Source organism: Podarcis bocagei, assembly GCF_964188305.1.
Source record: "Podarcis bocagei genome assembly, chromosome: 2".
Classification (NCBI taxonomy): Eukaryota; Metazoa; Chordata; class Lepidosauria; order Squamata; family Lacertidae; genus Podarcis; species Podarcis bocagei.
Window position 1 is genome coordinate 108,501,190 of NC_138126.1, and position 576,716 is coordinate 109,077,905.

General features: G+C 44.7%; 10 protein-coding genes and 7 long non-coding RNA genes across 41 annotated transcripts; 9 read left to right on the forward strand and 8 right to left on the reverse strand.

Moving 5' to 3' along the window:
• Positions 1–17,478: 17,478 nt before the first annotated feature.
• On the forward strand, positions 17,479–45,419 carry LOC308580174 (uncharacterized protein). Of its 5 annotated transcripts, none has more exons than XM_081181506.1 (6): positions 17,479–17,537; positions 19,917–20,143; positions 25,875–26,089; positions 40,201–40,328; positions 42,011–42,157; positions 44,644–45,419. In XM_081181506.1, the coding sequence occupies exons 2-6, from the start codon at positions 19,983–19,985 to the stop codon at positions 44,956–44,958; spliced, it is 966 nt and encodes a 321-aa protein (XP_081037632.1). In that variant the 5' UTR covers positions 17,479–17,537; positions 19,917–19,982; the 3' UTR covers positions 44,959–45,419. The 5 variants fall into 5 exon arrangements, with proteins under 5 accessions (XP_081037632.1, XP_081037631.1, XP_081037630.1 ...); XM_081181505.1 differs by having other exon boundaries at positions 17,497–17,665; XM_081181504.1 differs by having other exon boundaries at positions 17,497–17,660.
• Positions 45,420–69,737: 24,318 nt separating this feature from the next.
• On the forward strand, positions 69,738–82,062 carry LOC308580265. Its single transcript, XR_014004764.1, has 4 exons — positions 69,738–70,762; positions 72,363–72,402; positions 77,565–77,661; positions 81,355–82,062. It is a non-coding gene; the product is annotated as an uncharacterized lncRNA (long non-coding RNA).
• Positions 82,063–84,605: 2,543 nt separating this feature from the next.
• Positions 84,606–85,335, reverse strand: LOC308580214 (uncharacterized protein; the record flags this gene model as incomplete). The annotated part of the gene is made up of 2 exons (XM_081181592.1): positions 85,152–85,335; positions 84,606–84,924 (listed from the first exon to the last, which is right to left on the reverse strand). The coding sequence occupies exons 1-2, from the start codon at positions 85,331–85,333 to the stop codon at positions 84,606–84,608; spliced, it is 501 nt and encodes a 166-aa protein (XP_081037718.1). The 5' UTR covers positions 85,334–85,335.
• FAM20A (FAM20A golgi associated secretory pathway pseudokinase) lies at positions 85,332–133,106 on the forward strand (the record flags this gene model as incomplete). The annotated part of the gene is made up of 11 exons (XM_081181427.1): positions 85,332–85,681; positions 110,183–110,364; positions 111,342–111,392; positions 112,976–113,054; positions 115,022–115,114; positions 122,100–122,215; positions 122,991–123,171; positions 124,339–124,448; positions 126,324–126,405; positions 128,721–128,780; positions 132,523–133,106. The coding sequence occupies 11 exons, from the start codon at positions 85,332–85,334 to the stop codon at positions 132,782–132,784; spliced, it is 1,566 nt and encodes a 521-aa protein (XP_081037553.1). The 3' UTR covers positions 132,785–133,106.
• A 3,251-nt stretch (positions 133,107–136,357) lies between these two features.
• Positions 136,358–158,738, reverse strand: PRKAR1A (protein kinase cAMP-dependent type I regulatory subunit alpha). 2 transcript variants are annotated; one of them, XM_081181480.1, is made up of 12 exons: positions 158,585–158,738; positions 156,366–156,438; positions 155,746–155,928; positions 150,663–150,836; positions 149,602–149,693; positions 148,523–148,584; positions 146,614–146,660; positions 143,911–144,069; positions 141,758–141,818; positions 141,331–141,452; positions 140,668–140,749; positions 136,358–138,859 (listed from the first exon to the last, which is right to left on the reverse strand). In XM_081181480.1, the coding sequence occupies exons 3-12, from the start codon at positions 155,917–155,919 to the stop codon at positions 138,687–138,689; spliced, it is 1,146 nt and encodes a 381-aa protein (XP_081037606.1). In that variant the 5' UTR covers positions 155,920–155,928; positions 156,366–156,438; positions 158,585–158,738; the 3' UTR covers positions 136,358–138,686. The 2 variants fall into 2 exon arrangements, with proteins under 2 accessions (XP_081037606.1, XP_081037607.1); XM_081181481.1 differs by lacking the exon at positions 158,585–158,738 and adding an exon at positions 158,438–158,461.
• On the reverse strand, positions 144,452–146,604 carry LOC308580263. The gene is made up of 2 exons (XR_014004762.1): positions 145,174–146,604; positions 144,452–144,803 (listed from the first exon to the last, which is right to left on the reverse strand). It is a non-coding gene; the product is annotated as an uncharacterized lncRNA (long non-coding RNA).
• A 4,994-nt stretch (positions 158,739–163,732) lies between the features above and the next one.
• Positions 163,733–163,959, forward strand: LOC308580293. The gene is made up of 2 exons (XR_014004790.1): positions 163,733–163,866; positions 163,899–163,959. It is a non-coding gene; the product is annotated as an uncharacterized lncRNA (long non-coding RNA).
• A 4,364-nt stretch (positions 163,960–168,323) lies between these two features.
• On the forward strand, positions 168,324–227,573 carry WIPI1 (WD repeat domain, phosphoinositide interacting 1). Of its 3 annotated transcripts, XM_081181460.1 has the most exons (13): positions 168,325–168,605; positions 183,817–183,899; positions 188,133–188,302; positions 191,990–192,086; positions 206,117–206,214; positions 212,851–212,943; positions 214,131–214,201; positions 214,993–215,100; positions 216,773–216,937; positions 217,801–217,908; positions 221,093–221,214; positions 222,773–222,873; positions 227,032–227,573. In XM_081181460.1, exons 1-13 carry the CDS (start codon positions 168,538–168,540, stop codon positions 227,071–227,073), a joined length of 1,326 nt encoding a protein of 441 aa, XP_081037586.1. In that variant the 5' UTR covers positions 168,325–168,537; the 3' UTR covers positions 227,074–227,573. The 3 variants fall into 3 exon arrangements, 2 of the variants coding, with proteins under 2 accessions (XP_081037587.1, XP_081037586.1); XM_081181461.1 differs by lacking the exon at positions 183,817–183,899 and having other exon boundaries at positions 168,324–168,605; XR_014004711.1 differs by lacking the exon at positions 168,325–168,605 and having other exon boundaries at positions 222,773–224,151.
• Positions 221,689–222,805, reverse strand: LOC308580242. Its single transcript, XR_014004742.1, has 2 exons — positions 222,696–222,805; positions 221,689–222,224 (listed from the first exon to the last, which is right to left on the reverse strand). It is a non-coding gene; the product is annotated as an uncharacterized lncRNA (long non-coding RNA).
• ARSG (arylsulfatase G) lies at positions 223,099–342,934 on the reverse strand. 11 transcript variants are annotated; one of them, XR_014004702.1, is made up of 18 exons: positions 342,401–342,924; positions 311,871–312,026; positions 308,930–309,016; positions 306,113–306,512; positions 304,303–304,414; positions 302,473–302,837; positions 299,771–299,958; positions 298,193–298,240; positions 296,973–297,084; positions 295,273–295,410; positions 280,893–281,089; positions 275,439–275,519; positions 266,350–266,458; positions 250,608–250,728; positions 234,656–234,746; positions 229,683–230,015; positions 227,539–227,796; positions 223,099–223,707 (listed from the first exon to the last, which is right to left on the reverse strand). XR_014004702.1 is itself a non-coding variant. In XM_081181410.1 (15 exons), the coding sequence occupies exons 4-14, from the start codon at positions 302,700–302,702 to the stop codon at positions 229,717–229,719; spliced, it is 1,614 nt and encodes a 537-aa protein (XP_081037536.1). In that variant the 5' UTR covers positions 302,703–302,837; positions 304,303–304,414; positions 311,871–312,026; positions 342,401–342,928; the 3' UTR covers positions 223,099–223,707; positions 229,683–229,716. The 11 variants fall into 11 exon arrangements, 2 of the variants coding, with proteins under 2 accessions (XP_081037536.1, XP_081037535.1); XR_014004700.1 differs by lacking the exon at positions 306,113–306,512; XR_014004701.1 differs by lacking the exon at positions 304,303–304,414.
• On the forward strand, positions 237,769–255,017 carry LOC308580244. Its single transcript, XR_014004744.1, has 3 exons — positions 237,769–239,061; positions 239,375–240,206; positions 254,505–255,017. It is a non-coding gene; the product is annotated as an uncharacterized lncRNA (long non-coding RNA).
• SLC16A6 (solute carrier family 16 member 6) lies at positions 322,977–337,141 on the forward strand. The gene is made up of 6 exons (XM_081181426.1): positions 322,977–323,486; positions 326,773–327,014; positions 328,400–328,543; positions 329,323–329,451; positions 330,936–331,763; positions 333,513–337,141. The coding sequence occupies exons 2-6, from the start codon at positions 326,780–326,782 to the stop codon at positions 333,749–333,751; spliced, it is 1,575 nt and encodes a 524-aa protein (XP_081037552.1). The 5' UTR covers positions 322,977–323,486; positions 326,773–326,779; the 3' UTR covers positions 333,752–337,141.
• Positions 342,935–345,135: 2,201 nt separating the features above from the next.
• AMZ2 (archaelysin family metallopeptidase 2) lies at positions 345,136–360,945 on the reverse strand. 3 transcript variants are annotated; one of them, XM_081181491.1, is made up of 7 exons: positions 360,811–360,945; positions 356,430–356,712; positions 353,889–354,062; positions 350,899–351,027; positions 347,963–348,126; positions 346,459–346,635; positions 345,136–345,290 (listed from the first exon to the last, which is right to left on the reverse strand). In XM_081181491.1, exons 2-7 carry the CDS (start codon positions 356,710–356,712, stop codon positions 345,144–345,146), a joined length of 1,074 nt encoding a protein of 357 aa, XP_081037617.1. In that variant the 5' UTR covers positions 360,811–360,945; the 3' UTR covers positions 345,136–345,143. The 3 variants fall into 3 exon arrangements, with proteins under 3 accessions (XP_081037617.1, XP_081037618.1, XP_081037619.1); XM_081181492.1 differs by lacking the exon at positions 360,811–360,945 and adding an exon at positions 360,519–360,623; XM_081181493.1 differs by lacking the exon at positions 350,899–351,027.
• Positions 360,946–366,478: 5,533 nt separating this feature from the next.
• On the reverse strand, positions 366,479–395,975 carry GNA13 (G protein subunit alpha 13). Its single transcript, XM_081181482.1, has 4 exons — positions 395,627–395,975; positions 389,079–389,305; positions 372,679–372,729; positions 366,479–370,720 (listed from the first exon to the last, which is right to left on the reverse strand). Exons 1-4 carry the CDS (start codon positions 395,907–395,909, stop codon positions 370,145–370,147), a joined length of 1,137 nt encoding a protein of 378 aa, XP_081037608.1. The 5' UTR covers positions 395,910–395,975; the 3' UTR covers positions 366,479–370,144.
• A 5,993-nt stretch (positions 395,976–401,968) lies between these two features.
• On the forward strand, positions 401,969–472,490 carry RGS9 (regulator of G protein signaling 9). Of its 5 annotated transcripts, XM_081181346.1 has the most exons (19): positions 401,970–402,182; positions 409,738–409,834; positions 416,818–416,868; positions 417,671–417,777; positions 421,466–421,517; positions 424,382–424,440; positions 426,140–426,216; positions 428,763–428,844; positions 432,033–432,095; positions 440,073–440,102; positions 442,813–442,874; positions 444,609–444,722; positions 446,843–446,958; positions 447,565–447,652; positions 448,523–448,661; positions 451,649–451,737; positions 458,318–458,435; positions 466,763–467,262; positions 469,917–472,490. In XM_081181346.1, exons 1-19 carry the CDS (start codon positions 402,120–402,122, stop codon positions 470,071–470,073), a joined length of 2,064 nt encoding a protein of 687 aa, XP_081037472.1. In that variant the 5' UTR covers positions 401,970–402,119; the 3' UTR covers positions 470,074–472,490. The 5 variants fall into 5 exon arrangements, 4 of the variants coding, with proteins under 4 accessions (XP_081037472.1, XP_081037473.1, XP_081037475.1 ...); XR_014004694.1 differs by lacking the exons at positions 466,763–467,262; positions 469,917–472,490 and having other exon boundaries at positions 401,969–402,182; positions 451,646–451,737; positions 458,318–458,346; XM_081181347.1 differs by lacking the exons at positions 466,763–467,262; positions 469,917–472,490 and having other exon boundaries at positions 458,318–460,167.
• A 48,161-nt stretch (positions 472,491–520,651) lies between these two features.
• Positions 520,652–520,924, reverse strand: LOC308582318. The gene is made up of 2 exons (XR_014005623.1): positions 520,886–520,924; positions 520,652–520,853 (listed from the first exon to the last, which is right to left on the reverse strand). It is a non-coding gene; the product is annotated as an uncharacterized lncRNA (long non-coding RNA).
• A 16,748-nt stretch (positions 520,925–537,672) lies between these two features.
• LOC308579997 lies at positions 537,673–544,029 on the forward strand. 2 transcript variants are annotated; one of them, XR_014004669.1, is made up of 3 exons: positions 537,673–538,212; positions 542,723–542,802; positions 543,669–544,029. It is a non-coding gene; the product is annotated as an uncharacterized lncRNA (long non-coding RNA). The 2 variants fall into 2 exon arrangements; XR_014004670.1 differs by lacking the exon at positions 537,673–538,212 and adding an exon at positions 538,275–538,986.
• Positions 544,030–576,716: the final 32,687 nt, after the last annotated feature.

Consider the following 576,716-nt stretch of genomic DNA (forward strand, 5'->3'; position numbering starts at 1 on the left):
AAACCCTACAGATTGTGGACAGAGTGGAATGTTTTGGAAAGTGGCAGAAAGATATTTCTAAGTTTGTCTGGCAGGGCAAAAAGCCTAGAATAAAATTTAAGATTCTAACTGATGCAAAGGAAAGAGGGGGATTTGCCCTGCCGGACTTAAGGTTATATTATGAAGCTGCAGCCTTCTGCTGGATGAAGGATTGGTTATTGTTAGAGAACACTGATGTCCTAGATCTGGAAGGGTTTAATAATGCTTTTGGATGGCATGCATATTTGTGGTACGACAAGGTTAAGGTTCATAAAGGGTTCAAAAACCATATTGTCAGAAAAGCAATATTTATTGTCTGGACAAAATACAAAGACTTATTAGAAAACAAGACCCCGAGATGGTTATCACCAATGGAGGCTAAGGCCCGAAAAAGACTCAATATGGAGGCCGGCTGGCCGAAATATTGGGAAATAATAGAAAAAATTGGAGACAATTGGAGGTTGCAGAGCTTAGAAAAATTAAAGAATAAGGTGCGAGATTGGTTACATTACGCTCAAATTCAAGAGGTTTTTAAATTGGATAAAAAGATAGGATTCCAGGTGGAAAAATCAAAATTAGAGACGGAACTGCTAGAACCAAAGACTAAGGTACTTTCGAGAATGTATAACTTGCTGCTTAAATGGAACACTCAGGATGAGACAGTCAAATCAGCCATGATAAAATGGGCTCAGGATATTGGGTATAACATTATGTTTGAGGACTGGGAGAGGTTATGGACCACCGGAATGAAATTCACGGCATGTAATGCCTTGAAGAAAAATATTATGAAAATGATATATAGGTGGTACATGACCCCAGTCAAGCTTGCAAAAATATATCACCTGTCTGATAATAAATGCTGGAAATGTAAGGAGGCTGAAGGGACATTTTTTCACCTCTGGTGGACCTGTCCAAAAGTGAAGGCCTTCTGGGAAATGATCTATAATGAGTTAAAAAAGGTATTTAAATATACCTTCGTTAAGAAACCAGAAGCCTTCCTCTTGGGCATTGTCGGCCAGAAAGTGTTAAAAAAGGACAGAATTTTTTTAATGTACGCGACTACAGCAGCAAGAATACTTATTGCAAAATATTGGAAGACACAAGATTTGCCCACACTGGAAGAGTGGCAGACGCAATTGATGGACTATATGGAACTGGCTGAAATGACTGGCAGAATCCGAGATTTGGGAGAAGAAACAACGGTAGAGGATTGGAAAAAAATTCAAGGACTACTTACAAAAACAATATAAGTTGTATGAATGTTAAGAAGTTGCACGATTCAGAAAAATACGGCCCCAGTAATTTGATTTTGAGATACAGAAAATTAAGTTATAAGTAAGAAAAGGTCGAAATTTAAAGTAATATCATGTTTAATTTAAGGTACAAATAATTGACAAAAACTACTTTAATTTTAGAAATATAACATTTGAAAAGTACAAAATAAGGTATGAAACAAGGTAATAATTTGCTGGTATTTTTTATTACAAAGAACGCAGGGTAAGGGAGATGTAAGGAAGTCCAGTTAGTTAACGTATTTTTCGCTCTATAACACGCAGATTTTTGCTCCTAAAAAGGAAGGGGAAATGTCTGTGCGTGTTATGGAGCGAATGTGTGTCCCTGGAGCCGAAAAATGAGGCAAAAATCAAACCGCGCTTCAGGGAGAAGGGAGCTCCGTGAGACAGGAAGCTGCTTTCCTTCATTCTGCCTCAGGGTCTTACTGCCCACCCTGCTCTGTTTCGTTGCTGTGTTTGCTCAAACGGAACAAAGAGCAGGGAAAGCCCCTCCCCTCCAGGCAAGTAGAGAGGAGAGCAGAGCGTCCAAACAAAGAGCAGGGAAAGCCCCTCCCCTCCAGGCAAGTAGAGAGGAGAGCAGAGCGTCGCTCTATCCTGTCCCTGCTCCGGAGGGAACAATGTATGTGAAGGGAAGAGAGATTACAGGTTCGGCTTAAAATTCTGATTTGACTTCCTGCTTTTTGTTTTTGGAGACACACAGCATTCAAATATGCTTTCTTCCATTTAAAAGGATGAAATCCTTAAACAGTGTTTTGCCTGTAAATTCATGCGATCTGGAAGATTACAGTGTCTGTACCTCTTAAGGGATGGCAAAGCTTAGGTTTCGCTGCTAAATAGTTCTTAATGCAGTTAAAATGCTTTCTTCTGTCATGCTGGTGGGAGGGAGAGAGAGAGAGAGAGAGCGCACGCTGGCTGGCTTGGGTGGGTGGATGGGGGGAAACTTTTGCCTTCCTTTCCTCACGTTATAGCCCTCTCCTGCATTCTTAGCCTTCTGTGTTTTTCCTTCCCTCCCCACTTAAAATGTGGTTACAAAGCATGGATCCACATGGATCCTCAGGATCTTTGCATTGGGTCACCCCAAATTCACCATCAGAGCACACAGCATGTCCATGGCTACAGCCTGCCCCCCCAAAATCACACACCCATTGTTGCCTGGGGCTGCAATGGTGCAAAAACGTGGTTACAAAGCATGGATCCACATGGATCCTCAGGATCTTTGCATTGGGTCAGCCAAAATTCACCATCAGAGCACATAGCATGTCCATGGCTACAGCCTGTCCCCCCCCAAAAAAAAAAATCACGCACCCACTGTTGCCTGGGGCTGCAATGGTGCAAAAACGTGGTTACAAAGCATGGATCCACAGGGATTCTCAGGATTTTTGCATTGGGTCACCCCAAATTCACCATCAGATCACATGTCTGTGGCCACAGCATGAAGCACAAAAATGATACGTCCACTGTTTCATTCAGAATATTTTTTCCCTTGTTTTCCTCCTCTAAAAACGATGTGCGTGTTATGGTCAGGTGCGTGTTATAGAGCGAAAAATACGGTATATAAAAAATGTTTTGAACAGTTGGGTTTTTCTTTCTTTCTCTATATTGTTTGTTGGTGTATTTGTATTTGTTTTTCTGTTTGTTATCTTTTTGGTGAAGGGATCTTGTGTGTTTACTCTTTACTATGTGTTTGAAAACTTAATAAAATATTTAATAAAAAAAAAGAAAATTGAAAAACACACAGCGGAAGCCGTTTGACTTCCAAGGCGCGTTCGGAAACAGAAGCATTTACTTCTGGGTTATCGGGTTCTGAAACGTTTGTCAACGGAGACGTTCAAGAACTGAAGTTCCACTGTACAAGGGATATAAGAAGCGGACAGGTGTAAAGACACCTCACTTTAAACTTTTAAGTAGGGGAAAGACACACACACACACACACACACACACACACACACACACACACCGTTTAGCACATTCACTAACTTTGAAAACATTAAGGGAAGTGTAGTAAGAATGAGGCCTCAGGAAGGGCTTTGCAACTCATCTGAGGTTACACACGCCAAAACCAAACCAATTGCTTCCAGATCACTTCAACCAATTAATCCTGGATTTGGTCCTTACTAGCACACAATTGAATCCTCACTCCAATCCAGTTGGGGGTGGAATTCCAGTGACTAAAAGTTTGTACAATAGTTTCCTTTGAATAGAACTTTCTGAAACTGAGAACAGAAGTGAATATACAGGAAAGGAGGAGGAAAATATTTTTTGGAGATCATCAGGAAGGCAGCTTTGCTCTACTAACTAAAAAGCCATGGAAACGGAATGTTCCACAGTGGGACCGAATTTGTTCTCTTCCACACACAACCCCCCCCCCTAAATTTTTCTAGCTTTGTTTATTGTCCTCTGACAAGAAAACCATTATTGTGTAGCCACATTTGTACTTAAAAAAAAAATATGTTGCACAACGTAATGCAGATTCCTAGAAAAACCACAGAGGAATATTTCTCTTTCCTTAGTTCCTGGGAGGATAGAAGTGATCTTTAAGACGTAAGACTGGCTCTTTTACAACTGAGTTGTAGATTTTGCATAAAAGCCTCAGCAAAATCTGCATTTTTAATGTGTTCGCATAGTCTGACACCTTCTGGTGATATGTTAAAATTGCAAGGCTTGCATTTCCATATACTGTGTGTGTGTGTGTGTGTGTGTGTGTGTGTGTGTGTGTGTGTTTGTAGATGATAGATAGATAGATAGATAGATAGATAGATAGATAGATAGATGATAGATAGATGATAGATAGATTATACTGGTATATATATCGTATATTATACTGGTATATATTGATATAGATATAGATATATTATACTGGTATATATACTAGTATTATAATATATATATATATGGCTCTGTACACATTACAATTTACTCTTGCTCCAGTGCACTCCCACCACTGGTGTTTGAAGCCATGCACACATGCCGCTAGCCACAATCCATGTACATCCTGTAGTTTCTTGAGAAATTGTGCCCTTTCCCCTCAAACCAGCTTCCATCTGATTTGGAAATGTAAGCTGTATTCAAGTTGCAGTTAAGCTGAATTGTGTACATTTGAGACAGCCATTGCCTACGCATTGGTGACAGCTTCACAAAGATGAGTTTGAGGGATGTGAAAGGTAAACTAAGCAGGTAATGGGCAAAATAATATACAGTGGTACCTTGGGTTAAGTACTTAATTCGTTCCGGAGGTCTGTTCTTAACCTGAAACTGTTCTTAACCTGAAGCACCACTTTAGCTAATGGGGCCTCCTGCTGCCGCCGCGCTGCCGGAGCACGATTTCTGTTCTCATCCTGAAGCAAAGTTCTTAACCCGAGGTACTCTTTCTGGGTTAGCGGAGTCTGTAACCTGAAGCGTGTGTAACCTGAGGTACCACTGTACAATAGCTCAGAAGATGCTGCACTTGACTAGCTGGCTGAACGATGGGTGCGCAATCTCATACAATCAAGCAATCATCTCACTAATTTGCCTAAGACATCTGCTGCTTCAACACATTGCAGAATTAATGGCAACTATATATTGACCTACCATATCAAAATACATAATTCAAAAGTATAATGGCGAGTGCGAATGCAAAGCAATGAATTAGCATAATATATATATGTTTCTCACCGACATCACGTTTGATCAGTTGCAACCCTAGAAGTGGTGAAAGGGTCTGAGAAAATACAACCTCAGTACAATACAAACAAAACAGACTTGAAATTTCAAAAACAATACCTAAAAGATGAATACAGTGGTACTTCTGGTTAAGAACTTAATTCGTTCCGGAGGTCCGTACTTAACCTGAAACTGTTCTTAACCTGAAGCACCACTTTAGTTAATGGGGCCTCCAGCTGCTGCCGCACTGCCGGAGCACGATTTCTGTTCTCATCCTGAAGCAAAGTTCTTAACCTGAGGTACTATTTTTGGGTTAGTGGAGTCTGTAACCTGAAGCGTCTGTAACCTGAAGCGTATGTAACCCGAGGTACCACTGTAACTGCTAATCTAAAAGAACTCTGTAAAATCTGTCAGTGGCATCTTACACTTCATGACTTAAGCAAGATGTAGGTGATCAGGGGCAGATTATTTACATATTTTCTGGAGCAGAGTAAAAAAAAAATTAAAATGAAAGTGTGGTTCTCAGCACAGTGCAGGAAATTCTAGGATACAATATCTCTAAAACCTTCAGTGTAACCCCTTTGTATGTGCTGAAAACAGGAGTGGGAATGCCAATGTACAATTTGTTGTATGTTAACAGGCTCATTGCTCAGCTTTGGGAAGAAAAAATGAGCTTTGCCATTAAAAGAATGGTTACAGAGAGTACAGAAAGCTGCCCTAATGACTAAACTGACATATCAGAGAATAACATCACATAGTCAACAGCAAGACAGATTCGCAGAAAGATGGGCATTATTTATTAATTTCTGGGACAACATCCATGATAACACAGCTCCATCTATGTTTCCCTCGTGAGTTTGTATAAGCCCTCTCTTTTTTTGAAGCATATCTATATAGTACTAACTTCACCTGTTTAAACAAAAGCAAATCAACACCCAAAATCAATAACAAATCTTAAAAGGCTGCGATGATTTGAACCCACACATTTGGAAACCCAAAGCTGTCCCTGAGCCTAAACAAACAAAAGCTAGCAAGCAGACAATAAAAAGAGCTCAGCTGCAGACTTCTCTGCGGCTTTTAGATTTTGCTGCTTTTATCTAGTGTGGGTTGCTTTGGCAAGATTCTTCCATTTTGACCGTATTTTATGACCTTGAAAGCTGCCCAGGGAACTTGTTTGAAGGGCTGGGTGAAAAAAGATGCCAAAGTAAATCATTAAATAATAAAGACAACCATCACTAAAATAGCAATAAGGAAAAACATCAAAGCCACAGAAATGGAACGTGTTGCGAAAAGGCAAATGGACCTGCTTGTTTTTATGAAGAGCGCAGAAGAAGGCTCCCCAAACTTTCTAGACCTCAGTGGGAAATCTTGGGTTTTTCAAGAAGTGCTGTGAGCTCCAACCCTTTCGCCCCAAGAGACAGACAGAAAGTACGTTTAAAAGTCGGATCCGAAAGAATTAATCAGCGCCTTCCAAAGCACATTGAGCTGACACGGAAAGTGGGAAAGAACCAGGGCTTTTTTTCAGCTGGAACTTGCTGGAACTCAGTTCTGTCGCCTCTTAGGTGGGCACCATTGCCATTATAAGAGGTCTTCATTCTGAGTCCCAGCACCTCTTTTTCTGGAAAAATAGCACTGGAAAGAAGTCTTTCAACTTCCTCCTTCGGCTCTCTGTATTTTTTCAACAGAGAAACCAGTAACATGAATAAGCAGCAGCGAGTGGGCAAACTGAGAGGCTTTTGCAGGGCCAAAGAATTACCTCAGAAGTGTTCGTTGTACAAACAGGCGCCATCTTGGTAGCCTCAATCACAGAGGTTTTTCCAGTTGTTTCCATATAAAGTAGTGAGGGGGGTGGGAATGGCTTCTCAGTGTGTATATGTTGATCCCCGTTTACACTATTATGTTAAAGAAGTACACCAGAATTTAGTGGCGTTGGATATTTTGGCTCCCAAAATGTCCCCGCCAGCAGTGGCCGCATAAAATCCTTTAGTCAGAACTGAGCGATGGGCAAAACACTGTCGTGAGTCAGGAGCTGTGTGAGGTGCCAGTAGTCAAAACTGAAGTCAGGACAAAAGCATAGCCTCCAACATTTCTCCGATGAAAATAGGGGTGCCCTGTTCTGTAACAACAAGTTTACTACAGTGGTACCTCAGGTTAAGTACTTAATTCGTTCCGGAGGTCCGTTCTTAAACTGAAACTGTTCTTAACCTGAAACACCACTTTAGCTAATGGGGCCTCCTGCTGCCGCCGCGCCGCCGGATCACGATTTCTGTTCTCATCCTGAAGCAAAGTTCTTAACCTGAAGCACTATTTCTGGGTTAGCGGAGTGTGTAACCTGAAGCATATGTAACCCGAGGTACCACTGTATTTATACCACATCCATCTGCCTGGGTTGCTCTAGCCACTCTGGGCAGCTTCCAAAACATATAAAAAGGTAATAAAACAGTAAACATTAAAAAAAACTTCCCTATACAGGTTGCCTTCGGATGGCTTGGGGGTTGTATAACTCCATACCATCCAATTTCTCCGATGAACATAGGGACGTCCTAAGGAAAAGCAGGATAACATCAGAAACCAGGACAGCTTCAATAAATCTGGGACTGTCCCGGGAAAATTAGGGACAACTGGAAGGTTTGCAAAAGTGGGGAAGTTAAGATCAAGGAACAAGTGAGAAGTCATGAGTGAAGGACAAGCCAAAGGAGAGGGTGAGGGAGGAGGGTTATTGGTTTGTTTTTGTAATAAAGTAGCAGTAGTAAAGTGGAAGTAAAGTGGTAGTAAAGCAATAGTAAACCAGTAGTGAAGTAGCAATTAAGTAATGGTAAAACAATAGTAAAGTGGTGGAATAGTAGTAAAACAGCAGTAAAGTAGTAATAAAACAGTAGTATAGTAAGGTAGTAGTAAAGTAGTAGTAAAATGGTAGCAAGGTAGTAGTGAAACAGCAGTAAAATGGCAGTAAGATTGTAGTAAAATGGTAGTAAGATAGTAGTAAAGTGGTAGCAAAATGGTAGTAAAATAGTAGTAAATTCATAATACGGTGGTAGTAAAATGGTAGTAAGGTAGTAGTAAGATGGTAGTAAAATAGTAATAAAATGGTAGTAAGGTAGTAGTAAAGCAGTAGTAAAGTAGTAGTAGAGGTCTGTATTTTCACCAGAAAAATCCTGAAGGGTATGCTTGAGTGTGCTTTCCTGGGTGGGATATTTCCTCAATAATGGCTCTTGCTTGCTTGCTTGGATGAAGGATAGAGAGGGGTGTTTGTGTGTGTAGAAACTACCCTGCTGCACAAAGGTAAAATTTGCATTCATGAAATTTGCTTCTGGTCCTTCCCACCACTGTTATGTGGCCCTCACAAAGTCGCCCAGAAGCGAATGTGGCCCTTGGGATGAAAAATGTTCTCCAGCACTGCCCACAAGCAAGAAAATATTAGCCCTTACTCACTCATTTGAAAAGGGAGCCAAGGAGCTTGCAAGAAAATGTCTTTTCTGTCCGATTATTTCGACATTTAAAAGGTCAACATCTTGACCTTTTTCTATTCTATGCATTAAAAAAAAGAAAAAAAGCCTGACAAAGAAACAACAGAATTCAGTCTTCACTTCATATGGAAATAGAGGCATCTCGGGTCAGGTATATAGTTGTGCAATCTTCTTCTCTAAACAGCTTCCCCTAGCATCTGTTTCTAATCTGAAAAGTATTCTTGAAAAAAGAAATCTGTATTTTGGAAAGAAATTGAATACTATCTTGCAGATCCTGTGCGGTTCGGTCTGAAAGATTATCTGTCTGGTTTACGCACAAGAGGGCGCCTGGGTTCTGCATGCAGAACAGATTCATTTACTTTCAAAGCTCTAGTCTGGTTGATATCTTACAGGTTGCAACAGAGTCCAACCAGTCTTATGTGGCACAGGAGAGGGGAGAGGGGAGGAAGTTTGGGTCATGGGCAGCACATGCTGTATATATGGCAGATACCTACAAAATCCCAAGTAACAGCTGCCAGCAGAAATATCCACTTTTTAATATGTGTAAAACAAGCAAATGGGGGAACCCCCCCCCCACTAAAACTCTTTATTTGATGGGAGTTTTACCCTTGTCCCACTCCTTCTCCCAGGGAAAAAATCTAGGTTGATGTTTGCTCTGATTTATCACTAAAGAGCAAGTTTTCTGGGGGGAATGCAGAGGAGCAAAGGCAAAACTGCTCAGACCTATAGGACATGCGTTGGACCCACACTATACCTGAAGGAGTGTCTCCACCCCCATCGTTCTGCCCAGACGCTGAGGTCCAGTGCTGAGGGCCTTCTGGCAGTTCCCTCACTGCGAGAAGCAAAGCTACAGGGAACCAGGCAGAGGGCCTTTTCAGTAGTGGCACCCGCCCTGTGGAACGCCCTCACACCAGATGTCAAAGAGAAAAACAACTACCAGACTTTTAGAAGACATCTGAAGGCAGCCCTGTTTCGGGAAGTTTTTAATGTGTGACATTTTTATGTATGTTTAATCTTTGTTGGAAGCCGCCCAGAGTGGCTAGGGAAACCCAGCCAGATGAGCGGGTTACAAATATTAAATTATTATTATTATTATTATTATTATTATTATTATTATTATTATTATTATTATTATTATTATTATTATTATTATTTGGCAGGGGAATAGTGGAAGTGTAGCTGAGCCCCAAGTAGAAGAGAAGAAGAAGAAGAGTTTGGATTTGATATCCCGCCTTTCACTCCCTTTTAAGGAGTCTCAAAGCGGCTAACATTCTCCTTTCCCTTCCTCCCCCACAACAAACACTCTGTGAGGTGAGTGGGGCTAAGAGACTTCAGAGAAGTGTGACTGGCCCAAGGTCACCCAGCAGCTGCATGTGGAGGAGCGGAGACACGAACCCAGTTCCCCAGATTACGAGACTACCGCTCCTAACCACTACACCACACTGGCATTGTATGCATTGGGGTTTATTTATACATTTCTTCATTATATTTTATACCATTTCCCAGGCAAAAACCATTTCCCTCTCCCAAACCAGCTCAGAATAATTAAAACGCAACACACAATCCTAGTGGCAAGCACTGTACATAAATAAGACACACTCGCTAGTGCTCATTCTTCAGATTTGTGATAGGAGTGGTTGAAATCAAGTGATCTATTTAGATAAGAGTTGTTGCTAGCCTGCAGGCCTAAGTCCCACTGGTTTCAAGAAGGAATTACATGCAAAGGTACACAGAGGAATCATAGAATCATAGAGTTTAAAGAGACCACAAGGGCCATCGAGTCCAACCCCCTGCCAAGCAGGAAACACCATCAGAGCACTCCTTACATATGGTTGTCAAGCCTCTGCTTAAAGACCTCCAAAGTAGGAGACTCCACCACACTCCTTGGCAGCAAATTCCACTGTCGAACAGCTCTTACTGTCAGGAAGTTCTTCCTAATGTTTAGGTGGAATCTTCTTTCTTGTAGTTTGGATCCATTGCTCCGTGTCCGCTTCTCTGGAGCAGCAGAAAACAACCTTTCTCCCTCCTCTATGTGACATCCTTTTATATATTTGAACATGGCTATCATATCACCCCTTAACCTCCTCTTCTCCAGGCTAAACATGCCCAGCTCCCTTAGCCGTTCCTCATAAGGCATCGTTTCCAGGCCTTTGACCATTTTGGTTGCCCTCCTCTGAACACGTTCCAGTTTGTCAGTGTTCTTCTGCAGCCTGAGTGGGTAATGGAGGCATCCTTGTCCCTAATAAACATGTAGGCAAATACATATATTTATAATCTTTAAGGTACCACGCAGTCATTTTCCAAGAAGCCTGATACAAACAAGCAAAATAGTTTGCATTTATTTATCTCTTGTTGGCAGAAGTAAACAAATCCTAGGTGATCTGATTGCATCCCAGACTGTCTGGAAGGATACAGTGGTGCTCGCGTTGCCATTGAAATCTGAACCAGATCAACATCACAAGGGCAAAGCACTTCAAATCTGACATTTGGGTAGATTTGTTCTTGTGGCAAAAAGCAGGAAATGCAATGTTAGAAATATCCTTTTATTTTTGTTTCTGTTTTAAAATACCAAAACCCTTCCTGCCATTTTATCCAGATATCAAATCCAAAAGCCCTTTTAACATCTTCCTCATCTCCTTGTGAAGCTGAATTCATATTGTGGTTTGGGTTTTATGCCCTGTCGTGCTTGTTGGGCAGTTTAAGGTCTTATTTTTGCGGATCTGGGAGGACTGGGTGATCCGGAGCCAGGAAACACTGATGGGACTATGGGATGCCCAGTGAATTTCCCCATCGGTTAAGGAAAGTATGACTTAGCATTGAGGCTACTGAGCACCTTCACTGAAGCAGTTTTGGTTCTTTTCAGCCACCAAGGCCAAGCTGCCCTTGTCACTGAATGATGAGAATATATAACCCTCTGCCGTTAGTATCGTTTCACCATCCTTTTTGTTTTGTTTTGTTATGAAGCCCCTTCCACAGCTACCCTTTGACGCAAACCTCAATGTGTCACCCTTTTGCTTTGTCAAAGCAGCTGCTATTATTCCAGCACAGCTGATCAATCTTCCTTAATATAATACTCCCCACCAACGAATGCACCTCCCCTTCTCTTGCTGGAACATGCGCTGCCTTTGGCGGCTCAGTTTTCACACCCGTGGAAAGCACCTCGAGTGCCAAACAAAAGCTCATTTACCAGCCCCAACACATGCTTTCCATTAGTAAAGTCATTAAATCCCACATACGGTATATTGAATATACCAACTACAGGCTTTATAATAGGAGCAATCGGAAACACGTTTTAATTTCAAACTCCCCAATAGTCCATGCACCCCCAGGGCCCACCTTCTCAATTCTTGGGGGGGGGGTTGTTTGTTTTTTAATGGAGCCTACATGTAAACAGTAAGGTAAAGGTAAAGAGACCCCTGACCATTAGGTCCAGTCATGGCCAACTCTGGGGTTGCTTTATTGGCCAAGGGAGCCGGCGTACAGCTTCTGGGTCAAGTGGCCAGCATGACTAAGCCGCTTCTGACAAACCACAGCAGCGCATGGAAATGCCGTTTACCTTCCCGCTGGAGCGGTACCTATTTATCTACTTGCACTTTGACGTGTTTTCGAAGTGCTAGGTTGGCAGGAGCAGGAACCAAGCAACGGGAGCTCACCCCGTTGCAGGGATTCGAACCGCCGACCTTCTGATCGGCAAATCCTAGGCTCTGTGGTTTAACCCACAGCACCACCCGCGTCCCTCATGTAAACAGTATGTTTTACCAAATGCTGGAGGTTTTCAACCTTTTTGAGTTCATGGTTCCCTTGACCAACTATATGCTTTCTGCAGCACCCCTGTGGGGCTCAGGAGCCCAGTCATGTCACCCCTTGCCTGCAGAGCCGGCAGCCCCTCACCCTTTTTCGAACACCCTCCTTTGTGGAGGGTTCCCTCAGCCTCCTCTCCTTTCAAGTCCCCCAGACAACCTCCATCTTTGCCCCTGTTTTCTGAGCCACCCCCTCCCCACCCTAAAGTGCGGTGCCTCCTCACACTGCCCTACAGGAGCCTGGGAAGAGGATGCCCCCAGCCTTAGTGGCCCTAAGCAGACTGGCCAAAGGTGAATGTGAAGCCAGCACCTTGCTCACTGAAGGATCACACACCTCTTCCCAGACCTAGCAAGCCTCACCTGGCCACCTAGGGAGCTGGGCTGTGGGCACTCGCCTGCCTCATCCTCCTAGAGCAGGCATGGCCAAACCTAGGTCTCCAGCTGTTTTTTTGGACTACAACTCCCATCATCTCTAGCTAGCAGGACCAGTGGTCAGGGATGATGAGGACTGTAGTCCAAAAACAGCAGGAGACTCAAGTTCAGGAAACAATGTCCTAGAGCTCCCGCTGCTTCCTATGCGTCAGAGCCTGCTATGTTCATGGAGACACCCCTCTGGTGTTGGGTCATGCTGTTCTGGTGCCTGTACACTGACCCCCAGTCCTTCGCCATCCTCTGTCACCCTGAGAGTACTTCCTACACCAACTTCTCCATCCCCAGCTTGCCCCAATGTGTGCCCGTCCCACCTACAGCGCTCATTGAGATCCTCTTCTTCTTCTCCCTCCTTCCTGTTGTCCTGCCAGTTCATGGCATCCCCTGGTTTAAGGGTTAGTTGTTTTTGAAAGATGGGGTATATAAGATATGGAATGGAAAGGGGGAAAGGATGGTCAGGAAAGTGTTGCAAAGAGAGGAAAGAGCAAGAAGGAAACAGGAAATACAAAAAGCGCTTGGTACAAGAGTAGCTCTCCCTATAGGTGGGTGGCTATTTCAGTTTTAAAATTTTGGTTCTAATGATGTTGGTTGGTTGGTTGGTTGGTTATACTGCCCTTCATCCATAGATAATCAGGGTGGCTCACAATTGAATGTACTATAACTATGATCTATAACTTAGATCAGTGTTTCCCAACCACTGTTCCGCGGCACACTAGTGTGCCGCGAGATGTTGCCTGGAGGGAGGCGGGTGAGTCGGGCGGCGAGAGGCGGGGCGGCGGCGGCGAGGAGAGGCCACCCAGCGCGGGGCTCTCGCCGTCTGCCTGCCTGGCTGCCTGCGAGCTTGGCGGGCAGCGCCTCCGTCCGCAGCGCCCGCCTCGCGGCTCTCATTCCCTGCCCCTGCCAAAGCTCACCCAGCCAAGCCGCGCTCTCCTTCCTGCCTCGCTTTGCTGCCTCCTCCCCCCCACCCCCAAAGCTTGGAGGTTCCCCGGCAAGGGGGAGGGGGAAAAATTGAAACTTACACTTTCGTGCGTCCCTCCCAGTGTGACGCTGCGCGCTGACGTCACGGGGCTGTAATGGTGGTGTGCCTCGAGATTTTTTTCATCAAACAAGTGTGCCTTTGCCCAAAAAAGGTTGGGAAACACTGACTTAGATATTGCTTAGCCCAAAATTTCTCCAGCATTTCCCTCTCCCCACAAACCAGGGGTCAGCAAACTTTTTCAGCAGGGGGTCAGTCCACTGTCCCTCAGACCTTGTGGGGGGCCATACTATATTGGGGGGAGGATGAACGAATTCCTATGCTCCACAAATCACTCAGAGATGCATTTTAAATAAAAGCACACATTCTACTCATGTAAAACCACGCTGATTCCCGGACCGTCCGTGGGCCAGATTTAGAAGGCAATTGGGCCAGATCCAGCCTCCAGCCTTAGTTTGCCTACCCATGCCCCAAAACATTCTCCATCAATTAATATAAATTGCATTCAACAATTATCAATTTTTTGTATGCGCTTTCCTTAATTCTTCCTTCCTTTCTTTCCACTACTTTTAAGCTCCCCACTGCATTTGCATTGGAGTAAAGCACTCAGTCTAAGGCCATTCAGCAATTAAATATGTTCACAAGGATGATTCTCCAATAGCTGCCACCAGCCTGCGTTTGATTGTATCAGAGAGATAAGCAACCCTCAGACATACTGCTTTCAGCGGAGTCACTTTGTACATTTTCCAGTGATTCACCAAGTGTCAATAGATCCATTGATGTCATATTCATTGTGGACCAGCCCTGAGGGGACAAGCAGCAGTGTGAAGCGTATTTGACACTCGCTTTTATGTTGAACCTTTTCAGGCAGGTCTTCTTTTCAGTCCTGGCTATTTACCACTTGTCAGGTAGTGACAGAATGTGACAGTTCCGCTACTGTTGTGGGAAAAGGCACCAGAAACCTCATGATAAACAACACCATGGAAATGAAGAAATAGCAAGTGCCATCTTCAGCAGATACCAGCGAAGTCTTATTACAGCAGCAAGAAATAGAACCATAAAGGTGTATTGTACACTCAATAGTGTAAGAGCTGGTTTTTTGTTTTTACTTATGGGAACCCTAACACGTAGAATAGTGAGGTAGGCAGGCAGGCAGGCAGGCAGGCAGGCAGGCAGGAGATAGATAGAGATGATAGATAGATGATAGATAGATAGATAGATAGATAGATAGATAGATAGATAGATAGAGATAGATAGATAGATAGATAGATAGATAGATAGATAGATAGATAGATATAGATAGATAGATGATAGATGATAGATGATAGATAGATAGATAGATGATAGATAGATAGATAGATAGATAGATATAGATAGATAGATAGATAGATAGATAGATAGATAGATGATAGATAGATAGAGATAGATGATAGATAGATAGATAGATAGATAGATAGATAGATAGATAGATGATAGATAGATAGATAGATAGATAGATAGATGATAGATGATAGATAGATAGATAGATAGATAGATAGATAGAGAGAGAGAGAGAGAATTGGCCTTCACTGGCTCACTTATGTAGCTTTCAAAATTGCTAGACTACAACAGAGGGGCCTCAAAGGTTAGTCCCCTATGGGATGTTTTTTCCCCATATCACTCGGAATCAGAAAGCTGAACTTTAGGCACAAACAAAGCACCATGCTCAACAATCATCCTTTTATCCTGTCCTTGAGGAAATATATATTTTAGAAGTATTGCCCTTTTTACTAGCTCCAGAAAGAGCTGCTTTCAAACACTTTCAACAATTTCACACTGAAAGTCCTCTGTCAGGGGCAATATGCCTCTGAATACCAGATTCTGGGTTTCACAAGTGGCAAGATCCTCTACTGCGTTCAGGTCCCCTTTGCGGGATTCCTGTATGCATCTGCTTGGCCTCTATGGGAACAGAATGCTGGACATTATCTATCAGGGCTACTCTTAGTCTTTTGTCTGGAGTTATGGTTCCCTTGATAAAGTAAACATTTGAAATGGATTACAACAACAACATGAGAAGGAGAAGGAGAAGGAGTACATAGAAACTTTTAAAAAAGTTTTTATTTATACTTTTCAAGTTTATACATTTCATTAGTTTTGTGTGTTCAGACCCAGAGACCTCCCCCCCCCTAAATAAACACACAATTGACTCAAATTTTAGTTTTGGTTTTCGGCAGAATTTAGGCCACAACTTTATTGATTACAGAAAAGTGAGTGGTTGCATAGGCTCTGGTTCGACTAGCTCCCTGCACCCTTGCAGGTAGCGCTGACCCAGAGCTCTATCATAGGTCAGCCAAGGGTGAACACCTGAGGTAGGTGAAAAGCCCGGGAACAGACTCTGTTCACTCCCCCAGATGCTCCCCTGGACTCAGGCACAGGCACAACCCCCTCTCAGGGGTTGACCAAACCAATTTGAGTCCCTGGATTCCTTTAACGGAATACCCTTCACATAGGGATGGCAAGACTGTTCTCCCATCCCTATCACCTGAACCAGTGCCTATCCACCACACGAGCACCCGCGCTCGCCACCAACCACTCACTCCTGTAACCAATCCCTTAACCCCACTGACACTGCTGTCAGCCACAAATCATTCCCAATCACAGACAGATGAACCCCATCAAGCCTGTAAAGGGACGCATCATGGAAGGTAATGCCCTGGTGACAGATCACCATCCTACCCAAGGCCAGAACCTTCTTGGCCACTGCGCTCTGGACGCACCTCCTGGCCCTCTCGGTGGCAGCTGGGCGTTGGCTACCTCACCACACACGTCGCTGCAAAAGCTGCGACCAAAAAATTTTGAGTCCAGGAAGAGCTGCCTTCAACTCTTCCAAGTCCTCCTGCATGTGGGTCCACAGGCTCAAGCTGGGAGCTTCCGGCAAATGGTTCTCACCCAGCCGCACCACCATTGCCACAGGTGTGCCTTCCGTAGACATCTTCACCCGCACCATCATGAGAAGCTCCTCCCAACACATTCCTCGTCTGGACACCCAGGAGATGTGCCACGTGGTCAGGAAGTCCAAGCCTGCGTCCATTGCCCTTCTGCTGGCCCAGTGGACAATGCTGTGCCTGACTATCCAGACGTGCAGGGCAGACAGACCTAGGAATGAACAAAATAATATTAATAACCGTACTTCAGCGCTGCTTCCATACATAACCCCTGTATGTATCAGACTTCTAGCGGCTCACATCCTTGATCCTGTCAATAGGCCCCAGTGCGCCGCAGTAGTGACAGCACCAATGTGGAAGGAATGAGGTGCAAACTCACTGGCCAGCAGGTCACACGCTGCAATTGCCTTATGCATCACTGCAGCAAACCATCCCCGGTCTTTGTAGGGATGGTTTCGCTTTACATTTTCTTGCTATTAAAATCCTTGCTGCAGTTGAGGCATACATGAATAGTGGTCTGTGTTTCCTTTGGATTTCTGGTGTCATGAGTCCTAATAAGAATGCCTCCGGTTTTGGGGGGAATGAAGTCTTAAACATTTTCTTTAATTCATTATAAATAAGGACATCCTGTGCTTCATCTTATTTAATATGTTCAATCTGCTGGGATACTGTGGGGACTTCCCCTCACCCACCCACAATGCTTAAAAAGCAAGGTGCATTCCTATCCCGGCTTCACTGTGTGTGACACTGAGAAAGTTGGGAACGCACTCATGGGAACTTCACAATACCAGTGTGGGAATGAATGACTGCAACATTATTCAGCCACTGTAGTAGAATATATACAGAATATATACAGAGATACATATGAGCAGGTTGATAGCAGGCTGCATCACAGAAGCTTGAACGAAAGATTCTGGAAGGTTCTGGTAAGTGATCTGATTTGGCATTCTAGGAAGCGGCAGTTGGTTCAGAGTCGCAAATCCATACGAGTAAGAAGGAAGGATTTCCAGATATTTCCATAAGACACTGAGGGCTAACGATTAGCCGTCATGTCACCTTGCTTACTGCCACAGAGGTTTTGAACTGAATCTAGCCATCTCCCCCCAAAAAAGGTCTGGTAAGAAATAGGCTCAATGATACTTGGGCTAAATACCTGGTTTTCAAAATCAATAGATCCTGTTAGAAACAGAAGAAATACAGGATGCAAGGAAGGAAAGAGGAACAGTATTTATCCCTCCCTCCCTCTCTCCCTCAAAAATAAATATAGTTTTAAAATTAAACTTGGGAGACCAAAGGCCTAGTACAGGATTGGGCAACCATTTTCTGTCATGGGCTGAAGGTAGGTGCTGCAATCAGCTTACAGCTTTGAATCTTTTAGGATGAGATGTTTTCAAGGTGTTGTATCCAAAACTCAATCAGTAGTTGCATTTGGAAGATTTCACAGCCAACCACCATGACAAGCAGTACTTTTCCAAAGGTGCTCCATGTTTAGTTTTCTTTGCTCTTGCCCACTGTAAGATGCTAAGTCTGTATCTCTGCTCCATGGGTGACAAAGCTCCTCCATTTAACAACATATCCACATCCCAGGTTTTATTCCCAGCATCTCCAGGTAGGGCTGGACATGTTTGAAACTCTGAAGAGCCACTGCCAGTCAGTATAACCAAAACTAAACCAAATAGACCAATGACACCAGTATACCTGAAGGAGTGTCTCCACCCCCATCATTCAGCCCAGACACTGAGGTCCAGCACCCAGGGTCTTCTGGCGGTTCCCTCACTGTGAGAACTGAGGTTGCAGGGAACCAGGCAGAGGGCCTTCTCGGTAGTGGCGCCTACCCTGTGGAATGCCCTCCCAGCAGATGTCAAGGCAATAACCAACTATCTTGACTTTTAGAAGACATCTGAAAGCAGACCTGTTTAGGGAAGTTTTTAATGTTTTATGTTTTATTGTGTTTTAACATTCTGTTGAGAGCCGCCCAGAGAGGCTGGGGAAACCCAGCCAGAGGGGTGGGGTATAAATATTATTGTTGTTGTTGTTGTTGTTGTTGTTGTTGTTGTTGTTGTTGTTGTTGTTATTTCCAAGAAAGTCTTATAAGCTTCCTGTGTTCCTATTTATAGGACCCTGTTTGGACACAGGGTGTATAGTATGAACTGAATATGACTGGAATGCAAAGGCAACTTGAATTTCAACTGTCATTGACCAGCTGATGCTGCCATCGCCTTACATATGTCTAATATGTAAACACATAGATGCCTCATCCAGTACAGCTGGTAGCAACCTTTCCAGCACTGAAATTTTTCAGGACAGGTCAGACTTGTATTGCCTAGGGCCAAAGGCATATGGTGTTCCTAAGGGCCTCTCCATAAGATTTTAGGGTATGGGAAAGATTATATGGAAGGAGGCAATCATTTAGGCAGCCTGAACCCAAGTCATTTGGTTATCTAAATATATTTATTTGGGTTTTACTTGAAAGTATTGTTACATGATTGCCGTCATTTAAGATGGGGTAAGTTGAAGAATCTACAGGACCATATATACACAAATAACGGGATTTACTAGATATGATTTTTATTACAGAAAATTATGAACCACTTCTATTAATAAATAAGTAAATAAATAAAGCAACTCAAGTAAATCAATAGCATACTTAAAAGGTAAAGGTAAGGGACTCCCGACAGTTAAGTCCAGTTGCAGACAACTCTGGGGTTGCGACACTCATCTCGCTTTATGGGCCAAGGGAACCAGCGTTTCTCCGCAGACAGTTTTTCCAGGTCATGTGGCCAGCATGACTGAGCTGCTTCTGGCGCAATGGAACACCAACACCAGAGCAGCACACGGAAACACCATTTACCTTCCCATCGGAGTGGTAGCTATTTATCTACTTGCACTTGTGGCGTGCTTTCGAACTGATAGGTTGACAGGAGCTGGGACCGAGCAATGGGAGCTCACCCCATCGCAGGGATTCGAACCGCCAACCTTCTGATCGGCAAGCCCAAGAGGCTCCGCGGTTTAAACCACAGCGCCACCCACATCCCCCATAGCATGCTTAAAACAGCTAAAAACAACCACAACCATACTAAATGGCTGACCAATTAAGCTACAGTTAAAATATAGCATGGGGACAGTAACAATGTTCATAGTTAGAAGTTCTTATAAAAAGAAACGACTTCGCTTGTAAGTGAAACAAGAGCAAATCATCCTGGGCAGGCAAGCTCAGCAGGTGGGAGAAGCCTGATTCATATATCCCAATCAACCACCAGGAAAAGAGGACAGAATGCAAAGTCTCTATTCGTGATCAGAGGAGGGAGAAAGAGAGGGGTGAGAGGAGGTGTTCTACAAAATATCTGTCTCTGTCTCCTGTTGCTCAGATCCCTAGCAAATACTGGTGACGCCATTTTCACACTGGTTCCTGGAGAGTCCATCGCAAGAGTGTGATGAGCACTGAAGACCTCATGTTTGGTTCAGGATCCGTGATCCTCCACAGCTCCTCTGACAGAAATGCCAGGCTCTGGACCCCAGAAGGAAAATTGGTGCAGGGCCCTGCCCATCCAAAGAGATGGAGCCTGAAAAAACCATCAATATATGCCCATTCCAGGTAAGTTTTCCTTTGCTACAGTTTCAATCATCTTCTCTTGCGGCGTGTCCATATTAACTTCGCATTCCTTCCACTCTGTAGAGGTGTGTTGAGCACAAGGATCTAAACAGCAGTCTTCCCACCTGGGAATGTTATGGGGCAGGGCTGGTCTTCAATCATAGACTGGATATTCATGTGTTCAGTCAAATGCCTGAACATGTCTGTTGCAATGTCTGTGGTATCCTGGCAGAATCCTGTAGAGCAGCATTCTTCCATCTTAGCTTCCCAGATTTTGCACTCCAGTTCCCATCATCCATGACTATTGGCCAAATTGGTTAGGGGTGCTGGGAGTTGTAGTCCAACAACGTCTAAGGATTTAAGACTGAAGAACAGTGCTGTAGAGAAATACTGCAGGTATGGAATCAACGTATTCTGACCTCCACTGTGCCCCAAATGCCTACAAACACTAGGCAAATGTTATGCATTTATTAGCATGTATGCATTTATTAGCATGTATGCATTTATTAGCATGTATGCATTTATTAGCATGTATGCAAACCACATTTCAGCTGCAAACCCTTTCACTTTGTTCAAGTGTCTTGAAGAACTGCTCTGGAGCTGATAAAGAATACGTTGAATCAATACATATTTGCAGACCCTGTGATTATTATTTTTATAGAGCATTTATGTAAAGAATATATTCATTAAGGCCATAGAATATCCTTTTAAAGAGAACAAATAATGTACTAACCTACATAACTAGGGGCAAAATCAATATACAAAATTAATTTGACCCAGGCAGGCTATCAAAATGCTTTATAGAGCTGACATGATTCAGACTTCTTTATTGTGCCAAAGGTTTGACCCAGGTTTCATAAGGCGCCTGGTTTATCATTTTGAGAGGGTGTCCTCTCTATGAAAACAACCAAGACTGTGTGTGCACCCGCAGTGTCAACAAATGGAGCCCTATCGTTCTAAGTCCTTTGTGTTCTTTCTCGCAAACTCAGTTGCATCAAGGGGAAATCGGCTCCATATGTTTACAAAGGAAAAGGTCAGTTTAAGGAAACAGTGCCAACAAATGTGCTCTGAGGAGTTTGAATTGAGTCCATGAACAGACATACAAATATGATTTTCATTCAGAGACACAGAGGAATCCATGAAGTTTCCCCCTTTTTTTCTCCCCCTAGGAGGCCCCATTTCCCCAAAGGTTTGCTGCTGTTACTCCTCCACATGTTCTCCCTAGCATGGAGATAAGAGGGAGGTACATCCAGCAAGGGACAAAAAACAACAACCTTATAGGTCCATCTTTCCTGCAAGGAAGAGTTGAATACACACCACATATTTAAAGAACAGCCCTACTTCCCATCTCAAGAATCCTGGGATAGTTTAGCCCTCACAAAGCTACAGTTCCCAGCACCCTTGAGAAACTATAGTTCCAGGGATTCTTTGAGGGGAAAATGTGTTTTAAATGTATGCAGTGTACCATGGGTAGGCAAACTAAGGCCTGGGGGCCAGATCCAGCCCAATCGCCTTCTAAATCTGGTCCAGGAATCATCGTGTTTTTACATGAGTAGAACGTGTCCTTTTATTTAAAATGCATCTCTGGGTTATTTGTGGGGCATTTTTCCCCCTTAAAAATATAGTCCGGCCCACCACATGGTCTGAAGGATGGTGGACCGGCCCCCGGCTGAAAAAGTTTGCTGACCCCTGCTGTGTACGCAGGGGAATAGCGAAATCCTTTGCATTTCAGCCGAAACGACCTCCCACTGAACAGGCCACAAAACACTGCATTGCCTATAACGGTTGTACAGGATATATGAAAATAGACTGCGCTGTTACGAAAGCCATTGGCAAATTTTATAGCACAACCTTTGAAAATCATCAGGTTTTCAAGTTAATGTTGCCACCAAAAGAGGCTGTTTTAGGGTAGCATGACTGGTTCAGCCACACTGGGCACCACACTGCAGCCCAAAGTCCGCCACTGTTACCAACCAGGTTTTGTGTAAATGCTTTGTTCAGGAAAGCAGTTCAGGCATGTGTTGTACCGTGCATGCTGGGCCCACAAGAAACAAATGGAACTTTTTCAGTGGCTCAGTAGGCAGACAGCACAGCATTAAGTTTTTTCTTTATTTAAAGAAACGTTTAAAAGCCACATATAAAGTTGAATACTAATTGCACAGCTCATAGATATATTTTTTAAAAAAAGCAAACAAACACTGAGACAATGTTCTATATCTAACTGTGGGTTGTTTACGCACAAAGAGGCGTTCTGAGTTCTGCGGTGAGATTTTGATCCTGACATTTCAGTGATGAACCTTGAGGTCAAGAGGATTCAACAAATCCCAAACAGCAAAACCTGAAAAATTCTCAGCCTTTTGTAAACTTGCATTTCGGCTCTGAACTGTGCAGCAGCTGAGGAGATTTCTCTGACAGTGAGAGTGCTTCCAAGCTGGCAACCTTGCAGAAAGCAAATTTACAGCACTACCTCAAGAGCACAGCCTAGCCAGGGATCCCACAGACATCCTGCTCCCAAGGCAGTTGTTCTGGGGTTGCTTTTATGTGCAAAATGACCCTGCAGTGCTTCCCATCCCCAAGTTCTTGTTCGAAACTGGCATTTAAACGCGTTGCTCTCTCTGCCATTTTGCTCGAGAAAAGCACTTGAGGGCTTCCCAGGGATAAGAAAAGCAGACACATAGTGGTACGGTGATCTTACTACCCTGGCATTTCCCTCTTAACTGTATGTCCTGTAGCATAGTTTTATCTGCGGGTGAACTTTGCCAAGTCACGTAGGCTCTGCACTTCAAGAGAGGATTATTTATGCTCCTAACCAATGCATACATTTCTGAAGAGGATTTAAGTGACCTCAGACCAGTGGAGGCTACTCCATGAGGACAAACAGGGCATTGCTCCACCGGTCTGCCCCCAAGCGGCCCCCACCTGCCTGCAGTGTGAGAAACTCAAGATATATAAGCTAGGTATTTAACACCTGTCAAGCTAGCAAAAATGTACAGAATGATCAGTAAAGCATGTTGGAAATGTAGAATGAAGGATGGAGAATTTTTTCACATGTGGTGGACGTGTGTACAGCTTCCGGGTCATGCGGCCAGCATGACTAAGCCGCTTCTGGCGAACCAGAGCAGTGCATGGAAACGCCGTTTACCTTCCCACTGGAGTGGTACCTATTTATCTACTTGCACTTTGACGTGCTTTCAAACTGCTAGGTTGGCAGGAGAAGTGGCTGATAACCAGGTGCAAAATGCGCCTGCCAAATTTCGAACACTGCCTGACTGCCTTCTTTCTTACATCTAGTCCAGGGTGTTGGTGGCGGCGGCCCTGCCTGTTGGTTTAAATTTATCCCCTAGTGATGCAAATGGTGGGGCAGAAGCACTGAGACACCCTCTTGACAGTGGTGCTGCTGCTGCTTGCACAGAGAGAGCAAGGCAGGGCAGTGGTGAGGTTGGGGACTCTCGCCAGTGCACCTGACCTCACCCCTGCCCCAACCAGGTAAACAGCAGCAATGCCCATGTCCAGGAGGCAGTAGCTGTGCAGCCCTCTGCCCCATTGCTGCCCCTGTGTCATATGCCAATGAAAACCCTGCCCCCGATGCAGCTATTGCCTGCATTGGAAAATATAAAGGCATAGCCTATGTGCTGCTGTGTGTGGTTTGTTCTACAGCAAGGCAAATAGCTTGAAATGAATTTTTATTGGTAAAGTGATGTGAGGAGAAGAGTTAGCATCTCTCCCCCGCAGCCCCGGCCGCTTGTGTAGTGCTGTGGTCCCAATCTGGATCAGGCCTTCTTGCGACTGCTGTCTGTAGACACTGAAAGGGATGGAGATGTATTCACACACACCTCAGGTATGCATTTCTCATCCATCATTTCAAAGCCTCCTCCAAGCATTGGAGAACCTTGAAGCATCCCTGTAAAGCAGGAGGCGTCTTGGATTTGCATGCCATCTATCTAAAGTGTCACCTAACATGTCACCTACCTGACAACTGCACATGTAATCTAGCTAACATTTCATGTTGCAGAGAGCCCAGCGTTCCTCTAGTCTGAAGAGTGGTCTGTTTAAATTTATGATCATTATAAATCCCAATGTTCCATATGCCCCTGTATGACTTCTCTATAATACGCCCCATAAGGTTGCCCATTGTTATTCCCATTTAATGGGTTGATAATTGAGGCTGAAAAATCGTGACTTGTCCAAAGTTATCAAGTGACTCTGTAATTGAACTGGGGTTTGATCTCAAGTCTCCGAAGTCCAGTGCATTTATCAACTGGCCTACAAGCTTCTCCCTGCAGAATATTTTACACTGAAAACAACTGCAATTAGTTATAACGTGAAAGCTATTTCTTCTGCAGTCTTCCTCATTATCAAGTCTGGGCTGTGGGGGATAAATGAATTTGTTAAACACACACACACACACACACACAGTGTGGCACTTTTATACTATGGCAGTAGGTGTAGCTGGGTATGTTCCATATATACATAGGATCCTTATTTGCTATGCTCCAAAATCTGAATTTAACTTTTTTAGAAAGCAATTATTATGTAGTAGTTATTTATAGAAGTGTGTGCACAGCGCTGATGACAGCATTGAAATGAGAGGGCGGAACGTCAGAAATTACTCTTTAGTCGAAATGCAAACTCACCTTAGCCTCTTGGGATTTGCAAGTAAGGAAGAGTGCTCTTGGGCTAAGGTCCTTCTTGCAGGTTTTCCACAGGCATCGGGTTAGCCACTGTGAGAAGAGGCTGCTGTACCAGATAGGCCTTTGTTCTGATCCAGCAGGGCTTTGCTTATGCCCTCCAGATCAATGCTTCCATGCATGGACCTCCATCTCTCTGATACACTGTGAATGCACTCTATAGCATACCCACTTGGCCCTTGTGGCTCCGCAATGCAGGGGCAGGGGCATAAACACAGCCCAACTGTGAATAACTGGCCACCATGAAGCATCTCTTTGTTAAGGAACATCAGGTATAGTACTTGTACGAAATCCCTACAAGGGTACCTGACAACACTACTTGCAAGTGAGTCGTACACATTAACACATACTTTTTTTAAAATGTGCGGTTATTTCTAAATTGCTTATTTTATTTATATTTCGGTTAAACATTCTCTCAGCTCATGTTCCGTGTTGGCTTTCATTAATCTTTTGAATGACTGTATGAGATGTGTTCTTTGTAAATGGCAAAACAAGCATAAATACAAAATGTAGACGTTTAAGTAAACAATATTTTGTTTGTTTGTTTACATGAAATGGGATATAAGCATATAAGCATGTGTGTGTGTGTTTATTTCACACATATAGTGTGTGTAAAGGTAAAGGGACCCCTGACCATTAGGTCCCGTCGTGGACGACTCTGGGGTTATGGCGCTCTTCTCACTCTATAGGCCGGGGGAGCTGGCGTTTGTCCGCAGACAGCTTCCGGGTCATGTGGCATGACAGCATGACAAAGCCGCTTCTGGCGAACCAGAGCAGCACACGGAAACACCGTTTACCTTCCCGCCAGAGCAGTACCTATTTATATACTTACGCTTGACGTGCTTTCGAACTGCTAGGTGGGCAGGAGCTGGGACCGAGCAATGGGCGCTCACCCCGTCACAGGGATTCGAACCGCCAACCTTCTGATCGGCAAGCCCTAGGCTCTATGGTTTAGACCACAGCACCACCCACGTCCGTGTGTGTGTGTGTGTGTGTGTGTGTGTGTGTGTGTAAAACACATTAAATCCCTACCCCCTTTGGATTAGAACCCCATGGAGTCACATCCGAGGCGAGAGAAAAGAGAATAAAAAGAAAAGGGCTTTTGCCACGCTGCCGATCCTTGAGGAGGGACAACTCTTCAGTGTAAATGAACCTCTCAAAAGTACAGAGCAAGAGACCCTTGAGCCAGCACAGCATGGGAGCAGCAATGGGGATGCGGCGAAGGACAGCAAACTGGAGGCCAAGGGGCAGCAGGAGCCAGGTAAGCAAGAGCTTGTTGTGCCTAGAAACCTCCTCACAGAACTGGCATGTATAGCTACTGTAGGAGAATAGCAAAGGACCCCTGGGTGGTTAAGTCCAGTCAAAGGAGACTATGGGGTTGCAGCACTCATCTCGCTTTTCTGGCTGAGGGAGCCGGCGTTTGTCCACAGACAGCTTTCTGGGTCATGTGGCCAGCATGAGTAAAACGCTTCTGGCGCACAGAACACTGTGATAAATGCCAGAGCACACAGAAATGCCGTTTACCTTCCTGCCGCAGTGGTACCTATTTATCTACTTGCACTGGTGTGCTTTTCAACTGCTAGGTTGGCAGGAGCTGGGTCAGAGCAACAGGAGCTCTGCTTGCAGCTGTTATAGTAACGTGCAGAAAGGTGAGGTCCCTTCCAACTCTACAATTCTATGAGAGAAAGAGGGACCACTCATAACCGACCTCCACTCCTTTGTTATCAGGTATGAAAGATTCCTCCTCTGTTGCCCATTGCATGGAGAGATGTGCAGCCCGCCCACCCTGCCCCAACAGGGTTTCCTTTGGCAAAACCCACTCTTTAACGCTGAATCGGAACAAATGGCAATTCAGGTTTTTGCAAGATTGCCGTTTGCTCTGACCCAGCAGTAAAGAACAGGTTTTCACGGGAAAAGAAGAAGACGAAGAAGAGTTTGGATTAGATATCCCGCTTTATCACTACCCGAAGGAGTCTCAAAGTGGCTAACATTCTCCTTTCCCTTCCTCCCCCACAACAAACACTCTGTGAGGTGAGTGGGGCTGAGAGACTTCAGAGAAGTGTGACTAGCCCAAGGTCACCCAGCAGCTGCATGTGGAGGAGCGGACCCGGTTCCCCAGATTGCAAGACTGCTGCTCTTAACCACTACACCACACTGATGCCTGGGCAAAAGAAAATTAGTAGAGCATGAGACACTTAATCTCAGGGTTGTGGGTTCAAGTCCCACGTTGGGCAAAAGGATTCCTACATTGCAGGGGGTTGGACCAGATCAGGGTTTCCCAAACTTGAGTCTCCAGCTGATTTTGGACTACAACTCCCATCATCCCTAGCTAGCAGGATCAGTGGTCAGGGATGATGGGGATTGTAGTCCCAAAACAGCTGGAGACCCAAGTTTGGAGAACCCTGAATAAGATGACCCTCGTAGTCCCTTCCAACTCTTCAATTCTGTGGTTCTATGGACCTGCACTTAGAAATGTGGGGCAAATGTAAGTGTGGGTGAGCCCTCAGTTTCCATTTCCCATGTAGCTCTACAAAACATGCACCATGGCATCATCATGCCTTGAGTCTCCCTGTCCCGGGTAAGCAGTAGCCAATGGCCTGGGGCGTTACAAATGAAGGGGAGAGAAGATGGCGAAGGAGCTGCTGCTTTCAGCGGTAACTCTCCATAACACACAGTCTCCACCAGTGGCGTAGCGTGGGTTGCCAGCACCCGGGGCAAGGCAAGTAATTTGCACCCCCTAACCCGTGGATTTGTGCCCCCTAACCCGTGGATTTGCGCCCCCTAACCCTAACCCCCATATGTTGCGCCCGGTGTGGCCGGCCTCCCCTGCACCCCCCACGCTACGCCACTGGTCTCCACGACATGCAGACAAGCTAATCAAATTCCAGAAGGAAAATTGTCTTAGGCACAAATAATAATAATAGAAAAAAACAGCCAACTCCCAGTGGGTTGTTCAGTTTGTTCCACCAGAGAACAGTCTGCTGGCATAGTTTTTTAAAAGCAACAACAACAACCCAGGAAGTCACAGTTCCCAAAGCCTTTGAGAGAAAAGAATGCAGAGTCTCCGTCCAGATTGCAAGTCCTTGTTCATTCAGAACTCTCGTGGCAGCCAGCAGGCAAATATCTGAAATATTAGACATATGAAATGGTAGGATTTCACACCAGGATGGAGTTAGCAACAGATGGTTCTAACAGGCAGACAGCTTCGTGCAACTGCCAAGCTATTCAATAGATTGCAAAGGCCTGACATATTGCTAAGAAACAGACAGGGACCACACTGCAAGGAATGCACAGCTGTAGAAAAGGAGGTGTTTGGGTTCGTTTTGTACAATGCGGTCTCTGGAATATGAATTTCATGCAGTATGAAGAATCCTGCTAATAATCATCATAAATAATACACACACACACACACACACACACACAGACACGATTTTTCTCCTTTATGCATGCTGCCAAAGTCCTCTGGGCACATACGAGCAATATAATTAAACACATACCAAGGAATAAAGGAACACTGCCTGGTGAAATTCTTACCTGGGGAATGCAGAGGAAGGATATACCTACTTGCATTAAACTCAGCTCCTAGCCATTAGCCAGACAGGGAGCTCTGCAATTCTCAAATGCTTGCAAGCCCCCTCCTGAGAGATTGTGTAAATTAGTTACACGGATTCGCATAAACACATGTGAGTGTTTCTAGTTGTCCTAGTTAACTCACCACTCCCTGCATCCTATTCTTAATCATTTAACGGGCTAATGGAGAGGATGCTGTACAAAATCTTAAAAAATACTTATTATTTTTCTTAATTAAGAATTGTTACAAGCAGTAGGCTCTGGCCATAACATGCATCTCCTCTTTTCTAGTCCTAACTACAGCTGTACCTCGGGATGCGAACGGAATCCGTTCCAGAGCCCCGTTCGCATCACGAACGGAACGCAAGATGCGACGGTGCGTCAGCGCGTGTGCGGGTCGTGTTTCTCCGCTGCCGCGCATGCGTGTGACGTCATTTTGAGTGTCTGCACATGCGCGAGCGGCGAAACCCGGAAGTAACGCACTCCGTTACTTCCGGGTTGCCACGGAGCACAACTCAAACGCGCTCAACCCGAAGCGCATTCAACTCGATGTATGACTGTAGTATCTCATATGCCTCCTTATCACACAGCTTGCCTTTCTTGGTCTTTGTGCTCCCACAAATTATAACTAATAAGACCACGTTTGCACTGTACATTTAAAGCAGCATCATACCACTTTAAACAGTTCATGGTCCGCCCTCCACAAAGAGCCCTGATTTGTTCAGGTTGCAGAGAGCTACAATTCCCAGAGTTCCCTGGGAAGAGGGATTGACTGTTCAACCACTCTGGGAATTGTAGCTCTGCAGGGGGAATTGGGGTCTCTAAACAACTTTTCGCACCCTTAAGAAACTATAGTTCCTGTGATTCTTGGTGTGAAGCCACGGCTGTTTAAAAAGCAGTATGAAATGCTTTGAATGTATGGTGCATATGGGGCCATAATGAGGGCCGTGAACAGTGCTGAGCACATTCTGTAAATGCTCTCGCTAGGTCATAATGTTCTTGCTACTAGTATAGCCAGTGCTCAGCGTGAACAGGTGGAGTTCTTAGTGTGAGGGGAACTGAGTTCAGAGAGATCTTGGTGAGAATAGGGAAGAGTAAGGAAGGATGGTTGCCACGGATGATTGACATGGAGTTCAAATAGGGGTGCTCACTTGATAAACGTGGAAGTATGCTTCCCCCCCATTCCCAAGAGGCAATGCAGCAGCTTTAAACTTGTAAGCGCAACGACGGTAGTACATGGGGAGAAACTGCCATTGTAAATACAAATAAAGAGTTTGCGGGGGCCCGCTAGGCCAAAACATTCCTCCCTCGTGAGTCTCCTGCTATTGGCCAGTCTTAAAGTCACCACATATCTGCCATCCCAAGCATTTTAAAGCACCATCTCAGTGCTAGGCAACGGAGAGAAAAGCCTTTAAAAAAACCCAACTGATTTCCATGCCTTTACATAAAAGCAGAAGCCAAGTTCCTCTATCCACCTTCCGCCTAATGAAACGTTGGCACTTTGTTGTTGTTGTTTAGTCGTTTAGTCATGTCTGACTCTTCGTGACCCCATGGACCAGAGCACACCAGGCACTCCTGTCTTCCACTGCCTCCCGCAGTTTGGTCAAACTCATGCTGGTAGCTTCAAGAACACTATCCAACCATCTCGTCCTCTGTCGTCCCCTTCTCCTTGTGCCCTCCATCTTTCCCAACATTAGGGTCTTTTCCAGGGAGTCTTCTCTTCTCATGAGGTGGCCAAAGTATTGGAGCCTCAGCTTCAAGATCTGTCCTTCCAGTGAGCACTCAGGGCTGATTCCCTTAAGAATGGATAGGTTTGATCTTCTTGCAGCTCATGGGACTCTCAAGAGTCTCCTCCAGCACCATAATTCAAAAGCATCAATTCTTCGGCAATCAGCCTTCCTTATGGTCCAGCTCTCACTTCCATACATCACTACTGGCACAGATTGCCTTGAATACTGTTTTCTGGGGCTATGAGTCACCTGTCTTTCTATATTTAAACACCTTTGTGAACGTGTGTGTTAAAACACAGATTAGTGCTGCATCCACACGGCTATTTGGATGGATATATAGCAGGCCTTATCTCAACAGTGAAAGGCAAAGTCTGTGCCAGCTGTTTAACAGGGAGGAAAAGCTATGCTACGCCCCTCCTTTGCACTGTGCAGTTCAAGACACTGTTATCTGGAGATTCTTCTGCCTTCTCAGCCAAGAGAGGCTGTAATCCTGGGCAATTACACTTAATTCAAGTGCGAAGGCTATTGCTGGAAAATTGGGAAGAGAGGCTGCTGCTCCTCAACATTTGGGGTGGTGTTGTTTTTTGCAAAGGAAATGATTTAAAAGCATTCAGACAAAAATATTCTTTGTTGTTTTTGCAATGCTTAGTGTTCTTGAAAGTTAGAAGTCGGTCATTTCTTCCTACTTCCATGAAAACAAAAAAGCGGCTCCTGGGTTTGTGTGTTTTTTTGTTTGTTTTTCCGAAGAGAACCATCAGGGGGAGAAAGTGTTGCGAGAGGAGTTTCTTATATCTGTTGGATTATTTTACTTTTATACAATTATTGTTCTCATTAAAAATAAAGATCGGGGCCAAATAAAACATCATGCCCGTACTGCTATTACTAGCACCAAGGGGAGGAGATATTCTCTACTTTTTCTGCTCTGCAATTAAGATGCAGTTTCAGCAGGAAGGCTATTCGGATCTTTTAAGGGGCGAAAGAGGAAAGGCTTGCTCTCTCTGTGTGTCATCTTCAAGGCAGCCACGTGGGGCTGCTAATTAGTAGTAGTTGTACTAGCAGAAATTGGCCTGTGAAAGATCCTAGTCTCACATCTCTGGTGTCAGTTCTTGTTTGACCTTAAGCCTTGGATGTGCATAAGCAAATTGAACATTAAGGTATGTAAGATTTGATCAAATCCAAGGTTGCCCTGACCACCCCATTCAGTCTGTCAGCCCTAACTTTATTTTATGCAGCTATTTAGATCATTTTGCAGGCCGCCTGCTGTAAGCTCTCTGTCCTGGGGCTGGACCAGTTAGGGTGGGGAAGCTTAAGCATTTTACTTTGTGGCCATCAATGCAAAACCCGCTGTGGTGAAAGGATAACAATTAAGAGAAGGAACTCAGCTCAAAACAACTGGCCTCAGTGTGTACGGAAATCCAAACTCACTTAAGTATATAAACAGCTTCGCAGAGTCAAGAATCCCTTAGCATATACTTTAGAAACTGGAAAAGATATATAAGTGGCAGGCAGTGGGTAATTTATGAAATGTGTAACCTCAAGGTTTTTTTGTCATGATAAACCAGCTGAGATGTTTGTCGTTTACCAGGTTGTAGTGAACGGAGGGTTGCAGCACCTCTGCCCTGATATCTTATGAGGGCAGAATATGAGGGCAGAAACCTATTTTTCGCTCTATAAGACGCACCAGACCACAAGACGCACCTAGTTTTTGGAGGAGAAAAACAAGAAAAAAAATATTCTGAATCTCAGAAGCCAGAACAGCAAGAGGGATCGCTGCACAGTGAAAGCAGCAATCCCTCTTGCTGTTCTGGCTTCTGGGATGGCTGCGCAGCCTGCATTCACTCCATAAGATGCACACATATTTCCCCTTACTTTTTAGGAGGGAAAAAGTGAGTCTTATAGAGCAAAAAATACAGAAAATATAAAGAGATGCAAATAAGTAATTAAACATTACTGTTTCGTAACTCGAAACAATTGCAAAGGGCATGTGAGTCTCTCACATTTTAAACTGAAGGACTCCTCAAGCTCCAGGCTCCTCCAGGAAAGCTGAGGATGGAGAAATACAATTCAAGAAAACTGCCTGTTCTTATTTGTCAGGCTTGAAAGAGGAGCCTGTGATGACTCTCCAGCAGCTGTCTTGTCTCTCCATGAAATGTAGTCAGACAAGGCCACCCACTCACATGTAATGGGTTTATGTTCCCCCCTAGTCTTCACTTTGCAGTTAGAACCCAGGCTGCCTGTTGGCTCTTCTTCCACCTTCCCCCACTTGCCAAGGCAAACTCAATCGCTGCCTCCCACAACTGAGAGAAAGTACACCCTATAAGAGTGCTTCCCCTGCTCATTGGAGCCAATAGTGTGACAGGGATGTTGCCTGGCCACAATCTAGAAAGCTAGTTGATCTAATTTTGTCAGGGGACACCAACAACCTCTACTGCAACAGCTATGCAGTACTTCTTAATCAGGCCTGCAGGAGTAGCTGTGATGAGGAGAGTCAAAGTTTGTTTTTCCAGTTTTAAACAAGACACAGTTTCCTGTGTTGTCCAAGCTCAGAGAACAGTGGTTTGCTCAACTCAACAAAGTACAGTTTCCCCCACTGGCAACTGTATTTTGTTTAAAACGGGAAATGAAAGCCTACAATCTCCCCCACCCCCAGCTGTAAAAGATGATGGAGCACGCAAATCTGAGGCTTGTGCAGACCCATTTGTGGTAATGGGAAACCTTGGTTTCCTGTTACGTCTGAACCAAGCCTATGTCTCTGCTTATGGTAAATGAAGCCTGATTCCTGACCCCCATCCAAAAATATATGTAGTTTTGCAAGTGAATGTTACTTACTGCTTGTAAGTTCAATGGCTTAATGAAACAAACTGCCAAGCGTGACAGGAACTAGGACGTTATCTCAACTGAAACTTTAGCAAAAAGCAGGCATTCTCAGCTGCTATTCAGAGGAAACAGTGAAAAATATCATGGCAGATATTAAATGAAGAGTGTTGTGAACTGTTGGTTTATGAAGTCTAGACGGGTGGGAGGGTGTTACCTCTGCATAGCCCATTGTTTCAAACTCATTTCATATCAGAAGCATCTGAAATGAGAAATGAAAAGGGGGGATATCTAATTCCCTTGTTCAAACAGATACACTGCATAATTTTCTCTTTCAAAATCCCATCTTCAAACATCGCCTTGGAGATCAGCCGCTGCCTGTCTTTCACACAAATCATAACATGATTAATCTATTGACACTCAGTCTATCTTTCGCCGTCAATCACCTGCATCTGCTTTTCTCTGAGAAAGCAACCTGAATGTTGTAAAAATGCTCATTCCTCTTGGAACAGAATATATTTGCTGAGCATCCTTGAATAGTCATTGGCCCATTATGGCAGGGACAAGGAAGGCATTGTCAGACCACAGGCATCCTATTCTCACAGAGGCCAATCAGGTGCCCACAAGAAGCCTGGAGGTACTACATCAGGGGTCTGCAACCTGTGGCTCCGGAGCCGCATGTGGCTCTTTTACATCTTTGCTGTGGCTCCGGGGTGGATACTAGTGTTGGCTTTTTGCAGTATGGTAGCGCTGCAGAGAGCTTGCTGGGGAGACCATGCATTAAAAAGGGACTCAAAAATAACTTAAACAAGGTTTTAATAACAAAAACAAAAACTCCATTTACACTAAATACATCAGCAAACCAGACCCAACCACCAACCCATCCCCCAGGGTAATGGCAGAGCTATGTGCTGCTCCTTATATACTCTACCCAATTGCTGACACAGTTTAATCAGTACAACTCAGCCGCACCTGCTATGTTTCACAGCTGTAAAGCTGGGTCTCGTTAGTTTGCTCTGGCCCTTGCTCTGGCCCCTTAAAGACACACACATCGGGTGGAACAATGATGAACCTTTACATGTAAAGAAACCATTCAACAACTAGCAAGGGGAGGAGGCGCATTGTGCGCCCCGACACTCCTCAGTGTGGCGGGCGCTGTACTGGCTGTGACGTCGCATGGGGGCGGTGTGTGTGTTAGTCACGCACCGTCCCGACGTCACCTTCCCACCCGCTGTCAGATCGTGGCTCCAGAGATATATTTGTTTTAAATGTCGTAATGGTTTTGCGGCTCCCAGTTGTTGTTTTTTCTTCGGAAACGGGTCCAAGTGGCTCTTTTTGTCTTAAAGGTTGAAGACCCCTGTACTACATGAACACAACAGTATTCTTCCCCCCTCTTGATCTCCATCAGCTGCTACAGAGAGACATACCACTTCTGATAAGTACATAATCATCATGATTAGCATTACAGATAGCATAAATTTGTCTAATGCCATTTTAAAGCCATCCAAGCTGGTGGGTATCATTAATTACATCTTTTGGTAGAGAATCCCATAATTTTACTAGGAAGTTTAATATGAACAAGTACTTACTTTGTCTGTCCTGAATTTTTCAACATTCAACTTTGCTGGATGGCCCCAGATTCTATTGTTAGGAGTGAGTGTTTTTGTACATAGCATGCGTAATTATAAACTGTAGCATTTTCATTTTACTTGCTTTTTTCTGAAGTAAAAAAAAAAGCCTCATATATTGCAACCTTTCTTCACAGGAGAGCTGCTCCGATCCCTTGATTATTTCGGTTGCCCTTTCCTACAACTGTGATATTAATAATAATAATAATAATAATAATAATAATAATAATAATAATAATAATGCAGTGATCACAACTGCACACAGTATTCCAAGTGTGGTTGCATTGTGATATCTGCAGTTTTAATTTCAATCCCCTTTTCCTAATGTTCCCTAGCATGGAATTTGGCTTTTTCAAAGCAGCCACACACTGGATCGACAGTTTAATCAAGCTAGGCAGCATGCCTCCGATATTTGTTTCCCGATAAGCCATTGCAAACTGCACAGAGCAAACATGTCTCTTTGTCTCCAGTTTCCAGTCTGCTTCCAGCTCACTCACACACAACTCTGCCTATTGTTCTCCTGTGTGGCAGCAGGGTGAGGAACGGCCACCCATTTGCTCTATGGCACAGAGCAACTTCTTTGGATATGTAAACTGTGGTACTTAACTTGCCAGCCAAAGTCATCCCCTTCACAAATGAACTGGTTTGGCTGGTTCCCTCTGCTATGCACACAGGATGACAGGTTTAGAAAGGGCACGGGGTATAATCCAGATTACCTACACACACATACACACTGCTCCTAACAATGAGTTACAAACCCACAACAGTTCCCTAGCAGACCCTACATCTTATACACCTCCGCAGTGAAAACTGTCCCTTTACCCCTCCTTTCTGCTTCCTGTTCTTTCACTGGTTTCTGATCCATAAGAGGACTTGTCTTCTTATCCCATGTCTGCTAAGCTTACTCAGAATGAGCGGCTTTTATCAGAAGCTTTTTGAAAGTGTTGTTGTTGTTGTTGTTTAGTCGTTTAGTCGTGTCCGACTCTTCGTGACCCCATGGACCAGAGCACGCCAGGCACTTCTGTCCTCCACTGCCTCCCGCAGTTTGATCAAACTCATGCTGGTAGCTTCGAGAACACTGTCCAACCATCTCATCCTCCGTTGTCCCCTTCTCCTTGTGCCCTCAATCTTTCCCAACATCAGGGTCTTTTCCAGGGAGTCTTCTCTTCTCATGAGGTGGCCAAAGTATTGGAGCCTCAGCTTCACGATCTGTCCTTCCAGTGAGCACTCAGGGCTGATTCCCTTAAGAATGGATAGGTTTGATCTTCTTGCAGTCCATGGGACTCTCAAGAGTCTCCTCCAGCACCATAATTCAAAAGCATCAATTCTTCGGCGATCAGCCTTCTTTATGGTCCAGCTCTCATTTCCATACATCACTACTGGGAAAACCATGGCTTTTACTATACGGACCTTTGTTGGCAAGGTGATGTCTCTGCTTTTTAAGATGTTGTCTAGGTTTGCCATCGCCTTTCTCCCAAGGATCAGGCGTCTTTTAATTTCGTGACTGCTGTCACCATCTGCACTGATCATGGAGCCCAAGAAGGTAAAATCTCTCACTGCCTCCATTTCTTCCCCTTCTATTTGCCAGGAGGTGATGGGACCAGTGGCCATGATCTTCGTTTTTTTGATGTTGAGCTTCAGACCATATTTTGCACTCTCCTCTTTCACCCGGTGGTAAATAGCTGCATGAAAGCGGTGGTAAATAACTGCATGAAAATCTTGGTGACCATATCGAGATTCAGACCCGCTGCAAGCGGCAAACATGTGAAAGAAGCACATGTACAAGGGGTGCAAGGAGGCCTGGAAAACCCACCCTGTGCTGATCTGTGTTGAAGGGAATCAGCACTGGGTGAGTTTTACAAGCACCTCTGCTCCCATCTTTTGAAGCTCTGCTGGAATTCCAAGGGTACCCATGTCTTGCAAAGCCTGCCTGGTGCTGACCCTTTCCATCTTTGATCCAGAAGGTGAAAGGACCACCACAGGGTGTGCTTTGCAACACATGGGAAGCCTTGGAAATCCAGTGTAACTTCAAAGGAGGGGTGTGGGGATGCTCCCAGGGTGCAGAAGAATCCCCCCCTTCCCCATGCTGCTGTTACCTTACTAAGTGATGGGAGGGGGGGTCCTGGATTTTTAAACTTGCTGCAGCACCAGTGGGAGGGAGCCAAGGGGAGAAATAATTATTTCTCCTCTTCCTGCTGTTGTACAGAGTCACCGGCAGAGGGGTTTGTTGCTTGAGGGAGGAGGAGGGGATTTGTTCTCTAGCACCCACCCCAAGCACCTTTTGTTGTGTGTGTGTTTTAAAGAAAATAATAAATTGTTATTTATACCCTGCCCTTCCCGATTCAGAAAACTGGGCTCAGGGTGGCGAACAACAAATTTAAAACACTCAATTGATGCAACTAAAAATAGCATGAAATACAGTAAAAACGTGAATAACAATAAATTCAGAATTCAAAAATCAATTTAGGGGGGAAATGCATCCAATAAACATTAGATGATCAAAAGTGATGGGCAGGCCTTGAGTCTGCCCCTCTTCATGATTTGTAATGGAATTTATTGCATAACATGCGATAAAATTTGTCACTTGAAGCTCACAGTCAGGGAGACGCACCGGCCACAAGTGGCAAAGCTGGATCCAAGAGTGCATACCTAAGCTACATACCAGCTCCTTCGGGGGCAGTTTGAATCCTTCCAGAACAGGTTGTCTCCCCAGACTCCCCAGACTCACGAATAGCCCACCAACAGCACCACCATCTCATCAGGATTCAACTTCAGCTTATTGGCTTATAGACCTCATCCAGCCAATTACTGCCACCAGGCACTAAGGGAGGTAAACATGGATATACCTGCAGCATCTTCAGATCGCCTGCACTGAGATCTTTGTGACCTTGTCAATAACTCAGCCAGGCACGCTATCTTATCTCCCAACTAATTGGTATGCCTGGAACGAGTCGAGAAAATTAGGGGAATTATGCATGAGTTTAAAGCTATTGTTGGTAGACTATTTGCTTCCATTGTCTCACAGGCATTCTGCTTGTATCCTGTGAAAGCATGTGGGGTGTGTCAGCTCCTTTGCTGTCAAGCAGTAATGGGCGAGTTCCTCCCAGACTGATTTGGAATGGATTAACTAACTTAAACAATTTCCAAGATAAATTGTTTTCAGTAGATCGAATGATGTGCCAGGCTAAAGTTCAGGTCCACCATGTTCCTGATGGTGTTATCTGAAGCATCATGGGGTCTATAAACCTCCCCACACCAAATCCTCTGCCAACAGCACCCTCTCCCTTTTCCTGAACCGTCTTTATCTAGCTGCAGTGAGGGGCTCACAGCTGGAGCCTCTGCTAGACCCCATGTGCTGCCAAGAGCTACTGAGAATCATGGGGACTATATGACTCCTACTGAAGAGTCCTGATGCAGGTACCCACCACTGACTAGTAAGTGTAAGTCAGGGGAAAGGCAGCAATAGCAAAACCTCACCAGATCTTTAGATTAAAGCAATCCCCTCCCAGGCTCACCCAAAATTAAGAGCTGACTCAGTATCAGCTCACAGGAGTGTTGAGTTACTGAAATTAATATTTCAAATCACTCTCCAAAATAGGTTTTAGTGCCACCGCTTAGCAAACAATATTTATAGATCCAGGATGCAGAGCAAGAACACCTGACTTGGGACATTTCTCAGGCTCTAATTGGGAGGACAAATTAGGGGTAAAGGACAAGGTGAAGAAAAAATATCCCTGAACTCAACTGTAAGTTAATGCCAGTTCACAGAAGTGAAGGGCAATTTACAGATGATGGACAGTAGACACAAGAGAGTGCCCATCATTTGCAGTGAATACAGAAAAGGGGGGTCTTGAATTTGCCAAGCTGAACATCTCCAAATGCTGGACACAGATGATATTTCCTTTCCTTAATTAGGCTGGTAACAGCTTGAATCAATATTAACACATGCAGAGACTGGCGAATAATTTTCCACCTGCAGCAAATATAATGATGTCCCCAAAGTCAACATGACAACTGGCATGAGGAATGTTTCACAGCGGTCAGAAAGATTAATCAATATAATAAGAGGTGTGATTTTGTTTTGTTTTGTGTGTTTCTTCATAAGCCACAGAATGTGCTGCTGTGAGCTGCATTCCACTGTTTAGTGCCAGCCAGGTAATGTTGGGCAGAACTTCATCCTCCTTGAAGAACTAAAGTCTCTGGGCCTTTTTGATAACTGCTTTAGTGCTTTATGCATACCATTTCCACCAACTTCATGGCAACAATATAAAAAGATAGGAAGCTGCCCTCTACTGAATCTGACCATTGTCCCTCTAGCTCAGTCTTGTCGACATTGACAGGATTTCAGATGGTGTTCTCTCTCTTTTTATATATATACATACATTTTTATTAGTTTTTAACATATTAATTAACATTCATACAAGAGAACTTCACATCTTATAAAATATTTTTTGGATTTCCATCAACACCTCTGATGATTTTCCGTTCTTATCACTTCTTATGCATCTCTTAATTTCATATTACCTTTAATTATCTTTAACTAATAATTCTCCTCATTGTCTTTTTTGCAATATTCCAAATAATTCACCTTACAAAACTTATTGCAAACCTACTAGCGTAATCTGTTCATCAGAATTACTTTTCAAATTGTCCGTAAATTTACTCCAGTCTTCTGAGAATCTCTGGTCCCGCAGGTTTCGAATCCTTCCTGTTAGTTTATCTAATTCTGCATAGTCCATCAGTTGCATCCTCCTTTCTTCTTTCGTCGGTAATTCTTCTTGCTTCCAATTTTGTGCCAATAATATTCTTGCTCAGATGGTGTTCTCTCTCAGCCCTATCTGGAGTTGCTGGGAAATGATCCAGTGACCTTCTGCAGGCAAGGCTGATGCTCTCCCATTCAGCTATGGCCCTTCCCCAAGATATGTGGTCAATATCTTTGTGAGGACGCTGGGTAAATCTTTCTGCTGGACACTTCTGACTTATTTAGGTGGAGCAGGTGGGACGCAAGTAGGTGTACAGGTCCTACACCAACATGAGCATCCTTGCCTTTCCCCAGGTTTGCTTGTTCCTAACTAGCTCTGACATTCCTGATTTTCTCGCCAAATTGAAGATGTTCTTTTTCCATGCGCGCACGCACAAACACACACCAATATTACAAGGAGCCCAAGCACAGAGGCCGGGGGAAAGACACTTTATCCAAACCCAGGCAGTAAGAGCATCAGAGTGTGATGAGCAGGCACCATCATAACTAAACACATTGAGATCCCACTCCTGTCACTAACTCAGGAGGAGAGCAAGGGGCAGTTGTGGGTACAGGCTTAGAGACTTGAAGGGTAAAGAAGGCAGCCTTGAGTTGCTTGGTATAGGAGCTTCTCCCCCCTCCCCAGAGCTGCTTGCTTGCCTGATTGATTTCAATAAAAGTTATATAAGGTAAAGGTAAAGGGACCCCTGACCATTAGGTCCAGTCGTGACTGACTCTGGGGTTGTGGCGCTTATAATAAAAGACCTGTAAGCCGTTTACAATAAACCGATGTCCATAAACAGACTCGCTCATCAAAGCTTGATGGCACAGTAGTAGCAAAATATATTGTGCACCTCCTACTACATCCCAGGCTGCTTTCTTTCCTCAGAGCCTCAGCTACCCAGAATTGACCGTCCTCGACAAGTGTCTCCCAATCAGGCTCCTTCAGAGGACACGGCGCAAAGCCGGCTGAAAACACCCCCGCTAAGCAGCATCCTAGGACAAAGGAAACACGAGGTAACAGCACTGACGATAGCATTCGCTCTTCCTGCTGTCTCTGATCATGATCTGACTAACACCCACACCCTCCTCCTTCCACAGTGTAGGTTAGAATTCAGGTCAAGGTTAAGGGCTTCTAATGTAAGCACTGGTTAATCAAAGGGGCTCCGCGTGATAATGAAATTTTACTGAGGGTAAGCCAGCCTTGATCCAGAGAACTGCACATATCATTCCATGTGCCAAAGTGAGGTTTTGGGTGTGGGTTTCTTGAGTGCCACCCCCACTCCTGAATCCTCTTTTGAAAGTGAAAGAAACCTTAAAAGCCAATTGTGATATGGCATTGCTGTGCATAATATACCGGGGTGTGCACAAAAGATAATGCTTCGTTTAGAGTCTGCTTCAGCACTTCAAAAACTAGGCCACTTCATCTCATATTGCTTTGGGTATCTTCAGCTTGGGACAAAAGCAAAACCTCACTTTGGAAATGTGAGGTTTTGTATGTCCCTCTCCCCTATTAACCAACATAGGGAGATGAATAAATAGTATCTCATTTTTATTTTTTGATAACAGTGGATGAAACTTGCAGGCATATAGCCCCTTCTGAGGAGGTGAAGCCTGCCAAATTTCCGACAGATAGGTGTGGGGGGCTGTGAGCTGTACAAAGGGAGTCAATGGTTTTTCTGCAAGTAGTTTCACTCTCCCCATCCCACACATTGGGGGGGGCATTTGTATGGAAATGGACTAAAAGCCTAGACTTGTCCTTAGGTAAGTAACCTGCAGAATCTCGAAGAGATAGGTGCTGTGGTTATGGGACTGAGGAGTTAGGAGGAATGAAGACTTGTTCTGTTCTGCCCTTTGAAATCAATGTGATTGAAAGGAGGAGAGGAGAGCCCAGGCAATGTTATTCCCATGTTGTTGGAAGCTAGAACCTTCAGCTACAAAACTACACTATACCTCCCCTGCATCCTACCTCCTCCACCTGCCTCATACTTTAAGAGCTTGGAAAGAAAATGTAAGCATTTCTAACAAATACCACGAGACTCGCTCTCTAGGATGGATCCAATGAGTGTCCCAACTCACTTGCAGCCACTTTGGAGAAGTCCTGCTTTCCCATAGCCTGAATCCCTCCATCAGCACTTCCAAGCTCCTCGCCTGATCACAAAATGACACCACAACTCCTCTGTTCATATTACAGCTAGGGTTTCCAAATCTTGAAACCTCTTTGGAAGCAGTCTCACCAGATCAGAACCAGCAGCATTCACCTCTCCTACTGGCCCAGAAAAATGCAGATAATGTCAGTAGGGGTGATCTCAAGGTTCACTCTAAATCTCTTGTTGACCAGCTAGGGGTGTGTGTGTGCCCTGCCCCCCATGATTTGTGGTTTTTTAAAAACAACAATCAAACATCTCCCCTTAAGCAGAATATTAGCACAGAAAAGCTAGAACCATTCTTGCTGGTGTGCAGCTTGTTCTGTGGTGTGTTTTTTTAACGTGGGGTGAGCATTCAGAAATGGCGCCACCTGAAGCGATACAATCCTCCAGACTCTGCCAGCTCCTTCTGATATATTTGTGAAGCAGGCCTCACTCTGCCTCCGACTGACAGATATGACAGCTCATGCATTTCTTTCTTTCTTTCTTTCTTTCTTTCTTTCTTTCTTTCTTTCTTTCTTTCTTTCTTTCCTTGTCCAATTTTGACACTAGAGCTTTTTCAAACACAATCTGGAAGAAGAATTCCTGCAAAGAATAGCTAGGAGGACAGTCCGCCGACATCTGTTTGGAGAAATCAACCCCCACAAAGTCAACCGGTTCGGGGCAGGCTGTTCACCTTTCCATGCGCTGGCAACTACGGTATGTAACACATGCTTCTAGAGCTTGTAGAGCCCCTTGGCTTACCTGCTTTTCTGACTGGCTTGCCTCCAGTCCTTTGCTGGCCTTTTGCAGCTGTCTCTTGACTTGACATGTGAGTTTCATTACATACATAATCATTACAGTTTGTTATTTGATAACCTGAGCAGGTCAAAACCCCTAGCATCATGTTATCATATGATTATAGTCTCATGAATCTTTGGTGCTTAGCATGTTAGGCTATTACCAAAGCAAGTATGCCTAGCTGTGTGGTGGACATCACTTAGGATAGAAGCTTGGCCCAGAGCAAGAGTGCTGTGTCAGGCCCCTCATACAAATGTTCTTCTTCCTCTCTTCCTGCCCTCCTACCTTAATCCTGTTGCTTTGTGGCACCACAGCCCAGCCACATGAAATGCCAAGCCGCGTTGATTTCACTGGGACTTTGAGTTAGTGCTCTCAGAATGGCAGTTTGATAGATTTATGAAAGATTTAGAAAACTTACTGATTGGAATATTTGTGTGAGATTGTATGGGGAAAATACAGAATAACAGATCCAATCTTGCTTAAAATGTATATAGGAAGTGCAGAGTAAGTGATGGAAGTCAGTCAATGAAATTTTATTATTATTTTCATATTGAGATATTTGTAGAATAGATTTGGAAGAAATTCTTCCAACTTTTCTTCTTCTTTTTCTCTTTATTTTTTCTTCTTTTTTCTCTTTTGTTCTTTTTTATATTTGTGTGCTTATCTGAAATATATATGTATGTATGTATTTGCAACATTTTGCTTATATTTTGTGATAATTGTGTTAAATAAATTAAATAAAAAGAAAGAAAGAAAAAGAGAGTTGCTTCCCACCGTCGGCTGTGAGCAAGCTTCCACAATTCACAGCTCACATGAGCAGCCTAGCTGTGTGAACGGAGCAATAATACTGAATCTGCATACTCAAACAAAATGGCACCTCCGGTTCTGTGAAAGAGAAAATTCTGATCCCCTCTTCCCTGTGCACAGGAGTTGTGAGTTTGCAGCTCCATCATTATGTACCATGCTTACGCAAGTAGGCTGGTCTTCTGCAGGAGTGAGCCAACAGTTTTGCAGGGTAATGGATGGTGAAAATGCATTTGACTTCAAACGCACCCTTTCCCTTCTTCTCCTTCCATATATATATATATATAGAGAGAGAGAGAGAGAGAGAGAGAGAGAGAGAAGAAATTATATATATGTGTGTCTTCTAGATGTTCCCCAACCAAGGGCTAAACTAGACACCTGCACTATAAAATAAAGCAGGATCATGCCACTTAAAACAGTTGTGGCTGCCCCCAAAGAATCTTGGGAACCGCAGGCTGTTAGAAGACCCTTGCTCCCTCTCAGAGCTACAGTTCCCAGAGTGGTATAACAATTAACCCCCGCTTCCAAGGAAACTCTGAGAATTGTAGCTCTGTGGTGGGGAATAGGGATCTGCTAACAACTCTCAGCAGCCTTAACAAACTCAAATCGCCTGGATTCCTTGGGTGAAGCCATCGCTGCCTAAAACAGTATGATGATGCTTTTAATGGATAGTGCAGATAGGGCCATAGTAATCACCTGGGTGCAAATAATGTGTGCTTTCCTCCCTTTTTTGCTATGCAAATAACAGCCCCAGGGAAGTCTGAGCAGCCTTTAGAGTATAGACCAAGGGGCTAGTGAGAAGGGGAGGGGGAGAACCACTAGCATAAGAGCATAATAGTCCTGCTGGATCAGTCCCATGGCCCATCTAATTCAGCATCCTGTTCTCTCAGTGGCTAATCAGATACCCACAGGAACCTGAGCCCAAGACCACTCTCCCCTTCTGCGGTTTCCATCAACTGGTATTCAGAACCATGAAGGCAGAGCATAGACATCATGGCCAGTAGCCATTGATAGCTGTATCACCTATGACAATCCCAACAAAAGAAACACCACTCCAAAGCTGCTATTTCTATTTGAAGGAAAGATCAGGCTTTTAACTGCACATTAAATTGCATTCATGGAATTAGCATCATGGGTGGCGCTGTGGGTTAAACCACTGAGCCTAGGGCTTACCGATCAGAAGGTCAGCGGTTTGAATCCCTGCAATGGGGTGAGCTCCTGTTGCTCGGTCCCAGCTCCTGCCAACCTAGCAGTTCAAAAGCACGTCAAAGTGCAAGTAGATAAATAGGTACCGCTCCAGCGGGAAGGTAAACGGCGTTTCCGTGCGCTGCTCTGGTTCGCCAGAAGTGGCTTAGTCATGCTGGCCACATGACCTGGAAGCTGTACGCCTGCTCCCTCGGCCAATAAAGCGAGTTGAGCGCCGCAACCCCAGAGTCGGTCACGACTGGACCTAATGGTCAGGGGTCCCTTTACCTTTACTACTCCGGCCCTAACTGGCTGTAAGCAGCTCAGAATAGGGATTTGCACTCTATATGCATTGATCATGCTATGTCCTCCATCACGATCCTCCCTTCAAATATGGCCTCTGCAATCCTTTGTAGGAGATGGAGACTTTCACCTTGCCCAGCAACTTACCCATGACTGCACGGATGGTGAGCAAGGGAATTGTTTGCACCTCAGAGTCTGACTTAAAGTCCATGCAGCTGACATTCCCAGAGCTGGATGAAGTGTCTGCAGAAGAGCCCAAGGCAAGTGACAGGAAGAAACCACCGGATCAAACCAAAAAGGCTAAGCTGCCCCCCTTGGTTAAAGCTTCAAGATCTCGCCTCTCTGAAAACAAGAAGACTTCAGGTTGCCGTCTTCCCTCGGTTCCTGCTGTAATTGCATCTGCATCACTAAAGTGGGGAAAGTTTTAATAACTCCTTAAGGCTGCTGACATGGATTCCATCAAAGCATGCCCTCGTGTTCTGGTCTTGGTATCTGGTACAGACCACAAATGTTCAGACACTCTGAAGCCAAGCACTTCTTTGGTACATGAACATTGCAGGGAAAGAATATCTGTATACTGTATATCGAATCACTGGTGGAGGGGGGGGGATCTAAATGTCCCATTAAAGAAAGTACTATGGGCCTCTTTGGTGGGCAAAACTGAAACCATTTTAATCTGTTGCATGAGCTACCAGGGTAAAGCAAGGAAGTTTCTCTAAGGGCGCAAAGTACACCTTTTAGTCTGAATTTGGCACTTGTGGATGTTGTCCAGAAGGGATACAAAACTGAAGAGTGTAGGGTGGGGGTTCAGGATATAAATGCTAACTAATATGTTTTATTTTTGAATTACAGACTTGGGAAATATTAAAAGCAATTTAACTTTTGAAGATGCTTGATATTGTCTACATATCATTCTTTGGACAGCTCTAAACAGATTTGCCCTAAAGGGTTTCTAGTTAGGTGGGCAAGAGCTCTTTTGGTCCAAGATTTTCCGCAATCTAACAAGACCTTTTCATCAGGAAACATTTAATCATAGCTGGCTCATTCCCATGGACAATCCATGACAGCTAAAACTGGCTTAAGGTTTAGTCTAGAGGTATGCACAGATGGCATTTCAAGGACTGACTGGAAAAAGATGCACTTGCTACATTCTGCACATGCCCTTGCTAATTCTCCAACTGGTCCTGCAGCTCTTTCCCAAAGATGACAGCAAGCAGAGACCCTGAGCATGCCATATAATCTGCATTATTATTAATTAATTCACGAATCGCCTTTTCCACATGCTTTTGCAAATATATCATAGAAATAGGTAAAAAAAATAAATGAAAACTGTACCAAGAAATAATCAAAGTTGGTTTTTTAAACACAAAGCAAACAAAATGAACACCCAAGGCAGAGAGATCTGTTCCTCCAGCTGGAAAACCATGTGGAGACAAAAAGGTACTCAATTGTTTCTACAAAGTGCAGGTAGTTATGCCTGTTGTATCTCAACAGGAATGCTATTCCACAGAGCGGTGGCAGCCACACCCTTGAGTTGCTGTGGACATTTCAGGCTTCTGGTATTTTGGACACTTGAAGGAGAATCTCTCCTGTAGAACACAGTGACCTTCTGGGCACGTGAGGGATAAATTCAGGCCTTCTTTTTTTTCCAGCTAGAACTTACTGGAACTCAGTTCCATCATCTTTCAGGTGGGCACCATTGCCATTATAAGAGAAAAACAGAGGAGTTCATTGAGAGTTCTGGCACCTCTTTTTCTAGAAAAAGAGCACTGGATAAGGTGATATTTCAAGCAACCTGGTCCTGAGCTGTGTTAACAAATACCAAAATCTTCAACTTGGCCCAGTAGCAAATGGGCAGCCAACAAGTCAAGAGCTTCAGAAGGATTGCCAGCTCTGCCCACCGGGAAAATCAATCAGAGTGTTCAGGGATCCATCAGAATCCATAAACCTCCAGGGGCGAATCATCCTAATCAGTTCCTCCATCCCTGCAGGGGGAAATTGGTGCCATCAGCCCAAGCTTCCCCAGGAAGTGGCCTGACTATGACAATGCAGTCACAGACCCCCACCCCTTTTCCAGGCCATCAGCCTCACCACCAGGAGCGAAGAAACACAAATCAGTGATTGTGTGTCAGGCTAAAGATGGCCATTTGAGACAGCCTCATGGAGGCCATGAAGTCCCATACCGGACCAGTGAGAACAGCCTCAGTATGGACATTCAAGTCCCACAGGACAATAATCCTAGGTTCTCCACACCAGAGGTTGCTTCCACCAGCTCAATCAGGGAAGCAGATGGGTGGGCAGTACACCAGCAGCACCCCCAATCTGTCTTTTTGGCCCAACACCCTCAAGCCCTCGAGGCCAGTCCACAAATGGAGAGGCCTCACGATGAGCAAGATAGAAGTAGCTTCCTATTCTTCTGAGTTAGCTTAAGTGTGTCCTGGGTTTGTTATAGTGAGATCTGGGCCAATCTGACCTATTTCCTCTAGTCTAGAGATCCCCAAGAGCCTACTTATCCATTGGGCTTGCCTCCAGGCCTCTGTGGTCTGATTAGTTCTTAGGCAGGTTTGGTAGTGGAGAAGACTAGGCTGCTTTGGATGCAGGCGAGATCCGGAATTGCAGCTTCAAGAGACACTTTGTTAATTCTACTGTGGTTTGCTTAATTATACCTCTCAATAAAGCAAAATGTTGCCATCTCAGTTAAAAAAACACTAAAAACCTTCAGTTGAAGCGACATTAATAGTGAGTTATAAAGCAAAATCGCAGTCTTGTGAGCTATAATTGCCCTGTAATCTTCACCTCATTACTATGTCTGTAATAGTAGTAATCACCCCAGGTACGGTTTTGTATTCCTGCTTTTTCAGCAAAGGTGGAAATTATGGTGCAAATACTTGGGTCTTTCTTGAATTGGAATTATACTCTGGGAGTAGATCTAAATATTAGGAGATAGTACCTGATGTTGCTTAAATAGTTTGATTCCTAAGAGTCCTGTAGTTATACCAGACAGCACAGCATCATTGTTTCAGGACTAGCTTGCACATCATGGGATGAACTTTAGCAACTAATGTCTGACAACCGTCCTATTTTTTCAATGCCGGGCATATAGCAGTAAGTCTCGTGCCATGGGGATGGGGGTCACTGCCTTTTACGAGTGGTGGGTTTTGTTCAGGGTGGTTGGTACAGACCTGTTTTAGGATTACCAGTGGGGTTACCCCTTTCCAAACAGCCCTGGGTTCCTGTCTCCTTCAGAGTTTATTGCATGCAACTTCGAGATTATCCAGGTTCTCCACCACAGAACCATAGTTCCTTGGTTCCCAGTGGAAAAAGAAAGACTATTAAAGTAGTTCACGTCTGTATGGTGGGTACACACTAACAGCTGAACTGCAGGGGTAGGTCCCTCAGAGAGTCTCCTTCTTCTCCCTTGTTGCACTGCTTAGAGTGCCTGTCCGCTGCCACAACCATCTAATATCTCCTGTAGAATGCAGATCCAGATTCCTGGTGAAGAGGAACACACACTATGGTGGACATGCCAATGGAGGATGAAATGGAAAAGCTCTCTTTTTTTCCAGAAAGAGTCTTATAAGAGACAGGATTTAGCAGACTTTCAGCATGCTTTCTGCAGGAAAGCAGGATATAATCTCTTGCAGCCATGTTGCATGCCATTACAGAATTAGCTTTACAAGGTAAAATCAAGGTCTGCTTCGCTCCCAGGCTGCTCTTGCAATGTAATTAGTTATAGTCATCTTTAAAACACACACACACCGCTAATGGCTACCTGCCACCATGATGAGAACACCGCGCTGTCACATACTGAGACTTTTCCAGACAAGCACAACTCATTTATTTGTACACTGAGACAGCACTTGGCACTGGTGATAAAAGCTGTGCTCTGATTTAAGCCTTTATAAGGGCAGGAGTTAAATGGAAATGTCTTCTGAATCAAACTGACATTAGCAATGTCTAAACATTCCCCCCAGAGATGCTGCTCTTGATGACACTGCTGCAGTGCAAAGCTATGGAAGGAGCTCAAGTCCCTAAGCCAAGGAATGGCTGTAAAAAGAGCACATCAAGGAGAATTTGCTTCAAAGGGTAGCAATCTGGTTCACAAAGCAAGGAGTGTGGCAATGTGAGCTAAAAATGTGCCGTCCGTGGAAGAAAGGACAGTATTGGGTTTTCATATTTTATTTTAGGCATGTTTTTCATTCAAGCATTATAGATCACCATAACAGGAACACCACATTTCTTCTTTGAGATGTTTGTCCAATGTGTGATAATATAGTAGAGCTTACCCAACCAGTCCTCCTGAGATGAAAGTTATAAAGCAAAATGTGCAGGTACCCTTTTAAGCAATTTCTGCGAGATGAGCTGGTTGTTCCCATCTTTCAATATTTTAGTGCAGCCAAAGTTGTGATTGATGAGTTAGTTTGGACACAAAACTATAGGAATCCCTGAGGTCCTGAAGAGCTCGCATTTCCCCTTTCCTTTTGTGTACTTTTCTTTCTTGCTTCTGTCTCAGTTTCTAAACCTTGGAATCTCTGTAGCTTACCCTTCCCAACTATCTAACAACCAGAATTCATCTTTCATGTGGTGGGTTCATTTGAGATCAGGTACTCCGTATAAGTTGCTTTCTTCTAAAACTATGGAAAGGGGCTTGTCTCCTGCTGTGCAAGAGCTAGTCAAAGCAGTCATTAAGAATTCACTGTATAATTAACTTAAAGTACAATGGTAGACATGTACACTCAGAAGTAAGTCTATGTGTGTTTAATGTGGCTTACTCCCAGGTAAATGGGTACACAACTGCAAAATCAAGTAATTTCAACAAACTTACATCATTAATAAAATAAACATTATAACATTTTAAATCCTGTTACTTATCTCACTGGTTTTTCTATTGGGACAGAACTTTGGAAAGTGGGAGCAGATTTTGTTTTTTTAACTGAGCAATTAGGAAAAAATAGTTACTCTCTGCTTTTCCTTACAATTTTACCTATAAAAGTAAGATAGTAAAACTTTTTAAAATATAATTTAACAATCTCCCACCCATAGTGGCTACAGGCCTAAGGTAAGTCTTCTTAGAAATTAGTCCTCTGTGCACACTAACCAGAGGGTAAGCACGACTGAACACAGATGACACTTATACACCTAAAACATGTAATATTCTGGCCAGAAAAAGATTGGTTATACTAATTTGTGATGGGTGGGAGCAGAAGAATGTGGCCCTATAGTACAAAGATGGATCACCCTGGTTAAAGGAATCAAAATTTGATGCCTATGATACAAGCACTAAGTCCATTTTGAAGCCATTTTATATCTCCTATATCTTTGCAACAGCCAGGTGAAGAAGGCCAGCCCATTACTGAGGCAGACTAAGGCAGATGCCTCAGGCTACAGAATCCAAGGGGCACATCTGTGGGCACAGGCTCGCCACCGCCACCAGGAAAACGAGGAGAATCAGCAGCAGCGCTTTCTGGGTTCCAGCGAGATCCTGCAAGAACCCTACAAAATCATGAGGAGGCCTCCCTCCGTCGCTCTCATGAGATCTCATGGGTTTCTCTCTAGATCTTGCTGGAACCCAGAAGCTGCAGCCTGATAAGTAAGGCTTCAGAGGGGGCGGCAAGGTAGCATAAAACGGGATTCAAGCAGTGAAGTGGGGCAGGCTGAGACTCAGTAACTGGCCCAACGCAGGAAGTATTTTATGTTTTTATCTTATATTTTTTGTGTTGTGAACCTGCCTGAGATCTGCGGAGGGCGCTATATAAATTCAATAAACACATAAGTGAAAAAGCATGACGAGTCGGCGAATTTAAAATGTGAAACATTAAACTCTTCAGGGTATTTTCTTTTCGTTATCAAGGTTGGCAAAATGTTTTTAGTTTTTGTTTTGCAGATACTTATGTGTTCAATGTATTTTTAGTAGTCCACTAAACCTTATGCCATAATAAATTTATTAGTCTTCAAAATGCTGCAGGACTTACTCTGTGGTATTTTATTTCATGCATTCCTGGGGGGTGGCACCTTCTCCCCCACCCCCATCACATTAACCCAGTTTTAACAATAGGGTTTATCAAATGGGAATGTTCCTCTCAGCTAAGAGTCCTGTGGAATGACACCAAACTAGAATGCCAGAAGAACAGTCCTCTGTGCAATCATTGCAACCACCAGATGGAGAATTTGGCTGTGTGTGGCCTGCGTAAAAGAAAAGTGGGACATTTCAAATATTGTCCCATTGTGCCAATTCTTTTGAAACCGTACATTTGTGCTGCAGTGTGGTTCTTGTTACTTATTATTGTAAAATTGACATTCTTCGCTTTCTGAGGTATTTCCCCCATAGATGCATGCAAATGAAAATATTTCATTAGAATGGTCATCAATCATCTATCCTTGCTGTGTTTCTCCTAAAAATCACGTGAGCCAAGTTTGATTTCCTGATAGCTGTTATGTAGTGTAGTTTCACCCTGGGCCAACAGGGGGATACTGTATATAGTTTTCACTCAGGTCTGTAGATAGTTTTCACTCAGGTCCGCGGCAGTTAGTTTAGGCGGGAACTCTGAGCTGTTGTGGTTACAATGTTGACAGCCGGCTGCCTATAAATACAGGCCGGCTGAGCTGTTCGCAGTCAGTTCTATTCCAGCTTATCTTAATAAAGAGCTACTTGAAGAAATCGCTGTGCCGGCTGCTATGTCAACCCACTACTTAATACTGGCGACGAAGATGGGATCGATGGACATCAGAGCACAGCCAGATGCGGCCAGCCTCTGAACTGAGCTGAACCACAGAGCGAAATCACTGAGCGAAATCATTGAGCGAAATCACTGGGCAGAACCAGTTCAGAGCTGACTGTTCTGGCTAGAGCACTGTGTTCCATCCATCGCCCTTCACGCCGGCATCGGAATCATGGCTTCACTTGTGCCTCTACCGCCGTTTGCGCCAGCCTCTGAGTCATGGGACTCCTACCTCGCTCGGTTCGACTGCTACCTCCAAGCCAACGAGCTGACAGCAGTATCATTGGATCGGAAGCGGGGCCTATTCCTCAGCCTCTGTGGGCCTGAGGTGTTTGAGACGGCCCGAGCATTGGTTGCACCTGAAGCAGTCCAGGCAACACCATGGGACACGATCCAAGAGAAGCTCCGCAACCACTACGCACCAAAGCCGTCCAAGATTGCTGCCCGCCATGCGTTCTACCACCGGAACCAGGCAGAGGGGGAGTCAATCAACAACTACGCCACCGCCCTGCGACAGGCTGCAATGCACTGTGAGTTCCGAGACTTAGACGATGCCCTGATGGATCGAATCGTCTGCGGGGTCCGGGACATCCATCTGCAACGGCGTCTCCTAGCCAAGCCAGACCTCACGCTACAGAAAGCCATTGAGGAGGCTGTGGCCTCAGAAGCTGCTGAACGCTCCGCCCAGGAGATCCGCAAGTCCAGCAGCCCGCGTCTTGCTAGGGGGCCAGTTCCGGTGCATCATGAAGAGGCCAGCAGTGATGAGGCATCCTCCAGTGAAGACGATGACGTGCACCAGACAAAGCGGGAGCGCAGGAAGCTCCAACAGAAGTCCAAGGGCCAACCGGAATGTGCTGGCTGCGGAGGCGACCATTCCCGTGCCAAGTGTCGATTCAGAGACGCCATCTGTAGGAGGTGTTCCAGAAGGGGCCACATCGCTAAGGTCTGCCGATCGGCTCCGTCTGACACCCCCCCCTTCATCGACTCGCAAGTTCAAGTCTTCACTCCAGTCTGCCAAGGAAAGTTGTTTCGCTCTCACCAACTGCCGCTGCCCGTCTGGAACCACGATTGGCCAAACCGACTCGTCTACGCGACGCAAGCTGAACGTCACGGTGCTCATTGAAGGAGCTCCATGTGACATGGAGATCGACACCGGGTCTGCCCTGTCCGTCGTGTCACCATCAAAAGACTGGTACCCAGAGTATCCAAAAGGCAACTCGACTCTCACCGCGTACACCTGAGAGACTACCAGGGAAACGACATTCCTGTGGTAGGCGTTGGCTGGTTCCGGATCGCCTTCAAGGATTTTTCGGGCCTGCTCCGGTTGGTGGTGGTCGAAGGTCAGCGGCCAAGCCTCCTAGGGCTAGACTGGTTTGATGCCCTCGGCCTGGAAGTCATCGGCATCAACTGCATCTCTAACGCAGAGACTGAGGGTCTGGTCAAAGACTTTGCCGAGGTTTTTGACGGCACCTTGGGACAATATACTGGTACGCCCATCTCCTTTAGCCTTGATCCACAAGTCGCCCCCATCAAGCTTAAGCCACGCCGGGTTCCCTTTGCTCTCAAGGCTAAGGTGGACGAACAACTGGACAAACTGATCGCCCAAGGAGTTTTGGAGCCCGTTGACCACGCAAAGTGGGAAACCCCCATCGTCACGCCTGTCAAGCCAGATGGGTCGGTGAGAATCTGCGCTGACTACAAGTGCACAATCAACAAGGCACTTCAGCAGCACGCTTATCCGGTTCCTGTTGTCCAACACCTGCTGCATTCCCTGGGTGAGGGTAAGGTCTTCGCTAAGCTGGACCTTGCCCAAGCCTATCAACAACTGCCAGTCGATGATGCCACTGCTGAAGCCCAGACGATCGTCACCCACCGGGGGGCATTCCGTTGCCGCCGGTTGCAGTTCGGGGTGAGTGTGGCTCCTGGCATCTTCCAAAGCCTTATGGAGCGTCTCCTGCAAGGGCTTCCGGGCGTGGTACCATATTTTGATGACGTCTTGGTGTCTGCAGAATCACACCAGCAGCTGTTCGAGCGCCTCCGTGCCGTGCTGACCAGGTTCCAGGAGGCCGGGCTCAAGGTAAAGAGGGAGAAGTGCCTGATTGCCGTTCCACAGGTAGAGTTCCTGGGCTATCTTATCGATGCCTCCGGCCTTCATCCAACCACATCCAAGATCCGCGCTATCCAGCAGGCCCCCACCCCAAAGGACAAAACGGAGTTGCAGGCATTCCTGGGGCTGCTGAACTTTTATAACATGTTCCTGCCCCACAAAGCCACTGTGGCTGAGCCTCTTCACCGACTCCTTAGCACTAAGACGCCTTGGGCCTGGGGTCATCGAGAGACGGTGGCCTTCAACGCGGTCAAGGCTCTCCTTTCTTCAGACAGTGTGCTGGTACAGTACAGTGAATCCAGGCCGCTGGTCCTTGCCTGCGACGCCTCACCTTTTGGCATCGGTGCTGTCCTTAGTCACCGTTTTCCAGATGGAAGAGAAGCACCGCTCGCCTACTTTTCCAGGACACTATCTCCGACGGAACGGAATTACAGCCAGCTCGACAAGGAGGCATTGGCACTTGTGGCTGGAGTGAAGAGGTTCCATGAATACCTCTATGGCAGGACTTTTGACCTCATCACTGACCACAAGCCACTCCTGGGCCTCCTCGCCGGTGATCGTCCAACTCCACCGGTCCTCTCACCACGCATGCTGCGATGGACTGTTTTCCTGGCTGCCTACCACTACCGGCTCATCCATCGCCCGGGGAAATCGATGGGCCATGCCGACGCCCTCAGCCGTTGCCCTCTTCCAGCATTTGTGGAAGACCCGGCTCCAGCTTCATCGCTCCTCCTGATTGAGGATCTTCCGGCAGCGCCTGTATCGGCTGCCACTGTGGCCTCCGCGTCTGCCCAGGATCGCACCATCAGCCGGGTGCTCAACTGGGTGTGGAGGGGGTGGCCACAAGGGCCTTTTGCATCGGAGTTCCAGCCCTTCGCAACCAGACAACATGAACTCTCAGCTCATCGCGGCTGTCTGCTGTGGGGAGACCGCGTCGTGATTCCCCAGGGACTCCGTCAGCGCGTCCTGGAGGCTCTGCACGTTGGCCACCCGGGAATTGTCAAAATGAAGGCGTTGGCTCGGTGTTACGTCTGGTGGCCTAATATGGACGATGCCATCACTGCCTGGGTATCCGCCTGTCAAGCGTGCCAAGAGTCGAGGCCTGCACCACCGGCAGCTAAGGGACACACCTGGGAGACGCCAAAGACACCCTGGTCGAGGGTGCACATCGATCTGGCTGGCCCCTTTCACGGCCGGACCTTTATGGTAGTGGTGGACGCCTATTCCAAATGGCTGGAGGTCGCCCTGATGCCCTCCACCACTACCGAAGCTGTCATCCGGGTGCTGCGAGGCCTGTTTGCAACGCATGGGTGTCCTGATGTCCTTGTCTCTGACAACGGACCGCAGTTCACGTCAGGCACGTTTGAGCGGTATCTTTTGGGACTGGGCATCCGCCATGCCCTAACGGCACCTTTTCATCCATCCAGCAACGGGCAAGCGGAAAGAATGGTGCGCTCGACAAAAGAGGCACTGGCGCGCCTGGACCGGGGAGACTGGCATGAGCGGGTCGCCGAATACTTGTTCGTGCAACACATCACTCCTCATGCGGCCACAGGGAGGAGTCCTGCTGAACTGCTTATGGGCCGCCGCCTCAGGTCACCGCTCGACCGGCTACACCCAGACTTTGCCGTGGCTGAACCCCCAGGCTGTGCCAACGCACCACGGTCATTTGTCCCAGGAAACCAGGTCTTTGCCCGGAACTATGTGGGGGACATCCCTTGGGTGCCAGCCACAGTAGTGGGAGTCACTGGACCTCGCTCGTACCAGGTGGCACTCGAAGACGGACGTTTGTGGCGACGGCACATAGACCAGCTTAGGCGCAGGGTTGGCGACTTAGACACTACCGAGGTGCCCCCAACTGCGCTTGCGGCTCCAGAAGAGACACGTACAGATGGCGAGGCCCCACCTACACCTCCCTCGCAAACTGCCAGCGTGGAGCCGAACCAAGCCGTCTCAGAACAGACTCAGACCACTCCACTTGCGGAGGCTCCACCCACAGCAGCGGATCCAGGGGAGTTGGTTCCAACGCCACCTAGGGTCGCACCACAGCCTCAGCGAGAACTGTGTGGCCCTCCGGACTTGGCTACCAGTCCCCGGCGGTCTGGCAGAGTTTCCAAGCGCCCAACTCATTTAAAGGACTACGTTGTTGGACAGGTATCACTGTTGGTCTAAGTATGGGAAATGTAACCGATATGCTTTTGTGCCTAATTGAACCATTACGCGTAGTGCTGTATATAAGGAAACCATTACGATTGTAACTAACGCCTTATCTCGGTGGGGAGGGGTGTTATGTAGTGTAGTTTCACCCTGGGCCAACAGGGGGATACTGTATATAGTTTTCACTCAGGTCTGTAGATAGTTTTCACTCAGGTCCGCGGCAGTTAGTTTAGGCGGGAACTCTGAGCTGTTGTGGTTACAATGTTGACAGCCGGCTGCCTATAAATACAGGCCGGCTGAGCTGTTCGCAGTCAGTTCTATTCCAGCTTATCTTAATAAAGAGCTACTTGAAGAAATCGCTGTGCCGGCTACTATGTCAACCCACTACTTAATAATAGCCCTTGTTTATAGGACTGTGTAGGTGACCCATTATACCAAAGAAGAAAAGCTGAGATATAAGCATTCTCAAGAATCATGCCCAGAGCTATTGAAGGAGAACAGAATGAATCCTCAAATCTGAATTCATTCTCTTTTGAATCCAGCAATGGTGATTTTTGCTCATAGATGCAGGCCTTGCCAAAAACTTTCATATTTTAAACTTTTCAGAGACTGGTTTATTCCAGCAAAACTATTTCTTTCATCAACATTTGTTTCGCAACATAAGCCAAATGCCTCATATTTTTTCCACTTTATGGAAACAATTCTTGGCGGGATGTAAAGTGCATGAGTGTTGTTTTAACAACTAGTCACATTCAGAGAATGGCATTTCTTTCACTTCTGGTTTTTGTTTTTTTAAAAATCTTAAATCTTCATCTATGTTTACATTTCATTTTCAGCAATGAGGACTAGTTTTTACCCCCAGCTGACACAGGTCAGTTTGAATGACAGCAGACTCACAAACACAATCATTTATATATCTATGTACTTTTTTACTTTAGTGAGGCTCATTTTAGCCTCAGTGGGTCAGACATGAAGGCCAAATGGAAATGATTCTCTGAAATTTCATAAAGCCAATTTCAGCTCTGTAAAGTCAAGTATTTTGTGAAGATGGGAGAAAACCGACAAGGGACAATCTATTTGCACTATAGGAGTTCACCGATCTTTTGGGGTCAATGGGTATATTTGAAATTTTAAAAAGTGTCATGAGTACCAGTTACAAAATGGCTGCCATGGGGTGGGTGCATGACACAAAATGGCTGCCACATCTAGAAGACCAGAAAGAGCCACAAAATGGTGCAGGTATTCTCCCCCTACACTGTCCCATCATCAATCCCGCATTGATGGGAAATGGCATCTATTTCTGCACACAGAATGAAGCTCTTTTTTTCTTTTCTTTTTTGCTATGTCTCAAAAAGACAAAATTCAGCAAGGAAGCAAAGCCCATGCCTAATAATGGCATGTGTTTATTAATTTATTATTTAGACCAGAGTAAGTGGCAGCGAAAAGCAATGCACTCTAGAAAATTATCTGACCTGATTTTTCATAAACTAATCTCCCCCTATATTTGAAGGCCACCTTGGCTGTCATTCAGGGCTTTGCATGCCAAAAAGAAAAGGAGCTGAATCAGCAGGAGATTCTGAACAGAAAAATTAGTTTGTCCGTGTTTTCAAAAACAAAAACAAAAAACCCCCCAACAAACAGACAATTTACACAGTTTGCAGTAACAGCGGTCGTTTGCCTGGATGGCAATTAGACTGGCTTGTTCAACTGGCATTTTTAAAAAGGCAGACGACAATGGTCTGTATGTTGCAAACACTCTTGAGCTTCACTGGGAGACGGACAAAGATGGCCCTTTTGTGTTTCAAGCTAAATGCCATCAAAGGGCCAGTCGCCACAGTGGGTCTCTGCATTCAGACCACTCTTTCGGGACAAGCCATGTGTTACCTATCTCAGGCTTTCTCCAGCAGAGTGCTTTGAAGATTATTATTCATTACTTTTGTGTCCAAGGAGCTGAGTGTAGCTTACATGGCGGCGTATGACAAATAACCCATTTTCTCCTCTCAAAAGCTGCGCGTGAGGTAACTTGGGATAAGAGATGCCAGCAACCAAAGCCCATGCAGGGGGGGGGGGGAATAATGCCTGTATACCAATCTGAATGAACCATCTCCTGGCAATGGGAGACCTGGAAGCGGGCGGTTCGAGTCCCCATTGCTGCAAGGAGCTCAGTAGGTGAACCTCAGGCCTGTCCCTTGGCCTAATTTACCTCATGACGTTGTTGTGAGGAAAAAATGGGAAGGAGGAGAACTACATGCACCATCCTTCATGGGATGGCCCCAGATTCTAGCATTAGGAGATAAAAGGGAGAAAAAAACTCTGTTTGCACACCATGGGGATTTTTTTGTCCCCCTAAACTAAAAAGCCCTAATTTGGTGGCCGTCGCCACATCTTGTCATAGCGAATGCCATGGTTTAACTATGTGGAGCAAGGTGATATATAGCTATACTAAAAGGATGAGGGGGAAAAGCATAACTGTTCACCAACAATATGTAATCACATGATTATGCTAATGATGTCATCTGTGAAAGTGTGTCCTTTTGACATCCATCAGACTTCAGCAAAAAAATAACATGCCTTGCATTCTAGATAGGGTAATTCATTGCCTCATGACTTAAATGTAGGATACCCTGATCTAGACATCTGGGGTGATCCACAGCCCTCTTTTTAAATGCAGCTCAAATTACTATAATTTTCTACCTGTCTCCTGCCATGCTCCTAAATATACTGGATTTTTTCCACAGTACTTTAATGAGTAGCTTAATCAGAGAGGTATAATTTACTAAGATTCGGTGGCGCTCTCTGCATACACATGGAAAACTTTTTTTAGTGTTGCATTTATTTCTCTTCATGTTTACCTGATAGCCTGGGTTGTTTTTTGTTTGTTTGTTTGTTTGTATAAAAAAGGGCTTCATTCCCCACCCATCCATAATGCAGCGCATTACATTTCAGTGTAGTTGTATCAGCTTGCCCTCTGAACCACCATTCCTCATAATATCTGGAATTTAGGGAATAAACATCATTTAAGTGTTTGGCATTCCAGACTTACCCCTGCATTCTCCAAAAAGGTTTTGAACTCAAAGTGCACTTGCCATTAAGATCCAAATATCCAGAAAAAAACAGCTCTCTTCGTGGATTATTATTTTTTCCTCAGAAGATGGGAACTGAGTTGTGTATTTTGTATGCATACATGGCTCTTAGGGTACAGAACATTGCTGAAGATAAGCAATTTTGGGTCTGGTTGGTACATTGATGGTGGATTGGCCAGGGAGTTACATACATACTGCCTTGGGTTTCATGATGGAGAAAATAAAATATTTAGTTTTGTGTGCTTTTTCTGTAAAAGTCAATTTTAGGTTTCCCTGGTGTGTGGGTGTGGCTGTTTTAAAGACCTAGACCTGAGGAAAAGGACTGTAAAACCATTCTGGGAATTGTAGTTCTGTGAGAGAAATGGGGGTCTCCTAAAAAATTGAAGCACCCTTCATGAACTACACTTTCCAGGATTCCTTGGGGGAAGTCATAGCTGTTTAAAGTTGCATGACACTGCTTTAAAAGTACAGTCCAGATGGGGCCTATATTTCTGTTAGTGCTAGTTTTTGTTTGCGTTTGCTTATTTCTTTAAGATCCAGACTCAATGAAATTTTCAGTGCTCCCTTGACGTCCACATACACAGATTATGTGGATCCAGGGCTCACAAACTCTAAAAATATGGATATAAACTCTGCAGCATCTATGGAGTTCAAATAATTTTGCAAAAAGATAGAACCTAGGGGTGCTATTTTCATGCATTTCAAGCCCTCGAGTAGCCACATCCTGTTTGTGTGGAAGAGAAAACAAAAGTTAAACTTTCAGTAACCTTGGAGTGTCGGGGTGGGGGAATAAGGGTTTAGTGTTTGGAATAATAGTCATCCCTTAAATTCATCCATGGCAACTGACCACAGGCTTATTCACTGTTTTGGGAAAGTGTCTGCTTTACCAACAAACATGCACATATATACCAACCCTTTACAGTAGATTTTGGGGAGGAAGGGGAGGGGAGGTTCTATTGGACAGTGACTTAGTTGGATTAACGGATAGGGAAGATATTTGGCTTGGTTAGGATTTTAAAGCTAAACTACCTAATCTGTACTTTCCCAAGCAATATGCGAACCAGAGTACAGCAATCCTTTGAAATTTGCTCTTCTCTGAATTTTGTGATACAGTTGTCCGGCCAAATAATGAGTACAAAATGAGTATATTCAGGGAAAGTGTATAAAAAAAATTGTATATTGATGAAAATAGCATATAAAATGCATTATATTAGGGGAAGTAGTTTGCAAAGATGCATATAACAGATAAATTTGCGTACCAAAATGTGTCTATTATGAGAAATCTGCACTAAAATATGAATGAATTTTCATGAGGAATTTTACAAAACAAAAATTGCAAACGCATGCAGGAATGTGAGGGACTGAACTTAAGACTAGAGAAACAAGAAACTGAGAGAGAAGCTAACATTGAGAGATTTGTCCATCCTTGGTGGGATTCAAGCCTGAGTCATGAAGCAGCTTCCCAGCATCCTCACAGAGAATGCCCAAAAGAATGGTCTCCTGTGAGCCAAATCATGTCCCCAGAAAATGCTGAGGAAAAGAGTGTGTGTGTGTGTGTGTGTGTGTGTGTGTGTGTGTATCATATCATTATGGGCAAGAGCATTGAAACCTCTGCACAGCAAATAATTTATTCCTCCGTCTTCTACACTGAAGGCTACACAACTTTGCTTTATTCCTTCTGAGGATGCAAAGTTTTTATGTTTGACGCATCAGTGTTTTTAAGAGAACATTCCAAACCACTTCTTCTTCTTTTTTACAACCACTGATAATAATCACCACTAAACTGGTCTCCAGAGAGGAGAAGCCTTTATGTCATAACTTTGCAGGAAAGGCTGACACTGCTCACAGTATTTAACCTTGCTGGGGCATATTTGTTTAGCCTGTTGTACAGTTGCGCTGTCTGTGACCCTTCCTAGACTTTGGTTGGCCATTAACAGCATGTCTATTAACCCGCTCCATCCTGTGTTGCTTTGGTAATTAAACTACATTTCCTTACGCCTCCCCACTGTAGAGTCGTAGCTCAAACACTGGAGTACCATAGACATCTATCTCTATGGTAGAAACCTAAGCTAGGAACATAGGAACCTGCCTTAAACCATTGGTCAACCTAGCTCAGCACAGACCTCAGTGACTGGCAGTGGTTCTTCAGGGCTGCAGACAGGGTTCTCTCCCAGCCTAAGCATTGACCTATCACTGAGATATGTCTCTTCACCCAAATTAACCTGCTTCAGTCCAGCTAAAGTCTGTCCAAGCTGCCAGTTGCCTATGACCCGAAACAGGACCCAAATAGTGCCTCCCCTGCCTGAAAGGGCTCCCCGATGGAAAATGCATTCCCCTAAGGCAGTGGGTCATGGGCTTAACTAGGCCCACCACCAGGCATCCCCATGCAAGGCTGTTTCAGCCAAGCCTAAGGCCAACAAAATATTGCAGTGACTCCATGAAGCAGGTCTTATCACCTTGCTGCATGGCAGGTCTGGTCTTGCTAACTGTTGCAGGAATTTACAGGTGCAAACAGATGTGTGCGTGTGGGATTTCTCAATAAGAAAGTTATTGAATATGTTTGTGATTGATTATAGGAGTTGGAACAAGCCATTGTGTATTGAAAGAACGTTTGCTGCCGTTACTTTTATATAAGAACCAGTTTATAGAGGAGGCTGTAGCACCTGACACTGCAAGTGGAAGATGCCATTTGCAAATGCCACCTTCTCTGAAATGCTTCTCTGAAAGTTCTACCTTTTGTGGGAATTAAACTCTAGTTCCCATTTAGCAGAGTATGCAGAAGACAACCCTGGGTCACTTGACTCTTTAATTAGTCCTCTTTTCCCCCTCCTATAAAAACGACCCAAGGCACCCTCTTTTAAGGTTTAAAGAACATACAACTTTTGCTTAGTGTATTTGCATTTGCAGATTAAATATACAGTGGTACCTCTGGATACGAATGGGATCCGTTCTGGAGCCCCGTTTGCATCCTGAAGTAAACGTAAGACGCGCCTGCACGTCTGCGCATGTGCGGGCCGCGTTTCGCCGCTTCCGTGCATGAGCGTGACATCGTTTTGAGCGTCTGTGCATGCGCAAGTGGCAAAACCTGGAAGTAACACGCTCTGTTACTTCCAGGTCGCCACAGAGCGCAACCCGAAAATACTTACTGGTAACTTGAAGCTACTTCAACCCGAGGTATGACTGTAGAGGTGTTCAGCTCTCGCAATTAACCCTTTACATATGCATTTTTGCTCTGTGTTGGTTTTCTATTTTATTGGCCATCAACAGCCAGCATCTGTTCAGCAGAATGTGTAGGCACACAAGTCACACTCCTCCACTATGGTGAGACATGCTGTGTTTCTGTTTTAATTATAGGAGCTATTTCCAAACTTGTGTCTATATGTGTAAATTAGCATATGCAAATCTATTGTCCCTTTTTGTACTGATGCACTTCCTCATTTTTTCGTGCTGCATCTCTGACCACCCTACAGTCCATTATACCTCCAAATTCCCAATTGTCTCTCAGCCTAACTTACAGCAAATGGTCAGTGTGATTAAAGAACCGCACAGCCCCCATGCACACCAGCTTAAATTCCATTGAGGATTTAAGGCTGATTTGTGGCTAAGGAAGCAAACACAGATTTTTAGTGATATCGAATAAATAACTAGGTCTGCTTTCCTAGATCTCATCCCAAGGGAGTTCCAGTGCCATACCTTCAACTATCAAAAATGCACCTTTCTCTTCTGGAGCTCAGAAGTTATCACGAACCATGATGAAAGTTGTTTCCATGTGTGGAAAAACCTTTCTATCCCCGGCAGAAACACCAATATGAAAAAGGTAGCAGAATATTTGCCCTGATTCAAAAGGTTTTGTAGGGCTCATTCACAGCATTTTTTAAATGGGATTTTAAATGCCTACTTAAAATGTTAACATGGGTCCATATGAAGCTGTTCTGAACAGTTCTTACATCAAAAGGCGGTGCTATTAAGCTCCAGTTATGTCATGGGTCAAGGAGTGGGTCATAGGTGTCAGCTAGATTAAAGGACTCTGGAATTTAGTTGATGCTCAGCTGAGAAAGAGCACAGATCAGACAAGAAGCAGCTTATCAACAAAAAGCAAAAGAAAGGAACCAATAGGAGACAGATTGTTCAAAAGGAGGGATTGGCAGCTTTTCCTGTATAAACAGAAATCATTTTGTTGGCTTCCTCTACACATAAATTCTGGATCTGACCTTGTAAACTCTACACAGTTTGAGTAACATGTTCCAATGAAACTGCCTCCTCCTCCCTTTTGTCTCTTCATGAGCTCACCAGTGGAAGCTTCACTCCCAGGGCTAATGGCAACCAAGGGCCCCACAATTTTCTTCAGGAGTGTAACTGGGAAAGACACCAAGTGGCCATGGTCCAGATTCTTATCTGAGGCTCCACAAGGTATTATTAAGGGGGCGGAAATAGACGCATGATCAGATTCACACATTTAACAGCACAGCTAGTTTGGGAATCGGCTGCTGATTGTATCCCCCATGCAGGGAATCTATACAATCATGTAACAGTACATACTTCCTAGTTCCAGAAACCTAGGCACTCAACAAAGGGTCTGAGGACTCCAGCAATAACATTCTTTCCAGACTGGATCACCTCAGCATGCAAGTAATAATAAAAGAACTTGAGTTAGAAAGCTCCCCGGGATTGGGGATTGGGTGTGTGTGTAAAGAACTACGGTAAGTCTGGGCAATGTTTCAAGAGGAAATCTCTGGAGAATGGGATGTCAGGCTAAATGTGTCGAAAGAGTCGAAGGGAAGAGGAAAGGACAGTTGGGTCTGTAGTGGGAATTTTCTCAATTGTCATTTGGAAGAGGGAGAGGGATGACGGCAAATAGCTAGGTGGAAATGGGTTAGGGAGATGACTAGTTCTGGTTGCGTTCATCCCAAACTTCAGTTTGCTGTGAATGTGGTTTCAACCCTCTGCTTTGCTGTTAATCCTGGGAAATTCTTAGTGAAACATCTGCTTAAAGGGTTTGAACGCTTACCCATGGTTTGGTCCCAACAAGACTGTGACGAAAAATCTCATACATATTGGGGGGGAAAGCAGGCCAGAAAGAAAGCCAAGCTGGCAATTTCATTCTTACTTGGGTTATTCTTTGAGCTTGGTCCTAAAACTCTCAATCAGTTAGTCAACAGAGCCAACAAAGGAAGGACCATAGCTGAGATGCAGAGCATGCTGGTTGTAATACATTGCTGGACTTCATCCATACTTCCAGACCACAGGCTACAGCAAAGCTGATGGCCCAAACCACAGTAATGCAAGAGCAATTTTCTTTATATGTTTGGGTGAATCACCCACCTACCCATCACACCTGACCTATTTGTGCATAGTATGTAATTCTGCTAGCAGTTCCAGGACTGTGTCAGATCTCTTTGTGGAACATAGATTTTTCTTTTCTCTTTGCTGTACCTCGGTGCAGTAAAACTGGGGAATGAATTGGATTTTCTGTTGAGCACAAAATATGGCTTAAACATACAGTTCGGTGTTTAAAGTGCTATGCTGGACTAGAGTACGCCATACTTGATCTAGATTCCTGCTTGGCAGGGGGTTGGACTTGATGGCCCTTGTGGTCTATTCCAACTCTATGATTCTATGATTCTAGATGGCATGCTCTCTTTGGCTTAGCCTCATCAAAGAGAATTGGGATCTTTTCTCATGAAGAGCAACATCTTCAGCATATTAAAATTAATTCTGTCTGAAATGAGTCCAAAGCAAAAGCACTTTAGGGCATACTGACAAAAATAGTTGCCCTGAAACAACCTCAGCGAAATCAGTGTTCTTCAGAATTACACGTCAATTGATCTGTAGCCGCAAAGAATTGAGAGTCCTCCAATAAAACACTTTTTTAATTCAACGGCGCCTATACTCTCACAATCAGCTGATGTTTATCTAGTATGCTCAAAAGCTCTTTCCATTCTGATGATTATCTCTGCTAGATGTTCTGCTAGTATCCACTGCCATACATATGACTATGCAGTGTTATCTACTCTGGGAACAAGTATGGCACAACTGCAGACAGTTAGCAGTTGTGCCCATGAGCATTCTTCATGCAATGCACATTTCTTCAAATGCATAACATTACTTGGGCTCATATTCTTCCCATATCCATTTTGAGACCCCTAAGTTGGCATTAGTCATGACCTGGCTGGCCACATCAGGATTCAGAAGCCATGTAGCTTCCAGGAAATGTGACCACGATTCCTTTGCAATTTAATATAGCAAAGAATATCTGGTTAGGTAGGTAGATAATCCTGACTCCTGCTACTGCTTGTATGAAAGGGGTGGGAGTCATCACAGTAATTGTTTCTGGAAGGAGGCGGGGGTCAGCTCCCACCTTACGCTTCCCAGAACATGCTTTTTCTCTGGGTGTGTGTGTGTGTGTGTGTTGCAGTTCAGACCCACAAAGGCGATCAACAGAAGACTCACGATGAGTAAGGAACATTCACCGCCTCCAGGGCAGGCAGATCTTCTGTCACCCTTGCCTGCTTCTGTAACAGAAGTTGAAATTGCATTGATATGAATGATGAATGGTATATAAATACAGCAAGTGTTGTTGTTGGTTTTTCCCAAAATGCCACCTGCATAAATTCTTTAATACACTGTGAGGTTTGCATATTCAAGACCCTAGTTGCAAACTTTCTCAAATCTGCCAGTAAGGATTGACAAAATTTACTGTGTTCCCAGCGCTGCCTTATAACCCAAGGTTTCATAAATATGCATGCCCATCAGATAATCTGTGTCTTTTATGATGAAGTTCTTCCGTTTTGGGGTTTGCAAAAGTCCTAGATCATGTGACTCATTCTGAAATGACATTAAAAAAAAAAAGCTTGGGTGGAAATTTGTATGAGAAACGATTTACCCATTCTTATTCTTCTTTCCATAGGCAGTGTTTTGATGGGCTATATTTAACCTCTACCAAGAGCTTCATAATATTGCAAAAGATGGGACTTGTGGAATTAAAGGCTGTTCTTGGTATTGCAAATACAGTTGTTGCAGTTATAGCACCTATTGGTCCTCCAGAGGCAGCCATTTTGTAGCCTCCATATCCCTGGGTAGGATAAACATTTACTGCAATTCCTCCAACTGGCTTTCTGTGGTTAAAAGGTTTACTAAAGCCTACTCTGGCCATCCCTTGCTTTACACAAAAGATGGTGCTATGGCAGATTGTTTCAGTGAACCCCTTGGGCTGCAACTCAAAACAGCTCTGGGTTGCAGCCAGGATGGTAAGCACAGCTCACGTTTCACATAATTCTGGAACTTTTAACTTTACCGCCATTTCTCACTGCATGAAACTGCTGCTGTGCTTATGGCTAGGAATGGGTGAGTATGCCAATTTCAGTTTCTCTCAGTATCTTGTTTTTCCAATCTTAAATTCTGTTCTCCACATTTCCACAGCAGCAAGCGATTAAAAAAAAAAGTCTGCATTTTATCAGCATTTTAGTGTGAATTTCTCTTCATATACACATTTTGCATGCAATTTTGATTAATATACACATTTTTGCAATTTCCCCTAATATAATGCATTTCTTTATGTTAGTTTCAGAAATATATGCATTTGTATCAACACTTTGTCCTAGTACGTGCATTTTTGTACATGTGAGTTGGCTGGAGAATGGCACTGCAAATTCTGAAGAATGAATTTTGAAGGACGGCTGTGTTTTAGTTCATACCTTGTTTCAGAAAGTGCAAATTATGTTAAGTTCACCTTGAAATGTGAACCAGATAAAAAATTTCCACTACCCCTATAAATGTCATAATGTTCTTGGCTTGCCTGCTGTAGCCGATGATTGGCAGGAGCTGCCAGCTTGGTGATGAACCACCAGGTCTACAGGCTGCAGCATCTCCACGGGCAGGGAAGAAGTCCAAGTACTAGTTGTCTTCCCTGTCTCTGCCTTCTGCTGATTCCTGGCTTTATCTCCTGGCTCAGGCCTCTGGCATGATTCCCAGGTCCAACTTGACAGCTACCTCTGACTCACTGATTTTGTGCAATGGTGGAAGCACTCTCGAGTTGAGGATTGTATGGTCTGCAGAATCCTCTGGAGTTGACCCTGAGATAACCCCAACCAAAGAATTGGGTGGTGGTATCAAGGCACTTCATGCTATCCCATTAGTACAATCCCTCTGTGTGTCTAATTGGCAAGTTGAGCAGAGCTCTCCTAAACAGCAGCTATGTTGAGCAGAGCATTCATAAAACTAGTAGGGGCCTTGTCCTTGTGAGCAGCAGATCTTGGCTGCTCATAATCTCATGGATCTTGCCACTTTATTTCATTTCTTATGAATACAATAATTTACGTCACAGTCCCAATTTCCAGAAATTGAAGCTCAGACCAAGAGGAGTTAAAGACACACCAAGTAAGTGCTGGGATGACAGACACACCGTCAAATATCGCTTCTTCCCAGTTTAGTAGGCAGAACATCTTGCCACTCAATGTGGCTATGGGGGAAGATGGAATTATCATTATCAATGCCGTCTGGTGGTCACTGTTAATATTTTGCACGACCCAGTGCAAGCCACAAAGTGGTTGTTGAACTGCATGGCATTGATTCAGAGAGATCAAAGTATTCCCCCTAATGCCCCAAGGGGTAAAGGTAAAGGTAAAGGGACCCCTGACCATTAGGTCCAGTTGTGGCCGACTTTGGGGTTGCGGTGCTCATCTTGCTTTATTGGCCGAGGGAGCCGGCGTACAGCATGACTAAGCTGCTTCTGGCAAACCAGAGCAGCACACGGAAACGCCGTTTACCTTCCTGCCGGAGCGGTACCTATTTATCTACTCCCACTTTGATGTGCTTTCGAACTGCTAGGTTGGCAGGAGCAGGGACCCAGCAACGGGAGCTTACCCGTCGCAGGGATTTGAACCACCGACCTTCAGGACTTCCGGTTTAGCGCCTCCGGCAATGGCGGATTTCCTCTGATCGGGAGGAATCCGCTTCGTGGAAATTAGGGTCTGGACCGCCACGGCGAGGCGGAGACCCATCAAAAACCATAGGTGGGAGAAGCCTGTGGACATGGGATTCGGCAGGCACCTTTTGCGCCTCCCCTACTTGCGGGAAAACCCGGTTTCGGAGATCCGGAGCGATGTGGGGTGAACGGCGCAGTGCTTCGAATCGACTGCTCTTTTCATGGAGTGAAGCTGCATTGCTGTTGCCGGAGAGCGCTGACTTTTTCCTGTGGACAATTGGACTTTAAACAACTACCCGTGAGTAGAACGGAAAATTGGACTATGAAACATCTTAATTTGGCACCGAAGCGGGAAGGTTCTAAACAGGAAGCCCGCCTTCCGCTTTTGTAAATAGATTGAAGCAAAGACATTGCAAGCTAAAGTCTGGAAAGTCTTTTGTAAATGATTAAATCTCCATCGGCTAAAACTACTAAACCCCCCTTAATTTTAGATTGTTCAAGCCTGCAGGAGAGAGAGTAAAGAAAGATAAATTTCCACCGCCTTGAACCTGGGAACGGGTTGCTAGGAAGACAGACGTTTTGGGAAAGTTCATTGACTGAATAAAACATTTGTTGACAGATAGTTAAAAAAGAGAAACATATTGATTCCAATGTTTCCTTTTGCATTTAAAAGGAACAAAATATTTGAAAAACGAAAGTAATCTTGTTGCTGGATGTGCCTTTAAAAGGACGGATACAAATAGAAATTGTTTCCCCTAGAGAGAGCTTTTGAAACTGTTGTTGGAGTCTATCTGGGGAATTCTCCAGCTGTAGAGATTAAAGATCGTGAGAACCAGACATTGACCTTGAACAAGAATGTGCCCAGAAGAAGCCTTAGTGATTGCTTTTTGCAAGACAAGCGCTTTATTGGAACAGCTACATGAGAAGATGGATTTGATGACTGTTGCAGTTAATAATTTTGGACAAACAGTGAATACCTATATAGAAACCACTCAGGAACCGACCCAGGAATCTGCTTTGACAGGGCAAGTTATGCAGAAGACAAAGGAGGAGGTTGCTGTTGAACCTCAAGTAATACAAGTGGAGAGAGCCGCGGCCTTGCAGAAACATAAGCTGTTGTTTTTGATGACCGAACCTGGAGAAAGTCAGATTTGGAGAGATGGAGTCTCGTTTGGATTGGAGATGGGAAATTGGATAGATCCTCCTATGCAGGGCTGTTCTGGCTTCTGGGGTCTGGTTCTGCGCCAGGGGGAGTCTGGAGTTGTCGGGGCCTTTAACTTTGGAGGGACTTTGAAACATGCTTTGAAATACCTTTTGGATTTTAGTGCTGACTATGGAGAATGGGCTGACCTTTCAAGAAGGGATAAAGACATTGTTAGGTTGGAGTCTCCCCGAGATCTACTCCTCAGCGATAAAGGAAGGAAATTAAGAACAAGATCAGCAGAAGACAAAGTAAAGTGCAGGTATAAATATGAAGAAGATCTGCAGAAGGGACATGGAAAAGAGTTAAGAGCCTCGGATAGAAGATCACCAGGTTGATGGACTAAATGGAATGGATAGAAAGGACTGACAGAACCCGAGACCAGGAAGATTGGATGAAGATTGGAATAAAGTTTAAAAATGCATTTAGAGAAATATTGTAAAATTAATGAGTGTTAGAAAAAATGTTGGAATGAAACTATTTGGCTTTAGTAGAAATGCTATAAGGAGTTATGTACAAATAAGTTTTAAGTTTTAGGGCTTTTTATGGTAAGATAAGGTTAAAATAAATTAAGACCATTTAATGACAGAACATAGTGAAAGATGGAAAGGATTTGCTGAGATAATTAATAACTAGAATACAAAAAAGGGAGGTGTGAGGAGGTCGATGAAACAAGATAACGAAAGATAAAGATTTGGGAATATTGGATTTGTTTTTAATTTTTTGTTTGCTTTTGTTTTTGGTTTTGATGTATTGTGTGTTTTGTTCTCTTCTTTTTTTAATTATTGACTTGTATTGTTTAATTTCTTTCTTTCTTTCTTTTCTTTTTCTTTTTTCTCTCTGTAATTTTAAATTCTTAATAAATATCATTTAAAAAAAAAATGAACCACCGACCTTCTGATCGGCAAGTCCTAGGCTCTGTGGTTTAACCCACAGCGCCACCCACGTCCCGCGCCCCAAGGCGCCCCAAGGCGTCCAGGGAGAACAGCTCTTTTTGAATCAAGCAGTAGGCAAAAACATGCAACTTGTGATCTGCTCTCATAGGGACAAATGAGTGGGAAAGTGACTAGCCTTTCCCTGCAATTAAATTGTCTCATAACCTAATCATGATCACGACTGGGCTGGTAACTAATGGGTTGCTGTTTCTCTGAACTGGGCCGTGCCCACAACTGAGCATTGCCACAGAGAAACTCTCGGAAGAATGCTTACTCTAAGCATCTGGTTTTCTGAATAAAAGGGACGCTGTTGGCATTGTCTTGAGGTCATGACAAACTGGCACTGCATCGTAAACAGATACTTTGTCCCTGCCTCACCCCTTCCCTCCTCCACATTTCCTGAATGGATCACAGGGGGGGGGGGGTTGGTAGCAGAGTCTGGAGGGGAAGTCTTATTGCTAAGCAGATTCTGCAGAATACGTTTCCAAACTCTTTAGTAACTTAAGCTTTCTGTACTCAAAACAATCTATAGCAGAAGAATGTGTCTTTTTTTATCAGTAAGAACAGAAGTTAGGGGTTGGTTTGTTTTTTAAGTAATTCAGGATGTGTACCACTTTTATAGATCTCCTGAGGATTTCAGCTGTTTGTTCAGATGACATAAAACAGAAGAGGAAATAAATGCAAAAGGTTTGCAGCAACAGATCCTGAAAGAGAAAGAGAGAGAGAAGCTGAGGGCTGAACCAAACCAGCACTGGCAATGCTCAGAAAATAGGGCCTTCTATTAGCTTTATACAAAAAATAAATAAATTCAGATTCTCCAGTTATCATCAGAGATATTGTTAAGATGTTTGCTGAGAAGTAAGGCTCACTCAGAGGACAAAATCAATACATAAAATGTTTGAATGCATTTCGCAAATCTGTTGTTTAAAATGTTAAAAGCAGTTGCAGGGATGCAGTGGGAAACTGATCAAGACAGCAACCACCAATGGGAGAGGTGTTTTTTTTAACCCTTTCTCCTCTGCCACAGTCTCAATGAACATCTCCCCACCCAAAAAGCTTCTATTGAGCCCAGACAGAAAGCTTCCATTCATTTTAATTTTATTATATGTAAGTTATTTCATTATTTATTGGCTTTAAATTGTAAAATGTGGTAGTAGATAAATTCCCTACCCTCCCTGCTAGTGGATACTGATGCCACCTTTCTTTCTTTCTTTCTTTCTTTCTTTCTTTCTTTCTTTCTTTCTTTCTTTCTTTCTTTCCATCAAATTAACTTAAGCAATGCCAGAAGTGCCGACTTGGCCCCATGACCATGGGTGCCTGGGGCCGTGGGTGCCATGCAGTGTGCATAGCCCTAGCACCAAAATTTGTGGGTGTCTGGCCCCTTCATTGGGAATCCTGTGGGTGCTCAGGCACCCAGGGCCCCAGGGCCCCAGGCACCTATGAGCAATGCTGGGTCCATTGCATTTTAATATTCATTCTCTCTCCATAATGATACATCTACAACAAAAGGTATCCACCAACCAGACTCTAGCTGTTCTGCAACAAGCTGTAAACTCTAATGAAGCTTAAACTTCAAAGAGAAACAAAATCTAACAGCACGTCGAAATGGCTATTTATAAAGAAAATAACAATCTCTGTCCCATTTCCAAGGGACCCGGCTGACCTGCACACACTGAAATCTCAATGCTACTGAATCAAGGCGATTCCTGGTGGTACCTGCTGAAAGACTCAGGAGGCTGCTGCCATAAGAATATCGATCATAGTAGTGTCTGTCAGTCATCCTTTACTATTGAAATTATTATTGACCCAGAAACTTGCTAATTCGCATCCACACACCCCTGTGTATTCCTAATTGTGGTGAAAGCACTCCTCAGCTGTCAGCAGAGATTTGATAAGGCAACAGGACACTTGTTTTCATGGAACGCTTTGCTGCAATTTTAATGAAATGAGAGCTGTTAAAGTGGTTCAGTATAGCCTCTTCTGCACAACCGGCACCAAATGAATCCAAGAACATCCCAAATAAGACGGGACAGGTGACAGATATGCAAAGCAAGACCGTACCTTTATGAGATGTGCAGAAAAGGGAATCCCAGCAGGCACAGCCATTCTTACCCCGTGTGGCAAAACCCACTCACTGGCATTGACTTTAGGATCCTTGTTGATCTTTCAATCTAGTCACTCTATGTGGGGGTAAGCTTTTTCCGTGCCACAGGAATATGGTGATTCCCAATCCCATACACCCTAGGGTACAATCAAGCTGAAAGCTGCTATCTTTCACCAGAGAGCCAAGCGGGTACTTGGACTGTCAAGTGGAAGACAGGGGAGGCTCGGCGCATGGGATTAGACCATTAGTCTGCGATGCTTTGCTAACCACTGTTTTGCAAAAGTAACACCACAGTTTCCAGCAGCCTTAAATCCAGACTCTGACTCATGAGGCCATCACAGCATTCGAGCAATAAATCATCTAGTAATTATGCCAATAACTGTTCCTGTTTGGTACACTAAGCAAAACAAATCCTTTGTTACGTTTTCTCAGCACTGTGGTGCAAAAATAACTTGCGGTCTATTCTTGACGTCTGCTCCTTTTCACATGCAATTCTTTCCATCTTCTCTGAATGCTACAACTGGGCATCATTTCTAGAGCCCTTTCTGCTTGCCTTCACAACAACCTTCTGAGAACGGGTCACTATCTTCTCTCATTTTACAGATGGCAAACAGAAGTGGAGAGACAAAATGACTTCATCACGGTAACTCAAGATGACAAAAGTAGCGCTTGAATCCAAGTCCCATATCCACCTCTGCCACTCCAGCTCCTGGACCTTCCTGGATCTAAATGTGGGATGCTTTTTAGAAAAAGCAAGGGGATGGTGGAAGCAAAGAGGGCTTTCATTCATTGCCCTCCCGGCTGCTGATTTGTCCCTCCAAGAATATCTGCACGGACTTCCTCTCCCTTATTTCCTTCTTTGGCATCCTAGCAGCAGGAAAGCCCACAAGAGGGACATACAGAACAATCCTATATAGGTTTCCTGAGTAGTAAACAGAATTCAAAGGGCTGACTCCGGCATCAAGGTGCATAGGATCACAGCATATTAATGCATCCACATGGTAGTTTTGGAAGGGGTTGAAATAATAATAATAATAATAATAATAATAATAATAATAATAATAATAATAATAATAAATTTATTTATTTATACCCCGCCCACCTGGGTGGTTTTCCCCAGCCACTCTGGGCGGCTTCCAACCAAATATTAAAATACAATAGTCTATTAAACATTAAAAGCTTCCCTAAACAGGGCTGCCTTCAGATGTCTTCTAAAAGTCTGGTAGTTGTTTTTCTTTTTGACATCTGGTGGGAGGGCGTTCCACAGGGTGGGTGCCACTACCAAGAAGGCCCTCTGCCTGGTTCCCTGTAACTTGGCTTCTTGCAGCGAGGGAACCACCAGAAGGCCCTCGGCGCTGGACCTCAGTGTCCTGGCAGAACGATGGGGGTAGAGACGCTCCATCAGGTATACTGGACCGTGTGTTTGGAGGTACATATCCAACACACTGGGCAGGATCAGTGTGGCAGTCTGTATTAAAAAATATGATCCCTTTACTTGTAATATGCATGAAGAGTTCAAAGTGGCTTGCATGTTTCCTAGGCAATCACCCGTTTAGGCAGCTTACAAGGCCAGACTTGTCATAGGAAGCGCCACGGACACATTTACATACAAATATGTCTGTTGTTCAAAAGCCAATTCTTTTATTTTACCATTAAAGTGCTAAGCCAAGTACATGAGAAGCTACTGTGCTCCAAGTTTTGATGCATCCTCCTCTGCAGATTTAAGTTGCTTTGGGAACCCATCTAAAATGAGTTCGCACAAAGTTTGCAGGTGTTTATGTGACATCCATGGCTGATCAAGAGTCCATTATGATTTGTTGGTGAGGACATCAAATGGCATGATGCCAAGCAACTGTCATATCCCACACTTCCCAGTGCATCTTCCTATTACTTTCCTTACTGCAAAAAGTCGGGGGGGGGGGGGTTGGGAAGTAAACAAGAGACCAAATCCACCATAATTGTGCAAGCTGAATTTGCCTGTTTTGTGATTCAATGCCACCCACGAAATAGCAACAGTCTGGCAGCGGCCATGATTTCTCTGAGACCAAGGGAATTTCCACTTCTGAATATTGCAAGGTAGAAGCTTCATGCAAGGGATTGGGTGTGGGGGAGAATTATCCACAACACAATCAAGAGGAACGGGTGCCACATCTGTACTAAATCTGATTTCTTCCTCAGTTGCTAAGCACCTTGGTTATAGATGCAGTTGTTTTTCGCTTCTAACGTCACATCTGGAGCCTGAGCCAGAGGTTTTGTTTCCTGAATTCTAATTACATACTTTTTAAAGGTCACCCAGAAGGAAGGATGGCAGAGGAGTCTTAACGTAATGCCAGGGATGAATTAGGGCACCGTGAAACCTGAAAGATTGTCTCTCCAGTCCCAGACCAAAGAGGGGAGTTCTTCAAGGGTGCAGAATTTCAGCCACACTCTCTGAAGGCATGTTGGGAATACGAAGGGAGTGGTAGGAAATATTATGACAGTGTATTAAACCTTGGCTGCACATGCATCTGAATGAGAAAAGCAATGAAACGAGCAGCCAAAAACTCTGCATCCCAGACTCAGAAAAACAGTTCAGTGATTTAAAAACATTCAGTTGCATCTCAGGAATGCCTGCGAAAATGTACTCTGTTTCACAGCCCAGTACAAAGCTACCAACAACATCCACTTCTCCCCAGGATGAGAAGCAAACGGCTATCAAAATATCAGGGTCAGCAGTTCCATGGATCAGGATGACAAGTGGGATGGTCACTGTCAGAAGGCTGTCATGCTGCGCTGCCATTGTCATAATTACACCATGCTGGTGTCAATCATTGGGTGTGAATCCTTCACCAATGCCTTGGCAACTATCTAACTAACTAAATCCCAGGGTTACTATCACTATCTGAGTTTCTCACAGTGTCCTGGAACAACCCTACATCAAGGGATTGTGGGAAAATAAAATGGCAGCCAACCAATAGTGTTCGAAGCTCTGCTGCTGGATAAGCCAGCTAGAGCTCACCAACAAGGGGGTACAGGCTGCCACAAGACACTTCACTCAAATATGAAGCTGCACAGGGTCTTGATTCCTCAGCAGCAGGTTTTAAGCATCTTTCTGCCTAAACCAAAGCCACTGTTCAGCCGTTCAACACCAGAGGCACTTCCTCTTTCTGTACTCAACTCACAAGGACACGGCAGTATATTCTGTGATGTAGGAGATGTTCAGAGATGGAGCGACTTGCATATTTGTCCGGCCACAGATTCTAACTTTCCCAGAAGTTATTCCCCCAACCATACAGCAGACTAACAATGGCTTGGCATGGAAACATGTCTGGCAGGATTCCCTGAGAACACGGACTGCTTCCTACATTTTGAGAGATATCCAAAGTTAGTCATAATCATTTCAACTAACTGGTCTTGCTACCAGAAGCCCATGCAATGCAACTATGCTGAGGTTCTTGTGCCAGCGCTCCGTGCTTTTCATTGGCTACCTGTTGTCAGCTACTCTACCTACCAAAATTCACCTGCATCCTTGCCAGTCAAGCCCAGCTACTAGCTGGCCAATAATTAACTTCCTTTTCTTCTTGAGCAAATTTTGAGGGGGTCTGGGGGGCTACAGAAAAAAGGAGGGGAAAGTTCTGCTGCACAAGTGGAAGATTGTTGCACTAGCAAAAGGGCAGCACTGGAGACAACCCAGTCTAAATACAATAATTTGAAATAAAAATAATATAATTTCACTACAATAACGCACGCACGCACACGCTTTCTCTCTCTCTCACTCACTCACACACACACACAAAATTAATAGTTCATTTTACATACATCGAAATTTAAGTGAGCATAAAGGTCAACAAAGTAAAATAATTTCACACCTAATCATAGCCCCAAAGCTGACAACATTAGGCATTCAGCCCCTTTCAGTGTGGGTTTCACTGACAATCACTCATAAGGCAGAGTGTTAATTCTGGCCTCTTTCTAAAACCTGATGAGGTCTGGCTTCAATTCAGCCTTGGTTTTACTCTTATCCATGCAAGTGCCAGGCAGGTAGGTATTCAAGATCAGGCATCAACCTGGCACCTAAAAGTACACACCTACCTGTAGATACTTACCTAGGACTGGGAGTAAGCTCCACTACACTCACTGGGGTTTTTTTCTGAATCAACATGTGTAGGATTCCTCTGAATGCATTCATCAGTAACTAATTGAAGCCAATCTCTGGTACACAGACAACTTTTTATAAATGACCTGTGATATTTTGGCACCTCAGTCCTAAAGGTTCTAATTGTCTTGTTACACAAGCATAGAATAATGTTTTGCATATACCATCATAAGCTCCTCCTCCTGCCAATTTTGTAGGATTTAGGACTGGGTGAAAATTCAGTTTTTCTATAGTGAATTATTCAACTGCCTGATAGTATACATCTGCATGTGTTCTTACCTAGTGCAGATTGTACAATATAATTTACATTCCTTTCTCGTTATTCACAGGCAAAACACATTGTTGGAATGTAATCTGCTCCCCATGTAGTCTGCAAAATGTATATTGCGGAATAATCAAAGGGTTTTAGGCTTGTCTTTCTCTAAGCACACTAAACATCCCTCCAGCACCTTGTGACATGATCACAGTGGATACCTTATGAGATGTATAATCTGATACCATCTGTAGTGTTGGCATTTCCTCACATTAGCCAGAGAAATGAATACTGATCGGCACATGGAATGGGGCTAGTCTTTCACCTTAACAGGGAAAACCATACTGATGAAAATGTATTTGTATATTTAGCTAGACCTTTGACATATTAGACATTACAGGCATGCCTGCAGAGATTTCTGAGCAACAAAATAAATAAAAATAATATTACACATTCTTGTTTGTAAGGCACGTCTCCACCCCCATCATTCTACCCGGACACTGAGGTCCAGCGCCAAGGGCCTTCTGGCGGTTCCCTCACTGTGAGAAGCCAAGTTACAGGGAACCAGGAAGAAGGCCTTCTTGGTGGTGGCGCCGGCCCTGTGGAACACCCTCCCACCAGATGTCAAAGAGAAAAACAACTACCAGACTTTTAGAAGACATCTGAAGGCAGCCCTGTTTAGGGAAGCTTTTAATGTTTGATGTATTACTGTATTTTAATATTTGGTTGGAAGCTGCCCAGAGTGGCTGGGGAAGCCCAGCCAGATGGGCGGGGTATAAATAAAAAGCTGTTGTTGTTGTTGTTTTATTACACGACAAGGAACACATTTCAATGGGGTACTTCCCAGCACAAGCCCCAATAAAATGAACGAAATTGGCATAGAAGTACCATGTTCTTGTGTAGCTCGCATTCAGTTCAATGGGCCGTGCCCAGGAGACGTTCCCAGTCGAGTGTGTCCAGTACTCAGGGCCAGCCCTACCATTAGGCAGAAGGAGGCAGGTGCCTCAGGTGGCAGAAGCTGGAGGCCAGCAGTCTATCAACCATTCCCCAAACTAATATTTAATGCTGAGGATTTATGAATAATAAAAGCCTGGATATTTCCCCATGGAGTTAAAAAAGAAGACAGTACTGTGCAAAGAAAAGGCTCAAGAGTAGTCCTAACCACAGAATGGGAATCAGAGAAAATGACAATTTAATACAGAGCTAACCTCACCCTTTGGGTGGAGAGCTTTTTTGTAAAGTCTCTCATTTGCTGACAATGAGATAATAAATGCCTTCGATCCTAATGCTGTGGTTTCCTGCTATTGACTCATTTTACTGGGCTTCCACGATAGTCTCTCAGCTATCCTATGATAACTTGCTAAAACCTGCTGGCTAATCCTCTTTTTGAAAGCATCTCATTGTGCCTGAATCCTAGGCAACTGCAACCAGTTTTCTATTGCAAAACGCATGTAAAGGATGATAACTGAAAAGAGACCAGATCCTCTGGATGACATACTTAGGACACTAAAAGGGTGAGGTCCAATTACACGTTCCAAATCTGGATTAATCAGTAAATTGAGGATAAAAGTTCCAGGTTGTGTTTCTTCCTGTGGTTTTACCAGAATTATCCCAGTGAAGGAAAGGGGATCAATCCAGGCACTTTGAACATTCCTTGAGGTCACCACTAAGCAGATGTGGGGACTTTAGCAACATTTCCAGCTTCTGGGTAAATGAAATACAGTAGCCTCTCCAGCTTCACAGCTGAAGCCCCTGTTCATCAGCTTGGTTGCTGTGGGTGGACAATGTTTGCATGCTCCCCGCCACCACATGACACAAAACTCCCTGCACATTCAAAATTGGAGAGAAGGCTAGAAATTTCTCCTTAGCATGCAATCTTTCCTCAGGACAATTTTAGACAGGGGAGCATGCAAACAAGTCAATCCCAAGGCAGCTGTCTGAAGTAGTACATGTCAGTATGATGCCCACTATGCTAGCCAGCTGATCATATGATGGGACGCGGGTGGCGCTGTGGTCTAAACCACAGAGCCTAGGGCTTGCCGATCAGAAGATCGGCAGTTCGAATCCCCGCGATGGGGTGAGCTCCTGTCACTCAGTCCCTGCTCCTGCCAACCTAGCAGCACATCAAAGTGCAAGTAGATAAATAGGTACCGTTCCAGCGGGAAGGTAAACGACATTTCCGTGTCCTGCTCTGGTTCGCCAGAAGCGGCTTAGACATGCTGGCCACATGACCCAGAAGCTGTACACTGGCTCCCTTGGCCAGTAAAGCGAGATGAACGCCGCAACCTCAGAGTTGTTCGCAACTGGACCTAACGGTCAGGGGTCCCTTTACCTTACCACTGCAGCGGGAAGGTAAACAGCATTTCTGTGTGCTCTGGTTTCCGTTATGGTGTTTCATTACACTAGAAGCAGTTTACTCATGCTGGCCACATGACCCGGAAAGCTGTCTGCAGACAAACGCCAGCTCCCTCGGCCTGAAAGTGAGATGAGCGCTGCAACCCCATAGTCGCCTTTGACTGGACTTAACCATCCAGGGGTCCTTTACCTTTTTACCTGTACTTTATGAGCTCAGCTCTCTGAACTACCAAGATTCTTATCCTTGTGGATTTCAATTATTGGGCCAAATCCTCTGTTTGGTTAGAACGCCACAGAGGGAAAATACTAACAGTACAATGAGATTTAGAACATTTGAATGCCTACAAGCACACTGCATCCTTCTGCTGACTTTTTGATTTTGTGACTGCTTCATTCTCGGTCCAAACCCTTAAATCAGGCCCTTCCTTTTGCTCGTGGTACAAAATACTTTTTAACATTCTACACAGTGCTCTCCAATGGCTAAGCCAAGTAAAAAAAAAGAGCTTTGCTTCATTTTATAGACCCATGCCATCGCCTCAGCCATTCTAAATGCAGAGCTCGTGTCCGTCAGTCTTCTTCCAGATTTGATTTGGTTTCAACAGAGGAGTGGCGTCTGGTCATCAACATTAGTAGCCAGAGCATTTGTAATCTAGATGAAAGCTTCCCGCCACCTTGGCCACTCTGAATTCCTAGGTCAACTTTTAAATTATGAATGACTATATTCCTCTCCTAGGCTGTGTAGACGCTGGCAGGTTAAAATACAGCTAGGTTGTTCTTTTTCTCAATTCAGATCAAAGCTGCTGCTGTTGTTGTTGTTTACTCATTTAGTCGTGTCCGACTCTTCGTGGCCCCATGGACCAGAACACGCTAGGCACTCCTGTCTTCCACTGCCTCCCACATTTTGGTCAAACTTTGAGAACACTGTCCAACCATCTCATCCTCTGTCGTCCCCTTCTCCTTGTGCCCTCAATCTTTCCCAACATCAGGGTCTTTTCCAGGAAGTCTTCTCTTCTCATGAGGTGGCCAAAGTATTGGAGCCTCAGCTTCAGGATCTGTCCTTCCAGTGAGCACTCAGGGCTGATCTTCTTGCAGTCCATGGGACTCTCAAGAGTCTCCTCCAGCACTATAATTCAAAAGCATCAATTCTTCGGCGATCAGCCTTCTTTATGGTCCAGCTCTCACTTCCATACATCACTCCTGGGAAAACCATAGCTTTAACAATACAGACCTTTGTCGGTAAGGTGATGTCTCTGTTTTTTAAGATGCTGTCTAGGTTTGTCATCACTTTTCTCCCAAGAAGCAGGCTTCTTTTAATTTCATGACTGCTGCCACCATCTGCAGTGATCATGGAGCCCAAGAAAGTAAAATCTCTCATTGTCTCCATTTCTTCCCCTTCTATTTGCCAGGAGGTAATGGGACCAGTGGCCATGATCTTCGTTTTTTTGATGTTGAGCTTCAGACCATATTTTGCGCTCTCCTCTTTCACAAAAGACTTTGATTGCAGATTCTATTCCAACATCCCATTTTAATTTGATATCCATTCTTTCTCCTCGTGCCTTAACTACATCATAGGTTAATTCCACCAACTACCTTTGAGAAGTTTAACTACAGCTTTAATTTCGCCACATCTTCCTAAGAGGAATTGGAACCACTTGTATTTTTACTTTGAAGCATACCTCCGGTTGAAAATGTAAACATTAAAACTTCTTGTTGCTGCTTTTAGATGGGTCAGACAAAACCGTTGACTTGGGTTAGGAATTTTCTTCAACCAAGTAAGCTGTGAACATTCATGAAAGGAACAGCTTCCTATACGTTTGGAAGAGTCCCAAGCAGACCCGGTGTTTTCAATAGGGCTTGTTCCCTAGTCAGTATGTTTATGATTTCAGCCAAAAGTTTTAGATTACTGTAAGATGCTGGTCCCAGCATATCCCCAAAAGCAGCCAAAGTAAGGCTGTAAACAACAAACTCCAGGCAGGCATTCCCACTCATCTGATACTGCTGCTCTTGGCTGAACTGCTAAAATATTCTGTTACAGCCAGGTTGCTTAGAAATGCCAGAAGCTGAACATGTTCCTGGCAACTAGAAGGAAAAGAGGGAAAGGGAGGGTCATGCCACACCTTCTGCTGGTAATTTCAAGCATGCCCAAATTCTAGTTTATGGCGGATTTGGTATGCCTATAGGTATTTGTTTATGCAGAGTTTTCAGCATGATCATTAATAATGAGTTATTAATGTAAGAGTATTTTCTCCTAATGGATTAATGCAATTAATATTGTTAGCATTTAAGCTATGGTAGCTAGCTACCAGCAAAAGTAATTTAATTCCATAGCCTGAACTACTTTTCATAAATTGGTTGTAATGAAACTCATCACTGTTTAATTCCCATTACAGTCTTATTGATGTCTGACATGCTCCCTCTTAAGCCCCAATTTTCTTTTTCCAATGATGTACTGTTTCTCGATTGATTGTTTCGATGTTTCATTAATATATAATGCCTCAAGTGAAGAAATTGAAATAATGGTAATCTGTTCCCACTGTGCTCTAATGACATTTTGCTGCAGTTAAGCTGGTCGTGTTTTTTTATTATTATTTAGAAGAAAACATTGGTATCTAAGTTTGGACAATCTAATGCATTTAGGGGGATCATGCACCAAATAACATTTCAATTAAAATCTATTTGGGGTGGGCCCACAAAACTGCAGGAGGCGCCGAAGAGCTTACTGTGAATGTTTGTAATGTTCGAACTTTTCAAAATGCCCCAAAGACTAGGATTATATTTAACATTCTCTAATTTACATCTTTTTAAAGGCTGTAATACATATTTTAATGGAATTTTGAAATATCTCTCTTCAGACTGCTTCCATCGATCATCCCCTCCTGAGACCTACTGTGACAAATGTGACTGACAAGAATGACAATACGTTGTGATAGAATGAACAGCGAAACCCACCTCTATGGTAATCTTTTTCCCCCTTCCCTCTTTCAAATGGTGCATCTTGAAATTCTTGGATGCTTGGAAACAAATATAAAAAATTATTTGTTTGCTGAAATAAAGGCTCTGGCCAAATCATTTTAGCCTTACAGTCCTAACCCTGCCCTCCCCACACACAAAATAAGCAAAGATTTAAACAAGAACGTAGGGTGTGTTAAGATTCAGTGGTTTTGTTGCTGATTACTAATCATGGCTGATTAGTATTCGTGTTAATTTTTAGTTGACGTTTTCATTTTTTGTATGCAATTATTTCACTGTCATATGTTATATAATTCTACCCTGGAATCATATATGATGGAGGGTGAACAATGTTAAATAAGACAGTGGTGATGATTATGTTAAACTGAATATATTTCAGCTAGTCAGAATATTTTTATTTATTATTTATTTAAATGGCAGCCTTTCCAAGCCCTCTTTGAATTCTTTCTTCGGGGCAAAGAACTGACAGGCGGTTGGTTGGTTGGTTGGTTTTTACTCACAAAAATATTTTTGCTTGCACTTTCCATCAATCCTTTTGTCTTCCTCTGTTCTGATCTAGCTCCCGAAATCTCTCCATTTAAGAAGAAGAAGAGGAAGAAGAGTTTGGATTTGATATCCTGCCTTTCACTCCCTTTAAGGAGTCTCAAAGCGGCTAACATTCTCCTTTCCCTTCCTCCCCCACAACAAACACTCTGTGAGGTAAGTGGGGCTGAGAGACTTCAGAGAAGTGTGACTGGCCCAAGGTCACCCAGCAGCTGCATGTGGAGGAGCGGAGACGCGAACCCGGTTCCCCAGATTACGAGACTACTGCTCTTAACCACTACACCACACTGGCTCAGAAAAACCAAACCCCAGATAAAACAATAAAACTGAGAAAAATTCACAAACATACTTTTAAAACATGCAAAAGTTTTAAATAGTAAGGCAGAGTACAATTTTGTTCTACCACTCAACTCTAGCTTACTTTACTCTGGGTTAGGAGCGGGGGGGGAGGAGCAAATATGCTTTGCCCATTGTTAGTAACATGGTTATATATACCTGACGACGCCCACATGTAGCTTCTGTTAGGTTACCTAAGAAAATGGAAATAGCTCAGAGAAGGGGAAGGGTGTGGGAAACAGTCCTCCTGAGGAATGAAGACAGGAAATGAATTTTAAAGTGGCTTGTGCAAGTGCTGCTTTTTGCAGGACAAAAAAATAAAAATAAAAATCCAGAATCTGGAGGTAGAATATAGGCAGATGCCTTGTACCATGGTGGACGAGCTAGTGCAGTCTCCTCCGGCTGTCAGGGTCTCAGGAAGAGAGTAAATGTTGGCATCGTGTACTACAATGTGGCACATTTGGATTTCTGAGTGAGTGGTGTGGGCGTCATCTCGTCTGCCACTTCTCTCTCCCCCACCCATTTATTTTATTTAATAAAAGATGCATTCTTTGCAGAAGTGTCTAAGTGGCTAGCATCCCCCCTCCCCCAAAAGGCAGAAAGAAAGGGGGTGTGCGCACACTTCGGTTTTTGAAGGGATTTGAGCAGTAAACGGCCTCAGTCCAGTATACCTGAAGGAGCTTCTCCACCTCCATCGTTCTGCCCGGACACTGAGGTCCAGCGCCAAAGGCCTTCTGGAGGTTCCCTCGCTGCGAGAAGCCAAGTTACAGGGAACCAGGCAGAGGGCCTTCTCGGTAGTGGCGCCCGCCCTGTGGAACGCCCTCCCATCAGATGTCAAAGAGAAAAATAACTACCAAACTTTTAGAAGACATCTGAAGGCAGCCCTGTTTAGGGAAGCTTTTAATGTTTAATAGGTTATTGTATTTTAGGGTTTTGTTGGAAGCCGCCCAGAGTGGCTGGGGAAACCCAGCCAGATGGGCGGGGTACAAATAATAAAGTATTATTATTATTATTATTATTATTATTATTATTATTATTATTATTATTATTATTATTATTCCTATCCAGAAATGTTATCTTGAGCCTTGAAAAGCACGTAGAACCGAGTGTCACTCATTCAACTTCCTCCTTCAGTTTTAGGCGCTGTCCTCTTCAACGCCTCATGACCAAGAGGGCAGGGAGTGAGCGGGCTCAGAAGGTTTGTGGGTGCCAGAGGAAGACCTCAAGGGCACCCTTCTGCCCATGGGCACCCTGTTGGCAGCCCTTGCGCTATTTGGAGAGAGAGAAAGTGGAGATGCCAGAGATTGGACCATCAAGCCTCCCCAAATAAGTGCTTAAACTATGGGTTAGGCAAACTAAGGCCCGTGGGCCGGATGTGGCCCAATCGCCTTCTAAATCCGGCCCGCGGATAGTCCAGGAATCAGCGTGTTTTTACATGAGTGGAATGTGCCCTTTTATTTAAAATACATCTCTGGGTTATTAGTGGGGCATAGGAATTCGTTCACCCCCCCCAATATAGTCTGGCCCTCCATAAGGTCTGAGGGACAGTGGACCGGCCCGCTGCTGAAAAAGTTTGCTGACCCCTGGCTTAAACTTACAAATATTTGTTTACATGTAAAAGGGAGTATGCAAGGGAAAATGCTGGTGAAATAATGGGTTCTTCAGCCCTATTTCACTGTACAGTCAGCCAGCCCTCAACACCATTTTGGTGTTGTTTTAGCCAGTTGCAAAAACTTAACCTGAACTATTTGTTAAGAAGGTGCTTCTCTCTGGCGGCTCCATCTTAACTTTCCTGAAGCTGCTGGGTAGACCACTTGCCTTTATAACCCAGATTTCCTCCAGGAAATTCAATATGGCATACATGCTTCTCTCCCTTTCCATATTTTCCTCACAACAACCCTGTGAGGAAGGTTAGGCTGACAGTCAGCTTCAGGGCCAAGTGAGGCTTTGAACCTCCCAGGTCCTAGTTTCACACTCTACCCGCTAGGCTGCACTGTCACCTGAGTTATTGGTAAGAGTATGCCGTTGCCCATCCCATGCCAATGGAAAGGCTTACAAAGCCACGGGCAATAGCTGACCCGAACTTCCAAGAGCGATGTGCACGTGGGGAAAAAATCTTGTGTACCATCTTGAGGACTAGAAGCTCATGATTGCCTTTTGGAAAGAGCTATTGGGCATCGCCAAACGTGCGAGCGTGAGGAGGTGGGTTGGGGAAGCAGGACTACCCCTTCCGCCAGCCGTCGACGACGCCAGATCATTTCTGGCCACCCCGCAGGAATGTCCTCGCGTGTGGCTCCCTTCTCCGAAGGTGGATAAGCCTCTCTCTCCGCCGAGGGGCTGGGCGCTGCTGCTGCTGCTGCTTCAGGAGCCGAGAGCTTTCCTTCCCCCCGATGGATGCCGTGCGCGCCACTTCTGCTCCGTGCCCAGAAACTGTCTCAGGCTTGCCCAGGACATTTCGGCGGCGCTTCGGGGCTGGCGAAGAATGCATGGAGGCAGCAGCGCAAGGCTGCGTCCGGATGGGGATCTGCTGGCCTCTCCGGAGCAGCTGCTGCTGCTTCTGAGCTAACCTCTCCCTGGGCTGGAGGAGGAGGAGGAGGAAGAAGAAGAGGGGTAGGTCAGGTTAGTGGTGCCTGCTCCCCTCCCTCTCCTTTCCCTCCCCGAGCAAGAGCCATCCTCCCCGAGGCTGCGCTGCCTGCCTGCCTGTTTGGGCAGGGCAGATTTGGAGAGGCGCTTTGGCGAGGGCGCAGCCTCGCCGCTTTCCTGGAGAAGAGGGACCCTTGCGCTCTCCCCACCGCCTCACCTGCGCCTGCAGCTGCCGCGGGGCAGAGGCCTGGCTCCGGATCCAGGCTCCCCTGAGGCCACACACACACACGCCCCTCGGGACTCGTCTCCAGGAAGCCCCTCGGCGCAGCCGGAGAGGCGCCAAGGGGGTGCCACCACCCACGTCTCCAGGGCGCAGCGATCCCCCGCCGGGCTGGCCATGCTGGGGCTCCGGCGCGACCGGCTGCTCATCCTGCTGCTGCTGGGGGCGCTGCTGAGCGCCGATCTCTACTTCCACCTCTGGCCCCAAGTGCGCCGTCGCCTGGCCCGCGCCGGAGGGCACGGGCCGGGCTGCTCCTGCCCCGCCGAAGAAGCCGCCGCCGCCTGGCCCCCTAGCACGGAGCCCTGGACGCGGCTACCGGAGCAGCGCAGCACCCAGACGGCCGGCTCCAAGCTACGGAGGCTCTTCTCGCACCCGCTCTACAGCGCCCCCGAGGGGCCGGCCCAGAAGCTGCTCAGCGGGCAGGAGGCGCTGCGCTACTACCGACGCAAAGTGGCCCGCTGGAACAGGTGCGTAAGCCGGGCTGGACGGGGAGCAGACCTCCGGGGGGAGAGCGGGGTGGGGTGGGGGGCTTCGCTGGCTTCCCCGGGCGGGGAGACCCCGCCGCCGCCGCCACGGATCCTCCCCCCGTTAGCATCGCCTTTCTTTTTCTACCAGTGCCCGGAACTCCTAAGCAATTCCGTGTTAATTTCGACCATAAGGACTAGAAACTTGCTGGTGTTGTTCAAAAGGGAAATGGAAAGGCCCTTCTCCCAGCCGGGGGTGGGTGAGGGGAATAAGAGTTCTTTGCAATGTCAGTTCCGGAAGATTGGATTTTTTAACTTGGTTCTACTATTTGAGAGTAACATGTGCAACTTCTGGCCACAAAGAAGTGGCCTTCTTGAGCGCAGACCAGAAACTCCAATGGGCAAGAAGAGTTGCTGCTTCTCCACTGGTTCTGTGTCTTCTAAATCCCACTGAACTCAGTGAAGGCATGCATTGGATCCAAGTCTGTATGTTTCCATCCTTCCGCTTTAGCCCTTCACCTCTTTATTCTGGGTGAAATTGCTTTATTGGCCTGCATAGCCCAACCCTGCTTTTTTAAAAAAAGAAAAAGAAAAGTTTCAGGCATAAAGGTCCACTATGTCAGTCTTGAAGCCCGATAACCTTTTCAGCTGATCCTCCTTATCTCCAGGCTGTGTAATGCTTCACCTGCTGATTTCTGCAGACTGTGTTGCTGTTAAAGATGTAGGGACAAGACAGATTGGCCTTTTTCTCATCAGTTGCCAACCTTACCACCACACTAATTAATAAATAAATAAATAAATAAATAAATAAATAAATAAATAAAAGACAGAGAAAGAATGCTAAGATTTGCTCTCCTGAATGCAACCTAGGTAAAGGGACTCCTGACCGTTAGGTCCAGTCGTGGCCGACTCTGGGGTTGCAGCGCTCATTTTGCTTTACTGGCCGAGGGAGCTGATGTACAGCTTCCAGGTCATGTGGCCAGCATGACTAAGCCGCTTCTGGCAAACCAGAGCAGCGCACGGAAATGCCATTTATCTTCCCACCAGAGCGGTACCTATTTATCTACTTGCACTGGTGTGCTTTCGAACTGCTAGGTTGGCAGGAGGAATGCAACCTAGGCTGTGTTAAACACCCTACATTTAAAGCTTATTTCCCACCACTATCACCAAAGAATCCTAGGAGCTGCAGTTTGTGAAGGGTGCTGAGAATGATAGTTTGGGGGCAAACTACAGTTCCCAAGAATTCTTGGGGGATATGCTTCAAATGTATGGTGTGTACACAGCCTAGGGCTCAATGCAGATGCCAGGGTTCCCTGACCTTACAGCTGGACATTCTTGTGTCTCATGCTTTTGGGGGGATGAGACTGCAACTTGCTACTTGCTGGAGTAAGCCCCACTGAACAGCAACTGCGACGTTCTGAGCAGATATGTGCAAGAGGATTGCACATTGTGATTCTCGCCCATCAGTTGGGAGGTTGCTTATCCTTCTCCCTGGCTGCTGGAAGAAATAATATGTGGCACTGAGTATGTTCACCAAACAGGCAAGGCCCCTCCGTAAGTTAAGCAAGGCTCGGTTCCTGAGGTTAAGAGGTCGTTTGTCTGGGTTGCGATGAGGATCTTAGTCACTACTGGAGTAGATCAAAACCAGTAGCTCAGGGCCAAGGCCCCACTTGCTGGAATATTTTGGGGTGATCAGAATTGCAAGAGGAGAAAGCTGCTTTTAAAACTGGACAGCACATAATGTTCCATGATTCTAAGCAGAACATCTGTCCTCCGGCGTAGAGCAAGTTTGGTAACATGATCTTTTAAAATGTGACAATTTCTCCTTTAACTCCTTGCAAGAGGTTATGACAGAGCCAACGTGTTCAACAACTACATACATTGGTAGGATTTACAGAAAACTTGTAAAAAATCTGAACTATGTATTGATGAAGGATTTATAAAAATAGAGCTGTGATAGAGATACAGAGGGGGAAATCGTTACATTGAGATCCACAATTGGGAGGGGGGAGGGAAGTCAGAAGGGATTATATGTTTATGTATTTAATTCATTTGTTTATGCAAAATAGAAAATGCAAAAATAATATATATATATATATATATATATATATATATATATATATATATATATGAGCCAAAACATGTTCATTAGCATCAAGTGTAGTTAAGAAATACAGTGGTACCTTGGGTTAAGTACTTAATTCATTCCGAAGGCCCGTTCTTAACCTGAAACTGTTCTTAACTTGAAGCACCACTTTAGCTAATGGGGCCTCCCGCTGCCACCACGTCGTCGGAGCACGATTTCTGTTCTCATCCTGAAGCAAAGTTCTTAACCCGAGGTACTATTTCTAGGTTAGCGGAGTCTGTAACCTGAAGCGCATGTAACCTGAAGTGTCTATATCCCAAGGTACCACTGTAAGCACTAAAGGGAGAAGGAAATGGGGGTGCAGTCCTATCTGAGGAAACCTGGATCCTTGCTCATTGCAAATAATTTGCACAACCACTCTGCTATGGCTCTTCCCATCAAATTAATTCATCAAACGCCGCAGCTGTAATATTTGGTAGCTCTTTGTATATTTGATTACAGCTGATTATTGAGGGTAAGGCACAGTTTGAAGTTTGCTTTATGTGAATTCTCCCTTCCTCAAACACAGTGGTACCTTGGGTTACATATGCTTCAGGTTACAGACTCCGCTAACCCAGAAATAGTACCTCGGGTTAAGAACTTTGCTTCAGGATGAGAACAGAAATTTTGCTCCGGCGGCTTGCCAGCAGCTAGAGGCCCCATTAGCTAAAGTGGTGCTTCAGGTTAAGAACAGTTTCAGGTTAAGAACGGACCTCCGGAACGAATTAACTACTTAACCCGAGGTACCACTGTATTTCATGCAGTACGTGACCAGGAGCACTGGTGGAGGAAGAGGAGTGCGGGGGGAGCGCACTGCCCCCACCCCAGCAGCACGATCCCAGTGGGGTGCCATCATGCCCCCCCCAGCCAGCGCTGGGTGCCACGCCTCCACAGGTGGTGTGCCATGCCCCCAGGACGCGCACCAGCCCCGCCCCCACCTGCTCTCCACCCCCCGCCCCCCAGTACCAGAGCATGAAGCTCCACCACTGACCAGGAGATCACAGTTCATAAACTAAATGTCAGAACCTAATTGGAGCTCACTGGTTCAGGCCCCTGGCCCATCTAGGCCCCAGCATCCTATTCCCACAGTGGCCAACCAGAAGCCTGTGGGGAAACGCACAAGCCGGACTTGAATGCAACAGAACACTCTCTTCCTGGATTTTAGCAACTGATTTTCAGAAGCATTACAAGCTCCGACGGTGGAGGCAGAGTTTATCCCCCGTGCCTTGTAGCCATTGGTAGCCATCCCCTCTGGGAATTTGTCCAGTAGTGGCACTGTGGGTTAAACCACGGAGCCTAGGACTTGCCGATCAGAAGGTCGGTGGTTCGAATCCCTGCAACGGGGTGAGCTCCCATTGCTCAGTCCCTGCTCCTGCCAACCTAGCAGTTCGAAAGCACGTCAAAGTGCAAGTAGATAAATAGGTACCGCTCCAGCGGGAAGGTAAACGGCGTTTCCGTGCACTGCTCTGGTTCACCAGAAGTGGCTTAGTCATGCTGGCCACATGACCCGGAAGCTGTATGCCGGCTCCCTCGGCCAATAAAGCGAGATGAGCGTCGCAACCCCAGAGTCGGTCACGACTGGAGCTAATGGTCAGGGGTCCCTTTACCTTTACCTCTTTTAAAGCCATCCAAGTTGATGGCCATCACTGCGAATTCCATAATTTAACCGTGCACCATGTAATTCCTTCCTTTTATCTTTCTACATTCAGCTTCATTAGATATCCTTGAGTTCTAGTGTTATGCGAGAGGGAGAAGAACTTTTCCCTATCCATTCTCTCTCCATGCTTCCCACGAATTCTTCCCTTATCCCAGATTTCATGCAGTATTTGATCACGGTTCATAAACCAAGGGGGAGAAACAGCTTTTTTTTTTTTTTACATCTCCGTCTTATTCACTGTTACTGGGAAGTAAGGCATGCTGATTGCTTTGGCACGTACGGAAAGGTAAAGCTGCTGAAAACTGCAGCCTTAGTCTTTTAAAATGCACACTGTACAAAAAAATAATTGGGGAGTGCGTTGAGCAACCGTGCCCTTTCTAAATGCTGCGATTGAGCTTTGTTTAGTCTTTAAACTTATAACAGGGTCACTTCTATCCTGCAGGAAAAAGTCGAGCTGAAAGCCTTGACGCCGGAGCCAAAAATCTTTATCACAAACCTGCCACCGTGTCTATTTTGTGCTTAGTCCCTAATCGGTGCAGCTTACGTGTCACCGGAAAAGGAAAACAAAGTAATAATGTAAGAACAAGAACTGGTCTGAGCTTGAAGGAGCATAATAAGAGTGTGTGACCTTGCTTTGGTTCAATGGGACAACTGTACTTCTCTTTGAACCACTGAGACGTGACTATAGAGATAAATAAGCCTGTCACCTTAGATCAAAAGCAAGCATGATGCAAGCACAGCTCTTTGGTCTCTTGAAACTTTTGCAAATAACAGCGGTGGTGATGGTGGGAGAGAAATATGTTTTTTTCCTAACAGTGCAAATAGCAGCTTGGGGGTATGTGAAAGATTTTAATGTGGAGAATGGGGGCGAAGACAGTCTTCTTCTTCTTCTTCTTCTTCTTCTTCTTCTTCTTCTTCTTCTTCTTCTTCTATCACTTGTAGCCAAGTAAGATTGTCTTCCATAAACATGGTTTTAAGAATGAGTCCATAAGTGGCTGTGGAGGCCAATTCTGGATCCACACGTCCTTCCACAGTGGGGACATTGGTTTCCGGGCGGGAGTTGATCACGGTGTGGATTTGCCAAGCGTGCCTTCCTCTTATTTATTTATTTTTTAAATCATTTTTATTAAATGGTTTTATGTTACAAAAAACAATACAGCCATACTACCACTAAATATAACTAAAAAATAAAAATTACATACATCGATATTTAGTTTGTTATTTGTTATTTACCATCTTGTTTCCTCCCAAACATTGCATACAACAACACACATGTGTGCAGACACCCACACACCCACACCCGCAAAGAAAATGATAATAATGAAAGTAAATATTTTTTCCCCTTGTATCTTCCCAAATCTTTTCTTCAACTTTGACTTCCTGTCAAGTCCCTTTGCATATGTTTTATCTTATATTTGAATGTACACAAAACAATAAACCTTTCTATATAATTTTTCTAAGCGTGCCTTCCTCTTAGTGTGTTTCTCCCTTGCATCCTGACCTGGGGTGGTGTTACTCAGAGTAGACCCATTGCAATGAAAGAACCTGACTTAGTCACTTAAGTGGGTATTCCCTGAGTAAAACATAATTCAGTATTGCCCCGGCCAGTTAGCAACACTATTCTGAATGCATGCACGCACCTGTTTTTCTCTGTTTGTACTGCTGTCCTGAGAATTCTCAAACACTTGCTGTCCTCTGTGCTCAGCCACTCCCACACTGGGATGCCATCAGGAATGCTTCTTGCCACTTGTGTGCAAGACTTTTCTGCCCGCTCAGCTCCCATCGCCACCTGCCACCCATTTGCCTCTCCTACCAGCAGGCAGGCCAGCCACCTGCCCCACCGGAAAATGGCATTGAAAGCCAGGAGGCAAGCTGGGAAAAGAGGACAGTGCCCAGCTGGGGGACAAATAGCTGCTTAGGGAGGGAAAGAGGGAGGCACCAACTTGCAGAAAATATTGGGGGTGGGTGGATCCCCTAACTATTTTATGGGGTGAGCTGAAGAAATCAGGGCCCCACAAAATTGGCACCTATGCACTGAAACTGCCTTGCCCAGTCTGGTTGATGGCATTTTTTGGGAGGTTTATTTTGGAGGTGGGGGAAAGTACGATTTCATTTGTTCTCTCCTTGATCTCTCAGCAGCTTTTGATACTGTTGCCCATGGCATCCTTCTGGAGGGTCTCAGGCAGGTGGGGGATTGGAGGCACTCTCTGACCGTGAATCTGCTCCTACTTCTGGGGCCATTTCCGGAAAGTAGTTATGGTTGGCTGCCGCTTAGCACCATGGGAGTTGTCCTGGGTGTCCTGCATCTTGTCCCCTGTACTGTTTAACATCTTAGGGTGAAGGGGCAAGTAATTAATATATTTTTTTATTATTTTATTTATATTTATATTTATAAATATTTTATGGTTATTATTCTAATTTATTTATTTTTCAGATTAAAGTTTTACAATCACGTATCCAACATACAACATAAAAACAAGATTCCAAAGGATCTCCTCCCCTTTGTGGGTCCTATTGTTAATCATTTCCTCCTGCATCTTTTACGATAATCCAAACCGTCCTTTTCTTTTCCCCACTTAATTTATTTATTATTAATGTTGCAATACATATATGAAACCTTTACATATTGATGCATATACATTATGTTCGTAAATTCACATTTTCACATTTCATTATGTACCAACATTTACCCATTTCTTATTTCTTGCCCTATGTCTTCCCTCCACCCGTACGTGACTTCCTTGTTATTATTTTGTAACTTTATTATTGAGATTGTCATTTTGTATCTTAATAATTAAACATTCAATCTTCTATATCTGCTTAGTTTAACTTAACTTTGTGAAATCAGTCTATCCAAACCTTTTACATCTCCATTATGTTCAAAATTCACCTTGAAGCTACAAGCGTTATTCCAATCCTACGAACGATTTTAGCTGTTTACAATGGTTTTTAAGATAAATTATAATTGTTCCCCATTCCTTATTAAAATTTTGGTCACCTAGAATTGGCCCAGAGATGGAAAGAAGTTAAAGTCCCTACCAGAGAAGAATGGCAGATTAAGTTGATTCTTCCGGTCATTGTAGCCATCTCTGGGCCAATAACATCCACGCAGCTGTGGTCACATACATAAATAGTCTTTTCTGCTCCCTTGGGATTTCGGCACCTAGAATTCCTAAAAGAAAGGCAGGGGCAGGTAATTAATAAATCAACAGTGATTAATTTAGCTAGTTGTTGAACTGAAATTTTATTAAAAATTAATTAAATGATTTAATCATCATCATAACTAAGAATTAGCTTTGTGCGGCAAGCTACTTTCTGTGCCCATCCACATACCCCTCTTGGTTGGCGTTCAGCCCCTGGGCCTAAAATTCCCTACCCCTGCTCTATGGAGACCTTGTGAAGTACACTGGCTGCCCCTTGCCACCAGCAAGCAAGCAAAGCCTTATAAGACACCTGCTACAAATGCAAATACAAATGTGGCGCTGTGGTCTAAACCACAGAACCTAGAGCTTGCCGATCAGAAGGTTGGTGGTTGAAATCCCCGCGACGGGGTGAGCTCCCATTGCTCAGTCCCTGCTCCTGCCGACCTAGCAGTTTGAAAGCACGTCAAAGTGCAAGTAGATAAATAGGTACGGCTCTGGCGGGAAGGTAAACGGCGTTTCCGTGCACTGCTCTGGTTCGCCAGAAGCGGCTTAGTCATGCTGGCCACATGCCCCAGAAGCTTTCTGCGGACAAAGTGCCGGCTCCCTTGGCCTATAGAGCGAGATGAGCACCACAACCCCAGAGTCGTCCACGACTGGACCTAATTGTCAGAGGTACCTTTACCTTTACCTTTTTTACAAATGCCTCTGGGCAGGTTTTCGAAAGCTATGGCTTTACAAAGGAACAGGGGGCGGTCCCACTGGCAACAGTGGGCTAGCTGAAGCCCGGAGCAGCTCTGACAGGTTTTGCGGGAGAAGCAAAGGGGAGATTGCAAGCTGGGAGAGGTGAGGCAAAACTGAAGGGAAGGCATGGGAAACAAATGAATGCAGGAGGAAAGAATGTCCCAGAGAACTACCCCCACACACACACACACAATTAGCGGTGAGCAGAAATTGCTCGCCGTTGATGGATTGCTTGTCCCCGTGTCAGAAAGTTACTGACACCTTGTTCTTTCCGAACGAGTGTTAACTGGAGCATGGAGGAGCTCACACTGTTTTGCAACGGAGAAAAAAGGGGGCAGCAGTCTTTAGCCTCTAAATTAATGGATACACGTCCGTAATATAAAAGCTAGTACACTGGAAGACGTTTTTTTGTGCCAGGGAAAATGCTCACAAAACAGCGCTGTGTTTTTAGGCTAATGGAAGTCTCTTGGCTGCTTAGGTCTGAATTAGACCCGGGATGATTTCCAGAATCCTGATTTCTTCACCAGGTGTTGAAATGTGTTCATTTCTAGAGAGTGTCTGTTTTATACTTAGCTCGTATGTGGTCAAAAGCCAAACATCCTCCTTCAGCAATGGTTGGCCTGACTTCAGAGACATATTAAACGCAGGCTGTTTTAGGATTGCCACCTTCCTCTTCGCTCTTCCCCAACAGACGCTTTGTGCCTTTAATATCTGTGTGACAAGCAGATGTTCACTTAGGTGCAGACTTCCATGCAGTTACATAGGCATCTGCCTATAGAATTTCTGCCTGTCACATAACAGTTAAATGCACAGAGGTTTCCGCCCCTACACATATTGTCGGACTCCAGTTCTCTGGCCGATGGTCAGGGAGGATGCGTCCAACAGTACCTGGCAGACTAAAGGTTCCCTAACCCTGAACTGACTGGAATAAGGGAAATGTCAAAAATTCCAAAATGCAAAGTATAATAATAATAAATTTTATTTATACCCCGCCCTCCCCAGCCAAGACCGGGCTCAGGGCGGCTAACAGCCAATAATAAAAACAAGTTGATTAAAATACAATTTAAAAAACAAGATTAAAATACATTAAAACATTAGGATTCAGCCTCTTCACAGGAGGAGAAAGGAAAAAGAAAGAGGGGGAGGGAATCAAACTGACTCTAAGCCAAAGGCCAGGTGGAACAACTCTGTCTTACAGGCACTGCGGAAAGAAATCAGATCCCGCAGGGCCCTGGTCTCATGAGACAGAGCGTCCCACCAGGCCGGAGCCAGTGTTGAGAAGGCCCTGGCTCTGGTTGAGGCTAATCTAACATCCTTAGGGCCCGGGACCTCTAGGGTGTTGCTATTTATGGACCTTAAGGTCCTCCGTAGGGCATACCAGGAGAGGCGGTCCCGTAGGTGTGTGTGGAATTGGCTCCATAGCTAACATACTGTTATAGATTTGTGGGGAGGGGGTCCCCCAAACTCTAGTAATTAATAAATGGTGGGTTTTGATTATTTGCGAGATGTATTCAAGCTGCAGAGGAATTCCTGGCAAAGCTAGGACCATTAAGAAACAATTCAGGGCCATTGAGAGCCATTGGCAATGCAAGAGAACTGTCGTTCCCCCCTTGCCTAAGACTGGGGTTTTGAGAGGTTGTCAGGGTAACTGGGTGTGGGGTGACAGGAAAAGAGAGGTTTTGGCAGAGTGTTCTGGGAAGAAGGAAGAAAAAAGAGGGGTCCATGTTGGGCAGGCTGGCTGAAGGCAGGCTGCGGGAGATGCCTTGGACTCCATGGCTGCATTGCTGTGGAGGACAAGCCCCTATTGAAATGACCGTGCTGTAAGCTCTGGACTCCCACCATGAAGGTGCAAAATGGGGGAATAAACCATATTTCTTAATACATTACTACGGTGGACTCCACTGTGTCTCAACCCTGGGTGAGTGTCTGGAATTCCCTGGGATCTTGCTATTGCTCAGCAGAGAGTGGGAGTGGCACCCAACTTTTGTAATGGTACAAATGTTCTGAGGTTCAAACTATCTTCAGTACTTACCATCGTCTTTGATTTGCAAGACTTTGGGATCTTTTCAGTCTGTGTGGAGCGGAAGCGTAGTTGAGAAAAGGAGCCTTTGATACAGCAGCAGCCCTGTAATGTCTTGGAGGGATTGTTGGCTGATGCAGCTTGTCAGGTGAGGCTGGACCATTATTGAAGAGAGAGAAGCCTTGCCCTTCTTCTCCCTTTGCAATCCGGCAATTCCGAATACTGCAAATTCAATATTTTGTCCTAAAATGCAGAGTGGCTTTTCCTTGATGATGCGGAAGCAAATGGCAATGATCAAATTGCCCTAAAATAAATGAAACTAATAGCCTATACCAGCGGAAGTGTTTTCATTTTCATGTCATTTTGGAGTTTGCACATGGTTCATTGGGCAAGGTGCTGAAAGCACGGACAATATGCTGCACTTAATCACAGTAAGAGCCAGTGAAATATTCGAGGCCGGCTAAGTAGCAAGTGTTTAAGCAGCGTGAGGTTACGCTGGAGTGCCTGCAAATGGATATTGATTTAGAATTTGCAGAAGAACTAATGTAAGCCAAGATGTTACGCTATTAAATGGCTGTACCAAAGATAGCTGCAGAGGCTAGTAGGTCAGGCTAACAGGTCTCTGAATGTGCAAGGGTCAGAATTAATAGAGAGCTGCGTGTAAATTGTATATAGAATCATAGAACTGTACAGCTGGAAGGGACCTTGAGGATCATCTAGTCCAACCCCCTGCAATGTAGGAATATGCAGTTGTCCCATATGGGTATCGAACCTGCAACCTTGGTGTTATCAACCATGCTCCAACCAAATGAGGCAAAAGGCTACGGCACCCCAGTATTCCCAGGCGGTCTCCCTTCCAAGTACTAACCAGACCTGACCCTGCTTAGCTTCCAAGATCGGGCAGCACGTTCAGGTAGTATTTGTCCTGAAACATCTGTGAATCGTGGTGTTCTTGGGTTTTAAATGCATATTTTTTGTACAAATGTGATATGTACAATGGTGAGCTTTCCATCAGCACAAGCATTGCAGATGGAGCGACACCCCTCTCTGCTCCCTCCCTGCTCTGCCCAGGCACCTCAAGAGTCATTGGATGGGAGGTGCAACAGGGGGAAGCCCAGTTTAACAACTGGAAGCTCTTGCACAGCTGACGGGACTCATTCATTGAATCCTTCTCTGTGTTTCTTAATCGGCTGCTTTGTAGCGAGTCAGACTATTTGTCCGTAACCCAATATTATCTGCTAACTAGGGGATCTGACAAAAATCTTTCCAATCACCTGCTCCCTTCTTCCCCTTCCTCCTGCTTCATCTGCTTCTGCTAAGATGACAGGGATTGAACCCCTGGACCTTCTTGATGCAAAGTGTGAGCTCTGCCACTGAGTTTTGGCCTCTTCCCGGAGGCGAATAGGCCTTTGTTCTTCCCATTCCTCATGATGGGCCTTGATTTTTTTTAAAAAAATATATTTTTATTTATTTTTTACCAACAACCAAAACCCAAACGGTGAAACCCCCCAGGCGGCTGATACATTGAGTATACATAATCAATAATAACATATTCAAATCAACCATATGTACAATTCTATATACTTTAACACTCCTCCCTCCACCAGGTTTTTTAACTTTTAACGTTTTAATTGCCCCAAATTGTTCAAACCTACCCAAATCATTCAAAATCTTCTCAAACCAATCCTCCTCTTTCTCACTGACCTTAAACCCTTTCATTCTGTGTATCTTCCCAGTTAGATATTCTAAAATTATAATATTCAATTTTTTCCTCCATTGGTTCACCCTTAGTTCTTCTGCATTTTTCCAATTACTCGCTATAACCTGTCTGGCTGAAGTTACCATCAATTTTACCCATTTACATTCATCTTTTGTTTTTAACTTGGTGCTACTCAGGCTAATAAGAACCATTAATTTAGAAATTTCTACCTTCCTACCCACAATTTCCAATATTTCTATACCAATCTATTTCCAAAATTCATTAAATAATGGACAATTGCACCACATATGACTGTACGTTCCCATCACTCCACATTTCCTCCTCTGCTGCTACCCAAGCCCATGCATTATGCACTGAGCTCGTGGAGGTTGCTGCTAGGCAAAGTCGTATCTTCACAGGGTAACTAACCGCTAGCATAAAGAGAAGACCAAAACCAAATTGACAGCAGCATAACAAACAGCAAAGTCAGTGAGCCAGTTCTCAAGGCTTCAGGTGTGTAGAGTCAATATACACAGTGAGAGGTATGGGAATGAATATCTAGCTTGTGTGTACCTCTGACTATTGCGCAATCCAACTCCTGCACATGTATATGCTGCCCATAGACGGCATCCTCACATTTTTTGGAAAGGCAGGTGGATTACTTGAGTAGGAAGCGCTCCCACAATTGATGTATACACTAGGCTTTAGGTGAACACCTGATCTGGTCTGTGCAGTGGTAATTGGGGCACATGGGAACCCAAGGCTTGTGTCTCCTCCCCAAAAGTAGAAGCTCCAGGCTTGGCCATTGTGTGGTGAGCTGTGGCAGACACCAAGGATACTACAAGAGATGCTCGTGAGTTAGGTGGTGCTAGAGTTGTCTGAATTCCAGACCTTTCTCTGACAGCAATGTTTTGCTGTTCCAGTTCTTCAAAATGCACTGCTTGGCAATCAGATTTTACAGTTTTGGAAGTTGGGCAACATCTGGGGCACACGTTGAAATTCCAAAACGGAAGCAGAAGTTGCTGAAACAAGTGGCACAGAGTGTCCCTTCAGTGGAATGGGATCACATGTGATAGCATCCTACAGCCGAGAGACAAACAGAGAGAGAGAGAGAGAGAGAGAACACTTTTAACAAAGCTAGTTCTTAGATGTGCAATGAAACTTTGTTGCTGACATATGTGGCGTTTGCCCTCCTAGTTTTGTGACATCATACTGGGTTCATAAGGAAAGGGTTGACTTAATTGTAAAATGACTAACCAATGGGAACCCAAGGGGAGGAGTTAGGAGTTAGAGTTAGAGTTGTTGAGAAGACAGTCTGGAGTTAGAAGAGACAGAGAGGATAAGTCTGTGGGTTGGGCTAGTCTGATGTGGGAGAGTGAGAGACTCTGTTAAGAGGAGTCAGTCAAACAGTTGAGATCAGTCAGAAGGTATTAGGAAGGTATAGGCCGGTAAAGAAACTAAAGTTAAGATACTGACAGGAATATTATCTGAGAAACCATAAACTTGTTAATGTTTATAAAATAAACTTTTTTATTTGGTTCACTTTTAACAACTGTCTGGACTCAGTGTTTTACCCAAGAGTAATGTGTTGGTGGCAGCAGGGAAGCGGGCACAGTGGTGGCACATGGATCAATAGAACGTTAAATGTCCGGGGACCCTGTGTGATCTCCACAACATCTATCTGTCTCAAGAGACAATGGAGTGCACCTCCAGGGGTAAAGTCAAACTACTGCATTAGCTGCACCTAAGTGACCTCCCCAGGGCACAAGCCTCAAAGCAGACTCACTGAAATCAATTAACATGGCTAAGTAAAACTTGGTTGAATACCACCTTTGGAGTGAAATTTGCCTAGCGAGTTCTTTCAGCTCAAGCCCTGTGCAAGGGCTTTTGATTGCACAATGGGGCTTTCCTCCTCCTGCGTGTCCCCTGAAATGGACTCTGTGGAGTTGGAAGGACCCCTAAAACAGTGTGCAGGAAGGTGGAGGAACTGAGCTAGGGGAATCATTCTGTCTGACAAGTCGGAATCCTTGTGCAGGCAAAAAGATGGGAAGCATTGAATTCCACCCGCAGTGTCTCTCATTCCATCCATCCTGGGAAACAGAACCTTGTGGGGTTTTGTGTGTGGCCATTCTCCATCTCTTTCCCTCACTGTTCCGGCTTATCGGTCCCTTTCCTACCTGCTTTTTATTTCGTTACTTTGCTTATTTACTGCCTGGATCGTTCCTATGCTGTCTGGCCAAGCCGCTTGCCCTTGCGTGACTTAGCGTTTCCTCTCATTCTTTTGGGGAGAGGGTATTGATTATTCTCCAGCCACTTTGGAACGCAATATATGGCCCTCATAAACACAGGGACCATTCTGAGCACCTTCTCAGACTGCGCTAACATTAAATTTGTCTCTCCCTTAGTGCCCAAATGCAAATGAAACAGAGGGGAGCAAGGACATTTTTCCGAACGGAGAATTCTTTGTGTGCTAAATCCTCTTCGCTTCATGATTCAGTAGGGCAACTAAGATGGCACGCTAGGTCCTGTAAATCCACGAGACAGGTAGAAAGTCAAAGGATGAGCTAGAACTTGGGGTATTGCCTAATGAAAGCGCCATAGCTCAGTGTGAGAATATCTGCTTCACATGCTGATGGTTCGATGCTTGAAATCCCCAGGAAGAACGGGGAAAGAATTCTGCAGAGGTGCTGCTGGTTCAGTGCAAGCAACAGTGAATTAGATGCAGTAGTGGCCAGTTTGGTAGCAAAGAGGCACCCTCTCTTGACATCAGTCTTGCGGCAACTTACCGTATTTTTCGCTCTATAAGACGCACTTTTCCCCTCCTAAAAAGTAAGGGGAAATGTGTGTGCGTCTTATGGAATGAATGCAGGCAGGAGGCTCTGCTCAGTGCTCCCTTTAAAAAGCCCCATGGAGCGTGTGTGTGGCTCTTGGGGGGTTTTCCCCGAGAAGAGCTGCCCTTCTCCCTCCTCTTTAAAGGGACCGCGGCTCTTGGGGGAGCCTTCATCCCGCTGCCCGGGAGAGGCTGCACGTGGCTATCCCATAAGCCAGGACGGCAAGAGGGATCGCTGCGCAGCGATCCCTCTTGCCGTCCTGGCTTCTGGGATTCAGAATATTTCTTTTTCTTGTTTTCCTCCTTCAAAAACCAGGTGCGTCTTGGCCTTTTGGGAAATGATTTATAATGAGTTAAAAAAGGTGTTTAAGTACACCTTCCCTAAGAAACCAGAGGCCTTCCTCTTGGGCATTGTCGGCCAAAAGGTGGTAAAGAAGGACAGAACCTTTTTTATGTACGCAACTACAGCAGCAAGAATCCTCATCGCAAAATATTGGAAGACTCAAGATTTACCCACACTGGAAGAGTGGCAAACGCAACTGATGGACTATATGGAATTGGCCGAGATGACTGCCAGGATCCGAGAGTTGGGAGAAGAAACAATTGAGGAGGACTGGAAAAAATTTAAGAACTATTTGCAAAAATTTTATAAGTTATATGAATTATAAGAATTCGCATGATTTGGAAAGGTTAGCTCCAGCAATGAGAGTGGATGATATATGAAACTAAGTAATATTAAGGAAAGGGCTAATGTTTAAATGTTTAAAATAACATTAGATTTGTCTTTAGTGTAAATTGATAATAAGTAATTTAAACTCAAAATGCAATGATTTGAAAGTACAAAAGAAACACATGAAACAAGGTTACAATTTGCTGATAATTTTATTGTCAAGAATGCATGGTGAGGGAGATGTGGGGAAGTCCGGTAGAAGATTGAAAAAAGCTTTGAAATGATCCATTTATCTTTTTCTTCTTTTCTTGATGTTCTTGTTTCTTTGTATATCTGACTGTATATCTTTATCTGGAAAAAATACAATAAAAAATATTTTAAAAAAACAAAAACTAGGTGCGTCTTATGGTCTGGTGCGTCTTATGGAGCGAAAAATACGGTACTTGGACAGGGATAAGGCAGGGAACAGAAAGCTGGACTATGTGGGCCATTGGCCTGACCCAGCAGGTTCTTCTCATGTTCCTGTGATACCAGGCCTCACCAGTGGGTCAGAGGAGATTGTAGATGGCTCTCCAGTGTAGTGGCTCCTTGGGTATTGGTGAGTGTTGGGGACAAGTTGCTGAATGCCAATGCAGTGGTATAGCGTGGTTTGCAGTTGCCCGGGATCAGGCAGGCGCTGGGGGGACAGGGTGCGGAGGGTAACAGAGCCCAGCACACCAGCCCAGCCCTCGCTGCCAATGCCACCGGAGCGACCACCACCACCACTGGAGCCAAGTGGAGCCACACCGCGCCGTTTGCCCGCCATGCAGGGGGGAGTTTGTCTGGGCCCTTGTATCATCTCAGCCTCACAATAGGGTTGCCATACGTCTGGGTTTTCCTGGACATACAGTGGTACCCTGGGTTACAGATGCTTCAGGTTACAGACGCTTCAGGCTACAGACTCCGCTAACCCAGAAAGAGTACCTTGGTTTAAGAACTTTGCTTCACGATGAGAACAGAAATCGGGCGGCGGCGGCGCGGCAGCAGTGGGAGGCCCCGTTAGCTAAAGCGGTACCTCAGGTTAAGAACAGTTTCAGGTTAGGAACAGACCTCCAGAACGAATTAAGTTCTTAACCTGAGGTACCACTGAATTCAGAATACTGCAGTCAGCAGCAGTGTCTGGGCAGAAATTGGGAAAATGTCTGGGAAAATCCAGATGTATGGAAGCCCATGCCAGCAGTGCTGTTTTGGCCGATTTCAAAACAGCTTTTCCGTCTGGATTTTCATTGTTTGAAATATGGCAACCCTACCTCACAGAGCAGCCCCGTGCTGGCAGGGTGGCATGAGAAAGACACAACAGCCATGTGCCCTTCAATCTCAGCCTCGCAAAGCGAGGGCAAGGCTGGGATCAAAGAGCACACAGCTATGGCATCCTTCTCACGCTGGCCTGCCAGACCTGCTCCGATTTGCGAGGCCCAGATCTGTTCTGAACGATTTGCCCGGCAAAGCAATCAAAAGCACATTCTGGACAGTGTGAGTTCGTATATTCATGTCAGAAGATGACTTGAAACAAAGCCAATATAAGCTTCGCAACTGAAAATGGCCGAAGATCATTTCTGCAGCTGACCTTAAATGAACTTTCCTAATTTTGCTTCATGCCATGAAGAAGTCTTGTCAGTTTCACGGTCTGGCTTTTGATCTCAGAAGTGAAATTGACAAAGCTTAATCACAGTGCTGAGAGAAGCGCTTTTGGGAAAGAAATGAGTGGTTTGTTTCTGCCACTCAGCTGCTAGAGTGCACCTCTTGCCCTTTGCATGTCCAGACCTTTAAACCTCCCCCTTAAATAAATTCAGACAAGACTCAAATATTGGTTTGGTTTTTGGCAGAATTTAGGCCGCAACTTTATTGATTACAGAAAGTGACTGGTAGCATAGGCTCTGGTTCAACTAGCTCCCTGCTATGCAGGTACCGCTGACCCAGGGTTCCAGCATAGGTCAGCCAAGGGTGAACACCTGGATAAGTGGAAAGCCGGGAACAGGCTAACTCCGCCACCCAAATGTCCCCCTGGACTCAGGCATGGGCACAACCCCCTCTCAGGGGTTGACCGAACCATCGAGTCCCTGGATTCCTTTAACAGAATACACTTCACATAGGGATGGTGAGAGCGTTCTCCCATCCCTATCACCTGAACCAGAGCCTGTCCGCAACCTTACAAGTTGTGATGATTTGCTACATGGCAGGCAAAACCCAAATGGCAACAGCCAATCAGCCAAGTGGGGAAAATTCCTGCCGTGCCCCTGTCCTGTCCCAATGACAAACAACACACGACGGCATAGCAAGGTCAAGTGCAAAGCCCTAAAAGTAGGGAGAGGTGGGCGGGTGTTCCGAATGCATGCGGCGAGAAGGGAAGCTCTGGGTTACGTGCATGGGCATAAATAGGTCCCTCAAACTGTTTGGACTGCGTCCCATTGGCCAGATTGCACCCAGCTACGAGGGACCTACCAATCGGGTGTTGTGGCTGACCAATCATACTCACCCACAACACAGGGTGTTGGTTTCCAGGTCTCCCCAAAATATGTGCCCTCTTTAAGGGAGGACCTGATTTGGAGAAAAGGGAAGGAATTTAAAAAGATGAATTCATAAGGGCACTTTGCTGGCTGCTCTCTTCCCTGAAGACTGTAGCCTCTGCAGCAAGAGGTTTTCCCCCCGCTGTCCTTCCCACAACTGCAACCTCCAGTGACTAGATGTAGTGCAATCGTCACAGGTGAAGAGGCTGTGGAAATACGTCATGGAGGAATAAACAGGTTGGGACACTCTTTGCGAGGTCATGTGCATAAGCTCTTAAAATGGACGGTGCTGATTTGATGCATGTTTACTCCTAAATAAAACTTGCATTGCATTGAACTGTGTACTAGGGCTGTGTACACACTATAGGTCTTTAAAGCACATCTGAATCCCTGCTGATAAAGTAGCTTCTTGCAGGGAATGGTCAGGAATTTGTTCCTACCTGATTTGTGCACATCAAAAACAATTCACACTTCTCCAAATTTTGTAGTGGTGTTCTCTAACAAAAAATAAGCGCATATATTAGAGGGAAATGCATATAAAAATGCAGATATTGGGTTTTTTTTAAAGGTAATAATGAAAATAAAGATGCATATACAGTATAAGTAGGAATATGTTTGTGAAAATGCACAAATTAGTGACTTTCTTTTTTGGGTAAAATGTTAAGAGAAGTGCACACTGAAATGGTGGTGAATTTTTGTGAGGCCTCTTTTTTTAAGTGATGTGAAAATGTGGCAAACTTAACTTCAGTTATGACAAAATGAGCAACTGAGAGAAGCCCAAATTAATGGATTGATCTGTCCCTTGGCTGTGGAAGCTCATGCTACAGTCAGTGGTACAAGACTTTCATCCACCTCCATATATCAGCAGGAAAAGTTCAGTGGAAGTTTGAGCTGTGCTCCTACAGGCTGTTCCGTTATTCACACTAATTGGGTTTTCGCTTCCCAGACAACCCTGTTATTCAATCAGTGGAAACTTCTACTTATTGGGGCAGAGGGATTGGACTATTTTCTATAGAGGATGCTGAGATCAAGAACATAATATTTTGTTAAGAGCATTTTGGATACACTGTACAGAAGTGTACCAAGAGAGTGGATCCCTCTCTCAGATGAAGTGGGAGAGCTCTCTTTAGACTGCAGCATCAGACTGGTAAGCCAGGGTCCCTGTTTTCTGAGACAAACCATCATTCAGCCTGAACCACATTGGGCAGTCCCCATTGCAAGCCCTGTGGCTGGCATTTGTAATGGGCTCGGCGTCATTCATCACACCTGTTCAGCATGGCACTTCAGTTAGGGAGTTTGGCACTGATTGCAGGATGTGAAAATTTGCTGAAGAAGTTAATAGCAGTGCCAAAATGGGGATGGGGTGGGCAGGGGTGTTAATAAGTAAATAATAATTGTTATGTGGGATGCGGGTGGTGCTGTTGGTTAAACCACAGAGCCTAGGACTTGCCGATCAGAAGGTCGGCGGTTCGAATCCCCGGGACGGGGTGAGCTCCCATTGCTCGGTCCCTGCTCCTGCCAACCTAGCAGTTTGAAAGCATGTCAAAGTGCAAGTAGATAAATAGGTACCACTCCGGCGGGAAGGTAAACGGCGTTTCCGTGCACTGCTCTGGTTTGCCAGAAGCGGCTTAGCCATGCTGGCCACATGACCTGGAAGCTGTACACCGGCTCCCTCGGCCTATAGTGCGAGATGAGCGCCGCAACCCCAGAGTCATCCGTGACTGGACCTGATGGTCTGGGGTCCCTTTACTTTTACCTTTAATTCTTATGTACTAAGCTTGGATCCTAGAACAATAGGCAGGTAGGATCATAGAATACAACAACCTGATTGGCTTGCTGGTAAAACCTAGAAAGGTATTGGCATGCATATTTACCCACTACTGAGGTCCATTGCCAGCTAGAGACAAAGGAGCTATACTTATTCAGAGTCCCATTCTTCCGTTTTCTTTGTTCCGCTATGTCTGACCCACAGGCCAAATGTGGCCCACCAGGCTGTTTTCTCCAAACCGCATCCACCAGACCCACACTTGATGTCGTGTGTGATGTCATGTGTTGGGCAAGTAGAGACATGGCTGGATCCTGCAGCTGGAAAGCAGGATTGAACTCTCTGCACGTCCTCTGAAAAGCTGGGGGTTCAATCTTGCTTGGTTTGGGTGCCCAAGCAAGTTCCCCATCGGGAACTCGCTGATGCACCTGGAACCTGCAGAAAGCAGAACTGAAATCAGCTGATGCATGGGGAGTCATTTTGGACTCACAGCTGTCCATGGAGGCGCAGGTCCATTCTGTATCCAGGGCAACTGTCTACCAGCTCCATCTGGTACGCAGGCTGAGTGGTGCATGCTCTAGTTATCTCCCGCTTGGACTACTGCAATGTGCTCTACGTGGGGCTACCTTTGAAGGTGACCCGGAAAATACAACTAATCCAGAATGCGGCAGCTAGACTGGTGACTGGGGGCGGCCGCCAAGACCACATAACACTGGTCTTGAAAGACCTATATTGGCTCCTAGTACATTTCCGAGCACAATTCTAAGTATTGGAGTTGACCTTTAGAGCCCTAAACGGCCTCAGCCCAGTATACCTGAAGGAGTGTATCCACCCCCATCGTTCTGCCCTGATGCTGAGGTCCAGTGCCGAGGGCCTTCTGGCAGTTCACTCACTGCGAGAAGCAAAGCTACAGGGAACCAGGCAGAGGGAACCAGGTGGTGGCGCCTGCCCTGTGGAACGTCCTCCCATCAGATGTCAAAGAGATAAACAACTCCCTGACATTTAGAAGACATCTGAAGGCAGCCCTGTTCAGGGAAGTTTTTAATGTGTGACATTTTAATGTATTTTTAATCTTTGTTGGAAGCCGCCCAGAGTGGCTGGGGAAACCCAGCCAGATGGGCGGGGTACAAATAATATATTATTATTATTATTATTATTATTATTATTATTATTATTATTATTATTATTATTATTATCTTGCTTGGTTGGGAGAATTTCAGGTAATGATATATGTAAGTTTATTGAAAGCTGCCTATTGGAACTCAGACTAGTTTTCTGTTTTCATGTGGATGGCTGATCACCGTGCCTTACTAATTTTGCCTGGCAAGGCTCAGAAGACTGTAAATGAGATTGACGTGAAAAATTGTACCGTAGGTCTGGTGGTTAAAGCAAACGAAAAGGGACCATGTAATTTAGGCTGTTTTAGTTTGTCGATACCGTAACTGCCTGTTTGGCAAACAAGGCCCTGCGTTAGCGCTTTGACAGTGTATGGCCATTATGCTTCCGAGGCTCTGACAGCTAAAGAATAATCAGGCCAAATCCACAATGTAAAAATAAACCATGCGTCTCTGTTGGATTGCTAACAATGTGCCGTGGAAGGCATGAGTTGCTTAGAACAACAGACAGCAATGTATCAATATTGCTGGGGAAAGGACTTAGATCTCCAATAATGAAGAGTGAGAGAAGGTGACACATGTCTCTTCCCCATTGTCAGTACTGCGGGGCTTAATTTGAGCTAGAGCACAACAGAGCTTGGCCCAGAATCTACTCCCCATTCTTGGAATGAATCCTGAAATTTTCAAAATCATAATATACCCGAGTCCTTTTGATCGTGTGCGAAGTGTCTTTCTCTCGCTTCTTAGTGACCACAACCAGCTCACACATATTAGAGGCTAGAACTTCAGTTTTAGCCCCCGGCCCTTTTGCTTTCCCAGCAAAGAGAGCATCCCTCTCATTTTGCCAATTGAGCCCTGTTTCTTGTGCAGATGGAGAGACTTGTACAAACTGAGCTCAGGTATGTACAAACTCAGCATCCCTAAAACCAGAAGCTTTGCTTTTGGGAATTACAGGGACACAGTGGCGTAGCGTGGGTTGTCAGCACCCGGGGCAAGGCAAGTAATTTGCGCCCCCTAACCCATGGATTTGCGCCCCCTAACCCTAACCCCCAGATGTTGGGCCCAGTGCGGCCGGCCCCCCCTGCACCCCCCACGCTACGCCACTGCAGGGACAGAACCACCCAAACCATATAGATATTTATTCATGTATGCGACTACAGCAGCGAGAATGTTACTTGCCCAAAAATGGAAAGTCCCAGCAAAGGAAGAATGCATACAGAAGTCCCAGCAAAAGAAGAATGCATACAGAAATTTATGGAATATGCAGAAATGGCGAAACGTACTGGGAAAATATGAAATCAAGATAACAATTTTTTTTTAAAAAAAAGAATGGAAATGGTTTATGGAATATTTACAAACAAACTGTAAAAAAAGATAAGAACATTGGCAGGATTATTGTAATGATCTGCAGTTTTATAAGAGCATATATTTAAAGTAGATGAATAAATGAGCAAATTAAGTTAATCTGGATATGCAGAAAATATTAAAAATAAATTTAAGGAACTGCAGAAAGAGGGGGAAGGAAGTCAAGTTAAAATGAGTGTAAAATTATTGAAATGTAGAAAACTGAAAATTGTTTTTTTTAAAAAAAACAAATTCAGCATCCCTACCAATAGAAAGAGTGGGAACCACTAATCAGAGTCACTGATAATCATATAAGTAGGGATGAATTAACTAGGGTGGAGAACCTGAGGCTCTCTAGATGTTGCTGGACTGCAACGGCCAGAACAGATGGGAGTTGTGCATCCCATTTGAGTGCCCCAGGTTCCCTATCTCTGCACTAAAGCACAGCCCCTCTCTCTGCTTGTTTTCATTGTAGAGAGAGTGCCTCTAACACCTCAGTAACCTGTAGCTCTGAAATAATGGAGACATAGGTAAAGGTAAAGGGACCCCTGGCCATTAGTTTCAGTCTTGGACGACTCTGGGGTTGCGGTGCTCATCTTGCTTTACTGGCAGAGGGAGCCGGCATACAGCTTCCGGGTCATGTGGCCAGCATGACTAAGCCGCTTCTGGCGAACCAGAGCAGTGCACGGAAACGCCATTTACCTTCCCACCAGAGCAGTACCTATTTATCTACATGCACTGGCGTGCTTTCGAACTGCGAGGTTGGCAGGAGCAAGGGACCAAGCAACGGGAGCTCACCCCGTCGTGGGGATTCGAACCGCCGACCTTCTGTTCGGCAAGCCCTAGGCTCTGTGGTTTAACCCACAGCGCCACCCGCATCCGAATGGAGACATAACAATAGTTTTATGCTATTCTATAATTTATTATTGAAGCAGGCATTGCTCACACCACATCTGAAGAGAACACAATTAACACAGTGTTCTTAATTTTTTTTTAATGGTGTGTGTACTAACACAGATGGACATGAGTACGAAGTTACTAGATATATATATCTGTAAGAGGTTGACAAGTCATTATGGTTTGGGAAAACCCCAGTGGCCCATGATTTCTCAGTGGTCTTTGAAACCACAATGTCTCCTTGCAGCATAACTTACGAAGAGGTTGAAGACTCAGCCTCTGATCTTGAGAGACTGGAGAGCATCTGCTTTGCCACACAAAGTAGTTTCCGGCTTTTCCTTGTGTAATTTCGCCCAGCATTTGTATATCCAGCAAATGTCGGATTTCCTCATCCTGTTGGTTTTATGGTCTGGCAAAAGAAAAATGCTAGCAAGCATGTAGAATGTTCGTTTTTCTACAAGGGCCAAAGAGAGAGGCAGGCAGGGACAGGGAATGTGGGATATTTTGGAGATTAGCATAGTTTCGCTCTGTTGATCTTGATCTCCTTCGCCATGGTGGTGCAAGCTTCTGGGAGCTGTTAATGGTGCCAGCAATTATCAATTACAATTAAAATTGCACCCCAAATGTAGAAAACCCCATCTTGGGCCAGGCAGCCAATGAGGGTTCTTCTGAATAGCAGCAGCAGCTGCCCAGTCTATGGTCAGTGCAGTTTTTTAACTGTTCCAGCTTGCTACAGACCCAAGACATAGGCTGAGATCCCACCACCCAGCACAATCCTGCTCCCCCACCAACAGCCTTCATTTGAACAGTTTTGTCAACACCTTGCTTTCCAAATGATGGCCGCTGTACCGATGGAAGTTTGAATCACTGAGTCATTAAGCAAGTGGAACAGAACTTCCCCTCCCTCTCCTCTTCCTGCCTGTCTCCTCTGCCCCAAATCTGCTCCAGAGCTGTGTGGAAAACCCCAGATAAGACTTGAGGGTGCAGCGGGGGAGAGGAATGTACCATCACATGGGTAGAAGTTGTTCTCCTCCTGCAATGGCTTCCAGACCCTCCAAGTGTCCCTATATTCCAGGGACAGTCCCAGATTTACAGAAGCCATCCCGGTTTCTGATTTGATCCCAGAATGTTCCACTTTTCCTTACTGGAGAAATGCTGGAGGGTATGGAGTTATGCAACCCCCAAGCCAAGGAGATAAGTAACTATACAACCTTTAGAAGAAATCTGAAGGCAGGCCTGTATAGGGAATGTTTTATTATGTTTTCATATATGCTGGAAGCCTCCCAGAGTGGCTTGGGCAACCCAGTCAGATGGGTGGAATAATAATAATAATAATAATAATAATAATAATAATAATAATACCTTGGTTTTTGAACATCTCCGTTTTCGAACATTTTGGTTTTCAAAAGCCATAAACCCGGAAGTAAATGCTTCGGTTTTCAAACTTGCCTCAGAAGTCAAACATACCACACGGCTTCCGTACTGAGTTTTCGGTTCTCAAACATTTCGGAACTTGAATGGTCTCCCAGAACGGATTCCGTTCCAAAACTGAGGTACCATTGTAATTGAATAGGACGTCCTTACTTTCATCAGAGAAATATTGGAGGCTATGGGCTTTGTTGAATAGTGGGTAGACATGGCAGACGACACAGCGATTTCTCCAAAGCAGCTCTTTATTTTGTAAGCTGGAACAGAACTGAACAGCAAACAGCTCAGCCGGCCTGCTTTTATAGGCAGCCGGCTGTCAACATTGTAGCAACAACAACCCGGGGTTTCCCGCCTAAAATAACTGACGTGGACCTGAGTGAAAACTATCTACAGTACCCCCCTGTTGGCCCAGGGTGAGAACTTCAGTACATAACAGGCTTCATTGTATACAACCCTGAATGTGGGGAAGTGATTTATCTGAGGGGTTGATTTTGTGTGCACGTTCTTTTCCATGTGTGCATCAGGAGACACAAGATTTACAGAGAGGAGCGCAACCTCACCTCAGACTCAATAACACAGCTCAGGCAGGAGGCAAGCTGGCTCCAGTTCCACCTGGGAATCAATCGCTATGCCTTGTACCCACGATCTAGTCCTCCGATTGACCAGCTCCTCCGGGACACGCAAAACTTTGGGACCATCAGCGCTGGTAAAGCTTCCTTTCTGAACTGCCACCTCCACCAGATCATGAACTGCAAGCGCAGAGCAAGGTTGGGGGAATTAATGCCAGATTAGTGGCCGGGTTTTTTTTTCTTCTTCTTAATGAAATGCCATTGCAGCCAGCTATCCACTAATGTGGATAGGGAAATACTGGGCTTTAAGGGGCTCCCTTTGTCTTTAATTAAACACTTCCCGTTTGCACATTCAGTCCATTTTATTGCTTTCCAATGAGCACAAGTATAGAGAGACAACAAAGGGGTAGTTTGTTAATTGCCCTTGGAAAAGCTTCCTTTAATTATCACAATGTCCATTACTGTCGCCATGAAAGGGAAGCACTTTGATTACTGGTTTCCTCCCATTATTATTGTTGTTTCTGCCTCCATTTTTTGGTAGCTAATAATATAATTTTGCTATAAAATAGAGGAAAAGGTCATTAGAAAAGAACACATATGAAGACCTGCTTTCGAAAGCCCTCTTGATTACAAAAGCAGTTTCCACCACATGACATAGTGTTTTATAATAATAATAATAATAACAATAATAATAATTATTATTATTATTATTATTATTATTATTTATTTATTTATTTATTTATACCCCTCCCTTCCCGGTTCAAAAACCGGGCTCAGGGCAGCTAACAACAAATTTAAAACACTTTTAGCAATTAAACCTTGAATGCATCTAAGAGTGGGCATCTAAACCCGGCTGTGGATTTTACCCTCTCCCTACCACTGAGAACCCACCCTCTCCCTGCCAAAATTTCCTATAGTGCTCTTGTCATGACTAAAGGACACCCAAAATACGCCTGCCCCCCCCCCCAAAAAAAATCGTCATCATGCAGAGTGTCAGAAGACCTTAATACACCCTGCTAGGACAATTACATGAGTTCTATCACACACCTCATCTCCTTAAAAAGCATTCCTATTGGGTGATCCTGAAGTTCATGGCTTTTCGTTTTCATTCCAGATTACAGCCAGGATGAGAAAGCGTTGCTGGGTGCCTGTGACTGCACACAAAGTAAGTCAAGTACATTAGTTTCTACAAGTCACAGGAATAATAAAACCATAGAATCTTAGAGTTGGGACCCCAAAGGGTCATTTAGTCCAACCCCCTACAACGCAGGAATTTCATCTAAAGAATCCCTGACAGATGTTCATCCAACTTTGTTTTTAAAATTTCCAATGAGGAGGAGGTGAGGAAAATTGGAGGGATTTTAATAAGAGCGTTCTCTATTAACATGGCCATTAACAAAGCAATTACATTGATTATTAGTTTGTGTTTTGTGCCACCCTAAAATTAACTTTGATCTGCTGTTGCTGCTGCTGCTGCTGCTTCCTTCCTTCCTTCCCTTATTCCATAGATATTATAGGTTTTGTTTTGCATTTTCTTACGCTCTGTAGGCAACCGCCTCTATATGCAAATATATCTTAATTACATTGTGAATATTACAAAAACCGAGCTGGGTCAGTAATCCAGAATTCTTTTAATCAGCTTGGCGTGCATGGAAACGAGCCACTTAAATTGGATGGAGAGCCTTTGACCCAGAACACTTCAATCAAAGTTATGCCCCTAAATTGAAATTTTCATATTCATAGAACAGCAGCCTGCTCTGGCAAGGCATCCCTCATTTCCTAGTGGAGTAGTAGGCGAAGTCTAGATACTAATAACGGGTTGGAACAGAAACGCAGAGCAAAATGAGCTGCTGGTTTCAGTCCCTCTCACTCCCACCCATACCTGTAGTGTGTGTGGCTGGTCTCTTTAAGAAGCAGGCATAGCCTGTAAGAAGAAACTCATTTCCCAACCTTGGGGGGGGGGGAGTAGTCCCCCCCCCTAGTTAACTAGGAACTGGTTGGGACCTCAGTCTTGGATATGTAGCAAGTCCCCCTGTTATACAGAGTGCTGTTCTCCTGAATTCAACACAGCACTAAGTGGGTTAGGCATTGCAGAACAAGGTCTGCTCGTGCAAAGGGACTTTTCCCCCTCCTCTCTGTGCCCCCCACATTAGGGGTGTCATTTTAGGGAATTCAAATCTGCTTTTAGCTTCATAAGTCTACATTCGATGAAGAAACATATAAACTGCATTTGGAAAACCAAAGGATTTTAATTTTACCTTCTTAAAATGTCAGGTAATGCTAAAAGATCATCATCATCATCATCATCATCATCATCATCATCTTGTTGTTGTTAAGTGTGTGTGTCTAACAAACACTAAAAGTATTTGGCAATCATTTTTTAAGGATTTCTATGCAATTTTACACACATTTTGCTTACCAAGCAAAGCTAAATTATATTAATTTAACCAAAATATAATTTGAATTCCCAAGTCATGTAACAACTTTTGAACAACTCTGATTTTTGAAAGTTGAATAATTCAGTACACCCTACCTCCGCATGTACCCTCAGCATGTTTTAGGGCAGATTTAGGGGGTGTGGGGCGAGGAGTGAGGGGAGAAAAGCCCCATTGCATGAGTGGAGCTCATTCCAGTCAACAACTTAGTTGAATCCCACCTGAATAACTTGCCAAGTTAACACTAAAGAGTTTCCGTTTTCACAAAAGTCTGTTTGAACAATGAGCTGAGCATCTCGGTTTCACTTTCCAGTTGTCAAGCCCAGTGGTGTGCACCTGAAACTTGTTCTGCGGTTCCAGGACTTTGGCAAAGCCATGTTCAAACCCATGAGGTAAGCTCAGTTCACCTGAAAACGTTTGCCTAGCCGTTGCTGTTCTTTATCTTGTTTGGCATGGTGTGCATTTTCATTGTGATGACACCACCATGAACAGAGGGGAAAGTGCAATGGTAAATCCCAGGTGGTATTCAGTGGTGACTGTTTACAGAAGGGAACCCCTTAGTGGGACGGGAGAAAAGTTTGAAGAAGAGTTTGGATTTGATATCCTGCTTTATCACTACCCTGAGGAATCTCAAAGCAGCTCACAATCTCCTTTTCCCTTCCTCCCCCACAACAAACACTGTGAGGTGAGTGAGGCTTCAAAGAAGTGTGACTAGCCCAAGGTCACTCAGCAGCTGCATGTGGAAGAGCAGGGAATCAAACCCGGTTCACCAGATTACAAGTCCACTGCTCTTAACCACTACACCACACTGCCACTTTCACTGATTTTCCCCACTTCCCCCAGCGTACCCTACACTCCCTTTAAATCTGCTTCAATCTAGAACAGATGGGGGGCAGTACAAAGTGCTGCAAGGGGGAGTGCTGCTAAAAATTGCCTGCCTCCTCGTTCTACTAACAGATTTTCTTCTCTCAGGGGACCTTCACCAGTAGGTGTCAGCCATTCTTAATAAGGCACAAAGTTAAGGAATAAGGTTGTGGACAGGACATAGGCACCGACTCCATGGGGCCTGAGGGGGCCCGAGCCCCCTCAAAAATTCGTTTGGGGGGGCTCTGCCCCCCAATAATCTCAGGCACCCCTCCAGCAGAGCGCCACCGCCGCCCCTCCCCAGCCCAAAATGCACAGGGTCGGGCTGCATGCCTCCTGCCCTCCCTCCCGAGCAAAAGCTCCACCCAATTTCCTTCGGAGCTGATTAATAGGCGCAGCACGCTCTCCCCTATTTGCTCACGAGGAGGCGGCGCCACTTTATCTGCATATTCATGAGCTTATTTATTATTCATGAGCTTTCCCGGGCCCCCCCAATATTTTTTATAAGTCCGCGCCCCTGACAGGGAATTAAATGCAAAAAGAAAGAAAGAAGTGAATTGGACCATTCTTGCTCTGAGTGAACAGGACATTAGCTTTCCCTTTCCACTCTGGCACAAGATGGTAACTTCTACAAGGGTGAGGAAGATGTTACTGGACCACAGCTCCCTTCCTCACTGGCCATTGGCCGTCCCTGGGGGGAGGCTGATGGGAGTCCAATAACATCTGGAAGGCCTTACTCAACAAAGAGAGAAAGAGAAAGAGGGAGGAAAAGCACACAGGAAGTGTGAGAATGAGGTATGTTTACTTAATTGAAATAAAAATTAGAGCTGCAACTTGAGCAACTAAATCTTAACTGATTATTTGTATGGGATTTTTTTTTAAAAATAAATCAGTTGGATTCCCCCCCTCTAGAGATTGAAAAAAATGCTTCTCGTTTTTAGATGATGCAGCTCTATGTCACAGCAGGAGCCATCTTAGAAGAGGCATTCCCTTTGTGTGAGAGAGCATAAAATGACTCTTCTAAGATGGTACCTGCTACCCACCCACAGGTTTTGTAAGCACTTGCTTGGCAAATAATATTCTGATTATATATATATGTTTAAATTGTCAATTCTGTCATAGAGGTGCTCCTGGTGAATCAGTCAGCAGAGATTACTAGTTAGAAAATAGAAAATAAAAAAACCAACAGCCCACCAACATTAATTGAACACAATTAAAGTTAAGCTAAGGTTGAAGGCAGCCTTATTATTTTGCAGCCCTCTTGTGCAGACTTGCCTCACCTTTAAAAAGGGGGGTAATAGGCACCATTTTTCTGTATTTTAGAATAAGCACAGAGACACGTTAACACAGAGACGATTTCACAGTCGTCTGTTCCGACAATCATTTGTCCTGCTTCTCTAGTTGTACCATAAATACTTTCCTTGCACTCAGGAGGATGTCAACGGTTATGCAGAAGGAATCTCCCTTCTCTTAGTGACCCCTATCTTCCTTTCAGACAGAAACGAGACGAGGAGACTCCAGAAGACTTTTTCTATTTTGTTGACTTTCAAAGGCACAATGCAGAAATAGCTGCCTTCCACCTGGACAGGTAATTTGATGCTCTTGCTCACCCCTTCTTTGGACGTATATTTGGGGCCTAACCTTACTTCAGGGAGAAGAAAACAAGATCTGCAATGCTCAAAAGCCCAAGGAGTGGTAGTGTTGTCATAAGAAGAGATTCCTTAGGAGAGATTCCTTAGGAGAGGGGATTTAGAGATCTGCATTCAGATTTCAACAATACAGTGGTACCTCGGGTTACATACGCTTCAGGTTACATACGCTTCAGGTTACAGATTCCGCTAACCCAGAAATATTACCTTGGGTTAAGAACTTTGATTCAGGATAAGAACAGAAATTGTGCAGTGGCAGCAGGAGGCCCCATTAGCTAAAGTGGTGCTTCAGGTTAAGAACAGTTTCAGGTTAAGAACGGACCTCCAGAACGAATTAACTACTTAACCCGAGGTACCACTGTATTTCATGCAGTACTTGACCAGGAGCACTGGTGGAGGAAGAGGAGTGCGGGGGGAGTTCTTAACCCGAGGTACCACTGTATATGACGTCTGTTTCAAGCTGCCCATAGTATGCCTTTCCTGGTATATGCATTTCAGTGGCCACAGGCATGAATATTGGTGTCTGGGATCATCAGGAAAGGCTATGGCAGGTCAGTGGTGGAACATCTGTATTGCGTTCTGAAGGTGCCAGGTTTAATCGCCACCAGGTAGGGCTGAGAAACACACACACACACACACACACACACACACACACCTGTCTGAAACTCTGTAGAGCTGCCAGTTTGTACAGATAAGTGTTGCTCAAATTGTTGCTCAAGCCAGAATCTTTGAGCTGGTGGAACACGTTAGTTGGATCCCACCTAGGAGAACAGAATGCTGGACTACATGGGTCTTTGGTCTGATCTTATGTTCTTAAAACACGCACAGGCCAGAGGAGCTGCCACCAGCACAGATGAGGAGCATAAAGCAAATTGTCTGAATTTTCCAGCACTTGTCACAATACAGTATGTTCCTTATTTTCCAATATCGCTCCCTACTCCAAACCGTTCCAGCTCCACAGGACATTACGTACATCCCTGGTTTTACACTCCTGAAGTGTGAATCTTTTCCATTTCCTAATAGGAAATGTAACCGGGCCATCCCAAAAGCTAGATCAGTCTTGCACAACATGTTTTTGCACCACACGTTAAACACCAGCTTATGTATGTATGTGGCAGCCTATTATGGGCTCAATCCATCTCCCGCTTTAGTTGCCTGTCAAGCATCTGGCGGGCTGCAAAAATATGGCTGCATTTGGCTTGGTGTGTCTCACCAAGTCCTCAGTCAGACCCAAGCCAAGCTTTTGTTTTGTTTTTGTGTTGAGCAAGCAACAGGCTAAAAAGCGAGTTCCAGCTGACTTGGGGGCATTTTTAAGTGGCTTCTGTGCCAGTATTAGTCAGTCTGCCTGGTGGTTACTGACTCACCAGCCAATAATGTTTTGCTCTACTGAGAAAACACCACCGAGCCCACACAGCACCATTTGCAATTTTCGGTGGTTTGAATCAGCCTCGGCAGTAGAAATAAATGTCCCACTTGGAAGGGTCTTCCGAGAGTTTGCAGGTTGTGCAAAGCTCTCGCATGCACGGCACATACAGAGCATCAGTCAAGAGCCTTTCTGAATTGCCTCTGTACCGAGAGCAACAATAGCGAAATGGCGCCACAACAAGTGAGGCTGCAGCTGGTCTGCATATTTGTAGACAATACACGGTTGAGCATGCGCATGCGGGAGATGTGCCAAGACACAGAGAGAGGACATGTTTTTGGATGATGGGCCACTAATGGGGACTGAAGAATGAAGAAAATCTTCATGGAGCTGCTTAAGTTGACTGGCTACACACACACACACACACACACACACACACACACACACACACACACACCAGTGACTCTCAAAATATAACATACAATTTGGAGGCATAGGAAGTTGGCTTATACCAGTGTTTCCCAAACTTGGGACTCCAGCTGTTTTTGGACTACAACTCCCATCATCCCTAGCTAGCATCCCATCAAAGATGATGGGAATTGTAGTCCGAAAACAGCTGAAGACCCAACTTGGGGAAGCACTGCCCCTGTACTAAGTCAGCCCATTGGTTCCTCTAGCTCAGGATTGTCTACACTGACTGACAGAGGCTCTCCAATGTTTCAGGACGGGCTATTTTTCCTCAGCCCTACCTGATGATGCTGTAGTTTGAACCCGGGGCTTTCTGCATTCAGAGCAGATGATCTACCACTGACCAATGGACTTTCCCTTAAGACCTGTGATGATCAGGGCTCCCTGGTGACTTAAATATTAACAACAGCAGTGAATATTTTCCTCCACTTAACAGCACAGGACGATGCTTTGCAGTTGTTTGCTCTTGGAGCTTCGTTATCAAAGCTTTGTTTTACTAAGTATTTGGGAACACCCACACACACCCATTATTATTTTTTTAAAGTAATCTGATGCAAAGGAAGACATGACTGTTCTTCGTTCAATAGGTATGTAGAATTTCAGCAGGAGGGGGGGAACCACCCCTCATTTATGCAACTATTAAAGGCAGAGGGTTCTTCCCCCTCCTGTACCACTGGTTGTCCCAGTCATGTTGCACCTATTCTCTGGATACTTGGAACGCAGGAAGTGTTTTTATGCCAAGCCAGACGACTGATCCATCCAAATCAGCCTTGTCTACAGGCTCTACACTGAAGGACAGCAGCTCTCCAAGCTTTCAAAAGGGTCTCCTTCCTGTTAGGTTGTGGGTGAACATATCAGACGACACAGCGATTCTTCAAACAGCTCTTGTTTATTCACAGGCCAGGACAGAACTGAACTGAAGGCTTCAGCCAGCCTGCTTATATAGAGCTCCTCTAGAACGCAATAGTAACCATTTTCTAAAACTATCCAATCACTGAATGTCACTTTCGATCCCTTATTTGCATAACTATCTACAGTATCCCCCTGCTGGCCCAGGGTGAGAACTTCAGTACATAACACTTCCAATCCCTGCCCTGGGATTAAACCAGGAGGTCTACTGCATGCAAGGCATGCTCTCTGCCATCAAGCTACAAATAAAAACCATGAGCTGCAAAGGAAACAGCTATTTGATACTGATATTTCACCTCAAGTCACATTTCTGCCCCCAACTTCTGTTGCAGAAATTCATCATACAAAAGGGATGAAAGTTGAGGTCCAATTTAAGAAGAACTGAACCTATGAATCATACATTTTTATCAGTCAGCTGAGTGCCTCTCTACAAAGGAGAGCAAAGCTTCCTTCTTTTTCACCCTGAAATCTTGGCAGTGAAATGAGTGCTTTGGCCTTGCACCATCTGTCATTTATTCACTATGATTATTCTAAATTGTCCTGAGGCTTAAAATTGTTCCCTTATCTTGTAAAAAGGAAAGAGTTGTCCTTTTCTTTATTGGCAGGAAAATTTTAGAAACCGGGTGTTGGGCGCAAAGCGGGCGCAGCCTTTTCCTTGGTCAATCCCTTTAGTCATTAAACCAGATCACATTCCAGCTTTGCTGAGGTTCTGTTATGTGGGGCACTTAGCGCACAATTTAATCTTGCCTAGACTTAATGGACAATGCAATATAAGCCCACAATGTAAAATCTAGCTTCACAATTCTCAGCTGGCTGTCATTATTCAAAATAATCTAGTTGGGAAAATAGCCAGTGCTTCACTAAATGCAATAAAAGTAATGTAATATATAAACCACGTTGAAGAATGCAGGGAACTTTAAAAGAATGCTCTGCAGGAAACAGAATTGGCACATTCTTCTTCACACACAGTAAACTACAGTGGTGCCTCGCAAGACGAAATTAATTCGTTCCGCAATTCTCTTCGTCTTGCGGGTTTTTCGTCTTGCGATGCACGGTTTCCCATAGGAATGCATTGAAAATCAATTAATGCGTTCCTAGGGAAACCACCTTCAGGCCAGGTCCGGGGACAGTCTGTCCCCGGACCTCTTCTGAAGGCTGGGGGGGGGGGGACAAGGGCTTTTCTTCCCACCCCCAGCATTTTAAAAAACCCTGGGACAGCGGAGGACTTCTCCGCTGTGCGGGGCGATCTTAAAATGCTGGCGGGCGGCATTTTAAAATCGCTCCGGACAGCGGAGGACTTCTCCGCTGTCCGGGGCGATTTAAAAGCCCCTGGGAAGGCAGGCAGGGGGGACAAAGACTTTCGCCCCCTGCCCGCCTTCAGAAGGTGTCCCTGCCCCCCCGCCCCACTTCGGAACAGCTTTCTGAAGTGGGGCGGCGGGGCCAGGTGTCCCCGCCCCCGCGCCCCACTTCGGAACACCTTTCCAAAGTGGGGCGGCGGGGCCAGGTGTCCCTGCCCCCCCCGCCCCACTTCGGAACAGCTTTCTGAAGTGGGGCGGCGGGGCCAGGTGTCCCCGCCCCCGCGCCCCACTTCGGAACACCTTTCCAAAGTGGGGCGGCGGGGCCAGGTGTCCCTGCCCCCCCGCCCCACTTCGGAACAGCTTTCTGAAGTGGGGCAGCGGGGCCAGGTGTCCCCGCCCCCGCGCCCCACTTCGGAACACCTTTCCGAAGTGGGGCGGCGGGGCCAGGTGGGGCAGCAGGGCGCCCAGGCCTCGCAGATCTCTCCCCCAGCAGCGGCAGCGTTGCCGCTGCTGGCGGAGACTTGCCGGCATGCCGAAGCCTGCGCGCAGCGCGCCCAGGCCTCGCAGATCTCTCCCCCAGCAGCGGCAGCGTTGCCGCTGCTGGCGGAGACTTGCCGGCATGCCCAGGCTTCGCAGATCTCTCCCCCAGCAGCGGCAGCGTTGCCGCTGCTGGCGGAGACTTGCCGGCATGCCCAGGCTTCGCAGATCTCTCCCCCAGCAGCGGCAGCGTTGCCGCTGCTGGCGGAGACTTGCCGGCATGCCGAAGCCTGCGCGCAGCGCGCCCAGGCCTCGCAGATCTCTCCCCCAGCAGCGGCAGCGTTGCCGCTGCTGGCGGAGACTTGCCGGCATGCCCAGGCTTCGCAGATCTCTCCCCCAGCAGCGGCAGCGTTGCCGCTGCTGGCGGAGACTTGCCGGCATGCCGAAGCCTGCGCGCAGCGCGCCCAGGCCTCGCAGATCTCTCCCCCAGCAGCGGCAGCGTTGCCGCTGCTGGCGGAGACTTGCCGGCATGCCCAGGCTTCGCAGATCTCTCCCCCAGCAGCGGCAGCGTTGCCGCTGCTGGCGGAGACTTGCCGGCATGCCCAGGCTTCGCAGATCTCTCCCCCAGCAGCGGCAGCGTTGCCGCTGCTGGCGGAGACTTGCCGGCATGCCGAAGCCTGCGCGCAGCGCGCCCAGGCCTCGCAGATCTCTCCCCCAGCAGCGGCAGCGTTGCCGCTGCTGGCGGAGACTTGCCGGCATGCCCAGGCTTCGCAGATCTCTCCCCCAGCAGCGGCAGCGTTGCCGCTGCTGGCGGAGACTTGCCGGCATGCCGAAGCCTGCGCGCAGCGCGCCCAGGCCTCGCAGATCTCTCCCCCAGCAGCGGCAGCGTTGCCGCTGCTGGCGGAGACTTGCCGGCATGCCCAGGCTTCGCAGATCTCTCCCCCAGCAGCGGCAGCGTTGCCGCTGCTGGCGGAGACTTGCCGGCATGCCGAAGCCTGCGCGCAGCGCGCCCAGGCCTCGCAGATCTCTCCCCCAGCAGCGGCAGCGTTGCCGCTGCTGGCGGAGACTTGCCGGCATGCCCAGGCTTCGCAGATCTCTCCCCCAGCAGCGGCAGCGTTGCCGCTGCTGGCGGAGACTTGCCGGCATGCAGAAGCCTGCGCGCAGCGCGCCCAGGCTTCGCAGATCTCTCCCCCAGCAGCGGCAGCGTTGCCGCTGCTGGTGGAGACTTGCCGGCATGCCGAAGCCTGCGCGCAGCGCGCCCAGGCCTCCCAGATCTCTCCCCCAGCAGCGGCAGCGTTGCCGCTGCTGGCGGAGACTTGCCGGCATGCCCAGGCTTCGCAGATCTCTCCCCCAGCAGCGGCAGCGTTGCCGCTGCTGGCGGAGACTTGCCGGCATGCAGAAGCCTGCGCGCAGCGCGCCCAGGCTTCGCAGATCTCTCCCCCAGCAGCGGCAGCGTTGCCGCTGCTGGTGGAGACTTGCCGGCATGCCGAAGCCTGCGCGCAGCGCGCCCAGGCTTCGCGGATCTCTCTGCCAGCAGCGGCAGCTCTGCCGCTGCTGGCGGAGACTTGCCGGCATGCCGAAGCCTGCGCGCAGCGCGCCCAGGCTTCGCGGATCTCTCCTGCCTTCAAAAGCCGTCCGGGATAGCAGGAAGCGCTTCCCTGCTATGCCGGACTGCTTTTAAAATGCTGGCGCTGGGGAGCAAAGCCTTTTGGCCCCCGCCAGCCTTCCTGGACCTCTTCTGAAGGCCGGAGGGGGGGGGGGGAAAGGCTTTGCTCCCCACCGCTAGCATTTAAAAGAGGTCCCCGGAGATTTCCCTATGGGCTTTCGTCTTGCGAAGCAAGCCCATAGGGGAATTCGTCTTGCGAGGCAAATCGCGGACGAAAAAACCTTTCGTCTAGCGAGTTTTTTGTCTTGCGAGGCATTCGTCTTGCGGGGCACTACTGTACAGATAATGCCATCGTAGCAGGCAGACCCATTTGGCTGGATTCCTACTCAAGAGCGTACTAAATATATTGGATCAGCTGGCCAGATCTGGTCTGGGGAAGTGTGCTCAGTTTTACAATGGGAAGAACAACTCCCCCTGCTATGGATTAATGGGAAGGGTCTGCTACTTCTGTTTACTCTAAGAAATACAGTTGTACCTTGGTTTTCGAACAGCTTAGTTCTTGAACATTTTGGCTCCCAAACGCTGCAAGCCTGGAAGTGACTGTTGCAGTTTGCAAACTATTTTTGGAAGCCGAACATCCAACGGGGCTTCCACAGCTTCTGATTGGTTGCAGGAGCTTCTTGCGGCCAATTGGAAGCCGTGCTTTGGTTTCTGAATGTTTTGGACTTCTGGAACAGATTCCGTTTGACTACCAAGGTACGACTGTACTTTCCTAGCTGATGCCTCCCTTCTCCCCACTGCAGAATCCTGGATTTCCGCCGCGTCCCTCCGGTGGTTGGGAGAATGATTAACGTTACAAAGGAAATCTTAGAGGTCACCAAAAATGAAATCCTGCAAAGTGTCTTTTTTGTTTCGCCAGGTAAGTTTCACCTGCGCTATCTGCAGAAGAGGAAAACAACAGCTTTCCAGAAGCTGTGGTTTTAAGAGCTGCTTCAAACATGACACAGATATCTCTTCTACGTAGGAAAAAACACGCACGGTGCAAACCGCACAGCGTGTGTGACATAGTGATTGCCCTTGCATCTCATGCTGTGGATACCCTGTGCTAGGAAGCTCTGGCGTATTTGTTTGTTTGGAAAAAATGTATGAGCTGGCCACAGCTTTCCAGAGAGCATGCATGCAGCAAAAACAGCACAAACAAGATCAGCATTTGTGATAATTGCAATTTTTCTTTTAAAGACTAGTATTTGCCCAGGACATTTGTCACATATGAAGTAGCCATTGTACTCCTCCATCAGGAAGAGTGTGGCCTAGCGATGTTTGCTCTGCTTCCTTAATAAAAGGCGAACGATTTATACGATTTGAAGAGAAATGTTTGCTCTGTTTTGCTCTGCTTTCTGGCATCTAGCCTTGTCAGTGATAGGGGACCATGCTGCTACTGCCTATCCCAAATGTTCAAAAAATCACAAGCCACTCCACAAACCGTTGTGATTTATGAAGTGTATAAATAAAGGTGGGTTCAAAATGATGCCTCGTATGTAACTTAAGATGTTATTTCCCCTGTGATCTTAATGACATATCGCTTTAATATGAGAAAATAACTGATCTCATGTTTTCACCAAGGTTCCCCAGATTCTTAAAACTGTGCAGCGCTGCATTAGCCCTTTCACTCATAGATTCTGCTCTTTCTGCAGCCAGCAATGTCTGTTTCTTTGCCAAATGCCCTTATATGTGCAAGACAGAATATGCCGTGTGTGGGAATCCTCACCTGCTGGAAGGATCCCTCTCTGTTTTCCTACCATCTCTCAACCTGGCACCAAGAATCTCCATCCCAAACCCATGGATACGATCCTACACCTTTGCTGGAAAAGAGGAGTAAGTGGGTAAATGAATCTCTCTCTTGGCCTGCCCTCAACTCGTATTCTTATTTATATAGCACTTGAAACTGACTGTATATTTTGCAGTATTTGTTGGGCTTAGCAGTCCTTCAGACGTCGGAAGTATTTCTATTTTATGAAGGTTAAACTAAGGGTGTCGTCCTAAGCATGTTCAGCTTGCTTTACCAAACTATTGTATTGCTGTTTCACTCAAGACGTGGGTGGCGCTGTGGTCAAAACCATTGAGCCTAGGGCTTGCCGATCAGAAGGTCGGTGGTTCGAATCCCCACGATGGGGTGAGCTCCCGTTGTTCAGTGCCATCTCCTGCCCACCTAGCAGTTCGAAAGCACGTCAAGTGCAAGTAGATAAATAGGTACAGCTCCGGCAGGAAGGTAAATGCCATTTCCGTGCACTGCTCTGGTTTGCCAGAAGCAGCTTAGTCATGCTGGCCACATGACCCGGAAGCTGTACACTGGCTCCCTCGGCCAGTAAAGCGAGATGAGCGCCGCAACCCCAGAGTCGTTTGCGTCTGGACCTAACGGTCAGCGGTCCCTTTACCTTTACCTTTCACTCAAGAACGTGCCTGAGAATGACTTTACTGAATGTTTAGAGAAGAGGCACAGAAGACCTGCTCTATCTCTGAACAAGTGCCTGGTTGAGAATCACCACTGTCCTTTGGTGCAAGAAGCATAAGCTTTTGTCCATCGATAGAGCACTTGGGCCCCACCCATATCCCTAACTTTGGTTTGTTAATATCATTTCAGAAAAGCATGGGTATGTTGTTCCTTTTACCTACCACTGCCAGAACAAAACAGGCCGAGATCTGATGCCACCAGAAGTATCACTGGCCAACTCATTCCCACACAGAAGAGATTGACAACTGTTCTAGAAAAGTAGCTACCTGCTCAAAAGCAGCACAGACCAGGTTTCCCCAATGAATGGTGCTTGGCCACAACTCCCATCAGCCCCAACTTGGTACCCTCCAGAAATTGTTACACCACACCATCTGGAGGACACCAGATTCGGGAAACCTAGTGTTGTATATCCTAACTAAAGAGCCAGTGTAATAAATGCAGGACCGGTTCCCGACTATTTCAGAAAACAGGGAGGAACTCCCAGAATAGTTGTGCTAGCACTCAACCCCTTCCTTTGGCGTTTCTCGCAGATGGGAAGTGAATCCACTCTACTGCAACACAGTGAAGGAGATTTATCCTTACAGCAGCGGCACTCGGCTACTCAATATCATCGACATGGCAATATTTGACTTCTTAATAGGTAAGTGGGAAACAGCAAAGTAATAATTAATCTCATGGATCTGACACGCTGTCGCGGATGTTGCAAATGTCGCTTGCTATGTTGAAACCAGATGGCTTGTAAATAGTTTGGCAGCACTGGTAGCATGTTTTCTGCTCTGAGATCAGCTTGTTTCTAGCCGTTATGCAAAAGTTTTAAAACACCAGTGACCTGTATGTCAGCTTTGCCTTTGAGCCCATGCCACCAACTGGGCTGAACCACTTCAGCCCCGACTGGGCCAGGCGAGCTGGGGTAGCACTTCCAGAGACCCTCTTCTGCAGGAACAGGTCTAAGTGCTGTGGACTCACAACTCAGAGCTGTGAGCACCGAACTCACTTCCAGAAGACAGCAGTGCACGGCAGAGTATAGCAGAGCATAAATCACTCGGACGACAGCGCTGAAGAATATCTTATTTTATTCACTACAGCTACTGTACTATACAAACCATACACAAATGGAGATGCTGGACTGCACTGAGTGTTACAGCTGCTTTCTGCAGTGACCTTATCTACACAGAGATAACTCTCAGTCTCCCCCTTTGAAGTGAGGCTGGAGCGGAATAAGTAGCAAGCACAATCCGCCCCCTCCTCTCTGGAAAACGAGCAGATTCTTGCAATGGGAGGGGTGAAATCTCCTCACTGTATGCATCTAGTTTGCTAAAGGCTTATAAAGCAGAAATGGAATAATAATAATAATAATGCATATATTTATACCCCACCCATCTGGCTGGGTTTCCCCAGCTACTGTGGGCAGCTTACAACACATAAAAAATTGTAAAACGTTAGATATAAAAAAATTCCTGATACAGAGTTGACCTGTGCCTCCATGGACAGCTGTGAGTCCAAAATGACACATCACATCCTTTTTCTACTGCTGCTTCCTCCTTCTCCTTGGCCCGATCTTTCCTTTAGCTGCAGGAACCAAACAAATAGGAATCTTCTTCGCAATGACAGTATCAGGCTTGAATCCCTCCTGTTCCAGTTTGGGGCCATGGCAGAAGCAAGAGGTTAAAGCCCTCCTGGTTTAGCTCCTAGTGCAATGGTCCCACTGGAAAGCCATGGCAAGCCACTATTTTTTCAGCCTTAGCTCCTAAAGGGATGACACGAGTAAGCTCCCCTCGCTTTTGAATTGCTGCGACAAATACTTTCCCTATAGCATTCCCCTTCAAAGTGGCCTGTTTCTCTGCAGATTTCTGGCTCAATGCAACCAAAGGTAAGACTCCTAAGCTCCATTGATTTCAGTGGGGGAGTTGAAGCGCATGCCGAACGCTCATCCATTGATCAACAGGGTTTTAAAGTGCTTAACAGCTGGATGCATCAAGTCTGCCCTCTGAGAGTTCTAGGTCAGTCCTAATAAAATAGAATGGTGATGGATCTGTTAGAAGAAAACAAGTCTAAAACGGGGGAAACTCTTAAGCGTGTCTAAGTGTTCATAACTAACATCAAGTATTTCCTCTGCTCCCTTAGCCAACGCAGTTACACTGTAATTCATTACTATCCCGCCATCTGACATGGTGTAGGCATTTCCAAACCATGTTATTTATGTCTGTCTGCTCCTATCAGGGCATCCCACTCCTTCAAAAGTAACTCAGTGGGGTTATTTTCCTGCCGTATACCATCATGCATTCTTGCAGAACTTTGGAACAAGTAGATATCACAAGCCTATCTTATAAGCAGCCATTTGATCCAGATAAAAGCCATTTTTGTGTCTTGCTCGCTGTTTCCTGTTTAGTTTCAAAGCTGCTATTAATACATTGATATTATACCTCAGATAATGTGTCTTGCATGAGATCTCAAGCAGTTGGATTGGGTTAGTACTCTGGAGCTACCAAATGCTTTTCCTTCTCTGTTTTGAAAGGCAACATGGACCGTCACCATTATGAGATGTTCACAAAGTTTGGAGATGATGGCTTTTTGCTCCATTTGGACAATGCAAGAGGGTAAGGAACCCCACAAATTGCATCAGGGACCTAAAGGGGGAAAGAGCTGGTTCTGTGGGGAGGAATAGTCCGTCCTGGGTCTCAGGAACAAGACTCAAGAAGTTACTCTGCGAGTCTTGGGATATAAATTCTGTGGAACCCCTCTTGGAAACCATGTGACCAGGCAGTTTTGAACTAAGGCCTGTGTTGGCTTAAACACTGATGTAACAGTCGTCGCCACCATGCCAGGATTCTGGGAATTGTAGGAGGAGGGTGAGCAAGAGACTTGTATTGGAAGATTCTGCAGATGCTCAGTGAATTCTGCTGAACAATCATGTCAGGTTCTTACTGAATCCCCAGCAGGAATTCTACCTCATTCATGAAGGTACACAGAACAATGGCACATGAGGACTACCTGGGCACACTTTTGTGCCATTGTCATTATATAACCTTGACAAAACACACAAATAGCAAGATAGATAAACTTTATTCGCATTAGCCAACGGCTATAGCAACATAAATCAAGCAATATATGCAATTAAAAAGACAACAATGGGTAAAAAGAACAATCAGTTGACCAAGATTATTGTTCAGATGGTGGCCTTTAATCTCACTGCACCCTTGATAAACCTAGCAACCTTTGCTGTTGTCTGATCATTTTGATCGGATAAAAGAAAGAACAATGTGGCCGCAGATGGGCGGCCTGGGATGGTAAGTAAGAGTGGGGTGATGATCTCATTCCTCAGATCTTTATAAAGGGGACAGGACAGGAGAACATCAGCCACTGTTTCCAGATTGCCATCTCCACATGGGCAGAGTCGTTTCTCAATTGGAATCTTTTGGTATCTGCCCTCAAGTACGGCAGAGGGCATCCCATCCAATCTGGCCTGTGTGAAGGCGCGTCTGTATTTTGGGATAGTTAAAATATACAAATAGCAATAAATAAACAGCAAAAGGGGCACATTTATCTGTGGACCACCACCTTCCCCCAATCTGGTGCCCTCCAGATGAAGATGGGACTACAACTCCCATCATCTCCCATAAGTAGCTATGCTGGCTGGAGAGCATGAGAGTTTTTCATCCAACAAAAAATCTTCTGCAGAGTAGCCATTAATACTCTACAGCAAATGTTCTCATAGTGCATCTAACCCACACTACATGAAAATCTGAGAGGGTCAGAAACCACAAAACTGACCGGCTGCTACAAACATTTATTTATTTAGCCCTGGAAGCAAATAAACTAATTTGAAAATAAATACTGTGCTGTTTATATTCCTAAGGCATTTGAAATGCAAATATTTGCATTGGCTTGCGGCCTAATGCAACAGGTAATGTCACAAGTCGTGTGGTAAATCCTCAGTTACGGATTTTCCCATAAATGAAGAAGATTCAGGTAAATATATCCATATACAGTGGTGTCCCGCAAGACGAATGCCTTGCAAGACGGAAAACTCGCTAGACGAAAGAGTTTTCCGTTTTGGAGGTGCTTCGCAAAACGAATTTCCTATGGGCTTGCTTCGCAAGACGACAATGTCTTGCGAGTTCCTGCTGGTTTTTTCCCCTCCCCCCTTTTTCTAAGCCGCTAAGCAGCTTATCAGCTGATCCGATCAGCAGATAAGCCGCTAAAAGCCGCTAATAGCGCTAATCCGCTAATCCGTCAATGGCCTAGCTTCGCAAGACAAAAAAACCGCTAGACAAAGAGAATCACAGAACGGATTCTTTTCGTCTTGCGAGGCACCACTGTATAAGTAACCTTTCGCCTCCTGTGCTTTCAATTTAAGATTTATAGTATGATTTCCCATTTCATATGACATCTGAAGGCAGCCTTGCTCAGGGAAGTTTTTAGTGTCTGTGGTGTTGTGTTTTTATGGGGTTTTTTGTTGGGAGCTGGGGCAACCCAGTCAGATGGGTGGCATATAAATAATACATCATCATCAACATCATCATTATTATTTCTTTTGAAAGCAGGTACAACCCCCCCCCCCCAAATTTGGCACCGTTAACCCCCCTCCCCGTCCCATTGCTATATCCCATCAACCTGATTTGCATAAAAAAGCTCAGGTTAAACTGGAAATTTTTCAGATGCCTTGGTGTGTGGTTTAATTTAGCATGTTTATTTTTCTTGTATTTAGTAGACAACATTAAACGCATTGCAACTGCAGCATTTGCAATTGGAGTCCATTCCGTGTTACAACTTGTGGATTTTTCTCCATGGAAAAATAAGAGCACTGGGATATTTTCTGCCTCGTGTCACTAATCACTGTACTTGAAGCATTCCAGTCTCTGAAGTCTTGGGTGGTTTGGGCACACCTTTTACATTTTGTTTGTTTCCATAGTTTTGGGAAGCATTCCCATGATGAGATCTCCATCCTGGCTCCACTCGAACAGTGTTGCATGTAAGTGTCATTCCCAAGTTATTTTGGATTGAACTGAAAGGCTCAGTTGCAGCTCCCTGGGCCGTAACAAGCAGGCGAACACATCTTTCACCTGGTGGCAATGGAGTGAGAGACATCACTGCACCACTTCTCACAGGTCCATTTCTGTGTCGGTCTGCAAAAGCTCCCTCAAATTGCAAGTTAGGAAAGAATGGTGGACTCTTGGGAACTGGAAACGGGAATGATGGAAGTCATGGGAATGGTGCTTTCCCATGGCTCCCAGTGTCCCTGGGCACTTTCACAAACAACGCTCATACAGCTAGGACCCAAAGCACTGCCACAGCATTTTCCAGCATCTCCACATTGCCCTTTGTCATAAAAACTTGAGAAAATGGGGAGGACTAGCCAAAAAGTCTCCCAGGAGCTACTGTGGGGCTGGGAGATCACCCCATCTCCTGCTGGTTTTGGAGTTCAGGTCATTCCCCGCCACCCAACATTTGACAACATAATTCACTTCCCCTGAATTATTTCTAAAGCAGACTAGGCTGAGTCTGTCCATCACTCAGAATGAAGTCCCAGTTGCATGCAGACTTCAGCATTTGGATGTGTAAAGGGGTGCCCACCCATTTCCCCATCAAACATGCCATTTGTCATAGCTGAAGGAAATTGAGACATTTCTTTTGATCCCTGCCAAGAACACTCAGATTTTATTGTCTTCTAAAGGGACTGAAAGAACCCGAATGCCATCAATTACATTTGCGTCCCCCTCCAGCCATTAGGGGGCTGCTCATAAATTTTACTGCCTGAATCCTCTTCAGGCTACTGCTTTATTAATTCATATAAATCAAAAGCTAGGCCTTTAAAAAACTGTGTCAAGGGTTATTCATCCTCCCGTGTTCCTCTGCCCCACCACATCTTAACTATTTTCACCATATTCCCTGTGTATTTCTGTGCCCCCGGATGTCAGTGGCATCATCCCGTATAGTTATATTGAGCCTCCAGGTTGACTTTCAAAAGCCATTATTCACACCTTACAAGCCTCCTGGTTTATAATTATAGGGTTGCCAATAAATCCTTGCACTGAACTCCAAGTCTGTGTGATTTAAATTGGCTCCTGCTCACACACCTTTCCTGAACTAATCTCGTCCTCTCAGCCACAAACTTCTGACTTTTAAATGCAGGCAGCCTGCAGCAACATCAAGCACTGGTATAGCATCCAGCCATTTATTTTATCCCTGTTTGAACAGAATAGAGAATCAGCGATGCAAATTTCACTGATATGGAAGGGTTTTTGCCTACCTCAGTTTTTGCATTACCAAAGAACACTCCCACCCCCAGGTGTGCACAGATGCATTGACCTGCAAAGGTTAGTTGCAGGTATGGCTATTGCAGGGTTAGAACTCACCTTCTTCTAGCTATCAGTTCAGAAAAGAACCCCTTCTTTCCTCAACCAGTGGGCAGGTGATGGTGGTTGGTTTTTAAAGACACTTGTCTCATTTAGCTATTTTTAAACATTTGTTCGGGACGTGGGTGGCGCTGTGGGTTAAACCACAGAGCCTAGGGCTTGCTGATCACAAGGTCGGCAGTTCGAATCCCCGTGACGGGGTGAGCTCCCGTTGCTCGGTCCCTGCTCCTGCCCACCTAGCAGTTTGAAAGCATGTCAAGTGCAAGTAGATAAATAGGTACCACTCTGGCGGGAAGGTAAACAACGTTTCCATGTGCTGCTCTGGTTCGCCAGAAGCGTCTTAGTCATGCTGGCCACATGACTCGAAAGCTGTACACTGGCTTCCTCAGCCAATAAAGCGAGATGAGCGCCGCAACCCCAGAGTCAGCCACGAATGGACCTAATGGTCAGGGGTCCCTTTACCTTAAACATTTGTTCAGTTCCTCTTTTCTTAAAAAAACTTTTTTGAAAAAACTCATGTCAATTCAGATTGAAGAAGAGCGGCTTGTGATTCCCATACAGACCAACCAACTAGCACCATGGACAACCAGCTTCTGCTATAAACCAAAAGAAGTGCTTACTCCTAAGTTTGATTCTTTGAATAAGGTGGTAAGGCCAAAAAAAAAAAAAGTAGTTTATGGCTCCACTGGGCTCACTCAAAGGGTGGAACCCAATGCAGTGCTGTAAATGGATTATGTAGGGAACCAGGTCCACTTGTACAACAAGATAACAAGAGGTCCCGGGCCCTAAGGAAGTCATACTATCCTCCACCAGGGCCAGGGCCTTTTCAGTGATGGCTCCGACCTGGTGGAATGCTCTGTCCCATGAGACTAGGGCCCTTCAGGATTTAACCTCCTTCTGTCGGGCCTGTAAGACAGAGCTATTCCGCCTGGCCTTTAATTTGAATTCAGCCTGATCTTTTATTTCCCTTCTCTTCCCTTCCCCTCCCCTTTTTATGAAGATCACCCACTCTGAGACCCCACAGCAAATTCCCCCCTGGCCTCCTCGCTGGCCCAAGTAGGACCAATTCAGCCAGCTAGCCCTGGGGATTATCTGATTGATTTTTGAATTTTATTGTTAATCATGTTTTTATACTGTATTTTATGCTGCTTTTATAATTAAGTGTTTTAAATTTGTTAGCCGCCCTGAGCCCAGTTTTTGAATCAGGAAGGGCGGAGTATAAATAAAAATTTATTATTATTTATTATTCTCCCTGACATGCCCCCAAAACCTTTTATGTAGTTTTCTCAAAGCCTCCCGCGCAGATTTAGGGACGCAGGGGTACACAGGAAAGGGGGTGGGGGAGAGCCCCATTGCACAAATGGACCTCATTCTGCACGCATTGCAGCTTAGTTGAATCCCAAACAACAGCTATCTATATCCAAAGTCTAGTTTCTAGATTTCTGGCTGTAAGGTTTGGCAAATGTACATGCAGAATCTACTAAAAACAAGGTTGGAAAACATCTCATCTGCAGTCCCAATTTGGCTTGCGTGACTATTTCCCCCAAACCACGTTATGTCAGGAATGGGGCAGGGTACATAATGTGAGCTCGCTCATGGCCTTGCTTCAAGAGGGGAAGTGTTCCCTTTGAAACTGAAGCTGAAACAGGATAGAAAGATGCCTGGGGTTTTGTTTTTTTGCAGGCACCGGCTGAACGGGGAACTTCTCTTTGCAGTGCATACTTGCAAGAAGTTGGCTTATATTCCCCCCACCCATTGCCATCAGCTGACGGGCAGGAGAAAGTAGCGCTTTGCCAGTTCTGTGCTCGGCACTTCCCAAAGCGCTGAGCACTGAGCTGGCAATGCCCCTTGTGCTGTAGTTCCCAAGTACAAGAGATTGTGGCAGCCACGTGATGGACAGCTGGGTTATCTTTTGCAGCCCTACTACTTGACATCGTTTTAAGTGGAGGGTGTGGGGAAGCGAATCGGAAACTTTCTCCAGTCCAAGCACCTCTGCATGTGTAACTTGGCATTCACACTATGTAAACTGCTTAGAAGCCTATTTTGGCATTAAGTGGTGTATGAAATGAACAGTAATAATACTGTTCGCAACAGGGCCACAGCCCTTCCCTATACCCCCAAAGCCCTTGCAACTTCACTGCCGAGTATCCAAAACTAGCTTCCAAACATCTGGAGATGGGAGGAAAGACTTCCCAGAAAGCTTAAGCCACCGCGTTGCTATTATTTATAACTGAGCACAGGTCGCAGCAATGCATATTTAAGTCCATCCAACTTTCAGGAGTATCTGAGACGGGGAGGTAGAATTTTGCTTCTGCATAATGAGCATAATGAACCTTGTTTTCACCCATCCTCCTTCAGAATAAAGAAGACTACGTTATTACGGCTACAGCTCTTGGCGCAACCAGCCTACAAACTCAGCGACATCATGCGGGAATCCTTGCTTGAGGACCACCTAGCACCTGTGCTTACAGAACCCCACCTTTTGGCACTGGACAGGAGGCTACAGATCATCCTGAAGGCGGTGGAGGAATGCATAGAGGCTAATGGAGAGGACAATGTTGTGATCGATGCTAAGCCCCTGGAGACAGATGCCTTTGACAGAATGACACAGCCAAGCTAGAGACCTAGGGGATAAACCAGAACCTGAACTTTTAAATTGGTGGCTGTCCGCCCCCTCCCCCTGGACAACTGTGATTGACAAGAGGGATGGTCTCTGTCACACCAAAATCTAAACATGCTGCTGGGCAGGTGATTAAAGACTGCACCATGGGTCTGAGTCTCCTTTGCATATGCATAACCAGAAATCTTATCCCATTATCACCACCAGTGACCTTTGTGCATCTTCTCCAGGAGACCTGAATAAATGGGGCACTCTGTAGCTGCAAACCAGACATATTTTGGGTGATGATGTGGTTTCACGGGATCTGCCCATGCCCCTGTTACTTCAGGTTGTTGTGATTTTTTTGGGGGGGGGACTGGGGTCCAAAATAAAAGGGGGGGGCGATGAAAGGGAAGCGTGCCTAAAAACGTATCTGTGTATACCCACATCACAATTTAAGGCTATGACACCAAGTTAGCACTCAGGGACGTTCAACAAGTGGATAACCACAACAGAAAGACCAGCAACCCTGGACAAAAGGCGAAGGGGAAAATGCCGGCATGGTGAAGTTGTGGAACTGATACTTCTCCTGGTTATAAATGTGGCAACTTACAGGGAATAGTATTGGAAGGCATGCCCTTTACCCACAAAAATACTGTTTTTTTAAAAACAAACAAACTACAACCTAACATGTATCTAGGCAGCTAAATAGAAAGATCTCTTTGCCATCTACAAAGTAATTCATACATTGTGATGCAAGGGTGGAATTCAATGTTATGCTAAGGCAAGCATGGCCAAACTTGGCCCTCCAGATGTTTTGGGACTACAATTCCCATCATCCCTGACAACTGGTCCTGTTAGCTAGAGATGATGGGAGTTGTAGTCCCAAAACATCTGAAGGGCCAAGTTTGGCCATGCCTGTGCTAAGGCGACTGTTCTATCAGCATAAAAAAAATCCTTCCAGTAGCACCTTAAAGACCAACTAAGTTAGTTCTTGGTATGAGCTTTCGTGTGCATGCACACTTCTTCAGATGTTCTATCAGCGTAAGCATTTCTCCTTGCCATAAAGAACAACCTCCCCTCACACACTGCTCTAGGGGTCCTCCCAAACAGATTTGGGGAGGGCACAGGGGAGAGAATGGAGGGGAGGAAGTCCTGTTGTGCTAGTGGGACTTTGTAGCATTGCCTTCTGCTAGAGCAGGGGTAGGCAACCCAAGGCCTGGGGGCTGGATGGGGCTCAACTGCCTTCTCAATCCGGCCCGCGGACGGTCTGGGAATCAGCATGTTTTTACATGAGTAGAATGTGTCCTTTTATTTAAAATGCATCTCTGGGTTATTTGTGGGGCATAGGAATTCGTTCATATTTTTTTTTTCAAAATATAGTCCGGCCCACCACATGATCTGAGGGACGGTGAACCAGCCCATGGCTGAAAATGGTTGCTGACCCCTGTGCTTGAGCAACAGCTTAGTCCGAATCCGGCCACAGGGCTTCAGATAATCCTCAAGATCACAGCATGCAGGACAGTGGCAGTACTGACATGCAAGATATAAGGGCAAAACGCACATTACAGCAGCGACATGAAGGAGCCACTACATGAGTATGCATATAAATTCTGCCATCCAGTCTGGGCAGGTACAGTCTAAGAACTGAGCAGATATATTGAAAAGTATCAACCCCTAGCCATGCTAACTTCTCCACACACCCCAACTGCATCAGAGCAGGGAAAGTACCTATATTTTACAGTGGGAGACTTCTAAGCAGCTATAAAACAATAGTGGCTTCCAAAACAAGTATAAAGATAGTCGAGATGCAGTGAACTCAACCTACAGCAATTTGAAATACAAATGGCACAAATGAGACCTGCAACTGGAATTCCTACTAGCCACTGGGGGAATGTGTGGTGTTCCCCGTGTTGATGGGCTCCAATTCCCATCAGCCTCAGTCAGCATGGTCATGGATAATGGGAGTTGTAGTCCAGCAAATACCTGGCTGGCCAGTTTCCCCACCCTTCTCTGTTGCCTCGCTCCCCAATCCAATAATCATGCTCAGTTCTCATTGGGCTATTAAGGTTTTTTTTAAAAAAATTCCCTTGCCCACCCCACCTCCAGAGATTTCAGGGCAGAATGAAGGCGCATGTAGGGAGAGGACGACCCGTTGCACAGGTGGAAACCCTTGTACTATGACGACAGCTTCACTGGATACAACCCAATAGCTTCGACATTTAGGATTTCCAAAGTTCAGCTGCTAACTGATTTCCAACACCATGAATGCTAATACATTGAAGTAAACCTTATCTGTGCATTATGTAACTCCCAAAGTTACAGGGCAACACTTGCAGTCTGTAATGGTGCCTGTCTTAAGTATTTACACCTGGGTGAAAGGGCACAATTCAGCCCTATCAGCTGCTTTGGCCAAGTCGCAGGAAGACCTTTTATCAGCCACCCTGGAAAACAGCCCAACACAATTGTTAATCTTTCATTTGAATTTTGCCTGGTCAGTATTTTCCATTAAACATGTGATCTTATTTTCCATTTCCATTTGACCTTTAGAATTGGAATGCCTTTTCTCTTACACGGACTATGAAGTGGTATTAAATGGGTTATATTTTGTTACTTACTTTGAAAATCTTGTTGTCGAGCTCCCTCTGCTGATCGCTACCATGTATTAACAGTTTAAGGCAAAGATTTTCCCATTCCTGAGGATCCAAGGAAGAAGGGCACTAATGCAGTCACTTTGTGGCCGAGACAGTAGAAAAGACTAGTTTAATCAATGTACCTGATGTAGTCTCTATATCTTAACTAGGCTGGCATTTGGTCAGCCATTCTACTTTTCAGTTTTGGCCCCAAAGCCCAGTTTTTATGGTTGCTTACCAGCTGATCAGCGAGATGTGTGTATATTTTTCATACAATAAGAGAAACTGCAACACAAACTTACAGTTAGAAATTCCACTAACATGGATTCTATGTTGACATGGCTGCCACTTACAACAGGAGGCGACACTATTATTATTTATCTAATAATCTGCCCTTACATTGGGCTCCTATTTAACTCACGAGCCAGATAAGCATGGGCTGAGCCTCAGTAACACTGTGACATCAGGCACTCCCAGACCATTCTCACCTGAGACTAAAGTCCACTGTTAGCTGAACAAGTTGGAAAGATGTCGAGTACAGGGACATTCTGGAATAAACTGCAGCAGAACTATTCAGAGTAAATTGCTGCATTTCTCTTTTGTCATGTACACATGGAGATACCTGCCAACACTGGCTAGTTGAGTAGAAAAGTAGAAAACACGACCTAAGAGTTGATGCTGCTCACAGAGCCACAGCAAACAATTCTACATAAACACCCACAAGTCTGGCACTTTGGAAAATAGCTCACACCTGTAGCCACCCATTAAGCAGACTGCATCCCATATCACATCTATTTAACCCACAAGTCATTCACATGAAAGGAAGGCATCTCATGTAGGAAGCAGTCTATGAAACTCACTTTCTGCCAAAGAATGGCCTAGAGCTATTATGCAGCCCGTCCCTGCCTAGTCCGCACCAGCTTAGAAACTGCAGACCAGTATAATAAAAACGCTGATTACATTTAAGAATTTAAATCATTTTATTGCTTTACCTGCCATTAGGACAATCTATAACAAAAGGAATATATTAGCACATACAGTAAGTCAGACTTATAGTCAGGTAACGATACAAAAATGGTCCTCTGGTTGACTATAGCACTCTAGGGCAGTAGATTTTTTTGATTTTTTTATTTGCTAAGGTGTCCTAGCAAAAAAGATTACCTCTAAAGCCCTGAATGTTAGCTAAGGCAAACTATACCAACTGTGGATTCAAACATGTTTAAATTGCACACAAAGGTAAAGCTTTAACTGTGATTAATATTTAACTCAGACGTAGCTGGTTCATCTTAAAATCTTGTTGGTAAAACTACAAAAGGGAGTAAACAGCAAGCTAAAAAGACGCAGTAGTGAAACTTGATTAGAAAGCCTTATATAAAAAAATGTGCATTTTTGTGGCGCTCTAACTAGCTTACATAAGATTTAAAATCTTTTTGGTGCTTTAACAAGGATCAAATCAAGCTTCAAAAGTAAGAAAGGTATTGGGGGGGGGAGCAATCCCTGGATAGATTCAAACTGAATGAAGTTTTGGAGGAAAATAGCATTAATGGACTCCCGAAGAGAACACAGGTGGAAATTCCCAAAGGCATATCCTCATCAAAGTCTTCAGCACGGACAGAAAGAATTCACAATGTAGATTTTACATTTTATATGCATCTAGAAATGAGGACATGTCAATACCCCCTCCCCCTTTTATATATATATGTACTAAGGCTCCTATTCCCCAGACATTGCCAATCATATTTAATTAAGCATTCTTTCCAGCAGCCAACAAGTCAGAATGGTACATACCAGGTCCAGTTTCTGGGGGGAAAGTAAGGAGGGAATGGCAGGGAGCTGGACTGGTAAGAAATAGTTGCAAAACTAATGCAAAAAACTTGCTGTCACTCCCAAATAAAACCCTAGACTAGTTTTAGATAATTTACATGTTATAAGGAAACCAAATTGCCTACATTATCCACCTGCAACATTCCATATAGTAGGCAGCACAGGGTGCACACAAAATATTGTAACACAAACCTGGTAAATACTGAAACACATTTCAGACTTGACAACAGGGTCAACTTTCCCAAAAGCTATTATGTCAGATTGGTATGAGAATCTGGGACAAACCAAAGAGAACAAGACTCGAGACTGAACATCTGCTCAGACTGAATATCTGAGAAAGGTTAGAAGTTACTAAAACTTCTGATTGGACAAAAGAGATTCAGTAACAAGAGTTTTACAGGACACTAATTTTCTGTTTCCAGTCTTCCACATGAGCCAGATTCTTGTCATCTAACAAGGAGTGTGTAGTCCAGTCCTGCATTGAATGCCAACAGAACCATTCAATATCTGGTGCTGAAGTTAACAGGGAAGGCAAAGCTTGAAAGGGTCAGACAGAAGACTGAACGCACAGGATGCACCCTTCAGTTTCCTGGTCTACATACACTGCATGTGGGGTATACTATTTGGCACTAGCTAAGGAGCAGTGCAATTGTTTTGCCAACACCACCACCAATATATAGGTGTCTAATCCATTGGCTGGGTATTGAGAAATTGCACAGGGGAAAAATAGAAGGGGCAAATATGAATATTCACAACTGAGAACAGGCAAAGGGGAAGGGTAACTGTGGCAAGAATATCAGCAACACTGGCAGCAGGTGCCAGAACAAAAGCTTGTACACAAAAACCTGACAAACGATAACCAAGCCCGTCGTGAACCAACTGAAATGGAAACTGATGCATCAAACTATCAAACTTCTAACTGTGGTTTTACTAAGGAGCTGATCTCAGTAAACCAAACCAAAGATAACCATATCCAGAACATTTATGCCAAGAAGTTGAGCTTAGAGGGTAAGTTCCTCTGCTAAGAGAAGTACTTACAGCAGAAAGTGACCACACCCTGAAATAAATGTAGGAACTCACCAGTTGAGAAATGTGTGCCTCTTAATTTTCCACTGTTACATCCTTAACTCTATGGCAATAACCTTGGTACTAGGAAATTTTCCCAGCGAAAGGAATGGCAGTCACTGCCCGAGTTGGACACTGTACATTGCACAGAGAAAAGCAGTAACAGCAAAAAGACTCCATATAATTTTCTATTTATTTTAAATTGTATTGGGAGCACCAAAATAAATGCTCTAAAAATTAAAATGGTGCCATGAAAAGCAACTGATTTCTTTTTTTTTGTTTTCTTTTCCCCTCCCTCAGACAGACAGGAAGCTGCAATAGCCAGTGGCCATGTGGCTCTGCACAAGAGTAATGAAGCAGTCTGCATTTGTGAAGCATGTATTTGAAGAAGAAGGGAGACTTCAGACAGACAGAGACACAAAGCTGTTGTACTGCTGGATGTTCCGCTTGAGAATATCTGAGCATGGACCCAAGACACGCTCAAATCGGGGCCGGTCGAGCTTTACACATTTCAATGGGCCACGAGCAACAACCGTGGCAGCACGAGGACGGTTCATCAACAGGGCTATTTCACCTAAAAAACAAAATATTCATTTCAAAGAGAACAGAGTAAGGGGAGGGGGGAGGCGATTTGAAACAGATCAACAGACTTCCCCAAAATAGAGGACTGCTCTAAAATTATCCCAAAATATTGCATAGTGTAAGAGTGTTAAGAATTATAGACAGAGATGTGAAGGGCCAGAAAGATCCACACTTACACTTTGTCCTGCTCTTTCCAGGCACAAGTCTGCCCTTTAAAGCTCCATATCTGAATATGGTTTTGTTTTTTTGTCCTGGGGCTTTCCCTGTGAAAACTTGGCTCTTCAGTGCTCAATTGGAGCAAACATTAATTCGGAGTTTCTGTGGATTGTTGTTTGCTTCAATTGAGTGCTAAAGAGCTGTTCTCATGGGGAAACTCTGGATTAAAAAATGGGGGTGCTTGGACACAGAGCTTTAAAGCGCAGAGTGTGCTTGGAAAGAGCAGAGGAAAGGGAAGTGTCAAAGTCATTTGCTCAGTGCTTCCCAAGCAATCAGTAGCCAGCTGGTTGTCAAGACACTTGGAAATTACTGCGCAAGGGGCTTTTGCCAGCCCTATGCTTGAAAAAGCTGTTTTCTGCAGGGATTGGCTGTGCAATCTGATTCCAGTTCTAACACTAGGTATCCTTGCAATTATTGTTTAAATAATACTCAGGCATTTATACTTCTAATATTTCAAATAGTACAATTCTATGTGCTGAGTTATTCCTCATGTACTACATGATCTTCAAGAAGGAAGTAACATTTCCATAAATGTTACACTTAAAAGTATCTCCATAATTTGATGTAAGAGTCATGACAAGGTTCAAGGTTCCTATGTCAGGTCTTTGGTAGTATTTTCTGTTCAGAGTAGTACTATACTTAATCTTACAGCAAGTAATAAAAATAAATCCCCAGCTTATTTAATTAATAGACGACAATAATGTTTCTATCATCCCAAGCTCAAGTTTTCCATTACAGAAGTTGAATCCAAAGTTTTAGAAGCATGTTAAAGATGCAAAACTACTAAATGGCCCAATACATATGATCATATCCTCGACTGATGAGACAAGTTTTGCATGAGCTTAATACACTCACGTGCAGCCTCTCTTCATGTAAATAGGGAAACAAACCAGGAAGCAGTCATAAACCACAGCTTCTGGTACATACGAACCAGGAGCTATAGTTCAACATCTCCAAACAAGCTAGGATGCAGATGCCAACAGTGGTTTAAAAACAGCTTCTGATCCCTAACCCATTGGTCTGGAAGCAATTAACAGTTGTTCCCAGATTGCATGACATGGGAACCTATGGTATTTGCAACTTGTTTCTCTGGTCTCATGAAGGGAGGAACAAAGGATACAACTGTGGGTGTATGAAGTTCATGTATATCCTGGCTTATTAAGCCAGAATCTGATCGTGCAAGTACAGTCTATGTCCAAAAAACAATTAAGCAACTGCAGAAGCCAGCATCCAACTTGAAAAATTTCCCCGAAGTTTGCTTTACTTGTTACTAAATTACAAACTATTTTTTCTTCTGTAGCTTCCCATGGGTTAAAATCATATCAAGCCAATTTCAATGTTTTCTTACTTTACAATATGATCTCGTGGCTTATTCTCCATTCCAGGAAGGGTGGTATTATAGGAGTCTACGTGTTTTTGTGAGCCTCATGAGATGGAAAGGAGCAAAGGGGAGGAGAGAAGCCAAGTCTCAGGGGACCAGGAAGGGGGCTGCTTTAAAAATATATGCCATTATGTCATTTGCATTGGTCTTATGCCTTAAGTATTTAAACAACACTGTCAACTTAAAACAGCAAGAAAACTCACCAAAATAATCAGATGGTGCAAGCCTGCCCACTTCAACAAATTCTTCATGCTCTGACCTGCGCTGTAACACAGCAGCTGTACCCTTTAAATGAATTAAAGAGTTAATGACCAGATTTGTTTTAGTAATCCTATGCAAAAAGCAACAACTTCATGACTTAAAGCAGAAACATCCCCATTAAATTACTTGTCTTAACCCATTTAATCCTAATATCCTCAAAAGGGGAGAGTATGATAAAATACCATTCAGAATCACATTTCACAATTGAACTAAGCATTCCTACATGTATAATTCTGCCACCACGGGATTTGTTAAAGGGATTTATTGTCATCTATGATCAAATCTGTTATCACAGAAAATAATTTGCAAATATGTTTTATGTCCAAAGAACCAGTATTGATGCAAGCAGTCTGCAAATGACTTTTTAAAAACACAGAACCACCTTTCATCACATCCAGAAGAATTCCCCAAACAGGTGTCCTCCAGATGTTGAACCACAACCCTAGCCAGCATAGCCAACGGTCAGAGATGGTAAGAGCTGTCGCTCAAAACATCTGGAAAGCGCCTGGCTGGGGAAGGTTAATATAACCCAAGTAACTGAAATGTATGAGACAAATACAGCTGCTAGTAGCTAATTCCAAAACAACATTGTTATTAATACTCACCTCCAAAATAATGAAGAACTCGTCTCCTGGTTCTCCCTGCACCACAATCTTTTGTCCATCCTCAAATTGTACTGGCTCTAAAGCATCAGCTACTGTGAGACGCTCCCATTTGTCAAGGGATTCTAAATAAAATAAAATAAATAAAAATAAAACAAGATGGTTTATTTTGCTGTATCCCAAAGATTTAGAATTAGATCCCCAGTTCATCTCACATAAGGATACGCTCCTCCAGTTTTTCTACAGCAAACCCTTCTACCACACTTCTTCCTACTGCCATAAACAAATTAATCATCCATTCACAATTTGTGATTTAGCAGCTGTAGCTTCAAGCACAGCACCTCAACATTATATGCTCCCTCTGCAATGTTCAGAGTAGGGCAAGACTCAAATATTCTATTAGCGATGCTAAGAAATTATTCACACTCACCCAGTATTGACACTTTACTAAGAAATTCTTCATACATCTTTCTCTTTCTCAATGTGCTACCCTGGAGGAGAAAAACACACACAAATGGATCTGAAAATTACTCGTTTAACAGTTTAGAATACCAGGGAAAATGGAAGTCATAGAAATGTTTACAATGCAATCCTATTCATTTCTACTTATAAGTAAGTCCTCCTCAGTTAAATGAAACTTACTCCCAGATAAGTGCATATAGGAGAGGTTTTCAACCTTTTTAAGTCCATGGCTCCCAAGACCAACTACATTCTTTTTGCCATGCTCAGAAGCCTAGTTATGTCACTCCTTTTTTGAAAACCATCCCTTGTGGAGTCTTCCCTCAGCCTCCTCTCCTCTCCTTGAGAGTCCTCTGGGCAGCTGCTGCTGCCCCTGGTCTCTGAGCTGACCCCCACCCCACCCCAAACAGAGGTGCCTCCTCACACTGCCCCACAGAAGTCTGGGAAACACCGCCTAGCCAGCCCCAGAGGCACCATTCGCCTGGGGAGCTTGTACCCAGGGCTGCTGCAACAAACAGCAACGCAAGCCTTTGGGAGGAAGGGATGCAAGAAGGCATCAGAGGGAGGGAAAGAAAGAAAGAAAGAGGAACAAAGGCCAGTGTTGCCCGTGGCATTCCTGACTATCATTCAAGGCACCCCAGGGTGCCACAGCACACTGGTTGAAAACCACTGGATATATGACGGCAAACTTAAATGGTTCAAGTCTTGTGTACACCATTCTAATATAAGCCCTAAGCTGCCTGTAAGCCCAGTTTTCCACCATAATTAGCTAATGATCATGAACCCTTAAAAATTACACTAAGGCTGGGTTGCTGGAGCAACCCAGTCAGATGTGTGGGGTATAAATTATTTTTTATCATCATCATCTTTATTATACACTCACTTATCTGAGAGTAAGCCACTTCTGAAGTCACTGAACTTAGTTCAAAGAATGGACCTATAGGCTTGCACTGTAAATAGTCAAATGGTGGACTGTATCCAATACTGTCAATGCACAAAGACAGGCACAGGCAAACTCAGCCCTGCAGATGTTTTGGGACTACAATTCCCATCATCCCTGACCACTGGTCCTGTTAGCTAGGGATGATGGGAATTGCAGTCCTAAAACATCTGGAGGGCCGTGTTTGCATATGCCTGCACAAAGAGAATGAACTTGGGCTCAAGAAATGGGATTTCCTTTCATGGTAGCAGCTTTGATGCCGTCCAAGTATCTCAGACAGTCCACAAATCCCACTCAGGTCTCTTTTGGCCTTTACAACAGAGTAAGCAGGAATATTCACTCTTACTGAAGTGTCCGTTTGCTCAACTTAATAGGCAAGACCTTTTGTCCATTAAAAGTTTATTTAGTAAAAAAGAAAAGAAAAGCTTGGCTGGGATATAGTAAACTAGAAATCCACAGGTCCCATTATCAGTGTGTGAAGAAAAGATGTGTCTCACCTTCCCATATTTAATACTCAATACAAACTCTCTGGCAGTAGTCTTCAGGAATCTAAGCCTTGGATATAAATATAGTTCTCTTGCGCTAATTTTAAATTCCAACACCCTTTCTCTGTCCTGAGTGTGTAAAAACCTCTTAGTAACCCCAGCAGAAGACTGGCTTTGTCTGGAAAAACAGCAGGTGTGTGTGTGGGTGTGGGTGTTTAAAAAAGAAGAATGCAAATACGCTCAACTGAAAGCCCTGCTATTGAAAGTCTCAAGCTTCAAAATGCAATTGCATCCTGAAAATTGCATGCATGTAATTGCAAAATGCGTAACTACTTTTTGCTTAATTGCAAACACAAGTCTGCTGAGACATCCTCTCCTCTGCATGAAGATCAAGGCGGAGGAAGGAAATAAAACAGTACACTTTACATGAAAAGCCCCTCCCCCCCAGCAGAGGATCAGATGAGTGGGTGCACCTAGAATCACAGAATTGTAGAGTTGGGATCGAACCCCCTACCCTGAGATTACTAAAAGTCTCATGCTCTACTGACTGAGCTATATTCAGGAGTTCTCCATCACTGCCGTACAACTTTCCTATATGCTCATGTTGATTTATACAAACTCAAGTCAGAATACCTCAACACCAAAAAAGCCACACTCTCTTTCAAATTCATTTATTTCAAAACATAAAAAATTACTTACCATAAGGATTCTTCTATAGCTGTCTCTATCAATGCCCCACAGTTTCACATTAGTTTTTGCTTTGACAGTTGCTGCTCGGGGTGTTCCATATATCAGTGCGAGTTCACCAAAGCTGCCCCCTTCTCCAACACTAGTGGCCCATTCATTGTTAACATATACCTAAGGATGCAACACACAAAGTTGGAGGAGGACAGGAATTTTGCTGCAAATGTATCCCCTGAAACAATATGGTTCAAAAAATATGATACGGAACATTTCAAAAGTGGTTAAATGTTCCAATTTGGATAATATTCTAATTCCTTTTCACAGTAATATTCCACAAAATACATGTGCCAAGAGGTTTTCTGTTTTTGTTTTGAGAAAAGCTTATCACTGGGCACCATTTGTTCGACCCTTGCATAATAATCAAATAATAAGTGATTTCATTCTAGGAAGGAGTATTAGCTGAAATAAGTAATATTACAAATCACAATGTACTGTGTAATCCAAGTTTGGGCTTATTAACAATTTTTATGGTAGATCAACGTGCTTTATTACATAAGGATCTTAGTAGTTTCTTAATGCTGTGATTACTTACTTATGGCACAGAATTGGAAAGGGCTTGAACATTTGCATATGATGGAGACAGAATGCATGGACTACTGCCTTATCTGAAAAACTAGCCCAAAGGGTTCATGTATTGATGTAGACTATTTTATTGAAGTTTGGTACCCATTTGCAAACTATTCAAATGAATACCCTGATGATTGGCATCCACCAACCTTGCACATGGACTTATGGCATAATTTTGTACATTAATCTTCTGTTCCAGGGTGGGGAAAATTTCTTGTATTGCTATTACATTGTTGAAAAGTAAATTGTAAATAAGTGATTTATTTAACAGGATGTACTACCTAATGTTAGGGACGCGGGTGGCGCTGTGGGTAAAACCTCAGTGCCTAGGACTTGCCGATCGCATGGTCGGCGGTTCGAATCCCCGCGGCGGGATGAGCTCCCACCGTTCGGTCCCAGCTCCTGCCCACCTAGCAGTTCGAAAGCACCCCTAAGTGCAAGTAGATAAATAGGGACCGCTTACCAGCGGGAAGGTAAACGGCGTTCCGTGTGCTGCGCTGGCTCGCCAGATGCAGCTTGTCACGCTGGCCACGTGACCCGGAAGTGTCTGCGGGCAGCGCTGGCTCCTGACCTATTGAGTGAGATGAGCGCACAACCCTAGAGTCTGTCAAGACTGGTCCGTACAGGCAGGGGTACCTTTACCTTTACTACCTAATGTGCCAGCTACTTACAGCTTGATTTGTTATCATAAGGCATAATTTTTATACCCATTTACCTGGGAGTAAGCTTGACTGAAGGAATGCTGGTGGTGCTGTGGTCTAAACCACAGAGCCTAGGGCTTGCCGATCAGGTCGGCGGTTCAAATCCCTGCGACGGGGTGAGCTCCCGTTGTTCAGTCCCAGCTCCTGCCTACCTAGCAGTTTGAAAGCACGTCAAAGTGCAAGTAGATAAATAGGTGGGAAGGTAAACAGTGTTTCCGTGCGCTGCTCTGGTTTGCCAGAAGCGGCTTAGTCATGCTGGCCCAATGACCCGGAAGCTGTCTGCGGACAAACGCCGGCTCCCTTGGCCTATAGAGTGAGATGAGCGCCACAACCCCAGAGTCGTCCGCAACTGGACCTCACGGTCAGGGGTACCTTTACCTTTTTAAGCTTGACTGAACTCTGAATAAACATGTATAGACTTACAATGTTTTTAATTGCTTCTCCACCACTTTGAGAATTAGAAAAGCAGGTTAAAAACTGTAAATAAAAATGCAACCTAAAAACAAGGGCTTTTCAGTTTAGTAGTTCTAAGACAGGCATCCCCAACCTGTGCCCCTCCAGATGTTTTGGCCTACAACTCCCATGATCCCTAGCTAACAGGACCAGTGGTCAGAGATTATGGGAATTGTAGTCCAAAAAATCTGGAGGTCCGAAGGTTGGGGATGCCTGTTCTAAGACATTATATTTTAGAGTCTCGGTTTAGCCTGATTACTGGTACATTTTTGTTATTGAATGTTATTGTAATTGACTTATTTTTAAATGGCTGTTGCATTATGATTTATACTGTATGTTTTTTCTGTTTGTTTTAACAAAATTGTGTATCTGTTTTTAATATAAGCCATCTTGGGAAGACTATTAATAATAATAATAAATTTTATTTATATTCCGCCCTCCCCAGCCGAAACCGGGCTCAGAGCGGCTAACAACAGTAAAGTCTTGAAAGGCAGAAAAGAAATATATGACATGATGGGCTGCCACTCCTGCTTACCAACCCCTCCTCCTGTTACACCTAACCAAGCTGGTCTCTGAAGTGCCTCCATTTGCTCCTTTAAATGCCCCTCTGGTGGTATTTAATTGGGGAGGCGCTTCAGAAAGCACCTCTCTGCCTCCTTTAAATAGCTTGGCTGGTCTGCCTGCCACCCATGCTTGCTTGCTTGCTGGCCTGCCTGCTGTTCTGTCATCACACAAACGGCAGTAAGAAATAAGCTTCATACAAGGCTAGAGGAAAGGGAAACTGTGGTGAGGGAAAGATGGAGGTCCCTGATATTTATTTGTCTGACATGCAAAAGCACGGACATAGACATGTTCCCATTATTGCCCATGTGATACATTGTATGTGCTTAAAATATTCTGGAGTGCTGCAGTAATATATAGTTTAGAAAAGACTTACATCCATTTCTCCTTGATCAACAACATAGAAGTTATCCCCTTCATCACCTACAGAAAAAAATTGAAATATAAGTTTGAGAAACAATTATAAGTTTAGAAGAGGCAGTTATCAACCTCTTCCATTCTAGAACCATCCAGCACAAAATGACATCCATACAAAAGCTCACATATGCTTTTTTTTTTTTTTTGCATTTGGAACAGCCATGCTTTCCTTTAGGCTTCACAGTCAAATATATTCATTATATTTATAATTCCCACTTCACCCCTACATGTAATTAAAATGAAGGAAGCTATTTGCCCAGCTATCAGTATGACAGGGTAGATAAGACTAGTAACTACTCTAGGTAAAGTGCTCTTTGATCAATGCCCTATTGCAAAAGCCATTGCTGGCAGAGGATTTTCACCTGACCACAAAATTCAAATATAACACTGAAATGGTTACAATGTGGGAAAACAAGTCTAAGCTCAGTGACGGGGAACCTCTTTGCCTGCTGACCCCCCTCAGGCTATGCCCCCACCTCAAAGGTATTTCCCTTATTAACCTGGGTGGGGAGATTTTAACCTCACCACCCAACACTGTGATGGGGATGAAAACTGGCCCTTCCTGGCTTATCAACTGATTTGTTGGGAGGGTGCAGTTTTCATCCCCATTACAGTGTTCAGGGTTGTTCTTGCTTTGTTGGCATCCGTCTGTCTTGAGAGACAATGGAATGCGTGCCTGGGGGCGAAGTCAAACTGCTCCGTTAGCAGCACTGAAGTGACCTTCCTGGGATGCAAGCCTGGGCAGTGTGTATGGAGCTCCTGGGATATCCCAGACGATAAGACCCAGCCCCCACTCCTCTCATGGCCTTGCTGGTGTGGTCCAGCTTGGCTGTCAGCCAGAGTTGCCAGAAGGAGGTGTACAAGACGTCATCCAGCTGCCATTCTGCATTTCTGCAGGGTTTACTCCTTAGCTTTTTCTTCTCCTGAAAATATCCCGCAAGGCAGCAGAGGTGTAGGATCAGTTTTCCTTCTCATAGATGGACTACCTTCCCAGGTTGACAAGTCCCATCTGCCCCTCCACATGCAGAAACTGCCTTCTAGACCATTTAATGCACTATTGGTCTCATCCGCTCAATCTGCCAGAGCCCCTCTTTGCATACAGAGGAAGTCCCTAACTCACTGAGGGTTTTGACCCATTGGTTGCCCTCGCCTGGTTTAGTCGGCCAGTAAAAGTCGTTTCCTGGGGTGTGGCTGTTGTTGCATGCGGACAGCTTCTAGGAGCCACAGGTGAGAGCTGAGTGCAGGGTGGGGACCAAAGGTGGACAAACTACCCCAGAACGAGCATAACATGTCCCCCAGCAAAGGTACTACCCCTCTCCTAACATCCCATAGACATGTTTAATCCTCCTCACAGTGCATGCTACAGTGGGAATGAAAATGCCCCCTTCTCAGCTGATCTACATGGATCATATGAGAGGGGGAGTTGAGAAAGCGAAGAATATGTGCATGCCTGTGTTAAGAAGTGTGTGACTGTGTGCACATCTGGCGAGGCCCACCACTGGAATGCAAACCCAAACAGCTACCACTGGGGCCAGAACATAGGAAGCTGCCTGATAACGAGTTGGGACCATTGGTGCATCTAGTTCAGTACTGTTGACACTGACTGGCACCAGCTCTCAAGTGTTTCAGGGGACACTTCCAGCTCTAGCGAGAATTGAAAACACATGCCCTACCGTTTAGCCTTGGTCCCTTCTGAAAGGTAAGTGACCAAAGTGTTTGCCCACCCACCTCTGAAAAACTAGCTGGAATTCTATACTTGGGATCTTTTTAGCAAACCTTGTGAATGAGATGAACAGAAAGCAATTGAACATCTTCAAAGCTTCAAAGGCTAAGTAATTTTTCCACCAACATCACAATCAATCACTTGCCTTGCTGTATCACAGTCTCGCCAGCAATATAGGTGACAGGGAACATGGCATCAAAAATATCACTGAAAAAGATTTCAGAATTACTCAACAAAAGATCTAACATATTGCATGTGTGTGCTAATACAGACAAGCTTAGCATGCAGTTATTAGGGAGACTGCATCTCTCAAAAGTCTAGACTAGAGTTGCTCAATGTGTTCTGGAGAGGGGACAAAACAGCCGTGCTCACACAAGCTTTGGTTAGTTAGTTAGTCAGTTAGTATACCGCCCTATACCCATAGATCTCAGGGCGGTTCACAGCATGAACATTAGGATTGGTGAATTAAACTTCAGGTTATTCTTATCTCTTCCCATATTGACAGACACAGGGGCAACATAAATAGGCTGACATCAGCATGAACATTCCCCTCTTCTCCTTGCACCAAACTAATCCAAATAATTATATGAATGTAGAGCCCATTATATGGCATTTTGGCAATCTAAGCCACAACAATGTCTGAAAGTGGGGGCCCAAAAACCATTCGGTACAACTTAACTGGCCTGGCTAGGCAACTTATACTGCATTATTTTTATCTGTTAGCTAGCTGTTTTTTTGCCACCGTTCAAAGCAATTTACAATATTTTAAGCAAACAAACACATTAAAACCAGTATTTTTAAAAAAATCCAAAAGACAATCCTATTTTTTTAAAAAAACAAGATTAAAACAACCCTTCTATGCAAAAATTACATAGGCATTTAAAAGCCAACGGTCTGACCGGAAACAAAAAAATAATAGCTTTGCCTTGTTGTCTAAAGATATGTAGTGATGACGCCAGGCAAACATCCCTGGGGAGAGCATTGCAGAAGCAGGGAGCCAACACTGAAACGGCCCTCCCGTGGAGGGAGCACACAAAGAAGGGCTTCAGATGGCAAGTGGAGGATCTGGTGCAGTTCATATGGGGGGAGGTGGTCCTTGAGGTATTGTATTTATCGTTAACATTATGCATGGTTCCAAAACTTGGTTCACAGTCAGCCTATTTATTCTTTCTACATGTTGCTCAATTCTGTTTATTTAACTATCCGTGTTCACAGATTTCCTACCTTCTTTCATTGTCATCAAGATGAGCAAAAAGCACATTCTTCTCTATGGCTTTTGCCAAAGCAGCCATAGTCTTGTAATCTTTTGGAATAACCTGTGGAATGGAAACACCCAAACAATACCAATTAAATACCTAAGAGCAAATGTTCTTTAAGCAAACCCATTACCAACAATATTTGAGGAGTTCCTTTCTTGGAAGGGAGCTCTGTGCATCGTATGTGAAGAAGTCATTCAAGTGGTAAGGAAAGCTTCTCAAGACTTCTTTAAGAAGCATGTTCATGAAATTATGCCTACATTCTAGATGCCCAGAAAAGGGAAAGTGTCCAGAATGAGATGTATCTTTCCTGGGTAAGTGCTGATTCAATGGCCGATCTACCAGTGTCTTTTCAGATAAGACACAACTATCAGGAGCCTCAATATGTAGAAAATTATTTGTCCACTGCCTCTGATAAGTCTATAGACCAAATTGGTAGACACACCAGTACCGCAAATGGTCATTCAGAACTCAAAATAATCTTACTTGAAACTGATGCAGGTTTTAGGAGTCACATAACCTAATGGTGCTCTTACACAATGATTGGGAATCTTTAATAACTACCATCCTAGGATACTTCCCTCTTACTAACATTACACCTCTGAGGAGCTGTAATTGTGCTTACAGGTCCCCCAAGGGTCAACTCCCTAGTATCAGGCTTCCTGGAAACTACATAGAAGTCACAAGGATCACAAGAATGTCCTAGGAGACCTGGATGCTCCTCTGGGAAAGTTATAGTCGATATTAATTGAGCAGACATTGCAGAGTCAGGTAGAAATGGTTTGTTTCCTCCAGCCAAGATTTTTCTAGTAATTATTTCCTCCATATCTGTCAACTCAACTTATGTCAACCCAACCAAGCAGAAATCCAGGTTTATGTTAGAGAAATATAAAGGCAAGTTAGGAAGGCATTAGCACAACTTGTCTAGGGAAAGGCCTGATACAACCTTATTTGGGATAGGATAAGAAGGAAATTGTGCATACAAGACATAAAATATGCCTTGCAGGAAATAAGAACTGGATGCAGCACCTTTCTGACATAAGAGGCAGCATCCTCTTCTGTGTAAACCTCTGCACTGATGGCACCACGCCTTCTGCGGCCCTTTACCACAGGATTCATGGGTGGAGGGGGAGAAATCTCATCTTCACGCGAGTCTGCACGGGAGCTGGCTTTCTGCTGGCACATGATCTGTTTTGTTTCTTCCTGCAGTGAAATAAAACAGTTCAATGTTAATAATCCACAAGGGTAGAAAGTTCACATCCATGCATATGCTCCTGGGAGAACTTGTTTCCTCCCTTGCACTTATCCTCATTTAAACACTGGCCATCAAGTTGCACTGTGCAATTTTAGATTATAACTTCCAATCTAAAATGTTTGTGGCCTCCATAAGCTCGTGAAAGGTAACACAGGGGTAAGGAAAGGGGAGAAAGCCCCACTGTACAAGCAGAAGCCTGAAAGGTGTTTATTAGGTGGCCTCTTTCGGGCTAAGGTTCCAATGGCTTTTGAGCAAATTTCAGAAATGGGAGGGGCCAAACACAAAGCTGTTTTCCACAGCAGCAGATCAATATCTTTAATTCTTAGCAACTCCACTCAAGCTAAAGGTCTCAAACACCCTTTATCTGTCCTGACTGTGCAGAAAGCAAAGAGAACTCAGTAATCCCAGAAGAATGCAAATAATGTCAATACAGAACTGAATGGCAAGTCCTGCCTTAAAGCTTTGCATAGTTTTAAACTTCGAAATACAATGGGAATTGCATGTATACAATTGCAAAAATGCATGGATTTTGCAAGGAACACACGTCTCCCTCTTTGCTGAGATTTTCACCTCTGCTGTGGTGTTGGAGAAAGGAGCTGCAATTATACACTTTGCACAACAGAACCCCCTTCTCCCTCACCTGCTCCTCATTGAACAGCTGATGGATATGAAGGGACCCAGGGAGCTAGATGAAATCTGCATGTGGGCATATGGCTTATAAACCAGGGATTCCCTATCCCTGTCCTAAGGAGTTATAAACAAGGAGGCAGAAAATATAGGATTTATGCTTTAACATTTCACTAATTTTAATCCCATCTGGCTGGCCTTGTGTTGGGGAAGAGGAATTTGATGTATTTCAAACATTTGTAATTAACAGAATATATTTTTAAAATCGGCACACTTTTAACAGCTACTTATACCTAGTACAAAAATCTGGATGAAGTATCTAAACGCTTCTGATGCTTTAGCTGTCATGTATTATACTAGTGTTGAGTCCAATACATGAAATTGAGGCCATTTGCTGGATATTTTGAATGTTAAATTATTGCATTCAAAGAAATGCACCAGGCATGAAATATATTTTTGGTGAGTCAGATGTTGTTCTGGCACATTGCTCTGCGGAGTGGTCTGTTATCATGAAGACGTTTATAAAATATGAGTCTTCAATGAAACTCAAAAAAGGATCCTATACCTCTAGTTTCTCTCTCATATATATAGATAGATAGATGTTGTTTATATATATAGAGAGAGAGAGACATAGTTCTTTACAATGTCAACTTTTGAATTTAATAGTTCATCTTTGCAATACAGCTCAGATACTGTTTACATAAATAATGACATTACAGCTGCTCTTTGAAGATCATACAGTTCCTTTATCACAGCAACAGAATCCACAGAAAGCTTCATTATCTAAATGAATTATTCCAAATGCATAATGTATTTAAAATCAACTGATTCTATTTTCTTGAATTTCCGAAGGATACCAACAGAAACCAACAGGTCTCCAAGTATTCCTGAAACAATGTTACACTAAATCTGACTTGAATTAAACTGTCATAATTGACAGATTCTTGTTTAACAATCCTAATATGCCTGTCTCAGACATGGGTGAGATCTGTTGATAAATGAGCACACTTAATCCAATTATTTACAATTTTCAATAAAGTGATGTGAAGGGGGGGAAACACATTGAACATTAACACAAAGTCCAACTTATTATTCATCTGATAGCCTGATTACCCACACACTTCCTCTTGGATAAAATTAATATGAACTCCTCTAAAAACTACTTTTCAATTCCTGTATTTATCAGCTTAATGTTGCTTAACCAAAAGGGCTCCTTGCTCAGTGCCATATAGGACACTCCTTGCCGGAAAAATGTTTTTTCATGGCACATTTCTAAATTTCCAAGTAGGCATAAACATAGCACTGTACTTGCCAATTTTGCCTGCTCCAATGAAGTCCCAAGCCCTTTTCCATAAACCAAATTAAAAAACAGCGAGTTCCTTTACTCATAATGCCCTTGTATTTCATTCATTAATAAAAGGCATGAACATCTTTAAATTATATTTTAATATTTTAAACTATACACACTTTTTGCCCGCATTTCTACAACTCATCATTTTGTCAAGGCAACAAAATTAAATATAAAACACTTCTTCTTTTTTTTGAAAGCCAGGCAGCGCCCACGGGTTTCAAACTGCTGTGGGCGATTGCAGGATCTAAGCTACGTGTTGGTTGATGGAACCGCTGGGCTGAGCTGGCTCTATAAAACACATTTTGTCAAAAACCTGGTTTGTAAACAGTGGAGTCTTTTTTTCATATCCCAGAATGCAGACACAAAACAGTTAATAAAACTATATCCAGGAGAAAAATGTGAACTATTTTCAGCAGCCTAAAAACAAAAGGCAGTATGGATCCTGCCCCTTTCCTTCCTGCCCATGCCCTCTGCTATCCCAGATCTGTTCTAGATGGCTGGGGGAACTGCCAGAACAGATTTAGAGGGTATGGGGAGTGCATTCCAGTGAGCAAGGAGAAACCCTTGCATTAACAGAACGTTCACCTTAGCACTACACTGCATACAGCCAATTACATTTTTTTCCAGATTAACACAGCAGAACATTGTTTTCTCTTTTTTATTCCTTCATACAGTTTACCTTACAGTTTTAAAGTACTGTGAGCTCCACAGAGCACTGAAGTTACAGTGAAAGTGTGCGATATCAATTATCTTAAATAAAGCTCTTAAGCTTTGTGAGCCAACTTTCAATTAAATTAATAAAAGCTACCACTCATTATTCAAAGGAAATCATATTTAATATACATACTCAATAAAAGATGACCAAAATAGTCTTAAAAGTTACCATGCATGGCCCTAACCTTTCTGCCTCTATTATTCAATAGACCTGCACTGGTCAACTAAAACAAAACTAGACTAAAACTGTAGCATTCTATCTAAAGGTGCAGTGGCTTAGATCCAGCTTTTCTTGCTCCTCTTCCCACTATAGTTCCCTACACTTTCCCTCCCCCAAAAAACCACCCCTAAGTGTCAAGGGACCCTCTAAATGGTGTGGGACTGGGCACTAGGAATTGCAGCAGAACAGTGGAATTGTCAGAATACATGGAAGCTTCTTTTCTGCTGGTGAAAAACACTTTTGGATCCAAGCCAATAACGTATAAACTCAGAAAAATCACTTGCCTAGTTTTAGGGATCTGTATAACTTGGCATTTAGATCAAGCCAAAATGCAAGTTGGACAGAACACTTGAATCTCTGTGCATTCTTATGAATTAAAAGTACTAGTGCATAATATACAAAAACTGGGGAGTTGAACAAAATGACTCTTCTATACAAAACAAAGTATGTTATTATCCCGACATTGTGCCTTAGGGAAAATATATGAATTAATTTGTAACAATTAGCAATGACTGCAGGAATCACTAAATATTGGTCTTATGATTTGCCTTTAAGTCGTCAGCTGCTATGGGATGAATGCTGCTGACCTTCTCTCTTTCCACAGAATGTTGACACAGTGATGGGAGAAGCTGTTAGTGACACAGCAGTCAAAGAACAAGAGGGGGAAATTGTTGGGTAGCTTTGCTGCACAGCCATCTAAATTTACTGGGTAGTCACATAGCTTGTAAAAAGTGCAAGACAATTAGTGGGCTACTCAGCTAAGGACTGGTTTGTGATTAGATTAATAAGAGTTTTATACAAAGTGTACTGAAAGCAAAATCAGATCTGGGATGATCCAACTAAGGGCACAATCCAAACCTTCTGCCATTGCAGCTCAAATCGGGGGAGTCCTGCGCCCTGTGTCAGCTCCAGGCTGGCGCAGCATTCAGATCCAGATCAGGCCTGATGGCAGCTGGCAGTAATTGGGAATCTGACTTGGGATCCAGTCCCATCACCTCCCTCAGAACACACAGTTTCAAATCTTTCTGCTGGGCTCCCACCACTGGGGAGCCTACCAGTGGGCCATCTACCCACCAACAAGTGACATCTATATTACTCCACTGGCAGCAGCCCAGCAGGCAAAGCGGAGGGACATAATTGCTCCATCAACCTCCACTCCCAGCCATGCTCTAGTGTAAAGGCAGGTTGCACTGCTCTGCCAGTCACTGCAAATGCAGAGCGAGTTCTGCTCAAACAACAGAGCCATCTTTCCCTGCCATCTCTTAACCCTCCTGAGTAAATCTGGGGCCAGTGCAGGGAGCGGAAATGGAGAAGACCCGTTCACTATGTGACTGGAAGTTCTTCTGCTTGTGCAATGACTTATATGGGATGCTATGGGTTGAATCCAGCTAAGAAGACCACCATATTTAAATGGTAAAGTTTCATAAGAATGCCCAAGAGTTTATTTCTGGCAAAATATGTTCTATTCTAAAACCCTTTTTTTTCCCTTCCTAAAAGCAGAATTATCAGGTGTCTCTGTCTAGCTTCTGGATTTGCTGCTGCTTCCACTTCAACCAGAGAATTTTTTATGCCTAATTTGCATAACAGTGGCATTGTTTATCAGAGGGTTGTCCCATTTTATTGATATGAAATTCTACTTTGATTATATGTAAAACCTCTCAAAGATGCACAAGGGCAAAATTTGACCATTCATGAGTCAAGAGTCCAGTATCTCACAAAGTAACACAATCTGACCTTGTACCCCACATGAGACCTATTTATTTTTCAATTAATTTTATGAAAACATTGCACAGATGCTTTTCTAGAAATCACATGGCAATAAACTAAAAAACACTGCTGCACTTTCCCCTTGGAACATTTAAACTGTTGATGTACTCTCGGCCAATATTCTAGAGAAGTTGCAAATAGTTTTCCTACTTGACCCATTCCTGAAGCTTATTCTTACCTTCTCCAGTCTTTCAAAATATTCCCGGAGGAATGCCATGGGTCTCTCAGGTCGCACTGTACATAGCTGGACGATGCAATCCTTCAGGAGTTGTTGGATATTGTGTTTTTGGACATAGTGTTCACATTCACGGAGGCTGCGCTCCTCTTCACTGTTAGTGCTGCCAGTGGCCATTGCTGCTAACTGAAATTAAAACGTATTTTAAAAACCCCAAGAGATAGATGCCCTGCTATCACCATATTACATTAATGATATTCAATGATCATAGCTGCCAGCCACTCTTAATTGCAGAGATAGCTAATTAGCAGAAATCAAAACATTATATGCTTCTAAACTGAAATGGTGCTCAGTGTATTTGTCTGCATTCTGGATGAACAGAATGTTAACAACAGAATAAAACAGAGGTCTATGCTACCTCAGGAGTTATGTCAAGCTAAGTTGATCCCAATAAAGTAAAAATAAAATACTGCAATTAATGCCAGCTCCCAGGCAAAATCTTACTGGATGCAAGATTTCCACAACTGGCAAACCAACATATCCAGAACTGTGTCTGTAATAGCATGTAAAAATAAAGTTTTGTGGAAATAAAATACATTATTTCCCAACTGCCCAACACTTACTTGAGATGCAGCTAGCTGCAACCACTACAGGTATGCACAGAATTTACAGGAAGGGGTCTGATCCCAGTATAGCCTTTCAAAAAGGAAGGAAGAAGAAAGTGAATAACTCCCAAGTGTTACTGTTCTATTAATACATACTTTTCTAGGTGAGATATTTAGATACATGACACAGATGGCAATATACTTGAGATAAACATATATAACCCTTCCCAACAGGAAACAGAGGCATGACAACAAAATATAATGTTGTGAAGTGCCCACACTACAAACACATGGCATCTGTGTCATCTGCAATGCTTCTAAAGAATCTAAAGATTACAATACACCTGTTCCATTTCAAAAAACATACACATACTTATCTGGCATTTACATTAAGCTGCCTTGAAGTTCTACAGTTACTTCTTTTGTTTTGACAACTTGCATAATGAAGGTCAGTAATAAATGCCTTAATTAACTGTCCAAGAGTTAATGCCATGGCTCTGTGACAGCCTGCAAATAAGCCTGTGGAAAAAGCATTCACACTGCTGATAGACAGCATCAGACACCAGTGCTCAAACACAACTGCAAAAGAAGTAGCAGACATGAAGCTTCTATTTCAAATAAATATTCTTAATTGTCTGAAGCATGTTAAAGTCTTCATCATACAGAGCTTTGAAGAGCATTCATTTTAATAGAAAGGCCAAACTAATTCTGTAGCTAGATACTCTCACCAACTGGCAATTAACAGCTGATAAAGGACTTTTATTTGCTATAGGTATTTGCAAAGTAGATATGTAGTAGCTTCAAGTAGCTTCCAGGTAAAATGCTTGGAATTTTAAGATCACTGCAGTAATTTTCAGGGGCTCCTTTTCTGGCCAAGAAAACTCACAGAGTGTTTAGAATTCCTCATATAACTATTTAACAGTCATCTTTAAACAGTGAATGGAAAACAGCAACCTGAAGATGGTAACCCAGGACATCAAAACAGCTCGTCAAAATTCTAAGTGGGGGTAGGGGTCCTCACATTTTATTGAAATATCAGGTGCAATTGATAGCACACATTTTCTAATCACAAAGAAGAGCCTCTCTATCACAAAAGGGCGTTTGTAATTTATAGCAGCCTTGAATAACTTACCCTGATCATCTTTCAAGTTATCTCCCTGTGGCTTCCATAAATAAAAGCAACAGGAAAGCCCTAAGATGCTTCCTTCCTGTGAGAAGGGAGCACAGTTCACTGGGAGCTCATTTCCCCAGGATAGGAATACCCAGAAATTCAAATACTGTACACAGCAATTATGGGCTACTTCAAAGGCAGCACTTGCTTGTTTTGTTCCTTGACTATGGGGAAAATGACACTCTCCCTATCCTGCAAAAGGTTATTCACTACACTGTAATGACTACAAAGCCAAGAGAATGATATGGGTCCCTTTCCTCCCTCCCCTCCATACATAAGAAACTGCTTGTAAGATAAGCAGACCCAGCTAAACTCTGGCTTAGGCACTTTTCAGCAGTAACCTTTCCACTTCTTTAAAACAGATGCCCCCCCCACCCCAAACCTATTATTCCCCCTTTAATCCTAACCTCCCCCCAGGTCTAAAAGTTCTCCCCCAAGATCACAAATCTGGTTTCTTTGTAAAAAGGATCCTCCCTCCAAAAATCTACAGGCCTCTCTCTTAAATCGTCTACCAGAAGTAACCCCACAAAAAACCCACTTTCCTCATGGGCTTCTCCTTAAATAATAATAAAAAAAGGCGGCTTTATTCTACGCTCCTTCTCTGTGTCTACATGGCGTCATCTTCCACGGTGCACATTCCTCCTAATCTTAGCCCCTCTACTTGCGTCTGGCCCCCTGGACCCTCTTCTGCCTCCCCCACCCCCCGGGATATAAACCTTGGAGCGTAAGCGCCCCCTTCCTGAAAAAAATAAAATAAAGCCACGCATTGCTCTCCCCCCAAGCTGTGCCCGTGGGCCCCGTCCAAGGCCCCCTTCGGGCAACCCGTCTCTCCCGCCAGGCTAAGGCTCTTCTCAGCAGGGCCGCCCTCACAACTCGGCGGAGGTTTATCCTCCTCCTCCTCTCCCATCCTCCGCCTCACCTGAGGAGAAGGAAGAGGCCTCTGCCGCCGCCGCTTACCGCAGCGCGCCTCAGGTAAGCGCGCCGCCCCCGCGTCACTCCGCCGCCGCAGCTCCCGCTCTCGCCCCACCCGCCGGCGAGCGCCTTAGGCCCACCGGCTCCGACTTACCACAGGGTCCTCCTCCTCCCTGCCTGGGCCTCTCCTCGCGAGCGGGCCCCCCTCCTCCTCCCGCTGTCCCGAGTGGCGGCGGCCTCCTCCACCTCCCTTCTTCTCCTCCTCCTCCTCTTTCGCCTCAGCGATCGCTCCCACCGGAAACCCAACTCCCTCCGCCAATCGCCGCCCGGCGTGACGTCAATGGGCCTCGCTCTCACTCGCCGAGCCGTCACCCGGGCAACCTTAAAGGGGACGACGCGCTTACTTTCCCGTCGACGCCCTCGCCTCCGAGGGGAGAGAACGCGCGCGCGCGGGCGAGGGAGAAGACAAGGAGGGAGGGGGAGGGGGGAGAAGAGCAGGCGCGCGCCAATACGGAGCCTTCCCTCTACAGTACTTAAAACGTCCCCTGACGTCAGGACGCTCGTTGAGAGGGAGACGTGCCCTCCTCCTCCTCCCCCTCCCCAACTTCTCTCTCTCTCTCTCCTATGCGCGAAATCGGAGGGAGGGAGAGAGTGTAATAGATGAAACAGAGAAAGAAGAAGAGGTAGAGGTGCATAACCTCCAATGTTTCCCGGATGAAAATCAGGACATCCTATTCCATCATCATCATAGAATCTTATAGAGTTGGAAGGGACCCAAGGGTCATCTAGCCCAACCCGCTGCAATGGAGGAATCTCAACTAAAGCATACGTGACAGAGGGCCATCCAACCTCTGCTTAAAAACCTCCAAGGAAGGGAGAGCCCACCGCCTCTCGTGGGAGTCTGTTACTGTCAGAAAGTTCTTCCAAATGTTTTGTTCCAGATGTAGGCCGCAGGCCGGGTCGTTCCCCACATCTGCTTACTTACATTCAGTAACTTGGGCTGGAATGTTATATAGACAGTGCTGGCATCCTACAAAGCAATAACCGAATGTACATATAAGACTCCAGCAAGCAAAATAAAAACCTTGTTCCACTCACCCACATGTTCGTATTCACACAGGGTTAGTGTTTACGACTGAGGAGCCAAGATCTCACCCTAGCCATCAACAACCAGTTCCCAGCTCCTGCTTGTGAAGTGGTCAGACTCCCAACATGGGACGAGTGTTTGCTCCAGGCCCCAGGAATTGCTGCTACCAGGTATGCCTTCAGGAGCAGACCACATAGATTTTTGTAAGTGCAAGACATGCAATATTTGTTCAGGTAAGGGAGTGCAGGGGTGGGGAACCTGTGGCCCTCCAGAAGCTGCTGAACTACAACTCCCACCAGCCCCAGCAAGCATGATCAATGGCTAGGGTTGATGGGAGTTGTAGTTCAGCAACCGCTGGCAGGCCACAAGTTCCCCTCACCTGATGTATGGTATGACTAGACATTGAAAGAAGGGCTGTCTACACCTTTCTAAAGCCTTTATTTGTGGATAGAAGACTAAACTATGGATAGTGTTGGTAATCAATTTTGAAGAGTAACTGTGCGCTGTAAACATGAACTGCACATAAGTGATTCATGGTAACTTTGGGATGAGGAGGGAAGCAAGCATTAATACAGAATTTACGACTATTGCTGTGTAAGCCTCTAAGCAATGACTTGTACCTCTCTGTTTTGTGTTTTTTTAAATGTTGTTTCCATTACTTCATGATACTGAAGAAAAAAAGAAACTATTAAAAAGGGGCATATTAAAACTGTTTTGGATCATGCTTTAAATAGAAAGCGTGGGAACTGTGAGGAAAATACCACAGTGATTCCCAGGAGGGATAGCGAGGAGGTATTTAAAGAACTCAGGATCTTTAAATTCTTCTTACTTCCACCGTGCCTATCTTTGCTGCTGAAACATCCAACATAGCAGTTGATTATACCATGAACAAACTTAGTTGGTCTCTAAGATACTACTGGACATTTTTAATTTTTTTATATATATTTCGACTGCGTCAGACCAACACGGCTACCTACCTGAATCTAGAACCACAGTGTTGGACCGCATGTGACTCGGATACTTCTGGAGCACGGACTGGACACACATGCGGTCCAACAACAGCAGTTGATTGTTTGTCTCCACAAAGCCCATCTTTTCTGTGAAGCCTTAAGCTCTTACCTAGATGCAGGGTCAACCCAATACATTTTGGCACCTGAGGTGAATCCTCAAATTATGACCCCTCTCCCTGCCAGGGAAGAAAGGGTGAGTGAAGATCCACATCAGGAACAAGGGGGAAAGAAAGATCAACATCATGATCTGCTGCCCCTGGGGATCCTAACTGGACAACATGGCTGGGCTGGCCCTGCCTAGACTGATCCTAAACATGTTTACTGCATTCTTAGGCCTTTAAGCAGCTATCAGTTCTAAGCACACTTCAGTATACATGCTTATGATTGCACTGCAAATATCTTTCAAATGTTTTATCTCAAAATATACAATATATCTTCAGACATACTTAAACAGACTGTGTAATAGGGCACAGTTTCACAGCACCCCATGGAATGCCTTTCTCATTTCATTTGCCCAGTATAAAATGACTGAAACAAACGACCGCTATAAAGGACTGTGGTAACCTTATGTATGGATCATTTCCCTAATTCTCAGTTTGTCCTAGTATGTCTCATATGATTTGAGTGAATATTATGAATCCCACCCTCTGTATATAGCTTTGATCTTATATTAGTGCATTTTAAACATTGCCTTTCCTTACTAGCTTAGGCAATAGGTTCCCGAATCGTGGTCTTCAGCCATTAGTGCCTCACAAACACAATTCAGGTAGTCAGCATAAAGGTTATAGAACAGTTGGCAATAATGCACTTGACCCTCCACTTGATTTATTATTTCTGACAAATATTTTGACAAGGGACAGATTTACCCACAAATACCCATGGATCTCAAGTTTCTGGACTTGGAGCAAAACACACACACTCGCACACATATAAACATAGCTGATGTTTTGTGTAAATCTGGTAGATTGAGAAACTTGTATTAAAAAAGCCCAGAAGGTGTAACAGGAAAGCCTGTGTCCCAGCAAGGCCTGCGTCCTTGCCAGGCCATAGCTCTCCTGACAAATGATTTAGTCTGGAGCCACAGTGTGGAAATAAAGGGTGAGATTGCCCACCAGAAACCAAGCACTCTACTATTCAAATTAGACCCCAGTGTTTTTCTTACAATCCCCTTGGACACAGGCCTGGCCAGGACTGTCTTCCTGTTATATACTCTGACCCTTACCTGAGCCTATTCCAGCTGAGGCATCACACACCTGCTTCCCAAGCTAACCAGCCCCACCTGGGCTATTTTGGGAGAGAGGAGACTGCCCACTGGGGAGCGGGTGGGTTGGCGAGGCCCCCTAGATTTAGAGGCCCTAGGCTTCAGCCTACTTAGCCTATACATAAGTCTGGCACTGATTTCCCCTTTTTAAAAGGGAAATTCCCTTATTCCGAATAGGATTCCTCGCAAGAAAAGGGAAAAGTTGACAGCTATGCACTGACTGTTGCTGTGGCTGCTACAAACAGAGGGAAAGGGCAGATCCACACCATACATTTAAAGGACATACAGAGCACATTTACAGGCACGCGTCTTCCCCAAACAATCATGAGAGCTGAAGTTTCTCTGTGACAGAGCTATACAGTAATTCTCAGCACCCTTAATAAACTGCAGTTCCCAAGATTCTTTGGGAGAAGCCACGTGGTTTGAACGTGCGTGATCTTCATTTTCAGAGACGATGGTTGTGAGGCCACGCTGTCACTAGATGGCAGCATTAATTACTTATTTTTAATGTAGCAGCAGCTCTTTTTGATGGATCCACAGACAATTTATGATGCAAACTCAGATGAAATTTTCCACATTACACGTCTTTAGGTTTACCCCTAAGATTTTTAAGTATACAATGAAAAATATGAAGTGAGAATGTTACAAATGTGTAGAGCAGAGATTTTCAACCTTTTTGGGACCACGGCTCCCTTGACCAACTATATTCTTTCTGCGGCACCCCTGTGGGGCTCAGGAGCCCAGTTACTTCACCCCTTGCCTGCAGAACTGGCAGCCTCTCACCCTTTTTCGAACACCCTCCTTTTGTGGAGTGTTCCTCCGTGTCCTCTCCTCTTCCCTCCCCTCTCCTCTCCTTGGAAGTCCTCTAGGCAGCCACTGCTGCCACCCTGGTCTCTGAGCTGCCCACCCTGCCCCACAGAGAGGTGCCTCCTCACACAGCCCTACAAGGGCTTGGGAAGCACCCCCTGGCCAGTCCCAGAGGCACCATTTGCCTGGGAAGCTTGTAGCCAGGGTTGCTGCAACAAACAACTGTGCAAGCCTTTGGGAGGCAGAGATGGGAGAGGACATCAGATGAAGGGAGGAAAGGAAAGAAGGAAAGAGGCCAGTGTTGCACCCCGGACTATAATTCAAGGCACCCTAGGGTGCCATGGAACACTAGTTGAAAACCACTGGTGTATTTGCTAGTGTTGGGATTGGTTGTAGCTCTCGAAGAAGTGTATGATTGGTGGAAAATCTGGATTTCCTGGCATTTTGGGTGGTATTCAACCAAGGTTTACTCATCGTAGACCCATTTCAATCCATGAACATGAGTAAGTTAAGGCCATTCACTTTGGTAGTGTAGCACCCTGCTTGTGGTTAACGCTTAGCTGGAATGAAATATTCAACGCAGCAATAGAGAAATTAAAATAATAATTTATTTGTCAGACAAATAAATGATAGGCACGGTGGTATATGGTTACCAAAGCTCTGCCCCCCTCCAACCCTGATGGCCAGCACTTATATTTCCTCAGTCCAGCCCCCTTGCTCCTCCTTTGGCTGCCTCTGTCCAATCAGCCTGGTTGAAATTCCTATTGGCTGTTTGCTAGAACCAATCATAAAAGATACACCCATTTCCTATTACCTTTTATGGGAGACAAAGAGCTATATTTCCTTCTATCCATAAATGGCAGACAAGTAGCCATATATCTTACATTTGCCTCGAGAAGGTACCTTAATTACCAGATCACCTTTTGCCCCTGTTGCCCCTGCATTCCAAAACAAATGGCTAAAACAAATGGCTCATGGTATTAAATTCTATCTAAACAGAGATCTTGGGTTCACATTCTCACACACCATCAATGAAATAAGAATCTAACATAAGAATCTAACATTTCTTACTTTCTAAATCCTTTGCATAATTACATTAAGCCAACAAATCTCATACATAACATAGATAGAAGAAAAGGCCTTTGCAAAGTAAAAAAGGAACTCAGTAAAAACAGCTTCAAAAGAAGCCTCTTCAGTTTACACCCTCCTTTCCCAGCCAGCTGCTTTTCCCATTAGCTCTTCCCAAAATTTATTGCCCTTTAACTCTCTCAGTATACCTTAAACCTTAGGAAAATATGGCTAGAGTCTGATGGGAGGCACATGGTATTATTTTCTGTTAAACAATAAATCTTACTATTTACCAACTCTTAATTAGTGTTTTTGCAGCTTGATTGTATTCTGTAATATGTAGGGTCAGTGTAACATTTGCTCCCAGCCTGTAATTCCCTTTTACAACTTTGAGAAACTTGTCTCCTGCTACTGCTATAAATCAGGGAGGCCCTTGTTCGGGAGAGCAGGAAGATAAACAACTGCCAAAGTACTTAGCCAGCTGGTTTTTGCCTGGCATGAAACATACAAACATTTGCAAATATATCTTTAAGCTCATTTTAAAATACAGGCCTTGATCAGATGCCTCATTAGGTCTATCTATTCCAAGTCAAACTTAGTTGAATACCACCTATAATGTACCAGAAGTTCATATCACAGAATGAACGTTGTGCTGGATCTTCAGTCAGAGGTTCCATAAATTAAACACAAAGATACTTTGGGAATCCAGAATCTTGCTTCAACAGTGGGTAGTGGTGTGAATCTGGGGTCACTCCGTAGTAGCCCCTCAAACCTGGTTGCAACAAGAATGAGGCTTGACATTTGTTATGTCTGTTCAGGACTATACTACACCCCCATGTGGCAGCTGAGCGAATAAAATAAAAAACGACAACTCCTGTTTATTTTACAAATTCATGCTGCAGGAAGCTAAAATCAGGAGCAGGAAAGCAGGGGTGGTGGTCCTGGGGAAACTCAGCCAGATGGATGGGCGTGGTATAAATAATATATTATTATTATTATTATTATTATTATTATTATTATTATTATTATTATTATTAGCTCCTGATTTCATCCCTACCTGCTGCTTTCAGTTAAATTTAAAATATATGGAGGAGTGATGGAATACAGTATAACGAATTGGCAGTCTTAACCATGAAAATTAGAGGTCAAGGAGAGGCGGTTTTTAAGCAGGATTGGAAATCTTTTGTAGAATATATCTAAAGAGTTATTGTAAAACATGTAAAAATGCAAGTAGGATTTGAATGAATAACAGCAGCAAAGTATGTATCTGGGAACAAGCGGAATAGATAGGGTATACTTATAATATGCAGCAATACTAGAAAATATGGGGAAACCATAGGGGGATGGAAGTCAAATGATAAATGAATCATAATTGGAAAATATATATTGTGTATTAAATCTGTAAACTTTTGAAATGAGAGAGAGAGAGAGAGAGAGAGGTGCCTCTGGTTACAAACTTAATTCGTTCCGGAGGTCCATTCTTAACCTGAAGTACCACTTTAGCTAATGGGGCCTCCCGCTGCCACCCCCGCGCAATTTCTGTTCTCATCCTGAGGTAAAGTTCTTAACCCAAATACTACTTCCGGGTTAGCGGCGTCCATAACCCAAAGTGTTTGTACTCCGAAGTGTTTGTAACCTGAGGTACCACTGTATATGGGGAGGAAAGCCACAATTGCCCATGGGGTGAGCACAAGACGATCTCCTCTAGGTCACTGCTTGCCAGCTCAGAGATGGCAAATGAACAATTTTCAACCGCAAGGTGGAGGAAGAGCACAGCCCAGAGCCCGGTGGGGGGTAAGCAGGTAGACCTCAGCAGGTGCCCAAGGATGCTACGCACTGGCTCTGACCTTGAAACTGCACATCACATGTAGCATGGCCCCGGAGGTTGGCACAAAGGGCCTTATTTAGTTATTATGTAGAAGAAGGAATTTCTGCAGGTGTAGTTTGCATGGCTCCTTTGCAACCCATTGCCTCCTGAATCTAACACCAAGTTCTCACAGGTAGCAGATGAAGTGATGAAACCTGTCATTTGTGCCACTCTAGTCTACAAATGAGGACACAGGAAGTTGCCTTATATGGAGCCAGGTGACCGGTCCATTGAGTTATAGGATATGAAAAAACATTCCCACATTTTGAAAATTAGCACATCAGGAATAAGGCTGGGCAACACCCCTTCTCCTTGATACTAGTTTTCTGTGTGCAGGGATATATTTTTTATGGAATAAAATATGAATACCTGCTTGCCACCTGAGATGGTAAAGCCCAGGCACAAATTTACCATCTCATCAGCTGCTTTTCAGAACTTGGCCCCAGTCTACCCTTGGTCTTTGCCAAGTTTATGGCCAAAGAACAATTAGGAAATGGGTTTCAAATTTTCCTTCCTCTTCTGCTTCCCCACACATTCACTCTGCAATTTTTTGTAGTTAGGGCATAGTAAACACATTAAACATTATGCCAGTTTGCAGAATTTATTCAGAATTATTTAAACAGCAGAGTTTGGTAGTTCACATTTTTTCATCTTTACATGCTTCTACCTCTGATGTGGTCTGATTATGATAGCTAGATAGATGGATCTGTGGTCCTCTAGTTGTTGTTGAAGCCCATCTCCCTTCAGCCCCAGACATGATTCACTGTGAATCACTTAACTTCACTCATAAACATAACTCATGGGGGGGGATCCCTGTTGCCAAAGCCAGGCTTTCAACCTCTGCTTTAATTCTCATTTACTATGTTTAGGTAGTGTGCAGTCTAAATTGATGCATGCTGGCTTAGAAGTTCTGCCAAGTTCAGTTGCTCTTAGATAAACACACAAAATTGCAGCTGCAACCCTGTTCACATTACCTGGAAGTAATCCCATCCTATGCACATTTGCCCTATGACTGCTCATTGGATGAACACAGACTCACTTTTTGTGAAGGTTAACAATGCAGTTCCATGTGTGTGTGTACTTGGAATCCATGTTCATTCCATGAGTGGGCCAGTCCACTTGAATCTCTGGCCACTGTTACTAAATAGCTGCTCTGAGCCTGGCTTTGGATGGGGAGGGCGGGATATAAATACAATTTTATTATTATTATTAAATTCATCTATGTGTGCTGTGAAGCAGTGTTCCCACCTATTTTGGCACCTGCTGAACAATGACTGTTGTTTCTGTAGACAGTAAAATGAATGTCCTTTTTCGTAATACTACATAGTACATAACTTTACCCCCAGATCAAGGCCGCAGTCTTAACAATAGCTGTGCCAGTGCAGTGCAATCACTCCAGCTGGAGTAGCAAATGTGCAGGAAGGCTTGGAGGAGTCACTATATGTAAGCCTGACATGGGTGGCCCTGTGGTCTAAACCACTGAGCCTCTTGGGCTTGCCGATCAGAAGGCCAGCAGTTCGAATCCGGAGTCGAGATGCAGGAAGATTACAATTTGTGCATCTTGATATCAATGAAAGCTTATGCCACTGTTGATGTATCTAAGGAGCCACAGGACTCTTTGCTTCACCATAACAGACCATTAATGCTAGCACCATTCTGTAATTTATCTATAGTGGTTTTATTTATGCCCACAACAGTAAGTAAGTAAAGGTAAAAGGTAAATGACCCCTGGACAGTTAAGTCCAGTCAAAGGAGACAATGAGGTGTGGCGCTCATCTTGCTTTTCAGGCCAAGGAAGCCTGCATTTGTCCACAGACAGCCTTCCGGGTCATGTGGCCAGCATGACTCAACCGCTTCTGGCGCAACAGAACACCGTGACGAGTGCCAGAGCATACGGAAACACCATTTACCTTTCAGTTGCAGCGGTACAGCTTGCACTGGTATGCTTTTGAACTGCTAGGTTGGCAGAAGCTGGGACAAAGCAACGGGAACTCACCCCATCACGCAGATTTGAACTGCCAACCTTCGGATCAGCAAAAGCCCAAGAGGCTCAGTGGCTTAGACCACAGCGCCACTACTGTAAGGAACACAGAGTTGAACTGGATGCACTCCTAGGTAAGGAGGTACTGGATTATAGCCTTTGGTTGCAATTAATTGTTTTTAATTGGTTTATTGACAACAACGAAAGTTTTTAAAGTTTGTTGTCTCACTGTGTTTTGACTTGTTGGAAGCCGCCCAGAGCAACCGGATAACCCAGTTAGTGGGTTGGCATATAAATAATAAATTATTTTTATTAATAATAAAAGCGCAAACGAAAGGAAGTGGGAGGAGAAAAAAGTAGAGAAACAAAAGCATAAAGCGTCATTAGGTTGTACAGTAATGGTTAAATGGTTTATTCTACAGTAGTCATTCCGCCCAAATCAAGGAGGTAACGGGCTGCCCGTTTACAAAAACCCAGAGCCGTAATTAGAAATAATCCGTTTAAAGCAGAAACAAAAGAATGCAGCGTGGAGAGCTGAAGCGGGCCCCGGGAAAAGGGCGGCGCCCCGGGGAGCCTGCAGCTGCAGCCGCCGCCAGCTCATCGCTCGGCGGATCACCTGCCGCCCACTTCTGACACTCTTCCAGGCTGATGCAACCACCACAACACAACCACGTGGCTACCGTCAGCTGTTTCCACCTCGCCGGCCAATCGCTGCCGGCCCTGTTGGCGTCATGGGCGGGGCCTCGGCTTGCGACCGAGGGCTTCCCAACCCGTCCGACTCGGGGGGCGGAGCTAAAGGCGGCCCTTCCGAACCTTCGCCGCCCAATAGGAAAGCTCGGCCTGGAAGATGGCGCCGCCCTCAGGCCGGCGGTCACTGCGAGGCTTGTTGTTGCTGCTGTCGCTTCTGCCGTGGAGCTGTGACTGCGGAGTGGGGGGCGGGAAGACTTAAGTCCGGCAGGGGAGATAGACGCCGAACCCCGGCGAGGGGCAGAAATCGAGGCCGGGGCTTCGGCGCGACCTCCGTCCATGGAGGCCGCCGGCGGAGAAGGGGAGCCGGAGGCGCTCAGCTGCTTCTCCTACAACCAGGATTGCACGTACGTGAGTGGGGAGAGGGCAGAGTGGGTCAGGCTCCCCTTCCCTGCCCGTCCCCTCGCTTCCACCCCGGGGAAAGAGAGAGCCCAGCCCAGGGAGCGAAGCCATCCTCTCCTCCAGGCTGCCCAAGGCGGGGAAGGGACGGCGGCCTTTGGGGAATGCGGAGACGCGGATAATAATAATAACAACAACAGAAGAAAGGAAGGGAAGAAGGGGCGGGGTCGTGGGAACGGTGCCTACAGAATTTATGGATACCCGGTTTAGTTTGGAGATCTTGTTAACAGCATCTTTGGATTATTCCCGCTCTCTGAGGTGCGCTAAAATTAGGGTAACGTGGGCAAAAAGTTAAGTCTGGTGTGTGATGGATAAGCTTTTCCCTATCGCCACACTTCCCCACGAGCTGTGTGGCTCCCGACTTTTTTTAAAAGTCCCAACAAGTTGAAATTTACTGCGCATAGTGACCAGTTGATTTATTACTGCGTAAATTTTGGACTTTAGGTCTTCAGCACCCATCATTTTCATACGTGTTTAACTGCATGTTTGCCTGTGTTATAACCATGACTTGAGGCATCAAGCAAATATTAATGTGGAATTTGTGTGTGTGTGAGATACACAGACACACGCATACACACACAATGCATACATATACATACATATATATATGTGTGTGTGTATTTATGCACATATATATATGTATATAAGTATATATATACCCCACACTTTCTATTATTTACAAAGTTATTAAGGTTTTTTTTTAATGGAGATGTAAGAACACCAATCATCTGATTGCAGGATATTGCTTCATAAGCTATTGCAAATTATTCTAAGAACATAGGGTTACACAAGCAGTGTTTAGATATAATCAACTGTGAATTGCTTGAATCGTTTTGTTCATGTTATAGTGTATCAGTGGGATGGCTGAGCTTGCAGGTCATTGTGGAGTTTGATGGCTGTCAAATATGGTCTCAGGTCACTATTGACCTGATACAACTGTATTTCATCTTCATAGGCATAACTGCTGAAAAGCATGTATCGCAAAATTATGTACCATCAAATGGCATCAGCACTTGTATTGCTTCACCAGCAAGCTCAGGATACTTGGTAATAACAGAGTAATTTTGGTAGCATGAATCCAAAATTCAGATAACCTCACTTCCAAATATTTTTCCTTTGAGGTTCCTATCGCATGATAATTCAATGACGACTTTGTGATATCAGCTGCAAATGGGTTCCACACCCACTCAAACTTTTGTGTTTCTTCAGCAGAAAAGTAGTGGGAAAAGTTTAACTAAACAAACTTAGCTATCCTTGGCTAAAAGATTAAGTCTCGTGACAGATTCCGTGACAGCTCTCCACAAGTGCCTCTCCATCAGAACTGAGCTGTAACACTCAGAATAACTCCCTATATAAGCATCTCTTGGCAAACTGTCACTGAATTTGCCACCAGAGAGTGGTTACCAAGTTCTAAAATGTATGGATTGAGCCTTTCTGACATTCGGTTACAAATGTAAACACAGTATTATAATATGCCAACAAAAGAAAACGTTGTAATAGGTATCATCATACCAGTTTACAGGATTAAAAGCAATAATTATATTGGGTTTAGGTTTAAATCCACTTGCACAAGCTTTGTGACCTGCTTGCAGATCACAGTCTACAAGTTAGGAAACACTGCTCTGGGGTATGAAGTTGAATGTGGTTAGACTTTGGGTTGCTCAGCATTGTGAATCTATATAAGCTAGCTTTCCACCAGCTCAAGAATAGGTTAGTAATTCCAAAAGAACTGAAGCCAAGCCCCAAAGCCTGGCTTTCTCCTTGTATCACTCTCCAGCTCTTTGTGCAGTGGCTGTGATGATGCCTTTTCATTTTCTCCTCTTCTGTCCTGTACTTGCCTTTTGTAGCTTATCCCGTGGACCAAATGAAAAGGAAAGGCAATCTTGTTTAGCAGGAAGGGCAACAGGAAATGCCACAATGGTGTGTTCACAGTTTAATTCCCAAGTATGGTTTCAGTTGTCCCACTTCTTAAAAATCTAACTGAAACGATGTGCACTGATGACAGACAGTAACGGACTCCTCCTTGATGAAGGATGCTTTAAACTGGAGATGGGGAAGCTGTGGCCCTCCTATAACTTCCTGAACTGCAACTACCATTGTACAGTGGTGCCTCGCAAGACGAAAAGAATCCGTTCTGTGATTCTCTTCGTCTAGCAGTTTTTTCGCCTTGCGAAGCAAGCCCATTAGCGGATTAGCGCTATTAGCGGCTTTTAGCGGCTTATCGAATCAGCTGATAAGAGGCTTGGCAGCTTAGAAAAAGGGGGGGAGGAAAAAAAAACCCTGCAGGAACTCGCAAGACATTTTCGTCTTGCGAAGCAAGCCCATAGGAGATTCGTTTTGCGAAGCACCTCCAAAACGGAAAACTCTTTCGTCTAGCGAGTTTTCCGTCTTGCGAGGCATTCGTCTTGTGGGGCACCACTGTACTTGACCATTGATGATACCGGCTGGGGCTGTTCGGCCCAATCGCCGTCTAAATCCAGCCCACCTTAGGTCCGGGAATCAGCGTGTTTTTACATGAGTAGGATGTGCCCTTTTATTTAAAACGCATCTCTGGGTTATTTGTGGGGCATAGGAATTCGTTCATCCCCCCCCAAAATATATATAGTCTGGCCCCCCACAAGGTCTGAGGGACAGTGGACTGGCCCCCAGCTGAAAAAGTTTGCTGACCCCTGATATAGAGAGCCACAGGTTGTCCCCCCCCCCCCCGGTTTTAAAGGAAAACTATTACAGTGGTACCTCGGGTTAAGTACTTAATTCGTTCCGGAGGTCCGTACTTAACCTGAAACTGTTCTTAACCTGAAGCACCACTTTAGCTAATGGGGCCTCCTGCTGCTGCCGCGCCGCTGGAGCACGAATTCTGTTCTCATCCTGAAGCAAAGTTCTTAACCTGAAGCACTATTTCTGGGTTAGCGGAGTCTGTAACCTGAAGCATATGTAACCTGAGGTACCACTGTATCCCTTTGGCAGGGCTTAAACTCTTGTGCCTGTTACTATTGGGGTATATAATCCTGTAGGACCACATATTGCAATGCATTAAACATTTAGCATATCTTTCTTTTTACTCTAGAATGTGTGAGGCACTTGTCCATCTTTTTACTGCTTGTATGCTTTGGAAACAAGATGTAGGGAGCCATGATTGGCCCAGATTTCTGAAGTGTGCATGCAGTGTAAAAGAAATGTAGCTACCTTTGTATGTTTTCAGGATAGAAAGTGGTACATCCCAAAGTACTAAGGTATGCCTGCATCTTCTGTAATATATGAAGCAGTTCTTGGTGTTGTTGAAACGGGAATTGGCACAGATTGGTGTTTGTTTTTATACATTCCTCTGATGCAGGGTTTGGCATGGTACTCGCAGCAGCCTAGCTAGCCGCTCGGGCACCCGGGGCTGTGCACCCCAGACAGGGCTAGTTGGCTATGGGGGCGGGGCAAGCCCCCCATTGGGCGAGGCGAGCTGGGGCAGGTGCTAGCCACCTCCCCTCTGCTGGAGGGTGGCTGTGGCCGGGAGAGAGGTGGCAACTGGGGCACCCCTGCAAGCCGCGCACCACACATATCTCATCCCGCATCCCACTGGAGGGCGCCCCACAGCCCTAGTGCTGCCCATGAACCCCCTCCGCTACTGGGTATTCCCCTGTGGTCCCATGAAAACAAGTTTCTGGTCTTCATGGTTGCAGAGAGAAGTTTGATTCTTGAATGTCAAATAGTGCTCAAGAATGCAAACGAATGAGAACAAAATATCCTCTTTCTCTTTCCCACACCAAATCCAACCCATCCATCTATCTATCTTTATATAAAAAAATTCTCTCTCTCTCCAGGGTCTTTCAAGCGTTGTAGCAGTTTCCAACTATGGAAGTTGTTGAACAGGCTCCAGCAACTGCCGTCTTGCATTAAACAAGTTACAATGTGATTTTTCCGGTCACATTAATCATCTGCAATTAAGGTGCAGGATGAGTCTCCTGTCTTCACTGTGCTTCCATTGTGGTGGTTAGTGCTGTGCAATAAATCCTGAGGAACTGGTCATTGCCTTAAACAGGATGTGGAGAAAGGTGAACTTGAGGTCTGACATCTTATCACTTTATAATTGGGGGGGGGGGGGAGGGAAGCAACCTCTGAGCCAGAAATATATTACTGTGAACAGGAAATATCTTTGCTCTGAGCCAAAATGCAAGAAACAAAGGACATTGAAGGAAGTCATCAGGGAGCATGTTTCAAACAAACAAAAGGCAGAAGGCTTTCATACTGGTTGCTGCCTAATTGGTCTATGAAACACTTTGCCATAGGGCACAGTGAATGAAAGTCAAATTAGTTTAACACATGATGTGACACATTCTAGGTTCAGATGTTAGGTGGATTGGGGGTGTTTCCTGCTGTTTAGGGGATCTGGAAGTGAACACCAGTGGAGGGATCATTCCATACAATGCTAGAGATGGTTTGACTATTAGTGTGAGCTGCTGTTGCAGTTATTTTGTTTTGATATTAAAACCATACTGAAAAGAATATAAACTGTGAGCAAATTAAAGGGAGCACAGATGGATTAGATTCTTAAGATGAGGAAGGGAACTCTAAGAAAAGGCATTGCCTTGTTGGATCAGATTAAAGGTCCATTAATTCAGCAGTCTGTCTCCAATACTGCCCAGATCAGTGTCTCTGGAAGTTCAAACTATGTCATAGAGAAGCTAGCTAACCCCTGTTTGTCTCCAGGCATTTGGTAATTAGAAGTTTATTTCCTGTGGTCACGGAGGGTCAGAAAAGCCAGTCATGTGACATGGTATGTAAACCCTTTCTACAAACAAATCATAGGTTAAATAATTTTTGGGCAAAATGTGTAAAATCTTAGTGGAAGCACTGTCTTCTGAATGGGAAAGACTCCTTCTCTTTGGCATAGGGGCACCACAAATTAAAAGTCTCTTGTGTCTGCCCATCTGGCTTCCAGATGCGCCTGCTTCAGGACAAATTAAGGTTTCCAAGGTGAATTAGAGCCCAATAAACTAGGCTGGGCTTCTGCATGAGTACGCTCATCGTTAGATGGAACAACCCTCTGCGACATCTGCCACATTCGGACATCATGCTAAGCTTTCAGTCCTTCATGAGTCGGAATGTGTACAAGTGGCTTTCACCTGCATGTTGTTGTTTAGTCATTTAGTCGTGTCCGACTCTTCGTGACCCCATGGACCAGAGCACGCCAGGCACTCCTGTCTTCCACTGCCTCCCGCAGTTTGGTCAGACTCATGTTAGTAGCTTCAAGAACACTGTCCAACCATCTTGTCCTCTGTTGTCCCCTTCTTTTTGTGCCCTCCATCTTTCCCAACATCAGGGTCTTTTCCAGGGAGTCTTCTCTTCTCATGAGGTGGCCAAAGTATTGGAGCCTCAGTTTCACGATCTGTCCTTCTAGTGAGCACTCAGGGCTGATTTCCTTAAGAATGGATACGTTTGATCTTCTTGCAGTCCATGGGACTCTCAAGTGTCTCCTCCAGCACCATAATTCAAAAGCATAAATTCTTCGGCGATCAGCCTTCTTTATGGTGCTCAGGATATGCAGAGTGTTCACCTGCATGCAGCCCCTTTTTGCCACTTTACTCTTCCCCTTTGTGCGAGTAGCAAAAAACCCCCACCAGGATTCCAAACATAATAATAGATTATTGTTCAGTCCAAACCTGGAACTTATGATTAAGAGCTTCCAAATGAGCCAACTTCAAAGCCCTAGTTTAAATCTTGCTTTTAATCCTGGCTTGTATGGAAGCGCTCAACCATAGTTCCCAGTCTGGACAAATCAACAAACTATGGTTAAAAGAGTCGAATCCTGATATGTTTTGCAAAGCAGCAGGAGAGGGGCTGCATGCAGGTGTACACTCTGCATATCCTGAGCTATGACTGAAAGCTTAGTGTGATATCCAGGCATGACCAACCTTTATCTTCCTTTTGATTCAGTTTTCTGGGCTCACTATTGGAAGAGACAGCCTTAGTCCTTCATCATAGATGTAGGAATTTGTGTGCATGTGTGTAGTATAAATCCCATCTTGATTTCCATAGTGCTTCCTGTCTCAGCAGTTATAGAACCTGGCTCACTTTTGTTCCCATTTTACAGATGGAGAACTGACTCTGACTTGACCAAAACCACCCAGTAAAGCCATAGCAAATGGGAGACTTAAAACCTAGACATAACACACTCCAAAGCTATGCCACAGCATCAATGTTACTACTGCTATTTGAATCTTACTTTGCATCTGCTGAGTGCTGTATAGTAGTCGTTGTCTTCTTCTTTGGTGATCACTCCTAGCCGATTAAGATTGTCTTCCATAAACATGGTTTTAACAGTGAGTCTGTAAGTGACAGTGGAGACCAATTCTGGATCCACATGTCCTTCCACAATGGGGAAATAGGTTTCCAGGCGGGAGTTGATCATAGTGAGGGTTTGCCAAATGTGCCTTCCTCTTAGCAAGTTTCCCCCTTTCATCCTGGGTTCGAGTGTCTTCAAAGCCCATGATACTTTTGGTAAAGGCTGTTCTTCAACTGGAGCGCTTGCGGGCCAGTGTTTCCCAGTTGTCGGTGTTTATACTACATTTTTTTAGATTTGCCTTGAGAGAGTCTTTAAACCTCTTTTGTTGACCACCAGCATTATGCTTTTCATTTTTAAGTTCGGAATAGAATAGTTGCTTTGGAAGATGATAATCAGGCATCCGTATTGTATTGGGGCAGGGGAGCAACACAACCCCTAACTAAAAGCTTTAAAGTCTACATTGGATGGAGAAGATAAACGTATAGGAAGACGAGGTCAGGACAGTTTACATTTTAGATGTGGGTGAGAAAGGAGAATCCGGTAACTGAAAAAGTGCATGTGAGGAAAGCCTAGAAGAGAGTCAAAAAAAGGCTTTGCTGAAGAAGTGGATTGTGAGGAGGAAATTAAAAGAAAAGAAGCAAGTGCTTCAAAAAATGTGAAGAAATTGTTCCAGGCATGAAATACCAGGGCAGAAGGTAAGAAGTTGGAAAATGAGACAGGGAGTGTCATCAGTAGCAGATGAATTTTGCTCTTGTCTAAACGTTGATGGTCCTGCTCCCATATTTGGAGCGTCAGTAAATGAACGTGAGACATAGCTAGTCCCTACCTCTCACATAACTTTTTTAAACTAAGGACCCTTCTGTTACTGATTCCATTCTGTGCAGTACCTAAGGTCTACAGCTTCTAATAATAGAAGTAAAGCTACCTCTGCAGCCCTTCATGTGAGCCGACGTTTTGGAGGAAATTTACATAAGATAGAAATATCCATCCTGGGCTGTGCCATTTTAGACTGCAAGACAAAGGCTGAATGTTTGAATGGTCCCAAACATAAAACTTCCTGTACCTAAGGGCAGTAGTATGAGGGGGATGGCTAGACTGGGTAGTTTGGGGGTCAGAAGGTTTTCCCCTGGCAGCTGGGTTTCCATGTGTAGCTTTTCTTGGATATTGGGGAAACATTCAGAAAAACAGCCCTCTCTACCTGCCTGGTGGAATGGTTGTATTAAATTAGATTTTTTATAGGTTGTGTCTAATCTTAGTACTCTTTGCCCTAACAAATGCTAAATAACAGTATGGGGCTGATAAAGACCTGAACTCAGAATATGCTCTGACTTTCTGGGAAACAGAATGGTGGAGCAACACCCCTTCCCTTCCTGCTCAGATAATTCTGAGTGACAGCTTTCACAATATACCCAATGTCATCAGTATCTGGCAGCCTCCCTTGTTATGCCATTCTAGAACTGTGTTTCTCTAGAACTACTTGAAAGGCCATTGCAGCGTTTTAATTCTCTCTTGTGTCACATTTCCTGCTTTACAGGTTTGCTTCTCTTATTTATATCTGATTCATGCCTGCCAGGTTGCAAATTGCTATATAATGGTGCCATTCAGATCCCAATGGAATTGTTTGTCCGGGGTTTGGGTTGCTGGTGTGCTAAAGAACCAGTGCACATTTATTCTGAGAAGTGAAGTTGCATTTATTTTTGTGCCTACCTTTCACCCTATTGTGGGTGTAAAAAGGCTGAGGACTAGCATAGGTCAGTGGCAAGTCTCTATGGCCAAGTGGGGAAATGAGGATTATGGAAAAGATCAGCAGTACCTGCGGGTCACTTTATATGCATGCACACAAAATCTCTATGTTTAGAAATGTAAAACCAGGTAGATAAAGAAGTATTAGCTAAATTATATTGGAAGTTAAATGTGGGTTATTTGGAAAGAGACAGAAAGATGACTCTTAACTAATATACAAATGTAATGCCTGTGTCTTATAGTTTGGGGTAGGGGAAGTAACAAGGAAGCGAGCTGCCAAACATTAGAGAACAGCATTTTGCCTATTTTGCTTTCATTACCTACCTGCTTGGGTTGACTCTGAAGCCCAAATTTTGCCTTATTCCAGTAAGTATCTCTATCAGTTAAGGGAGCAATCTGACTCACACTGGCTAGCCAGCTGAGGTGCCTCAGGAAGCTAAGTCCTGCTCTGCCAGCAGAGATGGAAGTAGGCTAGCAGGTCAACATCCCACTAGATGTCCTCTGGCCCACATGTGGAAAGCTCTGCTGGAATAGGAGTTTCCATTGGTGGAGCAGGGAGAAAAAGTATGCATCTGAGGTGGGAACAGAGATGTTGCATCCTAAGCCTCTTTGTACCCTTGATATACCTCTGGAACTAAGGAGCTAGGGTAGTTAATTCCCTGCCCACAATGAGGTGGCTGGGAGAGGATGTGGCAGTTGCTGCCAGCAGATCTTCTCCTTTCACCTTAGTCGATGTAAGGTATGTTCAGTTTCGGTTTCAGTTTCTGTTAATTGGTTCTCGTGAGAAACTTGCAGATTCTAGCTTCACCAATTAACTCCAGCTGGTGTCAATTTACTCTTGGCAGAAAGCCCAGGTCTGCTTGACCTAGAAACTACTCACTCTGATTGGTTAACGAGCAGCACTCAACTCTGTTATCTAGGGATTGCTAGCACAGTTTGGTGTGAGGTGTGTTAGGAGTTAGAAGTGCTGTGTATGGTTATGAGAGAGAAAGAGAGGGTTTATTTTGCTTTTATTTGTATGCAGAAACTCTGCTGGTTTTATTTTTCCTTTTAATAAATCCTGTAAATAGTTATTCTGAGTCTAGCTGACTAGTCATTACCGCCGCGACTAGCTTCCTCGCTGTGCAGGAAAACTCTGCTACGTTTGGGCTAAAGCCAATAGGGCTATGCCTGACACTCCAAAGTTCCATGAGGTTATGGGCATTGTACTGCCAGCCTGAGTTGCGGTGGTGTCAGCATCAACGGCGTTGGTTCCAGTAGTTCCAGAAGTTGTTGTTCTCTGGCTGGTTCCTGACCGTGGTGAGCTGGTGACGCAGCGGACACAAGGACAACAGCTGCAGCGTGTGAGTGCTGGGTGCTGTGGTTCCTGTTTTCTCTCTCGGTGGTCGTGAGTAGCTGGTTCCGGGTTCCAGGGACATCGCTCTCAAGATGGCCTCACAACCAGTTCAGATGGCTTTTGAGCGTCTGAATGACTCCAATTACTTGCTGTGGTCGGAACGCATGCAGGCAGTGCTGCAGAGGGATCGTCTCTGGCAAGTGGTGAGTAAGTTTCCTACGAAGCCTGATGATGAAGACCTCGATAAAGACCAAAGAGCAAGGGCCACAATTGTCTTGGGGCTGGAAGATTCCCAGTTGCCGTATGTGAGGGGAATCAAGACAGCTAGAGGTGTGTGGCAAGCACTTAAAGAACTCCATGTGCGTGAGACAGCGGTTTCCAAGCTGTTCATTCGCAAGGCATTGTACAAGGCAATGTTACAGCCTGGGGTTACAATGCAAGAACACCTACACAGTTTACAGTTAAAGTTTGCTGCGCTACAGGAAAGAGACTGTGCATTAGACCAGCAGGAGAAGGTGGCTATTATTTTGAGTTCTCTCCCGGAAAGCTGGGATAATTTAGTTTTGTCTCTAGAAGGCATGCAGGAGCATGATTTATCAGTCAGTTACGTTACTGGGCGTTTGATTGAAGAATGGCAGAAGAGGCAAGAAAGGTTGTTGGCTGCAGAGGCTTCTACAGGTGGACGGTTTGGAGGGAGTTCTCATGCCGTGCCAGAGGTGAAGCAAAAGCAGCGTGCCGGTGAGGAGTCAGCGTTTGCTGTTAGGCGTTGTTTCCGATGTGGGTCTTCAGCGCATCTAAAACGACAATGTCCGGAGTTGGTCAAGTCTCAGTTGCCGGTGCAGGAGCAGAGACAAGATCAGCAGCAGCAGCAGCGGAAAAAGAACTTCTTCAAACAAAAACAGTCGACTCAGCTGGTGACCGGCGAGGTCAAGATTGCTGATGAGAAACAAGCTGTCTGGGTGGTCGATTCGGGAGCGTCTCGCCACATCGTGAATTCAGATGAATTGTTTGTTTCCAAGAACTCAGCACAGCGCAGCCAGGTGGCTCTAGCAGACGGAAGTACTTCCGAAGTGATTTCGGGGGGTGCAGTTTATGTTCCTTGTCTTCGTGAATGCCTGCAAAATGTACTTTGTGTGCCGTCATTAAGGAGCAATCTGATGTCTGTAGATTGTTTGCTAAAAGCTGGGTTTAAAGTGCATTTTGAAGGAGACAGTTGCATTATTAAGAAGGCTGGTGAGATTTTAGGCACTGCTAAGTCAGAGGGAGGCTTGTTTTGGCTTAAAGCAGGATCTCAAGTTGCAGCAGTAGTCAGTAAATCTCAGCCTGCAGTGAATAACAAAGCTATACATGACAACTGTGTGCACTTATTGCATAGGAAAATGGGGCATGCTTGCTGGAAAAGTGTACTAAAAATGTCTGAATTGGCTGATGGGGGTAATTTAAAGAGTTGTAACAAGTACCTTGATTGTAATGTGTGTAAAAAGGTTAAAACCCACAGAGTCTCTTACCCCAGAAGTGACAGAGTTAGTGAGTCACCGCTACAGCTGGTTCACATGGACGTAATTGGTCCATTTGCTGTAAGCAGGGGTGGATCGCGTTTTTCACTAACAATTGTGGATGACGCCACGCGTTATTCCTGGGTTTTTCCCATGAAGAATAAGGGTGACGTGTTCACTAAGTTTAAAGGCTGGGTGGCATCTGTGGAAAGATTTCTGTCTGTTAAACTCAAAAGGATTCAGACGGACAGAGGTGGCGAATTTATGTCAAATGCCTTTAGAGATTGGTTACAAAAGCGTGGCATTGGGCATAGAAAAACGAACGTTTTTTCCCCAGAGGAGAATGGCGTTGCAGAGAGGAAAAACAGATCTTTACAAGATATGATGTTTGCCATGCTTGATGATGCTGATTTGCCCATGTCTTATTGGGGGGAGAGCATGCTCACCGCGTGTTATCTCCAAAACAGGCTCTTTCATCAAACAATAGGTACAACCCCGTACTTTAAATTGTTTCAGAAAAAACCCAAAATTGACCATTTGCATGTGTTTGGATCAAAAGCCTGGGTATTAATTCCGAAACAAATGAGGAAGAAGGGAGATCCTAAGACCAAACAGCTAGTGTTTGTGGGTTACCAGGAGCTGGGAAAAGGTTTCCGCTTTGCTGAAGGGACAAATGGCATTGTGATCTCCAGGAATGCCAGTTTTTGTGAACATAGTGGCTGGGAGAGACTACATGCCAATACTGAGGTTTGGTTTGAACCTTCCCAGGAGCTTCATGACTCTGAAGGTAGACACAGAGAATCAGAGTCTGAGGGGGAGGAAAGTTCAGATAAGAGCTCTCAGGAAAGTGAAGTTAGCCAAAGACCAGTTGCTAAGCAACAAAAGAGAGGTCGTAGTTCTGAGGAGGAAAGTGGGTCAGAAGAAAAATTTTCTCCCAGAAGATCTAAAAGACAAAACAAAGGAGTGCCTCCAGTGCGTTTTTCCCCAGATACTGCAAATGTGTTTAGTGTAATTGCAGAACCCAAGAGTTTTCAGGAGGTGTTAAAGTTACCAAAAGAGGAGGCAGAGCTCTGGAAACAGGCAATGGAGGAAGAGATGTCCTCTCTGAATGAGCACAAGGTTTTTACACCAGTAGCAGCGCCTGAGGGGGCAAAGATTGTAGGCTGCAGGTGGGTGTACAAAAGACTTAGGCCCGGTTAGGACATATCTAGGGTTGGAAGTGTGCTGGGCCCAAGATGGCAGCTGCCTAATTAGTCAGCAGAACAAAGTTAAACAACTACTGACTACATACAGGATGCAGGATTGCAAAGGGGCAGCGGTGCCTATGGATCCAGGTTTCATAAAAACACTTCACATAGATGAGAGTCCTGAATTTGAACATCCTGATGTATATCACTCTGTAATTGGAAGTTTATTGTATATAGCACAGTGGTCCAGACCTGATATTAGCTATGCAGTAGGCATATTAAGTAGATTGGTCTCAAAACCCACACTAAATGCCTGGAAAGGGGTAAAACAAGTTCTGAGGTATCTCAAACAGACAATTGGCTATATGTTACAATTAAATTCTTCAGAGGATGAAATGTTGAGTTGCTACTGTGATAGTGACTGGGGAAATTTGCCAGATAGAAAATCTGTCACAGGACTAGTCATAATGGTCGGTGGAGCTTTAATCAGCTGGCGGTCACGCAAGCAAGACGTTGTAAGTGTGTCATCAACAGAATCAGAGTATGCTGCATTGAGTGAATTGTGCAACGAGGTGATTTATTTCAAGCATTTGATGGCAGATTTAAATGTAAATTGTGGAGAACCAGTACAAGTTTACATTGATAATCAAGCTTGTATAACCTTAAGTAAAACAGAGGGTTTCAAATCGCGTTCAAAACATATCTCTGTAAAATACCAAAATGTACGTTGCTGTGTACAAGACAATGTAATCACCTGTACTTATGTGTCAAGTGAAGAAAATGTAGCAGATGTGTTAACTAAACCATTGGCAAAGGTAAAGAACAAGCGAATGTGCAAGGGTTTAGGTTTGCTGGAAAAATAATCTCCTACATAGGTGTATTTGGTGTTAATTGTTCAGCAGAATCTGTGAGGGGGTGTTCAGTTTCGGTTTCAGTTTCTGTTAATTGGTTCTCGTGAGAAACTTGCAGATTCTAGCTTCACCAATTAACTCCAGCTGGTGTCAATTTACTCTTGGCAGAAAGCCCAGGTCTGCTTGACCTAGAAACTACTCACTCTGATTGGTTAACGAGCAGCACTCAACTCTGTTATCTAGGGATTGCTAGCACAGTTTGGTGTGAGGTGTGTTAGGAGTTAGAAGTGCTGTGTATGGTTATGAGAGAGAAAGAGAGGGTTTATTTTGCTTTTATTTGTATGCAGAAACTCTGCTGGTTTTATTTTTCCTTTTAATAAATCCTGTAAATAGTTATTCTGAGTCTAGCTGACTAGTCATTACCGCCGCGACTAGCTTCCTCGCTGTGCAGGAAAACTCTGCTACGTTTGGGCTAAAGCCAATAGGGCTATGCCTGACACTCCAAAGTTCCATGAAGGTAGGATTTCTCTGTTCATTGGATCCCATTGCTATCACTACTGTGTATGACATCTTCAGCCCTGGGATGGGGAAAATCTTGGTGGGCTTGTAACCATGTCTACTTTAAAGTAGGTCCTATTGAGTTCAGTGGGGCTTACTCCTAGTTAGGCATGCTTAGGATTGCCGTCATAGACTCTCTGTTGACAGATTAACAGTGTAATCCTATGCATGTTTAGTTGGAAGTATATCCCACTGTATTCATTGGGGTTTAGGATTGCACCTTCTTATGCATTTTGTTACGCCTCTCTTCTTCAGTCCCCTAATTGCCTACTCATTCACAACTTCAACCACTAGTCAGGAAAGGTGGGAAGATTAGCTTGCATATGTCAATATATCCGACAGGTGTGGGAGGCAAAGTAGAAAGTGTGCTAGTTAGCAAGTGTGTGTATATGTGTAAAAATTTGCTTGTTGAGCATTTGAACAAAGAGCGTTGGAAGAAAACTGATAGGGGCGCTTGTATGTTATACGCAAATGTGTCGTCTTCATTTTAGGTTATTTTAAGGTAATCACAAATGAAACATTGACATGTACAACTGCTTAGATCAAGCAAATCAGCATGACAGCAGTTAAATGTAATGCTTTGTACCTGCTGTGTGTACATTTGGCAGGGCAAGTCAACTGTTGCAGAACTGTCATCTGATAGTTTCATTGGTCACGTAACTACATAATGTGCAGGCACAGGGTTATTACGGTCTGATAGCACACGATTCTGCAAACTTTCTGAGGTTCAGCAGGCCACTGCCTTTTCAATTTCTGGATGGGATGCTGCCTATGAACTTAATATACTTGAGAGTTCTGTGTACACTTCCTTGAGCTCTGTGGAAGAAAGGTAGGATATAAATGTAATAAATACGTATATGTTGAGCAAACTAGCCTCCTTCTCCCGGTGGAGAACGGGCACAGGGGCTCACCACCTGTGGTCCTCCAGTTGATGCTGCACTACATTACTGATGATTGGCCATGCTGTCTGGAACTTACGGGACCTATAACCCTACAGGTGCCACAGCTGTGCTTCAGGTTTTTAATCCACAGCTAAAGCAAAGTCTTAAGTACCATTTGCTGCATCTGGTTCCATTCAGTCTCATTATCATTGTCTCTTCCAGCTACCCACCTGCAGTTTTAATTTAGATTGTATGCTCCTTGGAGCAGGGACTTGTCGCTCCACTCTTTTACTGCTCCTTAAATTATGTATAGATGACTTACAAATCTATACAAATAATAATGGCTATGATGTGTGTAATGTTTGCACATCTGCTTGCTACCCTGTATCATCTTAAGTACAGATGTGCTTCTGCTTCCTCTCCCAAATACAAGCCCTTATTATCCCAGGTAAACTTCTAAAGTTTCTTAATTTTCAGCCTTCCAGTTGGTTCTGCATGCTCATGGGTTAGTGTCTCGTCATAGTATCCCCGCTCCCTGTTCTGAGTACTTCCACATCTGGCTCCCTGTTGGCTTCTTAGGGCTTGGGCAGTGTTGTTCCTTTCTCTAAGTCCTCCTTGGTTTTTGTGAGTAGCTTGTAACCTTTTAGCTGAGAGGTAAGATTTTTAGACTTGTAACCGTAGGCACCTTTCTGAATGAGTTCCTTAACCCATAGGTCTCTTCCCTAATCTTGCCGTCAAACCCATCAGATCAAATTTTCCTATTGCCAAACAATCCTTCTGGTTCAGAATGTGCCAAGCTTTGACGTAATCAGTGCTTAAATTATCTTTTGCAGTTCCCTGGCTATTGGAACCAGAACTGGGTACAGGCTTTTTTCCTTGAGTTCTGTGGAGCAGCTGGATCAGGTCCATGAAAGTAGTAAGTCCATTCTGTTTTGATACAACAAAATATTGGCCGATGACAGGCATTATCCTGCATTACAGCACTTTAATCTGCCTCAATGGAGCAATTCCATTTTATCATTCCTGCTAGAAAACAGATGGCATATCTTGGCTGCAGCCTTGCTTGTGTTCAAACTGCACTAGATGCAGCTGCGTTAAAGGGACAGTTGCCCACAAAGACAGCATAAAACAGTGGTGGAGATTCTTCCTTGTTTTGGACACCAGTATGAATCTAAAGCAGTCTCGAGCCTATTTGCATTAGTAGTTCAGTCCCAATCATTCCGCTGTGAGTTGGAGCAAATTAAATGCACAGCTGTGCAATCTTCACTGACTTGTGGGGATCGAGCAAACGTTTTCAAATATCCAGAGCTGTATCTCCAAAGTAAAAAGGTGTGATCACTACTGGGAAAACGCAGTTGTGCGTTGCAGTAAAGAGTCTGAGAATTTAGGGGGCAAAGCTTTGATGTGAAACAATGACCTTTTTATTCCTAAAGACAGCCCAGCTGGCCTGCAGTAACTTATGTGAAATCCGGATAGCTCAGTTGGTTAGACCATGGTGCTGATAATGCCAAGGTTGTGAGTTTGGTCCCCATATGGGACAGCTGCATATTCTTGCTATTGCAGGGGGTTAGAATAGATGATCCTCAGGGTCCCTTCCAACTCTACAATTCTATGATTCTATGTTACATGCAGATCCAGAATGTGATCTTAGTGGGTCCCTTGAAATGCTTCCGTAGCCATGTGGGAGCTCTTCCATAAGTGATGCTGTTGAGCTGCTTTTTAAAAAAATGATCAGCTGTATGTGTGAGTTGAACTAATATTTCAGTGACCAGATCAAAAGCACAGGGATCAATCACTGGGATATCCCACATGAAATATCCCCTGCTGCCGCCCCACAAGTAGAGTGCCATGGTCAGGATATTCAGGATTGACCTGCCCCTTCACCCATTTGGCTCATCATAGGCGACAGCAGAGAACTGGCTGCAAACATGCCATTGAAGCTCAAGACCAGCCTTTTGTCAGGCATCCTCTTCTTGAAAGCCTTCAAATAAAAGATTCTTGTTGTCACCTCAACTCTGCCTCCTCCCACCCAATGTTGAGCGATATAGATGGGACAGTTTCCTTCTTTTTAACCCAAGCCTACCATTCTGTAGTTTAAACCTCTTGCCTTTTCTGTTGTCCTTTGGTGTATGGCTGGTTCCCCTATTGCTGATGGTAGGCATGATCAAATGGCTTTATCACTTTAATATCAATGGAAATTATGTAAATGCTGAAATGAATGACTTAAAAATGTTTACCCTTGGCTGGATCAGGTGTTTTCCTCCATATATTTCAAAATTGCCCACACGTTTTTGCTTAATCTCGCTGCCACACACCCCTGCCCCCCGCAACCTTCAAGCCTCCTTTGCTCACAGTTCAGTATTTCCATGAGGTCATCGTAGAGAGGAGTAAAGCTGTGTTTTCAGGCACTTGGAATATTATGTTCCCATTAACAGCCTAAAGTGGCCTTTGCTTTGTATGCCACAGAACCACATTCTTTTTGAAGAGCTCGTAGTCTCGGGCATGGTTCGGGTTGCAAACAGGGAGGGGAAATGATTTTATAAAGCACACTTAGAAGTGCTTAAACAAGATTAGAAATTCAAAACAAAGGGGCAAAGATCAGCTTTCCATTTAAATGAAATACACATCCTGCGCTGTGGTTGCTGTCATTAGCATTTCACTTTAAATACCTCTTTTACAAAAGGCTTCCATTTGGCTGCATGCTCTCGGGCAACTTAGCAACACAAAGATATACATTTGTCAGCCAAGGTCTGCCCAGTTATTGCAGGTCAGTTTAAAACTATGCTGAACTGTGTCCTTGGGTAGCACTCTGTGGCCAGATTGTGACAATGTACTTCAGGGCAACCTGACCTGCCAGTTTTTTGTGTGTTTTTTTTGAGCCACAAGTAAATCATTCAGCTGCACCTTCCACAACACTGCTGAAATCCCACCTCGCCTGTCTTTTCCTGCAGTCACAAATACGGTTGATGATAATTTTTCTCTTCAGCTGTTTTTTTAAAAAACTTTGCATATAGGAAGATCCATATTTTTTACCACTTCGTTATAGCCTGACCCTTTGCATACTTAAAGGTAAAGGTAAAGGGACCCCTGACCATTAGGTCCAGTCGCAGATGACTCTGGGGTTGCGGCACTCATCTTGCTTTACTGGCTGAGGGAGCCGGTGTACAGCTTCTGGGTCATGTGGCCAGCATGACTAAGCCGCTTTTGGCGAATCAGAGCAGCACACGGAAACGCCGTATATCTTCCTGCCGCAGCGGTACCTATTTATCTACTTGCACTTTGATGTGCTTTTGAACTGCTAGGTGGGCAGGAGATGGGACCGAGCAATGGGAGCTCACCCCGTCACGGGGATTTGAACCACTGACCTTCTGATCGGCAAGTCCTAGGCCCTTATGCATACTTACACAGATGTAAATCTCACTGTGTTCAGTGGATCCTACTCTCAATTACATTATTTAGATAATTAAATGGGTATAGATTGCATACATGTATTGTATGTCTCCATAATGGCTGCCTTTGGATGCCAAAGTAAACCATGGTTTAATGTTTTGAGAAAAAGCCTGTATGACTCTTGGATTCATGTACAAATGCCTTCCCCTTCTCTGGTGTGACTGTAAAGTAAATTTTAGATTTACTTCAATTAAATGTGTTGTCTGTGATTAGACTGGGTAAACTTAATTACTGCTAGCAGAATCAAGCCAGCTTCATAAACTATGGTTTGACGTTGACTTGTTTCCATTAACAATAGTTAAGGTTAATCTGTTCATGTGTAGGTTTGGACCACATAGCAAGCTGCAGTTAATCTAAAATGGAAGCAAAAGGGTTGTGGCCTTGGTGGAGAAGGAGAAGGAAGCACATGAGCCTGAGGCTCACTGCACTTCATTTTTGTAATGCTAAACCATGGTTTAGCACTATGTCCAAAGCAGCCTATTGTTATTCCAGTGGAAGTGTAGGCAGGGAGATCTACAGAAATATCTAAATTTCCTTTTAAGGCCATCCAGGCTTTAATACAATACAAAAAAATAAAGTAAACAGAATATTGTAAAAGGACAACATAAATTTTACACAAATAGAGCAGCAGCAATAAAAATCCAATTCAAAGTACCTCCCCCTTCCCCCAAAGCCTGAGCAGAGGCTACAAGTTGTGTGAAGATGTACTTTCTTTTATCTGTCCTGAATCTTCCATCATTCAGCTTCATTGCATTATCCCAAGTTCTATTATTATAAGGGATGGTGAAACCCCTCTATCTACTTCCTCCTTTCTGTCTAGTCTATCTCTGTATGGTGGGAAACTCCTGCTGCAAATACCTCAGACAACCCAAGTGGATTACATTAGGGTCCGTGGCTGGGATCCCATTGTTTAAGACCGGAGATCTTTTTGCATTCTGAAATTCTTTTATGGTGTCCTGCAACATTTCTGTTGCATTAGTTGGCAAGCAGACATTTGAACTCACACAGTCTGTCTAAGATTGTAAAAAAAACCCCTGCTTGTTTGGCTCATGCAACTAACAGCTGTTAGCAAAGATAGCTTGGGTGCAGGTTGACTTTGGGACTGGGGCCAGGAAGAGAACTTTATAGTCTAATACTGTGTCCACTGGCCTAGAAACTTTTCCCTTTTCTCTAGTTTCAGCCTTCCTTCAGGAAGGATGGGTCATCCTTCCAACTGTGGCTGTCAAACAGGGAAGGGATGAGATTATGCACATCTTGTCCCTTCCGTCTGGAAACCCATTTTATTTCCTCCCACTTGACATAGAGCCTTCTATCTCCAGGGAGGTTGTCTTATTTTGTCATCTTGCCTTGGGCAATTCACCTTTCCCCTTTTTGTTGGGGTGCATGTCGCCTAAGCTAGGAGGGAGGGAAAAAAGTATTATTAGAGCTTATTATACCACACACCCCTCTCATAGTAGGAGAACTGGCTTCTCAAGTTAGCATCATACAGATACTGTAAAAGAAGCTGATTTTAAATTCCTTCTAGAGATGAGCCATTTGCCTCTGATTTCCCTATCCCTGAATGTGACCTATGCGAAGTTCCGAGAGCGGAGGCTAATCTTTGGAAAACAGTTGATGACTCAGCATTTTGCCCTTTTGCATATATGATTCTCCTCCCCTTAGCAAGAGCTTTTCCATCACTTTTCATTTCACCCCACAGATGAAATCCCAGATGTTTACATTGTAGAGCGCCTCTTCTCCAGCAGCCTGGTGGTGGTGGTGAGTCGCACAAAGCCTCGGCAGATGAACGTCTACCATTTCAAGAAAGGGACCGAAATCTGTAACTACAGTTACTCTAGTAATATCCTCTCTGTCCGGCTCAATCGGCAGGTAAGAAGTTAGGGACCTGGCTCACTCTCAAGTCATAAAGATGCGTGATCTGAATTTTCTTGCTCATACTGTTTGTGTCTTAGTCTTGCTACATCCGTTTCAGAAGAACTATTCCTCTTGGATTGCAAGTAGTTATCCATCTCTCTCTCCCCCCCCCCCTGTAAAGTACTCCTTTTAACTCAGGGTCGGGGAACATTGCCGGTCTCCAAACCTCACCATCCCTTGCCATTTGTAGTCTACCCATCTTCTTTACATTGCAGCATCATTGCATGATTTAGGAAGCAGGAACTGCCTTAGCCCAGCCTGGCTCTGGTTCTTACTTTACGAAACCTTCATGAGAGCAAAGTTTGTTTCTCTGTGCGTGTGCTGTTATTTTTCTTGATTGGACTCCTTAGTGGAAAACCTTAGTTTTGAAAATGGAAGAATCGTTTTCAGTGGAGCTGCTGGGTTCCAGCACAGTTATTAGTTGCACATGTTGGCAAAACTATGCTTTGGTTTCCAAGTGGTGAGAGGTTTCAACTGGTGGGAAGAACTAACCACCCCCCACCCCTGAAATGTGAATATAGCAGATTCCTTTGGAGCAGAGGTTCTGCTACTAATCCTTGTTGGGTTGCATCTTGGCCACTGGTTGTCAACAGTATAGCTCCTGGCTTTTGACAAAGTGTCTCCGGGTTCATGAGTCTAAGGGATTGAGGCTTCTCTATTGCCCTGGCTAGAAGTGCAGAGTGATTCAGCTTACACCCGTATGTGCTGACATTGCATTCAGTGGTGGTTATGCTGTAGAACATCAAGGAACTGTCTTGCTGTAAGGGACTGAAGGCCTGCTTAAAACCAGTGTTTCAAACAGTGGCTAACCAGAAGCCTCTAGGAAGTTCGCAAGCAGGGCATAAAGATGGTGGTCTTTCACTGTTTGTCCTGAACATCTGGTAACCTCAGGTATACTCTGAACATGGAGGTTCCATTTATCAATCAAGCTATTAATGGATCCAGCTTCAATGAGCTTTATCCTTTCTAAATCTAGCTTGTAGCCATCACCAAATCGGTTAATAATATGTTCCATGTACTTCCTTCTGTCTGAATCTCCTGCCAAAGATGCTCACTCTGTGACTGTAAGAGGAAAATGTCTCTATTCACTCCCTACATGCTTCATTGAATTTTATGAATATTATGCCTTGCTCCCTCGGTTGTCTTCTCACCCACCCTGTCGGCCCTAAATTGAAAAGCCTCAAATTTATTAGCATTTCCTAATGGGAAAGGTACTCCACTCCGTTGATTCCTATTGTCCAAAACAAACATCCTTACTTAAACATGCATATGTATGTCCAGGTCAGAGTTCTGAAGTAATGGTTGGTTTCTTGTGAATTTGAATCAGAGCCTTACTTGAACCTGTTAATTAGCATGCAGGTGTAAGAGCACCAGGGATCAGGGCCTCCTTCCACATCAGTGGTGTTGTGTCACCAGTAAAATAGATCCGGGGCTGGGTGTCAACACAGGAGATTTGTTTTGAACTCTTTGTGCTGTTCACAGCCCTCGGTGGTCACTGCACACTCTGTGCTATGTACACTTGTGTGTACATATTTGCTCAGCCCCCGCCCCCTTTAAAGATAGGTACACTGCAATTGCAACAGGTGTGTGAAGGGTTCATGGCAGAGACAAAAAGAAAGGTTAAAGTGCTCATCCTGAAGAGGAAATGAATGTAAGATAAAGATTTGTTTTTAGGAGTTAACAGCAGGCTTTAAAAGACAAAACAGGTAGTTGAGGACTTTGCTTTTATAGGAAGTTGTGAAAGCTATGTAATTATAATTCCAAGTTAGAAAATTCAAAGCTGGCAGCTATCATTAAAGACGTCATGTTGGACTGCAGAAGAGGAAACTTTCCCAAAATGAAGGAGTTGGTGCAGAGGAAGTTGAAAGGGAAAGTCAAGAGTCAAATTTCTCCAAAACACTTGGGAGTGGTTTAAAAACTCAATGCTAGAAGCCCGACTACCATGTATGCCACAGTTCATTAAAGTCGCCACCAGGTTTTCCGCTTCCATGGTCAGTAACAGTATGCGCCTCTAAATAGCAGTTGTGCTCAGCTTCCGTTTGCGAGCTTTTCATGAGTATTTGGTTGGTCACTGTGAGAACAGAGTGCTGGACCGGATGGGCTTGATCCTGCAGGGCTCATCTTACGGTTGCCAGGGAATATCTTCAACTATAGGCATGGTGCAAACTCTTCTGTTTTCCTAGCATTAAGTATGAGGTGCATGGATTTTCTGTCTGGAAGGCATTACCAAAATGACTCGGTGTGACCACTTGGCAATGCTATGCTTGGGATTCTGTAGCTAGAAAGAGCAGAGCAGATTCTATATTCTCAAAAAGCAGAGAAGCCTTGGCTTCAAGTAGCAAAGGCTATTCCTCAAGTTAAAAAAAGAAAGAAATCAAAGTAAGTTTTTAATTCTAAAATCCTGGTTTCAAATAAATGATCAACACCTGTGATGAAGTTCTTATTAGAAATACCACTTTTTCAGTGCCTGGGGCCTCGGAGCTTCTGGTCATACACTGGCATTATTTTGGGTGCTCAGTTTTCCCCTGTTTTTAAAATACCTTCTACATAAATAACCCCTTCAGAGCACAGGCACAGTTTTCATTGGGAAAAGCTGATTGGCCAACAACAGTCTAGACTTCATCTTTAATCTTGGTTGATGCCAGATACAGGAGCAACTTGTCAGAGATGAGGTCTTGCTCCTGTTTCCCAGGTCCAAGGCTGTTTCCTCAAAGAAACAAGACCTTTTTGTTTGCACTTTGGGAATATGTTATCATTGGCTTCTTCTCTCCTGTTCAGTGGCTGTGCGCTGCAATCTTATGTGTGGCCCATCAGATGTAGCTGCCATTGAATTCCCAAGTAAGTGTAGGATTTCAAACTTAGTATTGGTGGTCACCGCTGCAAGAGGTGTAGATGGGAGCATAACTTTCCAGCCAGTTAGATAATGGTTAATGCTGTGCACATTATCTTGACACCTGGAAGAATATGACAGCTAAAGCACTTTGTGTCTCTACAAAAGTAAACCCAATTGACTTACTCTTCGGTAAGTGAGCATAGGATTGCAGCCTGAACCATCATCATCATTGATAAATGCTAGGTGCTGTATCCGGGTTATCTCAAGCTCATGTTTTGAAATACCAAATGCTATCTTTCAGCTTGTAGGACACACACTAAAAATGTAACGTTTAAATAAGCTCTGGTACCCTTACTGAAGTTTTTTCAAATTCCACCTTTTTGAGTGGATGTGATTTTAGGGGAATGGTATTTATTCCAGGTAGAGGGCCATTCAGGCAGATGTATTAGAGAGTTGTACCTTAGCTTCTGGAATACGCTACTGTTTTAGTGCTGGAAGATTTGGGAAAAAGAGGTGAAATGTAATCTGTTTTAAGCTGACAGATCTCCCTCTATCACTTTGCTTCTATATCTTCCTTTAGTGCAAACAGTAGTTTATCTTAGTGATTAAGATAATTTTTCTTGACCAAACCAAGTTCAGCAGAGATCATATCTCTTTCTGATTGTTGTGAACACCTGATGCCTTTTCTCCCAAGTAGATAGTCCGAGCCAGTCTGTGAACCTTCCCAGTGCAACTGGCATGTGCTGATGGAATGTTTTGAGGCCTATCTTATTCCTAAGCAACAACTTGTGCTTTTTTTGTATTTCCAGAGACTAATTGTTTGCTTGGAGGAATCTATTTATATCCATAACATTAAGGACATGAAGCTTCTGAAAACGATCTTGGACACCCCTCCAAACACAACAGGTAAGGGAATAAGCCTGGCTTTCTGTGTAAGAGAGGGGGGTGGACTTAGCGCAGCGAGCCTGGAAGCTCATTGCAGGTATCCCTATGTCACTACTATGCTGTGTCAAAAAGCCCCATGGGGTGCATTCATTCAGTGGAAAGGCTTTCTCTCACCTTTCTAACACCCTAAGGAAAGTGCTTTTGTCGTTCTTTGCTTCTTGGGGGTAACTGTTGCTTCATTCAGCAGTAGTAACTGATAACCAGTTTAAATTGGGGCAAAATGACCTGTGGTTTTCCTTGTGCTGTGATGGTTGCAGGGTTAATAAAAAAAACCAAGTACACGTTTCTGGGCAATCTTGAAATTATCCTTTCAAGTGAATATGCCCTTCTTTAAGCAGCCAAATGGAGAGTGACACTTCACTCCTCAGGGATTATGTCGGAAGGTTGTAAGTGAGTGCTCAATTGGACTAAAACAGCCCTGGAGCCTGCCAGGTGATTTAGACTGCGGCTGCCATTGGTACTGGAGTTGTAGTCCAGACCTGGGCTGTGATTTTGTTGCAGCATCTGAAGGAGACTCTTGTTTACAGCATCTGGAGTTGCTGTGCATCAGGCTGCTTGGTTGACCTTGGGAAAGGAATATCTTGACAGTGTTCGGTTCTCAGTTGGAGGCATTAGTTAGATTTGCATTGATCTAAAAACATCAGGAGAGGGAGCTGGATGGGTTTAAGTGAACAAAATGTTTAGTTTGGTTTAGTCCATGCAATGGTAAGAAGAGTGAAGTACCTCTGGCGGATGAGGTTAATGGGATTTTTCCTACTCATCTACTTGGGTGTCTTGTTATAGAGGCATGTGACTGTTAAAAAGAAGTGGCAGAGGTTGTACATACACTGTGCCAAAAAATAAAAATAAAATCCAATTCCCCCCAATACGTTAATTTCCTGTGAAGAAAATCCAGCTACTGCAATTGGAATAAATGAAAAACAATTTGCATGGCATGTCTTTGCTTACCTTGGAGTATCTTGTTCAACTTTCAGTATGAAATTTTTCAAAGAACTTGAATTGGTTGTTTAGCAAGGGAGGGCGCTATGGAGAAGACTTGGGAAAACAGGACTGTTGGAGCAAGGGAAAAGTAACCAGTTGTAGAGAAGAAACTGCCTGATACCAGGTCAGGCTAATTGTCCCACAAGACCAGTATTGTCTACTCTGACTGGCAGCCCTGTGGTCTCGGGCAGATGTCTTTCGCATCATCTGATAAGTGTGGAAGCAAAGAGCTCTTGGGGACATTGAAACTAACTTCTAACCAGTGGAAGTCTTGCTGTTGGTTCCTCTTAATGCCACCAATTCCTGTGTAGTTGCTGAGATTTCATTATGCATTCCTCACTCAGCGTGTTTCCCCATACCCTTTCCTCACTCTCTTTGCACTGGGTAACAGAGCAAGAAACTTTGAATACTTAATTTGGGGGACATAATGCTGGTTCATACACTTGCCTAGCCATAGACTACGTGAGACTCCATACAGAAAAGCCCCCTCCCCTGAGGCAATGTGTAATGCCTGCACAGTGCATATACAGTGGTACCTCAGGTTAAGAACTTAATTCGTTCTTGAGGTCCGTTCTTAACCTGAAACTGTTCTTAACCTGAGGTACCACTTTAGCTAATGAGGCCTCCCGCTGCTGCTGCACTGCCGGAGCACGATTTCTGTTCTCATCCTGAAGCAAAGTTCTTAACCTGAAGCACTTTTTCTGGCTTAGCGGAGTCTGTAACCTGAAGCGTCTGTAACCTGAAGCGTCTGTAACCCGAGGTACCACTGTACAGCCATATGGTACATTCCTAATTTGTGCTGTTTCACTTCACCGTTTGTGAAGTCCTGTATGAATTGGACACTGTGTGTAGTGCCACACTGCGTATTGTCTCACACCTATGGTGGTTGGGTGGGTGATGTGTACCTGCTTTTCCAGCATGTACACTGTATTTTCAGCTACCTGGCTGTGTGTGTGAACCAGACCACGGGAAGCTGAGTTTTGCAGGAGATCGCGGCAGTATAACTGACGGCTATCACAATCACTGCTGGCCATTCTGTATTCTGTTGCGATGGTTGTAGTCATCAACAAGCTCCTGGGCCTTTCAAGGTTTTGCAGCCCTCAAATTGCTGCAAAGCCTTAGAGTTAGGAAATCTGCCATTTTGCTTCATCGCTTTAAGCAGCAGCCTTAGCCGGAACATTTCTGGAGAGGACTGACCACATTTTGAGCTGCAGCTGACTTTGACAAAAAGCCGCAAAGGAGAGGAAATGGCAACATCACCGTCTCCTCCCCTTGACCTGCCACCGTGCCTTTTTGTTCCTGCTTTGCTTTTGGCAGGAAGCAGCTCTCGGGCAAGTTTGGCACTTGATCCCAGCGAATGACAATCTGTTTGACACCTTCCATGTACACAGCACACTTAAAGAACAAAAGAAGACTCTCATGGGAACTAGAATAGAAGATGGGTTATGCCCCTGCATCAAGTGCCAGCAAACTAGATTTTTTTGTATCTCTCCCCCCCCCAAGGAATTCCATGGAGAATAGGTGGTTCTCTTCTGCCCCCCTCAGAATGAAGTTAGAATGTAAGAAGAGCCCTGCTAGATCAAACCAAACCCTGAGACCCCTTTCCTGGTCTGTCCCTGCCAACTTTTACCCCATCAGTGTTCAGGTGAGGTTGGGGTTTTGTGCCCCAGAATAGATCCATTTGCATATGCTTCCTATGAACCCTGTTTTCCATTTTAATGTCCATTTCCCCAGTTTGGAGGAATACTTTTTGAGCTCTGTGCTGTTCCTTGTTTTGTTTTTTGATTTTGCTCCCCTAAATGTGTCATTAGCAAAGTTGACCAACTCACTGCTCACCCCTAAACTCCACATCATTTATGAACAAGTTATAAAGCACTGAAGTTGGTTAGGCTGAGGTATAGAGAAGGGGCCAAGGTCACCCAGGGGAACATCATGGCTGAGAGTCCTACTGAAGAAACACTTGAGGAGGGAGTGTGCTTCCCCATTGGGCAACATTAGTAGAGGAAGGTCACGTTCTGGGTAACCCAGAATGAAGATGATGTGTTTTTTGGGGCCCTGCAAGGACAGCCAGACCAAGGTCATTTTGTTGGGCATCTGAGATGAGCTAGATAAAGTAGTGCCTTCCCCAATGCTTCCAGCCTTGACTCAGTGGGTTTTTCCACTATTTTAGGGTGGGATTCAGTTGCAAACTGGCAAATTCAGGTTGCCTAATTAATTTTGATTTGGTGCTCTTGCACAGCAAGCCTGTGTCTCCAGACAGATTGGACTTCTGGTGGTCATGGGGAATTGTGGGATAACAATTTCTTGATGGAGTGTCGTATAACTTCCCTGCAATCAAAGGGGAATGAATGTTCAGTGAATAACTGATGTTGCGGAACCTCCATGCATACATTGCGCAAACAAATCGGGATGAATGCTCAAGTGAACAGGTCCTCAGGAAGCAACCAGTGATGCAGTTCACATGTAGCCAATAAATGCCTGGTTGGTTCCTTGGGAAGTCACTCTTGGACTCCAGATTGACCTCATTCTGGCTCTTAACAGATGGCCTCTCATGGAGATTAAACCCATTGAAAGCTTTGGATGTGATTATATTTTTAAAATCCTCCACTACAGCTCCCAAAGGCATAAACATCCACCGGCCTGGGGCTTTGAAACAAGACAGCAGTTCATTTAAGGTTCAAAATTATTGAAAGAAGTTAATTATGCTTGCCAAAGAGGCTCCAGCATGATCATGTTTGTTCTCATTGCTCTTTTTCTTTTACTGAAGTCTCTAACTAAAATCTATAGGCCTTACTCCCAAATGCCTCTGTATTAGTCGCCGCTGAAAGGCTCTGCAGACAGGGAGACAACGCTATTCCTTTTATCACTGATAGCGTTGTGACATTAAACCCATGGGCTGGCATTGTTGTGGATTTTTTTGAGCCTTATATAGATATGGAAGAGTGGTGAATTTAATTCACATGGGTGGAAGAATCGAAAGAGCAAAAGTGTAGGCTCCCAGAGACGATATAATGGCTCCTTTGCTACACCCTAGTGTTCTGTTGCTGCACTAACGCAAGCCTTTTTTGCTTTAGGATCTCTTCCAAACCTAGCCTTGTGTTAAATAATTTTAACAATAATTTAATAATAATAATTTTATTATTTATTATTTTATTACTTGACTCCCTCTAGACAAATCACAAGCTGTAAACCGTAGGACAAACCTTGGTTCTAGTTTATGGTTTGTTTGGAGAAAGCTAAACCACAAGCCTGGGTTTTGATTACACACTAAGCACAACCGCACTTTTGCTCAGCCTAGCACAGCAGCAAAAGGATTGGGGCATAAATAGCAAAGTGGCTGCGGTTTCTCCAGGAGCCCACACATTATTGCCTTGTTCATGCCAGTCCTTGGCTTGACTTTGTGTTTCTTGCAAACCAGACCTCTATATGAGTTTTAGAAACACAATGAGGAAATTTGTTTACAGGACCTCTAAGTTGTTTTTTTGAGAGCCAAGCTGGAGGTTTTGAGATACGTGGAGGTTCACATTTGTTGTCTTTGCTCTGGAGCAAAAAAATGATAAATTCTAAGTTTCCCATCTCTTCCTGTGAGTAACTTTAATGGTGGTAAAGTTGAGTGTTTGATTCTGTTCTGCTTGTGCCCTGTTGACACACTAGCAAGCCAACTCTGCTCTTGCAAAGAAGGCTCTTCCAGTGGGTCTGTTTTTTGGAGTACTGATGACCTGCTTAATGAGCATTCAGCCTGATTTGTTTGCAGAGAGATTAGCCAAGGTTGCGTCAAGCAAGTGTTACCCCAGTCTTATCAGCGCATTTTCTCATCACTTCCCTTTTCAGAAAAAGTCCAATATTTTGGGGAAGCGTGTTTGTTTTTGCCAGAGCTCTAAATCAGCTTACATGGCGCAGCCTGAATCTACGGAGATGTGATTGAATTCCACCCCTAAATAGTGACCACCTGGAAGAATCTCCATGCCTTGTTGTTAGGACTTCTTTAGTTTCCTCTAACTGCGCACCTTATAAGAGCACCCTCTGGCGGTGTAGCTACTCTTTCTTGTTCTGTACAAGGCTCCATATGACAAATAATTTGCTTTCAAGCCTCCCACTAATGCCCCTTTCCAGTTTGCTGCTCCTAGGCCAACTGGGTTTGGTCCTGAAGCCTGTATCTCCCAGACTTTGGGGGCAGATTTGCAATCAGAATCTTCTGCTGTGACATGTTTGGCTGCTCCCTCTAGGGGAGAACATTCTGTATTTGTCCAAGTACATCCTTACCACTCACACATGGGGACAGGGCCACTGTGACATTTATAAACATCGGCGAGGGTATGTTTGCCAATAGACCTGAAGCTCTGTTCCAGGAAGGTAAAGAATTGTGTTCTCTCTTTTTTTTTTTTAGTGGAGAAATTGTGCGGTGCTGGACTAAACAGATCCCTTTGGAAAGCCCCCAGAGTAGTTTTTAGACAGTGTCTTTAGTGAGGAAGGATCATGGTTCAGTGGTAGCATATCTCCTTTGTGTGCAGGAAGTTCCGGGTTCAATCCTCAACATCTCCAGATAGGACTGGGGAAAAGTTCCTGTCTGAAACCCCGGAAAGCTTCTGCCAGCCCGTATAGACAATACTGTGTGACATGATACAAGGCAGTTTCCTAAGTTCCTGTGTTCTATTAATCCACCCGCTTTTGTCTACACAAAGTACAGCCCCTCCTCTGAGATCTCATGTACAGCAGGTCCTTTGTCTTAAACTGGGCTTGTTTTGCCTGGTGCAAAATCCCGCCACCCCCCCATTAGCGGCTAGTGTACAGAGATGACACCAAAATAGGCAGAGGGAGGCAACAGAAATGGGCTCCAAAATATGGAAAGTGGAAGAGCTTTAAAAAAGCAAAACAGAATGCTCATGTCTGCACCAAAAGGAAACTGAAAAACTATGCATATGCAGTGCAGGGACTTTGAGGGATGAGCCTTGAGAGCTGAGGGCAGGCTGAAGCAGTGTTCGAAACTCAAATTGTTCTAGGTGCATTTTGCGGCAGGGAATTTCATTAGTGCAAGCCGCTTCTGAGCTCCAGGCGCAGTACTGTAGTGTGCCTAATATTTCCGATTAAAACAGCAGAGTGGAAGCAAAAGAGGACCTTTTTCTGCCTCCTTACTTCCAGCTACTATCCAAAGACTGGAGAAGAGACCCTCTTAAGAATATTAGGGGGGTGGGCAGGGGAAGGACTAGACCAGGAGTAGCCAACCTAAGGCCTGTGGGCCGGATGTGGCCCAATCACCTTCTCAATCCGGCCCGCAGACAGTCCGGGAATCAGCATGTTTTTACATGAGTAGAATGTGTCCTTTTATTTAAAATGCATCTCTGGGTTATTTGTGGGGCCTGCCTGGTGTTTTTAACATGAGTAGATTGTGTGCCTTTATTTAAAATGCATCTTTGGGATATTTGTGGGGCATAGGAATTTGTTCATTCCCCCCCCCTTCAAAATATAGTCTGGTCCACCGCATGGTCTGAGGGATGGTGGACCGGCCCACGGCTGAAAAAGGTTGCTGACCCCTGGTCTAGACCATGTGGGAAACGGACACAATATTTTACCGGCAGTTCATTCATTTTCAGCTTTGTTGTATTGTTATAAAAAAGCACGCCCAGACATTCCTTTGCTGTACCCACAGCCTAGGTTTAAGGTGCCATTTAGCTCCTAGCTTTCATATCTCAGCTTCTAACACTGGGCTGAAGGTGAAAAAAGAGCTGTCTGCGTTGCATGCTGGTGCCACTCTCATTTCTTCTTTCAGGCATGAGAGAGTCCTTGGCTTTTACTGTGCTGGTGTCTCCCCTTAGCAGGTCCCCTCTACAGTTTTAATCTTAGATCTTAGGCGCAGCACGTAGAGGATCACTGCTGTTGCTGCTGCCTACCCATTGCCAAATTGGCTTGGAGTGCCCATTGGATGGTGGTGGACCTGCAGTGATCCTCTACGTGTTGCCGTGGAGTGGTAGGAATAGGTGGTGCGAGTTGCAGATCAACAATATTAGAGGGCCCCACATTTGACTATCCCTGTCCCAGATGTAGCATCACTCCAGGACTGGAGCTTTGTCTGGAGCCCTGTAGGAAGTCAAGATGGCAACTGGCAGGCAGCCCATGCTCAGGCTACTAGAAAGCAATTTTTTAAAGTGGGGCAGGGCAGGTTTTCATGGTGGTGCCTGGCTTGCTCGTGGCCTCAACACACGAGTACGCCGTGTGGAAAGCTGCAGAGTATTCCTGACTCGCTTCTATGGCTGGCTAAGCAGAATGAGTGCTCTGCTTGTTTCCTGCTTAACCTATCCTTCTCACCGCCATAACTTGATATATACCGAGGCTGAGAAGAAAGCGAGCAGAGCAAGCTTTCGAGCCCCAGGAATGGTAGGCTCAAAAGCCAATAGGCTTAGCAAATTAACTGTGGGGGGATCGTTCTTACAACAGTCAACTGATTTTTTAAAAAATTAATAATAATAAAAAAGTTGTAGTTGGGTGAATGAATGAAAAGGGAAGGGGAGTCAGGACTGTACATACACATATTCCCAAATATGCATAAAGGAATAAGTGAAGTTCTCAGCCCCCTACATATAAAAGGAAACTATTAAGTCATGAGCACAAAGAAAAACGGCAAGAAAAAGGTGGGTCAAGGGTTAGCATATTGGGATAACAGTAGTAGGGTTGACAGGAGGGCAGATCTGAACACTGCTGCATAACTGAGCGCTGATGGAAAATTCAGTTAGAGGAAACAAGGGGAGATTTATATATCAGCACAGTAAACAGATAAAAAGCAGATAAAAAGCAGATAGAGAAACAGATAAAAAGCAGTAGAGAAGAATTCCTTTGCCTGGTGTCAAGGGACACCCACTTTACCCTTGCAAAGCAGCCCAGCTGTTCAGAAAGACCCCATAACCTTTCTTGGTGGGGAGCAAGAGCAGGGAAGTGATCACGCGGTTGTGTGTCCTGATCTCCACTCGCACAACCACTGACTATAACCCTCAAACTTTCAAGTTAATTTAGATTAGGGATGCACAAATACAGAATTCATGTTTGGGGTTTGCTGGCCTTTCAGGTGCTCATGGCCCGGCCAGGTGGAGGAGATGGGCAGGGTGGGGCGGGCATTCTTTCTTTAGCGTTTGGGGTGCAAGCTCATGGCCTCTTTAGGGCTGCACATGCAGTTGATGCTCCCTCTCTAGAACAGAACATCTGGCTTAGCCCTGGTTCGGGAGAAGGATGCTCATATGAGCTCGTCTCTCCTGTACTTATTCTACACCTTTGAAATATTTTGCAAGGAAAGTCTGGAGTATTTTGTTTGTGCCTCTTGTGGAAACTAGTTCTTAGGACATCCTAGGAATAATAAAGAGGGCAGCCATTCATCTTTGAGAGAGCTTTCTTTTTTGCAGCCTTGCACTTAGTGCCTTCACGAAGTCAACTCTGTAGACCTGAGCTCTTTCCCAGGCCCTTCACAGCTTGTTTTCCTGCTCGGCTGTCCTGGACAAAACCTCTAGCTGGGCCTGCTGACTCACAGCGCTGCTGACTGAGTTTGTTTAGCTTCGGAATTCTCTCGATCCTCAGTCATCTCCAAAGGGCTTCAGGAAATAGGCTCCGCTGAATGTTCTTTCTACAGACCACAAGCCCAGAGACTTCCTTTTCAAGATTTTTCCTAGCAGTTGTCTGGCTTGCGTGCTACAAAAGCCAGTTTCTTTGTGATGTGGCGCATCCAGCTCCCTTAAAATGCATGCCTTGCAAATGTGGCACTTATCTCAGATGTTCCTTGTTTGGTGTTGGAATTGTTCTTCGTGATCTTAGTCATATATACCGACAGATGCATTCACCTTAAGCTGCTGCAGTGCTGCAGTAGTATAGCTGGAGAGGGATAGCCTACCTAGTGTTATCTACTCCTTGGAAACCTCTAGATTGGATTCCTGCAGTGTGTTGTACGTGGGGCTGCCCTTGAAAACCTGTTTGGAAAATGCAGAATTCTCACACTACTCTGTTGCATATAGCACCAATTTTGGCACAGCTGCACTGGCTACCAGTTAGTTTCTGGGATACAGTTATACCTCGTGTTATGTTTGCTTCATGTTACGTTTTTTCAGGTTGCTTCCCGCGGCGACCTGGAAGTACCGGAAAGGGTTACCTCTGGGTTTCGCTTCTTGCACATGCGCAGTAGCGCTAAATCGCGCTTCGCGCAGTAGCACCAAATCACGTGGCACACCTGCGCAGATATGGCACTTCAGGTTACGGGCTTTTCATGTTGCGAACGGGCCTCCAGAATGGATCCCGTTCGCAACCAGAGGTACCACTGTAAATTTAAAGTGCTGGTTTGGAACCTAGGAAGCCTAACGTGGCTCAGGACCCCAATACCTGTCTCCTTCTACGTGAACTAACCCAGACCCTGCATTTGTCTTCGGAGGCTCTTCTCCATGTGCCCCTGCAAGGGAGGAGTAGAGGGTGGAGGTTTGAGACCAGGCCTTTTGCATGGTGGCTCCCCACTTGTAAAACACTGTCCCCCAGGAGACACACCTGGCATTGTCTGCTTTTAAGTGCCAGACAGAAGCTTTTTTGGAGAGTAATTAGGTGAGTTTTGAGCTTTTTTTGTGTGCTCCCCGTTTTAGTGTGTGTGGAGGGGAGTGGATTTGTATTTTTGCATCCATATTTATGGACAAGTGTTTCAGGTTCTTCTTTTACAGTGGTACCTTGGGTTACATACGCTTCAGGTTACATACGCTTCAGGTTACATACGCTTCAGGTTACAGACTCTGCTAACCCAGAAATAGTACTTCAGGTTAAGAACTTTACTTCAGGATAAGAACAGAAATCGTGCTCCAGTGGTGTGGCGGCAGCAGGAGGCCCCAATAGCTAAAGTGCTGCTTCAGGTTAAGAACAGTTTCAGGTTAAGAACGGACCTCCGGAACGAATTAAGTACTTAACCCGAGGTACCACTGTACTCTTGTTCCTCTGTTTGGTTTTAATGTTTCTCATTTCTCTTCTTTCATTAAATGCTGAGATAACTTGGTGTAAAACCCTTCAGGTAAACATAGGGTGAAATTCAGCGTTGTGTTCTTCCAGTTGTTTAATCTGCAAAAGTATTCTAGCTTACCAGACATAACGAGAATGCCTTTCCTTCTCTGTGCGCTGTTCTGGGGCTTCGTCCGAGCCAGTTTCAGCGGGAAGAGATGGGGGAGGGGGGTAGAGAAAGCTCCATTATACAAGTGGAAGTCCTTGTTCAGGCCTCCCTCTGACAGGGCTGGTTAGATGAATCCCACCCATAATAAATCATAAATATATGTCTGATGCAACTGTTACACTTTTGCTTGCTATTTCTCTGTCTGGGGAAAACATGGCAACTCTGAGTAATTCTAAACGTCAGGTAACAGCTCGGCTGCTCAACGATGCCTCCATTCCCCACTCTGACGAAACTCAAAACCAGGACGGGTTAACCTTTGATCCTCCAGATGTTTTCGGACCACAGCTTCCATCATTCCTGATCATTGGCCATGCAGCCTGGGGCATGATGGGAGTTGGAGTCTGAAAGGCCCCGGGTTCCCAGTCCCTCTTCAAGATTTCCTCCGCCATTTCTTTTCTGCCTTGCATCCTTTTTCTTTCTTTTTTTTTGCAGCAGAAGAGAATCAGGTGGCTGGTGGATGACAAGGGCCAGATAAATATCGCTGTTAGGAGATGCTGCCAGAGCTCTCGGTGATGTCAGACAATAGCTGTGCCGAGCAGAGGCTTTGCTGCTCTTGGGGTCTTTCCAAGGCAGCCTAGCCTGGCACCAGTGTTTGTCTGAAAAACACACATGGTCCTGTTTCCTGTCCAAGAGTTGTACACACCATCTCTTTGGGATGCCTACAGCCTTTTTAATAACTCTGAAAAGGCCATCAAAGGAGGTTCCTGCCGTTTCTTGCATGTACCTGCTTACAGATCGTCTCTTCTTGTTGCTGTGATATGTCAACAGTGGCTGCAGCAGGCTTAATAAGGGGCTTCTTGGACCCAGTGATTCTCAGTGTTTTCGTTACCACATAGAATCCTATTTTGGCATTGAGCTGTTTTGAATTAATAGATAATATTAGACTTCACATAACATTCATTTTTAAAAAGGAGTATTGTTCTTTGAAATGAAGAGCTGGTGGTAAGCTTACTCATGTCTCCTGACCTCATCTTTCCTTTGTTATTCCCAAAGTTTTTAGAGCACTTCGAAATCTCTGTGATGGAACAAGCAGTACATAATGTCATTTGGGCCTTGTTCTCACTGAGGTGTTAAATTGCACGTGGCCTGTACCATTGACTGCAAGATGAACTGTTTAATAACAATAATAATGACAACAACCATTTTATTTATAGGCCACCCATCTGACTGCGTTGCCCCAGCCCCTCTGGGAGGCTCCCAGCAAAATATTAAAAACACAAGAAAGCATCAACCTTTAGAAACTTCCCTGAACAGGGCTGCTTTCAGATGTCTTCTGAAAGTCAAATGGTTGTTTATCTGCTCTCTGTGGGGAGGAAAAGAGACTCCTAAGACTAGCCGGCCTGAAGCACTACTCCCAGACACCCTAGCTAGTTAGATCTGTCTGCTGGGAAATTATTTTCTGTGATAGATCTTTCTATCCTGTGACACACACACATAATACAGTTTGAAGTGGGACATTCATTCCAGATGTGGGCTTATTCACTTGAATGAGAGCCCGGCTTTTTGTCACTTGCCCTTTCCGAGGGGCTGCCCTTTCCGAATATCGTGACATGGTGCCTGCCAAGGGGAGGAAGCGGGCTGTGCCCCAAGAAAGAGGGCCAGTATTCCAAGGGGTCGCTTTCCTGACTTCCAGCTTTACATGTTGAGTTCACTTGAGGACTCCGGGAAGCAGTGTCTGTGGGCTTTTTCTCTCATCATTGTAGAGGAAATGTTTTATGCTGCGTATGCTTCTTTCTGCCCTTCTCTGAACCCATGCTTTCCCAAAGTGGAATCCCTGGCACCGCCATGGGGTGTGTGTGTGTGTTTGTGTCTCTGGTTTGGGATCCCTGCCCATTCCTTACAGGCATTTAAGACTGCAACTCTGTGCTGTTGGCTTTCCTCTACCAGCACAAAGTGGTTTGGATGAAAGAAAATCAGGGTCGCCAATGCACATGCATGTGCCTGCAGAGGATGCATTTCCTGGCACCCTCAAAGTCACCCCCCTACTAAAAGAAGCATTCTATTGCAGACTGTTGAATGGGGTGTGTGTATGATGGCCGCAACAGTTTATCAACCAATTTATGAAGGCACATTTGTCAGCCACTGAAGTATAATGTCTCCAGCTGGCCATTAGTGGTCAGTTTGTCTCCCCCTCTGGTTTTTCAGGGAGGGAAACCCCCGGGGGAACTTTTGAAAAGGGACTTGCATTGTGTCATCCCTAATCTGAACCCATTTTGGGCGGAAGAGAGCCAGTTTGTTTGTTTGCAACCTTTTCCAAAAATAAAAAATGACTAGGCAGATTAAAAAATGTAGTGAAGATGCAATGATGATAAGGAAAGACATTTTCTCTTCTTCTTTACAAGAAAATGTCAGCCACTTGGAAAAGCTTGCTGGGGGATGGCCAGGGCTGTACAGTGGTACCTCGGGTTAAGAACTTAATTCGTGCTGGAGGTCCGTTCTTAACCTGAAACTGTTCTTAACCTGAAGCACTACTTTAGCTAATGGGGCCTCCTCCTGCTGCCGCCATGCTGCCGGCGCACGATTTCTGTTCTCATCCTGAAGCAAAGTTCTTAACCTGAGGTACTATTTCTGGGTTAGCGGAGTCTGTAACCTGAAGCGTCTGTAACCCAAGGTACCACTGTATAGAGAAGTGTCTGCCTGTCATCTCTAATGATGGGGGAGGTTTAGCATTGCTAGCCTCTATTCAGAAATCTGTGGAGGCAGGGGCAATAATGGCAAGGCTGTTCTCACTGTGTGTTAGGGGCAAGTTCTCCATGTCATTCCAGGTGCATGCAAGATGCTTAGAAGCGGCTGCCTTAGGGGTCTTGGTTATTCATTTCCACCTGCAAGAGTCAAAGGAAAACCACTTGCGTCTTCCCCGCACAGCAACAAACGTTCTCCCTGTCCTCCACATCCAAAGGAACTCATTGTTTTCCCATTTTGCGCACCACACCATGAAAATCACCCTTGCCAGCAGCTTTCCGAAGGATTCCGGGGCTATCTCTCTGGTGATCTCCAAAACAGAAAGGCTGCGCCATTTTAAAGGACATAATATGAAGCAAGGGGCTGGTTTGTGTTTTTTTAAAAAAAGACAGGGAGCGATTGAGAATGGGCTATTTTATTGACAAAATAGTCTTTTTGTATTGTGCATGGAGCTGTGCCCTCGCTTGCCTGCAGGTGTCGCCAGAGTCAGAGAGATTTCCTGTTGCAGGTGAGGAGTCACCTCAGCCTGCATCTAGAACAGGGGTCAGCAAACCTTTTCTGTCCCTCAGACCTTGTGGGGGGCCGGACTATATTTTTTGGGGGGGGGAAATGAACAAATTCCTATGCCCCACAAATAACCCAGAGATGAATTTTAAATAAAAGCACACATGTAACTCATCTAAAAACACGCTGATTCCTGGACCATCCGTAGGCCAGATCCAGCCCTCAGGCCTTAGTTTGCCTACCCATGTTCTAGATCATAGGTAGGCAAACTAAGGCCTGGGGGCTGGATCTGGCCCAATCGCCTTCTAAATCCGGCCCACGGACGGTCCGGGAATCAGCATGTTTTTACATGAGTAGAATGTGTCCTTTTATTTAAAATGCATCTCTGGGTTATTTGTGGGGCATAGGAATTCATTCATTTTTTTCTTCAAAATATAGTCCGGTCCCCCACAAGGTCTGAGGGACAGTGGACCAGTCACCTGCTGAAAGAGTTTGCTGACCCCTGATCTAGAAGTGCCAGCAATGGGACCCGTTGCATTTTCCCCAGCAGGAAGCTCTCTCCTTCTGCCGCTGTCCATAAAACACCCTGCCCATACTGTGAGCTCAGCTTCTCTGCCTGACGATGCCATTTGTTTCCCTCCACCTCTAGGTTTGTGTGCACTTTCTATCAACCATTCCAATTCCTACGTGGCATACCCCGGCAGCACGACCGTCGGCGAGATTGTGCTGTACGACGGAAATAATTTGGTAGGTAGAAAGGAATCTCTCAATCTGAGCTCTGGGGGCCCATGTTCTCTGGAAGTGTTTCACTTCAACAGGTCCTAAATATTCTTTTAAATCAGGCTCCTGGAGCATGGGGAACCTACCTTATACCAAGTCAGACCAAGGGTTTGTGTAGCTCAGGCTTGTCTGCAATAGCTGGCAGTGTCTTCCCTTTTTTGCCATTTTTTTTCCTTTTCAGTTTAAATTAACATCAAATTAATTCAGATTTAAAAGTTGACTTCCTGTCCCACCCTTATTTGCTGCTCAATGTTACAAGTATTTCCAAATTGCATTTTAAAAAACCTTATGTTTTTATTTTGAAATTCATTTGTAATTTTCACTTTTACAAATTTTTCAAATTCACCAAAAAAAAACTGCATTAATCATTGACTTCCCCTCCCCCTTTTCATGGTTTGTTCTAGTTATCCTCTGCTGCTGCGTATTCTAGTTACTCCGTATTATTTCTTTCCCATTTTATCTCAGCTTAATTTATACTGCTAGATTTACTCTAATCCTGCTAACGTTTTAATTTGTTTACAGTGATTCTTCAAATATTCTACAAACAATTTCCAGTCTTCCTTAAATTCTCTTTCTTCCTGATCTCTTCTTCTGCTGGTTAGGCTTGCCGTTTCTACATATTTCATCAATTTTGTATGCCATTCCTTCTTCTTTGGTATCTTTCCCTCCCTCCATTTAAAAAATCTAACATATTGTAGCATTTACCCCCTCCTCTTCATTTCCCCATGGCTGCTCTTTTTCACTTCCTGCTAGACCTTTACTTAACTACAGCATACTCCCAAATACCAATAAGAGTTACTCTTCACTTTGTCAGCCCTCATAAATCCTTAGTTATCAATCAATAATTGCCCACTGTTTTTCATGTACAAACGTCTGACTGGTTCCAAGGCAGTGCCTTCGTAGCATTTCAGATGGGGCCCTTGGTCAGCTTTTCTTGGTGATTCTGGTGGTCAAACAATGCCCGTGGTTGAACCTGCAACCTTCTGCATGCAGAGTAGATGTTCTGGTACTGAGCTCATCAGAGCTGCATGTATGTGCATAACTGAAGTAAAAATAAAACAAGGGAGACTGACGTCTCGGAGGGCGCTGCCAGACTGATGCCATTCTCAGGTGGGGTTGAGTCTCACCCCAGCAAATCCAGGTCACACAGCTGTAGTCGACTGGGAGTTCTTGCGCAACGAAGCCACTTCCGCCAAAGTCTGGACTTTTTGCAGTAAGGAAAGTGATGGGGAGATAGGTGTGACGCTTGCTTTGATGCAACGCCATCTGACCTCTATTAAGTAGTGGGTTGACATAGCAGCCGGCACAGCGATTTCTTCAAGTAGCTCTTTATTAAGACAAGCTGGAATAGAACTGACTGCGAACAGCTCAGCCGGCCTGTATTTATAGGCAGCCGGCTGTCAACATTGTAACCACAACAGCTCAGAGTTCCCGCCTAAACTAACTGCCGCGGACCTGAGTGAAAACTATCTACAGACCTGAGTGAAAACTATATACAGTATCCCCCTGTTGGCCCAGGGTGAAACTACACTACATAACACCCCTCCCCACCGAGATAAGGCGTTAGTTACAATCGTAATGGTTTCCTTATATACAGCACTACGCGTAATGGTTCAATTAGGCACAAAAGCATATCGGTTACATTTCCCATACTTAGACCAACAGTGATACCTGTCCAACCACGTAGTCCTTTAAATGAGTTGGGCGCTTGGAAACTCTGCCAGACCGCCGGGGACTGGTAGCCAAGTCCGGAGGGCCACACAGTTCTCGCTGAGGCTGTGGTGCGACCCTAGGTGGCGTTGGAACCAACTCCCCTGGATCCGCTGCTGTGGGTGGAGCCTCCGCAAGTGGAGTGGTCTGAGTCTGTTCTGAGACGGCTTGGTTCGGCTCCACGCTGGCAGTTTGCGAGGGAGGTGTAGGTGGGGCCTCGCCATCTGTACGTGTCTCTTCTGGAGCCGCAAGCGCAGTTGGGGGCACCTCGGTAGTGTCTAAGTTGCCAACCCTGCGCCTAAGCTGGTCTATGTGCCGTCGCCACAAACGTCCGTCCTCGAGTGCCACCTGGTACGAGCGAGGTCCAGTGACTCCCACTACTGTGGCTGGCACCCAAGGGATGTCCCCCACATAGTTCCGGGCAAAGACCTGGTTTCCTGGGACAAATGACCGTGGTGCGTTGGCACAGCCTGGGGGTTCAGCCACGGCAAAGTCTGGGTGTAGCCGGTCGAGCGGTGACCTGAGGCGGCGGCCCATAAGCAGTTCAGCAGGACTCCTCCCTGTGGCCGCATGAGGAGTGATGTGTTGCACGAACAAGTATTCGGCGACCCGCTCATGCCAGTCTCCCCGGTCCAGGCGCGCCAATGCCTCTTTTGTCGAGCGCACCATTCTTTCCGCTTGCCCGTTGCTGGATGGATGAAAAGGTGCCGTTAGGGCATGGCGGATGCCCAGTTCCAAAAGATACCGCTCAAACGTGCCTGACGTGAACTGCGGTCCGTTGTCAGAGACAAGGACATCAGGACACCCATGCGTTGCAAACAGGCCTCGCAGCACCCGGATGACAGCTTCGGTAGTGGTGGAGGGCATCAGGGCGACCTCCAGCCATTTGGAATAGGCGTCCACCACTACCATAAAGGTCCGGCCGTGAAAGGGGCCAGCCAGATCAATGTGCACCCTCGACCAGGGTGTCTTTGGCGTCTCCCAGGTGTGTCCCTTAGCTGCCGGTGGTGCAGGCCTCGACTCTTGGCACGCTTGACAGGCGGATACCCAGGCAGTGATGGCATCGTCCATATTAGGCCACCAGACGTAACACCGAGCCAACGCCTTCATTTTGACAATTCCCGGGTGGCCAACGTGCAGAGCCTCCAGGACGCGCTGACGGAGTCCCTGGGGAATCACGACGCGGTCTCCCCACAGCAGACAGCCGCGATGAGCTGAGAGTTCATGTTGTCTGGTTGCGAAGGGCTGGAACTCCGATGCAAAAGGCCCTTGTGGCCACCCCCTCCACACCCAGTTGAGCACCCGGCTGATGGTGCGATCCTGGGCAGACGCGGAGGCCACAGTGGCAGCCGATACATGCGCTGCCGGAAGATCCTCAATCAGAAGGAGCGATGAAGCTGGAGCCGGGTCTTCCACAAATGCTGGAAGAGGGCAACGGCTGAGGGCGTCGGCATGGCCCATCGATTTCCCCGGGCGATGGATGAGCCGGTAGTGGTAGGCAGCCAGGAAAACAGTCCATCGCAGCATGCGTGGTGAGAGGACCGGTGGAGTTGGACGATCACCGGCGAGGAGCCCCAGGAGTGGCTTGTGGTCAGTGATGAGGTCAAAAGTCCTGCCATAGAGGTATTCATGGAACCTCTTCACTCCAGCCACAAGTGCCAATGCCTCCTTGTCGAGCTGGCTGTAATTCCGTTCCGTCGGAGATAGTGTCCTGGAAAAGTAGGCGAGCGGTGCTTCTCTTCCGTCTGGAAAACGGTGACTAAGGACAGCACCGATGCCAAAAGGTGAGGCGTCGCAGGCAAGGACCAGCGGCCTGGATTCACTGTACTGTACCAGCACACTGTCTGAAGAAAGGAGAGCCTTGACCGCGTTGAAGGCCGCCGTCTCTCGATGACCCCAGGCCCAAGGCGTCTTAGTGCTAAGGGGTCGGTGAAGAGGCTCAGCCACTGTGGCTTTGTGGGGCAGGAACACGTTATAAAAGTTCAGCAGCCCCAGGAATGCCTGCAACTCCGTTTTGTCCTTTGGGGTGGGGGCCTGCTGGATAGCGCGGATCTTGGATGTGGTTGGATGAAGGCCGGAGGCATTGATAAGATAGCCCAGGAACTCTACCTGTGGAACGGCAATCAGGCACTTCTCCCTCTTTACCTTGAGCCCGGCCTCCTGGAACCTGGTCAGCACGGCACGGAGGCGCTCGAACAGCTGCTGGTGTGAGTCTGCAGACACCAAGACGTCATCAAAATATGGTACCACGCCCGGAAGCCCTTGCAGGAGACGCTCCATAAGGCTTTGGAAGATGCCAGGAGCCACACTCACCCCGAACTGCAACCGGCGGCAACGGAATGCCCCCCGGTGGGTGACGATCGTCTGGGCTTCAGCAGTGGCATCATCGACTGGCAGTTGTTGATAGGCTTGGGCAAGGTCCAGCTTAGCGAAGACCTTACCCTCACCCAGGGAATGCAGCAGGTGTTGGACAACAGGAACCGGATAAGCGTGCTGCTGAAGTGCCTTGTTGATTGTGCACTTGTAGTCAGCGCAGATTCTCACCGACCCATCTGGCTTGACAGGCGTGACGATGGGGGTTTCCCACTTTGCGTGGTCAACGGGCTCCAAAACTCCTTGGGCGATCAGTTTGTCCAGTTGTTCGTCCACCTTAGCCTTGAGAGCAAAGGGAACCCGGCGTGGCTTAAGCTTGATGGGGGCGACTTGTGGATCAAGGCTAAAGGAGATGGGCGTACCAGTATATTGTCCCAAGGTGCCGTCAAAAACCTCGGCAAAGTCTTTGACCAGACCCTCAGTCTCTGCGTTAGAGATGCAGTTGATGCCGGTGACTTCCAGGCCGAGGGCATCAAACCAGTCTAGCCCTAGGAGGCTTGGCCGCTGACCTTCGACCACCACCAACCGGAGCAGGCCCGAAAAATCCTTGAAGGCGATCCGGAACCGGCCAACGCCTACCACGGGAATGTCGTTTCCCTGGTAGTCTCTCAGGTGTACGCGGTGAGAGTCGAGTTGCCTTTTGGATACTCTGGGTACCAGTCTTTTGATGGTGCTCCATGACACGACGGACAGGGCAGACCCGGTGTCGATCTCCATGTCACATGGAGCTCCTTCAATGAGCACCGTGACGTTCAGCTTGCGCCGCGTAGACGAGTCGGTTTGGCCAATCGTGGTTCCAGACGGGCAGCGGCAGTTGGTGAGAGCAAAACAACTTTCCTTGGCAGACTGGAGTGAAGACTTGAACTTGCGAGTCGATGAAGGGGGGGTGTCAGACAGAGCCGATCGGCAGACCTTAGCGATGTGGCCCCTTCTGGAACACCTCCTACAGATAGCGTCTCTGAATCGACACTTGGCACGGGAATGGTCGCCTCCGCAGCCAGCACATTCCGGTTGGCTCTTGGACTTCTGTTGGAGCTTCCTGCGCTCCCGCTTTGTCTGGTGCACGTCATCGTCTTCACTGGAGGATGCCTCATCACTGCTGGCCTCTTCATGATGCACCGGAACTGGCCCCCTAGCAAGCCTCCTCAATGGCTTTCTGTAGCGTGAGGTCTGGCTTGGCTAGGAGACGCCGTTGCAGATGGATGTCCCGGACCCCGCAGACGATTCGATCCATCAGGGCATCGTCTAAGTCTCGGAACTCACAGTGCATTGCAGCCTGTCGCAGGGCGGTGGCGTAGTTGTTGATTGACTCCCCCTCTGCCTGGTTCCGGTGGTAGAACGCATGGCGGGCAGCAATCTTGGACGGCTTTGGTGCGTAGTGGTTGCGGAGCTTCTCTTGGATCGTGTCCCATGGTGTTGCCTGGACTGCTTCAGGCGCAACCAATGCTCGGGCCGTCTCAAACACCTCAGGCCCACAGAGGCTGAGGAATAGGCCCCGCTTCCGATCCACTGATACTGCTGTCAGCTCGTTGGCTTGGAGGTAGCAGTCGAACCGAGCGAGGTAGGAGTCCCATGACTCAGAGGCTGGCGCAAACGGCGGTAGAGGCACAAGTGAAGCCATGATTCCGATGCCGGCGTGAAGGGCGATGGATGGAACACAGTGCTCTAGCCAGAACAGTCAGCTCTGAATTGGTTCTGCCCAGTGATTTCGCTCAGTGATTTCGCTCTGTGATTCAGCTCAGTTCAGAGGCTGGCCGCATCTGGCTGTGCTCTGATGTCCATCCATCCCATCCTCGTCGCCAGTATTAAGTAGTGGGTTGACATAGTAGCCGGCACAGCGATTTCTTCAAGTAGCTCTTTATTAAGACAAGCTGGAATAGAACTGACTGCGAACAGCTCAGCCGGCCTGTATTTATAGGCAGCCGGCTGTCAACATTGTAACCACAACAGCTCAGAGTTCCCGCCTAAACTAACTGCCGCGGACCTGAGTGAAAACTATCTACAGACCTGAGTGAAAACTATATACAGTATCCCCCTGTTGGCCCAGGGTGAAACTACACTACATAACAACCTCCATGCAAACACATAAGGATGAAAGCTCAACAAGCAGCTTGTCAGGGAGCACCCTGATTCTCTGTGCCTTGACTATCATTGGGGGCATTCTGCGCCCTTAGCCGATGAAGCCTTAATTTTGCCATAGCTAAGGAAGGAGCGGGGAGCTGATGCTCATTGGGTAACCTTCCGTCAATCACCGGCTCTTAGGCTAGCCTACCTCACAGGGCTGTTGTAGGGATGAATTGAGGAGGGGGAGAACCAAATATGCAACATTGAGCTCCTTGGGAGGGAAGATGGGCATATAAATGCAATAAATTATGCAATTAATGCAATTAATAAAATACTTTTGCTTACAACACTACTAATCTGTCTACACATTTTTGAAGAAAAACTGGAAACCCTACCCTTCTCCCAGGCCTTTTTTTTTTTGGCTCACACTTAAACTGTTTACCTTCCCATTAACAGAGAGACGTCTGTTCAATTTCTGCCCACGATGGGCCCCTCGCTGCCCTGGCCTTCAACTCCACAGGGTCAAAACTAGCAAGTGCTTCTGAAAAGGTAAGTGAGCAAAATGTCTACCACTGGAGAGAATTACAATTGGCACTTGTGTTTTCCCTGAGGAGCAAAAACGAGTGTTGTGTTTACCATTTGAATCCTTTGGCAAATTAGTTACTCACCCTAGGCAAAAGTGTCTGGTATTTCACTTAGGGTTTTTTTTCCTCCTCCATTTTAAACTTATGCCCTCTTGCCTTGTCCTCAGCACAGAGAAATGTATTCAAAGGTTTGCATGTTTTATAAGTCCGTTTTGAGGAGGAGCCATTGGCGTTAAAATACTAATTTAAAGAGAAAGCTGGCAAAGGAGTAACCATCTTGCATGTGGCTACATGTACCAGAAGAACTGGCATTGAGTACTGTTCCTAGAAACTGCTGCAGACTAAGCCTGCTTGCTTTCAAGTAAGTTCCACTGAAATCAGTGGGGCTTGCTTCTAGGTCATAATTGAGGTGTAAGCCCCCAAATTTAAGCAAACTTGTAAATTAATCCAAAGTATGTTTACTTGGATGTAAATCCTGCTGAGGTCAGTGGCGCTTGCTGCCAAGTCATTTGTGCTTAGAACTTCAGCCTTAGTTGTAAGTTCCAATGAAAGCAGTGGCTTCTATGTAGTCTTTCTTAGGATCACAGTACCTATCCTAATACTGTTTGTGAGTGCTAGGTAAAGGTAAAGGGACCCCTGACCATTAGGTCCAGTCGCGACCGACTCTGGGGTTGCGGCGCTCATCTCACTTTATTGGCTGAGGGAGCCGGCGTACAGCTTCCGGGTCATGTGGCCAGCATGACTAAGCCGCTTCTGGCGAACCAGAGCAGTGCACGGAAACGCCGTTTACCTTCCCACCGGAGCAGTACCTATTTATCAGCTTGCACTTTGACGTGCTTTCGAACTGATAGGTTGGCAGGAGCTGGGACCGAGCAACGGGAGCTCACCCCGTCGCGGGGATTCAAACCGCCGACCTTCTGATCGGCAAGTCCTAGGCTCTGTGGTTTAACCCACAGCGCCACCCGCGTCCCTCGTTTGTGAGTGCTAGGAAATACTTAATTTATTCTCGTGTGTGTGTGTGTGTGTGTGTGTGTGTGTGTACATGTACTGAATGTCCATGCCGGAATAATTGTAGCATCTCTTCTGTGAAGGCAGCTGGTCCTTGCAACCTGATGGCTATGTGACTTTCATGCCTTACCTGTTTTCCTTCAGGGGACCGTCATTCGGGTGTTTTCCATCCCTGAGGGGCAAAAGGTCTACGAATTCAGAAGAGGAATGAAGAGGTCAGTGCTACACTCATCAGTGCCTCTTTTTCTTCTTCTTTTTTGACCCCATATGAAATGCACGCCCTGCTACCTAGGAGGGTCCTTACCTAGGAAATGTTTCGGGGACACTCTCCAAAACACATGGGAGAAACACCTGCTGCCTTTCCTTGCTTTCACAGCCATTGAACGCAACACATTTGAGAAACAGTATGATTGGTGTGGGAGTTTCTGGTATCACGCCTGGCTGGTCCAGTACCATTGAGGTTTTCACTGGTACACAGCGAGTGCCTTCATTGGGCGTAACTGTGGGGAAATTGCTGCTTAGGGACGCAAGTACAGGAGAGGTATAAAATAGGGTGAAGTACTTTAGGGATCTTTTCCCCCCACTGTGCTTTTTAAAACACCGGTCCATTCTTGCAAGGTGTGCCGATGGTCAGAGGCTATTTGAAAACCTAGTACGGGAGCCAGAATAATATGCAGTATTATCCCCATGTAACAGGTTTGCAGGGGCTGAGGCATTGTGGCTTACAGTAAATGAATTAATGGCTGAGCTGAGATTTTGAAATGAGGGCTACAGCCCATTCTCTTTTCCAGTGCTACACCACATTCACTCATTGTTGGATCTCTAGCTGTAGGACACACAGACCAGCAGCAGGATATGCTTTGATCATATCACGTTCATTTCCACCACTACCTCCACCCTGCAGATCTCTCAGATCTGCTTATTTTGGCCACGGCCTAGCACGGCCTGACCTCCTCTTTGTTTTTGTGTCAGCTGCAGCAATCCTCTTTCCTTCCCTTGGGCTTAGGTACGTGAACATCAGCTCCCTGGTGTTCAGTATGGACTCGCAATTCTTGTGTGCTTCAAGCAACACCGAGACCGTGCACATCTTTAAGCTGGAACATCTCACAGACAGGTGGGTATCCAAACAGTGCTGCGTGGGCTGTGGGGAGTCTTAGCTGCAGTGAGATTCAGCCCTGGCCCAGCAAAGCTATGGGAAGAATGGGAAAACGTGGCTCATGCATATCCAAGCCATCACTGTTAGTTGGCCCCAAGGTATGCGATTTCAGCACATACTTGTCATTTCCATCAAGTTACTGGTTGTTGTCTTTCTTTTTTTTAAATGGGCCCATGTTGTTTAGTTTTGATGCCCCACAGTGGGATGAACCTGTGGCTGAGAAATGGGATTGTTAGGACAGGAGACAGGAATCAAGAGCATGCCTTGATTGTTGTGGCAGCACTCCAGGAGCCAGGAAGAGCAGAACTGAAGGAGCCTGGGACCTGAATTGAGGGTGAAGGTGGATCTGGGGTGTGCTAGACCCAGGAAACCGCTCCAGCATCCAGCCCAAGGTCCAGCTTCCAGGCCACAGTATTTATTCCAGACGTTTGTTGGAGAGATGGCAATGTCGTTGCAGCTCTGTGACCAGCACAAGTCTGCAAAGGGCTCGTGCCTGTTTCTGCCTTCAGTTGTTTCTGGGCCAAGTGTCTGCTTGCAAAACCAGTAACTTTAGTTCAAGAATTGCTGTTTGTAGCAGGGGCAGCTATCTTTGGCCATATATGGACATCGTGCATCGCCCAATGGTAGCCTGCGTGCAGTTTTGGTATCTGTGTGAAAAAGATAGCTGCCATCTTTGCCTCTGGGTAACTTCAAGTCTGCTTTGAAGCAGTGACTACTAGAGCAGCCGCCCACAGCGCTGGTGTCCTCCACACATTTTGAACTACAGCTCCCATAATTCCTGACCATTGGCCATGCTGACCAAGGCTGATGGGAATGGAGTGCACAGTCATCAGAGGGTGCTAGATTAGGGAAGGCTAGGCCAAAGATTATTAGGGTGGAAAGCTGGAATTGGCTTGGGTGGAACTGAGTCTCTTTAACATAATGCACATTATCCAGGATAAATGTTGAAAATAGATAACGTACGCAGAAGCCCTGAGAAATGATCATCTGTCACTGATAACTGCTTCCCGTGGTAGATTTAAAGTTGGAACACAACCCTTTGCTTAGTACAGACTTGTTTTTAGCTATTCATTAGTGTTTGGGTAAGAAGGTACACTCATAATGGCTTTCTGTGAAATGGGGTTTACTTGTACAGGCTGTATCTTAACAGATCACTGCATTCCCTTCCCAGCATAGGAGTGTTTTGCCCAGTTATCATTGGGACACACAGTGGCTTATAGCATTGTTGCCTAAATATACTCGTTCTTGTTGGAGCAGACAAGTTAGCTCAAGCAAGCACAGCTGTGCCGGCATTATATATGACGAAACTTCACACACAGTTGGACAGCTGATACAATTTTAACTTGCATGTAGATTTCAGGTTTGACTTTATTGGCAATTATATCGTGACACATTGCACTTTAATAAGTTGTAGATTTGTGTATGCCCCGAGGTTCTTATACTCTTAAAATGCTGACACTGAGGGAAACTCCCAAGGGGGAAAAGAAGAATTAGCAAAGGATGAATAGGAGCCAGGGAAGTTGCATGTATGTAGCCTTGAGGGGTTTAGGACCCCACACTATTGCCTTGATGCTGCCTGGTCTAGATACTAGACTAAGAATCTCAGTGCCTGCTGCTTTGTTTCTCTTAGCCGGCCGGAAGAACCCCCGTCCTGGAGCGGCTACATGGGCAAGATGTTCATGGCCGCCACCAACTACCTCCCTTCTCAAGTGTCAGGCATGATGAGCCAGGACCGGGCCTTTGCCACCGTGCGCTTGAACTTCTCTGGACAAAGGAACATCTGTGTGCTCTCCACGTACGTAAGCTGTGGCTATAGCAACCGAGCAGCAGCTCCTTCTGTGTATATATACATAGGCATCTCTCAGAGCAGCATATATATATATATGCGCGCGCACACACACCCTGAGTTGAGGCAAGCTGGAAGTTTGTTAGAAATGTATTGACTGCGTGGCAAGATGCGATGTGTGGAAATTTTCTGTATCTTGCTTCTTCTGCACTGGACCACTGCCATCTGCATCTGCTCCAGGGAAGCTGCTGGGTGCACAATACAGGCAGTTCAGAATTTAAATCTGTTTTGTGCCCCAGGTCTGAAAGGGAGTAGATTGCAATGGTCTCTTTAGGGGCTTTCTGCCTACCAGAAGATAGGCTGAGGATGTCTTTGGCCCAGGAGTAGTAAATGTGATGTTCTATGGACTACAACTCCCATTAGTCCTGACTGTTGGCCATGCTGGCTGGGGCTGATGGGACTTGTAGAGCATCACGTTGACTACCTCTGCTTGGCAGGAATCGGATTGATGGACGGAATTATTATTTTTTGCCCTTTTCCAAGTTGTGAAGGCTCACAGTAGTGGTGGTGGTGCTCATAGTGACTGAATTTGGGAAGGTCTCGTGCAGGAGAAGGTATCTCCACTGATGTGTTAAGCAGAACAAGGCATCTGTACATTTGTACCATCAGGGTGTGGTGCGTGTATCCACTTTTCCTCTACTTAATGAGAAAATAGCATAGTAATTGCACAAGAGGAGAACTTACTCATCCAGGAACAGGTAAAATTCACTGCTAAATACCACCTGATGTCCTGGCCAGCCTAGGGCAGGCAAATGGATGGAGGGACCTTTTGTGAGTTCCTTTCAACTCTCCTCTTGCACATTTCTTGTTAGAATCCAGAAGTTGCCTCGGCTCTTGGTTACGACGTCTGATGGACACCTTTACCTCTACAACCTGGACCCTCAAGATGGAGGAGAGTGTGTTCTAATCAAGAAACACAGGTAAATGATACAGCTGAGCTGTTTGAGCACTGCAAGGGGAAATGCCTGGAGGTGGTTTAGCATATACAAAGGGAAGCCACAGGCTATAGTAAAATCATGCCCTGTAGTGCTTTAATTCTTTGGTGGTTAAAATTATATGCGTGACTTCCTGAACTATGTGAGGTATTCCAAAGCTGCCCCACCTTCTAGCAGAAATCCCAAATGTCTCCTGATTGATGAAGCACCCGCACTCTGGCTGTATATACTAGTTTTCTGTAGATAGGCATCTCCCCCCCCCCCAAGGGGAGCATCTCACAAAATTACACCAGATGGACAATAATAATAATAATAATAATAATAATAATAATAATAATAATAATTTATTATTTATACCCCGCCCATCTGGCTGGGCCTCCCCAGCCACTCTGGGCGGCTTCCATAAAAACCAAAAATACAATAAAATATCACACGTTAAAAACTTCCCTGAACAGGGCTGCCTTAAGATGTCTCCTGAATGTCAGGTAGTTGTTTATCGCTTTGACATCTGCTGGAAGGGCGTTCCACAGGGCGGGCGCCACTACCGAGATGGCCCTCTGCCTGGTTCCCTGTAGCTTTGCTTCTCGCAATGAGGGAACCGCCAGAAGGCCCTCGGCGCTGGACCTCAGCGTCCGGGCAGAATGATGGGGGTGGAGACGCTCCTTCAGGTATACTGGACCGAGGCCGTTTAGGGCTTTAAAGGTCAGCACCAACACTTTGAATTGTGCTCGGAAACGTACTGGGAGCCAATGCAGGTCTTTCAAGACCGGTGTTATATGGTCTCGGCGGCCGCTCCCAGTCACCAGTCTAGCTGCCGCATTCTGGATTAGTTGTAGTTTCCGAGTCACCTTCAAAGGTAGCCCCACGTAGAGTGCATTGCAGTAGTCCAAGCGGGAGATAACCAGAGCATGCACCACTCTGGCAAGACAGTCCGCAGGCAGATAGGGTCTCAGCCTACGTACCAGATGGAGCTGGTAAACAGCTGCCCTGGACCTCTTGGGTGAAAACTATCAGACGGTTTGGCCTGAAGCACAAAATCTGAAGGCCCTTTTATCTCAGAAAGACAGAATTGTCTACACACAAAAGCCCCTACCAGATTGTGCAGACCTGGGGAGTAGGGTGGATCCAGGGAGCACAACAAGGATGCATGTCACATGTGGAATTGATGTAGCAAAACGGATATGTGAGAAGATCTAAGCTCCCTTGTTGGAAGGGAAGAGTCATAAAGCAACACTTCAAAGGTTCTTGGAGGCAAGCAGACACATAACTGGAGGGAGGTTTGCTCTGTGGCAAAGATATGGAAGTCCTTATGGCAGTGGTAGCCAACCTGGTGCCCTCCGGATGCTGTTGGACTTCAACTCCCATCAGCCCCACCAGCCTGCTTGGGTAAGGGGAGTTGTAGTCCAACAGCATTTGAGGATGAATGCATTGGCTGCCTCTGCCATACGGTTTTCCCAAAAGGATGAGGTGATGCATGAGCAGCCTCTGATTGCTTTTTAGAGAACTGTTTCAGGTGTTGTGGCTTGTTTTTGTACATTACTGTGGTACTTGATGTTTTGCAGTTTATAGATATTCCGGAAAGATAAGATTTGGCTGGCAAGTAACACAACCCAAGTAACTGAGGCACAAGGGAAGCATGTAGGTTTTATTCCTAGTTTGAGGTGCTTATATTTGCACTGGAAATAGCTGAAGATGACAGTGAAGGTGTTTCCCTCGTCCGGGTGTGGATAATGCCAGGCCTTTGTAGTTGGATCTAAACACCCACCTGGGTATTAATTTGGCTGTCAGCTTGTTAAGTGCTGTTCAGCTCACACACCAGCATGCTTCAGATGCAGAGGCTGTGACTAAAAGGCCCGCTACTCTGGGTCGCCCATCTCATTCAGGCATCGCCAGCACTCTCCTGCCTTGGCCCGGAGCCTGTGTGTGTTCTGGGCACCTGTAAAACTTAGGTCACCTCAAGTGAGGTTTTTTTCCTTGGGTGTTGCCTGTGGTTCAGAATCATGGCTGTGTCCTCCTCCTCATCTGGACAGCTGCAGTGGAATTTCTCTACAAGCCCGTCTGTGCTGTCTAGCATAACAAGCAGAATGTCTGCCCGTCTCTTTGCAGAGAGAGAAGTGAGCACTTGTATGTAGCCTGGTGGAGTGTAATGTCTGTGCGTGCTACTGCCCAGCCCTTTGGGCTGGCAAGGGCAAGAGGACTGGGTGGCACCAGGGACTTGCAGGAGGTGCCCACAAGCAGCTGGTGGTGGGGTGGGGGGCTTGCTTGCAACTGGTCTATTCTGTGAATGAAAATCTGCAATGAGCGGGTGAACCCAGTAGCAGAGGGCCGCCATGAACTTCTGTGGTGTAGTACGATTACTGCCATAAGGGATACGCTTTAATATGGTAGTTGTTGTTGTTTAAATAGGGGTATCACTTAATGTCTAAAGAGATACTATACTGCTGAATGCCAGTTGCTGGAAATTGCGCTCAGATCCTGCTTGTTGGCCACTGTGAGAGCAGGCTACTGGACTAGGTGGGCTGCTTATGTTAAATGAGAGCCCTGCCGGCTTCTCTGTAAGGGAGAAGTGTGGGACGACACTGTGGTTGCTCGGTGGTGATGGAAAGGCAATTGGGCTTGCTTTGAGGTCCCGCATAACATTGTGTTGCATGCATATGGGTATGCATATGCATGTCTACAAATTTGGATAAGTAGCTTGAGCAAAGATGGGGAAAAGGAGACTGATAGTTGAAAGGGCGGTGGTGCAAGATTAGGATAACAGTGCACGGGAGACTATTTCCCTTACCTGCTGCGCTACTGAAGAAAAGGGGTCTGAAGGATCTGGTGTGGTCCGAGGTCCCTTTCCCCACCTCCATAGCAACATTACACCTGCGTCCCAGCACTCCTCCCTTTCTTCCAAATGCCAACGTAGTCCTTTTTGGAGAGGTTGTGCTGTCTACATCTGCATAGAGAGGTTTTGCTGTTGTGCATTTGTGTTGGGAAACCAATGCAACATATGGGTCAGAGATGGATGAGACCACGGCACAAGACCCACATGCACCAGCCGTCCAGCTTATACTTTGCTACCCATCACAGTGAAATATGGACATGCATTGTTGATGTTACTGGGTAGCTTGGGAGGTAGTAACTAATTTTATTCTCTTTTTTCCCTGCCTCAACATACAATCAGCTTGCTTGACCTGGGAAAGGCAGAAGAGAACAAAGAAAACGATCTCCGCCCCCCAGTACCTCAGACTTATGCTGCAACGGTAGCCCGGCAGAGTTCGGTGCCTTCACCTTCGATGGTGCCAGGTGAGTGTCAGGTTGTCATTCAAGATCTTCAGGCTCTTGGTTTAGCCAGACCAGAACTGTTCATGGCTAAGTATCCCCAGATAATGATGTATCTATACACCCCCCCCCTTGATGTTCTTAAGGAAACAAGGTTCTTTTTCTTATCTGTCACCTCTTCAGATGCCCTGTACCTGGGAGAAGGGGTCTGGCCATAGGCAGAAGGCCAGGCGTTTCCTCACGCTTTTAATTTCACATTGCCTCAGAACCAAACAAAAGAAACTGAAGCAGCTCAGCACCCTTTGCTCTGTCACAACATAAATCTACGTGGCCAGCGTTGCCAGGCCAAGCCACATGTGTTGTATGATATAAAACCATCAAGGCTGGGTGCATTATGTAGAAGTTTAGAAGAAGAATAAAGTCTGATAATGCGCACAGAATTCAACTTCCCAAGAATCTCAGCAACCATAAAGCAAAAAAAAGAATAGATCACCCTGATGCAAATCTTTACCTCTCCTTTATTTTTGTAATGCAGAGAAACAGCCACAAATGTCTTCTGGACATCTTATTTTGCTCTGTGCTGCTTATAACTGCAAAGTAAATGTAATATAGGAAACATACCCATTGTGCTGTCTAATAGACAACGCAGACTCCCTTGCTTGCATGTTGGTGATGTGCTTTGCTCATGTCATCCCAAGCAAAGCCACTAGAAATCTGAACCGACTCGCTTGACTACTCTCCTCTCCCCTAAGTAAGACTCTTTCCTCTATCCTGTCTGTGCAAACAAGTTAGAATGTGTTTCTGTCCGTCCTTTATGAAAAGCCTTGGGCGCCACTAATGCTTATTGAATATCCCACATGAATCAAAACTCTGCATGTCTGATTCACAGTGGAAAGCCTGAGGCTTTCATTAGAATGGAAACTTCTCCCTGCCACAGTCTGGCAATTGCAGTATTGGTGCAGCTCTCACAAGTCCCTTCTCTCTGTTTTGCCAAACCTTGCAGAAGGAGGGGGGAAAGCACTCAGTAAAAGGGACTTGAAAGCCTCGGACGTGAGGAACCCAGGCTGAGAATCTTGACTTTGGATTTTTATTGGGAAGGGACAAAAACCGGGGATGGGAGGGAGGGAAGAGGAGATTCTTAAAAACTCTTAAGACTTTCATGTTTGGTTAATATGACTTTTATTCAAGACAAAATGAAAAATCGATGGAAGAGAACTTAAGTCCAACTTAGGAAAATCAAATTTTTTTATTAGAAAAGAGGCATCAAAATGAATAAGATGGTTAAGAGGAGAAATACCAACTTGCTGATATAATCTTGGGAATTGGGATGCACGAGGGGGGGGTGGGGGGAAGTCAGGGAACAAGGTTATGAGAAGAGGATCTGCTGAATTTATACATGTTTGTGTCTTGTGTTATTGTTGTGTTTGTACTGTCTTTATAAAAGCGGAAAACCCAATAAAAATTTTATTAAAAAAAAAAAAAAAGAAAGCACTCAGTAAAATCACCAAATGTCCCCCTGTCTACCCAGCCTTTGGGCTTTTCAGCTGTACTTATTTCCAGTATTTTGTTCCTTCTTAAATAGGTTACTCAGAAGATGGAGGAGCCCTTCGAGGAGAGGTTATACCGGAGCACGAATTCGCCACTGGGCCAGTGTGTCTGGATGATGAAAATGAGTTTCCACCTGTGAGCATTAGGAGTACTTAAGAGAGCACTATGGGCCTCATGCTGCGAAGAAAGCATTTAACCTCTTCTTCCAGAAGGGCTGTCCCTTCCTCTCCTTTCTGTAGCCCGCGGCAACTAAATCAGTTATGCTCTTACAAATGGGTAGATAAACTCCCACTGTGCTGGGAGAAGGGCTTGGGAACAAAATCTTATTTATAATCCTGATATCCTCCTGTTGCATTGGTGTCCCAGGCCCAGGGAACTGACTGAGCAGATCCATTCCTGCGGAGGTTCGGCAGTGCTACAGCTGCAGATGCTTCCAGACCATTTAATTGATTCCCACCCAAACCCTCTTGTCTTCCCAAGAGGAGGGCACGCTCAGAGTTCAAGTCTGGATTTCTGCATTCACAGCTTCAGCAACGCCTCCGAGATGGAAGAGGTGGGAGGAATCCTTCAAATGTCAGAAAGAGGCATGTTTAAGGGCATCTGTTTGGTCCTTTGAATGTGTGTTTGGATTAAGTGACCAAAACGAAAATGATAAAACTGACTTGTGGCTTTGGCTTTTGTGGGTTCTGGGCAACTGCAGCCCATGCCCCCATTCCTTCCCAACCCAGTCCTATTGCTGGTAGCTTTGCCATACCAGCAAGATGCTCAGCCCCCCAGCTTTGCTATTTGCATGTTGGGCTGGGGGGAGGAAAAGACCTGCAGGGCAGGCATCAGTATAAAATGGTGGTGCAGATAGAAGCATCACCTAAGGGGAAATGGGCAGGTGCAGTGAGCAAGTGCTGACTGGGCAGCAGTCGTGCTAGTGATGGAGCTGCTCTTCCATCGCTGGGCTCTCGAGGTAGGACCAGCCTGTGGCGGGAGAGAAAAAAGAGAGAGCGATCAGCAGCCCAAGCCTACTGACTGCTGCATACACAGACCAAACCTGTCTTTAGCAAGGAAGGTTGGAAACTGGAAAACTTAAGGACATTTATTTGTGTTCCCGCTCTTTCTCCCCTCTCTGTAATAGAAGTCTGCTACCTTAATCAATGCTATTTATTTTCTAAGAAGTAACAAGCGATGTATTACGTTCCTTCTAAAGGGTCCCATCTCTCTTGCATGGTCTTGCATTCAAAAGGAGTCATGGGGAAGTGACTTCCATGCTGTGTCTTAACAGCGTCAAGTGATCCAAGCTTATTGCAGAGCTAAGCATCTACCTGCCCAACCGCTTGTCTGCCTTGCTCCTGTTGCCGCTTCTCACGCCTGCTGCTTCCCCTTTCCTGCCGCTGCCAAAACTCTTGCCCCGGGCTGTTAAAGGTGAGAGGAACCGTCCCAGATAGCCTTACGCTGTTGTTTAGAGGCTGGAAGAGGACTGGCTTGGTCTAGGGCTAGGGAAGCCTTCCAGATGGTGTGGAACTACAACTCCCACAATCCCCGACTTCTGACCATGTTGCCTGGGGCTGATGGGAGTCCAGCAACACTAGAAGACTCACACGTCAGCCACCTGTTATGTATGGCACCTGCAAGCTCGCTCTCCCCTAACCTTCAAGGCTGCCTCTCATCTTCTCTTTGTGTCTGAGGGGGGATGAATGCCATGGTGGGTGTGAGAGACAGGATGGAGCTGGGGGTGTTACTTGCCATAGACAGCCAGGCAAGCGGCACAGTGCACCTCTGACTGAGGATATAACGGGCTTAGTTTTGGCATTTGTTACTAGTTGTGTGGGCTGGTGAAAAAGCCAAGGCTGAGCAATCACAATGTTCCCTGCTTGCTAGGCCCCCGTAGGAGCTTTTGGGTTTGTTTGTTTTTGCGATAATTAAACTGTTCCCTCCACATATGGCCATGAACACTGAGGCAGTATCCAACCCACAAAGACTAGTGTTCTATTTTAAAAGTGTAAAGTGTTGGCAATTTGGATTAATGGTTGTGTTAGTCGTGCATGCATATGTACGATTATTGACCTTCTGGGGTTTGGTCACAACTCGGCTGCGCGCTGCACTCAGCATCCTGTTTGAGAAGCTACTGCACTTAAGAGTTGTTTCTTTTTACCTTTGGCTGCCTTAATAGAGGAGGGTGGATGGCGATCTCTTAGTATTTCGTCATCTCTCTAGGATCAGAAACTTGGGATTATTTTTCTCTCCAGGTTGTTATGGGGGTTTCCACTTGCCATATTACTTTAGGAATCCTCCTCAGTGCTCTGTGAAACTCTTGGTGTGATGATGTGCCTTATTCATAGGGAAATTGCCTCTCCATGGATATTGTAGCAAGCATTTGGTTTCTTAACAGTGCAGGCGGGGATGGGGGCAGTTTGACTGCTGGGCTCAAGCTGGCAGGGTAGAATGTCATTTTTCCAGGGGGTCTGTGTGTAATGGACATACATAATCCATCTGTTTTATCATCCCATTAGAAACAATGGGAGGGGAGGTAGAGATTTAGTGATCTCTGTTTCAGGAGCTTGACTGAATAATTCTCTAGTATGGGGGGTGTCCAAGCCACTTCCCAGCATACCCTCTTTTTTCTGGCCCTTCTGACAGTACTTTTAAGGTCAGTTGGACCGGCCCTTTTTGGAGCTAGCAGAGGTGGGAAGGGAAGCTCCAACAGTGGACCTCCCTTTCTGATTTTGAAGCTCTGACATAGAGGGCGGGTCCATTCTAGTCCATGGCTTGTAAGGGTGGCCCTCCTTGGCAAGGACGGTACCTTGAATTGCTAATATACTGGCATAAAAAGAGGTTTTTCAAAGGGTATGTCTACACTGTCTTCTGCACAGGAGGAAGTATCTACACACATCAGAAACTGCTAAATTAGCCCCGTTCCAATTTGGACAAAGTGGACTAGCCACACCAGACCCAAGTGCTAGAAGTTTTTTCCGATGTCTGGGTCGTATTGCAACCTTCACATCGCTAAATTGGGCATTCCACTACCATTCCTCCATATTACTTACAGGAAGTAGAGGGGAGAGTTAGGAGGGGAAAGCTAGGAGATCTAATTACAGCACCAAGACTACAAGCTCTCTTGTCCAGGCAAGCGTAAAAATGTAACTGCCACAATGTGAAATGAGCGTTCTGCATGCGTTGCAGGTGACGATGGTGTGCATACTTTCTCCTCCTTTAAGATGCTCTTCATGTGGAAAGCATCATTGTATGTGAAGCTGTGGATGGGTAAGCCTGTGGAATCCAAGCAGCTTGGGATCAAGTGCCACTAAAAACATGATTGCCGTGCGCCAGCTGCATCACTTATGCTTTTGGAAGAGCAATTTCCATACAGGAGCACAAGGAACTCCAGCTATTGTTAGGGTTCGGCGATACATTGCAGTGTTGAAAACCAGGTATCAGCAGCTAAATATCAGCATATGCTGATATATCACAATGGCTGAAATGTATATCAGCTGCTGCTTTCTCCCATTGCCCAACCCCATACTGCTGTGGCTTCTGCAAGCAAGAGAAGTAGGAGGGTTTGATCAGCTATGTGGTGGGCAGCTTCCCACCCACCCTGCAGCTGATCAAACCCTTCCCTTCCAGCTCACATGAGCAAGCTCAAAGGCCCGAGTGGGCAAGCTGCGTCTTTCCTCTTGGTCGCTCTGGGATGAAAGACACAGCCCACCTTCCTGGGCGAAGGCAGGCAGGCAGGCAGCAACCAAGCACACAGAGCCTGAGAAGCATCTTCAGGCTCTGTGAATCTGTCTGCCTTTGCCTTCATCCAGTTGGGCAGCCTAACTCTTTCCTCCCGGAGCGACCAAGGACCCCACGAGGAAAGACGCAGCCCGCCCAGACGCCTTTGCCTTTTGCAGACAATTTGAGCTGCTGATTCACTGCGGCTCCCTGGTTGCCGCTTGCACAGCACAGGGGAGACAGGAGGTGCGCTGTGCTGGTGGCGGCTGGGGAACCACGATGTATCAGCTGACCCAGCACATGCTGTGTTTACAACCAAGACAAGGGGTCATTGTTTAAAGCAGAAAACACAATTCTCAGTCTTCAGTTCCTCCTAAGATGGGCATTGGGGTTGCCCAGATGATTCTTTTGAATTGAGGACACGCCAAAAAACTAAGTGACCCACAGATTTTGCGGAAAGCAAACCAGTTGCATGGCAGGCTGCCTCCCTGCTGCTTCCTCTGCATGTTCGCAAAGTCCGGCTACAGCACACTCCCTGCTCAACGGCACGCTGCTGGGAAAAGTAAGGCCCTTCTGTTTTGATTTTGGTAGATAAACTTGTGCCGTGGAAGCCAGACGAACAAGAGGTCATGAGGAGTGGCAAACAGCAGAGCACGGAGCGACGGATGGGAGGTAGTTTGGAGAAACAAAAAATGGGAAAGTGGAAGATCCCACAAGTGAGGGGGGAAGCCAGAGGTGCTCCAGTGCTTTTAACACAGTATGTTACTTCTTAGCCCAACCCTTTCTGGCCCTTTGTGTGTATTCTCTTAAAAGTGCTGCGTGGGTTTGGTATCAATGTACTGTATATGCACATTGTTCTATACTCGAGTGTAAATGTAATCCCCCCCCAAAAGAACCTGAATTTTATACACATGCCTGCCCTTTTCTAATTTATGTCGTGTATAAATGTACTTAACAGAAGTCTATTGATCTATGTCCTTTGTACAGTATATATACATAATATTTTACCCAGGCATAATATTTTTGCAGTGACCTATTAGGGAGACAGGGGAAAAAAAGAGAACTCCAACTTACTGTGTTGGCGCTCTGTTTAAATACCTGTTAATAAAGTCACCATCGTGTCAGCAGCAGCAGCTGTCGCCTTGCGTTCTGTCTTGTTGTTTTGAATGGAGCCCTAAAGATGTCAGCCTTGATTAAGTTTTACCAGTGGAACTGCTGCATCTGCTTGCAAATAGAATCCCTTTTTCTTTCTACTGTACACCATGCCTCAGTTGCTATTTTCAGAGAATCGTGTCTGGAGATCCACAATGAGAATTGCCTCCCTTATTTTCCTTCGTATGTTGTGGACCCTCCTGCCTGCAGAGAAAGAGATACAATGTATTTTCCCCCAAATTTTTAAAGTTTAAAATTGGGGGTCGTCTTATACACGGAATGTTGGAATTAATTCTTACTTTTGGGCTCAAAAAATATAGGTTGTCTTATACATGGGGGTGTCTTATTCACAGAAAACTACGGTAATTATGTCTGTAGCATAGTAAGGACCCGAGTCACTATTATTATTTAAATAAGAATTCTTTAGATTTTCAGATCCTTGTAGTTGGCTCTATCTGATCTTGCAGTGACTCCATATGCCTAAGACCTACTTTAAAGACCCCCTCAAATGTCTTGGGCGATGGCTCCTACTTAAAATAAAAAATGACAACCGTGTGGCTGGTTCTCGTGTCCCCGTTTGTAACACCTTTTGCAACTAACTCATCTCATCCTGATGTCAAGATGCAGCAAGCCCTGCCAGTCTGTGGTGCAGAGATGGAGACAGGGAAATGCATAATCCGGTCACAGGTAAGTGATGCCAGACATGATGGGGGCGAAATAGATGTGTTGCCATTTTGGGTGGCCGTCACTCAAGTGTGACTGCTTCCAGCACTGGATTGAGGTGACTTTTGCAGAGAGCAGTAATTGCTTAAGGAGTTAAATGCCACCGATGCTGAGATGAAATGTCCCCATTTACAAAAAAAAGCAGTAAGTCTACAGTCTTATAAGTGGGAGGGTCCCCTAGAAAGTTGCATATACACTGCTCTTCTAACAGGATAGCATGTGCATCCCCAGAGGAGCTCCAAGTACACCTGCAGAAAGTTTTTGTTTTGCAGGGAGAGACGCATGTTGGGGTGGGCCTTGGACCCAGAAGCCCCTTTTTTCTCCAAAGCACCAAGAACTACACCAGCCTTCAGGGTGGCATATACAGTGGTACCTCGGGTTACATACGCTTCAGGTTACAGACTCCGCTAACCCAGAAATAGTGCTTCAGGTTAAGAACCTTGCTTCAGGATGAGAACAGAAATCGTGCTCCGGTGGCATGGCGGCGGCCCCATTAGCTAAAGTGGTGCTTCAGGTTAAGAACAGTTTCTGGTTAAGAACGGACCTCCGGAACGAATTAAGTACTTAACCCGAGGTACCACTGTAGTTTGTTTTCCCTCAAGTATTATGCATTAAATCTGCAGGGCTGAGGATGTGGCAATAGTTCTCTACCATGAATGCTTCTGTGTCCCACCTACTCCACCACCAATAGGATTGCTCTGGTTTAAACAAAATACAGTTATTGATCGTTACTTTACAGTCAAAGTCGAATGTAAAAAAACACACATACAAATCCAGTGGTGCCTCGCAAGACGAAAAGAATCCGTTCTGTGATTCTCTTCGTCTAGCGGTTTTTTCGTCTTGCGAAGCAAGCCCATTGACGGATTAGCGCTATTAGCGCTTTTAGCGGCTTATCTGCTGATCAGATCAGCTGATAAGCGGCTTAGAGGCTTAGAAAAAGGGGGGGAAGGGGAAAAACCAGCAGGAACTCGCAAGACATTGTCATCTTGCAAAGCAAGCCCATAGGAAATTCGTTTTGCGAAGCACCTCCAAAACGGAAAACTTTCGTCTAGTGAGTTTTCCGTCTTGCGAGACACTCGTCTTGCGGGGCACCACTGTAAACGTGCAACAGAACAAAAGTATAAACAAGGGCTAACAATAATGCCAAAGTTGTAAAAAGCAGATCTAAAATTAGGAATCCTGGCTTGTGTGCATAAAGACTTAGAGCCATGTTAGAAATCTAGTCTGATTATAAAACATCAGATGGAAGCTGCCCCAAACGGCACCGATTCAAAATATTTACATACCACCTTTCAACCAAAAATTATCAGAATCGTTTAGGATGTAACAAAGCATCTTAGTTCTAAAGTTTCCCCTGCTATTCTAACCTTGAGTCTTGTAGGCTTCACTTTCCATATCGGCTCAGCATCTCTGGGATGAGTTGGAATAAGCCAACTGGCACCGGCAGACCAAATGCTGTGGGTTGCAGCAGGGTGTCACAGCTGGGTCATGAGAGTAGTCCGCTGTAGAGACATTGTCTGCTGCAATATTCCACAGAATGTCCAGGAGAGCCTTGTTGGCCACTGGCAGGACAGCACGGTACTCCGCAGTCTCAGTGTCCAGTGGTGCTGCCTCCTGGATGTCCTGCTGTAAGTTAAAAATGAGAGGTGGCTGATGGCGCCGTTTCTTCCCAATGCTCCCATCACAGGCCTTGGCACCACCTGGAAACAGATGAGGCATGCAAGATGTTAGGGCTGCCATCTTTTAACAGGTATTCCTGTTGCAGAAGTCACACAGTTAAAAGGAAAAACACCCAGAGCTCATTAGTGTAGGTTAAGCATGATGCAATCTAGCCAACGGTAAGCACTTTTACCAATTGGAGGGGAACTAAGCACAGGCCCATTACAAGAATGGACGGTTGCAGGAGCAACGGGTGGTCCAATGTCTGAAATACGCATCTGTGAAATGTTTGCAGTTGGGTGCTTTTCTGTTTATTGTTTAAATGCAAAACCTGGAAGTATGGAAGGCGTTCCTTGGAAATCATGCAAGATCGGTTCAGGAGGACCCGATACCAGCATCACATGATGACGACGTTGGTTTCCCACTTTAAAAATTTGTGAAATGCCATGAGAAAAATGGAATTCTGCTGTTACACAAAATACTACAGCCATCAATGAAAAACAGGAACATCAAACAGAGGAACAGCCAAGGCGGGCAAGAGGGGGCTCCTATGTTCAACCCTTTGACAAGGACTTGTTTACTTTACTGGCCGTCTCACAACCAACAGATAACACAAGGAAAGCCTTGCTGGACCAAAGAATATGCCCATCTAGTTCAGCATCTTCTATCTCACAGTGGCCAGCTGGACGCGTACAGGAATTCCACAAGCAGAACCTGAGAGCCACTGCAGACTCCCTGCAACTGGTATTTTAAAGGGATAATGTCTCTTTAACAGTGGAGGTAGAACACCATCATTGTGGTAAACCTACATCTGGGCTGTACCACTTGTTCTCCAGCTCCCTGCTCTGCTAGCACTCAAGGCAATGCCTGTTATTTATATATTTGGGTGTCACCAGTGCCAGATCCTCAAGCCCCCAAAATAAAAAGACAATTTAAAAATACCTAGGTACAAGGACACCTCATCTGAAACAGCCTGCTCATTAACCACAGCTATACAGACCAAAACTTCCCCATACAAAAATGCAGGTGGCAACACCAATGAACCACGTTAAAGCCAGCGAGGAGAAGGAGATAGTTGGTACAACCCTTAAGAAGGTGCCCCTGTTGAAACCAATTAACTCCTTGGCTGCTTTCGCTTCACCGTGTGAGGGGTTGGGCTCCTGCCCACACACAGAGGAGCAAACCTTCAGGTACACGGACTGTCCTTATTAACAGGAGGCAAACCTGACCTTGCTACCCAGGAGGAGCAGGAGCACAAAATGTTCTGCCCACACAAGCATGCACTTTTATTTGCCTGGTAATAATTGGCGAGAGAGCAAAAGCATCCTCCTAATGATCCAGCAAACTAATTTAACCGTTGTTTACATCCCTTAAGGACAGGTTCCCTGCACCACGATTCTGCACTCTTGTTTTGCACTTTGCACTCAAGGGCAAGTATAGCCTGGCCTTGGGAGGCCTCTTCAGACCGGCTCACAACCCTTTCCCTTTGCTCCCTAAAAGTGCCCTGTCCATCCTATGGCTGGAAACTTGTAGCATCATATACCTCCGATGGTTCAGCATGCCCACCTATTGTTTCAGGAACCCCTTCCTCCTCTAGAGGGATGCGGGTGGCACTGTGGTCTAAACCACTGAGCCTTGGGCTTGCCGGTCGGAAAGTCGGCTGTTCGATTCCCGACGGGGTGAGCTCCCGTTGCTCAGTCCCAGCTCCTGCCCGCCTAGCAGTTTGAAAGCACATCAAAGTGCAAGTAGATAAAGAGGTACCGCTCCAGCGGGAAGGTAAATGGTATTTCCGTGCGCTGCTCTGGTTTCGCCAGAAGCGGCTCAGTCATGCTGGCCACATGACCCAGAAAAAACTGTCTGCAGACAAACATTGGCTCCCTTGGCCAGTAAAGCAAGATGAGCACCGCAACCCCAGAGTTGTTCACGACTGAACTTAACTGTCAGGGGTCCTTTACTGTTAACCTTTCTCCTCTAGCCTCAGCCTCAACGTCCCTCACCTTTCGTTCTTAGGTACCCTCTTCCCTCAGGAAACCCAATTTTGGGAGGGAGTGTGTTCCAAGACCTGTTACTTGGAGAGGACTTTGTGGGTGCAACCTAGCAGTGACTAGCTCAGTGAGGCAGCATGTGCCTTGAGGACGTCTGTAGCTCAGGGGAAGAGCACACACTTTGCATGCACATTTCCAGACACCTTGATGTAGGGCAAGATGTGAGGTGGAGAGATCAGCAGTACTGAGCTAGGTGGACACGTTGGTCCGACCTAGTATAAAAGCAGCTTCCTAAGTGATTCAAACCATGCATTATGGACCTTGATTACATTGTTTTAGTGGAGGGTAGGGCTGGGCGATAATCTGGTTTTCAACATCATGATAAATCAACAGCTAAACTTCATGATATACCGATATATCATGATGTCTGAAATAAGGATAGCGCTATGTAGAGGCATTGGCCGGCTTCAGTTTTCCCCGCCTCATTTTGCTAGGTTACAAAATTATGAAACCGGTATCACGACATGAATGTCAAATGTGTTTTGGACAATATATTGCCCAGCCCTAACACACATCACAATTTGCAATATAATTGCCAGGTCAAAAAGAATGAAATGGATAGCAAGATATGGACTTCAAACCGGTTTCGAACGATGTATCAATATATTGCTCAGCCCTATTTGGGGGGTGAGGATAAAATGTACCCAGATTTTAACTGGAAGGCAGGGTGAAGAAAGAAGGGAATAACTAACCACTGATCTGATAAAAGGGCTCTTCCAATCCTTCACAGCTGCAAGTGCTGTATATGAGCAATTGCATCAGTGGAAGCTAAGATTGTGTGTGTGTATAAAAACTTGCAGGAGGACTAAATCAGGCAAGGAGTCTCTGGGGAGAATGACAACGGAGGAAAGGGAGGAGAGGGACACACATTACGTGCAGTGACAGCCCATGCTGCATAGCAGAGATGATAAGAAAGCAGCCCTTTGGTAATTATAGCTCAAGAAGCCTGAGTCGCAGCTGCCTCTGCAGGTTTCTGTAGGTCTGGCCCAAGCTTGACCCCATTCCAGAATGCCGGCTTGAAGACCCAGGAAGGCTAAGCAAGCCAACACCAGTGTCTATTTTCATTTTGCTAGAAGAACGCGAAGATATAAAAATAGCTGCGAGGTCGTACGGTGTGGTATGAAAGCTGGAAAGGTAGACCTTGAAGAGGAATGCTAACAAGTGCCAGCAGTTTGAGGGCAGTGCTCCCTCTTGCTGCTGACAGGTACACTTTTCTAATTAGGAAAGGGAGAAAGAAGTGCCTTAACACTGGGCCTTTCTCTCCGCTACTTGTGGGGAGAAAGAATGGAAGTGAGAAGGCTTTTGAAAGCAGCAAGACTGGTCTGTAAACTACTAAAGTCAAGGCTGGGGAGAGGAGGGAAGAAGTGTGGGGAATGGGTACCCCACAAAACTGCCCAGTGGCTTCATCCACACTGCAGACAGAAGTGCATTCTGGTACAGTGGTACCTCAGGTTAAGAACTTAATTCGTTCTGGAGGTCTGTTCTTAACCTGAGGTACCACTTTAGCTAATGGGGTCTCCCACTGCCCTGCTGCGCGATTTCTGTTCTTATCCTGAAGCAAAGTTCTTAACCCGAGATACTATTTCTGGGTTAGCGGAGTCTGTGACCTGAAGCGTATGTAACCCAAGGTACCACTGTATAGCAGAATGCAGGTGGGCTAAGAGTTGGTCTCTAGCTGAGTTTCCTCTCCTTTTATTCTTTTTTAAAGTGCTCCCTTTTAGCCATACCTGCGCAAATGTATTTTGGCACAGTGGGAAACTGAGGCAACTGCCTCAGGTGGTGGATGCAAGATGGTGGCCTCTCCTGTGCCTACTGCTTCCTTCCACTGGTCCTGCTGCTACGACTTCTGCTCTCTGCCTCCTCCTTTTGCTTCCTCCCTAATTCCACATCCTTGGAAGGGCCGAGCAATTATGGGCAGGGTGTGCAGCTGCTGCCGCTAAATGATTTTAAAGTTTAGGCAGCATTTTTAGTCGCTGCCGCAAACTACAGGCATGTGCCCAGCACACCCAAAAGGCTTTGCTCTGCTAGTCAGATGCAGATGCAGAGAAGCACCAGCCTGGAAAGATAAACAGAGAGTCTGGGGACTCAGCCAACTGCAGGGGCTCTTAGCCCCCTTCAAAATCTGCTTGGATCTCCTGGTGTTCCTCTAAACAAACCTAGGGGATGCAACAGCCACTCTAGAAGATCTGAGTGGATTTTGGGTGGGTGGCTGTTCTGTTCTCCCAGCCAGATTCTACTCAAGTGTCACGTAGTACCACAGCAGACCACGAAACACACATCCGCCAAGACATCTCTGCTCACTTGGCAGAGGACTGTTCCACCTTTGGGCCTAAATTCTCATTCTCTGTATGGGTGTCCATCTTTACAAAACTAGGGCTGCCATATGTCCGGATTTTCCCAGCCATGCCCGGGAATCAGGCAACATTCTGGCGTCCAATCTATTCAGCTTGGGGTGGGTTTTGTTTTTGGTGGAGTGAAGGGGGATGGATAACTGTCTTAGAGATACAGCTAAATATTTGATTTGGTTCTGGAGGAAGATGACTGGTTTTATTCAGAAATGCGTCAGAAGGGGAGAGGGAACACCCCACAGGGTTTCTTTTTTTTAAGCACCTCACAAATCCAAGTCAGCAACATACCTGTGAGATAAAATGCCTTGTATTGGTCCACCCGAAGAGCTTGTATCTCTCCATATTTTCCAGCAGCCCCACTGTTGGGATGGAACAACGTCTAGGGGAAAGAAAGCGGCAGAAGCTTAGAAAGTCAGCCCTTTTTAATGGAATACTGAATGGTTTGGTTTACAGTGGTACCTCGGGTTACATACACTTCGGGTTACATACGCTTCAGGTTACAGACTCCGCTAACCGAGAAGTAGTACCTCGGGTTAAGAACTTTGCTTCAGGGTGAGAACAGAAATTGTGCAGCGACAGCGGGAGGCCCCATTAGCTAAAGTGGTGCTTCAGGTTAAGAACAGTTTCAGGTTAAGAACGGACCTTTGGAACGAATTAAGTACGTATCCAGAGGTACCACTGTATATAAAATATGCAGGGATTTATGCTATGCAAAATGAACCATGGAAAGATAAGAAGGGAAGTCATTGATATTTTAAGGTTGCATGAATGAGGATTCTAAATTGTAAAACAGAAAATTTAATAAACATTATAAAATGGGAGAAAAGAAAAAGGAAGTCAGCCCGTTTCACTTGGTAAAGCTTAGGGAAGAAATGCATGAATTCAACAGCATGAAAAATAGACACATTTGTTGCTCAAAATAGCAGCTATACATATAGCACACTTCTGTATCGCCTGATAACGAAACTGGATGTGCTGTTTAAATGCGTATTTGCATTTTACTTTTTTAAAAGTGTGAATAGCATCTGCTAAGCAGGTGGGCATAACTGAAAAGGTGCTTTGAAAGAGGGATACCGTATTTTTCGCCCTATAGGGCGCACTGGCCCATAGGGCGCACCTCGTTTTTTGTGGGGGAAATGAATAAAAAAAATCATTTCCGACCCCAGCCCCCAGAACAGCCTGCTATCCACAAGCCTTGCAAGCCCGGTGGCAACTCCTGCCGGGCTCGCAAGGCTTGAGGACACCTGCGCGAAGCACGGGGCACCCTCCGGAGGGCGTCCCATGCTTCGGGCTGCAGGCTGCTGCCAGCAAGCCTTGTAAGCCCGCGGGAACTCCCCCCAGGCTTGCAAGGCTTGCGGATAGCTTCCTGAAGCCTGGAGAGCGAGAGGGGTCGGTGCGCACTGACCCCTCTCGCTCTCCAGGCTTCAGTGAAAGCCTGCATTCGCCCCATAGGTCACACACACATTTCCCCTTCATTTTTGGAGGGGAAAAAGTGCGTCCTATAGGGTGAAAAATACGGTAGTTGCTTTTCATCTACACTCTGGTAATCAGGTTTCGTAGGTAAGTGCATTGTGTTTAAATAAAACCTGCAAAACCTTGTTTCGCCAGAGCAGTAGTGAGACGATGGAAAGCCATGCGTCTGTCAAATATATCCAGCTATCTTAAGTTGTTTTCCTGTACTCGTCTATCAGAGAAGGCACACGCACCACACAGGAATTAGTTCTGGGTGGCTGTGTCTGAGGATCATGTTGTTAAGTATTACTGCTGGTCTCAGTGCCAGTGCAAGCCTTGAAGTGCCACTTACAGAAATCAGGCAGATTTACTCCTCCTCCCCCCAAGTCTCTCTTGATGAAAGCCAACCAAGCAGGATCTGGTTCTTAGCGTCTATCTTCTTTGAGCGACAGCTTTGTAATGCTCACATGCATGAGTCAATACAAGACGGCCATGAATCTGTCTCCGCAGAATACAAATCCTTGATTCTCAATGACCTAATGAACAACAACAACAACAAAAAGGGTCTCCTTTTCCCTTTCGCAGAGGTGTGACCCAAGTCATTCATACATTTCTTCTCCCATACGAAAACCGGTTTGGTGACTACGCTTAATGCAAGTTTCTCGTTTGATCCCTCCTGGGCATTTAATCCCTCTGGGTCTCAATTTCCTACATGTACAATGACCGTAACAGCATTCCTAGTGCTCCACAAGACTTTAGTATGGAAAATAAATACATTCACATGGCCGTTTCATACACTAATGAATGGGAGCCATGTGCTACATTCAAAGCATGGGGGGGGGGAAACTTGGGCAATAAGTAAGAACTGCAGGAACAAATTTATTCATATGTCTAAGTCCATGATTCTCCTTACCCAACACAAGTTGGGAATAAATTTGCAATTATGTATTTATTTTTTGTCATGTTGTAAGCTACCTTTAGTATGGTTTGAACAATGGAAAGGCAGCATACAATAAAAGGAAGTATGTATGTATTGTTACACGACACCCCTGTCTCCAGGAGGCGTGAGATTCCCAAGGCATGCTTTGTAACCTTGTGTTTCACTTTGGACAATTCGGCATGGCAGAGACTGTGGTGTCTTTATGATCTATGGTTTCCACATCCTGAAGCCTCCTACGGAGGAAGTTCAGCACATCAATATTCCAAGAGGTTTCTATCCCTCTCCTAAGCACAGCACTGCTTGCAAGAAGAGACATCAACATTTCTCTCTAGTACAGTTGTTTCCGCACCTTTGCAAATGAGAGTTGCCCTTTTCATCCCTTTGTTGTTGCCTAAATGGCTCATCCTAATGCCTCTCAAGGAAATTATTTGAGTTCATCAGCTTTTACACTTGTCTTAATTAGAGGATAAACAAAATCTGGCAGAGGCTTAAATAAACACTGACACTGGCTCGAATACACATGTGAGTCTAGCTCAGGGCGTTTGAACACACAGCCTGGGGGGTCACAGGTGCTTGAAGCCCCCCACAACAGCCCTTGAGAACTAGGCAAGTGAGGTGCTGGACTCTAGGAAAGGGGCGTGAGGGCTGGGAGCCATCAAATTGTAGCCTCAAGTTCTCTGCCCCCCATGCAACAAGGCAGTGCGTGGCCCACGGGTTCCGTGTCACAGTACCCTTGTGGGTACCCTTGTGGAACAGTTATGAAAAGTTGGACCATCCTGATTTCCCGGTTCCAACACCCAAGCCTTAATTAAATTCTGGCACTAACTTGATCCGGAATTTAGGGTTTCTTGCACCCCCAGATTCATGACACTATATACATACATATACAATATGTATATTGTCTCAGAAAACACAGAGGTTGGAGGAGGGGTTGTTGGGGGAAGGTGCCTTCAAAAGAAGAAAAAAAATACCCTGTTTCTTTCTCCTGGATTTTGTTTGTCTTCTCATTTCATAAGGCTGGGAGAGCTGCATACAGTATATTTATATAGAGACTAAACCCGAACACGACAGATGAAAACTGCAAACCAGGAAGACAGGTGTAATACCCCTGAAATTCATATACAGTGAGTCTTAGACACAGCCTCACACCATTGATACATAACTAGGGATGCAATCCTGTGTCTCCTGAGTGTTATCACAGCAAACACAGGACAGAGCAGTGCTCCAAATCAGAAAGGAAGATCTGATGTCAGATGCCCCATTCCTCACCCCACCACAGCAATTTCTGCAGCCCTGGCCCAACCAGTGTCAAAATCCTCAAGTCCAGAAAGGGGGTGCAGGAGTCAGGGTGGACTGGGAAACAACTTAGATCTGGTGCCCCAACATGCCTCTAAATCAGGGATAGATTTATACTGGCATCCTGGATAGCTCAGCTGGTTGAAGCGTGGTGCTGACAAGGCCAAGGTCGCTGGTTCGATCCCTGTATGGGACAGCTGCGTTGCAAGGGGTTGGACTAGATGATCCTCAGGGTCCCTTTCAACTCTACAATTCCATGATTCTATGATCTTGCATCTTTCCCTCCCAGTGTTTCAGATGGGAGGGACACAGTTTAAAAAATAGTAAAATGGCCAGAGGAGGGCAAGAGTGGTGCTCCCTTAGGATTGCACCCTAAATGATGTGTGACTATAATCCAACAGCATGAATGCACAGGGCTTTTTTTTTTTCAGTTGAAACTCACCAGAACTCATTTCCGGCACCTCTCAGGTGGTCGCCATGACCATTATGAAAGAACCAGAGAGGCACTTCTCCCCCTAGAAAAATCAGCACTGCTGATGCATATGATGTAGAAGCTCTGCTCACATCTGTGAACAGGGGGAAGAGTGCCATTTTAAATGAGGGATGTGGTTAACGCTTTACACCGCACTCCCTAATTTGTCCCGTCTGTGTCCTGCGGTACCACGAGGATGACAACAAGACAAGCTGTCCCCTCCTGCCGCAACGCCGCTCTGTCTAGCGGCGCCAACATCAGAGAGCCTAGGCTGGGTCAGCTGCCGAAGCAGAGGGGCTTGCACAATGGCTGTGCCTGTGAAGCATAAACTGGCTTTCTGCTCTCGTTTCCCGGAAGAGCAGCGCAGCTCTCCTCTGCTGACTCAGTGTGGCACATTCAGCTTACTCGCTGGAGCTGGGAGTCCCAGATTCCCAAATTACAGCAACAAGGGATAGGAGCAGAGAGTCGGCAGCTCATGGAAGAAGCCCAAGCTTCTCAGTTTCCTGGCTACACACAAGAGATGCTCCTCTCCAGGTAAAAAGAAAATATAAAGGCTCATTGTCAAATATCCATTTCAAACAGCAATCTCGCCACAGGGGGAAGGTAAAAAGGAAATTTACCGCGAGTTCCTGTTCTCCAGGCTTCTCAGAGGGTACCCCCTGACCATTAGGTCCAGTCGTGACCGACTCTGAGGTTGCGGCGCTCATCTCGCTTTATTGGCCGAGGGAGCCGGCGTACAGCTTCCGGGTCATATGGCCAACATGACTAAGCCACTACTGGTGAACCAGAGCAGCCGAAGCGGTACCTATTTATCAACTTGCACTTTGACGTGCTTTTGAACTGCTAGGTTGGCAGGAGCTGGGACCGAGGAAGGAACTCTGCTTCCTGATGGAACAGGCCGCTCTCCCCTGTGCTGTTCCAGGTGTTTTGCTGACCTACCCCTCAGAGTCAATTGCGGGGGGAGGCATGCCCCATTGCAATGGCAGAAGTCCTTGTGCAGGCTTCCGCTCTATTAGGTGAGTCCCACCCAACTTCTCTACTTTTTGTGAAATATAAAAATAAGCATAATGAAGGTGTTCAAAACACACAACACACACTCCTGCTTTAATCTGCATCCAGTAGGCTCTCAGCACTGGTCTGGGAAGCGGTGTGTACACGTTGGCCACAATCCTTACTTTCCCTATCCTGATGTTTCTTACAAAATACCATGTTTTCTCCCAAACCAGCTATTCTCCAAATAGAGAAAAGGGATGACCGAGCTGACCTAGCTGTGTTTCAAGTCGGCAATGTGTACACAGCTTTACTGGAACTGCTGTGTGTTGTGATGTATATCCTTTGTTTCATCATGCCTGCTACCCGCTCAGAGCAGCTTTTCACAATGTAAATGAGTTTGTTGCTCAACAGCTGTCATTATTCATTCCTTACCCAGCTTTAATTGGCCACGGAACTGGAGGCAGGAAATTGTTACCAAGGTATGTTGGTTTAGGGTTTAGAGAAATGAGCTGGGACCTCTGGCTTTCCCTCCCCCCCCCTTTTTTTTTGCTCATCCAGCTTCAGACATGCTTAGGGCTAAAGACACAGTGGCTTGGCTAGTGTTGCAGCACCAAGTCAGAAGCAGCCTAGAGGTTTGGGGATAGGCTCCACCTTGGATTCTTTGAAATGGCCTCTGATCCAAGCAGGTAAGTACCATATTTTTCGCTCTATAACACGCACCCGACCATAACATGCACATAGTTTTTAGAGGAGGAAAATCCGTAGGCATGCCACCCGTAGGCATTTCCTCCATAACACTCACAGACATTTCCCCTTACTTTCTAGGAGGAAAAAAGTGAGTGTTATGGTGCAAAAAATATGGTAAGTCTCACACGCTGCTCGGGGCCGCCAACCAAGCTGAGCAATAAAGAAAGGCAGCTGCCTACATCACGCCACATTTTGCTATTCTAAAATGTTATTTATCATAAGAAGTAAGTATACTTAACAAGAGTTCTTTCCAAGAACATTGTTTTGCATGCATGCTTTTAAGAAGCCTGCCTTGGCTGCTGGCAACTGACTTTCCCCGAAAGGGTTCTTTGCCTGGATAAGCAAATAGACAGGCTGAACTTAAGAACACTCCTTCCCCCAAGCTGGTCTTTGTTTGGGGCATCCAGAGTTCTGCAATTCTCTGTGGGTAGCAGTTTTGAAGGAAGCACCCTTCCAAAATGACAGGAGGCTCTTAGGCTATATTTAACATCTGAAACATGTCAAGGAAAAGGGCAACAAGGAACACAGCTAGATTTGGTTTTGCGATATACAAGTCTGCATCTAATACAGTGGTACCTTGGGTTACAGACACTTCAGGTTACAGACGCTTCAGGTTACAGACTCCGCTAACCCAGAAATAGTACCTCGGGTTAAGAACTTTGCTTCGGGATGAGAACAGAAATCGCGTGGCAGTGGCACGGCAGCCCCATTAGCTAAAGCGGTACCTCAGGTTAAGAACAGTTTCAGGTTAAGAACGGACCTCCAGAACAAATTAAGTTCTTAACCAGAGGTACCACTGTACTGTACGGGGGGGGGGGGTCACAATTATTTTCTTCCCGCCCAGCCATGTAGAGGTACAGCTAAACTCAAATCATCCATCAGTGGGAGACTCCCTTGCGAGAAACTGTCAGCTCTCCTAAATTGTTCCGGAATTAACCGATATTTTATTGGTCTTTGGTTTTGAAGGTTTGGGGTTTCTATCATAGCAGTCCTCAACAGCTTCAGAGAACTGCTTGTTTTCAGGTCTGCTGTGAAACTGCTGCTCCAAATCCCCAGCTGGCACATGTAGCTAAAAAACAAATGCCTCCTTGTAACTGTGGGAAGTTAGGGAAAGTGCCCTGGAATTTGGAGACACCAAAGCTAACAAGCAGGTTTTTCTGCCCAGCACAGAATCTAAGTGGAAAGCTTCCTTCGTTTCATCAGGTCATCCATTGGCTTCTCTCTTCTTAGCCAGAGACCTGATGGGTACAAGATGCTGAATATTTCTTACTGGGTGTGGGGACTGCGCATCTGTTACTCTCAATGAGCATCAAGGGATATCGAACATCATGACCATCTTCAACAACAACGCAAACAGCTGTCTTTCTGTAGTCTCCTCGCATAGCAACAAAAAGCTACTGAGGCACTAGATAGGAAGAGGAACGGATATTAGACCCCTGCCTGCTGCCTGAGCAGCCCCAGGGCATCTGCGTAAAAGGAATCTGAAGAAAGGTATCTGAAGAAAGGTATCTGAAGAAGTGTGCATGCACACGAAAGCTCATACCAAGAACTAACTTAGTTGGTCTTTAAGGTGCTACTGGAAGGAATTTTTTTATTTTGCGTAAAAGGAAGATGAAGAATACCATCTTCCCCCAGTTGCTCAAAAGGCTTCATATTCATGTTGTTAAGGAGGATACATACTGTACTTTTCCATGTAGAAGACTAGGTTTTATTAATTAGAAAATAATGTTTAAAATTGGGAGTCGTCTTATACACAGTTATATCCCCCCCCCATTTTCTTAACTTTTGAGTCCCCCCAAATAGGGGGCGTCTTATACACAGGGGCATCTTATACACAGAAAAATACAGTACGTGCAACAACGAAAGAGAAGTCATTGTGAGTTTTTCCCATAGAGGTTCAGGAAACCATTGAGTTTGATATACCACTATAATAATGGATGGTTATATCATTTTTGCCATTGAAGTGTTCACTCTCATCTCATTCTATCCCTGGGTAGCTACTGGAGGCAGGAATATCTGAATTGTTGGGTTGAAACAAAACCAGACCAATGCTTTCAAGTTCTGGTCTCTCAAGTGGTCACTGACTGCCCAAATGTGAAACCATTGTAATGAATAATGTCCCCAAACTGGACATATTGCACTTGGGATAATTATCCTTAATTTATGCCTAGCTGAAAATATCCTTGGGGGGGGGGGGCAAACACTGATATTATAATCCAAGTGAAAGTAAATCTGAAAAGCTCCAATGCACAGCTTAGTATGATCATGACAATGCAGTGAAGGGATGTTCTGCCATTTTGATGTAAGGCAATAACAATAATAATCTGAAAATAAAAGCAAGCATTTTCTCTCAGATATTCATATTGTCTAAGCAGCCTCAAGATCCAGTGTTTACATGGCCTATTTACTTCCCTCTCCTGCTCTGGCTGATGCCATTGTGGTCTCCAGCCTGGGAAGGAACCCTCCAGAAATCTTTTCAAGTAGAAATACTTGGAACAAATTCTGACAGATGCTTACATTCATAGGGGCCTGGGACTGAGCTCCCCCCACTTGTGCTAATCACCCCCTGGCAATGTTGTTGCCAAGAGCATTTTAGGATTCAGATCTTGGAATGCAAATTTGTCCCGGGCCTTTTAACAGGCCACAACTTGTCTGGAAAATAAGAGTTCTGGGGAAGGGACAGGAGGGCAAAGGTAGAATTTAAAATAAAATCAATGCAGCTTTTAACAGTGTCTGGCTTATATGTATATTTTATCCTGCAATGAAAAAGTAATAAAAAATCTAATTTCCAAGAAAGGCTCCAAGTCAGATGTTGTTCCTCAAGGAAAGGAAGTTCACTGAAAGAAACATCTTGTTTTCCATCTAAGTTGTCTTGTTTTCCTAAAAACCTGTAATCCTCTTCTGTACTACCACCACCTCTACCGCTGTGGGGAGGTACGGCAGGACCCTCTGCCACCGTGGGGAGGTGCGGCAAGGCCCTCCACCACTGTGGGGAGGTACAATGGGACCTCTGCCACTGCAGGGAGGCCTGACAAGGCCCTCCGCCACTGTAGATATATATTGTGATATATCAAGATATTGTGATATTTAGCTGGTGATATATCTGTCAGGAGTTCAGCCTACACTCGAGTAGGACTCTGGCAGAGACACATGCCCCACTGGCATGTTCCCTCCCTCCTGGTCGATCGTTTGGGAACTTCATAAGCTTTCTTCAGCCCGAACATCACAGCGACCAATGCCAACCAACACCGGCACACTTAGGGATCCGCAGAGTTTGCGCAACTTACGTGACAGACCTCAGCAACTCAGCATTTTGGCTAATCTACTTTATTTACATATAAACACACACGGAGCAGTGCAACATGGCTCCCTCTCTCTCTAGAATCAGACAGCAAAGAGAAAGGACAAAGGACAATAGTCCCACTTCACAGAACACAGTAACACAAACATCCTGTCTCCGTCACTTCCTACTCTGTGGAGTCAAAACATATACCGTCATGTGATAGACAACAATCCTATGACTGCAATCATGGAGCAGGAATTCTAACAGTATTGTGATACTGAAAAATCAGATATCACCCAGCCCTAATGGCAACAAGTCTCACTGTGTTCTGTGGGGCTTGTTCCCTAGCAAATGTGTTTAGGAAAGCAGCCTTAGAAGAGGAGAATCACTTGTGTGTCACACAGTATCCTGCATCATCAGGTGTTGAGTTGCCATTGCCAGCTCTCAAATGCAATACAGAAAGGGCCCAATTCACTAAGTGACCAGCCTGATGGAACACCACAGCATGCCACCCTCTCTATGGAACGAGTGCATCAAGAGAGCGCTACCGAAAAGAACGAGACGGACTGGAACAGAATACATTGGGGGTAAGAGGTGTAGCTTCAAATCTTGAGTGCACCGGTCTGCTGCTGCTGCACATTGTGCCACCTCCATGTGTAACAATCTGCTGGCACTAGTGCAACACGAGTCTCCATCCTGCCCATTCTCTCACTTGTTTAGTTAAAACAGGCTTCCTCAACCTCGCCCCTCCAGATGTTTTGAGACTACAATTCCCATCATCCGTGACCACTGGTCCTGCTAGCTAGGGATCATGGGAGTTGTAGGCCAAAAACATCTGGAGGAAGCCTGAGTTAAAATAACAGATGTTTTGCCTGTGTCGGGGGACTGGATTATAGAGGACCTTCAACTCTAATCATTGCATGGAATGGCAGCTTCAGTTGCATATGCAGGAATTCAGTGTTGCGCTCTTCCAACTGTTTCGTCAGCTTGCCCAAGGGAATGATCCTCTCTGTGTGCAAGGCTCTGGGGGGTTCACCAGACCTCCCAGAGCTGATTTGGTGGGGGACGTGGGGGCATGAGAAGGCGGGGGCGTGCCATTGGAAATCTCAATGGGACTTAATCAATCACTTCCTTTTGAGGACCCATGCAGAGGATCGTACTACAATAGGATTGGTTTCAATAAACAGGTTACATTTTCAAATAATCATAGCATCTATGGCAAACGAAAGAGATCACTGATTGTGCAACTGACCAGGTAAAGGTAAAGGGACCCTTGACTGTTAGGTCCAGTCATGGATGACTCTGGGGCTGTGGTGTTCATCTCGCTTTACTGGCAGAGGGAGCTGGTGTACAGCTTACGGGTCATGTGGCCAGCATGATTAAGCCGCTTCTGGTGAACCAAAGCAGCGCATGGAAATGCCGTTTATCTTCCTGCTGGAGTGGTACCTATTTATCTACTTGAAGTTTGTGCTTTCGACCTGCTAGATTGGCAGGAGCAGGGACCGAGCAATGGGAGCTCACCCCGTCACGGGGATTCGAACCGCCGGCCTTCTGATTGGCAAGGGTTAAATTGGTTTAACCCACAGCGCCACCCGCGTCCCTAAAGGACCAGGTAGTAGCAATAATAGCACCCCAGATGTGCGAACAGCACATGTTGATCGCCTGCATAAACGGAATAAAACCAGCAAGGTCGATACAGAATGATCTGGCCAATTGTGCACATGTGGCTCGACACATATTGGTACTTTTGAAGTAAACATCAGCCAGCTTAATTCTAACCAAGGAACTCAATCATGTTGCACAAATCACACATAGATCTCATTAACAGCATGCATCATATGCAAGGCTTGAGAGGTAAAAAACGTAAAAGGTAAAGGACCCTGGACAGTTAAATCCAGTCAAAGATGACTATGGGACCGCGGCCCACATCTTGATTTCAGGTCGAGGGAGCCGGCATTTGTCCAGACAGCTTTCCAGGTCATATGGCCAGCATGACTAAATGGCTTCTGGTGCAACGGGACACTGTGACGGAAACCAGAGTGCACAGAAACACCGTTTAGCTTCCCGCCACAACAGTACCTATTTATCTACTCATCCTGGTGTGCTTTCAAACTGCTAGGTTGGCAGCCGCTGGGACAGAGCAACGGGAGCTCACACCGTCACAGGGATTCGAATCACCGACCTTCAGATCGGCAAGCCCAAGAGGCTCAGTGGTTTAGACACAGCGCCACCCGTTAGGGCAACCAACATGTTCTGCACGCTGCGTTAAAACTAGAAAAACAATCGTCTCTACTGCAAATGAACAAGAAGGTTTTCCCTGTCCTATCTGTGACAGAAATGGGAAGGGGAAACTGATAAAGGCACCAACGTTAAGCATCAAGTGAAGACTGTCGACTTAGCGAAAATGGCACCCTTCAGATGTTCCTGGACTCTTTCCCCAGCCAATACGGCCAATGCTGAGGGATGATGGGAGTTGTAGTTAGGCAGTATGTGGAGGATACACCTTTGGTTACCCCTGGAGTAGAGGGACACAAAAGTTCACATTAAACTGTAATCAGCAAGTGAATTACAGCACAATCCTATGCATGTCTTCTCAGAAGTAAGTCCCATTGAATTCAAGGAGAGTTACTCTAATTGCCACTATCATTTGCACCAATATACACAGTGTGGCCATTGGAGGTGTGGCTGGCATTGGCACTGCAATGCTTTGGGCATCAGGTTATGCTAATAAAAGGTTAAAATTGCTAAATATGTTTTAAAAAATGCTTTAAAAAATTACTCAAGCATAATATTATAATGGCTATCCTGTTAGTCTGCTCTGGTTTTATTAAACTGGTCCAAACCTGATTATTTTTTTACAATGTGATTGTATTTCCTATTGATACAATTGGTTTAGTCGTGCCCACTGGTATCCATAGGGATGAGGGGCAGTTTAAAATAATTTCAATTAATAAATGCAAATAACGATCCCAAATGCCTTAAAAATTCCTGCTGTAATGCCGACTCCAAACTAAGCCTACTTTCAAAAAGAAAAATGAAAGGAAAGAAACACAGTGATAGTTCATTAGGTGGTGTTGCCTTTGTTCAATTTGTGCCATATTTACAGAACACAAATAGGGGAAAGATTACAATAATGCACCTGTTTTCAAGTTGGCTCGCCTTGGCAAAATCTGTGCAGCTCACTGCATCAGGGTCACAATGAGCAAATCAAACTCTATGCATCTCAAAGGAAAACTAGCTGTGACCATTCCTCACCTCAGGGCCTAATCTGAAGGACAGCGTGTGCTCCCGATGTTCAAAAACAACACTGCGCAAGTCTTCAAGAAAGATTGTTAACAGAACTTTGGCACTGAAGCCCTTCATCTTGTTGACGCTGCTACAATAATGAGTCATGACATGCTGCTTATGAAGAATTATATTTCTAAGTGAATTAAACGACAACCCGCCCTATGAACCGACGCTTGTTCCATATTCCCCTTTCAGCCACTGGACGTACAATTTTGCAAAAAAAAACCCATGTGCCATAAGAACATGATGTCCCTTGCCATTCAACACGGAGCGTTTCATAACTTATTTTATGCAACAGCTTGAATAACAGAAAAAGGACAGAGACACATAGCAACCAAAGGATGTTCATCATAGCAGAATTGGAAAGACACTAGTGGCAATAAAGCTAACCGTAAAAACAAACTTCACAAGTAGAATTATGAATGACCACGTGCTAATCAGTCACCACGTTGGCAGATCTCACTAAAATGCCTCTTCTTTATATCACCAACACACAAGGTGCAGTTCATCTGTTTACAAAAAGGGATTTTGACAACCACAGCTGAGGTCATTTAACTTATTCATTTCTACCCAAAATGTTGACTAAAAATTAGACTCAGGGTGACATTACAATGGCTTTAACACAAGTTAAGCAGCAGAACAGATAAATAAACCACTGACGAAAAACTTCAGTGGCAGCTAGAATGGTGACTGGGAGTGGCTGCTGAGACCATGTAACACTGGTCCTGAAGGACCCACATTGGCTCCTAGTACGTTTCCGGGCACAATTCAAAGTGTTGATGCTGACCTTTAAAGCCCTAAACGGCCTTGGTCCAGTATACCTGAAGGAGCATCTCCACACCCAGTTCAGCTCTGAGGGTCTTCTGGTGATTCCCTCCCTGCGGGAAGTAAGGTTGCAGGGAAACAGGCAGAGGGCCTTCTCGGTAGTGGTGCCCGCCCTGTGGAACGCCCTCCCATCAAATGTCAAGGAAATAAACACCTGACTTTTAGAAGACATCTGAAGGCAGCCCTGTTTAGGGAAGTTTTTAATGTTTGATGTTTTGTTCTGTTTTTGATATTCTGTTGGGGGCCGCCCAGGGTAGCTGGGGAAACCCAGCCAGACAGATGGGGTATGTATGTATGTATGTATGTATGTATGTATGTATAAATAAATAAATATTATTATTACTACTATTCAGCAGCGAGCATATAACAGTGGACACAGCAGTATCGACAGGGAAAACCCGGTGTATACTGCTGAATTGGAGGACCCTATCATTTGCAGGACTTTGCAAGCAACTGAACTAAAGACTTGGCTGCGGACTTAAACACAGCAAGCACTCTGAAGGAAAAGACCCTCTCAGGGCTCAAACAGAGAGACTACTTGTAACATCTGTAAATAGTGTGTGCATACACAGTGGTGTTTGTTGTTGCTGGTCTAGTAAAGACAACTCTCCTAAATGGCTGTTTTCTGTGGTTGAGCTTCGGAGGCGCTACACCCAACAACACCCCAACAGTGATTAGGAGACAAAATCAGAAAATGTGGATGCATCTGGGACACCCCAGCTTTCCATCAGGGCTCAGCATTCCTGTTGCGAGAACCCAGACCTTGCATATGCCCTCATCAAGGCAATTTTTTACCTTCTCTTTGAACTTGTCTCAAAACATTCATTCGATGCCATGAAGATGTCTCTTAAAATGGTTCATCTGAGACTTGCTGCCTACATACGGCACAACCTTTGCCAATCCAATCATTTCACCATGAACCCGTCATGTCATGCCCTGCCTTTACCATCATAATTGGACCATTGCAAAAGAGAACATTCTGTCTTATGGGGACGCTTCTCCTTCTTAACTGCTTGCCCCCAGGGTTAAGTTACAGCACCCACAATTTTTTTACTAAATTGAATACATAAAAGCCACAGTAAAATCTGAAATGCCCAGTGGGAACTAGTGTGCAGGAGCTTGCAGTAGCGGCAGGCTTTCAAAACAACATACAAGATTGCATCCTTAGGTTTCCAGTTTGCGGCTGGGAGAGGCAAGAGGACAGCGTTTAGAAAATGTGCCCTCTGATAACTGCCCTGCAAACTGCTGTTCTCATGCTTACGCTTGTAGCTCTCGCATTATCATGTGAACAGAAAATGACAGAGTGTAGACGGGTTGGGGGTGGGGGTTTGCCCTACTTACAAATTGATAATGGACACAGTTGCCGGAGCCAGGACTCCAGGCTGAATGAGAACTTAATGATGTTCCTGTTTGTTCAGGCAAAGACTAGCACCAAGCACCCTGGGACCCATTTTTGTTGTTTCTCTTGTTTGGTTTCAGAATCCAAAGCAATTAAGAAAAGAAATCTGTTGTGATGTGAGGGAACAAAAACCGGTTTTGCCTTGAAAAGCAAAGGAAATGGGAGTCACCTGGCCATCAACGAGAGAGAGAAAAATGACAGGAGGCAAGCAAAGCTAAAGTGGGGAAAGGAGATTGCATCAGCCTACCGGCTCCAGCAAGACTTGAGGCAAAGACCTCCTATGCACACCAATTTTAGTACAGTCGTACCTTGGAAGCTGAATGCCTTGGGAGTTGAACATTTTGGCTCCCGAACGCCGCAAACCTGGAAGTGAGTGTTCCAGTTTGCAAACATTCTTTGGAACCCAAACGTCCAATGTGGCTTCCAATTGGCTGCAGGAATTTCCTGCTGCTGATCGGAAGCCATGCCTTGGTTTTTGAATGTTTGGGAAGTTGAATGTTTGGGAAGTTGAATGATTCCACTCGACTTCTGAGGTACCACTGTAATAATATTATTGGTCCATTACATATTTTGGATGCACATATGCTCCACACTCTGTGGGTGTGTTATTTCACTAGTAGTGAAAGAACAGCACCATACACAGCTCCAAATATTTCTGGAATTATACAACCTTTTCTACTAAATCTTTGAAGAAGAATATATTAAGTCAGTGCTGCAACCTATAATAATAATAATAATAATAATAATAATAATAATAATAATAATAATAATAATAATAATATCATGAATTAGATGACATTCTAATTTCTCTAATTTACAGCTCTGGCTGTTTACAGTAAATAATTCCCTACATGCATAGGACAGCCTGAATTCCCTGAATGCTCTCCCACTCCTCACTAGGTCTTATGCAGTTGTCGTCGCAAGTGGCTAATATTATATATGGCTTCTCAAAATTTAACATGCACATATTCACTTGGTGCATGTGATAAGTTCTGAGAAGCCAAACATGATGTCAAACTGATGCCTTGCTCAGGTTTTGGAGATTTCCCTCAGCAAAACAGCATCTTGTTCATGAAAAAAGAAAGTATTTTTCAATACTCCTTTGAGTTTGAGGCTAGTTTCAAACTCCAAGGGCCAAATTAGAAAAACTTCAGAGTGCACCGTGAGAGTTCAGAACTCCTCACTTCTTCCTCAACAAAGTATTGTGAAATTATATAACCAAGGACTGTGCCCCTCCTGCTCAGGAAACCCAAGGTAAGCAAGCAAAAACTTATGTGCCCCACCCGCCACACCCTCAATTAAAGGAACACTTTAAATAATAACACCATGGAGAGTGCTGCTTAGATTTTTCACTTCAGGCAACGAAATATCTCAGGCCGTTCCATCTGGAATGTTGATAAATTAAGATGCAAAAAGCTGATTTGGACTACGGACTGCATCCCATTGTTGCCACCAAGGGCAAAAAGAAACACACCGTACCACTGTAATAAAGGCCACACTATTTCCACACAAAAATTCAGCTAAATATTAAGGTTAATTCCATACCTGGTGTCCTTTGTTTGACCGCCCGAAGAGGACCTCAGACACATCCATACCATCAAACTGTCTGTTGGGAGGGAGGCTTGCGTTTGCCAGAGACACCAAGGTAGGGAATATATCTAAAGTGCTGCAGGAGAGAAGAGACTGTGATCAGAAGAACACAGGACAGGAACAGCGTACAAGAAGCAAGAGCTACTTCACCATGAAGGAGAGCTTTGGAGGAAATAAAATTAACACTTCCCCCCTCGGCCGTAACACATTCTACACCAAAAGTACAGAATTCAGATGAGTACCTCACTTACGCAAAAAAGCAACAACCCTATATCGACCAGACTGGGCCTCCTCTTTTTCAGGTTGGTACGTGTGTGTTTTAAGAAGCAAAGAAATTCAATTCCCAAACACAAATCCAACTACAAAATATAGCATTTGCACATACTGACTATTTTGCCTTAAGGGTTGGATTCATTGTCAGGACATTTCCTCAAGGATTAGATTGGGGGAAGGATGTGGGGGTGGGGGAAGGTCACAAAAATGGTGGGGAGAAGAAAGATATATTGATTTGAGATTGAGGGCAGCAATTGTACAGAAAAATGAGCTTTGTGCAAGACACTCAAACCCAATTTCTCAAATGCTAATCTGCCAAGTAATATGCTCCCAGGAACTTGAGCCAAAGCCTCGCATTAGACTGAAATTATTTACATCCATATTAATTAGCACATTTAAATGAGCGAGCACCCCCTTTTACAAATGTTAATTTGCTAGGAGGAAGCTGGCTATATCGCTGAGTCACTCAAGAGAAGGGTGGTCCAATGCCTGCAGTTCTTGATGGAAAATTAATGAATGCCTAGTGGACACAAATACCTTGTGGAAAATTTCTAATGCCTCAAGTGCAGAATGGGTTCCCAAATTACGGAGCAGCATTATGTTGTCATTTCCACTTATCGTCTCCAGCTCTCGATCAAGGCCTCACTAAGGTTTGTTCTGAGGTAAACACGATGGGAGGGAAGCTAGTATATAATGAACGAGGCTTCCTTATGCTGTGTTAGACAGATGCCCAACTGGGTTATATCTGGGGAAGAACTGGGTCCAGGTGTTTGATGATGAGTGACATCCTTGTTCTGCTGGCTCCTCTCCTCTCTTTCCAAGGCCAGATGCCCAGAAAAAGGAGAGACGTCCCTTATATATGCACCTGCTTCCCCCTTACCACTGGGCCTTCCTTTCCTGCTGCCCCCATGCCTTTGGAGTGCCAGAGGGCAGCTCAGTAAGGCCAGAGGGAGCTAGCAACTCCTTCAGAAAACACAGAAAGGTGGGCTTAGTTGTGATGGTGCATAGTCTCTGAACTACTTGATGCACATGAGTTCCAGAAGAGACCCAAGCAACAATCAGACGTGTATGGAACCATACAAGCACCCACAGAAATACCAAGATTTGAGCTCCAAGTTCCATAAAACCTCAAGGCCACATAGCTTCCTGTCAAGACTTGCATACTGGTGGGGAGCCAGGGTGGGTCACTATAAACTTCTATTGTGTACTGCCGGGTCCAGCACAGAAACACTACCACGATGCAGTCTTTGACGATAAAACCACAGTGGCAGGATTAAATAAGCAGGGTAAATACATCAGAATGATGCCATGCTGAGCACATCAATTCACTTTCTAGGAAAATATGGTTTTACTTATGTACAGCACAGCAGCTTCCATAGGAAGCCAGGATGGAAAATGAGAGTGGCATTGGGTTCTGCAGTTGCCACCAACAACCCTGTCAACATTTCCACTGCAGTCTTCTTATTTCAGGGACTTAAATCTGAGCCACAAAACACATTATTCCATAATCATATACTTGATAACACAGCACATGGAGTGTGGTACTGAAATAACACACACACAAACACCGTCAGTTGGGTGATCTGACATCCAGCAACCAGCACAATATGGGAAATGGATTACTGAAGCAGCTCAACAGAAGATGGTCAAGCTTGTAATTGGTCCTAATCACCTGGAGATTGAACCAATTCAGCTCGTTTCTTCAAATTAGTATGCAAGTAGGCGAAACGCCTGATGCTTCTTGTATATCACAGACACAAGGGATCTCTTCAAGCAAGGGTTTTCCCCTGGATTCCTGGGAGAGGAAGAGCTAACACACTTCACATCTTCCACATCAGTCGTGGTTTTATTAATATCATTTTATTTTCTTATGGTTGTCTTTTTAAATAAGCCAGGCAGTATTAGGGATGCTCGAGGAATTCATTCTTTGACCATTTTAATAAAAAGGGACCGGATTAATGTTTAGATCATAATGCAGTCATCCTTCAAATTTCACATCTCTTGAATGCTATGGTGTTGTTCTTGGCTCAAACAAACAAACAAGCAGAAGTACCCATACAAATAGCTGTTTGTTTTTTTGATAAAACAAGTTTAGAAATGCTTACTCTGAGACACAGCACATTGAGAAATTCATATTTTGTGCAAAAATACGTATTTAAATGTATTAATTATTTATATCTTAAAATTAATATACTACTCGACTGTAAATAAAACCTTCAGAGCAGTTTGTGTTCTCGTGCTGCAATGTAATGCATTTTAAAAATCTTTGAATGTTAGTTAACATTGTTTTGGTGGAACACAATATGGGAGAGTTCCCCTAAAAGGCAGATAATGTCCATTATGAGGAATCATAGACAAGATTGCAGAGTGAATATGGAATCCTGAGGTTCCAGGGACTTCCGCTTTGCTGGCTGTGCTGAGCAAACTAGTAAACTCATTTTCAAAAGCAATTTTCAGGCTTGGAAAACTTGGCACAACACACCTAACTTCTCGGATATTGCCACTCCATTCCCTTCCTGGAACACCCAGATTTTGCAGTGGGAAGCATGAATACGCAGGTTATAAGAGGCCTTTTTGAGAATGGCAAACCAATTAGCAGAGAAAACATTGTCACAATGATGCAGCGGTACAGAAGAAATTGGTTGCATGGGGTCCAAGTACAAAGAAAATGCCGTGAATTCACAAAAGTTTGAAAGTGTTTGTAAGTATGTGCCTCCAGCAAGCTTACCAGGAAAAAAGAGAACAGTTTCACTCATTAATAACCTATTTGATGAGGGGGTTTTGTTTGTTTTGTTTTTTTCAAACTATGGGATTAGAAATGGTGTGGGAGACAGGCCAGGGTCTGTTATTTGAGACTCAGCTTGGGAGGTTGTATAGAGAGGAACACCACCCTTCAAAACAGCTTCAACATTAACAAGGAAGTTCTTAATTAAACTGATGCATCGGTGCATAGCTGTCAACCATCCCTTATTTGGCGGGAAAGTCCCTTATCTCAGCGCATGTCCCGCTGATGTCCCTTAAATTTCCCGGGTTTCAAAGGAAGCAGCTCCTCTCCCTCCCTGCCGGCCAGGGAGGAGGGAGGCTCCAACTGTGTTGCTTGGCTGCGTTGCTCACCCAAAAAGGAGTCTAAGAACGACTGGGGTGGGGGAGATTGCATGCCTTGTGCCGATCAAATTGGCCGTGTTGCCTGGGGACTCGCCCTTGCTCAGCGTTTCCCAGCAGAGAGGTGATGGTGTTTTCCTTGCTGCATCCCCTTTGCCGGGTTGCTGCGCTGTGGGAACCACCGCTTGAGGCTTTGTTTGGCTGCTGGCTGGGCTTTCTGCCTTTGGCTCGGAGGAGCTCAGAAGTTGAACATACTTGTGTTCGCAAAATCCCTTATTTTGGTTGCTGATCCCTTATTTTCGAGGCTGCTGGCCCCTTATTTTCAAATCTGTAAGTTGACAGCTATGCATCAGTGCCACCTTACCTTAGTTAAATTAATGCATTTTTTGCACAATCAACCAAGTGAAAGGGCAAGTGAAAGCAAGTATCTTGGATGACGCCTTGATAGTTAAAGCCTGCTTTCTGTTTCCCTTCTAGCTACATAACCTAATGATGCACCTTCCCAAAAAGTCACATGCAGCGAACCAGAACTCTTAGATAATGGCACCTACGCACACAACAAACAGCCCCCGCTCAATCTATAGAGCTCTGCCAAAGCACGTCGCCGCAAAACGATGGCACAATTTCTTCCTTATTCATTTGGGCGGCCTACTTTACTGACCTACTTTTTAATGAGCAGGAAAATCATAAAGTCACTGCGGGCACTCGTCATCAAACGCCGTTAAGCAAAGCAGTTTGGCACGGCAGATTTTGGTGGAAAGGCAGCAGCTCCACCCCTTGAGGCATGGGAAATTCATAAGCATTTTCCGCTCAATGGAAGAGAAAATGAGCGCCTGCTCCCTAGCTAGAGGTCTAGGAAAAAGAGTTGGCTCTGCACAGGTTGAGAACCCAGGTGTGTAAATGCAGAGGAACCACAGGCAGAAAAAGAAGGACGAGTTTTAAGATTTGCAGTGACACAGAGAAGGAAAAGCATAGCAGCGAATGCTGGGAACATCAGCTTTCTCTATGAGTCTGCACTTGCCATATATATATATATATATATGAATATATTTGCTTTCGTAGATTTTCACGGGTATAGGAATGCAGGTTTTGGTGTCTTCGGGTGTCTTCCCGTGTAAGAGTTGGGGTGTCTAGGCGACGTTTCGACGAGGTCTCACTCGTCATCTTCAGGCTGGTGCTTTCGGCTTCTTGTTACTAGAACAGAGCAGGATCTCAGTGTTTGAGTTCCTATAAATACTGTTGAGGGGGTGTGGTGTATAGGAAGGAAAAACTAGATAGCTTCCTCACACATCTCAACAGCCTACACCCCAAAATACAATTCACTATGGAAATAGAAGCCAACAACCAACTTCCCTTCCTTGACGTCCTAATCTACAAAAAACCTGATGGCTCCCTAGGACACACTATCTACCGGAAAAAAACACACACCAACCGCTACTTACATGCACAATCACACCACCACCCTGCACAAATAAACTCCGTAGCCAAGACTCTCATCTCCAGAACCAAACGCCTGGCTGACAAAGACCACTTGACAACTGAGTTACAGAATCTCTCAAATGTGTTAATCGCCAACGGATACCAGCAAAACAGGGTTACGAAGCTAATCCAAAAAGAAACACCCCCCAAAAACCAAGACACAGAAGAAAACAATGGCATGGCCCTCCTTCCTTATATCAAGGGCACTACAGATAAAATTAGCAAAATCCTCCATAAACACAATATCAAAACAGCCTTTTGCACCAACCAAAAAATAGCCAATATCCTCAGAAACCCAAAAGATAAAATCCAGTTAGAAAACCAAGGGGTCTATGAAATACCCTGCAAAGTCTGCCCAGCCACGTACATTGGACAAACAAACAGACGAATAAATGCACGTATCGCAGAACACAAGAATGCCGTCAAAAAAGAAGAAAAAACTTCCTCTCTTTACCAACACATGAAAGAAACAGGACACGAAATTAATTTTGCAGATTCCAAATTGCTCTTTAACATGGAACATCACCACAAGAGAATAATCATGGAAGCCATCGAGATAGAGAAACACCCTCACAACATGAACAAGCGTGACGACACGTCCCGCCTGCCAGACATCTGGAAATTAGCCCTCCCCACAAAAACCGACACCAGAACCAGAGGCACACAGAACGCCATCTCCAATCAACCACACCAGACCCAAACCCAGACCCTCTCCACAGATAAATTACAGACACCATCCAGTAGCCAAACCATAGTGGCACCTCCGGATGCTGCACCCCCCTGCAATCCCTACACAGATCTGGCTGGCACAGGGCACAAAACCACAGCTCGCCCCTATACACGAAGCCAAGCCAGAGCACAACTAAGTGCAGTACAGCCATCTTCTCAGAAAAACTCTTCACAAGCTCAAGAGGTCAAGACACGAAAGCTTTAGCAACTAATCCACACCTAATGACCCTCCTAAGTGGTACTCAGAATATCACTCAAGAAATCACTCAAGATATCCCTCAAGTAATTAATGAACAAAAGAAGAAAAGGCACACTAACCTGGGAACTTCCTCTCTGCCCAGAACGTTGGAGGCTATACACCACACCCCCTCAACAGTATTTATAGGAACTCAAACACTGAGATCCTGCTCTGTTCTAGTAACAAGAAGCCGAAAGCACCAGCCTGAAGATGACGAGTGAGACCTCGTCGAAACGTCGCCTAGACACCCCAACTCTTACACGGGAAGACACCCGAAGACACCAAAACCTGCATATGAATATATATGGCTCACCCCCTCAACAGTATTTATAGGAACTCAAACACTGAGATCCTGCTCTGTTCTAGTAGCAAGAAGCCGAAAGCACCAGCCTGAAGATGACGAGTGAGACCTCGTCGAAACGTCGCCTAGACACCCCAACTCTTACACGGGAAGACACCCGAAGACACCAAAACCTGCATATATATATATATATATATATATATATATATATATATATATATATATATATATGTGCAGGTTTTGGTGTCTTCGGGTGTCTTCCCGTGTAAGAGTTGGGGTGTCTAGGCTGTGGTTTTGTGCCCTGTGCCAGCCAGATCTGTGTAGGGATTGCAGGGATTGTGTAGGGTAATTACAGACACCATCCAGTAGCCAAACCATAGTGGCACCTCCGGATGCTGCACCCCCCTGCAATCCCTACACAGATCTGGCTGGCACAGGGCACAAAACCACAGCTCGCCCCTATACACGAAGCCAAGCCAGAGCACAACTAAGTGCAGTACAGCCATCTTCTCAGAAAAACTCTTCACAAGCTCAAGAGGTCAAGACACGAAAGCTTTAGCAACTAATCCACACCTAATGACCCTCCTAAGTGGTACTCAGAATATCACTCAAGAAATCACTCAAGATATCCCTCAAGTAATTAATGAACAAAAGAAGAAAAGGCACACTAACCTGGGAACTTCCTCTCTGCCCAGAACGTTGGAGGCTATACACCACACCCCCTCAACAGTATTTATAGGAACTCAAACACTGAGATCCTGCTCTGTTCTAGTAACAAGAAGCCGAAAGCACCAGCCTGAAGATGACGAGTGAGACCTCGTCGAAACGTCGCCTAGACACCCCAACTCTTACACGGGAAGACACCCGAAGACACCAAAACCTGCATTCCTGTACCCGTGAAAATCTACGAAAGCAAATATATATATATATATATGAATATATGAATATATATATATATGAGACGAGTAGAGACAAACAGAAATAAAACACCAATTAGGAAATCGAAAATACAAGAGACAACAAATGGACCGCTAAAAGCCTCAGGTGAGCCTCCTTGGGTAGGGAAAGGATTCCAAAGGAACAGTCCTCTGCAACTTAACTCTCAATACGTGATCCTGAAAGTGGCTTTGAACCCTCAGTTGTGGGGGTAACCTTTGTTCACAGAGCAGCTTCTCAGCTAAGTCCATATATCCTGATTTCCGCCTGCTCATTACTCACCACTTCTAGTGGGTCCCATATTCTCAAAGGCTGTGCATGCAAAACCTCTGATGTCAACTATTCATGCACGGCAGTTCGTCATTTATCAATATGCTTCCTTCCTTCCTTTCTCAGGCATCCAGGTGCACTGAAGGAGGCTCCCGCCCACAAGCGTTCGTGCCACAATGATTTTGCTAGCCGCTGGGGAGCCAAAGGATTCACCTCTCCTTCCCGTCCACTCTACCCAACCCTGCAGTTGCTGCTGGTCTTTAAAAGCACCAATTGCCCATGATTCCAAAGAAATAATTGGTCTCGTAGTGTTAAATATGCACAGTTGAAATAAAGTCTTTCCCAACAGATGCTTAGCAACTGTTCCATGAAAATGCTGGAGCCCAGCCAGCAATGCCACCCTTTTCACAATACAGCCAGATGGGTTCTCCTCCTTTCCCCAGGGCAACTAGCTTCATGTGGGAGGTACATGCTGTCAGCCGAGATGATGGGAGCAAAAGATAGAAAGAATCTCTCCCACCCACCACCCCCATAAATCCTCCTATATCTTCACACTGGGATAATCATATATGTAACCAAGAGCTGCTACACACAGTACTAAAATTTAGCATCACCTCAGTGCAGTGAAGAAATATTCATCCTGCATGGAATATGGATCAGGAAAACCATTGGGTTTACTGGCAGAGAGGCAGTTGCTGCTAACCTAAGTTTAATGTAAATAATAATCATAATCATAATAATATACCCTGTCCATCTGGCTGGGTTTCCCCAACCACTCTGGGTGACTCACAACAGAGGACTTGGAGGTGAGTCTCTGCCTGTTTAAGTTTTAATTAATAAACATAACAGGAAAAAGGGGAGATAAATTAATAAAAATTAATTAAAATAGCAATAAAGCAAAATTAATTCAAAAACAAACAAAACCCATTACCTGCAATAAGATTATTCCATCAATCCTACTTAAACATATACATTAATATAGGCAGCCCAAACAGGTATCTAAATGAAACTGATGATTCTATGCTGTGTGTTCAAATGCTGAATTGGCAAAGAGAACTTCAAACTATTCAGGTTTGAAGTAGAGGTTTGGCCATCCAACCAAGGGTCACCTTGTACAACCCTCTGCAATGCAGGAATCTCAACACATTTGAAACCATTCCGGACCCTGCTTAGCTTTGCAAACGTGCTAACAGTTTTATTACTGTGCCACTTGCTTTAAGACTCTTCGCCACCGTAAACACTCACAGAAAACCTACTTTTGTTGTCCATCCATTAGTCCCTCATACTACAGGAGTGCTCCAAAATCCACAAATAACAAGTATTTCTCAGAAACAAAGTAGATATAAATAAACATTTCTGAGCAGAAAGAAAATACCACAGGACTTGCCCCCACATTAGATACAAACGTCACATGTAACTTGGCCCCAAGTTTCCAACACACTGTGTGTACTAGGATTTCAGCAGCCCCAATTTGACATGGACAATCTCTGAGTTTCACAGTAAGACTTAAAATGCATCCTAGAATTGCACCAAACGCTTAGAGAGGAAGGCATTTCATTTCTGGGGAAAGGCACCCGATTTCACTGGATAGTTCACTGGAACAATCCATTCTCAGAGCACCACGCTCTTGTCTGCATACTTGTTGATGGAAAAAATAGTCAAGAATGCTTTGTTCCAGTGAAACACTAGGCATGAGCTTTTGACACACAAATACCTTGGTTGCCATTTTACATTTTGGCTCTACCTCCAAACAGCTATCTTCTTAGCTATCAAAGACCTGTTACGATCACTAGATCATAACATGTCACTCATTATCATCTGTTTTATTGAGGCTCGGATTCTGTAATTATGGTTGGCTGATTGTAATAGATGTACTACTGCTGCTAAGTAAGCAACAACAACTGCCAATCTTTCCGTTGAATAATAACTCCAAAATATATAGCTTACAAACACCATACAGTATCCGTGACACACCAGCACTGATGCATAACTTCAGCATAAGGAGGCAGCGGAGAATGAAAGCATTTAGCCTCAAGGCTTCGCATAAGTGGTCAGATTGTGACAGCGTTCTGGGCTAACTCCTTAGAAACAGCCTGCAGAAGACTGAAATGTCACAGCAATTAATGACATTAGTAATAACTTTTGTGGTGCACGGAAAGACATTTCCGTGACCAAAGGGGCTTACATAATGCCAATTAATAAGGAAATCACACCCAAGGAACTCATTTACAATTACTAATAAAAGCCCAATGATCACTGCTATTATTCCAGTGGATTTACCTTTGCAATCCCAAAGAGATTTATGTCCACTGTTGAAAACAACAACAAGAAGGATCTAGTGGTCCTTATTTACTCTAAGTATTTTTGGACTTGGGGTCCAAAAAGCTGGGATCAGGGATGTTGAAGTTTAGTCGTGTCTGACTCTTTGTGACCCCATGGACCAGAGCACACCAGGCCCTCCCGCAGTTTGGTCAAACTCATGTTTGTAGCTTCGAGAACGCTGTCCAACCATCTCGTCCTCTGTCGTCCCCTTCTCCTTGTACCCTTCATCTTTCCCAACATCAGGGTCTTTTCCAGGGAGTCTTCTCTTCTCATGAGGTGGCCAAAGTATTGGAGCCTCAGCTTCAGGATCTGTCCTTCCAGTGAGAACTCAGGGCTGATTTCCTTCAGAATGGATAGGTTTGATCTTCTTGCAGTCCATGGGACTCTCAAGAGTCTCCTCCAGCACCATAATTCAAAAGCATCAATTCTTCGGCGATCAGCCTTCTTTATGGTCCAGCTCTCACTTCCATACATCACTACTGGGGAAACCATAGCTTTAACCATACAGACCTTTGTCAGCAGGGATCAAGGATAGCAGGTCCTAAAATTGGAAAAGCCCACTCCCAATGGCAATAGCCAGAGGCACCGTTAAGAGCATCATCACCGCAAGTCTAAGCCAGGTACACAGTGGATGGTAAGCAAAGGTGATGTGCAGACAGGAGCCGAGAGAAGGGAAGTAGATAAGATGCATGCATCATAAAGAGGTCAGAAGCAGCTTGGTCCTTCCCGGATGACTTAATATCCAGAGCAGAAGAAGGTGAAATCGTATTGGTTCCCTAGGCTCCTGGGTTCAAATCCCTACACAGCCAGGAAACACACACCAGTTGGCCTTGGGCAAATAATGGTCTCAGTTCACAGAGTTGTTTTGAGGATTCTGTCCTGAGCCCGCGAGATAAGCCAAGGAAAGAGGATAAATAACAAGAATTGATGTGGGCATGTTTCTACCAGCAGGTCGAGGCCAGATTACAATCCCAAAGCAAAGATCCTGGGGTTTCTCCTTCATCTCCCTTTCAGAGCATTCTGCAGTGTGCTATTGAGAAACATTCAGCAGGGCATATCCAGTCATTTCTATGGGATAGCAAGAGGGAGTGTACTACACCAGAGGCTTAAAATTGCGCCCAAAACTACATTCCCACACGCTCTAATATTTCTCTGATGAAATTAGGGACATCATGTTATGTTACGTTGTTGTGTTATGTTATGTTACGTGTTGTTATGTGTTGTTACGTGTTGTTATTTTTATCCTGCCCATCTGGGTCACCCCAGCCACTGTGTGGAGCTTCCAACATATGTAAATAATAATTAATAATAATAATAATAAAACCATAATAATAAAACCATAATAAAAAATTCAACATTAAAAAAGCTTCCCTGTACAGATGCTGTCTAAGGGTTGCATAGTTACTTTTCTCCTTGGCAGGTGTGTGTGTGTGTGTGTGTGTGTGTGTGTGTGTGTGTGTGTCACATAACTCCATACCATCCAACATTTCTCCAACAAAAATAGGGGACGTCTTAAGGAAAAGGAGGACATTTCAGGATCGAATCAGAAACCTTCTGTAAATCCAGGACTGTCCTGGAAAATAGGGACACTTGGAGAGTCCGTATTCCAAATCCAAGAGTAAAAATCCTGAAGCATCTGAGATGCATCAGTCTAAACTCCTGATCTGTATTTAAATCAATAATGGAAGAATTTCTAATGGATATGGGTAAATACTGCTAAAAGAGTGCAGTTCCGTTGAAACAGGGTAGAACTGTATCTTTAATACAGTGGTACCTTGGTTCCCGAATGGCTTAGTTGTCGAACAAACTGGCTCCTGAATGCTTCAAACCCAGAAGTAAGTGTTCTGGTTTGTGAATGTTTTTTGGAAGCCGAAGATCCGACGTGTCTTCTGCTTGAGTGCAGGAAGCTCCTGCAGCCAGTCAGAAGCCGTGCCTTGGTTTTCGAACAGTTTTGGGAGTCGAACCGACTCCCGGAACGCATTAAGCTCGAGAACCAAGGTTCCACTGTACACACATTGTTCTGGCGGCCCAATTTGCCTTGGTCCTTGCCTTGCTAGATTCTTTCAACCTGTCTGGGGAGGGGGGGGGGCAGCTGGCCATAACCCTTCTACTGAATTTGTGGGTGCGATTAGAAATAATAATAATAATAATAATAGTAATAATAATAATAATAATTTTTATTTATACCCCACCCTCCCCAGCCAAGACCGGGCTCAGGGCAGCTAACACCAGGTATAAAACAATTGATTAAAATACAACTTAAAAACAAGATTAATATGCAGCCTCATTTCAGTAGAAACTCAAATCAAAAACTTTTGGGGGATGAAAACGTCAAATCTTCACCAAGGCCAACTATCCAGATTGGTCCTACGTGGGCCAGAAAAAAAGCCAACAAAGTCCCCAAATAGGAGTTCCATCACAGAAGGAGAAAGGAAAAAGGATAGAGGGGAAGGGAATCAAGCTGATTCCAAGCCAAAGACCAGGCGGAATAACTCTGTCTTACAAGCCCTGCGGAAAGAAATCTGATCCTGCAGGGCCCTGGTCTCATGAGACAGAGCGTTGCACCAGGCCGGAGCCAGTGTTGAAAAGGCCCTGACACAATACACCTCTTTTTGCCCTTGCATGCCTGATTTTTTTCAAAAGAAATCACTGGTGCTGTCGGAGAAAGCAACGTTGGGGCAAGACAACCCCTGACTGTCACCTGCTGGAACCTGTGACACAAGCAGAATGGTTTTTAAACACCCACACTCACGCCTACTTCAGGCTGTGCTTTACCTTTTGGTTCTCAGGCAAGTGTTAGCTGCGCTGCAGCTTCCTGAGATCTTGTCTCCCAGGAGTGCTGCCAAGGAGATGACGCCCCAGGGAGCATCTCACACTATTGCTATCTGGCCTTGGAAGCACCTGGGTCCCAAGCATAGACAGTGACAGCCTTGATTGCTCCCTGGGTTGCTTTCGCCTCCTCATGGGAGATGCAGAACTATGTGCTCCTGGCTGCTGGTGACTTGGAGGAGAGGAACCACCAGGGGCTGTTTAGGGGAAGGGATAGTGGCCATGATCCCTTTTGAACACCTCACACGATGCACCTGCGCTAGGGTTGCCCCCGTCCCTTTGAAACTGGCCCTTTGAGAGCCAGTGTGGTGTAGTGGTTAAGAGCGGTAGTCTCGTAATCTGGGGAACCGGGTTCGCGTCTCCGCTCCTCCACATGCAGCTGCTGGGTGACCTTGGGCCAGTGACACTTCTTTGAAGTCTCTCAGCCCCACTCACCTCACAGAGTGTTTGTTGTGGGGGAGGAAGGGAAAGGAGAATGGTAGCCACTTTGAGACTCCTTAAAGGGAGTGAAAGGCCGGATGTCAAATAATAATAATAATAAAAACCCCACAGGATCGGCCTGTGCTAGGCACCTTGGAAGTTAAGCCGGATGATTGATGCTCCAGGTTAGCCAATAGAGCTCAGCAGCCTGCAGCAGGATCTTCTGGATTGGGCCGAGCTCTTGCCGATGGCTCTAAGAGGGACGAGCAAAACGTTCCCTGGAGCAGCAGCCTCAGCCCCTTCAAAGCTAAGAATTTGTCGTTATCTCTCCCCCTCGTTCTTTTTTTGGCTGGGTTTCTACATTTCTCATCTTTCTGGCAGGCAGAAATTCAGCAGGTGGGAAAGATTTCCTTTCCATATTGGATGGCTTGACAGATTCATTTGGTCATTGCAATGGATTGCTTTGAACTCATTTCTGCACCAGGTAAAAGTAAATTTTACACCCACAAATTCCCCTCTATTTTGCCTGACCTGTCCCATATTTTGCCCAAACAAAAGTGGCGACCTGCACCCTCCCCTCTTTGCCCCATCTCCTACTCCTCTCTCTTGAAAGCACTCTGCAAAGTGTCGCCACCAACAGCAGGAAGCAAAATAGATCCCACAGCTCCCGTCGCCATTTGTGACTGCTTAGATGTCTGCCTATGAAAGCAAAGCTCTGTACCACTTTAGGAAAACAAGAGGGCATGCCTGCACTCTCCACATCTACACTTAAGATCCAGTAACCACAGTTTTCAGTGCTGAGGACTACATGCCAGGCTGTGGGTCGGAGGCAAAAGGAGGAGGAGCAATAGATAGCATTTCTACCTCTGTATAGTGAAATAGTTTTACACTCACACACAGCCTTCTGAGGCATTATCAGACTATTCCAGCCAGGCAAACACACTCAGTAATGGTGTAAATAATAATAATAATAATAATAATAATAATAATAATAATAATAATAATAATAATGTATTCTGTGTTTTTATATTGTGATTTTATCTTGTGAGACCTGCAGGTATAGGGTGGTATATAAATTTCAACAACAACAACAATATTAATTAACAACAACAACAACAATAGCAACAATAATAATGTTGTTGAAATTTATATACTACCGTATACCTGCAGGTCTCCAGACAAAATCACAATATAAAAACACAAAATACAAAATAAAAACAAAAGCAAAAGCAACCCAATCACCCCCCCCCGCAACACATTTTAAAGACATTGGATTATTTCATGTATTTTTAATTTTTTGTTGGAAGCCACCCAGAGTGGCTGGGGAAACCCAGCCAGATGGGCAGGGTATAAATAATAAAGTGTTGTTGTTGTTGTTAGATGTCAATCAGTCAAAGGCCTAGATAAAGAGGAACGTTTTTGCCTGGCGCCTAAAGATGTATAATGAAGGTGCCAGGCAAAACTCCCTGGGGAGAGCATTCCACAGAAGGGGAGCCACTGCAGAGAAGGCCCGTTCTCGTGTTGCCACCCTCCGCACCTCTCGTGGAGGAAGTGGGGCACACGAAGAAGGGCCCCAGAAGTGATGATCTCAGGGTCTGGGTACTATCTTCCAGGACCATCTCAGCAGTCCTAACAACAGTACTGTAAGACAGACTCCACATTAAGAATCCTATCTTATGTATGGGGGAAACTGAGGATGAGAGGCAGCAGTTTGCCAAAAGCAAAGTTAATGACAGAGGTGAGATCTGAACAGTCAGCTTCCCACTCACAGCTTGTTAACACGTTTTGGCCAAGCTCATCCACGGAAATACTATGCAGGGTAACAATACAGAAGCAAGCATCCTTGACTCCTTCAAAGTAGTGTCCCCAGAAAGCCATCTGGATTAATGTGGGCGCTCTCTATAGGTTTTTGTCTGTGTGCGGTAAGCTGTTTTTGATTCATGATACCAATGCAGTTACCAATTACAACAAAAAGCATTGCATCACCTTACAGCAGCTGTTCTCTGTCTTGAGTCCCTAGATGTTGTTGGACTACAATTCCCATCATTCCTAGCCAGCATGGACAAGGATGATAGGAGTTGTAGTTCAGTAGCATCCGAGGACCCAAGTTTGAGAAAGGCTGCCTTAGGGACAAACACATTTATTATGGCACAAGCTTTCAGGAACCAGTTGAGTTGATCAGAAGCATGAAGTACTAGAGAGTTGGAAGCAATGAGGTCAGAAGGAAGTGAAGTTACGTAAGGTTATTAGTGGGGAATAATTTTTACTCCTGTTCTCATGAGACAGGGATTTTGAAATCTTTATCTGAGTAAACATCTCAAAAGTTAACTTTTGGCCACTTTCAAACCCAGCGTTCTCCAGGAGGAAAACAACCCCCTTGGAAGAACTCAGTTGTTGACTCAGTGGCCAGCATCTCTGAACCCCTTCACCCTAAACAGCCACATGTTTTTTTTGTCCCCTCCCCCCCAAAGCCTTCTTCTTAATCCTTATTAAGGTCTGAGAAAGGGGCTAAAGGGTGCAGAGGGTTGCATAAATCTGTGGGCGCTTAACAGAGTTTATTACTGGTTAACTCAGGACAACACCTCCATTTTTGTTGTTCTGTTTATCCCTCTGGAAATGGCAGGTTCCTCCACTTCCCAGGAATGTATGTTCTCAGCAGTTCCGGTTCATGCCAGAGCAGTTCAGCTGTTCCCCACATGAAGCCTGCGCCAGTTTTGGGTTTGGCCATCAACGCCCCTCTCCAGGCGGATCTTGAAAATGATCCCAGAAGAACAGCAGGCACTGTTACGTTCTCTTACCTCAACATCACAGGAATCGTGGCATTTGCCGGGATCTTCCCTGCCCAGTAGGCAAGCGTGGGAACCCGGTGACCCCCTTCCCAGGTCGTTTGCTTTGCTGAGCTCCCACCTGCAAAATTTAAACAGAGAAACTGTATTTGCGGAGGCCTGTCTGCCAGGAGAGTTCCCAAAGAGCCAAGCTAAATAGTTAAGAGACAGGGGGACAAGTTCTCTCCTTTTTAAAAAAATGAGACAAACAATCCAATAACGGGGATGTGAAATTGTGCTAGCCCAAAACAGTGCATAACATAAATGACACAGCAGTCCTAATGATCTCATCGATTCCTTCCTCTACGCTGCTTCAGTTTATTCAGCAGTGGCAACAGCAAAATGCAAGGCCTATTCAAGGTTGAATCTGGGATATTTTTAGCTTTTTCAACATGCACAGGGTGGGGACGGGGGAGACACTCCTGAAGATTATAAATGTTTACAAAGTACTGGTGCAGCACATAGCATGCTAAGCTTGAGCTCCATCCCAGCTGGATTGGCCGAATTTGAGTTAAGTCATCATGGTCTAGCAGCCACAGTAACCTTCCTTCAGGACTAGCTGTGAATGCGCACAAGGCAAAGACTTGGCATGGACAAAAAGTGTGATGTCAAATCATCTACATAAAAGCACAGTACAGTGGTACCTCAGGTTACATATGCTTCAGGTTACATATGCTTCAGGTTACAGACTCCGCTAACCCAGAAATATTACCTCGGGTTAAGAACTTTGCTTCAGGATGAGAACAGAAATCGTGCAATGGCGGCGCAACAGCAGCGGGAGGCCCCATTAGCTAAAGTGGTCTTCAGGTTAAGAACAGTTTCAGGTTAAGAACAGACCTCCAGAACGAATTAAGTTCTTAACCCGAGGTACCACTGTACAGTAGTACCTTGGAAGTCGAACGGAATCCGTTCCATAAGTCCGTTCTGACTTCCAAAACGTTCAGAACCCGAAGCACAGCTTCTGATTGGCTGTAGGAAGCTCCTGCAGCCAATCAGAAGCCGCGGAAGCCCTGTTGGACGTTCGGCTTCCAAAAATAGTTCGCAAACTGGAACACTCACTTCCGGGTTTGTGGCGTTCAGAAACCGAAACGTTTGAGAACTAAGCTGTTCAAAAACCAAGGAACGACTGATAGATGGGGGGTAGGGAATCAAGTGCAAATCCTGCTGTGGAGTCTGGAGTCACTGCCAGGACAAGGGGCAGAGCAGGGAGGGAATGACAGCTGTGGCTGAGAGGAGGAAGCGAGGACAGGCTTGTTGGGGAGTGGGCTTGGACCGCTCTGCCTTAACACAAAGGAACACAGGAAGCTGCCTTAGACCAAGTCAAAAGTTCATCTGGTTTTGCATTGTCCACCTTGGCATGTCAGTGGCTTCCCCAAGATTTCAGAGAAAAGTTTCTCCCAGTCCTACTTGGAGACGACGGGGCTGCATCTGGGACTTTCTGCATGCAAGGAAGATGCACTAACACTGAGCTATGGCCTCTAACGCGTACACTTGCAGCAGCAGCGAAAACATGGCTTCAGAGACAGTGCAGCTGACAAAGGGTCAGGATGAAGAGAGGTGGGTGGGAAGGCTGAGCTCTGATCCAGGAGATGCAAAGGTTCTCCGATGACAACAAAAAGAACTCATGGGAGCAGGTTTCCACTTTTTATTCCACTTTCAAGATTTAGGAAGAACACCTTCGCCTTTTTATAATTAGTTTCAAAAGCTACTCAGCTGTTTTCAACCACTGGAACATCCACATTTTTTCTCGTTGCCTAAGTCAGATAGGAGGCATACAGGAAACACTTTAACTGATTCCGATTCAGTTCTGCTTGCACATCTAGTCCTGAGGGGCTAGACAGAGATGGGCTTGTCTGTGCTTTGTTTGCCCAACAAGATTTGGAAATGTTTGGTACATGGAGCTGTTACATCCAGACTGCATAAACATTTATATAACCATGTCAGACGGTGCTGCTTTGCTTAAAAATGATCTCTCCTGCTGCTGCTGCTGCTGCTGCTGCTGCTGCTGCTGCTGCTGCTGCTGCTGGCAAATTGTTTTTATTTAACAAAATGTATACTGTGATACCTCGGGTTACAGACACTTCAGGTTACAGACACTTCAGAAGTGTAGAAAATGTAACTTGAAAAAAGAGACATTGCACATACTTCTGTAAACCAAGGAATGGAATAGTGACTAGTGGGGTGCCACAGGGTTCTGTCTTGGGCCCGGTCTTATTCAACATCTTTATCAACGACTTGGATTATGGACTCAAGGGCATCCTGATCAAATTTGCAGATGACACCAAACTGGGAGGGGTGGCTAACACCCCAGAGGACAGGATCACACTTCAAAACGACCTTGACAGATTAGAGAACTGGGCCAAAACAAACAAGATGAATTTTAACAGGGAGAAATGTAAAGTATTGCACTTGGGCAAAAAAAATGAGAGGCACAAATACAAGATGGGTGACACCTGGCTTGAGAGCAGTACATGTGAAAAGGATCTAGGAGTCTTGGTTGACCACAAACTTGACATGAGCCAACAGTGTGACGCGGCAGCTAAAAAAGCCAATGCAATTCTGGGCTGCATCAATAGGAGTATAGCATCTAGATCAAGGGAAGTAATAGTGCCACTGTATTCTGCTCTGGTCAGACCTCACCTGGAGTACTGTGTCCAGTTCTGGGCACCACAATTCAAGAAGGACACTGACAAACTGGAACGTGTCCAGAGGAGGACAACCAAAATGGTCAAAGGCCTGGAAACGATGCCTTATGAGGAACGGCTAAGGGAGCTGGGCATGTTTAGCCTGGAGAAGAGGAGGTTAAGGGGTGATATGATAGCCATGTTCAAATATATAAAAGGATGTCACATAGAGGAGGAAGAAAGGTTGTTTTCTGCTGCTCCAGAGAAGCGGACACGGAGCAATGGATCCAAACTACAAGAAAGAAGATTCCACCTAAACATTAGGAAGAACTTCCTGACAGTAAGAGCTGTTCGACAGTGGAATTTGCTGCCAAGGAGTGTGGTGGAGTCTCCTTCTTTGGAGGTCTTTAAGCAGAGGCTTGACAACCATATGTCAGGAGTGCTCTGATGGTGTTTCCTGCTTGGCAGGGGGTTGGACTCGATGGCCCTTGTGGTCTCTTCCAACTCTATGATTCTATGAAATCTTAATAAAAATTACGTGGGGGGGGGGGGGAGAATGAATGGTGGAAGTAGGTAGAGCTGCCCCAACTGCAATCATGGTTGAGGCCCTGATCTCCACCTCACAAAACTGATAAGCTCTGGGGAAGGGAGAAAGGAGGTCAAATAGGATTAGAACACTTTCAACTCAATTTTTCCTCTGGACCCACTGTCTAACACAGTGTTCTCCAAACTCTGGCAGTTGATGGACTACAACTCCCATCATCCCTGGCTAGCAGGACCAGTGGTGAGGGATCATGGGAATTGTAGTCCAGAAACAGCAGGAGACTCGAATTTGGGAAACTCTGGCAACACCCAGCCTCTATGTACAAGCTGGAAAACTACACCTTCCCGGCCTAGGTTTGGATATGGCTGCCTAAAACCCCAGCAACACTCCTCACATTCAAGCTGAAGAAAGAAAAAAGAGATCTTTGCTGTTTTCTGTTGTGGCTGCATTGGCTAATTGTTGTTGTTTTTTTAATGGAAAGGCTCTGCTTTACAAATAGGCTAAATGAAACAAACTCAATTCAAGTGACTTCCTCCCCCTCCCCTTCCAAAATCAAAAACGACGAGTACTTGTTGACAAGCGCATTCACCTCCCTTCCCCAAAGCACAGTGTCTGTAAACACAAAGGGTACAAATTGCACCGGCCCTAATAAGGGGCTTTTTCTGGACCAACTCTGTGCTGAAGTGCCCATCCACGCAAAATAACACAGGCCTGTGACATTTGTTTCAATAATCAAATGTTATGCAAGCATCCTGTTGCATTAAATTACAAAGGCCAAGGCTTCTGGGGGAAATCTGACGGAGGAGAGAAAACAGAATGTTTCCTTGTAAGGAAGAGGGGGTGGGGATGGACAAACCCAAAACACCCCCTGGAAAGGCCCAAAATGGAAAATTACCAGGGCATGGGATGTCCCTTGATTTATTGCACGCATAACTTTTTGCCAGGGAACATATTGAGATGCTTTCTGGAGGACTTTAGGGCTTGTCTATAGTTCATGCAAACATTGTAAGACTCACCCCCAAAGCTCAAGTTCAGTCCTGCTGTTGGCAAGTTTGCCGTTTTAGAGGGGTGGTTTTCAACCAATTCCAAACAGGGCTGCACTACTTCTGAAGGATGAGGTTCACAGGCTAGGGAAGGAGCCCTAGTGGTTTGGAGCAGAGCTTACTGCACCTGCTGTGGCCACTTATGGATAGAGATCACCTGGCTATGTCTCTTATATTCTGGTAGCCTTCAGATTAGACCACTGCCACATGCAGTACATGCTGCTTCCTTTGAAGTCTGTGGTTAGTTCAAAATGCAGGTGGTGACACAGGTGCAGAAGACCAGGCGTTGGGATTATATTTATACTGCTGGTGTTGAAAACACTGTCTCCCAATCTGTTTCCAAGATCAAGTCAAAGTGGCTGGTTCACCACTTCGGCACCAGAGTACTAAGCTGACCATCTTCGCCCTTAGCTAATCACCATGGCTGTCCTCAGATATTTTCTCCTCTGCTTCCAAAGGAAAGGCAGGTGATTATAACTCCCACCATCCCTGGCCATTTGCCACACTGGCTGGGGCTAATGGGATTTGCAGCCCAAAACACCTTTCCTCCACTCTCCAGAATTTCAGCTTTTCCCAATTTTACCTGGAGGTGTTAGGGATTGAACCTTGAGCATGCCAACCAAGTGTTCTACCACTCAGCTATAGTCCTTCCCATGGTTCTGGGAAGCAGGACAGGAAGACTACAGACATCTCATTGTTGGTTCCAGACTTCCAACATCAGGCTTTCAGTAGTATGCTTCCTTTGAATCTGGAGCCATTATGACTAACAACCATTAAAAGCATAATCCGCTGTAAATTTAATCTACTTCAAAGGCCTCTGAGCTCTTGGCCGCCACATCTTGTGGCAGCACATGCCTAATTTGAAGATGTGATTTGTTTTATACTGTGTAAACAAGGAATAACTAATGTTGCCGGACTACAACTCCCATCATTCCTTGGCCACTGTACAGCATGGGGTGGGGCTGATGGGAACTGGGATCCAATAACATGCAGAGGACCACAGGTTCTTTACCCTTGTGATATAGTGAGATGCTGGGTTGAAATATGGCTCTTAGAGATGCGAACTGGTTAACTAATTTCCAGAAATAAATGAGAAGTTAAGTCGTATGTATGGCCAGAGAGGAAGTTTTAGAAGCGGGGAAGGGATTTTAAATGAAGACAGCAAAGCCCTGGGACTGTAAGTTCTGCGGCAGCTTTTTATTATAAATGTCAGACCATTCCTTTCTATATTTGGAAATGGACAGGAAACATATGTGGAAATAGCTGCTGCTTCTGCTCTCAAAGAGCAACTGGGGAAATATGACTTTACACAAACACAAACACACACACACACACACACACACAGAGAGAGAGAGAGAGAGAGAGAGAGAGAGAGAGAGAGTACTAGAAGCAGGAATCAAATACTTCACAGTGTGGCCTCTTGCCTACCTCAACATAAATAATCCCACCAATGCAAAAGAGACACACAGATGCAGATCTGATCAGAGTTATCTTTACAATGAGAGAGATGTTTTCAAAGGCATGAAAAACAAAGGGAGCCTCTTGGGGAACTTGGCACCTCTTAGAAAAAAACTAACGTTTCAGTGAAACCAAATACAGATAAATGGAACAAACAGGCAGAGTTATGCTAAAGTGAACACCTTGCAGTCTCTGTATTCTGTCAGAGAGCGTAAATTCCACGAATCGGACTTGGTCAGCACTGCAGCTGCTAGTTTGTTTTGGGGCATTTTTTTATGAGCTTACAGCACAGTTGTAATGATCCCAGTAAAAACCCCAGTTTCCCAAAGCTGCTGTCGGAGGGAAATCACTACTGTTACTAATTAGAGATTAGCAACTTCTTAAGAGAGATTTTTGGCCTATTAAGCAACGCATAAAAAAGCTTTTAAACAAATAAAGAAGGGCCAGATTCAACCAAGTTGTTGCACTTGCAAGAGCCAGCACAACAAGACCTGCTAGGACGGCAAGGCTTTCATCCTCCTCTCATCCGCCATGCCTGTGCACTCTGCGTCCCTCTCTAATCTTTTTGGGAAGGGCAGGAGAAACACCAGAACAGTGTATGGGGAAAGGAGAGGGGACATCACTCCAGTAAAGGTAAAGGTAAAGGTAAAGGTAAAGGTACCCCTGACCATTAGGTCCAGTCGTGGACGACTCTGGGGTTGCGGCGCTCATCTCGCTTTACTGGCTGAGGGAGCCAGTGTACAGCTTCCAGGTCATGTGGCCAGCATGACTAAGCCACTTCTGGCGAACCGGAGCAGTGCACGAAAATGCTGTTTAGCTTCCCGCCAGAGTGGTACCTATTTATCTACTTGCACTTTGACGTGCTTTCGAACTGCTAGGGTGGCAGGAGGTGGGACCGAGCAACGGGAGCTCACCCCATCGCAGGGATTCGAACCGCCGACCTTCTGATTGGCAAGCCCTAGGCTCTGTGGTTTAACCCACAGCGCTACCCACGTCCCATCACTCAAGTAGACAAGCAGAAATGCTTATGCTGACGGAGTGATCTGCTCAGCACGACACTGAATTCCAATTTGTAGGAATCCAATTTGTGTGTGCTCTCCTCTTCCAACCGGTCTCATAATTTCCAGAATAGGAACAAGATGCCTACACTGATTCCCAGATGTTTCCAATATGGGTGACACAGTACAGAGGTATCTTGTATGTGCCTCATTCAGCACTGACTCATTGAAATCTCCTCCCCGGCAGAAAAGGCTGTCTGCACTGCATCGCTGTCATTTCCAGGGCAAAGCAAGACTTGGATCCTATTCTCCTGATGAAATCAAAATGATGGCAGGAGATCGCTTTTCATCAGCGTTTCTTACATATAACAAGGAGGTCCCAATATCTGCTCACTACACAGCATCAAAGGGGTAAGGAAAGAAGGAAGGAAACCAAGCTCCACAATGCATTAACAAACTTTGAGCCCATGAGAAAAATCAGGCCACTTCAAAATACAACGGTACCTCAGGTTAAATACTTAATTCCTTCCGGAGGTCCGTTCTTAACCTGAAACTGTTCTTAATCTGAAGCACCACTTTAGCTAATGGGGCCTCCCGCTGCTTCTGCGCCACCGGAGCATGATTTCTGTTCTCATCCTGAAGCAAAGTTCTTAACCCGAGGTACTATTTCTCGGTTAGTGGAGTCTGTAAGCTGAAGCGTATGTAACCTGAAGCGTTTGTAACCCGAGGTACGACTGTAATCCAGATCACAACTCCAGCGCTTTGCGAGAAATGAGAGACAGTCTGTCAGTATCTCTCCTAGTGATTTACAGACCGATAATAAACATCTTTGGGTATTTATCTCTCTGTAAACATGTGGTGCTATTTTTAAGATAATCCCCACTAAGAGGGCACTGCCCATCAAAATTTGAACTTTGGCTAGTACATCAAAGTTAAAACTGGGAACACTGAAATTATTATCGAGTCCAAGGACTCCCTCTCAAGTGGGAACCATCCCCAGTAACCACAGCGACAGTGAGAATACAAGAAAATTTCCTCTTCTATGAATCCACTGGCAAGCACTTGAAAAACTGTGTTCAATGCTGTATGAGCAAATCTGAAAGTCCAAGACGGTTAAAACACACATATAAGACACTTTCTGATGTTCCAGTTGGTTGTTTAGGGTGGAGGAGCTCTTCGTTTTGATTGGCTTTGGGTGTGTACATTTTGCTATTTGAGCATCATCAGCAGACCCTCCTAGTGTCCCTATTTTCCAGAGACAGTCCTGAATTTACAGATGCCATCCCAGTTTCTGATTTGATCCCACAATGTCCCGCTTTTCCTTAGGACATCTCTATTTTCATCGGGGAAATGTTGGGAGGGTATGGAGTTATGCGACCCTAGAGCCAAGGACATGGGTAGGCAAACTAAGGCCCAGGGGCCAGATCTGGCCCAATCACCTTCTAAATCCGGCCTGCGGATGGTCCAGGAATCGGAGTGTTTTTACATGAGGAGAATGTGTCCTTTTATTTAAAATGCATCTCTGGATTATTTGTGGGGCATAGGAATTCATTCATTATTATTTTTTTCAAAATATAGTCCAGCCCCCCACAAGGTTTGAGGGAGCGGCCCATGGCTGGAAAACTTTGCTGACCCCTGGTCAAGGAGATAAATAACTATACACCCTTTAGAAGACATCTGAAGGCAGTCCTGTAAAGGGAAGTTTATAAATGTATAATGTTTTATTATGTTTTCATATATGTCGGAAGCCTCCCAGAGTGACTGGGGTAACCCAGCCAGATGATAATATCACCATCACCATCATCATCACTACTACTACTACTATTGAGTAAGGTAAAGGTAATGGGGCCCCTGACCATTAGGTCCAGTCATGACCGACTCGGGGGTTGCGGTGCTCATCTCTCTTTATTGGCTGAGGGAGCTGGCGTACAGCTTCCGGGTCATGTGGCCAGCATGACTAAGCCGCTTCTGGCGAACGAGAGCAGCACACGGAAACGGCGTTTACTTTCCCTATTTATCTACTTGCACTTTGGCGAGCTTTCGAACTGCTAGGTTGGCAGGTAGGACGTCTGTATTTTCATCAGATAAATGTCGGAGGGCATGCACCAGTTTGTATTCTGTGAAATGGGTACTTTATTTTTCCAACCCAAAAATGCCCCAACCCCAAAATGTTGGGCCTCCCTGATCTAAGTCTTCCATGGCAAGGGTGCTATAACCAGTGAAGGAGGAAGAGGTCAGTGCTATTGGACTGAAACAGAGGATACATCCTAACTTCCCTTCCAGCTTTTTGCCTGAATTTTGATAAGGGAGCTTATAGAAAACAAGATCCTGATTTCTGCACACGTGCTGCGAAAGAGCCAAACAAACCAAGAAACGAATGAGTGCCAGCAGTTACCTCTTCTTGTTTGCCATCTCCCCGTGTAGGGACCGACACTGCCCGCATAGTCACATTTCTCAGCCCAAGGCCCGTTATCTCCTAGGAGGGAAAGAAAACTCCTTGTTGAAAACAGAATGGGAAAGTCCTTTCAATTCAAAACAAGGAGAACTAGCAAGAAAGTTAATAGAGCATGCTTCTGTTCCCCATCAAACCCCTTTAAATGAACCTTAATACGTTAATAAAGCTACTTCCAACAAATGATTATGGGCAGTACCAAAAGCTTCCTTTTAATATTGTTACCAATATAATGGCTTAAAGGTAAAGGTAAAGGGACCCCTGACCATTAGGTCCAGTCGTGACTGACTCTGGGGTTGTGGCGCTCATCTCGCTCTATAGGCCGAGGGAGCCGGCGTTTCTCCGCAGACAGCTTCTGGGTCATGTGGCCAGCATGTCTAAGCTGCTGCTGGCGAACCAGAGCAGCACAGAGAAACGCCGTTTACCTTCCCGCGGGAGCGGTCCCTATTTATCTACTTCCACTTTGACGTGCTTTCGAACTGCTAGGTTGGCAGGAGCTGGGACCGAACAACGGGAGCTCACCCTGTCGCGGGGATTCGAACCGCCGACCTTCTGATCAGCAAGTCCTAGGCTCTGTGGTTTAACCCACAGCGCCACCCACGTCCCTATATAATAGCTTACACCGAACTAAAAAATAATAATAAAAGCAAGAGTCACAAGAACATTCAGAAAACACCAGAGTTCAAGGGAGGCTTTATTTGCAGGCAAATGGCTTCTTTGTTTGCTTCTAAATGGGCTGGTACCCTGTCCTTTTTTCCAGACAGAGCGCATTTCCAGCACCTCTCAGGTGGGTACCATTGTGAGCCGGTGCTCCCCCCCCCCCACTCCATGCTTTTACATATTTCCAAGAAGCCCAAAATAAACATTTAAGTCAGAACAGAAGCTGGCCTGCTTGTACGAGTCTACATTTTTTTGAGATCAATGACTCCACCTAGCTCCTAGCTGTTCCTAGCTGCCACTGGTCAAGCTACAGGGTGGGACCAATTTTGTATTTTCTTTTCTTTAATCCATCTCCCGTGTAGCAGCAGCGGGCCTCTGGATTCTTTATTAAAAGGTTACAAAGGATACAGAACAATCAGCAAAATTGATAGTAAATAACGTATCAACTGAGACTTGTAAAATAACTAAAGGCACTAGACAAGGTTGTACGCTGTCACCTTTATATTAGTTTTAGAAGTTTTGGTGCAAAGAATAAGATGTAATCAATAAATTAAAGGAATAAGGGTGGGACAGAGACAATACAAATTTGAAGCATTTGCAGATGGTGTGGTGATATCTGTAGAAGAACCAACAGAGTCAATTCCGAAAGCATTAGAAGAGATCAGTTTTTTGGGAGAAATGGCAGGTCTTAAAATGAATAAAGATAATACCAAGCTCCTGGTAAAAAACATGAATGATGAGAGTAGAAAGAAATTACAAAATATACCAGGGCTACAGATTGAAAAGAAGGTTAGGTATTTATTGTGTATGGTTAACAGCAAAGAATATAAATCTATATAAAGATAATTATTTGAAAGACAACAAACTTTTTAGAAAGGAATGGAAGTGGTTTATTATTACAAACTGTAAACAAATCAAGACATTGACAGGATTATTGTAAAAACCTGCAGTTTTAAAAATATATATGAGAATAGACAATTAAAAGAATAAGTTAAGGCAAATTGGAGTACGCAGGAAAGGACGAAAATAAATGTAAGGAACCGCAGAAAGAGGGGGAAGGGAGTCGAAAATGTTAAAATTTGGTTAAATAATTGTTATAATGTATATAAATGAAAATTATATATAAATTTTTTTTAAGGGATACAAAGGATGGCAATTTTGAACAAAAGGGTTAGTGTGGAAGAAACCCAGGAAAGCTACTTGCCATAATGGCTGGATGCTATTGAAGTTAACAAGATAACTATGCTACCTAGAAAAACTAATTACGTATAGGTTGTTGTTGTTGTTTTAATGAATTCAGTGACACAAATGCCACCCTATCAGTTAAGCTGCCTTGCGGCCTGAGAGAAACTGAGTAGAAGGTAGTGGTCAAGTCCTGTGATGGATGGTCAAGGAACCAGATGCCTGGTTGAAGGACAGGGACCAAGCTCCTTCAGTCATGTCGAGCTTTTCAAAAGAGCCAGGTCTGAGCATCAGTGAGGCCACTCAAAGGCATCTATCACACCCCAACCATACACGTAAAGCACATTTATACCATTTTGGAAGTCATAGCTTCCCCAAAACAATGCTGGGAACTATACTTTATGACCCACAGAGCTACAATTCCCATCACCTTTAGCATACTACAGTTCCCAGCGTTCTGGGGGTTTTTTGTGGGGGGCCCATGATTGCTAAAGTACAGTGGTACCTCGGGTTAAGTACTTAATTCCTTCTGGAGGTCCGTACTTAACCTGAAACTGTTCTTAACCTGAAGCACCACTTTAGCTAATGGGGCCTTCTGCTGCCGCTGCGCCACCGGAGCACAATTTCTGTTCCCATCCTGAAGCAAAGTTCTTAACCTGAGGTACTATTTCTGGGTTAGCGGAGTCTGTAACCTAAAGCGTATGTAACCTGAGGTACCACTGTAGTTAAGAGTGTTTTAAATGTATGCTGTGGATCCGACCTGAGTCACTACTCTTTCCAGGCACCAAAAGAAACTCAAGACATAAAAGTACCATATATATATATTTATTGAGGAAGAAAACTAGCCTTCCAGTCTATGGGTTGCAAACATAAGGAAAGGAAACGAGTCAGGCTTGGATCTTAATGAGCCAAATGTGATCTCATTAAAAATGGATTTAGGGACTGGAAATTCCGTTTCAATTAAGTGGGGATTTGTGCTTTGATTTTTAGACGTGGATGACAAAGTTTGTCCTTTTGACTGAAATGACACAGTCAAATGAAGATAACCCAACAATAACGGACATGTTTCCAAGTTTCACAGTCTGGGAATGTGAAACAGAAGGAGTCCAGAATGAAGCACTGAGAGATGCAATGAGTCTTAGCTCGAAGGCTAAGCATATCGAGTCATACCCTCCAACGTTTCTTCGATGAAAATAGGGACGTCCCATTCCCTAATGATCATTTTACTATTTATATCCCACACATATCTTACTGGGTTGCCCCAGCCACTCTGGGCAGTTTCCAACATGTATAAAAACATAATAAAACATTACACATCTTTTTTAAAAAACTTCCCTATACAATATTGCCTTCAGATGGCTGGGGGGGGGGAGGGTCAGATAACTCCATACCTTTCAACATTTCTTCAGTTAAAATGGAAATATCCAACCTTACCTTCCAACATCTCTCCAATGAAAATAGGAATATCCCAAGGAAAAGCGGGACATTCTGGGATCAAATCAGAAACTGGGATGGCTTCTCTAAATCAGGGACGTCCCTGGAAAATATCGACACTTGGAGGGTCTGTTGAGTTAACTCTGCTATTGCACAAGTTCAAGAAAACAGGGACGTGGGCGAAAGGCTTTCAGCTGACTCAGAGAAGAGCGGATTTCAGTGCACTAAGCCCTCAGCTGCGTGAATCTATAGATCAACTTAAGGCACATGTCCTATTATGGATCACACAAATAGATTTGGGTTCAGTTCAGTCCAGCTTGGGGGCAAGAAGGAGCTCCCTCAAAAGACTGTCATGTGCAGGGTGAAGTAGAGTGTGTGCTGAGCTACATGTTCCTCTAGCATTATTGAAGCTAAGCAGCTGCAGACCTGGCCAGGTCCTTGGATGGGAGACCATGGGTAGCCTCACACAAGAACGGGACACAGCACATGAAGAAATATTTTCAAGAACAGAATGTAATGTGCAGAGGCAGGATATTCCGACCAATTAATCAAACTGACAGTCCCTTCTCTGCAACCTGAGGATAGCTGGGGCTGACGGGAGTTGTGGGTCAAAACATCTAGAGGGTACCAGGTTGGCCAAGCCTGATATGAGCTGGAAGGGTCTCCAAGGGTCAGGTAGTCCAAAGCCCTGCAATGCAGGAAAAGTGGGCCTTCTCTATTGCCTGAAAGGTCCCCTCCTTACCCCACCGATGAAATTAGGCTTGAAAGAAGCATTCCATTACAGGCAACAGATTATAGGGTTCAATCTGGTTTACAATTAGGCTTATGGGCCCCAAAACATTGGCAGCCCCTGATGGCGTGTTACACAGTTTCTAAAGACCATACAAGAGAGCACTGTTTATTCAAGTTTTTCAAAGCTACCCTCAGATCAACTTGGAAATTACCCAGGTTCTTAGCGGGGGGTGGGGAGAGAGATTTGAAGATGTCAGGTAGTTATTTATTTTTAAGCCAACTGAAGGATCCTTTTTCTTCCCCTACAGAAATGAATGGCAGCCATCGGCAGGTGGATGGGGGGGGGGGAGGGGACAAAGGGTCCTCCCCAAAGAACAGATTTTCCCATCAGCCTCCAGTTTTGCCCCCACACCTCTTGAAACCAGGCCTATGCAACACAGCGGTGTATGACATAGCTCCTTTATGTTGCTCTGGGCCAATTTTAAAGAAGCTTGTGGGGGACTTTGGCAACAGAAACAGTATCGTCTGCAGCTGCCAAGAAAACCCTTCAAAATCCCTGGCTGACAAAGTCTTTACTCAGGGTAATGCCAAGCCTTTGCCAGTCAGGGAAGACAGCAAATCTTCATCCACTCCGATTTCAATTTGGGCAGAAGCTCTGTGCAGTAGAACTTGTCGCAGGGTGGAGGGGGCGAATACAGTGGTACCTCGGGTTACATACGCTTCAGGTTACATACGCTTCAGGTTACAGAGTCCACTAACCCAGAAATAGTGCTTCAGGTTAAGAACTTTGCTCCAGGTTGAGAACAGAAATTGTGCGGCGGCAACGCAGCAGCAGCAGGAGGCCCCATTAGCTAAAGTGGTGCTTCGGGTTAAGAACAGTTTCAGGTTAAGTACGGACCTCCGGAACGAATTAAGTACTTAACCTGAGGTACTACTGTATTTAAAAGTTCGCCCCTCTTTTTACAAGACCCTGAAGTTCTTTTCCTGGGTTCCGAGAACTGCCGTGGCACCCTCACTGAAATCTGCCCTATCCAAATGTTGCTTTTCTTCTTTTTTAATGATTATTTTTTTGTCAGATTCTTTCCCCTCCCCCTGTTTTTTTGTAAGACTACTGTGTGAGGTAAATAAGGCTCAGGGATAATAACTAGCTCAAGGTCCCCTTTGAGCTTAACGGCTGAGGGAGGATTTGAATCCAAGGCCAACACGCCACAACTAAGCCATTTAACATTCTGCTGGAACAAGGCACTGTGTTGTACATTCGTATTTATTAAGTTATTCAGGCTGCTTTGTGTTAGCGCAGCTGAAGCCAAAGAAAGCCTTATAACAAACCCCATAAAACCAGCCGCCTAAGCAACCTTTGTTACAGTGACTGGGGTTGTATCGCTTCACCTGTGAACCAGAGGAGTGTGTTTTCCTTCGCTGCGCTGTCAACTTCGCCTTTTATTCGTCCCACCAGGGCATCCATCTCCCTCAGGTTTGCTCCGTATGGATCTTGTCCAGGCAGGTCCCATGTTGGCTCAGCCAACGTCAAAGGCACATGCATATGAGCCAGGGCGATATATAGGAAGAATGGGTGTCCACTCCGGCTAGAGAGAAAACACAGAATGGCACACTGGTTAATTAAATGGAGGAAGGCATGGCTTGGTCAGAATGGAGGCCGCATGGCTGCCCAACAGTCTATTACTACGGCCATGATAATATAACATCTTTCCACTCAGCTGGCCTGAAATTGTAAGAGATTCTTTCTCCAAAATTGCCGTGGTTCTGCTTATTTAAGTCTGTGTTTTTCAAACCAAACAGGGGACCTCATCATGTCCACCATAGATGTCCCCAGACTGCTTGTTGCAGAGGAAGCTAAGCCACATTCTAAGAACCACTGTCAGTTCATGCAGAACATTAGCTGGGCCTGTTGAGCCCAAGTAAACTAAGAGTGCTGTTCAGAATGTAACCAATCCTTTTCTGTAACTGTGCATTGCAAGGGAAGTGCTGGTCAGGAAAACTTGTCAGCCACTACTGATATTCTCACTGAGGCATACTTCTGAGGAACCCAAACCACGAGTTTGAAAATCACCAGTTTAGGCAACGCCTGCACTGTTGTCGGGCAAAAGAAGCTGAGGAGTGGGCAGTGTATCCCTTGATTCAGGAATCACAAAACACCAGAGATTCATGCAACCACGCGGCTTCAGTAACAACACAAACAGCGATTCAGGTGGTGTCAGTACAGTGATACCTTGGTTTACGAACTTAATCCGTTCCGGAAGTCTGCTCTTAAACCAAAGCATTCTGAAACCAAGGCGTGCTTTCCCATAGCAGCGGGGGACTCAATTTACAAAGGGAACACACTCAACAGGAAGCAGTACATGTTCTGCTTCCAAGGCAAAGTTCACAAACCAAAACACCTACTTCCAGGTTTGCAGCATTCTTAATCCATGTTGTTCATAAACTAAGCTGTTCTTAAACCAAGGTACTACTGTATAATGAAGACTGCAACCTACATAGTGCAAATTCTTGGATGCACATTCAGTATACAGCTGCAAATCTGGAAACGAAAAGTATTCCTTCCTTCCTATTTCCCATATGGAGATTTTTTTTTTTTTTTTGCTAAATCAGATTTAACAGGAAGATGCTCCAAGGACAGGTCTGACATCAACACATGGCGCTCTCAGGCAAATCATGCAGGCATCCTTTTCATTAAAAGAAGAAGAATTACAGGCCTGGCACCATGTGGACACAGGCACTGGGTTGGAGAACTTATACTCTCACTGGTAGGATGCAGTGAAAGAAGCATTGGGTGGCTTGAACCTCCAGTGCCTGCAAAGTCCCTGGGAAGCGGCTCTTCCAGAGACCAGGGCTCCCTTAAACTGGCATAGGTTGGTGTTGCCAAAAAGCCTGGCCACTGAAGCACACTATCCACCCCCTCCCCTTTAAATTAAAACAGGACGCACAGTTCACTCTCTAACAACAACAACAACAATAATAATAATACCTTTATTGTCATTATACAACCTGTGTACAATGAAATTAAAGCTCTTGAAGTAGGCACACTGAGAGCAGGGACTCAGGCAGAGATGCAATGGGTGACCTCCTTTAAGGACAGGTCATTTTGGCATCACGTACGATGCCGTCAATCACTCCCAGTGCCAAGGAACAGAAGAACTGCTTAGCAGCAGAGGTTAAATGAAAGGAGGCACTCCCAGAGCCTCTTGGTAATTAGGTAATTCTGCATGACACTCTGGTGATTCTCTCTCTCTCTCCCCCACCCACCCACACCCTGGCAAGTGTACTCAGTTTGGGAATGACAGTTGCAGATGGCTCCATGGTTGAGAATAACAGTGTCTGTTTTCACCCACAGAAACAGTTGCCGAGTGCCCCTTTATCAAGCATAGCATATATCCTTAGCAAGGGGGAAAGGGATAGTAGTTATTCCTAGCAAGAAGTACAGGAGGAAGGAGATTAAGGTGAAAGGAGGAGAAATTACATCAGGAACTGGAGTCTGCTGTCTTCCACCACCGGAAATAAACTGATGGACCTGGGAGTGGGGGAGATGAAGAGAAGACACACCCCACAACTAGGAAATTAGCCTGGAAGCATCATTGTGCAAGAGGTAAACCTGGAGCAGAAGAATAGCAATTCCATAAGAGGACAAATCATGTCGTATTAAGACTTGACTTTGTGCGACTTTGGTTTAAATGCTTACTTTTCTGGGTGGAAGGACAACATGGGAAAGTGATTCTTTGCAGACCAACCCAGGTCCAACCCTCATGCTGCAAAGAAACCAAACTGCACTGAACTGCCATAGATACTACAGGCAAAAGAGGTTCCCCTGTGTTTCACAGATGCAACCAAGGCTCATGCCTAGGGCTAGGCGATATATCAACATATCGTTCAAAACCGGTTTGAAGTTCATATCATGATACAATATCGGTTTCATAGCTTCTGACCTGGCAATATATTGCAAATCATGATGTGTGTGTGCTATGCAAAAATCACAATGTGGGAACAAAAGTGAAGCCAGCCAATGACTCTACATAGCTTATTTAATAAATAATAAATTTTATTTATACCCCACCCTCTCCAGCCAAGACCAGGCTCAGGGCGGCTAACAACCGATATAAAAACAAATTGATTGAAATACAACTTAAAAAAAACAAGATTAAAATACAACATTAAAACATTAAAATGCAGCCTCATTTCAATGCAAATTCAAATCAAAAACTTTTTTGGGGATGAAAACGTCAAGTCTTCACAAAGGCTAACTATCCAGACTGGTCCTACATGGGCCAGAAAAAAGCCAGGGAAGTCTCCCATCACAGGAGGAGAATGGAAAAAAGAAAGAGGGGGAGGGAATCAAATTGATTCCAAGCCAAAGGCCAGGCGGAACAACTCTTGTTTTACAGGCCCTGAGGAAAGAAATCAGATCCTGCAGGGCCCTGGTCTCATGAGACAGAGCATTCCACCAGGCCGGAGCCAGTATTGAAAAGAGACTGGCTCTGGTTGAGGCTAATCTAACTTCCTTAGGGCCCAGGACCTCTAGGGTGTTGCTATTTATGGACCTTAAGGTCCTCCGTGGGGCATACCGGGAGAGGCGGTCCTGTAGGTACGAAGGTCCTAGGCCGTGAATTTCAGATATTGTGATATATCGGTATATCGTGATGTTTAGCTGGTGATATATCACAATGTTGAAAACCAGATAGCGCTCAGCCCTACTCATGCGAGGTAGCAACTTCTTTCTGTAGCTACCTTGAGTATACTTCTGTGTAGAAAGGAGAGAGGTGTAGCACAGGTTAAACAAGCAAACAAAAAGTTGAGTTGAATGACACACAAGCCCTCTCCAGGTGTTCTGCAAGCATGCTAAAAAATACGTCACACTTATCGCCCTCGGCAAGTTGGAGGGTGACCGTCAGAAGTAGGGAGCCTCCAAACTCATGTGGCTCCCTGCACATTTTAGAATCTTGGCATAAGTTCTAGAACCCTGATAAGGTTCTAGCTCCACAGCCTTTATCGTTCTCCAGGAGCTCAGAAGGCTCCCCATTTCAGAAAGTCGCCCTACAACTTAACAGAGGGTGATGAGAACAAAGACCAGATCATAGATGTTTAGTTAACACACTTACGCAACACCTGAAGAGGGTTACATATCCTTGGCTTCTCCCTTTCCCTCTGGTCCAGGAGCCATTCTTTAAGGCACGTTTTATAAATCACAGGAGTTGTTTGATCCCTTTAACAGCCTCATAAACATGCCCAGGGCAGCTAATCAGAGCAAGTTTAAACATCAATAAAGATGCAAGTCGGTTGAAATTATGTGATAAGGATAAGGTGGAATGGGTTCAAAGAGAGGGTTCAAAGAGTCCAAATCAAGACTCCGTGAGCAGTAGATGCGTCCAGAGGAGCAAAAATCTAAGTACACCAGCTCTCAGCCCCTAAGAAAAGGTACTTAACGGCAACGTAATCTCTGGAAGAATCGCTGTACCTGCCTCAAGTACTGACCTTTGGAGCTATCTGTAGAAGCAAAGCTGTCTTTCGCTTTAGTACCTTAAGAATGGTTCTGTGGCGTATTAGTGCAGTCCACAAGGCAGGTGCACCCTGGATGTGAACCAGGAAAACAACTGGCCTGCACATTCTGTGCTGCAAACCATTTTTGCAATGCATCAATTTAGGATAGAAAAATATAAAATGATCATTAGCCCTTCTTCCTGCTGGAACCAAAAGGCCGTCAGTGTAGCAGTCCTTTCAGAACCATGCTCTTATTAGTGCAGGCGACACCCCTGCGAGGAAGTCTTAATGGTTTAAAATGGCCTGTATCTGGGTAATGGAGATGGCGGAGAGAGGGAGGTATAATGCCTCCATCTAAGCCAGTCAAATGAGCAAAAAAAAATTGAGCTCAGCGATTCCCAAGCACCACATCAATGTGACCAAGCTCCCACCCCAATCTCTCACCTAATTGTCCATTCTCAAAACCTCCAGTTTCTTTAAACAGCAGCCTCATCCACCATTTCAGTACGAATTTCTGAAGAGCGCAACGAATGTATGGTTGGCTTCTGCATTTGCAGACTAAGATATGGGATGCAAAGCAGCCAGTGAATTTACTCAAAAGGTGGCTCTGACCAGCCCAACCACTGCACTTGGATTCTAGAATCTGCAGAAAATTGGGGTAGGGGGAAGAACCCCAGGCTTTGGCAGTGGCGTTGCTCTTTCCTGTTATGAGCAGATAATCAAATTTTCTGTTGACACATGCTAGGTTTCTTCTGTTTACTTTTTTCTCCCCTGTTGCTAAGTGCCTCTTTGGAGATTTGAGGCCTATGTGCACAGCACAAGGCTCCGCCCTGAGTGACTGGCTTCAAAAAAGCTGACAGCAGTCATTTCCTCTCCCACAACCTAGTTCCTAATTGCATTAGCTTTTTATTTCCCTGAAGTGATATGCAGACAACGGCTTCTCTCGACACCGCCAACTGTTTTGTTGCAACAGGATGAAGCAGAGCTTGGGCGCTATCCGCCTTCCGTTGCAATTTCCTTCTCAAAACGGCCTTGACCCCAACGCTGCATTGCTAATGAACTTCTTCGCACATCACTTCTCAACAAACCTGTTCATACCATTTAAAGTATAGTCGATATTTTTAAACCCATACATGCATCTTTGCAGGTGCAAATCTCTCTCTTTTTCCAATGTGCTAAGTTGGCTCTTCCAAATAATTGAAGTGTGTGGGGGGGTTTTTTTGGGGGGGGGGGTAATTATTGTGTAGGTGTAAACAATAGATGAGTTCAAACTTATGTCATGTGGTTTGCCTTTCCTCCCCCTCCTAAGTAAGATGTATGGAGTCAATCTTGTCTGGAAACAGGGTGGATAAAAATCAATTTTATTTTTTTAAAAAAAAAATTAAAAATCAGATTTTTTTTTATTTAAATAAGATTTTTAAAATAAAATGTTTTTGGAGGCAAATTCTTTCTAAAGATAGTTTTCTATTTAAGTTACATTATAGTCCAAAGGCTATTCATCAGGAAATAAGGATTTGTTTTAAGTTTTTCATGTGTCCTAAAACTCAGTCTAAGGCGTTTTTGGTTTTTTTTAAGTTTAACCACATCAGTTAACAAACATGGATACATATGTTATAATGTTATTGCTTTAGTTTAAAAAATTGTTTAAATTGTTATTAAGGAAATGATTATTTTTCTCCTTCCAATAAAGAACAGCAGAAAAGTTGTCCAAATATAAACAGTTAACCTATTAAACCTCACAATCATTTCATAATTATCTATGTATTTCAGACTCAAAACGGGGTACCACTGTATAAGAACACAACGAGAAAAGTAACATTTAAAAGGAAAAGTCATATACGGGTGGAGGGAAGTCGTTTTTACTCTCTTTATGTCATCTTAATTTGTATTGATTATTCAATCTGATATGTTGATATTTGAAACTTGTTTTTGCAAAAAAAAAAACCCCCTCAAAAACCCGCTTTGGTGAGCTGGGGGGACACACTGGAGCCGATTCTGGGTATGCACGGATGCTGGATCCACGGCGTTCCACGCCGTGCACTTCCAGGCAAGTGTGTACAGGATTGCAGCTTTAACTACATAAAAGGAAAAATAAAAAAATTCCTTTCAGTAGCACCTTAGAGACCAACTAAGTTAGTTCTTGGTATGAGCTTTCATGTGCATGCACACAAAAGCTCATACCAAGAACTAACTTAGTTGGTCTTTAAGGTGCTACTGAAAGGAATTTTTTTATTTTGACTATGGCAGACCAACACGGCTACCTATCTGTACATAAAAGGAAATCACTTTGCAAATTCCAGGTGGCTTCAACATTCCCACGCAGAATTTGGGGGAAACCTGGGCAATTATAACCTAGGCTATGTTATTTTTAAATTGCCAGAGAACATGTCCTGTTTTCTTGTTTACAGCTATATTTGTCTCCTCTAACAAGGCCTGCTCTTCCTCAGGGCCCTCCGAAGGGAAAAGGGCGGGATGACAAATGGTGAAGAGGAACAAGATTACGGCTAGTGCGTGTGCATTTGCGTATTTGTGCGTGTATAAACTCTTGGATGTTGGGAACAAACAAACTCACAGTTCCCAAACGGACTCGCGGTGCCCTGCATGAAATATATCTTTACCATCATTTCCATCTTGCATCGTATCAAGTCTTCCACCGCATATATGACAAATACATGCCATGAATATTTACAAGTCATGGCACATATTACAATTAAAAAAATAAATAAATTGGCCATTTCCAAGCAGAGTCGTTTACACCCTGTAGCCTGAATTTCCTTCCATTTCCTATACACGAATTCAAAACTTAGTTGTTCCTAGCACTACCTACATTATTTCCCTGATTTCATGAACAAGGGAGACAAGCTGCCAGCCATGTGAGATCCACAGACTTCGCTTTGTTGCCATATTCCCCCAATGTGTAACTTAAAAAGAAACACTAATACAGTATTACCCCTGAAAAGTCAACGTTCATAAACAGCCTATCACCCTTTCCTTTAAAAATAATTCATTTTTCATTCAAAGGGTCCCCACTTTAAAAAGAACAATAAATAAACAAACTGCAAGTTCCTCTCTTCAATCACAATGACCTGAAACATGAAGGGGAAAGACTATTTATGTATGTGAGCACGGCTGCGCGGATGTTATTGGCCCAGAGATGGAAAGAAGATAAAATCCCTACAAGAGAAGAATGGCAGTTTAAGTTGATGGATTATGCCAAATTGGCAAAAATGCCCGGAAGAATCAGAAATCAGGAAGACCAGAATTTTAATAAGGAATGGGGAAAATTTATAATTTACCTTAAAAACCATTGTTAACGGTTAAAACTGTTAGTAGGACTGGAATAACACTTGTAGTTTAATGGTGAACTGTGGACATAATGGAGATGTAAAAGATTTGGATTATCATAAAAGACGCAGGAGGAAATGATTCACAATAGGACCCACAAAGGGGAAGAGAGAAGTCCAGATTCTTTAGAATCTTGTTTTTATGTTGCATATTGGATATGTGATTGCAAAACTTTGATCTGAAAACCAAATAAACAAATTTTAAAAAAAGAAAAGAAAGAAAAAGGAAGGGGAAAGGAAAGCTGAACTGTTTTACTGCATCAGTTCCCAACCTTTGGGGCGATACGGACACATTTTCAAACTAGGGAAACTGTTGTGGTTACCACACACTAACTCTAACTCATTCTATTGCTACAACAGAATGCTTCTTTCCTGCCTAATTACAATGGAGAGAGAGGGAGAAGGGGATCCTTTGCAATACTTCAAACAAAATAATGATCGCAAAAACCAAGGTTGGCTCTCCTATACAAACAGACTAAGCAGCTGCCTGGTGTAGTATATAATTCAATGGGCTCAGCTGTTGTTAGGATCTGAAGAAACTGGCCCCTTCCTGTATTGCTGGACCATTATAGCCTGGAATTGTTTTATAATCAATCCCTCTTCAAAGGGAATTCTGGGAATTTAGAGCTCTGTGAGGCCTCCTAATAGCTCTCAGCACCTTTTAACAAACTACAGCTCCCAGAATTCCTTGGGGGAAGCCATGAGAGTTTTAAGTGGCATCATAGCACTTTAAATGTACTCACGGAACAATGTCTCTGAGAAAGCCAAGGTCACTTTCCCCAAGCAGTTGTGCTCCTGATGTTATTGGACTCCACCTCCCATAAGGCCAATGGGAGCTGTAGTCCAAAAACATCTGGAAGGCCAACAGGTTGGGAGGAGACTTTGCTGGGGCAACAATTACAGAGCCCTGCACAATGAAGCCCGTGATCATATTGGCTCACCGCAAGAAGAGAAACTGAACTATAGAGTAGCTATGGGCAGGTCTTCAGCATTTAGACATCAGGAGACTTGTGTCTTCTCTTTTCACTGGGCTGGGCTCAGAATCAACTCAAGGGAATAAGCTAACATGGATCGGAAAACCAGTTACTATAATCGTCAAGTTCATGCACAAACATGGGCAAGATTAGCAGCCCCGGTGACTGCCAAATATCCCGAGGGCTGTATCCAACGCTAGTCCTACTCAAAATAAACCCACTGAAATTAAAGACCAGGTTCAACTAAAGACTATTTAATTTAAATGGATCTATTCTGAGCAGGGCTAGCACCCTGAGGTTCCCGAGACATTCAAGAACCAGCGAGCAGTTTTAGACATATCAATTCAGTTTAAATTTTCTTCAGAGTGTAAGAACTTAAGAAGAGCTTGCGGAATCAGGCCAGTGGTCCATCTACTGCAGCGTTTTCCCCCCCTCACAATGCCAACCAGATGCCTGTTCGAAACCCTCAAGCAGAACATGAGAGCAAGCGAACAGCAGCTTTGTTTGGAATATTTGTGGAAGGACAGTCATTAGGGTTTGGCCCATTTATTTACAGTGCAGTAAGGACAAAGCTTCTCCTAGGTGGAGAGAAAGCCTGACAGGATTTGTTTCAGTTCCGTCCAGCCTTGAGCCCTCCTAGTTCCTTGAAGGAACAGCACACAGGGAAAAAGGAGGCAGACAATTCCATTAATTTTGAAGATTTAGTAAATAATTCCTGCGTGGGGCACTCATGATAGCTGGCTTCACCTTCTTGCTGTCTCCGTCCCAGAACTGTCCGTTCTCCTGAGGATTAGGCTTGCTATCTATCATGAGGTAGTCATCAACTTATTTAATTATAAAGCACACGGGGGCAATTAACCCAGTTTTTACTTGGGAGTCTTAAGAACAAAACCGGATCAGGCAAGCTGAAAATTAATATTTAATAATATTAATTATTATTAACTGCTCAAGACAGCAAAAGGCCCAAGAGAACTGTTCCCTGGATCAGCTTCACTGACTTACGTAAGAGATTAACCGGATCTATCCGGTTCTTGATACCCAATTAAAGAGAATCCCTGCAATTAGTTAAAAAGCTTTTTCATTAACCCAACACCCAGTAGCCTGTACCTTGATCTAACTTGGGTACAAGTAGTTCTGAAATAGTAACAGTAAAATCAGCTATATCACTTCAGGTCACAAACAATTATCCCGGTGCTCAAAACCATGTAACAATGTTTTGATAAAAAAAACAAAAAAACTAGTTAGATTCAGTTCAAGCATAGGTTTGTATGTGTGGCTTGACTTTTGCTTCTTGTGACAATTCAGATGCAGAACTTTGTCAATCACATCAACAACCCCCCCAGGCAGGTAAGAGTTTTACAAGGCTACTTTGAAATCTCTGTGTGCCGACTCAGAAGTAAACCAAAATAAACTCAGTGGGTCTTGTTCCCAGGTAACTGAGTCTTAAGTATATTCACAGCCCAGAATTTCACATTTCAAAAATCAAAATATCTGATTCCATACAATGAGGGGAGGAACATTTAAAGAAGACAACAGAGTGCGCTAGGTACACATTTTTTTTTAATCTAATTAAACATTTATCAAGCTTAGGACAAAATCAAAGCAATCACTGCCGCTTCAGAAGTCACTGAATATTTTACAGCTTGCAAAATAAAACTTGCAAGTGATTCAGTTACATAAGGTTACAGCTAAACCTTATAATTTGCCTGCGCCGGTATCACACACCTTCGTTTCTACAAAGTAACAGTGCAAAGTCGGTGGCAAAATCTGCTGATTTGATCTTGATGGCATGGATATAGGAAGGATCAATGCCACCAACATTGGTTCCGCCTTCATTGCTTCTGTTTACATAGCACACCCAGGGAACTGGAAGAGATCTCACTTTGTTCATGCTACTCTTTCGACAAACTCAAAATCATAAAGGATTACATCAGAATGAGGGTGAGCTATGCTTGCATCTGAAGGTGATATACAGTGGTACCTCGGGTTACATGCGCTTCAGGTTACATACGCTTCAGGTTACAGACTCCGCTAACCCAGAAATAGTACCTCGGGTTAAGAACTTTGCTTCAGGATGAGAACAGAAATCGCACGGCGGTGGCACGGCAGCAGTGGGAGGCCCCATTAGCTAAAGTGGTGCTTCAGGTTAAGAACAGTTTCAGGTTAAGAACGGACCTCCAGAACGAATTAAGTACGTACCCAGTGGTACCACGGTACAAGACACTATTGAGAGATAAGGACTCTGTCCCAGCTCCTGCCAACCTAGCAGTTCGAAAGCATGCCAGTGCGAGTAGATAAATAGGTACCGCTGTGGTGGGAAGGTAAACAGTGTTTCTGTGCGCTCTGGCTTCTGTCGAAGTGTTCCATTGCGCCAGAAGTGGTTTAGTCATGCTGGCCACATGACCCGGAAAACTGTCTGTGGACAAATGTCGACTCCCTTGGCCTGAAAGTGAGATGAGCCCCGCAACCCCATAGTCGCCTTTGACTTGACTTAACGTCCAGGGGTCCTTTCCCTTTCCCTAGTACTTATAGATCATTGTGTAATACTTGGCCATACTTAGTGGATACAAGGGCTTTGTTTTATTCTTCTTGTCAACAATGAACTTTAAAAAGCCCATCTATTAGTGTTTTATATACCCTATATTGTTCTTGACTTATCTCACATTATCATACTGTAATTAATTGTGGAACATATCCTGTAATGTTGGATGCTAATCTGTACTTCTTGCATGGTTTATTTCTATGGATGATGGCATCACTGCGGCTGCCATAAGGTTAATATAAAATATTATGAATTATCTGTGACCCTGATATAAGCTCCTATCTCAGATGTGATCTGGTAGGAATAATTAACATCCTGATCCTAATTGTTGCAGAAAAAAATAAGCAAACCCTTGTGCTTCTCAGTAAAACTTAATTATCACCCTCCTGTAAGCAGGAACCAGACTCCACAGACTGCTGAATCTCTTTAAAGGTAAATTTATTATTCAGGAACTAAAGATAGAAAGATACAGTGTTCCCAAAATTAAGATCCTGTCCACTTCAAAACACAACAGTAAACGAGGAGGAACAAACACTTCTAGACTTTTGCTGCTTTGCGGGCAGGATTCAATTATCTACTGGCAAATTCAGGTTTGACAATTAAAGTAGATTTGGCACTCATGTGCAACCAACCTGCTGGTGGGAGAGTGGGGCAGGACCAGTCTTTTCGTAGTAAGGAAAGTATCCAGAAAAAGCACTAGAAACTGTGGGACAGTAACACAACATTACATAACCTCCTTGCAAACAAATAATAATGCATGATCAATTTCACAAACTTTGTGAAATCATGATGAATGCCCAATAGAGAGATCTGGAAGAGCCCACAGATAATCCCAAAAGCTCACCTAAGAAATTTTTGAGTGTCCAGGGCTCAAAGCAATTTAGAAGACGTCTAAAGACTTTTAGGCTTTTCTTATATCCCAGCATTCTAACTTTCTCTTCCCATGAGGATTTGCGATTTACTAAGCTACTTTGATTAATAAAATTATCCAGGTCCATTTTGTTGTTCCCCATTGTATCATTCACACTACTACATAGATACAGCTTCCTGTGTGTTTCTGGGCACCTTAAGTATTAGGTATTGTTCTTTAAAATGTTGTGGGTTTTTTTAAAAAAGTCAGTGAACTGCCCACAGGACTTGGGTGAGGGGAAGAATAGAAATGTCGTAAATAAAACAGCTGTGCTGGTTTCCTTAAAAACCAACAAAAAACCCCAACAAAACGTTGAAGCTCTCTTTTCTTGAGAAACACAGCTAAATAACTTTATTGAAATAATACAACAAAATCACAGAACCACAACAGAACCATTGGCTTCTCCCTGCCCCCCAACCACAACCACCCACCCACACCATTTTCATACTCTGATTAATTCAGAGACTCATTTCATTTCAATTATCATCCTTTCCCTTTGGTGCAGGAAGGCTTTTCTTTCCTGCTACGCCTTTTGTTTCCTGTTGCACCTGCACTCAAAATGCTATGAACAGTTTGAGCCACCTTGCCGCAAAAAGGATACTGTAGAGATGAAGAACCATCAGAAAAGTAGAACTCTCTTTACACAACACTTGGGGCTTTTTGGTTTAGAAATAAACAAAAAATGCAAGGGGTGGAGAAAGTCAATAATTATTATTATTATTATTATTAATGGTATCTGAAGAAGTGTGCATGCACACGAAAGCTCATACCAAGAACTAACTTAGCTGGTCTTTAAGGTGCTACTGGAAGGAATTTTTTTATTTTTAATAATAATAATAATAATAATAATAATTTTTTATTTATATCCCACCCTCCCCAGCCGAAGCGGGGCTCAGAGCGGCTAACAACAGTAAAACGATAAAACATTCTAAAATCAGAGAAGGAAGCTGTATCTAATGAAGGTGAATGTTCAAAACAGACAAAAAGGATGTCCTCTTTCACAACATGAGGAATTAAACTATAGAATGTGTTTCCACAGGGCGTAGTGAGGGTCAGCAGTTTGGATGGCTTAAGAATGGGATTTTTAAGGAGGAGAAGGCTGCCAATAACTATTATCCATGATGGCGATTTTATATGGCTTCAGAGGTAGTAGTATCCTTCTGAACACCAGTTGCTGGGGAATCACAAATAAGGAGAAACGTGTTATATTCAGATTCCGCTTACATGCTTTCCAGAGGCATCTGGTCAGAACAGGATGATGTTCTTATGTCCTCTAGCTGCCTCATTTTAATACACCTCACCTGAAAAGTCTCCAGCTGTTCAGTCAGCTTGTGAACAAAGAAAGTCATCTATTTATTGAATTTCTATACCGCCCTATACTCGCAGGTCTCAGTTCAGAGAGATTTTTATAGCACTGTGGTACCTCAGGTTAAGAACTTAATTCATTCTGGAGGTCCGTTCTTAACCTGAAAGTGTTCTTAATCTGAGGTACCACATTAGCTAATGGGGCCTCCCGCTGCCGCCACGCGATTTCTGTTCTCCTCCTGAGGTAAAGTTCTTAACCCGAGGTATTATTTCTGGGTTAGCAGAGTCTGTAAGCTGAAGCGTCTGTAACCTAAAGTGTCTGCCACCCGAGGTACCACTGCACAAGATGACAACGCTGAGCTGTTGAGATGTTCAACTCTGAGCAACGTTACTTAGAACAAACCTGGCTGTACTACCAAAGCAGTGGAAAACCATGGCACCTCAAATTTCAGTAGCGCCCTGTGTTGGTGTATTGCCAACATAAACTTGGAACAAGTCTTGAAGCACATCCTTGAAGCACGCCTAAAACATCTGCTTAGCAACGAGAATTTTCCCCAGCAACAGGTGTCTGTTTCAGGGCATGGCTGGAGAGATGCAACTTCTTCAGGTCGGCTGATCAGCCTTTTCAAAAAAAGAGCAATGTGTCATTCTAAGGTTGGAGCTGGTTTATTTAGTGCAGCACTGAATTGCTTTTCGGGCAGAACAGAAGAAGATTCACGAAACAAGAGACTGAAATCCGGGTTCCTTGTTGTCAGAGCTCTGTTGGGATTGCACCAGTACAAGTACACAAATAGAAAGTTGTTCTCATGGACATATTTCAGGAATATTTGGGCTGTTTGGCTTTGAGTTGCGCATGTCAATATTATTTTCGCATTGCATATATTAATTAAGATTTCATGAATTAGAAATTGTTGAAATGTCATACATTACTGTTAATGATTTTTTTGTAAACTACAGAGTTGTTAAGTTAGTGAAATTAGACAGCATTAACCGTGGCTGGAAGGCTTGTTTCGGTCAGTCATAATGAACCATAATGCAAAATTGCAGTTAGCAAAAGCTCCCAATCTTCTCCTCACTGCTGTATTGCACGAGGAGAAGAAAGTGTGCAAGCCTTAGGGTTAGGCAGGCCCATTCATGTAATGCAGCTAAGTCATAATTTAGAGTTACATCCAAATAAGATACTTGACTACTGAGATGTCCTCACCTTGCATACTGAATGAACTGAATCGCCTTCTCTGTGTATTTGGCAGCCAGGCTGGTTAGGTCCACGGGCTGTTGGACAATTGTGAGGTTTTCAAAAAGAGGTAGTGCTATTTCAGGATAACAGTCTTTCTGATGTTTCCTGGGTGGGGAAAGATTTATTATTATTATTATTATTATTATTATTATTATTATTATTATTATTATTATTGGAAAGGTGTGGTTAAGCAATGATAGGGTACAAGAGAATCTATTTTTAAAATCTAGTTAATTTTTCTTTCATTGATATCTATTATGAAACAGAGGTTTATAAAATTATGAACAGAGGGGGAAGAGTAAATAAAGAGAATTCTCTCTCTCACCCACCCACAGATACTACTAGAACTCAGGGTCATTCAACAAAGCTTAATGGCAGAAAATTCAGGGCAGGAAAAAGGAAGTACTTGTTCACTCAGCAAATAATTAATATATGAAAATCACTGTCACATGATGTGGTGAAGGTTGCTGCCTTAGATGGTGCTCTGCAAACCTCGTAGGACTACAACTCCCATCAGCCCCACCCATCATGGCCAATGGTCAGGGATGATGGGAGTTGTAGAATATCAAAACATGTGGCGGTCACCAGCTTGGGGAAAGCTGCTTACATATCCGACAGCAAACTCATTCTTCCAATGTGGGTTCTTACATGTCAGTTTGCATTTCTTAGTACTTAGATCTGATGTGTAGAGCTATTTCCTATTCTAATTAATTCAAGAAGGTTCTGCAAGCTTCTCTGTTTGAAAGAAACAAGCAGAAGGTTCCTGATGTTTGGGTTATTCCTTCAGAGAAGCTGAGTACAGCTGGTTTTAAGCTGGTTCTGTTACCTCTTTCTGACAAGGTTATGCTGTATATAGTAATAGTCACAACATGACATTCCGGGGACCTTTTCTTAATAATTCAAGGACTGTATAACACAAGAATGTATTAAGAAGGAAGAAATATATCTGCGTTGGATTTAATTAAATAGGTTATATACCTTAAGGATTGTATATGGTGTACATCCTAGACTTGATTCACATGTTAGGATGTAACCAGTAAAGAAATTTGTTTCAAACATTATCATTCAGCCTGTTGTGCTCTATATGTTGCAACTATTGCATCTGCGTAACAAGGTATTGTATTTGTTTTGAGTCTATAATAATAGTCCAGAAGAAGCCTGGTTTTCACTTTCTTTTTCTACCTCTTTGTTCTGGTGCAGTGTTCTGTGTGCTTGGTGTTAAAGTTTAGTATTATAAGTTATTGTACGTTTAAGTTAAGTCTGCTGCAACTGGATTTCTTATGGACAGGGCCAATCCTGAATGCATTGGATTTGAGACCATTATGCTCATTTGCCTTCAGCAGCAGTAAAGCTCTGCTGGATGAAATACAATTGCCTCTGAGAATCCTGCAACGGGTATAAGTTTTTACTCTGCTAACTATACGTTGGAGTTCTGCTCCAGATCAATACTGAGTAGAATTTCATGACATGATTTGGCCAAAATGACCCTGTCCATACACAAAAGGCAGATTTACAAGAGCCTTTGGCAGGCACCTCTGATTACCTAACATGGGGGACAAACAAGAGGGGATGGCTCTCTCTGTCATGCCCCAGTTGTGAATTTCCCAGCAGAATCTGGCTTCTACTGAGTTCCGGAAGCCTGTCTGCAAGGACACCAGGAATCATACCTCATTGCTGCAGAGTGCCGGGGGCAAGCTGGGCAAGGAGGGAGGTTATAGCCCGGTGTGTCAGTACAGCCCATATCATGGCTATAGGGTATCCCCAGGTAGTAATCAAAACCTGGAATTAAAGCCACAGTATTAGAATATACAAGGCCACTTGTTGTGACCAGAAAACAATTTTGGGTTGTTTCTAAGGAAACAGGTTTATACTGTTGGTTGTATAAAGTCCATCTGCAACCACTGCAGTCACAAGAAGTGTTGCGACCAGGCAAAACAGCTGTCCCAAGTTCCACTGCTGACAATTCAACCCATGCAGGCAAATATCTGAACTTCCCCCGCAAAAATCCGCTCTTTAAAGCTGAATCGGAACAAACATCAATTCGTGTTTTCCGTGGATTGGCGTTTGCTCCGAATGAGCTTTAAAGAGCAGGTTTTCACAGGGAAAGCTCTGGAGCGAAAAGAAAAAGGAATTTAAAAAGAAGGAAGGGGCCTATTAAGCCTTAACTGCAGATAGCATCAGTACAGAGAAGGGAGTTTGCTCCAGGAAGGGATCATGCAACCTAGTCTTGATGTCTTCACTGTGATTGGGAGATTAGACTCCAAGGGTTTGTTCTTACTGAGGCAGTAAATCTGAGTAATGATTTAAGGGGAGGGGCTGACCTAATCAAATGCTTCTCTATACAAAACCTCGCCCTAGCCATAGAAAACTAGCATTTCAAGAAGAGAGTTTTCATCTTGACACGTTATATAATAATACTTTATTATTTATACCCCGCCCATCTGGCTGGGTTTCCCCAGCCACTCTGGGCGGCTTCCAACCAAATATTAAAAACAATACAGCGTCAGACATTAAAAACTTCCCTAAACAGGGCCGCCTTCAGTTGTCTTTAAAAAAGTAAAATAGTTGTTTATTGCCTTGACATCTGCTGGGAGGACAATCCACAGGGCAGGCGCCACTACCGAGAAGGCCCTCTGCCTGGTTCCCTGTAACCTCACTTCTCGCAGCGAGGGAACCGCCAGAAGGCCCTCAGCAAGGGACCTCAGTGTCCAGGCTGGATGAAATTTAATAATAATTTAAGAGGGCTTGACACTGAGGGCATGCACTGGTACAAAGAAACACCCAAGCATGTGAGCTCACATCTAAAGTTTCAAGTCTTGAGCAAGAACCAGGCCTAAATCTGCAGTGGACGTTCGGATTTCAAGATGGGGTAGGGGGGAACACTTACCACGAAAGTTGGGATGATAAGGACCGCTGTGTCCCAAGTGCCATTTCCCTGCAAGGAAGCAATTGCCGGAAGAACAATATTAGCAACTCATATGTACCAGTGACTGGAGAGAGTACTTAATGCTTTTTATCTGCGATGTGGTAAACAGGGCTGTGCAAAGAGGTGACCAGTGGGATTAGGCCATCAAACTCGAGAAGCCTTCAGGTAGCCCCTTCTATGAACACCAAGATGCAGACATAGCGAGCTCTTAAAAGTTATTTCTTTCTGGCCAATTAATAGCATCCCTCAAGGGAGAGGACACAAGGACCTAGTCAGGAAATTCCCAGCCATCATTCTTGAAGTAGAGGGGAATTTCCTGCACATTCAGTTGCCAGTGTATGACCCAGATCTGTGATTATTATGCCTCCCTTTCACGGCAGAATGGAAAGCAAAATGTATGTTTCTCTTCCACCAGTGATGCATGATTAATATGATAGCAGCAGCATCCCAGATGCTCCCCCATAGTCTCATGCAAGGGGTGCCTGAAATTCACATGCCATTATTTGTTCGTGGGTTTTATATTTCACCTTCTCTTGCAAAGGGCCTCACTGCAGATTACCATAATCATCAAAACAAATGCAACGTAAAAGAAGTAAAAAAACAACAACCCTCAAACCAGCAATAAAACACAAAGATTAAAAGCAGAAAGAAACAGCATTGTGTGGTATTCAACTAAATAAATGTGTGAGCCAAATGTCTTGCACATGGGCAACAGGACTTTCCCATGTCTTTCCCCCCATGTGTGCTGACCCCCAAAATCTGCTCTGAAGGATTGGGGGGGGGACCCAGATTCAGGGCGTGGGGAGTCCCATTGTGCAAGTCGAAGCTGTTCCACCCACACAAGAAACTACTTTGCACTACTTTAAATAAAACCCACTATGCGGCTTTTAAAATACTCATTAAAACAGAAAAAAGATGGGCTTCAGCTGACATGCTCAAAAAGCAATAGAGATTTACCAGGCAAACATTTTTAACAAGCAAACATTTTTAGATAGTTCTATAGGTTGGGTGTCCCCGCAGAAAAGGCCCTCTTTCTGGCAAAAGGTGGGGGAACCCAAAGAACAGCCTCTGAAGATCACAATTTCGCCCATGGTGAACTCTAACAATGTAACCAGAAATGCTGCTTTTATTGACAATGCAAGATACTACGCCAATGGTGTTTAGTATCAGCCTAATGTGGAATTGATGTGGCCAACAGACTGTGAGCAAGGAAATCCCTGGTTCACATCTCACCGCTGCCATGAACTTCAGAGGTAGCTTTGGACAACTCTATCTCTCTCTCTCTCTCTCTGTCTGAGTCTCACATCTACATTATGGATGTACTTCTGCTAATCTCTTTACAGGATTTTTGTACAGAGATGATTTGTGGGAAGGACTTTGAACACTCAAAAAGCATGGGGAAATATGCAGAGTTGTGCTATTTATAATATAATTTAGCAGAAATATAGGTATAGATACACAGATATGTAGATACGTATAAAAACAGCAACCCTTTATACAAAACCAGGTTAATTTTCTATTGGAGGTCAGTTAAATTACCTATCGCAGCAGTGAGGTAGCCAGCTTCCTTCAGAACATCTCCCAAGGTTGTCTCATTCAACGGGAGGCCGGCCACTGAGGTGACAGCAAAATTGTGGGTCACTCCATTGCGAAGGCCAAGGCGGCCTGTAAGCAGAGAAGCTCGTGATGGGGAACAGGTGGATGCTGCTGAATGGAAATCAATAAATCTAGAGGAGGCAAAAAAAGAAGAGAGGTTCCAACTATTATTTACCATTTATTGTGCTTCCTTTTTCTTGAAAGAATTCACTCTGATCGAGTCAAGTTTAATGCAGGTTTTCTTAATGGTGGCCTCAACGACACTGCAATCCTAATCTCTGTGCGTCCCCCACCCCCTTCTTGGTCCGCTTTCCTCTTTATAAAACACTTTGAACTCTCAGATCCATTTGTGACACAGCAAATGGTGACACAGCAAATTCTAGTAAAAGTGTTCTTTCTGGTGGAAAGCAATGCCTCTCTCCCTGGCTACTCTGGTTAGAGGTTCAGGTCTCTGCGCCTCCAAGTCCATTGCTAAGAAGTCTGGTCTTTATCCCCACATCCTTTGCCATGGTTACATTGTGGGGAAAATAAAGCCATTTCTGACTGCCTAGAAGCAACAAGCTCAGCTCCCAACCCCATCTTGGGTGTCCTCTATAGGTGGGTAAGGAAAAGGTCCAGCAGTTGTTACACACGCATGAAAGTATTTGTGCCCACAGAATTAGCAAAACTACTAACTTGGCAGGGAGGACACTAGAGAGCAAACAGAATTCGTTGATGATACGAATGCTGATGCTATCACAAAAGGAGAGATCTATAAAATTGTCCCAACGCTCTGACATCTCCAGCCAGGCTGGAGTTATCTAACCTCTCCCAGGAACATCATTCTCTAAGCAGGCTGGATCAAAATGTAGTTGCTTTTCTTTCGGAGCATCATGCTCTTAACTATGGACTGAGATGCGCACTGTCCAAAAACCAGCATACATGTCATGGGGGTTTAGGATTGGAGATGTGGCTTTTAATCCAGCTAAGGCAGGGGTCAGCAACCTTTTTCAGCCGTGGGCCGGTCCACCGTCCCTCAGACCATGTGGGGGGCAAAATGAATGAATTCCTAAGCCCCACAAATAACCCAGAGATGCATTTTAAATAAAAGGACACATTCTACTTATGTAAAAACACACTGATTCCTGGACCGTCCGCGGGCCAGATCTAGAAGGCAATTGGGCCGCATCCGGCTCACAGGCCTTAGGTTGCCTACCCCTGAGCTAAGGGGTAATTGATACCAGCTTTTGAAGAATTTGACAGTGTTAGAGGCCTGAGGAGTCTAAAAGGATCAAAACATAGGCCTGATGTTCCTGGAGGCTAGAATCAACTCATGGGCAGGCAAGTCTTTGGCAACACCTGAAGATTTTGTGTTGTGTTCACGTTCAGCTCTGAGGCAAGAATTTATCAGCTGGTGTGGCGTTTTAAAAACCCAAACAGAACAAGAGTGGTATGAATCAATCACCTCCAAGATGGACGCCGTGGTATGAAAACGGAACAGCAAACAGAAGTTCTAATCACTTTTGTTATCTTAGCTCCCTGGACTGACAATTTGCCTGGGCAGGTTTTATAAGTCAGCGCTGACGTCTGTTGAGGAAGTTTTTATGAACTTTGCCCATCCCGAAGAAGACGCAACCTTTCATTATCAGGGAGAATCTTTGAACTAATCTTTGTTTTACAGGCCCTGAGGTTACAGAGGCACATTTTGAAAATGTGACAGGGAAAGGTAGAAATGAAAAGTGGGTTCTCTGGGTTTTGGAAAGCTTTCTGTGATTAGCGTTTATATCACAAGGACATTCCTCCAAGGAGCTCAAGGTGGTATACATGGTTCTTCCCCCTTGTCATTTAATCCCCACAACAACCCTGTGAGGTAGGTTAGGCTGAGAGGCAGTGACTGGGCCCAAGGTCACTTGCTGAGCTTCATGGCTGAGTGGGGATTTGAACTCGGATCTCCCAAATCCTAGTCTGACACTCAAACCACAATGCCATATAGACTGCGAGTTTACACAGACAACAGCGTTGATAACGGAGGGTTCTGGGGTGGCTGGGGAAGCTAATACAATGTTGAAAGTCATCCACTGTACAGATGGACTGGAAAATGATAGTGATTATGCTGGCTGGCCTCACGGACATAAACAGAAATGATAATAGTGAATAGCACAGCCTGTCCCACCAAAACTGGTTGCTCCATTCTACTTTATGTACCGTATATTTCCACGATGTTTTTTTGCAAAAAAAGGTCAAAAATTGGGGGTTGTCTTATACACAGATGGTGAATGCACAGGGGTTGGGGCTCTGGTGTGGGCAGCGCGGGCTTGGGTTCTGGTGTGAGTAGCCTGGGCTTGGGTTCAAGCTCTGGCGTCGGCAGCCCAGGCTTGGGTTTGGGTTCTGGCAGGATTTCTTAATTTTGGGTTAAAAAAAATAGGGGTTGTCTTATACATGGTGGCATCTTATACACGGAAAATATGGCAATTTGATTGTGTTGATATCTGAATTGGCTTGTTGTCCTCTTCCCTCACCATCCCTTTTCCATCACATTTTTAAAAGTGCAGGTCTGAGGACAGGGTCTGCATGACTTTTTAATCTTTGTGCAGTGCCTAGGGTAGCTTCCACCCTTTTTACAAACAGCAACAATAGTGGACGCTAAGCGTTGGTTTGAACCTTACCGCATGCCTTCCGTTGCTATCTTATCCAAGTGAGGCGTGTCTTTTCTCAAGTTCCAATTGGACCCAAGATCTCCCCATCCAATATCATCTGCTAAAATTATTATGAAATTGGGTTTTTTGTAGCCTGATCTTTCCCCACTCACAGAGACAAGTGGGTGTTGATAGTAGAAGAGCCCCAGGAAGCAGCTGGCCAGCACCAAGAATAGTCCCTTCAGAAGCAAAATCTCCATTGTATCAGAAATGTTCCACTAGGAAATGTCTCATGGATGCTAGCAAGTTAGCTAAAAGTATGCTCTTATAACTCCGTTCGTGCTTTCTTCACAGGCGATGTAAGAATTTCACATCATCAGAAACATATGCACCATCTGCAAAAAAAAGAGGAAATTATAAATAAAGATGAGAGGGAGGAAAACCCAGAGGCAATAGCAGCACACATAATATTTACCGTATTTTTCGCTCTATAACACGTACCCGACCATAACACGCACGTAGTTTTTAGAGGAGAAAAATCCGTAGGCATGCCACCCGTAGGCATACCCTCCATAACACGCACAGACATTTCCCCTTACTTTTTAGGAGGAAAAAAGTAAGTGTTATGGTGCAAAAAATACGGTATATGGAGTGGGCCTAGGCCTACACCAAGCCTCTAGGTGATGGCCTGACTTGATGACGGTGGAAAACTCTGACAACATGGAGGGGAAGTTGCTGGAACCCACCAGAATTTTGCTAAAGCTTCCAGGAAAATCCAGCCCTACATCTATGGGAAGCAGAATCCCAAATTCATTAACAGACTCCAGTTTTCAGACAATTCTACAGCAAGCCTGCTTCAACCGTCTTTGCAAGGTAGAGATAAGTATGAGGACTCTTTGGACACTGAAGTCCAACGCCAGGAAAAAATTAGGACATGCTATATTTTTCCGAGTATAAGACTATACTTTCCCCCAAGGGGAAAAGTATAAGGGGGTCGTCTTATACACGGAATGTTTAAAATATTTATTTCTTAATTTTGGGCTCAAAAATAGGGGTTGTCTTATATATGGGGGCATCTTATACACAGAAAAATACAGTACTTAAGCCATATTGAAATCAACGGGTAGGTTGGTCACACAACTAACAAGTTCGCTCCTTCTATGAATGCTTCCTTGAAGAAAACTCTCTGTGTTCAAGGGGCATGTTCAGAAGCAAGTGTTCAGGATAGCACTCTGAAGATCCCTAGATTCCACACAACTGAAGTACAACTGTCTCTAGAGCAGACCCAGCTGCCAAAACATTATTCACCTACTTATTTCCCTATTAGTCTCAGTAGATGAGGGTTCAGGTTTGGGTGAGGCGAGGGGCATCATTGGCACTCTTGACAGCTTCATGCAGAGCAGAGTTCAGGCCTCCACCACAAGAGCAGATCTCAAATTTTGCTTCAGGCATAATCATCCTCACACTGAGCCTTAACCAGAAGTTGCACCTCCATCTGAGTAGCTAGCTCGGCTTTCCTTGAGCTAAGCCTCCTTGTTTAAAAGGAGCCCAGCTTGCTATATCAGTCATCAATTCTGAAGGAGGTGGTGGGGAGACGCTGGCACGATGGGGTCCTTCAGCCCAGGTACTTCTGGTTTAGTATAAATACCCTGATAGTTATTCTTTCTGTCACTCCAAACCTCCAGTGATATCCCTTTAAATCAGGCATAGGCAAACTCGGCCCTCCAGATGTTTTGAGACTACAATTCCCATCATCCCTGACCACTGGTCCTGTTAGCTAGGGATGATGGGAGTTGTAGTCCCAAAACATCTGGAGGGCGGAGTTTGCCTATGCCTGCTTTAAATCCACAAAACTCTCACCTTGGCATCTTAAATTGATGTCTGTTTTTCTTCTTCTGTGTATCTCAACCCGCATTAGATGACTTCTGAATTTGATCTGGAGAAGGGAGAACTTCTGACATCCCTAGTTTGCCTGTACCAGAAGACAAAATTAAATAAAAACAAAATTTCCATTGGAGCGGGGGTGGGGGGTGGAAGACACATTTTTGCTTTGGCAGAAATCGGAATTGTCATTTTCAAATGCACAGCTGAGTTAATTTTATGAGTGTTTTCACACATATGTAAGGCAAGGTTAAAAGAAGACAACAGTATGCTTGCACACAGAAACAAAAACACAAGAGCAGCAGCATCTGTTCTTCCTAACCACCACCATGCATAGATCTTTTAAAAATAAAAATATAGTTTTATTAATTTCCAATATACAGACACCCCCCATTTATGTATTCAGTATGTACACAACTGTGTATATATGCATTGTGCTGAACCTGGAAGTGAATTAAGAATTGCTAAAACAGCCCAGAAGAGGCGTAAAGCTGTCAGAAAACGCGCAAAAACAGAACTTTGCAATCCCACAGGCCTTCACAATTGCAATCCCAAGAGGCCTTGCACCAACCGTTGAGACCTGTGGAGAGTTGGAATTTGAAAGAGGAGGTTGAGAGAGAGGAATTGTGCTGGAGTTTGGAGGTGTTTTTTGAGTCGTTCTTTGAGATGGCACCTAAATGCGCAGCCTCTTTAACTTCCTCAGGTGATGACAAACCCAACAGGCAGCGAGTGGTACCCACGCTGGAGGAGGAATTGGAAGTGCTAGACTGCTGACAGTATGGCTTGAGCATGTGTGCTGTGGCACACGTTTGGTAGGAATTGTTAGTACAGTGGTATCTCGGGTTAAGTACTTAATTCATTCCGGAGGTCCGTTCTTAACTTGAAACTGTTCTTAACCTGAAGCACCACTTTAGCTAATGGGCCCTCCTGCTGCCGCTGCCGTGTGATTTCTGTTCTCATCCTGAAGCAAAGTTCTTAACCTGAGGTACTATTTCTGGATTAGCGGAGTCTGTAACCTGAAGCGTCTGTAACCTGAAGCGTATGTAACCCGAGGTACCACTGTATATCAGTCCTCCATTGCTGGGTGTGTGATGGTTACATCACACGTCCATATTTACTTTCTAGGTTTGGAAAAGCCTGAGAATGGAAGGTAGCCTTATCTCTTCCGCTCTGTTGTGTTTTTGTACTTTTTACTTTCTATTCTCTCTCGGAGTTGAAGGGAGAGGACGCCATGATCGTTTGTCCTGTAAATATTGCTGAATAAAAGCTTAGAATGAGCACACAATTCTCCAATTCGTTTCTGCTGATCTCTGCTGAGTGTGTGTGCGCACAGGCATCTGCTATGTGAAGCTGGAGCGTCCCGGGACTGTTGATTTATGGACGTCCCGGAGCTGTGCAACACCAGGAAGACGCCCAGAGAGGTTTCGTCTCATCTTGGGGGCTGCAGGACACCCCCCCCGGCGTATCCTGACAGGAATGAGTCCAGCATATGTGCCGTTAAAGTACAAGAGAAGAAAATCCGGGCATCGGAGGCAGCGAGTGCCTGTACACCCACAACTGCCAAGGTCCCCAGCCATGTGCAGGATGAGGCCCTGTTGAAGGCATGTGAGGCACTGAACCAATGGCTAGAAGACATGAACTGCCAGCATATCCCCACTGATGGCAGCACCTTGCGCAAGAAGAATCTCAGGCTGTATGTGCACTTCAAGCAGCCTGAGAAGGAGTTCTGAGCTAGTTCTGGCTGGCTGACCCACTTCAAACAATGCTTCGATTAGAAGAACATTGGCACCTGTGTTGAAGCTGCATCCATGGACCATGAGGCTGCCCAAAAATGACTTGACCAACTGAAGAGGCAGAAGCGCCAGCTGCCCATCATCATGTTCCTCCGCAAGACACCATCAGCTCCACCAAGCGAGTCTCACCCACAGCCAAGCACTTTGGGGGTACCGGTCCGCCCTGCTTGTCATTGTTTGCAAATTGTGCTTCAGCAATGAGGAAGACTGAGTGCCTCCATTGCCACCATTCCTACCCGTCCAGTAGGGCTGCTGGTTTGTAAAAGGGTCTTTTTTTCTGGGGTTCCCAGAGGTTCTAGTCTGCAGGGTTTTTCAACGGGTGCTTCAATTAAACACAATTTCACCTATGCGCACAGTGCCTCGGAAGGTAACCCCCACCTATATGGGTGGGTGTTGCTGTAGAAGAGAAAAAGATACAAAAACAAAATCCTAATTTGCCACCCACACGTAGAAATCCTTACTGTAAAAACACATTCATGCCTGAACTCTCAATTATACTTACTAGGTTTTGAAGGTTACCAGAAAGCAATTTTGTCTAGATCTGCAATATGATCAAGATAGGACATGCAAAGGACAGGTCATAAAGGAGTCAGGGTTCTCTGTGCAGACAAGCGCAGAAGGCAGGCAAGCGCAAGGATTTAAGAGGATTAAATGTACAAGGACATATTAAGGGGTCTTTGCTGCAATTAGTGGCTTGCTCCTGCTTGCTTGTGGGATCCCAACTTAACCATCGCTCGATTTGGGCAGGGTCTGAAGTGAGCTGCAATATATTACTGGTGCCACAAGGTATGGCAGCTGGCCTTTGCAGAGAAGGTCAACTACAAAATGAAAGGCACACAAGCGCATTCGAAAAAGATTACTTTATCGGGGAGCATTATGATTTTACTATATGTGTTAATAAACAAAAACCTAACCTATCCTCTCCTTCCCATCATGTAAGACTTTGTAACATGATAATTCTATGCTGGCGTGCATTGTTCGGGCTACTTTCTTCTAATTTTGCTAACTTGAACAAAAATTATGAATGACCTGAAAAGAAATTTTTTTTGGTCATGATCTTTTCTCTTGTCCTGTCATAGCTCAGCAAATGATGTTCAGCTTTCGTTTGTCACATAAATGTATTGTGAAACTCGGGGAATATTGTTTGGATATGGACAGTCTTTCTTTTTCTCCTCTGTGCCTTTTTTGTTGTAATGTCTGTTTCATATGTATATGTATATGTGTTTGTGTGTGTGCACTGCAGTGAAAAAAAGAGTGTTAGAAATTGGGACAGAAGCGCTTGGATTGTAACCTGTAAAACTCGATCAATAAACCAAGCATCTGAATGCAGCTTCTGTGCAGTATGGGCTGAAAAAGAACTTGCAGATTGTTTTAAGAATTTTAAGGTCTCAAGTGTAGAAAAAATATTCATAAATGCACAAATATCTAAATATATGAACCATGCGTCTGAAATAGTATGTGAGAGCAATCCTGAAGCCATTTTGACTCTCCCAATGAACTCAAATATTCCTCTGCAGTAAGGGAGGCAAACAGGGAAAGCCTTCCCATTGTCTTTTTGCTTGAAAATCCTGTCTTAAGGGCATATTTGTGTATGAATAGGGTGAGCCCGTGACCTGGATTCAGGAACTAAAGTATTAACCATCACAAAAGAATGGCCAGACTGCCCAGGTAATGCAATCAGTGACCATTGCCAGGTATCCGGGCAGGCAGGATTTCTGCTGTAGACTGCCTTCTTTTGTGATGTATGTATGTATGTTTTGAGATGGTGGTCTTGGGCTACAGGGTGGGCAATTTCAAAAGTCTATAAAAGGGCTTGCACACCATCGTTTAGGGTTCTCCCTCCTGAGTGTGGTGAGTGGGGACCATGTTGCAACAGTTCCTTTAATAAAGATCAGGCTTACTAGCCGTTTTGCTTCTCAATATTCAGTCATACCTCGGGTTAAACGTGCTTCAGGTTGAGTGTTTTCAGATTACGCTCTGTGGTGACCTGGAAGTAATGAAGCGCGTTACTTCCAGGTTTCGCCGCTCGCGCAGATGCTCAAAATGACGTCACACACATGCGCGGAAGCGGCAAATTGCGAGCCACGCAGATGCGGGTTGTGTTTGCTTCAGGATGCGAACAGGGCTCCGGAACGGATCCTGTTCGCATCCAGAGGTACCACTGTACTCTGGTTGGCCTCTGTTATTTTCTCCTACTGCTAGGACTCTATACGGGCTCTGGAATACCCCATAAGGGAAAGGGAGCAGTTTCTCTTATAAAACAGATCAAAAACAGTACCCACAGTTAGAACTGCCAAGAAGTATAAACAAAACAAAATAAAAATTCATTCCAGTAGCACCTTAGAGACCAACTAAGTTTGTTATTGGTATGAGCTTTCGTGTACATGAAGTGTGCATGCACACAAAAGCTCATACCAATAACAAACTTAGTTGGTCTCTAAGGTGCTACTGGAAGGAATTTTTTTTTGTTTGTTTGTTTCAACTATGGCAGACCAACACAGCTACCTACCTGCGCCAAGAAGTATGCTACTTGTACCCCTGGCCATTTTGGCTTTTGTCACAAAGGGCTCTGCCATCCTATCAAAGCCATGGAACAGTAAATTGTATCCCCGGGATGCAATCATAGAATCAAAGAATCATAGAATTGTAGAGCTGGAACGGTCCCCCAAAGGTCATCCAGCCCAATCCCCTGCATTGTGGGAAATTATATTGGGACCAGCAGATCAGCCAGTTTTATAACTAAATGAGCATACACAGGGCATGAAAAAGCTGACAACTAGAAAGTCAGAGCTGAAATTTTACAAGATGCCAACCTTCTGATCTTCTGAGAAACTGGACAAAACTGACTCCGTTTCCAGGTCTGAAAGCTAGTTGTTCGCAGTCATCAGCACCAGCCTAATCTGAAATGGCAGAATGAATGTTATCAGGGGAGGGCACTTGAAAAGTAGAAAGAACCAGCTTGAATAGCAAGGAGTACGAGACATTGTCAGTATAAGCAGTCACTAGAGGTGGGTGGAATGGGCTGGTTGAGTCCTGCTAAGACCAGTATTATGACAGATGTTTCCAGTTGTGTATCAATGACCTTGGGGAAAGAATGTGCAGCTGAAGATACAAAATTGGTAGGTCATTCCATGCGACCAAGGGCTGGGGGGGCAGAAAAAGAGTGACCTAGTTAAATGAGGGGCATGAGTAAATACTTGAATAAACAAAACAAAACAAAGCCCTGTGATAGCAAGAGGGGGAAAGGAAGAAAAGCCAAGAAGCACCCGCTGCAAGCCAAGAATTCAGAGGCGGACTGTTCTCAAACCTCCCAGACTCAAGTTCACTGTCAAAGGCCAAACTTAATGAATGAATGAATGTGTGTGTGTAACGACTGGAGATAACAACTGTGGTTAAATAAAAGACAGAAAGGGCATCTGTACATGAGACTCCCCCTGTCATTCAATATTTTAGTAAAACGCAATAACTGGTTATTCAATTTGATAACGGTTAATATATTAAACATATCTCCAAGCAGTGTCCGGAAAACTGAAGCAACAACAGACAAACAAAATATTACAAAAATACACAGGTTGCATATAAAAACGTTACATTAATACCAAGTTACACGCGTGCGTGTGCTCACACACACACACACACACACACACACATATATAAAGTAATATCAGTTCATTTTCCTTCTGACACATCCTCAGCATTATCAAAAGGCCCCCCAAAAAGATTGCTTGGCAGGCTCTCCTCTCTTTGACTGATGAGCCTAAGTCAGTCTGAACTTCTGGCAAAGGGCTCTGTTTACTCTTAGAAAGCAAGCATTTCTCATGTGGCTTGCAAAACAGCAAACACTTCTCTCTCTTTTTGAAGGGGACACTGTGCTCTACCTATTTTAAAGGGCAAGAGAGACGCATGGCCTGAACTTCTGGTTTAATGTTTGAGAAAGCTAAAACAAAGGTTGTGACGTCTTTGGAAGTACCTTGGAACAGGTAGCCTCAGAGCCCTATCTGCATCAGAAATGATTACTGTAAAGCAGGGATCGGCAAACTTTTTCAGCAGGGGGCCGGACCACTGTCCCTCAGACCTTGTGGGGGGCTGGACTATATTTTGAAAAAAAGAAGAATGAATTCCTAGGCCCCACAAATAACCCAGAGATGCATTTTAAATAAAATGACACATTCTACTCATGTAAAAGCACCAGGCAGGTCCCACAAATAACCCAGAGATGCATTTTAAATAAAAGGACACATTCTACACATGTAAAAGCACGCTGATTCCCGGACCAGATTTAGAAGGCGATTGGGCCGGATCCGGCCCCCGGGCCTTAGTTTGCCTACCCATGCTTTAAAAGTCTTCCTCTCCTCCCATCCTGTCCAGGAATCATTGAATTGTAGAGTTGGAAGGGACCAATCTAGTCCAACTCCCTGCAATGTAGGAATCTCGGCTAAAGCATCCCTGACAGATGGCCACCCAACCTTTGCTTAAAAACTTCCAGTGAAGGAGAGACCACAACCTTCCAAGGGAGTACATTCTGCTGTCAAATGAACAGCTTGACCCCCGTTTCACCAATCCTTTCTCTTCTTCTATTTTCCTTCATGTCTTTGGCTTAAAAAACAAAACAAAACCACGCTGCGTCTTACCAATTTACAAATTCTAGTTGGAAAAAATTCCAGTGTCCAGTCTACAATTGTAACCCAATCATTGCTGCCCTAGACAGAATCTTAAAAAGAAGCAGAGACATCATGTTGCCAACAAAAGTCTGTATAGTTAAAGCTATGGTGTTCCCAGTAGTGATGTATGGAAGTGACAGCGGGACCATCAAGAAGGCTTATCACCGAAGAATTGATGTTTTTGAATTATGGTGCTGGAGGAGACTCTTGAGAGTCCCATGGACTGCAAGAAGATCAAACCTATCCATTCTGAAGGAAATCAGCCCTGAGTGCTCACTGGAAGGACAGATCCTGAAGCTGAGGCTCCAATACTTTGGCCACCTCATGAGAAGAGAAGACTCCCTGGAAAAGACCCTGATGTTTGGAAAGATGGAGGGCACAAGGAGAAGGGGATGACAGAGGACGAGATGGTTGGACAGTGTTCTCGAAGCTACCAGCATGAGTTTGACCAAACTGCGGGAGGCAGTGGAAGACAGGAGTGCCTGGCGTGCTCTGGTCCATGGGGTCACGAAGAGTCAGACACGACTAAACAACATTGCTGCCCCTAGTGGGCTATAAGGTAAAGGTACCCCTGCCCGTACAGGCCAGTCTTGACAGACTCTAGGGTTGTGCGCCCATCTCACTTAAGAGGCCGGGGGCCAGCGCTGTCCGGAGACACTTCCGGGTCACGTGGCCAGCATTGACAAAGCTGCATCTGGCGAGCCAGCGCAGCACACGGAAACGCCGTTTACCTTCCCGCCAGAAAGCGGTCCCTATTTATCTACTTGCACCCGGGGGTGCTTTCGAACTGCTAGGTTGGCAGGCGCTGGGACCGAGCAACGGGAGCACACCCCGCCGCGGGGATTCGAACCGCCGACCTTTCGAACGGCAAGCCCTAGGCGCTGAGGCTTTTACCCACAGCGCCACCCACGTCCCCTAGCGCATACGGCATCCTAAATCAACCTCTTCAATACCGACAGCAATACCTGGTTATAACCAGGATTAGACTTGGTATATTTATTTGTACAACATTACTCTTGTTTATAAAACCCAATAAAAAAATAACCAGGATTAGAATACTGCTGTGTTAAGAGAAGTATGCTTACGGCATTACCTTCAAAGGAAGACTGGCTGATGGAAATCATGGAAGACGCAGAGATGGCAAAACTGGCGGCACTGATAAGAGACACAAGTTTAGAATCTTTCAAGGAGGACTGGGAAACTCTTCTGGTAACTTTCCATAGGCTAAGTTCACAGCAGGGCTTGAAGTCTAAGAAGAAAAATAGCAGAACATAGTAAGAAATCTGTTAAAAAGAATGAAACCGGATAGCAGTGGCGTAGCGTGGGTTGTCAGCACCCGGGGCAAGGCAAGTAATTTGCGCCCCCTAACCCGTGGATTTGAGCCCCCTAACCCATGGATTTGCGCCCCCTAACCCTAACCCCCAGATGTTGTGCCCGGTGCGGCTGCCCCCCCCCTGCACCCCCTACGCTACGCCACTGCCGGATAGGATGGAATTCTTAAAATATAATTGCGATTATAAACACTGGGTGTGGGTGAGTCATTAATATTGTAGAATAGGATTATAACCGTTGAGTGGCATGGTATAACTTTGAATATTGAACTAAAATAAAGTAATAAAAGGGAAAGAAAGGCAGTGAAGACTTAAAGAGTATGTGGGAAATGCTTGGTAAAATATCAAATGCTCAGTAGTTGGGGGAAAATAAGGAGCATGAGCAGTTTCCTGTAATCAGGGAAAGGGCTTCAGCGGAAGCAGAGAACAGTAGCAGAGTGTTTACAGATCACAGAATTCCACTATTCAGGGCAATTTGTGTTTCTTTTGTGTAGGAGTTTGCTTTCCAGCCTTGACGCAGTATATATGGTCCTGTTCGCAGCACTGGCAAGTGTCTCTCTTAAGACTGTATGAATGGATGGGTTGATTCATTAGGAAGTTGTGAATCAGTTTCCCAGGAAAAGAAATATTTTAAAAGTAAAGAATGGAAATTAGCTCAGCACTGTAGAAATAAGGTGGTGATAAGTTTATCATCTTCTCTTCCATGAGCTTCCGTGGGTGAAAGCTACTTTCATGACTCATGAAGGGGGCAGATACTCTCTTTTCCAAACTAGTTCCCAGGCATGGATGCAAACCTTAACTTGCCGAGTAAGTGCTGAGTCATCATGTAATCCAATTTGCTTGGTATAGCTACGTGTATGAGTCACCGACCAGCCAAAACTGGGATTTCTTGGAATCGCAACACTAAAACAAACATGTAACACTGCTACGTTACCTTCTGATACACTTGATTTGTGCCTCTTACAGAAACACACACCCTCCCTCTGAAGGGCTTAGGAACTATGTGCCTCAGGTCATCTTTGGAGGAGGGTCTAGAGACAGACCTGCCAACTGCCAGACTTGTTCTCTGCAATTCACGGAGAACTCACGAGGACTTGCACATAAACTTTAACTCCTAGCCAATTGTATCAATGGCCAGTGTTACACGGTGCCACTTCTTAGGAAATTCTACCACAGCAGACTGGAAATGCCTACTGTAAATCAACTACATAGTCATACCTCGGGTTACAGACACTTCAGGTTGTGTTTTATCGGGTTATGGACCCGCCGAAACCCAGAAGTACTGGAACGGGTTACTTCTGGGTTTCGGGGGTCACACATGCGCAGAAGTGCTAAATTGCGCATGCGTAGAAGCACCGAATTGCAACCCGCGCGTGCGCAGACGCACCGTTGCGGGTTGCCAACGTGCATCCCGCACGGATCACGTTCGCAACCCGAGCATCCACTGTACAGTGGTACCTCGGGTTAAGAACTTAATTCGTTCCAGAGGTCTGTTCTTAACCTGAAACTGTTCTTAACCTGAGACACCACTTTAGCTAATGGGGCCTCCCGCTGCTGCCAGGGTGCTATTTCTGTTCTCATCATGAGGTAGAGTTCTTAATCTGAGGTACTATTTCTGGGTTAGCAGAGTCTGTAATCTGAAGCGTCTGTAACCCGAGGTACCACTGTATTGGAAATGTTGCAACATCACTCACGCTGTCGCTTTCTGCAGAACTGAACTGCAAGGAGATAAAGTTGGAACTGCCCTGTTGTCTGGAAGAAAGTGGTGATATATGGACTTGCTGAACATTAACCAGCAGGGAACAGCTTTAGTTAAACAAAACAAAAGCATAAAATTCAATTTCCTAACCTTTAATCCATTACAAGGGCAAACTGAACACTAGAAAACAGACACAAAGGGTAATAAAATGGCTTTTTACAGATCTGTGCTTTTTTTAACATTATTATTTATAGGGGAGGATAACAGCCTTGAAAGCCAGCTGCAGAGATACCATATTTCTCTGTGTATAACACGACCCCATGTATAAGATGACCCCTACTTTTGGGAGCCCAAAATTTAGAAATCGTTATTGTTGTTGAGCTTTTTGGGGGCGATCCCCTGCTCAATACCCCATGTCTCAGCACAGCCTTGCCTCACCAGCCATCTCCTGGACCTGCGTGCCTTGCCAACTCATGCAACACTTACCATATAAATCTGTGTATAAGACGACCTCCAATCTTTGACTAAAAAATTGGGAGGAATTCATTGTCTTGTACACAGAAAGAATACGGTATTTAAAATCTTTGACGCTCTTGTAAATATCCAAGACAGCACTAGCACCGACTTCAATTGAACATAAAATTGGGAGAAGTCTGGATTACAGTGACTTGGTTGAGGACTTGACTTCCAAGAAGGAAGTTCATTTCATTGAATAGGATGGACTCTTGCCTATACTGTTATTTATCAGTAAACTGTCACCAATTTACCATACGTCATACAATTTGCTTTTTAAGGAGGGTTTCTTCTTTTCTGTTTCTGTTTACATAAGAGCATCACATATGAAGACAATGCCTTTTTTCCCTTCTGCTATGATCTGTATTCATGTATTTACAGTGTGGTGTTGATAACGTGTAGCAAGTAATATTCTTCGCTCCAGTTGTAACAAACATTGACCGCAATGATGCATTTATTCACACATTCATTGCAGCTTTATGTACAGAATTAAGTGAAAAAGTGAAATTGTATGTGCTTCCATACATTTAAGGGGCCCCAAATGACTCTTTTGCCCAAGAGCCCCCAAACACAACCCCCCCCCAAAAACCCCTCTGCCTGGGCTATAAGGCAGGTCTATGTCTGGATCCTCCTTTTCTGGAAGTGGATATAAAGATAAAAGCCAAGAGAAAATTTATCATTAGCTAAGACTACAATTTAAAAAAAACAACAACTTTCAAATGTAAAAATAATAATAATAAAATTTTATTTACACCCTGCCCTTCCCGGTTCAGAAAACCGGGCTCAGGGCGGCTAACAACAAATTTAAAACACTTAACTGATGCAACAAAAACAGCATAAAATACAGTATAAAACGTGAATAACAATAAATTCAGAATTCAAAAATAAATTTAGGAGGAAAATCCATCCAATAAACATTAGATGATCACCAGGGCTAGTTAAATAGTTAAAATAAATAGTTAAAGGCCTGGTTACAAGAACAGCAAAAGAAATGTGCCTGTTTCTAAAATCCTAACAGCTTCTCTTTGTTTTACAATTACTTCCTAATTATTTGCCCCCTGTGTATCATCAGAAAGGCATGCTACGCTTAAGCACTACTTTTCATCCTGTACAATTATTGTATTTTACACTACATTTTTATTCCATGGGATCAAGGTTGAGAAAGGTTTGCCGCCCAAGGAAAACCGAAATTTTCTGCTGCACTCCGCCCCCAGTTTCTCACCCTGCCCTGAACTATTCAACAAATGCACATTAAACCTTCACAATTGTCTGGAATACTTCCTTCCGCCTGTTGGTTCTGATATTATTTTCATCCTGCACTTTGCAACTGTGCCTATGCCCTGGGTGGGCAGCCAATGGGAGACCAAGGGCCCCACATTATATCCCCAGGAATGCAAGGGGTATCACCCAATGAACCGCCAAGCTGCTTCTGGGCTTCCCCTCCAAGAATTTGGGCAGCAGCTGTTTCACCAAGACATTTTTGCATAGCTTGAAGGAAGCAGCCCGGATCTTTTTGGAAACCAGAGCGTTTCCCTACTTAGCCTCAATGGCCGGTGAAATCTAAGGTTATATACTGCAGCTTGGTAAAGTTAGTTATTAGCTTATGCTGGAAAAATATAAGACAGCACCTTAGCAGGGGGGATGAGCAACTTCTCCAAAGTTATTCCTCTGGGGGAGGAGTTTAAGTCCAAGCTTATTTGCTTAAAAAGAGTTGGGTATAGAGGCATCTTCCTTGTTCTCCCCTCATCACCCTCCTTGAAACTGTGGAGCCGAAGAGCCATCCACTGTCATTGTCTCTGTAGAGGCATTTAGCTGGTCATCCAGCCCTGAGGACAGCGGTTTCTACAACACTGGCAACGGGGTAAGTCTACTCTCATTTTGCTTTTCATTTTAAAGCCAAGGGAGAAATCTGGTTTGTACAGAGTATTTCAAGGAGGACGTGTCTCCCAGAGTGAAGCTCTGCATGATGCTCCTTGGATTCTGGTCGGATCTGTTTTAAAACAAGAGACCCAATAATAATAATAATAATAATAAATTTTATTTATATCCCGCCCTCCCCAGCCGAAGCCGGGCTCAGGGCGGCTAACAACAATAAAACAGTACAAAAGTACAACATAAACAACATTCTAAAATCATTCATTATAAAAATTAATTAATTCAAGCCACTGGCAACCATTGGGCCAGAGCTCTGCGAAGATTGCCGAGGGAGGGAGTCAGGCTGTGCCCTGGCCAAAGGCCTGGTGGAACAGCTCTGTCTTGCAGGCCCTGCGGAAAGATGTCAAGTCCCGCAAGGCCCTGGTCTCTTGTGACAGAGCGTTCCACCAGATCGGAGCCACAGCCGAAAAAGCCCTGGCTCTAGTTGAGGCCAGCCTAACCTCTCTGAGGCCTGGGACCTTCAAGATGTTTTTATTTGAAGACCGTAGGTTTCTCTGTGGGGCATACCAGGAGAGGCGGTCCCGTAGGTACGAGGGTCCTAGGCCATATAGGGCTTTAAAGGTTAAAACCAGCACCTTAAACCTGATCCTGTACTCCACCGGGAGCCAGTGCAGCTGGTATAGCACCGGGTGAATGTGATCTCGCAGCGAAGACCTCGTAAGGAGTCTCACTGCAGCATTCTGCACCCGCTGGAGTTTCTGGGTCAGTCTCAAGGGCAGCCCCACGTAGAGCGAGTTACAATAATCCAGTCTGGAGGTGACCGTCGCATGGATCACAGTGGCTAGGTCAGGGCGAGAGAGGTAAGGAGCCAACTGCTTAGCTTGGCGGAGATGGAAAAATGCCGCCTTTGTTATAGCTGCAATCTGCGCCTCCATGGAAAGGGAGGTGTCGAAGATTACACCCAAACTCTTAACGGACGGTGCTGGCACTAATTGCGCCCCCGCAAGAGATGGGAGTTGCCCCCCCAATCCCATATCGCCCCGTCCCAGCCACAGGACCTCTGTCTTCGAAGGATTTAGCTTCAACCGGCTCCCACGTAACCATCCAGCCACAGCTTCCAAACATCTGGTCAGTGTGTCTGGGGCCGAGTCAGGATGGCCATCCATCAACAGATAGAGTTGGGTGTCATCGGCATACTGATGACAACCCAGCCCAAAACTCCGAACAAGCTGGGCGAGGGGGCGCATAAAGATGTTAAAAAGCATCGGGGAGAGAATTGCACCCTGAGGTACTCCACACACCAAGGAGTGGCGCGATGACAATTCCCCCCCAAGCGCCACCCTCTGTCCCCGACCAGAGAGACCCAAGAAACTCAGCTTCCATTAGAAGAACAACAGCAGGTACCTATCTGTGCGCAGATAAATATATATGGAGATAAGGTGGCAATTTTAGGATTCGTATCTACAAAAGGGAGATATAGAACTGGGAGAATTCAACTGCTGTTCCAGTTCCTCTCTGGGGACATTTCAGTGGCAAACAATGCACTTTTGGTCTCGCCAGAGTGGTGCATGCTCTAGTTATCTCCCACTTGGATTACTGCAATGCGCTATACTTGGGCCTATCTTTGAAGGTGACTCAGAAACGACAACTAATCCAGAATGCAGCAGCTAGACTGGTGACTGGGAGCGGCCTCCAAGACCATATAACAGCAGTCCTAAAGGATCTCCACTGGTTCCCAGTACGTTTCCAAGCACATTTCAAAGTGTTGGTGCTGACCTTTAAAGGCCTCGAGATATGGTTCAACTTCAACTCTGACCGCTGGCCATGTTGGCTGGGGGCTGATGGGAGTTGGGATTGTGATAACGTTTGGTGGGTCAAGATTCTGAGATAACTGAGCAAGTAAGAGAGGGATGGCTGCATTCTACCTCCCCGCTCCTCTCTCCACTTTGGTGCTGGGAACCCCTGTGAGCATCTGAATCAAATAACAGAACTTAGCTGAGTTGGAAGGGATTGAGGACTGAGGAACACTCCAAGCTCCCTACACCAGCCTTCCTGTTCAGAGTTGAAATAAATAGTGAAGTGCTATCCTTCCCAACAGACTGCTGTGCCAATATTTGAGAGGTAGAGGCCAAAGACAAATGAAGTAAGACCAAAATATAGCTTCAAAATGAACCAGGAAGTCTCACCTACATTGCTATGAGAAGGGATTACTTGGGCCATTTTGGGGTCCTCCCTGATGCCCATGTAACTCTTAAAGTTCTCTATAGCTGGGGTGGGGAACCTCAGCCCCTTGGGTCAGGCTACCAACCAAAGTCAAATGGAGTTTCTTGCAAGGTGAAATTAGTAGTAGGCTTATCTCATGTCCTGTGAAATAATAATTCCTACACCTCAGTGGGGCTTCAGGGACAGATCTTAAAGTACAGACAGATTAGTAAGGATGCAGGCAGTTCTTCAAGTAACATAGCAGAATCATAGACTAGTAGAGTTAGAAGAGACCAAGAGGATCATCTAGTCCACAGTATTGCTTGTGTGATATTTGCACAATTTATTCTGCTCTTAGCAAACTTGGTGAGAATGAAATTTTCTGGGCTGCAGAAGTTTCCTCATCAAAGGCATCCTTACAAAAAGAAAGTTAAAAGTTCTCCCTTGATTAAGCAAAGCAAAAATTTGCTTTGCAATGTGTTTGATCAGCATGGCAGCGTGTCAAGTTTCTACCAAGTTTCCACCAATAGGGTTTAATTTTACCATTCAAGGATGAATGAAGTTATTATCCCTTACTACAGGAGGGCACAAAGTCAAGAGTTCAAATACAAAAAAGCAGCAATGATATGTTCACGCATATGAGCATGTACATTTGCGTGTGTTTGTGTAAGGGGAGAGCAGAAACTGGTAAAATAAAAACAAGCCTGACCAGAGCTTGCTCTTCAAGCAGCCCAGCTGCACATGCTTCAGAGAAGGACGTTAAGAAATTCAGTGAACGCAGGAACAAAAAAACATATACAGCGTCATCCTTTTTGTTTGAAATGTAAATAAGTTATCAGGCCAAAAGGTGTTCTCTTCCAGAGGCTGAATAAACATCAGAAATCAGCCTTTGAATTTTTTTTAATTTTTTTTATGTAGCCCTGAGAGAGCCAGGAGTTGAGGAAATGAAATCAATTTTCTGTACAGCCAGAGTCTCCATTGTGACAGGTCATAGCCTTTCAAAAGCTGGCATCTTGCAGATGCAGATTACTCACAACACTATTTCTCAGTGAGGCTGCAGGCAAGGTAGGAAAGCACCAATATCAGCATCTCTTAGGAGCCAGGTCAAAACATTTTGCCCCCACTAGGATTTTTAATTAGGAGTGCAATTTAACTGATTAATTGTGCACTAGTGGGACTTGTGTTGGCTCCCGCTAGTGCAACGATTTAGTTGACTCAAGGTCTAAGTTTATCGTCTTCAGAGGTCCCTTCTCTATATTGTCCTCTACATCTGAGTAGTAGACAGGCAAGCAGTGACCAAACAATGCCTTTTTAGTAATTGTGGCACACCCACTAAAAACAACAACAAAAAACACCTCCCACACCCATGGAGGCTTGCCTGAAGCCAAGTTTGTGGGCATTTTATAACTTTTAATCACTTTGTTTTTATGGTAACTGCTGCTGCCCTGCTGTGTTTTAACTGTATATTATACTGATAGTTGTATTCTTTTAGCATATTTATAAGCAACTCTGGAAGGGCAATGCCTATTTATTGTTAAGTTTGTTTTGTTTTGGTATTGGTAAGGTTTTCAGCTGTGCGAGGACAGAGCATAGATATTCTGGTTGACCACCTTGCTTTTTTAAGCTAAGGATGGTCCAGAATGGTATTAGTTCCTTTCAATTACTTAATAGTTAAAAGGCATTTGTAACAATTGGAAATACAGTTTTAACACCGAAAACAAGCTAATCCTCCAGAGCTGCGACCTCTACGCACATCCTATTGCAAGCCCCACTGAGTTACTCCAGTCTGTGGAAATATAACTGCAGCCTTATGTTTTGCTACAGAAATTGCAATGAAAATACTGGTTTGCTGTTTAACATCCCAATAGGTACAGTGTAACTATTGATTTCAATTGAGTATTTCACAGACCTTTAGCCTTATGTGTTTCACTGCAAGTAAGCCCCTTTGATATAAGAAGGATTTGCTTCCAAAGGCCCCTTGAACAAACATATCAGAGCTCATTTCATAGAACTATGCTACCTTTGTTTTTTATTGTGCAGCTAACAGAACGTCATTATGAATATTGCTTTGTTTTCTGCATGGGATTTTACATACTGGTGTAAAAAAAATAATTCAGTATAAACCAAATTATGGGGGGTGGGGTGGGGGAAAAACCTTAACAAAAATCACTCCAGCAATCACCTTTTTAAAATCCACTGAAAAAATGTCACTTTTTAAAGATAGAGCTGAGATCTATGGGCCATTGAAAAAAAACACACTAATCATTTGAATGTTTCTTGCTCTAAAGAAACCCCTGAAATTATTTTAAACAAAGGCAGATTTACCTGCACACTGCTTTTTAAAAAGGGGCTAGTTTTCAACTGGATTTAACATAACGCTAAAGAAAAGTTAACCCTCTCCTGCTGCAGTTCTACATCCATTACAAAAATAAGAAAAATCAATACTGTGATTAATCTGGGCCATTAGTCTAGTTTTGACTTACATCTTAACCCTTTCCACAGTAAAGACAAGTAAGTTAGGAGCTGGTATTAGGAATTTAACTTCATTTTAAAAAAACCCCACAAAAACCTCACAGGGGTCATTCATGAGCAGAGATGGCAAATATTTCTGAAAATCCTGCTAAAGCTTTATTTGTTCCAAAGCCATAAAAGAAAATGAATTAAAAACAAAACAAAAACATTCCTACATTCAAAAGACTTTGCTGGCAGAACCGAAGGTTCAAAGTGAAGACTGCAAAACTGCTGACTCCAAGGGGGTAGGCGCACACACGCAAAGGACACTGTGCCAGGAAGGATGCCCCCCGGCATTGCACAGAGCGCTTTGCAAAGCACCGCCAGCCAGCCCAACTGAGTCACCAGCATTCCCCAATGCAACAAGGAGAGCTCAGCTTCCGGGAGATTATGAGTCTCTAGTGTGTGCACACACAGCAACAGCCAGACACACACCCAAACTGGCAGAAACCTGTTCTGCCCGGATCGGCTCGAGCAGCAGCAGCTGCGGCGGCACGAGCTCGAACCTGGGAAAGTGGAACGCGCTCGCGCCGCCGCCGCCATGCAGGGCGCCCGCGCTCGTGCCCGACAGAGCGCCGCCGGGCAATGCAGCCGCTAGGAGGCGCTCGCCGGGTCCCGCGCGTAATACAATTGTCATTGATGGGGGCAGATTAAAAAAAAAAAAAAATTGCTGGGAGAAAGGGGGGCGCGCGCACACACAAAAAGTTCATTATGCACTACATAAGTCCTGTAGCCCCTTAGGGTAGCAATCTAGCAATTGGTTTCCTTTGAAGCCCCACCCCAAGGAAGGTGTGGGTTTGCAATTCCTTTATACAGGACTTGCTCGGCACTGGAGTCGGAAACGTCTTGCGGAGCTGCAAGAAAGCCCATTATGAAATTCTCCCCATAGATTTGAAACTGCGGGGGATCAGAACTGCGTTTTGTTGTCACTTAAGCAGCGAGCGACTCCGCATTAATTCCTTAGGGAAGCGCTCACGTCGGGGCTCCGGCACGGGCAGCATCCGTCGAGGATGCTTGGCGGATCTAACTCTCATCCAGGGCTTGCTCTCAATAGGGAAGCATAGGGATGAACATGAAGCCCATCCTTGCTCTCCTTAGTGCCAATAAGGAGCGCACGGAGCGGCTCCCAAGTCCCGACCCTCCAGATACAAGATGTACACGCGCGCACATTCTTAGGGAAATGCAGAACACGCGGTGGGGGGGGGGAGAGAGAGCAAAAAATCCGTGCAGATAACGGGGAAGAAGACGATTCCAGGCGGTTTGCAGCGAGCAGAAAGCTGCTTGCCTGCGGCGCAGTTCACCTTAAGGGACCTTACAGTGCAGACTCGGCCAACCGGGCGCGCTCCTCTTGGCTGAAGGAGTGGCTCTCCTTCCTGCCTTAAGCACACCGATCCCTGCAATACTCGAACTGGACACCTCACTCCAGAGACCCAGCAGGGCGAAGTTAGGGAGCTCCAATAACAGGAAAGCATCATTTACAGGGCACAGCAAAGGGGGCGAATGAGGAGGCGACACATGATGAAGTCCATTCCCCAGAGGGTGGCAGGGATGCCGAGTCTCACGAACTTCGAGAAAGGACATAAAGGTGGCTCTAGTGAGGGACTCTGGCTAGGAGAGCTCTCCAGCCGTTGCCCCCAACCTTCTCCAGGATACTCGGCTGAAGAGGCGGCCGACTATCATGTCTCCGCTTTTGGGGGGAAGAGGGAATAGAGGCAGTGGCAGGAAAAGCCTTCATTCAGGCAGCGGCATTGCCTCGTGGAGAGGGGCGACTTGGACGAGGAGCCTCAAACGCCCGCGGCGCAAATTAAAAATAAGATTATTCCGCCGGGTCTGAGGGAAAGCGGCGCGACACAAAAGCGGACGTGGCAGAGGCCCGCGCGCTATCTGAAGCGTCTCTCGCCCTCACCCCCTTGCCGCCGCCCGGCGCGCGCCCCTGCCTCTGCGCCGCCCCGCCTACCCCTCGGAGCACGCGGGAGCAGCAGCCCGCCCCTCCTCCGCTGCAATTGCAAAGCCGGGCCCGGCGCGCACATGGCGCTGCTGAGCTGTTGCTGCCGCGCGCGCCGGGTCCGCCGGCGGAGACCGGCTCGAGCCGGTATAAAAAGCTTAAGCTCGAGCACAGCGGCAGCACTGCCGCAGTTGCGAGAGGGACCGGGCGGAGGAGAGTCAGGTGGGGGGTGCGAAGAGGGAGCCCGCCTGGCTAGCTGGCAGGCAGGCAGGCGAGGAGCGGCGCCCCACAGGGACCCCCCTTCTCGAAAAGCTAGGCGCTGACGGTGCACCCCGCTGGGCATGGGGCAGCCTTGGCACCGGCGGAGAGAGCCTTGCGTCGGGTAACGGGGGCTGGGGGAGCAGCGACCTGCTCCTCTCTTCCCCGCCGAAGCGAAGAGGGTCTTGTCTGAGGCACAGGCTCCACCCTCTCCAAAAGGGGTCTCGAAACTGAGGCGTGTTCCCAGGCCACCTCAGCATGTTACTGACCGGGTCATAGGCCAAAGCTGCACTTCTCTGCAGCTCGGGGAGGAATCTTTTTTTTCCTTCCTCCGTTTCCTCTGCCCAAGTTGCAGCTGCAGCATCTACCGACTCGGTAAGTGGCTTTTCTTCTGGACACTGAAGTTTGGTTGTCTTGCTGCTGTAGCTATTTTTTAAAAAAACGTTATTTGCTGCCACATACTCTTTTTTTTTTAAGGGGGGGGGACTATGTGGCCCATTCTGAAGGAGCCGGCTAAATTGTGATGTGCAAAGTGATGCAGACATATGGAGGGCTTAGCCTTCCTGCATCACAAGGAAAGTAGATGGGCTCTTTTCTCATCCATATCCCTTCAGGTTGGAGGGGGCTGGGTTTTTTTTCTCCCTTCAGAAGAAAGCATTTCCCCCTCTCCCAGAGGAACCTCTTTGCACACAATAGTATGGTCTCTTGTCATTGGCCACCCCTCCTTAAGGAAACTTAGCTTGGGGTCGTTTATGCAATGCTATAGACCTGGACATCTCTGCATTCCAACAAGGTATCAAGGCGCTTTAAACCGGATTAAGGATAACCGCATGGCGCAACGTGGGCGCCAAAAGTGTCTCCCTCGCTTCTCTCTCTGACTGCAAATTCTGCAGGCATCATCCTATCTTGATTCAGCCTGGCATGCTGCTTAAGTTCTGTTACCCAGGCTGTAGTCGGGTCTTTGCTTGAGCAGCAGCAGGAGGCTGGAATGCCCTCAATGGGACTCACAGCATGGTACTCATCAGAAGCGGATCAAACTGGTATCTAAGCGTGTCCTGCACAGCAGAGATGAGAGAGTGTATTTTCTCAAAACCAGACCTGCCTTGCAGATGCACCGGAGTGTATTGCCTTTAACTTCTGTATAGCCAAGCACGTTACACAGTCACAGCGAAAATGCAGTCCATGAATGTATTTTTCCTTCTGCCCCACATGATGAAAAATTCATCTGCAAGTCAGTATTTCAGAGGATTTGTTGCAATGCTAACATGACTTGATATGGTTTATCAGACTGATATTTTTAGCCAGTTTGCATCAAGACTGCAATTTGAAAAGAGTTCTTGCTCTTATTTTACACAGAGTGGTTGAAAAAATAGGCTTCAGATTCCTTCAAGCACGAGATCATTGGGGCATAGACTGTCCTGTCCTGTGATTTCATAAGCACCTGTGCACTGCAGGCACTACTAGAGATAGCAACTGCTGTTCCTAGCTAGTTAATTCTTTGCATATTACTAAGCATTCTATACCTTTATTGGCTTGCATCTAATGATGTACTACAGGGTGGCATTGAAATATATTTAGATTTGATGAACGGATAAAAGATAATCTTCCTTTAATTTGGTTCTTGCAAACTCAAGTTCAAAAACTGCCTCCAATCTACAGCCCAGTTATAGTCTCCAGGTGAAAGAAGTACAATGTCAGTGGGATTCATTTAAAGGCAAATATTATTCATTCTTAAGTTACTAGAAAATAACCTTTCAGATAGTTGCTGACCATGTTTTAATGCATTTAAAATTCTCTCCATAAGCAATTCTGAAAATAACCTACTAGATATTTCAGTACTACCACTAAAAGAATCAACAGAGCCCAATCCTAGGCAAATGAAGGTATGTCTAACTAAACCCACTGAAGATACTCTCAATGGTTTAGACACACCGTACTCTGCATACATTACAATTAGACGAACTAGAAGATAAAATATATATTATATATAAACAATTACATATTATATACAGTTAAACTTGAAACAGTTATAATTGTGTAGCAGAACTTGCCACACAATGGGAGCATTTGGATATTGTTTTCAGAACTCATGTACAGACTTTTCTAAGTAATTAAAATGAGTAAAACTGATAAGAACAAAAATGCTAGCTGTTGAGGTGAGGCAAGATGAAGGTTTGCTGAAGGACATCTTCCACCCTCCTCCCCAATATTTCATAACACAAACCAGTCCTTGCCTCTAGGAAACTACAGCTTAAGGACATTCAGAGGAAAGGTAAATTACTGAAGAATCCCAAATCAGTGAATCAGCCCCCCCTTCAATTATGACTACCTGGTCAGATGCAGAAAGTTAATTGTAGGGTTGTTTGTTCTATGGCGAGTGTCTCTGCAGAGCATTCTGAAAATATATTTACTACCCTGAAAACAAATTTGGTTGCATTATATCCTGGGAGCAAGATGATCACAAAACTGGTCCAGAATCACCCACTGAGCTTCATGACTGAGTGGGGATTTGAAAACTGATCTCCCAGGTCCTAGTAGGATGTTCTAACCACTATAGCACACTGGCTTCCTAGAGTGCTTCTGCTATGGGGCAGCTATATAAATTAAGAAGGTAAATAAATATGGGGAAAAGCAAAGTGCTTCTCTTAACTGCTTTGAGATTATTTCTTTAAAATATAAAGTCATATAGAAATGAAACTATTAATAATAAAGAACCCCATTGGAGGAAAATGACGCCTAGACATTCTGTTGTGGCGACCGCAACCTAGGTTTAAGGTGCCCTTTGGAGATTTACTCATATATCTGAGTTTCTAACACGAACGAAGGAGATTTGCCAAGTGTGTCTGAATTCCCTAGCTTGTGGATGCATGTGATGCAGAATAGTGGCATAGTTATTTTTGTTTTTTAAAAAATAGTTACCTCAAAAGTTTTAGCAATATGTAGAAAACCTAGATGGCAATGAGGAAGTCCCTAGCTGGATCCAAATAAACCTGAGTTATATAAAGCAGCAGCACAAGAAACAAGTTGGCTTGATTTTGTTGTCTTGGAGTCAACACCAAGCAGCTCAATGTAGGTCCTTTATCAACATCATCCAGAAACCTTAGCATGTGCAACTGCTGACTAGAATCATAGATAGGCTTGGGCTGCGACAGAACTCAAGTCTGGAAGGAAGGATGGAATGCAGAGTCCCTTCTAGGGGTTGCCATCTGTCTGCTTATGCAATGCAAAACTGCAAGTTTGGGAGAACCCTTTCACAGCATTTGTGAAATTTCACAGGGCCTTTGGGTCTGTCATGGGTTTTTCACTAAATTACCTCCTTTCCACTGTATTTAAGTCAGATGACTGCTTCTTAATTGCTTGTTCTTAAATGGAACCAGCTGGTCCTTACGATGAAACATATTTTTCTGATTCTTGATTCAACTAGTTCGATCTTATCCTAAAAGGGAAATGTTTCCATTAGGATACGGTCCCAAAGCAGCAGAAAATCTCTGTGTGATGGAAAAGACAAGTTACCTTTTGTAACAAGGTCTGTGATCCCAAGCATGCTTAGGAGGAAGTAAGCCCCACTGAATTGAGTAAGCCTACTTCCAAGCAGACATATGAGATGTTCTTAGAAAATGTGCTGATCTCGCCTTGTTTCTGTCTCTCCCTGTCATTCCAGGTTAAAAATGACTGTCAAAGCAACAAGAATGTCATGCCTTGCTCCCAATGTTTATACTAAAGTGCCTGATGGAGGATGGGGCTGGATTGTGGCTTTTGCTTTCTTCTTTGTGGAAGCCCTGACATACGGCATTATCAAGTCTTTTGGAGTCTTCTTTATAGACCTAATGGAAAGTTTTGATGAAAGCAACAGCAGGATATCATGGATTATCTCAATATGTGTTTTTGTACTAACATTTACAGGTGAGCATGCAGCACATCTTGTGTTTAAACTGAGAGCCTGGTCCCTAAGCAAAGAGAAGCATGCCTACCTATTATTTCATGGAAGCACAGAATTGTAGAGCTAGAAGGGACCCTGAGGGTCATCTAGTCCAACCCCCTGCAATGCAGATGAATCTTTCACCCAACCTGGGGCTCACAACCCTGAGATTAAGAATCTCATGCTCTACTGACTGAGCTAGCCCTTTTCACACTGTAGAAGTCTGGGCTCTTAGGATCGTGTGGTTGTACGGCTGTAATTTTGCACATATATCGCAGTCCTACATAAGTACCAAGAAACTGTATGTATGGTATCCACGTACTATGTTAATTGTTGGCAAACACTGACAAGCAAAATGCACACAGAGGTTCACTGGACACCCTGTTTACATACACAGACTGAGAGTACTTTTAAAAGCCTCCGTTTCTAAGACTCCCCTCATTTATAGGGCTGGCTTAACAACTAGAGCTGATGCATAAGAACACAATTTTGCTTAAGTTTCAAGGTCAGTTGTGACACTTCCAAGGATTTAGAAGTGCTTCTGTAAGAGCAGAAAAGGAAAGAAATGTTAAAGAGAGTGAAGGGACCAAGAGGGCAAGATAATCAGAGAGAAGATGTAGAAAGTAGTGTTAAGAGTTGGGCACAATATACTTTTGCTCCACCTCCACCATTGTAATGCATGGAGAGTTAAAAGCGAAGGACAAAGCTGGTTTCAGTGTGGCTAGAATAGAGGAATCTCCTCCCAGCAGACACTGCTCCTTAGTGTTTATCCCAAGAAGGCAACTCAATCAAACCAGTTCTTTGGTTAGGGGAAGATAAGTCTGAAAAAAGGGACCAGAACAATGAAGGCTTGTTTCTGACATTAACAGTTGTTTTTTCGAGTTAATTAAATCACATTAGTTAACCTTCTGGGAAACAGTCTCCCTTCAATTTATGTGTGTTAGCATCTGCTCTGTATGGTAGTTTAATTCAAGTTTACTGACAGAAGGCAAATTTCACTTGAGCCCTTGTCTACTGGTCCTCTGGAAAAGCAAAGAAAAGCAAATATGGAACTGAAACTGAATCACTGGAACATTGACCTACATGGTGTCAGCTATTAAATACTTAATACAAAGGGGGGGTTAATTGGGGCTCTGCCAACCTGGAATTTGCCTAAAACTAAAGCACTTTTTTTTTTTACAAAGGAAATAGCAGCTAGGCCCTTTGTTTTTAAATTAACACCAACCCATGGTTTATGCAAGAGAAATACTACAGTGCCACTTGTAATATAATAAAAAGCCAGCAAAGCTTATTATTGCATATGATGAGAGTCGCTATTGTAATTTGAAAGAGGTACATGTTGGAAAAAAATTGTTTCCCTCTTTTGCAGCTCCTCTTTCTACAGTACTGACTAATCGTTTTGGTCATCGCATGGTGGTGGTGATTGGAGGTTTACTGATCAGTACTGGGATGGTCACAGGCTCCTTTGCACGCACAGTTGTCGAAATGTACATCTCCATTGGCATAGTCTCAGGTAAGTTAACATGGTCCATCGTCTAGTGAAATTGCCAGTTATCTCTCCCCACGCCCCAAGATAAATGTTTTATATTCAGGGCTGGAAGTCCTCCAGGTTCATAATGGCCAAGAAATCTTGCAAAAACCACTTCCTAATACTAATTCTTGGTGGGTGTTGGGTTCGTGGAGTTATTGGGCTTTATGGAAACTTCCCTGGGTTGTTATTAACAGTATCATAGATGGGTAGAACTAAACAGATAACCTCACTCAGAAGCCTGGTATGATGCATTCAAATAGCTTGAAAAATTACGCTTGCTGTTAATAAGAAATGGCCAACTTTGCAAATATTTAGCAAGCAACACCACTAATTGTGGGTGGTATGTCTAGAGCAGGGGTTGGCAAGGTTTACCACGCCTGGGCCAGTTCACTCCAGCGGAAATACCTCCATGGGCCAGATCGCGTGTGCGCAGATGCGATTTCCGGGGTCTGCGTCTGCGCAGACGCAATTTTTGGTGTCTGCACATTCACATACACGATTTCTGGCACTGCGCAAGCAAGTCCCTGCATGGTTTAGCACAGCGCAGGGACTCGCTGACCAGGCAGCTTGGCTCAGGGTGGCTCGTGGGCCGGTTAAACAACCCTTGTGGGCTGCTTGTGGCCCATAGGCCTTAGGTTGCTGACCCCTGGTCTAGAGTGAGTGGTTTTAAAAAACCACACACTAATGAAATGGTTTCATCCAATGTCTGCAATTCCACTATTGTCATGCACTAATAGCATTTGTTTGGTTTTTATTTATAGGCTTAGGATACTGCCTTGCTTTTCTGCCTACAGTCACCATTCTGTCACAGTACTTTGACAAGAAGCGTTCATTAGTCACAGCGGTAGCTTCCACAGGAGAATGCTTTGCTGTCTTCTCTTTTGCACCAGGTACTGAAACACCCTTCTGAGATTTTCCCATGTTCACAATGTTAACTTGAATCTTAAATACATGTTAAAACAGCTCAGTTGGCTTAATGGTGTGACCTTACTCCCACCAAATGTTTGATTAAGGGCCATCTAATCCAGGGAGAGGAAATTGGACCCCTTCAGCTAGTTCCAGCACACAAATTTTGAGCTGGTTGTGGAGGCTCCCCAAAGTTCAGATTATAATGGTTCAGTGGGTCATTTTGCTCCTTGCCAGGAATCCAGAGAACTCTTATCTGAAGCCAAAATGCCTTCTGCAGTCTGTCTCAGAATATCAAGTCACCAAAGCACAGATCATTAATATCCTTGTACCTCCATTAAAGAACTGTTACATCTTTGGGAGGAAATCGGTCAAGAGAAGATATATGTCAGGCCTTCAGAATGCATGGTCCTTTGCTAGAGCCAAATCATCTTTCCACTCTTATGTGGACTCCCAGGAACAGTCAGTTGGAAAGTCACAGGTGTGGAGGTGCAAAAATACATTGTTGGGAACAGAGAATGGGGGATAAATATAACCACAGCACCTTTATATCTTGAAAACATGTAGAAGAGAAAATGCAAAGTTCCCATCTTTGTAATTATGTTCTATCCTGCTGGTTGTTAGATTTGAATTCAGACTATTCCCGCCCCCCACCACTGGCAAACCTACGCCCCCATTCTCAGCCTAGCGCTATTTTTACAAACTTTAAAGGGCATAGCAACCCGATGACATACAATCTGGTGGGTTCCCAGTACAATTTTTTCCAAGCTAAAATTAGCGCTAAGCGCTAACCCCAGCTACCTTGGAATAATGCAGAGCCTATATGAAATGTTATTTGATATGGAAACCAGAGGGTTTCTCACTTGAGAAATCCCAAACTTGAGATCTCAAAAAGCTGGATTACATCAAGCCTTCTCAAACGTGCTAAGATAAATTGTGCTTTCTCCTAGTCCTTTTGCCATTTTAAAAACTCCCTTTTGCTTTTAAACTGTGTCATCTCCAGCTGTGTTGTAGAATAAGGGAGAGCCTGCCTTCTATCTTGATGCAGTTGAGAAAGATACCTTCCCTATCTCTTTCTCCAGAGGGTGTAGGTTAACATACCTGGGAAAGTAAGACCTCTGCACTAGATTACCCCCTAACAAACAGACAGTGTCTGTGCCTAGTTTGAGCTGATATGTACTGTCACCATCCCTGCTTTCCTGCATAGCATATGTGAGAAATGGCTTGTTATATGGAGGCCAGGCGGTGCATGAAACCTCGTTCCTTGTTAACATCTTCTTATATCTTAGATCCTGCTTCATATACTGCCAAAGCTGGTCCCAAATATTTGAGTCAAGTGTGTAGGAGACACCATGAACAAGTTTGGGCATAACTTGACCCTAAAAACTTGAGCCTCAGGGTTACCTTTGTAAATCAGAGCTTCCTGTTCCATCAGTGAAAGATGTGTTTTACTTTTTCTTATCTGTAGCTATCACTGCTTTGAAGGAGCACATTGGCTGGAGGCATAGCCTCTTGTTTGTTGGCCTACTGCAGCTTGGAATTGTGGCCTGTGGATTCTTGCTGCGGCCCATTATAATCAAAGTGCAGGAAGAAGTGAGAGTGTCGGCAGCAGAAGAGCAGAGAGAGACAAAATACATGCTTGAAAATGAACAGACACGCACCTCCATAGATTCCATTGACTCAGGAGTAGAAGTAACTACCTCACCTCGCAACACGCCTGGAGATGCCAAATCAGAACTGAAAAGTGAGGGACCACCAAAGGAAATCACAGAGGTGCTCATAGAAGCTAGTAGCATCCCTGCCAAGGAACCAAAACCTCAACTCCTAGACTTCTCTGTGATGAAAGACCATGGCTTCATTTGTTATGCACTTTTTGGTTTATTTGCTACTCTGGGATTCTTTGCTCCTTCCCTATACATCATTCCACTTAGCAGGAGCCTTGGAATAAACAAGGACCACTCCGCATACATACTCTCAGCGATGGCAATTGCCGAGGTCTTTGGCAGAATCAGCGCCGGCTGGGTCCTCAACAAAAAGCCTATCCGAAAAATTTACATTGAACTCATCTGTGTCATTCTGCTGGATATTGCCCTCTTTGCCTTCCCTTTTGCATACAATTTTTGGGGACTAATGATATGTAGCATTTACTTCGGGTTCATGCTTGGGACAGTGGCAGGCACACACATCCCTATGTTGGCTGAAGATGACGTCGTCGGCATAGAGAAGATGTCCTCTGCTGCGGGAGTTTACGTATTTATTCAAAGTTTATCAGGGTTGGCTGGACCACCCCTTGCAGGTAAAAATGAGATGCACCCAACTGTTCTTAACTTCTGTTCTAGCTAGGTAACAACTGGGAAAGGGAACAAATGCTTTCAAACAACTAGAAGTGAGCTAAGGGTGAGATCAATAGAAAGATGTGGGAGCATTCATGGAAAACAGTGACTAGCACGTTAGAAGACACTACACAACAGCACATGCACATTTTCCAGAAAACCAAGTTACCATCAGCACCCTTAAATAAATTAGCCTGATTACTGCCATCCAGGTTACCTTTCGCTGGAGACTAAGTAGCTCACACCTAAGCGAAAAGAAAACCCTTCCCTGCAACACATTTCAGCCATCTCCAAGGATAGACAAAAGACAACTTGACTGCTGACACTGTTGTTGTTAGTACAGTGGTACCTCTGGTTGCGAACGGGATCCGTTCCGGAGGCCCGTTCACAACATGAAAGGAACACAACCTGCACATGCACAGGTCGCAATTCACCACTTCTGTGGATGTGTGGGACGTCATTTTGCGCATCTGCGCATGCGGCAAAACCCGGAAGTAACCCTTTCTGGTACTTCTGGGTCGCCATGGGACACAACATGAAAACATATAACCTGAAGCAAACGTAACAAGAGGTGTGACTGTATAGTACTTTTAATTTACAACGTGTTTCAGAATCTCTATTGTGAGTTACTCCTCAGAAGAATTATCGTAGGAATTGACAATCAGGTGAGAAGGTGACTGCCCAAGGCCATTCTTGTTTTCAATTCAAGTGCAAGTAAGCAAAGAACAAAGAGGAGATAGGTCTAGGGGGGCCCTTCAATCTCCTTGAAGGGGAAAGGTCCAAATGATGCAAAAGGCTTATAAGAAGGGCATCAGCTAACACATTTGATTGAAAGACACAGATGCTATCAACAACACAAAGACAGGAAGGGGTCGTTTTACTTATTCAAGTAGACATTAAGGGGGGAGGTGTCTCTCTTCCTTTAGTAGTTGCTTAATAAAACCTGTCTATCCTAGACAGCCGTGATTCTATGTGGTTGTTAATAGCTACCACAACATGCATGGAAAGCCTTGCACTGGTGGGGTAATACTCTTTTTAAGAATGACTTTTAATTACCTTGCTCGCAAAAGGCTCGCTTGACAACTGCAGTTCAGGAACTGCAACAACATTCCGAAAACTGTTTACAAGCATGAGGTCACAGGAAATCATGGGCAGAAATCCAGAGTACACTTACTGGGAAGTACTTTAGTCAAAATGGTCATTCTTTCCAGGGATTTTTGCGAGCCCATCTTCTAAGTAATTTGGGGGAGGTACTGGCTGCAGTATACATCTTTTGTAGCTTCAGAAATTACTCCCACAGAACCGCCCCCCAGCAACTCTAACCCTGCAAATGAAGGGATATGGCATGAGAGAAGTCTTAAGATGCTTTTGGATATGTTGGATGCTGCCTAGAGTCAGATGGGCGGGGTACAATTTATTATTAACATTATCATTATTGTTAATGATGTGTGCAAGTGGGGGGGAGAGATGTTGTTTATGCACAAGTGGCACTTCTCAGCATTTTCCTCTAGTATAGTAAATAATAATATCTAGTATCTCCCTTTAAATTACTCTCACATAAAATCCTCAAACTTCATTTGGGCAGCTACAGCTCTGGACTACTTTGCAAAATGTTTAAATGTACTTGTACAAAGAGATTTTTATAGGCTTGTACAAAATGCAACTTTTGACGTGATGTTGCAATATATATTTCCCCCCTCTCACCCTTACAGGTATGTTAGTGGATACCACAAAGAACTATAGCTCTGCCTTCTATTCTTGTGCGGCTGGGATGCTGCTGGCTGCCGTGTTCCTTTCTTTGGTGAGGCCTTGCAAGAAGGTACGTCAAAGGAAGAAGGACCCACTAGAAGAGAATGTGTCAAAGCCTTTGCAGGATGTACCAGAAGACTTTATAGAGCCTGATCTTGGAAAAAACGAGGATTCTTCAAGATGCAGTGATAGCGTGGCCTGAGTATTTTTTTACACACACACAGAGTTTAGATTGGGGGGGCAAAGCACGTCAGCCCTGATCCACCTTCTCAAACCTACACTTTAAAGGGAATGCAAAATCATAAATGTGAACAGATGCTATCGACCCTTTCAGAAAGATTTATTGTTAGACAGGTTTTTTTGTATAAACAACTCAAATTCTGATTCCCCCCCCCATTGACCTCCATTAAGCGCACTCCTATCTAGCATGAAGTTGTGGTTCAAGCTATCGTATTCCCAATTCCAAAATCACGGGGAAGAAACCAACTATTGCATTAGACAAAGAGCAAGGATGTGTCTTGTAACAAAACAAGTTATTTTGAACTTTTTAGTTGTTTTAAAATCAGGTTAAAGAGTAGATACTAATTTCAGAGAATGGGGGGGGTAAAGGGGGTTGAGCTAAATGATATATCGAAGAGAATTGACAGGGTTTTGTTTTTAAAACTTGTTTGAACTTCATATAGGTTGGGAAGTTGGAGGTTACTATTTTTATGGCCAGTTATTGTGGATATTTCATGGGACCATTATCTTTCCAGATTTATCACTGATACAGTCCAACCCTATGTATGTTTATTCAGAACTTTTCAGTGCTTTCAATAGGGCATATTTAAAAGTGGGCATACAAACTGCAACCTTAGGGCTGGAATCCTGTGCTCACTTATAGTTTGGACAGGGTCCCTTTGAGGTAGAACTGGGCCAGACATGGATCTACTGGATTCTAAATTGGCCTGACTTGCAGAGAGGGACTCGAGCTGGACCCCTCTGGAGTTTGCATACCCAAAAAGACCCACCCCCCAAATGGTCCTCTTCTTCTACCCCCAAACTGGCAGGGCAAAAGACTACTGCTCCAGCCCTTCCTGGTCCCTCATTAAGATTTCCCATCTCATTGAAATTTAGTGGGGATTCCCTCTGAGCACTGCTGAAGTCATGTTCTCTTTTGGTAGTTAGATAAACCAACTTGATTGCATTTTTTAAAATATAAAATAAAGTTACCTATTTATTTTAAGACTTATTAGACAATGTCTGTATGGGCAAGTGTGGGGGGGTAGGGGGTTAACACTTTTCACAGGTATTTTAAATGCATTGATATTTTGTAAAACTTTATTGATATGGGCTTTTTTTAAGGTGTAGGTAGCAGTGTTATCTGGTCTTTTCGAGACAAACTATTTTAAAACACAAAAACACGCAAACATGCTGTTCTTGAATTCAGTCCTGGACAGGAATCATAGTTCCAGCTGTTGAGTAAAACTGAACCCAGTGGTTAAACGATTTGCTGAATCTAGTGAGAGAATTTTCAAGTCAATACCTTCTTTTTACTGTATGTTGGTTGTTTTTCCTTTCCTTTTTTTTTTGTATGTTGTGAAGCAGACCTTCAGCTTTCACAGTGAGTCTCCCTACGCCTGTAGGCTTGAGCCAGGCTTGCACCAAAGTATATAGGTTTCACATTCTCAGGTGGTGCAAGACATGCTCAAGCCTACAGACACTGCCTTGTATGGGGCCTTGAGCTGCATGGAAGCACTGACTGTGTGTGTGTGTCATATAGCCCAAAGTTCTGCCATTTGCAAGACTGAAAGCGGTCACTGTATTGAGCAGTCATGACTACACACATGGGAATCATCAACTCCATGCAACTCACACTGGGCTATGAGCCCCTAAGCAGGCACACCGGGGATCACGTGGAGCCAAACGTTATGAACTGGGCCTTGGCGTCTCATGTGTTTGTGAATGTTCACAACAGCTAAATTCTGCACACGGATCACTAGAGAGAACCTGAAGCAAAAAGAAACTTGCAGTGTAATTCTTATTTTAAATTTAACAAGTGTACTCAACAGCTGCCACAGGCATCAAATAACTGGTCCTAAAAATGATTATGCCACCACCCTGGATGCTCAATTGGCTGCAGAGTTGGGTTTGCTTCCCATTAACAGTTATGTGTAAAGAAAGGGAATGATTAAACAAGGCAACATGTCAGCTATTCACTTACACTCAATAGATAACTATCAGTGGTAACACAAGCTTGCTTGTCCCACTTTTACGCATTTTTTTTGTCAATGAGACAACTCAGGGGGACAAAATGAGAAAATAAAAATGTTTCTTTTGGTCCTGGATACACACAGTACAGATTCAAATGCGTTTCAGTATTTCAGTAAAGTGGCATTGTATGCTGACTGCTCCGCTAAGATGCTTATGCATTGTCAGCATAAGACATGAGGGACAATCCGATTTTAAAAGAGAGCAACCACTGGCACCCGAATACATTTTTTGAGGTCCTTGCACTTTCAATGTGTTTAAGGTTCAAACCCATTTACGAAGATGCTGGTTGGTCTTTAGAGTGGAACATACTTGCAAGCTAAGTGTCCTTAATATTGAAATACAGTTGTACCTCCCTTTGTGCAACCGTGTGGTTACGTAAACTTCGGGATGCACGCGTGGCAAACCCGGAAGTATTTTACCAGGTTTCGCCACATGCACAGAAGGGGTCCTCAGGTTGTGGAAACCTTGGGATCCGACCGGACCCCTCCAGAACAGATCCCATCTGCAACCGGATATACCACTGTACCAGTCTGAAACCTAAGCATACTTATTTGGAAGTATGTTCCACTCGAGTCATTTCAATTCAGGATGTTAAGCTGCCCCCCCCAAAAAAAAACACGGGGAAGGGTGCTCTATCATTAGGAGTGGCTTTTGCAATCCACCCTCCTCCCTCACTGCATGAAAACTGCATGAAAACAACTGCAGTTTAGTGTGCTTTGAATAACTTCAGCACTTTATAATGTACAGCAGAACCTTGATAAATTGCAGCCGCAAGTGGGAGACGTGCACCATCCCCAATGGGGAGGTGGGTCACTTTTCTGGAACTAGCAAGTAAATGAACAAAACATGAAACTTATGTTTGCAAAATGTGTTATTTATTTATTTATTTATTTAGCAAGCTTACCTTATGAATTATTTGTCACTATACCTCTAGAAAAGTTAACATACTAAATTAATTGGCTAAATTAATGACATCTCCGTAATAAAAGACCTCAGTACAGTACTTTTTGCTGTTACAACTTTGCTGAAGATAAAACGGTTAAGGAGCACATTCTGCGTTTGTGGGGAAAACCTAGCTGGTCCTGCAGTTTAACAAGGTTCTACTGTATCTTCTTCTTTATACAAGGATTTCCATTACTAAATAATATGTGTATAACAGACCACATCGTAAGTTATTGTTCCAAGTACATACTATATTAGCATGACTAAGAGCATATTTGTGTGCACAAAAGATCCAAAATCAGGCTATAACATGGATTGCTGGTTTGTTCTGTACTGTAATTAGTGAACTCTGGAAGTGCTACCAAACACTGAATTTTGCAATAAACTTTTTTTTAAAGAAATCAACCTTCATGTTTCAGTTTAATAATTCCTCTTTACTCCTCCGTCTTCCCACGTGCCTTTCAGCCAAGCAAGTTTTATTCATTAAAAACCTACGGCAATCTCACAAACACTAAAACACACTAATGGCCCGAGCTCTGGTATCGCTGGAAATCTGATCTGCCGTGAACACAACATAGTATCTAAACTGAGGGAGACCAAGATGATAAATGGTGGAAACCAAGATTTACAAGGCATGGCTGAGGAAGTTGGGTATGTTTAGCCTGGATAAGAGGGGACTGAGGGGAGATATGATAGCCATCTTCAAATATAACAAGGGCTGTCACATGGAGGATGGAGCAATCTTGCTTTCTCCTCCAGAGGCTAGGACCCAAACGAATGGATTCAAGTTACAAGAGACTGCATCTAAACACCAGCAAGAACTTTATGGCAGTAAGAGCTGTTCAACAGTGGAACAGACTCCCATAAAAGGTGGTGGACTCTTCTTCCTTGGAGGTTTTTAAGCAAAGGTTAGATGGCCATCTGTCATGCATTATCCGGTCAAAAAGTATTGTACTGGAAGAAATAGATACATATGCAGAGCATCTCTACATGAGGCAGGTTACGGATTGGTTCGGGATCCTTCCTCATGGAAAATGATCCATGTACACTGTAACGCATGCTTCTGACACACTCTGAACATGTAGGCAGTGGGGGTGTGGTTCTTAGACTTGACTCCAGCAGGGTGTGCAGCTGGAGAAACCCCCCACAAATACATTCTTTCAACATGTGTACGTTGGCAGGGGAAGTTGCCTAAAACCGCCTCATCTAACAAAGTTAAGCCGAAGTTGCTACCACAATGAGACAACTTCTATTCTCACCGTCCCACACCTTGGTCTCCGCTACGTATCAGCTAGCCATCAAGCTTAGCCATCACAACCACCTTTCACAGGAGCGGTCACTCCAAGCAGGGGAACAGCTCGGCTACTTTTTCTGGCCAAAAGTGAATCCAATGGCCCCACCAGCGTACAGAACTTCTAGCAGACACACAACCCTCTCCCACCCACAAAGACACTCGCATTCACTTCACTTAAGTGGACAACTCTGCACAGGCAGAGTTTAAGTGAATGGGGAAATCCACTTGCACATGAGTTCTGTATGCCTGTTAACAACATGAAACTCTAGATTGGTTGTACAAGCGTCAAACTTCTTTCCCCCATACTATAAAGCTGTAACATTAATAACGGCATTACAAAGTAGAAACAGTTTCTGATTGGAGTAAAATAGGTGTACAGCGTATGCATGTGACTGCCAAATGTTTGGCCATTAAACAAAATGCTTCTCCCCCAACCCCCAAAATCCTTTGGGGGAAAAGATTTGTTTTCCAAGCATCCTTTTGTTGATCATCTATTGCTAACCACTTGATTGAAGCACCCGCTTTTGATGGCCTCACTAGCTCATCTTCAGCAAGTCACAAGCTGCCACCCTCAGTTTCTTATCTTTATAGTAAGAATGATTGCTATCTTCATTATTGGTAATATTTCTATCCTTCCCTTCCTTCCAAAGGACCTGCTTCACTGAATTGAGATGTTGAAGAGGATTACTGCCCCATGGCTTCTATGTTAAAAACGCTACATAATCAAGTGTGATGGTCTTTATTAATACAGAAAAGTCCTTATTAAACTGTCTGCATTCTTATTAGTTACAGCAGACTAATTCACAGTCCCCATATGCTCAACGGTATCGTGGAGATCTGAAAATAAGGAGAAGCATTTTTCCAGGCTTTGAGGGGCTTTCACACACACACATGGATTGGAGGATGTTCTCATTCGTTCAAAAAGGAGGGAACAAATCTATATTAAGGGGGAGGGGGAACAGATGTGCAAACTTGGTTGATGGGTAGCTTTATCTGTCTAGTGGCGCTCCCATCCCAAGACCAAATTGCTGTATTTATACATAACTGTAAGGAACGTTCAATGTTTATTCACATCTCTTAAAAAAAAAGAAAAATGTATCCTGTCCAATTTTTTGATTCCTTAAAATGTTGTTCCTTTAAAGTCATAGCAAAATATTCATTTCACTTGAAGCATTCTTTTTAAAACTTTAAATGTGCGGCAGATTTTAGTATTCAGGTGTGAATTTTAGGAAGGAAGGGGGAAAGAACACATTTCATTTTAATTACAAAAAGATCTTCAAACATATTTGCTTTGCAGAAATTCTCATTAAATACACATAGGGTGTAAGGCTAGAGAGCGCAGACTTTGCTTTAAAGAGGCTAGAGAGTTCCCTCTAGTGTGCTGTTCTAGAAAAGATTTACCGTACTTATATTAAGACATGTTGTGAGCATCACAAATACAAACAATATTCTTTAGGCTGTAAGAAGTTACACACACACCCTTGGTGGAATTTAACTTTTACTCAGAGTTTGGTCCATTAATTTAAACAGGTCTACTCTGAGTAAAACTTGGTTGACTATCACATCTAAGTTCATCTGTCCCATCAAGCTTTCAGTTTTCCTTGGGGGACTGGCTGCCAATTCACTCCAAACTAAGCAGGATTTTACTGACTTCACTGGTCCCTCCAGAGACCCCACATCTAGCAGATCAAGACCAGTAGGCCCATAAGCTATGGCTGGCCTCCAAAAGCCAGACTCCGTAATGAGAGGGTTCAATAACACATCTTCACATTTCATGCTGCCTTGTAGCAGACCAGGCTATTTGCCCCATTAGCCCAGCAGTGGCAAACTTTCGGCTCTCAAATTTCAGCAGCGACACTAAAATTTGGTACCCCCACTTGCACCGTTCTACTGCATTGTTGTGGCACCCTTGCAGTGAGGCACTCAAGCTGTACCAGTCACGTTACCCTAAAACCACCTCTGAGCCCAGACCGCCAGGGGCTCTGGCAAGGGTATTTTTGTATCATCTGCTCCCTGGTCCTTTTAAACTAGAGATGTCACTGATCTGCATGCAATGTACATGCTCTGCTACTGAGATACATAATCTCCCCCCAATGCCAAGCAAGCCCACCAAGACAGAATTGAAGCCGGATTACTTTAAAACCTGCTTTTTTGTTTGTTTAGTGGGGCTTCCCAGGATCTGGCCATATTAGCAGGTCTCAATAAAATCCAATGTTGCATTTGCTTTTCCTTTGTGGCAAGCAATACCTCGTTTTAACATTTTCCTCTTGAATTCGCATTTTCTTCAGGAACAAGCCCGGCAAGCATTTGCAGCTGAATAAAAACAGAGCTAGGCTTTTTGGGGGAAACACTTCATCCAATTCAGCAACAAGTTAGTCCATACTGTAGGCTATAATGACAATACAATACATTGTGGAGGGCCATAACGAGCAGTGCATACTAGCTCATGCCAGGAATTAGGCAGGAAAAGCCTAAATTTCACGGGTCCCTCAAACGAAACAGCCCTGGGCTGAGTTAAATATACAGATGAATGCTTTCTTTGTACAAACCAATTAAACTGGCCCTGTCAGCTGTCACTTTTCACTTCCTGGTTGCAATGTAGAAAAAAAGTTACCAAATATTGATCTCAAACAGAGATCAGTTACACCACAGTTCTTTACCACTTTAGTATGTTCATATGTATATATATCCTAGCCCAGAACCTGAATATTAGGGAGTGAGGTTTCAGGTGGGAGGACACCAGCAGCATCTCCTATTCTCCAAGAGGTCATTGTAGAGGCATTTGGAGGGGTGCTGTTGAGGAGGCGGCGGCAGATCTGTCATCCAAGGTGTGCGCCGCAGCTGCAGGTGATGCGTTCATTGGAGGCTGGGTCTGCTGCCCTTGTGGATCTCGCCATCCGAGGTGGTCCTTTCACCTCGCATCGTGGGTGGGCTGGCCCTGTTCCTAGGAGCAGATTTAGGGGAACGCAACCGGTTTGGTCGCACCGGGTGTGTAGCCTCGTGGGGCGCTGCAGGGTGCGCCACAGCTATGGTGCAGAATGGAAGGCGAGTGGCACTAGATTGTGGCTTCCACACAACTGAAACTTTGACTTGCTGCTCCCAAAGTAGTTGCTCTGTAACTGACCCACGGCCCTACCATATCAATCTACAGTGGTACCTCAGGTTACAGACGCTTCAGGTTGCAGACGCTTCAGGTTACAGACTTCGCTAACCCAGAAATAATACCTCAGGTTAAGAACTTTGCTTCAGGATGAGAACAGAAATCATGCTGCAGGCCCCATTAGCTAAAGTGGTACCTCAGGTTAAGAACAGTTTCAGGTTAAGAACGGACCTCCAAAACGAATTAAGTTCTTAAACCGAGGTACTTGTGCATGAGTATCCAGATCTATGTATGTGAAAAGAAAGAAAACCAGCTTAATGCATCAGTTGGCAGAGAGTATATTTGGGGCTGACTCTGCTCCAACCTGAGCACGACAACAGGAGAGGGGCTTCAACGCGACGTTTTCTGTTTTTCCTTGTCAGAGGCGGACGGGAGAGGAAACACCCCCTAAAACCACGCGGGGAAAGTAGGGGGCGGTAAGGGAACCCTCCTATTGCGCCAGCGCGCTACGGACCGCGAGCTGCGCCCCGCCCTCCACGCGCCGGGCATCCGGGCCAGCTGGGCGGGCAGAGAGAAGCATGGCTTCCCAGGCAGGCTGCGCAACGGCGGAAATTTCCAGTGCGCCGCCCTGCACCGGAAGCGCCGCACTCCGCCTTCCATTGGCTCCCATCCCCAGCGACGATTTTGAAGCGATTGCGGACACGAAACCTCCACGCCCCCCAGTTGGAGTTGGCGAAGCTTGCTTAAGAGTAAGCGGGAGATCTGGCTGCACACTGCCACCCCAATCCTATTGAACCCCCCCACCCCCTCCCCAGAACATCATGATCCCCTGGATTGCCACAAAAACCCACAAGAGCTTTGGGGGTAGATATCTCGATGCATCCCTTCCTCAGGGTGGCCCCATACTAAAGAGGCAAGGGCACCGACTCCTTCAACAGCTGCGTGCAGGTGTAGGAGCAGGTGTATCCTGCAGCACACGGCAACGCTAGCTGAAATTCCCTTCCCCTGCACCTAAAGGTGCGGGAGCCCCCGGCCTCTTTTGCATCCGGTGACCGGACCCTTCCTTCTGCATCCCTCCCCGATTGTTTACGAGACACTTCCAAAACCGCCCTCTCCCTCGGAAAGGGGTGGCAGCTGCTAAATTGCCCGTACCACTCAGGATCGGTCCCACCCATCACCCGGCTTGCCCCCGTGCAAAATCTGCAAGTCCCCGCTCGCACCCCCAGCAAAGACAGCCTGCCCCAAAGGGGCAATTCACTCACAGGTCTGCGCCGCTGAGTTACCCCACCGCTGCTGCTGCAGGCGCCGCTCGCTCCCACGTTGCACGGTTCGCAGCCCGTGTGAGCGCGGGCTTTGCGCCGCCCCTTTCCCCGATCCTGGACCAATGGGGACCTTCCCTCTAAACTCCCGAGCTCGGCGAATCCGCATCGCTCCGCGTAACGCAACCCCTTTGGGCAAGGCCAGTTGCAAGTGGTCGTTGTCTCCCTGCGCAGGCAAGATTTTGCGAGGCCAGCGATGCAGCAAGCAGCAGGGACGCCCGTGGGCGCTTTGCAGGAGAGATCTCCGACAGCCGTGGCCTGCGCAACGCCGCTGCCCTCATGCTCCAGGAGCTTGCTTCCGGCACGAAAGCTGAGCTGGGGCACTCCGACCGGCTATCCGCGAACCTATTTGTCGCACCAGGCTGCAGCCGGGGCGAGATCCCAGTGCCTCAGCGCACGTGCAGCCTGCACTTCCTGGATCAGCCGCTTGCGGCGCAGTGCACAGAAAGCAGCCACGCCCACCCGCACTTTAATACGCACCACCTGCTTCCAGCGCGCCTCATGTTTGTTTTACAAACTGTGGCACGATCCTGTGCACGTTTACCCAGGAGTAAGTCATCGACAGTAGGTTACATCCGTACAAGCATGCATACGATTGGGCTGTACACTGTTACTAAATAACCAGTGCCTCCTAGGATAGCGTAAGTGCAACATCCTCTATTGATCATTGATCAAAGTAGTGCAGCCTGAGACACTTTGATCTGTTATAAAGGTAAAGGGACCCCTGACAATTAGGTCCAGTCGTGACCGACTCTGGGGTTGCGGCGCTCATCTTGCTTTATTGGCCGAGGGAGCCGACGTACAGGCTCCGGGTCATGTGGCCAGCATGACTAAGCCGCTTCTAGCAAACCAGAGCAGCGCACGGAAACGCCATTTACCTTCCCGCCGGAGCGGTACCTATTTATCTACTTGCACTTTGACGTGCTTTCGAACTGCTAGGTTGGCAGGAGCAGGGACCGAGCAACGGGAGCTCACCCCATCACGGGGATTCGAACTGCCGACCTTCTGATCGGCAAGCCCTACGCTTTGTGGTTTAACCCACAGCGTCACCCACGTCCCTTTTTTGATCTGTTATAGCTGAGCCCTATCTGATGAGGGACTGCCTTGCCCATACAGTGGTACCCCAGGTTACATACGCTTCAGGTTACGGACTCTGCTAACCCAGAAATAGTACCTTGGGTTAAGAACTTTGCTTCAGGATGAGAACAGAAATAGCACGGCGGCAGCAGGAGACCCCATTAGCTAAAGTGGTACCCCAGGTTAAGAACAGTTTCAGGTTAAGAACAGACCTCCGGAACAAATTAAGTTCTTAACCAAAGGTACCACTGTATATCCCTGCTGGGTGCTGCTCAGATAAGCCACTGCAGAGAGCACCACATGCCCCAGAAGTGTGCTACTTTGTACTAGAAACAGGGCTTTTAGTGTTGCTGCTCCAGCCCTTTGGAATTGGTTACCAGCTGAGATCAGACAGATGCAGTGTCTTGATACTTATGCAGCTGTTGAGGATCTTTTTGTTCAAGAAGGCTTTCCCTGAATTGTGACCCAATCTAATTATTATGGAATACTATTTGTAAAATTAATAGAAATGGTTTAATGCTTTTAAAAAAAGAATTTTTATAGAGTTTGTATTATAGAGCACAAATCAAACAGGGAACCAGGCAGAGGGCCTTCTCTGCAGTGGTGCCCGCCCTGTGGAACGCCCTCTGATCAGATGTCAAAGAAATAGACAACTCTCTGACATTTAGAAGACATCTGAAGGCAGCCCTGTTTAGGGAAGTTCTTAATGACTGATGTTTTAATGTATTTTTAATATTTGTTGGAAGCCACCCAAAGTAGCTGTGGAAACCCAGCCAGATGGGCGGGGTAAAACAAACAAACAAACAAATAATATTAACAATGAAGGGTGGACTATGAATCTTTCATATAAGTAAAAATAATCCTTAACTCTCTGAACAACTCCAACTATTAGAGAATTTAAATTGATTGCATAGCTAAAAACTATTGTACCTGTATGTTTTAGTTTAACGGATTCAAGACAGGCAGTGTTGTCTGTTCAGTCTACTCATCTTAAGGAAAATTCCCACTACCTTCAGATAATGGACACATCAATCCTCATAAACGTTCATTTGAAACTAAATGCTGATTTCAATGGATATTGCTGCTGAAACCTCACTGTTCCTGACTTTTAGCTTTATAATAGGTAACTCACAGAATTGAGGCAATGAAAAGCTTAGGTTTACTTGATCCATCTATATTATATGAATGTTCTCTGATTAAAAAAAATTGTGTACATCACTCTGTGCCAAAGAGCCATTGCTTGTTTTAGAATTCCAGGTTTTCAAGGTATGTAAATGTTACACAACTGTCCTGCAGGTAGATAATGGTAAGACTGCCAATCAAAAGGGGGACAAGTATGAATCTCTGGTGTTAGTTCTTTGGATTCCAACGTAGCTGAAGTATTTTGAAATGTTTTATATGATAGCTCAGAACAAAAAATTAAAGTAAGTAGCAAGGGGAAACCTTGCTCACAAAATAAACTTACTAAACTTTTAAGGACAAGTTGTTTAGTTTCTAACGAAAGAACTAAACAAATCATTCATTCATTCATCATCATCTCATATTTTAGCAGCTGCCCACCACTGAAATAAGAGTGTTCACTTTAACGTTACCTACACCCCAAAGGATTTTACTCCTGTAGAACTTCTAGGCATTTGGAAATCCAGTCATAGCTTTCTTTAAATGCTTCCAATGGTTTCTGCAAACTTGGCCTTGCTTCACTGCTAAGCCCTTCTTCTGTTCCAGTAGCTTCTTCCTCCATCCACTTCTGCAGTGCCTAGGAGAAATCCAAACACTAACTAAAAGTCTTATATAAAATGGTTGTGTCAAATAAAATAAACAGTTAAGATAAACCAATTGGTTTGGCATGGAACCACGATTATGCACCAACAATGACTTCTTTTGTGCATTTTTTTAGACCACAGCTTTCTCCAGGGCCTTTCAGTTTATTTGTGCCTTTATTTGTTGAAGATAAGGAGACAAAGAGAAGCAAAGAAACAAACCGTAGCAGAAGAAACACAAAGAAATATTTCTTCAGGCTATGTGTGGCAGATCTGTGGATTTATCTCCTCATAAAGAAAATAGTGTGTTAAAATATAACCAGTTCTTAAGCAGTTCAGTGGCTTATTGACATTCACTTCTCAAAATCTAGGGTGGATCTGGGTTGAGGACTGAGAATCCTCAACAATCTAATCTCACAATCTGTACAGGGTTGTTTGTACAAGGAGGCAGCGTGGGATGGGGGTCACAGAGGAGAAAGTGATAACTCGTCTCTTAAGTTACCGTATTTTTTGCTCTATAGGACGCACCGGACCATAGGACGCACCTTGTTTTAGAGGGGGAGAACAAGAAAAAAAAATTCTCCCCCTCTCTGCTCAGTGCCCCTTCAGCGAAGCGGCAGGAGAAACAGAGCCGCTTCCATTTCTCCTCCCGCTTAGCTGAAGGGGCACTGCACAGCTCTGCCTCTCTGCTGAAGCCCGACCCCTCTCGCTCTCCAGGCTTCAGCAGAAGCAACGCAAAGCCTCCGGAGTGCGGAGGGAGCGCTCCCTCTGCGCTTTGGAGACTTCGCGTTGCTATCGCTGAAGCCAAGGAGCCTGCATTCGCTCCACAGGATGCACACACATTTCCCCTTAATTTTTGGAGGCAAAAAAGTGTGTCATATAGAGCGAAAAATACGGTATTTCATTTTCAACATTGTTATGTTGTCTCATAACAAAGTTCTCTGTGTGGTGTACAATAAATAAGCAAAAAATACTCTATCTGTTAAATACAAAATGAGACGTAAAATCAAAAGCTATATTAATGCACCCCCCTAAAAAACCCGTAAGTTGAAAGCAGCCTGCAGTAGTTCCTACACTGCTGGGGTAACACTTGCCCATGTTTAGTTTTAGAGTAAGAGGCAAAAAAGATGGATGTCTCCAACCTGAATGGCAATCTTTTTGTACCTTGTATCTTTCCAGAATGTTGAAGCCAAGGGCGGACTGTAGCTTGCGCAGACAAATGGGGCAAAGATCCAGTGGGCGTCGGTCCGATTCCTCCAAATGGTTGGAGCCCTGCATGACGCATTCTAACCACTGGCAGTGATGCAGTCCAAAGATGTGCCCAATCTCGTGAGTCAGGGTCTGAAACACAGGACCAAATGAAACAAGGAACAATTGGAGCGTGTGTTCTAAGGACCTGACATTCCCCACGGCACTACATATGAGTAACTATACAACCTTTAGACATCTGAAGGCAGCCCTGTATAGGGAAGCTTTTTAATATATGATGTTTCTGTATATATTGGAAGCTGCCCAGAGTGGCTGGGGCGACCCTGTCCGATGGAAGAGGCACAATCAATCAATCAATCCAAAGTACTGTATTGTTAGCTCTTTTCCAAGACAAAGTATACACTTAACGGTGATAAAATTCTTGCTCTTTCAGGGAACTTGAACTTGCTGTTACGCAGAGCATTACACAATAAACCCTCCCAAAACAAAACTTGATATTTTCACTTCCCCAACAAAAACTAACTGTTTATGTATTCTGCGCACAGTGGCTTCCACAGGAAAGGCTTGCTTATGCAAAGCTCCAGACACATCTGCTTCCCAGTTAAACCAAAACGGTTAACTGTGAGCTGACTATAGGTTAATCCGTGCTTCCGCTTATCCCACAATTTCTAGGCATGGGTCCGAGCAGTTCTTCATTTGCCCCACCGCTTTCCCCGAGAAAACCCACAGTATACTGCTGAATTGGAACAAACACCAATCTGCAGGGGGAAAAGCCCAACCCAGTTCAGTGGTAAACAATGGGTTTTCCTGAGGGAAAGCAGGGTGGATGAGCCTCATTGCCTTAAGAGGGAGGTGAACTGAGCGGCCTATTCTGAGAGGTTTCATGTAGCCAAAGTAAAGCTGCACATCCAAGCAACATGAGCCTCCCAAACGCCACACACAAGACACAAATGTCGAACTCCTAATAAGTGTGTGAAGTGTGCATGCACACGAAAGCTCATACCAAGAACTAACTTAGTTGGTCTTTAAGGTGCTACTGGAAGGAATTTTTTTATTTATCCTAATAAGACTAAATTAATAAATCATGTATTTTTCTGGAGGTCTGCTAAACATCCAGTTTGTTGTTCTAGATCCAAATACTCCCTTGCTAGGGCTTAGGCCATCAAGCCACAGTGACGTGACAAAACTGGGATTACTGTATATCATCATTTTGGTTTACTGCCAGCAGCAAAGTACTGTGTTTTTTGTGGTTGTATGCCTTTTAGATATTTATTTTTTTAAAGGAGTATAGAAATGGCCTTAAAGAACTAAAATAAATAAACAGTGTTAAGTCCACTTACTTTAACAGAATTAAAGTATTACAGGAAATTAATCAAAGAATTAAAGGAAATGTGGCGACTAAAACACAGATTTGATTTAGATGTGGAAATGTAGTGCCAGGAATCTGAAGCACACCCACTTTGCAGGACCTCAGAAGCAGCTTGCTTGTGATCTCAGGGGTATAGTAGCCATCAAACACAGAATAGTCAGATGGAGGAAGCTTCTTTGTAGCCTTCAGTGTGCCTTTGTAGTTTGCACTGTAAAAGTCGCTGTCATACCTGGCAAAGCTGAAGATCCCCATTCCTTAACAATGCAAAGAGGAAATCAAATTAAGGCTCCCATAAAGGGCAGACGGATGTGGTGACAGGATAATAGCACCAAAATGCTGAATATACTACTGGAAAAGCAAGTACAATACTTCTAGAAAGTCAGAAATGAGGCTTCTTCCACTCTTCCACCTAGAAGTGACATGGGGGAAACTTACCCATAAGCCCCTGTTGAGATCAGTCCAGCTACAAAAATGTTCTTGCTCAGATACATGAGCTTCATAAGGTCCCAAGGTCTCCCTAGAACTCCTGGGGCCAGCTGTGGCTTCACAGCAGTCATCTCTAAAAAGAATTCCAAGTTTGCTGTGGGAATGGAACATGTACGACTAAGGTCAGGCTGAGAAAGCATGGGTGGGGCTGGGAGTAACCACAGAACTGCAGCCCCACTGCAGCACCCACCTTTAGCTGCAACTTGCTTCAAGCAAGTTGATGGATAGCATTTTTATTTTATTTTTACATTTGAATCCTAAAGGTAAAGGTAAAGGTACCCCTGCCCGTACGGGGTAGTCTTGCCAGACTCTAGGGTTGTGCGCTCATCTCACTCTAGAGGCCGGGAGCCAGCGCTGTCCGCAGACACTTCCGGGTCACGTGGCCAGCGTGACAAGCTGCATCTGGCGAGCCAGCGCAGCACACACGGAAACGCCGTTTACCTTCCCGCTGGTAAGCGGTCCCTATTTATCTACTTGCACCCGGGGGTGCTTTCGAACTGCTAGGTTGGCAGGCGCTGGGACCGAACGACGGGAGCGCACCCCGCCGCGGGGATTCGAACCGCCGACCATGCGATCGGCAAGTCCTAGGCGCTGAGGCTTTTACCCACAGCACCACCCGCGTCCCATTTGAATCCTACCCCTACCCTTCCTCTAAGGAGCTCATTACTGTCCTGTAAGAGTTAAGGGAGTCAGGTGAAGAGAGGACAGGGTTCCTGCACTTTTAATAGTTTGTGTAGAGATGGGAGTTTTAGCAAGTGTACTTGCATTACTGAATTTCCTCTGAAATGGTCTCTTGTGTGTGACTAATAAAGTAGCAGGAGTCCAGCCCTCTTTTGAATCTGGCCAATCTCCTCTTACCTTAGGGAAATGACTTGCTCAAAACTCGAGCCACTTCATCGCACGCAAAGAAAATTTCTATTTTGCATAGATTTGTATGGCCTTCCTCTAAACTTGGTAAGCGCTGTTGTTCATTAGCACACCTCAAGGTGGTGTGTTGCAAAGGTCAGAGTTTCAGGAAGGGGGTGGTAGGTTTTATCATGAAAATGATACAGGAGGAAATGGATATCCCTGACTTCTATATCTATATCTGAGTGTTGTTGTCCCCCGAGTTGCTTTTTGCAAAAATGAGAAGAGACCCAATCTCGCCTAGTTTTATCCTCATGGTCCAGAATGCCCTACTGTCCTAGACAGCACAGGAGACTTCATTATAAAACTGTTTTGTATGTGCTATTGCCACCCCTCTGTGGTCAAGAGATGTACTGCAACCCTCTTGCAAATCCTCCCTCCCTCTACACTGTTTATTGGACCTTTATTGAATCGAAAGAACCCAGCAGAACCTTTTCAAAAGAATAATTCATTTTTAAAACATCAAGCTGGAAATTCTGCAGAAACACCTACCATCTCTGGTATGAAATCTACTGTCCTGATGGGGTAGCAAGGAAAAGCCCAGTTGCTCTAGTGCAGGCACAAACCATGTTCTATCTCAGCAGAAATTTCGCAACAATCTGCACAGCCATATTCATTGCAGGTTCATACTAGCATGGGGCCTTAAAAGTTTCTGCTCAGCTTACTTATAGTTATTGCCAGTGCCTTAAATGTGAAGAGTCTGGCTCCGCCATTCAAAGGCTGGGAAGGTAGGGAACGATGTACACCAGGAGTGGAGAAACTCAACCCCCAACAGCCCCAGCCAATGGTCAGGGATGATGGCTGGAGAGCCACAGGTTCCTGACCCCTCATCTACATAGTCAGAGCCAGGCTGGATCTGCACAAAGGCTTCTAGGATCCTGTGTGAGTAAATAATGCCATTAATCTACCAGAAGGCTCTGTGCTGTGTGGAGGATATTCTTCATTCTCACAAGCTGAGCTCTGCTATCATGGCCATGCAGTCATGCATCACACTCTGTCCTCAAGGGGGATGCCTGCAGCTTCAGAGTTGGACTTCAGCTTGCCAGAAGGGAAGATGCCAATCTGAATTCCATCTGTGGCAAAGTTTAACACTGACTACACAGGGTAAGCAGTGGAACAAGACGTGCAGCACAGCTCCCTCAGAAGCAGCCTCAATTTTCAAAGCTTTCTTTCTTCCTCATCATGTGCACTGATAAATAAGAAATGCTTTCCCCTCAATGTGTGTTGTATTTTTATATATAAATACATATACCAAAATAAAAAGTGCACTTCTGGAGCAGCCCCACTGCTCAAAAAATAGTTGGCTTGTAGTCAGTCTTACTGTGGTACCTCTGGTTACAAACTTAATTCATTCCGGAGGTCCGTTCTTAACCTGAAACCGTTCTTAAGCTGAGGTACCACTTTAGCTAATGGGGCCTCCTGCTGCCGCCACTGCACAATTTCTGTTCTCATCCTGAGGTAAAGTTCTTAACCCGAGGTACTACTTCCGGGTTAGCGGAGTCTGTAACCCGGGGTGTTTGTAACCCGAGGTACCACTGTACTGATGTTTTGTGCAAAGATAGAAGAAGCTCATTATCAAATTAAAGTCATATATAGTCTTGATGACTTGATAAAGCAATAAACAATGTATATACCTTCAGTCAAGGAGGCTTGGCCAAAGACGAAATTCCAGGAGTCCTTTGGGTAAAGATCTATCATGGTTACTCCCACAATACAAAAAGCATCCTTTGGCTTTTTTTTCTTTAGGTAACTCAAGAGGTGACCTGTATGAACAACAGACGTAGGTCTCTCTCAGCAGAAGCAAAAGGACAGGAGATTGTAAATGCTCTAAAACAGTGATAGCATAACCCAGAATTCCAGATGGCTTTTGGAGCTATCTAGTTCTATTAAAATTAATGTGACATTTGCAATGATAATAAGTAGAGATATACGGGGGGGGGGGACCTATGAGAGAGAGCAGGGCAAAGAGATTTCCTTTATTGTGCCCTCCAGTATGTCTCCTCGCTTTTGGGAGGAGACAGGCTCATCAACAGGCTCATCTCAGCTACCTGCCAATCTCCCATTCCCACCACCCTTCTGAGTAATACCCCTCCCCACTATATAGAAGGAGCTGGCAACTTCTGTTTCAGTGTATCTGAAGAAGTGTGCATGCACACGAAAGCTCATACCAAGAACTAACTTAGTTGGTCTTTAAGGTGCTACTGGAAGGAATTTTTTTTATTTTCGCTTTTGGGAGTTTTTTTTTTGGCTTGATGGAAGACGGCCCAGGATCTGAAAGCTCTCAAGTCCCTGTGATGGCTTACAATCATAGGGCTGTAGAGTTGGAAGGGACCCTGAGGATCATCTAGTCCAACCCCCTGCAATGTAGGAATAGGCAGCTGTCCCATATGGGGATGGAGCCTGCGACCCTGATGTTATCAACACCACGCTCTAACCACTGAGCCTACCGCATTTAGAATGCTTCTGACCCAAGGGAAGCAAATTCTGCTCATCCCTTTGGAAGTGCTGAAGTCATCGTGCAAATTTGTCTTGGGTTCCAGCCCAGGCTCCATGAAACGTTCAGGACTGAAGGGCAACAGGATGAGCCTGCCTCCTCCTTGGGCTTGTGCTGGGCTGGAGGGAAGCAAGAAGTGAGTGTCATGGTTTCCTTTCAGCCACCCACTTTGAGCACCAGCCAGCTGAGAGTTTATGCCTACACACTTGCTTTCCATTACAAAAGGCCTGTGCCTACACATTGCCATGTACACACATTGCCCAGAGACTGCTTTTGCTGAAGGGGAGGGGTGTTCCCAAACCCACTACAGTGGTACCTCGCAAGACGAAAAACGCACAAGACGAAAGAGTTTTCCGTTTTTTGAGTCGTTCCGCAAGACGAATTTCCCTATGGGCTTGCTTCGCAAGACGAAACGTCTTGAGAGTTCTTGCGAGTTTGTTTCCTTTTTCTTAAAGCCGCTAAGCCGCTAATAGCTGCTAAGCCGCTAAGCCGCTAATAGCCGTGCTTCGCAAGATGAAAAAACCGCAAGACGAAGAGACTCGCGGAACAGATTAATTTCGTCTTGCGAGGCACCACTGTATTTTCCAGCAGCTTTAAAGGGTCTTAATGCTAAGCCATGCTATACAAAAGGAATACCAGATACCTATGTCCTTTACCTACCATTCTCCACAGAGAAAAGCAGCAGTTTACCACTAAGCAAATGAAACTGCAGTTTTGTACTCTCCCATTTTGTTTCCACACAGGCCTCTATCTATAGCGCCAGGGGAAGGACACAGCCAGAATTTCCCTCCAGATATAAATAATTTTCAGTTGAAAAGGAATCTAGCTGTCATAACTCTTGCCTACTATCAAGAGTCTACACAACAGATTTTAAGACAGTTATAGTTAGTGTGAATAAGATCCATCCAAATACAGTCACTGTAACAATAAGTAATGGTTTGTTGTTATGTGAATAAGCCAGGGAGAGTCACAGAACTGTGCACCCTTCTTCATTTCATTTCCTTATGTGGCATGGAGAACATTGGGAAGTTTTTGCTTCTGCTTGTAATGAAGTAGAGTTTACTACTATGTCAGAACTGAGACAAACTGTGGTTTGCCTTAGCTATGGTTAACTGAAACAAGCATTCTGTGGACCAAGCTGGAAGAGGTGCTGAGGGGCCTGTCATCTAATCTTCTACGCTTTATTTTTCAAGTTGAAAGCAGCTACAGCAAGATGGAGTGGCTCTTGGGGAGAGGGTATTTAACGCTCTCAACCTCCAGTGTTGTTTTCCTGCTTTAAGGCAGCAAACCTATACAGCCAGTTGACTCAGTATGGCTTATTCTTAAGTATGCATGTACTGAATAGGACTGTAAATCACAAACACAACCTCCCAAAGCTGTTGTTTGTCCCACAGGTGACAAAACCATACAAAAACTGAACAGGAGCACTAGTACTGGGAGGAGCCATAACTCAGCGGGAAAACACATGCAGAAGGTTCCTGGTTCAACCCCAGGCAACTTCAGTTAAAAAGATCACTTAGCAAGACCCTGAAGAGCAGCTGCCAGTCAGAGTAGGCTAGAATGGGATGGACAGAGAAATACTCTCAAATCTGAAGAAGCTTCCTAGGTTTTATATTTCTAAGCGTTGCTCTTTGCAGCTGGTGTGAACCGCCGGTCACCCTTCTTGCCTTCATGGTTAAGAACTGCACAGAAGAATGACAGGCTCACACGGAAGAATCTCAAAGGCTCAGTGCATGAAGCTGACATAAAATCCACGAGAGTTTGAAGACTTTTGAAGTACCTTCTCATTTGCTTTCTGATTACAGCCAGTCATTCAGGAGTAAGAATTCTCAGTGTTCTTACTTGCTAAAAAGAGTGCCATAATGCTATTTTAACACAGCTGAGATTTATAAGCTAGCCCACAGAACTGTCAAAATTGATTTAACGCCATGAGAAAGTCCCAATCCAAAAGTGTTCCATCTGTTCCTCATACCCAGTGCTTTTTTTCCTGGGGGGGGCAGGGACGGATACCCCTAAACATTTTGTGAATCTAAGTTTGGCCTCATTGAGGGGCAGTATTTCAATATGAGTAGGAAAATGAGGGTACCCTTAAACATTTTTTTAAAGGAAAAAAAAAAGCACTGCTCATACCTGCATGAATCTGCAGATTGTGTGTGTTTTCATTGATCCGAAAAGGGCAACCTGTGTGTGAAACTGGCACTGGTCCTAGGATTCGTACAATCAAGCCATAGTAAAAGGCTTCACAGTAATCCTTCAGCCATTTCATGTAGACATCTGGGCTAACTCTGGAATCTCCAAAAGAACCTACCAAAAAACAGTGAAGAAAAGCAGCGTGTTATAGTTTCAGCTGTATAGTTCTCCCCCCCTCCCACCCTAAACTACATGAAGAGCTATTGTATACATAGTACTATTTTAAAATATGAGATATGGGTTTGCATTCAATATAGTGCTAAAGAAATCATTCCATCAGTACAAACATTTAGGCTTGCAAAAGAACAATCTTCCCTCTCCTCCCTCCCCAATGTGCTGTCTTGGAAGTTCTCGCAAAACGTTTGAGCAGATTCGGGGAGGGCACTGGGGGGAGTCATCTTGTGCTAGCGAGAATCATTGTGCTGGTTTCAGTTACTACATTAATTTAGTTGAATACATCCCATGATTTGTAGTATTTATCTTGTCTGGCTTTAGAATAAGACTCTGAGATGTGCACCATTAGTCTTGTTTTAAAAATGAGGAACAAAGGCAGAGAGATAATGGTTTGCCAAAGACCATCTAATGCAGGAGTGGCCAACATGGTGCCCTCTAGATTTTGTTGGACTACGACCCCCATAAACCCAAGTAAGCATGGCAAAAGACCAGAGATAATAAGTTGTAGTCTAACATTTGGATGGCACCACGTTGGCTATCTCTCATTGAATAAGTCATAGGGCAGAAGGTTCACAATGCAGAGAAATGTAGACTTACTGGTACTTATTGGGCAGCAAGCCCCACTGAATTTAATTAGACTTACTTCTGAGTAAACATGTACACGGTTTGGCTTTACTTTATCTGTCTGTTTATATCCCACTGGGCATGATATTTATCTCCTGCATATTTTGGTAGGGAAAGCCACCTTGTCTTGGCTGTCATTCCAAGCCAGGGGTGGGGGGCTGAGATAAAAGTGAAAAGGGGTGTGTTGGCAAAACTATCCAGCACAGTCACAACTGGCTATCAAAGCCAGGAAACGTTATCTGAGGGTCAAATTTACATTTTCCATTTTTAATGGCATACAAAAAGCAAAAACTCTACAAAGGCAAGCACTCAAAAAGTAGCGAAGGTTAAAATTATGGTTGTATATATGATGCAAGAACACAGCAGACATGCTTAAATTCAATTTATTGCAATGGGATATACCTGTACACTTGTTCATATCAGTGGGACTTTTAAACAAAGTAAACAAAAGTTTGAACTACACTTATATAACTAGGACACCCTTTTTAAAGTTCTTTTGCTCAGCAGCAGAGTGCATACTCCTCTCTGAAATCTTGGAGAACTGCTACCACTCAGTGCAAACTAGAGGTCGGAAGACTTTAGGCTTGTGGCCCACCTTGTTTTTTACTAGAACATCAAGAACCAAAGCCATGTGCAAAATACATACATTAGTTTGAATAAATGAGGGTGACTATAAGCAAACTCTGAGTTTAGGAATTTGTTTTCAATTCTAGAATTCAATTTTGCTCACAGTCCTTTCACACAAATGACCTCTCCTGTTTAAAAAGGTAAAGGTAGAGGACCCCTGACAGTTAAGTCCAGTCGCGAACAACTCTGGGGTTGCAGTGCTCATCTCGCTTTACTGGCCAAGGGAGCTGACGTTTGTCCGCAGAAAGTTTTTCCGGGTCATGTGGCCAGCATGACTAAGCCGCTTCTGGCGAAACCAGAGCAGCACACGGAAACGCTGTTTACCTTCCCGTCAGAGCAGTACCTATTTATCTACTTGCACTTTGATGTGCTTTCGAACTGCTAGGTTGGCAGGAGCAGGGACCGAGCAACAGGAGCTCACCCCGTCGCGGGGATTTGAACCGCCAACCTTCCGATCGGCAGGCCCCAGGCTCAGTGGTTTAGACCACAGCGCCACCTGCATCACAAATACCCACTCCTGTTTAGCTTTCTTTATTTCAGCAGTCTAATTTAGGTATAATAAACCGCTTTGTTGTTGCTACTGCTAGACAACTGAAAGTCAGACTCCCCGGCTAGGCATAACTTGCAAACCACCCAGAGATCTACCAGCAGATCCTGATCTACTTTCTGCCCACTTCTGAGCAAGACGTTCCCCTGGACTCTGTGTAAAGAAGGTTTCTATGCTTCTCGTGTACCTCATCCTGATTTACCAATTCCTATGTGTCATGAAACACTTTCTAGACTTCAAAGGACTGGATATACAATAAGGCATATGGTGAGGCATCACAGGTGTCCAGTGTCAACCAAGTGCACCCCAAAATATGAGAGATATCTGCTGCAATGTCCAAGGGCTCTGTGGTATATGGGCACAGACCGTTCAAAGTGAAAAGGCTTCCCTGAAGGTGGAAAGCTTGAAAAACACCAGCTTAATTAGTTCCTATTTAATGACTCATTAAAGAACCTGCCTAGCTTGGTTAGCATACTTTATTGGCCATAAGGTTCTGTAGGCAGCATTACCAATGGGCTGAACATAAATCCGATTTTTCTGGGGAGTTGGTGTCTTTCTGCAAGGGTCATGATAAAACTGTGCAAAATCCTGGGTGGGTTCTGGGTGTGAGGAGATCCAATCCGACTCAGAATGCAGCGTGATGGGCTTGAAAAGAACACTGCCTGGCCGAAATGCTTCATTTAGCAAACCCTTCTCCTTAGGGTTAAACTTCTCATAAAGTTTTGCAAGCTGTGTGTCCTTGGAAACCAGGGCTGCCTTCAGCACCTCCTCAGAATGTTTAATAACCTTCATCTAATGAAAGAGAAAGACAAAAAGTGTTACAACATCTGCATTTCCCATGCACACATTTTTATTTTATTTTAAACTGTTCCCTTTCTTCCACCACTCCTCACAAGCTCCTATTATTCCTTTCACGATAAGTAACCAGCCATATTTTGCAGCTTGCTGCTTACTCAGCAACCATCAAGTCCTACATGTGCAACATTCAGCTTCCTCATTCCTGTCCTATTTCCATACCCAACCATCATTTCACAATCAGCTTCTGCTTTTGGACAAGACGAGCATGTGAAAGGCTTGCTACAAACTCAGTCGTCAGCCTAGTTCCATACAATGTTCACTGGGTCACTACATCCCAACTTTCACCAAAAAAAATAAAAAAAAAAAAATCCAGCCACATTTACATCAGTCTGAAACCCACATTGTAACAAGATCTAGGTGGTTCTTAAATCCAGTTACAATTCATGACGTCTGTCCTAATGAAATCGAAGCAGTGGTTTATTAGACTCGTCACTCTGTCTTCAACCACAGCCCATTCTGAACATCTGAGAAACATTAAACAGCACAGGAAACCCATTCTATCATGAATGGCCTTTTAAAATCACATATTAATGATCAGCAGTGCCATCAGTACAGGATGTTGTGGTATGTTCTTATCTTCCTCTTCTGACATGCGTGTGTTTGGGGCAGGAGGAGGGGAGAGGTGGAGTTAGAGAAGAAGTCCCAGACCCTGAATCTTCCCTAATGAGAACAGCAAGACACACATGGCTTTGAAAACTATCTGTATGATTTACCAATTTGCTCATTTAGGTAGGCATTTCTGGGTCTGCGTTTTCAGACTATGCCCTCAGAATATTTAGAGGGGCGCTATAGGAAAATCCCAGTAGAAAAGCGACTTTGTATATGTGGCAGTTGAAGATCTATACCATTATGTACTATATTGTCCTTTGTATTCTGAACTGAGAGCTAAGTATATTCTTGAATTGTTATGTAAGATGACTGAAGCAGACTACTGAGTGAAGATCACGTGTTTGTTGTCTGACTTGATAAGTTTGTGATAAACAACATGGCAAGATTTGCAGTTGCTGCCCAAAAACTAAGAAGAATGTTCATCAAGGATAATATGGTGGACTGCAAAGATCTGATCATCAATGAAATATAGAAACTCGTGCTTTGGTTTGCATTTTAAGATATATATGTATGTATCAATTGGCTAATACTGACTTTTAATGGTGTATCTAGGCACATACCATATAGCATGGATAGGATGTATACAGTGGTAAAAAAGGTAAAGGTACCCTTGACAGTTAGGTTCAGTTGCGGACGACTGCATCTCGCTCTATAGGCCGAGGGAGCCGGAGTTTGTCCACAGACAGTTTCCAGGTCATGTGGCCAGCATGACTAAGCTGCTTCTGGTGAGCCAGAGCAGTGCACGGAAATGCCATTTACCTTCCCGCCAGAGCGGTACCTATTTATCTACTTGCACTTTGACATGCATTCAAACTGCTAGGTTGGCAGGAGCAGAGACCGAGCTTCTGATCGGCAAGCCCTAGGCTCTGTGGTTTAGACCACAGTGCCACCCGTGTCCCATGTATACAGTGGTACCTTGGTTTAAGAACAGCTTAGTTTATGAACAACTTGGATTAAGAATGCTGCAAACCTGGAAGTAGGTGTTTTGGTTTGTGAACTTTGCCTTGGAAGCAGAACATGTTTCGTTTCCTGTTGAGTGTGTTCCATTTGTAAATTGAGTCCCAAGGTACCACTGTATTTATTTGTAGTGATGGTTTGACCATGATGATCGCAAATGACCAGGATGGCCGCAACAACAAATAAATTCTATTCTGATTTGTATTTTACATGAATGTGTCTGTTGTAGGTGCCATTAAAAACTCCAGGAAACCCCAAAAGATTACTTTAGGTCTGTTCAAGAGCTTGGGCCTGCCCAGTGGCAGTTTAAAGGAAGAAAAGGAGGGAAAAAACCATTGACATCTTAACATATCCCAAACTTATTTCAAAAGTTCCCTCAGTTTCAAAAACAAATTGCTACTTGACTTGGGTGGTGAAGAAAAGCTGCTCTTTTATGCACATATGCCAAAAGCCAGCCTGAATGTATGAAGCTAAAGGTCCCAGACTGGGTGTCATGGGAGCACTTCTTAAGGTACACTAGCTTCAACAATTTTTTCAGAGCTTGTTTCCCGAAACAATTTTCTTGAATTTATTGTTTGTTTGCTTATTTAATACATGTTTCCCTTGCCCTTCCTGCTATCAGAGCTCAGGACACCTTGGCAATGAAAAGCCATAGAAGTCATCATATGAACATAACCTTAAAAACAGTAACTACTCATCATGCTCAATACAGTAGAAAGAAATAATAGGCTGTCATTCCCAATCACCTTTCCCCAAAGGCTTAGCCAAGTATTTATTTATTTTTACTGTTAGCAGAAAGGAGACAATTATATAGATCAGCCACAGTTCTGTGAAGAAGGTTCTGACAGAACAATGAAGCTGCTTAGCAAACATCTTCATCATCTAGCCTATAAAATATAATTTTGTGCCTATATGCATTGGACAGTGTGCAGTTACCCAGACCCCTTGCTATTTTATTCTGAGCAAATCAGCTGCCATTGCTATACACTTACACACACATGGCCGGACCAGCTTCAGGGGCTCCTAGGGCAAGATGCACCAAATGGGCCCCTTTTCAGAATGGATTTACCTCCTCCTTCCTTCACCCCTCTGCTGACCTCTCACTCTTGTTCCCCCAGAGCAGCCTTTCTCAACCTGTGGGTCCCCAGATGTTGTTGGACTACAACTCCCATCACCCCTAGCTAGCAAGGCCAGAGCTCAGGGATGGTGGGAGTTGTAGTCCAACAACATCTGGGGACCCACAGGTTGAGAACTGCTGCCCCAGAGGGAAGGCACAAGGCAAGTGAAGGAAGCTGCTCTGTCTTCTCTCTTGTATGCTCAAAGGGGACAGGTGAGCAGGATGTGACAGTGAGGAGGAACAGGGCCAGGAGGCGGGGGCAGATGTGTTAGCAGTGGACCGACCGCAGAGATGGGGCCCTCAACAATGCTGCTTTTTGTTGAGATTCCTGCATTGCACAAGAGGACTAGAGGAAATTTAAGGACTATTTGAATAAATATTGTAATATAAAAAATTAGAAATCACTTGAAAGAAACAAATAGGCCTAGGATTAAACTAAGTTATAATTAAATAAATGGGATTTAGAATGTTAACCAAGTCAAGCAAGATGTTTAAAAGGTTAGATTTGTGAAGAATTAAGTTTGTTGTTATTGTTTATCTGTTTATTGTTCCTTTCCCCTCCCCCCGTTTTTGTGTATCATTTTGCTTTGTGGTTTGTGTTATCATTGTGGAAAAATCTAATAAAAAATTTATTTAAAAAGAGAAAAAAGTTTCCTGCATTGCAGGGGGTTGGACTAGATGACCCTCGGGGTCCCTTCCAACTCAACAATTCTGTGATTCTCTAACTTTTCAAGAGACTGCATTTAATATTTCATTTTCCAGCTAAGTGCGTGTGCTTTATATTTGACTTGGTTTTGTAATGTTTGGGTTGTTTTATTTGATGCTTTAATATAGGTTATAAACTGCTTTGAGATTTCCCCCCTTTAAAAATATAGAGAGAATCTCTCTCTCTCTCTCTCTCTCTCTCTCTCCCTCTCTCTCTCTCCCTCTCTCTGTGTGTGTATGTGTCTGTCTGTCCCTGGGAAATGGGGACTCTTGGGAGGGCCTGAGCAGTTGGCAACCCTCACCCAGTACAATACACACACCCCTGCCCTGACTGTGACACTTCCATCCTTACCGGAACTCATGGGCGTAGCCAAGGGGGGCAGTTGCCCTCCCCCCAAATCAATCAAAATCAATACAAATCAATACATGAGGTTCTGCTCCCCCCGCCCCCCCGGAACAAAAGCCTGTCCCCTCCTTAACAAAAATCCTGGCTATGCCCATGCTAGAAGGCCCCCTCCCTCCCTCCGGCGTCGTCCTCGGGGCCCTCTGCCTTGACACCCACACCCAAGCACCTTTCCCCACACAGCTGAACCCCCCAAACAAGGCGCCGCTTCCGCGGGCCGCCACGCCCAGGCGAGGCCTACCTCCTCAGGCACGCCCCTCTCTCATAGCCGCGGCCCACACGGCCCGGCTCGGCCTGCTCCGCCCTTCCGTGTCGGCCGCGAAGCCCGGCTCGGTTCCAGCCGTTGCCAGGCGGACTGAGAGGGCGGAGGCCGGGCTCGGGCCTTCTCCAGACGCGAGGTCTCTGCTCCCAGATTCGTAGCCCGGCCGGCCGTGAGGGAAGCAGCAGGCCGGCTGGTCTGCCTTCCTGCCCCAGCATATGCAGGGCCTGGTCGACGGGAGAGATGCTGCCATCCCCGCTTCGGAATATATATATATTTACGCCTACGCTAAGGCACAGGCATAGGAGCTAACTCCTAGGGGGTCGAGGTCCCTCCCCCCCCCCGCTACAAAAAAATAAAATATTTGAGGGGGTCTGCCCCCTCCCCTAAAAAAGTTTGATGGGCATTGCGGCCCAAAGTGGCTGGGGATAATATATTATTATTATTATTATTATTATTATTATTATTATTATTATTATTATTATTATTATGTTGTGGGTGCGCCCCATCATGTGATCGATTATGCAGGCTTACCTGGGCCTCCCCCCCTCCAGAATATATTATTCAAGTTGGCACCCCTGGGCACAATGCAGTCACACGCAGGTAGTGAGTGTCTCTAAGCATGTGCCGAGTGCATTTCTCTCAACGCTGTTTTAAGGGGGCTGCCGCTATGGGCGTATCCAGGGATTTATGTTGGGACACCCACCTGTCATCCTCCTCTGTCCGGCTCTCTTAAGATTTGGAATGAAATGTCTCCACAACAGGTCTTTTCAATTACTTTCTTTTGACCCCAAGCGCTCAGGAAAATCTGTCCAAATCTTCAGTCGTTTGCAAAGTAGGAAGTTAAATGAAAAAACTGCATCAGGGAGAACCTTTCATGAGGTTAAGGACTGTATTTTGCAAAATTACAAAGAACGTGCCTTTTTCCATTAAAAAAAATCTATAAACTAAAACAAGCTTTCTTGGATTTGCTGAAAACCTTTTCAGCACTTCTCAAATTCCCCCTTTCCCCACCATAGTTTTTCTGTGCGTGCTCAGTAAGCATAGCCGATTGAGATGCTCCCATCATCTTCAACCTTAGCCAGGTCGTTACTCTGCAAGAATGACTACTCTTTGGTACAAGTGACCACAATGAGCATTTTAATTTCAAATATTACTTCAACTTTTAATTTGTTTTATTTATTTGATTTAGAGGCAGCTTTACCCTCCCCCCTCCAGCTACTCCCATGGCTCTTGCTGCCAACCTGGTCATAGGGCAACCAGGCAGGTTCCCGTGCAGGATCTCTTGAAAAGAAGCACTGGAATATACAGTAGGGCAAAGTAATATGTATATTATGCTATGAGTCCAGCCCAGAACATCACGTGAGGAGACCCGATGCCTTTAGTGTAAAACTAAGGTTTCAGACTGGTTTTCATTTTGAACAGGAGCCTTTTCTAACTTGATGTGAGTTTTAGGAGATTAGTATATCAAGTATAGATTTTAGATTTAGATTTTTAGATTTCTCTATTATGTTACTTTTATTGCAGAACCAAACAATGACAAGTATTCTGATTTCATTAGTGCAGAATACGAACAATAGGGCAATGCTGGGGAAGGGTGTGTACTAAATGAAAAATAGCTATTTCCTGTTGTCCCAGCTGCAAGATTGTACAGAATAAGAGTGTGTGAATGAATTGATGCTCTGGGATGGGTCTTACCTTATTCAGGAAGAATAAAGTTACACTTTATCATCGGTCAAGAAAAAAGCTCTCTACCTTTCAATTTCATTTCCACTTTATTATACAGTATATATTCTTGTTGCATCCTAGCTTTGTTCTCCACTGTATACACGTTGCAGCATGTGCAGTTCCCACATATATGAACCAATTATCAAATTTGGGCTTTAGCTTTTCTTCTATTAAAAAAATAGAATTTCAGCAACATATCCTAAATATGTATGATGGTACGCTGAAAAACTGCAGAGGGGGTATCAAGAAACAATTGTCAAATAGGTAGATTCTGAGATAGCAAAGCCAAGTTTAGCTTCTACAAAAGAAATTAGTTTGGTGTTAGCATAATGTTCTGAATTAAGCAATTTTTTAAAAAAGGTTTGTGTAATGAATGAAAGAGAAACAATTGCAGAGACACACTTCTGTCCAGTCCAGTTGTGCAAAGGGTTTTACGGAGGAGGTACAAGCTTTTGTACAAATGAACACCACTTCCTTATCTGATTTCCTGTAGCAGAAAATCCTCTTGCTTAGACACACCCCAACAGTAATACTGTGTCTCAAATTCACAATAAGAGTGTGCAGCTTACACTATTGTCTAAATAGCATATTGTGTTTCTAGGTGTGCCAATGTCAGTTTATTTGGGCTAAGTAATTGGATTACACTGGATCTATAGGATATTTTGTGTCAACCCCATTTTCAAACACTGCAAGACAAAAGAGTACGCAAGAGTACTCCATTTTTCTTTTTTACATAATTCTCTAAAACTTTATAGTAAACTCAAATTTAATGTAAATTAAGTAGCCATATTTTTGAGAATATTTTTAAATTTTAAGTTCTACTGCTATTACGAAATCAGGACAACATTGTTTATTTCTAACAGCAGTACAGCATGCAATTTTTTTTGGAAATGCAATACTGTGACAATACAATTGAATCAAATATTTGATGTGCTCAGAAACGTGTTCTGTGTGTATTATAGAGAAGCCTTTCTTTTTTAAAAAATATTTCCTGTGACACATACTCAGAGAGGGGAAGATTTTATCACAGTAACATTTCACTTTAAAGTAAATAAATAAAATGATGAAATGTGCCTTTGCCTTTTGCACATTTTAGATACATTTAGTTTCTGGAATTCCTGGAGATAAAAGAATGAACTGTACCAACTAAGTCTTGAATGCATACATCAGATAAAATAGTGAAGTAGAATGTGTTCAGGGAACAAGGAAACAGAAAATAGGGGTAATAATGTTCTTTTTTTAGTAGAGGGGAGAGTCAAAATTAAATATCAAACCTTATTTTTAAAGTTTAAAAAGTGAGCAGACTTGCTTGATATTGGCATATAGATAGAAAAGCAAGCAACACCATCTGAAAATCACCACCTGAGACTCTTACTAGTTTTGTAAAGTTTATATTTACTGGTGTTCCTTCTGCCTCTTAACTAGGTTGAAGCTGTGTTTTGATGAATAGCTAAAAGGCTTCCAAATCTGTCCCTGTGCTCCAGTAGATAGAACAAAGGCAACAGGTTTTTACAAATCAATTTAGCTCAGTATTTTCTAATGATAGGCAGCACCTCTCCAGGATTTCAGACAGGCCTTCCCAGCCCCACCTGGAGTGCTCTGCAACTGAACCACAGCCCTCCCGTGATGTCAGACACCCCTCAAGGTGTTTCATGGCCCTGAAAGGCAATATAAATATCCAGTTAAGTTTTGCATCACCAGAACAGGGATCAATGTGGTTTTAAATGATTTTGCCATCTTTATAAATCTGCCCAACCCTTCAGAGCAGCATGCCACATGATATAGGAATATCACCTCAATACCTATTCCACTGACAAGGCACTGCTGCATCAAAGAGCCTTAATATTAGTGGAGGCACACTCATTGGATGCAGCCAAAATGTCTCACTTGCTTTAGCCTAGGGTAGCTGGAAAACTAAAGTGCTCTTCTGCAATTCCTAATGAGGTTATGTCTGGGTAAAAAGGACTCCTGTGGTTGGAGGCTGTATTCTTCTAAATACCAGTTGCTGGAAACTACAGGCAGGGAGAGAGCTCTTGCACTCAGTTCCTGCTTGCAGGTTTCCCATAGACATCTGGTTGGCCATTGTGAGAAAAAGAGGCTGGACTAGATGGGCCACTGGCCTGATCCAGTGGGCTTTTCTTGCAACTGCACCCAAGGAAAAAGGGATGCTTCTTTCCTTCCTTTTGCCTCTGCCACCCAGGAGATTTGAATTCTGAATGATTTGGCTGGTTGTGTTAATTCCACACAATTGCATGTCCAAAACACTACATGGATCATTTATTTTCTAGATTTGCGAATGCTTAAATGCCAACTACCCCTTCATGGATCACTGCGTTGCCGTGGCGAAGGGGCTTGAATAACTCAGAGAAGCTATGAACTATGCCGTGCAGGGCACCCAAGATGGACAGGTCATAGTGGAGAGTTTTGACCAAACGTGATCCATCTGGAGCAGGAACCAGCAAGCCACTCCAGTATCCCTGCCAAGAAAACTCCATAGGCAAAGACAACAGGCCTGAAGCTGAGACTCCAATACTGTGGCCACCTCATGAGAAGATAAGACTCCCTGGAAAAGACCCTGATGGTGGGAAAGATGGAGGGCACAAGGAGAAGGGGATGACAGCGGGCGAGATGGTTGGATAGTGTTCTTGAAGCTACCAGCATGAGTTTGACCAAACTGCGGGAGGCAGTGGAAGACAGAAGTGCCTGGCGTGCTCTGGTCCATGAGGTCACGAAGAGTCGGACACGACTAAACGACTAAACAACAACAAATGCCATCTTGGACTGTGTATAGAAGAGGTATTAATTAAAACAAGCACACACACACACACACAAACACACAAGTTGAAACTTCATTTCAGCTCTGATAATCCTGACCGGAATTAGGAATGCACTATCACAATGAGGCCACTCAGTGAGTGTTTAGCAAAACGTCACAAAAGGATTGCTCTTCCACTTTTTTCTGCTCATTGTGCAACCTTAAAACTACTTTCAGAGGAAGGAAGGCTTGAGAAATTTCACTCCACATATAGAGGGCTTCTTGGGGAAAAGAACAAACTTCAAATCAAGTCACATGGATGTATCCCTTAAAGCGAGACCATAAAGCTCTTTCCTAACACTGACCTATTGGTTTCTAAGTAGCTCTATTACTCTGCTAAGTCAACATGCTAATACTATTGTGCAGACTGCCATCTGAAAGTTTTCCTTTTATAGGCAAGGATCAAGCTCTGCTTCTAAATACTTGTTTGTTTTGGGCAACGTGACACCAGCACATGTCTGAGAATAACTACTACATGCTGCAATCCTATGTAGAATAAAACTTAAATAGGAATTACTTACAAGTTATCAAGGTTAGGACTGTACTGCTAGTGACATGTGAAATGTGAAATAATTGAGTTAGTAGTCATGCCTACAAAATGCCTTGGACTGCAGAATATAAAACCTAGGACTAATACAACCAGAATTCTTTTCAACGTTCCAGCCTTGGCAAGCCCTCACTTCACTCTCTATGCTTTTACTCTTCCCACTATTCTCCTCCTCTTCCAAAGAAATTCCAAATTACACCAAAATTCTGTATTTCAACATAGAGGAGCTTCCAACCCTTGATATTTTTGTTTCTCTTCTTTGAATTCTTTTCCAGAATTGTATAGGATGAGATTCAATGTTTAGTAAACGTTTCGCTTAACTTTTGGACACTTGGGTGTGTCAAAACTCTAAAATGGCACTTATTTTTCCAATGTCAAGAATGCACAGAGTTGCTTACTTTGCAGCTAGAGAAGACAACGCAAACCCACAAAATACAATTAAGTTCCACATACGTTAGAATTTAAATGTTTCAAAGACAGGCAGTTGTCAAAATCTGGCTGCATTGCCAGCAAGATATAAAACCTCAATCTAATATACACAAAGATACAAACTCCATATGCACAGTGAGGATGTATATTGTTTATTTACCGTCAGTAATTTACATAAGGCAAATATTAATAGTTGGAACACCTGCAATGTATGTACAGAGAGCAACGTAAATCTCAAAGAGGCTTTTGTCTATTAGTAACCGAACCATTTTAAAATTATGCCTTTAAGACCTTTAGAAATAATTTATTGCTGATGCTGAACTAAGGCAAGAGGGATTTTTTTTTTTTTTTACAAAGTAGCAGATTCTCTTAGTCCCTGGAAAGTTACAAAAGTTACAAATATAAAAAAAATGTAAAGCCACAAAACACCCCACATTTATACAAAGCTAATACAAATCCTGGTTTCATTAGATAAATATTATGTGAGGTTGTTACCAAATATATTTTTAGAGAAAAGGTTTCTAGAATGTAAGCTCTCAATGTTCTTGAAGAATGAGAAAGCAGTTTTAAGTAAGTGGCAATTTGCTTTCAAGTACAAGATAAAAGAAATGGCAGTATTACAATGCTGTGTCATCTTTACAAGTCTGGTCTTAGGGATGTCTTTGTTGTGGTACCAGAAAAAGGCCTATTAAAAAAACCTGGTCTTTGTGCAGTTGACTCTAGCACAAAGAAAATCTAATCAGGGGCTCAAGCAAGAATTTGCTGCCAATGAATTGGATGTGGACTTAGTCATGCTTAGAACAGATCCACTGAAATCATTATGGGAAGAGCCCCATAATTTTCCAACTATGACCAAGTCTGGATTCAACCTAGGCTTCTTCTTAAGATAAGTTTCCAAATAATCTTACAAGAAAATCACATTTGGTTTAAGTGAAAAGCATCTTGAGAGTGTGCAACCATCACCTTGTCTTCAAAGGCTGTTTTCAAAGTCTCCCTCTAGTTTTTGGGTTTTTCAAACTGCTCTCCCACACTGCAGTGAACTTTTCAAGAAGCCTGAGAGTGGGGCAGCAGTAGTCCCATCCGGCACTTCAGTGAGAAAAGAGGGTTCCTTAAGCTTTGAAAAGTGGCTGTTTATACAGTGCTACTCCAAAATAAGGCATGAGGCTAAAGTTAAGACTGGTTTTTTGTTGTTTAAAAAGATCAGTTGCCTTAATTTTTCTACTGAATTTTTAAAAGAATTTTGACATTAAATGTTTTATTTCAGACTTTAAAATGCTGAATTTTGTTACAGTCTTAAAATATTATATGCAAGATCACTCCATGTTTATTCCACCGAGGTTAGAATGAAAATAAACCCCTAATTTTACTTGAATACAAATCCCGGAATTTGCAGAAGCATTTTGGAAGCATTTTGTTAAGCGACACTTGAGAAAAAGTAAGGTTCTACCAACATGACACGCAGTTATGTGTATCTTTCCCATGACTTTTTTTGAAGTTGCCATGAAAGGTTAAGCGGATGAATAGCCAGGAGCTGCTTCACTCTTTTCCCTCTAGCTGATTTTCCTATCAAAATGACACCCCCACCACCAAGCTGTGGAGGAAAAGCAGCTGTGTATGTGTGAGACTGAGTGGGAAAGCTGCCAGCGGGGAAAGGACCACCCCTCTCCTCCCCAGTTCCCTTAATTAAATTTGCAGCCCACCCCCAAATGTCTCCTTTTGGTTAAAAAATCCAAATACTCCAAATCTCTCCACTTCTAGCAATTCTTCTGGAGTACAATGGAAAATTTGTGCACCACACACTTTAAAAACTATACCCATTAGCAATATTATAAAACTGAACCAATGAAACCATTTTGTTTCTTCCTATTTGCTTGTAGTTCCACATGATTTGTTAACACATTTAAAAACAAATACTGCCCTTAACTATATATTACTTAGAAGACTAGCAAAAAGCGCTTTGCATACCGATTTTGATTGACTCCTGAAAGAATACAGGAGTGGGAGAAATATTATCCTCAGAACACCTGCACTTATAATGTTACACTTCAGAATATCTGAGTGGGTGGTTTCATTTTTATTTTTAGTATTTTCTAGCAAATATGCAACATCTCTGTGCTGTAGCTAAGTTTAACCTGGCAATGGAGTCCCCACCCCACAAAAGGCCACGATCTGAAACATTGGCATTTGTGTTAAGGCCACCGCAAGGAAAAGAAATTAAGAGGCACTTTAGGTTAAAGGATTCTGCATCAATTAACAGTGTTTTCTGATGCTGTAATAGGCTCACTATTCCACACTGAGCCTGTTCTATTAAAGCACTTAATTGGCACGAGCTCTCAAGTTACCTGGATCTAGGCAGCAAAACTAAATTGGTTTCAAACCTATGGATTTTGCTGACTGACTTCCTTCCACAAAGATTACGGAATTACAATAGCAATGCATCAAATTTGGCCTGTGTAACAAAAAAAGGGGGAACTGTGCTGCTAATCTCTGATCATGTTAACCATTAAAACATTTATGAGAGTAAAGCGTTAGAACAGGCATAAGTATCCATTGCTTTTGTAGATGTTCCCTTTAAAGCATAGCATAAAGTTATGTTTACAGTTAACTTGGAAATCCAGAGTAACTAGTAGCATATGGGCTTTTAAACCAACACCTGAGAAATCAAAAATGTCACTAGCCTCCTCAGAATTGAGATGAAAAAAGGCAGTTAGTTCCACAAAACTGTTGTGTTTTCAGTGAATGAGGTGCTTACAAGGCTGAGTTATTGAGGTCTGCAGCAAGTGAGGTGGAAAGTGGAGGCCTTTTAAAATGTCACTGTCTTTCAATATGGCATTCAGTTCCCTTATAATTTTTGATAATCACTTTCTGCCTTTTTGGCCAGCAATATAATATTCAGTCCTGTATGTTAATACAGTTATGTGCATTCTCAGTATTGTCAACACTATAGATGCACCTGACATCTATAAACACTGCTGCTGCTTAACAGAAACAAATCTCTCGCTTGGTTTCCTCCATCATCCAAACCATAATGTATGAGCTAACTGAACAACAACAACAATCCTCAAGGAACATTCTTAAAACAGTTAATTCACAGCAACTGGCAGACATCTAAAGCTGCAAACAGCTGTGTGATTTAAGCTAGTTAGTTCCAAACTTAAAGCATAGATTTTTTTGTCAAACCACATGATCTAACAATGACCAATTAAGATCAGAAGTCCCTTTGCATGATTATTTTTGATTAAAAAATTCCCGGGTAGCGGACCTCCTTTCTGGTACCATTTGGCGAACATCCTATATTGGCATGGAAGCAAAAATGCATTTGTAAACTTCAAAGACAGCTTAATTATTTGACAGGGTGGAGCTATTTGCCACAAAGAACTGACGGTGGTGGTTGGCCAAGCTTGGAGAGCAGTCCAGAGTTATACAAATCTCTTCTATAGCCCTTTCACATGCCAAAACTGCTTTTTAAACTTAATCAAGTTTCCGAAGTAAATTCTTTAAACTGCATGTCTACAAGTTACTTGTTATTGGAGTACAGGCTTCGTCAGGCTGAAAAGAGGGAAGAGGTTAAAACTTGTGAGTTAGCTTTAAAAAAGTTGAGGTCTGTTAAGAAATGAAAACTCTTTCAAGACACGAGATATAGCGGAAAAGATTTAAGCCTGAATTTTGAGAGAAGTTGGCAATTAACTGGAACAGCAGCAGCTTTACCCCACACATCGTGAGGTCGGACAAGACCTTTTTCCAACTCCTGCTGTAAACTATTAACACAAATCAAAGTTTTTTGTTGTTGCTGCGCATCACTGTAGCATGAGTTGCTTGAGGTTGTCATGAAGGATGGTATCCTTTACATCACGGAATACCAGGCGGATATTTTCTGTATTAATAGCAGTGGTGAAGTGGTTGTACAAGGGCTTCTGCTGCTGCTGGTCCCGGCGTTTCGTGCGAAAACAATCCACCAGGAATTTTTGGACGTCTGTTAAGTTGTGGGGATCCCCTTCAAACTCTGGGAAATAGTCTTTGATGCTCACTTTTTGCACTTTTTCCTCAAGTAAGTCTGTCTTGTTTAGGAAGAGGATTATGGAGACATTGCTGAAAACCCGGTTGTTGACTATAGTTTCAAAAATGTTCAGAGATTCTGTAAGGCGATTTGTTAGTCGATCCTCCATAAGTACCTGGTCGAATTCACTCGATGAAACCAGGAACAATATAGAAGTGACGCTGTCAAAGCATTCAAACCAACGTTTTCGCTCTGACCTTTGGCCACCTACATCAACCATCTTGAAGGGAACATTTTTAATCTCAAAATCATACTCATGAATCCCTTTTGTAGGTCTTCGTGCCAGTAGAATATCTTGCTGGGAGGGAAGATAGTCCTAAGAAACAAACAAACAAACAAACAAACAAACAAACAAAAGCCAAAGTTAATTAAGGTGCTGTGAATGGTACTGAACATTAAAATGAACTGCCCTGGAATGTTTGAAACAGAAAAGATTTTATCATCCTTTGTTATCTAAATGTTTTTGTTTTTGTTTTTTAAAAAATAACTCAGTAGTTGCGTGTATGATACAGTGCCAAAAGTATAATGAGAATGATACCATTCTAAGTTTATCTCATTTAATTGATTAAACAGTTTTCAGTGACAAATATATGGTTTATTGGGGGCAGGGAGAGAAGGGAACCATTTTCTATAATTGTGTTTTATTCAGGAAAGCACTTACTTAATTTCTAACATCCTGCAAAGTTAGCTGTATTATTAAGTAACTAATAGTGTGTCTGAACATTAAATAAAGCCCCCCCCCCAACTTAAAATCATAGAATTTAAAGTTGGAAAGGACCCTCAGGGTCACCTACTTCAACCCCCTGCAATGCACTTGAGAGAAAAATATAATTATTCCCTGTGGAGATTGATCAAATTATACCTTGTCATCTTGAAGATTTCTAACAGGAGCATTTTCTGCAAAGCAGAATTAAAATGCTAACATATCCTAGTTGATTTGTTCTAATCAAGAAAAGAAATACAGAAGAGTTTTATGGACAGAAGAGGACACAGCTTGCTACTTTTCAATCTTTTTGGCTATGCAGATTTGCAATGCCATTTCTTCTCTGGATAATGTAGTTCAAGTTTAGGATCTTTATCTTTCAGAAGCGGACACCTAAGCCCAGAATAATGCTGCTTAACAAGCAGAAGAATGTGGAAGACAAACACGGGAGCTGAAGAAAGGCGTGTGCTGCTTGATGTGAAGGCAAGATAGATTGAGAAATGCTGGGAGCTTTTCCTCCTTCCCCAGACGCTTCTCACGACTTCGCTGCTGCTGGGGCCTAAAGCCCAATTCAACAGGCTCACTCCCGCTATACAAGATTAACCAACTCAACTTAAAACAGAACAGTCCGGCTGAAAAGTGATTATGGCTCAATTTGCACATCATGGTAAGCAGTAAGTCAGGGGTCAGCAACCTTTTTCAGCCGTGGGCCGGTCCACCGTCCCTCAGACCATGTGGTGGGCCAGACTATATTTTGAAGAAAAAAATGAACGAATTCCTATGCCCCACAAATAACCCAGAGATGCATTTTAAATAAAAGGACACATTCCACTCATGTAAAAACATGCTGATTCCTGGTCCATCAGAAGGCGAGATTCAGAAGGCGATTGGGCCGCATCCGGCCCCCGGGCCTTAGGTTGCCTACCCCTGCAATAAGCCACGGCTTGCCGTGAATAAGCAACGTTCTAAAGCACACTGCTCAAATTGCTCCTGCTTCATTGTTCCAGCCAGCCTAGAGATGTGAAAAACAAACCATGAAACCTAGGCTTAGTGTTACCATGCAAACCTGCACTGGTAGTTTGTTTCTCTCCAAACAAATCATAAACAGAAGTCAGGCTTTGCTCCTTGCTTACCCATTAATGTTTAGAGATAAAACAAACCGTGAGCACTGGTTTGCTCATAACACTAAGCCAAGGCCTGTGTTAGCTTCCACCTTTTTTGTATGCCTTTGGAGTTTATAAACAATTCTATAATCCTGATGGAAACTGTGGCCCTGAAGACGCTGTTATCCGCTTTACTGTGTTAGAGCTTCCCAAGAACTGGGCAACATGCAATTTGAGCAGACAAAAAACACTATTAGCATCAACCATAGCACTCTGAGTCAATGGAGGAAGCTTAGTAGAGGATGCCAATGACTACTGAACACAAACACCACATAAGCAGTTTGTTGGCATGTTTTCTCACTTTTAATTTGTAATATAAATTAACTTTCAACTGTTACAAGCTGTAAAATAAGTAAAAACATTCCAAACATACCAGACTGCTTTAAAAATCAATGAAGTTAAACTTACTTGTTCTCCAAGTTTATCCAAGTTATCCAGAAAATATTTCACAGATTCCCCCTAAAATGAAGGAATTGTACAGTTAATTGCTTTTCATAGGTAATATATGAATACAACTATCTAATGCAAATTAGATAAAGCAGGTATATTGCACCCCATTCCTAAACACACTTGCTTGAAAACAAATGCCACCAAGATCTGTGGGACTTGCATCAAATCAATGGCCACAATCTATCATAGGGCAAAGCAGATTGATTCCAGGGAATTTAAGCATTCTGAACAGTCCTGGATTGGGACCAATGTACATGGTATCAGGGTGTGCAAGGTAACTGTTTAGAAATTTTGCTTACGAGGAGGTAAAGATGGGGAAATGACTCCAAGTGTGACAATGATTTCTGAACTTCTGCATAATTTGTCTGCACAAATTTGCTGCTCATCTGTTTAAAGGGGGAAGATTGATACATTGACATTCATATGAGTTACATGCACATGAGATTCTATTTCAATAAATACAACTGGCTGTAGCAAGCAGCAACCCAAATTTCAAGGAAGTGCAAAGTCACCAATAACAGAGAATGTTGGAATATAACTCCCACCACATTCACCATAAACTAGTACATCTTTTTTAAAAGTGTTTTGAAAAACGCACAACATTTCAAATTACCTTTCCATGCATACAGAAAGTTAATATTGCTGGCACAAGCCAGAGATGGCTCATCATTGGGGGGGCGGGGCGGCTATCATTTGGCCAGTTCTCATTGGATGTTTGGCTTTTTTGTTCCCTTATGTTTTCTTTTTTCAAAGTTTACTTTTTTCCTGCAAATCTCGGAAAACGCCCAAGCATGCTCTTTTTAAATCTAAAAAAAATTGTTTCATCTAAAAACATTTATTCCATATTCCCCCCAAAAAAGAACCCAGAGCAGTTTAAAGCAATAAAACAAATATGCCCAGATAATTTATTACACAATATCATAATAAAGCAGAACACAAGAATACTACTCCAGAAGCATCAGTCCTTAAGATTGAACTCATGATAAAGATAAAAAGAAAAGCATCAACATACCACTCTTGTTTCTCACAGCCCCCCTTATGGTTACTATCCTGCTAGTACTCACAAAATGCACACAGCATATCTTCAGGCTTTAGATTTTAATTTGGTCAAATCAGGTTTTCATAATAAGAAACAAATCTGCATTTAGTGCAACTGCAGGGCCTGGGGCTGATGCATGTAATAACCACTGTGAACAGTGACAAATTGTGGAAGGATAACCGTGTCATTCTCCTGACGTAAAAAAAGAATCTTGAGGAACTGTAAGCATGAAGATTTACTGTGGTGTAAACATGCAATCTATTAGATGTATAAATGTTTATCCTCAATTGGAAGATTTTCAAAGATCCTCTTTCCCTCTTTTAGCCACTCCCTCTTCTCTGTTCCCTTTCTCCCACACAGCCGTCCCTCTCACTTTCTCTCCTTTTCCATCTTATGTGTACAGTTATCATCGCCATCAATCACTGCCAATGTGAATGGACTCTTGCATATATCCCACATTTCATGACGATCTGGCCTCACTAATGAATTTTATCTTTCCTGTAACCAGTCTCCTGACTCAGGATCACATTTCTTGCACGTAATGAAGTGGGATTTAGCTTGAGAAATCTTGTGTCACAACAATCGTGCTAATATAAATGTCCCACCAGACTTGTGTTGCACGAAGCACTCGTTTGCCAATGTGAAAAGTATGCAATGGTTACTCATAGAAAACGAAGTTCCAGCCAAGGACATGTTTTCACTTTGCATTAACTACACACAGGGTAGATATGGGACAAACCTGAGGCTCACATGCATCTTTGACCCAGAGAATATGTGGAATAAATCTTGGCTTCCAAACTGTTGGGGAAAGTCATGCAGAGGTATGAGGTTGAAGTGTCATCACTGCACTGATGACCCTCAGCTTTACTTCTACGTTGTTCTGCACAGCACTGTATAATTGCAATTGCGTCATATAACACTTAGCAGTGGGGAGGGAGAAGAAATCATAAATACAACTAGTATGGTGCAGCAAGGCAGCACTCAGCACATCTCCTGGAATCTTCTCAGTGTCCATTCACGAATTGCATGAACTTCCGTCGTTCTTCACCATCTTTCAATCTGAGAGTTATTTTAATCAGGGGTACCTGCTGTAATCTCACATCCTGTTTTATTAGGCTTTAATTCTATATTAATGTGTATTGGCCACCTTACCAGGATACTTGATGTATCCAGTGGAAGCAAACTGTTGCCACAATAAAACATTTAGGATTATAGATGTTACAGTACTCATTCAGAATCATTTATTGAGAAATACAGTGTGCTTGCTTGCTTGCATTTCACTTTCTCAAATCTGTGCTTATTCTAAGGGGTTATCCACTGTGCAGGTAACATATGATGAATTCATTCCCAGATCCCCAGTAGTGATGTATGCAAGTGAGAGCTGGACCATAAAGAAGGCTGATTGCCTAAGAATTGATGCTTTTGAATTATGGTGCAGGAGGAGACTCTTGAGAGTCCCATGGACTGCAAAAAGATCAAACCTATCCATTCTTCAGGAAATCAGCCCTGAGTGCTCACTGGAAGGACAGATCCTGAAGCTGAGACTCCAGTACTTTGGCCACCTCATGAGAAGAGAAGACTCCCTGGAAAAGACCCTGATGCTGGGAAAGATTGAGGGCACAAGGAGAAGGGGATGACAGAGGACGAGATGGTTGGACTGTGTTCTCAAAGCTACGAACATGAGTTTGACCAAACTGCGGGAGGCAGTAGAAGACAGGAGTGCCTGGCGTGCTCTGGTCCATGGGGTCACGAAGAGTCAGACACGACTAAACAACAACTGATCCACTGTCCAGAAATTTCCATGACATATATTGTGGCATTCAGGATCAGAGTAAGTTTACAGTTCACCATTCATGTCTATGTCTATCTATTCCTTCATTTTACAGAGGTTAACCCTCTTCTGTTGTTATTCTGAACACACTTACCTGGTAGCAAATCCCAATGAACTCAGTGGAACTTACTTTTTAGTAGATATGTGCAAGGCTATGTTTTTAATCATTCCTAGACTATGCTTTTAATGATTCCTAAATTATAGATTGCACTATAATTTCATCTGCACCTTTAAAGAGGAAGAGATCAATCACTCGGTAATTTGCTTGAGGTCAAAAAGAACTCTGTGGTGAAAGAGGAAACTGCACTGAGGTTTCTTATAACCAAGGATAGCATTAAATGATGAATTTTTCAACCACATAGCAAACCATGTTCTACCAGCAAAAAATACAGAACAATTTAGACAAACTTGCAAGCCTATAGTATTGTCTGACAAGCTTTTGCTAACTTAGGGAAAACTTTTACAGTACTCACCAAATAAGTAATGTTATTGTTTGTAGGCTGAGACAAGCTAGTTCTGAAGGTTGTATTTTATGTACTTTGGGATGCCAAATGTGAATTTTGCTTTCCCCTAAGCAAATGAATAAATAGTATTTTACCTGAAATTTACGATGACAGCCATTTGTTCTAGATGTCTATAAAATCCAGACCACTTGCCCAAACTATGAAATAGAGCACCTAAGTGCTGAATGCCGTACTCATATGAAATCTCAAACATTTCTGTTAAGAAGTCGCCAAGATACAGCAAATATCTTTCCTTGTTTTGTTTCTGTCATCCCCATTTACAACTCCTGCTCCATAGTATATCTTTGTTTCCCCCTTTTCTTTCACCTAGAGATGCATCAAAATTTCTCTGACCAGACATGTATTACACTAGTCCAGAAATCTGCATTGGTTGTGAATTTGCTTTTGAGCCCAATTTAAGGTGTTAATACCGGCATATGATGCCCAAAATATATGAAGGAGAGGCTACACTCAAATTGGGCATAGAGCACTAGAATATCCCATTTAAAACCATCACAGAACATGTCAAGATGAAAAGTATAAAAATATGAGAAAATCACAAGCAATTTCAAACACACATGCATGCCATTCGTTTCCTTATACAGTCAGAAGCTATCAGTAACCAAGTGTTAACTCTCTAAATCTAACAGACTTGTGACCACTGATATTTGAGCTTGGATGTTTCCACAGGGTTACAAATAGAGATCCTCCAACCCTACCCTGTAACTGAACATTGTATGGATTTCTGTACACTAAGATGGCAAAGAAGCTTAACAACATCACTGGTGTACAAAGTTTAAAAAGGCCTTCTGTCATTTTGCTGGCCTTCAGCCAGTGTCTCTGAATGCTCATGGAACATCTGATCTCTTGTTGAATTCACCAGCATTATCCAGGGCCAAACTCGGCTACAAAGCCTGGTCTTTTTTTCCAACTGAAAGATCTGAGTAATCTACAGATGCTCACTGTTAAATACACTGATTCATAAACAGCAAGTATTCCGTTTTCAGAGGGGCTGTATTTAGATAGCATGTGGTTCTCCCCGTAGTCTTGTGATCAACTGAAGAAAGTTTAAGCAAACATTTTAGTACAGTTAGACAAGTGCTGGTTTATGATGAACTGTGAGAAAGGAAATACCTAGAACTTGATGACACATCCAAAGCAAAATCAGTATTTTCTCCTTAAATATTGTATTCATTTACAGAAGCCTAGCCTATTTCCATCTGAGTCAGACATCTGGCAAATTAGTCGTAGAATCCAGTTTCAGTTTGCAAACAGGCAACAACAGTAACTATGCACTATAAACCAATGTGCCCTTCTGCAGGCGAGGCAGTCAGAATTATTCACAAATGGGAGAGCCGAATATCCAAAAAGGCTTCTAAAAAAAGATCCCTTGCAACTTAACTGCACAATTAGGTTGCCCAATGCAACATGTCACACCCGACCTTGGTCTCCTAGTACCACCAGTTCTCCAAGTCAAGCTGTTCCATCCTCTTCAAATGCAAAGAGTACTGAAGATGCCTACCTGAGAGACCTGAGCAATTAGCTCTGGACCCCATTGTTCAGCAAGTCAGAGGTCACCCCCTCAAAAGACAGGGGAAAGAGCCTGTAAAAAAGCTGAGCTGCCCTGCAGTTATGCTCTTCCCACCACCAGAGACACAGACCAGACTATCCTTGCCCACTACTTGTCAGTAAACCAGAACAACTATAGTACGCTAGGATTGGTGCAGTTTTAGAGCCACATTATTCTGAATTCTGTTCTACTTTGTCCTTCTCCCTGAATGAGGAGGAAAAGGAAGAAGAGCTGGAGTGGGAGGACCTGGCCCCCCAAGAAGAAACCGGGGGAAACTCAGATGTGGACACCAGCTTCCTGCCTGACGGTGACAGGAGGAAGAAAACTGACGGTGAGGTTCTTCACCTACGAGAAGAACTTCGCCAAGAGTGAGAAGCCAAACAGGAGAAAATCAAGAGTGAAAAAACCCCTATACCAGAATGACTTTCGAACAAGGTTATATGACTCTTTGGTAGTTACTCTGTGCTGTCCAATGAGGGATTAAAGCTTGCAAGTAAAAATGGAAAAGGGTATGACTACAAATTTCATTATGTGATCTGGCACTGGGGTTGGGCATTTGACTAGTCAACAAAGATTTAGCTGATTGATCGGTAAAACATTTGTCAGTGTTTTTTTGAAGCACTGTTAAAACAAAGTAATACTTTAATCCAGTCTTCCCCAACTTAGTGCCATCCAAATATCTGGAGGACACCAAGTTGGGGAAGACTGGATTAAAGTATTGCTTTGCTTTAACAGTGCTTCAAAAAAACACTGACAAATGTTTTACCAATCAATCAGCTAAACTGGCCAGAAGAATACCATGGTCAATGGTACTGAAAGCCACTGAAGAACCAACAGGGTCACATCCCCTCTGCCCCACCCAATCTACTCCCTAATGTAAGCCAGAGACTGTTCTTACCCAAACTAAGGTATGAAGACTGATTGAAACAGATCCAAATAATCAGCATCAGCATGTCAAGTTGGGAAGCTATCATATGTTCTAATACCGTGACTAATAATGAAATATTAGCGATCGGAGGCTAGTTCAAGGTTTGTGGATTCAATAAGGATTTACTGTATTTAATGAATTTAACCACCACCTCCAGAATGATAGGAACCACACCCTTTTTTCTGTGAAATGTTCACTACCTTCATCTCCAGCCCAGTTCTATTGCTGATTTCAATAGCCACAATTGTCAAGGATCCAGAGTATACATGTTGGGATTCAATTATCTAAGAAGCTTATCCACATCCTCCAACTTCACAAGCCATGAAATTCCAAGGTCCTCCTGACAAAGTAGCCTAAGCATGGACATTAAAGTCCTCAACCCCATTGCCTTGGAGTCTTCAATAACACCCTCAAGACCACCTGTATCAGTTCAAATAGGGTGATGTGGGCAGAAAAACAATAGGTACAGAACTGGCCAACTGCTGAATAGGGCATCTGATGAGGCAGATGCTGTCCAGAGTCCAAAGCCATACATCCTGCCCCTCAAATTATGCTTGGTGCTACATCCAATAGCTTGGGCATCTGGGAGAGGTTCATACCTCCCTCAATATCCAGCAATGTCTCAGTAACACAGCCAGACAGCTCACTGATCACAAATCATCACTTATAGTGTTTTCCTCCACGGCTTACCAAAACATTCACAATTACAGTGGTACCTCGGGTTAAGTACTTAATTCATTCCGGACATCCGTACTTAACCTGAAACTGTTCTTAACCTGAAGCACCACTTTAGCTAATGGGGCCTCCTGCTGCCGCTGCGCCGCCGGAGCACAATTTCTGTTCTCATCCTGAAGCAAAGTTCTTAACCTGAAGCACTATTTCTGGGTTAGCAGCGTCTGTAACCTGAAGCGTATGTAACCCGAGGTACCACTGTAAAATGCACAATACTAAAAGCCTTTGTAGTATGTGCTAATGACTAAGTAAAATTCAGCACCCACCTGATGCCCACTAATTTCTAGCTCTCATTCTCGTCCCCCCCCCCAATTACTAGGGTCAGAATGTTGTAGGCAAAGGTGAAACCATGACTGCCAAACCACCACTTTCAGGGTCTACAACCCTATAGCCCTTGGTTTCATGGGCCGCATATGCCCCCCCTCACCTGTCTATTTCCATACTGTTGATAATTCATAGTCCCTAGTTTAGTTTTGCCTCTGACAGCTTTCTTCTTGGTTCCTCAGTTCTGTGCCTTCACCACTGTTTCTTCATGCCCTCCTTGTCAGTCCACAGCCTGCTTTGTCCCCCTTCCTTCAGCCACCTTGTCTTTTGACTCATCTTCCTTCCTGCCCCACCCCACAACCTTTACTGATCTTCAGGGTTTTCTTCGGATTCTCCTTTTGCTGCAGTTTCTTATTTCCTTCATCCTTTTCCTGAAACCTCGTTCTCCAGTTAGCCTTCCAGTCCATTTCCAGTGCTGATTTCAACATCTATATAAAATTCTGGAGAAAACTAAAAGGAAAAGTAGGCAAATAAAAAAGCATTTGGGTAGTATAAGCTACTCATATGAAAGGCCTGCTGCATTTAGCAAACTGTTTTTCATGTCTTTCCACCACTAGATGCTTTATCTCTGAAAGCCTGACAACATTTGTCTTTGTTGGCCTGCATTTCCTGCTTGGGCTGGAAAACACAGTGAAGCAACGTCTTCATGTCCTAATTTAAATCTATTTCTATGAGATCAGAGGAGAGAGTACTGTAAAAGTTTAAATCCAGAAATATTCCACAAGCGAAATGTAGCCTCTTAATAAGGGTGAAAGCTAACTCCTAGTGACAAACAGCGGATCAAGTCTTGAACTTGGACGGGGAAAATCAGTGTTCATGTCCCCATTCAGCCATGTAGGTTCACAGGGGAACACAGAGAATGGAAGCTGAACCTTTCTTGCATGTCCATTGCTAATCTCTTTGCAAGTCATCCTTCATGAGTTCTTTTCTTATCTCCAGGTTCAGCGTCCTTACAGGAGAAAAGGAATTCTGGAAATCGAACACCCCAAGCTTTGTACCTCACTAGGTCAGAAGCAGGTTTAAACAAACGGGTCTGGCATCATCACATAAAACTTGAGCATTGAAGACATACAAAAACAAAAAGTTCATTGGAATATAGCTACACAGCCATGAGCATTTCTGAGGCTGGCTCTCTTGTTGTTTCTACGCTGGTTCCCAACCGATTAGATCAACCCTATACATAGCTATTCAAAGACAGGCTGGTAAGCTCTCATGCCAGTTGTTTACATGCACAACCCTTTCCCCCTCTCCAGCTTCATCTTTTCTAGTGCTAAAAGCAATTCAGGCCTTACTTTTATGGTATTTTCCTTAGTGCCACTGAGATAGTGACATAGCTACACACAACCTAACCTAGTATGATTCTTTAAGCAAGGTGGTAACACTTTAACATTAGATGCACAGCACCAGTAATTCAGCCTTCATTGCAGAGTATTCATTCCATGTTTTTTTGTCCTCCATATCTTTTACCATTACAGGACTATAAATTCTTTAATGCTTTGATAGCAAGACTGACACAACATACCGTAACTCTGGGCTAGAAGTTGAACATATTTATCACTACAGCCGGGGCCGTTTCCCAATCAAGTTTTCACCTAGGGATAGGCAAGTGACAAATCACAGGGCTGCAATTGCTTACGTGGATAATGAACATTTCTCTCCACTGCTTTTCATGCTAAAAAGAGAAACAAACTGTAGAGATTCTAACCAAACACACCTTTTCCTGTCATTGACAATCTGATCAAAGGCGTGCAAGCATTGTCACAGACGTAAACAGGATTCTGAAGAAAGACACTGTTCTAATTCTTCCTGGAATGGTCTTGCACTAGTTTTAATGACAGTTCTCTCTCAAAGTTGTTAGCAGACCAAGAGGCCATTTCTACATCCAATTTCAGTTAAATGACAGAAGTGAGCATCCAAAGCTCTGAATACTGTATGAACATGCTAAGAGAATATTCAAATTATTTAGAGAGATGCTAAATCTACAAAGAAGCCACAACATTATTCAAACGCAAACTGTACCTCGCTGGATTTAAACAAATATATTCCAGTGTAAAACTAGGCAGAAGCAAATTAATTCAATTTAGATTTATCCAAATTGTTCTAACTCCAAATTTAAAATTAAAATGCAACTGGCTTATATAGTTGTATTTACAGTTAGACACTATTTGCAAGGTTTTTCTATTCCACTAAATATTCCTTTAGCTAATAATCTTGTACAGAAATAGTTGATTCTGTTTAAGAAATAAGATGCCAGCACTCCAAGACATCTCTCGCTTCCTCTTACACGCTAGCCCTTCAAAAACTTCTAAAGTGAAGATCAGCATCAGATTAAAAACAGTCACCTGATTATGCCATTGCCATCACAAAAAGCTATTAATTCATACCTGTATCACTTGCCCCATGAATCTATACAACTGAATCTCAAATACACTAGTGCCTACCACCAGACAATACATTCATTCCAGTCACACAATACTATTTTTGTTTCAAATATTTGATAGCTGCTTCAAGCTAAAATATCAAATGATGACCTATTGAACATTTCATAGTACAATCTGTCTGCCTCCAGTTCAATAAAGCACGACACTCGCATGTGTATCTGAGAGCTGCATATGACTAGTAAGGTGGCCAGGGGGGGGGGGGGCAATTTAAGTTGATTCACTTTTGCTGAGCCCTGAGAGGAACAGGGGATTTGTGAAGGCACTATTAACAGTGGACTACATTGCAGGGATACTGTAGGCTAGTCTGCCTCTTTGTCCATTCTGCAATAGGAGTAAAACACTGAACTACACTGTAGGGTTGCTGTAAACTACTCTCAGTCCAATCTACAATGTGAGGATAAAAATGGACAACAATGCAGGGCTGTTGCAAGCTTCCCTACAGACCCCTAACCTGCAGGGGAGGTCTAATACCTCTACACAACATTGCTCAGTTGTTATAAACCAGAGGTGGGGAACATTTTCAACCCTGAGGACCGGATCCAGAACTTGTCCACCCCTGAATGCCATTTTTGGTTTTCTTTGTTATTATGTTATGCACCTTTGTGTTTTTATATTGTAAACTGCCCTGTGATCCTTGGATGAAAGGTAGCATAGAAATTTAATAAATAATAATGATGATAATTTTGACAAGTAGGTGGGGTACCTACTTTTCAATTGCCTGACATCAGGCAATTCAAATTTCAAGCCAGAAGCAGGAACAGGCTTATCTCCAGTCTTAGTGATATATGGTTAGACTCTGCTTTGATGGTTAAAAGGCAGCAGTTAACAGCACACTTATCACTGATCTTAGCTCTGTCCCTGTCCAGAAACATCTGTAGCTGGTGAACCACATCAAGCTGGTAAAAGGCAGTCATGGCCACAAAGGAAACTTGGGCCTCTAGTGGCAAAGATATATCTAGGAGTGCCCACATCTGCTCCTTCAGAGGGAGTGCAACCCCATCCAGAATGGGTAATTTGCCTATCTTCCAGGTATGGAGCCACCCACCTAAGGAATGTTCATCTGTGGGTGCTTCTGGAGGGAGAATTATGCCTGTACAGTGGAATCTCGGTTGTCAAACGTAATCCGTTCCGGAAGACCGTTTGACTTCTGAAACATTCAACAACCAAGGCGCAATTGCCAGTCATCAAAATCCATTGAAAAAAATGGAGAAATGCGCCTTGGAAGCCGTTCGTCTTCCGAGGCATGTTCGAAAACGGAAGCATTCACTTCCGGGTTGTTGGTGCTCGAAAGCCGAAATGTTCAAATTTGGAAGCGTTCGACAACCGAGGCTCCACTGTACACTGATTTGCAATTAAGCAGCCTCCAATAAAAATATTAATCTGCTCCTTATTGTTGTTGTTTATATTGTGCTTATTTTAACTGTTCCTGTCCATGGGGTTGTTTTGTAAAACTATGTTAAATAATATAAATAAAATTTATGGAAAGGGGCTGTTTCCACAGATTTCAAAATGAACTAGAAAGTCTGATCATTCCTGATAATTTTTATCAGATTCTGTGTATGAAGTGGCTGCCATATACGAAGGTTGGGTGCTTGGGGGGGGGGGTTGGCGGCTTCTGAGCACCACCAGTTCTTTTTATGTTAAATTGAAATTTAGTGGTGCCCACGTCAGTTTCTTAGATGTCCAAATGTGCCCCAAGGGCTTAAAGAGTTTGTGCACCCCTGTATTAATGGCCAGATCACTGTATCAAATCCAGTAAACTTCAATCTTTCTAGACAGTAAGTCGCAAGCTCTGATCACCTGACTCTGAGGCAAATATTTTCCCTACTCCTTATTGGAAAAAAATAAGAGCGTGATCTCACCAGGTAAGTTCTCCTAGAGAGGAGCTACATCTACAGTGGTACCTCTGGTTATGAACGTAATTAGTTCCGGAGGTCTGTTCTCAAGCCAAAACCGTTCTTAACATGAGGCGTGCTTTCGCTAATGGCGCCTCCCGCCGCTGCAGAGTGACTTCCACTTGCATCCCAGGGCAAAGTTTGCAACTGGGAGCATCTACTTCTGGGTTAGTGGAGCTGGTAACCCGAAGTATTCGTAAGGAGGACAGTACGTAACACGAGGTTCCACGGTAATGTCAATTCATTCTAAAGCACAGGTGTCATGGGGGAACTGCTCTGCATGACATGAAGTAATTTCACGTGAGACTCAAAATGATTCAGAAATACTGCATTTTTCCACACTGTAGCAGAAATCACCCAAATCTTGCAATGTACTTTTTTTATTACTCAAACATGTTAAGCAGTGAATAAAAGGCTAGCACACAGACCCTACTAAGCACAACAAATGGAAAACAGTAAAATTGAAAACAAGCAGGCTGTCCGCTACAAACAATAGTCACTACCTAAACAGTACTATGCATGTTTGTTTCAGGCTAAAATGTCCTCATGGCAGATCTTTTATTTAATGCATAGATTGTTTAATTTATGGTTTACATCTATTCAGTGGATTTCTATTATCTACTTTGAGAGTCATCTGAAACCTTTAGTCGACTCTAAATATCTATTTGTATAAGCTATTTAATGTTATGACAAGTTTACACAATAGTCTCTTATAACTTGAAGAAACATGATTCATATCTCAAAATAGTTCATATTGCCTCGTGAATTAGACAACTACACAAAAAATATTAGCATTGTATAGCAAACCTGGAAGTTAATTAAATAGAGCATGACTTTGATCTATGCATACTATATGATTATATTGAAAGAGGTAGCAATGTCGCTTTAAAAAAAAATTGTAGCATTTTAAAGACTAGCTGGTTTACTGAGGCACACACTTTCGTGGGTGCAGCCCAATTCAATTAGTTTTATCGAATGAAAAAGTCTCTAGGCTAGGAGTATATTCCACACAGTATGTGGGATCTCAAATATAACCATAGTGTTCCCTTTAGAACCAAGATTTACTGTTGCAAAATGAATAGCTTATGCTAGCAGGGGTGGACAACTGGATCCCGTCCATCATCCAGCTCCTGACAGTTCCCCAATCCCAGCGATGGGTGGGCTTATTTAAGTTCAGTGTGCAATGCAAGCCTTGCTTGTAGCAGGGATCTTCTCAGTTCAGGAGCCTTCCAAATAGAGCTCAACTCAGCAAGGAGCCAAGTTTAAAATGAATCCGAAGCACACTTTTATCTCCCCCACATCTGACATCATATGATATTGAGAGTAGAGAACGTAGGCATGGCTGTGAGAAAATGGCCTTGCAAGTCAAATTAGGATCCCAGCCTGCTCAGCACTGTGGGCAGAGGTTCCCCAAGCATTCATTACAGGTACCTAGCAGAGACATTCAGTTTGCAGTCTTCATCTTGGAAGACAGTTTAGAAGCTGACCATATGGCACCGAGCTTAATTCTCTTACTTTTTTGCTCTTTATTCTTCCTCATCCTCCTCCACACACCCTTCTGCTTTAACATTTTGACTGGTGAAGAGTTCTGGAGAAGCTGATACCTTGCCAATATTTTGTAACATTTTGGTTGGCCCTAATAAAGGTATTGCCTACCTTTTTGGATTTTGGAGGGGGGGTTTCTCAGCTGGCTTTACTCTTAACATGCCTTTTATTACACTTTCTTACACTTCTGCAATATTTACTGGGAGCTATTCGTGACTTTGATGGAATAAGGATTGAACTGAACTCCCATGTTCAGACCAGAACTGCAGTTAGTTAACTTTTATGTTCCAAAAAAACAAACACAAGAGTTGTATTAAAACTTGGTGTTAGTGCAGCTGACTTCACATATTTTCACATGTCCAGATCTTCTGCATTAGCAAGAAGCCACAACTGAGCAAAGCAGACCGTGGAAAGTATTGCAATAACAAAGTTCTCACTGTACAACTCCATGGGCAAAGCAACAGAAAAATAGTCAAATTTGAATTTAAAAGGTGAAGAGTAGCTAGCAATTTTGCAAGCTTAAGTTAAGAGTTACTCTGTATAATCATCTACTTTTGTGGAGCTATATTCTACAGCATACCAGGCACCTCACCGTGATACTCAGGCAATAAAAGCAAAGCAGTTTTATATGCAACTAGACTATGTGAACTTTGTAAAGAACAAGCTATTGCCAAATTCTAAAGTGTTAATGTTCACATTTCTATTTGGGGAAGTGGAAGGGAGAGGGAGAGGGGGAAGGGGAGAAAGAGAGCGAGAGAGAGAGAGAAGGAAATGACAGCTGTGTGCTGTTCAAACATTCATCAAGCCAGGAAACCTTGGAGTATGCATCGAAAGTGAAACTGACTAATGTTTCCTTCCCTTCTGTCCCATATACCCCAAAGCCAAGATGCAATTATTACTTTAAACAGTACATAAATCAAATTAGTTAAAAACACAAACAAAAAAGTTGTCACTTGCAACAAAGCATCACACAAATTAAATGAGGTTTCTGAGATTTGAAGTAGTTTGCTTTAATGATTTAAGGCATTCAAAGGAACACCTAAATTATGTCACGAGAACTGGATAAATACAAAAGTTTGTAACTAGAGGCTGGATTCAGTTAACTAGTTCCACTAGTGGTAGGAAGTGCAATGGCTCACGCTGGCATGTCAGGCCTCCCCCATATTGGCTTGGGTGGGGTGGGAGAAACCCCAGAAGGGTGTGCAGGGGGAGAGGGGAAGTCTGGGCAAGCAGAAATGCTTGAGCTAAAATAACATCTGTATTAGCACAACGTTGAATTCCTCTCTTTGTTTCCACATTTGCCAAAGGATTGACAACCTGAACGAAAACGTTCTGAAGAAACTCTGCATATACGTGCCCATTTATTTTTCTTAAAATATAAATGCTAAGAGTTTTATGTCTTATTTCTCTTGTTGTTGTCATTGGCTTGGATCCAATATTGCCAACCAAAAAGGCACTTAAATTAGCAGAAAGTCATCCCCGCCCCTCTTTGTTGATTCTACAGCTCCCCACAACGCATTCCATCCCATTCCATTCTGGAGGGTCCTTTGACCCTTAGGAGCAGCTTTTCAAGGGCTCTAACGTGGAAGATGGGGCAGGAAAGCCCCATTGTGTAAGCAGGGTTCTACATGTGCTTCTTGGAATCCAAGCCGTTATTTCATATATGCTATTCTGGAAGTAGAGGTAAATTTTTGTCACAGTTCTTCATATCATAATATGGAGATTGAGAAGTATGGGCAACAACAGCATGGTTTCACATATAATGACAAACCATAGGGTGACTCTACATGAGCAAGTCTTGGGCTCCCACACTTCCACTTTTCCCCATTTCTCTTGCACAGTAAGATGATCTTACTTACCGTTTCTACAAACCATAGTTTCCTATTATGTCTGAACCAGAAAATTATAGTTTGATTTAGACATAGTTTCAAAGTAAATGAACAAGCCTGGAATGACCCTTAGGCTTGCATATTCACTCTCTCTCATGTGCTACAATGCCTCATTTCCTTGATCTGTAGCAAAACAAAATTTGCCCAACATCCAAACCAGCAAGACGTACCAGAATTGTAAACCAGTTTGATCTTGATTTTCAAAAGCACATAGACAGACAATTTAATGCAAACAATGGTTCACCTCATGAATATTAGTGCATGAGGTGAGAAGGATAAACTGTGGTTTTGAGAACTGGGAACACAACTGGGAAGTGCAACGAAATGTAGACATATGGAAGCCTTCCCTAAGTAACATCTTGCTTTCCCCAATATTTATTTATCTACTTAATTTATATAGTTGCCCCATATCAGAAATACTCTAGAAGCCAGTTTGCTGTAGTTGTGTCTGACTAGGACCTGGGAGACCAGGGTTCAAATCCCCACTCAGTCATGAAGCTCACTGGGTGACATTGGGCCAGGCACAGCCTCTATAGCAGCCTTTCTCAACCTGTGGGTCCCCAGATGTTGTTGGACTACAACTCCCATCACCCCCTAGCTAGCAAGGCCAGAGCTCAGGGATGGGAGTTGTAGTCCAACAACATCTGGGGACCCACAGGTTGAGAACTGCTGCTCTATAGGGTCTTTGTAGGGATTAACTGAGGAGAGGGAGTGAACCATGTACTCAGAGAAGGTGGGATATAAATGCAATAAATAAGCTCTTCTGTGTACCTCCTTAAGAAAGCTGGAGAGGCAAGCCAGATGGAGATGTCAGGTGCCAACCTGGCATCCAGAAATCTCCATGTGGTCGTAATTGGACCCGCGCCAATAGACAAATGTGCCTGGTACCAGGTTAATTTCTAACACTGGCAGTTCATATGCTCGTGTTTAGCATCCTAGGACTCTTTTGAGCAAAGGTAACATGACCAAGAGTTAAGTGATTGGGAATAGGAGGAGCCATAGCTCAGTGGTAGAGCAACTGTTCTGTATGCTGAATGTTTGATACCTTGCATCTCCAGGTACGTAAGGAAAAGAATCATGTCTGAAATCCCAAACAGCTACTGCCAGTTAGTGTAGATAACACTTAGCTATACAGACCAATGTTCTGGCACTAAGGCTGTTTCCTATTTCCCATGTAAAATAACACCATGCTGTAGTTATTTGTGCCTTGCTCCTCTAGAAACCAAATATTCCCACATCATTACCCCTGATTGTGTTTATCATCATCCCTAAACTTCTTTCAAAACCTACACCTGATTTTAACCAGACATATGTGGTGCACCAGTGGCTTGTAATACCACCCCCCCTTTTGTATCTTTAGTTTATCTGAAGTACATTAAGAGAAGGAAATCATTCTTATATACTCTCAAGGCCAGGTTCAAATTTCAGGCTCTGCTACAATTATGGTGGGACTTGTGGATATTAAGTTCTGTGTAATGATTCTTAATAATCAATTTGTAATATGAAAATTATAGCAGACTAGGCTATACATCTTTGGAGTATTTTGATCATGGCTAATGATAACTTTTACAACGGCTCAGTAAGGAACCATTATTTCACCTGAAAACATTTCACAATATGCGATCTCAACAGGAACAACAAGTATCAGATATGCTTCTTACCAGCTGAAATTCTCTGCGTCTGTCGTAGGCATGCTGGATACCACTATCTGCCCACAAGCTTCTTATTGCTGGAAGGAACTGCAAAAAAACTTGGGTCTCCACCATTCCGTGCGCCACCACTCCTGAGCGGGTATCAAAGGCCATCAGCATGTCACCATTTCTTTGGTTAGAAGGATTTCCCCAAGGAATATGAAGTTTCTCTCGAGCATCCACAAGGACTCTTACACCTTCAACAAAATTGAAAGCACTTTGTTATTTTCCTAGTGGTATTTATTTTAGGCCCAATAAACAGCTTCTCTCAAAAAGCAATGAGTGACACACATAGAGAGACCCGATCTAATGACAACAAGTACTGTAATGGATGGGAAATGGTCTGTAGTAGCCCCGACTGTTTTCTACATAACCAGATCCTGTGCAATTTTGGGCCTGGAGAATAGCTGTTTCATATATGCCTAAGACAGCTGCTGGAATAGGACACTTAACAGCAGTCCAAAGTGGTAATCAGAAATAGGGAGGTTATCAGCTTTGACAAAGCATGTCTTCAAAATTTCTTTTCAAATAATGAACTATAGACATGGTAATAACTTGGGATGCAATTGCAAAACTGGCCTAACACTTTAATTCTAGCACATCGTGAAATAGGGTTGAGTGAGACCTGGTTTTCAATCTTGTGATATATCGCCAGCTAAACATCATGATATACCAATATATCACGTCAGAAATAAGGATGGAGCTATGCAGAGGCACTGGCTAGCTTCACAGTTTTGCCCACATTGTGATTTTTGCAAAGCGCGCACACGCACACACACACACAATATATTGCCAGGTCAAAAATTATGAAACCGGTATCACAATATGGACTTCGAACCGCTTGGGACAATTTATCACCCAGCCCTATCGGGAAATAAGTCCTACAGACTTCAGTGCAGTCCAGCTCATCTTGAAAATGCGAAGAAAATACTATCCTTAAAATATAAGGTAAAAAACAGAATTTGTACAAGCTGTTACATTTTACTGATAAAATGAAAACACTGGCGTAATGGAGGGGCTAAGGGATTCAGTCATGAACAACTTGTGGGTTTAAAATTTACCTGCCATGAAGTTCCTACGTAACTGTAGGTAGGCACTCTTTTTCAGCCTCAAGACACTTAACACTAACATATATTACAGGTGTGCTGCAAACATAATATCTGAAGCAAGGCATTTTTAACACTCTACTGTGCTATATGAATACTAAAAAGTACTGTTATTTGATGAAAAGTAGAAAGACATGTATAAGACCAGAACAACCTACTTTGGTGTCAAAGTTAAAAATATATTTGTAGTTTCAAAAACACTATTAAGTATTTTCAGTAAGATATTGATTATCCAGTATCAGTTATCATGATCCTGGAAAATAGTTGGTGAAATATATTCAGTCTCTCTTTCACAGACTCTCTTACTTTCAAAGTAAGAAGAATGGGAGAATTTTGGTTTTAACTGCCAAAACAGTTAGAACTGTGGCTATTAGTTGAGATCTTTTCATTTGGGATTGTTGATGCCTATAAAGAAAAAAAGAGGGACCATTTTACTGCAGATAGTCATGACGATAGAACAATATAATCTCTCTTTTGTAAACATAGGCTTGTATCCAACTGTATCCTTTGGCTCAACAGAAGGCTCTTTCATCCATCAGAGGCTTCCATGAAACAGGGAAAGGCAATTTTCATCAGTTTCCCTTTCCTTCTGGAGCCCTTAAACACCTCCCCCTACCCCTTTGGAACAGCGTGGGAGGTGCTGCAGAATGGGGGCTCTAGGGAAAAGGGAGCCAAAAAACACCCCCTCCTTCCCCTTTTCACTCAAGAAAGTCTCCACTAAGTGAAGAGCCTTCAATTAATGGAATGGCAATCTATAGCTGTGTAATATATCTGCATAATTTTCTCAAAGTGCCACCACTGTTTGATTCCCAAGAAGCCCAGCCATGTAAAATTCCTTCAATCTTAGGTGATCTAGTGTAACAACTGGGTGGAAAAAGCCTGAGGCAGCTAACATTTAGATCAGGTAGGAGAGACAGGCACATCCTGATGACACATGTGAAGAAGACATATAGTAACCTGTGTAGGAATTTAAGAGAGCATGACAGCCCAGAAGGCATATTTTCTTGGCACAGAAAGTCTCAGCATGACAAGATTATGCTTACACTACAGATAACTCCCCATTCTTGCGCTCGTGTGTAAATTAAGCACCACCATAGACAAGGCTCAGAAGCCAAGAGCCCCATCTTATGATTTTTGAACAGATTCTAGACACTTCAAAAACTGGAGAATCAGAGAACAACTTTCCCCTACGTACAGATCAAGGATATAAGCAGCTCCTGCATACGTGAAGCTTGTAAGCTGTCATGGTACAACCTCCTGTACGCATCTTTCCAGAGAGCTATCTTCAAATATTTGAAATGTATACACTTTTTTGGTAGATACTTGAGATGGGAAGCACTTTCAGCTTTAACGCCTTATTTTTGCAAACATATGTTCTGTATGGAGATGTGAGGGCCCGTGGGGGAAATGGAAAAATTGAAGCGGGGAGAGATGGTCCCCTGAAAAATATGTGCTTCTCCCCCACAAAAAAGAAAAAAGGATTATGAAATATTTTCATTTAGAATGACAAAGAAAGTATTTAGGCCAAAGTGTTCATATATTTTCCCCACCCCCTGCCAAATGATTTCTAAAACTATGTAACAGGAAGATTTTTATGTGAGACTATGTATGTACAGTATCAAATCATTACAATTCTTGCACAGTGAGAACAAGTCCTGAGCTGTCAACTGAGAGTACAATGCTCACATGCAAGAGCAAGACACATTTCGGCCCCTTGGAGGGCATTGTCACTGTCACATGAGAAGGAAGAAGCATTCAATGCCATCTTTGCTTGTGGTCTTCCTCTTACTGGCATATTTGTTGATCCTGTTTCTGTCCTCTCATCTAGGTCTCAAAGGACTGGGAGTGGGAGCTAGTACATAACAACATTATTTGTTGTCATCTAATCACGTTGCTGTTGGATCCAAGATCAAAGTCATAAATGATGATAGTACTACTTCTGAATATGATCAAATTACAAAACAAACAGCACACTTAAGGTTTGTTGTTGGAAAGGTGCTTTCAAATGCTACAGGCTTCAGAACATCTTCACACATTTGGTCAAAGAATACAGTGTGGGATTGTGCCAAACATATCCCACCTGCAGAATGATGGCAAGGTCTCTGCACAACAAAGTCTCTGACTCCTCTTGCTTCTTACATACTTCAGATTCCTCCATCTGCTCCAACTTGTGAAAGAAATTGGTCTATGTTTGAAACACCAAATCAAGAAATAATCTGATTATGTGAAAGGACAGAAGTTTATTTCAATCTGGGGAAACCTTCAGCTTTTAGAGGTCCATGATAATATGAAGAAACAGAAAATGATACCACAGAAAACGAGACTGTTCAAATTTCATGTACTGTAGTGTTCACTGAGTTTTGTTCCTCCTCCCATCTTTCTCTTGGCTCTTTTTATGTCTGTTTTATACTGTGAAGGACTGAAGAAGACGACATCATAATTTTCTGAATAATCATTTGTTTTACTATAATGTTGATGGTTTCTAGTTTTTGTTTTTGCATGCTCATTTACTGGCAAAACCAAATAAATGCTAGGTGCCTTACCGTTTGCAGCTTGAAGCTCAATTTTTTAATGAAAGCTTTAAATTCCATTTGCCTGAACAAACATTATTTTTAATATACCAGACATGATAATTCTATGGTAAATCAAGTTATACATAATGCATCTAATGTTCCTAAACAACATGCCTTTTAATATGTAAAGAGTATGTAATGTACAAGTATTGTATTTAAAAATAAATAAATCCAAAATTTCCAGAGAAGGGCATTCAGGGCAAACACTGGGAAAAAACCTTCCTCCCCTCAATGACTTCAAAATTCCCAGAAATCTTACATCTCTAATTCTGTGCTTTTTTACTCAATTGAGATTTGTACACCTCAACTCCTCTCAATGTGCATAAAAAGAGAAACTGTTAGGAAGTTGAAAACGAGACTGGACAGGTTAAAGCTGGAATCTTAGACTGTACCATATTGTCACCAGTTGTAGCTTGAGCCAAACCCAAATATTTTGTAAGCCAGGAGGGGGCAGGGAGAGGAAGCACACAAGCCAGCTGACATGCAAAAATAATTTGTTCCTATACTACTCACTTCCATGTCACAAGACAGCATTAGAATGACACTAAGCAACGGTACAGATATATCCATTATTGGACAAGTTTTGGACATATTTCCATAACTGTTCATCACTTTGTGAAAGCTAAAAAAATTCCCTCTCCCCACCCTTCTCTCCTCACTGTGTAACCACCAAGAACTCTCGCTTACCCTTCACATCCCCAATTTCACATGCAACAAATTACACATGCAAAAAACTACAGACACAATTGAACTGTCAGGTGTCATAAGCAAGGCATGACAACAAGCTTCTATGAACTCCTGTTTGATAAATCTCAAGAATATTTTTTAAAAATAAACTCCCCAGGCAGGATTTGCACGCCATTCCACATTGTTCCGTTATGGACCATTCACCTCCCGCAGCAGACATTGAAACATTTGGCTGTCTAATCTTGAGTGACTATAAACACACACATGACTACTCACACTTATAATCCATTTTCACCATATGCAAGCCTTACGTTTTTTTGGTCCACAATTCTTCTGTACACTCAGGTAACTGACTTCTAGAAACTTTTCTCTGAAGCCCCTCATTAACCTTGCAATTGCAATTCCTATGGCTATAGTGCTATGCCTAGTTTCGCCTCTCTACATACACAGTCACAGCTTCATATCACAATATACCCATAACATAATATATATTTGCTACAACTACTGGCACACTACAACAGGTATCTTCAACCTTTTCAGACTCAGGACTCACTTTTAACCCTAACATGCATCTGGGGACCCATTCTTAATCTTTCATCACCTATATGCATGGCGGTGGTACTTCTGCTGCACCCCACTTTGGATCAGGTTGTGAAGTGGGTTCCAACCTGCCAATTGATGGCCAACGAGTGTACAGGATCTGGCACAAGGCCATCCTGACCACCACACTATTAATTCCATATACATGCCAGGACCCCAACTACTGCTCCAACATAAAAGAGCACTTGCATCTTTAAGCCAACGTACTGAGCAATGACAAACCTAGAGAGCATCCTAAAAAGCAGAGACATCACCTTGCCAACAAAGGTCCATATAGTTTAAGCTATGGTTTTCCCAGTAATGAGAGCTGGACCATAAAGAAGGCTGATTGCCGAAGAATTGATGCTTTTGAATTATGGTGCTGAAGGAGACTCTTGAGAGTCCCATGGACTGCAAGAAGATCAAGCCTCTCCATTCTTAAGGAAATCAGCCCCGAGTACTCACTGGAAGGACAGATGCTGAAGCTGAGGCTCCAGTACTTTGGCCACCTCATGAGAAGAGAAGACTCCCTGGAAAAGACCCTGATGTTGGGAAAGATGGAGGGCACAAGGAGACGGAGACGGGGACGACAGAGAGATGGATGGTTGGACAGTGTTCTCGAAGCTACCAGCACTGTGGGAGGCAGTGGAAGACAAAAGTGCCTGGCGTGCTCTGGTCCATGGGGTCACGAAGAGTCGGACATGACTTAACAACAACTGACTAAACAGCATGCTTCTAATTCAGGATTCAAAATAAAAGAGCGCAAGCCAGCGTTGCCACCCAGACTCTCTGGGCCCCCAACTCCGCCTTACTCCCTCCCTCCCGTCCCTTCTTCATCATGCTCTGATCACGTTTCTCCGTACCCACGACATGTCCACCACCACTAGCTCAGTGGTAGAGAACATGCTTCGCCTGCAAAGCGTCCCAGGTTCTCAGTGCCGTAGAAAGCCCTCCGTTTTCACACAGCTCAAGGCAGCTGTCAGGTTCCTTATAAAGGCCCCGTTCGAAAATCCCCAACTCGTCACAGCACAGCCGAGTCGGGCGACTCACGCGCGGGGGGACCTTTCCATGCCCAAGCACCCTCCAAAACCGATGACACGTGTACTGAAAAAGTGAAAACAGGAAAGCTGCGGCGAGGGCGGCTGGGGATCCCAAGGGCCAAAAAAAAAAAGGGAGACGTTCGTTCTGGCCCGCCTCCCTCAAGACACCCTCTCCAGCCGCAGCCCTCACATGCGTGTTTTCTTTTCCTCACGTACACCCTCAAGGCTCCAGCGACCTCGCCTCCACAGACCTTTCCCACCCTCTCTTTTTTTCTTCTCTCTCAGGGCTTCCGTCTTTCAGCAGCAGCAGCTGAAGGGTTTCTTCCTGCAAACGTTGCGGTTCTTTTTTCTCTCTCCCCCACCCACCCACCGCTTTTTTGTTGTTTTGCGGGCTTCCCCCTCCCCCACCTCAACGGATATCGGGGGGGGCGCGCCTCTTCTGCTCCCCCCTCCCTCTTTCCGGTGGCCCCAAAGTTTGGGGAGGGGGACGGACAGGGGCGCGCGCGCGAGAGGACCCCCCCTTCCACCCTCACCCTTGATGACGTTGCTGTAGATGGTGGCGCGGAACTCCTCTCGAGCGGCCCGGTCCCAGTCCTGCCCATGGATGATGCGCATCTGCTTGAGGAAGGTGCTCTTGCCGCTCTCGCCCGCGCCCAACAGCAGGATCTTGACGAGCCGCTTGACGTAGGTCTTTTCGCGGTACAGGCACTTGTCGATCTCTTTGGACTTTCGCTGCTGCTCCGCCTCGCTGCTGTTGAGCAGGCAGCCCGGGAAGCAGCCCGACAGCGGGGACCGCGATGGCAGGAAATCCGCCATCTTAGCGAGCACTGCCAGCCAGGGAGCGGCCGCCGCGGCCCTGCGCCGCTCTGCGCCTGCGTAGCTCCCGGGGACGGGCAGGCCCCCCCACCAGCCCACTCCCACGTGACGCGAGGCGCCGCTCCGAGGGCGTCACGTGGCGAGCTGCCCAATCAGGAGCCTCCCTGTCGTCACGCGGCTGACTTCTCGCTTTCCGTCCGCCGACGCTCCCGCCGTCCTCCGTCACGTGGCCGTGTGGTGTACTCCCTACAAAACTCCCCCGCGCGCTTTTTTGTCACGTGATTTCTCTTCTGCGAGGCAGAATCCCATTCGTATCGGTTGCTCGTATCGGTTTCCTTCCACGGGAGCCGAGGCGCCCAAAGTATAGTGAGAAAAGTGCTCAGAGCATGTGCAGAGTGCGTTTCTCGCCAGGGGCGGACGGGGAGGAGCTGCACTCCTTCCGCCCAAAATCAAATAATTAAATAACAATACTTCACTAAAAGTAAAAATTGTAGAATGATTTTGACAATTCCCCTCCCCCAGCACGGGAAGGGAAGATTGGAAAGACTGCTGTTGAGACGTTACATTCCAAATCTACTAAGCAAAGCCAGAGAGAGGCATAGGCATAGCCAGGATTTATTTTAGGGGCGCAGGCTTTATGTTGCGGGGGGGGGGGCAGAACCGAGTTATCTGTGACACAATTGGTCAGTTAGTTATTTAAGCATTTTTATTTATTTACTTGATTTAGCGGTGCAGCTGCCTTCCTGCACCCACTGACAGTAGATGGTGACAGGTTGGTGTCCTGCCAACCCCTCTAACATAAATCCTGGCTATGCCCATGTTTCCCTCTGCCCTCAAATACATATCCGAATCCTATCACTGGAGGGTGAAGAAGAAGAGGCGTTTGGATTTGATATCCTGCTTTATCACTACCCGAAGGAGTCTCAAAGCGGCTAACATTCTCCTTTCCCTTCCTCCCCCACAACAAACAGTCTGTGAGGTGAGTGGGGCTGAGAGACTTCAAAGAAGTGTGACCAGCCCAAGGTCACCCAGCAGCTGCATGTGGAGGAGCGGAGACGCGAACCCGGTTCCCCAGATTACGAATCTACCGCTCTTAACCACTATACCACACTGGTTTTCTGGTTCTCGAATGTTGCTTCGAAGCAGGCTGGGGGCATCTTCACCTGTCCTGTTAGAAATTAAGCATTCCAGCACAGAAGAAAGGAGATCTCCCCATCAGTTTGAGCCTACTCCGATTGCATTTGGCTGCAATTCTGCAGTGGGAAACACATGAGACCATTGTTTTCTCCTCAGAGATACAGTTCCCATTAGCCTTAAACTACAGTTCCGAGGATAAAGTAATATTCTTTATATGCTCATTGCTTGTATGCTGGGGATCTGCCCCACTTGTAAGCACTGCTTATCCCAAGGTCTCTAATGTGATTTTATGAAGCAGCCACATCTGGATGCCATAAGGGAAGCACATTTCTTTATATATACAATAATAACAACAATAATAAATAAGACACAATCAGCAAACACAATTTAAAACATAAACTGTGAAGTAGGGCGGAAAGGAAAGACAGAAAAGCTCAGGCTGTGATAATTACATTATTAACAGTGGCCATTCACAGTTTCATTGAAGACACAGATATGTGTGATAAGAATCCATTGTGCCAATTCAGTCCACAAATTATAGTACTGAATTTCTGGATGAACTAAAATTCAGCAGTTTCTGGTTGCAGTCTGCCTTTGAAGTTCCGTTAAATCAGTTATACAGTGTCCTGGAAAATTGCAAAGACACACCTCCAGAGCCATAGGCGCCGACTCCATGGGGCTTGAGGGGGCCTGAGCCCCCTCAAAAATTCGTTTGGGGGGCTCCGCCCCCCCAATAATCTCCGGCGCCCCTCCAGCAGAGCGCCACCGCCGCCCTCCCCCAGCCCAAAATGCACAGGGTCGGGCTGCATGCCTCCTGCCCTCCCTCCCGAGCAAAAGCTCCACCCAATTTCCGCTCCAGAGCTGATTAATAGGCGCAGCACGCTCTCCCCTATTCGCTCACGAGGAGGCGGCGCCACTTTATTTGCATATTCATGAGCTTATTTATTATTCATGAGCTTTCCCGGGCCCCCCCAATATTTTTTATAAGTCCGCGTCCCTGTCCAGAGCCTGGACTTGGCATCTTGTATCTGCTATCCAAAATGCACAAACCAAGCAACCCCAAGTGCCCCATAATTTAGGACTTTAAAGCCATCTCAGTTGGGGTATCTGGTTATATAGACTCCATATGCCAGATCATATTCTATCAGCACTTCCAAGTTATATACTCATTAATATTTTTTGGAGAAAACTAAAATATATTGACAATCTTCCAGAGAATGCCATCATAGTATTATTATTATTATTATTATTATTATTATTATTATTATTATTATTATTATTTCTATTATTTATACCCCGCCCATCTGGCTGGGTTTCTCCAGCCACTCTGAGCAGCTTACAGCATATATAAAAACATTGTAAAACATCAAGCATTAAAAACTTCCTGATACAGGATGGCCTTCAGATGTCTTCTAAAAGTTATGTACATACTGTAGTTCTTTATCTCCTTGACATCTGAAGGGAAGGCCTTCCACAGGGAGAGCGCCACTACCGAGAAGGCCCTCTGCCTGGTTCCAAAGTCTGCCACTTTATACTTACCCACAATGACTTCTGTTGTAGGGAGAACATGTATCTTCAAATTAGTGGCACAGCCATTGTTCCACAGTATGCCAAGATCTTCATGTTTGACCTTGAATAACACTTGTTTATCTCCCATTCTCCAAAGCCTCTCCTCTACCTGAGATACATATATTGATGATTGTCATCTTTATCATCCAGACTCACTTGACTGGGGATATCTGAACAATTCCACCACAACTCCAGAGATTTCTACCTCACCATCAGTGTGATCCTAGACCAGTCTGCACAAGAGGTTCACATGCCGCTGTGCAAGTTCATAACAGAGCATCTCTTTATATAGGAAACTCACTGGTAGCTGCACATACTAACATGCTTTCTGCTTTCACCCCAACACACCATTGTCTACAGCTAATCCCTATGATGTAACCACATCTGCTCAGATTGTAAGAAGAACAACAAAACAACAACAACAACAACAACAACAACAACAACAACAACAACAATCGGAGTTTCCTGTTAGTACAATGTTCCCCTAACAAAGTGAAAAAACAACAGACCAACAAGAACAGATTAATACTTGGGAAGTATTATCTATTATCCAAAAGCAGAGGCAAAACTAGGCTTTATTTCACCCAAGTCAAAGACCCAGTTTGGCACACACCCCATGTGCATTTGCGTACAAACACATATAGGCTGGGAGCCTCAATTGTGCCCCTCTGGAGGCTTTAACGGGAGCAAAAAATTCCCCCCTATAACTACAGCACTGCCTAGAAGAGAAAATGACAGGCCACATTTTTTGTCACCTCAGTTCCCAGTTAAAATCCCTCGAGATCATTGATATACAGTCTATCCTGTACAATGGCGCAGGCCTTGGGTGAAATCCTACACCTGCTCACAGGCAATTCCACAAGCTAATATACTGTAGCTACTAACTAGTAACAACAAGACATGTAGCAGAAATGAACACAGGAATTAGGTCTCATAGCCAGCTCTGACCATATGTCTACTATAACAAGACCTAGTGTCATCCTCAACACTGGAGGTTCATTCATCTGTACATCTTCCAGTGTGATATATGGCAATACTTGCCAGCAGCGCCTTACTTAAGGCACAAATGTTGAAAAACCAGGGTAAAAACATTTCCAACTCCCAGGATACCCTACCAGTGACCTAAAGGTGGCCATCCTTGAACCGAAGGAACTTCAAAGGGGGATTGCAAAGTGAAACCGCTCTGATCACAAGACTTCAAGAGACTTCAAGAGGCTCAGTGCTATCATTTGTGTACTGAATGAGCACAATGGATTTTCATCACACTACATGTGTTAATTGGCTTGCTAATGTCAATGTTATTCACACAACTGTTTGCTTATGTGCTAATAGCTGCTGTTAATAATGTAATGTATCCCTGCACCTTTCTGCATTTCATTTCATTTTCTGACCTCACTGTTTACAACTCCCCCCCCTCCATCACCATGTGTGTATATACCTGCAACTCAGGATAAAAGGGCATGTATCTTATGAAGTATGGACAGTAACGGGTTGTTACAATACCCCTGATATGTCAATTGTTGCTATATATAAAAATGCTCTTGATAATTTTTCCAAAATGCATTTGATAAATGCTGACTTGTAGTGCCATAGTTTCTTCTGTTCCTATCGTTTGTGTGTGTTTATGGGAGGTGATTAAAGACGCGGGCGGCGCTGTGGGTAAAACCTCAGCGCCTAGGACTTGCCGATTGCATGGTCGGCGGTTCGAATCCCCGCAGCGGGGTGCGCTCCCGCTGCTCGGTCCCAGCGCCTGCCAACCTAGCAGTTCGAAAGCACCCCCGGGTGCAAGTAGATAAATAGGGACCGCTTACTAGTGGGAAGGTAAACGGCGTTTCTGTGTGTGCTGTGCTGGCTCGCCAGAGCAGCTTCGTCACGCTGTCCACGTGACCCGGAAGTGTCTGCGGACAGCACTGGCTCCCGGCCTCTAGAGTGAGATGAGCGCACAACCCTAGAGTCTGTCAAGACTGGCCTGTACGGGCAGTGGTACCTTTACCTTTATGGGAGGTGATTAATGGTGTTACCCTACTTTCACGATTGGTTTTCTGCAATGTTACACATGAGTACTCAGAAACAAGCGCATTGAGTTCAATTAGGCTTTCTCCCAGATACATGTGTAGAGAACTTCAGCCTCAAGTGCTTGGGGCCATTCTGCCATATTCTCTTGAAATCAAATTCTAATTTATTCTTTTCCATTTACAAATTGTGGCCTATGAAACAACTCAAAGCAAAATGGCAGTTGTGTTTAACACTCATATGCTGGCTAGGATTCTTAAAGAGCAGCTTTCAGTATGTCCCAGGACTGGGGAATTTCCAGGGATATATGATGATGATGATGATGATGACGACGACGATGAACAGAAGACCTCATTGCCATATTACAATCTGCCTTTGAAAGGTCCCCTCAATTCAAAAAACGAATTGCCATACGTTATGTGGAGAGCTGTTGTTTTAGAAACACAAACCCAAAGTTAAATTAGGTCTGCGGAACTAGTTGTGGTTGTTTGGAAGCCAGCCAACGTCGATGGTATGAAGTACATTTCCAACAGGAACAAACAGTAGGCTCACGATGACGGCACATCTGAAAACTCAGGTTTTGACACTCTCTGTTCATTGGAGCCCTGATCAAATACTGGTTATGGGGGGGGGGGGCAAGAACAGCAGGTGGTCATGGGCTGAAGTTTTGACTCCAAGCACCCTCTTGTGTTTAATATGGCAAGGCATTTTCAGTAGCTTCTGCTATCTGGGTTTTCCTCCGCATGGGAGATATGTCCAAGCCTTAGCATCTTTCTGAAGCTTACAACAGCCAAACGGAGCATCATCAGGTGAGGCCATGAGCTATGGAGACCCCCTCAGTCCGGATTCTGAATATTTGTGGCCTGGATCTGGACTACAGCCCAGAGAAGCTCCACATCAGTGGAATGTGGAAAATATGCATCCTGTATTTTTCTCGGTGCAACCGGCTGCTTTACAGCTTTATAATGTTACCTGCGGGTGGGGATCTAAATAAATCCAGCGTTTCCAGCTAAGCAGCGTTTGAGATTGAAACAAGTCTGTTTCCCCATATTTTTCAACACCTCAACTCATCCTGAAGAAGAAAGAAAAGAACATCTGTTCCAATTTTGTTTCTTTGCTGGGACGTGCAACCTGCTAGCAATTTCTAATCTCGTAAACGATTCAGATTAGTTTCCGATCCGAATTCTCCTTCCGTTTCTTATCCCGTTAGTATTGTAAATAGATGAGTGGGCTCCCCCTAATGCTGGCAGCTTGGAAAGACTCCAAAAACACATGCAAATAAGACCTCGGCGCTCCTTGCTGATTGGCTATGGCGGGACAGTGCCCGATTCCACCGCTGTCTTTATTCTCTAGGCAGGGGATTTCGAGTCATGCAGTTTGCCTGATATCAGTAACAAGAGGACCAGCTTCCCTGCAATTGGTTAGGCCGGTTTTTTTCTTTTCTTTCTTCCTCTTCTTTTTGTAGCTTTCGGCTTGGCTAAGTAGACCACCATGACCATCAGACGCATAGATCAAGGGCAGCGTTACAGGCCAAGAATGGCATTCCTGAAAAAGGTAACTTGCTATTATTTTAAGAGTCTACCTGAGAAATAGATGAACTGGCTAGTGCAGGAACCCTGAACACATCTGGGAAACATCTGCCCTCTGACCAGAATTGTATATCACAAAGATTTTTGCATGCAAACAATAGGCATGTTATCCGGATAAGGTGTGCTGTTTCTTACAGTTTTCAGAATTATTTTCCAAGGAGCCTATGATTCCATTAGCGGAGTATTTTAAAAAGAACCTTTGCTTGCTGTTTTCCCCAGCCCTTTTGCTACAGAGCAAATAAAGACAAAAATACCCTTGTTTTCGGAAGTCACCGGATGAAAGCAACCTGTTACACACAGTTTGTTTGCGAATGGGAGCAGCAATAGCTGCTTGAAATAAAACTGAGCAGCTATAAGCATTTTGGATATATCATTATTTTTTATATTAAAAAATAGCTCTTATTATTTTACCTCATTCATAAGGCTACAATTTCTTGCATGGAGGGTATTTTTTTGCTTTGATGGCCATTAATATTTTAATTCTGAGGGATAAAAGCTCATCACCCCGGGGTTTGCAGCCCTAATTCAGCACTGAACTGTAACCCGGTTAATTTCACGTTCCCCTCCAAGCGTTATTCATTGCTGCAGTTTCATCCTAACCCCATGTAGACCCAGATGTTTTTATGCTGCGGTTATTAATCTAGAGTATCTACGATCCCCTGGTGCTGTACTCCCAGCCTTTCACATATATTTGGAATCCTATTTATTTAGATAATTTATGACTGCTTAACATTTTTAGGGGGAAAAACCCAACAACTCTAAGCAGCTAACAGATTGGTCTACATCACATTATCCATTATCCATTATTTGATTTTGGAGAAGAGAGCCAACCTCATTTGCATTCATTTACCTCACTCATAAACATGCAGAGGAAAGGATGAGAAAAACCCACCTTTTTTTCATCAACCTTTTTTGGAGGTAAATGACAGTACAATCTTAACCATATCTGCTCGGAAGTAAGTCCTATTGAATTCACTGAGACTTACTCCCAGGTAACTGGGGTTTAGACTGCTGCCTAAGCCATTTATTTGAGTAAATATACTTGACATATTGATGGTGTCTTTCCGCCCCCTCAAAAGACGCTGCAAGCTGTTTTCTCTGCCTGTTCATAATCTACTTTAAAGTGGGTGTATATATGCCTTTATAATAGTTTAAGCCTTACAGACAGCATGTTGACAAATAACTATGTTTGGGATTAACTACCTCATTCTTTCCCCCAAAGCATCTATATAAAAGCATTTTATTAGCACCAATATGTGAAAAGAGTTTAAGCAGGCAAGGTATTAGCCCAGCTTTTCTCCCCTGAACGTTCCTGCCTTTCTTGTCTGTGGCTTATCCTGCTGAATAGAATTAGCTGACTTCCCAGTGATATGGACAACTGCCCATTTCTGGTGTGTGTGTGAGATTGTGTGCGCACACACTATGGCACAACATAGGAACACATTCACATCTAAGCTGTTTTAGCTGAGTATCAAACATAGGAGGCAGCGACAGGATTACAAGCAAAAAAGAAAAGAGATGAGAGGGAGTGTGAATTTATTTTGTGTCACAATATTTGTCATACATCACCAGCACTTGTACTTTTCATGCTCAAAGCGGGATACCACAATGTTTTCCTTTGGAACTGTTTGTTCCTAGAGCCTGTCAAGATTTATTTAAAAGAGCAATTGGGCCATGTTCTGTTTTGATTTACATTCTTGCAAATTCCACAGAAGGCAAGGAGATCAGCTCCGGAAGGAACAAAAGATCAGTTTAGGAATTACATTTTCCTTATATTAAGACAGCTGGCGTAGTTCAGTTGGTAGACCATGAGAGCCCAATGTTGGGCAAAGTATTCCCGTATTTCAGGGGGTTGGACTAGATGACCCTTGTGGTCTCTTCCAACTCTATAAATTCCATGATTCTACCAGAATATGCCTGTACTTAAACCAAAACACACACGGAGATCTTTTTCTTTCTTTTCCGCAGATTATAATAAATTATCCTCATATTGTTCACTTATCATAAAGCACAAGATGAAACTGGATCCAGTTTATAAAAAATGCCCACAGGTAGTAAAGATGGGATAGTAGTGATCATGTCTGCATATTTGTCTCTTCATCTTGCCTTCCTCTAATATTTAAAAAGAAGTTGCAGGGCTCACCCCTTTCCCTTTTGAGCCTTACTGCAACAACCTAAGTCCATTGTCTTCCGTTACTTGTTTCTAAACTTTAAAAAGCAATTCCCATTGATGCCTGTGGGAAGCTTTGAGGAAAACGGGGCCTCTTGCGAGATGCTACTGCATACTTCATACCTGAGAATTTGGTCTAAAACTCAAGACACCTGTGGCCACCACTCTGCTGAAGTTAAGCAGGTCTGGGCCTAGTCAGTACCTGGATGGTACTGAGAACCATGCTGCCTTGGGCCCCATAATGCAATGAAGGTTAAATTATACTGCAGTGGTGTTGCCGACCTTTGTCTACTCAGAATAAGCCAGCCTCTTTCAGTTCATTGGGGCTTACTCTCAGGTAAGCGGGCATCAGAAGATTGCAGCTGCAAATGATTTTCCCCAACCAGTCAGTCATGCGCTCCTCTTAAGTAGAGAGTCAACAAGGGATGGATTGACAGGATTTGTAGATCGATATCTCAATAACAATAGAAAGATGCCGAAAGCTCAGTGGGGGAGGGCTATTGTGTGAGCCTTATTATATAATACATTATATAGGGCATCTGGCAAACCTGGAACAAGGTGACTCAATGTAATTTAGGGCTGTTATATGTTCAGAATTTCTTGGACATAGCCAGGGTTTGTCCTTCGAAAATGGCGTCCAGGCAGAATTTTCTGAAAGCGGTTTAAACATCTGGGAAAACCTGGGTATATGTTAGCCCATATCGGAAGTGTTGGTTTTTTGGCGATTTCCCTAACAAAATAGGTTAAAAAACTTCATTTTTTGTTGAGATTTGGGGGGGGGGGAGCTCAACTTCAGCAAAAAACAAACAAACAAACAAACAAGCCTCAACAACTTTAGTGTCCGGATTTTCACTTTTTGAAATACGGCAACCCTATATAACATAAAGATACTGAGAGCAGTAAAAGCAGGTAAGGAAAGGCTTGGGACATCTTTTGACACACCAAGCTGAATGTCTGAGAGGTAAAGGACCCCTGGACAGTTAAGTCCAGTCAAAGGTGACTATTGGGCTGTGCGCTTATCATGCTTTCAGGCCGAGGGAGCTGGCGTTTGTCCACAAACAGATTTCCGGGTCATGACTAAACTGCTTCTGGCGCAATGGGACACCGTGATGACTGCCAGAGTGCACGGAAATGCCGTTTACCTTCCCGCCGCAGTGGTACCTATTTATCTACTTGCACTGGTGTGCTTTCAAACTGCTAGGTTGGCAGGAGCTGGGACAGAGCAACGGGAGCTCACCCAGTCGCAGGGATTCGAACCGCCGACCTTCCGATCGGCAAGCCCAAGAGGTTCAGTGGTTTAGACCACAGCCCCACCCACATCTGGGAGGTACTAAGGTATGGCAACATTGATGTTTTTGCTGCCTGCCCATGACCACAAGGATAAGACTGTTAAGTATACAGTACCCTTATTCCTTCAGTTAAGTTTTCAGTCAGAAACCTATTTCAAGGCATGCCTGCCGTGTTTCCTGCTGCTTCCCCTCAAGTTTCTTATTCAGTGTTTAGCACATCAGTAGATCCAGGGCCTTGTTAGTACTGGCCCATGGTCCTTCACATCAGAGGGCACACACACAGCCTCCCTCACGCACTTGTGCAATATGTGCTGGCATCCTAGAGCTGCACTAGATAGCTCCACCGCTTGCTAGCCTCATCTTCGGGTTAGACAGATCTGTTAATTTTGGTTTGTCTCGTAGGTCAGTGCAAGGAGGCCAGCCTAGGAAGTTTGGAGTTTCCTCTGCTCTCTCACATGCAGATTCCACAGTGGAAGCTGAGTCTCACCCTGATACTTTCAACAATTTCCATTAATATGTGTGCTTTCATACAATTTAATTTGTTTAAAGAACCACACTGCAAAATTTGGAGAAGTGTGAATTTCAAAAGACAGCCTTGTTTCGATTTGCTATATTATTTCAGGAAGTGTGAATGAGGTAGGCTTGCGCTGAAACACAAACTGAATTGAATTCCTCCCCATCCCTTCCTCGACTGTTATGCAAACTAGCCCTTCTGGGCATTGGTTGGCCTGCCAGCATGGCTAGCAATTTTTAATATATTGGAACTCTTAATAAGCAGCCACTTTCCTTCTTAGATGAGGGAAAAGGCCTGCTGCGTTCTCATAAGCAAAAGGCATGGTTTGTGGCTGAGTCAGTACAGCAGCACCTAATGAAAGCTTCCTACCCGATCTCCCTTGTTCCCTTTGATATATATTATATTTCTTAAATGACAAGAGGGCACTCGGCAGGAAGAGGGAAGTGACAAGCCTCTGGAGTTATTTGCTCATTAGAAAATCAGTATGCCCTGCACCATCCGACTGATGCGAGTTTTCTGAACACACTGTTTGCTCTTTACAGAGGCAAGTACACAGGGATGAGGCAGCAGTAGGGATGTGTTTGTGTATGTTAAGAACCTGTGGCCTCAAAACAGCACAGCCTGACAAATTACTTTGGCCAAAGACCTAGAGGGGCTTGGGAGATTCGCTTAGTTTTGAACACAGTGAGACTTGCTGCAAGATTCTGATTTTTACTGAAGATTCTACGGAAGGTTTCTGACTTCTTCCTATTGTTCAGGGGAATTAAGCTAGGCAAATGCATGAAAATCTGGTCTGCGACACTTGAAGGCACGTATGTACTTGGCCATTCTTTGAATCCTTGAAAGGACTTGTTTGCATATACATATTATGATTTCTGTAAGAAACATCGGGGTTTCCTGCAGCAAACACAAATGGTGGATAGCATACATTTAGGGACATGTGTCTGGGATCCATAGATGTATTACTAGTGCTTTTTGATGCAGTTATTTGGGCGTGAATAGATAAGTGTTAAGACATAAACACCACGTGCCAGGTCCTTGCCACATGCATTCTGGGTTATGTTCAAGTGAATGAAAGGTGAACAGGATGGAACCGTCTTCGGTGGCATCAGTAGATATTGGGAATGTCATTGTTCCTTCTTGACTTACCGTACCTTTCACATTTGAAAAAAAGTACACTATGCTCCAGGTTCTAAGCAATCCATTTTATTCCACTGTGACCAGAGCCTTCTTGATAAAATGGAAGAGATGTGAGCGGCATTACCACTTTCCTGTAACTTCTCCAACTGCAGGACATACTTTTTTATCCCTCCCATAGACAATAAAGTTTTTTTAAGGAAAAGGGACATATTTCCAAATTATTGTGGGTTTTAGGTCAATACTTTCAAATCAGGAGACAATTTCTCCAGCCCCATGTGTTCTGCAGGTGTGCGGTCTTCATGCCCAAAAATGAGATGTATTTGCCCCTTTCTCACAGAGGTTGAATGTTCCTGCAGTTACTCCAGCCCCTACCTGCATACAACAGCTGCTTTATTTTAATACAGAACAACAAGACGAGGGGCAGAAGTCCTTATCCCAACCTGCACGTTCTTCAACTCTCCACACTGAGCTGGGACAGGCCCTATGATCTCTTATGAATATATCGTCGAGTGTAGAGTTCTTTTACCCCCACCTTTTGTCTTGCATCAGGTTGGAACAACAGGCAGATGCCCTTTCGTTTCCCCCTCCCTTCTGCTAGGAAGAAGGAAAAGAGCAAAAACAAATGTGTGACCTGTAAGTCATGAGTCACACAGTGGCCCCATTTTATAGCTCAGCACACCTTCAGTACCAGCAAGAGGAGCAGATCAGCCTGCCTTGTCTACTGAGTGCTTTGCCAGAACAGGTAGAGCAACATTCTGGCTCCTGCTCTCAGGTGCCCTTGTCTCCTCCTCCCCACCACACTTCCATCTGAATCCCCTTTCTGTTCCTCATACCAGTGGCTGCCGTTTGCTTTCCAGGGACAGCAGACATATGTTAACAGCAAGAGCTCCTGACTGACATACAGTTCTCCTCCGTAGTCAATGTCAACCGAGGTTGCAGTTGTCTTGGTCCGCAAGTGCAAGTGGTCAGCTGGTTTGGTGAATGTGAATGTGGCAGTACTCCTTTTCCTCTCCCCCCCCCACTATCTAGTGTAGTGGTCTGTGGATCATAAGAAAAGAAGAAAGACTTGTTACACCTTAGGCCAAGGGTAGCCGACTGCTCAGGTGCTGTTAGACCACAACTCCTATAATCCCAGGACTTTGGCCATGCTGGAGGGATTGATGGGTGTTGAACAACATTTGTATTGGCACCATGTTGGCTACCCCTGCCTTAAGCTTTCTCCTTTTGCTTTGCCTTGTGTCTGTGCCTTTTGCAGCCACCTAGATTCTTAATTTCTGCCTGCTTTGTTTATTTGTTTCTTATGATTAGGGATGGGCAGCCACCCACCTGATTGGCTCCCAAACATGTTGGGTTGCTCATGTTGAATAGTAAAAATAAAAAACCTCAATAAAGTTTTTAAGTACGTTGATGAATCTCAGCCGTGCCTAGCAATGGACTTTGAGGCTGGAATTTCAAGGAATACTTGAGCAACCCAGTTCTTCCCTATTTCCTTCTCTCCTCTTCCCTGCTGTTATCTATCTTCCCCAAGAACATCATAATCCCATTGGGAAATGTGGGGTGGGAATGGGAAGCAGGAGAGCAGGATGAGCTCTGGCAGGTAAGAGTGTTGTTGTTTAGTCGTTTAGTCGTGTCCGACTCTTCGTGACCCCATGGACCAGAGCACGCCAGGCACTCCTGTCTTCCACTGCCTCCTGCAGTTTGGTCAAACTCTTGCTGGTAGCTTCGAGAACACTGTCCAACCATCTCGTCCTCTGTCATCCCCTTCTCCTTGTGCCCTCCATCTTTCCCAACATCAGGGTCTTTTCCAGGGAGTCTTCTCTTCTCATGAGGTAGCCAAAGTATTGGAGCCTCCGCTTCAGGATCTGTCCTTCCAGTGGTGAGCACTCAGGGCTGATTTCCTTAAGAATGGAGAGGTTTGATCTTCTTGCAGTCCATGGGACTCTCAAGATTCTCCTTCAGCACCATAATTCAAAAGCATCAATTCTTCGGCGATCAGCCTTCTTTATGGTCCAGCTCTCACTTCCATACATCACTACTGGGAAAACCATAGCTTTAACTATTCGGACCTTTGTTGGCAAGGTGATGTCTCTGCTTTAAAAGATACTGTCTAGGTAAGAGTACCTGACCGCTAATGTAATGCATTCCTAGTGAGAAATATGTGTATTATAAGTAGTAGCTGTCACTGGAATGCTTTGACCACCAAATGCAACAACGAGCATCATGGGACACACGAAATACTCATTTGGTTTTTCTGTAATAGAATAACACCACTGGAATAGCTATGAAATTGATGGGATATTGGAAGAGAAAGTGAGGCCGACCAAACTTCTTGACTCTCTTGTTTTTGTTTTGCATGCTCGACACATTCCCCCTGTTTTTCTTAACATGCACCTGCTCCAATTTGCAGCTGGAAGTTCTGTTGGTGGAGATGCAGGACCCAAGTTCTGGCATCAAAACGCACGCTCAGAAGGTCACGGTCGTCGATATCCCGCATGCAATGACTGGTAAGTCTGACAGTAGCAGCTACAAAGTGCCACAGAAACCATTTACCCCCTTTTGTATAAAATAATCCAACAGTCAAAATTACTTCTCTGGTGCTGGGAGGACAGTCACAACAGCAACACAGTCCTTCAGCCGCAAGGGGACTGCCATCCTCACACCGCGAAAGAAGACAATTTATGATAAGGAATGTTTGTGCTGTCGTGGGATCACAAAATTGGGAGCAAAATATCCAACCTACCCCTATGCCTGTAAATTACAGCAGTCCTTCCCTCAGAACACACTGAATCTGAAATAGGCAGGTAGCGGTGGTGCTTTGAAGTTGCGAGCCTGTCATTACTGTCTATTGAGTATTCTACAACAACAATTGTACTCTGGTGCCTGCCAGCTATGTTCACACAAGGCAACCCTGCAAACATACTCTAAGCACCTCCTTGTGGATTGCTATTATTATTATTATTATTTTTTAAAAAAGCAAGCTCCAGAGCATGTTGTAAATACTTTACTACCATTTTGCCCTTGTCATATGTACCAAACCCTCTTCACTGAAGACAAAGGTGTCCTGGAAGTCAGTTGAAATTAGCAGGTAGAACTGGAAGGGGAAGTTATGGTTCACAGTAGTTCCTTTGTGCCTTTATGAGGCAGAGGCGTACCTAGGCTCCTTTGTGCCCTTGGCAAGGAGCTGTATTTGTGCCCGCCCCCCTCCCTTGTGTTTGTCTGCTGAGGCGCCCAGAGGAGATGTTTGCCTCACCTGGTTGCCCAGAGCAGCGGAAGAGTGGCACAGCGAGGACTCAGGTAGATGGGTGGGCAAAATCCTAGCCACTACAAGTCAAGAGTGGAGAGGCATGATTTCTGCGCTCTCCTGGGCCTGTGTTCTTGGCAGGGGTCAACCCTGACCCACCCCTAGGTATGCCCCTGTTCTGAGGAGCATAATGAAGGAACTAAACTGCACAGCATCACCAAGTGCATTGTGGTTGAATTCAGTGATAATAATAATAATAATAATAATAATAATAATAATAATAATAATAATTTATTATTTATACCCCGCCCATCTGGCTGGGCCTCCCCAGCCACTCTGGGCGGCTTCCATAAAAACCAAAAATACAGTAAAAGTGAAAACCAGAACCACGCAAATGTGCATAAAAGCTCAGTCCAAGGGGTAGATTCACAGAAGAAAATAGAACTTGTCCGTTTCTTTTTAGCCACTCGGGTGCTGATTGTATGACAAGTTCCACCATCCCCTGGTAATATTCCAATAAGTTCAGGAGACCAGCTCTTAACCCACCGATTGTTCCTTGAAATGTTCCAAGGCACTGAGAGAAAGTGCAGCCCCTGCCTGTCCCACACTGTTTCTTTGCCAATCTGATGATTGCTATAGCCAGCAGATTTTAATTTCGCTCCACAACAGACAGAGGAGAGGAGTGGGTCATGTGCACCAGCTGCATTCTGTCATTGTGTCTTGGATATTTAAAGGCATAGGCTCAGTCTCTCAGTGAAGAACCAGCAGCCCTGTAGGAACCTGTTTTAGTGAGTTTGCCAAATTAACATGGACTCACCCGGAACAATTGTTGACTTATTCAAAAGAGTGAGGTTGATTTTTAACTTCGCTACAAGGTGTGTATGGAAAGTTGCCCTGAGGTCGGGGAAAACAGTTCTGTGAAATTTTCCAAGACCACGCTTTGTCTGGCCACAAGCTGACTGCTAAATTTGTTAAAACTGGTTTTGATTGGTATTTATATCGACTTTATTGCTGTTTCGTTTGCTTTGTTTTCCCTCCCCAATATTACTGATAGCAATATTATTGGTGTTGCTATTATTATTATCGCTAGTTGCCTTGAGTGTTATTCGACAAAAGATGAAACAAATTTTTGACTAATGAATAACAAGCACCTGAGAGATTTATGTCAAAAGCCAGGAGCGGAGAGATGACTTGAGAAATGTATACTTCTGAGACAAAGCCAGCCTCTTCTTGGTTGATAGTACCACTGAAGTCAACAGAATGACTTAAGAGTGCTGAAAAGTACATTGCATCGGTTTGCACTAAGCCAAACCTTGGTTTAGCATGGCATGGCATGGGAGTTAAAGAACTGGGGAGAAGCAAAGCAACTGCGAGTTCCTCTCCAAGAGACTGGATATCAGTGCAGTCTTGGTACACCATAGTTTGACTGGCTGTGTCATGTGAACCAGGGCACTATTTGTTTGTTTGTTTGTTTGTTTGTTTGTTTGATATATTTGTATGTTGCCCTGTGGTTAAAAAATCCCAGGGCAGTTTGCATATTAAACAAATAGAGTCCAATCTAGATAGTCAGCATTCACATGAGAATATCAACATTCACCAAACTTTTAACATCTCCTATAACAGTATAAAATCAGTCCCGTCTCTGACTGAGGCAACAGGAAAATGGGGTACTTTCTATTTTTAAATCATAGCTGCCTTTCTCTGGATGTTAAACATCTGTACAGTCCTGCTAACACTGCATTTTTATAATTGAAAAGGTTTCTGGGGGTTAGCAGCTGATTGTAAGACTTCCAACAAGTAGGGGTGCAGTTTTCCATGTTTTCCCCAACCTCTGCAGCTCCAGCTCCCGATATCAGCTTCAGAAGGTTGGGGAACTCTCCAGAGCATGTTTACGGTGCATTGTTCGTTTGTTTGGTTTCTGTGTGTGCATGCAGGATAGAGGGGGGAATAACTGAAAAATTCTTTCTTATTGTTATTAACTAAGTTTCTATGCTGCTCTTCAACCGAGGACCACAGGGTGGTTTGCAAAATAAAGACCCAAAATTGCATACCATAGTAACAAATGAAAACAATACCCCACAGTTTCAAAGGCTATAGATTGTTTCATTGGCCAATGGCACCTAAGAAGATATGCAGTGAAGGAAACCTTATTACTGCAGTGCATTGCACAAGGGGCTGCCTTTGAAGATTGTTCAGAAACTGCAGCTAGTGCAGAGTTTGTTGGCCAGATTGTTGATCAGAGGTAGGAGGTCTGAGCATATAGCTCCGTTTTTAGCATAGCTGCACTGGCTGCTGATCAGCTCCCAGACTCAATTTAAAGTGTTGTTTTTGAGCTATAAACCCCTATGAGGATCAGGACCCTAATGCCTTAGGATCCAGCCACTCTCTGCATGAATCTACTCAGACCCTGTGTTTGTCATCTGAGTCCCTACTTGATGTACCCCACTGAGGGAGGTCTGGAGGGTGGCAACGCAAGAATTGGCGGCTCTCGAATAGTTGAATGTTTGTGTTTCAATGATGCTCCTGGCACTATCATTATCAGGTAAAGATATTCCTGTTCACCCAAGAATTCGGCTTTTAGGGTAAGATTTTCCCCTTTTATGTTATTGCAGGATGGGCATTTTTAGTCAATAATGTTTAGTATCATTTTGATGCATTTTATTTTACGCACTGTACAGTCATACCTTGGGTTGAAGTAGCTTCGGGTTGAGCGTTTTCGGGTTGCGCTCTGGGGCAACCCAGAAGTAACGGAATGCGTTACTTCCAGGTTTCGCCGCATGCGCAGACGCTCAAAATGACGTTATGCGCGGAAGCGGCAAATCGCAACCCGCAGACTCTCCCGTTCGTATCCAGAGGTACCACTGTATATGTTTTTTTATCATTATAAGCTGCTTTGAGGTACTTTACGGAGTAAGCGATGAATAAATGCAGCTGAGCAACACCACTGGCTACAACTGTACGAACTTCTCTAAAGAGAAGATCTTAGGCCACAGTCCCGCCTGGAATAAACAGGAACATCTCCACTCCACTCACATTGTGCCAGGGATGGATGGTGTTTCCCCAGCATTCAGAAAATAAGCACTGCCTCTTTAAGGGAAAAGAACAGGTGCAAGCTGGGTTGCCTAGCACAGGTCTGCGTTACAGGCTAATCTTTTAATTTCATCTATTTCAGGAAGCAGATAGTAGGGATAAGAGCTCCTGGCTGCTTGGCAAAAGTCTCAAGTGATCAGCGCAATGTCAGGAAAGGTTAACATTTTTAATCTGCATTGTGGAGGCATTTGGAGATGAAGATTAGGACGTGCTCAGCGAGGGAGTGCATTCCTGAAGCCTTGCCCTATTTAAAACTTCTAGTTTTAACCTGTCCTACAGTGCAGAGTACAAAGATAGGTGGTGACTTAATGCCAGATTCATTCATGATATGTATTAAACTCTTCTCCCAACTCCAACTGGTTGATATTATATTTTTTCCTGTATGTATCTATGTATATATACTTTTAATGCCTTTGAAACGAAGCATTTTGTGGCTTATTTATCATTTTCCTCCACACAATCAATTCCCCTACAGCTCACTAAACATATCTCTATTGAAGATAGTAATGTGTCCTTTCGTACTGGTTCCATGCGTCCTTTTATTTTGCTCCCCAAGTTACAAGCTCTGGCCTCTGAAACCTGACATCTCTCTTTGTGTTCCGTTTTAATTTACAAACCTCTAATTGAATTGCACAGTTCCTGGCTAGCTTGCCCTTTCTCTTTCGTGCAGGAAATAATAAGGTTCCCAATGAGTCACCTTGTCGAGAGAACACAATTCCGTTTCCCTTGACGTTGGATTATGATTTAGCCTTTCAGTGGCAAATCTGAATACTCTCCCTCTTTCACGAAAATATGCAGTAAAACATATGCATTGAGAACTGGCAGGAATATGAGCTTTTAGAAAGCAGAGGGATTTAGATCATTAGAGTCATAATATTAACTCCTGAAGTGTATTTTTTTTATTAAAAAAAAGACCAATTTCCCCCAACCTGGTGCCCTCCAGATATTTTGGTCTAAAACTCCTGTCAGCCCATTTGCTATGAAGGAGTTGGTGAGAGGATGAGAAGGCAGTTATTTCATCCTCCGGCTTTTAGCAGTTGAACAGGAAGCGCAACATCACAAGAACAGAGCATCTCCTGTCATCCTACCCCTCTCACCTTGGTTGCTGTATTGCTAAGATTTCCATGCCACCTCTGATGACTGTAGTCAAATGAACCAGAATAGTTTACTGCCCTGAAACTGCTTTGTTCCCAGATAGCTAACTTTTAACTTCAGATTCTCTGTGTTACCATTCCCCCCCCCCACACACACCTTAATTTTAGTTCTCCACATTTTCAAGTCAGTTAAAAATGACACAAAGGATTTTGAATGCTCATCAAAGAAAGGGATGTAAACTCAAATATTTATTCACCTGCTTTTTTAAAAACAGAGCTTCATTAAAAAAAGTATGACCAACCAACCTGTGACTCAGAAACTGTGTTAGAAACTGAAATATGAAAGCTAGGAGCTAAATGGAACCTTAAACCTTGGTTATGGGTGCCGCAATGGAGTGTTTAGGCACGCTTTTTTATAACAAGAATACAAAACTGAAATTGAATGAAGTGCAGCTAAAGTCTTGTGTTCATTTTTCACATGGTCTAGTCCTCATCTAAAGAGTGCAAAAAACAAAGCCATGCTTCCTGAAATATACTTGGAGTCGAGAGTGGATTTCATGCTCTTTATTCAGCTCATAGTGGTGAGGAGGAATGGAAGTTCCCCCAGAATGTCTGCTTTATATATATTATTTACACAATGGGCCCCACGTGATTGGCTAATTCCGGGATTCACCTGTAGGCCAATCAGGTTGCGGATTCCCTTCCATCTGGAGCTGGATTGGGTGGCTCCTGTGGACCAATCAGACTGCTGCATTCTGGATCCTATTGTTCTGGGACCAATCAGACTGCTGCATTCTGAATCCTATTGTTCTAGGGCCAATCAGGCTGCTGCATTCTGAATCCTATTGTTCTAGGACCAATCAGACTGATGCATTTTGTATCCTATTCAACTCAGTATATAACACTTCCCTTGCCCACCCCTCTAATATTCTTATGAGGGTCCCTTCTCCATTCTTCAGAGAGTGGCTGGAAGTGGGGAGGCAGAAAAAGGCCCTCCTTTTCTTCCAGCAGTGGCAGTTTTAATCCGAAATCTTAGGCGCAGTAGTGTGCCCAGAAACTGCTGCCATTAATGAAATCCCCTGTCACAAAATGCGCCTGGAACAATGGGAGTTTCGAACACTGTGCACATGGTTTCCCAGATTCTCCTGGTCCCTGTTGGAGTAGCAAGTTGAAGCTAGGCGAGAGACTAGCTAGGAGACAGACTCACTGGGAGAGTTGTGAACCACAGCTCACTCCGTCAACTCTGCTGTGGCAGGGCAGCTCCATCAGGCCTCCTCTCCCCTCAGCTGTCATTTGGGGATAGCCATTCTAGCTGCATTAATGGGGGAAATAGGAAATGCGTGTCATTTCATCAGCGTTGCTAAATGCAAAGTTCCATCGAGTATCTCCTTCCCCAGAACTGTGCCAGCTGGTCATCATAGGAACATCTGGTGTAGGAAACTGGTGGCCAAGCTTTGATTTTGATTTTTCTTTCTTTCCTTACTGTCCCTTGAGTGTCAAGGTTGTCCGCTTTTCAGTGGGCGGCGTTGCGGGTGGGCATCGGGCCCGCAGTGATCTGGCTGGGGGCGGAGGCCAACGCTATCCGGCCGCTGTCCAATCAGCACTGGCTGCGGCAAAACTTAAACCACTGTGCGGCTGTGGGACCGCCCTCTCGCACCCTTCACCGGATCTCCTGCCCGCCCGCCCTCTTTTTATGCTTTGCTATGACACCGCCTTGCTATGGACAAATGTTTGCCCTTCTGAAACAAATCAATAAGATATCAAATACAAAGAGAAGTGAAAGTGAGACGAGCGTACGTACAAGTGACTGTCACTTTTTCAACCCACGTTTGAAACCTATCTGGGGAAAAACCAAGCTGTTACCCATTTCCAGTCTGACAAGTCTCTTGTAGCGGCTGAGGATGGGAGTTGCAGGTCTGGATCTGCATTTTCCTCAGGGGCGGGGGGGGGGGGCTTGCTTTCTAGATGAGAGGCGGTTCCTGTAAGCAAGTCGCGGAGGTCAGAATGTGAAGTTTTGTTATTCTGATGATTTACACTGTCTGCTCTTGCTCTTGCTTTCCAGGTTCTGATATGCTACAGTGGCTTATGCAGCGCCTGCAGATTACCGACGAAGGTGAGTTTTGGTGGGAAACACAGGTGGCGTTTAGTCAAGCTTCCTCCCTACCCTTTTCCTCTTCTTTGTCCCCCAGTACAGTATGTGGTACCTTGGTTCTCAAACGCCTTGGTTCTCAAACTGTGAAAAGCTGGAAGTAAATGTTCCGGTTTTTGAATGTTTTTTGGAAGCCGAATGTCTGATGCAGCTGTTGGCTATTGTTTCCAGGGCACCTGCACCAATCAGAAGCTGTGCCTTGGTTTTTGGACATTTTGGAAGTCATACTGATTTCCAGAACAGATTAAGTTTGGCGCTTTAGTTTTTGCTGTTTATTTTGCGTTTTCGTTTTTGAGGCTTTTTCAGTTAATTTGTTTTTGTGACTGTGTGGAACCCAGTTCAGCTACTGATTGATTGATTGATTGATTGATTGTGTGACTGCGGAAATGGATAAAAGCCCCCCAATCCAAACAATGACTATCATCAGTGCAGGGAAGAAAAAAATAATAATTTTAATTTTCATCATCTACAATACTGTCTTATTTATTGAATAGTACAGTACATTGATTATTGCTTTCATTTTATGGATCAATGGTCTCGTTAGATAGTAAAATTCATGTTAAATTGCATTACGTACTTTCTATGGGAAAGCTCGCCTTGGTTTTGGAACGCTTTGGTTTTGGAACAGACTTCTGGAACGGATTAAGTTTGAGAGCCAAGGTACTACTGTATTCGAATTCTTGTCTTTTTAATAGCTGATTGTTTCTGCATGTTTAGCTGTGTTCTGTGTGCGCCAGTGAAGGCAGCTGATATCTTTCTTTTTTAGAGGCACTCAGTTTGGGAAGTATGATTATCAGGTACGGATACATCTATCCTCTTCAGGATTCGAAGAATCTGAATCTCAGACCAGACAGCAGCCTCTACAGGTTTCAGGTGAGCAGAGCAGTGAGCCACAAGCAGAAGAAATGGAAGTCTGCTAAGGTCTTTTAGACTTTTCACATAAACCTCATTCACATATCAGGTTAAAACCTTTTTCAACTCAAGGTTCACATTGCTTCATAGACAACTGCACTGGGGCTGCAACCCAGAGGAACCGGGACTCAAGCTGCAGAGGGAACTCTTTACATTTCTACAGTCAGCAGGGCTCCAGCCATGCAAAAAATGGACTCTCCATCCTAGCAAGGAGGTTCACCACCCTTCCATGAAACCATGGATAAAATTAACAGTGGTTAAATGTGAAAGAGCAGCATGCTAATTCTTGTTGCTGAAATTGTGGGCGCTTTGCTCTTACCCGAAGGGACACAGGTGGCGCTGTGGGCTAAACCACAGAGCCTAGGACTTGCTGATCAGAAGGTCGGTGGTTCAAATCTCTGCGATGGGGTGAGCTCCCGTTGCTTGGTCCCTGCTCCTTCCAACCTAGCAGTTTGAACGCACGCCAGTGCAAGTAGGTAAATAGGTACCGCTTCAGCAGGAAGGTAAACGGCGTTTCCATGCGCTGCTCTGGTTCGCCAGAAGCGGCTTAGTCATGCTGGCCACATGACCTGGAAGCTGTACGCCGGCTCCTTGGCCAATAAAGTGAAATGAGCGCTGCAAACCCAGAGTCAGCCATGACTGGACCTAATGGTCAGGGGTCCCTTTAGCTCTTACCCAGCTCCAACTGGTGCCACTCTAGGGAGGAAATAAGCCAAAGCAGGGGTGCCAACGGGAATAAAATGGGGGGGGGGCGGGTAAGCCCCACCCCACATAATCAATTACAAAATGCCCCCACCATTTGAATGGCAACGCCCATCAACTTTGAGGGGTGCCCACGCCCCCATATTTTATTTGGGCGCGGGGAAAGGGACCTCAGCCCATAGGTGTTGGCTCCTGTGAGTCATAGTCTGGTTTGGCATCTTTACTGAACCGGGACTCGTTTTCACCGAACCACGAGCGGTAAGCCAGGAACAAACCTTGGCTTCAAATTGTGGTTGATTTGAAGAGATACCACAAGCCTGGCTTCGGATTTAATGAAAAGCCAGAGTATTACTTGATTCTTCCCTAGTGCTGTAGCATGTGGGGTGGGGGTCACAAACAGGGACCTTTCAAGCAACATCCACCTGCATTCTGCTTGTTCATGTTAAGCAATGCTTTTATTTTAACGATGGTTTAATAGGATGGGTGAAGTGGGCCACAGACTTTATGAATTCTTTAAAGCCTTTAGCAACTCATTCCTGCATGCGTTTACTCTTAACTCTGAGAAGCTTCTCACAGTCCTTTCAATCTGTGACTTTGCCTTATTTTTCACCTCTGTCCTTCTTTGTCAGCCTTCAGGAAACGTTGAAAGATACTCTTATTTGCAAGACTATTTAGTGGCTTTATTGTGCTACATTTAGCTTTTTTAAATGTTTTAACTAGATTGTTTTAATGTTAGCAGGTGCGCAGCGTAGGGGCGCCGTAGAGGAAGGGCTGCAGCTGTAATTTTACTGTTCATTATTTTTATACTGTGGTCTGTGTACATGTCACTTTACAAAGTATAGGTATGACGGCTTCCTCCCCTCAGGGGTTCAGCAACCTAAAAATACACACAAGGAAAAGTATACTCTTCTTTGCTGGGTCCCTTTCCTGGCTGTGCTGCACTCTGAGGGCAGTTTTTGTTAACTCAGCAAGGCCCCAGCACTAAGTTAGCCACAGGACATCATTTTTATTGCAATTTGCTTCAGTGTCCCCCTTTAAATGAATTTATTATTGATCTCCCTTTCTCCCTCTTGGTCTCCCTTTCTGCACCACTGCAGGCCTCACTCACCTTCTCTTTTAACCCTGCAGCCTTCTGCCTCTGTACCCATCCTTGCTTCTTTCTCATTTGACCACCAAAAGTCGGCATCCCATAGCACTCTTGTTTTTGCTTTGAAATAATTTTAATTTGATTTTACAAGTGCAAAGTTATAACAATACCAAATATATGTTCAGGTTTAGAGATTTCTCTGAATCTCCAGACTCACCACCATCCCCTCCCTGGGTCCTATTGTCAACATTTTCAACTGCATAATATTTCATCATCCATATTTTATATCTCTCCATATTGTCCATAGTCTTTGTTACATCACAAGTGTTATTAGAATCCTCCAGTGTTTTCATTTGTTTACAGTGGTCTCCTAAATAAATATTTCCCCATAGCACTCTTGCATTGTCACAAGCCTCTCATTTCTGTCACTCATCCAACATGTCTGTTTGTCCACCCCTTTCCCCCTCTTTTTCCCTGTCTCCCTTCGCACCATAGTTCTCACCAAGCCCAAGCAGAGCTTGTCTGAGGCCCTGGGTAGGAGTCGTTTTAGAATAAAGTTATAAACACAAACAAAAAAGCACCTGGTTCCTTGCAGGACCCCCTGGCTGGCTTTGGCCTCCTAGGCCCAGGACAAGTGTACATTTGGGACCCACGCCTGTATGGACTGATGCTCGGTCTCTACCCCTATCTTGGTTACTTCCTCTTTCCCCATCTTACTGGGTCCTCAGTTGCTCCCTTTTCCTTCCTCCAGTTCCCGTTTTCCTCTGCTTCTCTTTATTGTTCCCCCACTCCACCCCATCTGTACTTCTCCTCACTGAATTTGTCAGCAACAGTACACAAAAACTCTCATTTTTAACCCCCTGACAGAACCTGTCAGAGACCGGTTGCCTGGGAAGTTGGCAACAATTCAGGCGAAGAGAAAGCAATGACAATGTAGTGACACAGCATCCTCCCATTCCCCCCCCCTCTGTCTCTCTCACATACACACACAGGAAGGGTGTAGAGATGTTGGGAAATTCTGATGGAAGGAGGAATGGAAATTGTTGATGTTCACTTACCCATCTCATTTCCTGGACAGACGTCAATTCGGCGAATTTGATTTGCATTCACTGTTGTTGTTATTTTCAGTCTGCAGCTGTTAGTCTCCAGTGGATAACTCTTTCCAGTTGCATTGTGTTTCCTTTGCATTGAAAGGAATGGTGTGGAGTAACATGATAATTACGTGATTAATTGTGCAAAATTTCGCTATAGCAGACAGTGTGACCGAATAACATAGTTTTACGAAAGGCTGAAATGCAGTGGAATGGAAGCAGCTCTGCACGTGACAAATATGGGTTGGGACAGAAACCAATACCTTCTTACATCCCTAGTTGGGTGGGCCTTACCTATTTGGACCAGAAAGTGGGAAGGGGCTATGAACAATCATTTAAAACCTCACAGTGGTGTTCACGTAGGGAGAGAGCTGCAGCTGCAACATCCAGTGAAAGTTACTATTCCAAGTGTTGTTGTTAATATTTGTATAACCACCCTTCATTTGCAGATATCAGGGTGGCTCAGAGCATAAAAACACATGATAAAAACACAAAATACATATAAAAAGCAAGAACCCAAACAAAACAATAGCCCCCACCCCCAAAGATTGGGGGCTTGCCTCTCCCTGCCTTTTTTATTTTGTTTGATTCTTCTGTTTTCCAGGCCTCATTCAGAATGGATATAAAATTGCTGAGAACATACATTTACAAAAACATTAAAAATATTCAGGGCTGCCATTCACATGCCAGCTGGTAGAATGATTTAGAAGAATTTAGTTAAAGAATCAGTTGATAACCTGGGTCTTAGTTTTTGTGTTCTTTCTTACAGACACCGTATTTTTGGCCGACTCAGCAGTGGGCAGCAGATGATACAGACTATGGTAAGCCATAAGATCGGGGAGGCACTCTCTGCCCTTTTAGTGAAATCTTAAAGGTGTAGATCCATAGCTGTCAACTTTTGGTTTTTTAAAAGGGAAATTCCCTTATTCTGAATAGGATTCCTCGCAAGAAAAGGGGAAAGTTGACAGCTCTGTGTAAATCATGTGCACTTGGAGGAAAAGATGGAGTAAGTGTTTGTATGAACTCCAAAGATGATGTTTGTAGAAATTAATCAGTTCTGGGAAAGGTCCAGTGGTACCTTGGTTTCCTAACATCTATGTTGACGAATATTCGGTTTACGTACATCGTAAACCCGGAAGTAAATGCTTTGGTTTTTGAACATACCTCGGAAGTCGAACATGCCACTCGGCTTCCGCTGAGTGCAAGATCCTGAGGCCTAGCTGTCGGCTGTTGAGTTCTTGGTTTTCGAACATTTCAGAACCTGAACAGTCTTCCGGAATGGATTACGTTCGAAAACTGAGGTACTTCACTTTGAAGAGGAGGGTACCCACTTACACTTTCATTTCGACTATCATTTAAAAAAAATGATTTAGAAAACATTCAGATACAGTGGTACAGTGGCTAAGAACTTAATTCGTTCTGGAGGTCCGTTCTTAACCTGAAACTGTTCTTAATCTGAGGTACCACTTTAGCTAATGGGGCCTCCCGCTGCCGCTGCACCACCACTGTGCAATTTTTGTTCTCATCCTGAAGCAAAGTTCTTAACCCAAGGTATTATTTCTGGGTTAGCAGAGTCTATAACCTGAAGTGTCTGTAACCTGAGTTACCACTGGATATGATGCATTAAGACCCTTCCTAGGACTATAGTACTTAAAGGTATGCATGGGATGTTCCCATGTTTAAGCACCCCTTCATATGAAGGCAATCCATTCATATTGAATGCAAGGAGAATGCTAGGCCAGAATCCCTTCTCCCTGACATGCTAGCTATCCACAGGTAGGGAGTTTTTAACATAGCAGAGCATCTGAATTTACAGCCTTCTACCTGTAGACTGGAGTGTAACAGTACAGGTAAAAGCTGTGTCACTTGATAATTCTGAACATCTTTAATTGCCTTAGGCCTGGTCAGTGGTGTGGTGGCAGGTTCCTGAAACTATAGCCTCATAGACACTGCTCCATGTGGCAAGTTGCAATGTGAAGCAGTACCTCGCACAATTCTGGCAGTGCTGAAACTACCAAAAAGAAGGATTGAAATGACATGTTATGCCAATCCACACACAGAAAGCCAAGATGCATTGATTGCATATGCGAATTGGGCCATCTGTTTCTTATACTTTTTAGAGAATGTATGTGAATTTTGTTCCCCACTTTAAGCCTTAAATAAAGAATAAGATTATGTTTTATTAAAGAAATATTCCACAGTCTGATACACCCTTACGTGCGACTAAGTCGACTGAACTTTGGTTTAGCTCAGGGGTAGGCAACCTAAGGCCCACGGGCCAGATGCGGCCCAGTCACCTTCTCAATCCAGCCCACGGACGGTCCAGGAATCAGCCTGTTTTTACATGAGTAGGATGTGTCCTTTTATTTAAAATTCATCCCTGGGTTATTTGTGGGGCCTGCCTGGTGTTTTTACATGAGTAGAATGTGTGCTTTTATTTAAAATGCATCTCTGGATTATTTGTGGGGCATAGGAATTCGTAATTCTTTTTTCAAAATATAGTCTGGGCCCCCACATGGTCTGTGGTATGGTGGACCGGCCCACGGCTGAAAAAGGTTGCTGACCCCTGGTTTAGCTATTAGTTTACTCAGAGTAGACCTATTGAAATGTATGGGCATTTCTAACCGAGGTCCGTTCTTTTCAGTTGGTCCATTTTGCATATAGTTTGATTGGATGCGGCCCTTACTTTTGCATAAACGTGCTACAGGATTGGACTAAACTTCTCCGGCTTAATTTGGTTTGTGGAATGTGTTATTAGAAATGTGTTAATTTGGCTCCTTAACTTGCCTTCCTCTGCACCTCATTGCCACATGAATATGTAGCTGAGACACCAGAAATTAGCAAACTGGCTTTAACCAGAGCACAAGGTTAGAAATCACAGCGGGAAAATAAGAACGGAGCAATAAAAACACCACACAAATTGAACAAACCGACACACACACCCTCAGAACATTTTCTCATGCATGACACCAATTTTATGTTGAAATGAAACTGCCGTTCCTTTTCCAATCATGTTGGTATTAGCCAAACCTGCAATTGTGCTGCATTCGTTACCCTCTACCTGTGTTAATTATACGCTGCTTAAATTGCTAGCTTTTATGGACACACTGCCTAGTTAGGAGAAATAATTTCCATAGTTAGATATTTAGTTCAAAGAGCTTCAATAAGACTTCCGGATAAAACAAAGAGTGGGAAAGATGGCTGCTTACAGTAAATTCTAGATGTGCATGCCAGGAAAATAGGAGCACTCTCTGCTGAATGGGCTTCTGTAGGAAGTGTGGTCATTTGTTTCTTGAATTCAAAGCCATTCAGAACAACATACAGCTGTTCTGATCTTAGTCCTGTACACTTAGTCCTATACACATTAGTCCTTTACACATTAAGAAAAAAGTTACAACCACAGTGAAGCTTACTAACACCACTTAGAATATTCCCCCCCTCCTACATTTGCCCTAAGCTTCCCGCTGCACAAGAGTTGTCACCATAATGCAAATTCCTTTCGCTATCCCTGTGGAAATCACCTATTGTGGAAAACAACATTGGCTGGAGACACAAGCTTATGTGGATCTTGCGCCATGTGGATTCACCTGGGACAGAATCTTTATTGGAAAAGATGTAATTTTACTTTTCTTTCACTGTGCCTTCTCATTAATTACATGTGTATGTTGCTGTTTTTCATCCCTAGCCATCTACCTAGCCAAGAAAAATATCAAAAGGAAAGGAGTTTTAGAAGAATACGAAAAGGTAAGAAAGTATTATGGCATCTTGTGCAAGCTTTTGGCTAAGCATCTAGGGGGTGGAAGTGTCTTGGCGCTGTGGGTTAAACCACAGAGCCTAGGACTTGCCGATCAGAAGGTCGGCGGTTCGAATCCCCGCAACGGGGTGAGCTCCCGTTGCTCGGTCCCTGCTCCTGCCAACCTAGCAGTACGAAAGTACGTCAAAATGCAAGTAGATAAATACCGTATTTTTTGCCCTATAGGACGTACCGTCCCATAAGGCCCACCTAGTTTTTTTGGGGGGAAATAAAGGGGGAAAAATTATTTTTCCCCCAGGCGCGGGGCTGGGGCGGGCGAAGCCCGAGCTTCCCCCGACCCCAGCCCCCAGAACAGGCAACTCTCCGCAAGCCGCGGGAGCCCGGCACTGGGCTCCCGCGCCTTGCGCACAGATACCCGAAGCCCGGGCACGACTGCTTAGCACGCCCGGGCTTCGGGGTGCAGGCAGCTCTGCGCAAGCCGGGGGAGCCCGGGGGGACTCCCGCGGACTCCCAAGGCTTGCGGATAGCTTCCTGAAGCCTGGAGAGGGAGAGGGGTCAGTGCGCAACGACCCCTCTCGCTCTCCAGGCTTCAGTGAAAGCCTGCATTCGCCCCATAGGACGCACACACATTTCCCCTTCATTTTTGGAGGGGAAAAAGTGCGCCCTATAGGGCAAAAAATACGGTAGGTACTGCTCTGGCAGGAAGGTAAATGGCGTTTCCGTGCGCTGCTCTGGTTTGCCAGAAGTGGCTTAGTCATGCTGGCCACATGACCCGGAAGCTGTACGCCGACTCCCTCGGCCAATAAAGCAAGATGAGCGCCGCAACCCCAGAGTCGGCCACGACTGGACCCAATGGCCAGGGGCCCCTTTACCTTTAATATTTGCTTTAAGGGCCCCCAACCAAAGGTTGAGGGTCCTCAGTGCGACATCACAGAAGGCTGCACCAGTATGCATGATGTTGAGAGATGCCGCAGGGATTGGCGCAGCCTGGTGTGAGGTCGCATTGGCCTGCACAGTGTCTCCTGGTGCTGCAGGAATCCACGCAGACTAGCGGAAGGTTGCACCAGACTGCACAGCGTCTGGAGTTGTGTGTGACGACATGCGTCGGCTCTCCCAATCTTGGGGGCAACCTGCGCCTCTGGTAAAGCACATCCATGGCGGTGGAGCATTAAAGCTCAGTAGTGGAACATGTGCTCTGCATGCAGAAGATCACAGTCTCTGACATCGGTCTGGCAGGGCACCACTGCAGGTTAACTGCAGAAAATACTGGGCTACCTAGGCTGATGATCTGACTTAGCAGAAGGCAACTTCTTGTGTTCCTGTAATTCAGCCATGGACTACCAAGATTAGCAGCAGCCCTGAGCTTTTTGATAGCATGTAGTTCCAGCATCATAGATTCACAACTGTAGTGTTTCCGCCCCCACTTCTCTACTTTCAGATTTTGGTTTCCCCCCCTCACCTATTAAACTACATCTATTAAACAGATTTGTCAGCTTAAATATACACCACATTGCTACAACTGCAGTGGGCTATGCTAATGAATCTTACTGAGAAATCTCATCAATCTTACTTGTTTCATGTTTCGTACGTGTGGCTGTGTGCTGTAGCACTTTTATCACATCCTTCGCGCTTCGAGCGAAACAGAAGCCTGTGTCTTTCCTTGCTGTCTCACTGCTGCTGTTTTTCCAGGAAAATTATAACACGCTGCACAAAAAAATCAACCACAAATGGGACTTCGTTGTTATGCAGGCCCAGGAACAGTATAGGTGAGATGCTTAACACTCTTTTTTCCTCTCTTTTCGCCTTTGTTTTGAGTGATGCAGTGAGCAGTAAGCAACTTTCAAGTTCTCAGTAGCCAAGGAATTATAACACATTCCCATTCTCTCTAAAACAGCTTTCAAAAATTGACACGGACTCCTGCTACATCTGTGAAACTCTGCCTTTGCTTTTGCACCTGCCTGTTACCAAATGAGCTTGCAGTTCTGCTTACAAATAACCACACTGGTGGCAGTTTGTGCCGCCTGCTTGAAAGGTGTAAATACTGCTTTCTGTCAATGCAGTTCCATTTTTCTCTGATAATGAGGGTGCCTGACTTGGAAATCCGTTTTCAGAGAACTCTTCTACTGATTCTCAGTAGCAGGCTTTTATTTTTTTTAGAGCTGTTGGCAGTAGCTGCTCTTTTGCACTGGTGGGCTCATTGTGCTGGTTTCAGCTAGTGGAATTGGGGTGGTTGGATCTGGCTCAGGCTGTCGGCGTTTGGGGATGTCCATCGTTATCTTTGACCATGTACCTTTCCCGCCCCAACCTGGCCACAGTGATCCATGCGACGGTCACCTCCAGGCTTGACTACTGTAATTCGCTCTACGCGGGGCTGCCCTTGAAACTGTCCCAGACAGAAACTCTAGCAGCTGCAGAATACTGCAGTGAGGCTCCTCATCGGGTTCCTGCAGTGGGAGCATATTCACCCAGTGCTTTACCAATTGCACTGGCTCCCAGTGGAGTATCGGGTCAGGTTTAAGGTGCTGGTTTTGACCTTTAAAGGCATTTGTGGCTTAGGGCCTTCGTATTTACGGGACCGCCACTCCTGGTATGCCCCGCAGAGGACCTTAAGGTCCATGAATAACCACAGTTTAGAGGTCCCGGGCCCTAAGGAAGTCAGATTATCCTCCACCAGGGCCAGGGCCTTCTCAGTGATGGCTCCAACCTGGTGGAATGCTCTGCCCCATGAGACCAGGGCCCTGCAGGATTTAACTTCCTTCCGCAGGGCCTGTAAGACAGAGCTATTCCGCCTGGCTTTCAATTTGAACTTAGCCTGATTTTTTATTCCCCTTCCTTCCCTCCCCCTCCCCTTTTTATGAAGATTACCCGCTCTGGGATCCCACAGCTAATTCTCCCCTGGTCTCCTCGCTGGCCCAGATAGGACTAATTTAGCCAGCTAGCCCTGGTGATCATCTAATGTTTATTGGATGGATTTTCCTCCTAAATTGATTTTTGAATTCTGAATTTATTGTTATTCATGTTTTATACCGTATTTTATGCTGTTTTTTGTTGCATCAATTAAGTGTTTTAAATTTGTTGTTAGCCGTTTCTGAACCAGGAAGGGCTTAAGTGAGTCTACAAAAGCAGAGTTGCTGTGACCTGTGTGGTTGCTGGTTAAATGACCTTTCCTGTGAGATAACTTCAAAGGATGATTGTGCTCACTCTTAGGGAATGTGTCTCATCCTCACATCAAATTGGGTAGTAACCATTGTAACTCTCCCTTTCCCAACAAGGTCTGCAGGCTCTTCACTGCAGTTTGTCCATTGTCTGTTTGCACAGCATCTGTGGTATTAACTCCCCCCCCCCCCCCAGTTTGGTGTCATTTGCAAATTTTATGAGCATCCCCTTAATTCCTTCACCCAATATATAAAAATGTATAAAAACAGTAATGGGCCAAGAACAGAATGTTGTGACACCCCATTTGTCACTTTTTTCCAGGATGATGATAACCATTAGTGAGCATTCTTTGGGGCTGGTTGATTAACCAGCTACAAATCCACCTAACAGTTACCTTATCCAGTCCACATTTTACCAGCTTCTCCACAAGAATATCATGGGGGACTTTGTCAAAAACCTTACTGAAATCAAGATACACTATGTCCACAGCATTCCCCTGATCCACCAAGCCTGTCAGAGAGAGAGAGAGAGAGAAAGAAATTCGTCTGGCATGAGTCGTTTTTGAGAAACCCCTGCTGCATCCTAGTAATCAAAGCATCTTTTTCTATTGACCTCAATAGTTACCTAGGTCTTCCTTTTCCCCAACTCCAGTCCTCAGGTGCCTCACCAAGAATTCTAAAATGCTGGTTGCGATTTGAGCAGTCTGGTCGATGTGTGGAGCCCTTGGGCCAGGGAACTATCTGGTCCCTCCTATCATTCCGTGGATAGTTATTTTATTCTATTGATTTAAGTAGCTCACTTTGTACGTGGTTCACCATGGAAAAGTAGCGTCTGTATAAACAACACTGATGGTGATTTTTTTGGGGGGGGGAATTCTACTCTGACTTTTGGTTCAGTTGCTAAAGGGTATAGTCACGTGGACAGGAGAGGAAGGATGGGAGGAAGAGTGCCTGTATCCAAAAAAGAAAATACTCACAGTAAAATCGTAGGCAGTGGGCCATTCTGGAACATGAGCATTAAGAAATAATTTCGTTATACACAAAATTCCTGGTCCATGTTATGCTACTTGCCAGGGATGTACAGGTAGTCTTTGACAGGGCAGTGGGCCTATTACGCTTTGATTTGTTGAAATGACACTTCCCTCCTGAATTTGCAGGACAGGAAAGGAACGGAAGAAGGAAGATCGTTATGCTCTGGACTGTCAGGAGAAAGCCTACTGGCTAGTGCACCGAACAGCTGTAAGTGAAGAATAGACCTATCTAGTAAACAATGTGGTTCTGTGATTCTCATTAGAGTAATAATAATAGGATCCTATTATTGTAGAGTTGGAAGGGACCCCAAGGGTTATGTGGTCCAACTCCCTGCGCTATAGTTTTGCACACCCAAATCTGTGAGTACTAAGAGGTCTTGGGGGCTTTGGCTTAACGTTTCCTTAGAATGAAGGTCATGGGAAGCTGTGGTTTCTTTCTGCTGTATGGTTTTATTTCAACGTATATGGAAACGGAGCATGTGAAAGAGGTTCACAGCACGAACACCCTTATATTTTATGACACACCTTATTTCTGTAATTGTGAGTTGTTTGGAACAGTTTTAATATTGTGTTTTAACTGTTGCAACCCACCTAGGACCTTGGATCGAAAGGTGGACGACAAAATTGTATTAGTAGTAATACAGTCATACCTTGAGTTAAATATGCTTCAGGCTGAGTGCTTTCGGGTTGCGCTCCGCGGCGAGATGGAAGTAACAGAACGTGTTACTTCTGGGTTTCGCAGCTCTCGCATGCGCAGACGGTCAAAATGACGTCACGCACATGCGTGGAAGCGACGAATTGCAACCCGCGCATGCGCAGACGCAGGTTACGTTCGCTTCAGGATGCGAACAGGGATCCGGAACGGATCCCGTTCGTATCCAGAGGTACCACTGTACAAATCTTGCGCCGTTATTAAGTTTTTGGTGGTTCCGCCCCAAAGCCGTGGCTTTGGATTCAGTAGAGGTGTCACGTCAAGTCAAGTTCAAGATGAGACTGACTATTCTTCCACATTTTCCTTCTGCTGCGGCCCACTTTAACTCACCTTACGGAAGCCTCTGTAGCTAGTAGCTTCTTTGGCAACCAGTTGCCTGTACTCTTTAGACATGCAAGGAGACAGACTTGACAAGAGCCATCAACTTAACAAAGAGACTGGTTTGTCCACTTTGGCATTATCTTTTTTCTACAGAATCTCATCTCACAGTTTTAACTCTTGCAATAGGTAGTTTGGAATCACTGCAAGGGAGGGATGGCTCTTCTGGCAGAGAGATAAGGACGCCCAGATATCCTGCTTCCTGCAGGTGGGGGAAGTGAGGCACAAGCTTGCACAGGAAGCAGCTGGGGTTTAAGCCCCTGTCTTCTGAGAACTGTGCATGCTGCATACGTCTGAGGTGCATTTTGTTCCTTGAAGTCAGCTCCTGCAGCTTGACCTCAGTAATTGCAAAGGGGTTGCAATCGCACTCCCACCCACCAAACGCAGCAGGAAGAATGGAGGCAAGCCTGATACAGTGGTACCTCAGGTTACATACGCTTCAGGTTACATACGCTTCAGGTTACAGACTCTGTTAACCCAGAAAAAGTACCTCAGGTTAAGAACTTTGCTTCAGGATGAGAACAGCGGGAGGCCCCATTAGCTAAAGTGGTGCTTCAGGTTAAGAACAGTTTCAGGTTAAGTACGGACCTCCGGAACAAATTAAGTACTTAACCCGAAGTACCACTGTACACAAACGCACGGCACCTCTGCCTCCTCTCATGGCCTGATCTATCCGCGTTGATCTTTCCATGCCCACGAGCGCTTTTTGGCGAATCTTCCATGCTGCGGAAAGACTCCAAGCTGTGGAGCACAGCACCGAGTTTCTGTTATTTTGGAGGCACTTCTGGCAGATGCCAGTGGGGTGTTTTCCTGAGCAGTGCCGCACTGATCACAGCATGCCGCATGGCTCTGACACATGCCAAAGAGCTACATTCCCTAATCCCAAGTCATAATCAAAGATCCACTTTTAATTGTGCACACGGTGTAAGCGGCCAACTGAGAGCCCAGCGGTTAACAGACAGAGAAGGTATAAGCCTCCGGCAAATGTCAGGCCGTAATTGGAGCTTAGCTTGCAGGGGGGCGGGGAAATACCATCTGTAGAAAAGGCCCCTGTGCCACAGCAGCCCCTTTGGTCCTAGTTCATCTTCCCTGCTGAATCCCTTTTGATCGCACCAGAGCTGAATTTGGATCTTTCTCTTTCTTGAGCTGTTTCCCCTCTTTTCGCCCTTTTAAGATAGCGCTGGCTGGAGTTTAATTATTGATGGCCAAACTTCAGCAGACGTCAGATAGCTGATCAAAAACAAAGCTGTGCTCCAAGCAGATGTGACAGCGGTACCAGTCTGTTTGCCATGTTGAGGCACCCCCTTCCCTCACTGGGCAGGGTTTTCTCTGCATCGTCCCAAGTTCCCATGCCAATAATTTTATTTTATTTATTGCTGAAAACACGCTTAAAAACATACAGAAGGTGCTGTTATCATTCGGTTTGTCAGGTGCGATGAAAGACGAGACTCCCGTGCTTTTAAGAGACCTGATGAAAAGGAAAATTTGTCCAGTGGTGCTTTTCTCAACTGTTCATTACCGTGGCCATTGCTAGGATAAGCCCGCTCACCATTTCGCGTGCGGCGGCATTGCGGGACGGAGGAGGATTCACTGGGGCCCCTATGGAGGAATTCAACCTGGCTGGGCTCTTCCTCATGGGTGGAGGGGGCATAAGCCTATCAGGAACCAGATCCTATGCCTGCACCCAGTGGTGGAGCTTCGTGCTCCCCTTGGATCCGCCCCTCGCTCATTTAAGCAGCCAGCACCCTGGGCTCAGCTGGTTTCTTCCTGCGCTGGGTTTTCTCACCAGTCTCTTTGGTCTCTCATTATACGGGTTGGGGGTATGGGAAGTCCGATGCCTGGTCCTGCAAGAACATCATAAGACTTGAAGACTCGGCCACCTGGGATACTGAGCCCATAGCAAGTGCATCAATGCCTGTGGGCACTGCCAGGATGCCAGGTCTCTGAGACCTGCCTAGTGGTGCTGGGTGCTAATGCTGAACTCAGCCATGGCTGTGCATAGTCTGTGCCAGCCTTCACCATTCTGGTGCCCTCAGAATGTTTAGGACTAAAACTCCCATTAGTGCCAACTAGCATGACTGTGCTGATGAGGGCTGATGGGAGTTGAAGTCCAAAACATCTGGCAAAAGGCTGGCAAAGGTTGCTCTGCACTGGAAACGAAACAGTGTTTTCCACCAAGAATTCTGTGCTCTGTGGGAATTTGCAAAATGAAACAAATTTGCATCTGTTTTCCCATAGCTGCTTACTTTTAACAACACAAATATGTAATTGTATGTTTGTTTGTTTTTGTTTTTTGACTGTAATAGCCAGGGATGCAGGACACACTTGACTATGGCTTAGATCGAGTAACTGATCCCTGTGAAAATACGGTAAACTAGGTAAGTTTGCATTCCTTAGTAGCACTCTGATTGTATTTTTGAATGGTGACAAAGCTTTCTATATCGGCATTGTAAGGACATAAGCAAGACCCAACAAAGTCAAGATTGGGACTACTGAATGTCTGACAGCTGGGGGTGAAAATGGGCAGATATGGAAGGGGTATGATGCAGTATTGAGAAGAGGAGACTCCCTGGAAAAGACCCTGATGTTGGGAAAGATGGAGGGTACAAGGAGAAGGGGACGACAGAGGACAAGATGGTTGGATAGTGTTCTTGAAGCTACCAGCATGAGTTTGACCAAACTGCAGGAGGCAGTGGAAGACAGGAGTGCCTGGAGTGCTCTGGTCCATGGGGTCACGAAGAATCGGACACGACTAAATGACTAAACAAAAACATGATGCAGTATACGATCATGGAGTTCCAGAAAATGTTTGATCCACACTGATCACTCAGTTTTGAGTACCAACAAAAAGTATGAGAGTGCTAACCATTTCTGCCACTGGGTGTTTTCTTCTTCTGAATAGGAATAACAACTTAAGACAAATAACCATTTAAATGTCTTGCTCGGGGTTTGCTTGACCTAGTTCTTACAAAGGCAGTCAACCTATATCCTAGCTGTTTTTATTTCAGGGTGATATTAAACAAGGCGAAGGAGATCTGTGAGTGGAACCCCTATCACTTTTGATTTGGGCAAATAGGAGTTGCAGGGGGCAGGGACTGGGTCCAGATTGGGACTGTGGTGTTGCAGGGAGAGAGGGATTCCTTGTGCCATCTTCCAGGTGAAATAGGCTACACCTGCAGCTCCTCTTTGCTGCCTTAGGGAAAATCCATATGCCTGGGAATTTCCCCTGAGGTCGAATAGCAGCTTGGAACAGATAGGGGAGTCAAATTTCAGCAAGCAAAACAGGTGTAGGGGAAAAGTTAAACCCCTCCCTTCCACCAGTGCCCTGGTCCTGAACTGAACTGCATCCCTCCCACAGCCAAAATACAATGGTACCGCGGGTTACGAACACCTCAGGTTACAAACACTTCGAGTTACAGACTCCGCTAACCCGAAGTAGTACCTTACGCGGCGGCAGTGGTGTGGCGGCAGCAGGAGGACACATTAGCTAAAGTGGTACCTCAGGTTAAGAATGGTTTCAGGTTAAGAACAGTCCTCTGGAACAAATTAAGTTTATAACCTGAGGTACCACTGTATAAAGAGGTATGGGATGTGATTATGGATCTCTGCCATCTTACTTGACCTTCTGCCATCTTACTTGCAGCTGGCATTTAATTAGTTTTCACGTGGAAGGATTTTGATTTAAAAATGTCACAGGTACCTCATGGAAAAGGGGTCCTAGCCTACCTTCTCATATTAGGGTTCTGCGTTGGAGTGGGGTTATTTGTGGGGGATATTCAGCCATGCAATAATTCATAGGGAAGAGAAGTTGTGGCAGCAATAGTTTGAAGAGACAGAAGTTCTATTAGTTGTGACCTTGAAGTGGTGCCGCCCACACCTAGCTTCCCTGCTTGAGATTTAAATTCAATCAAGGCCTTAGCATGAATAGGATAAAGGTAAAGGGATCCCTGACCATTAGGTCCAGTCGTGACCGACTCTGGGGTTGTGGCGCTCATCTTGCTTTATTGGCCGAGAGACAATAAAGTACAGCTTCTGGGTCATGTGGCCAGCATGACTAAGCCGCTTCTGGCGAACCAGAGCAGCACACGGAAACGCCGTTTACCTTCCTGCCAGAGCGGTACCTATTTATCTACTTGCACTTTGACGTGCTTTTGAACTGCTAGGTTGGCAGGAGCAGGGACCGAGCAACGGGTGCTCACCCCATCGTGGGGATTTGAACCACCGACCTTCTGATCGGCAAGGCCTAGGCTCTGTGGTTTAACCCACAGCGCCACCCGCGTCCCTTCATGAATAGGATACTGTAGCTTAATTTTATGTAGGGCAGGCTGAGAGCAGCGGTTGAGCAAGCCACCTGGGGTGGCGCGCATGCCTTGCGCCCGGGGCAGGACCAGCCGTCCACGGGAGTGGAGCCGGACCAGCTGGGACAGGACGCTCTGTGGGGCCTCCAAGGAGTCTGCCTGCTTCCTCCCACTCAGCGGGCGGACTGTTTGGGGCAGCGTAGAGCCTGCGGGCACCCAAGCCACAGTGTCACTCCCAGGAGAGAGGCATGGCTCAGGCCCCGTAGTGATTGCCGCCCGGCATTTTGCCACCCTCCTCAGTGGTGACCCCCAGGGCGACCCATCCCCACCACACCCCTTTCCTCTTCCCCTGGCTGAGAGTACATTCTGTAGCCATGTTAACTTAGCTTCTCGCGGAGAATGAAGGGAATAGGGGAGACCGCAAACCAGGCAGTTGAAGTTATCTGTTATTTATGGGCCTGCAGCTGAAGGTGAGGTTTGTATGCTGCTTGTCCGAACCCTCTTTATAGCAATTGTTTTCATCAAACCCTGTGCAGTACTAATAAAACTTTCCATTTGCGTGAGGACTCTCAGCTGCAAATAATTGCGGTGGCCAAGTGGGCTTGGTTGCCATGGAGACTGAAGAGGAGAGCTAAATGCTGAGGCTGAGGATTTACCTCTTACCGTTAAGAGGAGGTGGCTGGCATGTCTTTTTTGAAAGGAGAACAGGAGTCTATGTCAGCCGGTAGGGGATCAAATATAGACTTCGGGAGGAGGTTATCATGCCAAGCTATGTCATATCATGCCAAGCTACCATATGTCATATTGTGCTCGTATTTACAGAGTCCTACAGAGAGGGAAGAGTTGGGGGTTGTTTTTTTAATGCTGCAGAATGCTACTCTCCCCGGACCTGTTTACACATGCAAGCCTCAACACTTTCAGAACTGGCTGCTTCCCATCTTTTCCCCAATCCTAACTAATAAGGCTTCTGTCTTTTTAAAATATTATCCCTCTCTGCGATGTAGTTGAATGCTCCATTTTCCTCGAGACTCAGAAGCGCCTCTTCTGTTGGGGAGAGGTGCAGATTGCACTGGGGTACTGGACCGGAGAGGCGTTTCATAGTGTACTCATCAATGCTTCTTCACAATGAGCGGAAGCTGTGGGAGCAGCAGGTTGTAAAGAGACAGACTTAGACGCAGAAAATCTGAGAGGCAGGAGCTGTGCGGGGAAGGCGAGCTGGTTCCTCCCCTTCCTGGTGAGCAGAGCGGATGAGAGTACCTAGGACAAAATAGAGTCCCTGTCCTCCACAGCAATAGCAGACAGACACACCTAAATGCCGGCAAAATGCAGCCCCTTAGTAATTGACAGACAAGCACAGGAGTGAGGAATTTGTGGCCCTGTAGATATTAATTCATGGGACGTGTATATTAATTCATGGGACGTGTAGATATTAATTCCTGTAGATATTAATTCATGGGACGTGGCAGGCGCTGTGGGTTAAACCGATCAGAAGGTCGGCGGTTCGAATCCCTGCGACGGGGTGAGCTCCCGTTGCTCGGTCCCTGCTCCTGCTAACCTAGCAGTTCAAAAGCACGTCAAAGTGCACGTAGATAAATAGGTACTGCTCCAGCAGGAAGGTAAATGGCATTTCCGTGCACTGCTCTGGTTCGCCAGAAGCGGCTTAGTCATGCTGGTCACATGACCCGGAAGCTGTACGCTGGCTCCCTCGGCCAATAAAGCGAAATGAGCGCCCCAATCCCAGAGTTGGTCACGACTGGACCTAATGGTCAGGGGTCCCTTTACCTTTAGATATTAATTGGTCTTCAGCTCCCATCAGCCATAGCCAATGATAAAGCCAATGATAAGGGATGATGGGAAGTGGAGTCTAACAATATCCGCAGGACCACAGTGCTGGGCATGTAGGAAGAATGATTCCTGGGTTCTTCTATAACACATCCAGACTTTCAGGGTGGCGGCATCTGGAGAACGCACACAACATTTTGGGCTAGGAACGCACATCCGGAAAGGCCCACTGCAATTGTGCACAGGGAAAGATAGTTGGGAAACGTGAAACAGGTTGATGCTGTTTGGCCTTGTTTCCCTTAAATAAGCGTCCTGTGAAAATACAGATATAATATGAACTCTCATGGCAACTGGTATCAAATAGAGAAGTGAAAGCCTGATTGAAGGCGATAGAGGTTTGTTTGTTTGTTTGTTTGTTTAACACAAAAAGCAGTGGGAATTTTATGAGCCCAGTAGAGTGGGGAGTGATGGCAGGAGTGGAATCATATAAGTATCGTTGGGCTACATCTATCTCCCTGCAAAGGAGAATTCTTTTGTGACTGGTTCACCAAAGGACCACCCCTTTCCATATGATGAATTTATGGTCTAAATTTGAAACATGGAGGTTGTTTTTATAGATTTATGTATTTTGTGCTTTTTGTGTTTTATGTGCAGCTATATTTTGTGCTTGGAGTATTCTATAGCCTGCTTCGCACTTCACGGCAAACCATACTTTGAAACAAACTATGGTTTAATGTGATTGAGCAGTGTGCTGAAAAGTTCTAGTTCTGCCCCTGCCCCCTGTCCCACTCCTGCTGCTGCCACACTGCCAGGAAACAAGCAAGGGTCTGGTTTGTCCTGAAATCTGAAACCAGGCTCATGGTTTGTTTCTCTTTAAAACCAGTGTTTCTCAAACTTAGGTTCCTAGCTGTCATTGGACGAAACTCCCATCATCCCTGTCCACTGGTCCTGCTAGCTAGGGATGATGGGAGTTGTAGTCCAGCAACTGCTGGAGACCTAAGTTTGAGAAAAACAGTTCTAAACGAACTACAAGTGGTATCCAGGGTTTGTTCTTGGCTTATTACACAGGGTTTATTTTGGAGCAAACAGCCCAAATAATAACATGCCAGAATCTGACTTCTTCCCTGGTGCTATGTTTTGTGATTAGCGCAAATCTCTTTGAAGTCCATACTGGGTAAACTGCATTTTTACATTTTTTAACTAGCTAATAGAGCGCAACAGGAACACTTTGTATGGAGTCCCTTTGTCCAGGCCCTATGTGCTTTGTTGTTGATCAATGTCAATGTCAAACGAGAAGATTATGTTAAATCTGAAGAGACACTTTCATGAGCTGCTGTATCGATGGGGGGAAATGCAGCAAATAGTTTCTGTAAGACAGTTCAATGCATTGTGAGTTTTGTTACTGTTCTCAGTGAATTCTAGGATTTGTTCAGTTGAGTCCATGACCAATAGAATATAGGGGTGACGACCCTGAACTAACAGCTCGTTGCATTTAGAGAAATTATAAATAGAGAATGAATGAATAGTAAATAACAAAGCAATGACTAAAATGGAAGGGGGAAAATAGCATGGATGATACTATTCATGTTGGAATAGCAAATATGATAACCATTTAATTAAGAGCTTTGTTTCTTTCTGAAATAGTTAATTAACCATTTCCCCCTGTCTTTCTTTTCTCTTTCTTTCCAGTTTATTTTTCTGGGATGTGTGCATGACCTTCCTGTCTGTGAAGTCCTGGGTTGATTGTTCCGTAGAAGACTAAAGTTCTATAACCTCCATATGAGTCACATTCTGTTATTTCACCTCTGTTCCCCTTATACAACTGTACTGTGTACCTAAGAAATGTCATCCTTGGAAATGAAGATTAATGGGAATGAGGGACAGATCTAATTTAAATTAGCAACTTTTTTTATCTTTTAATGCAAAACCTTTGCTTTCTGTGGATTAGCCACACAATTCAATTAATGTTTCCTGGGAACTCTGATGGGATTTGAGTGTAACTTTGGACTTTTCTAATTGGATGATGAACTGCCTAAACATGCAAAAAGGTTTCCATTTTAGAGTCATGCACCAGGTGAAGTCTGTGGGTGCATTTTTAAATTTCCCCCCTGAATATCAGTTAATAGTTGCCATTCACTCCTAAGGGGAAAATCAATGTGCTTCATTTGGGGGCAGTTCTGCCCATCACCCCTGACACAGTTGCCCAGCCTCAAGGACTCCATTGGAGAAGCCTTGGGCAAGCTGCATTGACAGGCAAGCCATTTGCTGAACTTGACATTCAGTTTAGGCACATGTATCAACAACCACAGGGATAGATTTCCTCACTGCATTGTGCACTTAAATCACATGTAAAGTCAAATGCGCAATTGTAGCTTGTGAAGAAGTCCTCATACAGTTGTAAGTTTTGATACAGTTTATTATTGTCTCCTGATTGTCAGACTTTTTAAGTGTTCACAGCATAGTTTCAGAAGTCAGTAGCATGAAGCAACATCTACTGGTATTCCCTTGCTGTAGCATTGCAGCTGGCAGAAAGCCCTGGTTCATCCTAAGAAACTATGGGTGTTGATAGATGAGACATTGGCAGGACCTGCAAGCTGTCATTTCCTAAAAGTTTTAACAGCCACAATTGGCCCTGGCATCACTTGGGACTGCAGTGCTGGGAAAAGCAGGTTAACCTTCCCCAAAAACGCTGTTTTCCTGTTGAAAATTTCACCTGTCTCTGAACATAGGGGTAAAATGTGCAGGTATTATATAGACACTATGTGGCTCTTCTGGTGTCATGTCATATTGACCTGGTTTGGACAGTCAACTCATGGTTAAATAAACCAGGATATGCATGAACTCTGCACAGCTTCACATAGCTTCTTTGCTTCCGCTCCACTCTTTCTGTTGCAAGATCAGCTAAGCAAACCAAGAAGCTGAAGTTAGCTATAGCTTCCTGCTAGATCTGAACCAGCAAACCATAGCTAATGGCTTCTTGTTGAGCCAGGAAATTAAGTAATGGTTTAAAGCTGGCTTTCAAATCCAGATGTGCTTGGAAGCCATTCTCTACAGTGCCTGGTTTGGACATCATGGGAGGCTGTGATTAATCACAGGGAAGGTTCTACATGCAAGGAGTCCAGAGCTTCATGCATGCTCAGTGATTGTCTAAAAGCAGCTATTGTGTCGATTAATTCTTGCATGCTTTTATTTGGTAAGCGCTGTCCCTTTACATATTGGATTAAGGGCCTAGCTACATGTTACACACTAGTGTGTATGACAGTAGTTGAGTCCTGCTCTTTAAAAAGCAAAGCCACTTGAAGGGGTGGGGAGCACGGGTGCTAAAACCCCTCCCTTCTAGCTGTTTTCTGGGAAAACCATCTTCCATGAAATGCAAATATCCATTTGGAATCCAGCGGGGTGGGTGGGGTAGAAGTTGGGGAGTTTTGAGTAGATATCTGGCTGACAAATCCCTCGCCCTCCTCAAATGGCTTTCCAAGAAATAAAGAAAGAGAACGGGCGCCCACATCCTATTGCATGCATTTGCATATTATAATTAGTTAGCCCCTTACACATGGCAGGTTTGCAAGGCATGAGCTGAGTGCGTACTTGGATGTCATAGAAGGAAAAGGGCCTCCACAAAACTTGGAGGCTTTCCTGACAGCCCTCGCTTGGCGTGCCTCTCCTCTGTTTCCATCTGCTTATTCCAAACAAAGTCACGGCATGATACTTCAAAGGGAGCTGCAGGAACAAACAGCCTGCAGTTAATTTCTAGCTTTCAGTTGCTTGCTGGCTGGTGGATGACACATAACATCATCTGAGCTATTTAAATAGCAGCATAAGCACAGCAGATATTGTTTCTGAGGCTTTTAATTGCTATGTTTATGTTTTGCAATATGTCAGTTCCTGTCGCCTTTAACTAATACTGAATGATCTAATCCCTGTCTCCTAAATGAATCTGTATTAGCTCCATTAGAATAACCCTGTAATTAAATGCACACACATATATGGGCTGAGAGGGGAACAGGCAACGCTATCTGCAAAGTTAGGCTTTACAAAATCGTACAGCGGGTGGAAAACTCTTCACATCAGTGTTCTCTTTGTTAAATAGGCTCAGTAGATGCTAGTCTGAATTTAGCACTAAATGTTAAAGTGAGTTGGGTAGAGAGCAATGCACTATTTGTTCAGATACAGCTTTTTTGAACACCCAGTCAATTATTGTTGTTGTTGTTGTTGTTGTTTGTTGTTGTTGTTATTATTTTGCTACCGTGTTCCTTTCTTTTACAGAAAAAAACCATGGATGTTTACAGGAGAGAGGTAATTTCTTTCCCACATATTAATCATTGATTGTTGTTGCTGTTAATAACGAGTAATAATACAGTCCTGGTAAAAACCTCATTTTCCTTGAAACCTTATTCACAAGCCTTCAACTAAGTTTTACTCAAAGTAGACCCATTAAAATGAATGCTGGCAAGAGTTTTCCACTTCTCACAGCATGTTGTGGCAGGGGGTGGTGGGTGGGGGAGAGAGAAGACTGTGGCAGAAAGAGAGATGACAAGAAAACAAGATGGCAGAATGAGAGGAGGGCTGGCCACACCCACTTTTGACCCCTGGTCCCCATCTGCCATTGGGCTTTGGTCTCATTCAAGGCCAGCATGCAGCCTCCAGCAAATCAACTCCAAGGGAATATCGTCCTTAACGATCCCGGGAGGGAGGGATTTGTACTTCTGCTTTACAGGCAGCCAGATAAGGATTCTTGGGGAGCTACAATCTGGGTTTTCTATCTCTTGTGTCCTTGGCGTGGCAACAGCTTTCCCCTCCAACAGTATTTCATGATACCTTGGTGCAGAAGATCTAAAATCCTCCCCCTGCCATGGTAAAATATATAAAATTCCAAATTATTTAATGGTTGGTGAAGGTTCAGTAACCCCTCAGTCCACACATGCTGTTTAATGGCAGGGACAGCTCTTTGCCCTCGCTCCCCGACTCCCCAGCTACCAATGCTCAGCCCAAATTACCAACTTGAGACCACATGTAGCGCATTTGCACTTACATGTCAATTAATGCACAACCCTCACAGTTCACCCACCCATGCACAAGTGTGTGTGTTTGTGACTTCATCCCATGTTGGTCCCCTTGACTACCCGTGCCTCACATTGATGCAGATGGAGGTGACTGTAGGAATAGCCCAGACTGGGCTCTTTGCATAGCAGGGGATGCGTGGATGGAAGAAGAGCTCTGCTCTGGACCAGGCCAAGGGCTCCTCTAGTCCAGCGGTTTGCTCTCAAAATGGCCAACCGGATGCCTACAGGAAGCCTCCAAGCAGGACTTTAAAAAAAATAAAATTATTTAACCATTTTTTCGATACAAACATCAACTGCAAAAGACACATCCAACAAAAACCATAATAACAATAACACAATTTGACAATTCAAATTTGAATACACTGATATACCTATGACTACACCTTTTTAAACAATATTTCCCCACCTCTCTCTCCTCCCCGTACTTCCCACCAATATCCGCCTTATCGCTTAAATATTCGTTCCATATTTCTTCATATTTATCCGTTCTTATTTTGCGTCGACATGCAATTTGTTCGTATGTAGCTAATCAATCCATGTGCTCAATGGAATCTTTCTGCGGCTCTTCAAATTCATCAAAACAAGTTTTTTTGCTTCTAATATACCCATTTTTTTTGCTCCCTTGAAATCTCCCACATTTCCGTAATATAATTTAGAATTAAATTCAATTCCCCTAAATAACAATTTATTTTTATTACTCTTGCTATAAATATCCTCACCTCACACCAAAATGATCTTATCATCAGGCAGTTAATCAACATATGTACTAAGTTCGCATTTTTACTCCCAGCAGTTGTCTGCACTTGTTATTTTCTTCTGGTATAATTTTGCTGGAGTCCAGTGGACTCTGAATATTATTTTCTGTTGAATAAGTCTTAGTCTTAGTTCCATAGAGGCTATTTCTGTTGATTTTATACTTGACTCCCATATATCATTTGTTATCTGTACCCCTAACTCTAAACTCCATTTTTGTCTTTCATATTCTAAATCATATTTCTTCCTGTTGAGTAGGGTTTTATATAGTGCAAGTGTAGAGTTTTTTGTTTTTATTGCTCTCTCCCCACCTGCGATTCCTGGCAACTGGCATTTGGGGACACGCTCCCTCTGAGAGCCAGTGTGGTGTAGTGGTTAAGAGCAGTAGTCTCATAATCTGGTGAACCGGGTTGGCGTCTCCGCTCCTCCACATGCAGCTGCTGGGTGACCTTGGGCTAGTCACACTTCTCTGAAGTCTCTCAGCCCCACTCACCTCACAGAGTGTTTGTTGTGGGGGAGGAAGGGAAAGGAGAATGTTAGCTGCTTTGAGACTCCTTAGGGTAGTGATAAAGCGGGATATCAAATCCAAGCTCTTCTTCTTCTTCTTCTGACAGAGGAGGTTGAATGTGGCCATCATCATCAATCAGTGGCGCCTTCTTCCCAAAGCCCAGGAAGCTTCTGCCCAGCTTAGGGAGGGAGGCGCAATGCTCACATGTGCAACGTCAGGACATCAAAACATTGCTCATGTGACATCGCCCTCACAAACTGGCACCTCTGGCCCTAACTGTTCGCCTATGAAAAGTTTCACCACACACCACTGATCATCATCATCAACAACAACATTATTATTTATTAAATTTGCATACCTCCCTTCCTCCGACGATCACAGAGAACACAAAACGCATAATGAAACAAAAGCTAATCCAATAGCCCTGCTCCCACAAGCACATCTAAAAGGCCCTAGTAGCTTCTGATAGCCTTCTCCTCCATGAATGGAGCCTTCCAAATGGTATCTGCTTCAACTTCTTGTATTTCCATTGTGAGAATTTTACAATGCAGGAAACTGATTTCTGGACACTCACCCTTCTTATAAGGGTATGGGAAACCTCTTGCTAGCTTCTTGGTGGATGAGGATTTCTCGCAAGCGCCTGTGGTTCTGCTGACATAATGAAAACTGTTTTCCTGCTTAGATCATGTACTACCAGCAGGCCATAATGAAAACCACAGTAAAGTCCTCTGTCTCCCTGGGAGGGTAAGTGCTAACTTTGTTTTAAGGCATAGCATATTATGCCCTTCCATTTATTAGTGATTGAGGGCTTACACACACTTAACTTTTCCACCACTCTTTCCAAGCGCAGTCTGTGACTTAAAGCTTTTTGTCCAAGCACACCCACCCACCCCATTTTTTGTTTGTTTGTCCTGGAGCTTTCCCTTTGAACACCCACTCTTTAAAGCTCAATCAGAGCAAACGTCAATCCACAGACAACCTGAATTGATGTTTGCTCCGATTCAGCTTTAAAGAGCAGGTTTTTGTGGGGAAAGCTCAGGGTAAAAATTAAAAATGCTCCGACACAGAGTGTCACAGCACAGGCACTGTCTAGAAAGAGTGGGCCCAAAGGTCAGTGTGGATAAGCCCTAATTCAGTACTTTCAATAATGTGATTTAGCTAGTGCTTATTTAAAAAAGAAAAGAAAAGAAATGGCAGGATGGGTATTTGTTTTGAGCTTTGCCCTTTCTGACCTTTCTGACCTGAAGCCTTTCTTTCTAATCTCACATCATAGAACCATGGAATTGTAGAGTTGGAAGGGACCCCAAGGCTCATCTATTCCAGACTAAGTTTCACGAATCCACCTCCGTTCAAGAATTCCTGGCCTGAACGGAATAGGGCAGTGGGGAGTCTCTTCTCTTCCCCTGATGCACTGCCTGCCCCTGGGAGACATCGTCATGTGAATCTCCCCTTCTGAACTCTCCTGCTCTTTGTTAGGCTGGGCCACCGAATGCTCCCCATCCTCCACAAGCTGGGAAAGGGCAGGGGGACAGAATCTTTCCCAGCAGAAGCATCTAGAAGCAGGAGCTTTCTATTAGCCTAGAGGGAAGCCAAAGCTAAGGGGACCAGATGTGCGTCAAATTACACTTGCTCAAATTCCCTGTTCTGCACAACTATTGAAGAAAGTGCAGGATCGCTTTACGGTTTTGCACCTGGCCTCCTCAGCCAAAACGGCCGTCTGTTTTCTGGCATGCATGAGCAAGCAATAGCTGAATTGAAAAAAAGCCCAGGTGCATGCCTGCACCGAAGCATGCAAACACCAGGAATGCAGCCAGGTTTTTGAGTTTTTAAAGTAAGATAACACAAAGTTGGATACCTGCCAGGTTGAGTGTCTGCTAATTGAGGCCCAGCTCCCATTAACTCATTGCACGATTAAGCAAACTGGTTGCCTAGAAACATCATTTGGTGCAGCTCTTCCTGGACATTGGCACTTCAGACTGCAGGTTTTAATAATCTCCCATGTTAAAATAGCTTTCCAGAGCGAAACTATCATATCTACAGGAAGGCTAGACTACGCCACTTTCCCTCCATGTAGTTGCTTTCTGCTAAATAGGTGGGGTTTTTTTTATACATTCAGGGGTACATTCAAACCCATGATCCTTCACCTGCGTTCCAAAGTGGTGGAGTCCAGGCTGGGCTTTGCCAGGTGATATTCTGGGATGTGTTCCCCATAGGCATATGCATATAATGGATTGTTCAGCCTTTTCGCTCTTCTGCAGTGAGCTTAGAACCAACACAAAATTTGTAACTGTTTTGTGAAATGACGGGTATAAAAATCACTGTTGGGCTAGGTAGGAAGGTTCCAAGTGTTATAATTCACAGCACAGAACGTCCTTCATCTTGAGCAGTCGTTGAAGTCATTCGTAGTTTCCTTCCTACCCTGCTGTTTATGATGTTGCCCACAGATGATCACCTTGTTTTCATCTCCAATGTTTTCAGAATTGTGAAGTACTGTGAACAGTTCCGCTCCAATGACTGCATAATCTCAGGATGCCTCCCCAGCAACCCCTGGATCTCAGATGAGGTTGACTTTTGGGATTACAATGCAAAGCTGTATGTACTACATTTACATTCATTTTGTGAGTTACAGTGACTTTACCTAAGCAGGGGTGAATCTGTCAGTTTCAGTTTCTCTTAGGCTCTCATTTTCCCAATCTTCAGCACAATTCTCCACATTTCCACATCAGTTTGAGATTTTATTTTATTTTTTTTAAAAAAAGTTCACATAAAAATTCACCAGCCTTTTTTGTGCAAAATTCTCCTTACGTATGTTTCTGTGCAATTTTGCTTGATATACACTTTTTTTTTGGCAAAGCAATTTCCCCTTATATAATGAACACTTTATCTCCGTTATATGCATTATATTCACGTTACTTGGCTGAAGAACAAGTGTGCATTTTGAAGGATGACTGTGTTTCGGTTTTTACAGTACATTGTTTTGGACAGGGGTCTGCAACCTGCGGCTCCGGAGCCGCATGTGGCTCTTTTACACCTTTGCCGCGGCTCCGGGGCGGATACTAGCGAGGGGAGGAGGCGCATTGTGCGCCCCAAAACTCCCCACTGTGGCGGGCGCTGTACTGGCTGTGACGTCGCATGGGGGCGGTGCATGCATTAGTCACGCACCGTCCTGACGTCACCTTCCCGCCCGCCCGCTACATTGTAAGGGGCATGTACGCTGGTCACTGCATTGAAAGGGGGCATGTACGCTGGTCACTGTTTTGAAGGGGAGTGAACAACACACACACACACAAAAGGTAACTTGTTAATTTAATGTTTATTTCTATGAGGAGGAGTAATTCTGAGGGGTCAAACAAAGAAATAATTAAAAAAGTGACAAAAAAGTTATTTTTATAATGACAAGTTTTGCAGCTCCCAGTTTTTTTCCCTTTGGAAACGGGTCCAAGTGGCTCTTTTTGTCTTAAAGGTTGCATACCCCTGGTTTTGGAAAATGTGTCTTTGGAAAGCAGAGGAGAGGCATTTGTAACGCGGATGAGCATTCCTGACCGAGATAGGTTTTACCTTCCCATTACAAACCTGTTTTCAAAAAGAGCTGCTTCAAGCCTCATGAATGTTGGCCTAAGAGAGGGGTGCAGAATCTTTGTTGTTGTTGTTATTGAGAACTATGCTGTGTCAGGAATAATCTGTTGGCAGCCATGCTGTTGGTGGACAGAGTCAGAGTCAGTGGTGGAAAGTATCTGAAACCAGTGGTTGGCAAAAGTGGACGAGACCAGAGCTAAACACAGGTGTGACAAACTGCATCCTCTCTGTTTGGCCTTCTTTCCTGTCTCTCCCCTGTTGCCACCAACAGGAAGTTAGGTCTAGGGCTGCACACTTCTCACCCTGGGTGAAGAGCTGATCTGAGCATGCTCTGGTGTTAGTTGCAGGTGCCAACGCAAATATATGCCTCCTTGTTATGGTGTGCCTTCTCCAAAATGTAATTAGGATTCGTGCTTTGTTGTTGGACAATGGGAATCAATAATACCTGCTCAGTGAAGCTATTGCATTATGAATCAAATTAGAATCAGACGCTTTGTGTATAAACGGCCTCGGTCCAGCTCCATTGTTCTGCCCGGAAACTGAGGTCCAGCGCCAAGGGCCTTCTGGCGGTTCCCTCGCTGCGAGAAGCCAAGTTACAGGGAACCAGGCAGAGGGCCTTCTCGGTAGTGGTGCCCACGCTTTGGAACGCCCTCCCGCCAGATGTCAAAGAGAAAAATAACTACCAGACTTTTAGAAGACATCTAAAGGCAGCCCTGTTTAGGGAAGCTTTTAATGTTTAATAGGTTATTGTATTTTAGTGTTTTGTTGGAAGCTGCCCAGAGTGGCTGGGGGGACCCAGCCAGATGGGTGGGGTATAAATAATAAATTATTATTATTATTATTATTATTATTATTATTATTATTATTATCCTGCTATATGCAACAATGCTTAATTACTAGTTACTTGGACTCGAGAGCTCATTGAGGTGTATTGGAAAGCAGAGGGGAAATCTCTATGCTGTCAACCTGGTATGTGTGGAGAGTGTGTGTGTGTGTGTTTGTGTGGTGTGTGTGGGTGTCTGCCTGCGCATGGGGCTTCTGCTTTCTATTAAAGCACACAAATAGATAGACTGAATCTCACAGGAAATGATTTCAGAAAGAAACAGTGCAACCTCTTTGCCATTAAACTTCTGCAGGGTGGAAATCCCCACCAAATCACGAGTGGAGAGATGGGCCTTCAATTTTAGCGAGCTGATGAGGGATCCCAAAGGCCGCCAGAACTTCCAGCTGTTCCTGAAGAAAGAGTTCAGCGGTGGGTGTGAAATTGTGTCGCTGCTTTTCCACCTCTCTAGCTCCTCTTTAAAGTGCTGGAGGACTTTGATGTCATACGTGGCTCCCCTGAGATGAATCTCATTTTCCAAAAAAACCTGCTTCCTTTCTCCCTTTACAATAGGTGAGGTGCCCTGAGGTAACAGTGCAAAGAGTACAAATCTGTCCATTATAGCTTTTGCCCATGGCTTTACATCCAAGTGGCTCAAGACATAAAACAATACAAAGCCTGCCGCCACAAAGGGGCTGCTGTGATGTATTAAAAGGGCTTGAAAACGCAAAGCTTTTTGCATATTGTAGCTCCTCTCTGTATCTGCAAGGCCACAAATGAATAGGGCAAGAAGTAGTATGCCCAGATCCAAGACAGAGAAAGCTCCCGTACTTCTGACATTTGTGCAAAAGCAAGAATTCTGGGAAGGGCAACTTTCCATGAGGAGGAAATAAGAAAATCTCTGCACCTGCTTCTAGAAGGGCCAATTCAGGGTCCCCCTTTGCATCACCACACTAGAATCACATTCAGCCGATTTAGGCTATTGACTTAAAATATTATATATCACGCAGGATTATTTTCCTTTCTCTTTTAATTCAGGGGAGAATCTGGGATTTTGGGAAGCTTGTGAAGATCTGAAGTATGGAGACCAATCCAAGGTGAAAGAAAAAGCAGAAGAAATTTACAAGTGAGCACAGTATATAGCGTTACAAAAACTTTCCCTGGTGTCCTTTTCCTACATTGTACCAGTTTTTGTAAAAAAAAATAATGAAACGAAACGCTGAGTTGCATTTTCTTTCATGTTTTTAGTAGGATTTCAAAGCACTGGTAAATCCATGCAGAAGTCTTCATGTGACCTAGTTGCACATAGATTTCTGCCACATGATAGATGCAAAAAAAAAAGCTACTTTACGGGGAGAAGAAGGGTCACACAAATTCATCTTAAGAATATGATTGTAAGCACATTTGCCATGCCGGAACATTCTTCTTTCTAGCGCTGGAAGACTATCTACATGGCCTGAGACTTTTGCACTGAGGAGTCTTTAGAATACAGTGGTACCTTGGGTTACAGACGCTTCTGGTTACAAACGCTTTGGGTTACAAACTCCGCTGACCTGGAAGTGGTTGCTCCAGGTTAACAACTTTGCCCCAGGATAAGAACGGAAATTGCACGCCAGTGGTGCAGGGGCAGCAGAAGGCCCCATTAGCGAAAGCGTGCCTCAGGTTAAGAACTGTTTCAGGTTAAGAACGGACCTCTGGAATGAATTAAGTTCTTAACCCGAGGTACCACTGTATCCTAAGTGAAATGTCAGCTGGAGCCGCTGGAGTGGTTCCACTGGAGGACTGGTGGCATTAAAGCTACACATCATTAGGTACATGTGCAGCGTCTGAGATAACAGGAGACCATTAGCGATACCTCTTCACATCAAAACGTAAGAATTCCATTCCGTAGGTCGACAGGAGAACTTTTAGAGCAGCCTCAAACAGGAAGTATGTCCCTACAGCCTTTCTTCCCCAGCTTTATTTTAATCCCCTTTATTTTCATTTTCGATTTCAGGACCTTCTTGGCACCTGGAGCCAGGCGCTGGATCAATATTGACGGCACCACTATGGGCATCACGGTCAGAGGCCTCAAACACCCTCATCGCTATGTCTTAGATGCTGCACAGACTCACATTTATATGCTGATGAAGAAGGTTTGTTGTTTTTTTGCTTATTAATTTTGGCTGGCTGTCCTTCCCAGTTATCCAAGTGGCATCGCCATCACTCCCACCCAAGCCTTTTTGAGAGAAGCAGGATTTGCCCGTTGTCTGAATCTACCCTGGTGAAGTTTGAAGAAAACACATGAAATAAATTTTTTTGTGACAGTCTTGGGACACCTCCTTTTGGGGCTGACGGGACGCGGGTGGTGCTGTGGGTTAAACCACAGAGCCTAGGACTTGCCAATCAGAAGGTTGGTGGTTCGAATCCCCTTGACGGGGTGAGCTCCTGTTGCTCGGTCCTTGCTCCTGCCAACCTAGCAGTTCGAAAGCACATCAAAGTGCAAGTAGATAAATAGGTACCTCTCCGGCGGGAAGGTAAACGGCGTTTCCGTGCGCTGCTCTGGTTCACCAGAAGCGGCTTAGTCATGCTGGCCACATGACCTGGAAGCTGTCTGCGGACAAACGCCGGCTCCTAGGCCTATAGAGCGAGATGAGCGCCGCAACCCCAGAGTCGGTCACGACTTGGCCTAATAGTCAGGGGTCCCTTTACCTTTTTACAGCCCTTATTTTGGCCATGCAAAAATATAATCAAAGCTATGCTTTGATGAGGAAGGAACTAATATACTATTTATGCAGAATAAAATTATGTAAGATCTAAGAATGCCCAACGTATACAATGGCAGTATTTTTGAAATTAGAAGACAAAACAGGATAGCTTTGATCTTTTGTATAACAGAGCTGCAGTTCTTAATTTCTCTGGCATTTTCCTATAAAGTGGCCCCGTCTGCACTTAAAGCAAACCCATGGTTTCTTTGACTGAACTGTGACTTCTGTTTGAACATCTAAACCCAGTCTAACAGACTAATCATGGTTTGTTTTCTAATGGAATCCATTATGTGAAGCCATGGTATGGTGTTGGCTTACAAACCATGGCTCGTTTTAACTATGGTTTAGCATCATGCCTTGGCCACCCTACCTCAGATGCTTGCTAAGCTGCAGAGGCACAAGGCTGGAGCAGCTGAAAAACACACTAAAGCTTCGGGGAAATGAAGAATGACTTGTTTGCTCATCTACGTAGGAAGCTGTCTTAAGCCATTTCAAACCATTGGTCCATCTAACTCAGCGTGGTCTAAACTAATTGACAGCGGCTCTCTGGGATTTCAGGTGCAAAGCAGCTTTTCTCCTGAGCTATGGCCCTTCATCCACCGTCTATGGGATGGCTTGTGGTTTGCTGAGCAGGCAATGGTTAAAACAAGACTTAGCGTTATGTGCGAACATCCCCTTTCCCATCCCTGGGCCTCTTTTCCAGATGAAGGCACACCTGCCTCTTTTCCTGACCTCATGAGGCTGACCTCATAACATTACAGAAGCAGTAGCCAAATGAATAAAGTTGCGAAGGTAGCATTCAGTTCAATAGTCAACTTCTCTGGGGTTCAGCTTTCTCAGAATACTTTAAAGCCTCTTAGTGTGCTTTCAGAAAATGTAATGCAACCACAGGAAACTTAATTTCAGCTGACACCGACTGCAGCTTGACACAGGAGATGGATGGAGGAAGCGAAATAGTTTAACCACAACATTTGTCCTCCCTCCCCCCCACCCCCAGCAAGTTTGATAATGTGATTTGAAATGTGTTGGGCCAGATGGTGGCAAAATGATGTGTCATTACAAGAACAATAGATCCAATAGATTGAAGAAACCAGAAAGCCATCTAACCCAAACGGCAGCAGCATTTCTGAGCACAATTCAAAGTGTTGGTGCTGACCTTTAAAGCCCTAAACGGCCTCGGTCCAGTATATCTGAAGGAGCGTCTCCACCCCCATCGTTCTACCCGGACACTGAGGTCCAGCACTGAGGGCCTTCTGGCGGTTCCCTCACTGCGAGAAGCTAAGTTACAGGGAACCAGGCAGAGGGCCTTCTCGGTAGTGGCACCTGCCCTGTGGAACGTCCTCCCACCAGATGTCAAAGAGAACAACAACTACCAGACTTTTAGAAGACATCTGAAGGCAGCCCTGTTTAGGGAAGCTTTTAATGTTTGATGTATTACAGTATTTTAATATTTTTTGGGAAGCCGTCCAGAGTGGCAGGGGAAGCCCAGCCAGATGGGCGGGGTATAAATAATAAATTATTATTGTTGTTGTTGTTGTTGTTGTTAGGACCATCTTACGTCTTCCAATCTCAGTTAGGTAATCCCACCACACTTAGGGTATATGCCCTGCAAAGGTGCTTACATAATACAGTGGTGCATCGCAAGACGAAAAGAATCCGTTCTGTGATTCTCTTCGTCTAGCGGTTTTTTCGTCTTGCGAAGCAAGCCCATTGAAGGATTAGCGGATTAGCGCTATTAGCGGCTTTTAGTGGCTTATCTGCTGATCGGATCAGCTGATAAGCGGCTTAGCGGCTTAGAAAAAGAGAGGGAAAGGAAAAAAAACAGCAGGAACTCGCAAGACATTGTCATCTTGCGAAGCAAGCCCATAGGAAATTCGTTTTGCGAAGCACCTCCAAAACGGAAAACTCTTTCGTCTAGCGAGTTTTCCGTCTTGCGGGGCACCACTGTATAGTAGCTCTGAGTGACTCGAGGTATATCAGGCCATAGCCTTCAAGGAGTCATAGCATATATACCCTTTAATAATACAATTCCCACTTCCTTTCGCTGGCTTTGAATGGTCGAAATGCACACTTGAAGCTTGGAGCTTATGTGATGTTTTTTCCTTCCTAGGATGAGAACCTCTCCCCCATCTCTTACTGAGTGCTCTGGCCACAGATTTCTAACCACATGGGCGTTAATTTAACCAGTGGTTTTCATAACACATATGTAATGTGGAGAAGAGATGTTCCGTTGTGCTCTTGGGCGACATTATTCTCTTCCCTTGCACGCCCCCCCACCCGCCACTTTGACTCCCAAACAGCTGTAAGGAGAGATGATTTTAATTAGGATGCTTGTAATCTATAACTACCGTTTCCCCTTTCCTTCTCCCCAGTAGGATTCGTTCGGTCGCTATTTAAAGTCTCCGATATACAAGGAAATACTGTCCAAGGCAATTGTGCCGCAAGAAGCCGCCGTGAAGAAAAGGCAAGCCGATTAGGGTTTAATTGCGGGTTATTTGCTGTTGGTTTAAACGAGGGCCTGAGCAAAAACTACTGTGATTTAGGCATTTGCATAATTTAAAGTGGGGTTTTTCATGTTGGGCGGGACAGACAGATAACCCCTCATTTTGGAGTCTGCAGATGCTTCGCTTCCAAGAAGGATCAGCTATTGTGGAAAAGCCTTTTGCCCTAACAGGAGTTTCCTCTGGCCACTAGCCTGCGCCACATTCCCCTCTTTCTTTAAAGCATAGCTGGACAGAAACAGCTGTACCTTGCACTGCTGTTGGTTGTTATGGAAACCACCCTATGGTAAGCCTCGTCTGCAGGCTCCTGAAGCTGGTTTATTGAGCAGCAGCAATAAGAAGAGTTGTTAATATTAGCAGCAGTCATGTATTCATTGAGTGGTTTCCCAAGCTGCTTGAAGGGCATGTTCTCGAGGTCCTTACTAGCATCCTTGTGTAATAGGCCTATATGTTTACCCTCATGTTGCAGAAGGGGCTGGCTGGGTCTGAGAAACAGGGGTTCCCTACAGGCCAGGCAGCCTGCTGACATGTGGCGCAGAAGACAAGACTAGTGGCTGGCTTAGCATTCTGCCTTCTGGAATGTGCAACTCTCACGCAAACTGCAAAGCTGAGAGCTCACCCTACAGGTGAATAACATGATGCAGTTTCTCTCAAGGACGTGTTTGTCTTTACCTTTAAGGGACGGTTCCCTCAAACCTCCCTCCTCCTTTGCTGCTTCAGATGGCAGAACAAGGCGACTCGTTTCCAGCAAGCTTTTGAAATACAGTGGTACCTCGGGTTAAATACTTAATTCGTTCCAGAGGTCCGTTCTTAACCTGAAACTGTTCTTAACCTGAAGCACCACTTTAGGTAATGGGGCCTCCCGCTGCAGCTGCGCCACTGGAGCACAATTTCTGTTCTCATTCTGAAGCAAAGTTCTTAACCCAAGGTACTATTTCTGGGTTAGCGGAGTCTGTAACCTGAAGCGCCTGTAACCTGAAGCATCTGTAACCCGAGGTACCACTGTATTCCGACTGCTTCTTTATGAAAACTGTTTCCTTCCCACCTCTCCACCCACTTTTGTTGCTGTTGCAGCAGAGCTTTATTTGTTCTTTGCATGCAGTTTCGCTGTGCGTGTTTTTAGTAAGCTGCTTTCTGAATTGCAAGATCACGGGAAGTGCAAATTTTGAAAGGCGGCTGGGTTTTGGTGTGTTGAGTTCAGAAAGCATGAATTAGGTAGATTCGCCTTTAAATGAGAACTGAATCAAAACTCTCTCACCCCCCCCATCCCTAGTGTAGAATGACATAGGGCTACATCAGGGGTCAGAAACCTTTTTCAGCCGTGGGCCGGTCCACCACCCCTCAGACTATGTGGAGGGCTGAACTATTTTTATTTTTTTGCGGGGGGGGGAGATGAATGAATTCCTATACCCCACAAATAACCCAGAGATGCATTTTAAATAAAAGCACACATTCTACTCATGTACAATAGTACCTCGAGTTAAGAACTTAATTCGTTCCGGAGGTCTGTTCTTAACCTGAAACTGTCCTTAACCTGAGGTACAACTTTAGCTAATGGGGCCTCCCGCTGCCGCCGCACGATTTCTGTTCTTATCCTGAAGCAAAGTTATTAACCCGAGGTACTATTTCTGGGTTAGCGGAGTCTGTAACCTGAAGCGTCTGTAACCTGTAGCATCTGTAACCCAAGGTACCAATGTAAAAACACCAGGCAGGCCCCCCAAATAACCCAGAGATGCATTTTAAATAAAAGGACACATTCTACTCATGTAAAAACACACTGATTCCCTGATCATCCATGGGTTGGATTGAGAAGGCGATCGGGCCGGATCCGGCCCCCTGACCTTAGGTTGCCTACCCTTGGACTACATCAAGGGAGAAACAGAAGGTAGCTGTAGCTGCCTTTTGCTATGAAAACCAACATAGAAATATATTACCCAACGAAGAAGCGCTTCTCCTGCCTGCTGCTTCTCCTCACCCTTTTCCCTGGGCTGTCCTCAAGCTGGACTTTCTAGTCTTCGGGCAGGTTGTGAGGAAAGTCAGCAATATTTGAGCCCCTCCCTTGCTCTGTGGCTCTTTGTCAGCCATCATCCCTGTTCTAAGACACAGTTCTTACTTCCGTGTGTATACACTCAAATGGAAACATGTGTTATATCCCTCTGTTAACAGCAGTTAGAGTGGGCAATGTGGCTTCCCATAAATTAACAAAGGGTTCAGAGGACTAGATATCGATCTCATCTCCCTGCTTGATAACATTTGGATCTGCACTAAGAATGTGAGTCTTGGGTTCTGTCTCTTAGCAGGAGAGAGAGTTCAACGTTACCCTGTATAAGATTTGTCTAGACAGAGAATTGCCGTAGTTTAATCAAAACCAGATTCTATGGAACCCAGATTAAGCATGTGTTTGAATATTCTGTGTATAATCTTTTGAGTGTTTTTATTTTTTAGGACTGCTCCGCTTTTTATGTGGCAATTGTGTTTGTTGTGGCAAGGCCAGTGTTTCCTTCATTAAGTGCATAAAGGCTGTGCACACATGGTAGTTTAAAGTGGATTTGATGCATCTCATGTTGTCCACTCAACATTGTCCTCATCCAAGCAATTGCCAATGCACGGATCCTTTCGGATGTGGGGTGGGGATGCTCATACCTGGTCTGCTGACATGCACAGGGGCCGGGAAGGGGACACCCACGCAAAATGGTCATTGTCTGTAGACTTCCTTTGTGAGTTAGAAGTATCCCGCCCCCCCAATTCACATAACAACCTTTTAATCCTGAATTGAGAAATGAACAAGATATCTCATTCACAGCAGTAGCATGTTCTTGCCATATATGGTACACTCCTCCAAAGTAATCCTGTCAGGTGGCTGTTGCAGTTGCTCGAGAGTAACCAGGCAGGACTCCGACCTGTGTTTTACAGGCTTTATTTTGGTGCAAACTATTTACAGTGAAGAGCCCCAAAGCTCATGTCTGGCTCAACCGCTAGCAGAATCTGGGAGTGGTCTTCTTTTGTACCTCCCCCAACATAAGAGTTTTGTTACCCCCAACCGTCTCCGCCCCTCTCTGCGCCTCAGACTACTGCTCAGGATGGGCGGTGGCAAATGCGTGTTTCCCTCCTGTCCGGCTTGCTCAGGAGCAGTGTTAAGTCTCCTACCAGCATCCTCTGGTCCTTGCACCTCTTCCCCACTGGAGGTGGGGCTTTCCTCCTCCCCGGAAGAGGAACTGCTTTGCAAGATTTTTGGAGGCTCCCTGTAACACAACTGCCCTTCTGTTTCTCGCCTCTGAGCCAATGGCAGTTCCCTGACAAATCTCATTGACTTTAATCGAAATGTTGCCTCCCTGCCTTCCCCTCCCACCAATGGATGTGGCTCTCTTATTCTGGGACCACACTGTCATTTGGTGTGTGTGTGTGTGTCAGTGAGGTAGATGGAACTTGGTCTAGGTCTTTTTTATATATATAGTTCCCAGTTACCAAAGTCTCACAAAGAGAATTTCATATGCCTGTTTCAGGGTGTTTGCAAATGCCACCTTCTATCTGCATTTTAACAAGGTGTAAAGGGAAAAGGTAAAGGACCCCTGGACAGTTAAGTCCAGTCATACTTGAACTCTGAAGTGTGTGCAGCCTGCAGCTCTCTAAAATACCTGGCTGCCACCAATGCGATTTTCAAACACTGCTATGTTGCGCAGTTTTGCAAGTAGCACTCGCAAATGTAGTCGTGTTTGCTGTGAAGTGCTTCTGAAAAGGCTTCGCACATAACCAGAATGCTGCAGACAGCATTCAACTGCACTTTGGAATAATTTGCAGGTACAGAATGAAGTGGTGGCACAGAGCAGGTGTGTGTAAAGCTGAGAGAGTGATCTGCTACCATCTTTCAGCCATGAATATATCTCTGAAAGCACTTGCAGGCTGAAAATCTAAGGAGAGATCTTGTTCCTCCCATATGGAGTTTGGTTGCTAGCGTTAATAACAGAAGCGCTTGCTTTTTAAAATGTTTTGCTTAGGATTTAGGGAGCACGTATCTGTAGAATCAGTAATCATATCTTAGGAAGGGGTTTGCATTGGGGGACAAGTCCTGAAATGTACACACACATACACACAGAGAACAATTAGAGGTCACTATCTCAAGCTTGGAGTGCGGGTTAGCACTGTGGGTTAAACCACAGAGCCTAGGACTTGCTGATCAGAAGGTTGGCGGTTCGAATCCCCGCAACAGGGTGAGCTCCCGTTGCTCGGTCCCTGCTCCTGCCAACCTAGCAGTTCGAAAGCACGTCAAAGTGCAAGTAGATAAATAGGTACTGCTCCGGTGGGAAGGTAAACGGCGTTTCCGTGTGCTGCTCTGGTTCGCCAGAAGCAGCTTAGTCATGCTGGCCACATGACCCGGAAGCTGTACGCCGGCTCCCTCGGCCAATAAAGCGAGATGAGCGCCACAACCCCAGAGTCGGTCAAGACTGGACCTAATGGTCAGGGGTCCCTTTACCTTTTATCTCAAGCTTGTTGACAGACCTATCAAGGAATTCTAGGATATTTCTACTATGCTCCCTTGCTGGCTATCCTAGCTAATTTTCAGATCTCTTGGAATTCTTTATAGTACTCTGAACCTTACCCATCAGAGATCTCTACTCAAAAATGTGGGTGTTTATTGTTGTTGTTGTTATTTATTCAACATATATTTTGCCCTTTATCAGAAGATCCCAGGACAATGTACAATATTAAAAACACATTACAGAATATCAGTGATAAAAACATACAGACCACCAATAATCAAATAGTCATCTTAATAAGAGTCCACTCCCTCATGCTTTCACGGGCCATAGATTATTTAATAGCCATAGGCCTGGGTAAAGAGAAATGTTTTTGCCTGGTGCCTAAAAACATGTAGTGATGGCGCCAAGCAAGCCTCTCTGGGGAGAGCATTCTACAATCGGGAGCCACCACAGAAAAGGCCTGTTCTCTTGTTGCCACCCTTTGAACCTCTCTGGGATGGGGGACACAGAGAAGGGCCTCAGATAACCCAAAAGTGATCTTTATAAGGCATGAGTAAAGCGGCGGCAGGAAATGAGCTTATGCAGTCATGAAGATCTCACAAAGCAAAGGGTTGGTGGGGATGAGCCCAGTCTAGAAGCCAGGGGACAGGGTTCATGAGTCCAGGGTTGGTAACAAGAAGTGCAGGAGCTGAGAAGTTGTCCCAACAAGTTTCCCACACCAAGCCATCAAGTTTTAAGGCAGACCTTCTTTCTCCAGTGTCACGGCCTTGTCCTGGGAGAAAGCATCGGATTCACCTCCCTATCTGAATCCTGCTTGGCCACCCCAAGCTCAGAGTCCTCCTGAGACTCTTGACAGTTCTCTCTCCTGTTTCAACATTAGAACCAGATGAGTTCAGAGGGAGGCTTCCATCTGTTGCAGCCTCCTCCTCCCATTCTTCCTCGTCTCTCTGCTCATCTTCCCCCAGAGTCTGCCATCCTGAGTCTGAGACCAGCGGCGCCAAAGGAGTAATGACGTCATGTTATTTGATGTAGGAAATCTTGCTCTCCCTTTGATGTGCACACATTTGCCACTGAAAGTGTGGAACATCGATGTAGGTGCAGCAAATATGCTACAGAAAGGGTGGAGCTACCTCTAACCCTGAGATAGGGATGGGGACCTTGCAGCGCTCCAGATGTTGTTGTGGACTCCCAACTCTCATCAGCCCTTGCCAGCATGGCCAACGTTTAGGGCTGATGGGAGTTGGAGCCCGGCAACAGCCACATGTTCTTCATCCAGCCCTGGGATGAAAGGCAAGGACCTCTGACCTTTCCAGAATTTGCTGTCTCCCTTTCATAGAATTGCAGAGTTGGAAGATGCCCCCAAAGGTCATCCAGTCCAGCCCCCTCCAATGCAGGAATCTCAGCTAAAGCATCCATGACAGATGGCCATCCAAACTGTGCTTAAAAACCTCCAAGGAAGGGAGAGTCCACAACCTCCCGAGGGAGACCGTTCCACCGTCGAACAACTCTCCCTGTCAGAAAGGTTTAGTCGGAATCTTCTTTCTTGTAACTTGAAGACATTGGTTCGAGTCCTACCCTCCAGAGCAGTTTGATTCAAGCCCTGATTCATTCCCCCTGTCTGTATAGAAGAAGAGTTTGGATTTGATATCCCGCTTTATCACTACCTGAAGGAGTCTCAAAGCGGCTAACATTCTCCTTTCCCTTCCTCCCCCACAACAAACACTCTGTGAGGTGAGTGGGGCTGAGAGACTTCAAAGAAGTGTGACTGGCCCAAGGTCACCCAGCAGCTGCATGTGGAGGAGCGGGGAAGCGAACCCGGTTCCCCAGATTACAAGACTACCGCACTTAACCACTAAACCACACTGAGTTTATGGGATGTTATCCCAGGGCAATTCGTTTTGTAAACAGGCACTGATTAATCCATTGGCGCAGAGCTGGGTTTGATGTGGTTTCTCGACGCTCCTGTGTTTTTCTGCCTCCCCAGACGCCCTCAGATACGTCCGCCTTCCACTGTCGTACACAACGACCCTCCCCTTACTGTCTTCTCCTCTGTTTTCTTTTTTAGCTCTAATAATCCGTTTGCTCGCCGGCACCTCCGCTCCAGCCCCAGCCCCGTCGTCTTGAGGCAACAGGAGGAAGAAGCCAAGGCGAAAGAAGCAGCGGCCAACGTGGACATCACCCAGGTTATGAGCAAGCTGGATCGTAGAAGCCAGCTCAAGCAGGAGCCCCCACCTGCTAAGTAGGGCTCAGGTGTTGGTGAAAAGGCCAAGCAGAGGAGTCGTGAGGGTGTTGGCTGAATGTAGAGCTGTATTTCCCGTCTCCTCCCTGCAGGTGGCAGTGGTGCTTCGTCATTATACGAAACACTTCTCTGTGCTCTGCATCCCTCCTTTACACACAGCATGTTGTTGCCATGGCGCCCAGAGTAGTGTCACTTCACAAGCCATCGCTGGTAGAATCGTTGAACGCAGATGGCAGAAGTTGCCATGTGAACCTCACAGTGACTTTCCCCATATCAAATGGGCTTGTGTGTGTGTGTGTGTGTTTTAAACAAGGCAAGGAAACAATGTTTTCTATAAACTGCCTGAAACATCCCTCCCGGTTCTAAATATTCGGAAATCGAGATACCATGGCAACTGGCTTCCCTCTTCTCCCGCTGCCTGCAAAGGATGGAGGGGAAGAGATGGCAAAAGTGTGCTGTGAGGCACAGGGCAGAGCTTATTCTGGTTTCCGGGCACTGTTGAGGAATCCTAAATAAGGGTGCATACTTAACACAGCTCAGGCACCCCTCACCTTGCCATGCAAACAGTTCAGATGGTTAAATATCAAACAAAGGGTAGATTATTTCCCCCCTTTCTTTTCAGGGTATGCTTGGGGATTAGGTCTTCTGATCAGTATTTGTTGGTGTTAAGCACAGAACCAAGCGGCCGCAGTTGGCCCATACGAATTAACAAGCAGTACGTACTGTGGTCTTGTGCATGTAAACATGCATTCTGCATTTCCAAAGCAACTTGAAGCAGCTGTCTGCCCAAATGCAGATTCGTTTGAGCGGAATAGGAGTATCAGTTGGCCGGGGTGCAACTTGGTCATAGAGAGGGGAAGTCCTTTATGGATTCAGAGCCTCCCTAACAGGGAGGGGCGTAGCTTGGGGGGTTGGGGCATCTACTCTGCATGTTGAAGGCCCCAAGTTAAGTCCCTAACATCTCTGGGTAGGGCTGGAGACATCCCCTGGAAAGCTGCTGTCCATCAGGGTAGAGAATACTGAACTGGATGGATCAATAGTCTTGACTCAATATCAGGCAGCTTCCTATGTTCCTTAGGGTTCTTGTATTAAAAGGTAAGCTAACAAATGGAGAACATTCGTTTTCCTCCACCTAGCTCCAAGTCCCATTTGGTTTTATTTGCTGTGAAATTCCCCAAAGATGGGAACCTAATATCTTAGAGGCGTGCACATGGGGCTGCCATACTGTAAAGTAAGAAGACGGGTGCTTTTCGGAAGGAATCTTCCTGATATTCTTGCAGCACTCTACAGTCTTCAGGCCTGTTCTGGCAAGCAGCTGGCCTGTGTTGACTCCAACAGCCAACCCCCTGGAACACAAGGCAAGCAATTTGTATGCATCTTGTTTGTGGAGGGAGGATCACATGACTGATGAGTGGTAGCCATGTTGACTACCCCTGCGTTTGCTGAAAGTTTAAGAATTGAGATATGGTATTCTAGGCAAGAGGCTTTTTCTCTGCCGTAGTGTGGAAAGCCAGTTGACAGCCATAGGGATCTATCCCTGCTTGCTGTGTAGACTGAAAATAACATAGGTCAAAGCCATTGGAGTTGTACTGACTGGAAGTGTTGAATAAAATGTAGCCTCTCTTGTTTCCTTCGTGGGCATAGTCAGGAGGACTTAAATGCTTGCCTCCTCACACCCTCTCAAAAAAACCAAAACCCTAATCCAAAAACAACTTCATAAGTCTGGATCAAGAAGTGTTTAAAACATTCCGGAATCTTATGGGCATCTGAATGGAATCGGGACTCCCTCCTACTCATCTCTTTTCCCATTAAGTTATTTCAGCTGTATGATTTATATCTCTTTATCATCTGCTCCATCTCTGGGCTTGCTTGCAGTTTCTCTCTCCTCTTTGTCACTGCATTTCATCATTTCTTGCAAAATGCACTCTGACAGTGGCAAACAGAACACCACAGTCAAAAAGGCTGCGAGAAAATACCCTCCTCCCCACCCCACAAAAATGCAATATTAAAAGCAGTGTAGGAGTGATAGCTTCTACCAGCTCAAGGAAGTGTAAAGGTAGCCAAGGGAAATAAATAAAAATGTTGTCCAGTAGCACCTTAGAGACCAACTAAGTTTGTTCTGGGTTTCCGAGCACAATTCAGAGTCTTGGTGCTGACCTTTAAAGCTGTAAACCGCCTCGGTCCAATATACCTGAAGGAGCGTCTCCACCCCCATCGTTCTGCCCGGACACTGAAGGCCTTCTGACGGTTCCCTCACTGCGAGAAGCAAAGCTACAGGGAACCAGGCAGAGGGCCTTCTCGGTAGTGGCACCCGCCCTGTGGAATGCCCTCCCATCAGATGTCAAAGAGATAAATAACTACCATACTTTTAGAAGATATCTGAAGGCAGCCCTGTTTAGGGAAGCTTTTAATGTTTAATAGGTTTTTTAATATTCTGTTGGAAGCCGCCCAGAGTGGCTGGGGAAACCCAGCCAGATGGGTGGGGTATAAATAAATTATTATTATTATTATTATTATTATTATTATTATTATTATTATTATTATTATTATTATTATTTTCTGGTTATAAGCATTTATTTTGTAAGCAGAGTCCCATGAAGCACTCAAGTTTGAAAATGCGACTATGGAGATTAGCTCATTAAAGGAAACCCCATACCTTGTCTTGCCTCTTTGTTTATCGAGGCCAACATGGAAACAACAGAATAGCCTGAAGCAAGAGGTTTCAAACTGTGTTTCAGGCAACCTTGAGGTTCCTTGGGGACTTCTTCAGTGGTAACTTCAGCAGTGGCAGCCAAAAAGTGCATGCCCATCAGTGTTGATGCCCCCCCCCCCCGCAATGTACAGTGACAGAAGAGCATTGGAAGCATTGTAGGTTACATTCTCCATTTACATGGGATGACTGTAAGGCCAAGGACATAGTGGGTGAGATTCAACTAAGTTGTGTGCATTGAATGACGTCCGCTCGCCCCTTCTCCCCATCTGCTCTGGAGGTTTGGTTGTGCACAAATACCCCATTTAGCACTACACTGAATTCCACCCAGTATGCCCTAAAAGGTACCCTAAAACCCTTTGTAATGAGTAGGTTGGCTTCAGTGTGGAAAGAGTTCAAGTTCACCAGTAGAAAGCTTGAAAACTGCTTAAGATACCACAGAGCTGTAAGCCTGTTTGTTGGCCTCTAAGCTTGTGCTGTCTTCCATCTTTCTTTCCTTGTAGCAAATATGTCAGTGCATGTATATGATGCCATTGCTTTTCATTTTCTGTTAAATGCCCAAGATGGAATGGGCTTCACATCTAGTTAAATAAATTAAGAAGAGGGGGACTTCTAGTGGGATTTCAGAATACTGCTTTATTTTTCTCACTTTTCCTTTCTTTTATCTCCTCTGGTCAAATAAAACTAGAAAGCGAAATCATCACTGTTCTTGTCTGTCATGTCTTTTGCCTCTCTTCTGTGCGTCTTTCATTTGTTCATACTGTGTTGCCTCTGTCCCATTGGTTTGAATTGGTTTTCCTTTTCTAAAATACTGGTGAATAGTGCATACGTCGATCCTTAGTGCTTCAAGAGAGCTTGAAAAACCATTGTGTAAGACAATGTCAAATTAGGTAAGCTTCTACTTAATTTGTCAACATTAAGTCTTGCTACATGTCTTAATCATAAGGTACCATCTTCTAAAACTGCCTTCTACTGGCTGTGTTTGTAGCAATACCAGAGCCTAATAGTCTTCAGAAGCTCCTCATTTACATCCTTATCCTGACTATACACCCCCCACTCCTATACACCTGTGCTTAGACGTACTTCTAAGTAAGTGGGCATAGGAATGCAGCTTTCATAAAGGGAAGGTGATTTCAACCTGGCCACTATTTGCTCCTCTATCCCACAGTCACATGGCAGGAAAAAGTGGTGGTGGGGAAAGATCACAAAATTACTGGGAACACAATTATGCTACTGCAAAGCGTGTAGTGAATCTAGTGAAAAGAGTGAAGTTACACTTGGATCCATTCCCCAAGGGGTGACTGCCTAAAAGGCATCCCACCTCACGCGTGAAGGACAATTCCTGACAGTTGTTGCAATGTAAGCCCAGTATCTGTGCAAGATCACACCATTCTGTCTCTGCTTGATGGACTACTCCTATGTATTCTCCATTATATTTGGTTTAGGATTTGTGGATCACTTCTCTACAGCGTGTCTAATTCAACAAACAGAGAAATTAGATAGCCACAAAGCAGACTAGAAAACAACAAACACTTAAATAACCAAACCAAACCATTTTGAAAAGCAGAGCTCAGTTAGAAACCTTGTTGCACAGATTAAGTCTTAACCTGATGCCGAAATGAGACCCAAGAAGGCAATTCTTTGATCTTTCGGTGGAGGGAGTTCCAGAGACAATATGGCAATACTCAAAAAGGCAATCTCCCCATACCTAGAAGGTTCTCAGAAGAAGACATTAATGGTCAGGCAGGCTCACGTAGTCTGAACTGTTGTTCAACACGATAATCGGCTATCATTTAAACTTTGAAGCTTCTCTTTTTACTTTAGAAAAATGACAACACAGAACTAAGCCACATTAGAGTTTGCACTTATGAGTTAGTTCTTAAAAATGCAAGGGCACCCACTGAAACAAATAGCCATGTTTGAATACTTTATTGTTGTTTAGGTTGCATCCAACTTAAATCATTGCATGTGCAGAACAACTCCCACAAGCACAACCAAACTCTCCACTCTAGAGGGTTGGGGGTGGGGGGAACCCAGAGCAGACTTAGGGGGAAAGCAGGGGGAGGGTGGGAAATTCCTTTGCACTTGCGGGAGAATTCTGTGCATGCAATTATTTAGTTAGACAGAATTATAGGGTTGGCTTCATCACATTTTTATCGGTCCACAAGCCTTTCGTTACATATGGTACATGGCACAAAGTAAGTGAAACATGCAATTTTTATAAAGTTAAACAATCCAGGGCAAATGCCCTATAAAATATCAAGCCATTTTGTTAGAGGTTATTCGAGTGTCACTGATGAATTCCTGGATCATTGTCCTTGGGTACCTGCCATCAAATATCACTTCCTTCCGGCTTGCACCAATATGACTGGCACCATTTCATTTATTGGCATATATCAAGGCCGTGTGTAAATTCATATTCCCCATATTTTCTCCCATCTGTCTTCATGTATTCATTCCACCAGCAACATATCTACATCAGCAGCTTTGGCTTTGTCATGCAACTCCGAATGTACTTCACCTGATCATTGAGAAAAGAAGAGAGAGAAAATGTTTCTCTTACCCTACTTTTGAAAAAAAATTAAGAACTTGGTAAGAGATGGGAAGGAGAAGCTGACATTCAAAGTGAGATTCCTTCTTCCCAGGACCATGTTTTTTAAGTAGAATACCAGAATTTATTACAGTGTGTCAAAGCTTTAATTAAACATCTTTACAGTGGTACCTCGCAAGACGAATGCCTCGCAAGACGGAAAACTCGCTAGACGAAAGGGTTTTTGGGTTTTTGAGTTGCTTCGCAAGACGATTTTCCCTATGGGCTTGCTTCGCAAGACGGAAACGTCTTGCAAGTTTGTTTCCTTTTTCTTAACACCGTTAATACAGTTGCGACTTGACTTTGAGGAGCAACTCATAGAATGCGGTGTGGTAGCCTTTTTTGAGGTTTTTAAAGACTTTGGTGATTTTTGAAGCTTTTCCAAAACTTTCCCGACACCGTGCTTCGCAAGACGAAAAAAATCGCAAGATGACAAAACTCGTGGAATGAATTAATTTCGTCTTGCGAGGCACCACTGTACTTGAATTGGATAGGTATTACAGTGGTACCTCAGGTTACATACGCTTCAGGTTACAGACTCTGCTAACCCAGAAATAGTGCTTCAGGTTAAGAACTTTGCTTCAGGATGAGAAGAGAAATCGTGCTCCGGTGGTGCGGCGGCACCAGGAGGCCCCATTGGCTAAAGTGGTGCTTCAGGTTAAGAACAGTTTCAGGTTAAGAACGGACCTCCGGAATGAATTAAGCACTTAACCTGAGGTACCACTGTATTTTTGTCCTCCCCTTTTAATGCACTAACTTTTTTCCATGTTTAGTAGCAACTTTTATTGGTTATTGGGTATTTTGTACATTGCTTTGCACATAACTGTATTGAAAGGCAACTTTGGCAGTATTCAGACCATCACTTTCGTTTATCTTCGTGATGTTCCTTTTCACATTTTATGTGATCATGGTGGAATCTAGTGAAAGTTTTAACACTCGTTTCCATGTGAATTGTTTGCAACCCTGCCAACTCGGAGAATCACAGGAGTTTTGCACTGACAAAATCTGGAGCATTGTATCAGCAAACTCTTCTTTACTGCCATTTAGCATGGCATGCTGGTATATTGATCAAGAAGTCATCGTTCCATAACACAAGTGTCAGGGGTTCAGGAGCAGAGGCAAGGGCAAGGGAGGAAACAGAGAGCGAGGGGGAGGAGGCAGAAGAAAAGATGAGTGATGACGACGACCCGAGATCTCCGAGTCTTTCCAGTGAATCAGAAGATTCACAGAAAGGAGCACCAGTGGCCAGGGCAAGGGGGGAGCCTAGGGGGACACCCCAGGAAGAAGGGTCCAGAGGGGGCTCAGAGGGGAGCAGTTGGAAATCGGGACCAGCGTCACCAACAGAGAGCAGGGGAGAGGAAGGGCGCCAGGTATCAAGCGCTGGCAGCTCGCAACAGGAGGGAGGGCACGAGTCAGGAGTGGCCACACCTCCATCGGGGAGCGAAGAAACGGTCAGGCGGAAAGTGGAAGGTTGGGCGCGCGCCAAGTTCAAATGCACAGGAAGGTGGCGCAGTAAGCAGCCCGGAAAGGGAGCCAGGTCCTAAAGCCCGGCGCAAGGAGACAGGAGGGTCCGGGGGGTCAGCGTCAGAAGAATCCCGGAAGGAAGAGACCACGGGGGGCAGAGGGACCCAGAGAAGAACGGTCAGGCGGAAAAGGTGGAGTAAGGCTAGGTTAGTAAGCTGGTGCACAGGGGGCGGAGACTCAGACGGAGCTTCGCCGGTCTAACCCTTAAGACGTAGAGCTGCGCGCAGCAGCTTGAGAATGGAAACTGTTACTCAATAAAGACTTTTACAAGTGACCGCTGGCTAGCGTGATCCTCTGTGAGCTAGGATCTGGAAGCAGCTCTGACAACAAGATACTTCAATGTAAAGGGAACATTAGAACGCGGGACAGAACTAAAGCAATAAGCCCCACATCTGATTGAAGATCTGAAATCTTCGGGGGGGGGGGGCGACTGCTGGATAGAATGGAGGGTGGGGAACAGCAATAAGAAGATCAATCAAATTATGTGCATCCTTCCTTCAGGTGAAGCAAGATGGCTGGCCGGATTAGCTAATGTTTCAAAGAATTAAATAAAAAGCCTTATGGGTCAGCTGACTTAGATCTGTCTGGATATAGGATGGGAAAAGAAGAGTTTTGTTCCAGTCTCTGTAGCCCTTGGGGTCCAAATGTTAATACAACAATCTTTTTTTGGGGGGGGGACTTAATGTGACCCACAGCTGCAACAGTAATAGTAGAGTTTCTTCCCACCATTCACCTCATCATTACGTTATCCTTCCACCCTTCATTTATATGCATTTCAGTCTGATATTGAAGCACCTCTCCTTGTCTAAAGAAAGTTGCAGCATGTAACGGAGATTAATTTTTTAGAGGCATATTCTTACCCAAGTCCTTTCTGAGAACAACTAGCAGCAATGGGATGGGTCATATTATGTGGTGGTAACTAGCTAAAGGGACGCGGGTGGCCTAGGAGCCTAGGACTTGCCGATCAGAAGGTCGGCGGTTCGAATCCCCGCGACGGGGTGAGCTCCCGTTGCTCGGTCCCTGCTCCTGCCAACCTAGCAGTTCGAAAGCACGTCAAAGTGCAAGTAGATAAATAGGTACCCCTTCAGCGGGAAGTTAAACGGCGTTTCCGTGCGCTGCTCTGGTTAGCCAGAAGCGGCTTAGTCATGCTGGCCACATGACCCGGAAGCTGTACGCCGGCTCCCTCGGCCTATAGAGCGAGATGAGTGCTGCAACCCCAGAGTCAGCCACGACTGGACCTAATGGTCAGGGGTCCCTTTACCTTTTCCTAACTAGCTAAAGGTGAGGTGGGAAAGAGATCCAAATCAGGACTAGCTCCATGGTTTTGTGGGCCTTCAGGTAAAGAGGTGGGAGCATGAGAAAGGCTGGCAGATACAACATGCCCATGCTTCCTAGGATTTCCACTCTGCTTCCTGTGCTGTAAATGTTCTCCTTTTCTTCCATGCAGTTGTGCCAATTCACTGCTCCTGTTCCCCATCTGGCCATTTACAGTGGTACCTCTGACTCTCTGTCTACGTCCAATGCTTTCTCTTCCTCACGCCGTGTGCCTAGTGATCGTCCTCTCCAGTGCCCTGGGCGCATTACTCTACCAAACAGCGCTAGCTCCTCCTCTGTTAAGGTAGCCCCAGACAGCACCTCTGTCACGGGCAGGAACTGGGATGGGCCTAGCTCTAACTCCGCCCCTTCCTTCATGGAAAGCACTGAGATCGCCATGGATTCTGAGCTGGAGCCCTGCCGCAGCTCCCAGTACCCTATGAGCTCTAAGACCAAGCTGCTGCCCAAGCCCCAGATGTCCTCATCCCTCAGCAGGTTCCTCAAACTGGGATGCTTGAACTCTCCAATGTTTGCAACGTTCTCACCCAAGTGCCCTGGAGTGACTCATGGGAAAGTGCAACCACTCGATGGTCTGAACCCACAACTGCAACAGAGGTCCAAAAAAGTGTCCAAGTGAGTATCCCTCTGAGTTATTCCATCATGCTTTGCTTTGAGAGCTGCTATAAGGGGAGATAAGGATTGGGAAGAACTCTGATTGTGTATGCATCTTAATGAGAAAATATCTAATTTGCCATTGTTATCTAACCAATACAGTGGTACCTTGGTTTGCATATGTCTTGGTTTGGATAGGTTTTGGATTACAAACACATCAAACCCGGAAGTGCATGTCCCGGTTTGCAACCTTTTCTTTGGATTACAACCTTTTTTTTTTATTACAAACAGTTTTTGGGGGGAGGCCCCATTTACGAAAGCGCGCCTTGGGTTACAACCTGTTTTGGTTTACAAACGGACCTCCGGAACGGATTATGGTTGTAAACCAAGGTACCACTGTACATGAATGGAAATGTCTCTGAACTGTGGTGGTTCAGTTCTCCAACCAATGTGTACTAAAATACATCCATTAGATCAGTGTTTCCCAACCTTTTTTGGGCAAAGGCACACTTGTTTGAGGAAAAAAATCTCGCGGCACACCACCATTACAGCCCCGTGACGTCAGCACGCAGCGTCACGCCGGGAGGGACGCACGAAAGTGAAAGTTTTCAATTTTTTCCCCTCCCCCTTGCCGGGGAACCTCCAAGCTTTGGGGGTGGGGGGGAGGAGGCAGCAAAGCGAGGGACTGAGGGACGGCGGCAGCTGAGGCGGCGGCGGCTGTTGTGGTGGTGGCGGCGATAGCAGGCGGAGGAGGGGGCGGCAGCAGGGCCGAGGTGGCCGGCGGCGGCGGGGGAGGTGGCGGCGGGTGGAGCAGGAGGGCGGCCGAGGCCGGTGAGGGAGTAGGGTTGCCCGGGGCTTGAGGAGCCGTCGCCGGGAGTTGCTGCTGCTGTTGTTGCTGCTGCTGCCCGGACATGCCGGCCTCCTCCTCGTCCGCTGTCTCGCGCTCCTCCCTTTTGCACGCGCTGCCCCGCCGCCGCCCCATTGGCTGGGTCCTGTCAGCTGATCCTGTGTGTGTGTGAGGGGAGAATGGAGAGAGAAACCTCGGCACCACCACCGCGGAGCCGCCCCCGGCTCGACGCGGATCCTCGCCGCTGCCGCCTCTCACCGCCCGACTCGCCCGCCTCCCTCCCACGGCACACCAGCCAACTTCTCACGGCACACTAGTGTGCCGCGGAACACCGGTTGGGAAACACTGCATTAGATGAAAGTGTGCATAAAAATGCATCTCTTGGTGAAAATAACATGGAGAAATGCATTGCTATGTTAGGAGAAATTGCTTACAAAAATGTGTATGTTAGTCAAAACTGCATGCAAAAATGTTTTGCCTCCAAATATATTTTCTTAAATTTCCACAAATCTCACATAAAATCCCAATACATAATATTTTTTTCTTTTGTTTTATAGACTTCCCATCCCATTTTTGTTGGTGTTTCCCCCCCCACCTCTATGCTGCACCCTATATTCCCTCTCTCATATCATAATCATAGTACAATGATTTCTGTTGCTCATAGTTCAAATCCTAATCACGAATTCACCATATTATAACATTTCTTTATAAATAGTCTGAAAAAGACTACTGTTCTTCAGTGAAGCAGTCATTGTTAAGTCCCCTTATTTTAGCTGTTAACATTGCTGATTCAGCATAGTCCATTACCTTGCTTATCTATTCTTCTTTGATGGGAACTTCCTCATCTTTCCATTTCTGTGCATAAAGAATCCTAGCTCTTATAGTTACATACATAAAAAACCCTTGACCATCATTTTTTGAACTACAAAAATGTTTTTATTGGGGGAAAATTTGCACTGAAATACTGATAGATTTTCATGAGGATTTTTTTTAAAAAAAAAATCAAATATGTCTGCAGGAATGTGGAGAACTGAATTTAAGATTGGGAAAATGAGAAACTCAAATTAACAGATTCATCCATCTCTAGATGGACATCCCCCCCTTGTGTGTCTCTTGGAAGAAGCCACTTCTGGTTTAGCCATAAGTTCTGAACTGTGAGAGCATTTGCATTTTTTAAAAAACTTACACCTTAGGAATCAGTAGCCTAGTATTCCAGTTATTAATTTATTGTGGTTGGAAGCCACTTTGTAGGTTCCACTGTAGAACTGAAAGGTGGGATACACGTGTTTTAATAAAATAAATAAATTCATTCACATATTAATTCCAAATACATCAGCCAGCCACATCTGTGGGACAGGAGCCTCTAGACTCAGAATGCAAATCACATACCGTATTTTTCGCTCTATAAGACGCACCAGACCATAAGACGCACCTAGTTTTTGGAGGAGGAAAACAAGGAAAAAAAATATTCTGAATCTCAGAAGCCAGAACAGCAAGAAGGATCGCTGCACAGCGAAAGCAGCAATCCCTCTTGCTGTTCTGGCTTCTGGGATAGCTGCGCAGCCTGCATTCGCTCCATAAGACGCACAGACATTTCCCCTTACTTTTTAGGAGGGGAAAAGTGAGTCTTATAGAGCAAAAAAATACAGTACCCTCTGGTTGCCCCAGAAACAATTTGAGGCAACCATAGTAATGGGGAACTGATAGGCAGATGTGCTGGAAGATCCCCTGTTTTGATTTTATCACAATAGCAAAAGTCCACCTTGCTGTTGGACTGTCTGTCTGGCAGATGCCCACACTGTGACGAGTTTTTCATTTTGCATCCCAGCTTCTTCCAGATAAAAATGGAAATACCTCTGGAGAGCAAGGTCTACCCAATAGATTTGGAGGAGGAAGACGAGGGCAGCCACTGGGCTTGCAAGGATTCTGCAAATGAAGTTATCTGCCCATGGGAGAATCTGATAGAAGATGGAAAAGCTGGATAAAAAGAATCCTTTGGCGCTATTTGGATATTTTTAAATGGTTAATTGTTTATCCTGCTCCTGAATTGGCAGGTATAATTTCCGACAGTTCGATTGATTTCATAATGCTGTTAAAAGGAGTGCAATGGAATAAAGAATGAGAATAATCCACATGGATTGCAAAGCAAGAAGCCAGATACATATTTATTTCAAAATTCAGAAATTTAAGGTTGGCCTTTTTTTGGCAGTTCAGTGCCATCACTTCCTGGTTTCTTTTATGTAACTCTTAACTACATCAAGTGTATTTAGGAAACTCTCCTGCTTTGTTAGCCTTTCAGAACTATTGCATTTGTATTTATTATGCCTGTGCCCTGCTCTTCCTTTGGAAGGTCAGATTTACGTATATCTCCTACAGATCTCCTAACCAGGTACTGATTAGGTTGACATTTGCTTGGCTTCAACAATGCTATAGCATCAGGTACTCTTCAGGCCCGATATCTAACTCTGAGTTAGACTCAAATCTTGGAGTGGAAAATATATCTTTGATACAACATCATTTTCATTTATCAGATAAATATGACATTTTTTCGTTGAACTTTAATTGCCCTTCACAAAATCCTTTGCAAACATCTGTGAAGGGAAGATTGATATTTCCTTATCAGGAACTTCTACTGCAATTGATGTAGCTAAATTGACACATTTTTCTTCTTTTTTGTGGTTTCATATTGAATGTTATTTGCTAAATCCACATGACTCTTGGTGATGATGAAGGTTGCCTTCTGATAAACGGCTTGTAGCTTCTGAGTGAAATCAGACCCAGGTTCTGGAGAATCCTATGTCTGGGTAATTATAAAGCTGATGAAATATTGGTAGCAGGGGCCTGCCTTTTTATGTTGCTCCAGCCTTGCAACATAGTCCATATTTCAGCGAAGCCAAACACTTGACACGACTAATTGGAAGTCCGTTGTCTGTTCTTACTTTTAATCCCTTAGAGAACAGAGAACTTTCAACTGCAGTGTTATTCATCCTTTTTATCTTGTTGCATTCTCAACAGTTTTGTAAAGGTAAGTCACCATCACTCCTGTTTTATATATAAATAACAGCTGAAGGGAATGACTTTGTCCGAAGCCACACAGACAGACACAGGGCATCCCTGTCTTTGTCCAGCTGTCCACACGCTGAACCGTTCTGGATCTCATCTGCACCGATTTATCTGCCTGAGATGCCTGCAATAACTTCATGTTTGTGATAATCTTATGGTTGACCAGAGGCCTCATTTCATGCTAACATGCCCTGTGGAACGCCCTCCCACCAGATGTCAAAAACAACTACAGTGGTACTTCGGGTTACATACGCTTCAGGTTACATATGCTTCAGGTTACAGACTCTGCTAACCCAGAAATAGTACCCCGGGTTAAGAACTTTGCTTCAGGATGAGAACAGAAATCGTGCTCCGGCGGCGCAGCGGCAGCGGGAGGCCCCATTAGCTAAAGTGGTGCTTCAGGTTAAGAACAGTTTCAGGTTAAGAACGGACCTCCAGAACGAATTAAGTACTTAACCCAAGGTACCACTGTACCAGACTTTTAGAAGACATCTGAAGGCAGCCCTGTTTAGGGAAGCTTTTAATATTTAATAGGTTATTGTATTTTAGTCTTCTGTTGGAAGCTGCCCAGAGTGGCTGGGGAAACCCAGTCAGATGGGCGGGGTATAAATAATAAATTATTATTATATTATTATTATAACACAGTTAAATACTAAGAACACTTCTGTATACCAGCCATGCATTCGGACTTGTACCTGCATCAATGGCACCGCAATATCAGATCAGTTCTTTATTAGGTCCATTTTCAATCTGTATTCTCCCCTCCCGCATCCCCACGACCTTCCCTACAATTGGGACCAGTCACAAGATCAGAAACACTAAATCCAAAACACCTCTACAAACAATTTGGGGATCAGACTGGTTCAAACAAGTTTAAAACCCATTCCCTCTTCCCAAGCAACTGTAGGATTTAGTTCTGTATGGAAAGAATAGTTTTCTAACAGAGTTATCAGCACATCACCAAACCATTCACATAATATTTGGGATGTAAAACCAGTCTAAACTGTAGAGCAGATACTTCTATATTCTTCTGAAACACGAGCCCCTTATTTGTTACCCACTTTCTCACTGAGGTTATTTTTTGCTTCTGTTTCCCTGTGTTTGGTTCAGCTGAAATTTGCAGATTGACTGCATCTCCATCAAGCGTTCCTCTATGTTCATATATTTGTTTTAGCCTTTAATAAACCAACACTGCACAGCTTTTTCAGCTGTCTGCCCTCATTACACACTATAGCTGCCTTTCTATATGGGTGATTTCCTGATAATTGAGTATATTTCCTTTATCTGTATCAAGTGTTTTTGCTTCTAATGAGTTATAAATAAAACTACTTTGAATGACTCTGCTTGTGATAGGATATTTATGATCAACATGTTGTGTCTCTCTTACATTTTACTTGTTTTGATTTCATTTTTATTATTATTATTATTTATCAATTCGTATACCACATGCCAAAATGCCTTCCAAGTGGTTTACACGTATAAAATCAATACATGCACAATGATAAATCCATTGGAGCATAAAGAAATCCTTAATTAAATGCACAAGATTTGCAGAAGTTGCGGGCTAATGCGTGGTGGTCACTTTCCAACAAAAGTGCTGCCTTCATGTCTGAGAATGAAGACTTGAGTGTTTGTACACAAACATGTAATGTAAAGCAGCTCTCTTTATTAGGTTTTGTTCCAAGGTGCTGGGATTATTATTATTCAAAAAACAACATCCTGGAAACCAAATTTCCTTTTAAAAATTCCTGTGGCCGTAACTTCTTGGTAGAGTTCACCGTGTTCTCATTTTTCTCAACTTTGATCATCGTAATAGGGAAAATGTGTGCGTCTTTGTGTGAACATGAACACATTCTGCTTTTCACCTCTTAGCGACTTACATTCTCCGGAATCTGGTCTCCCCTCTTGCTGCATTCTGAAGTTTATGACTATGTTTTAGTGTGACTTAAAAACAAAAAACAAAAATGAAGATCATGGCCACCGGTCCCATCACCTCCTGGCAAATAGAAGGGGAAGAAATGGAGGCAGTGAGAGATTTTACTTTCTTGGGCTCCCTGATCACTGCAGATGGTGACAGAAGTCATGAAATCAAAAGACGCCTGCTTCTTGGGAGAAAAGCAATGATAAACCTAGACAGCATCTTAAAAAGCAGAGACATCACCTTGCCAACAAAGGTCCGTATAGTTAAAGCTACGGTTTTCCCAGTAGTGATGTATGGAAGTGAGAGCTGGACCATTAAGAAGGCTGATCGCCAAAGAATTGATGCTTTTGAATTATGGTGTTGGAGGAGGCTCTTGAGAGTCCCATGGACTGCAAGAAGATCAAACCTCTCCATTCTTAAGGAAATCAGCCCTGAGTGCTCACTGGAAGGACAGATCCTGAAGCTGAGGCTCCAATACTTTGGCCACCTCGTGAGAAGAGAAGACTCCCTGGAAAAGACCCTGATGTTGGGAAAGATTGAGGGCACAAGGAGAAGGGGACGACAGAGGACGAGATGGTTGGACACTGTTCTTGAAGCTACCAGCATGAGTTTGACCAAACTGTGGGAGGCAGTGGAAGACAGGAGTACACAAACATGTAAGTTTGGTCAAACTCATGCTGGTAGCTTCGAGAACACTGTCCAACCATCTCGTCCTCTGTCGTCCCCTTCTCCTTGTGCCCTCAATCTTTCCCAACATCAGGGTCTTTTCCAGGGAGTCTTCTCTTCTCATGAGGTGGCCAAAGTATTGGAGCCTCAGCTTCACGATCTGTCCTTCCAGTGAGCACTCAGGGCTGATTTCCTTAAGAATGGATAGGTTTGATCTTCTTGCAGTCCATGGGACTCTCAAGAGTCTCCTCCAGCACCAGCACCATAATTCAAACATTTGCTGCTAGTCCTTCTCTATTCTGGAAGTTGGGCAGCAGAATGTGGGTGCCGCACCTTGGCAGGTGTGTGTGTGCCACCTGAGGTGGCCCCTTGATCCAGCATCATGGGCCGACCAGCTCTGTTTAAGGGCTAAGCCACAGAGGCTGAGGGAAGCCGTGCCTGGCTTGGAAGCTAATGACAAAATGAAATATTTGTTCCGCTGCTCTTTGGGAGCATGCTTGGCCATCATAAGAGGAAACTGACTCATGTCGATTGGCTTAAAATGGCTGCCGATATCAATCTGTCCCCAGGCACAATCAGAAACTAGACCTTTTGGGAGTGAGGTCAGCTTGGTTTCTATTAGCGCACGCAGCAAAATGTCTTCCAATTTGTACTCCTCCCACCAGTCCACCCGAGATAAAAGGGGAAGAACCTGAAGAAGAAATTAGGGTAAAAGTTGAAGACTTTAATTTTTAAGAAAAGGAGCTAAATAATTGATGCAGCCCTGGTGCCAAAGGTAATTTCAGCTGTGCTCTCTCTCTCTCTCTTCCCCCCTCTCATACAAAGACATTTAGCATTGATTGAGATCAAAGTATTTAAAACCCCTGCTGTTGAACTGAAAGGCAAAACTTTCAGCTGCCTTTCTCCACTCTAATAATATCATCTTTATGTAGTTAATAAACTGCACACTTCAGTCAAACTATATCATTACAGAAGACTTAGGGAGCTAATAATTTAAAAGCAAAGAAGGTGCCTCTGTCCTCTGCTTCGAACTAAACAACATTCTGTTGAATGAGGGGGACATCAAAGCTCAGTCACTATTGCCAGTGTGGATGGAGCAGAGGGTCTCGCAGAGTGTGTACTTCAGTCATCTGAGGTAAAAAATGGGGGGGGGGGCAGGTTGAGATTAAAGATACTGGTTTATCAAGCCACGGGCAAAACCAGGTGTTTTCTTTTTCTGCTGCGCAAGCATCAGGTGGTTTGCTTATCAATGAGTTTGCTTGTTAAATGGATGTATATGAATTAGGCTGGGTCTAGTGCTCTCAGCTCCAGCCAGCTTTAATAAGATCATTTTGTCCCATTCAGCCCTTCCCAAAAAAAGAGTATGTTGACAAAAATCGCAGTTACACAGCAGGGGACAGGAAAGGATGGAGGACACTGAACGTTGAGAACTATTTGCCCTTTTCTGAAGATGTCACAGAATTATAGAATTGGAAGGGACCCCAAAGGTCATTTAGTTCAGCACCCTGCAATGCAGGAATCTCAGCTAAAGCGTCCATGACAGGTGGCCACCCAACTTCTCCTTAAAAATCTCCAAGGGAAGAGAGTCCACAGCCTCCTGGGGGAGACTGTGCCACTGTCAAACAGCTCTTGCTTTCAAGAAGTTTTTTGTATGTTTAGTCAGAATCTCATTTTTTCTAACTTGAATCTCCCTTTCTTGAGGCCTGTCATGTCAAACCTGGTCAGTCATTCAAGGTTTGAGTGGACTGCTGTAATATGCTCTCTGTGAGGCTGCCCTTGAAGACTGCCCAGACATTTCAAATGGTCCACAATATGGCAGCCACAAAGTTGCCTGAAGCTAATAGGATGGGCCATGTTAGGGCAGCCTGGGACTTCCAGTTTGTTTCCAGGTTGAATTCAAAGTGCAAAGTTTGATGGTTAAAGCCTTAATGGCCTAGGAAAAGGTCCTCTCAAGAGTCATCTCCTCCCATACAAATCTCCTCAGGGATCCCTCCACTGATGGGAACTTTCAATTTCTCACACCCAGAATATGGAATGATCATTCTACAGAGGTGGCTTCCACATTGCTGGCTTTTAAATGGAAACTGCTGTATCCTTAGTCCGGACATTTGCCCATCTAGCCTGGAATTGTCTACTCCGGCAGTGGCTCTCTTTCTCCAGTCTTTTCCAGCCCCGTGAACTGAAATTCTTCCAACTGGAGTTGTCAGGGATTGAAACTGAAATCTTTTGCCTACAGAGCAGGTGCTCTACTGCTGAGCCCCAGGACCTTCCTTTGCACGTGAAAAGCTAGCCATGTGAATTAACACAGCTGTGGGTGGATCATTTCCAAGCCAACCTTCAGATGGGCCTCTGGCTTGGACAGTGGCGTAGCGTGGGGGGTGCACCGGGCGCAACATCTGGGGGGGGGTGCTCACCGCCTCCGGAGCCGCCGAAGAGCCTTGGGCACAGGCTGTAGCAGAGCCCCATGTCTTGCGGAACCGACGAGCTGGCAGCGGCTCTCAGCGCTCGCCGCGGTCCCCGCGTGTCAGGGCCGCGGAGGGCGCGCCAGGCAGCCCCTCCTCACAGCCCCGCCGCCGCCGCTGCTGCTGCAGCTGCTGGGCCATGTTGCATTTTCCTCGCCTCTCTGCCCTCCTCCTCCTCCGGGCAAGCGGCGTCGTTTGGGCGGCAGCGCCAGCGGCAACTCGCCTCAGATCACCTGACGCGGCAGGTTAGGGGTTAGGGGGCGCAAATTACTTGCCTTGCCCCGGGTTAGGGTGTGCAAATTACTTGCCTTGCCCCGGGTGCTGACAACCCACGCTACGCCGCTGGGCTTGGAGACACCCCACATTGATTCACATGGCTAGCTGTTCACATACATGAGAATAGGTGGGCATCGACCATGCATCTGCCATCACTTACAAAGCTGGCCTCATCCACTCGCAGGCTCTTTTCTAGCTCTTCAGTTTCAGGCCAGGCTTGTGCAATGCACCTGATCCAGCAACTATAATAACATTGGAAAGGAAACAGTATGTGGTAGAGACAAGAACGGGGAAGTCGTGGTTGTCTGAGGCATCCTGACAAAGTATTTATAGACATGGAATTAGGGCCTCCAGCCTTTCAGCTGGTCCCTGTTAGTTGTGCCTTTAAGCGCCTCTTGATCTTCAGCAATTAGCATAAGGATAACATTTTAATTCCGTCTTATGAAGAGCTTCATCTTCTAATTCCTGCAGAACAAGCTCCTGTTAAAGGCCTAGATGCAGAGGCTGCTCGAAGAGCTGGCAACCTGACACACACAGCTCCCCCATCAAATCCTGGAGTGTCCACTAGGGGGCAGGTGGTGATATGACCTACAACAGGGGTCAGCAAACTTTTCCAACAGGGGGCCGGACCGCTGTCCCTCAGACCTTGTGGACTATATTTTTTGGGGAGGCAGAATGAATTCCTATGCCCCACAAATAACCCAGAGATGCATTTTAAATAAAAGGACACATTCTACTCATGTAAAAACACACTGATTCCCTGATCGTCCATGGGTTGGATTGAGAAGGCGATCGGGCCGGGTCCGGCCCCCAGGCCTTAGTTTGCCTACCCCATGACCTACAACTATTTTGGGGGTAATTGTGAATTGTCTCTCAGGTTTGATAAAAGCCCCAGGTCCCCAGGATCACTATAACTGTAGCACAGACACCTTCCCTCCTCCTCTTTCATTTGCACCACAAGCTCTCACTGCTCCTCTGGGGTTCTGATCGCGTTGCCCATCAAATAAAGTGATTTTTTTTTTAAGTGAAAAATAATGGCTTATTTCAAAGCAACAATCCCACTGCCAAATGGCACCTTCTCAAGGACCATTTAAATTTACACATCTTTTCAGAGGCTTTATTATCACGAGAGGCTGAATAGATTTGGATCTAATGCTCCTGATTCCCCCAGCATCACACACACACACACACACACAGAGAGAGAGAGAGAGAGAGAGAGAGAGAGAGAGAGAGAGAGTCTTCTCCTTGATTTCTGCATGAGGAAGTTGAGGTGTAATGAAACAGAGCTGGTGAGCAATTTTTTGGGTATTATTGTTTTACTGATTCCTGAAAATACAGTACTTGGTGAAATCTATTAAGAAATCTAATAAGAAACAGGGTTGCTGAAGGAGAAGAGTTTCCTTTGCTAGAAATGGAGCATTTCTTGCATGGGGTGTGTGTATGGATATATTTTGCTGTGTGACCTTCTCTTCTGAAATGTGTTTGGGGTGATGAGAGAGAGAGACTGTGTTTTGCACATTACACTGAAGTGAGGAGAGAAGAAGCAGGAGTCACTGGTGCGCCCTCTTTTCTCACGTCCAGTGTCATCCATGATTATGTATCACATTTATATCCCAACTTCCAAGGAGCTCAAGGTAGCATACATGGCCCCCTTCCTCCCCATTCCATCCTCATAACAACCTTGCGAAGTAGGTTAGGCTGAGAGAATGTGACTGCCCCAAGGTCACCCAGTGAGCTTCACACTGGCTCTGTATGAAGTAATTAGGCACCTGAGTAGACATGGTCAACTAAAAAGTAAGGTAGAAAGGTGGGGGGGGGGATCACCCCAGAATTGGCCCTACTAAACATCTTTCAAGACAATAATGCCCATTTACACCACAAAGAACTCATAACCCACCTACTTTCAGCAGCCAGAAACATAATAACCAGACACTGGAGAGACCTGTCAGGAGTAAGCATGGACCAATGGTACCAAATAGTATGGGAAACAGCCTTACTAGAGAAATTAACCAATAAACTGAAACTTTACAGAAGCTGTCCCGGTTTCTGATTTGATCCTGGAATATCCCACTTTCCTTAGGAGGTCCCTATTTTCATCCAAGAAATGTTGGAGGCTATGGAATAGGACGTCCCTATTTTCATCGGAGCAGAGACATCACCTTGCCAACAAAGGTCCATAAGTGAAAGCTATGGTTTTCCCAGTAGTGGTGTATGGTGTATGGAAGTGAGAGCTGGACCATAAAGAAGGCTGAAGAATTGATGCTTTTGAATTATGGTGCTGGAGGAGACTCTTGAGAGTCCCATGGACTGCAAGAAGATCAAATTCTGAAGGAAATCAGCCCTGAGTGCTCACTGGAAGGACAGATCCTGAAGCTGAGGCTCCAATACTTTGGCCACCTCATGAGAAGAGAAGACTCCCTGGAAAAGACTCTGATGTTGGGAAAGATGGAGAGCACAAGGAGAAGGGAACGACAGAGGATGAGATGGTTGGACAGTGTTCTCGAAGCTACCAGCATGAGTTTGACCAAACTGTGGGGGGCAGTGGAAGACAGGAGTGCCTGGCGTGCTCTGGTCCATGGGGTCACGAAGAGTCGGACACGACTAAATGACTAAACAACAACATTTTCATCGGAGAATTGTGGAAGCTTTGGATATCAGTAGACCACAACTCCCATCACCCTTGACTATTTGCCATTCTGGCTAGGAGTGATGGGGAGTGGGAGTCCAGTAACACATCTGGAGGGCCGCAGGTTCCTTATTTCTGCACTGCAGGCATAACCTTAGACCTGACCATGAGGGTGCCGTGGAGGTTGCTCATGTGAAAGTTACTGGGGTGGTGGGACAAAACACCAAGAACAGTGAACAAAATTAGCAAATAGAAACGTTCAAGGGGTGTGCATATGAATGATGATTTAGGTCCACTTTTTCTGAAACATGCTAGGACATCCATGGGAGAATGATTAGCCAGAGTGGGCTACCCCCATCACTTTTCTATAGCATGACTCCAGAGGAAGGATACAACCAGGGTTGTTGTTGTTTCCCACCCCCCAGCCGGAACACAGTTCTGGCACCTCTCAGGTGGGTGCCATTGCATTATAAGAGAACAAGGGTTCATGGTGAATTCCGGCACCTGTTTTCTAGAAAAATAACACTGGGTACAATGGCAGCTCTCCAGTTGACTTCAGAAATGTGGGTGGGAGTTGTTACATCAGAACTGGATTTCCCTGTCGCACTGCATGTGAGGAAGCGATAGTGTGTGTCTGTACCTGAAATTGTGCGCTGCACAGGCTTCCTTTCCCCAGTGGACTGAGAAGAATGAGCAGGCCCCAGTGGAACTAATCAAGAAGTTTCAATGACTGAGGAGATCAAATGCAGCAAATCTCCTCCTTCTTCGGGCTGCATTTAGTTTTCTAACCCATTCCCTGGCTTCTTCACTCCCCACCACCGCCCGCAAAAAAGGGAAGCATTCTGGCCTGCTCCTCAGCATCTGAGATTACAATATTCCAGCGCTTTCCTCTGAGCCATTTTCAAGTGTTCAAGTTAAAAAGAAAATGTTTTATTTCAGGCCAAATTCTGTCTCCTCCTCCTTTTATATTTTCCTTTTCTCTCTCCTCCCTCCCACCATCTCCTGCTCACCACACACACACACACACACACACACACACACACACACACACACACAGAGTCTGGAAGGAAAACAAAGTGATTCAAATCAGGACCTAAGGAACTCTGTGTATATTTTCCGCTGGGACTTCATCCCCTACTGGGTTGGGGTTGAGCTGATTGAAGTGAAATGTAATCCCCTCATCATTTGCCATCATGCTATTTCTATGGAAGAAGTAGAAGAAGAAAAAGCCTGCATCTGAATTTCAAACGCACTGCAGAGTTATTCAGGCAGGGGGAATTATTTGGTAAGCTTTGGTAGAGGGGAAGGGATAAATAACTGGCGGAGGACCAAGAGGGTTTTCAAGGATTTGTCGCCATGCTAAAAATGCAAGGCGTATTGTGATTCCTTTACTCTTTGTGTGGCTTGACAAGCGCCCACCATAATACGTGCTGGGCTCCTATCTGTATTACTTGGGATGTCTAGGTAGAGAAGGAAGAGAGGAGAGGGAATGTGTGGTGCAATGGCCAAAGTGTTGAGTCTGGGAACAGGAAACGTGCAACTCAGTCCTAAGCATGCTTATCCAGACTCCTGCAAACATTCTCTTGGACCCCCCCACCCGCCATGGCACTCTGTGGGGCTTATTTCCAAATCGGTGTATAGGATTAGGTCAGTAGATTTGGTTCTCACATTTACCAGTGCAGTGGAGTTGTTGCATACCCTCCAATATTTCTCCAATGAAAATAGGGATGTCCTATTCCATATTATTATTATTACTATTATTATTATTACCCTGCCCATCTGACTGGGTTGCCCAGCCACTCTGGGGCAGGTTCCAACATATTTAAAAACATAATAAAACATTAAATATTTTTTAAAAAATCTTCCCTATATAGGGATGGCTTCAGATGTCTTCTAAAGGTTGTATAATTACTTATCTCCGGGGTTGTGAGTCGTATAACTCCATACCCTCCAACACTTCTCTGATGAAAATAGGGACATCCTAAGGAAAAGCTGGACATTCTGGGATCAGATCAGAAACTGGGATGGCGTCTGTAAATCCGGGGCTGTCCCCCCAAAATAGGGACACTTGGAGGGCCTGTTGTTTCTTTTCAGTGTTCCAATCTCCGGTTACACTTGAGGTGCCACAAGAAAGCTGCTGTAGGCTGCACCATTACAGTGGTACCTTGGTTCTCAAACTTAGTCCGTTCCAGAAGTCCGTTCCAAAACCAAAGTGTTCCAAAACCAAGGGGCGATCTGCCCAGGGGGGATTTTGTCACCCCCCCGGATGACACCCAGGACAGACCACCCCACCACACCCCTCTTCCAACACCCCTGTGTCCAGGGTTGTAGGCGGTGATTACCTTGGAGTCAAGCTGCTATTGTGGCTTGCCACTGCTGCCTGTTTCTTCTGTATGGGTTAGCTTCAAATGTAAACATTTGCCTCAGTATTTACACTGGCATTATAGTCCCGTGGTACTGGCATAACAGGCTTCTGGTAACAGCGAGAAGTGAATTCCGCCAATGACCATAGATGTGGCATGCAACAGCAGCATTTGTTGCTTGCAGGAGGAGCAAACTGTCGAGTTGAGGCACTCTCTGAAAGCCCCATCTGATCCGCAGGCCAATTGGATTATTTGGACTTAAGTCACATCAGCCCCATTTGAATTAATGAGACCTTCACATCAATTAACCTGGAGAATTTGAGACTTAAGCCAGTTTAATGAGATTTGCATTCATAAGGTTACAAAATCGGGAGTTGGGGAATTCAGAATGGGCAGCTTGACCTTAAGGTATCATTAAAATGGCAGCTGCTGCAATACAGTGGTACCTCAGGTTAAGTACTTAATTCGTTCCGGAGGTCCGTACTTAACCTGAAACTGTTCTTAACCTAAAGCACCACTTTAGCTAATGGGGCCTCCTGCTGCCGCCGTGCTGCCGGAGCACGATTTCTGTTCTCATCCTGAAGCAAAGTTCTTAACCCGAGGTAATATTTTTGGGTTAGCAGAGTCTGTAACCTGAAGCGTATGTAACCTGAGGTACCACTGTACTGTTTTGTACTGGAGAGAGAGAGAGAGAGAGAGAGAGAGAGAGAGAGAGAGAGAGAAACAAACAAACATGGTACAGCCTTCCTGGGACTATACCACATTAGAATGCAAGTGCGGCATTGAACCCATAAAGTAAGCTGAAAATTGGTTTTGCAGGGCCTGCAACCTCAGCTTTCAGCTGAGACAGGTGTTTACCTGCCCCACCCCTGACATATGACATCACATACAACATCAAGTGGGGGGCAGGTGGGCATAGCTTGGCCAAAATGGCTTCATGGGCCAAATGGGGAGGTCCTGTGGGCCTGATCAGAGGAATGTGGTTAAACTATTACAGGACTAAACATTTGCTATTTACCTTTGGGGTTTCATGAAGTTACACTGTATTTGCTGTTTTAAATTAATTGTTTCTCCCCACCCTAAGCAATTGAAATAGGTTGAACTACACCAGCCTTCCCAACTAGCACAGCCAGGGCTGATGGGAGTTGTAGTCCAAAATGTCTCAAGGGTCCCAGGGAGGTTGGGGTATATCGGGGAGCAAAAATGTAGATCTTATCTGGCAAGCTCAGACTCGAAGCCGGGAAGCTCTAGATTCACGCCCTAGATCCTGGAATATTCTTTCTAGCTTGCTAGCAAAATAGCAAGCTCTCCTTTCCCACCACCTGTGGGTTAAAAGTACTAACAGTAATAGGAAGATCTACCACTCTGGGGCAATTTAGAACCGCTCCCGCTGAAAGCATCATAAACAACCCATGCAAGCAAACCGAGGGGCTCTCTCGGGAAGAGAGAGAGAGGGAACTTTGATCCGTTGCAGGTGGTAACTTTTCCTCTGCTCAAAGAGGAGTGGCCCTGCCGGAGAGCTCTCTTGTAATTGCAATACTTTTGGGAAAGCAGAGTGTGGTGCAGCCCCAAGGCTTTAGCTTGCACCTGGGTGCCAAGGCGATACAAAGTGAGCAGGCAGGGTTGTAATTTAACACACACAGCCGGGGGAACATCAGCTGGCTTGGGAGCGAGGGAAGGGTCTTTTTCATCTTCTGTCAAGTCCCTTTGGCTCAACTGAGCATTTCCAAAACTTCCTGGCATGGCTGGAAAGCGGCTTTGCAAAGCTGGCTTGAAAACCTTTCCAGGTGGGCATGATGGCCCGTGCCATATCTAGACATGTGTGGCACAGGTGTATAGCTGCGAAGCAAGCAGGGCAAAAGCGAGAGTGGGGTGGCGGTGGAGAGAATCGCAGGGCATTCGGATGGCTGGTAAGAGAGAAAGGGGGAAATAATTGAAGAGGCTTGAGAGAATCTGAGTGGTAGACTCAACCGATGGGGATGGTAAATGGATCTGAAACACCCCCACCTCCCTAGCAAGAAGGAATAAATGTGAGGAAAGGAATGAGGTGAGGTTTTCCCCCCCAAAACAAGACAACCAGCGCTGCATATTTCAGTGTTTAATCAGAAGAATGAATAGGCCCATTTGAAGAGTTTGGATTTTATATCCTGCTTTATCACTACCCGAAGGAGTCTCAAAGCGGCTAACATTCTCCTTTCCCTTCCTCCCCCACAACAAACACTCTGTGAGGTGAGTGGGGCTGAGAGACTTCAGAGAAGTGTGACTAGCCCAAGGTCACCCAGCAGCTGCATGTGGAGGAGTGGGGATGCGAACCTGGTTCACCAGATTACGAGTCTACCGCTCTTAACCACTACACCACACTGGACAAAGGGTTCCATTCTTTAAATTTATGTTTCATCATCAGCAAGCTTGCATGTTATAACCATGCAATCTAATATGAACAATGCTCATATGAGGTGATGGCTTTTATTACCCATATCATTTGTTTACTGGTTGTTTGTATTTATTTTTTAGGGTCCTGCAAGGGAAGGGGAGTTGGGAGAGATTGCCTATGATGAAAGAAGGTGGGGAATCTGCAGGCAGGGTGGGCAATTGTGGAGAAACAGCTATCCCTAGAGGACACCATTCATCCACATATATGAGGCTGTACCTCTAAAGTACACTCAAAGCACATTTCCCCTCCCCAAAGCATTCTGGGCACTGTAGTTTGTTAAGAGCTCTTGGGAACTGTAACTCTGTGAGGGGGAAACTACTGTGCCCAGAATGCTTTGAGTGGGAAAATGTGCTTTGAAGGTACAGTATGTACACAGTCTGTGTTATCCAAGCTCCGACTGGTTGTGCCTCATAAACACATAGCTTATCTAGAGCCCTTGTTGCCCTGTAGTGTGTGTGTGTGTGTGTGTGTGTGTGTGTGTGTGTGTGTCTGTCTGTGTTCTAATTATCATAAACATTCCTGGAATCAATCCATTTTGATGAGGGGCAGCCTAGAAATATTTAAATCAATAAATATACTGTGGCCAGGAATGAATAGATATTGATAAAACAGTTGCCCTAGCAACAACCGGAAGACCAAGGAGCTGGTATAATATCTCTTTGTGTGTCTAGTAATCGCCACAGAAATAGAGTCGGGTTTTGGCCTCCTCACTTTGAAAGGCACATGAGGTGGCTACAGTGGGGGAAGTGAGTTGAATCATAACCCGTGAAAATTGAAATGCCATCCAAAACAGAACACTTCAAGAACTAGTGTACTAATATTAATAATGAGGAAGTATGGAGTGCTTTGCTTATTGGGACACCAACAGCCATTTGCAGCTTTTCGTACCTGTCCCCTGAATGAAAGTAAAGCTAGTACCTGTTCCTTATCCTTTGAGGACAGAACTACACATCTCAACAAACCATAATGCAAATGGGAAAGTGGCACATTCATAAAAATTGGTGTATGGGAGGGAGCGGTGCCTAGTTCTTCTCACGGTTATCAATCCTGTCCTTCAGATGCCCCATTGCCAGAGATCGCCCCTCCCACCAGCCAGGCTTACTTGGACAAGCCCCCCCCCCCCCCGCTTTCACATGAAAATTATGAAGCAATCACAGCATCGAAAACCTCGTCTTTGGTTATGCGCCTGAGGCCTGAACACTATTTCAGCAAATCCGTGATCTGTGCTTATAAGCTTCTGCATAAGAGAGCACTTGACACAGGTGGAATTTGACTTTTACATGAGGGATGAAGATATGTATCAGATCTTGCAAATGGGATTTGCAAAGCTGACTTGCAAGAAGGAACGTTCTTGACTTCTGAGTGTCAATGCGTGTGTGTGTGTGTGTGTGTGTGAGAGAGAGAGAGAGAGAGAGAGAGAGAGAGAGAGAGAGAGGACATCTCATTTCCTTTCCCTAGTTTGAGTGCCACCCCTCTTATGGCATCCTAACGGCTTGATTCTAAAGAAAAGCCTCATAGTCTTTGGCAAGAAAACCACCCTTTTAGACCAGCATTTAATGATGTGAATGGATTTCATAGATTTCTGTTCTCCTTTCATACATGCGCACACACACCCTGGGTTTTGCAGAGCGCAAAACTGCTAAAGTCAGATCACGGATGTTTAAGAGGCGTTCTGAAACCGGTCTGCTTTGCAAACAGTCACTCTCTCCCTCCCCTCCCTTCTCTCGGCATTATCAACAAGGAGGTCATAAATCACTGGCTGTGCGAGAGGTGAAAAGACCACCGTCATGTAACTCAAACAGGCTCAAAGTAAAAAGAGTCCCTTCAGTGTGAGGGTGGTCTATGAAGTTAGGAGGCACCTGCTAGCAGATCCCGGGGACACTAGCATCTGTGTAAACTTGCCCCCTCCCTACGACCGCAACCCTTATAAAGGTGTTGAATGAATGGGTCTCATGAAAAAGGCTCTGTCTGAAACAGCCCCCAAAGCTTTCTAATATACTTCAGCAAAACAGAGGCTGTGTTGTTCTGGGACGGATTATTAGAGACCACAGGGAAACCTATTAATTATAGTTACAAGCTGATCTGTTTGTTGACTGTTGGATTGAGTTCCACGATGCGCATATTACAAAGTAAGATATAAGGTGTCTCAGACATCTTCCTCCACCTCCAGCCCTCACCTCCATCTACCCAGCTTCCCAGATTAAGGGATTTTGGATGCCTGTAGATTTCTGTCACTGAAAATCAACTGCACTGCTAAAATGGGTCCTTGTTGTGTAATTTACTAATGGGTTGGGAATAGCATCCTATAAATACTTGCTGTCAGAAGCACCAGCATTGGACTAGTTCAAGACCGGTTGCATCTCATGACGGGCAACATGATCAATACTTTTTGCAGATCCTGTGCCCGATTCTTGCACATATCTGTCTCAAACTCATTTTGTCAGCAAATTGTGAGATTGCACTTCTGAATTTTGTGGCCCCTGATAAAGAATCCGAGGAGGGTGGGTTCGGACTGCTTCATTTGGGAGTGACCCTTCAGTACTTTCTTTGATACCTTCTTTGCCATAAGATGTGGCCCTACCAGTTGATGTGGCCATACCGCATCATCCTGGGCTCAGGCTCAAGAGATCAGTCTCCAACAGCACCTTCTTCTTCCTGACCTCACAGAAGTCAGTACCGGTAGTTACAATTGCTGCAAACACAAGAAGGTGGGCCAACAACTGAGTAGGCCTTCCCAGCTTACACAAGGCTTCAGGTGGGAGCTGTCCTTAGTCCTGACTTCCTGGCTCTCTGCTTAATAGACTTGACCTACCTTGACCTGCTGTTGCCTGACTTGACTCTGCCTGGTTTGGCTTATCCCCTATGAGCCTTAAGCCCCAGCAGAGAGGGATACGACTATTGTATTCACTTGGGCCCTGTAACCCATTTTTGTACTCAAACTCCACTTTCAATATTAGGAGTGAGACTGCAGCCACAGACCTGCCCTCAGCTTGGGGGTGGTTGTCAGCCCCATCGTCTCACATCTGTGTACTGGGCATCTTCGCCACTGGAATTTTCATTATGAGACTATTTTTAATAATAGATAGCACACTCCCAAGATAGTTTTCCGGGCTTCTTCAGTGGTCTAATCTCAAAATCTTGATATGTACATTGATAGTCAATCTTATAGAGAATACTCTTTCTTCCTAAGCAAATCAGTCTCTTACGCTTAAGCCAAGAAAGGGTATTGCTACCTGCAAGCCCCAGTAAAAGAGCCCCATCGGGGGCGAACAGAGGCCTCTTGATTACTTGGACTGCCAGGGCAAAACAGGTGCAAAACGTTGGCACCCTGTCATCTACAACCTCATTAACATCTATCTACAACTCCACTAGCATCTCTAGGTATCGTGAATAACACCGAACTTACCTTTTGTTGGTATCTTCATGAACTTACCTAAAAGACTGAGTTAAGCAGTTGAAAAATCTATTGAAACCAGACATTATAAGTTCATCTTAGGTTGGGTAGTTCGCAAGCCTCTGTGGCTTTGTTTAATGTTTTGTATTTTTCTCGGAAGGTTGATAAAGAATGTATAATTTATTATTCTGTGTATATTAATCGTCAACGTGTGGCATGGATGAATCCAACAGCAGAGCCATCCTGTCCTGGAAAACTCTTTTCACCTCCTAAAATCTGAAATTGCTGACATGCTTCCTGTTACCCTGTATTGGTGGGGTGTGGATACGGTGTAAAAAAAAATCAGCTCTGCACAAAAATCACATTCACAGAAAACAGGGAAGCTGTCGAGAAGAGGGCTTGGGTTGGTTTCTGGTCCCTAGAGAATCTGAGGACAGGCTATCGCTCCTTTGCATCCTTTACCACGCCTTTTGAGTATACGATGTCCTTTCTCTGGAATGTGGGGCAGGGGACTGAATACCTTAAAAACCTGAAACAATTTGCAGTGGATTCTGGGGGCAGCTCCTTTCAAAGTCATTATTTAAGAGCACTCGCGATGACAACAGGCAGCTGCTTTGGAGATTTCCCTTCATAATTAGTTAATAACCTCCATGTGCTTTTCCTATCTAATTAAGCTGCTGTGAGAGCTTCCACTTTGTCAGGACTGCTAAAGAATTATGGACATGAAGGGTCCTTTAGGCTTCTCCTCTCTCAATCTCTCTGTCTCTCCAGTGATGCCTTTGAAAAAGAAGCAGTTTGCTGGATTTAAAGTTTGCCACTCCTCGCGGACTGTGACTTGAGCTACAAAGAACCACATACTATTGCGACCAGAAGGTTGAGGCCCCTGAGGTAAATCTTCCCACCTTCTCAAGGACTGCTGCCTAACCCCCAGGCCTGGCAAGTTGCCAGCCAAGAAGGAAAAATACGTAAAGAAAGTGGTGTCTCTAGAAACAGAGTTTGGTCTTCCAGAAAGTGGAAGATGGGAGTGATCTCCCATTTCCCTACCATATCAGCCACCACACTTTCCTCCAAGACTACTTTCTCAGTGCTATTTTCTCATGCTACCCACATTTTAAGATCCTCTTTGGCAGCCTGCTATAGGTGCCCCTACCAAATAAGTTCAGGAACCTCCATGGAAAGGGTGTTTCCCTTTTTATGGAACAGTCTTTCTAGGAAGGTTTGCCTGGTGTCAGTTCTGTAGTCTCTCTGACACCAGGTAAAGATCTTTCTGTTCCCCAGGCCTTTTAAATAACCATGCAATCTGGACCCGAACTTGCAAAATAGGTTGTGTCTCGAGACCCCAAGACCCACCCCCAAAATAAATACACATGGACACTTATATTAGTTTAAGTTTTTGGGCAACATTTTTGGCCACAACTTTATTGAAATACAATCATGTGAGCGGTATTGGCTTAGGCATTGACTCCCCACTATAGCTGGCTCCACCTTTCAAGGTGATCGTCAAATGGGGTAAACCAAATGAGGGAGCAAGGTCGATGAGGACCAACCTAAGCTCACCCCGGGGTTCCTGTGGTCCTGGCATGGCCCTAGCCCCTCAAGCGGACTTCGGACGAGATCCAGGACCCCCAGATTCCTTTAACGGAATACCCAGTTCCTGAAGGGGCAGGTGATGGCCGCACCTCCCCTCCCCACAATCCAACTGAGCCAATGCCTAACTGCCACCTTACAAGTTGTGACGATTTGCTAAGGGGTAAGTGAAAACCAAATAGCTAAAGCCAATCTGCCAAATGGAAAAATTCCTACCCAGCCCCTGTTCCAAAACAGGCGACCCAAACCAAAGCAAGGCCAAGCAACTCTACCTAAATTAGGGAGGTTTGGGCGGGTGTTCAACAGTGCGAAGCAAGTGCCCCTCCTTGCATCACACTGCCATTTTTAAAGCATCTGGAATCATGCCACCCACTGGCTATTGGCTAAAATCGCCTGGTGTGATCCCAGGGGAATGGCCAGGACTTCTTGCTCTTCCTCCCCCCCATTTTAACCCTATCAGGTGAGCTCTTGGGTCCTGCGCGCAACCAGGACCCTCTGATATGAGGATCCCATTTATGTAAAAATTCTACATTGTGTGAATTTACTCCATTTGTATACATGCTGCGGAATTTGGTTTGCACAGGCTTTTGTGCAGAATTTGGATTGCCTGCGCGCAGAATTTTAATTTTTCTTCCTGAAAAGTACCCACAGCCAGGATGATATGCCTATTAGATTTCCCCACTTCCCGCCCACTGACTTCATTTTAAAACTTATGTATCTTTCTCCTGCGAGATTTAATGCATGTCAAACGTATATGAGATATATGTGTCTGGATATATTTTCCTCAGCCCTATAAAAAGCACTGATTGGATTTAAATATGAATAGCACTGTAACTTTCACAGGTTAAGCCTTTGGTTAAAAGTCCAGGATGTTAAAAGCTATATGGCTGTTTTAAAAAATGTCTTTCATTATAAATACATCCAGATATTTCTGCTGCAGTTTTACAAGACGGTGTTGAAAGCTTTTGTGATATAATGATCTCACGTTGATCGTACATGTGACATTGTTCCCTTTCTCGGTTTCCTCAGCCTAATGCCAAAATAAATTCGGGGATAGCTGTGCTCCTTTTCACGTTTGCACAAAAGTAATCCCACCGGAGCTCTGTAGGGCTTCCTTCTGAATAAGCAGATACTGGGTTGGGTTCTGCTGCAATCACAAGAATACAGTGGTACCTCGGGTTACAGACGCTTCAGGTTACAGATGCTTCAGGTTACAGACCCTGCTAACCCAGAAATAGTACCTTGGGTTAAGAACTTTACCTCAGAATGAGAACAGAAATCGCATGGCGGCGGCACGGTGGCAGCAGGAGCTGGAGGCCCCATTAGCTAAAGTGGTACCTCAGGTTAAGAACAGTTTCAGGTTAAGAACAGACCTCCAGAACGAGTTAACTTCTTAACCAGAGGTACCACTATACAAGAGACCAAAGGCCCATCAACCCCTGTTTTCTGTTCCCAACAATAGCTAACTACTGTTGGATGCCCACAAATAAGAAATAAGGGGAATGGCCTTCCTTCTGCAGTTTGTCCTCATTGCCTGTATTCAGAGGACTTGAACATCTATGTACAGACTTCTGTACATAGATGTTCTGTCAAGGCTATCAAAAAAGCTGCTTACAAACCATGAATTTATCTAATTCTGTGGGGTTTTTTAAAATTCACCTACAACTGTGGTCACTGCCATATCTTCCAGAACGATTCTTCTTATTTCTGCATTTTCCTAAATGGGCATACTTTTGCTTTAGTTACAAAAGTGGTTGATTCATTCAGTTAGGTTCCTGCTCTCTGAGAGACTGATATTGTATTTGGATTGTTTGATAGTGTTTGTTTGTTTGTTTGCTCTTTTTACTATATACGGGCAGATCTACACTATGGACTCAGCTACATTAGTAAAAAAAACAAAACAGCTTTAAAAAATCATACCAGATGGCGCTGCAGAGTTCAGTCTTTCGGCAACGTGATTTCCCATTACAGTGGTACCTCGGGTTACATACGCTTCAGGTTACATACGCTTCAGGTTACAGACTCCGCTAACCCAGAAATATTAGCTCAGGTTAAGAACTTTGCTTCAGGATGAGAACAGAAATCGTGCTCCGGCAGCACAGCAGCAGCAGGAGGCCCCATTAGCTAAAGTGGTGCTTCAGGTTAAGAACAGTTTCAGGTTAAGAACGGACCTCCAGAACAAATTAAGTACTTAACCCGAGGTACCACTGTATGAGGTTTACAACATGTTTTCCTGAAACGTTGTTTTTTTTATGTATCTAGATCCAGCCCATACATTTAAAGTACATTCAGAGCACATGACTCCCTCCCCACAAACAATACCAGGGAATGTAGTTTCCTCCCTCACAGAACTGCAATTCCCAGCACCCTTTAAAAAAACTACAGTTCCCAGGATCCTTTGGGGTATGTCATATGCTTTAAATGTATGGTGTGGATCTGCCTTCTGTCAAGTAGGGTAGCCAGTTGGAAGGGTCCAAGAAAGCTTTTATGAGATGGGTAGTTCTGTATTGTACTTGCATATTAAGGCTCCAGGTTGAAAGGTACATCTAGTTGGTGTGAACAGCTGCCAAAGAGGATAGTTGTGCAGAAGGTTTCCCCCCTCTGACAGGCACCATTTCTCTTCTACGTTACATTGGGCAAAGCATAGGAGTTCACAGAGGCTCCAGGATGAGACTCTGAGAGGGCAAGGACAACTTCTCATCTCTCTGATCAGTTCGAAAACTGCAACTAATCCAGAATTCAGCAGTTAGACTGGTGACTGGGAGCAGGGAAACAGGAAGAGGGCCTTCTCAGTAGTGGCACCTATCCATCAGATGTCAAGGATATGAATCACAATATAACCTTTTGAAGACATCTGAAGGCAGCCCTATATAGGGAAGCCTTTTACTGTGTGATGTTTTATTATGTTTTTATATATGTTGGAAGCCATCCAGAGTGGCTGGGGAAACCCAGTCAGATGGGCAGGGTGTGTGTGTGTGTGTGTGTGTGTGTGTGTGTGTGTGTGTGTGTGTGTGTGTATATATATATATATATATATATATATATATATATATATATATATAAATATAATTTATTATTTATACCCCTCCCATCTGGCTGGGCCTCCCCAGCCACTCTGGGTGACTTCCAAAAGAATATTAAAATACTATAATACATCAAACATTAAAAGCTTCCCGAAACAGGGCTGCCTTCAGATGTCTTCTAAAAGCCTGGTAGTTGTTGTTTTCTTTGACATCTGGTGGGAGGGTGTTCCACAGGGAAGGTGCCACTACTGAGAAGGTCCTCTGCCTGGTTCCCTGTAACTTGGCTTCTCGCAGTGAGGGAACCGCCAGAAGGCCCTCGGTGCTGGACCTCAGTGTCTGGGTAGAACGATGGGGGTGGAGACGCTCCTTCAGATATACTGGACCAAGGCCGTTTAGGGCTTTAAAGGTCAGCACCAATACTTTGAACTGTGCTCGGAAACGTACTGGGAGCCAATGTAGGTCTTTCAAGACCGGTGTTATGTGGTCTCTGCAGCCGCTCCCAGTCACCAGTCTAGCTGCCACGTTCTGGATTAGTTGTAGTTTCCGGGTCACCTTCAAAGGTAGCCCCACGTAGAGCGCATTGCAGTATTCCAAGCGGGAGATAACCAGAGTATGCACCACTCTGGCGAGGCAGTCCGCAGGCAGATAGGGTCTCAGCCTCATATATACAGTGGTGCCCCGCAAGACGAATGCCTCGCAAGACGGAAAACTCGCTAGACGAAAGAGTTTTCCGTTTTGGAGGTGCTTCGCAAAACGAATCTCCTATGGGCTTGCTTCGCAAGACGACAATTTCTTGCGAGTTCCTGCTGGTTTTTTCCCCCTCCCCCCCTTTTTCTAAGCCGCTAATCCGCTTATCAGCTGATCCGATCAGCAGATAAGCCGCTAAAAGCCTCTAAAAGCCTCTAATAGCGCTAATAGCGCTAATACGCTAATCCTTCAATGGGCTTGCTTCGCAAGACGAAAAAAACCGCTAGACGAAGAGAATCACAGAACGGATTCTTTTCGTCTTGCGAGACACCACTGTATATATATGGTAATAATTACCTTTAAACAGTTTCTTTCCTGGAGGAGAAGGGACTATAGACATGACACAACCACACCTCTTCTAGTGGTAGATACATGGAGCGCTGTCTGTGGTGGTCAGAAAGCATTCTGCACATGCTCAGGGGTGCTGACTGTAGTATGACTCCTGGCTCTGCCCTGATTCTGATTAAGCCCCCTGCATGCCTAGAGAAGGGAAGACACAAATGAAAATGGGTTGATGTACAATAACATAAATGGGAAGGGAAATGAAAGGGAAAGAAAAATGCCTGTTTGCTACCAAGAGCTGGCCACTTGAGATGAACTTTGCCTACATTGCTTTGTGTTCTGTCTCACTGTTGCATACTCATGAGTAGCCGCTATTCCTCCTGAGACATAAAAGGTAAAGGGAACCCCTGACCATTAGGTCCAGTCGTGGCCGACTCTGGGGTTGCGGTGCTCATCTCGCTTTACTGGCCGAGGGAGCCGGCGTACAGCTTCCGGGTCATGTGGCCAGCATGACTAAGCCACTTCTGGCGAACCAGAGCAGTGCACGGAAACACTGTTTACCTTCCCACCGGAGCAGTGCCTATTTATCTACTTGCACTTTGATGTGCTTTCGAACTGCTAGGTTGGCAGGAGCAGGGACCGAGCAACAGGAGCTCACCCTGTCACAGGGATTCGAACCGCCAACCTTCTGATCGGCAAGTCCTAGGCTCTGTGGTTTAACCCACAGCGCCACCCGCGTCCTCCTGAGACATATGTAGTACTTAATCTGACCTCATAGAAAGCCTGCCTGAGGACTCCTAAAGAATCCACACCATCTCAAGTCCCCACAGAACTTTCCCTGCCTTCCTTTTTGGATTGCCTCAGCAAAACAAACCTCCATTTTGAATTCTTTGCCCCTTTCCTTGACACTAAGGCAAACTTTTTGTCTTTCCCTGCTTCTCATCCTAGCTTTCCTTTTAGCTGGCTTATTGTGGATGGGGAAGCGGGAGAGCGCAAGAATTTCGTCCTGGGCCTCCTAAACAACGTTCTCTGGGGAGACGCAGATGGCGACAAAGAAGCAGAGCCAAGATATAGGAGCTCTCCCTTGGAAACGCAGTGGGAATAGCCTTCCCCCTCCCCTCCCCTCTCTCCTTCTAACCCCTCGACGCTTCCCTCTTCTGCAGCCCTATGATAAATCTATAATACCAACTTTAAGAGAAAGCTGTAAATAATAGAGACGATATCCTATGGGATAATTTTGTAAGGGGTAACAGAGGTAGAATTACTTGATGACATTAGAAATGAAGGCAGCTCTTAACTCGTTGGAGAACAGCAGAGCAATGGGCTGAATGAGACGTGCATAAATTGTCGGAGCATAAGACATTGCTACCCTCAGGAGGTTGACTAGCTCTTTCTTTTCTTTTCTTTCTTTTTTTAATGACTGCACTTCTTGAAGACATAAATACTCAGCCAGTCCTTTCTCTCTCTTTCTTTTTTAGGCTGACTTGGAGCCTTCTGGAGTTGAGCATCCCTCCTTTGATGTGTAAATAATGAGTGACTGCTGATGATCAAAGAGCATTAGCTTGATAGACACGATTCAGATCCTCCTCATTTGATATCCATATAGGACGACTGCAGCCCTGTTGCAGCAAGCTAGATCATTTAGGCGAGGCGGCATGAATCGGACCTTGGCACCCAAAAGGATGAAACGCTTTCTTGGTTAGAGGGCTGGGCCTTGGGCTTTTAACTGGGGCAACCGTGCTCCTCCGCTGCCTGAAAGTAGCTTCCAGTGTCGGATGGGTTCGAGTTGTGATTTCTTCAGCTGCGTTGTGTGCAGGTGTTGCAAGGTGTTTCAGCCAGGAGACAGTGCCACCTATACTTTTAAATGGCAGGGAGGAAAGATGCAAACCTTGGTGTCTCCTGCTACACACCCTGCCAACCACTAGATATTTTAAAGCTGGGTTTTGATGAAGCAGTGGAATGAGATACAATTTGGAGAACTCAGCAGCTAAAAATTCTACAACACATTCTTTTTAGATTCAGCTTCACAGGGACATTTTTATATTTTGGCCTTTTTAATGTTTGATTTTGGCTGCAAAGTGAGCCTATTTTTGCACAGGTTAGGAGTCCATTTCATATATGTTGTTATATATTATAGGTAAAGGTACCCCTGACCGTTAGGTCCAGTCGCGGACGACTCTGGGGCTCCGGTGCTCATCTCTCTTTATTGGCCGAGGGAGACGGCGTACAGCTTCTGGGTCATGTGGCCAGCATGACTAAGCTGCTTCTGGCGAACCAGAGCAGTGCACGGAAATGCCGTTTACCTTCCTGCCAGAGCAGTACCTTTTTATCTACTTGCACTTGACATGCTTTCAAACTGTTAGGTGGGCAGGAGCAGGGACCGAGCAATGGGAGTTCACCCCGTCAAGGGGATTCGAACTGCCGACCTTCTGATAGGCAAGCCCTAGGCTCTGTGGTTTAGACCATAGCGCCACCCGTGTCTCTGTGTTATATATTACTGCTGTGCTATTTCGTACCGCTATATTGGCCAATTGCATTGAGGTTGGGTCCTAGCTCCCACCCAAGAATGACAGGCACACTTTCTTTATGTCAGAAGCCAACCTTTATACTGGCAGTTCAAATTTGGCAGCAGGAGAAGAGCAGAAATTAGCCCAGGTGCCCCCGGGTGCCAGCAGTGAGGCCAGGATCAAATCAACTCAAGAGAGAAGCTTCAGTTCCCTAAAGGCAGTTCTGGGGCAAGGCCAGGGAGTCAGGATTCCAGGACTAGGAGCTGTCATCTGGGAATGCACATGAGCCTGAAATTATTCCAACCATCAGCCCTGCCTACCCACCACGCTTTTAAACAGAGGTGGGGAGAGTCCAGCTATGTACTTGCAAGAACTCTTGAGGCACTGCTGTTGCCTTGGAGACAAGGTCAGACTTTTCTTCTCCCCTGACAATTCAGACTGTGTTCCGGAGCTCCCTCCCTCCCCTGGCATTAGGAGTCCTGTTGCCCCCCTCCTCCTTTAATTGCTGTAAGAACATAGGAAGAACCATGTCAGATTGGACCAAAGGCTCAACTCATCTAGCCTCCTGTTTTCCACAGTGGCGAACCGGATCCTGAACCTGAGTTGCGGTTGTTCACGCAAAAATGAGAGCGACACCATTTCTGTCTGTCTGCTTGGCCTGTCATGTGACCTGGCCTCTTGGGGGCCATCAATGGGCAGTCCGCCAGTATGAGGCAGAAATAAAGATCAGCAGGGATTCACACTCTGGCTTTGTCACACTTGATTTCATCCTTTCCTTTTATTCTCCTTTCCATAGTCCTCCTGATAGCACCATGTCTTGCTTTCAGATGGTTAGCCTGAGAATAGGGACTGTGCCATTTCTGAGGGATGGATTCATTCAGGCTGTTGCACTAGCAGGAACCTGAAGTGTAGGTGAGTTTCCACGAGGCAAGACACAGTGATAACAGCAAGAACCTTTATTGAACTAACAGAACTAGACAACAGGAGCAAAGCAACTGCTTATATACATTTCTGAAGGCCTGGGCCACTCCCAATCCCAACGTGGTTGGCTGTCTAAACTTCCAAGCTGCGAATCATGACTCAGAGTTTAAGGGCCAATGGCAGAAGCCCAAATCCTGAAATGTTCTGTGATTGGATATCATGTATTGAATCAGAACACAGGGACTCAGTCCAGACTTAGTCCAGACTCAAGCTCAGGCAAATGCAGACCACTGAATACATAACAAAGCCCATCTGCAGTTAGTATCTGGACAACAAACTAAGCAGGCCTTCCCTCCTATGGTGAGATGTATTTCTATTTAAGTCAGAACATTGGTATATCTAAATATTCAGATGCACATTTTATACAAAGCTGTGTCTTCATTCATGCTCCCATGGATGTCCTATTCAACAACAACAACAACAACAACAACAACAACAACAACAACAACAATACTCTGCCCATCAACTGTGTTACCCCAGCCACTCTGGGCAGCTTCCAACATATCTAAAACATAATAAAACATTAAACATTAAAAAACTTTCCTATACAGGATTGCCTTCAGGTGTCTTCTAAAGGTTGTATAGCTACTTATCTCCTTGGCTCAGGGGGATTGTATAATGCCATACCCTCTGATATTTCTCTGATTAAAATAGGGACGCCCTACCATACCCTCCAACATTTTCCTGATGAATATAGTGAACATTTCTCCTAAGGAAAAGCGGGACATTCCAGGATCAAATCAGAAAGCGGGACGGCTTATGTAAATCTGGGACTCTCCCTGGAAAATAGGGACACTTGGATGACCTGTCTCTGTGATGTTGTGTAGGGGTGGCCACCTTACATGAGGCTCCCTGTACAGGTTTACCAATGCCCATCCATTGGACCTGACCAGGTAACCTGTTACTTTTCTTTGAAGTGGCAGAAGCTCTTTGAAACCTGCAACCCAGCAGGCCTTCTATGCTCGCCTGTCCTAGTGAAACCAACAAGGCCTCCTTTGAAAGCTAGGCGCAGAATTGCAACCTAAGTGCTCTTGAACTATTTCTCTCGCCACCATCTAGCACTCAGGATGCACAGAGTGCAATGCAAAAACTCACCTTTGTGCGTGAAAGCGTGTGTGTTAGCTGTACAGAATCATTAAATCACAATAAAAGAAATCTTTGGAAATCTCCCCGGGGCGACAGTAATTGACCCAGGAATTTTCCAGTACAAGGCCTGCATTTTTTTTCCATATATATTTTTTTTATATTGTAATAACCATGCAGAGATGTAGACACGTATCTCCATTGGGGGATACACCCCCATTGTTCTTCTCAGCCCCGATGCTTTGCCTTCACCCTTTGAGCTTTTCAGAGGATTCAGATTATTTGCTTTCTTTGAAGAACAAAGGTCTAAAGGGGGAGGGGGCATATTTTTTTTTTTTAAAGACGACTGGCTATTTTGATCTACTAGGTATGCTCACAGTATGATGGAACAAACATCAGCAATCATTAAGGAAAAAGCAGAGGAGGAAACATAATCAAAAGGAGAAGTGCAGAAGCTTTTGCTTTGACTAGTCATAGGACCTGGGGGTCTGATGCTAAGGCGTCACTTCCAGCTGTGGCACTGGATATATCTTTCGCCATGTTGGAGGTACCCTCTTCCTTCCCTGCGCTACTCCACTCCACTCTGCCATTACCTTCTCTGTCCTAAAACAGGGCAAATGACCCCTGTGATTTTAGGACACGGCTGGCACTGTGGTCTAAACCACAGAGCCTAGGGCTTGCCGATAGGAAGGTCGGCGGTTCGAATCCCCGCGACAGGGTGAGCTCCCGTTGTTCGGTCCCAGCTCCTGCCTACCTAGCAGTTCGAAAGCACTTCAAAGTGCAAGTAGATAAATAGGTACCACTCTGGCGGGAAGGTAAACGGCGTTTCTGTGCGCTGCTCTGGTTCACCAGAAGTGGCTTAGTCATGCTGGCCACATGATCCAGAAGCTGTCTGCGGACAAACGCCAGCTACCACGGCCTATAGAGCGAGATGAGCGCCGCAACCCCAGAGTCTTCCACGACTGGACCTAATGGTCAGGGGTACCTTAGGGCTCAATATAATTTGGAAGGTGCCTGGCCGGAGTCTATGTTCTGGCTAAGTCGTGATGCATGTGGCTGGAACAGCAGATGTGTGCCAGGGACAGAGACAGCATGATGAAGATGGAGGCCTTACACTTTCCTTGCACGCAGGATTGGTGGTGGGGAGCAGTCAACACACGAATTTTCCTGCAACAAATACAAGAAAGAGTTCAGTGGCACCTCAAGGACAACTGATCTGAAGGCATCCATTGTTGACAGCTTGCTGAGCAGGCCTGGGTCTGGCCAGTGTGCCTGGATGGGAGACTGTGTAGGAACTTCAGGCACACTGCCTTAAAACCTATGGCAGGCAGGAGGTTGGGTGCAATGTAAAGGTAAAGGTACCCCTGACTATTAGGTCCAGTTGTGACTGACTCTGGGGTTGCGGCACTCATCTCGCTTTATTGGCCGAGGGAGCCGGCATACAGCTTCCGGGTCACGTGGCCAGCATGACTAACCCACTTCTGGCGAACCAGAGCAGTGCACGGAAATGCCGTTTACCTTCCCGCCAGAGCGGTACCTATCTACTTGCACTTTGATGTGCTTTCGAACTGCTAGGTTGGCAGGAGCAGGGACCGAGCAACGGGAGCTCACCTTGTTGCGGGGGTTCGAACCGCCGACCTTCTGATCGGCAAGTCCTAGGCTCTGTGGTTTAACCCACAGCGCCACCCACGTCCCTTGGGTGCAACGTACCAAAGGCATGAAGTTACAACACAATATTGTATTGTGCAGGGGGTTAGAGTCCAGTTCATCAGAGGCATGAAATGTTGCAAGTGCATTAAAAAAAATTAAAAATACAGACCCTGCAAGTGTCCCTATTTTCCGGGGACAGTCCCGGATTTAAAGAAACAATTCTGGTTTTTTATTTGATCCCAGAATGTCCCGTTTTACCTTAGGACGTCCCTATCTTCATCGGAGAAATGTTGGTGGGTATGAAAACTTAGCACCTGTCAACTTAGCACAACTTAGCACAAAAAGAACTCTGGAAGAGACCTTACAAGAACCATTGTTGAATTACACACAACCTAAGATATGCAATTGCAACCGGGGCACATCCAAGTTGAAAAGCAGCCATGTTCAAACCCTGTGAAATAGAAACACGCAGCTAAATGAAGACAACTGATTTTTTCCCCTTTCTTTAAACCATCAGTGCCATTTCTTTAAGAGGAAAAAGGTTCCCTGTGTAAAACCTCCATGAATGAACAATGCACAAGCAACATTAAGCAGCACTGCTTAAAGAAAAAGGCTAATAATCTTTGTTGAAACAGGACCTGGGCACCTGCAAATTCCACCTCCTCCTTCCCAACCTCAGCTTAATTCCGTTAGATTAACTCTGTAAGTAACACTTTACTTTAACTCTGGAAAATCAGTTCCTTTAGCAGAGAACTCCTAACCTTTCGGCTGCTTCTTCAAATGAAAGACTTGTGTTTTCAGAAGTGTGCTTCATTTCCATAAACCTGCCAGATGTTCAGGTCCAGTTAGTGGGCATACTGCATACATTTTTAAAAAGTGATTATTTAATCCTGAAATTGTGTATGTGAGAGAGGGAGGGAGGTGGAATCTACACATATATAAAAAATGTTCTGAAAATGCTTTTTAAAAAAAGCGTTTCTAAAAGTACATTCCGGGTCATGCTGGCCACATGACCCGGAAGCTGTACGCCGGCTCCCTTGGCCAATAAAGTGAGATGAGGCTCCAATACTTTGGCCACCTCATGAGAAGAGAAGACTCCCTGGAAAAGACCCTGGTGTTGGGAAAGATGGAGGGCACAAGGAGAAGGGGACGACAGAGGACGAGATGGTTCGACAGTGTTCTCGAAGCTACAAACATGAGTCTGACCAAACTGCGGGAGGCCGTGGAAGACAGGAGTGCCTGGTGTGCTCTGGTCCATGGGGTCACGAAGAGTCGGACACGACTAAACGACTAAACAAAAGTACATTGAAGTTTCCATTAGGCTCACCATCGCCATCTAATGTCATGTTGTATATTACACTTGAAACACACTTAAAACGTCTTATTTGCAGCTGTATAGCTGAGTCCAGGACATGGGTGGCGCTGTGGGTTAAACTCAGAAAAACTGTCTGCAGAAGCGGACAAACGCCGGCTCCCTCGGCCAGTAAAGCGAAATGAGCGCTGCAATCCCAGAGTCGGTCACCACACACACACACACACACACACACACGGTTCCCTTTACCTTTACCTAGCTGAGGAGAGAGAGAGAGAGAGAGAGAGAGAGAGAGAGAGAGAGAGAGAGTGCTATGTGCAGGCGTGTGCATGTCCATGTTGCAGCAGCCAGTGTCGGTGGCCGCTTCTCTTCCTCCTATCCGCAACCAGCAAGGAACCCTTCTTTTCCATGGGGAGGGGCTCAGACTCGGCTCCATGTCCGAGCCCCACTCCCTGGGAAAGGGTGCTTTGCTGGCTGGCTGCAGAGGGTGGAGCTGAACTGCTTCTCGGATGCAGGACCGCTGCTGCCTGCCAGCTTTTTTCATTGACTTTGTGGGTACATGACCCCCACAATTATATTACTGTGGGTGCCCAAGCACCCATGGCCCCCTGGAGTTGGCTATATTGCTGTTGGGCACCACTGCCTGAGGTGCATGGAGTGCCTTTTGAGTGGTGGCCCCTCAAAAAATTGCTACCACCTCCCTTCTTTCAGATGTCTCTGAACCACATGGGCCTTAGCAATATGACTTTTCTCTTTTTAGCCAATTTGTTGTCATTTGCAACAGTGTTTTCATGGATGTTTTTGCCCCCCCCCCCCATCCGTCATAGGTTGTAGGTGGCCTTGATATAGGTTTTTGAAAGCGTGGGTTGTAAATGCGTAAATGAACAAACAAACGATCGCACTTGCTCCTATAAGATGTGGTGCTGGCTGCCAATCCGAGTGGCTCAAAATGTTGGTTAGACAAATGCATGGAGGGTATGGCTGCTAGTTGTGGTGGAAGTGTGTTCCTGATGTGTTGCCTCTGACTTCCAGTTGCTGGGAATCACGGGCTTGCCGATTGGAAGTTCGGCAGTTCGAATCCCCGCAACAGGGTGTACTCCCGTTGCTCTGTCCCAGCTCCTGCCAACCTAGCAGTTTGAAAGCACACCAGTGCAAGTAGATAAATAGGTACCACTGTGGCGGGAAGGTAAATGGCATTTCCATGTGCTCTGGTTTCCGTCATGGTGTCCCGTTGCACCAGTCATGCTGGCCACATGAACCTGAAAACTGTGGACAAACGCCAGCTCCCTCGGCCTGAAGTGAGATGAGCACCACACGCCATAGTCGCCTTTGATTGCATTTAACCATCCAGGGGTCCTTTACCTGTACCTTACCTGCTTACAGGCTTCCCATAAGCATCTGCTTGATCAGTGTGAGAACAGGATACTGGATCAGGTCGATCTTTGGCCTGATCTATCCGGGCTCCTTCAATGTTCTTTGCAGGTTGGGATCCTGGCAATCTTGCAGCATCGTCAGCCCCTAGCAGCAGCCAGCAACCACACAGATATCAAGTAGCATGTATTGTCAGAATAGCAAAATAAGCATGTATTTGTTCCAGGAGTCTTTTAAAACCATAGCACATGAAAGTACGCTGTGCAAATGAGAGGAAAAAAAAGGCTTCATGCATCCAATATCAAGGGAAACAGCAACACACAACGGAAGGACAACCATTTCTGATTAACTAGCCCACGGTGCCTCAGACTGCACATCAGGCAGGTTTTTTTACCTTCGGAATTTGCATCACAATAAAAAGCTCAATCTTTTATTTATTTAAGTTCAAAAAAATCACTTTTGCATCTGAGCTTCATATGTGCAGGAAATGTGCTTTGATCATCTTAATACAGAAGCCACACGTTTACAATAGATACTGTGTTTACTTCCCGTACTTATTTTTTGTTCTTTGAAAAGATTAGAGCCAAAGAAAGGAATAAAGTTATCATGACCTCGTTACAATTTGCAGGGTGGAACAGAAACTGTCAGCAGGGCCTGTGCTGCTGAGTCTGAGTAATAGCATGGCAAAAACGAAGAGATGATAGCAAGCACAAGCCAAGGGGGCCACAAACATATGCCGCAGTGAACAGGTATTGATACATGTCACAACTAACATGCAACAGGAAACCTCTGCCCCCCTAATATTAAGCTTCCTTTTTCTGCAGGTTTGAAAGCAGACACTTTATCATGTCGACACTAGATGGCTCTATTCCACACCCTCATAGTGAATGTTGGTTATGCTTGTAACCCTTCAACAGGAACACCAAGTATTTATGATGGGGATGGAATAAATCTGGGAGGGGAAAAAACAGTCAAGTCTTTCCACTCCGATTTGCTTGGCAAATTGCAAACTTATATTTTCTAAGTCAAATATTTTGCCCACCTCCCTATTCATCGATGCAGATGATTTCAGTGAGTTTAAGAGATGCCATCTACCCTGTTAACATATCCTCCAAGATTTCTCCCATGAAAATAGGGACATCCTGTTGTTGTTGTTGTTGTTGTTGTTGTTGTTGTTGTTGTTGTTGTTGTATTATACCCCATCCAGCCACTTTGGGTGGCTTCCAACATATATAAAGACATAATAAAACATCAAACTTTTTTTAAAAAAACCTTAGGCCTGCCTTCACATGTCTTCTAAAGGTTGTATAGTTACTTATCTCCTTGACTCGGGGGTCACATAACTCCATACCCTCCAACATTTCTCTGATTAAAATAGGGACATCCTAAGGAAAAGCGGGACATTCCAGGATCAAATCAGAAACTGGGGTGGTTTCTGTAAATCTGGGACTATCCTTGGAAAATAGAGACACCTGGAGGGTCTGCTGATGTAGAATTTTAAGTACTGTTACTGGCTGCTTGATTGGACTTGATTTTAATTGTCTTTACGTATGATTGTATTGCATTTTATGATACAACTGTCCCTGCCTTGAAATGCCTGCATACCAGGCAGAATATGAATATCTAACACACACACACACACACACACACACACACACTTTAAATTGTGGTTATGGGCTTGCAACCCAGCCCAAATCCCATGGAAGGCCAAGTCTCCCCTTCTCTACCTCCACTCTATGCAGTGGTACCTCGGGTTACATATGCTTCAGGTTACAGACGCTTCAGGTTACAGACTCCGCTAACCCAGAAATAGTACCTCGGGTTAAGAACTTTGCTTCAGGATGAGAACAGAAATTGTACCCCGGCAGTGTGGCAGCAGCGGGAGGCCCCATTAGCTAAAGTGGTGCGTCAGGTTAAGAACAATTTCAGGTTAAGAACGGACCTCCGGAACGAATTAAGTACTTAACCCGAGGTACCACTGTACTAGCAGGGCCATCTTTAGCATATGTGCCACCGGGGTGCAAAGATCCGCCCAGCACCCTCAAATTTAGTGTAGCCCCAAAATTAACTTTTATTATGCTTGTGTCAGACACCATGCTTATGCCTTAGGTCATGGGGCAGAGGAGTTTGCCAAAGCGGAAAAAAACAATTTTTTTGCCATGCCGGTGAGGAGAAGTGACCCGAAGCCCACCAGCCGGGAAGCCCACTTCGTCTCGGGGTCCAGGAAGGGCAGCTAGCCACACGCATTTCTCCTTCCCCAGCGTGGCTCTCTGTCGGCGCTCAAGCTGGCTTGTCGGAGCGCAGTGTCGAGGGAGCGAGCGAAGCAGGGTCCTGGGCCAGGAGGGGGGTGTCCACCTGAGGAGCTTCTCACCTTCGCGTGTCTGGGCACCCTGGAGCACTGCCTGGAGCAGGAGCAGGATGAGGAGAAGGGCGCCCCATGGAGGCTGCCTGCGGCAAGTCTTTGGTACATGAGCGCACAAAGGTTGAAAGTCCTTTAGTGAAACAGTAGGTATCTGTTTTGGTAATACCTAGGTATAGATGTATTTTGTTTTTCTAGCTTGATCAAAATTATTTCATTTTTTAAAAATATTTTTTATTACTAATTTCAACATAACATTTTATCCAAAAAAGTATCATCCTTGAATCCTCCCCTTATTTTCCCCCTCCCCAAGAAGAAGAAGAAGAAGAAGAGTTTGGATTTGATATCCCGCCTTTCACTCCCTTTAAGGAGTCTCAAAGCGGCTAACATTCTCCTTTCCCTTCCTCCCCCACAACAAACACTCTGTGAGGTGAGTGGGGCTGAGAGACTTCACAGAAGTGTGACTGGCCCAAGGTCACCCAGCAACTGCATGCGGAGGAGCGGAGACGCGAACCCGGTTCCCCGGATTACGAGACTACCGCTCTTAACCACTACACCACACCCGACCCACCCTCCCCTCCTCCCCAGACTTCCCTCAGCTCATCTCTCTGGTTTATCAACATATGTTATTTGCTGCATGTTACAAAACTGTACAGATCCTTAACTTATCTATCTAAATGTTATCAATATAAAGTTTGCAAATGTTTATTCAAAACCTGCCAAGGAGTCCAGTTCATTTTGTTGCTTCTTTAAGTACTTTGTAAAGGGTTCCAATTCATATTTAAAATCACAGTTATCCTTGTCACGTAGTTTGTGTGTCAATTTTGCCAATTCTGCGTAGTCCATCAATTTCTCTTGCCATAGTTCTTTAGTCAGGATTTCCTCATTCTTCCATCCTTGTTCCATCTTGCTGAAAACTATTTATTACAGTGGTACCTCGGGTTACATATGCTTCAGGTTATATACGCTTCAGGTTACACACTCCACTAAGCCAGAAATAGTGCTTCAGGTTAAGAACTTTGCTTCAGGATAAGAACAGAAATCGGGCCCTGACGGTGCGGCAGCAGCAGGGAGGCCCCATTAGCTAAAGTAGTGCTTCAGGTTAAGAACAGTTTCAGGTTAAGTACGGACTTCCGGAACGAATTAAGTACTTAACCCAAGGTACCACTGTATTTCATAACAGGTAGATAGTTAAGAGCTTAGGCGGCTTCAGCGGCAGGCGCCTGGCGCCCCCCAGAATTCGGCGCCTGGGTGCCCCGCACCCCTTGCACCCCTGGGGAAAGACGGCCCTGTATACTAGCTTGAGGTTGACAAGAAATGAAGGTGTCACTCTGTAACCATTACATGGCGTAGCAAAAGTGATGGGTTGCCACTGAGCAGCGGTGAAGTGGGTGGGGCAGTTTTGCGTGAAGAGGCAGAAGTGGCAGATGGTGCTGGGAGGCAAATCCTGGACCTGAAAGTGCTTCGCAATCCTGCCTGCCTACAACTCCTTCGCTTCATATCAACCTCTGCCCGTGCATCATTTGTGCGTACAGTCACAACCCACAATCGTAACAGCCAGGCCATGCCTTGTTAGATCTCATGACCACACACACATGCCTTTATGCTAAGACAGAACTAGGACTGAACAAATCTGCCCCCTACCCTCTAAATTTTCTCTAATGAAAATAGGACCATCCCAACATTTCTCCGATGGAAATAGGGACGCCCTGGTTTCTCGGTTTCTCAGTTTTCCCCCAGTCTGAAGTTCAGCTCATAACATTTTCACATCTGTTTGCTTTTAAAAAAAAAGTCCTCATGAAAATTTGTCAGTATCTTACTCCACATTTCTACCAATGTATAAACATTTTGCCTATTTTTGAAAGCATTTCCCTCTAATATAATCCATCTTGGTCTGTTGTTTTCACAGATATGCATTTTTATGCCCACTTTTCCATAGTACGCACATTCTTGCACACATGCTTTGACTGGAGACGTGCGCTGCAAAATTTGGAGAAGTGAACATTTTGAAGGATGGTTGGCGCTCGTGTATGGTTTCCATGAAAATGCAAGAACTGAATTTCTACCCTCTCCTTACTCGAGACCTTTGTTTATCTACCCAAATACTAATGACTCTTATGGAGAGTGGCTCTTAGGATCTCAGTTTTTCCCTCGCCTCGTGACTTGAGATTCTTTGGAGATGGCAGAGTCCACATTTGGACTCTGAGATCTTATGCACATAAACCTTGTGTTCTTCCACAGGAAGTTGCATCCATGTTGCCTTACCTTATAATACTAGAGAGGTGATTCTACAACCATTAGATCCACCAGCAGTCAGCCAAACAAAATGTAGGATCTCCGCTACTGAAATACATTGGTACCTCGGGTTAAGTACTTAATTTGTTCCAGAGGTCCATTCTTAACCTGAACCTGTTCTTAACCTGAAGCACCACTTTAGCTAATGGGGCCTCCTGTTCTCATCCTGAAGCAAAGTTCTTAACCTGAAGCACTATTTCTGGGTTAGTGGAGTCTGTAACCTGAAGCGTATGTAACCTGAAGTGTATGTAACCTGAGGTACCACTGTATTAGCAAATTCTGAAGAACCAGGAGACTTTTGACAGGTTGTGCCAAAGGGATAAAGACAATTTGTCAAAAGACTTGACCAGCTTTCTTCTCCTTCTTCTCCTTCTTCTCCTTCTCCTCCTCTTCCTCCTCCTCCTCTTCTTCTTCTCATTATAAGATCTGTGCACATCATTTTTGGTCCAGCTGACTCATATGTCAAACGATTTCCTGTGAAGCTGTTTTGCTTTGGAGTCTCCAGGACCTTTCGAAGGCAGGCAGAGATACAAAGCCAGTCCTTTGAAACAAAAATCACTATTCAGGCCATCTCGAACAAACGCGGCTTTCTTCCAAAGTAATCCAGTGTAAAGGAAAGTGTTTGGTATCCTTTCTAGAGCAGCTGCAGAGAAACGGACCTAAGATGTCTTGTGTCTGTTTAGCCATCCCCAACTCTTGGAAGGGATAAAGCAGCTCCAGCTTACAGGTGTGAATTCTGGGCTTGCTCTTAACAAGACAAGCAATTTTCATGCACTTAAGAGAGGCTTATAAAAATGGCCTGTCTACTTAACTAGGAAAAGTCTTCCCCTTTCTCACCATATGTATTCAAATAGAATTGTTTTGTGTTCTTTCTCACAGCCGCAGACCTTCAGCTGCCCTTCTCCCTTTTCCTATTAATCTCCGATTGGGAACTAGAAAGTGAATATTTCTTTTAAGAATCATCCTTCCAAAACATTATTATTATCATTGTCATGAAGGAATTTATATAATGGGGGTGCATTTGCTTTGGAGAAATCCCAGATCCAGAGCCAAAGTGCCCATTTCAGTGAGATTTGGACCTCGTTCAGAACGAACATGTCTTGCACTGACAGAACGCTCAAAATTGTGTGACATTGAATTCCTTCTCCTGGTTCTTTACATCTCCTGGGGAAAATATACCAGCAGACCCTCCAAGTGTCCCTATTTTCCAGGGACTGTCCCAGATTTACAGAAGCTGTCCTGGTGTCTGATTTGATCCTGGAATGTCCCACTTTTCCTTAGCACGTCCCTATTTTCATTGGAGAAATGTTGGAGGGTATGCGACCCCAAAGCCAAGGAGATAAGTAACTATACAACCTTTAAAAGACACCTGAAGGCAGCTCTTGATAGGGAAGTGGGTTTTAAAAAATGTTTAGTCTTTTATTATGTTTTTATATATGTTGGAAGCTGTCCAGAATGGCTGTGGCAACCCAGTCAGATGGGTAGGGTATAAATAATAAAATGGTGATGATGACGATGATGGAATAGGACATCCCTATTTTCATCGGAGAAATGTTGGCGAGTAAAAAGGCAAAGGTAAAGGACCCCTGGATGGTTAAGTCCATTCAAAGGTGACTATGGGGTGCAGCGCTCATCTCGCTTTCAGGCCGAGGGAGCCGGCATTTGTCCGCAGACAGCTTTTCGGGTCATGTGACCAGCATGGCTAAACCGCTTCTGGCACAACGGGACACTGTGACAGAAGCCAAAGCACACGGAAACGCCATTTACGTTCCCGCTGCAGCGGTACCTATTTATCTACTTGCACTGGTGTGCTTTCGAACTGTTAGGTTGGCAGGAGCTGGGACAGAGCAATGGGAGTTCACCCCGTTGCGGGGATTCAAACCGCCAACCTTCTGATCGGCAAGCCCAAGAGGCTCAGTGGTTTAGACCACAGCACCACCTGTTGGAGGGTATGTACCAGTCACATGCTATGGATAGGCAGTTCTGCCACTGTACCCTAGCACATGTACATGTTGTTGTTGGCATCTGCCTGTCTCAGGAGACCATGGAGGAGTGCGCCTTTGGGGGTGGAGTCAAACTGTTGGAAGGTTGCAGTGTCTGCTGTGGCTTTAGACCAATACGGGAGAGACATGTTTTTTGCAACTGGGGCAGATGAAGGTGTCCGGTTGTGTGGCTGCAGATGCAGCCTAGCCATGTATCTATATATCTATATGTGACCTTTTTTTTTAAGTGTCAGCTGCCAATAAGTCACATGGAACATTCATACTTACCTTGCAGAGGTTTTTTTCTTCTTGACTAATAATAATAATAATAATAATAATAATAATAATAATAATAATAATTTATACCTTGCCCATCTGGCTGGGTTTCCCCAGCCACTCTGGGTGGCTTCCAACAGAACACTAAAATACAATAACCCATTAAACATTAAAAGCTTCCCTAAACAGGGCTGCCTTCAGATGTCTTCTAAAAGCCTGGTAGTTGTTGTTCTCTTTGACATCTGGTGGGAGGGCGTTCCACAGGGCGGGTGCCACTACTGAGAAGGCCCTCTGCCTGGTTCCCTGTAACTTGGCTTCTCGTAGCGAGGGAACCGCCAGAAGGCCCTCGGCGCTGGACCTCAGTGTCTGGGCAGAACGATGGAGGTGGAGATGCTCCTTCATAAGTCTTTATCGCTTTTTCTCTAATGAGTAATGTTGATGCAACTTTTAATTACATTTCCCCACTGCATGGCTTTCATGTATAGGTTTGCACTTAAAGGGGAACATTCAAAATCTAGAGGAATCGGATTCTTCCTGCGTTGTAAACGCAGTATCAATGCATTGAGTAAGATAAAGACTGTTCTCCAAAGAAGTTGTTGGCTACATAAACAGAAAAAGGATTAGCTGAAGGACAAGGCAACACACCCATTTAACAGCTGAGGAAGCAAGGCTCAGGGAGATTAAGTGACTCAATCAAGGTCACATACAAAGTCTGTAATGGAGACAGGAATTGCATTCAGATCTTCTGAGTTGCAGTCCATTTGCTTTGAAGAGTGCAGCCAGTTTCCTTAGACTGAAGATTAGCCTGGAGCCGAGAGAGTGTGCCACAATTCTATCAGGGTGGAGGAAAGGATTTTATGAGGATACTGTCTCGCAAGCTTCTAGGAAAAGAGACACAGAGTCCCGTTTACGCAATCTCTCCTTGATCAGTTTCATAGATCGTGTATGCTAAAAAGCTGCAGGCTGTCTGGCCAAACCAGGATAGACACCAATTTCTCCGAAGTCAAGTGCATAAGAGGACTTCAAAGCAAAGTCGGGAGTTGAGTTTTGCTTCCAGCAACATCCAATTCGTGTCGGCGAGGTTTGTTTTAGCTGCTGGCCTTTGTCTTACATAGATGTCCTCACCACTAATCTTTATAGAACTCCGTGAGGGAGTTCTGGATTGCGACTTCAGGTGATCTTTCCACCACATCAAAACACAGGATGTTCTCAGGAGGGGCAAACACTGATAGTCAAAAGCTCCTTCTGCAAATTGGTGCTTGCTAATTCAGATGAACAGATGCACATTTGGAAATAAGTTTAAATAGAAATGGATCAGGTGACCTACCTGGTTGCCTGCTTTATTTATAAAATAAATAACTTTATGACCACTGCTCCATAGCAGTTGTTGTTATACAATTCCATTCACCATATAGATGGGTTTATAAAGCATTTCTGTATCCTTCTGCTGTACTGAAGAAGAATTCCACAAAACAGTGGGTATATCCGGAATCACTGTTCATTACGTCTGTTTGCGGACCACTTCGGCAGCGTTGGACGTCATAAAACAAAGCTTTAAGGCTTGTTGTCACCAGATAAGAATCTTACCCATTTCTTCTTTTAGAGACTTGCATAGTCTAAAAAGACTTTCAGAGACTTATAAGACTTACGTTTATTTGGTTCTATGTTTCAAGAGAATCCATCAAGAGTGCATGTTTTGTGACTTTCAGAGATTTATAAGATTTCTGTTTATTTGGTTTTGCAGAGAGTGCATATTTCATATATTTTATAGTGTTCAATGTTCTGTATAGAGTATATAAAGAGTTTATATTGACGTCGCATTGTTGTACTTGGTCATCGTGTTGCCTTGGGTATTACTGATAACACTGGGCAACAATTTTTTACTTTTTGAATGTTGTCTAGATTTCTACAACTGATTTAGGGTATTTTTGCACTGCTGAATCAGGAAATGGCATCCGTTTCTCTCCATCAGGTCAGGTTTTTGTGCTATATTGATTTGAAAAAAATCAGATCTTGTGACAAAATCAATTACATTTTTGTGGCATTATCAGCTGATTTTTGTCAGCACATATCATCCTAAATATGTTTTTAAGAGAAAAAAATGTTTTTCCAACAACATATATTGATTACCTGATAGAAACATTGATTACTGTAAACTGAATGGTGGGCATTGATAAAGGTAAGTATACGTAAATTGCATGTTGCTTCACCATTTTTCAAACTTCAGGGCTTGAACTTCCGTTTCTTGGTACTCCTGGAATGCTCAGCGGCAGGGAGGTCTCTCTTCAGAGTCCAACAGTAGTCAGCCATCATGACTGCGTCCCAGCGACCCTGATACCTGGTCTCCAGGAATCTCTCCCCCTGCTCGTCACTCATTGAGCCCAGGTTCTCAGGAAACCGGTCCAGATGTGAAAATAGGTAGTGCATCTTGACGCTCATGTTGCAGCCCAGGTTTCTGAAAGCAGTCAGCATGTTGCTGACAAGTTCTAGGTAGTTTCTGGCCTTATTGTTGCCAAGAAAGTTCTTCACTACCAGAACAAATGCCTTCCATGCTCAGGGGCGCCGACTTATAAAAAATATTGGGGGAGCCCATGAATAATAAATAATGAATAATAAATGAAAGCTCATGAATAATAAATAAGCTCATGAATATGCAAATAAAGTGGCGCCGCCTCCTCGTGAGCGAATAGGGGAGAGCGTGCTGCGCCTATTAATCAGCTCCGAAGGAAATTGGGTGGAGCTTTTGCTCGGGAGGGAGGGCAGGAGGCATGCAGCCCAACCCTGTGCATTTTGGGCTGGGGGAGGGGCGGCGATGGCGCTCTGCTGGAGGGGTGCCCGAGATTATTGGGGGGGCAGAGCCCCCCCAAACGAATTTTTGAGGGGGCTCGGGCCCCCTCAGGCCCCATGGAGTCGGCGCCTATGTCCACGCTTCCAGTTCCACTTCGTTCATTGAGTTTCCGAACTCTGGATCCCTGATGAGCTGATGGATCTGAGGACCGTCAAAGATGCCAGCTTTCAACTTCTCCATGGTCAATCCTGGAAAAGCCTGGCACAAGTAAGTGAAGCAGTCACCATCCTTGTCCAGAGCCTTGGTGAACTGCTTGATTAAGCCGAGCTTGATGTGCAGCAGTGGGAAGAGTATTCTGTCTCTGTCCACCAGAGGGTCGTTGATGACGTTCCTTTCTTTGCAAGGCACCAGTTCCTTCCGCACAGGCCAGTCCTTCTTCGTGTAATGCTGAGCACGGTCCCTACTATCCCACATGCACAGAAAACATGGGTACTTGGTGAAGCCCGACTGTTGTCCCAACAAAAAGTTCACCATCTTCAGGTCAACACAAATAAACCACTTATGCTGATCATAACCAATTTTCTCCAGCACATACCTCACCCCTTCATAGGTCTCCTTCAGTGTACTCGAGTGAGCCAGGGGTTTTGATCCCCCAACTTTATGCTTTGCCGCACCAATTTATGGAAGATTTAGAGGTTTTATGACTTCAAACTGATCCCTTTTCGACATAATCACCCAGAACTATCGAACCTGAATACTTCTTGTCATTAAAATAATCATTTCCGATCAAAACAATTATTCAACATGGCTTTTACCCCCACCAACTTCTTCTAAAATGCTCCACACAAGCGTATATGTGAACAAAAATGTAAAAAAACGACATGTGGCCATAACTAAAAAACTTGACCTGATTGAGCAAAACCAATGTGATTTTTGGATTCAGCGCATCAGATTCGTCCTAAATCAGCTGAAAAAACGCAGACAACAAATTTGTTGTTGACCAGTGTTAATGTTTGCAACACAGGGGTTTAATTGTTTGGTTACTTATTTATAAAATGGACCGGGACACCTTCAAACAGAGAACTGTACCCTGAAAAGTAGGACCTGTGGTCAACCCTACAACCACCAACCACTCAGTTTTTGGGTGACATCCTAAGGAAAAGCAGGACATTCTGGGATAAGATCAGAAACCAGGATGGCCTCTGTAAATCTGGAAGGATCTGCCAGCTACACTTCTCTTTTTTAAAATTCAGCCCTGCCTCCACTTCTCTTAAATCATCTGAAAGCCTAGTCCATCGCTGAGAAACCTCTTTGAAAATGCAGGAGTGGGATTCCTCAAACAATAAAGAGGTGTGTACACACACACACGCAAATTCCCACCGTAAATTTAATCCTCAGTGTCATTCTTTTAAACAATGGGTCCTGCTGGTAACATAATGAGTTATTAGCCAGTGGCTGATTGAATTTGGTTTCTTATCGCCACATCCCTCAGCAGTGAAACAACAGTAGCAGAAGGCATTTTATGGCTTCTCCTATATTTAGTACCTGTATATTATTTTGTGGGCTTGAGTTAACGATTTGCACCATATATTATTTGCAAGTGCACCTTCGCTTTTGGGAAAGCTCCGTGACATTTGGTTTTATGCTGTCTGCCTCGGCTGTAATTAGAAAATGGTGTGCTTCTTGCACGACCTCCCCCATTAAAAACATATTTCGAACCAGACAATACTGTGTAATTCTCTCTGGAAGCCGCTAAAAAGAGAGAGAAGATTTTTCAAGGCATTGTCATTCAACTCTTCTCACTGTTCTCAGTGCCCAGCCACTTGGGTGGTCCTTTCCCACTTGCCCCCCACATCAATATACTCACTGGGTTTCTTGTTTTTAAGAGAAAAATGTGTAAGCGACTGCAGCAGAAAAGCTGGAAAATAATTAGATCGAAAGTACCATTGCAGTCTTGTACTCAGCAGCCCTGGGTTATTCCATTCCAGAGTTTCCCAAACTTGGGTCTCCTGCTGTTTTTGGACTACAACTCCCATCATCCCTAGCTAGCAGGAGCAGAAGTCCGGGAAGATGGGAATTGTAGTCCAAAAACAGTGGGAGACCCAAGTTTGGGAAACCCTGCATTAGGCAATGAAAAAGGAGCTATCATCTTAGCAAAAGAAAAGTTCTGCTTGGTCTCTCTCTCTCTCTCTCTCTCTCTCTCTCTCTCTCTCTCTCTCTCTCTCTCTCTCTGTCTAATAGCTGTTGCTTGAATGATATGCCTGGGTCACAAATTGGGGGTGAAATAATTGATTTGATTCTGAGCTGTGCTAAAGGGGGAGTTTGTGAATCTATTGTTGGGACAGTGACATATTGGGGCATCACCATGTTTGTCATGGTCATGAGTTTCGGAGCACACCTCTAATAGTTTGGAAACATTTCTATAATTGAAACCAACCTAACATTAATTTGTCCACCGATAAACCTTTTAAGTTTAAACCATTTGTTGGTGGAAACTTAGGTGCCACTCCTTATGCACATATCACCTGTGAGCAAGGCCTTTAGAACCCAGCAGCACTTATTGTGAAGTAAACTTGCATGGGACTGGGCTGAAAATGTAAAGTGTGACTCACATTTTAAGTTAATTTATGTCAGATGTGTTCATTTTGGTTCCACATTTGCTTTCCCCAACAAATCTGCTAGCTAATGAATATTACGGGCAAGAACATTTGCTTAAGCGGTTGTTGTTTTTTAAAAAATGATCCTGGAAGAGAGCTGTAAAAAGACACTTTCTGGCTTTGGAATACTGATACTAGAAATTTGATTCTAAGGCTTGCATTCATCCAGTCGAGAAGGCTGTATCAAGTGGCCTTTGTGTCCAATCACGTCTAACCAAAAATGCTTTGAATTTCCGCGTTTGCAGTGAACTTCACAAGCAACATGTCCTTAGCAATAAAGCAATCCCTAGGCAGTTCTTGGAAGCAGGTCAGAACATGAAAGTCTAAAAAGTGTTCCAAAGTATTAGATAGATGTGTCAGTGTGCTGCATATACACGTATCTGTGCCTCAGGATCTTTAAGTGTCAAAGGAGAGAACACACAAATGTAAATACCTAAACCTGGCACAACCTAGCCGCAGAATTGCCACTTAAAGGGAACTGGCTTGGCTATGGAATGTTAAATGGAACGCCAAGGGATCTGTTTTGGGTCTCTGTAAACAGATGTTTCCTTCCTATATGAAGGCACCTTGCAGGGAATTACTGGCTAGTCTGAAGGTGCCGCAGTCCCACCTGCTGAACGCAGAGGAAATGTTCAGGAAAAATAGAAGGGAGCTTTTCTTTAATTAGAACATGAAAACACAACATATCACTTTTCCTCCTAGTTGGGGGGGGGGGGAGAGTTCCCTTAAGCAAAATAGTGTTTAGGGTTTTCTTTTTACTAAAAACACCACACAATCAAATTCATTTTTAAATGGCTTCCCTTAGTTTAATACTGGGAGGAGGGGAAAGTACATACACTGGTACCTCGGGTTAAGTACTTAATTCGTTCTGGAGGTCTGTACTTAACCTGAAACTGTTCTTAACCTGAAGCACCACTTTAGCTAATGGGGCCTCCCGCTGCTGCCACGCTGCCGGAGCACAATTTCTGTTCTCATCCTGAAGCAAAGTTCTTAACCTGAAGCACTATTTCTGGGTTAGCGGAGTCTGGAACCTGAAGTGTATGTAACCTGAAGTGTATGTAACCCGAGGTACCACTGTATAGGGAAAGCGGTTTGTGTGGTGTGCATTTTTTGTGTAACGTTTGCTTCTTAGAATGCTGAAAATTCAAACAAAATGGAGATGTTGGGAACTGGAGTCCAACAACAGCTGTATGGCAACCTTTTACCAAACATATCTCTATAGGAAACAGATGAAATTATGTGCCTTATTGCTATTTCGTCCCGTCTAGGAAAATACCCACTTACTTTCCATTTTATTTTGCCTGTCAAATTGTTTTTCACGGTGTTTGTGTGTGTTAAGTTTTCAGTGATCGGTACAGTTTGCATCTGCCTTTGATTTCACCCGAAGGGAAACCCAGATGTTGAAGAGCAAAAAAATGCAGACTTAAGTATTAATAAAAGACGTGGCTGGGTGGTTTGCCTTCGTCTTCAGAATCTCAGAACGTGTCTGTTATGTACTGAAGTTCTCACCCTGGGCCAGCAGGGGGATACTGTAGATAGTTATGCAAATGAAGGATCGAAAAGTGACATTCAGTGATTGGATAGTTTTGTATGCAAATGAAGGATCAAAAAGTGACGTTCAGTGATTGGATAGTTTTAGAACGTTGCAACAGTTACAATTGTTCTGTAGCTCTATATAAGCAGGCTGACTGAGCTCCTCAGCTTAGTTCTGTTCCAGTTTACAAAATAAAGAGCTGCTTTGGAGAAATTGCGGTGTCGTCAACCCACAACTTAACAGTGTGTGTCTGTGATGAGAATCGTTAAGTTTGAGTTCTTCACATGCAAGTGGAGAAACAAGTTAAAAAACAAAAACAGAGCAAACAAAAAAACACTCCCCAACAAAAATCATTGTAGTCTGAGTCTGCTCCACATCTCTTTACTGTATTTTTGAAAGCTTGATTTGGTCCATTACTTCCGAAAGGCCATTTCTTGTGTATTGCTCTTGCTGCCAGTATTATACAAGGAGGTATTGCATGCTCTACTCCAGGCATAGGCAAACTCGGCCCTCCAAATGTTTTGGGACTACAACTCCCATCACCCCTAGCTAACAGTACCAGTGGTATGGGATGATGGGAGTTGTAGTCCCAAAACATCTGGATGGCCGAGTTAGCCTATGCCTGCTCTACTCATTCAACTAATAGCCAATGTAATGCATCTTGGTCAAGCATCAGAAGCGGGCAGAGTAGCAAACTGTTGATTGACCAGGCAATATTTAGAGAAAGGCCATAGTTCAGTGGTAGAGTGTGTGCTTTGCCTGCAGAAGGTGTGGTTCCACATTCAAATCCTGGCACCTCCAGGTAGGTCTGTGGAAGACGATCTGAAAGCCTGGAGATGGCTCAGTGGTCTTACTCAGGGTTCGGCAACTTCCTATGTTCATAATCCAGGACCACATCTGAAGGGCTAGCCATAAGTTGTATAGGAGGCATGGCTGGTGGTAATGGGTGGCCACCTGGTGAGTGTGTGGAGCTGAGGGTCCATGATGTCATGAGTGCCCACAATGCCCTGAGACTACCCCCCTTTCTTTTCATACATCCTTTGCCTCAGGAAAGTAAGGTTTCTCCCCTCAGGATGTGTTCAGTGTTCTCATAACAGCAAGAATGTTGTTCTGACTATTAGAAGTATTAGAATGCATTTTGAGAATCAAAGTAACCTGATATATATATATATATGGGTACGCTGGGAGCACACCATTGGCTTTGCCTTCTTGTTGGGTCAAACCATGCTGCTGGAATGCTGCTGATGTCCAGTGACAATCTTCGTATCCCTAGTAGATAGTCTTTATCTGAGCTTGATGATAAATTCCTCCCGGCTGGTATTTTTTCTAACTTTCTGTAAGCAAATTCACTGTGGAGTTCAGAGAGAAAACAAATCCTAATAACACCTTTTCTGGGATACTGATAAAAGCTAGTGTATAGTTTGAGGAGAAAGGAACAAGGAGGCTTTGTTTTTCTCACTTGTGTATAGCATGGAGAAATTCAACCAAACATACAGAGGAAGAACTTCCTCAGTACTAGACAGCACATGTGACCTCAGTGAAGTCCCTACCACTCTGCTTGGTTGCTAAGCCACACCTCCACTCATCACAGTCTGGCCTGGTTCACTTTAACACTAACATAATTAACTCTTAAATTACAAACTGAATGAACCCTGCTGTGGCGCTTCCAACACTTAGCCTTGGACACTGTGAACATGTTATCCTCTCACATTGTTTGCAACATCTACCTGGCACGAGACACTTAGGGGACTTAGAAATCTGCCTTAAAGAGGAGCAGACATTTCTCCATCTAGCTCATTTTCCCCTAGCTCTCCATGACCTCAGAGGTCGTTCCTGTCACCTGCTATCTGATGCTTTTAGCTAAAGATGGTAAGGATTTAACCTGGGGGTTACTGCATGCAAACTACTGAGCTGTGGTCCCGTTCCTGTAGGCTTGCCCTCACATTTTTATACTGCCTTCTTTTAGGCCAGGGTGGTCCTTGGAGAAGTGAGGCCAGAAGCCTAGGAGTTGTCACGTAGGGGGGAAATCTGATCACCATGTCTGACATAAACCTGGTACCGCAAATGACATGTCCATGGGGAAGTCCTCATGTCATTGCTTTAAAAAGTGCCTAAGGCCAGAAATGTCCCCCAATGGATCCTTTTAATACTCATCCAATTATTAGCTTCTGATAGCTATCAGGCACAATTTCTCTCTTCAGCCATATCATTGGCCATTGGTGGTCATTATCTTTGCATCTGGGCTGATGGAGGTTGGAGCCAAACAGGTATTTGGTAAGTCACAGGTTTTTCATACCTGTGCAAAAGATTACTATTATACGACAGGGCAAAAATGATGAAAGTGCTTTGGATGGGCAGAGGATTGTATTCTCTTCATTCTCTCCTAAACTGAATTTATATATTTCAGTTGAATCCCCTTTTAACTTTCCCTTCTCTAAACCAAATGGCCCTATTTCTTAAGCTTTTAATTGAATAAAAGAGTGGTGATGTTTACCACTGTCCCTCCACTTTTTGTTGTTGTTGTTGTTTTTGCTGTGCACTCCTGTGAGCAGCCCAAGGAAATTGTATTTGAACGTTGGGTATAAATAATCATGATCCTAATCATAACCACAATAATAACGCAAGCAAATCTATGCAAAAAGAGCCTTCTGGCTTAATTTGTGTTTTTTTATGGTTAGGTTTTTTTTTTAGGGAAACTTTTGTGGAAAGTAGGTGGTTTGAAATTGATCAAAACCAGCTTGGAGCTCAGAAGAGCCTCAGAAGCGGTTCCCCATGTGGCATGAAGGTCTCCTCTTGGATGAAACGAGTTCAAAGCTCACAGGTGCACTGGAGCCATTTCCTAGGGGCCAAGGTCCCTTCAGCCTCCCCCCAAAAATATTTGAGGGGGCTGCCTCCCATTGATGTGCATTGGTGTGCGCCACATCCTGCGATCAATGAAGTGGGGCAGGGCTTACCTGCCCCCCCCCTCAATATTTTATTCAAGTTGGCACCCCTGCACAGGCGTGAAGTGGCCCTTTGGACCATATCTTGTGTGGAACAGATCACGAGAAGCCATTAAAAATTATTATTTTAAAGATCACTGCAGAATGTCCCAGATTCTATCTCCAGGTGAAGCTGAGGAAAATGTGAAACCCTGGAGAGCTGCTGCCTCAGTAAAAGGCAACTTCCTATGTTCCTTATGGTACATACTCTGTCTCCTTGCTAACGTATATAATCACTTCCATGGGATACAACTGATGCTCTGTGTAATTATAAAAATGAGTAGAAACAAATGTGGCCAGTATCCACAATACTGAAAAGGGTGGGAGAATGCTGAAAACAAAGAAGGGAAAATGTGTGTGTAGACAAATCTGGGGACAACACAACACAACACACACACATGCTCAAGAGAAAAATAACAGCATTGCAAGTGTTTTCAAACTACACAACGTAACTTTTGCTGTGGGAAAAGGGGGCAGAAAAGAAGCAGCATGACTGATCTGGTTCCATCTTTTGCAAGTCAATAGCAACAACAAAAAAAGGTCACCGTTTCTAACTGCGTGGTCTGCTTTTCAGAAACTTTCTTCCGTGGGAAAAAATGTATCAATGACTAGGGGTGACTCAGTCCTCTCACCACAACGAGCCTGTACTTAAGCGTGATTATAGAAAGCTGTGCTGCGAAGGAAATACCCCGTCGTTTAAGGCCCAACGGTGGGGACGTCCTTTCTCTCTCAGCCTGATGTCATGGTGGTTTCTGCGGCAGAGGATATTTTCAACCGAGGCCAAGCCAATCAGGCTCTGCTTGGAAGTATTTTTCCCATGCATGTGATTGGTTGTTACTCTAGAAGTGGTGGTGGGTTATGGCGACAGGGACGAGGGGTGGGGTTAGAAGCCGCAGAAATGATTGCCCGCTGCATGGTTTTAGTAAGCTCTCAACACTGGGCAGATCCCTGATGCGCTCATTAAGAACCCATTCTAATTTCTAATGACCCATTTGTAACACATCAAGCACAGATCACAGTCTAATGGAGAGGTGGGGAACTTTTCTTTTCCCGGCTTCAGGTCCGCATCCCCTTCTTTGGGCCACATGGCAGTAGGAGGTGGGGCCAGAGGCAAAGTTGGCAGAGCAATGGGTGCAAATTTTACTTTTGTTCAACAGGCTAGGACTCAGCTACATTAATAAAAAGCATTTTAAATGCGTTATTACACTGTGACACCAAATGGCGCTGTAGAGTTCTGTCTTTCGGCAACGTGAAATTCCCCATTATAGGGTTTACAATGCGTTTTCCTGAAATACCTTTGTGATGTGTCTAGATCAGCCTTTCTTAACCTGTGGGTCCCCAGATGTTGTTGAACTACAACTCCCATCACCCCTAGCTAGCAAGGCCAGAGCTCAGGGGTGATGGGAGTTGTAGTCCAACAACATCTGGGGACCCACAGGTTGAGAACCGCTGGTCTAGATCCAGCCCTAGTTTCTACAACACACACACACACACACACACACACACACACAAAACAACAACACACCCAACAAACCCCTGATTGGAGGTTGATCCAGTCTAAATCAAACCCAATTATGAAAAATCATAGCATTCTCATCAATTGCACACCTTGGATGAGTAATTATCATTACATCTTTATCACAAAAACTACTACTCCTAACAGCTTATCTACTAATAACCACCTCCATATTCCTAACTCTTATCATCTCCACAGCAAAAAACACTAAAGACTTAGGAGTAATGTGGACAACCTCTCCAACACTTACCACTACCGCTATAATTACCCTAATATCACTGGGGGCCTCCCCCACTAACAGGCTTCATACCAAAATGATTAATCCTAGAAGAATCAACAGTCAACCACCTCACCCCACTAGCAACTATACTCGCCCTAACCTCTCTACTCAGCTTAATATTTTATATACACCTAACATACATTATGGGGACGCGGGTGGCGCTGTGGGTTAAAGCCTCAGCGCCTAGGGCTTGCCGATCGAGAGGTCGGCGGTTCGAATCCCCGCGGCGGGGTGCGCTCCCGCTGCTCGGTCCCAGCGCCTGCCAACCTAGCAGTTCGAAAGCACCCCCGGGTGCAAGTAGATAAATAGGTACCGCTTACCAGCGGGAAGGTAAACGGCGTTTCGTGTGCTGCGCTGGCTCGCCAGATGCGGCTTTGTCACGCTGGCCACGTGACCCGGAAGTGTCTGCGGACAGCGCTGGCCCCCGGCCAATAGATGTGAGATGGGCGCACAAACCCCAGAGTCTGTCAAGACTGGCCCCTTCGGGCAGGGGTACCTTTACCTTTACCTTTAACATACATTATAACGTTAAGTATCTTCCCTAACACAACCAACAGCACAATAAAATGACGATTTAAACCATCTTAACCAACCAACCCAACCCCAACAATCATAGTTACACCTCTCCTCATCCCTCACACCATTAATTTATACCTAGAAACTTGGGTTACGTTCAAACCAGAGGCCTTCAAAGCCCCAAACAGAGGTCTAAACCCCTAGCTTCTGATAAGACCTATTCTAATATAAATCTTCTGAATGCAACGCAAACACTTTAATTAAGCTAAGGACTATCTAGGTGCTCAGGTCTCAATCCTGCGAAATTTTAGTTAACAGCTAAAAACCCAACCCAGTGAGTTTCCATCCACCCCTTCCCCCATTAGAAAAAAAATGGAGGAAGCTCCAGAACCTTTATAGTACTTCTCCAAATTGCCATTTTGGTGTGTAAACACCACAAAGCTTCCTCCTATTCAGATAGAAGAGGGAATCAAACCCCCACGTGGGGGTCTACAGCCCCCCGCCTGACCATTCAACCATCCTACCTGTGTCCTTAATTCGTTGACTATTTTCAACTAACCATAAAGATATCGGCACCCTATATCTCCTATTTGGCGCCTGGGCTGGTATGGTTGCCACAGTCCTTAGCCTTCTAATTTGAACATAATTAAATCAGTTAAGGCACACTTCTTGGGGATGACCAGGTGTACAATCTTTCCGAGCACAATTCAAAGTGTTGGTGCTGACCTTTAAAGCCCTAAATGGCCTCGGTCCTGTATACCTGAAGGAGCGTCTCCTCCCCCATCGTTCAGCCCGGACACTGAGATCCAGCTCCAAGGGCCTTCTGGCGGTTCCCTTCCTGCGAGAAGTGAGGTTACAGGGAACCAGGCATAGGGCCTTCTCAGTAATGGCGCCCGCCCTGTGGAACGCCCTCCCATCAGATGTCAAAGGAATAAGCAGCTATCTGACGTTTAGAAGACATCTGAAGGCAGCCCTGTTTAGGGAAGTTTTTAATGACTGATGTTTTAATGTATTTTTAATCTTTTGTTGGAAGCCGCCCAGAATGGCTGGGGAAACCCAGCCAGATGGGCAGGGTATAAATAAAAATTATTATTATTATTATTATTATTATTATTATTATTATTATTATTATTATAACAACAGCTCATGCCTTCGTTATAATCTTTTCGTAGTTATACCTGTTATAATTGGCGGATTCAGAAACTGGTTGGTCCCTTTGATAATTGGTGCTTCTGATATAGCATTTCCACAAATAAATAACATGATGTTTGACTACTCCCTCCCCCCCCTTACTCCTACTTCTCCTCAGGTATTGAAGCCGGTGCCGGCACTGGCTGAACCATATACCCCCCCATCAGCTGGATAGTTCTGATTTGATCCCAGAATATACCACATTTCCTTAAGACGTCCCTATTTTCATCGGAGAAATGTTTGGAGGGCATGGAGTTACGCAACCCCCTGAGCCAAGTAGATACTATTACTCTTCTTCTTCTTCTTCTTCTTCTTCTTCTTCTTCTTCTTCTTCTTATTCTTATTCTTATTCTTATTCTTATTCTTATTATTATTATTACAGTGGTACCTTGGCTTTCGAACAGAATGTGTTCCAGGCACTGGTGGAGGAAGGTGGGTGTGGTGGGTGTGGGCCGCCCCGGATGTCATCCCTGAGGGGGGTGACATCGCCACCCCACTCCCTGGGATGCTAGCCCCACCCCCGCAGGCAGCTAGCCTCGCCCCCGGGTGCACAGCAGCCGGAGCAGCTAGCTCCACCTCTGGTTCCAGGAGTCCATTCGACTCCCGGAACAGTTCAAAAACCAAAGCACAGCTTCTGATGGGCTGCAGGAACACTCGTTCTCAAAAACCGGAACACTCACTTCCAGGATTCTATTGTTCAGGAGCCGATTTGTTCAGGAGCCAAGGTGTTCAGCTTCCAAGGTACAGGTTACATATGCTTCATGTTACATACACTTCAGGCTACAGACTCCGCTAACCCAGAAATAGTACCTCGGGTTAAGAACTTTGCTTCAGGATGAGAACAGAAATTGTGCTCCAGCAGCGCAGCGGCAGCGGGAGGCCCCATTAGCTAAAGTGGTGCTTCAGGTTAAGAACAGTTTCAGGTTAAGAACGGACCTCCGGAACGAATTAAATTCTTAACCAGAGATGCCACTGTACTTCTTCTTCTCAAGCAATCAGCAATAAATTATCTCCAGACACTGTTGCAGAGTTAGGTCTATATAGGGCCTGCAAAAGAGTGTCTTCTCCTCCTTCATCTGGCATTCGGAAGTTTGCCGTGGCTTGTAATTAGCACATCACATGTGGAGACAAATGGTGTGTGTGTATATACACACACATATATATCTGAAAGGTTTCACAGTAGATTTCAGAAATACATATCACAAGACGAGCACACAAACCCATATTTCTTGCCACTGATTATTTTTTTTTTGAATGAACCACTAACAGCTCAACTTAATTTGTTTCTTTGTAGAAGAAGATCTTTGAACCTCCTGTGTGTGTGATGCCTTCTGCAGATTAGGACTGTTGTGTGCCTGCTTTGGGGGAATTTGTTCCATCTCCCTACCACCCTCTTCCCTCCCTCCACTGATAAGACATCTGTAAACACTCTCTGAAACTCTTAACAGAGCCTCCTCTGTATGTTGCTTTGAAGGAGATCTGCATGAAGACCTCTGTACCAATTTGAAAATATCTTGCAAACTGATAAAGAAGTGAAGATACAGCCCAGCATCTGCTGTGTAATAAGGATTAGGAAACCCAAGGATGTTTGCTAGGCTTGGAGATTGACTTGAAATAGATGGGAGTCTGGGATTCAATCAGAACTAATCTGATTCCTTCTGATGGCGGAATCGGCCTGCACCCTCCCCAAACACATATCCATAATAAATATTCAGCCCTTCAAATCAAAATTGAGTAGTTTAATTTTAACAGCAGTTTGGAGTATTTAAACTACCCTCTCTTCATTAAGACATCAGATGGCTTAGTGGAAACATCTGCCGGCATAATGTAACTAGAGGATCAATGATGGAATTCTCTGAGATATGTTGGGTGGGGTGGCCCAAATTTGAATTTTGGCTAGGAATACTACCCCCAAATTCCTATTAGCATTTCCAAAGGACCTCAGATATCTATAGGTGCCCCTGTGTAGGTGATTAGTCGATTCAACAAAACCCCAAAGGCTCTGATTTGATTTGACTGATGATAAAATGGACCATATTATCCATTGTAGCTAATTGTATTCAGGGATATCAAGCATACTTTAACTAATGGGGGAGAAAAAGAGTGAGCCTGGTCAAAGCTTATTTGAAGAAATGGCATGTTTTAAAAGCTGACATGACTTAAAACAGAATCATATAAGTTCCTTGCTAAACCACTTTCAGGATATATTAGGTATAACAATAGTTTTCTACATGAAAATGGCTTTGAAAAAATCTCCAAAGAAAAGTATTTTAAAAGAAAAGATTTTTTTTTTTGGTGCGCATTAAATTGGATGTGAATTTGACAGATTTCAAAGACTGTCAAAATAACGAATTTACATCATAAATGTGCAGGCTTCCTTTTTAAAGGCTCTTCAACAACTCAGGAAGGCATTTAATGGTGAGCGAGTTCAAAGTGTCACGGACTCCCACTGGTATAAAAAGAAGGCAATACCTACGATAGTCTCTCTGTTTCAGATAATGTATCTGTCTCCTTTTCAAGTTAATAAACTGCACTCCTGTCAAATTGCAGATAAATGAAAGCGACCAAGACATTGTTTTCCCCACATATTGCTAAGAAAGATATCTCCCAATATTTCTGAACTACCAGTATGCTAAAGAGAACTTAAAATGAATCTACCCTGCAGTTATTTTACAGCATCAAAGACAATGAAATTTCCACAGAGGCACTTTCTGAAGTTTTAAAAGCTTTATTTCTGATAGCTGCTCATTAAGAAGCTTCCAAGGCTTTTTTTATTGTTTCAAAGGCAGTCATCTAAATTTTTAATCATTCAACAGTGCTATATGGTCACGATGTTACATTCTCTATCTTGCGCAGGGAGGGTTTTTTGGGGGGCGTGCGTGCGTTATTTAGTCTTTTCAAAAACCTACATGCTAATGTCAACATAATGTTCCTCCTGGATAATAGCTAAGCACAGAGCTTTGGCTTTAAAAAAAAAAGATGATTGAAAAAGGCCGCTGTTTTCGAGCAAAGGGTCAAAATGTCCACATGTATTAGAAAATTAATAACCTTAATACTTAGGGCATGATCCTTCCTTGTGCAAGGTAGTAGTGCCTGCATGTGGCGAGACTTGTGGTTCCATCTAGCGCAGTGCTGTAAACACAATCTGTCAGCAGCCCTTTGGGGGCTCAGACAGGAGTTTATTCTTTCCTCCCCCTCCTCTCCTCTAGGGGGCAGCACACAAACAGGTTCATGCACAAGCAGGGTAGGGGTGGTGTCCCTGTGCCTCCCGCACCCTCCCCACTCCACACAGAGGTGCACACCATGCTTTTAGAGCACATTCGAAGCACACACACGCCGCAAATAATTCTGGTCGCTGTAGTTTGTTAAGCGTTGCTAGGACTTGCAGCTCAGGGAGGGTGAACTGTGGCGGCCCAGAATTCTTTGAGGGAAAGAATGCACCTTGAATGGGCTTTAAAGGTATACAGTGCTACCTCAGGTTAAGTACTTAATTCATTCTGGAGGTTTGTTCTTAACCTGAAACTGTTCTTAACCTGAAGCACCACTTTAGCTAATGGGGCCTCCTGCTGCCGTGCGATTTCTGTTCTCCTCCTGAAGCAAAGTTCTTAACCCAAGGTACTATTTCTGGGTTAGCGGAGTCTGTAACCTGAAGCGTATGTAACCTGAAGCATCTGTAACCTGTACCTTGGAAGCTGAACACCTTGGCTCCTGAACAAATCGGAGGTTAGATAATTTGTACACCTAGCCCAGACTTGTCTAATGTTCCAGGGTCTAAGGCAGAGGATGTGCTTGTCACCTGCTGCTCTGGGATACTTCTGACTAGAAATGCAAAGCAAGGGCTCTTGAACTGAGCTAGGGAACCCAATCCCCACCCCCCCAAAACAGGAGTGGTGGGAAGAGAGACGAGAAGCATGCACAAACTGCCCATTCCATTGGGCACTGGTTCTGCGCACATGCAATGTTGTGGCGACCGTGGATCGAGAAACAAGGCTCTGCTAAGCCCTGTTGTGATCCCTTTGCGCAAAAGTACAGCATCTTGGTGCAAGGAAGGACCGTGACTTCAGCATATATGAAACATCTTTCTTAAGTGCCCAGAGCATATTGCATGCATTAACTGTCTATTCTGTATAGAAGTTTAAGGAATATTTGAAAAACCTTTGGTAGGCAAACTAAGGCCCGGGGGCCGGATCAGGCCCAATCGCCTTCTAAATCCGGCCCGTGGACAATCAGCATGTTTTTACATGAGTAGAATGCACCCTTTTATTTAAAATGCATCTCTGGGTTATTTGCGGGGCAAAGGAATTCATTCATTTCCCCCAAAAAACTATAGTCCAGCCCCCCCACAAGGTCTGAGGGACAGTGAACCAGCCCTCTGCTGAAAAAGTTTGCTGACCCCTGGGCTAAACAAACCACTCACTATCTGCAATCAATAAAGTTGTGGCCAAAATTATGCCAATAACCTAAAATTAAATTCCGTGTCATGTGCATAATTATTTTTTGGGGTAGCTCCTGGGGGCCTTCACACATAAGGAGGGCTGTGCTAGAAGGAAGGGAGCTGCGGACGGCCTTACATGCTGTACCCAGAGCCAGGCTACAAGGGAAGCAGCATAACTGTCGTGGTGGAATTACAGATGGTTTGGCTTTGCTTCTGCCCTCTTTCCCACACAGTGATGTCTCTTTGAAGGACAGGCTGGGTTTCCTTCTCAGCCACAATGACTGTTGATTCTCACATTCATGCAACAAGGGGGGGTGGGGGTAGGAGGAATTGTGCTACAAACCTGCATCAAATTTCCTCCTCCAGAAACCACAAACCACCTCCTCATCTCTTCAGGGACTATTTTCCATTCTTGGGAACATAATACAGTGTGTGATTGAGGCCTCCTGTCCTAGGCTGAGCATCATTCCTCTTTCACAGGCGTGAAAGCATGGGCACGGTAGTGTTCAATGCAATCCGGTTCAGATAAGGATTAGGGGAAGAGAAGCTCAGAAGACTTGCTATTGGCTGGAGAGAGGATGTTGACCCGGATAGGTCAGTGGGCTGATCCAATGAAATGAAGCTCCTGGGTTTTTTTTTTGGTGGGGAGGGGAATCAAAGCTAGTAGAACCTGAATTTAATACGAGTGAAACTTTCCACATGTCAAGTCTCTCATGCCAGTTATGATTAGAGATGAACTGAAGGTAATCACCTCCCCTCCCCCAACATCAAAAACATCTCCTGTTTGGAGGCCGTACCCTAGTACTTTATGTGAGGATGTTTACTTATTCATTTACTGAACTTAACAATTGCTCTTGTCTTCTGTGAGCCAAATCTCTTCTGTGGCTTTGTGATATTATTCTGTCCATTGTGTGAGATCCCTGATTGGTTGGGACCACACATGGAATAATCCAGGATGCAGCAACAATGGAAAAATGTATTTCGCTCCAGCATTGCCATTCACTGTTGAGTCACTAGAGCTAAAATTAATGAGACCATCATCAGGTGCACAATGAGAGCATGTGGAAGAACTTGCAAAACATTAAAGTATTGTGTCTTAGCATTGTTATTAGCCATGACTTACATAGCATATTTGGCCATATATTTATATGACAGTTTACCTCTGCCTTTCTTGCATTCAAAAACAGATATTTATTTTTACAGATGGAGATCTGACGTAGGGTCTTATACATGTTTTTTTAGGGAGTTCAGAGCTGAACAGGAACCAAAAAGCATAGCTTCATAGATAGAGCAGAGCGAAGCCAGTACCTGCCCCAGGTATAACCCAGATGTGCATGTGTATACAAAAGCCAATCTTCCCTTCAATATTTCCCTCCAAAGTGAGCATCTGTACTCAAATTTAGGATTTCATTTTGTGCCGTATACAAAGAACTGGTTTTTAAAATAAAACAAAAACAAGCGCACGTACACGCTCACAGAGAATTGATTTAAAACAACAACACACCAAACCCAAACCTCACACACGTTATTTATTTCATTAATTCCCATTTGCTCTGTGCATCTCCCTCCGCGGTTCTTCCTCCCGCCTCCCCTTGTAAATGGTGTTTTTGTCAATCGATATGACTGATGGGAGAGGAAGAGAAAGCGGTGCAGAGCAATTTGTCCGACTTCAGATGGCCTGAAAGACAAACCGTTTCAAAGGCAGGTTGACTATCATTTAATAAGGAGCCAAGAGGGTGTTGCATGTAACACACCGTCCCTAGGCTGGCCGTTATCCTCAGAGGCAGACGGGCTCAACTTGACAGGGAAGCAAGAGGCGGAGGGAGGGGGGGAAATCCTGCTGGTTGCAATTAACAAGAGATATCATAGGAATGAAAAAGAAGGGTAGTTGGGGGGGGGGGGGGAGGTGTGGCTGTGTGGCTCTGCTAGTGCCAAGCCTTGGAAGAAGAATTAGTTACCAACCGTTTCTACCAGTAAAAAAATGAGAGCTTTCTGGAGATTGTTGCTTACAAGTGTCAAGGCAAGGTGTGGCAGTGAAGGACTTGTTTTGTGTCCGTACACACACCACATCAGCCTGTGTGTGTGTATGTTCTGAGACAGGGCTTAGCTTCTTTGTAAAATCCAGTGTGCATTCTTTGGCTCCTAAGGGATGCGGGTGGCACTGTGGGTTAAACCACAGAGCCTAGGACTTGCCGATCAGAAGGTCGGTGGTTCAAATCCCCGCGAGGGGGTGAGCTCCCGTTGCACGGTCCCTGCTCCTGCCAACCTAGAAGTTTGAAAGCACGTAAAAATGCAAGTAGATAAATAGGTACCACTCCGGCGGGAAGGTAAACGGCGTTTCCGTGTGCTGCTCTGGTTCGCCAGAAGCGGCTTAGTCATGCTGGCCACATGACCCGGAAGCTGTACGCTGCCTCCCTCGGCCAATAAAGCGAGATGAGCGCCGCAACCCCAGAGTCGGCCTTGACTGGACCTAATGGTCAGGGGTCCCTTTACCTTTACCTTTATTCTTTGGCTCCTAGCAGTGCGAGCTCACTAGATGCTCCGAGTTGTGAATTGTCTGTGATTTGGGTCCCCCATTTCCTTCTCCCAACCAGAGGAAAGCTCATGGAGGTGTGAACACATGTGACACAGAATCCCCTACCAATTGTCAGAGTCCTTGTTGGCCAACCATGATGTTTGCTCATCGCATCTGAGTTGGCCGCATAGTGTTCAGTGGAGAAGTGGGGCATGGGACCCAAGACTTTATAGATGCAAAGCAGATGTTCTACCTAAGAAGAGACCTACTGGATCACGCCCCCTCCAATGTATGGTTACCAGATTTTTCCCCCCAGTGAATCTGGGGACACTTTTCAACTTCAATGGATTTGTATGGGGACTGATTTGTAAATCCGGGGACTGTCCCCGGGAAACGGGGACATCTGATAACCTTACTCCAATGCAGCAAAATGTTGAAGTTGATTTTATTTAACAACACCATATATTTGTGTCTGTGTGTGTGTAACTCAACAATTTTCCAACAAAGAAATGTCACCAACAGCTTTGATAACGTGCTTTCATTGCTTAGATCTACCACCTCCCTGCTTTAAAAAAAAACACACGTTCTTCATCTCAGCCATTCTTTCCATTTCTGCCTATATGAATCAGTTCTCTATTGCACGGAACTCCTGCTGGGATTAATTTCACTGTATTTTATTTCATATGGAGAGTGCAAGGTGAAAGGCACCGAGAGCTCATTTCTTTGTGCTGGTTTGTGCGGGGTCAGGAGAAAGTTACTAGGCTGGATGAAAGTCAGGGCGACTTTCACAGGACTTGCGGTCCACTCTGTCCAAAAGGCTGAGCGTGGGAAGGAAGTATGCATTGTAAAAGGCTGTGTTTGTCTATATGCTGTGTTTGTGTGTAGGAACGGGGTGGGTGAGTGGGACGTTGCTTTAGTTCGCATCTAGAGATGAAATCGCCCAATATGCACTTCTCTGAATTTTGTAGTTTTCAGGCCAAGTTTTTTTTTTTATTTTAAAGGCATAAGCACCTGTAAAGTGTGCATATCAGTGCATATATTAGTAGAATACTTTTTTCTGGGGGGACACATATCCCTAAACATTTTGTGAATCTAAGTTTGGCCTCATTGAGGGGCAGTATTTCAATATTTGTATGACAGGGTGTCTCTCTCTCTCTCTCTCTCTCTCTCTCTCTCTCTCTCTCTCTCACCCCCCATAAGAAACCTTTTTTAAAAAAATTATTGATATAATTTCAATTATAAAGAAATAAATCTGGAAATTTTGGTATGGCAAGGTGTTAAGAATTCCCTGCTACATGTCCTTTTCTCACTTCACATTCAACCTTATATTGTGCAGGACATTTGTTGTTGTTGTTTATATGTATTTCTAAACCACTTAATCTTTAAATATTTCCAATGTCAATAGAACAATTAGAGTCTTGAGAGGAGGAAAGACTAAGAAAGTCCAGAAATAATTATCCTGAAAGTTATTCACAAATAAGGGAACCACTGTAAGCAGATGGAAACACTAGCAGGATTGCAATAACACTTGTAATGTAGCAAATACTATGGACAAAAAGGAGAGACATAAAATATGGATTATGAAATAATATGCAGTTGAAAAGGATGACAATAGGACCCATGGAGGAGAAGGTGGGCAGTCCAGAGATTCGGTGAAATCTCTAATTATGGATACTGTCAGAGCTGCTTCAAGATCCTAGCTCACAGAGGATCATGCTAGCCAGCGGTCATTAAGTAAAAGTCTTTATTGAATTACAGTTTCCATTCTCACGCTGCTGTCTGCAACTCTACGTCTACTAGCTAGATCGGCGAGGCTCCGTCTGAGTCTCCGCCCCGTGCGCACCAACTTAATATCCTAGCCTTGCTCCACCTTTTCCTCCTGACTGTCCTCCTCTGGGTCCCTCTACCCCCCGGGGCTTCTTCCTTCCGGGATTCTTCTGACGCTGACCCAGACCCTTCTGCCTCCTTGCGCCGGGCTTTAGGACCCGGTTCCCTTTCGGGGCTGCTCACTGCGCCGCCTTCCTCTGCATTTGAACTTGGCGCGCGCGCCCAACCTTCCACTTTCCTCTTAACCGTTTCTTCGCTCCCCGATGGAGGTGTGGCCACTCCTGACTCCTGCCCTCCCTCCTGTGGTGAGCTGCCAGCGCTTCCCTCCTGGCTCCTTTCCTCTTCCCTGCTTCCTGGCGGTGACGCTGGTCCCGATTTCCAGCTGCTCCCCCCTGAGTCTCCTCTGGCTCTATCTTCCTGGGGTGCCTCCCTAGACGCCCCCCTTGCCCTGGCCACTGGTGCTCCTTTCTGTGAATCCTCTGATTCACTGGAAAGACTGGGAGATCTCGGGTCGTCGTCATCACTCATCCTTTCCTCTGTCTCCTCCCCTTCGCTCTCTGTTTCCTCCCTTGCCCGTGCCTCTGCACCTAAACCCCTGACAGATACGTATTTTGTATTGTACTGTTATAATTCTACATTTGTAAAACCAAATAAAAATTATTTCAGAAATAATTACTACTACTGCAGAAATAATTAATGCAGATAAACCCTTAATATCACAATGTAAGGGTCTGCTCTAAATCATATGACTGTAGAGTTCTTTCTTTTCTTTTCTAGCCTTTACTGGCATATAAGTGAAAACAGCTTAATCATAAAAAATCATGCAAAGTCACCCAAATACATTGATAATCCAAACACATACAATAGATAACCACCACTGAATAAATCAGGTAACTGTAGATTTAGCTTTAAAGATCTCGGCTAAGTATCCCGAAACAATCTTGGTAGTTTCGGGAGTATCATCCCCCGACAAATATTGGATTACAGACTCTTACAAACTCTATGAGTTGGAAGGGACCCTGAGAGTCACCTAGTCCAGCCCTCTGCAATGCAGAAATATCTCGTTACCTCAGATTTGTTCAGTGGAGAAGTGGGGTATGGAACCTGGGACCTTCTAAGTACAAAGCAGGATCAGGCCAATACAGCATCTCTGTTCTCACAAAGATCAACCAGATGCCTATGGGAAGCCTGCAAGCAAAAGTATGAGCACAACGGGAATCTCCTCACTTGAGGTTCCCAGCAACGGATATTCAGAGGCATACCACCTACAACAGTGAAGGAAGCCTATCGCCCCTGATAGGCTTGTCCTCCATTGTAATGGTTCTAGGGGTTGCTTGTGTGTAAATCAACGCCACCCTTGGCTGGTTGCCTGAATGAACCCTTTCTGTCTGGACAGCCACGCACCCGTGACTGTCTCAATCGCTGGCAGAATCCGTTAGTGGCCGTTTCTTGAACTTCTTCCAGCAAAGAAGCTCTTTGACGCTTAGTCTCCGCCTAGCCTCCCTGTGCGGAAGCCTTCTGCGCAGGGAGGGTGTGGGCACTGGAGGACCCGTGCTCTCCCCACTGGTTCCCGGCGAAGAGTCTTGGAGCCACCTCGCTGATTCCCCCATCTGCCCCCCTTCTCCACAGGTGTTACGCTGATTTCCTTCCCCAGAAGATGTGCTGCTTCTCTCCCTCCCGGGACGCTCTCTGGAATCCCTCTGGAGCCCTCCCTCTCCCTCTGGCTCCGATGGCAGTTCCCTGACATCCATGAATTTATCTAATCCTTTTTAAAAAACTTTTTTTTAATAAAAAAAAAAGCTGCCCAAGTTGTTGGCCATCACAACATACAGTGGTACCTTGGTTCTCAAGCGCCTTGGTACTCAAACAACCTGGAACCCAAACACTGCAAACCCGGAAGTAAGCGTTCCGGTTTGTGAACTTTCTTTGGAAGCCAAACGTGCTCTGTTTTGAGTGTTACGCTTCCAATTTGAGTGCCACACTTCCGTTTTGAGTGTTACGCTGAGGTCTGTCTGTTTTTTGCTATTTATTTTGTGTTTTTGTGGCTCTTTTTTGGTTGTTTTTGTGACTGTGTGGAACCCAGTTCAGCTACTGATTGATTGATTGATTGATTGATTTTGTGTGTGATGGCAGTACATTGTTTATTGCTTTCATTTTATGGATCAGTGGTCTTGTTAGATAGTAAAATTCATGTTAAATTTCTGTTTTAGGGGTTGTTTTTAAAAGTCTGGAATGGATTAATCCATTTTGCATTACTTTCTGTGGGAAAGCGCATCTTGGTTTTTGGAACGGACTTCCGGAACAGATTAAGTTTGAGAACCAAGGTAGCACTGTAGTTTGAAAGTGAATTCCTACCACTACTCCTGAACAACAACCTTTTGCCGAATGAAAAGGAGCTCCAGGTTGCTGACACTTAAATCCAAGTGAACAAAGAATGGTTAAAAGTTCCTACACATAGCGGCAAGAGTCTTGATAGCACAAGGAGGGAAGAATGAGGAAACCCCGACAAAAGAACAGTGGCAAGAGAAATTGATGAACTATGCAGAAATGGCTAAAATGACATACAAATTGAGAGATTAAGACAACTGTGACTTTAAAGAAGAATGAGAACTTTTCACATATTACTTAAAAAGGCAACGAAACAAATTGGATTCCTTGGCAGGTTTTGAATAAACATACACAGATCTATTGATTGTTAACATAGTAGATAGATAAGGATTTATACAATTTACAGTATGCAGAGAATAATATGAGTTGAGAAATCAGAGAGAGGAGCTGAGGGAAGTCTGGGGGGGGGAGGGAGGGAGGGTTTGATGGGGAGGTGGGGGGAAATGGGGGGTGGGATGATGAATATGAGATGTTTTGATGTTTTGTTATGTTGAAATGGTTAATATTTTTTTTTCAAAAAGTTCCTACACATAGATTAAAAAACAACAACAGCAACAACTACAAACGAATAGCTAAAGAGAAAATCCTTCTTTGGTATGACATGGCAATTTCTAAGACATTAGCAATTTAGGAATTGGATAGATAGCTTGAAGCTCCCTATAAAATCACGACAGCTAGCAATATCTAGCAACTTATTTGTGATCCTCCTCATTGCGCCAGGGTATTTTCCCTCCCCCCAGTGTTTTACGATGCACAGTGCCAAAATGACTCTCCCTTTCTCCAGAAACAAACTTTGCGTTTCTTAATAATCACAAAATTCTCCGGGGGGTGCGGGCGGGTGGGTGGAGGAATCAAGTTGTTTCCTTCTTTCATCATGTCCCTAAAAACCACGAAGCCTGGCTTCAAAAAGGAGGAGGCTTCAAAGTGTCGAAAGCGACAGTGTGCACACTTTAGTCCAGCCAAGCAGCCAGCCAGCCCCTCTCAAGTTTCTGTTTGTGGCAGTCTGATCATTGCAGAGCTGCGGCACCAATTTCCTCCTCTTTTCCCTGAACCGATGCCATCACTCAGTAGACTTGGAGAAAGGTCACAGAATCGGCTGCTTGAGCGGGATCCTTTCCAGGACTGCTGGTCCTCATTTTTGAAGTGAGCAGTCGGGAGGAAGCAAAGAAGATGACGAAGAAGAAGAAGCTGTCACTGCAACACAACAAGAACTTTTGAAACGTCTGTGAGGATGGGAGGACTCGGCACAACAGCAAAACTCTCGAGTTTTGCTCTTCGCTTCTCACTTTGAGGCATGATCCTGATTTCCCTAGATGTGCTTGAGACAGGAGATAAATGGATGCCATTGGCACCTGTGTTATATACAGTGGTACCTCGGGTTACAGACGCTTCAGGTTACAGACTCTGCTATCCCAGAAGTAGTACCTCGGGTTAAGAACTTTGCTTCAGGATGAGAACAGAAATCACGCGGCGGCGGCACGGCGGCAGTGGGAGGCCGCATTACCTAAAGTGGTACCTCAGGTTAATAACAGTTTCGGGTTAAGAATAGACCTCCAGAACGAATTAAGTTCTTAACCCGAGGTACCACTGTACTGTTCCTCCATTTTCTTTATGAAATGTATGTATCTAAAACATTTAATACAGTGGTTTCCTCCCAGGAAATTCAGGGCATCCTGTATTTTATTTTCACAAGAGCTCTGTAGGATAAGGCAGGGTAATTAATATAAGTTTAACAGAGGGCAGTCCAACAACCTCTGGAATACACCTGGTTTGGTCAGTCTTTAAGATGTTATAAAATACAACCACCCCTTGGAAAGGTTGGGACTGAGCCAAACTGAAGAGGTAGAGGCTGTGAATATTTTTATGCACCTTGAAAAGGGGACCTGTTTATGTTTTTTTTATTTTGGTGGGGAGGGAGGTGTGCCAGTGGCGTAGCGTGGGGGGTGCAGGGGGGGCCGGCCGCACCGGGCGCAACATCTGGGGGGCGCGCGCTCACACTCACAGCTCTCTGCCCCCTGCTAAAATCCACAGGTTAGAGGGCGCAAATTACTTGCCTTGCCCCGGGTGCTGACAACCCACGCTACGCCACTGAGGTGTGCTCTTAAGGATGTGAAAGCAAAAAGGGAAGGGAATGTGCCGCTGTTGCCTTGGCCCGTTAAAGTTCCAAAGCAGCAGCAGCAGATCAGAGGAAAGATATCTTCAAACAGATGTGGAAAACTGCATGAGAGAGGGGGGGGAGGAAACCCACCAGTTGTGTGACTGGCTGGAGATGAAGTAACATGTGGAGAAATGCACAGCATCTCATCTGCAGCCTTCTGCAGCCAGACCATCAGCCCAAAGAGAAAATCACCCTTGGGTCCTCAACTGTATGGCTTATGCCTGTAGGTCTTTTAACTACAAAGATGGACAGTGGAATGACCGGGTGCCATGGCTATAATGGGTGGAAGCATTCCCTGCACGGAACATTTTTATCTATCTATCCATCCCACAGTCTAATCATCATCACCACCACCATCATCATCAAATCAAAAATGCTTTACCTCCACAGTTGGAGGGCAATATGGCTCTGTCAGGCTTTGGAGGATCAGATCCCTCCCCCGGTGGCAGTAAATAAGCAGATCAAATGAAAGGAGCATTCTTACCAGTTAGTTTCTTTAACAATCACAGCGAGAGACAAAGGAATGCATATCTCTCTAGAAATGGCATTGCTCCAGGTAAGGGTTCATCCCCTCCGTCCCCATTAACCTACATCTCTCCTGCATTGGGAAATCTGAGCTTGCTCTCTGTTCTATCACTCTCAAACCTGTCTAGTCTTAGGCGAAGGGGGGTCAGGAATGCTGTCCAAGGACAATGCAGCTGCCAGCTCTCTCTCTCGCGCGCTCTCCCTCTCTCTCTCCCTCTCTCCTGGTGTTTCCTCTTCTAGCTGTTCTTCACCCAGTATTTCCCAGCTTCCCCCCTCTGGACTATGCCCTTCTGCAAACCACTGTTCTAAATCAATACTGTCCTCCTGCACTTGGAAAGGTTCAAGAGAGGGGGGGGGTGCGGCTCCCACTATTCCTCCTCAGTCCAGCCCCTGACAGCCTCCGAATGGGGAGAGTGCTGTTGTATGTAGGTCCTGTTTGGTCACTGTGCGAACAGGGTGAAGGACCCAGGGTGAAGGGTGATCTACCAGGATACCTCTTATGTTCTTATACCTAATGATCTATATCCTTTGTTGTTTGTTGTTGTTGTTTAGTCATTTAGTCGTGTCTGACTCTTCGTGACCCCATGGACCAGAGCACACCAGGCACTCCTGTCTTCCACTGCCTCCCGCAGTTTGGCCAAACTCATGCTGGTAGCTTTGAGAACACTGTCCAACCATCTCGTCCTCTGTTGTCCCCTTCTCCTTGTGCCCTCAATTTTTCCCAGCATCAGTCTCTTTTCCAGGGAGTCTTCTCTTCTCATGAGGTGGCCAAAGTATTGGAGCCTCAACTTCAGGATCTGTCCTTCGAGTGAGCACTCAGGGCTGATTTCCTTCAGAATGGATCGGTTTGATCTTCTTGCAGTCCATGGGACTCTCAAGAGTCTCCTCCAGAACCATAATTCAAAAGTATCAATTCTTCGGCGATCAGCCTTCTTTATGGTCCAGCTCTCACATCCATACATCACTACTGGGAAAACCATAGCTTTAACTATACGAGCCTTTGTTGGCAAGGTTATGTCTCTGCTTTTTAAGATGCTGTCTAGGTTTGTCATTGCTTTTCTCCCAAGCAGGCGTCTTTTAATTTCATGATTGCTGTCACCATCTGCAGTGATCATGGAGCCCAAGAAAGTAAAATCTCTCACTCCCTTCATTTCTTCCCCTTCTATTTGCTAGCAGGTGATGGGACCAGTGGCCATGATCCTTAATGGTGACTAAATCATAGTAAATAGTAAGCTATATACTTATATACGCACGAGGTGAGCCCACTCTAGGGGTGGAGGTGTCTTCTGCCCCCTCAATATTTGTTTCAAGGGTGTCCTGCCACCCCCCCAAAAAAAAAATATTGAGGGGGCCTGGCCTGCCTGCTCCGTCAATGCTGGGTGGAACATTTTGTTTACTGGATTATATGCTCTGATCCTGTGGTTTATTTAGGGTGGATCTAGACACACCAAAAAAAGCATTTTGGGAAAACACATTGCCAACTTCACAGAGGGAAATCACATTGGCCAAAGACGGGACTCCACAGCGCCATCTGGTGTCACAGTATTATAACACACGTAAAGCACTTTTTCTTTACTAATGTTGCTGAGTCCATATTCCTACAGACCTCTGCTCATGCAACAGGGCCTCACCTTCCATCCCTCGTCTTTGCAGACCCCAATGCTCCCTCCAGATCTGATCCAGAGGGTCCCCCCAGCCCTCCAGCAGAGACTTTTTGAGAGAGTGTGGGGAGCTTCGAGGTGGGTGGTGGGAGGAACATCCTGTTGCACCAGTGGAAGCCCAATCTGCTTACACACAGAGAGCATTGGCTATCACCCATGGACAAGGGGGAATAGCTATTCTCTTCAGTTTTTCCACCATTGTACATTGCAAAATCGGATAATCCTGTTGCCCTGATTAAACTGATTGGTTCAGCTGAATGTTTGCAGTTCCCCGTGTAACTCGGAGGCCACATTGGCGGGTATGTCAAGCCATGCTGGCATTGCCATTGGTAACCTGGAGGGGAAAGCACAGCAGGCAGTATTCCAGAAGACAGAACTGGGCCATCCTGTCCCGAAGGACACCCTTGCATTCTGTTGCAAGCCCAGAAACAACCTGTTGGAAAATGAAGTATTTGCAAGAAATCAACACTGGATCCTTCAGAAGACAACGCAGTAGGTGCACCAATTAGAAGCGACACAGAGATGTCTGTTGTTCTTGAGTTCATTGTGACAGACAGACAGACAACCACAGGGGTCGTAAAATAATGGCTCCTTTTATCATATGATTGGCAGCAGAGGGATGAAAAAAAGATAACATATTTTATTTATTTACAGTATCGTTCCATATCTATAAAGAAATGTGAGCAAAGGAGGATCAATTTGAAATACGTAAATTGCTAGAAGTTCTTCCTTGTGAGTTTTTCCTATGTCCAGCTACCCTCCTCCCCCAAATTAACAGGTTCTATACACTCTTCTGTGATCCACCTGCCCTTCTAGAGGCCTGTTCCTAGTCTTCATTCTTCCCTTAATTTCTGGACTGATAAACTTAGGCATTAGTGACTTTATTCATGGCTTCGGACACATTTGTAACTGTGGAGAAAAAAAATGTAAGTGCATACTGGAAGCATAGATTTGGTTTGCTGGTACAAATGCCATGTGTCGGATCTGGTATTAAGTTAGGGATTGCCAACCTCTTTGGAAGTTTTGAAAAAGGGCTATGGGTGCCAGTCACAAAATGGCTGCCACCTGGACCTGGCAAAAAACAAAATGGCTGCTGTGGTGGCATGGTATAACACAAGATGGCGGCCACATCTTAAAAATCAGTAAAGGGTACATTGTTAGAAGGATCTAGAGTGGCTCAGTGATCCTCCATGTTTCCTCGAAAACCTTCTACTGGTGGTGTTTTGACAGAAAAAGAAGCAGCACCTTCAAATAGAGGTGCCAAATGTGAGAGGAGGGTGACAGACCAATAAAAATGGCTGCAGAGGCCAGGCCATGGGCTCCTCCCCTGTACTATAATATGCTTGCTATTTCTTTGTCAGTTTTCTAAGGAGTATATGCCAGGTGGATGCTATTGACTTTTTCCAAACAGATTGCTTGTCTAGCAAGTACTGTCCACTGTTAGCTGTGGCAGAATCAATTCTGGGTAAAAGTTTTCCTCCTCTCCTCAGTTGTGTGTGTGGTGGGGATATATTGTTTTCAGGACCCCATTCCCCTCAAGCACATGGTTGGCACAGTCAGAACGGCTAGGTGCACAGGTTGCAAAGTGTGGGCAGCCTATGCTGTGTATATTTTGCATTTTGATCATGACCATTAAAGAAAATTCAGAGAGAGCAGAAGACCCTCTGGAGAGTCTCGACAAAACAAAGCACACAATGCCTAACTGTTATTGGAAAAGCTAAAATGTAGAGATGCCCCATGAAGAAGCAAAAGAGCTGATCAATGACCATGCTAAATGCATTTTGCATAACAGTTAGAAGAAGTCTATTCTGTTTCATTTTGATCCCTGCCTGCCCCCCACCCCCCATATTTTGAAGATGAAAATAAACAAAGCCACTGAGGGTCTCCTTTGCACATGAAAATTTGACATTGCAGTTGTGGTTTTTAAAGAATAGCCTTTACCAAACAGCAAATATCAAAATGCCATTAAGTATTGATAAAGAAAGTTTACAAAATTAAGGGAAGGGAAAAGTGGCTGGAAGTCTTCTAAAGTCTTCACATTTTTATGCTGCTGTTCCTAGGAATGTGGTTTTTTAAACAACAACAACTTATCATCCTGAGTGAAATACTCTGGAAGGCATATTTGAATGTTCATGGAGTGGATCTATGTGAACTAGCTAAAGGGAATTCTCTTTAGAACATGATAAGAATTCTGCTGGATCAGACCAGAGGCCTATCGAGGGCAGCATTTTGTTCCTGCAGTGTCCAACCAGATGCCCATGGAGGCATGAGGACGATAGCACTCTTCCCCTCATGTTTCTCCGGTAGCCTTCTTCACCATGGATTTCTTTAATCCCTCTGGGAAGCCATCTAAGCTAGCAAGCATAATGGCATTTTATGGTAACAAATCCCATAGTTTAACTATGTGAAGAAGTCTGTCTGACTGTTCCAACATTCAGTTTCATCAGATGGGTTCTAGTATTATGTTTTTAAACACTTCTATCACACACCTCTTTATTCACCTTCTCTCTAAACTGAGTCACTCCAGTCTCGTGATCATTTTATTTGCTTTTGGGGGGGCATATTTTCATCTTTTTTTGTGTTGCAACCAGTATTCGAAGTGCAGTTGCATCTTGAATCATTGGAAAGAAAATATGCCCTCAGGCCACACACTCCATTGTCACATCTCTCCTGTTTTGGCACATGTAACATTATTTATAAAACTTTTTTTATATAAATAACCAGAATTAGATGCTGGTTAAACCACTGTTTCTTGGTTCAGCTGTGTTTTAACAAACCCTGGTGTTCTTTATGGCATGAGAGAGAAGGAAGGGAAGAAGGGAGTATATATGGGCCCAACATTCATTCTTGGTCTAATAAACCACAATTTATTAGACTGACAATGCAATCCTGTACATACTAATTCAAAAGTAAGTCCCATTGAGTGCAGTAGAACTTATTTCCAGACATGTGCGCACAGGATTGCAGCCCAAGATTATTACATTTGAACAAGACCTATAAGGGAGAGAGAACACAAATGTATGTATAGGAAATGATGACGTTTTCATCCCCAATAAAGTTTGTGATTTGATTTTCTACTGAAAGGAGGCTGCATTTTAATGTTGTATTTTAATCTTGTTTTTTAAGTTGTATTTCAATCAAAGACTCTCCTCCCTGAAAATTGTTTTTATATCTGGTGTTAGCCGCCCTGAGCCCGGTCTTGGCTGGGGAGGGCGGGGAATAAATAATAATTATTATTTTTGTTGTTGTTATCATCATCATCATCATCATCATATCTGGATTGCATACATGGGAAGTATGTATGAACTGTCCACTTCATTATCCACTGGAGATGGGAAACAGATCCTGCAACCTCAAAGTTCCTTCTGATTGTGAGTGTGGCATCAGCTAAACGATGAATGAGAGGAAATAGGCATTTAGATTTCAGAATAATAATAATAATAATAATAATAATAATAATAATAATAATAATAATTTATTATTTATATCCCACCCATCTGCCTGGGTTTCCAACAAAATAGTAAAATACAATGGTCTGTTAAACATTAAAAGCTTCCCTAAATAGGGTTGCCTTCAGATGTCTTCTAAAAGTCTGGTAGTTGTTTTTCTCTTTGACATCTGATGGGAGGGCGTTCCACAGGGCGGGTGCCACTACTGAGAAGACCCTCTGCCTGGTTCCCTGTAACTTGGCTTCTTGCAGCAAGGGAACTTGCAAGATACAATATGCCTCTACATTCCCTTAATGTGCTGGATGTTACACATCTTTCTAGAGGTGTTGGAGGTAGGGAAGACCTACCTAGTGAGTCAGAAGGAGGGATCTTCTCCACTGTGCGTAAAGGAAGGGAAAGTGGGCAATACCTAAATCAGGTGGGCATTAAAATATCTTCCACAAACAATTGCACGGTCTATCTGGATGTACCTTCCTCTAATATGGAGAAGGCCTTCAATAGCAGGGGCAGAATGGAGGCAGGCGGAGCAAGAAAAGAACTTGGTATTTCAGACCCAAAGCCTGAGCTCAGCCCAGTAGCCTGGGGGCAATGCCAACGGCAAGGAAGGTGGCTCTGTAGTGGGGCATATGCATTGCATGCAGAATGACTCAGTTTCAACCCCTAGGGCTGGGAGAGAACCCTGCCTGAAACCCTGCAGAAGGCACTGCCACTCAGTGTAGACCAGGGTTTCCCAAACTTGGGTGGCTTGTGGTTTTCGGACTACAACTCCCATCATCCATAGCTAGCAGGACCAGTGGTCAGGGATGATGGGAACTGCAGTCTGAAAACAGCTGGAGGCTCAAGTTTGGGAAACCCTGGTGTAGACAATCGGTAGCTAGATGGTCCTCAGGGCTGCCTCAGTATCGGCCAGTGTCCAATGTTCCGACAACGGAAATAGCAGCTTATGAGCAGAGCAGAGCTCTACTTATCTTCATACCCCAATACTGGCTGAACAATAGTTTCACTGGTCAGCCAGTAAAACATCAGTTGGTTGGAAGACGTCTCTCCCCAGAATTTGTATAATAATCTTTTTTTCCCCCTCCCCCAAATGACTCTTCTCTCTGCTCGTCACTACTCTAACTTATGTGACTGGCAATTTGTTTCTTTTTAAGAAGAATTAATTGGGGAGGAGGGAGTTTGCATAAATAAAGAATCTCTTCCTTTAATGCGGATGCTTCTGCCGGCAAAATGTGGCACGTGTAAGTGGGGAGGAATTGTAGCATGTCATCCTCCACTTGGAAATCGGCTCCTGAAATCCTGTCTCTTTGCTCGCTGCAGTCGATGGAGCAGTGGGGAACCAGCTCTCCACATTTTGTTAGGGAGTAATTACATTATTCATATTTTATTTATCCCCTCAAAAGAAACAAGTAATTATTATTACACAATCTGTACCCTCCCCTCCAAAAAAAATACTGCTTTGGAAAAATTATCAATTATAATCTAGAAGATTGTCCCCCAAGTAAGACTTCAAATGCGTCTCATTACAGATTTTGTTTTGTTTTGTTTTGTTTAAGGAAGTGTGGTGGAAAAAACAAAGAACTGCTGTGCCGTTGTCTTTTACTTCTCTTTAATGTCGGGTTCAGAAGTAATGATGGTGAGAACAATCAGCCTTCAAGTCTCTGTTTTCCTGTGTTTACTCATTAAACATGAGAACCAGGTGCTCTCATGGGGAGAAAAGCTCATTGTAACATTGGCTTTAGATATCAAAAAAGCCTTTCACCTTTCACTAACAAGCATAACTTCACAGGCAAGGGGGCTGAGATAAATAAAGGAATAAATAAAGGAAGGGGGCCTGCTTTAAAATGAAATGGCGGGGCCCGATCCTGTAAACAAATACTTCTGGCGTGGGGGCAGATGACTCCCCTTCTCTTGGAGAGGAATCTGACGGAACACAACAAAGCTTTGCTTCGCGCAAAGGCTATGCAGATGGAGGTGCTTTGCCATATTTTGGTCTCTTGCACATGTTACTGGAGTAGCCTCAACCTTAAATCAAATGCTGCCTATAAAAACAATGATAAACTAGACCCAGTTCCAGAATATAATTTTGTGACAGGAACATGTGGCATACCAATGTCTCTTAACTCTTCACCCTTCCTTCAACCTGACCTCACCACCACCACTCTTGCCTTTGGGATCCTTGTCCTTTATCTCCCCTATTTCCTGGCCCCTCTTCCAGGCCCTCAGCCTCCTGTTATGTGAGATTTTGATCCCAGCCAAGCAGACAAGTTTCGCTTCCCTCGCAGAAGTTGGATTGCAGACCTTTTTACTTCCAGGAGCAGCTGAACATTCTCTCCCAATCAGGGGCTTTATCACCATGAACAATATTTTAGACTGTATAATAAAATAATTTAAATAAATAAGAGAAAGAAAGAAAGAAAGAAAGAAAGAAAGAAAGAAAGAAAGAAAGAAAGAAATCAGAGTCCCCTGACTTAGGCTTCTTCTCTTTTGTCTTCCTTTCAGGAAAGGGAAGGTGAGAAAGGGTGAAGAGAGAGAGAAGAGTAGAAAGTCTCCCAGTTGATTTATCTCCTGAGGTGATGGTCTCTTCAAGAACTAGAGGCAGCACTGGTGACCAGGGTTGGCCTGGTAACAACAACAACAACAACAACAACAACAACAACAACAACAACTTATTATTTATACCGTGCCCATCCGACTGGGTTTCCCCAGCCACTCTGGGTGGCTTCCAACAAAATATTTAAAAAACAATAAAACATCAAACATTAAAAAATTCCCTAAACAGGGCTGCCTTCAGATGTCTTCTAAAAGTCAGATAGCTGTTTATTTCCTTGACATCTGATGGGAGGGTGTTCCACAGGGCAGGCACCACTACCGAGAAGGACCCTCTGCCTGGTTCCCTGTAACTTTGCTTCTCACGGTGAGGGAACCACCAGAAGGCCCTCGGAGCTGGACTGCAGGGTCTAGGCTGAATGGTGAGGGTGGAGACGCTCCTTCAGGTATACTGGGCCGAGGCCATTTAGGGCTTTAAAGGTCAACACAACACTTAGAAGAGTGCTCAGAACCCAGTTGGGTCCCACTGACAAGGGGGCCAGTTGAGCCCCTTGCCCAAGGGCTCTGAAGATCCTAGAGCGGACACTGACTAGTGGTAGCACCTCATTGAGCTCCCCATCTTGTATATCTGTTCTCTTCTTTTTGGTTTTTATTTCTTCTGATGCCATCCCATAGAATTGTGGAGTTTGAAGGGGCCGTCTTGCCCAACCCCCTGCAAGGCAGGAATCTTTTGCCCATGCCACCCGCGACCACACTGTCCCTAAGCTCCCTTCTTAGAACTCGTCCCCTTTGCGTTTTCTTTCTCCAGAACCAAAACAAAACCTTGTAATGGGAGCTTATATTGTGTGTGGAGGGGGATCAATAGGAATATGGCTGGCATGTTTTGTGTGGTTCGCTTGTTATGCTTTCTGGAGACTTCCCTCTTTTCTTCTGGTTTTTATGGCTGACCTTGTTCCTGTTGTTAGTACAGAGGGGTGGTGTGTTTTGTGTGTTTCCCCCCCCTCCTCCTTTTTCCTCATCCAGTGTGGCACTTCTGTAATGTTTTTGTTCTTTGTTCTAGTTCATTCTCCCTTTGAGGTTCCCTCTGATGTTGAGTCAGCGGCATGTTTTTGATACATTCTTCCCTGGCATGTGCATCCTCACTCCAGGTATCAAAAACCCAGAGCAGCAGTTATTTGGAGGGACACTTGTTCGGAGCGACAATGCCTGCCTCGTCCTAATGCCGTCCGCCGCAATGGCCACCTGAGTCAACAAATGACCGGTGTTTGAACAAAGGAACAACAGACCTGCACTTTCTCTCAGGCTTTGCGTTTTCACTTTGGCTGTGGAGCACACACACACACACACACACACACACACACACACACACACACACAAAAACACAGAGGACTCCTGTGCTGTGGGGCTTTGAGGAGCAGGTGCGTGACCAGGAGGCAGCTGAAAAGGCATGATGACTTGTGTCGTATGGATAATACCTAGCAGCCAGGCCTCCAACAAAAGGGCAGCTTGTTTTGCCATTGTCTTTTAAGGTCAGGGTCATAAGAACAAACATAAGAAGAGCTCTGCCACATCAGACCAATGGTCGCTCCAGTCCTGTTTCCCGCAGTGGCCAACCAGGTGTCTCCAAGAATCACACACAAAGGGAAGCCTTTTCCCACTGCATCTCCTGGTGTAAACTGTAGTATTTCAGTTCAGTCCTTGTTTCATGTACAGTGGTACCTCGGGTTACATACACTTCAGGTTACATACGCTTCAGGTTACAAACTCCACTAACCCAGAAATAGTACCTCGGGTTAAGAACTTTGCTTCAGGATGAGAACAGAAATTGTGCAGCGGCAGCGCAGCGGCAGCAGGAGGCCCCATTAGCTAAAGTGGTGCTTCAGGTTAAGAACAGTTTCAGGTTAAGAACAGACCTCCAGAACGAATTAAATACTTAACCCAAGGTACCACTGTATAGGCATACCTTGGATCTCAAACGCCTTGGCTCCCGAACAAATCGGATCCCCAACGATTGAAACCTGGAAGTGAGTGTTCCGGTTTTCAAACGATTTTCGGAAGCCGAACATCGGGCACAGCTTCTGCAGCTTCCAATAATCAGAAGCCACATCTTGGTTTTTTAATGTTTCCGGGAGTCAAACGGACTCCTGAAACGCATTCTGTTTGAGAACCAAGGTACGCCTGTATGTTCCAGTACACAGAGGCTTTAGAGACCAGGCCCTGAGGCAGCAATGTGAGGTTTCTAATGGTCTCCTTCTCGTGTATAATAGGATGTCCCTATTTTCTTTGGAGAAATGTTGTTGGAGGGTATGTAATGTTTGCTTAGGTGTGTAAAAAATAAAGTATTCCAGTCACCATCCTTTGTGCCAATCCTACATCTTACATATAGCAGTGTGCTTTCTTGGAAGCTATTTTTCATGAGTTTGACTAATCCTTTTTTAAAAAAAGCCATCTGAGGCTGCCCTCCTCTGTACGCTTACTTGGAAGCAAGGCACATTGAACACAGTGGGATTTCCTTCTGAATAAATATGCAAAATATTGAACTGTAAGCCAGTGGCCTTTGTCCCATCTTGTGGTACCAACTTCACTAAGGCGGCAAACCTATGTGCACCCACCTGAGAGTAAGTCCCATTGAACTTTTATTCAAAACGATTTCTGAAAAGCTTGATTCTTTTTAAACCTCTAAACAGTATACAAAAAACAACGCCAAGACAATAAAACCACACACACACAAATGAAAGTAAAATAACATTATAAAAACAGATGGAAAGAGGAATAGATAAAAAGAGGAATTCAGAAACAATGGTGTGATCTTATGGGGCAGGGAAAATCTGGGCAGAAAGTTATGTCTTCACAAGACATCGGAAGCAACTAAAATAGACAATGCTTCAAATAAGACAGAGGGAAGGGCTTTCCACAGTGCAGGGGCAATGGTAGAAAATGCCCATTTTGGAGACACCACACTTTAGGTTGCTGTGCCATGGGTAGAACTTCCACTGATGAAATAAGGGATCTTATGATGACCATGGGGCTGTCCTAAAATGTCACCAGCCCAATGCATGTAGCAGGCCACACTCTGGACCTTGTTTTCTCAACTGGGCAGGGAGAGGGTGATCTGAAAGTGGGGGATATTGACACCAGTCCCATGTCATGGTCAGATCATTTCCTGTTGAGATCTAGATTTTCAGGACCCTTTCCCCTCTGCAGAGGCGGGGGAACCTATTGGGATGGTGCACTCTTGGAGGCTGATGGACCCAATAGGTTTCCAGGTGGCTCTGGGGGATTTTCCGGCTGATAGGCTCATACTGTACATCACCCTAAAGTACCTCACAAAGTCGATGACAGCAGCATCTCACACCGAATGTAGCTGATCTGTAGAAAGGACTCAATGAGCTTAGAATGGAGAAGTTGTATGTACCCTTGTTGTCTATGAAAATCCTTCAATGAAAACAATTAAAAGAAAAACACCCAGGAACACAAGGTCCAACATGAGGTGGAAAGAAGGAACACTATTGCTGAGCCTACTCTAAATTTTAGTGGCCCTCCAAAATTTTACTGTCCTCAGGGAGGAGCTATGACCTAGGCAGGAACAGGGCACGGTATAACACCATTTCAGAACGTAAGCCCTGCCTATTTGAACACACAATTCAGAACACCTCCACGAACACAGAAAAAGTCACTCAAGAGAAGGCTAACCTGGAACATTTCTCCTCACCGTGAAATCTATTCCTGGACTTTAACCTTAGTTTTGGCGAGAGCCTTCAGTCCTGCTTTGCATTTTGTGGTCTGAACCATACGGGCTTTTCTCCAGAATGTGTAAATTAACTCATAGAGGCCGATGTGCATTGAGTATGTAAAACTCAGAAGCCTGTTTGCATGATTAAGATAGCTTTTCATCTCACATAATCACACACATACACACCCCATACCCTCTTGGGGGAAATTTAAACCAACTGTAGTGTTGCTCATTCCTGAACTTTTTCTTTTGGACTTTCAAGTGATGCACTTACGTTTGAACTGTGAACTATGCAAGAACCTTCCAAATCCTTAGCGCTTGGTCCAAGTCCATTGCCAGTCATTCAATAATACAATAATTATACCCTGCTCAGGGTATAATTAAAACTCAGCCTATTAAGATAAATATCCAGGGTTAAGACCTGGATTGCTCCTATACACCTGCCTGGATATCAGGAGCGGCTGGGAACATCACCTTAATAGAGCTGTACCTGCCAGGTGTGCATTATGAGGCCACTCACAATATTCACAGACCTGACACCCTAACAATGGAGTGCCCACCCCTTACAGATCTGGCTGGTGCCGATGGCGTTTTGGCACCATATCTAATCACCCAGGCTTCAGGCTAATGGCAATTTGGGTAGGGGTGATGGACCTATGTCCACAGATGTGCTGATCTGGTTCATGCCGTATCAGAGGTGAGTTTTTAAGTAATACTGGTTGTCTTATTGAGCTGGTGCTGTTAATTTTAACTTGCTCTGGGATTTGTTTTTTAAACGACGAGCAAGCTATAAATGTTTCTAATTAAAAATGAAGCAAAAACATCATGGCAAAACCCAATATATTTTACAGCGATAAAATACTATTACGCTCAATTCAAAAACGGCTAAAACAGGATCTTCCCCTAAGAAATGCATACCGAGAGATTAAATTGGAAAATTTTCAGACAGGATTGATGGAAGTCAAAAATTTGAATAAGATGTAAAAAATTTGTTTAATTACTGTTGAAAATGATCTGTTAAAAAAAACTAGTAAAAAAATTTATATTAAAACAGGATCTTCCCCTCTCCTCTTTAAAAATTTACTGTATTTTTCGCTCTATAAGACGCACTTTTCCCCTCCTAAAAAGCAAGGGGAAATGTGTGTGCACAGCAATCCCTCTTGCTGTTCTGGCTTCGGGGATAGCCACACAAAGCCTCTTCAACAACATTTGATTCAGAATATTTTTTTCTTGTTTTCCTCCTCTAAAAACTAAGTGCGTCTTATGGTCGGGTGCATCTTATAGAGAGAAAAATACGGTAATCCAATGCTTCAGCAACATAACAGACCCTACACTATTGGTCCCCCACTATCTGGCATTTTTAAATCCTCTTTAATAGTTCCAAATCAGGAGAGGGGAGCCCTATTCCGGCCTGAGGGCCACATTCCCTTTCGGACAATCTTGCAGGGGCCGCATCGCATGGCGTGTTTGGCATGTGGTGTGTTTGGAGCAATGAGTGCAAATTTTACCTTCGTACAGGAGGCTAGTTTCTACTCGGACTCGCACACTAGCCTCCACCCAGACAAGCAAGAGGCATTGTGGGAGTACAGGGACACATTCCAGCCAATCACAAACACCCCAAAGGGTGGAAGGTAGGCCTGGTGAGGGGTGTGGCCCAAGGAGAAGGGGTGTGCTGAGCAGGGGCTGCATAGAGAGGACTGAAGGGTCTCAGCTGGCTGAGGTTCCCTCCTCCAGTTGTAAATCATGCTGGCAGCCCATCGTACGGAATCCACCCATTTGTTTTTAACAGGCAAAACTGCAACTGGAAAACTAGCTAGAGCAAATATGATCCTATAATAGGTCTGTTTTGTCAGCAAAAAGACCGATATATCTTTGCCTTCCTTTTGTTCCTCCAAAACAAACCAGTCCATTACAGATTTGTCTATACCTGTAACTACCCTGGAATGCTACATGTTCCCAAGGTTTCTGCTGTGGATTGTCCACATAGACACCGCAGTCCTTTCAGTGCATCCCGTGAGGAATTGTCCTTGAGGTCACAGAAGGTCCAGGAAGCACAGCAGAACTCACCTATCTTGAGTGGTACATTCAACCACAGAATAGTTATTCCCAGACTCTGCCAGGTGGGTGAAAGCAATTTTGTGATTTGTTTGCCCGTGTCAAAAAGGAGCACATCAGGGATGGAATGAGATTAGTTTTCATAGAAAGCTGCCTCTCATCTCTTGACTGGTGTGGCAATAGCTCTCCAAGGTCTCAGGCACAGATTCCCTCCTAGTCCTGATCCCTGAGAGTTTGCAAAAGCCAGAAACCGAACAAGGAACGAGCTGTACTCCTGAGCCCTCCTCCTGACTGGTATCCTAGATTTCTTTGAGCGGGGAAGACTTTTGCCAGCTCGGCTTTGCAGTTCTCCTCACTTCAAGCTGAAGAGGCAGAGGAAGCCATATGATGCTTCTTGAAGGCATAGGCCAGCCGCTGGTGCGTTTTACCACCATGCCACGCAGCTAATGCACGTTTGAAGTGGAGAAAAAGAAAGCAAGGACGCCGATTCACTTCTCATCTACAATGCCCTAATGATGTGTCACCACCACCACCACCTAAAGCAGCTCAAAAGCCTGGTGTGTGTTGCAGGGGGAAGGGAATACCTAATATTATCCCACTAATAACAAGAGCTGTTTATTACTTCATTTGAAAAATGCAGACTCCTTGCTGGAAGCATTCTCACTTGCTGCAGCATGCCATGGCTTGATGGAGCAAACATACCATTTGAAACACGCTTGACCTCGGTTCATCCTTAACACGCCTATCTAAATTGCTGGTGGCATAACTCTGTTAATTGAACATATGCACCACTTGCGGCATGGGACTTCGGCAAGGAACATGTTGCCTTGTTGTTGCTTTGAGTGCAGGTTGGCACAACCAGATACCTTGCAAAGAGTGAATCCACCCAGTCCTCTCCCTTCTTCTCTTCCCACCCCCCACGCCATACTTTTGAAAGGCAATGCAAAATAGGAGGTTTGGCCCCACTCTGGTGAGAATCTTCAAAGCGGGACTCCCCCCTCTGTGATCTGAAGGATTTTCAAGAAGGAATCCCCTCCAGCACTAGCAACTCTCAGAAGGGATGCCAGCACCCTGTAGAACAAAAGCTTTGAAGATGGGGCCTCCCCATTGATAGAAGTCTTTGCAGAAGCTCCATCCCTACCTTCCCTGTTGGAAAGTCTTTCAAGTGCCAGGAAGTTAGAGACTTTCAAAGGCTTCAGTCACAAAAAGGACAGGAGGACGGCCCTTTGTTTGGATCTCAGGTTGAAGGTCAGTTATAAGGTCTGCTGAAAGCGCCAGCTGCACAAAGGCAGAAAATATACCAGCCTTTTGTCAATCAAACTCACAGGGGTCTTGCTTCTGCAAAATCTTCAGCAGAAAACGTGATCATCTGCCCAGCCTTTGTGCTGCTCTTATATTCATTTTGCAATATGGGGAATCTTGGGCACTCCAGATTCTATTGGACTCCATTGGCCATCAGACCTAGCAAGCTCGATCAATGGTCTGAGATTATGGGACTTGCAGTATGGAAACATCAGCGTGGGGGCACATGTTCCCCATCCCTGATCCAAAGAAAGAGTCCTATTCCTCTCTTAGCATCTCCTTCTGTTCCAGAAGTTCAATTAACTCTAGATTGCCAGGTGCTACCTCCTGCAGCAAAGAACCTAATTCTGTTCCTTTTCAGGGGGGGACCACTTTGTAAACTATGTTGGGTGAAATTAATAGATAAGTGTAAATAGTAAGTGGCTGAAAACTGGGGGCATTGTTTATTACTGTGCAAATTACACTTAGAACAGGGCTGACCAACATTTAGCCTTTCAGATGTTGCTGCACCACAATTCCCATTGTCCCTGACTTTTGACCACACGGCTGGAATTGATGGGAGTTGGAGTTCAACATCAGGAGGGCGACAGGTAAACCATCCTTGTCCTAGAAGAACTATGTAGGTTGTCTTCTGTGGACCTTCCACAATGAAAAGTGCATGGCAGGGGAGTAATTATTGTACACCCCAAGATCTTGGTTAGGGTAATCAGGGGTCAGCAAACTTTTTCAGCGGGGGGCCAGACCACTGTCCCTCAGACCTTGTGGGGGGCCGGACTATATTTTGAAAAAAAAATAATGAACGAATTCCTATGCCCCACAAATAACCCAGAGATGCATTTTAAATAAAAGGACACATTCTACTCATGTGAATACACACTGATTCTCGGACCATCCACGGGCCAGATTTAGAAGGCGATTGCGCCGGATCCGGCCCCCAGGCCTTAGTTTGCATACCCATGGGGTAAATGATCACATCAGAATTATTATAATCAGAATTAGGAATTATTGCCTGGTGTGGAATTTAACTAGGGAAAAAGGTGTTGACGTTTGCCTTCATATATCTTAGTCTTAACCTTCCTTTCTAGACTTGGTGCTGCCTCAGTATAGCTGTGTGCTTCTGCCACTGGGCTCCATTGAAAACAGCTTCTCCATGTAAACCAGGAAGTGACTTCTCCAAATGATGGAACAATTCTTCTTTTATCTCTGTGGCTGCAATCTCCTGGGTGATGCAAATGCCCTTAGTAAGTTGGATGCACATGCGTACTCTGTCTGTCTCCCTCCTGTGGCCCTGGGCACTGGCAATACATGGTACGCCACTGCCTCAACCACACATTGCTTACAAGAAAAACGTCTCAGATTGACTGTTATTGACCTGCATAAAAGGCTGTAATTTGAAAATAGAGACACTGAATGTACTCTTGTTACTTATAGAAAATCTCTATCTATCTATCATCTATCTATCATCTATCTATCTAACACTTAGGGGGAGGTCTTTTCAGAGGGGAAAGCTGGAGTGGGGGAGTGGGCCAACAGTCACTTACCAATAGCCATTTCTCCACTTCAGACTCCTCCACTGCCATTCTACCTCTTTGGTGTGGCCCACACGAACATGTCCGTGGCTCACACTACAACTCCCATCATCCCTAGCTAGCAGGAGCAGAGGTCAGGGATGATGGGAATTGTAGTTTGAAAACAGTGGGAGACCCAAGTTTGGGAAACCCTGCATTAGGCAATGAAAAAGGAGCTATCATCATAGCAAAAGAAAAGTTCTGCTTGGTTTTTCTCTCTCTGTCTAATAGCTGTTGCTTGAATGATATGCCTGGGTCACAAATTGGGGGTGAAATAATTGATTTGATTCTGAGCTGTGCTAAAGGGGGAGTTTGTGAAACTATTGTTGGGACAGTGATACTTCTCTGTCGACATGGGAACAAATTAAAACCTGTTTGATTGCTTTGCAGGGATGATGGTGGTGCTGTGGTCTAAACCACTGAGCCTTGGGCTTGCCGAACAAAAGGTTGGTGGTTCGAATCCCCGCAATGGGGTGAGCTCCTGTTGCTCGGTCCCTGCTCCTGCCAACCTAGCAGTTCGAAAGCATGTCAAAGTGCAAATAGATAAATAGGTACCAGTCCAGCGGGAAGGTAAATGGCGTTTCTGTGTGCTGCTCTGGTGTCAGTGTTCTGTTTAGCCAGAAGTGGCTTAGTCATGACCCAGAAAAACTGTCTGCGGACAAACGCCGGCTCCCTCAGCCTGAAGAGCGAGATGAGCACCACAACCCCAGAGTCGTTCACGACTGGACTTAACTGTCAGGGGTCCTTTACCTTTACCTTTTGATTGCCTTGCATTTCTGCTGTAGGCTGCCGTACTTCATATTCCTATTATGCTGGTGACAAGGAGGACAAACTGTTGTGCGTATGTGTGTGTGCGAGAGAGAGAGAGGGTGTGTGTGTGGAGTACTGAACAGAGCAGCTCTAAGTCGGGGATTATTTTACCGCTTCACTAAAAACACCTAAGAATTGGCCTCTGGGGTTATTGGATCCAGAGCCTCTGCACACAGAAATATTTTTTCAATCAAAGTGTTTGGTTTCTCTTGGCTTCGAGAGGCAACCTGCTTTTAGCAATGGTGCCCAATTTGGACGGCAGTGATGCCATTCTGCAGGGCTCCCACCTTCACAATAGAAACAGTGTAAGAAGCCAAAAGCCCCAGCAGCGCCTGGCTTTGCAACAAGGATTCTGGTGCAAAGATTCATGCTTGTTTGTTTAATCCACCTCCGTTTAATTTTTTTTAAAGAAACATGAATAGAGCTGTGGCTATCTGCATATTTTTCAATATATTTCCTTGCCATCCCACCCCCACCCCCCTCAACGAGAAGGCATTTCATGTTTCCTTTCTCTGCATCTGTTTTTATAAAAGCAGGCACAGAGTGTGTTTTGGATAGTGTCTGGGAGGAGAATGAAAAGTAAATTCTCGATTGTTTTTGAGCCAGTTTCCTCTCTCCACCACCACCCCCTTCCACACACCCTTCTCTCTGACTTTGCTCTTTGCAGACACATCAACGGTTTCCCTCAAGTGCTTATTATTAGCATGACAAGTCTTGTTGCCTTTGCTCTTTAATCCTTGTTGGCAAAACACATAAAACTTCCAGTTCTGTATCTGGATGGGGCACGGATTCTGCTTGTGGCTCTGTCAGCACTTGATAACGTGAAGCAAGCACCAGGAGTTAATTGCATCGTCCAAGTTGCAGAGCCGCCATTTCATCAGTATTTCTCCCTCTGCAGCCACTGGGGGCCTGGGAGGTGGGGGACAAGTGAGATACGATCTGGTGGTTTTATCACCTTCTTCTTCTTCTTCTTCTTCTTCTTCTTCTTCTTCTTCTTCTTCTTCTTCTTCTTCAGAATAACAACAAATGCAGACCCTCCAAGTGTCCCTATTTTCCAGGGACAGTCCTGGATTTACAGAAGCCGTCCCAGTTTCTGATTTGATCCTGGAACATCCCGCTTTCCCTTAGGATGTCCCTATTTTCATCAGAGAAATGTTGGAGGGTATGGAGTTATGCCATGCTTTTTTTCTAAAAAAAAGAGGGGGGTACTCGCATTTTCCTACTCATATTGAAATACTGCCCCTCAGTGAGGCCAATTTTATATTCACAAAATGTTTAGGGTTCTGTGTACCCCCGGAAAAAAAGCACTGGAGTTATGTGACCCCAGAGCCAAGGAGTAACTATACAAGCTTTATAAGACATCTGAAGGCAGCCCTATATCAGGAAGTTTTTTTAAATGTGTGATGTTTAATTATGTTTTTATAAACATTGGGGTCTGCCTAGAGTGGCTGAGACACCCCAGTCAGATGGGCGGGGTATAAATAATAAAATTATTATTATTATTATTATGGAGTAGGTAAAGGTAAAGGGACCCCTGACCGTTAGGTCCAGTCGTGGATGACTCTGGGGTTGCGGCGCTCATTTCCCTTTATTGGCTGAGGGAGCTGGCATACAGCTTCCGGGTCATGTGGCCAGCATGACTAAGCCGCTTCTGGCGAACCAGAGCAGCGCACGGAAACGCCGTTTACCTTCCTGCCGGAGTGGTACCTATTTATCTATTTGCACTTCGTGTTTTCGAACTGCTAGATTGGCAGGAGCTGGGTCCGAGCAATGGGAGCTCACCCTGTCGCGGGGATTCGAATCGCAGACCTTCTGATCGGCAAGCCCTAGGCTCTGTGGTTTAACCCACAGCGCCACCCGCATCCCTTGTGGAATAGGATGTCCCTATTTTCATTGGAGAAATGTTGGAGGGTATGCAAAGGATCTGTGGGGTTGCCTTTCAAGGCTGCTTTGGGGTGGGGTGGGCATGTGCCCTACTTTATAGGGGACATTTCTCCAAATGCGCTGTGCGCTTTTGCACACAGTCCTCTAGTTGAAGGGCTGTCCAAATTTGCTTCTGCCTTTGATCCATCTTGGCCCATGTCCCCAGTTACAGGAGGCATTCTAGGGCAGACCGGGACCTCTGCCATTGGCCAGGGAACCAAGAACCAATGGGGTGCTGCTTTCCTTGCCTCCCAGGAAGAACACTGTGGCAAGGAGGAGAGAGAACTGTCCCCATCCATCCAACCTAAGTGAAGCGACTTCTGAGAACTTGCTTTTCCCTACCCTACTAGAAGGAACACTTAGAATGACTTTGTTGGTGCCTGTTTGCTTTCTCTCCTTCCCTTCTCAACTCCCTTTCCTTTTACATCATGTCTTTTAATGTTGAGGGCAGCGTGTCTTCTTATAATTGAACACTGAAAGCCTCTCTGGGGGTCTTTTTAGGCTGAAGAATGAGGTGAAAAATTCATCGTGTAAATAAACAAACTAGTGGCTCCAGAAACGTATTTGATAAGCAAGAGGAAGCAAAGGGAAAACAGGTGAAGGAAGAACAAGCTTTGTTGCATTGTGTTCCTACCAGCTTGCATATATGAGATAAAGCAGTTGCTTGTTTGGGGAGCTGCAGTGACAACAGTACCAGCCATGTTGCTGCATGGAGGAAGCCTAAATGACACACACACACACACACACACACACACACACACACACCTCTGCTTGCTGGGGCCAACACTATAAGAAAGTCAGTCTGCACCAACCCCAATACCAGTTCCTGCTTTGAAATGTCTTCCCACTATGGTGTTGCCTGAAGCAGTTTGCTTCATCCTGTTTCATGTCATAGCTGGACAGTCCAGAATTCCAGTTGCAATCATTCACTTGCACCATTTATGCTGTTCTACCAGTTGCAGTCAAAGGGGAATGAGGTTTTTTTGTTTAGAGGGGAGGCATTGTTCTACAGTGGTACCTCGGGTTAAGTACTTAATTCGTTCAGGAGGTCCGTACTTAATCTGAAACTGTTCTTAACCTGAAGCACCACTTTAGCTAATGGGGCCTCCCGCTGCTGAGGCGCCGCCGGAGCACGATTTCTGTTCTCACCCTGAAGCAAAATTCTTAACCTGAAGCACTATTTCTGGGTTAGCAGAGTCTGTAACCTGAAGTGTATGTAACCTGAAGCGTATGTAACCCGAGGTACCACTGTACTTTACTCCTTGTAGCAGCACTTCTTACCCTGAGCAAGGGCCTTTGGTGTCACTCGCTGAGCCTCATCCGTGAAAAGCCCTCAGAGGCTTGTCTGAAGCCAACTTTTTGAGTGGCTGGTTTCTTTTGACTATGCAACATACGCAACGATAAGCACACAACATTTCCATGACATTTCAATGACAGTACAATTTGCAGACGGATCAGGTTTGACACTTGCAGATTCTCACTGGTATCACATTCTCCCCATCGTTTCCACAAGTCTTTCCGAAAGGAGTGCTAATGGCCTGAAGACATCAACTAGATTGTAAGAATGGGTACAAGAACCCCACAAAGTTCCCCCATCGGCCTGCTATGAGGGCTCAATCTCTTCAGTAGCAGAATTATTCATTTCACAGTGACCCAATCTTATATGGAGAAGTGAGATTCTGTTTCTCAGTCTTGGCCACTCCCAACCTGGCCACAACTGGCAGAAAATGGACAGCCTCCTTATATAGTGGAACCTCGGTTTTCGAACGTAATCCATTCCGGAAGACTGCTCGACTTCCAAAATGTTCAAATACCGAGGCTCATTCAATTGTCGGCAAATTCAATTGAAAAAAAATTAAAGACACACAGCGGAAGCTGTTTGAGTTCGGACGCGCGTTTGAAAATGGAAGCATTTACTTCTGGGTTTTCGGCGTTCGAGTTCCGAAACATTAGTCAATGGAGACGTTCAAGAACCAAGGTTCCACTGTATGTGTACATTTCTTGATATAACAAGCAGTGCTAACACTACCTCAGGGAGGAAAATAGTGTTAGCGATGGCCAAATTTGCTTCATAGATTTCCGATGCAAAGCTTTGAACCCTGGGGCAGCCTCACCACATGTGAAACAGTGTCCCCACCATACCACAGCTTCTCCAACAGCAAAGTCTTTATCCTGTGTTGCCTCAGGGGTTTATAATGCCACATTTATGTTGTCATTATGATCGAAATTAAAATGTTGTGGCATTGTGTTACAGAAAATACGTATACAAATACATATAAAGAGAATAAGTGGACATAAGAAGGAAATAATGTAAAAAGTATACAAAACAGAAAAGATAACAGGCATGCATGAATGGAATGAGGTCCTCTTGTGCAATGGGACTTTCCTCCCCTCCCCTCATGCGGGGGGGGGGGACAGGCGAGAGGTCTTGTTGCACAAGCGCACCTCTCTCCATACACTTAGCGCCATGTTGAGTTCCACCCACTGTCTTTTACTACCTACTTGAAACATGGATTGATCCAGGGGGTGCTGAGTGAGGAACATGGCAGCCATTGAGAGACTTCACAATGGGACTGTTCTTCGTCTCCCTCAGCGTCAACTCATATTAATTTTACCAGGTAACCATTATGTTAAAAGATGATTGTGGAAGTCAATCCATATGCATGTTTTCACAGAAAGACAACTGTCTGTGATGCCATGTTTGAAGTAAAACTCCGCGTTCTACTTTTATTATTCTACTGCCAGAAATGATACCCGGTGTAAGAAGGCAAGAACTTTGTCCTGGAACTAGGTCGGCCACTCCTAGTTCCTAATTGGACAAAGCTAAAAGTATTAACAGTAAGAAAGGAAAATGAATCTGGACAAAAAGCAGATCATTTGCTCGTAAGAGATTGTCTCAGAACTAATATGCACCTCTACTGAGAAACATCACCACATTCTCAGTTGTCTACACCTGATGATCCCACGACGGAGTGAGCTCCCATTGCTCTGTCCCAGCTTCTGCCAACCTAGCAGTTCCAAAGCACACCAGTGCCAGTAGATAAATAGGTACTGCTGTGTAAGGAAGGTGAAAAGTGTTTCCATGCGCTCTGGTTTCTGTCACAATGTTCCGTTGCGCCAGTAGCAGTTTAGTCATGCTGGCCACATGACCCAGAAAGCTGTCTGTGGACAAACGCTGGTTCCCTTGGCCTGAAAGCGAGATGAGTGCCACAATCCCATAGTCACCTTTGATTGGACTTAATCATCCAGGGGTCCTTTACCTTTTACCTTTATCTCCAAGATGTGCATTTAGCATGTTACAGTGGTACCTCGGGTTAAGAACTTAATTCGTTCTGGAAGTCTGTTCTTAACCTGAAGCACCACTTTAGCTAATGGGGCCTCCTGCTGCCACTGCACGATTTCTGTTCTCATTCTGAAGCAAAGTTATTAACCCGAGGTAATATTTCTGGGTTAGCGGAGTCTGTAACCTGAAACGTATGTAACCTGAAGCGTATGTAACCTGAGGTACCACTGTATTTCATATTATCCACTGAAGAGAAGAGCCTTTTCAGGATTTTGGTGCCCTCTCAAAAATTATTTCACCTACAATGTCAACATCTTAAAAGCTACAGCTTCCCAAATAGACATGAGAAATTCTGCTACATCGGACTAGTGTGGACTTCCCAATGGCCATGTCAAACTTGGTTTCCATTCTGAAGGTATTTAAATTTCATCCTCTCTGCATTAGTCGCCTTACGTCACGAACAGCTTCACAAGGGCAAGATGGCCACAATCAGTGGCTAGAGTCTTGGGGCCTAAGCACCTTTGAAGGTGGCCTCTAAAGTCTTTGTAGACTTGCAGAGCAATGTAGTAGAACCAAGGCATGTTTGCACTGCCGGAGGATCCCTGTCTCCCCAAAGATGATGTGATCTCATTTGTTAAAGAACTTCTGATCGAAGACCAACCATTGTTTGGTATCTCAGGCTGGCAGCATGGAAGGTCCCACGCACACTTAAAGGACACACATTCTTCTCCACCGCTGGCCCTGTGTTGTTTGATTTCAGTGCTTTGTTAAAGGGGTGTTCCTTTGTCACAGGCCCAGTGCCACACCATGAATATTCAAATTAACAGGTACAGGGGACCAGATGCCTGGTCTGGTGTAGATCACCAATCTTCTCTTGACTTTGATGGTTTTAGCAAAGGCTAATTCCAGCAGAGGAGGCAGAGATAGCTAATCACCAAAGGGAACTTAAAATAATAATAATAATATCCCATTGAATACATTTTTTGCTTTAAATATACAGAAGCAGTCCTGGAAGGAACATGATCAAGCTATCACATGCATGTGCGTGCACACACACTCACAAATGAAACAACTGACCATTCAAGCAAGCTTTTAAAATGCTGCATTTTAGCTGAAAAGGTCTTTGTGTGGGTTTTAAAGGACGTTAAATTAGATGTACATTTAACAGTGTAGAGCACTCAGTCCAGTAGATCTCCCCTGCAATCTCCTCTGAAGTAAAAAAATAAATGAAATCACAAAGGATTGTGATGTTTCTTCTTACAGACTTTCTCTCTCAGAAAAGACTGAACTTTTTTTTTTTTAAGAGCTACATCCTGGTGAAATATCCTCCGTTCTTTTCTCTCTTTTTTTTTCTTGCTGAAGCTGCAGATGTACATTATGCTAGTGTGGAAAAAAAATAGCTAATTAAACTGCATAGGCTCTGCAGGAGGCAGAGAAGGCCTGCAGTGCGCAGGGAATGATTGATTTGGACTGTCACACAGCTCTGCTGGGTGTCATAACTTAGTGACAAATAAAGGATTAGAGTGTCCCAGAGTAGCGCTCTCCCTTTTATTGTTCACCAGACATCAAAGCACAAAAGCATATTAGCATTTTTAATAAGTAGTTAGGTCAGTCTGTGGCTTACAGTTTGGAATTACTTTCTGGAAAGCAAAAGAAGAAGGAGAAGAAAGAAAGGAAGAAGAAAAAAACACTAACCCAAACTTCTTGGTAGATTAAAATACAGAATGCCCACAAGGCAGGAATGATCCTTCCATTGCTTTCGATTTAGATTGTATTATTTGTCTAAAGCATGCAGGGAGGAAACGTTTCTTAGCGTATTGTCTACCAGGGCTAGATCTGTAGCTGTTAAAAATAGAGACAATTGCACACACCAAAAAGAGAGGAGGGAGGGAGGTAAAGTTGAAAGAAGGATCATCAAAGGAGCAATAAGCAACAAAGTGGTTTGTGTGGAATGTTGCACGTTGATTGTTCATGCGGAGTGGATTGTCGTCCCCCCAATACAATTAGTGCATTCTGGACATTTTGAAAAAGACAAAAAAAAAAAAAAAAGACAGCTTATCTCCAATAAACATATATCCCTAAAAAAATAAAACTGTTGGCTTTTTTTAAAAAAGAAAGAAAGGGGGAAAACATCGGTGGTGATGGGGGAATAGAATGTGTTTACCTAAAAGTAAACAGAAACAGGCTATGGAAATGGGAACTACGATGGAATAATGAAGTTTGCTTCCTTATCAGCAATAGTATTAGCTCACCAGAACTGTTAACATTTCTCTTTGAAGTGGGCACAGTCCTTCCCCCCCCCCCACTCCCCTTCTTCTTCTTCTTCTTCTTCATTTTTTTTTGATCGTGCTGCTCTGTAATGACAGAACCGGAGGAAATGACAGGATTGCAACTTCATTTGCATATCAGATGTCAAATCTATATTGCTCTTTTGAAGCTGGCAGATCTATATGCATTCATATGCAGGAATGCCACTGTACGGCATTGCTGAGAGTGTTAAGGCTCATCTGCCTGCACAACACATCTAGCAGCAGCAATGCTCTAGTTAAGAACAGAATTAGGACTTTAATTCCAATATACAGGTGATTACAGTTCCTGACCCAATTGCTAAAAAGGGATTGCCTCCCTCCCGGCTCTTTCTTTTTGCTATGAGCACGTTTTCTAATAATTCATACTATATTTTACTGACCAATATATTGACAAACCTTTCTGACCTGAACCTGATCTTAAAAAGTCAGCGAGACGGCGTCCTTTATGGTAAAACCCATGCAATCTGATTTCTTTAGGAGGAGCTTCCAAGAGTATTCTGCACCTTGGTGACTGGCAGTCTGATCCTGGCTCCGCTTTCTTATAAATTAATGGGTTGAGGGTTATAGCCTTGGGCTGCGCTCTCTTAACTGGGCTTGAGAAAAGGCCCTGCGACACATCGGAATGGCAGCCTGGGCAGGATTAGCAAGCCTGAACAATCAGATTTGTTGAATTCAAGTTAATCCGCGATCCTGACATCTGTGGGACCCCTTCCCATGACCCAGATCAACCACATTTTTTCCTCGAGGTGACTGTAAAGTCACGGCGCAATAGGCAAGTGGTTGTTTGAATCAACTGGTTATTTGTTTTCAGTTGCCTTTTTTTCCTATTTAAAAGAAGTAGACGTGGTATCATATAACCAAGTCACCCTTTGAAGAACACTGCCAAATCTTTTCATGCGCTACCTGTGACTAATAAGACCAAAGTCTGGGAATTGCTGCAATACAGCATGGCAACTTCAGATCGTATTACCTCTTTTAGAATTTTTTTGTTCACCCTTTCATTGCAAGATACAAATAGGCAGATTCCCAACATAAAAAGTGGCAGTTAGGTATCAACTTGACAGGCACTAAACAGTGATTAAACAGCAAAGGAAAAACCAACATGAACATGCATACATATATATATCTACATGCATTTTCATTTATTGGTTCATTCAGGTGAATGAACCAATAAATGAAAATGAGAATACAAGTGACCCTCAACTTATGCAGGGGTTGCCGTATTTTTCAGTGTATAAGACGCCACCATGTATAAGACGCCCCCTATTTTTGGGGACACAAATTTAAGAAAATGGGGGGAGATGGCACAGAGTTGTTGAGCTTTCTGGGGGGAGGATTGCCCCTATCGTTTGTCCCCTCGCCGGCAGAAGCTGCTAATCGCCCACCCAATTGCTGCAGTGTCAGCCAATCAACACCAGCCCCTGACACAGCAACCAATAACACACCTAATAGCCACTGACAGACGCGGCAGCAACCAATCAAACGTCCACCCTATGCACTATCCAGGTAGAAGACAACCCCCACTTTTTAGCATAATTTTAAAAGAAAAAACCCTAGTCTTATACACGGAAAAGTACGGTATGTTTCAGGGACAGCACATATAGCCAAAATTGTGTATTGCCAAAACATGTAGGATGCAATGGCATGTGGAATTGCCTTTCCCAGATGCCCACCTGCTTTCCTTTTAAAAAAAAAAATCCAAACATGTAAAGCTAAATGCACACAAGTTAAATGTGGGCAGGTCATGTAGTTTACTGTGACATGAATAAGAGTAGCATCTGCCCAGGCATACATGTTCCCCTATCCTCTTGTCTCCTCTGGTGTGGAGGATTTCAAAAGTGTTCCCTTCCACTTCTTATTTGTTCTTTTGTCCGAACCTTGCAAGATGCATTTTAACCGTGGCTTGTTCGAAACAAGCCAACTTCAAGCCATAGTTTACAAAATCGGATTGTTTCAAACCACAGTTTAGGGTTAAGACGGAACACCAAACTGTGGTTAACTAAGATTGGAAGCAGGGATTTCAAATTTCTTCATTGCGGCTGTGCTAGAAGAGTGGGGAGACTGCATAAACCGGGGTGAAGTGGGGAGATGCTTGTTCCCATAATAGTGAAACATGTTTATTTGCCCCATCTGAATGCAGCCTTTTAGAGTCACTTCCCACATTGCATTACTTGTCACAAATGGAAACGCATTCACGGCAATACAGTGGTACCTCGGGTTAAGTACATAACTCATTCCGGAGGTCTGTTCTTAACCTGAAACTGTTCTTAACCTGAAGCACCACTTTAGCTAATGGGGCCTCCTGCTGCTGCTGCGCTGCTGGAGCACAATTTCTATTCTCATCCTGAAGCAAAGTTCTTAACCTGAAGCACTATTTCTGGGCTAGCAGATTCTGTAACCTGAAGCGTATGTAACGCGAGGTACCACTGTAGAGGTAATAATGGAGAGGTCATCTCTACTAGAGTCAAGGCAACATTTCTGAGTTAGAGACAAAACTGTCTCCTTAGCCGCTGCACAGTGATTTCAGAAACCTCAAGAGTTGATAGTCATCGTCTATCGTAGCAGTGCCCAGATTCCTAGACACTCTCCCCAGTCAAAATTGTTTCCCATATGGGCTTGTTTGTTTCAGTGTGAGGTGGGGTGGGGTGGGAGCAAGGCTGGGACAATGGAAGAAAAACTCTACCCAGTTTATGAACTCGGGTGCACTTCGCTTAATGGGAGAATTTGCAAACTGTTCCCTCTGAAAATCAGTGTGCTTGAGCTGACATTGTTTGACATGAATATTCTGTTTGTGGTGATCAACGCATAATAATGGCTCATTCATCATTTGAAACAACACTCAGTGAATCACAAGCATGCATGTGGGAATACGACTGCAGCAAAGGAGGCTTTCCAGCTGCTGCAAAGTGGCAGCAAAGATTCTGCTGGGGTTGCAGTCCCTATCTCTTCAAGGCTCTTTTTGTCATGCACATACAGATTCCCAGAACATAACCCAGACAACGCTTGCATTTCCTTCTACTGGTTCAGGAATAAGAAATCAATGCCAACAAACATCCCTGATGAACTCATGGTAATGTGACACAAATGTCCTATTTATCCTATTAAAACACACACACACCACAAAATCTGAAAAGGTAAAGGTAAAGGACCCCTGACAGTTAAGTCCAGTCGCAGACGACTCTGGGGTTGTGGCGCTCATCTCGCTTTACAGGCTGAGGGAGCCGGCATTTGTCTGCTTCCGTAGACAGTTTTTCCGGGTCATGTGGCCAGCATGACTAAGCCACTTCTGGCGAAACCAGAGCAGCGCACGGAAATGCCATTTACCTTCCCGCCGGAGCAGTACCTATTTATCTACTTGTACTTTTTTGGCGTGCTTTCGAACTGCTAGGTTGGCAGGAGCTGGGACCGAGCAATGGGAACTCACCCCGTCACGGGGATTCGAACCACCGACATTCTGATCAGCAAGCCCAAGAGGCTCGGTGGTTTAGACCACAGCGCCACCCACATCCCCTAAAATCTGAACAGCAGCTTAAAGTCCTGTGCAGCATATACCCTGAAGGAATAATATTTATCTCTCTTTATTTATCTCTTTATTTATCTCTTTATTTAAAGTCCTGTGCAGCATATACCCTGAAGGAATAATATTTATCTCTTTATTTATCTCTTTATTTATCTCTTTATTTATGATGATGGCATCCGTTGCAATGTTATGCTAGTCTGTGGTGCTGGCAAATCTCTGTACTACTGCATGTGTGGAATCTCAGTACATGTCCGAGCACAATTCAAAGTGCTGGTGTTGACCTTTAAAGCCCTAAACAGCCTCGGCCCAATATACCTGAAGGAGCGTCTCCACCTCCATCGTTCAACACGGACACTGAGGTCAAGTTCCGAGGGCCTTCTGGCAGCTCCCTCACTGCGAGAAGTGAAGCTACAGGGAACCAGGCACAGGGCCTTCTCTGTGGTGGCGCCTGCCCTGTGCAGCGGCGTAGCGTGGGTTGTCAGCACCCGGGGCAAGGCAAGTAATTTGCGCCCCCTAACCCAGGACAAGGCAAGTAATTTGCGCCCCCTAACCCGGGGCAAGGCAAGTAATTTGCGCCCCCTAACCCCTAACCTGCCGCCGCTGCCAGCTTCTTCTTGCTGCTGCCTGGTCTGGTCTGGTGTGGTTCTCTCCCGCGCTCAGCGCTGCGCTGGGCGGCCGCTGCACTGTCCCTCCCCCAGATAGTCCCTCGCTCTCTCTCCGCACCGCACGCCTGGCACCCACCCCCTCCACAGTGGGCGGCGACCCAGCGGCTCGGATTGGATTCGCACAGCCAGCACTGCAGTGAGAAGGAGTGAGCGAGCCAGGTAGGGACAGAGAGCTGCGAGTGCGAGCGCGCCCCCCCCCAGATGTTGCGCCCGGTGCGGCCGGCCCCCCCTGCACCCCCACGCTACGCCACTGGCCCTGTGGAATGCCCTCCCATCAGATGTCAAGGAAATAAACAGCTATATGACTTTTAGAAGACATCTGAAGGCAGCCCTGTTTAGGGAATTTTTTAATGTTTGATGTTTTATTGTATTTTTAATATTTTGTTGGAAGCCGCCCAGAGTGGCTGGGGAAACCCAACCAGATGGGCAGGGTATGTATGTATGTATGTATGTATGTATGTATGTATGTATGTATAAATAAATAAAGTATCATTATCATTATCATTATTATTATTATACCCTTGCTGAAAACCTCATCAAGTTATTTGATCTGAACTGAACAGCTTGCAAAGGATCCGCAAGTCAGTTCTTTGGTTTGCAATATAGCAGGTTCATTTCAATGATGATGATGATGATTGTCACACATTTCAAACCTCATAGCCTTCCTTTGCACGTATTTCTTTTTGTGCCCCACCCCCCAAAAAACCCTTCTCTATCTTTCTGGAATGTTGGCATTCATTCATGAATAGTCAGTTTAGATTTTTCTGAATTCTTTTTGTGCCATTTGGCGTTCTCTTCCGGCGCACGATGTACAGTGGCTTACAATAATGAATATGAGGGCTCCTGTGCATTCGGAAATAATAGCTCCAATCTTTCCCCCTTTGTACAACTAACATTCCACGTGTGGGATCCATGAAAGCAGCTTTCTCTTCTCTTTAAACGATTTTACGTCATGAAGTCCCCCCACATTCACACTCCTTCCAGTTGATACATTTATACACTATTCATGAAATATGCCTTTATCCACATACGCACTCAAAAGGGCCTTTCAAATAATAATGATATAGCGGCTTGGTGATCATCTGTGAGATGACTTCAGCTATTAAACAGGTTTGGGGCCAAAAACTAGGGTTTGTTCTTCTCAAGAGGTGCTGCTGCCTCTGGACACAAGAGATTCTCCCCTCACACTCCAAAAAGAAACTATTTAGCCTTTGAATTAACCCACAACCAGGCAGCAGGAAGGATTGTGTGCTATGGCACTTTTCTTAAAAGACATCTTCTCCTTCAAGAAGCCACTTTGCCTTCTCTTATCCAGGAAGGCAGGGTGTGGCAGGACATGTACAAAAGCACGAGAATACAAGGGGCTGTTCTGAATCCCCTCACCAATCCCTCTGCCATAACCCCCTGGAGAGGGCACTCAGGAGCAACTGTTGTTGACGGTCCACCACATCTCAACCTCCCATTAAGCATTGGTGGGGAATTTGCAGCCTAAACATCCCATTCCTTTCCGGACTGCAATCTCCTTCATTGCTTTGGAGCTGTTTAAAAAAGACAAGACTAGTGCCAACACAAATATACCACCCCAATCAGATGGAATCCCTCTTTTCCAGGGACAGTCCCGGATTTACAGAAGCTGTCCCGGTTTCTGATTTGATCCTGGAATGTCTCGCTTTTCCTTAGGACGTCCCTATTTTCATCAGAGAAATGTTGGAGGGAATGGAGTTATTCAACCCCCAAGCCATCTGAAGGCAGTCCCACATAGGGAAGTTTTTAATGTACAGTGGTACCTCAGGTTAAGTACTTAATTCGTTCTGGAAGTCTGTTCTTAACCTGAAACTGTTCTTAACCTGAAGCACCACTTTAGCTAATGGGGCCTCCAGCTGCTGCCGCGCCGCCGGAGCACGATTTCTGTTCTCATCCTGAAGCAAAGTTCTAAACCCAAGGTACTATTTCTGGGTTAGCGGAGTCTGTAACCTGAAGCGTCTGTAACCTGAAGCATCTGTAACCCGAGGTACCACTGTATAATGTGTTGTGTTATCATTATAGATTTAAAAACTTCCCTGTGCGGGAATGTATATACATGTCTGGGGCAACCCAATCAGATGGGTGGGTTATTTTGCTCATCAACCCCCCTGCTATTCCCCCATTAACCCCTAGAGCTTCCCCTTTCCAAGCCTTGCTACTAACTAAGCTTGCTTTCTCATTTCTGAATCCACTTCTCTCTCCATTTCTGCAGCCCTGCTTTGCCCACTGTCTGACCTGTCACTGGTAAGGACTTAAAGCAGCCACTTGGAGCAACCGTTGTGGTCTTTGTTGAAGTAACATGTGCTCTGATTGGCTGTGTGGTTCTGAGGGAGTTTTTCCTCTGTGTGTTTGGTTGAATGTCTTCCTGCTATGTACGAGGTTTCACGCTTGCTGTTACGCAAAAGAGGTACCTTCTTCGCCCACCACGCACGGCTGAACAGTGGTGTTCAGCCTTGGCTCCCCAACCCAGCCACAGTGAATCCTATAAGCGCACACCTACTTTTGGGGGGCATTCCACCTGCTTCGTACATCACACATAAAGTGTGAAAAAAGGAAGCGTGAGTCGTGTGCTTCTTTGTTCCCTCTGTGGAATGTCTAAAGACACCCTGATATTTCCTGCACAGCACAGCAGCACCGCACAAAGAAAGATATAAATCAGGTCTGACTGCTAGGAGATGCCCAAGAGTGTCCTGACCTCCCACAATAACAATATGAAAAGATACACATTAAAATAGTCTTCCGTGAGATCACAGCGACTTCTGAAATTCCTTTCGCCCTTCTTCCCTTTTCCTTCCCCGACTGCCCCCACCTCCCTTTTTCTCATCTCTCTTTGGTTGCTTGGCCCATATGTTGCTAATTTTCTGTCTTTTCAAAGTGCTCTGTTTCATTTAAACTCCAAATACATTCTATTCATCACTAGTGAATACTAGGGGGGGGGGGAGGAGAGAGAAAAGCTATCACAAAGGTCAGCGTTCCCCTTAATATATAAAATAAATGAGCAAAGCGCTATGTTTCTTTTTCTTTAGCTTATTACTTTTTCTTAATCCACTTTTTAGCTCTACTGTGTGAGATCACAGGAGGGACTTAAGCAATCATGCCTAGAAAAGGCTTCTTATGTATTCCGGGGGAAGAAAGAGAGGAGAAAAGTTCCTCAAAACTGCATGCCTTTGTAGTTAGTGCTGCTAGGCAGGACTTCGGCAAAGCTAATTACTGGTCAGCAAGCTGGTGCTTCACAGAAGAAGTGGCAGAAGCAGACTTCACGTGCCAGAGGGACCAGTTTTGCCTGCTGCCTTCCCTGCCTCCGTGCCTTTAAAGCTGGAGTCCTAGGACAGGCCTCGTTGGGTGTATACCTCATTGAATTCAATGGGACTCAGGTCCAAGGCACTCTACATTGGATCAGGCCACATAGATTCTCCTCAGAAATTATGGACAGGACAGTACAGTGGTACCCGGGTTGCCGAACGTAATCTGTTCCGGAAGACCGTTTTACTTCCGAAACATTTGACAACCGAGGGTCAAAGGGCGGTCTCCAAAGTCAATGGAGAAAATTGAAAAACACACGACGGAAGCCGTTTGACTTCTGAGGTACGTTCAAAAACGGAAGCAATTACTTCTGGGTTTTCGGCGTTCAGAAACCAAAACGTTCCGCTTCCATGACGCTTGAAAACCTAGGTACCACTGTAATAAAAAGGAGGAACAAAGAAAGTAGACCAACCAAGATTTAAGCTAACATAGCACTTATGGTAAAGGATGTGGACATGCTCAGAGGGATCTTGAGATGGAGGATGGAATCCAGGAGGCATCCCAAAGAGGAAATGTTGTAGTGATGAGTGACTTCAATTACCCTCACATAGGCCTCATCTTCACTATACCATATGCCTCAACTGCCTCAATTAAATTGGGAGATCCTGTTTTTGGGCTCTGTGCTCTAGTGCGGATCATGTGACCTGCACAGGAGTGCAGCAAGGAAGACACGCATCCTCGGCCTCAGCATGTTGGAGGGTATGTTATACATTAAAAGTAGTACCGTATCACCTCAAATGGCCATAGCTTCCCCCCAAGAATTCTGGGAACTCTAGTGCTGAGAGTTGTTAGGAGATCCCTATTTCCCTCAGAGAGTTACAATGTCCAGTGTTTCCTGAAAAGAGGGATTGGTTGTTAAAATACTCTGGGAATCGGAACAATGGTCTGATTCGCAATAAGACAGCTTTCTTTATTCCTGTGTTCTAGAACAGTGATTCTTAAACTCCCTACTCCCGATGAAATTTGCAGATGGACTTGGCGATACCACTGAATGATTTATTTATTTTTTTGGCCTTTTGTAGCAACTGTAATGCATTGTACTAAATCAAAGCCTCCAACCTTTCTCTGATGAAAATAGGGACATCCTATAACAACAACAACAACAACAACAACAACAACAACAACAACAACAACAACAACAACAACTTCTTTTATTATTTATACCCTGCTCATCTGACTGGGTTGCCCCAGTCACTCTGGGCGGCTTCCAACATATATAAAAACATAATGAAACATTAAACATGAAAACATTAAACATTAAGAAACTTCCCTATACAGGGCTGCCTTCAGATGTCTTCTAAAGGTTCAGAGTTATTCATCTCCTTGGCTCAGGGGTCACATAACTCCATATCCTTCAACATTTCTCTGATGAAAACAGGGATGTTCTGAGGAAAAGCGGGACATTCCGGGATCAAATCAGAAAATGGGACAGCTTCTGTAAATCTGGGACTGTCCCTGGAAAATAGGGACACTTGGAGGGTCTGCTAGATGCTGTATGATGTTTAAATGTGTTCCACAGAACTCATACAATAAATAAAATATAAGTAATAAAAGAAACAATGGAAACACAATGTAAGATCAATATGATTATTTAATGTTTACATTCCGCAGACCACTCAATGAAGCTTCTGGACCACAATTTTGGAATCCCTGTTCTATGAAGCAGAGAGTAGGCCTGTTTTCCCATTGGAGTTCCATCAAGGATCAACCTGTGCTTTTTAACTTGTTCAGAAATGATCTACCGTTAGCAGTGAGCGGTGAGGTAGCCAAGCCTGTTGGTGATACCCAATTGTTCAGGCTAGTTAGAGCATAAAGGGATTGCAAAGAGCTCCGAAAGGATCCCTCCATACTGGGTGAATGGGCAGTGAAATGGCAAACGTAATTCTACGTAAGCAAGTGCAAAGTAATGTGAGTTGGGCGTGGAGGGGGAGAAGAAAATTTAAATTTCACAAACACAGTCAAAGGTTCTGAACTGGTGGAGACTGACCAGGAACCAGATCTCAGGATTATAGTGGTTACCTTGATGAAGATGTTGGAAGGCAACATCTCCTGTATCTTCACTCATGTGACACATATACTTCCTTCTGAATCCAATACTGATTTTGTCTCATTCTTTACTCCCATTCAATCATTCAAGTAACTCAGAACACACACATAATTAATTCTCTTTCTGTTTTAATCAAAGATTGTTTTTTTTAAAAAAAAAATCCTTACAGAAATTCATATTTAAAACACTATTTAATCAGAAAGTGCAAAACATTATTAGTAGTATCCTTTAATTTATGTCCCACTCTCCCTCCCAAAGGGACCCAGGGTGACAAATGCTTTTAAGATTTCTTTTTTAAAAAAACAACAACCCTGTATATACCAAATGGGTATTTTTAATGAGAACTGTATTGCAAAATATGCAGATCTGAGTTCTGAACATCCAGCATTCTCATTCAATAAAATGAATCATAGCACAATACTTCAAACAATTAATACAGCTATATGTTTTAAAACACACACACAGCCTATTAACTGCAACAAATTCATTGGTTTAATTTCAGCTGGTGTCCATCAAGCATTTCCAGTTTTCCCCAAAGGCATCAGTGAAAGGGTCTTTAAACAGTCCTGGTTTTCCCAGGAGTGATGTATGGAAGTGAGAGCTGGACCATATAGAAGGTTGATCACAAAAGAATTGATGCTTTTGAATTATGGTGCTGGAGGAGACTCTTGAGAGTCCCATGGACTGCAAGAAGATCAAACCTATTCATTCTGAAGGAAATCAGCCCTGAGTGCTCACTGGAAGGACAGATCCTGAAGCTGAGGCTCCAATACATTGGCCACCTCATGAGAAGAAAAGACTCCCTGGAAAAGACCCTGATGTTAGGAAAGATTGAGGGCACAAGGAGAAGGGGACAACAGAGGACGAGATGGTTGGACAGTGTTCTTGAAGCTACCAGCATGAGTTTGACCAAACTGCGGGAGGCAGTGGAAGACAGGAGTGCCTGGCATGCTCTGGTCCATGGGGTCACGAAGAGTCGGACACGAATAAACGACTAAACAACAACAACAAAAACCCATCAGTGAAGGTGCTCTATGCATTTCCAAGGGTCTGTCCTGATCTAACAAATGCGCATTTGAAATCTTGTTGCTTTAATAATAATATATATTTATTATTATTATTATTATTATTATTATTATTATTATTATTATTATTTAAAAGTACATGCTGTGTGGCTTCCTCTTTGCAATGCAGAGCTGCCCGCCACTCCTCTCATATATCAGAGGTTATGACACAGCCAAATCTGAATAGCACTACCTCTTGATACGGGGGGGGGGGGGGAGTCTTATGGCACCTTAGAGACTAAACAGATTTATTATAAGTTTTGTTGACTCAAACCCACTTCAGCTGCATGAAGACTTAGCTGGCAGGTATAAAATGGAGAAAATGGTAAGGTGAGAGCTGAATGGCAAAGAGATGCAACAATGGCAGCCCGTGTTATTTGGAGCTTAAATGTGTGTAAAAATAGACACAGCGCCTTTTGCAAAAAGCAGACTGGTGATTCAGCACTGCTGAGATTACTGCAGTAGCACTTTAATGCATGCAGTGGGATTTTTCTTTTTTAAAACCCTTTGTCCCTCTGGAAATTTCTAGATTGTGTTGAGACGAGATGGGCCAGTGACATGCAACAGATTAAGTACACAGTGCTGTGTGTGTCTGCAATACCTCCTTGAACACCAAATGCTCTGGAGCAGGGCTAGGCAGCCTAAGGCCCATGGGCCGGATGTGGCCCAATCGCTTTCTCAAAGCGGCCCACGATCTGTCCGGGAATCAGCGTGTTTTTACATGAGTAGAATGTGTGCTTTTATTTAAAATGCATCTCTGGGTTATTTGTGGGGCATAGGAATTCGTTCACCCCCCCCCCAAAAAAAAATATAGTCTGGTCCACCACATGGTCTGAGGGACGGTGGACCGGCCCACGGCTGGAAAACATTGCTGACCCCTGCTCTGGAGGGTAGGACTTCAACCAGTGGCTTCAAGTTACAAGAAATAAGATTCCAACTAAATATCTGGAAGAACAGAGAGAGCTGTTCGATGGTGGAATGGTCTCCCTTGGGAGGTTGTGAACTCTCCTTCTTTGGAGGTTTTCAAGCAGCGGCTGGATGGCCATCTGTCATGGATGCTTTAGCAGAGAGTTGGATTGGATAACCCTTGGGGTCCCTTCCAACTCTACAATTCTATCATGTGTGGCTGCTTGAATGGGTGGTGATGATGATGATGATGATGATGATGATTTATTTGTCCCCCGCCCATCTGGCTGAGTTTCCCCAGCCACTCTGGGCAGCTTCCAACAAAGATTAAAAATACATTAAAATGTCACACATTAAAAACTTCCCTGAACAGGGCTGCCTTCAGATGTCTTCTAAACGTCATGTAGTTGTTTATCTCTTTGACATCTGGTGGGAGGGCGTTCCACAGGGCGGGTGCCACTACCGAAAAGGCCCTCTGCCTGGTTCCCTGTAGCTTTGCTTCTCACAGTGAGGGAACCGCCAGAAGGCCCTTGGCGCTGATGTGCTAGCAGGTCATGCATCTCGGTATCAGGTCAGGTGCATGGCCAGCAGGTGTGGTGGCTTTGCTTCCTTCTCCATGCTTTTGGTGTCCATGTGGAAAGGAACCTTCCGCACAGGGCTGGAGCGCCCATACCCTCCAACATCTCTCTGATGAAAATAGGGATGTCCTAAGGAAAAGAGACGCGGGTGGCACTGTGGGTTAAACCACAGAGCCTAGGCCTTGCCGATCAGAAGGTCAGCGGTTCGAATCCCCACAATGGGGTGAGCTCCTGTTGCTCGGTCCCTGCTCCTGCCAACCTAGCAGTTTGAAAGCATGTCAAAGTGCAAGTAGATAAATAGGTACCACTCCAGCGGGAAGGTAAACAGCATTTCCATGCACTGCTCTGGTTTGCCAGAAGCAGCTTAGTCATGCTGGCCACATGACCCAGAAGCTGTACACCGGCTTCCTCGGCCAATAAAGTGAGATGAGTGCCACAGCCCCAGAGTCGGTCACGACTGGACCTAGTGGTCAGGGGTCCCTTTACCTTCACCTTTTAAGGAAAAGAGGGACATTCCAGGGTCAAACCAGAAACCAGGACGGCTTCTGTAAATCCGGGACTAACTCTGGAAAATAGGGACACTTGAAGGGTCTGGATTGTCCTGCCTGAATGCAGGAGATCCTTGTATTGTCATTGCTAATGCCCGTCTTGATGATGCAGCCTTCCTGCACGATCCGACGTACCTCTGTTCAGTAGTGCTGGTATAGCCTCTTATGAGGCCAAGGCCTTGAATACTGCTTCATCGCCGGAACTCTGTATTTAAATCTGCCAGAAGTAAATTAGCTTAATCTTCTGCTTTATCATTCCACTGCTGACCGGAGCATCTTTTATGAGGGTGACTGCAGTCACCTTAGACCAGAGAAACAAAAGCACTTTTTACAAAGTGCATACCTTCAAAGGCTAGCTGCCTCTTATCTTCTGCTGCTTTCTATATATGCGCAATTAATTTAACACCCAGCTGGCAGTAAAATTAGGTGCTTCCTGAGCATTATGCTTTTTAAATTGCTTTTTTAATGCTAGCCGGCATATCGGAGTTGTCCTGCTGAGGATGGGTCTAATATCCTCTCCCAAATTCAGCTGTGCTCACCACAGCCTGCGTGAAGGAGAACAAAGTCCCTGTTGTAAACGTTAACGTTATATCCATAATTCCAACAGGCTCTCTGGAATCCTTATAAATCTTCCACATCCCGAGGAGGTTTTAAGATCCTCAGCTCTCAGATTCATTAAGCTGTGCATTCTATTACTGTAATAAGAATACTGTGAACTCCTAATAGGCAATCTTTGAGTGACCGCTTCATCCCATCCGCAACTGCAAATGTTAAACCTGGTGTGTTTTTTTAAAATCATTTGACAACTTTAGATATCTGGCAACTTAATACAGTCATTTTGAAGTTTTCACAATGAAAGTAGTTTAAAAAAGAAAAGAACAGTATAGCAGCTACATTAACTTCCTCTCTTTCCGATCCCATCTTGATTTCCTGAAAATTTCACGTATAGTTAAGTACCTGCAGCGGACAAGCAAAACGGAGCATTTCCCCCGACTTAGCAGAAATCAGTATTTCTTCTGAGAAATGTACTGGAGAAATGATGTGGTACAATACATGCCTACTCAAAAGTAAGCCTTGTGGAGTCCAATGGGACTTAAATCACAGGTATGTGTGTACAGGATTATAGTCTGAACCAAATATCCAAGCCATTTTGGACACTTCAAGCATTTATTTTTTTAATCACGAAAATATAAAGATAAGAAAGCAAAGAGCATTTTTTTAAAGGGTTTAATATTCTATTCGGTGTAAAAGACCCAAGGAGTAAGCTTCTTTTCATAGGGAAAAAAACCCTTACACATCTCAAGTCCTACAGTGCAAGTCCTACAGTGTTCATTGGAACTTACTCCAATGTAAGTGTGCTTACCCATTTACCTGGAAGTACGTCCCACTGAACTCAATGAGAGTTCTGAGCAGACATTCATAGGATTGTTGAAGATGACTCAGAAACTATAACCAATCCAGAATGCAGCAGCTAGACTGGAGACTGGGAGTGGCCGCTGAGACCATATAACACTGGTCCTAAAGGATCTTCACTGGCTCCCAGTACGTTTCCAAGCACATTTCAAAATGTTGATGCTGACCTTTAAAGTCCTAAAGGACCTCAGCCTGGTACACCTGAAGGAGCATATCCACCCCCATTGTTCAGCCCGGACACTGAGGTCCTCCTCTGAGGGCCTTCTGGCGGTTCCCTCACTGCGAGGAGTGAAGTTACAGGGAACCAGGCAGAGGGCCTTCTCGGTAGTGGCACCATCCCTTCAGATGGCAAGGAAATAAACAACTATCTGACTTTTAGAAGACATCGGAAGGCAGCCCTGTTTAGGGAAGTTTTTAAGGATTGATGTTTTTATTATGTTTTTAGATATGTTGTAAGCTGCCCAGAGTGGCTGGGGAAACCCAGGCAGATGGGCGAGGTATAAATAAAAAAATTATTGTTGTTGTTGCTCTGAGTTGTTGATAAAAAGCCACAAAGGCAGGGCACATTCAGGTGTGTTCTCCCAAGAGACAGCCTAAAAAAGCTTACAGCAAGTCTTAAAGGGTAAAGGGAACCCCTGACCATTAGGTCCAGTCGTGGCCGACTCTGGGGTTGCGGCACTCATCTCGCTTTATTGGCCGGGGGAGTAGGCGTACAGCTTCCAGGTCATGTGGCCAGCATGACAAAGCCACTTCTGGCGAACCAGAGCAGCGCACGGAAATGCTGTTTACCTTCCCGCCAGAGCGGTACCTATTTATCTACTTGCACTTTGACGTGCTTTCGAACTGCTAGGTTGGCAGGATTCTTATTTGTTTATTTAATACTTGCTGTGTGCTCTTACTATGTTAAAAGTGGGAGAGGTGGAGAAGGAACATAGGGGAGAAGATGCTCCCACAGCAATCCAGAACCCAGCTCACTAAAGGCTTTAAAAACATAAGAACTAGCACCTTGAATTGGGCCCACTTCTTCATTGGAAGTTACTACAGTTGGCAGCCTAGCGAAGCTTCTCACTACTCCAAAAACTTCACTCTATTATAGCGAAGAACAACCACGCATCTTTTGGCACACATTTTCTGTTTCCGAAACTTACTTTTCTGCTTTTAAAACCCCCCAAAAAACCCGTTTAACTCAACTGGTATTATCCTTAAAAGTAAGAGAACTGAAACCAATTATAGGTGTCAAAATAAATAAGGAGATAGTAAGCCGTCAGAGGTTTTCTTAAGCTACATGAAAGTACAGCCCCCAACAAAAACCAACCTATGTCTGATTTCTTTCCATGCATCCATGGCTATTGAGTCTCTGTGATTCTCTTGTTTGAGATTTAGCTACAACATGCATTTGTTCGGAGGAGATATGTGAGGGCTCCTTGGTGTTCAGGTTCATTTAGAGATGTACATTTTGTATTTCCTTGCTCTGTTTCTGACTACATACATAAAACAGAATTGTAAATGTTTAGCAGAATCAAAGCTATTCTTAGATGCCTACAGTTCCACTAAGTTAGTTTTCTCTAATTTGTGCAATGAAAGGGGTGGGGGGGGGGAGAGGAAATAGGATATTGGCTTTGGGTTGAATTCAGACTAAGCTAGTTCTACTTTAGTCCTTGTGAAATCAAAGTTAGTTAGGATGACGACTGAAGCCCCATTGATTTCAATGAGGACTGCGCTCAAGTTAGTCTGAATCCAATCCTTGAGTCAACTATTTTTTTCTCAGAGTTAGACCCACTGAAATCAAGATAACAACTGTAAGTAAAACTTAGGTGAATAGTGCCTGTTCTATTTTTTTTTCGTCTTTATATAGGGCTCCCACATCCTTGCAATGCTGTATCCATTGAAATTTGGGGATTGGCCCAAGGATTTAAAAGGAGGCTTTTAAAAGTACAGTGGTACCTTGG

Bases quoted from the DNA above. Each gene is read 5' to 3' on its own strand.
- LOC308580174 (XM_081181506.1), top strand. From the start codon at position 19,983: ATGAGCACTGAAGACCTCATGTTTGGTTCAGGATCCGTGATCCTCCAC. The intron at 26,090-40,200 runs GTAAGCAAGAGC...TTCTTTCCTCAG, and splicing joins CAAGGGGCAGCAGGAGCCAG to AGCCTCAGCTACCCAGAATT. The intron at 42,158-44,643 runs GTATGTAACACA...AATCCTTTGTAG, and splicing joins TCCATGCGCTGGCAACTACG to GAGATGGAGACTTTCACCTT.
- PRKAR1A (XM_081181480.1), bottom strand. From the start codon at position 155,919: ATGGCCACTGGCAGCACTAACAGTGAAGAGGAGCGCAGCCTCCGTGAA. The intron at 150,837-155,745 runs GTAAGAATAAGC...ATTTCACTGCAG, and splicing joins ATTTTGAAAGACTGGAGAAG to GAAGAAACAAAACAGATCAT. The intron at 148,585-149,601 runs GTAGGAAATCTG...AATCTTTTTCAG, and splicing joins CTTGATGACAATGAAAGAAG to TGATATTTTTGATGCCATGT.
- WIPI1 (XM_081181460.1), top strand. From the start codon at position 168,538: ATGGAGGCCGCCGGCGGAGAAGGGGAGCCGGAGGCGCTCAGCTGCTTC. The intron at 206,215-212,850 runs GTAGGTAGAAAG...TCCCATTAACAG, and splicing joins TGTACGACGGAAATAATTTG to AGAGACGTCTGTTCAATTTC. The intron at 222,874-227,031 runs GTGAGCATTAGG...TGATTTTGGTAG, and splicing joins ATGAAAATGAGTTTCCACCT to ATAAACTTGTGCCGTGGAAG.
- ARSG (XM_081181410.1), bottom strand. From the start codon at position 302,702: ATGGAGATTTTGCTTCTGAAGGGACTATTCTTGGTGCTGGCCAGCTGC. The intron at 266,459-275,438 runs GTAACTGCTGGC...TAAATTTTGCAG, and splicing joins GAGATGGCAAACAAGAAGAG to GTGGGAGCTCAGCAAAGCAA. The intron at 230,016-234,655 runs GTATGTTGCTGA...ATCTGTTTCCAG, and splicing joins CAAGGCATTTTATCTCACAG to GTGGTGCCAAGGCCTGTGAT.
- SLC16A6 (XM_081181426.1), top strand. From the start codon at position 326,780: ATGACTGTCAAAGCAACAAGAATGTCATGCCTTGCTCCCAATGTTTAT. The intron at 329,452-330,935 runs GTACTGAAACAC...TCTTATCTGTAG, and splicing joins TGTCTTCTCTTTTGCACCAG to CTATCACTGCTTTGAAGGAG. The intron at 331,764-333,512 runs GTAAAAATGAGA...TCACCCTTACAG, and splicing joins GGCTGGACCACCCCTTGCAG to GTATGTTAGTGGATACCACA.
- AMZ2 (XM_081181491.1), bottom strand. From the start codon at position 356,712: ATGAAGGTTATTAAACATTCTGAGGAGGTGCTGAAGGCAGCCCTGGTT. The intron at 351,028-353,888 runs GTATGAGCAGTG...TTGTTCATACAG, and splicing joins CAATCTGCAGATTCATGCAG to GTCACCTCTTGAGTTACCTA. The intron at 348,127-350,898 runs GTATATACATTG...TGCATTGTTAAG, and splicing joins CCAAGCCTCCTTGACTGAAG to GAATGGGGATCTTCAGCTTT.
- GNA13 (XM_081181482.1), bottom strand. From the start codon at position 395,909: ATGGCGGATTTCCTGCCATCGCGGTCCCCGCTGTCGGGCTGCTTCCCG. The intron at 372,730-389,078 runs GTAAGAAGCATA...CCTTCATTTTAG, and splicing joins GACGCAGAGAATTTCAGCTG to GGGGAATCTGTGAAATATTT. The intron at 370,721-372,678 runs GTAAGTTTAACT...TTTGTTTCTTAG, and splicing joins TGGATAAACTTGGAGAACAA to GACTATCTTCCCTCCCAGCA.
- RGS9 (XM_081181346.1), top strand. From the start codon at position 402,120: ATGACCATCAGACGCATAGATCAAGGGCAGCGTTACAGGCCAAGAATG. The intron at 417,778-421,465 runs GTGAGCAGAGCA...TCTTTCTTACAG, and splicing joins GCAGCCTCTACAGGTTTCAG to ACACCGTATTTTTGGCCGAC. The intron at 442,875-444,608 runs GTAAGTGCTAAC...CAATGTTTTCAG, and splicing joins TCCTCTGTCTCCCTGGGAGG to AATTGTGAAGTACTGTGAAC.